The 518,548-nt window shown below is 38.3% G+C and overlaps 28 protein-coding genes across 53 annotated transcripts; 17 read left to right on the top strand and 11 right to left on the bottom strand.

Moving 5' to 3' along the window:
• The first annotated feature begins 3,724 nt into the window (after positions 1–3,724).
• tmc1 (transmembrane channel-like 1) lies at positions 3,725–12,895 on the top strand. The gene is given in 21 exon segments (XM_056746369.1): positions 3,725–3,761; positions 4,806–4,826; positions 4,989–5,384; positions 5,387–5,477; positions 5,638–5,829; positions 6,899–6,989; positions 7,075–7,156; positions 7,235–7,341; positions 7,497–7,595; positions 7,696–7,838; positions 8,303–8,447; positions 8,806–9,000; positions 9,183–9,362; positions 9,554–9,706; positions 9,856–9,984; positions 10,064–10,131; positions 10,231–10,470; positions 10,858–10,983; positions 11,065–11,143; positions 11,490–11,626; positions 11,867–12,895. Coding segments are annotated over 21 exon segments (2,844 nt in total). The 3' UTR covers positions 12,000–12,895.
• Positions 12,896–14,490: 1,595 nt separating this feature from the next.
• On the top strand, positions 14,491–24,593 carry tmc2b (transmembrane channel-like 2b). Its single transcript, XM_056746662.1, has 20 exons — positions 14,491–14,623; positions 15,251–15,292; positions 15,392–15,806; positions 16,134–16,280; positions 18,536–18,626; positions 18,726–18,807; positions 18,895–19,001; positions 19,510–19,608; positions 19,696–19,838; positions 19,934–20,081; positions 20,524–20,718; positions 20,858–21,037; positions 21,632–21,793; positions 21,880–22,008; positions 22,499–22,566; positions 22,687–22,926; positions 23,002–23,127; positions 23,275–23,353; positions 23,946–24,066; positions 24,355–24,593. Exons 1-20 carry the CDS (start codon positions 14,581–14,583, stop codon positions 24,591–24,593), a joined length of 2,856 nt encoding a protein of 951 aa, XP_056602640.1. The 5' UTR covers positions 14,491–14,580.
• A 1,958-nt stretch (positions 24,594–26,551) lies between these two features.
• On the top strand, positions 26,552–35,465 carry LOC130419217 (cytochrome P450 1A1). Of its 3 annotated transcripts, none has more exons than XM_056745770.1 (7): positions 26,552–26,580; positions 30,074–30,909; positions 31,788–31,905; positions 32,544–32,633; positions 34,002–34,125; positions 34,223–34,309; positions 34,459–35,465. In XM_056745770.1, exons 2-7 carry the CDS (start codon positions 30,082–30,084, stop codon positions 34,739–34,741), a joined length of 1,530 nt encoding a protein of 509 aa, XP_056601748.1. In that variant the 5' UTR covers positions 26,552–26,580; positions 30,074–30,081; the 3' UTR covers positions 34,742–35,465. The 3 variants fall into 3 exon arrangements, with proteins under 3 accessions (XP_056601748.1, XP_056601749.1, XP_056601747.1); XM_056745771.1 differs by lacking the exon at positions 26,552–26,580 and adding an exon at positions 29,238–29,677; XM_056745769.1 differs by lacking the exon at positions 26,552–26,580 and adding an exon at positions 29,239–29,713.
• Positions 35,466–35,619: 154 nt separating this feature from the next.
• LOC130419219 (uncharacterized) lies at positions 35,620–37,340 on the bottom strand. The gene is made up of 6 exons (XM_056745774.1): positions 37,010–37,340; positions 36,731–36,941; positions 36,451–36,611; positions 36,098–36,300; positions 35,917–35,995; positions 35,620–35,814 (listed from the first exon to the last, which is right to left on the bottom strand). The coding sequence occupies exons 1-6, from the start codon at positions 37,205–37,207 to the stop codon at positions 35,767–35,769; spliced, it is 900 nt and encodes a 299-aa protein (XP_056601752.1). The 5' UTR covers positions 37,208–37,340; the 3' UTR covers positions 35,620–35,766.
• Positions 37,332–41,877, bottom strand: LOC130419218 (blastoderm-specific protein 25D). Its single transcript, XM_056745772.1, has 12 exons — positions 41,847–41,877; positions 41,179–41,271; positions 40,967–41,089; positions 40,732–40,824; positions 40,531–40,591; positions 40,235–40,332; positions 39,771–39,947; positions 39,081–39,226; positions 38,605–38,702; positions 38,468–38,517; positions 38,294–38,383; positions 37,332–37,981 (listed from the first exon to the last, which is right to left on the bottom strand). The coding sequence occupies exons 2-12, from the start codon at positions 41,269–41,271 to the stop codon at positions 37,841–37,843; spliced, it is 1,170 nt and encodes a 389-aa protein (XP_056601750.1). The 5' UTR covers positions 41,847–41,877; the 3' UTR covers positions 37,332–37,840.
• Positions 41,878–45,906: 4,029 nt separating this feature from the next.
• Positions 45,907–49,100, top strand: anxa1a (annexin A1a). The gene is made up of 13 exons (XM_056745851.1): positions 45,907–46,020; positions 46,479–46,581; positions 46,842–46,926; positions 47,030–47,124; positions 47,205–47,318; positions 47,445–47,535; positions 47,628–47,707; positions 47,922–47,978; positions 48,074–48,167; positions 48,291–48,386; positions 48,558–48,616; positions 48,711–48,833; positions 48,920–49,100. The coding sequence occupies exons 2-13, from the start codon at positions 46,513–46,515 to the stop codon at positions 48,971–48,973; spliced, it is 1,017 nt and encodes a 338-aa protein (XP_056601829.1). The 5' UTR covers positions 45,907–46,020; positions 46,479–46,512; the 3' UTR covers positions 48,974–49,100.
• Positions 49,101–51,147: 2,047 nt separating this feature from the next.
• On the top strand, positions 51,148–67,310 carry mfsd3 (major facilitator superfamily domain containing 3). The gene is made up of 6 exons (XM_056746937.1): positions 51,148–51,250; positions 51,735–52,465; positions 56,776–56,923; positions 60,776–60,876; positions 62,001–62,110; positions 66,020–67,310. The coding sequence occupies exons 2-6, from the start codon at positions 51,775–51,777 to the stop codon at positions 66,221–66,223; spliced, it is 1,254 nt and encodes a 417-aa protein (XP_056602915.1). The 5' UTR covers positions 51,148–51,250; positions 51,735–51,774; the 3' UTR covers positions 66,224–67,310.
• A 55,453-nt stretch (positions 67,311–122,763) lies between these two features.
• Positions 122,764–145,705, top strand: rorb (RAR-related orphan receptor B). Its single transcript, XM_056747240.1, has 10 exons — positions 122,764–122,981; positions 137,815–137,900; positions 138,218–138,359; positions 138,988–139,407; positions 139,496–139,617; positions 140,649–140,781; positions 140,876–140,983; positions 141,915–142,025; positions 142,162–142,274; positions 142,392–145,705. The coding sequence occupies exons 1-10, from the start codon at positions 122,975–122,977 to the stop codon at positions 142,548–142,550; spliced, it is 1,401 nt and encodes a 466-aa protein (XP_056603218.1). The 5' UTR covers positions 122,764–122,974; the 3' UTR covers positions 142,551–145,705.
• Positions 145,706–146,913: 1,208 nt separating this feature from the next.
• trpm6 (transient receptor potential cation channel, subfamily M, member 6) lies at positions 146,914–165,255 on the bottom strand. The gene is made up of 40 exons (XM_056745446.1): positions 164,963–165,255; positions 164,460–164,528; positions 164,298–164,377; positions 164,155–164,193; positions 163,479–163,662; positions 163,106–163,319; positions 162,868–162,992; positions 162,500–162,671; positions 161,967–162,141; positions 161,674–161,788; positions 160,288–160,360; positions 159,571–159,671; positions 159,351–159,482; positions 159,211–159,264; positions 158,985–159,125; positions 158,752–158,853; positions 158,400–158,647; positions 157,663–157,891; positions 156,619–156,768; positions 156,428–156,529; positions 156,211–156,339; positions 154,652–154,900; positions 154,230–154,404; positions 153,589–153,703; positions 152,989–153,179; positions 152,751–152,883; positions 151,716–152,638; positions 151,564–151,634; positions 151,358–151,478; positions 150,477–150,520; positions 150,318–150,382; positions 150,206–150,228; positions 150,004–150,054; positions 149,852–149,917; positions 149,472–149,758; positions 149,268–149,350; positions 148,590–148,795; positions 148,451–148,502; positions 148,265–148,374; positions 146,914–147,612 (listed from the first exon to the last, which is right to left on the bottom strand). The coding sequence occupies exons 2-40, from the start codon at positions 164,460–164,462 to the stop codon at positions 147,545–147,547; spliced, it is 5,601 nt and encodes a 1,866-aa protein (XP_056601424.1). The 5' UTR covers positions 164,463–164,528; positions 164,963–165,255; the 3' UTR covers positions 146,914–147,544.
• Positions 165,256–166,537: 1,282 nt separating this feature from the next.
• On the bottom strand, positions 166,538–168,135 carry wu:fa19b12 (uncharacterized protein LOC560551 homolog). Of its 2 annotated transcripts, XM_056746598.1 has the most exons (3): positions 167,933–168,135; positions 167,676–167,839; positions 166,538–167,335 (listed from the first exon to the last, which is right to left on the bottom strand). In XM_056746598.1, the coding sequence occupies exons 1-3, from the start codon at positions 168,045–168,047 to the stop codon at positions 167,186–167,188; spliced, it is 429 nt and encodes a 142-aa protein (XP_056602576.1). In that variant the 5' UTR covers positions 168,048–168,135; the 3' UTR covers positions 166,538–167,185. The 2 variants fall into 2 exon arrangements, with proteins under 2 accessions (XP_056602576.1, XP_056602575.1); XM_056746597.1 differs by having other exon boundaries at positions 167,676–168,135.
• A 955-nt stretch (positions 168,136–169,090) lies between these two features.
• On the bottom strand, positions 169,091–172,564 carry carnmt1 (carnosine N-methyltransferase 1). Its single transcript, XM_056744874.1, has 8 exons — positions 172,412–172,564; positions 172,009–172,204; positions 171,658–171,836; positions 171,360–171,500; positions 170,315–170,493; positions 170,092–170,205; positions 169,892–169,995; positions 169,091–169,745 (listed from the first exon to the last, which is right to left on the bottom strand). Exons 1-8 carry the CDS (start codon positions 172,555–172,557, stop codon positions 169,557–169,559), a joined length of 1,248 nt encoding a protein of 415 aa, XP_056600852.1. The 5' UTR covers positions 172,558–172,564; the 3' UTR covers positions 169,091–169,556.
• A 4,570-nt stretch (positions 172,565–177,134) lies between these two features.
• On the bottom strand, positions 177,135–178,698 carry LOC130418785 (fucosyltransferase 7). The gene has a single exon (XM_056744875.1). It carries the CDS (start codon positions 178,650–178,652, stop codon positions 177,594–177,596), a length of 1,059 nt encoding a protein of 352 aa, XP_056600853.1. The 5' UTR covers positions 178,653–178,698; the 3' UTR covers positions 177,135–177,593.
• A 2,728-nt stretch (positions 178,699–181,426) lies between these two features.
• abca2 (ATP-binding cassette, sub-family A (ABC1), member 2) lies at positions 181,427–234,716 on the top strand. Of its 5 annotated transcripts, none has more exons than XM_056744936.1 (49): positions 181,427–181,864; positions 206,049–206,142; positions 209,880–209,991; positions 210,435–210,598; positions 211,827–211,948; positions 212,375–212,476; positions 213,932–214,108; positions 214,296–214,517; positions 214,742–215,094; positions 215,181–215,340; positions 216,605–216,733; positions 216,995–217,162; positions 217,257–217,353; positions 217,460–217,633; positions 218,651–218,753; positions 218,913–219,027; positions 219,126–219,316; positions 219,445–219,595; positions 219,905–220,109; positions 220,242–220,400; positions 220,922–221,102; positions 221,177–221,389; positions 221,468–221,664; positions 221,754–221,933; positions 222,911–223,086; positions 223,220–223,340; positions 224,847–225,128; positions 225,537–225,749; positions 226,075–226,177; positions 226,462–226,784; positions 227,100–227,313; positions 227,667–227,772; positions 227,865–227,976; positions 228,077–228,137; positions 228,233–228,407; positions 228,718–228,833; positions 229,029–229,176; positions 229,364–229,487; positions 229,566–229,698; positions 229,806–229,926; positions 229,999–230,177; positions 230,286–230,427; positions 230,701–230,835; positions 230,922–231,025; positions 231,111–231,203; positions 231,356–231,458; positions 231,828–231,965; positions 232,157–232,366; positions 232,663–234,716. In XM_056744936.1, exons 1-49 carry the CDS (start codon positions 181,799–181,801, stop codon positions 232,696–232,698), a joined length of 7,503 nt encoding a protein of 2,500 aa, XP_056600914.1. In that variant the 5' UTR covers positions 181,427–181,798; the 3' UTR covers positions 232,699–234,716. The 5 variants fall into 5 exon arrangements, with proteins under 5 accessions (XP_056600914.1, XP_056600913.1, XP_056600912.1 ...); XM_056744935.1 differs by having other exon boundaries at positions 226,459–226,784; XM_056744934.1 differs by having other exon boundaries at positions 226,075–226,192.
• A 34-nt stretch (positions 234,717–234,750) lies between these two features.
• On the bottom strand, positions 234,751–236,168 carry paxx (PAXX non-homologous end joining factor). Of its 2 annotated transcripts, XM_056744939.1 has the most exons (7): positions 235,951–236,168; positions 235,816–235,876; positions 235,686–235,735; positions 235,418–235,602; positions 235,298–235,345; positions 235,120–235,210; positions 234,751–235,031 (listed from the first exon to the last, which is right to left on the bottom strand). In XM_056744939.1, exons 1-7 carry the CDS (start codon positions 236,064–236,066, stop codon positions 234,989–234,991), a joined length of 594 nt encoding a protein of 197 aa, XP_056600917.1. In that variant the 5' UTR covers positions 236,067–236,168; the 3' UTR covers positions 234,751–234,988. The 2 variants fall into 2 exon arrangements, with proteins under 2 accessions (XP_056600917.1, XP_056600918.1); XM_056744940.1 differs by lacking the exon at positions 235,298–235,345.
• Positions 236,169–236,209: 41 nt separating this feature from the next.
• Positions 236,210–239,504, top strand: dph7 (diphthamide biosynthesis 7). Of its 2 annotated transcripts, none has more exons than XM_056745527.1 (9): positions 236,210–236,590; positions 236,674–236,807; positions 237,129–237,216; positions 237,324–237,418; positions 237,509–237,663; positions 237,808–237,880; positions 238,465–238,530; positions 238,613–238,785; positions 238,882–239,504. In XM_056745527.1, the coding sequence occupies exons 1-9, from the start codon at positions 236,450–236,452 to the stop codon at positions 239,301–239,303; spliced, it is 1,347 nt and encodes a 448-aa protein (XP_056601505.1). In that variant the 5' UTR covers positions 236,210–236,449; the 3' UTR covers positions 239,304–239,504. The 2 variants fall into 2 exon arrangements, with proteins under 2 accessions (XP_056601505.1, XP_056601504.1); XM_056745526.1 differs by having other exon boundaries at positions 237,506–237,663.
• Positions 239,505–239,810: 306 nt separating this feature from the next.
• Positions 239,811–240,167, bottom strand: mrpl41 (mitochondrial ribosomal protein L41). The gene has a single exon (XM_056747112.1). The coding sequence runs from the start codon at positions 240,165–240,167 to the stop codon at positions 239,811–239,813; it is 357 nt and encodes a 118-aa protein (XP_056603090.1).
• Positions 240,168–240,763: 596 nt separating this feature from the next.
• pnpla7b (patatin-like phospholipase domain containing 7b) lies at positions 240,764–255,623 on the top strand. Of its 2 annotated transcripts, XM_056745523.1 has the most exons (36): positions 240,773–240,906; positions 242,694–242,737; positions 243,033–243,104; positions 243,225–243,309; positions 243,448–243,530; positions 243,624–243,712; positions 243,796–243,936; positions 244,025–244,184; positions 244,292–244,372; positions 244,468–244,596; positions 245,442–245,522; positions 245,630–245,792; positions 245,975–246,052; positions 246,138–246,217; positions 246,329–246,484; positions 246,677–246,754; positions 246,841–247,046; positions 247,136–247,267; positions 247,398–247,521; positions 249,222–249,335; positions 249,586–249,661; positions 249,740–249,889; positions 249,976–250,039; positions 250,215–250,383; positions 250,510–250,692; positions 250,984–251,102; positions 252,527–252,683; positions 252,772–252,888; positions 253,025–253,094; positions 253,168–253,284; positions 253,404–253,552; positions 253,842–253,994; positions 254,064–254,180; positions 254,344–254,428; positions 254,522–254,652; positions 254,736–255,623. In XM_056745523.1, exons 2-36 carry the CDS (start codon positions 242,696–242,698, stop codon positions 254,802–254,804), a joined length of 4,020 nt encoding a protein of 1,339 aa, XP_056601501.1. In that variant the 5' UTR covers positions 240,773–240,906; positions 242,694–242,695; the 3' UTR covers positions 254,805–255,623. The 2 variants fall into 2 exon arrangements, with proteins under 2 accessions (XP_056601502.1, XP_056601501.1); XM_056745524.1 differs by lacking the exons at positions 254,064–254,180; positions 254,344–254,428; positions 254,522–254,652; positions 254,736–255,623 and having other exon boundaries at positions 240,764–240,906; positions 253,658–253,847.
• A 6,239-nt stretch (positions 255,624–261,862) lies between these two features.
• emid1 (EMI domain containing 1) lies at positions 261,863–324,290 on the top strand. Of its 4 annotated transcripts, none has more exons than XR_008906537.1 (16): positions 261,863–262,393; positions 270,253–270,366; positions 270,741–270,844; positions 301,127–301,216; positions 301,847–301,908; positions 302,043–302,169; positions 309,153–309,197; positions 309,297–309,395; positions 314,195–314,299; positions 316,255–316,344; positions 317,808–317,860; positions 317,937–317,999; positions 318,080–318,124; positions 318,238–318,282; positions 321,582–321,945; positions 322,846–322,901. XR_008906537.1 is itself a non-coding variant. In XM_056746641.1 (16 exons), the coding sequence occupies exons 1-16, from the start codon at positions 262,236–262,238 to the stop codon at positions 322,980–322,982; spliced, it is 1,428 nt and encodes a 475-aa protein (XP_056602619.1). In that variant the 5' UTR covers positions 261,863–262,235; the 3' UTR covers positions 322,983–324,290. The 4 variants fall into 4 exon arrangements, 3 of the variants coding, with proteins under 3 accessions (XP_056602619.1, XP_056602620.1, XP_056602617.1); XM_056746641.1 differs by having other exon boundaries at positions 321,855–321,945; positions 322,846–324,290; XM_056746642.1 differs by having other exon boundaries at positions 321,582–321,666; positions 322,846–324,290.
• Positions 324,291–325,535: 1,245 nt separating this feature from the next.
• rhbdd3 (rhomboid domain containing 3) lies at positions 325,536–327,448 on the bottom strand. Its single transcript, XM_056746334.1, has 5 exons — positions 327,012–327,448; positions 326,554–326,937; positions 326,345–326,474; positions 326,028–326,252; positions 325,536–325,986 (listed from the first exon to the last, which is right to left on the bottom strand). Exons 1-5 carry the CDS (start codon positions 327,172–327,174, stop codon positions 325,830–325,832), a joined length of 1,059 nt encoding a protein of 352 aa, XP_056602312.1. The 5' UTR covers positions 327,175–327,448; the 3' UTR covers positions 325,536–325,829.
• A 285-nt stretch (positions 327,449–327,733) lies between these two features.
• On the top strand, positions 327,734–335,710 carry ewsr1b (EWS RNA-binding protein 1b). 9 transcript variants are annotated; one of them, XM_056746817.1, is made up of 16 exons: positions 327,734–327,790; positions 328,554–328,590; positions 328,683–328,734; positions 328,895–329,060; positions 329,359–329,545; positions 331,378–331,625; positions 331,707–331,845; positions 333,300–333,337; positions 333,705–333,737; positions 333,853–333,959; positions 334,050–334,179; positions 334,360–334,473; positions 334,659–334,788; positions 334,871–334,968; positions 335,053–335,260; positions 335,395–335,710. In XM_056746817.1, exons 1-16 carry the CDS (start codon positions 327,775–327,777, stop codon positions 335,429–335,431), a joined length of 1,740 nt encoding a protein of 579 aa, XP_056602795.1. In that variant the 5' UTR covers positions 327,734–327,774; the 3' UTR covers positions 335,432–335,710. The 9 variants fall into 9 exon arrangements, with proteins under 9 accessions (XP_056602795.1, XP_056602796.1, XP_056602798.1 ...); XM_056746820.1 differs by having other exon boundaries at positions 327,735–327,790; positions 329,362–329,545; XM_056746825.1 differs by having other exon boundaries at positions 327,738–327,790; positions 328,913–329,060.
• A 1,745-nt stretch (positions 335,711–337,455) lies between these two features.
• On the top strand, positions 337,456–362,289 carry gas2l1 (growth arrest-specific 2 like 1). Its single transcript, XM_056746671.1, has 5 exons — positions 337,456–339,202; positions 352,171–352,278; positions 354,803–354,899; positions 355,475–355,778; positions 357,622–362,289. Exons 1-5 carry the CDS (start codon positions 338,519–338,521, stop codon positions 359,633–359,635), a joined length of 3,207 nt encoding a protein of 1,068 aa, XP_056602649.1. The 5' UTR covers positions 337,456–338,518; the 3' UTR covers positions 359,636–362,289.
• Positions 362,290–362,684: 395 nt separating this feature from the next.
• Positions 362,685–389,130, top strand: ap1b1 (adaptor related protein complex 1 subunit beta 1). 3 transcript variants are annotated; one of them, XM_056745731.1, is made up of 23 exons: positions 362,685–362,767; positions 364,459–364,519; positions 365,291–365,396; positions 365,583–365,718; positions 366,064–366,309; positions 366,953–367,143; positions 367,448–367,669; positions 368,062–368,182; positions 368,366–368,461; positions 368,700–368,815; positions 371,483–371,648; positions 372,071–372,169; positions 373,883–374,142; positions 374,223–374,421; positions 374,875–374,895; positions 377,561–377,590; positions 377,810–377,953; positions 378,274–378,419; positions 379,430–379,559; positions 381,884–381,968; positions 382,112–382,198; positions 383,247–383,401; positions 387,738–389,130. In XM_056745731.1, exons 2-23 carry the CDS (start codon positions 364,483–364,485, stop codon positions 387,810–387,812), a joined length of 2,868 nt encoding a protein of 955 aa, XP_056601709.1. In that variant the 5' UTR covers positions 362,685–362,767; positions 364,459–364,482; the 3' UTR covers positions 387,813–389,130. The 3 variants fall into 3 exon arrangements, with proteins under 3 accessions (XP_056601709.1, XP_056601708.1, XP_056601710.1); XM_056745730.1 differs by having other exon boundaries at positions 362,702–362,795; XM_056745732.1 differs by lacking the exon at positions 374,875–374,895 and having other exon boundaries at positions 362,702–362,795.
• Positions 389,131–390,401: 1,271 nt separating this feature from the next.
• rasl10a (RAS-like, family 10, member A) lies at positions 390,402–402,329 on the top strand. The gene is made up of 3 exons (XM_056746638.1): positions 390,402–391,229; positions 397,492–397,616; positions 399,373–402,329. Exons 1-3 carry the CDS (start codon positions 391,014–391,016, stop codon positions 399,641–399,643), a joined length of 612 nt encoding a protein of 203 aa, XP_056602616.1. The 5' UTR covers positions 390,402–391,013; the 3' UTR covers positions 399,644–402,329.
• A 2,624-nt stretch (positions 402,330–404,953) lies between these two features.
• osbp2b (oxysterol binding protein 2b) lies at positions 404,954–448,001 on the top strand. Its single transcript, XM_056746593.1, has 14 exons — positions 404,954–405,347; positions 413,997–414,205; positions 434,872–435,122; positions 441,640–441,838; positions 441,961–442,084; positions 443,206–443,272; positions 443,521–443,673; positions 443,923–444,168; positions 444,756–444,876; positions 445,061–445,164; positions 445,764–445,859; positions 446,159–446,343; positions 446,584–446,798; positions 446,969–448,001. Exons 1-14 carry the CDS (start codon positions 405,049–405,051, stop codon positions 447,109–447,111), a joined length of 2,412 nt encoding a protein of 803 aa, XP_056602571.1. The 5' UTR covers positions 404,954–405,048; the 3' UTR covers positions 447,112–448,001.
• Positions 448,002–449,575: 1,574 nt separating this feature from the next.
• atp6v0a2b (ATPase H+ transporting V0 subunit a2b) lies at positions 449,576–458,795 on the bottom strand. The gene is made up of 20 exons (XM_056746074.1): positions 458,134–458,795; positions 457,464–457,542; positions 456,757–456,854; positions 456,461–456,598; positions 455,676–455,773; positions 454,998–455,124; positions 454,825–454,907; positions 454,628–454,721; positions 454,146–454,358; positions 453,891–454,041; positions 453,635–453,774; positions 453,350–453,507; positions 452,945–453,035; positions 452,707–452,825; positions 452,413–452,623; positions 452,151–452,267; positions 451,949–452,068; positions 451,749–451,866; positions 451,411–451,582; positions 449,576–450,838 (listed from the first exon to the last, which is right to left on the bottom strand). The coding sequence occupies exons 1-20, from the start codon at positions 458,248–458,250 to the stop codon at positions 450,736–450,738; spliced, it is 2,547 nt and encodes an 848-aa protein (XP_056602052.1). The 5' UTR covers positions 458,251–458,795; the 3' UTR covers positions 449,576–450,735.
• Positions 458,796–459,031: 236 nt separating this feature from the next.
• trmt2a (tRNA methyltransferase 2 homolog A) lies at positions 459,032–464,357 on the top strand. Its single transcript, XM_056746155.1, has 12 exons — positions 459,032–459,115; positions 459,315–459,985; positions 460,287–460,395; positions 460,564–460,745; positions 462,329–462,443; positions 462,534–462,646; positions 462,752–462,863; positions 463,185–463,307; positions 463,423–463,498; positions 463,629–463,745; positions 463,833–463,929; positions 464,011–464,357. Exons 2-12 carry the CDS (start codon positions 459,321–459,323, stop codon positions 464,153–464,155), a joined length of 1,854 nt encoding a protein of 617 aa, XP_056602133.1. The 5' UTR covers positions 459,032–459,115; positions 459,315–459,320; the 3' UTR covers positions 464,156–464,357.
• A 1,390-nt stretch (positions 464,358–465,747) lies between these two features.
• Positions 465,748–471,894, bottom strand: dgcr8 (DGCR8 microprocessor complex subunit). Its single transcript, XM_056746154.1, has 14 exons — positions 471,775–471,894; positions 470,254–471,271; positions 469,813–469,975; positions 469,545–469,687; positions 469,122–469,428; positions 468,838–469,035; positions 468,654–468,755; positions 468,219–468,317; positions 467,755–467,834; positions 467,524–467,624; positions 467,303–467,409; positions 467,046–467,173; positions 466,830–466,943; positions 465,748–466,251 (listed from the first exon to the last, which is right to left on the bottom strand). The coding sequence occupies exons 2-14, from the start codon at positions 470,944–470,946 to the stop codon at positions 466,168–466,170; spliced, it is 2,319 nt and encodes a 772-aa protein (XP_056602132.1). The 5' UTR covers positions 470,947–471,271; positions 471,775–471,894; the 3' UTR covers positions 465,748–466,167.
• A 328-nt stretch (positions 471,895–472,222) lies between these two features.
• Positions 472,223–478,362, top strand: tia1l (cytotoxic granule-associated RNA binding protein 1, like). Of its 3 annotated transcripts, XM_056746537.1 has the most exons (11): positions 472,223–472,428; positions 473,122–473,218; positions 473,309–473,407; positions 475,388–475,442; positions 475,598–475,685; positions 475,768–475,843; positions 475,946–476,054; positions 476,224–476,319; positions 476,400–476,484; positions 476,568–476,703; positions 476,799–478,362. In XM_056746537.1, the coding sequence occupies exons 1-11, from the start codon at positions 472,388–472,390 to the stop codon at positions 476,949–476,951; spliced, it is 1,035 nt and encodes a 344-aa protein (XP_056602515.1). In that variant the 5' UTR covers positions 472,223–472,387; the 3' UTR covers positions 476,952–478,362. The 3 variants fall into 3 exon arrangements, with proteins under 3 accessions (XP_056602515.1, XP_056602514.1, XP_056602513.1); XM_056746536.1 differs by having other exon boundaries at positions 473,122–473,407; positions 476,802–478,362; XM_056746535.1 differs by having other exon boundaries at positions 473,122–473,407.
• The last annotated feature ends 40,186 nt before the right edge of the window (positions 478,363–518,548 follow it).

The following is a 518,548-nucleotide window of genomic DNA, read 5'->3' as shown; positions in this document are numbered from 1 at the left end:
CAGAAAAATGCTTGACTGTAAACTGCTGCTAATTATTCTTTTGTCTGTATTACGCCTATTGTTTGATGTCTCTCACATAGATATGCTGCTCTTATATGCATTCTATTGTAGTATTAAAAAGACCTGAGAAAATCTTGTCTGTGTTGTTTTTACGTGCCAAGTATGTTTTAACCTGGACGTTCTCCAAATGTAATCCAACCACACTCTCGTTTAATTTCACTGTCTCCTCATCTGTTCTTTTCCATAAAACTTGTGAATAATTATTATATATTTTGGCAAATATACATATAAAAAACAATCTTAAAAAAACTGCTGAAAATAAGCTCAATATTAGTGCTTCGTATTTAAATTATATGAATTAAAACTATGCACAATGTAAAACACGTACAATTCAAGAACAAAGCAAGATCAATGTTAATGTTACATTAGCTTTACAATAATTAACAACATGTTAAATTGTACATGAAAGTCGGCTGAGACTGTTTTATGGGCTGTGCCTGGTATTCTGTCCTGTGGGCTCATGGGATATAAAGTAGCTCAAGTATCCGTCACTGGGTGCTTCAGAATCTAGGCGTAACCAGTAAGCCATCTGGGTATTTCTCGCCTACTCTTTTATGAATACTGAACATTTGGACATATCACTCTGTTTAAGTACAGTTTTCTCCTACTACATAGTAGGTAAACAAGCGTATTCGGACACAACATTAGTACACGCACGTCCAAATCTCGCGAGAAATAATCCACCATCAGGATATTTCTCACCTACTGTTTTGTGACTAATACTGACATACTATTCGTTCGCCTACTGCTTTCACACTTACATTTAAGCATTTGGCAGACACTTTTATCCGAAGCGACTTACATTTTACATAGGTATTTGCAATCCCCTGGGATTGAACACTCAACCTTGTGTTGTTAACGCAATGCTCTTACCATTGAGCTACAGGAAAGCTATTTTTTCCCTACTTTATAGTAAGGAATTATGTAATTCGGATTCAGCCATTACAACTACAACTAAATTTCTTTATTTATTCTATGTTTGGCTAACATGTGTTTTTCTTTAGTTTTGCTTTTTTGGGTGCAGCTTCTTTGATACAATACAAATAAAGTGCTATAAAAATAAATCTGACTTGACATGACTATATAATTAGATATTACATATAATTTTGTAGTAAAAAGTAGTGTTGCACATTTTATTGGAACTTCAGAGTTAAGTATTTTGTAAAAACAGATTTTTATCACATAGGCTAATTCAAAACACTACATTAATTAAACGTTACATGTTTGCACTTGCTAAGTGTGTCCCAATGGGTTAGAAATACTACATGCTCGCTTGAGATCTTCACGCCATTAGAACACTTGGGCCAAAAACGTCATAAAGTAATGAAAGTAGTGGGGGTATTTGGATGCAGCCGATGTCCAGCTTTGATTCACTTCTATGGTAACACTATTGTGCGTCTGCCCAATCGAGTTTAATACTATACAAGTGACTATCGATATGCATATTAGTTTTTCTATATATAAAAAATGTTTTTATAAATAAAAAATATATCTCACACATATCATTTTTTTATAAAATATTTTTATAGGTATTAAAAAATAAAATAACAAAACTATTAACCTTTCCGCTCTGAAAAGGGTAGTGTAGCCTATCCCTCGTTCAGTGCCTTTCTCCAAACCATTACAAGTTGTAATTTGTTGTCTTTTGATGTTAAGAGCAATTTTCAATATTCCATTCCATTCCATTTTCTACCGCTTATCCGAACTACCTCGGGTCACGGGGAATTTTCAATATAGACTTTATTATAAAATTATAACTGCCGTTAATCGTTTCGGCCGGAAGTAGACGCACTTTCGCTCATGTGTGGAACAAATCGTGTTTCCGGGACGGATCGGGTAGCGACAGCGACAAGCAACCTTTGAATCGGGACAGACTTCTGTCGCGCTGCTGTGACGCAATCGGTCTTAAAATGCAGTCTTCAAAGAACGCAGCCCCCCCAAGTGTTTCTTTATGTTAAGTTTCTGTTGAAACATTGTTTTGTTATAACAAAATGTTCAATAAAGCATTTATAATATATATATATATATATATATATATATAAAGAACGCAACCCCCGAATTGGGACACAGTTTATGTCTATGGTAACAAAGGGTAACGTGGATATGATGGCAGGCGACGGCACAGCCTCCCTGCCACTGTTTAGAATGGCGATTTTCTAACGATTACCAAGTAATTGTAAACATTTTAGGTATTGTAAGTACTCAGCTGAACAAAATATATTACACTGGCCTAGTGGTTTTGGATATTTTACAAAATGGTTACAAACTGTACCTTTAAGTCAGAAATGTGTTTATTATACACATTATTCCCCCAAAAGTTGGCAGGTTATTCATATATTGTTTTTAGTATATTAGCAAACTAACATATTACTATGTGCGATAACCAATTTTAAATTATAACGCCAAGAGTGGAGAAGTCTGAAAACATTTATTTGTTCTTGGAGAGGACAGTTGTGGTCCATTTTAATAGAACAGCTTCAAAACTTGTAATTTAGTGACATCAGGTGGTCAAGTTGTGCAATGCAAATCATTTATGCATAAAATATAATCCATCCATCCATTTTCTACCGCTTATCCGAACAACCTCGGGTCACGGGGAGCCTGCGCCTATCTCAGGAGTCATCGGGCATCAAGGCAGGATACACCCTGGATGGAGTGCCAACCCATCGCAGGGCACACACACTCACTCATTCACTCACACACTCACACCCTACGGACAATTTTTCCAGAGATGCCAATCAACCTACCATGCATATCTTTGGACCAGGGGAGGAAACCAGAGTACCCGGAGGAAACCCCCGAGGCACGGGGAGAACATGCAAACTCCACACACACAAGTCGGAAGCGGGAATCGAACCCCCAACCCTGGAGGTGTGAGGCGAACGTGCTAACCACTAAGCCACCGTGCCCCCCGCATAAAATATAATGATTCTTTTAATTTTCTTTAGTGACTTAAAGCCTTAACAAGTAGGTTAATCCCCTCCTAACAATAAATAATAAAAAAATAATAATAAAATTATATAGATTCGTGTTATCAACCCTTTGGTGAGAAGGACCACTTTGCACCTCTTTGTTAGATTGTTTCACATTCATTGGACCCAGTGAAAAGGGAGCCCAAGCAAAAACAAATAAATAAAAATTTCCCAGGTATTGTGAGTTTTCACTAAACCCTGCTTAAAAGGCATTTTACTATGTGAATGTAATTCCTGTAACATATTTGTGCTGTTTAATGATGAGTGTGCCATGATCTGGATTGACATTTGCACAGAAAGTGAAAGTGCAGCACTTATTAAACCTGGTTACCATGCGGAACTAATTATACATTCTCTCTCTTTCTACAGTCAGTCATTGGACCATTATTCTTCTATTTAGGCTTGGTGCTGCGTGAACCCACTTCTTTTTAATATAAAAAGAGTAATAACTCCAATGAATAATTAAAAGGGGTGAAATTGAGAGGCTCTAGAGTTTCGGTGAGTTATTGTTCCTGGACAAGGTCGCTGAATGGTAGTAAAGAGTGAACTCTTCATGCACAGTAGTCATCGCCCGCTCTGTTCAGCCAGGGCATGGATCGCATCATTAGCACACACACACACACACATGCATGCATGCATGGACACATGCAAAGTCACACACATGTCCAGAGCGAAGAGCACCCTGGAGGAAGATGCCACGGCAGAAACTTTTCACCTCTGAAAGTGATGGTAAATATGATTCCTGCCTTATTTGTGTGCCATTAACTTTTGCTATCCAAGTTTACTTTGATCTGCTTATCATGCCTTCTTCGTCATGTCGAATGCAATCGACAACCAACTTCTCATCATTTAATATTGCAAGGAATTTTAATTATTATTGGTAATTCTATTTAATATTGTTAAAAGTTGTAATGTAACACAATATGTGTGCAACGTATCGTGTATGGCTAAATTGTTTTTAAGGAAATTGCATTTAACTAGCTTTTCAGCCAGGCTATAGATATGAGATGACAAGTGGGCAAAGTGATTTTCCAGGTGGGCGAGGTGGGGGGGGGGTTAACTATATATTTAGATATATATATAAGCTTAGACCAGAGGTCGGGAATCTTTTTTAACCAAAGAGCCATTTTAGTTTTTGTTAATTCATTTTTGCAAAACAACCATTGCAAAATTCCTATTTTATATATGAAGAGTTTTTAAAATCTTTCAAAAAAATCATGTTTTTTATTGTGAATTCCAATTAATATCAATAAAACTGCAGTTTGTTGTTTTGAATTAAGCCATAATAACTAGAAAAATACAGCTAACCAACAATAACAATGAAACATGATAACATATTAAAAACATGATAACATAATAAAAACATGATTTTTGAAAAAATATTTAAAACAGAGTCAACTCATTATTGAACCAAACTCTTCATATATATATATATATATACATACCAAGGTGTTTATAGGCAGAAATCATGAACTTTGAGTGTGTGAGTGCACTGTTGAACATTGCCTTCATTCTTTTGCCCTTTGACCCTCACGGGAGGACAGTTTGAACTGACACCAATGACAAAAAGCACCATTGTGTCTATTGTACAACACAACTAAGCATGTAATGACCCGGTCAACAGTTACCGGTCTGGTTACACTGTGGTCACAAACAATACATCAGACGCTTAACAGCTGCTGGTAACCCTTCAAGCCTGATCATTCTGACAATATCTTCTTGACTTATGTATCATTTCTTTAACTTTTGCTTTTCTTTCATGTGGCCTTGCAGTTAGCATTGAGGTGGATGAAGGTAAGAAGGTTTTCTGTCTGTCTGTCTATCTGTCCATGGGATTGCAGCACTATTAATATTGTTTCCTTTTGGATGATAAATTGCTTGCGATGTTCTTCATTTGTAAGCGGCCATACATGAAATGTTTGTAAATATAAACATGGTTTATGGTTTATATAACAGGTAATGACAATGAATTCAACCTGTACTATGTGGGAGTGGAGGATCATTCTGAGGGAGAGAAGGAGCAGCAGGTGAAGCAGGAGGGCAAAAGAAGGAGAGAGAGAAACGGTAAGATCAGCAGAAGAACAGCTTCAGAGAAGAGATCAGCAGTGACGAAAAACTCGGAGAAAAGAGAGAAGAAACATGATAAACACCAAAAAGCTGCAAGAGAGAGGAAGGGGAGTGAGACGCATGAAAAAGGGCGTAAAAGAAACAATGCTGATGAAGAGGTGGTTGAGGAAGAATGTAGCAAAGAGAAGAAGAATGTAAAAAATGAAAGAACCAAGACATCAAAGCTGAAGGACGAAAAGCAACAAGGTGGGAAGAAAAACAAAAAGAAGAGCGTTAAAAGCGAGGAGTGGACAGAAATCATGGAAAAACGAAAACTAGAGATTGTAATGATGTGCCTACAAAAGAAAAAACTAAAAACAGAAAGAAGCCTGAGACTATGTAAGTTACTGTTGTCATGTTAACAAACCAAAACCTCACATACAACCTGTAGAAACAGTTCTGCCAAAATGCTGAAAAAACGGTGGTTTTCTTTGATTTAAACCTGGAAAAAAGTAAATAATTTACTCCTCCTGTACATACATTCATGTTTCCAATATAGCTCAGAGTCTGAGTCCAAATCTGATTCAGAATCTGACTCAGAGTTAAGGGATGACAAAGCAGTAGGAGTTTTGAGTTCTCTGACTCCAGAGGAGCTGGAAAAGTTGAAAGAAGCTATGGAGGAAAAGAAAAAGCTAATGGCCACCCTAAGAGGAAAGCCCTGGCCCATGAAGAAAAAGTTAGCCATTCTCAGGTACTTTATACTGGTGCTGTTTTTACACATGTTGGTGTTGGGGATTGCCCCACTAAATGCCAGTTTTGGGTGTTATTGACCACCACAGAACTCCAGTCAGAGTAGAGTCATCAGAAGTTTCTTTGCATTTAATTTGCAGTATACGACCACATACACTTGTGTGCATTTGTTCAGTCAGAAAATATAAAGAAAATGAAACAGAGCTCCGGAGTATTCAGTCAGCAGGTCTTAAAGCAGGTGTCGTGTAATAACAGACCTGCTCTTATTTTATAGCAGGCGATTGTAATTAATCTCCATAAAATGGAAGGAAGGAGTCGGGAACCGGAAAACATTTACAAACATTTAATAAAGTAATAAAGCCGGCGGCCCCTCACGGACGACCGCCGGCGAACAAAACAAATATAAATACAAACACAAACACAAACACAAACACAAGTTCGGGCCGGTCCTCTCTCCTCGTCGGTCAGGTCGCTCGTTCCTTTTATATGCTCCCTATCTCCTACGTGATTCGAGCCCGGTGTGCGCACAGCTGGCGCTAATTCACAATTACTCACCGGACTCGAACCACAGTCTCGCCCCGCCTACTCTACTACAGTGATCAACAATACGATAAGCAACAAATTGAACTAACATCATGACCTAGGAAGTTCGTCAGTACAATAGACTTGAGAATAGATTTATACATTAACCTGCAGACATTATGAGTAAAAAGCCTTGATAACAGATTAACATGGCTAAAAAGGATCACGTAAACCACAACGAAACACTCACTCTTATATAACCTGTAACACTATCAGAATGCTTTTGTAGTTGTCATCAACCTATACGCATTATTCAAACCTACATCATCACAAACTTTATATTGCATGATATGCTGCTGCGAGCGATTAACAAGCGGATCCTCTGCTCACGTAACAGGAAATATGACTTTATGCAAAATGCACACATTCACTAAAGCACTGTCCTCAACAACACTGAATAGCATTTTACCATAGTCACCCAATAAACATAAACAATTCACAACATTTGGTGTGTTCTTATTATGCCAATAAGTTCTGCTTGGTTTCAGGGAGTCTCAAGAATTTTTGGAGAAATATGAAGGTGCTCTGGGGAAAGGCAAAGGCAGAAAGCTCTATGCCTACAAGGTCCTAATGATGAAGGTGAGGAGTCGAGTGTGATTATTATTATTAAACTGACAAAGCTGAATGTCTCCTGCACCTTAAGCTTTTTTGCTCCAAATTTCAGAAATGGATGAAGTTTCAGCGTGACTTTGAAAACTTCAAGACGGCCTGTATCCCGTGGGAGATGAAGATTAAAGAAATAGAAAGTGTGACTTCAATTGAACGTTTTTTTTTCACTTAAATCAAGATTTTAAAGTTTAAACACCTTAAATATCTCTCTACAGGCCATTTTGGCTCATCAGTTGCTTCTTACTTCATATTTCTGAGGTGGATGTATGGCATCAACATGATTTTATTTGGCCTGACGTTTGGGCTGGTGATGGTACCAGAGGTGAGAAATATGTTGGGTCCCGCAAATGTTAAAATAATGTATAGTAAGTTTAGTTACATAATATACCTGTATATCTGCAGTTTTTGATGAATGCCAAACTATGCTTTGACTATGACAAAAAATGAAACAGATATTTAATCTTTTTCTCCTTCAAGGCTCTAATGGGGAAACCATATGGCACTTTACCCAGGAAAACAGTACCCAGAGAGGAAGAGGCCAGTGCTATGAATTTTGCAGTGTTATGGGACTTTGGAGTAAATATTTGATATACTTTATAATGATCACAAAATACAGTACCTCATTGGTCTTCCACCATAGGTTATTAAGTAAAGGAGTATATTTCTTTCTTTTTAGGGCTATGCTAAGTATTCTGTCCTCTTCTATGGTTACTACAACAACCAGCAGGCCATTGGCTGGCTCAAATTCCGCATGCCCCTCTCATACTTCCTGGTTGGGGTGGGCACAGTAGCATACAGCTATATGGTGGTGATCAGGACGTAAGTGATAGCATCATTTTGTCTTGTGACATGCTTTGCTTTTTAAGTCTTCTTAAAGTCCATGTGATAAACATTTGTGTTGATTGGTGATATGGACAGTATTTAAGTGTTTTTATTTGTATGTGTTTTTACATTTTTAAGGATCTGTAGGGTTTTTATTTTGGAAAAGACTATGTAAGTCTGCTACGTGAAACATATATCATACTTTTTACTGCACTACATTTCATAAATACATTTTAAAATAGAAATTTTAATAATGATACTCAAGTACTAGATTTTTTAAAGTTGATTTTGTTAACAGGTGAAAAAAAGTATAATATATTCTTCATAATGTTGTGAAGTATAAATGTTACAGTACAGAGTACAAAAGAGTGAAAAGACTGAAGTACTGTCCAGCTCTGGTTGACCACTTACAAGTGTATAGACAACGCACCAATGATCATTTTCTCACTTGTATCCAACAGCATGGCACGCAATGCCAACGAAGCGGGTGGCGGAGATGACACCAGCTTTAATTTTAGCTGGAAGGCATTTACTAGTTGGGACTACCTCATTGGAAACCCTGAGACAGCAGACAACAAGTTTGCTTCCATCACCACTATCTTTAAGGTGTGTTTTCCTCACGAGGACACCAGACCTATTCTGTGGGAAATTCTTTAAAAATATAAATCCTTTAATGTATTTCCATTGATCTTTAGGGGCGGTTTCCTGCAAAGTGAAAGTTCACCCAAAAATGAAAATTCTGTCATTGTTTATTCACCCTCTTGTCATTTCAAACCTGTATGACTTTCTTTCTACCGAAGAACACAAAAAAAGATATAATATATATATATATATATATATATATATATATATTGCTACATATGCTTAAATATCAAGGAAAGCAATCAAAATACAATGTAAAAATGTATATGTCCCCTTTAACCAAGCCTCTCTCAGCTCTATAATAAATTCATCACTTTAACAGGAGGCTATTGTGGAGGACCAAGAGAGCAGAAAAGACGACAACATCCACCTGACAAGATTCCTTAGAGTGCTGGCCAACTTCCTGGTGCTCTGCTGTCTGGCAGGGAGTGGCTACTTGATCTACTTTGTGGTGCGCAGGTCACAGAAGTTTGCTCTGGAGGGACTGGAGAAATATGGATGGTGGGAGAGGAATGAGGTTAGATTCACGCAACAGATTAAGTGATTAAATATAAAATGTAAATCTTGCTCTTTTCTGAAACCTCACAACATTTTAAAAATTTTGTATAGCCTCTTGTTTTATTCTGCTTTAAAAATATATGACTATTTTTACTTGAAATAATAAAATACTCTTATGTGTATTTGTGTGTATATCCTCAGGTGAACATGGTCATGTCTCTCTTGGGAATGTTTTGTCCAATGTTATTCGACGTGATCAGCACTTTAGAGAACTATCATCCACGTATTGCTCTTCAATGGCAGCTTGGGCGCATCTTCGCCCTCTTTTTGGGGAACCTTTACACATTCATCATTGCTCTCATGGATGCAATTCAACTTAAGGTATTAACTTGAGACTAGAACTATCAAAATCCATTAATGGGTCTTTCTGAGGCACTTACATTTAGTACAATCTCCATCATTCTTACCAAAATCTTCCCTTGGGCCGCAGAATCTGTGGCAAATGAATCAGGTTCTCCTCAAGGTCATTAATCCTTTTAGTTCTAACCTTCCTTTTTCGATATCATTTGAAGAGGGTAGAGGAGGACATTATAAAGACGAATATGACAATCTGGCAGGCTAACCTGTACAACGGGACTGTGCCAGACAACTCGACTGCCCCTCCAATCACAGTGCACCCTGCCGATGTTCCTAGAGGACCTTGCTGGGAGACAATGGTGGGACAGGTACTGGTGGAGTTATTTCAGTTCAGTTTCATTTTTTGAAGAAATCGACCAGCAATGTGTGCACAAAATAAAAGTAAAGAAGAATATGAAAGTGTGAAATTATATTGCATTTAAATTAAATAAAGGCTTGAGCTTCTCTCTGTCTACAGGAGTTTGTTCGTCTCATTATTTCTGATACAATGACAACTTACATCACTTTGCTTATTGGAGATTTTTTCCGTGCTGTTCTGGTCCGTTTCCTGAACAACTGCTGGTGTTGGGATCTGGAGTATGGCTTTGTGAGTATTCACTATGCTTACAGAAGCAACCTGTTTGAATCCTTTCTCACTTCTAACTGAGATGTGCTTTCTTCAATAGCCATCCTATTCAGAGTTTGATGTCAGTGGAAATGTTTTGGGGCTGATCTTCAATCAGGGGATGATCTGGTAAAAAGTTTTCTAAATTATAACCGGCCTCTCTATCATTTTAAATAAAGTAAAATATTAATATCAACAAGTGCGTTTGTGTGTGTGTGTGTGTGTCAGGATGGGGGCATTTTATGCTCCATGTCTTCCAGCATTAAATCTATTCCGGCTTCATGTGTCCATGTACCTGCAGTGCTGGGCGGTGATGTGCTGTAATGTGCCACAGGAGCGGGTCTTTAAAGCTTCAGGGTCCAATAACTTTTACATGGCCATGCTGTTGGTCATCCTCTTCCTTTCTACCCTGCCCGCTATATACACCATTGTCTCCATTCCGCCATCATTTGACTGCGGACCCTTCAGGTTCTGAGAGCTGTTTGAATTAGGAAGAATAGTAACTCAATAAATAACTTTATTTGTTAAGAATTTAGTATTTAAAAAAATGTAAATAATTTTGAAAGGCCTTTTTTGACACATAAAAACTCATAGTGTAAAAAGATATTTATGATTTATTTTATAAAACACGTTAATGCCCGTTCTTACCACTAGAGCTCAGCAGAGTAAAGAGTAAAATGCTATTTACTTTGAAATCAAACTTTATTTGAATTTGCATGAGCACAAAAATGGAACAAGCTAGTATAAGTATGGATTAAACATCGATTAAAGCATATAATAAAATAATGTAGAGCGAACAGGGAATTTACATATGTAGTTTAAACGTGTAAGTGTTTACTTGTCCTCTTTCTGTAGTGGGAAAAGCCGAATGTTTGATGTGATTCAAGAAACTCTAGAGACAGACTTCCCAGCTTGGTTCGGGAAGGTTTTCAGTTATGCTTCAAACCCTGGACTGGTTTTGCCTTTCCTTTTGCTGTTGGTGTAAGTGTTTATGTTTGGGCTCTATTTCTGTACTAAAATTATAATGAATGAATATAATGGTATATTTCTCTATCATTTTAGTCTCGCATTATATTATCTGCAGTCGACCTCTAAAACATACAAACGGGTAAACATGGAGCTGAAAAAGAAGCTTCAAGTAGTAAGTATAGCAATGCAGATTGTATATAATCTTATAAATGTATCAATATCTAACAAGGCTATGGGCTTGATGCCATAACCACAAACGGTCCACTAGGTGGTAGCACAATCATTGCTCTAGGACTAAAATATAAAAAGTCATCAATGTTATTAAATGTTTGAAATGAAATTATTTTTGTTTATACATTTATGCTTTCAAAACTACTTACATTTTATCAGTAGGCCTATACCGGCATTTCCTGAAATTCAAGCCCATCCCCTTGGTGTTGCTACCGTAGCTCTGCCAATTGAGGTATGCTGGTTTGTTTCTAGTCATGTTTCCAAGTGACTGACTTTTGTTTTTACAGCAAAATGAGGAAAACAAGAAGAAGAACAAACTTGCAGCCATAAAGGCTGCCAGTGAACTGGAGCAGGCGACAAATGCAGTAGGAAAACACAGCAATACTGACTCTGATTTGGGTGAGAGCAAAGAGAACACCTGACTGCTTAAATAACTTTACACAACAGTTCCTTGAAACAAATGAAAGAAAATTGTCCACTAATATTTCAAAATTAATGTTTTTTGGACAGCAAATGCTCTCTGTGTCAAATTATGAGGCAACCATTGAAATGTCTCCTCTTTCTTAGGAATGAATGAAGAAGACAATAGCTTAAACGAAACGCAGCAGCACAGACGGAAAGGGCAGAATAGTCGCTCTGTTCACCCATCACAGGGTCATCACAGTAAGGACCCCCATCCCATGTCTTCCACCCACACAACTACCAGGCCCCATGCATCACAGAGTCGAGCTGTTCATGGACATCTCCCAGGGAACCCACAGCAGCCACAGAGAAACACTCACTCCAAGAGGAGATAAACTGTCTCGTGCAAAATACAATACTAAATACTTTAATCATTGTAAAATATTGACCATTCTGGTAAACCAAGGAATTCTTCTTGGATTATTCACAACACATGCGGGTTAACAGAAAAGCTGGTCTTTTCAACAGGGTAAAGGACTACAGCAGTTAATGTAAAGATAAGAACCTCCTGCTCCTTTGCTCTGTTTAATACATACATCACACTAATTTTGCACTTAAATGGCCTTCTTTATTTCTTGTTGATGTGAAGATGATACTGTTTAAAACCAGGCACTGCCCGGGCTGTCATTGTCATGCATGTATTGAGGTTCTGTGACTATGTATCTATAGACTGATAAAAAACTCTTATCTCCGTAAAAAGAGAAATGACTTGATACAGGCTGACTATGGCCAAATTATGAGTTTAACATTTTGATACATTAAATGTGTTATTTCTATAGACAGCACTAGAAATATTTTGGATTGTTGATATGCCAATTACAAATCGTAGTAAGTGAAGGTTTTTATGTCAGCATTTGTTTTGAGTTACCCTCTCACAGTCTTTCCCATGCAGCTCTCCTTCACCCTCTTTACATCTCACCTGGCATAAGAAAACCATCCACCATCAGCCTCCTTGGAAGATCATGAGATTCAATCCAGAGGGCTGCCAGACATCGCGGGCAGGACGCCGAGTTTACCTTAGAGAAGAGAGAGAGGAGAGACGGTCATCAGGACATTTCTTGCATGGATTTTAAATAGCCTAGTTCGTTTAAAAAAAGAAATTTCATTTTGCACGAGCGCTAAATACAGTAGGCCTATATATAGCTTTATAAACCAACGGGTTGCGTTTATCCATATTTTGCTTATAGTTTGAGTGAAATTCATTGTATTTAATGTAGCCTATATAATTTTTTTCCTCTGTGACATTTTGTCCACATTGAAGTGTATTCATTTGGCAAAACTGTTTTTACATTAAAAGAACAATGTTGTATATTGACCATTCGATAAAAAACAACTGTTCATTTTTTTATGGAGACATTTAAATGTGAGTTCTTCAGTGTGAGATCTGGAAACGTATTTTAAATTTAACGGGATCTGTCGGGTCGAACATCACTCTAAGCAGATAGCGGGTGAACACGAGTGAATTTTCAGCCGGAGGGTGCGGATTCTGCGTAATTAAATTTAGCGGGAGCGCGACGAAAAAAACAGTCCGCGCAGACCTCTTATTCAATCATCAATTGATTGACAGCTTGGCCGAGTCCACCATGCCTCTCCGTTTCATTGTTTCCCCCATTCTCAATCCATGCCGCTTTATCTTGATCGGTTTGTCAGGTGACCCACAACATTTCCATGCACTGTACTGTATTATCAAATCTGCTGTCACCTCTAAGGGTGTCTAGTGTCCCGATCACAGATTATTTTCCAGTAGACGCAGATTTGGCAGAAACGATGTATCTGGCACGCTTGTGCTTCTCTATGGCCTAACACAGTTCTGTTTGGGGTTATCCTGTGTACCATTTGTTTAAGGGCATCTGTGTCAGGACTTCTACAGGATTATAAAAGGATTCTAGAGGGTTTATAAAAACATCTCCATAAATTAGATCAGAGGTTTTGCAGTTATACAGCCTTATGATGTCCACATAACAGTTACGCAAAATCTTGACGATTATTTATTAGAGAACTGGCTTGTTTCATTAACATTGCAGATGGCCATCCATAATTCACCAGCAATCTTCATTAAATATTAATAGGAGTCATTTGAGATTTTTTTTATTTGTTTGTTTGGAGACAATTACAGCTAATGATCTTTTTAATTTGCTTACCGAAGGAAGGAAGGCCTACAGGTTTACTTTAAACATCAACATAATGATAGCATTGACTTTAGTATTTAACCTAACTGTATAAATTAACTTGCATTTTAAGAGTTAAACAAAATGTTGAAGGGGCTTTCACAACATCTTTACCTGCTACCACAGAGAGATGTGTTTTTTATAAAGTGGACATCTGATCTGTATGAATGTAATTATAGTAGTAGACCTCTTGTAGATAATTAACTTGAAGCAATTAATGGCTTTCGGATGCTGTGTCTCAACATGCAGGGTTAGTTTCCTGGGACGTGCTCTAACTTTCTGTCAACATTATACTGTACCTTATCATTTACAAACAGGAGGCGGCATGTTCATTAGCCTAATAGATTTTTGTCAAAGAAAGAAATTTCTATTTTCTAATTTTACTAACATAGTTTTACAATTTTGCAATTAACATGTAGAGCTTTAATCCTGTGTGTAATGCTATCAAGGAAGATGAAAAGTTTTGTATGAGCATGCATTAACTATAAAAAATATAGAAAAATACATCATAAGCATCTTGGTTGTTGCCTTACTATTTTAATCTTTCCACTATTTAGTGCAGCTTTGTTTCCTGGTCTGGCAAGATGGCTTGAGATCTTGACTACTGTTCAATGTGACAAAGGAGACATTTGATGCCTTTTAGGAGTGGAGCACCTGTTCACAGTGACCTATCTGACTGTCAGGTGTGTCATCTGCTGTAGATGCCTCAGAAGTTGAGTAGAATAACAGGACAACACAAACCAACACAATGCCACGCAAAAGAAATGATATTGTGATAACCATGGATGATGGTAAGTAGATCTGAATTTGACAATCTTTGTGATGCATCTTGATTCAGTTTCTTGTCATGATTGTTTAGTAGATCAGTGAACTGTTTGGTCATTGTATCCATCAGGCTTCATTTGAAGAAAAAAAATTGATCCTGTATGTGAAAACCCAGCTCAAACCCATTTTTTATATTTACTGTTTTGTACATAAAATAAGGGTACGTAATGTAAAGAGCATCATTTTTTGTTTTATGTTATATATATAGATATTTTTATATTTAAATGACTAAGGCCAGGTCAAAGATTGAAATCATGGTGAAATTAATGGTTAAAATCAAACTTTGGTGCTTATTATCTCATAATTAGTATTTGAGACTTTAGCCTGGTTTTCACATACCGGGCTACATTTGTCTACGATTTGGCTACATCATTAGAATTAATGTATTGTAATGATTTTAATTCTGTTGATAATGTGTTATCTGACTGTTTTTGCAGTGAATGCTGAATCATTCTTTGATTAATGGCCGTTTGATGCCAATGTATTTTATTACATATTTTAAGCAAGTTTGTAAAATATATATCATATGTACCATAAAATACTAAAAAAAGATGTATAGAGTTACTGGCTTAATGTATGTGTGTGTCTTATAGTTGGGATGGATTTTGATGGCGAGTATGACAGCGGAAGTGACGGTAAGTCTTTGAAAAGAATGTTCAAATATGAGTTGATTTGTTTCTATAAAGAAGATTTGCTTTAAAATATACTGTAATGTAAATTTTCCATCTTTCTAGTGGATACAAAGAGAAGAGCTAGAGGCAGAAATAAACCAAAGCCTGCAGCACGGGGAAAGAAAGCCAAGCCGGTGGACAGCGTGGAAGAGAGCGAAGAAGAAGAGGAAGCCCCACGGAAGAGGAAAAGCAGAAAGAAGAAGCAAGACAGTGAAGAAGAGAGTGAAGAAGAGCAGAAGGGAAGAAGAAAGAGAGGACCGGCTGCGAGGAAGAAAGCTGCCAAGAACGATGACTCTGAGGAAGAGAGCGAGGAGGAAAAAGGAAACAGAAGAAAAGGAGGGAGAAAAGGAATGAGGAAGAAGGAAAAAGAGGAAGAGAATAGCAAGGAAAAGAAGGGAAATGGCAAAGCAGTGGGCAAAGGAGGGAAAGATAAACACGACGAGAAGGACAAGAAAAAAATCAAAGGCAAATTTAGCAGGTGCAGTAGCTCATTTATTCCCTCTCCTCTTAAAGCATCAAGTAATATATCTATTTGTAATAAATATAAAATGTATTCACCATGTATTTGATTAATTCTCAACTTCATAGCCATGGGTTGCTTCAGTGACCAGTCAAAACATTTTATTTATCTGTTTATTTTGGCTTTGCCTTCCAACTGTTCATCTGGAAGTGCTTTTCACCGTCATCCTGCACACTCCAATTCACTTTATGCATCAAAACGTCAATGTCCTTGTGGAATAGTCTGTTAAACTGGACTTTATGGACTGATCACTCTAGGCTCTCTGATGGCTTTGTTCTTCACCAGTTCGTCCTCGGCCAGCGGTTCAGAAGACGAGTCCCTGTCTGAAGGAGAGATGGCACAGCTGAAAGAGGAGGTGGAGGAGAAGAAAAAGGTGATAGCAACTCTTCGAAACAAACCCTGGCGCATGAAGAGAAGACTCAAGTGCCTGAAGTAAAATGGATTTCCCACCCCTTGCTATTGGCTGTTGTGTTGGTAACCATTACCTCAATTGAAGTTCATGTTTTCAGCATGAGTTTCTTGTTAACTTACTTAATTAAAACCTATTAGTTGCTGTGCTGCTTGTATCTTAAATCTTTTTATTTCTTATTGCACTTTAAGCTGAGTTTTAAAGGTGCTCTGTATTATTAACTCTGTATTGCTGCTTAAAGGGATTGTTCACCCAATTGTCATCATTTATTCACCCTATTGCCATTTCAAACCTTAATGACTATATGTGGAAGAAAGTTGGTAACCGAACAGTGCTGGCACCCATTCAGTTCTATAGTAGGGACACAAAACCAAGGAAAGTGAATGGGTGCCGTCACTGTTCGGTTAACAGCATTCTTCAAAATATTTTCAGTGTTCTGCGGAAGAAAGTTTATAAAGGTTTGAAATGACAAGAGGGTGAGTAAATGATGACAATATTTTCGTTTTTTGGTGAACAATCACTTTTATGTGGGTGTTTGTAAGAAAATATTTATTTTTGAAGGAAGCATTTGTTTGTTTGCCAGCTAAGGGTCGCTGCTTAAAGGGATTATTTACCCCAAACTAAAATCCTGCCATCATTTACTCACTAATATAATTTAAAACCTGTATATGCTTTGTTCAGTGGAGCACAAAAGAAGATATTTTGAGAAATGTCTCAGTGGTTTTGTGTCCATACAATGGAAGTGAATGGGTACTAATGTTGTTTGGCTACCAACATTCTTCAAAATATTTTATTTTGTGTTCTGCCAAAGAAAGCCTTGCAGATGTCTTTTATAAAATTACTTTTATAACAAAAGTGTATTTTTTTAAATGGTATACAAATAACAGTACAATTAAGCTTTAAGGAATCACCATCATCTAAAAGCCACTAAATTGTATGTTGAGATAAAGCACTTGACGTTGAGTCTATGCCAATGCATTCATTACCTGCTGGCCCCCACCTGAACCTTTACCTCAGATCGCCCGGTGGAATTCACCAGTGTGGGTGACAATTAAGAGTTTGGACATGTGCCCTTAAAGGTTAGTAGAAACAAACACGCTGCCCAGGAAAGCAACAGTAGCCTGGGCACTGAGATTTGAAGGGAATTAAACTGTGCCCCAGACAAAGAGGGCTCTCACTTGGCAGAGCTTATAGGGAAGTGTTACCTGCATCACCTCTGGCAGAAGATGCTTATTTTTTTCATGAGCTTTACCTAGTTTGATGCATTCTGATGTTTCTGTTTGTGGGTGGTCTTGGCATGCATGTTAGATTAAAGTTGTATTTGAAGGTCACGTATAAGTATCATGGTCACATGGTCTACTTAAAGAGTGCATAGCTATGAAAACAATCTAAAGACATGAAGTGCAATGCTTAAAGGGACAGTTTACCCAAAAAACCTGTAGGCCTTTATGACTCTTCTGTGGAATACCAAAGAAGAAATGTCTCACTGGTTTAGTGTTCATAAGATGGAAATGAATAGACCCAATGTTGTTTGGTTGCCAACATTCGTCAAAACAAAGTCATACAGGTTAAGAATGACATGAGAGTGAGTAAATGATGAAAAATAAGAAATAATATGGATGCTCTAGTGAATGAACACACACTTGTTGTTGGTCAAAAAATTCAGTTTTATCAAGACCTTAAGCATTTTTTTTCACAAATGAAGTAGATCTGTATGACTGTAATAGCAAATGATGCAGAATCAGAATTTCTTAACTTGATATTGACTTTGATTTGATCAAATTGCAAAATACTTTTACTTTTTTTATGCCTAGTACTTGGATTATGATACCATTCTACTACTCCTTTTACAACATAGCGAAATGTGCATGTTTGTTTTCTAATACAGTAGGTCTCACATTTACTCAGTAGGAAATGAATTCATACATCTTGTGGCTTTCACATTCATTATGCATTGTTGAATTAATTAATTGCCTTAAGTTTCAGGTTGCAGTGTGTGAAGGTTGTAAGTGAAAGAGGATATTTTCCCTGGTGTCGTGTCAGAATATTATTGCACAATACTGAGCGGTCATCCTGCTTATTGTGGTTAATGCACAGAGCCGTCAAATAGCACAAAGTATGTGTACAGCCATTGACATCTGACACGGAAACTGAATGCTTATTCATTTGTTTGGAAACTGTGTCGCACACGTGGAAATGTAGAGCCACTCTGAATTACTCTTTTTTAATTAAAGTTTTACGTATGTTTAAACTGACCTCTGTTTGTGTTATCCTTTAGAGAAGCCCAAGGGTTTGTGGAAAAATTCGAAGGAGCCTTAGGTAAAGGAAAAGGAAGGAGACTCTATGCATTTAAAGTCATGATGACCAAGGTACAGCTACCCATGTTTCAAGTGAAGTTAAACCTTTTGACGATTTATAAATTTTGGCCTGTATTTTAACTTTATCTGGGTTTATTTCATGTTTCTCAGAAATTAATCAAGTTTAACAGAGACTTTGACAACTTTAAGACAGCCTGCATTCCTTGGGAAAGTCGCATTAAAGAAGTGGAAAGTATGTTCATCACTACCTAAATGATCTGTTTATTTATTTATTTCAATTCCAATTCTGCAGTCCTCTAATCGATTTCCTTTTTTATAGGTCACTTTGGGTCATCTGTTGCCTCCTATTTTATTTTCCTTCGGTGGATGTATGGACTTAATCTTATTCTCTTTGGCTTCGTGTTTGGGCTTGTTGTTATTCCAGAGGTGAGATGTCATGCGAATGACTTTTATGTTTATAAACTATAAAACCATAAATTCACCCAAAACAACAAAAACAACATTTTGTCATTATTTACTCACCCTTGTGTCAACCCTCTTTTGCTCTTTTGTTGTTTTGTTTTTTATAATAATGGTGATTATTTTCTGAAGCTTCAAAAAGTTAAAACTTGCATCACTCATTATCGCATATTTTCCATTTGTCCTAAAGGCAAATTGGTTTAATGTAGAAAAATAAACAAAAGTTTGTTAATCAAGGGTTTGAACAACATGAGTCAAGGGAAAATTATGACAACAGTTTTTGGTGAACTATCCCTTTAATCTGTGGTATGTGTAGTTTCATTGGGTGAGGGTAAACCAAAATGTAAAACATTTACATTTATGCAATTGACACTTCTATTCAAAGTTATTCATTCATGTTTTACATTTATTTATCACTAGTTGTTCTATAAATATTGAACCTATGATTTCTGATCTGTATTTTCTCTCTCTGGAGGTTCTGATGGGCATGCCGTATGGCTCACTTCCCAGAAAAACAGTCCCCAGAGAGGAACAGGCCACTGCCATGGACTTCTCTGTCCTATTTGAGTTTGCAGTAAGGACTTTTATATCTTTTGGTTTAAAATATTATGATTAGTAAATTAATTTATTCATATTTATTGCACTTTTAACATTTTTACAGGGTTATTGCAAGTACTCCATCATGTTTTATGGTTACTACAATCATCAACGAACCATTGGATTGCTACAGTTCCGGTTACCCTTGTCATATCTTTTGGTTGGCGTGGGGATTTTCGGCTACAGTCTGATGGTGGTTATTAGAACGTGAGTCTACGAAAGTTGTTTGTTCTTGGACATTCACAATGTAGTGATAATATACTGTTGGTTGTTGGTGTGGATTTCTTTTCTTCATCATTAAGAATGGCAAGAAATGCAAATGAAGGAGGAGATGGAGCAGAAGAAGGTACTTTTACCTTTTCCTGGAAGCTTTTTACCAGCTGGGATTACCTGATAGGAAACCCAGAGACTGCCGACAACAAGTTTGCCTCCACCACCACAAGCTTCAAGGTTAGTAATTGTGCATTTTTACCAGTGGTTCTCAAACTGGGGACCGCAAGAGATGGATCTAGGGGGGCAACGGGTTTTTTGGCATTTTATCAAATATAGAAATGTATCAGATACTTCATGCAATCAAAATCAGACCACAAAATAAGACCACCAACCAAAATAATTGATGTTCCAGCATTCTTTTACCGAATATGTTTTTGGTTCAATTAAAATTCTGAGATTAAGATTAAGTCTTTATTTGGGGGACCGCAAAGCGATACACCCAAGGGGGCCTTACAACGAAACAGTTTGAGACCCACTGTTCTATTCAACCCAACTGATCAAATTAAAAGACTTGATCAAGATGATTCATTATGGCTATATACACATTTCTAGTGATTTATAAGGTCTGAAAGTTAAGAATGCTCTCTAGACTAGGGATGTTGTTGTTTTATTCCTTTAGGAATCTATAGTGGATGAGCAGGAAAACCTAAAAGATGAGAACATTCACCTCCGCAGGTTTCTACGTGTTCTAGCCAACGTTCTCATACTGTGTTGCTTGGGTGGGAGTGGCTATCTGATCTACACTGTGGTCAAAAGATCTCAAGAGTTTGCTAAAAAGGACAGGAATGAATTGACATGGCTTCAAAAAAATGAGGTACCCATTTTTATTGATTTAAATATGATTTTATCTTTAATGGCATGCCCAGAATTTTAAGTGAATTTCATTTTAAAATTTGATCAAGATGGTTAAAATGGTAATTTCGTCAACTGAACTTATTTTCTCACTCGGTCAGGTGGAAATTGTGATGTCACTGTTGGGCTTGGTGTGTCCACCGTTGTTTGAGGTTATAGCGGAGCTCGAAGACTATCACCCTCGAATCGCGCTCAAGTGGCAGTTAGGCAGAATCTTTGCCCTCTTTCTGGGCAACCTCTATACTTTCCTGTTCGCCCTGTTTGATGAGGTCAATGCCAAGGTATGACTGAACCACAGACCCAAAAAATAAATGCTTTACATAAATTTTACCCTCAGTTCCTATAGAGTACTGCCGATACAGTAAGACGTATTTTTGAATACAAACCCCAGAAGGACTTTCAGTTCCATTGCTCGAAAATCTGTGGGTTTTTTAATGGGTTTTTGGTAAAATGCCTGAAATTAGATCTGTGGTTAACGTGTCAAGATGCTTAAAGAGACTATATCCTTTGGCAGGAACGTTAGATGTCATCACACTTACAAATCTCACAAATAATGCAACATGGGCACAGATCTCAAAAAATGTGGATGGGGATGCATTCACAGAGTAATTACTAAGAACACACCTGTTTATGGCCTCACGTTGGCTTTGTACTTCTGCTGATTGAATTCCGGCTTCAAAAATGATATATGTTGCTAATTTGCAAAGATTATCTTGATAGACAACAACATCATAAACATGTGTTTTGATTTAAATACTTTGTTCATGCCCACAAGGAAATAATACTGTCACTTTATTGATGAGCCCTAACAGTAGCTACTAAACACATACTTTGTAAAAATTCTTAAATGCATTTTGTTACTGTTATTGTTCCAGCTTGAAAAGGAAAAAGAAATAAAAAATGAAACCATCTGGGCTCTTAAAGAATATTATGCCAACTACACCTTGCAGTACAATGTTACAGAAAATATTCCTCCTCCAAACATATCACCTGCTGATGTCATAAGAGGACCCTGCTGGGAGACCGAAGTGGGCATTGTAAGCACGCTCATCATTTCAATCACAATCAAAACAGTGTTCATTTTTTGTTTGTTTGTTTATTAATTCCAATGTTTATTTCATAGGAGTTTGTGAAGCTTACCGTATCAGACATTCAGGTGACGTACCTCACCATTCTGATAGGGGACTTTTTACGTGCCGTGATTGTGCGATTCCTCAACTATTGCTGGTGCTGGGACCTGGAAGCTGGCTTTGTGAGTTATTGTTACAACCTGCTGGTTCTTTTGTTACTTACATTAGAGAACTTCCTAATCTAGCCCGTAACACAGCAGGACCTAGGCTGGTCACAAAACATTTTGGTTTACCAATGCTAGAACTGCTAGAACAGAGTAGATAGTATAGGGGCCTATAATATGGCTTCTGCGCGAAGTTTTCTGTGCTAAGAAATGTATGTGCTCTATACTGCTGTGCCCTGTCGCCCTCATTTTCCTGTCACCTGATATAGGTAACATACTACTCACTCATCCGAGGTCAACCGAACACCGTGAGACGTGGCAGGACAGGTGATAGGACTGCTTTAGAACCACAGTCACAGATAGACACACAACACTATACAGGGCACTTAATTACAGAGAGCGAGAGACTGTGAGAAGTATCTCTTTACTGTGACATATCTTACTGTTGTGTCAAGTGCAAATAGATATTCATCCATATATGCATGTGTGTGTGTTTGTGTTTCGGCAGCCGTCTTACGGGGAATTCGACATCAGTGGTAATGTACTCGGGCTCATTTTCAACCAGGGAATGATTTGGTAAGAACATCACTTCAGTTAGAAGAACATCTTGGTTATCAGTTAACCAGCTGGTTATTTTAAATATATTTTGGTTTATTTCAGTACAGTTCCTCTCGCAAAGTAATATGTGTGTTTCAGGATGGGAGCGTTTTACGCCCCTGGGCTGGTGGGCATCAATGTATTGCGTTTGCTGAGCTCCATGTACTACCAGTGCTGGGCAGTGATGGCATGTAATGTTCCCCATGAAAGGGTGTTCAAAGCCTCGCGATCAAATAACTTCTACATGGGGCTTCTTCTCCTCGTCCTTTTTCTCAGTCTCATGCCTGTGGTTTACTCCATTATGACTCTGCCTCCGTCCTTTGACTGTGGACCATTTAGGTAACATTGAAACATGCACAATGTACATATGGGATGAACTGCAAAGTATTAAGTAGTTCCTGTGTTTCATCACAGTGGTAAGAATATGATGTACGAAGTCATTATGGAGACTATAGAGAAGGACTTGCCCTCGTTTATGGCAGACATCTTCGGCTATGCGTCCAATCCAGGCCTCATCATACCTGCTGTCTTGCTTATGGTGTAAGTAGCTTAATGAACCTGAATGTTTTCTAATGTATAAATCTTTGTGTCGTGTTACATTAAAGGGATCATCTCATCATGATCGTCTTTGAAATTCTTTTATGAATATTTGATTCTTTTGCAAAATAATCAGTTTACTTCTGACAGGTTGGCTATTTATTACCTGAACGCGGTGTCCAAAGCATATCAGAATGCAAACATGGACTTAAAGCGGAAAATGCAAATGGTTTGTATACCTTCTTTGTAGGTCATTTTGAAGATTTAATTCGATTACAATTTCGATTAGTTATCAATATTTAGAATATTTAAAAATGCTAGATTTGCAGACACAGAATTCATATTTAAATATAAATTCTGGTTAATAAAACCCTCCAATGTAGCCATTTTACTAAAATACACATGAGGTGGAAAGTACTTGGAAAAAATACTTCACTACATTACAGTACATCATATTTTACTCCATTATTTCATAAACATCACAAACGAGGGTGGTGAGGACACGGACAGAGGACCCAAGTGCAGCCAGGGACGTAAGGGTTTAAACAAGACTTTAATAAACTATAAATTCAAAACAAACACCCATCCGCATTTAAAATTTACCTTGACCTCTTGCCATAATCCTCTCGCTTTAAGAAAAGCAAAAATGGCTAAATCTTCAGGACGAGCACCAAATACAGATAATATGCACATCCTCTGAGCGTGCACATTAGTTTAGTTAAGAATTCATTTGATTTCTTTTACCCATCTCTAATACTCTGTTAACCATGATAAAGTGTTTTGAAATCAACAGCATTCTATTTTCCTGATTTATCATTTAGCAAAGAGATGAGGAGAAGAACAAGAGGAACAACAAGGACAGCACAAACCAGGTGATGAAAGACCTGGAGGATCTTATGCCTAACAAGTCTCTCATTCCCCCTCCACCTGCTGAGGAGACTGGTCAGTGATCTATGGCATTTCCAGTTTTCGTGTTACTTAAGTATGATTGATGTAACAGCTTCCCCTACTGGTGATTTTACCATATTAACTAGTGGTAGGCTATTTTGCAAAGGGCCCCTACAAGTTCTTGTGGCCCATAACTGATCTTCAAACTTTGTGTGGAACTTACATTTACATTTATACAATAAGCAGACACTTGTATCCTAATTTACTTATAAGAGATCATATAATGAACTATTTCATATTTATAAAGACATTTATAATTCTATGTCACCATTTGTATTGCAGAAAAATCTGTTGATCCCCCCACCAAGTCACCAAAAGTGACAGGCAAACCAGGTACTGCGGCCAGTGGGAAAGGTGTCCATGTTCAGAAGGAAGTTTCTTTGGCTGCAGCAAATCCGCGGGCACCTGTGACTCGGCCGCCTGGTCCCAGGGCCCCTGGACCTCTTCCAGGTAATGTTCATGGACCCGCACCGGGACAGGGAGTGGGAAGAGGGAGAGGTGGGCCACCACCACGAAGATAGTGCTTGTAGAAATTATATGGACACGTAATAAATGTATCATATTCATCCTTCATGACGTCATCATTCATTTTGTAGTGATAAATTAAGCACACATTTTTTTGTATCGGTTCTTTATATGGAAGCATATTGGTAGCAAATTTCAATTTGAAATTCAATATGAAAAATGATTTTGCAGTATGTAAAATGACAATACATGTATGTATTTATTTAAATATACATTTAAAACAACAAATGGGCTAAATTAGGTGCAAAATGAAAATAATATAATTTAAATAGGTACCATAGGAAACCAAATCCATGCTAAGAGGCTTTAACTGTAAATATTTTGTGTAAATGTATTTTTGTGGTCTGTAATCAAATGTTAATGGATGTACATATTTTTGGTGCTTAGTCCTTTAATAGCCTACACTCACTTTTTATTCTATCAAACTGTTTCTCACTTTCGGAATATTAAGAGTGAGTGAGTGATGTGATTTGAGGCCAAGTATGGTGTTCCATACTCAGAATTTGTGCTCTGCATTGAAACCATCCAAGAACACACACATAGCAGAGATCAACCATTGCTGCAGCGCAGTCATTCTCTCTCCCCACCTACAATCCCTGCAGCTGGTACTGAGGATCGAACCGGCAACTGCCCCCATGTCTTATGAATGATATACAAAAAAATAAAATAAGTCAACAAAATAAACAGTTTTAAGAGTTTGTATTTTATATTTTTTTTTTCCTTAAGATATGTTTAAAAATAGAAGTCTCTCTCTCACACATATTGTTATTCTGTCTGCTTTGCCAATGTAAACTAATTTTATTAATTTAACTGTTTTTAATTATATTTTTTCTTATTTTCTTATTCATCATTAGCCTTTCTTATAGTTTTCGAATTCTTTGCCTAAATGTAGTTTTGATATTGTCATATCTTTGTAATGATAAAATAAGCACATGTTTTTTATATGGAAGCATATTGGTAGCAAATTTCAAAATCTAAATTTTTTTTGCAGTATGTAAAATGACAATACATTTATGTATTTAAATATACATTTAAAACAACGTGCAATATTGGGTGCAAAATGAAAATTCAATAATACAATTTAAATTGGTAAGTTCCTATCAATTCGATATGTAATTTAAATAGATATTTTAACGCTGTTTAAGTAGCAATATTAAAATGAAAATGCATTCCCCATTCGCCTAGAGGCGCGGTCCTCTATAAAAACGCTGCCACTACCATTCCCGTACCTCCTCCCTTTCCTCACCAATCTCTTGGCCTGCTTTCTGCCACTAGGGTGGCGGGGAGGTCTGGGCCGGCTTGTTGGCGGTGTGGGGACCCGGAGGTTATGGAGATCGGTACAATCATCCAGATCCCCGACACCTCACAAGCTGCTCTTGATCAGGCTGGCCTTCCAAATACCTGTGAGTAATAAGGGGGGTACAAATCAGGCTTTTGTGGATTCAGAATGTAACCGATCCTCCATTCATCAAAGCCTGATTCAATGCATGGCATTGAATACAGGCCGCAAGGTTAATGTACGGTGTGTACACGGGGATGTGGTGAACTACCCCTAAGTGTCACTAGCGATATACTTCCGGGGTCAAAAATATATCGTAGAGGTGGCCGTTTAACACGCACTTCCGAAATCCGTCATCACGTTTTATTGGGGCAATTATGTGCGGATGTCTCTCTCATGGGCGTAAATCCCGGGGGGTACGGAGGGGACATGTCCCCCTCTATCCGAGGGTTGTCCCCCCCTCGATCAATTAGACTCGTATTCTCTATTCTCGTAATTATATATTTTGTTTACCTAAACTAATTGTGTAATTAGAATAAATTACAAACACAAACAATGCGTTTAAAAACTATTGAGTTCCCCCTCCCCTGCCTCTCACAGTGGTTTGGTCCACTGCCTGCTCTCCCCGTTGATCTCACCTGCGCTTTGCGCAACACATTCCAGTCAGGTGTGCGCTTCAGTTCATCAGTGGTTGTTCAACTCCAGTAAGAAGACTATTTTATTCACTTTAAATGAAGTGATTCTCTTTAATATAGTTGATGCTGATTCATTAATAAATTAGTTGTCTCAAAAAAATGCTGATTACGGATGTATTTTTCCATGAATCTGCTATTATGTTAGAGATTAAAACGTTACTTAGCTAGTAAACGTTAGCTAGTTAACGTTAGCTTGTTACATAGGACGTCACACACTGCAACTTAAGCCTGGCTCAGACTATAGGATTCTCGGCCAGATTTTACCCCGATTTCCCCTCCCGAGAATCTTTGAAAAAATCGGGCCTAGAAACTCGATCGGGCCCGAGAATCGGCCCAGATTATCACGTAATGTGAGGCGTTCACAGATCTAATCTTAGAACTCCCGATCTGCTCCGAGAGAAATCTTAGCCGCCCCGATAATATCAAACATGTTTGATATTTAGGATTTTAAATCGGGCTGATGACGCTGGTATTTTCGCTACAGTCAATGAGAGACACATCGACAAGTGACGGAGGAAAAGCTTCTGCAAGGGTAAGCTGTACAGCGGAGATGGAGGATCGTCTTTATAATGTATCCTCAAAAATATACCACAACCGCACAGATAAGAAGAAGAGCTGGGGAGAAGTCACGTCGGTTTTAAATGTACCGCGTAAATTAACTGCTAACGTGCAGCTTGTAGTTTCGGTCAACAGATTGTTATTTATCTATATGCGCACATGTAACATGCGTTTATGTGTTTGTTTTTATCTTATAAACACATTGGCGTTCATCTTAGTCCGGCAGCGACAATTGTTTTCTTCCGTTATTTATTAACATTAAACTTAAGCGGCTCGCCTAAAGCACAGTCATAACTTCAGCCCTAGCAAAAAAGCATTATAGCATCACCTGCTTAAAATACGTCTCAGCGGCTTTGGACTGACAGACAGAATCATTCAGAGCGCGACAAAGACACAGAATTCCAGGATTGAATGTTACACAACTTGCTACAGTTTTGCTACAGTAACGTATTACAAGTTAAACGGGTACAGTTACACTCAATACCTGTTGCATAGCCGCTGCATTTCCTTCATCTATCGTGGAAATACACTTTTTTCATAATAGGACAAATATATCACGTGAAATTAACGACGATGTCGCTTTGTTTACTTTTGTTTCCCGGTGAGATGACGTAAGAGAGGTCCATTGGTTTGATAATCTTAATATTATCCTGTATTTTGGTGTCTTAAAAATGTCTTTTGATGTGCAATTATGAAATAAAAAAATCTAATCAATTCATTTTTATTTTTGCACTTGCTACATTTGGTCTTATTTATAAACACAACTTTACCCCCAACGTTTTCTTCTCTGGACATTTCACATTCATAAATGCAAGTTTACAAAGGGAAAACCTATTTTTGTAGTGCTTGAAAAAGAGATTCAAATGTAGATGTAATGCCAGGTTTAAGATTTTACATAAGAGAATCTGATAAGATTCTCCTTATGTGTGAGCTGCAACCAGATTTAAAATCTGTCAGGATTTTAAAACTCCTGTAGTCTGAGCCAGGCTTTACACGCCGAAGCCGTTTCTCATGCATTGTTTGATTTTTGGAGACCTGGCATGATGTGAACATTAACGGCCACAATTAGCCACCGATCCTGCCATTCAGGTCCCGTGTCACACAGCCGCGAACAAACCGGTTACAATTCTGTGACGTTGGCACTTTATCTAACGTCCACAAAAGTTGCACAGCTTTCATTCAGTTGGAGAAGGTCGTTTTCTCAGCATCTGTTTATGCAGTATGTGTGCGGAGGAATAACTAAACATTCAGTGTACTAAAACTCGGGCGATTCATCAACGAGTACAACACAGAATTTAAGCTTCTGTCACGGTTACTGACTGTTTGTTTTGGTACACTAACATTAACAAAGTCTGTTGGCGGAGGCAGTGTACTACAGGGGGAAATAACAACCACTCATTAATGTCGATGTACGGTGACTTTGTCAGACAATGTTGCAGTATAAAACAAGATAACATTTTATACGTGTTTAAAAAGTGACTCATTGTCAACATGTAGTATCATGGGTAGTGTGTTTTCATATTTGTTTTCTATCTTCACAACAGAGACAAAAAATATATAAATGGAAAAAAGCTTTATTGTTCACTTGTATTACAGTATGTGACAGTTCAGTTATAATATGACTACAAGTCTTCATGATAAGCCTATGAACCTAATGCATATTGTCGCTTTGTGTCGTAGTTAGTACAATTTTGACTGTATTATTTGTGTCCCTTCAAAAATTGCTCTTGGGAAATTTTACATGTATTGTCCGGTACAGTTTGTCCCCCCCTACTGTTAAATGAGATTTACGCCCATGCATATATTTATAGTGAAAACGAAATGCAGGTGTTAATATCATATTATGTGAAGGATCGTGAGATGTACAAATTGAATTTTAACTATTTAGAAATAACTGATATTTAATGAACAGCTGATAAGTGTCACAGTCAAAAGAGAATTACAAATATCATTTAAAGGGTGGAACAAATGTCCGTAAAATAACACTTACAACTGCATTAGCGTTTTAGTTAAAAACTTCAAAATGATTAGCTTTCCTTGTTGTCATAATAGAATAACAACATGTCATACTGTCAAAGGCATTTCTACAGTTTAAGTACAACTATGATTTAGTATATGTAAGTTGAATTAAAACATGCAGGAAAAGAGTGAAATACTCATAAAACATAATTAAATCTTCTTCTAGGTTTTAAGGGCTGTATTGATCACAAATTCAAAAGTTTGAAACCTTTGCATTACACAAATTATCGCGATCTTCTTCCTGTCCAAAAAAAGGAAGTATGTGTTAACGCTGATTGGTCAACTCAGCAGTCAAGAAAAAGCACCTATGACCAAGGAGAAATATTTCGGCACGCCCCCTTCCTTTCGGGACGCCTATTTCTCCGACCTGCAGAGACCCCTACTAGGACTACGCAACTGATTACAAGTAGATCTGACCGCTACTACAACCCTCTCGCGCTTAGCGCATCTAGTCAGCCTGTAGCTTCTGCATTCAGAAGATTACACACGAACACCCAATTATCGCAGCGACTTGGACTTGCCTAAAGTTGTAAGTTTTTGATAACAAACACGTATAGTCACAAAGGTATGTACATGGTTTTATTTTTCTCTGCATGTTTACCTTTTCATTTTCGGATCTACCTTTGACCTTTTTCGCAATTCGGTTTCTATGTGTATATATCTTTTTTTTTTAAATCGCTTTAAAGCCGTACTGCGCCTGTCTGTCAAGCATAATCCCTCGATTTTCGCTGAGAGTAAATATTCGTCTGCTAAAATGCAATGTGTGGGCTGTGCACGAACTGACATTAACGCTAGAACTGCAGAGCAGCCTAAACAATTACAAAACGATGTTGACATGTTTCACAATAAGTTTCCTAAAATGTAATGCTTTTAAACGCTATTTTAATATCTAAATATAACTCATCGAGCTTCATATATTTTGCAGCACGTGTCATGTTTCTTGAGGAGATCTTCTGTTGGTCTACTTCTGGAGTGACTGTGCTCCTATGTGTCTTCTCTCTGCTCCTTCTGGCTCTCCGTGGTCAGCGAAGAACACGTGGCACCTTGCCTCCAGGTCCCAGACCCTGGCCGCTAGTTGGCAACCTCCTCCAGATGGGGGAACAGGTCCATTTGTCCCTAACTAACCTGAGGGTTCAGTATGGCGATGTGTTCCAGGTGAAGATGGGTTCTCTTGTGGTGGTGGTTTTGAGCGGCTATTCCACGGTCAAAGAGGCTTTGGTGCGACAAGGAGAGGCATTTGCTGGACGTCCTGATTTTTTCTCCTTCTCGGCGATCGCTAATGGCGAAAGCATGACATTTAGTGAGAAGTATGGTGAAACTTGGGTGCTTCACAAAAAGATTTGCAGAAATGCTTTGAAGACCTTCTCGCAAGCTGAAGCCCGAGACTCGAGTGCCTCTTGTCTCTTAGAGGAACGTATCTGTGCAGAGGCCTTGGAGATGGTGGAGGCTCTTAAGGAACAAGGTAATGAGGCTGGAGATGAGGGGATCGATCCCTCAATAGTGCTAGTGACCTCGGTTGCAAATGTGGTTTGCGCTCTGTGTTTTGGGAAGCGATACAACTATAACGATACGGAGTTCCTCACCATTGTCAACATTAATACGGAAGTTCTACGCCTCTTCGCTGGGGGGAATCTGGCGGACTTATTTCCCATCTTTCGTTACCTGCCCAGTCCCTCTTTGAGAAAGATGTTTCAGTTCACAAGCAGGATGAATGCATTTATGGAACGCAACATCAAGGAACATCTCAATACCTTTGATAGGGTAAACCAATATCTGCAATAACCTAATATGCCATTGTGTTAGAGGGAGAGACAAACTTATCTTGGATGTAGATGAAATTGAAACCAAATATTGTTCGCGTCAGGATGCTCCGATGTTTCTCTTCTCATTAGTTCTGATCATTAGACAAAGAAAGGAAAGTTTAAGATCTGTGACGAACTGGTTGCGGCTCCAGTGACTTTCTCAGCATCTGTTTGCACTTTATCTGAAGAACTGAAGGGTATTATTTAAAGTCAGTAATGTCTTGCGTGTTGAATCCTTTACAAATTTAAATAACTATGGAAACACATACAGGGTTCCTAGAAAAACTTTGATTAAAATTTTAAATATAACATTTTCTTAGTTAGATTTATTTACATTTTTAAGTTAATGCATATTATCATTTAATAACTTATAGTCGACGCTTCTGCTATTTTTGCACACATTGGTAGCTATATAGAATAATTTTAAAGAGAAAACCGTAAACGTGAGCACTGTGTGAAACTTAAATTCTTTCTTCAGACCGCCGGCACACTTAGCATTTTGTTTATACTCACTGAAATGTTCGCAAGCACAGCTGAATTCTGTATAAACAGTTCCGCAGACGGCACACATGCTTACGTCGCAAGAGCAATATGAATATAGATGTGATATAAGAGTGAGTATAGGGTTTCAATAGGTATCGATCTTAAAAATAAAGGTGGTTAAAAGGTTCCACAAAAAAAAAATTGGTTCCTCAAAGAACCATTTAGTCAAAGGTTCTTTAAAGAACCATCTCTTTCATCAGTTTAACTTTGTGCATGGCATCGAATAATCTTTTTTGAAGAGTAGCATGCTTTTTACACTGTCAATGTGATTGTATTGACATGTAATTTGTGCAGAACTGTATCCGGGACATCACAGATGCTTTAATTGCAATGTGTGAAGACCGAGAGGAGGACGAAGCTACACTCAGCAATTCACAGATCGTGCGCAGTGTCATCGACATCTTTGGAGCCGGTAAGAAACCACAAATCAAAAGAGTGAAAAAGAGAGTATAAACAACATTGCGTAAACAGTACAGTGAGTGCTCTGGATGTAGAACAGATACATTTTCGTTTGTCTAGAAGCATAATCATTAATTTCATTAATTGCAGTTTGCCAGACATAAAAAAATCCCTTCCAGGGCTGCAGTTTTCCTCCATGGGATGTTGTTACACTAATAGTTTTGCTTGTAAAAGACACGCATTTACATCCAAAACCAGATGTTTTTCCTGGTTCTGTGCTTTTGTCACAAGGGAAAGGCTGCAGACTGATCTACCAGAATTTGAGTTCTAAGTATTTGCCTTAGATGTATGTTTTTCATTTGTGCTTGGCTCACGCTAGTCATTCCTGTTTCTGGCTCTTGGTAGTTCTGGTTCATTAAAGAGTGTTTAACAGACCCCCTGTGAGAAACCCAAACTAATCATTCTCTTAAGCTTATCAATACAGTACTGTTTATTTAGCTGAATTGGTTGCCCACTTGCTCATTTACCAGCTGGACATACACATTCTGTTATAAATAAAGCTGGGCGATCATTTATAAAAGTTATGCTCTGTCATTTTCTGAATAAGAGTATGAAGATTGTGATCATAACTGTTGTCTATTTTCCTCATAGGTTTTGACACTATCATCACAGGTTTACAGTGGAGCATTTTATATCTGATCAAGTTTCCAGACATTCAAGCTAAAATCTTCCAAGAGATAGGTAAAGATTCAAGATTTAGACCATTAAACATATTCTGTTTCTTCCAAACAAAACATCATCTACGCATATCATTTTCTTCAGCTATGCCACTGCATTCTCGAAATTGGAAATCCATAAGCTGTGGTTTGTGGTTGGTTATGAGAGACACAGACAGGAAACCAAAAACAATATAAAAATCAGATCCATGATTTGGAAAGTCGTGCTTATGAGATGTGCAAGAGTTATTAAGGCTTATGGCCATACAACTTTCTCCTTATGTAGCCTCACTTTATTCTGTACGCTAAAGAATTTGCCACAAACAGGAACTTTTTTTTGTTTAAATGAAATATTATCTATTCAGAAGTAACTGCAATGTGTGCAAATGATTATAATCGTGATTTTGATCAGCACAGACATCTGAAAGTATTTCATGAACTGACAAACAGCTGCTTGGTATTTGCATTTATGTTTTGTATCATTTTGTATTCTGTTAGATAACCTATGCAGTAGGCAACTAAAACTGATACGTAGTATAATTTTTTGCAATGCAAAGTATATGTGGGTGTTTGTGTCTGTGGGTGTCATGAAAGACAAAAAAAAACCCACGAGGAGGCAAAATAACAAGACATTGACAGTAAAGGCAAGGAACACCACACTGACTAGACTAACCAAAAATAATCACTTGACAAAACACTGACTAGGATATCTCGACTTGACAGGTATTTAAATAGCAGGACTGGAAACAAACCAATGACGTATAGTCATGGTCCAGGAAAAATTGACAAACTAACCAGTCGAGACGGCAAACACCACGGATAAATACGGGAACTAACAAAGAATATAACAATGGGCAGGTGTGGGTAATGAGACACAGATGGGAAGCTAAACGAGGAAACAAGGGGGCGGTGACAAAGACGAGACCAGAGATAGGCATGACTGGTCAAAACAAACAATGTCATGTCTCTCTTTACACTACACACGTGGGTCTGTCATAATCCTACCACTAGACTACAAAAACATGAGCAAAGGAGGCAGTATCATGACAGGTGGATGGTAACTTACAAGATGTGCCCATTTCAGCACAGTGAGCTCATCTTTGGTGGGTCATAAGTGGGCTTATTCCCTCGAGCACAGATCACACTAATTTGGCGACACCAAACCTTCTCTGGAATTGATCTAGAAACAACTGATGTCTCTAATGCCAGAAATCCTCGAAAGTTAAAAGCTGTAGTGCCTTTTTTTCTTATAGGATTTGTTCTTAATTTTCTGTTTTTCAAGTAGTTTAGGAGTAGCTCAAACATTTTGTACAGACAGAACAGATTAGTCTCTCACTTAAGGATATAATCCATCTTCTTTATGGTTATTTATTATTCTTGCATGTGTTTTCAGATAACCAGGTTGGGACGAACAGGCTTCCACAGTTTAATGATAAACCAAACATGCCATACACTGAGGCTTTCATGTATGAGGTGTTTCGTCATTCATCTTACATGCCTTTCACTATACCACACTGGTAAGCCTGTTTTTCTAAGTTCTTTCAGTCTATAATATCCACATTAATATACATAATACCCATTATTAGTTTGTTCCCTCTGTGTTACCATGTGTAGCACAACTGAAAACATTACATTTCATGGATACTTCATCCCCAAAGACACATGTGTGTTCATCAACCAATATCAAGTCAATCATGACATGTAAGTTTTTTTAAGATTACTCCCAAGAATCTTTATCATTTCCTCCAATGCTCTTTTTATTATATAGCAATGTTTGCATATATATTGTAGTAAAAACATGAATACATTGTTTGTTGGTGTCATTTACTGAATGCTGTGTTTATCAAAAGGGAGATGTGGGGTGATCCAGAGTCCTTCCACCCTGAACGCTTCCTCTCCCAGTCTGGTAATTTAAATAAAACACTCACAGAGAAAGTAATGATATTCGGTATGGGAATACGACGCTGCCTCGGTGACAATTTTGCCCGTCTGGAGATTTTTGTGTTCTTAACCACTCTGCTCCAACGTCTTAATATAGAGAACGTTCCCGGGCAGGAGCTTGACCTGAGCTCCACATTTGCCCTCAGCATGAAACCCAAACACTTCCGTATAAAAATCACACCTCGTAACTAAATATATACGATATCAGTGTTCTGTTTCTCTGTTATTTGTTATTATACAGACATCAAATGGACAGAATCATGTTTGAAATGTAAGCCCTGGATAAGCATTAGCTATTAGCTTCCAAAATATTTGCTGTTGCGCATATTTTTCATGTCTACGCAATATTTGTGCCAATGCATAAGGGTCATGAAAGCATTTTGGCTTCGGTCTGTAGCTCAAACACGGACTGGAAAGGCACAAGGTGAATTTTATAGCCTTTTTTAAAAAGCTAAAATGCCTCCTAAAACAAAAATGATGTTTTAATTTTTTTGTGTGTATAAAAATTAGATGAACGATGTGTATAAAAATTATGTTTAATATGTTGTTTTATAAGCCAAAAATGTAATGAATGGTATTGATGACTTTGCATTAATTAACAACGCATTTTACATCTTACAGAATGTATAGATCTTGATGATAATATAGGTTTTAAATCTTTTAAGAATCGTTTTAAATCTTTTTAAATCGTTTTTTTGTCAAATCTACAGTTTAACTAAGCTTATAATTCTTCATTATTATATAATGTTATGGAATGAAGAACATTTAAAGATTTACTGCATAATTCAGTTTACTGGTTCAAATGTTACAGATTGCAAAACTCCTGTCTTTACAGTTGTTGTGTGTTTCATTTTTAATCCAGTAATGTTTTGAACGAATAATAAAAAAGTGATATTTGCCTAGAATAACAATTCAATCTGAATCCGCAGAGCTTTTGAATACAAACTAATCTTCACATAAACTGAACAAACATTATATAAACAACAGACAAATTACACACAAAAAGGCCATTACTGAGATTGGAATGCATGAAAATTCAAAAGATGAATGTAATTCTGTTTTTACAGTACATACACGTACTCTAGCTTCAACTCGAGTTAAAAATTTTGAGTTCAAGGCTTAGGGTTCAGTTTCAGGTTCATAAGTTTTAAAAAGAAAACAGGCTTTTATTGAAAACAAAGCTATATTATCCAGGATTATACAGTATGTCATGAAGCTTATGCGTCTTCTTCAACAGGCTGGCCTGACTTCAGTTTTAAAATCACCTTAAAAATAAAAAATAAAGTAGAAATGAGAGAATTAAATTTTGATGCCATCATTCGTGGATAAAATAAGTCTTGTGAAAAAAAACTATTAACGATACATACCTCTTTCAGCTGGGCGATCTCTTTGTTGTCTATGTTCCTCTGAGCACTGTTGGTAATGGCTTTTACTCGAGTTGCATAGCTGCATTGAGATATTAACATCACATTGTAGGAAACACAACTTCATTTCAAAAACATTTGAAAAGTGTTACGTCACTCTCCCAGTAAGATATTTGTATCTCACATGAGTGAGGTAAGAGTCTCGTCTAGGTCGCTGTCAGAGGGGGAGATGTTGAGGAACATGAGGGTCTTGGCATTGCCTCCCAGTGAGTCTTGCATGAGTTGGGTCAGCTTATTGTTACGGTATGGAACATGAGGCTGCTCCATTGATAAAGCTGAAATTACATCTCCAAGAGCACTCAGAGATTTGTTAATAGAGTTTGCTTCCTGGGAGAAACAAACAGTACACAAAACAGTACAGTAAAATGAAAGACATAACTTTTAAAATGACGTACATTGAGTAAAAGTTCACATTTTAAGGCATCACCTGAATCTGTGAACAAAATACATTTGCTAGCTTTTTGTTAGACATAAAACCTTGAGCTGGTCGTCTTTGGCTCCTGTTTTTGCTGCTCGTTCACTTCCTGCCAGGTCCACAAGACTGAGTTTCCCATAGCTCACGCTCCCATTGGTTAGACTGCAGCTCTCGATCATGACGCCAATGATCAGGTGAGAACGAGAACTTTCAACATTCATCTCTGAATCAATAAATAAAGAAAACCCGAGTTTGTGCCAAAACAGTTGCTATGTCAAGTCTTCATGTTCTGACCAGTTATTAATATTTAATGCAATGAATCCATTTTTATGAAATGCATACTGGTGGCTGCGATGTGACGGTTTGCGCATCCCTGCTCGAATAATACAAAGAGTTCGCTGGCACTGGTCGCCTCCTTTGTCTCTGCTCCCTGGGCATACATAAGACCTTTTCGGTCCCTCTTTATTTCGATCCGCTTGCTGAACGCTTCAGATGGGCTTACAAACAGATCTTGTAGACGGTCATTGTACAGCTCTAACATGTAGGCTGAAACCTGAGGATAGACAGCAGAGGAGAGTGTATATCAGCTCAGCCTATGTAACCTAAACTATCCAAGTGTACCTTAAAATCAAATTTAGACTCATTCTCCTGGATGATCTCAAAGATCTTGGTGAAGGTTCTGGGAATGATGCCTGGGTTTCTCTGATCTCTGTCTCCAACCATCGTGAAGGTTTTTCCTGATCCTGTATGGCCGTATGCAAAGATGCATACATTGAAGCCATCAATCGCACACTGGATTAGCCTAGGAGAAGTTCGCATTTTATCAGCAAAATGGATAAAAATGTACTGTATGAACAGTAATAGTATAGCACACTTACCCACTGGACTCCAGAAAGACCTCCTCTTGTGTACACTCTGAGTTAAAGATCTTGTCAAACTGAAACTCACGAGGTCCCCGAGGCGTCTCCAGGATCACAGAATAGTCATCAAGACAAGTCACTATGGTGTGACCTCTTCGCGCTTGGTCTGTGCGTGTCAGGGGCCTTATTCGACAAAACACCCTGATCTTACCTTTAAAAGACCGAACATAAAGTCAAAGTCAGTCGTTATAGGAGTCAAAAATTATACCTTCTGTATCTGCACAGGTTTTAATAAAAGGTTGTGCTAAGCACCTTGATTCTTTATTAACATGTGCAGAGTTTATCTACATACGGTTTGTGTTAATATTACTCAATAATTCAAAGACATTCAAAATCTTTACACAAGAACACAAAATGCCCTTAGTTTTTGATATTCATCTATTACTGTTGGATTTGAATACAGGAGAAGAATGTCTGGGAAACCAGTCAAGAGTCTTTGAAACACAGTATCTGGCCCAAAGACTTGTAAATAGCCAAAAAAGGAGTTTCTGGGCATGTCGTGACTGGGAACAGTTTCTATATAAACAAATTTCTATGTTTGCACTGAAGATATATGTGGGGAATGTTTTATGCCTTTCATGTCCTCCACCATGTTGTAATACTTCTTTCTCATGGTCCTTTCAGCTGTGTAGTTCTCAACAATCTTCTTGTTTTCCTCTTTGATCTGCTTTAACTAAAAACAAAGAAGAACGCATTCTGAGTAGATGTAATCTTTGACAATCCCTGTTGCAATTTAGAGGTGTAATGTTGGGTGTTTAATATGATTCACAGTTCTAAAGTAAAATATCTTTAGACATTTCCATCAAACTTGACAAATGTGCTAAAAACCACTGCATATTGTTTTCATATAATATTACCTTTAATCATTTTTTTCTTATGTCACTAGCAATTGTTTTTTCCACAAAATGTATTAACTTATGCTTAGACAACAAATGGAGAAAGTGATTTTGCAAGTGTTAAGTGAGTTGTGTTTGACTATGGTCACCTCAGCCTGCAATAAGAGCAGCTGCTGGCCCACACCCTTCTCAATATCACAGTTTAACCGTCCATTCTTGCAGAAATTTTCCTCAAACTTCTAAAAAAAGGTGACAAAGCGTAAATTTGTAGTGAGACTGAGTGCAGATTGAAAGTAGTATGTCTTTCTGCATTTGCGACATACCCTGACTCTTTCATCCAGCTCTACTTTCCACGCCTCATTCATGTCAGACTCTATAAATGTGTCAGAATAAACGTATTGCTCATTATATTGTACATCTATAATAGGACATTTACTTTTTTACATAATTTTGAATTTACCAATGACAGTCCCAGCTTTGATGCACTCCAGAGCCACTTGTATGACCTCATGGTGCTTTAAACTGGTCTGTGATCCATCATCCACCTGGGGCTCCACCCTGAGTTCGTAACATTTTTACTTAAAACTCTGTCATCATTTACCCACCCACGTTTCATTTAAAACTTTGAACTTTGACAGTTTGACTTTCATTCTTCTGCAGAACACAAAACAAGATATTTTAAAGAATGTTGGTAAGCAAAATGCAGCATTACCCATTCACTTCTATTGCATGGACACAAAACCAATGGAAACGAATGGGTACCGCCGTTGTTTGGTTATCAACATCAAAATATTTTATTTAAATAATGTAAATAGAGTAAATAAGGATAGAACTTTCATTTCTGAAAGTTCTAAAATAACTATTATTTCTAATGTGCATCGTCCAGTAAGCAAATACGCATGTTTAAAGTTATATCCGGACTCTTTAAAAACCTACTCCTGTTCCTCATGACTCTTCTGGTTGGATTCTTCTATGGCTTTTTGTTGGCTTTCTTTAATCTCTACCAGGGTTTTTTGGTTGTCTTCTGACATCCGGTCAAACTGCTGTTTAGCCTCTGTCAGCTCAGTATAAACACGATGAGCCTGAAATACAAAGAACAACTATAACAACTGTAAAGTTGAATGACTCAGTGTGCATAGTATAAAAAGAACATGGAACAGTGATTAATTTATCCTGTTTAATTTATCCTTAATCCTTGTAAATACAAAGATTTGAGGGGTGGCCAAGAACTGTTTGATTACAATCATTTTCCACATTTACGCAGTTGGCAGATGCTTTTATCAAAGCGTCTGACATTGCATTATACTATACATTTTGTTTCTTATTATTTGTAAACCCTTGGATCGAAACCATGACCTTGCCATTGTTAGCGCAATGCTCTAACCATTGAGCTATAGGAAATATCTTTCTCTCTGTTCATCAGAACAAATACATTTTTTCTAGATTCAGAACTTGAATTTATATTTTTGGGTGAACTGTTCCTTTAAGGTATATGCTGAATCTAAAAATGCATAATCATAAGCAAAGTGATAGTATTCTGTATTTAAATGGTCCTAAAATCATAATGTGGAGGAAGAAAAAAACACTTGTGATAGTATTTTTTGAATGTTCTGTATTCAAGAGCACCTGTTTAATAACAGCACTCAGGAGGTGAGCATATGCTGACTGTTCAACAGAATCTGTTACATCCTCTTTTCCTTCCAGAAGCATTGAGATCTCCCTTTCTCTCTTCAGCAGGTCACCCTTCAGAACCTCCAGACGGGCCTGTGCTCCCTCTAGTGGTTCATTTGAGTTTCTGCAGTCCTGATATTTAATGGGTGTACAGCACTTTGGTCAAACTCTCAAATACAATTATAATATATAAATAAATATATAACTTAAAATTAAATTATTCTTCCTGTTAAAGTTCCCTTACAGAAGATCAAAAAATATACAGTAAGAAAATTAATGACAGAAGATCGGTAAAAATTATATTAGACCTAGCCTACTTTTAATAATAAACATCAATTCTGAGTTTTATCCCTTCTTACAAAGACTGAAAAGATTTGAAAACAGCCGTGAAGTAGTATGTAATAATCAATATGTTCTACCTTTTCTTCACTTTCTGGTTCTTTCTTCTCCTGAGAGGATTCCAGCATCTCCTGGACTTTCCCCATCTCTACCCTGGCCAACTGCAGCTCCTGAAGTGCTGTCACAGAGATTCTACATCTTTAAAAATGACTTCTTCAGTTCTTTACTACATTACTACTTATTTTGTGGAGAGTACAGTAGCATTCCATATGCATCTCTGCATTAAAAGCACAAAGCACAATGCATTAAAAGCACAATGTATTTGTAAACCAATTTAATCTATATACGTATTGCATAACCTAAATACATATCTTACTTGAAGCCTGATGGTTATGAAGGAGATCCAATCTGGAGGAAAACAATTCCATCATCTTGTTCTGCAAATGTTTTTATTGTTCCCTTTAGTTCGATATCTCTCACACAGTGTGATATATAACTATAAACAATTACTAGGAAATGACTACTTTGATTACCAGACTCTTAAAAAAAACAGTAAAGTGCTACAATTATGTCACACCTTCTCTCCATCCCATGCTGCTAAATCTTCTCTGTTCCTCTGGTGAAGCACTTTGTGTTGCTCCTGAAGGCCATTATTTAGACTCTCCAGAGTCTGATCAGACCAAGAGAGCATATGACATAGTTACTAAAACTTGCATAATAGAGTAAAATATTAAACATTACATAATGTGTGAATCTTGATATGGGATTAAAGGAAGAAGTAGAACAAATTTGATGATTCTTTTGTGACTCACCCTAACCTTCTCTTCCCAGAATGCATTTCTTCTGCCCACCTTTTCCTGATAAACATCCAGGATTCTCTTCAGGGTGTTAAACTTATTTTGGTAATATATCCTTATTTTAATCTTTGTTTGTTCCTGCACAAACATGCACGTGTATATATAAATATATGAAAGCATCCGAGTGCGCCACATTCTTTGTTTTTTAAATCTCTCCTCTTTGTCACCTGATTTTCTCGTGAGGCCATGAGAATGTTCTTCTCCAGTTCCTTGATCATCTCTTCATGCCTGGTCTTCATTGCCATCATATCATCTGTCATCTGTTGATATGATGACAAAATATAAACCACAATACATAGTGTCAGGGAAAATGGAAACATCTATTTGGCCTGAGATTATTTATTGATTACACTTATGGGTTTTACACATGACAGGTAATAGATCTGTAATCAAGCAAAATGGGTGTGTAATAGAACCTGTTGAGATTTGTCCTTATGACATCATAAGAAAATAAGGATGTTCTGAGTTGATAGGTGGCTGTAACAGACAACTCTTTAGAAATGTTAAATCATGAATGGGCTTTTCTCCAAGACTAACTTCTAACACATGACATCAGATGAATGTTCTTTCCTCACCCCATTTCCCAAGGGCAATAGAGGGCGTGACAGACACATGACTAATGCAGGAAGTGCAACTCTGCTTCAAACAAAAAAAGCTTTGTCTAGGATGCATGTCTATGGATGGACCATGATAAACAACAATGTTTATCAAAATATAACAAATATTGTATGGTTCAGTTTCTTTGGTCTGGTACCATAACTATTCTGTATTACCAAAGCAGTTCACACTTTACCACACATACAAAATAGTCCTGTATGGAGTAATATCAACATACTTGGTTTATGCAAAGCTTTGCAGAGTCGTATGGAATAAACATCTTGACATCCATTGCAGGCTGATCTTCACGATGTCTCATTCCTGCACTCATAGGAGACACATTGAATGCTAATAATACAACTGTAATGAACATTTTTAATTTTTTGCAAATTTGAAAAAGCCTACCTTTGAAAGTAGAATTTGGATTATGATGTCGGTCTGTGCCAATCCAGCGCTTAAATGGGTTCCATTTAATTTTAACTTTCCTTAGCCAGGAGACCTCACGTTTAGCTGGACCTTAAAATATTAACATGCAGTTGCTGTGACACTTCTTTCAGCAGGCTATTTGGCCAATAACTTTTTTACATTAATACAAAGCATGGATTAATGAACATTCCTAGATGAGGAAAGTAATATATGGCTTGTATTAAATGATGTATCAGTTGATGTATTAAAAACTATTGGGTACTCTACATTTTATGTAACTTGTGTCTATGGTTTATAGCTAGACTTTACTTGTACAGTAATCCACGCATGCCACAACTGTTCAACAGAGATTCAGTTATCCAGCCCTTTCATAAAAATATATTAAATTCCAGTAAGGTTTATTATCTATAATTGAGAATAATTAAAATTGTTGCCATGCTGCAACCTGTCTTGAAGAACAAAATTGACCAATTTAACTAAACAGTTTATGTAACCAGCACAGGTCATCATAAATAATGTACAGTTCTTTCAATTTTTTATTTGTTGGGTGTTTGAGTTCTTTATGTTACAGGTTATTTCTTAAGAAGCTCACTTTTAGAGTCTTTTGTTTGTGAGAGCTTGGGGAAGGTTTGAAACAATAAAACTGCAAAATAAAAGACTGCAATATAAAACTGAAATAAAAACATAACTCATTCTTTATTATGTATTCCTTTATTTAATTCCATTAACATATTGTATTTAATTAAGAATGAAAGTGGACAAAACATTACACTGAAAAAAACATTTTACATTATATTAAACCATTTCTACTGTACACAATCAAAATATATTATGTATGTTTATACCTTTTGTTTATTTCTAAAAGCAGAGACTATTTTGTTTATTTTTATTTTAGTTATTGTTTCGATCTCTTCCTGTACCACTTTCAGAAGTAGGAAAAACATCATGTTGCAACATTTGTTCCAGACTTTCTTTCTTAAGAGAAAGGAAAAAACATCTATGTAAAGAAAGATAAGACATTTGTTGTATTAAAAGTTGCAGGTGCAGCATGGAACAAGTTAGTTAGATAGTGTTAAGATTTGGAAGTTAAGATTGAGATTACTTAAATTTTGCATAATGTCATGAAAGGTGACTCACCTCTATTTTTATCCTGATCTAAGAGTGTGTTGTGCATGTTACATGGTCTATACCGCTGAACCTCTTCTTTCAGGTCTGGCACACTGCCTGGCAGCTCTTCTGATACTGACAAAATGGGATGAGAAATTACCACCCGGGAAGTGCCTACTGCATCATCCTGAGATGTGAGATCACATGTCTCCCAGGCACCTAGAGATAACCAAAGAAAACTGTGTTTTAGCCTGTTCTCATAGAGTTAGGTGTCTTTTAACATTTAAAAAATTAAACATGCTGGTTAGGTTCAAAAAGACAGTTCTCCAACAAAACACATACAGGAATGACAGACTGTATTTGTTAAAAAAACGCATTGAAAGGCAAAGCCCTTTATTACCCAGTGTAATGTGATGTTAACTTTGCATGTTATGACACAATGTCAGTTATGACTAAAGCTATGTTTCAAGAGATGAGAAGTACAGGCTTGTGTTTGTGTGATATTTACGTACGTTGTCTTGCTGCTGGGGCAACAGTATGGTTACGTAACTTCCTGCCCATGAAGTTCAAAGACATGGACACATTTTCTGCTTCAGAATTGGCATACATGTTGGCCAAAGTGAGTGTATCTCTGTTTGACCATGGGAAAAAAACGAAATGCACAATATACACTGTATGTTACACTCTGAGGTGATAGTAGCAGAATCTACTCATATCCATGCAAACTGAACATTGCAGTTCAAAAGAACCTTTGCAACATCCTACACAGATGTCTATAAACAATTAAGAGCATCACTTGCGTTAAAATACAATATGAACAAAATATTTCTCAAATTATTGTTTAGAATAAAACTGCAATAAAATGATAATCTCTCAAGTTTATTTCAATGTAAACAGACTATGATGCCAATATACCATTGAAAACAAGATGTTAGAGCGAAATACCAACACTCAACTTTATTCAGCAGTTTTGCTTTAGGAGACGCATTATATTTAAGAAAATTATGATCTGTAAATTAGAGGAATTACCTTAATTCCAAGATAATAGTAGACCGCAGGGTGCTCCAAGAATATCTGCCTGAAAAACGTAGAAGAGAAAAGGTAAAACTGGAAAGATGCTTGTATATGTGAGGAACGAAACTCTCAACACTTGTTAAATATTAACCTTTGTGGGTGAGGTTTCAGTGGGGATTAGTTTGCCCGATTGGCCAACAAAGGCTGCAGACTCTCATCAGGTTTCCAATGTGTGGGATTTGAGATTGTAACTAGATCCACATTGGTCTTTCTATTCTAGGGCAATGCTAATGGAAAGCTGTTGTGTTGTGCATCTGAGAGGTTTCTCAATTAGCATCTTCCTTTAATAAAGGATTTTATAATTTCATGAGTTGTGAACCATGACATGCTCGTAAATCATGTGTTCTTCAAGACTTTCTTAATGGCCTATGTTCTTATACACATAATACTGAGCCAGGCCCAAACCTAAGTGAAGGCACCTTCACAAGCTCTATAAGAAACATGGAATTGTGATGTGGAATTGTTTCATGTCCATCTAATCTTATAATAAAAAAGTAATACACTGTAAATGTGGGTTGATGTCTTTTGAAGAGGCCACATGCTGCATACTCTGGAACATAATTTGATAAAATAGGTTGGTGTAAAGGTGCGGAATTGTGATTGACAGGAGCAGAGGGAAAAGCTCCTTCAACATTTTCTTTTATAATCAACAAAATCGTGTTTACATATTTTGTGTGTGTTTTAATTTATGGTAGGTTTGTTGTAGTTGATGCTGTGGGGGAAGGTTGTGGTTGATAGCGCCGGTGTCCAACACCGGCTCGACTTGTTACAATAACCAGTGTGACGGCGCCGACAGATTTCAAGCAAAACGCATGTTAGACAAAAAGGAAATGGTAAGAACACTACACATTGTATAGGTGTCAGTGTGAAAAGTGACACTTTACTTTACATGTAATGGTTCAACTATAAAACATAGTCAAAAGGGTGTGAATGACAGACACAAAGACCTGTTTACCCAGTGTTTGGTGGGTCAATCATAAACGTGTGCTGACATGTCTATAACAAAACAGCAAGAAACCGTGTATGGACAGTTTTTTGTATGAAGAATAAGTATTTATATCAGTTGTTTTTCAGCTCTGGCCCGGGAGATCCATTTTCCTCCCGAGTTTAGCCCCAACTCTGATAAAACACATGAAGAGGCTGATCAGTGACTTAATGCTGGGCTGCGCAGGTTGTTTGGCATATCGCATTAAAGTACCGCGAGATCAATTAAAATGCGCACGCAGCAATATGCACTTGAATGCTGTCGCGGTACTTAAATGTCATAAGCGGGTAAATTTGCGCAGCGCAGCATTAAGTCGAGCGCATCTTTTCCTAAAGAAGCTAATTAACATGTTCCGGTGTTTTATATCAGAGTTGGGGCTAAACTCAGCAAGAATGGATCTCGCGAGCCAGAGTTGAGAACCATTGATTTATATGGTCTGTGCCATCGATTGAAACGAGTGGTTGGTTTTACAGAGTAATGCGGGAGAACCAGATCGTGCTTTTTGTCTTTATATTTGTTCTCCAATGGCCTTTCTCACCCGCGAAATGTATCCGTTTGTAGCCTAATGTATCCGTCATTCTGTTGAGTGGTTTAAATATAAAACGTTGCGCAACGCAATGTTGGCAAATACTACATCAAATAATTTAACCGTACACATGCATTCATCCATGCTTAACCACTCTAAAGGGAAGCAGGAAAACGCTTGTCAAGTCGACACCCTGTTGCAGCGCAACAGTTAAAGTGATGTTGCTAGGTGTGGTTCGGTGCGTATAAATACAGCTGAAGCTTCCCTTTTACTCGCTTGCTGACTTCGCTCTTGGTAAGTACTAACTGAGATCCCTTAACTTTTTCTTTAACATGTTACACGTTTGCATTTTATATGACCAGTGCTGTAATCTTGTAAAATGTTGCATAGTTTGACGCTGATCAAATGTTTGCCAAGTTATGTAATTCTGTTTTGGAAGCTTTGGAAACTTTTCACAACTAACAATTCACACAAATAACTCCGTCAAGCACCACATTTCCACTTTCTGGAATTGAAAGCTGTCATCTTCAGTTTTTTATTGTGTAACTTCTTTCTTCTCAAATTCTAAAATAACAAAGTTTATAATATTATCTTATATTGGTGAATAATGTGTACTTCGTTTAAAACCGATTGTTAGAAACCTAATAAGCTATATGCAGATGATGGTTGCTTATACGTGTGAATGCAGTGATCTAGTTTAGTGTGTTTTGTATTCTGTATGTTAATGTTTTTCTATATGTTCCACCATGTAGTTAGAGTCTTCCACGTTCAGTTCCAGGTGCCAAAATGTCTTTCATCCATGCCTTCCTTGAGCAGCTTGCCTATGAGGGCATGCAGGATTCGCAGGATGTCACAGTAAGTTTGCTTCATTTTGGTTTTCCTTTTTTTCTGGAAAATGTGAACAGCACCACACTGAGTCAGAGATAGGAATGTTCCACTCCCCATTCTAGCCACATTCAGCCCGTTAAAGTGAACGCATTTCAATGTTTCCTTCTTAAAATTGTCTTCAAAATGTCACTGAATAAAATTTGAATCTTATTTCTGCTCCAAATTAGTCTTCAATTATATATTTTTATTATTGGAATAAATTTAATCAATATCTTTCTTGCCGCTAGGAAGGACAGGGGACAGTGAAGCCCTATCCTCAGTTTAATGCATCTGCAGATGCAGCTGTTTTGGACAAAGCTATCAAGGCAAAAGGTTAGGAGTATTAATGTAAAAAAGTGTGTACGATCTATACATCCCAGTATTTGCGTCGCTTTAATCTCTGTTGTCTGCAATTTACATTATTCTGTTATCTCAGGTGTGGATGAGGCCACAATCATTGACACTCTTGTCCGCCGGAGCAATGCCCAACGCCAGCAAATAAAGGCTGCCTATCAGCAAGCCTTTGGCAAGGTTGGTGTCACACGCATTCATTGGACCACAAATTAAATTGATGCTAAAGCGATTCTTACCGATTTGTTCCCTTTGTGTAGCCTCTGGACGTGGCTTTGAAAGCTGCTCTTAAAGCTGAGCTGGAAGAAGTGGTTTTGGCTCTGTTGATGCCTCCAGCGCAATATGATGCTTTTCTGCTGAAAAACGCCATGAAGGTAACATTCTCAAATTTGACAGACTAATTTCCTATGAAGTTGGATATTTTAAGACAGATAGACATTGTATGCAGTATCCCAAAGGATTGTTATAAATGTTAGTAAAATAGCTTTTTCTCTCTGCAGGGTTTAGGCACGGATGAAGAAACACTTGTTGAGATTTTGGCTTCCAGGACCAACAAAGAGATCAGAAATCTTAAAGAGGCTTACAAACATGGTAAATTAAAATTCTAATATCAATGATTTAGAAATGCTTTGGTTGTCTGACCTGCAAGTTCTGTATAATTAATATTTGTTTTACATTTGTAGACTACAAAAAAGATCTAGAGGCAGACATCAAGTCTGAGACTAGTGGAGACTTCAAGAACGCTCTTCTCTCTCTATGCAAGGTTGTAGGATTCACCCTTGCATATTATAATGTCGTTTTTTGTCTTCTAGTAGTACCGCATGCTTTAGATGTCTCCCTTATCAGACTCCTCTGATTCTATTCAGAGTTCCTGAAATGCATGTGGGTGTGTCAGATTATTGGAACAGATACAGAGGGGAGAAATGCTGCTCTACTGCATCCTCAAGCATTAGTAAAGTGTTGACTTTTTGTCACAGGCTACCAAAAGTGAAGACCATGTTGTGCAAGAGGACCTGGCTGACAAAGATGCCAGGGTACGTTTGTGTGTGTGTTGTCTAGTAAATGTGTGTGGTAACTCTATAGTTTGTCATGTATAAGCATGTCGCTTGACCCCTCATTCTTTCTGTAGGCCATATATGAGGCAGGAGAAAAAAGAAAAGGCACAGACTGCTCTGTGTTCATCGACATCCTTACTACAAGGAGTGGTCCTCACCTGAGGAAAAGTATGTTAATCTTCCATTGTATGTCTCCCTTTTATAGAGCAGCTAGTGCAAAATATTGTTTCAAGAATCTGCAGTTCTCAGCAGAGTGTATCTGACAGTAGCCTACATATGATTTTTGTTTAGTGTTCAGTCTGTACTCCAAGTACAGTAAGGTGGACCTTGCAAAGGCCATTGATCTGGAGATGAAGGGTGACATTGAAAATTGCTTGATTGCTGTCGGTAAGGCACATTTTAAAACCTTACAGTACAATATACACTCCAATTTCTGTGAAGTTCAAAGTATGGCAAGGATTGCTTAAAGATCAAGTATATCATGCGTTCAATTTCCAATTAATATGTGCATATGTTTATATTCTAGAAGATAACACTGGTTTATTTTTTCTTTGACAGTAAAATGTGCAGGATGCAAACCTGCATTCTTTGCTGACAAACTAAATCTAGCAATGAAGGCAAGTATAACAAATTTTTTCATTTTGTTTAATTTGTAACAATTGTTTACCAATGAAACTGACTGTAGCAAGAATCGTGACTTTCTTTTCACAGGGTTCCGGTTACAAGGGTAAGTTCTTGACCAGAATACTGGTCAGCCGCTCTGAGATTGACCTGGCCAAAATCAAGCAAGAGTATCAGAAGAAGTTTGGCAAGTCCCTCTACCAAGACATCCTGGTAAATAAATCTTAGCAATTTATTAATGAGACATTTATATTTTTAGATAAAGCCTATTTAGTAAATCGTGTTTCATTTGTTTTCAGGATGACACAAAAGGAGACTATGAGAAAATCCTGCTGGGCTTGTGTGGCAATTAATTTGCGCCAATAACCAATGAATGCAGATGATGATTGTTCATCAGTATAAAAATTATATATGCCATATAAACATATGTTTACATTTTTTGATAAATAAATAAAATTGTTCTATGTTTATGTTCTAAAATGTGATATTGTCAATCATTATTTTATGATTTATCTGTAAACCTAGTTGTAAAGTGATGTTTGTGTGTGGGTTTTTTGTTATTCGTTGACACACCTGTCATTTAATTATATTCATTCAGTGTAATACATTGTGTTGCAAAAATAACACTTTCCAAACCAGTTTCTGGAACACTCCTCCCATTGTTTGCTCAAAGTAAATCCCTGTTTAAACTGCTAATTCCCACCCCAAAGTCCCACCATTTATTGTCACACGCAACTATGCCAACAAAAAAAAACCTTTTAAAGGTTTTGAACTGTTAATCTTCAAAACATTTTGAATGTAAATATCTTTATTGGTAAATACATATAGTGTAGGCACCACATTAAACTGTGAAAATAATTGAGCACAAAGATGTACACTTTGCGGTAAGCTGTGATGTTAGATAATGCCCGGCTTACAATATTTGGTTCCCAGTACGTTCCCCGAACGATAGTTTTTTTTGTTCCTAGAACGCTCCCCTAACGTTATTTTTTGGGTCACATAACGTTATTTTTGAAGTTTCGTTTTTGGCCTCGGGGAATGTTTTCTTTACGTTAATAGAACGGAAGTTTCGGGTTCCCGTAACGTTTGTGAACCAAAAACTAAAGTTAGGGCAAAGTTACCATAACATTATAGAAACCATGAAACTAACTTTTATTTCCGTAAAGATAACAAACCTTAAAATAAAACAACGTTCTGGGAACCAGAAACTAACGTTAGGGGAACGTTTCCGGAACGTTTGCCTAAAATATTTTGCTTGGGTCCGTTTGGCCTCACTACAAGTCAGAAATGGATAACGTTACATCCATGCTGTGTTTTAATGCACTTTTATACTTGTGCTGTGGTGATGTGACAATAAAATTTTATGGAGGATGAAATCAATGCATTAGATTAGATTATTCTTTTAGCCTAATAATTAGCTTTTTCATTACTGAAGTGGCCTCATTTTCGACAGCACAGTAACGTTACATCATTTCTAATAAAACCACACTGTGTGTAGGCCTACCTCAACATCAGACATTTTAGATATTGAAATGAAATAACCAATGACTTCAATACAATATTTAAAGCAGGTTTTTATTGACCAAAGAATACAAATTATCTTCAGGCTATTAATATTCTTGTCTCAAAGCAGAAGTGTAGCTCGGCTCCGTCTTTAGATAACTGAGCCCTGAGTTTCAGTTCATGGTCTGTTGATTTGGATGTGTCAAATCAATCGACAATCACGCAAATATAAGTTTACTCTCAAATCTGTACGTTTTTAAATAAAAACATTTAAATAAATAAACCGCTTAACTAATGTGTTAGTGGGTCAGGTAAAACGAAATGATCGGTACTTTTTTTTTTGATGGGAGTGCGCGGCAGAGCGGAGAATGACGTGCTCGAGCGCACACACAAACAGTAACAGACAACCACACTAAATAAATACACATGGATATATGTGATTGTATTTTCATTAAGCTTAACTAGTTTATTATCTGCAGCCATTAAAGGTCACATTTATTCATTTCATTTGGTCAGTATAACATGTGATAATGTGATCTTATAATTTCTGTATTGCACATGTCACTGATTTTTACCATTAAACAATTACCAAAAAAAAGAATCATCAGGGAAGGTTATTTTCTGGTTATTTAAAAACGAAACAGCCTGGAACGTTCTGGAAACGTAATTTTCTGGTTGCAAAAAAATTAACCTGAAAAGAACGTTCTTAGAACCAAAAACTAACGTTGAGGCAACATTCAACGTTGAGGCAACATTCTGTGTTTGCTGGGATCAACCTTAACGTTACTCGTAATTGTGATTTCGTTTTAAATGGTTGTCAACTGGTACTTACAGAAAATTAAGATATAATATCGTAAATAAATATTTTGCGTAGGGATAAATATTACGTTTGCGACTAAAAACAGGGCCATGGTGTCGCATTACTAGATCGAGAAACAGCACAATGCGTTGGTCTGTCCTTACGTGCAGTACCGCTTTTGTCGTGGGTGGCGCTGTTGAACTCTCATACTCGTTCTGCTGATTGGCTGTCTGTGCGTGCCCACGTCACCAGCTCCCGCGGAAGTGCTGAAGATTGGAAATAGAGGTTATGCAGCATCGAGCACAGCGGGTGAAGGAGACATTTATCTGTAAATACATTCACGTTTATGTAATACTAAAATAAATTGTGTTATGTGTCCGATTCTGTGGATGTTATTTCAGTGGTTTTAACGTTAATTTATAAACGAAAGTCTCCTTCAAATAAAGCGTATGGTTCTTTGACGGAGCGCCTTAACGATATTATAAACAAAGATTACGTTACCTTTCCCATTTTTGCGAATTGTATTTAGCAAAATGCGTGGTTTATAAAAGATACCTAACGACTCTGTAAACTTTCACAGAGTTCAATACAACTATTCTAGACAGTGATGTCCACATTATAAATGAATGTATGAATACATCACATATGCAGTGAATGAATTGTATCTTCATAACTATTGAATATGGTTTTCTGGTGAGATCACGATGATTTACTTTTTATATGAAAATGTTATTCCTTTAAAGTGAATCAATCCGATATGCTGCTGATCCAGCAGGTCCTGGTCAAACACCCTTCTTGTGTTCCTTCCACAGTACAGCCATGAGCTGAGGCTCTCCTAACCTATCTGTCCCAATGATGAACGACAAGCTGGTGTTCCTGGGTCTCCTGTACTTCATCCAGGGTATCCCATATGGCCTGCAGTCGTCCCTGCTCCCAGTGTACCTGCGAGGTGCCGGCCACTCCCTCACTCGCATCAGCCTTACCAAAATCCTCTACTTCCCCTGGGTGCTCAAGGTCCTTTGGGCTCCTCTGGTGGACCGTACAGGCACCAAGCGCTGCTGGTTGGTGGGCACAGTATCTGGCTTGGCCCTTACCTGTTTGGTCAGTGCCACCCTTGCACCTGATGTTCAGTACATGGGTGTAGCAGGCTCCCTGCTCGCTATGAATTTGCTGGCTTCGGTTCAGGACATTGCAGCCGATGGAGCGGCTGTGCGGCTGCTGAAGGGGCAGGGAGAGGTGGGCCTCGGGAACACGGTTCAGGTAGTGGGATATAAAGCTGGATCTGTGTTTGCTGGAGGAGGGCTTCTGGCTGTGATTGATGTTGCAGGATGGGGCTGGATGTTTACTCTGCTGGCCTGTCTGTATGGTGGTATTGCTCTGTTCGTGTGGGGTGCCCCGGTGTTGGATGGAGAGTCGGCACGGGGGCAAGCAGAAGGACGGAGAGGGTCAAGGGATGCGATGCAGCCCTGGAAGGTTTGGAGGAAACTTCTGTCTGTGCCAGGAACATCATGGACAGCATTCTACGTCCTTACTTACAAGCTAGGTAAATTGTAATTCAGCATCAACCCCAATGACAATTTTATTTGGAGATGCTTTCTATCATATTTACTTACTTGATGCTTTTATATAAATAAAGAGAATAAAGACGTTTTGTAGTTAAATTCATATACATAATAGTCCCATCCTAAACCCAAAGCATTGGTTTGACCACAGTCTGAAATGTCATATACTTGAAGACATAGAACTGTATGTGTTGAAAGCAGCATAATGGCTACACTCTTCAAAAGAAGTCAACCTGCATATTACAATGTCACTTTATAAGTATCAGTAAGGAAAATATAAAAACATGACACACACTTCATTTCTGTTTTTAACATGTATGACAGAGTGTTGGTTTACCACAAGATGGCAGCCTTGCTCCTTTTTTATGTTAACTCTTCAACGTCTGTGAAACACCAGGAACCGGAGACTATTGGGTCAAACAGTTCAGAAAATCTTAAATTCAGATGTCGATCTTAAACCTTTTGTCCACTTCTTAATCACAAACTCTCGTGTCATAATCAGAATCCCGAATTTAGACATAAATGCACAGCTAATGAGTCACTTTCAATGGACTGAATTTGGTGTTTGGTACCAGAAGGGGATTACGGTAGGATTAGAGCCTCTTTGTGTCCGTGGTGTTTTCAATTGAAAACTGAAATGAGAAATATGTTTTTTTATGTGGCTTACTTGTGTGTAACATTCTGTGAAATACTTTTTTATCAGATATCTGGTCTTTTTTTTGCTTTGTCTGGATGTTTGTCTGGCAAAGAGAGAGAGAGATGATAGAGAGAGGTGGCACCTTAATCGGATGAGCTCCAGCAGACTAAAGCAGACAGAACTAGGGGGAGCTCCTCCTTAATCTCTGGTCTCCCTGATCATCATTATAAACCCTATTAAACAGCACTTCAGACGACACAAACCTTTTTACTAATGCATTAACAGAATTCATCTTAAGGTATGTCCCTGAAAGATCAACAAGACAATAAATATTATTTTTAAACTATTAACATACTCCAGATTAAGGATGGAACATTAACATCTACTGAGAGGCTGAGAAGTACCAAAGTCCACATATTTTAACTTAATTGTTTTAGGTTTTTGAACCTTTGTAACTTTGAAAAATGTTGATATTGGATTGTAGATTAATGTTAAGTGTCTTAGTTAAAGAACAAAACAAATCAGACACTATGTCTGTCCATACTTGTATCCATCCAGTACTTCTGTTGTAACACGTGTGTTGTATACAGCTTCTCTCATCTCAAGCGTTCATAAAGAGTAAAGGAGGGGGTCACAGAATAAAGTCCATCTCAGCGTGGAGGATGATGGGGGGGTGAAGGGGGCTGGGATGTGGCCAGACGTGGAGCTTCCCTGGGAAGAGTCCAGGTGGAGGCGGGAGGGAGTGTGAGGGCTTAAAACTAGATTCATTTGGAGAAGATAAACAATTTTGCTCTGTCTGTCTCTGTCTATCTCTCTTGCTATATATACCTAACAAACACAAGTTTCTATAGCCTGACTGTACCCTCTCTTCATTCTGCACAGAAGGGATCAGGGAAAGGAGGGGCTTATGGGGCGACTCAGGGGTGACGCGAGCAGGAGGCAAATATTTTCCAGAGGGAACGCGGAGGACTGCAGGGGGGATGAATTAATGATCACCCACCACATGGTCAACTATAAGAGAAAGTGACTGAGAGAGACAGACAGTGTGTTGCATTGGGCAGGGGCATCGATATGATGAGAGACCGCAAGACTAGAAAGTGGTGGAGAAAAATTCTAGAATGAATGAATGAAGATCAGTAAATGTATGTGATGACTTCTTGCTGACCTAAATATTTCCCTCATTGTTTGGACCATTGTGTGACTCGGGTGTGAACGCTGAGAAAGTTCTTAATTTAAGACATGTTAGCTTACGTCACACACTTTGAATAGGATGCTGCACTGTTCTCTCCATTTATTCTCTCACGTTCACATAACTTACGGTGCCAGTGATAGTTCGGGATGCTTTTGTTTTGTCCAAACAATTATGTCATTGTGTCCCACAACATAAAGAGAATAAACTAGACGTATTTTGACCTCACAGGTCCTTAGAGACCTGGTTTGTTGTTGGTTGAGGAGTCTCTACAATGGAGATATGTGACCGGCTCAAGTACATGCAGATGCAGATACACACGGCACAGTGACCTACAAGACCTGGGAGGGGCAGAGGTTCCTTATAGTTGCTTGTAGCTACAGGCAGAGGAGGATCAGCCTGTTCCCATGCTAAAGACTCTGGGGAGTTCGGAGATGTATCATAGCGCTGGTTTTAGTCAGCACCTCATACTTTCACACACTTTAGTGATTCTTTAGTTTTGTCAGTGTTTGTGCATGGGCTTGTTCATTGGGTCATCTTAAAGGTTTAAAACATGTTACCTTTAAGCCAATTAAAGGGACAGTTCACCCAAAAATGAAAATTCTGTCTTCATTAACTCACCCTCGAGTTGTTCAAAATCTGTATTCAATTTATTTGATAAACACAGAAAGATATTTGGAAGAGTGCTCATAACCAAACAGTTCTTGGCCACCATTGACTACTACCATTATAATCTTTTGCCAAGAACTGTTTGGTTACAAGAATTCTTAAAAAATTCTGGTAGTGCCCCAGTGCCCCAGAAATGTTTACTTTCCTATATTCTTTAAAATATCTTCTTCTGTGTCCAAAAGAACACAAAAATGTTCCTAGGGTAGTCAATGGCGGGCAGGAACTAGTACCACAATTATAGAGCGTTTTCTTTACCTTTTTGCTGGAGTACCCTTTCATTTCATTCAACATCTGTTATTTTTATCTTATCTCACTCTGTTCCCCATTATCTGTCGTTTCAAACAGAGGAGAACTGATAGAGCATCTCATCTCTCTCGCTCTTTCACACCCCGGTCTCCCCGTCTCCTCCCCATGCTGTTGCCTCCTGCTTTTCTCCACTTTGTGTTGTTGTGGATGTCTAATGAAATCCCATGTGAAATGGACAATTGTTGCTCTGAGATTATTTATAGACAAAATAAGCAGCCTTGTTGTTTGTTTTCAGTCCCTGCATAAAAAATAATTAGTTTGAAACAGCATAGGAGAAAAAAATTGAGGCATAATGGTGGAGTGCATGTCCAGATTGCTTATGTGGGATGATCTAAAGCATCAGAGTACTTGAGTAATCATTTATCTTTGGTCTTCTGTATATATTTACCTATATTGCTTAATGTGGTAATGAAGAGCCGTAGAAGGTTCTGTATGTGGTATCTGTTAGATTATATAATTAGTCTTGCATAGGCATATTTTTAATAGCAATAGGTCCACATTGATACTTTTTGTGGCTAACCCATTCACTTCTATAGTATGGACACGAAACATATTCAAGTGCCAGTCCAAAGTCAATTCAGGTACCGCCGTTGTTCGGTTACCAACATTCTTCAAAATATCTTCTTCTGTGTTCTGCTAAATTATTTTTATATTTTTGAGTGAAATATCCCTTTAATTGAGTCTTGATATATCACTCCAGAAATTATTGGACATGGGAAGCATATCTGCTTTATGAGACGAAAAGGCAGATCTGCTGAATGGTTAAAACAAAAAGTTCCATTATTCGATGTTTCCACCACATTACAGACTTTACAAAAGCCCTTACAAATTTTGCTCTACTGTCAGACTCGGTGTCCCACAAAAAGAGCGACGTCAAAGCGTTCACGTGGCGCTGTAAGCGACCGTAGCAGAACTCTGGCAGAAACGTCAGATTTTTGATTTGATTTTCTGTTTTTGTTTCTCACCGGTTTCATCTCGGGGACCCCGGAAGCCCAGGATCTGTTTGACGGCGGTCTCAGAGCTGTCAGTCAGCCTCGAACTGAAGGCAGACTCCATAAATAATGACAATAGCGTTAAATAATACACTGCGGCGCGTTACCGGGGCCTCTGAGAGCCTGCTATCGCGCAGCAACGCAGGACTCTGCAATGTCGGTGTAACAGCAATGTTTTCTCTGTCAGCTTTTGTCATATTCGTCTGAATTTAAGTGACAAACTCTGAAAAATGACTGCGAGGCAATCGTTTGAGGAGTAAAAACATTGCGGTATGTGCTCAGGTTATCACTTTTTCGTTCTCGGAGAACAAGTTGTATGTTTTTTTACTTTGATCCGTGGATTGTGTCATGAGTTTAACTCCAAACACCAATTTCTAAAAAGGGTCTGATGCAATATATTATGATCCTTTATTTTGAATAGTCTCTTATTGGTTTCTGAAAGATCCTTTATATTCGTTGATCTGTTTGTGAGCTCATGTCATTTTGTTTCCTGTACAGGTGAACAGGGTGCGATAACCATGTTCCCACTTTTCCTGCTGGACCACCACATGACAGCCAGAGAGCTGGGGGTGTGGAACGGGGTGGTTGCCATGGCATTCTCCATCTGTGGCTCCTCAATTGGGGGCTTTTTACTCTCCCAATACAGGTACGATGTGTATGTGTGTGTTTGTATTGTGTGATAAAGCAATGGTGAAATCAACTGTAACATCCTTTTCATCCATACAATGCTTTGCCACAATGTTGCAGAAATGGAAGACTTCGTTCTTTGAATGTTTTTTTACACTTTTCTCAAAGCCTCTTCGGCCCCCTCTTCCTTTATCAGCTGGTCTCATCCACCATCTCTCTGTGAAAGAAACACAGCGACGGCACCTTCTCAGTGTTTTCTCACTATATCTCTTCACCCATCTCAACCCCAGGCGTGAGAAAAGGAGACATAGAGTGTGTGTTAGAGAGAGATAGAAAAGGAAATGTGTTAATATAGACATGCACACACAAACACACACATTCTATACAGTATATATGTACTTTGCGCCATACTGACACGTTGCCTTGATATGTGACCAGTTTACATGAGTGTCATATATAATACTATAGGATTTGTTTGTCTAAACTGTTTAAAGAGAAGTCAGACAGTGGCATGTCTCCATTGTACACATCGGCACACATTACAGTACATATAGCTTATCATAGTGGAAACAACATGCATTTCAGTTTTATACACCACTGGATTGCGTAACATGAGCATCTACACTTGATAAGAGCTATTAAGGCATTGGAGTGTGCTTGAGTTAAAATGATGTAATGTTGGTCTAATAATAACCTGAGAGTAAGGTAATTGTTCACTTCCTTTAGAGCTGTGGACGATTCCCCAGCCATCTTATATTAGTCTTGGCCGATAATGTGGAAACACATGTTCTGCTTAATTTGTAGAGCATTGTGTTAGAAGTGCAAAGGTTGTGGGTTTGTTTTTCGGAGAATACACATAGGCTAGCGATAAGATATTTGTACTGTAAATACTTTACATTTACATTACATTTACATTTAGGCATTTGGCAGACGCTTTTATCCAAAGCGACTTACAGTGCACTTATTACAGGGACAATCCCCCTGGAGCAACGTGGAGTAAAGTGTCTTGCTCAAGGACACACTGGTGGTGGCTGCTGGGATCGAACCAGCAACCTTTGGATAAAACAACTTTGGATAAAAGCGTCTACCAAATGCATAACATAGGTTCAGAGCGATCCATGCTGTACGTTATTTGATTCCCTTTACAAAACGATTAGTTCCAGTCCTTGATTCTGATTGGTCAAGCTGTGTGTTGTGTATCACTGTGATATTGTTTTCAGTAATATTCTGTTATGTGCTTTTGTCATTTTATTCTGAATTTGTTTAATTTTTATGTTGCTTTTTAAGATTAATTTGTTTTAGTTTTGATTTATTTTCTATTAATAATTTTAGTGCCTCAATTCAAACGTGTTCAACGGCTCTAGGGCGAGTGTTTAGGCAACCTGTTTGAAAACATTAATAGACTCTAACAATCACTCCCGCGTTTTGTCTCAGCCAGCTCAGTTACATCTGGCGCACATAGCATCCGTAGCGAACAACAAGGGGGGTCACTCAGTCACTTCAAGATGCATCTAGGATTACGATCAGCGATGTGAGTCAACACTACATCGACAACCAAAAAGGGGAAAGCTTTCAAGCCATACATTTCAAGCTACATCCACAAATAGAAAAAAGGAAGTACACTTTTGTACTTGCTCTAGCTTGATAACAGCTAGGGCTGAAACGATTAGTTTCGACAAATATTCTTGTTGTCGAGTAGTCGTTTGATTACGTGACTTAATTGAAGGGCCAGCAATATCACAATTTGATTTTTTAATATTTTCTTCTGTTACTTGCTCTTTTTCATTAACTCTTTCACCACCATTGACAAGATATCTCATCATAAAAAAAACGGTTCCCCGCCAAGGCATAGTTATTACGGCAATCAGTGTTTATACTGTTCTACAGCAGGTGGGGCTGTTACACACCTTTGGGGAAAAAGTACAGAATCCCAGAACATATATTTCTTATCGGTTTTAATGATTTTTCTGAGTGTAATCTGGGCGGAATCTTTGACAAAAAAAGTTAATTATCTCAGCTGTTTAATCAAAGTGATACATTTTTGAAGAAACCTACCCACATCTAAGGGGTGATAAAAAAAGAACAAATGAAGATAGAAGAATACGGTTTCCTTTGTTTACAAGCAGAGACTCTGTTCTTTCATTGGACATATTGTTTGTCCATATATTCTTTACAGAAAATGTACTGTGAGAGATTAAGATTTGGTAAAATGTTAAAAAACGCTGGCGTAGGCTGGCAACATTTTTTTTAGAAAGGCTGGCGAGAGAGAGTTAATCTGAACTGTTGTCAAAGAAATGCTGCTTAATGCTTCTGTCAAGAGATTTGTTTACATTTAAAAAAATGTTTGGTCTGTAATGTACCTGATTTATTTATTTATTTGTATTTAAAAGTTTGTAGAGAGTATTTGTGTGATTCGAGTTGGACAGAATCAGCAAACTTAAAGAGAGTAACCAGTTGGTTCAAGTTCATTAATACAAATTTCAAAGGCTTTAGTGATTTTATTTATTATGTAAATTATGTATAACTCAATGTTTTAACTAGTTGCAAAAGCTGAATAATCATTAAAAAAGTACCAATTAGTCATTGAAATAATAGACGATTAGTCGATTAATCGGTCCAATAATCGTTAGATTAATCAACTATCAAAATAATCGTTTGTTGCAGGCCTAATCACAGCACTCGGCAATGCTCAGCCATAGTGCTGTCACTTCGCTGAAATTTGATAAATTACTTCATTGTTATGAGAGTGGAAGTGGCTTAGCTGGCTGAGATTTTAGGCAAAATTTGACATCATCCTGCGTGTTTATAATCTATTGCCTTGGCAAATTTGTTTGATGCCCCTGCAGCACATGAATGACATGTTTTACCTTTAAAAGTGCAAAATTAAAATATTTGCTTTCTCTTAATTCCTTCTCTTTTCTCTCTCTTTCTCTCTCAATGCTAAATGCAGTTGTTCGTGAATGGGGAGGAATGTAAAGTTTTACACTCGCAGGGGGCTCGTTCATTCGACACAGTCGTGCATTCAGGTCTTGCTTCCCACAGATTGGGTTTCTGCCGTTGTCTGTTCAGGGCCACTAAAAGCTAATTTGGACACTTATCCCGGCCCCATCTGAAACGCTCGAGTGACCAAAAACTGACCCCCATACAGTGATCGCCATCAGCAATCTGAGAGTACGAATCTTATCGGACCTAACTGCTCGTGTTATACGCCTGTTTCAGACTTGCTTTCCATTTCTCGCACCCTTCTCTCTCTCTGCGTCTGCCCTGCAGTTCTCTCTCTTTCTCTCCTCTCATCAGAGTGAAATATGAAAGAGCGTTATTGAGTGGATGTAGGGAGGGTGTTTGCATGAGAATAATGGGAGATTGGCTTTCTGTCTGACCGGCTGCTGTTGACTGGGTTCGTGTAGATCTACAGTAAAAGACTGGTTTGAAATGACAGCCGATTCCTCGCTCTTCTCTCAATGTCCAGCTGACCTTTACTCACAACTCCATCTCTCTTTCTCTGTTGGGGGCCTCCGAGTCTGTTCACATGGAAAGGACATACTCGATGGGGCTTTATAGGAATGTTTCAGTTTCTGATGGAGCTTGGAGAAAACAATGTGTTTGTGTATTAGGTGCGTGATGGTCACTAATGAGGTTAATCTGCCCATGCCTGTGGATCTTGTTGCGTTATTGATTATGTAGTGAAGAAAGTTCACTGGGGGATTCTGAACTGCTAATAGCGAATCAATGAAGTGTGTAAGCAATCACACTGCATGTGTTTAAACATGTGCATAGAGTGTTTTTCTCTAAAAAATTGTTTAAATAATGGAAGTTTCTGATTATGAATGATGTCGATTGGATCTGAGCCTTATCTCTTTTCTTTTCACAGTATTGGACTGCTTATGAGACGTGTGTTTATGATGCGGACGTTCAGCATGGTCTTCCAGAGCTCATTGCTAGTAGTGCTGGAACCTTCACCTCTTATGAAAGGTGAGACACACACATGTCTGTCTCAGAGACTTAATGTACTGTTTTTTACAATAATATACACAAATAGTTTGTATCCTGATACAGGGTTTAATTTAAAGGCGAAGTGAATTTAATGGTACAGAGAGAGCTATTGTATTATATCTATACAATAGCTATATACAATATCCTGATCTATACAATAGACAATTTTGATATCCAAGAGTCCTATACAGCTGGTGCGATAGCCTTTTGTCACAGTGCCATCACTTGTATTTAGCACAATTCAAGCGAAATGTTATGCTTGAGCTGTATAGAGGAAATCATACAGATGTTATGTCAAACACGATGTGTGGCAGTTCGACTTGCTTAAGTGGATTTGCGTTTCTGTTTCAGACTGTGGAAGTCAACGCTATTTTACCTCAAGTATTCTCACGGCTCACTTTAATAAGTGAATGAATCCATTTCAACCCTCTCTCTCAGTTACTCACGCTGTCTCTTTTCCTCACAGGTGCTTTGGATGTTTATTTAATGAAAATGATAAAGGAAAAGGGAGAAGCTCTCGCGTTTTAGCTGTTTTACCCTGTATTTTCTGCCACTGTATTTATTCCTCCTCGTGATGTCGCGGCTTTTTAGTGGAGATGTTTTTGTCAGCGAGCTTCTGTTTGACAACTCCCTCATCTCTCTTATACTCTCTCTCTTTCTGACGCCCTCCCATATGAAACAGAACAAAGCTACTTTACACGCCCCCCTCCAAAAAGAAAAGAATGATAAAGTTCTGCAGAAAATATTTTTCAATATTGTATGAGACCGGATGCCTCAGAAGAGCTGATTTTCCTTCCTGTGGTTTCTGGATAATAAATGGAGAAGTCTTGTTAGGCAGAACTAAACACTTCCAGTGAATAATTCAGATGGAGCTGAATGTGAAAACGAAAAAATTTGTTGGTCAGGTTCGGGTAAAAATTGATTTTGAGATTCATGACATGTAGTGTATGCACTGGACATTACACAAGTAATTCAGTAATCAATCAAAACCCCCCAAATAACTTTTTTTAAGTGTCAATTGAAGGGAAATAGATTAAAGGTTTTAAAGATGGTGAGAAGAATGTCAGTCTGTCTCTCTCTCTCTCTCTCTCTCTCTCTCACAGGTATGGCTGTGCTGAGTCTGGGTTTGCAGCATTTCATAGCCGGTCTCATCACGACTCTCACCTTCACCTTGATGATGAACTGCACCCAGAGAGCCGATGAGAGCATACAGGTATCACACTCCACCCCCCCTTCAACTGACCACACCCCTCGCCCTTCCTTACAGGCTAAAGCAAGCTGCGAACAACACTGCACACGTTCACCCGAGGTCAGTCGTTTGACAAATCTGTTTTCGCATTTGTTCATAAGCCGAGCTCAGAAGAAACAAAACACGCATCTTTTAGTTTTTGATATTTGTTGACAGGTAGAAATCCACAACAGGCTGTAAGCCTGAGAGTTTATCTGTCTGCCGCGTGCACGGGGATATCACAGCAGTCAAAAGCTCATTCATCTGTCAGTCACCAGCTCCAGTAAGAGAGCCGTGCAGATATCACACTCTCTTTAGCGCCACACGTCAACCGATTTCAAACATGTCGCATCAATCACCTACAAAGCGCACGCGTTACGAAGAGTGCTCAAATTCCTGCTAATAGAACAGTAGATTTGACATCTGATTCTTTTATTTATTTATCAAGGTGGTTCCCTCACATGTTATCCGCATGAGCACCACGGCTCCATGTGTCAATTTCAAAACTGGTTTGTTTTGTTTGTAGCTTTACGGGAGCTCAGCCACCTTTCAGATCATGAGATGATGTTGTCCCGAGGAGTCCTGGACAATAATTTCTACTGCGTTTCAGCTATTATTCTTATTGTTTGTGTGTATAACGAACGAACGAAAGAAAGAAAGAAAGAAAGAAAGAGAGACCCTTTAAAAATAGACTGTTGGTTCTGTGTTGTCGCAATGAAAAATTCCATTATGTGGAGAAAGACAAGTTAAAGTCATGTCATTTTATTTCAAGCAATTTGCTCTGTGGTGACCTCTGCTTTAGTTTAACATGAGGTTAAGTGCCAAGGTTTAACCTGAGGTTAAGTCAAACCAGCAATTTTCCGTTTTGAAGGTTAGGTTAGGTTTGAGGTTTTTTTTTTCAAGAATTCTTCAGGCTGTAGGCAACATGGTGCACTGTAATGTACCAATAGACAGTAGCACACATGTATTACATTTTAGATATCATTGAGATGAGTTGTGCTTAAGACATGAAATTATAGAATATCACAATGTAGAATATTGTTAAAAATTAAGATTATTGTGCCAAAGAAAGCACCAACACTCATGAGCCGGGGCGGTTCTAGGGTGACTGGAGATCCAGAGCTTAGCCTCTATAGATATCCATAAATGTGTCAGAATACACATTTCTCATCTAAAAACGAGAGCCTGTCGATTTTTCAAAGCTCTTGGGAGCTTGTGCGGTTGTGGCATCTTCCGTTTCTAAGCAACCATGAGTTGTGCACATTACGAAGGTTCTGGCAAAAAAAAATTCAGCACTGACGCACTAGAAACGAAGAGCATGCCGCACCACATGCGCACCACAACAATGTTGCTCTCTTTTTTATGAGCCATTAACAAATAATTAAAATAGTCGTCGGTTTAATTAAGCTTAGAAATTGTAACAGATTTGGCATGCTGTCCGGAGTAGAAGGCTCTGGGGTCGGTTTCCTTCCCCAGACCCAGAGTGTTCACCCCTTTGTCCTGGACGAGGGCTCTAGTCTCGTTGTTTGCCCTAGCCTGGAGCCCCCCCCGTAATGAATTTTATCTTTGTTTTAGATGTAATGCAATGTGTACAAGATTCAAGGTTAAAAAACGGTGTTACCACATACCGTGCATGTTTGTATCTCCACTTTGCTCTGCCTCCCTGTGAAAAGCGAGGTGTGCTATGATTGGCCAGTTAACCAGTGCGTAGTGATTGGTTGAATACTGCATTGTGTTACTGAAATATAACACCCCTTACCATATTTGCAACATCAGGTTCCAAAGCAATTGAACTGACAGGTACACCCACCTTATTTGCATATACATTTGGGCGGTCTCAATCAAATCATACCACCAATTGACGTAGATTTGTGGGGGTGTGGTTACATGAGGCGTTTCAGGCAGGTCTGGGTGAGCATTCGCTTTTAGATAGAATGCATCTTTTTTCCGATACTTTAATTTTTGTAATTTTACGTGTCTAATACATGCATGGGCAAACATCATTTGAGCGCTTGCGGCGCATCTACATTAAAGTAACAAACTCTTGGATCTAAAAGAGGCAAAATGTAAACATTCCCAAGTTATTCATACAGGTTCTTTGTAATAAAAATATTCAGGGCTTTAGTGAAAACCTTTGGGATTTCAGCCCCTTAAGCCCACCCCTAGCGCCACCGCCCCTGCTCCTGAGTACTACAAAACGTAACATGTCATTATGGCTCTTAAAGAATAATTTCACCCAAAAATTAAAATTCTGTCTTCATTTACTCACCCTCAAGTTGTTCCAAATCTGTATAAATGTATTTGTTCTGATGAACACAGAGAAACACATTTGAAAGAATGCTTGTAACCAGACAGTTATTGCCCACCATTGACTACCATAGTAGAAAAAATTGCTTCATTAAATTCTTTGTTCTGTTGAACACAAAAGAAGATATTTTGAAGAATAAAAGAAAGCAAACCGTTTTAGGGCACTTATTACTTCCGACTAGTTTTTCCTACTATGGTAGTCAATGGTGGTCAAGAACTGTTCTTCTAAATATCTTTCTCTGTGTTAATCAGGACAAAGAAATGTATGCAGATTTGGAAGAATTTGAGGGCGAGTAAAAGAATAGAGAAATTGTATTCATGCGTGAACTTTCCCTTGAAGGGAAAAAGGGGTGTTGAGTTGTTTATTTATTAAATTATTGTCAGTACTGGTATGTTGTGACACAAGGTTTGCAGAAAGAAAACAGGGACGAAGTGGACACTAGGTCTTTATTCCTTTTACTGCCTTTTTGCACTAAACATTTTTGAATGTTCTATCCAAATTATACTTCATTTATTAAGGACAAAATAAATATCGAGATGCTGTGTATATTGATAATCGTGAAAAAATATATTGAGATATACATTTTTAAGCGTATCCATTAGCCCTAGTAGCACAATGTGGCCATCAAACAATCTGTCCACTTTACAAGAATCTCTCCCGACTGTATCTCTCTAATCCTCTGTTGCCTAATTTCTTTTCGTCATTCATTTCTTTTCTCTGTATGTTTATACTGTATATGTGTCTCTGAGATGATAATGAATAGTTCTCACTGTACATCACTCCCCTCCCAGGTTCTCCTGTTTCGTCCCTTCATTCATCTTTGACATGCCTGTATTGTCCTGTTTAAATGGCCCTGCGCTGCATGCATGTGATCTCCTCTCCCAGCTATTTGTCACTCTATCAACTCAATACGTGCTGAATTAATGGCACTTACCAAACTCATTAAACAATAAGAAAAGCGCTGGTATGTTTTCCCTCGGTCTCCAAGCAATTAAACCCCCCCTTCACGTTCAGAGGAAAATAATCAAGAGGACGATTGTAAACTGTAGGTTAATTTGAAATGTTCTTATGACATACATACGTTAGCGGGACCGGCTTGTGTGTGTGTTTGTGTGTGTTTGTTTTAAGGTGGTATTGGATGACCGAAAACCGATACTGTGAATGTTTTTGAAAAGGCCCTGGAGAGAGAAACAGAACACCTTAAACAAGTTTGTAGGAATAAAGGTACCTCACTTAAGTTTAGTGGCGGGGCCATGTGAAGGAATGAGCTTGGCTTTGCTTTCCCAGCCCATACAGTATGCTGGGTTTCAGGAGAATGAAAATTGAGGCACTTGTTTGGGAGGATTCAGAAGGTTCCATCTGTTTTGATGTGAAAATAAAAATGAGAATCAAGACGTTGTCCTCAAGAAAAGGTGCTTTTAGGCGCTTTCCCTAGTCCTGTCTCTCATCAATATTTTTCTCTTACTGTCCCATCATGAGTCCAGTGCAAAATGTTTCTGGCACTGTCAGCAGTGCATCACAGTGATAATGTTAGATAGTAATGCTCTTTTTCTGTCTTTTTCTGTCTTGACCTCTTCTACCTTCAGGCCACCCACTACAGTTTTCTGGCCACTCTTGAGGTCCTGGGGAAGCTGAGTTTTAGCGCCCTGGCTGGGGGCATGGTGGACACTGTGGGATACCCCATAGCCTTCATCCTCTTCCTCTTTCTCACATCCAGCAGTGCTCTACACGTGTGGAAAGCCACAGAGACCGGCATCCTAAAGGAACAGGCCAAAGGGCAGCCTCAGTGACCAGTATTAGCCAATCAGATGGCACCAGTGTGTGAGCGTGTGAAGAGGTTTAATTGTGTGCAGAGTGTAAGACTGGTAACAAAAAACCAGTGATGCAAACATTTTGGGTTTATTTAAGACATAACCAGCATTAACACTGACAAGAACCACACGGAGCACTTTCAACAAAAGCCAGAAGCTCACATTAGAACAATGCAATTTTTTTACATCTGCAATGAATAAGCATGAAAGGTGTAGTCACGGCTCTGAATGGCAAAACTTTGAGGTGTAGAAATGTTGTTAACTGTGCCTGAAGATTAAATGGAGACCAAGTGGAAAAATACCATAAGTCAGATTCACCTCTAATGGATAATGTTGAAATGTATAAATCCATTACTTTTGCTTCAAAAGTTAAACGCGCACTAGTCATTTACACATTCCATCATAAACACTGTTTATTGAACTTAAAAATTAAACAAAAAGCACATATTATTTTCTCCTTTTGTGGTCCGACCGACCTAATATGAATGTCCGTTATTTACCTTTACACTTTATTTAAATTAATCAAAATAAAATGGGACAGCTGTGAGTATTAAAATGTTAATATAGCTTAGTGAGTGTTTTTATGTATTCTAATTGCAATACTTGTATTAAAGAGGCCATATCATAATAATGCGTTTTTTCCTGATCTTTTTCAATAGCAAAATGTGACTTATAAAATCTTCTCTTTTGGATTTTCTGCAAATTTGTTTGGAAGAACAAAATAGATCCCTATTATTATTTATTATGAATTCTTTTTATATACACATGCATGAATTGCCATAAAAAGCAAATCTTTTCTAACGCAAAAAGCTGGAACTCATGGCAAAACTCTGTGGTATGACCTCTTCAATGTTTGGAAAATACTGTATGTTGATTCATTCATTGAAATGTTATTTTTTACTGTATGATGTATTTCAGTTTTCTGCATTCACTATGCAATGACACAAACAAATAATTCAGTTATTACATATAGCTTTGCTTCTCATCGGACCTATGTTGGAGGTTCTCAAAGTGAAAGTTAAAGACAATAATAATAATGTACAGAATAAATGTAATAATGAATTGACATATGAACTTTTTATCTGGAGAGGTGGTAAAGGATTGTGGGTAATTGTGTCTCTACTGTACCTTTTTTTGTTTCTAAACCTCTTTTTTGTTTATTTTGTACAGCTTATGAGTTTTAATTGCCTTATTTTTAATAACGTGGAGCCAAAAATGAGATGTTCTTCTGATATGTGAGGTTTACAAAAGCTGATGTACATAAGAATACTTGAACCTACATTGTACTATAATTTATTCATGTAATCTTACCATATACCATACAAGAAGAAATAAACCGAAGAAAATCACTTAAACTAAAATTCTTAAAGGTAAGATTAGGTTACAAAGGTTTCCTAAATTGAGCTCCCAGTAGCCTATACTGTATATAATATCATTCCAGGTTGGAGTTTAGACTCTTATTTACAGAAATGTATACAGACTGTCAAAACTGAATAATACAACTATTCAAAGTTTTTATTATTATTATTATTATCATTATTAAAATCACAGGGTCTTACCTGACCTGATTAGCTCTAAAATAAAAAGTTATTACTAAAACCCTCAGTGTATCTGTGCTTTCATAAGATTATCGAATAAAAATCCCTTTGTCCATGTTTTACAGAGGTCCTGGGTAATGGTGTACAACCTAGTTTTCAGAAATAACAGCATCATAGCATCACATACATTTGTGCTTAATTTCCTATTCAAAAATCTAAACAACAACATTCATACAACTCTGAAGTGTTTCACCAGATAGAGCCTGGAGATCTTTCCCTGTAAGATGATGTAACAGTGGTCAAGCCATATCTCCAGCCTTTACCATGACCACATATGTAGTGCACCTCACCATGACAGAGATATGATTACTTGCGGCCTGTTCGAGGGATTAGGACTCCTTTTGTGAAGTGTGAATAGTACTCTACTTCACCCTTTCATAGTGCTATTATTTCCTTGGTGGTTTGGCCAGAAATAAAAAGCTCATTGAACTTCTCTTTGTGTGCACTGTAATGTTGAAAAGCCAGAATTCTGACTGCTTAAATTTGGCAACTGATTTTGTCAGAGTAATAGGCTGATGTGCCACAACGGTCTCTGCGCTGCAGTGGAAAATGTGTTCGCCAAAAATGAAAAATCTGTTTGCATTTGACTGTCACTGTTTGTTTTGTTCAAAGCTTTGGAAAATCGTGAAGAATGTTAATGCTTATTCTTTTTTGGCAGAAGTAAATGGCGCCTGTCAGTTACAAAATTCTGGCCAACATCTCATTTTTCAGGTTTTTAGAAAAAAAGAACGGCCTTTACTGTAGGTGTGTAGCAACATGAGGGTGAGTCATAATGACAGAATTTAAGTTTCTGGATTATTTTTACCTTTTGCACTTATAGTGATTTGCACCTGAAGTTATTGAGGAAGTTGAAGTCGAGTGATACAATTTGATAGTTCTCCCAGAAATTAAAATGATGTCATTATTTACTCACCCTCTTGACAAACCTGTATGACTTTCCTTCTTCTGCAGAACCCAACAAAATATTTTGAAGGATGATGGTAACCAAACAGTAGCGCTACCCATCGGCTTGCATTGGTTTTTGTGTCCATATGTAATACATAGCAGCGTTGTTCGGTTATTACCATCCTTCAAAATATCTTCTTTTGTGGTATGCAGAAGAAAGTCAAATACAAATTTGAAATGACATGATGGTGAAGAAATGATAACAATATTTTAAATTTGTGTTGAACTGTCCGTTTAATGTGAATAAGTAGCAAAACTTCAGCAAAATGTGATCCACAAGAAAACAGCGAGTGCCTGTTCATGGCATTATTGTCAGAATTTTGGTGTCTAAAACTAAAAGACACGAGATTTTCTCAGTGTTGATTAAATTTTTCTAAACAGGTGTGAGTCCAATGCTGCAGGAGAGCATCTATTGAACCCTCCTTAAATGGGCATTTAACCTCCAGTTAGCTCTGAGCAAAGTCATCCCCTACCTGACCACCAGCTAGCTGGGAAAAGCTTCAGTAAATTGACTTGTCTTACCTAATCGCCACAAACAATAGGCATGACATGAAGCGGACCTCAAGTAGTTTCTTACGCTTTTCCCAGGCATTGAGTTTCCATTTTCTGGGAGCAGAAAGAGGCATTAGAGCCTCGGGTCTTTGGGAAATAAGCCGAAAAGAGAAGAAAGGACACAGTGTAGAGTGTGAAGTAAAGGGACAGTTTGTCTTGTGGTGTCGATTGGAGACAGACCCCCGACAGGGTTCGAGAAATTGGGAGGAGTTGTCCAGCTGAGTGAGGCCGTCCGGAGACTGCAGTCACCAAGGCTCTTCTGGTGTTTTCTCCTTCTGCCTGCCTTTGCATGTTTCACTCGGTTACTTTCCCTGCCGACCACGCACAAGATTTGTAACCTACAGCTTGGCTGTTCCAAACTCGAAATGTCTTGTGACTTAAGAAATCTTGTCAGTAGTAGAATAATTCCTCATGGTTTTAACATATCTGCTAATACGGTTTTGTATCATTGAGGTTTTGTATTAATAGTCAAACCTGTATGGGAATAAGGTAGCTGAAATAAAATTCTGCCAGGATACCTTTAACAAACTGAAATGACCTCCATATGTGCACACTACAACAATCTAACAAACAATCATGATGTCACTAGTGGACCAATCCTTTGCCCGACGTTGACCAACCCTTCTGATCCAATGATGTGGTTTAAAGATGCATTAAAAAACACCCAACAAACTTCCTCATCAAGTGTGAGATAAAGTTTCCTTTGTGAGACAAGAAGAGATATTGAAACATGTTTAATATCGGCTAACAAAAGTGTTTTGTGGAGCCCCGAAGGGAAGAGGTGTTGGCTTTTTTCAGCGCAGCTTTTGTGGGCAGGCCGGCAGAATGCGCTGGTGGCTCTTTGTCTGGTAGGGAAACTTTAGCCGGGAGGTGCTGGCTGAGCGCGGAGCGGGGGCATCGGATAACCGCGCATTTCCTCTTCTGCTATTTGCAGGCCTTTTGTTTGTTTGCCGAATGCGAAATATATACATGTCTCCAGATCAGATCTGCTTTCCACACGCTGGCCTGCTCTTTGTTTTTCTTATTGTTTCGTTTTTATTCATTATTCTGCTGCTCTCCTCCTCTTTCTCGTTTGCCTGAGCAACTTCTTATCGTGTTGTCAAAAGTTTGAGCATCTCTCATGAACTGACAAAATTATTATTTTTTTAAAGCTGTTTAATTGACATAATGTAATCTTTTATTTATGATCTACAACTTTTTTATTTGTGGGACAGCCATTTTTTTCCTTTAAAAAAAGGTATTTTTGTTTGTGCTGAAAGGAGGCCTAAGTTGACATGGAGGTCGTTATCCTTGCTCTTTAATGCAAAACGTGATAACAGAACAGTAATAAATTTAAGATCAGCTGATTTTTTCTGAATATTCTTCTGACTCATTCTGCTAATTTACATATGCTTTGTCACATGTTTGTTATATAGATGCTGGCTGACAATTAGAATGGGGTTGTTAACAACCTATGTTGTGTACACTACCTATGTAGCACACTAACACTTAAAAGTTTAGGATTACTTCATGATCATGATTTAGGATTCATGATCTTACATGACATACGTTCAAATTTTACAATTAATTTTGTAGAAAAATTATATTTGTGCAAACATTGTAATTTATTAATTAATTTCAATACAAAGTTTTTTTTATGAAGGTTTTATTTGCTAAAATTGTTTAAAATAAATATTAATAATGAAAAAGCCCTGAATAGATGAGAACTTCCTCAATAGAAAAGTATCCCAGGGTGATAAAATGTAATTTTTACAAATTCTACGCAAATGATGGCTACTGTGTTTTGAAATTCCCTTAGTCACATTTAGGTTATTCATTACAATCACAATTTTTTTGTGGAAAATATAAGCAGGCCTAAACTTTATGAACTACAGTCTATATTTATAGTGCACTTAGTAAATTAATTCTGTATTCTAAAGCTGTTCCATCGGCCAATTTCAAAAGAAACGATCAGTGACTTTTAAAAAACTGGTTTTGTCCACCTATCGTAATGATTGTGCTTTCTCAAATAGATGTTTTCTTCAAATGGCGTGTCATCTTTCCAGTATTTCAAATTGTATTCAATTACTATTTCATTATTATCATTCATTATTTTCTTAGTAAAGGGAGAGAATGAGTTCTTCCATTAACCATGTGCCCATACAATAATCATATTTTGCCTTTTTTTTAGCAACCTGCCCTTAATCTTAAAAAATATTGAACAACTGTAGTTTATGTGTAAAATAAAGTCACACTGCAAGTTACTGTTAATACCAATAAGTAAGACTCACTGAATATTTATGTATAATGCTTGAAGTACAGTACACGTTAATGTCAATGATGAATATTGCGGTAACAAGCTTTACTGACATCAAATCCCTGAGTGACAAAAGTGATGGAGGTGATCATGTAGACAAGGAATGGTGGCTGATTTTTATTTGTTCATCACACCCGTGCTGGTAATGTGTAGGGAAGCAGGTCTGATCTGATGTGTATGATAATGGGAATGTGTCTGCGTCTACATGAGCGTGATGGGTTGGGTTGTGACAAGCTGCCAGCTCATATGGCGTTGAGGCAGAGTCATCATGGCCTCCGCTCTGGATTTACTCCAGTGCTCTTCCACTCACCTCGTTGGGGCCATTACGACAGTGGCAGCAGAAGCCCGCAGACCCCTCTCTCTCATCCCCATGTCACCCCTCCATCCTCGTTCCCCCTCACTGCTTCCACTATTCGTACCCCCCACCTCCTCTGCTGAGTCCTGTCCCTAAATCACAGCATTTCTCATTCGCCCCTGCCTCCTGGTGACATCACTGCACATTTTTTGCTCAGGCTGTGGATGCTTGGACGTTCATCGGACCACGGCTTGTAACCACGACAGCGTGATTCAAAATACTTTTTCTGTTCGCTTCGCCGGGTTTGTCATTGTGGGGAGGGCGGCTCGGCAAACGGTGGGCTGTTGTGCTTTTCAATGGCGCGATCATTAAATGTGACTGCTGCAAACTAGATGTGACATGTCACAGAAAATTACATAGGTTTAAATATGTTTTCTTATGTGTAATGTTACCACCAGTATCTGGTCATATAATATTGACTGATACATTTTTATTTTATAAAAAAACAGTTGAATATGTATGTATAATACATATAGCAAAATTTAATTGGACATTTTCAATTTATATCTATATCTAACATTTTTTTTTACTGTTAATATGGACTTTATGTCAGTTACAGGTTTCTTCTCAATAACACCTGTAGCAAAACTTTGGGATTACCTTCTTTACTATACGGCCCAATACATTTCTCTGTGAATGACTTGAGTTTTATTTCCTTTATTATATATAATATATTTAAAATTATGTATATATAAATGTATATATTAAAATGATTTATATATATATATATATATATATATAAAGCACTGGAGATATGTATACACCTTATTGTTTGTGGAAGATAGGTGTGGAAGACAGTGCTTGACTTTCTAAAGTGATGACCCAGAGGACATTGCTGTAAATGTGTAGCTAGCAAAGCATCCTGGGAAATAATTGGATACTGATCCACGGACGTGTTAGACTGATGAGATGGCGGAATTGTGAGTTGTGTCTCTGTGATTATGGGATGGCCTTGCCAAAGTCACTGGTTTTATTTCATTGGCATAATTCCTGCCAAAGTCAAAAAGGAGAAGATAAATCAAAACAATGCTTCGTGTCTTATGGTGTATTTGTTTATCCTGCGGTGCTGGGGTTTATGAATTAATTTTTTGGGTACTTTAATTTGGAGGTCAAGAATGACGTTTGTCAATGACTGTGCTTTTAAACAATCTGCTCCTCACATTGTTTAATATCTTTCTTTTTTCTTAAAGACTTCCTGTTAATTGCAGTTTTGCAAAGTTGAGTTTAAATGCATCACATGTAAATTAATACTTTGTCATTATTTCTTTTATGTTGTTCCAAACTCGTAAGAATTTGTTTCTTGGACTAGAGGAAAAGATGTTTTTTTGTTGATGTTTTTTTCTGTACAATGAAACCGAAGGGAGACGGAGGCTAACAGTCCTAAACATTTTTGGAATGACCATAGTGTGAATAAAGTATGATGAACTGACAAACTTATAAAAGTTAACATCATGGTTGCCAAGTCCATGGTTTTCCTGTGGAATTGGACTTCTTTCAGTTGCTGTGGATTTTTTTGTTCAGCAGCTTAAAGGTAGAAGGATTTTGTTCATAACAAAATGTGTTTTTGATGCCACTGTGCCGTTTTAAAAAAAGGGTTGTTAATGCTTTACAGTGCCCCTAAATAAGTATATATAATACTGTATTTATAAAATATGAAAAAATATTTATCAGATATTTGGTAACACTTTACCATAAGGTGCTATTGGTTAAAAATAAGTTTATGCATTAGTTAACATAAACAAACAATGAGCAATACTTCTACAGCATTTATTACTATTAATTCATGTCAATTTCAGAATTTACTAATACATTATTAAAATCAAACGCTGTCACTGTTAACATTAGTTAATGTACTATGAAATAACATTAACCAGGATTAATAAATGCTCAAAAACTAAATAGTTAATTGTAAGTTAATGTTTGCTAATTCATTTACTAATGTTAACTAATTGCACCTTATTGTAAAGTGTTACCGATATTTTGAGTTTTGGTATTTGGGCTGGGGTCATGTGCTAGATTTGTTACCAGTTTTAGTGCGCCATTGGGCTGGTTTTGCTATGCAGATCTGGCAACCCTGTTTTTGGTCCAATCTCAAAACTAAACTATGGAGTAACAGCCGCGCAGTGTGAGCTACAGTTAGACAGCAAGAACACTGATAATTATTCACTCTGACTTCAAATGCATGGAGCGGATGTCTGCACAACTTGAGAGGATCCGAGAACATCTCTATCTATCTTATAGGTTTTTAAATTCCAGCTTATCCACATAGTTGTATGAGTTTGCTATCACAGTGCTAATTTAAGCAAAAAGGCAAAATGAGACCGTTATGTTGAGTGTAAAAAAAGCTGAGAGGCTGCTGATACACTATTGACTGTGGTACTTAAACAAACTGATTTGGACAGTAGCACTCCTCAATGATGGGAAGGAGAATTAATTGGGCTAATCAGAGACCTGCTTGTAAAGTGAGGGTGTCCTCCTGCTTTTACTGCCAGTGAATAGCTTGCCACAACCGTAAACGTAAATCATTTATCTGCTTCATTGAACCCAAGAGAAAAGGCTTTGACATTCAAACATTAGTTTTTGGTCATCTGCGTGATCTTGTCATCGAGGATGAGACAGTTGATGACATTCAACAATGAAAAACAAAGTTTATATCATTTGGTCTTGAAGCAGTGTGATGAGATTTTTATTGAAAAACCTGAGGTATTAAAGATTTTGTTTGATTGAGTTCTTGCTTGAAACTCAACTGGCATCTTTTCATCCATTTAATCAAATTTCATAAGAGATTCAAGAATATTCAGATACATTTGGCTTTCACAGTGTATGCCAAATTCTTGTACAAAAATAAAAGAACGTTATCAAACTGCTTTTGATTACACTGACTCTGTATTGTGAGAGTATCATGCGGATGTTCTTATTGTTCAATAAGAGTAGTTTTCTGGTAATTGGAGAGAAAGTGCATCTATCTCTGTGTCTTTGTCCTTGCTTTACCTCCTTCCCCTCTGTTACCCCCTGACCCCCCTCCAGCTTCTGCCCACCCTCATTAGGACCCTAATTGGTCTGTATTTTTTGAAAGTGTTGTGTTTTACTACACTAACTGTAGCGTGGACTGTTGGCTGAAGTGTTGCCAAGTAAACAAAATGTGTGTGGTAATGCTTGGACCGTTCACTTTTAATGTTGAGATTCATTCGTGCATTAAAACAAACTAATACTAAGCTTTGAAATAACTAAAATATTGAAAGTTGCAGGATTTCACTGTCTTGTGTTACTCACAATGCAGTGGACTAAAAAAAGTTGGTTGGAATTGCTTAATTTAATCATGTGCATTGGTTCCATGTGAAAGTTATGTTAAACAACTTACTTCAATCTGGTGGATACATGATTAAATTGAGTAATTCCAACACCCTTCTTTTTTTCAGTGTGGTTGTTAAAGTTTATTATAATCAAATGCACGATTGTGAATGCGATTTTTTTTCACAATGTGAGTGGTGAGGCCCCGCCTCCTTCCTTATATCATTAGACAACTTGTTGACTCCTGATCAATATAGCAGTGAATGTCAAGATCTCGATGCTCTTACAAGGTAACTATTTAGAATTGTGTGCTTGCATCAGAAAGCTAAATCGCTTTTTGTCACTCTAAAAAAAATGTATTCAGTTTAATCGTAAATGTGCTCGCAGTCCCAACAACCATTTCCCTCTCACTTCTTCTCCTTGAACTGTGCAGGTGCAAAAGTTGGGCTTGTTCTTGATATTTTCAGCGAAGACAGATGATATAATTTTTATAATTCCCATGTGTGTTAATTTCCCCAAGACAAAAGAGAGTTTCATGTTTTTACACCGTAGTTGGAGATGGTACCCCTGCTCGTACTGGGTCAATACATTGTTTATGTAAAACAAAAGGATAAACGTGATGTAATGTCTAGACAAGATGCAAATGAACATTTATAACCCTTTGTTTTAATGCGTGCAACCAAACCGCATATGAGCAAATATGATGTAGCGCTTTACAGTATGTTATTGTAAATGTCAAATCCATTAAAAAGCCATTTGGTTTGATCTTAAAAACATGTTAAATCCATCAGCCCAACATAAACAGTATGCTTTTAATTAACTTGTATTTTATTTCAATTAGTCACTTTGACAAATCAAATACTGGAGGAAGACGCAACTGCATCGTTTTTTCCTTATTGTTCAGTCTCGCTTATTTAACAAGCTTTCTATCAATCTCAGGTTTCACAATATTTTATACTCTACAATGATCCACAACCCATTAGAGCCCCTCTCTATCATCTGCCTCTGTGTTGTGTGTTTCAAACTCTTTTTATACTCATTGATAGAGCTTTTCATACAGACTTGGTACATTTTATTTGCTGTAACTCATGACAAACAACTCTGAGCCTGTACACAGCTCATATCTGAAATGATCTCAAACCCAACCGGAGCTCTCCTTAACTATACTGTGACTATATTTTAGCATCTTCAACCAGCCACCCTTTGCCTAGAGGTGTGCATGCCAACTAGGGTGATGAGTGTATGAGAGATAAGACTGGCAGGCCTTTTATAATGAAACATCTTTGCTCATTTCTGCTTATTGAACGCTTAAGGGTATCATCGTCTGGACCAACAATTACTTTATGCAGTTATTAAATGGCCGTTCTTAAAGATATATCCGATTAAAGCTTTGTTGGTGCACCATTTCCATCACACCCAACTTGAGGTTCTTTTTCTCTGGCCAGTTGTTTCAAAAGTACAGCTTGTTTGCATGTGAAAGTTCATGGTTAAGCACGCAACTGTTTAGTGCATCTTTATGCTTTGTGTTTATATTGTCGGATTATCGATCTATTCATAGAGCGACTGACCCCCTCTTGTCGTGTGATAGTGAAGACAGACAGATGGCTGTCATCGTGTGAGAGCCGTTTTGCACATTCTCATAACGCCGGGAAAAAAACATACCAAACATATGCGCTGGCCAGCAGGACTCAGTCACTGTAAGTAATGTTCATGCATCTGAACCCCCAGCACACGCGTACACGTGTGTCAATACAAACTCATCATAAACATGCTCAGCTTATTACTGAAACTCTTGGAATCAGAGGATGTGTTTTGATGATGTCATGATGTGGAGTTTGATTCTGATTTTAAATCCTTATATATCTCAAACATTGTAGCACTGTATGGTCCAGTGTATGCCATTTACCGACATATAGTGTTGAGGTTGCAAATTGCAACCAACAGCTTACACATCTCCCCCCTCCCTTTCGAAGCACTGCGATGGCTGACACAGTACTAAGATGTCGTCATGTTTTCACTTCTTTGTCGAAGGAAGTAAAGTATTTGTGAAACATGTTCTGTGGAGCAGTTTGTCCGTTTAGGGCTACTGTAGAAACAAGATGGTGAATTCCATGCAAGGGGTCCTGTGGTGTGTAGATAGAAATAGCTCATTCTAAGGTCATAAAATCATAATGCTGAATCATGCAAGGTCTTTATACACCTGGAGACATAGTTATGTATATTATATCACATGTCAGTCAATATGATCCTCCAAAATTAGACACGGCACGTTTTCTAGTGATGAAAGCTTCTGGCACATTTGCATTCATTCATTCTTCACACTGCAACGCTGAAACTGATTTTCTCCTGCAGAACCTTCAGCTATTGTTCTCGCCGGTATTAAAGTTTCCTACATAAGATATTTATGAAGCCTATAGCGCATGAGTTAAATGCTCACCTAGGATCTCCTCACTTGTAAATGAAGAAGCAGGTTGTATGTCAACATCTGATCTCTTTTATAGCTTAGCCACTGAAAGCATGTGGACCTCAGTTGGGTTCAACAATTCCATTCTTGCAATCCTCAAATAGGAATATTTGCAGTAATCAAAGAATGTCTGTATTTGTGGTTCAATAAAAGATTGTTGTTGCTGTCGCAAGGTACTGTTTGCTGTTTTGAGGAGTCGGTCACACTTTAGAATAGGGACCAGTTCTCACTATTAACTAACTTTTAACTTTGACTTTTGCCTCAATAAGCTCCTAATTACTGCTTATAAGGTAGTTTTCAGTTGTAGGTATTGGGTAGGATTAAGCGATCTAGAATAAGGTAATGCAGAAAAAAGGCATTAATATGTGCTTTACACATACTAATATACAACCAATATGCATTTGAATAAGCAAGTAGTTAATAATGAATGTGTATACCTTAATATGAAGTGTAACCTTAAAATAATATAACTAAAACTTTCTCTTTTTTTTAAAGATAAATGTTTTGTGGCATTTTGACTTATAGTGATAGTTCACCGAAAAATGAAAGTTATGTTTAATCACCCTCATGTCATTCAAAACTTTTATGACTCTCTTTTTTAGAACAGAAAGGAAGATACTTTGAATAATGTTGATATTCAAACAGTGGCTGCACCCATTCACTTCTATTGTATGGACAAAAAACCAATGCAAGTCAACACCACTCAAAACTGAAGAGATCAATTTTGGCTCTATGTCTGATACTTACCCATCACAAATTGTTATTCATAGGGAAAGAATTAAACAGGTTAAAACATACAAGAACTTAGTGGTAATGATTTATTATCAACTAAACCGGAAAGATCATATTGAGACTTTCTGCAACAGAACAAGGCAAATAATCTACAGATTCTCTTGCTATTCTTTAGATCTGTGATTATGAGCATGTTGCAATACTGTATTCTACATGGTAAAAAAGTTTATCTGTGAGTTTTTCAAAAATTGTTAGTCAGCCCTTAAAAAATTATATGATTCAGCTTATCATAACAACTTGCCAAACTAGTAAACAATATAGTTTCTAACTCTAATCATGTCCTATATAGGGCATTTGAATTATTACCATCAAATAAGAGATACAGTCCCCAGTTTTAATAGACTGAGGCTTAAACACTCATTTGTACACCAAGCAATATAAGAGTTAAACAAGATATCTACAGTAAGTAAAAAATCGAGGGTTTAGGATGGAACTGTAATAGAAATATGCGACTATGTGTAGGTGCTGGTACATGGTGTAATTGTTTGTTAATGTCCTGTCAAGATTGCTATGTGTATTGTATATTGTTTCTGTAAATGTCAACTTTTGTGCAAATAAGGTCTATCATGCAAAGCTAATTTCAGACTTGTCTGACAATAAAGTATAATATCAAATCATCATCATATCATCAAGTGAATGGGGCCAAAATTCTTAAAAATATATATTTTTGGTGTTTTGCGGAAGAATGAAAGTCATACTGGTTTGAAATGAGAAGAGGGTGAGTACATGATGACAGATTCTTTATTTTAGGGTGAACACAATCTATAAAGTCTTGTTTGCTTGCCTAGATATTTTCTTAAGGATGAAACTACTTTGATATGCTAAGAGCTCCATATGAGCTGGATCATAGAAAACAATAGATCACAACCCAGTCTCCTGAAACCATAACAATATAATATATAACAAAGTCAAAGTTTTCTGGACAGGCACGGATTATGACTTCAAAGGGCCCCCCTTCCAGATTTTTTTTGTTTTTTTTAGTTCTTTCCCTTAGCTGCATATTCACAGTTATAGAAAGTGAAAGTTAAGATGATAATGAATATTAAAACCGTACTCGTTCTGCATCGAACGAATTGCACAACGCTAAAAACTATCTGTACTGGGTTTATTTAAGTCTATTAACTACACAAAATCAACAATGGACCAAATTAAGGCGTATGAAACACACGTCTATAATAAACACTCAAATATACATTTAATGCATCATATAAATAAAAAATGATTTCTTACCATAAAATGCCAATGTGACACATGTTTGTAAACATCAAATCATCAAGCAAAAGATTTAGAAAATGCAATTTAAACGTAATAAGTAATTTAATTAATAAATTTAATTTAATAAGTTAAAGAGAACATTAAATCATATTTTGCCAAGATTTGTTGATCATTAATATTTTATAGGGTATCCACAGAGTCCTTGTATAGACCATGGGACCCATATATTAAACATAAACATTTGTTTTCATTGTTGTTGGGTTTTCTGTATGAAACTGGATTGTGCAACCTTGAAGCCCAGGGCCCCATCGGGCTTTTGGTAGTCAAGGGCCCCTGGGCACTAGCCCCATTGGCCCGGTCAGTAATCCATCCCTGATTCTGGAAAGTGAAAGCATGGCTATGTATCGACACTGTACAAGCAATCATTTCCTTTACAAACTTTATCGCCCCACCTTCTCTCCTCCCAGAAACCATTCGACTATAGGAATACACATGTTTGAAAAAGATTGCATGTTCATTGGGGTGTGGATGTTGCTGCTGCCATAGGCCTCTCTCTCTCTCTCTCTCTCTGTGTGTTGAGTGCCTAACTGTAGCTGACAGGCAGCAGCTCATTAGAGAAGTCGCTCATTTTGTTTCTCCGTCCGCCCGCTCCCTGGGACTCTAGTTAGAGGCTGGGGGCAGGGGGACCTGGACCGGCTGGCCCAAACAAAGCTACTGTTTGTCAGTGACATGGACAGCCTTACAGCCGCAGCTCTTGATTTGGTCGGGGAAAGGGGGGGAGTGGTGTGTGCTGTTGTGTACTACCCTGCACAAAGATATAATTAACGAAATGGGCAAATGGTACGAGAAATTGGCTCTTGACGGGGTTACTATAGAAACGATAGTTTTGTGTTTGTCCGTGTGCATGAGATGTTAGAAATGGGTGATTGCGTATGTTTTTATTTTTGTATTTACAAATAGAGAAAACGCTAGACTGTTCATGGACAGCTGAAGAAAACAACAAGAAAATAGATGAAAACAGAAAAAGTGAACTACATTTTTTGTTGTTGTCGTTTTGATTTGTCCTACTCGGAAAGAATTGGGCTCAAAAGTTTTTTGTTGCCATAGTTCAATAGTTCAATCTCTCTGGGAATTCACAATAACATAATGTATAGAGTAATATGCGAATTTGTCCTATGTTGTGACGCAAAAAAAATGAAAAAACTAAGATAAATCTCTCTTATGCTATTTGATAAATATAAACATTAATAATAAAAACAATGTAATATTAACAGTTTGTTTTTAAAATGTTGCTGTCACACTATAGGATACATGTACGATTTATTTCTTTATCTTATATTTTAAATATACGTTTTTTACACTGTACATTTAATATACTTTTCTCCTTGGTTCACCTTGGTGATTTCTCGTCATCTACTGCCCCTCTTTTTTGTGGCGTTCCCCAAGGGTCAATATTGGGCCCTATGCTGTTTTCGTTGTATATGCTGCCCTTGGGGTATATTTTTAGAAAGTTTCCTTCCATTGTTATGCGGATGATGTTCAAATTTTTTTGCCTGACAAAACTAAGTTTTGACTAACTTTTCAGTCATTATTCAATTGCCTGAGAAATAAAAAATATGGCTGGATCAGAACTTTTTGTGTCTTTATGAAAAGAAGACTGAGATTGTTGTGTTTGGTCGTCCTGGGGACTTGAGTGCTTGTGTAGATGCACTGGGTGATTTGGGCTTGAACGCTCGTCCTTTTACCAAGAATCTCGGTGTGATTTTTGAAAGTGCTCTTAAGTTTGAAAAACAAATTAGCTCTGTTGTAAAAGCCAGTTTCTTTCAATTGAGACTCTTGGCTAAAGTCAAACCTTACCTTCCGCGTAAGGAGTTTGAATGTGTAATTCATTCTTTTATTACATCAAGGCTAGACTACTGTAACTCTTCATATGTTGGTGTGGACCAGTCATCTCTTCAACGTTTACAGTTAGTCCAAAATGCGGCAGCTCGACTTTTGACTGGGACAAAAAAGTATGAGCACATTACCCCAGTATTAGCTTCACTACATTGGCTTCCTGTTCATTTCAGGATTGATTTTAAGATTTTATAATTTGTTTTTAAAATCTTAAATGGGCAAGCGCCTGTCTATTTATCTGAGCTTTTGAATGTACACGTACCTGTAAGAGCACTTAGGTCATGTTATCAGATGCTTCTTGGTGTTCCAGGAACTAGGTTATGAAATAAAGGTGACCATGCTTTTCAGTAGTGGCACCAAACTTGTGGAATAGTAAGAACTGCTCAGACTGTTGGAATTTTTAAGGCATTTTTTAAGACACACCACATTGTGATGTTATTATTTGTATTAGTACATGTGTATATATGTGTACATATATATGTATGTATATATATATATGTATATATATATATGTATGTGTGTGTATGTATATACATGTGTATGCATGTGTATATATGTGTATGTGTGTATGTATGTATATATATATATATATATATATATATATATATATATGTGTATGTTTTTATGTTATTATTATTACTATTACTCATTGTAATCATGTTACTTGTGTATGTTTGCCTTTGGACATTGTGAAGCACTTTGGTCAGCCATGGTTGTTCTTAGGATAAATCACTTTGTTGAACTTGAAATAAAAAGTTGCTTTCAATAAAACTTTCTGCTATTAGCTTAAATGTTAAATTGTAAAGGAAATATTACACACTGCTGGATTAAGATAGTAAGATATATAGATCTTTGTTTAATAATGAATGCACTTGCTTTTTATTATTTTTGCACAATATGTTATTATTTACATTTTGCATTTATGCGTTTCTTTGTTTTAAGGCTACAATTCCAAAGTTGATTTGTCTTTTGATTGCAAGGCTTAAATCATTTTGATGTATTGCAGTTTTGTTTCTTCACAGATGAACTTGAAGCTTTTTTCAGTACAGTCATAATTGTATAAAGCTTCTGTTGTAATTCAGCTATTCTGTAAGAGGTTTTACACAACACAACACAACCCTTATTCTCTGGCGACTTACTGTAAGTTAATTTTTTATAGCAAAATTGCAGGTTACTAGTAGTTGGTTACATAATTTTGTACACCCTGCACAAAAGCACATTATTAACAGAACAACGGGAAGCTAATAACAATAGATACACGAAAACCATCTGTATCATGAAGCTCAAGAGAAGAGGTATTTTTATAACAGTATATGCATGCACAGTTAATACAAATGCTAATGTCTTGCAAATATTACATGCACATGCATTAAAACGGATTTCTCTCTCTCGTTCACACAAACACAGTTCTTTACTTCCTGAAATGCTTAATATTTGAGGCTGAGAGCTCTTTGCTCCGTTCTCAGTGTTTCTGAGAGGCTCTCTGCCCTGCGATTAACAATGATTATAGCCTCTTCACTTGTTATTGCTAGCACACTGAAGCTTTTAATTTGTAGTTTAATTACTTTTAATTACATAACACTGGGCTCACAGTACACGTAAAACAGTAAGAAAACCACAACATAATACGTTTTTTTTGTACTTTTTTATATGCATCTCGTCTTTGCACGATGAAAGAATCAGATCATTTTCACTCATATGGAGGAGTTGCATTTGTGTGACGGCCGTTGACGTGCATTAATGGGTTTTAGAGGACATCAAAGAGATGTAAAGCAGGCCTTTAATTAACTACTCTATGAGCTAACCAAGCCAATGCAAAAATGGGGATAGTTTTACAATACCTGAAAAGAACTGCAATATTAGATCCGTTGCTTTGCACTATCTCGGTTATAGCAGAGAAAGTCTCATTTTGTGGTCTGTTGGTGAGAAAGATAATCGATAGGCAATCAATTAGTGGTGATGAGAGATGGACAGATGTCAAGGACAAACCCTGAGAGCCAATCGATTAATGAGGGAATGTTTCAGCCGGCTTGCAGGGAGTGTGTTTGTCATTGTTGATTTGTTGCATAAGGACGGCATAACTCTTTATGTTAACCGGTATGTGTGTTACTGGAAATGTACACACTCCTTCTCTACTCTTCAGTTAAATTGTTATTTCATTTAGGGAAAAGTTGATTTAGATTTCTTAAATGTCTTGGAATGCCTTTTTGATTCAATGACAGCATTCAGTTTGCATAGACTCCACAAGTTTGTGCAAAACCAGAAGATCTGTTATTGCAGCAAAATTTGAGAATACTCCAATACAAAATAAATATTTGCAAGAAATAAATAATATTTGTGCTATTTTGTTACTGTTAAATTTACTAAAATCCTAAGGATTTTACATTCTAAAAATGTAATTATTTTATTCTATTTCGATAGGAAATTTTTAAAACTGTGTCTGTTCTACTTTTCTCATTTTGTCAAATGATTGTCAATGACTCATTCACATTGAAAGGAACAAACTGATGGACCTGGAAAGGTGTTGTGTTTATAGTGTTTAAATCAAGTTGTTGTAAACTTGTGTCATTTGGCATGATAGTTTTGTCATGCCTCTATGTTTGTGTGACAGATACTCTCCCTTTACTGCTTCTCTCTCTCTCTCGCTCTCTCTCTCTCCCCATGAGCCAAAACAACAGGCTCCAGACAGCTTGAGCCTCTCCTTATCAGCTGAAAAAGTGCCCCATTTTCACAGCTTTGAATCTGACATTTTTGGCACATTAAGTATTGGACATTAATAAATTAAATATAATGAAGTGACATGAAAGCAGAACAAGTCAGATGGTACAATGCAAAAAAGTAGAAAGGAAGATTGAAAAAAACTTTCTCTAGCTGCAATTAGCTAATACTTTTTAAAAGTCATCTGAGAGTATTTTTTATGTTCATTTATTCAGACATACAGTGAATAATTAAACAGGCAGAGATGTAATGAGGAAATGCAAGTGAAGTTTGTGCCAGTAAATTCCTGTTTGTGGACATAAACTGAGAATCATTTTGAATTCATTTTATTTGTCGTTTATATTAATTGGTCACCCAGTGGGTATTTTGTAGCATTGAAATAATCATAGACATAGTCTGCTTTTTATTCATACTTGCTTCGGTTTTCAATAGACACATAAAATCCATTCATATTCAGAAATAGTGCAACCAGATTTTAGTTACGATCTGTGCTAAAGGGAAGTGCTTTAATCTTCTTTTGATCAAAGCATCTTGTTTCTTAATTTGACTTGATTTCTATTTTTTATTATCATAACTTCGTTTATTCTTAATTTTATTAACCAACATTGTGCATTATTATTCTATTTCAATAAAATACAAACTCTCTAATGTTAAATAATCCATCCTTCCAAACATAAATAGTTAATGGAGCTTTACATAAGCCCCTAGAATTTGCAGTGCATATGGAGTGTATGCGTGTGTTTTTGAGCTCTGAGGGCGTAAATTTAGGAAGAAGTGGGTCTGAGCCTTTGGGCCTTGGATTAAGAGGAGTGGAAGGATGGTGGATGGATGGATGGATGGATGGGTAGAAGGATCCAGAGCCAGGACTGTCTGCAGGGGGAGAATGACTGGACCAGTGGCCCTCCTCTGGGCACAGGGATGAGCGAAGAGTGGGACAGTAATGCGCCGATGAAAGGAAACGGCAGGATCTGTGGAGGAAGTGAAGGGGCGGGGAGATCAGGGCAACACTCGGAGCAAGGGAACGCTACAGAATCAACTTCAAAAAAACAACAAGAAAAAACAAATAAACAAAGACAAAAAGATGCAGTGAAAGAAGAAACGCAAACTCCAAGGTCTTTTTGCTAATTACCAGCACTTGCATTTATTAATAAGGTCTAATGAGCACTTTCTCAATAGTTTGTTTTCCCCTAATATGAATATTTCCTTTTCATTAACATGCTACATGTGCAAGGAATCTTTCCAATGATCACAGCCTCTTCCTTCCCCCATTCAAAATTGTGTGTGTTTATGTAAGTATTAAGTGCCGGACAACAATGTTTGTGTGCTTTTCTCTCTGTGTGTAGTTGTATTTGTAGTTATGTGCTATTCCTGTAAGTAGTCTTTACAATTCTCATAATATCATCTTATTGACAGACTGCAGGGGTTGGTCTGTGTGTGTGTGTGTGTGGGTGGGGGGGTCAACTCAATTGCCAAGTTCAGGCAGATGGTTTGCCTTTAAACTGCCTGATTGGAAGCATGTAGCCATCATTAAAGGTACTAATTTCAAAAAGAGCCCATATTGTACACATGCTTAATTAATCAGCCCCTGGCTTACACACTAAATAACTGCTGCTGGTTCTTCACTAAACATACAAGTATACATTGTCACAAACATATTCACCCATCATAGTTTTTCATATTCACCCATGAATAGGTTGTGGATATGTGTTTCAGTTTGGACAATGCTGTCTTTAACCGTCTGGTTCTGTTTCTGCCATTACTGAAAGCAGTTTGTGTTTATTTGCAGGCTTATTTGAGCCACATTATGATGAAAGTTAGGAACAGTATGTTTGTTGAGAAGACCAGATGGAGAAAGTAATTGAAACCATGTAAAAGAAAAATCACAGTTGAGACCTCTTTTATATTTCACTTATTTCCCCTTGACATACATGATATTAAATAAAGAGCAAATATAAATGTTTGCTTAAATCTCCTGCTTCTTAAATATTTCTTCTGAGAAAAGGCCCATAAATCTCCAATCTGATCTTCAAGGAACTATTTTACAAGGTGGCTGAAGAGTACAAAAAAGCATACGATCATTAGAAAAAGCTATACTGAAGCCCCAACCCTAAACCTGACGTCACTGGCATGAAAGCAAATCATACTAATACACATAAACTTAAATTATACGATCTAAACAATGTCATAATATGAGCTCATATTTACTAAGTCTGCGATCCAAAATAAATATTATTTTATGAACACACACATTTATTATCAAATTCACCCAAATTTTTCTCTTGGTTGAGTCCAATGTTTGCGATTTGTGTGTATGTGTGTTTCAATTGTGGACAGCATGGATTTTATAGTAGTAGTTCAAACTGAAAATTCTCTCATCTTTTACTCACCCTCTTGTCATTTCAAACGTTTAAGACTTTCTTTCTTCCGCAGAACACAAAAGAAGATATTTTGAATAATGTTGTTAACAGCCCCCCATTCACTTGCATTGGTTTTGTGTCTATACCATAGAAGTGAATGGGGGCCAGTGCTGTTCTATACCAAATTTTTTCTAAATGTCTTCTTTTGTGTTCAAATTTCATTTGTACACTAAACCACCTAAGAAACAAATAATTAAATACATAAAATGAATTTGTTCTCCAGTGATGTTTCTAATGTACGATTCCTTCCCAGAACAGAAAACTTTTAATGCTGTAAAAGTCAATGCAGAACGCTTTAATTTAGTTTATTTTGACAGTAAAAATGGGTAGGAGTGTGTCCATATGTAGCTATGGTATGATCTTGTTTTGATATTACAGGGAAAGTAAGATACTGTAAATAATCTTTATGCATGAACCGGCTGGTGTGACAAGTAATTAAATCCAGTCTGACGGGAGGGTGGGAGATTGGTTAATCTGGTCTGTAGGCCGCTTGTAATTAGTGATGAGTTGATTGGTAATCTGCGCTGAGTTAAGATGCCGTCTCTAATCTGGTTTGTCGAGTGTGTCTGTATACCAGTTTAATTGGCGGAATATTAATCTTAATATTCTTGCTTGTGTTTTCTCTGTTGTTGGTAAGAGATTGAATGATCGTTGAATGATTTGGGTGTAGTGATGGGCAGGTCAGTGTGTCTTTTAAACAGCCGGAAGGTGTCACCTGGTGTATGGGTTGCAAGTGCCCTTATGGTTGACTCCAAATCAAATTTTTCTCAATGAGAGGATTGTAAAATCAAAAAATCAACTTTAAGGGCTGACCTCGGACCTCTTTATTTGCCCCCTAGTGCTGTAACTACACCATCTGGACCCAAGGGGCTCTTTTCCTTTTCATAGCTATTTAAATATGTTGTGATGGGATGACGTGCTTCACACTGTTTTCAAATTTGTGTTTACCGGTGCCCATTTTAAGGAGCTCTTAAAGAGACAGTTCACCGCAAAAAAATGGTCTTTATTGATTAACACTTATGTCATTCAGAACCCGTGTGGAACAGAAGAGAAATGTGTTTATGTTTTGAGAAATGTGTTTGTGTTCATACAATGGAGGTCAGTGGAGGCCAAAATAATATTCTTGTAAACATCTTCTTTTGTGTACTGAAGAAGAAAGAAAGCAGTATAGGTTTGAAATGACATTATGAGTAAATAATGAATTCATTTTCATTTTGGGGTGAACTATCCCTTTAAGAGGATGAAAAAAGGCTTTGTGTGCCAGCCAAGCAATTGTGATTAAGATATTTGATTACTCCTGGTAATCTACTGGTAATCTAATGTAGACCTCATAATAACCAAAGAGAAAAGATATGCAGAGGTTTGTATATTTGGAATAGTCTGATGTGGCAAATGTTACACAGTTAATGAAAATCAAAACAAATGACCGTAGAAGAAACAATAGGGAGTGAGATTACAAAAGTAATCTGAGGAGCATTCTAAGGAGCTCATAGGGTATTAGACCTGTCATTCATCTAAGCTTTCTTTCTTACCTCCACTATGTCATCTATTTTTCATGACGCTCTTCCTCCTCTATGGCATATCTGTGTTTAAGGCTGGAAATCCATCCACGAATCTAAACCAACATTCACAGCCAGCTCAATAGCATTTTACAGTATTTACAGTTGATGTGCTGGAAGTGTTATCTTGGATACGCCCATGTTGGTTGGCTCACCAGAACACACACACACATGTTACTGGGTTGCATTGGTGAAACAATGATCCCACAGATCAAGGGTGGGTCCCCTCTCACCCTGGGACAGTACAGAGCAGTAATATATTGTAGAAGAATAATGAGGTAACATATATACTCTTCGTCCTGTCACTTTAACCTAATTACTGCTCAATACACAGAGAGCCTTTCGTGTAACATTGCCCAGCAAATCTGATATCGGTGTTCACCTCTCAGCTTTATTACTCTGCTACTATACATGTTACACGGATCTCACAAACATTTCTCGGTTTTCTCATGCAAAAGGGTTGTGTGGCTTTAACTGGTGTGTCTGAGTTTGGGGTGTACTGTAATGTTGAACTGTCCGCTGTTCAGGAATGTTAACTCTGAGGCTTCATTTTGAGAGCCTGAGGGCTGCATTTATATAATATCATGCTGTAATTACTCCTGTCACACTGAATAAATCCTGATAAGAGACTCTTTAATGCTAGATGCTTTAATGCTTAGGAGACAGTGGTTATTTGAAAATTATTATGGAGGCTGAGTAGGTATAATAAAAGAAGTGTTGTATCATGCTATGTCATGCATTCTGACTTCTTTACACTGTTAAACATGCTGGCTTCTCATGCTTAACATGGTCAACTTGAGTTGGACGTATGACGTAGTATTTCTGTACTTGCAACACTCTCCCAGCACTCCATCTTTTTTCAGAAAGTTTTTTATAATTCTGGATCCATGTGTCGTCACAGGGATCCTATTCATTTTATTGGCCATTCTCCTGAAGAAAGAGCCTGCCCACGACCCAACCAACGAGCGAGACCCGATTACTGCAGCTCGTTACTTTTGCGATAGTGAAGTTTAGGTGTGTCTGTTTGTTCACGGCATTTCATTGATGGATGTTATATAAACGGTGGAATGCTGGATTTGGAGATCGTTTGAAACTGAAATATGGCGCGGTCCCAGTGCTAAAAGATGACGTGAACTGAACGCAGTAAGTCAAACCAAGTCATACGTCTGTGTTTTGTTGGCAGTCGGCGTGTACATGCATAATGTACAAAACACGAAGGGATTAATGTGATGATGTGTTGCTTGCTCATGCTGTAGTTCCATCCCACTCTCCCCACTAGTCTCACCTCTAGCAGCTCGTGTTATTCCGGAAAATAACCGTACAGCTGTTTCTCTCTTTTATAAACTTGATGAAACTAAATACTCTTAGAATATATGATATATGCAATACTACTGTATAGGCACTCAAGATTTATATGAGATTGGCAGAAATTGCCTGTGATGCGCAATCTTTAATTAATGTGCAAGAAATAAAGCTAACATCTTTAAAATAAAAAAATATTTTATGTATAATCCTAAACATTTATATCTGCACTTTTCATTTAAAAAAAATCATTATTATAGAAGTATGTTTAAAAACAATTACAAGATGAATTTATTTTAAATTGAAAAAGGTTAAAATTTACAGAATAAACCCACATAAGACATATGCAGTATAAAGCTGTTTTATTTACACGAAGCTGGCCGCCTGACATGTTCAAATCACATGACCACATAAACACCAGCACATGTCACATCTCTCTCCTCTATTCTTTTTTCCACCTTCTCTGACCTTTGATCCATCACCTTTATGTTCATCTGACAGTATCCACATCTGAAAGGCTATTAGAGAAATTCAAATAAGAAATTAATTGAACCGTAATGGTGAAAATGAAAACTTCTTGAGGGCTTAATGTGGCTCTGTGTGTCCTTTTCTGCACATAAATGTTAGTGCTCCTGGTCTGAGAAATGCAGAAATGCTAAATATGCCCCCAGTGAATAGAACGTGCTGGCATTTGGGGTTTTCACACTGTATGTACTCACCACAGAGGTTAAAAATGCACTACTGCTTCATATTCTAATAAGACACAGACAAAAGCAAGGGTTTGCTTCTTATTAGACTTAAAATCTAAAATTTCAGCCATGTAAGGGAATCAGAAATACTGCATTGCAATGATGATAACTACTGTTCAAGCAGAAAACCCAAACATGCCAAGCTAGATCTGATCCCTGAGCAAAATCTGGTAAAGTTTTATAGGAGCAATTCAAAAGAGTAAACAAAATATTTTTTTAATTCTGTATTCTAGAGAAAGATACATTACTAAAAAGTAAATCTTTAATTCCTGGATGATGGGGAAATGCGTTCCATAATTAATTAAGTAAAATTATTAACATACTATAAAAGCAAATTAGAGTAGTTCACATTTTAAGAATCTATTTTCATGTTAACAATAAAGGGTAACCTTTTGCACATTTTGAAGAAAAAGCAATCATAAGACATTATGCAAAGTTCCAAAGAAACGAAGAGTTCCAAAATGAGAGAAATAATTTGAGGAAAAAGGTTGAACGAACATTTAGATAAATATCGTAGTGGAATGAGCCATCACACAATATAAAAACTTTACTCAAAAACTTAAATATATTCTAAAATATAGACAAAATGTTTTTAATACAGAGACTTGTTTACTTTAAACACTATACCTTGGATAAAGTATTAAAAACAAAACTGCTGTTTCTGTTCATTCTCAGCCAACCAGCTTTCTTGTCCAGATGAGGGAAAAATAATCTCTTCAATCAGTGTCCTTGTCAACCTCTCTACAGATATCATTACTCATAGATTGTTTAACAACCTGACTCTTTTTTAATTTGTAGGACAAAAACAGCAGACATGAATGAGACACTTGACAATCATTAGATATTGCTTTGCCGAACAAATGCTAGATATTAAAAATGAGAGAGATGTCTGAGAGAGTCTTGGAGCAGTTATTTGATGATATAATAACACAAATGGTATGCGTGTATGTTTATCTTGTCTACAGTTGTGTTTGTGCTCATATCAATTTTTATGAGGAACAGTTTTATATTATATTTCCAGTTGCAAAGTTCAAATCAGCCAATGTTTTGATTTGTTAAATATGAATCCACCATAATCAGTCATAAATCTTATATACACACCATCTTTTCATGATCAATTCCTGAACTAGATGACGTTGTTAAATAATAAATAGTATATTCTAAAGTGGCTTAGGAGGAAATTACTTTCAGTTTCAGTGTGTTACTTCTGGCGTACTGATTGATTTTTTTCAAGTAGATGATAGTTATAATGGCCATTTAAACAAAAACATTACTGATGAAAATGATGAAACGTAGTTGAACATGAGGGGTATGCAGTTGGGGTTGGATGTTGAGTGAGCTCAAATAATAGGGCTTTGGGGGGGCATTGTACCAGACAAAAAAGATTGGGGTACACTGCATTAGATAGCATCCTTATCAATCACAAATAATGATGGTAAAACCCGACAAATAACATTGCAATACAAGGCCAAACTAACAAACAAACAAGCAAACGTATTTTTCGAAAAAGTATTTTCTGGTGTATGTGCCAAAAAGATTGCATCTGTAAACTCAGTTATGATACAGTTTGTCACACTCACATGCACATTATTATATTAAAAATAGGCATTCATATACACTGCCGCTTATGAAAACATGCTGGCCCCCCAGGGCAAAACATCTCCACAGAAGATACGAACAGAAAGAAGTGTGGAAACCTTTCAAGTTCAACAGAGTGAGCGTTATGTGAAAGAATGTCTAGACGCTCAGGAGTGCAATGCGTTTCTCATTTCCACAACCCATCAGTAAAACCCTGTTCTGCCTCTTTCAGTTCGGTCCTTTCAATGCAGGACTTCTGCATTATCTGTCTGTCATATAAAGCCTGCAGGCATGTTCTGCCCACACTGGGTGGGGGTGGGCAGGACCAGGCAGAGACGTATCTCTACCCTGTGGCTTACGGATTGAGACTAATTCAGCACCAAATCAGCAGGCACTTAAACCTCAGTGCTGTGTCTACTAAACGCATTGTGCAGGCTTGTCACGGCTAATCTATCGTAAAAGACTCTTTCCTCCGCATAACAATTATATTTTGAAGATATTTTGAGAAATATTGGTCTTTTGTGTCCATGAAATGGAAGACAATGGGGACCAATGTTGTTTTGTTTCCAAAATTCTTCAAAATATCTTCTTTTGTGCTCTGCAGAAGAAAGTCACACAGGTTTAAAATGACATGAACGTGATTAAATGATGAAAGAATACTCATTTTTAGGGTATTCTGTATCTTTAAGTAGTCATTCCAAACCAGCACTGCAGTGTTTCAAACCTGTTTTAGAAACCAGTTTTATGCAACTTTTTGTACTCTCACAGCCTCATCATTTAACTCCATTCCATTCCATTCCATTTTCTACCGCTTATCCGAACTACCTCGGGTCACGGGGAGCCTGTGCCTATCTCAGGAGTCATCGGGCATCAAGGCAGGATACACCCTGGATGGAGTGCAAACCCATCGCAGGGCAATCATTTAACTCATGATTATTATTTAAAATGACCATTTTTACATTAATTTTCATGAAAATTAAAAATAGTACTTTATGGAAAAACAGACTCACACATTAGATAAAGTAAGATAAAGATAAGATAAAATTTTAAACATTTAGTTTGATAATTAATGTGATGAAAATAACAAAGTGTATAGTATTGTAGAGAAGTACAAGTGAGATGCAGAAATCCACCTTCGTAGATTTGAATATGCATGCAGATTTATTCCACTCCAAGTGTCATCCACAGAAATTATTTAGTCACTTGAAAAGTAATTGTGTTAACCACCATTATTTCCAGAAAATTCCAGAAAGTGAAAATTCTAACAACATTTACCTGTATGACTTCCTTTCTTCTGCATAATACAAAGGAAGATATGTACATTTAAAGAATGTTGGTAACCAAACAATGGCGGAACCCATTGGCTTGCATTGGTTTTGTGTCCAAATAGAATAGTAGTGAATTAGTAGTGACTACATTTTTCAAAATATCTTCTTTTTCAAATATTTATTTTATGTTTATCATATCTGTTTCAACAAAGAAAGATTAAAAAATGTAATTATTCCAAGTATCCCCTGAGCCCTGCTTGGGAACCACTGGTTTAAGATTTAAGTTAATATTGCCATTCATACACATTTGAAGATAAACACAGAAACATTAAATCAATCTGAACAAAACGAGGCACCCTGTGAGATCATCTCCTCCCATAGTCTGTGGCTGCACTGCGGTCTATCAGCACACTGTGCGACTGCCCGGCGTGATGGACCGCTAAATATTGCGCGCTGCAGATCTATAAGGTGGAGCCCCTTCCGAGCGGTGAGTCCTTGGCGCAGCAGGAGAGTAAGTTCCCACTCTTATGATTGGAGACATCCATTATTGATGATGTCCTGATGAGATTAATCAAGCTGGAGAGTCTTTTTTCCCTCTTTTCTGTTTTTTTTTTAAACCAGAATCATGTTGAAACCAATAACGCCGTCATGACATCCTAATCGCTGTATGCAATGAATATTTATATGAAATGGAAAATGATGCCTTCCATATTCATGACCTTTCTGTTTTTGTTTTGTGCTTTCATCTATCAGGGTTTTTATTTGATTTATTTATATTATTATTGAAAGTGTATGCTTCTAAAGCGTATTCGAGTGCTGCATATGGATGTGTTTTAATGTGTAACTCTTTCCTTCTTGAATAAATCCGTGCGTTACTGATAGTCGGATTATACCGTATCGGAGTTCTTTGCTTGCTCTGATATGATGAATCTTTCTGTTTTGACACAGAAACAATAACACACTCATAAATATTATCTTGACAAAATAATTTCTCATAACTTTACAAGCTACCCAAGCATAAGAATCTTCTTTCATGTTAGAAAAAGACAAAAATATAAAGACACATTCATACACACTGAAGCTCACTTTAGATAGTTTTGATCAAGGCTGGGAATTTTTTTAAAGGAAGTCTACTTTTGTAAGGAACTTAACCACTGCAGAAGCACTTAATGCTTGTGTGAATTATTGATTTAAAGTGAGTTTTCTCATGCCACTCCATCCAGCTTTCTCACCCATTAAAACTCTTTTCTGAATTCCTTATCAGTTCATTCACAACCTCACAGATAGAATCTTAACACTTGCAGTGTGACAAAATATATTCTTCAGGATACAATGAATGTTGCCTGATGTCTGTAAGTGTCTTAAACCTGTTGATAGCACCTGACAGAAATCATTTAAAGAGATGTACTGGGATATCACACTCGCCTTGACAAAAACAGAATTCACCCACACTTTTCCAGCCAATGAGAAACTTTGAGGCGGTATTTTATCTGTTTCAGCCAATGTCATGATTTAAGGGTTGAGCTATTTGTCAAAATAATGGAAGATTGTTCTGTGCAAAGTCTCAGGAGATTTACAATACACGACAAGAGCACTTTTGGGAAATTAAGCAGTTTCGACTTTTATTTTGTTATTTTGTAAAAGAAAATGTAATAAGAAAAAGTAACTTCCTAAATTGAGCATTTTTTTATAGAAAAGAATGTGTATAATCAAAAACATTTTGCTGTTAATTTTGTGTCTATATTTACATTACATGGCAATGATTGTAAAACAGATTTATGGACAAGATTAACATGACACAAAGAATGTGATGCACTGCATGTTTTCTTATATAGTCCTATTGTTCTCATTAAATATACAGCCTTGAGGAACTAAAGAGACATTTAGTGGCATGATGACCAGGGAAAGGTTTCAGCTACCCTGTGGTGTCTCTTTAAGCACATATTTAAATGCAGAAATGCAGATGAGATATTAGAGCACAAAACAAATATGTTTCATACTTGGTGCTCAGGTCCATGTCTGGAGGATGAGTCAGTCTCTTTATTTTTTTTACTTCACAGCTATACATCATTAATAATAAGATTGGGCCCTCATAAGCCCAGCAGAATAATGTTTTTTTTGGCCGAACATTCTTCTCCTAAAAGACCTTGGTTTACTGAAAAATCTGTCACCATTAACTCACTCTGCATGTTCTTTCACATGAAGTAAATAAATGATACAGGATTTTTTTATTATATATGTGCTTTTGTGTGTTATATGTTGTGTGTTTGATGAACGTGAGCTGGGCTGTTGTCAATAAAAGCCTTTTCAGCTCCTCTTGGGGAACAGGAAACATAAAAGCTCTGATGCTAGACCCCTCTGCCTCAACAATTTGTTCGGCACGTGTATGTTTGTCTGGGTACGGAAGGTGAATGGATCCCCTACAGCAGTTTGTAATAACCAGCGTGTTCTAGGTAGGGGGCAGAGAGAGGGGAGGGAAATGGATTAGATGAGAACCATTGCAGGACATGATGACCATGGTGTGTAGAAGATCTGCCTTCTGGCTCTCTCTCTCTCTTTCTCTCTCTCTCATGCATTTGTCCATGGCACTGGACGTGATACAGCGCATCCTCTTGTTCAGCTGACAAGCAGCTCTGTCAATAAGGATACATCAGTGGTTCCAGCCCACAGAAGATCCAACCATTACCAAGCACTCCCCCCTCCAAACACACACTTACTCCCTCACTCTATACACTGCCAGAGGCTTCCATTAGTCCCACCACCTGCTGTGCCATGCACCCCCCCCCACACACACACATAGTCATTGCTTTTATTTTCCAAGTCTCTAAATCTATATAAATCTACATCAAACCTATTCTATTTCTCTTTAGTTTGTTTTTTCTAAGGTATTTGAAATATATCACCTATCTGAGCAATCGTGGTCATCTACAAGGTGCCCATGCTTTGGTTCCTGGAATGGGTGGAAAGATCCCATGGCTAAATCCATCACCCCTCCTTTTCTCTGGGACTCACCGAGCGAAGAGAAGTACGATGCGGTGCAATTATTTTAATTGGTTGTGACTTATTCATTTACATGACAACTGCATCGACATCCTGGGAAACAGCGGTCTGCTTCTACAGCAGAGGAGACCCCTTGGTCAGCGTGGGACACTGGGCTTGGGGGGTCTGGAGGTCCTGAGAGGGGGTTTAGGGGGTTATATCGCGGCTGCTTGCACAAAATCCCACAGAACAATGTTGTCTGCTATCAGGTCCGGACCTTTTTTATTCAAACTCAAGCCCACCTAACTTTGTCTGGCTTTGCTCATTTATCTCCTATTGTCCTCTGTTGGAAGTCAACGCACCCCAAGCTTTCTTATATAGTGAAATTGCTCATTAGTGACAATTTTGTGTGATTTTAAGCAAAAGCTGACTACTCAACTGAATCATTATAATGATGATTAGTTTGGCTAGGTGGTGTTTTCTGTATATGTTAGTATTTTCCTTCGGATAGTTGATGTTCCTTTACCCCCCATCCTCCCAAAGTTCACGTGTCAGATTGAATCACATTTGCATGTTAAATTTCTGAGTTAAAGCTCCCAGCATTTATTTAAAAGGCCACAGAAGTGTTTAGAATATTCAGCAATATTTGTTTAAAAGCAATTTACATGTATGATCTCCCTTTTTTCAAAAGATTTACGTACTTAAACAACAGACATAGACAGGTTTATGGTTGTATTGCTAATTTGAGATGGAAGATAATATATCCACTAGCCTGCATGTCATGTGGAATATATTAAATTAATACAATAAGAAATTCCAGCCTCCATAGTAGTTTTTTGGGCATGTGCCTTTAAAGGGATAGTTCAGCACAAAATGAAATTTCGTTCATATTTTCCCTGCGTTCATGTCATTTCAAACCTATTTGACTTTCATTCTCCTGCAGAACACAAAAGAGGATATTTTGAAGAACGTTGGCAACCAAACCACAGAGACATTTCTCAAAATATCTTCTTTGGTGTTGTTTTTATCTTTGGGTGAACTATCTCCTTAAGAAAGAAATGCATACGTTACTACCTAACTCACATGACAATTCACTTTTTACAGTAAACTTTGTTAATATTTACACATTTTTGAATAGAAACGAAACTTATGGAAAGAATTTGAAAGTGTTGAATTGATGCATTACATTAAAATGCTAGCAAACACTGCAATGGGAGTCATGTTATGAAGAATAGATGAAACTGCCTGTAACTATCCTCAGTCTAGGTGCAAGTTTGGATTAACTCAAATGAAAGGAAATCAATTCAGTTTGGGGACTCCCAGTGGTGTCGGCTGACTCTGGCTCATACGTACGCCACCATCAAAACACGCTGGCAGTAAAAAGATGCGTCTTCGCATAGACGCCACAAAGCAGCTTTTGTGCTGCATGTGAGGGAATCTTTTAAAACAGGCACTTTATAAACGGAATAGCAAGTGTTACAGAACTTCTCTAGTTTACATTTTCAGCTGACAATGAGAACAGAAAAGCACAATGCAAGTGATAGCACCGAACAAAAGAGTCGTTTTCTCTTGCGCAGACGCCGGCGCTGCCAAATTTATGCTCAAAAACAAGAGCCAGATGAAATTCAAGGCTAGTGTTTGGGTTTGATTTGGTCCAGCATGAAGTTCAGCTGGTCTGTTCTCACGCCCTGCCGGGTGTGTCTTGCGGCTGGGGGTGTGGCTGTCCGACACCTAACACAGCTCTGAACTCTGTGTTACCTGTCCCACAGAGCAGAACCACTTTCACACAGGAGAGAAGAGAGATAATGTGGAGGAATTTTGGGTCATTGCTGGATTTTAGCTCATTATTCTTATCCAAAAACTCTATTACACCTGACAGTGTAACTTTCTGCAAATATCTAGGCTGTCACCGTGACAGATAAAAATGATGAACTGGAGATTCACGGCCTTCTGCAGTACAGTACAATTTATTCTTTGACAGACTGTGTGTGCATTTACATTTAGATATTAAGCAGATACATTTTTTTTAAAGCAACCTTCAAAAATAAGAATTCACCAAAGCGATTTATTACACAGAAGAAAAACATGAGAATTGCAAAGAAAGTGTTAGTAAAGTTTTAACAAGTGTTTAAGACATATAAGCTGGATCAGGGAGAAAGAAGGAGAACCATTATTTATAACCTTTCCTATTTTAACCTGTTTTTATTCTTTGACATTCTTTTATGTTTATTGATTGAACATGGAAATCTAGTATTTTGTGTATGTAGTATGGAGTATTTTTACTGTACTTCTCATTTAGTATAATACTTTTCACAAAAACAACTTGTGAGGACTCAGAAGTAAAAAAAAAAAGTTGTGACCCTTTTATATCTCAATAATTTTTTAGACATCACTGAGATTAAATGGAGAGAAGTCTAAAGCATTTGCTTAAATTTCCTCCATCTCGGGTGTTTCTACTGAAAAAAAACAGGCCGAAATCTGACAAATCTCCAATCCGGTCTCCATTCAAGTTTCAGAAGACATTTACAATTTTAGCTTGGATTTGCCAAGTTTGCAATCAGAAGTCATTCTTATTAAAGATTTCAACAATTTTCATCAAATACAGATTATTTTACCTATACACTCTGCATTCATTTTCATGTCCATACTTTTAATGTACAGTATAACGTTCATAAGTCAGGATCACTTGACTGAAATGTACTGTATTCTGTGATCTTAAAAATCATTTGATCTAAAAGCAATTTTAATAATAATTGTATTAAGTTTTTGAAATGGATGCTAATTCTTTACTAGGCTACTTAGAAGACACTTAAACATAACAGATATTTGATTTATTTTAGTTTGCTTTATTTGCAACCTAATTCTTATCATCACATTATTGTTTACAGTAGAAAAAAATACTAATAAGGAATTAATTAGTTATCCCAAAGTTTTGAACTTAGAGTTTGTTTCTGTTTTTCTTTTTTCAAATAAATTTTAGTGAGCATTTTTGAGACTAAGTTGCTACCTTAATGAAACTCTCCTGGGCTATGAAAAGCAACCTTTCTTTTCCTCTTGGTACATTTGAAGTGATCCTCACTATGTGACACATCAGCCAAATAATGTTTTGCATCAAATCTAATGTCATCAGGTTATGGTTAGTGTGTAGTAGCCTACATATAGTCTCAATATGAAAATACACCTCTGAAGGTCTATGTGTGTGTTGGTAGGGAGAGTTTGATCACATTTATTACCTTGTTGGTTTATTTTATTGTCCAAAAGTGGAACTTTTCAGCGTTTCTCTCCGTTTTCTTTTTCTGTCATTAAACATGCCTGTATTTTATTAGCTCAGTTCCACGCAAGGTCATTAATTGCAGCTGGGACCTGGGGTAGCCCAGCTCCACTAAGAGGTGAAAGCAAGAGAGAGAGAGAGAGAGAGAGGGGAGGGGGAAGGATTGTTAACGTGTTACGGCACAGGCGTCTTCTGAGATTGCCTGCTTGATTGCTTCATAAGGACCCTGTGGCACACAGCAATTAGGAGCCACAGACCAGAGAAGCACTCTGATGATTTGACTGAGACTCTCCCAATATCAGACCAGCGGATCGGCACACTCTGCCTTTCCCTCGCGGAGCGAGTCGCAGGGACAGGGAGAGAAGGGAGTTTCAGGAGAGGTTAATGACATCCAGAGCAGGGAACATGTGCAGTGGGTAATTGGTAAATGGTGGTATAATGAAAAAATTATAAACGTTGTAATGACTGTGCTCTTGTGAAAAGAGAAGTGTGTGTTTACACTGGAGAGGGGGGGGAAATGGAGAGATAGAGAGAGAAAAGAGCTGGAGGAATGGATGAAATGAAGGGTGGGTGCAAACAAAGCAGTGACTTTGGTGAGTTTGAATCATTGGAGTTTTAGAGAAAGGCCCCTGGCTGCGAGAAAGCTCAGAGGAGCCATTACACGCTCAATTATATGAAGACGTATAGCTACAAATAGTTTCATCCTCAGTGTGCGTTTATGAGTGTGTGTAAAGCATAGGTTGTAGCTACAGTACCTTTGAGATACATATTTTGAAAGTTGTCCTTACAAATATAGTGAAACACGTTGAAAAATTTACTTTAGGTGGTACTCAGTAAAGCAGGTTCATAAATCAGCCAAATCATACTCCGCTTTGAATCTGTTTGTGTGTAACTGTGCGTTCACACCGCCAGCGACTCTGTCTAGGTATCGCTAGTCTCTTGCTATGAGGTTGTTAGAAGGCGTTCCTAGCTTTGGTTGCGTTATTTAAATTTATAAACAAACTATGCAGTAACTGACGAGACAGTTGATGTGAGCTCCATTGCTTTACTCCTGTTGTTGCTCCCGAAAGTCGCCCATCATTTGCAAAAAAGTTGAGCAAATGAAATTTTAAAATAAATATTAGGATTATATTGTTGATGTTAATATTATGAAACTATATACAATCTTTATTATAAATCTATCATCTAATGAAAGTCTTCCTTAACATTACCACAAGAAGCTTAATATAAGGCAATATTACAATAATATGCTTTGAGTGTTCATGACTTACTGGGAGCGTGTTTCAATAACAATCTTCCAATTTGTGAGGTTATACTAAAAATATATATATATATTTGCATTAGTACATAAACGCTCTTGGTTGACTAGGCCTGTATAACATTTTTTTTGTCTGAATCTTCTATTATTTATATTGTTTATACGTTCTGTTTTGTTTTGTTTTAGAATCTTTATAGCACTTTGGAACATAGCAAACACATACACAAAATCACTTCAAATATAAACAAAAGGAATCATGAAGACATTTTTGATTATCCAATAATCACCGATGCATGGATGGAGAAATAGAAAAGATTTGTCTTAACTTTTCAGGTGTGCTTAGCGCTTCTTCTGGTCATAAAATTTCGGCAAAATGATTCATATTTAAGATTACAGTGACAATACAGATTTGACTTCTTATCCAATTTTTTTTTAAAGCATGCCTATAGAGTCTTTTTATTGATTATAATCAACATTGTAAAACATATATTAGAATGATATTGTAACACCTTCAGGCAGAAAGACGATGCCACACACAGAGTAAACTGAACTAGTGATTTAATTAAGGTGAACAGGAGAATAAACGACCCAAAGACCAGCCAGGAGGAGGTCCCAGGGTAGAGTCGAGGGAATGAGAAGTCATTGTGGAGAGCTAACAGACAACACCCACGGGACATGCGATGGAGACGGCGAGGGAGGAGTCCAGGCTTGAGCCCGGCCGACTCCAAGGTCCGAAGGGCCGTGGCGAAGCCGATGGCTCAAGGCGAAAGAGCCAGGGCGACTGAGGATGTGACGTGAAGCCGAAGGGAATTGGATTTATTAGACAATGTAGTTAAATACACTCATTTGTCAAGGTTAAACACAAAAAGTTTAAATACAACTTATTTCCATTGTGGTCCTTGAATTTCCATTGTGGTCCTTGACAGACTAGGTTGCCGGCTTACGGTTTCTCCAACTGTGCCAGGACCAGGCACACTGTCATTGGGATGATTACCTAGTTATGGGGTAGTCTTGAGGTAATGTTCCTCTTGTAGCACGGCTGGATTTTATTGGTTCCCCATAGTGTCGTGCTGTCCAGTATGAGTGAAGCATCGATAGAGAAGGTATTCAGATACGGGAACGAGTATGTGTCCCTTGCCGTGCTCACAAGCTGCATGGTCGTCTACCTGTGAATTTCTACCTGACATTTATTCTCCTGTGAACCTCCGTTAAATCATCAATTCAGTTTACTCCATGTGTGCCATCTTCCTTCTGTCTGAAGGTGTTACAAAAGACCTTACCGCCAATTATTATATCCACTCCATCGCCAGACCTCTTTACCCCTCTATAGCCCTTCACAGACCCCCTTTCGGATCTGGACTATGACATCTCCTCTACAGATACCCAGCTGCTGCAGCTCTGTCAGGACGGCATGTCTCTGTAGAGGTATGCAGAGGATTTCTTTGAGGAGTACAAACTGGTGACTTGGAGTGTAAATGAAATTAACCATTTATTTATTGTCTCTACCTGTGCTGTAAACGCGGTAGAGAGTACCTTCCGTACGTAGACATGTATTGGTTTAAGGACCACCCTAGACAGCCAGGGCTCATCAAGAGCGCCTGTAAATCGCACATGCGTTTTACTGATGCTAGCACTAGCAGAAGAGCATTTTTTAGTGTCAGGAAACGAAGGTCCACAGACCGCAGAGGCTCAATGGGAGAACTCTTCATATGGAAGTGGGAAGATCCCATACAGGGATAGTAGAGGGGCGAGGAGACCCTGGACCCCTTTAAGAAACAAACTACAAGTTTGTTTTTTCCCATCGTTTTGCCTGCTATGGGGCGTGGGAAGCCGAAATGGCTGCCACATAGACCTTGAGCATGGAAGGGGAACAACCCTTTTCCATCAGCTCGTGCAGGAAGGACAGTATCAATGATACGTTGCAAGATTCCGGGTCTGTGCCATGGGCTGCACACCAGGCGTCTCATGGACAGCGCTCTAGACTGAGATAGAGTATTCATGACAATTTCTGGGAGGACCGTAGGCTCCCATTGAGAGGGCAGAGCCCACAGCTCGGGTTGGGGTTGCCAGATCGTGTTGCCTGCCTGAGAGAGGAGGTCTCGTCTCAGGGGAATAGGCCATGGGGCTGCCACGAGCAGCCGAGACAGGTCCACGATCCAAGGCTGGTTCGTCCAGATTGGGGCTATGAACAGTACTTTGTGCGCCTGATCTGGGATCCTCCTCATAGGTTGTTATATGAGAGGGATCGGGGGGAAAGCATAGAGGAGCCGATTGGGCCAAGTGTTGGCCAAGGCCTCCCTGTTCTTCGAAAGTAGGGTTGCCAATGAGAGTTGTTTTCTTAGGCAAAGAGGTCGACATCTCCTGTCCCGAAGATCTCCCAGATGTTCTGAACCGTAAGAGGGTGGAGGGTTCATTTGTCTGAATAGACATGGCTCTGAAATAACATATCTGCTTCCCAGTTCAGTTTGCCCGGCATATGTGTTGCCCTCAGTATGCGCCGATTGAGCTGGGCCCATTCCAAGAGGCGAAGTGCCAGGGAGAAAGGCACCTCGTCGAAATCCCTGGTGATTTATGTAAGACACCACTGTCATACTGTCCGAACGGACCAAGACGTGGCCTCTCCGTAGAACCGGCAGGAAGTTGTGAAGGGCCAGCCGTCCTGCCCCCAACCTGTGTTGGAGGCATTTATCATGACAACCATCCGTCTGCATGTGGTGCCCAGGGGCACCCCTGCTCTAGCCAGAGTGGATTCCTACAAGGAGTTAGGGCGGCGAGGCAGACTCCATCCACCTCGGTTGCGTAAAACTGAAGTGCCCACATGCAAAGGATGCCTAACAGCAGTACTGGAGATGCGGTCGCAAGTCTCTGAATGGCCAGTGTGCGTTCTGTTGCCAGCCTGGCTGTCACTCGAGTAGAGTCGAAGACCGCTGCCAGGAACAAAATTCTTTGACCTGCGAGCAAACTGGAGTGTATAGCCTCTTTCGACAAGCTGAAAAAGGGGGCGTGCTATGACCTGGTAATTTCATTGTGAACTTCTGGAAAGAATGGTGAAGTCCGCTGACGAGGGGCTTGACGGCGGCCCGGCAGGAACCACTCATCCAGGCGGCTGTGACCGGGTTTTTTCATAGAAGACCACTCCACGCCCAGCTCCTCCACAGCCTTGGTGAGTACCCGAAAGGGCATGGCGTCTACACCTGGCTTGGCTTCATTGTGCTCTGTAGACAGCCGACTGGCGGGGTCAAATGATGACCCCAACAGCTCCAACATGTCTGAAGCTGCTAACAAAATGCTGTCATTTTCCCGGAAATCAATTTCGCCAAACGAGACCATATCTCTGCCGGTGGCCAAGGGTCGCTGGTCAGGCTGGGAGAAGCGAACCGCCGTTTCATCTCGCCGTGGAGAAGGCGAGGCAAACAGAGACAGCTTGAGCACGCTCTTATCCGAGCGTTTAGATCTTCTACACCGCTGCTTTTTTCTCACAACCTGTTGCAAGGAAGAAAGCAGAGGGCACGAGGAGCGGATTCGCTCTCAGAAAAGTAAGCAATCCGCGAGCACAGAGAGGAGAGACTCAAGCTCTTTCAATGAGAGCATTCCGTCTCTTTGAGTGCGTCTTTGAGACGCATTTGCCGTGGCTATCAGAAGCGTGCAGGAACCCCAGCACGAATGACAGGTACAGTGCGGCATTTGAAACAATAATGCAGGAAATTTGCTCAAGAACATTTGTTCTTCTAGAGTTGCCGGATGGCGGCAGAGAAAAGACCCGCGCTGCTGATTAGCGATGGCGCTGAGCAGGAGGTCGAATCTGCTGCATATGCTTTTCGACGGCAAAGCAGTCATACTTGAGTAGCGAAGGTAGAGCCGTCGCTGAAGGAGAAGAGATCTCAGGACACTGCGGCAATGTGTCTGCTTATGTAGCCATAAGCCCCGTCCCCATTGGCTGGCTCCATCACCATAAGTCCGTGCAGTTCCCTTTCTGTCGGTCTCTCAACGTTGTGTTGAGACGACATATAGGGTTCGCCTTTGAGAACCAATCAACTCTGACTACTATAGAAAAGGCCAATGAAATTTGGCGAATGAAATTTGCATGCCGGTCTCCGCCCCTGGATGTCCGGTATAAAATGAAGACACAACCCTCCAGTCCGCGCACTGCGCCTCCACCTGGACTGCACGCAGAGCTCAGAAGCTCTGACCAGCTCCTTGTCTGTGTTGGAGGACAGCAGAAGGGGAAGGCTGTCTCCAAGCAGAGGCTGGCACACTGGGTCGTGGATGCCGTTACGACGGCATACCGATCTCAGAATCTCCCATGCCCATTGGCAGTGAGGGCTTACTACACACGGGGTATAGCCACCTCCTGGGCACTGGCCAGAAGCGCCTCTCTAGCAGACATCTGTAGAGCTGCGCGTTGGGCTACGCCCAAACACCTTCGCAAGGGTTAACAACCTTTGCGTAAACCCGGTGTCAGCCCACGTCCTGCGTGGCGACATGTAGGACTGGCATCCGGGGGGCGTATGCCTGCGAAAGCACCTTCCCACCCTCCAGTAGGTTGGGTCAGTATGCTATCTACCTCTCTTCTTACCCAAACATATGGCTAAGAACAGGTATCTCACCAACCTTCCTTCTTACCCAAACACTGGTTAAGAAAAGGCATACCATCCATCACTAAGCAAGCACCCCCTGGGGGTTGGGCTGGGCAGAGCAGGATACCATATGAACTATCACAGATAGCTCTAATCGGACCTAGTGCTACCGGACGTCTGAAACACCCCCTCCGTGGGCTGTTCTTTCTGATGTATCCTCATGAGAATGGTTTCCACTCCTGGTAACCCATGAGCTTCCCCAGGTGAACCTCCACCTCGCTGTAAACAACTCAGTCCGCACGTTCCATGCGTTCTCCTCCAAGGACGAGACCATACCTATATCCACCATATTCCTCCCCACGGGTAGGAGGTGGCCTCTGCAGCGCATCCCTAATTAAGGAAGTTGCGCTTACCCGATGTAAACCCGAGCCGGATGGCCTCTCACCAGTAGAGAGCTAAGGCCTCCGTCCGTGAAAGGTTACCGGTCAGGGCTGTACCCATCTTTCTCCAAGAAAGCACTGGAACCCCCGACCACCACACTGGAAGGTTACAGTTTCGCGAAAGCTTCAAGCTGAAACGCCCAGGCCTGTTACCTTCTCTTCGCTAGAGATTGTGACACGATACAGCGTTGTGGCGTTTTCCATAGGTATCCCCATCTGTCATTCTCGACACAACGTCAAGAGACCGACAGAAAGGGAACGTCTTGGTTATGTATGTAACCTCAGTTCCCTGATGGAGGGAACGAGACGTTGTGTCCCTTATGCCACAAACACGAATCGTATTCTGCTGCAGTCGTGAGAGGCTCTCAGGCTGCACGCCCGCTTCCTTTTATACCGGACATCCATGGGGGGGAGACCGGCATGCAAATTTCATTCACCAAATTTCATTGGCCTTTTCTATAGTAGTCATAGTTGATTGGTTCTCAAGGGTAAACCCCATCTGTCGTTCTCGACACAACGTCTCGTTCCCTCCATCAGGGAACTGAGGTTACAGATGTAACCAAGACGTTTCACTGCGTTATTGGAAAAAAGCTTCAGTCATCTTAGAATTAGGAGTTTTCCCCATAGCGTCCTGCTACGCAGTACAAGTGAAGTATTAATGGGGAACACCCACAGGTGAGTATACATGGGGAGCGTAGTCGGTGAAATTAAAGGTCCGTTAAAAGGGAGCAGTTGAAACTGGGCAAAAGCGCTGATGCCGGGGGGGAGGTGGTTTGTCTGGCTAACAGACCATAGAGAATGTTAGGATGTTAGAGGATGTATTGCTGCTTTCCTTCTGAAACCTGATTTCTTTTGCCAAATATCATTATTATTTGTCAGAATTTATGTTTGTCACAGAGTTTTGCAAATGTCTAACCAATAAAGGGTATCCAAAAGATCTTGCCAACATCGCCAACACAAATTTGAATCATTTAAGAAGTACATTGTTTTTTCAGTTTCATGAAAAAAGGCTTCAAAAGGACAGTGACGATATCAAAACAATCCGACAAGTCAAGAGATTGCACCATGAAATGTAACTCTCATAATTCTACACTCTAGTTGGTTACTTTTTTAATGTTTGATCAAGTGTATTTGTGTGTTACAATCCAGTTGGTCATTTCCAGTTAGTAACTGCGTTTCCATGGGCGTTCCGTTATCAGCGCCGCAGGGTCTCTTTCCACACCCCTCCACCCGCCCTCACAAATACGAAACCACATAGTGGCACACATAATTGACAGCGTGTTTAACTGCAGCTGATGAATGCCCTTGATTTCCCGTGTGTCCGAGACACAGCAGGAAGTCAAGGTTGCGTGATGTTGACTCGAATGTGACCACCATACATTACAGACAGCAGCACAACCTCAAAATGAATAGACCACTGTCATAATTTACCATCATAGATGTTTTACTTTTACTTGAATGAGATATCGCCTTTCAAAAGGAAATTGGTTGTAGTGATTCTGTTAGCTTTATCAAAACCTTGCCCGATTTTTCCCTTTGCCACATTTTACTTTCTCACTGCAATCTGTAAGACATTAAGGGTTCTTTTTTGTGAGCTCCTTTGATACAACGCGTATTGTGAAAAGTGCCATACAAATAAAAATAACTAACTTGACAATTCAATGTTAGATACTTGAGTATGCATTATTGTCTTGTATTGCATTTCTTATTTGGTTGTTTATACTAATACGTACATCTCCAAAGTGATGGATTACATTTGATCTCAGTCTTGGTTTTCTTATCACAAAATACCATCATTTCCAGATTGCTGTTTGGAAATCTAATAAACTGATGTTTTCTTCGTCTACTGATCATGTTTATATACCCATTCGGTTTCAGTAATGTCAACGCTGAGCTAAAATTACGTATAAACAGTTTACAATAATAATATCTCGAGCTCTGAAGGTTTCTGTACATAAAACATTCTCTGACAAAAAGAATCTTATATCAAATGGAAAAAAACTCTCTAGGAAACTTAGTAAAGTTAACTATTTTCATTTGAATAATGCTCAATCCAAACTTTGTTTTTATTTCTTTATTTATTTCCACCTTTTTTGTCCCCAGACACACAAAGTTTCACGTGAAGTAAAGCGAGCGCAGCTCCCGTGGCTTGGGTGGCAGAATAATTTTCTTTTTAAAGTATTCTTTATTCATGTGTTATTTGTTTATGTGGATAAATTATTAAAAATTTGCTGGGTTTTGCAAAGGTTCTAGTTTGCAGTTAATGATTCTCCTCCATTCTCTCCCGATGGGTATAGTTCGTAATTTTCTTGAATATAAAAGCTGCATTATTCATGTGTATCGGCAGACCACATCTATTAATTATGTCTTTCTTTTTAGGTGCTTACATTTGTACAATGTTATTGTTTTCCCTTTTTTAAGAGAGGCCAGAGATCTTTATCTGAATTAACACCATGGCCCTGCAGTAAGGTTAAATATCACTTTCAAAGTTCCCATAGTTCATAGAGACATTTTCTTAAAGAAGGAAAAAGGAAATAAGAAACTAGTGAAAAGAATAGAAAGAAGGAGAGAATGAGAAGTTTGTTGAAAAACACAGATGTAAATGCCCCTCTTTAGTAATTTATAGATTTGGGAGTTAAACTCTACAGAGCCATAAACTATTGATGTGTCTAATCTTTCAGATTCTGCCAACATAATAATTATTATCTGGATGACAGTGAGAGGCAGACACACACCCTCTTATCATCCCCCACCCCAAAAAAACAGACACTCTTCCACCAATGCTGTTAAACACATATTTTCTGAACTATAAACAACCTGCAGCAGACACTACACAATACATATTTCCAGAAGAACAATAAACAAACAAACGCAAACCTGCAGTAGCAATGGCCTGTGAGATTAACCATTTGCAGTGTTTTGTTTTGGATTAATTGGATAAGTAATGTTTGAGTTTATATTGAAATCTTCAATAATATTGATTTATAAGTCTAGGCAAATCTGACCTCAGTTGCGGCTCTGTTGTGGAGATAAATATGAGAAATATCCATTTTATCTCATTTTTGGCTAACAACACACATTTTCAACTTCTCTGTACAGTCAGAAGCTGTCACTGGAGCGTCATCCTTAAAAAAAAAGTATAGCATACTGTATTATTACCTCAAAAGTACATATTGGCACTAAATTGGATACATATCTGTTCCTAAATGGTACATATAAGGATCTTTTCAGGTACCAGTGACAGCTTTTGCACTTTTTTCTGAAAGATATGAGTGAGGTACTCCTAGATTTTAACATTTGCAAGTCTTTTAAACAGAATATGTATCATGACTATGCACAGAAAACGAAATCTATAAAAAAAAATCTTAATATAAGGAACAATAAATAAAAAAAAAAAAAAAAAAAAAGTTTCATGCTCCTCAGATTTTTCTCCTGAAATCTAAGGAATCGCTCATGAAACTTCAGAGAAGATCTCCATAATCTCTCCACCTTCTAATGTCTGAAGATAGTAAAGTTTGCCATCAAATTTTCAAAAAATGATTAATTAAATATATATTTATATAAATATATGCCTTTTAGTATAAATATCTTTTTTATGTTTTTAAGACTTTTTAATGACAATCAAAGACATACCGTAGCTATATAAAAAAGTAGGAAATAAAATAACTGAAAATGAAGCTACAGTATGAAAGCAAATTTTGGAAAAAAAAATTCTCTGTAAAACATATTTTTTTATAAGGATTACCTTTAATAAAAAAGAAATAGTTGCACATTTATATTTACTCACCATATACTGTATATTCTCCTGATTGATCTTAAAAGACTTAAAAGACGTAGGCCTATGTGATGTCCGTAATTAACTGTAATGTCAAAGAATTGACTTTCATCATTTGTTAGGCCATCTATAATAATGTGAGCCTTTAATAATAGACAGTAGTTTACATTTATAGCTGGAAGGACCCCTGTGGTTTCTGCAAGGAGCGTGGCAGTCAGCTAAACAAATGAAATGCCTGGTTTCAAACTGATCTTTAACATATGACATCAGTCATTAATTATTGACCAACTCAGCTACATGTATATGCCCTCTTGTTTATCTCCAATTTAAAAAATACTGAGCTGAAAGAATGAGTCCTGTGTCAAGGGACCCTCAGATTAGACTGCATGAATTGTTTTTAATATTGTGTTTATATGGACTGTAGGTCAGTTTATGTTATAGGCAATGTTATTTATACAATCATAAACAATACATTAATATCACTTTAATATCTCTACCGTATATTGACTAATACTTTATGATTTACTAAATTAATTAAATACAACCTCACATACGGATACAAACAGACATCTGACTCATCCAACAAAGACGTACAGTACTGTACATTTAAATGAGCATAGAGCATAGAGAACTGACTGAATTGGTGTTGTTTTGGGGCTTGTTCGTGTTTTTGCTGTGGGCTTCTCTGGCATGTTCGGTCATGTTCATCATACAGGGAAGCTGAAGGTCAAACATGATTCTGACACAGTGTGATCCGGATGGAGCCTAAGTCACACAAAAACTTTGAAATCACAGCACATCCTTCTCTGAATTGAAGTGTTTTTTCACTTGGCTTTGGTCTGAAGGTTTGTGTGTTCATCTCTTGTTTTTTATAAACCTAATTGATAAACCGATCACTATTTCAATACCAATATTTATGATAATATTTGTTTTATTTCATATTTAAATGAAGAAATTGATTTGTATTATTAGCCTGAAGACCATTTCTTTGTCCATTAATCTGCACATGAGCAGATATGCACGGATATTGTATAGATTCGCTTAATAGGACTAGTTGTTATAATCCCACTATTTCAGCACAGTTGGACATTTCCCACGCCATATGCAGAGGGAAGCAGTCAAGAATATGAATAGAGGAAAGGATGTCTGAGGTGTCACTGGTTCGTAAGGTAGCCATCCTCTCTGTTTGATCATAAATGATTATCGAAAACATAGCATTCCATACTTGTATATTATTTGTATTAATTTAAATTAAAACTACTCAGTCATAGAATCTTTGCGAAGGTCTACCGGAGGCTACGTTATTAACAAATAACTTATAAGTAATTAATAATATTATGTAATTGTTGTAAATAAAAAAAGCCATATTAATTTGTATTTAGATGTTGTCTATATTAAATATAATCATACATTTTACTTTCAGAATGTACAAAAATGTATTTATTTAATCTGAACATGAGCACAGCTCATGCACAGCTGAACAAATCAGCACAGCTGGTTTAGATTAAATTTAATAGTAAAATAAAATAAGTTTTACCTGTGCCCCTTAACCCCAAGTTTCATTGCGCCTTAAATATGTGTGAGTCCATCTTTGTGTCCCTCAAAGTAATTGAACATATTTCAAATTAAGACATAAACAATTCAACTTAAGCATCATGACAACAGTTATTATTACACTATTAGTTTTATAGCTGTTGAATTTTCAATGGTTTATCAGAGCAATATGAAACCCCCTGCTTCCCTCTCTTTCCCCGGTCTTTCTTTTGCTGTTTTTCATCTCTTTGAAACATAATGGAAACTCTTTTCTACACAGTGATTATATGATTTGCTTTTCTAAGGCCTGCGTGTTATTGTCTATTAATGGACAGACAAATTATATAAATGCATCTCAGAAATAATGGTGCACAATGGTTGATGCGTGTAATAGCTGTCAGTGTGGCAGCTCAGCGCCTCGTTGTGAGGGAGTTATAATGTTCCCCAGCTTGAACAACACTGGCCAACTACCTCTGAACCCGTATTCATCCACTGATAAAGATGGGAGAACAGAAATGTTCAGGAAGGGGATAAGTGTTACGCTTTTACACATCTACATGCGTAGGGTCTCAGCCCTTTGTTTTATCAATACTTTATTCATCTTTTGTTTGCAAAATGCCAGTTGAAATATGCATGATCTACCTGAGATTTTCAAGTTTAATTGCGGACGGATGGGGGTCTTCATAAAGAAGCATTCTTTGTGCAGAACTTTTGTATGCAAGTGATGATGGACTGAATGAAATCAGGAAAACCTTTCAGTGAAGGACCTGGTATTGGGTTTGAACATTTGGAGTATCATTTTAAAAATATCAGTCTGGTCAGTCGGTGGGTTGATAACTGGTTTTGTAAAACTTCAGTTTTAATGCTTACGCCTCCTCTCAGCATTAGAATTTTACAACACAGCGTCATTTTTGCTCTACGTTTTTCATGCATGACCAAGCATGGCCACAGTAAAGAAGAGTGGATGCTCGTAGCTCATTGTAATCTATAATTAAACATGGCGCTAACAGCAAACCTACACACAGATCCGCTAACGGTTTGCTACTCCGGCAACTGCACTACTGAAGGAGATGCATGATGGGACCTGACAGCACCGCCCGGGGTTCCCTTGAGAAGGTGGAGCCTAACAAGGTGGCAGCAGGGAGGGGCAGGACATTTCAGATGAGCAGCCAGATTTCCTGTTAAAAACGTGACTATGTAAGGAATATTTTATTTGATCGCAGACAGCGGCTGAATTCGAAATCACATCTGCGCATACGGATTGAAACAATCAGCGTGAATTTTGCACGGCATTGCAGAAAATTCATGCGAAAGTGTGTTTTGCATGAAATTGCACGGATGTGTGAACTCAGGTGTAAAATAAATATTCAATGTTATACACATACAGGCATAGAGAACATTATAGGGTATGAAATATTCTCTCAGAGTGCAGTCCACGTGTGTTAATGTGCTTTGACAGGTCTTGGAGTTTTTTTTTCCCTTCAGCTGTTCCTCTCCCACATTTGCATTTGAGTCATGGTTTCAGCACTGTGCCAAGCATATATTCAGATACTGCTTTAGGAGCTTGGGCATCACTGTGTTACGCATGAAATAAAAGAGAAGAAATATATGGCATACACACACAAACACATTAACCACACACTCTCATGCTCATACAGCGCATCTGCATGAAACATGCACTGACACACACATATGTACGCATGCGCACACACACAGCAGGGTTATCTTAGATAAGCAATTATAGAAGACAACAGAAAAATGAACACTGGTAACATATACAGACTATGAATTCCTATACAGAGCGGTAAATAAATTACGCAGAATGTAACATTTAAAGTGATATCAATTCTAAAGCTGATGTCAGCCCCAGTCTGGCAAACAGTGCAAAACAGTGGCGAGGAACGCAAAACTCCAGTGGAGAAGAAATCGAAGCAAAGGTTCAAACTTCAAGATCAACTAGAGCTGCAGTTTTAGATTAACACTACACGGTTGTCGTGGTCAACGAATACACAATTACATTATTATCACGGTTTGTTTTTGTCTGTTATTTGGTGAATTAATCACACTCAAAATACAAGTGTTTGTTGCCATTGTGACTCTTTGTTGAATTGTTACAGTATTACGAAGTCTGTAAAAAAAAAAAATTATTATCACGTTTTAAGTATCATGATATTGGCAATAACGGTATATTGTAAAACCCCAGAATCATCTGATCTCATATTTGTCAGTCTGTCTCTCTCTCTCTCTCTCTCTCTCTGAATTTTAATTCAAGTGTGCTTTATTGACATGACATAGTGTTCAAGATAAGATCACCCTTATCTTCACTCGCTAATGCAGACGTATGTACCTGCTAGATCCCTGCATGTTGTGTTAGCTTGGATCTGCATCTTTTCTGAAAGGTGATCATTTTAGTTTTACTGAGGTTAACTGTCAGTGCTCAGGTGTGACAGTATTGTTCTAACAGGTCCAGGTTTTTATGTGAGTGGGAGACAACCGATCCAGATCATCTGTGAGTCCTGTAGAACGGGAGCTTCAGATCGCTCTAAAATGGTTTCCAGTTCATTGATGTAAATATTAAAAAATCTTGGGCTTAAACCACAATCCTGTCTCACTCCATGCTCCGGGGAAGATATGTAGTACGGTTTGTGCTGATTTTTATGCCGCAATTACTTTAGGTTTTACAACCTATGCCGCTATCAATAAGTTTGTAAAATAGGCCTTGGTGCCAAATTGAGTCAAAAGCTTTTAAAGTCTATAAAGCATTACCTTTAGTTTGGTTAAGATGTTTTTCAATTAGAGTATGTTGCGTGTAGATATGGTTAGTTGTGCGGTAGTTTGGTAAAAATCATTTGTGATGAAGTCTAAGAGTCCAGCGTTTATTAAACTACAGAATAGCTTTCCCAGGTTTTACTCACACAAATGCCTCTATAGTTGTTAGGGTCAAATTTATCTCTGTTTTTAAAGATTGGTGTTATCAAGCCTTGATTCCAGATGTCAGGGAAGTGACCTACACTCATAATCACGATAAATAGTTTTAAAATGCCCAGTTGGATCATTAAATATCCCATCAGGTCCAGATTATTTTTTTGCTTTAAGGTTTTTAATTTAGTCTTTTTCTCTTACTCTTAAGTCTAATGGGTTGTAATAATCTTTGATTGCTAATTCTAGTTTTTCTAATTGTTTGATTTTGCTCACGGATTTTGTCTGTCTGTATGTTATTAAACAATTTTTGGGGGAAAATTACTTCTCCATATTTCTCCGTTTTGAATTGCTGATTCTTTATGATCAGTTTTTTTCAGATTGTACCAATTATTCCCAAACTGATTTGTATTCGCTGACTACTCGATTATTTTAATTTTTTTGTTGTTGTTTGAATAGGGCTTTTTTGGTTATGAGTGAATGTTTGTATTTGTTATACAGTTATGAAGTTGGATCTCTGCATTATTTGGATCTCTATGTTTCTGGTTTGACAATGTTCTCAGTTTTTTGGTATCCTGGGTATCCTGCCTTGATGCCCGATGACTCCTGAGATAGGCGCAGGCTCCCCGTGACCCGAGGTAGTTCGGATAAGCGGTAGAAAATGGAATGGAATGGAATATATGTATATATTTTACGCCAATATTGACACCTTCTTTAGTGTGAGCATAGGTGTTATTTAGAAAGTTATCTTGCAGCTTTTCTATTTTTTGACTGTTAAATGCTTTCTGATTCAACCCATCTGCATGGTTTTCTGATATTGTTGGGCTTACTGGGCTCTGTGTTAATGCTATTTTCTGTCTTTTTGAGTTGTGGAGTAATTTGACTGTGGTCAGATAGAGGTGTTAGTTCTCTCTCTCTCTCTTTCTCTCTGTATTAAACAGCATCATTAAATCTAGGAAATTAATTTCATCATAATTACATTTTCATATGTTATATGTAAAGCTTTGAGTGTGGCTGAAGCATATTAAACCTCTTCCTTCCTGAGCTATACTACTGTAAGAGGGTGAAAGGTCATTTAGGGTTTTTCCATTAGTGAGAAAAACATAGCCAGATAGGCATGAATTAAATATTGTAAAGTATGCCAGACTACAGCTTTCACTATCACAACCCAGAGAGACCAATGGTAGTTGTAACAGCTAAAAATATTAACACTTTTGAATATTGTCAACATGAATACAAAACAGACTTACAATCATTTCACAAGGATTTAATGAAAAATATTTTATATAAAGCATTCATTTCTGCTACATTTCTGTTTCATCTGGAATGATGGGTATGAATGTAATGTGTGCAGTACAGTGTGATGGGGACACACATTCATCTGTGTCTCACCTGGGGCTTCAGAGGACACATGCATCAGGAGGGTATGAGTGCATGTTCAGTGTGTTACAGTACCCGCCAGCAAATCTACTGTATTGAGCACATAAGAATCCAAAGCAAATTTCAATATCGCTTTTCTATACCCTAAAATCATAAACACCCCAAAATGCCCTCTATGAATTTCAATCATGTCAATTTCATCATATGATATTTTTAAAGTGTGTTGCAGACAATAAACACAGTGCTGGTTATGTTTGAAACTCATCAATGCTCTTTGCGTGCGTACAAGTGTGTTTGAAAGCGTGCGTGTGTGTGAGCCATGTTAGCGCCACAGTTTGGACTGTGCTGGTCAATGTGCACGATTCTGTGACTTCATGCCCTGAAGACTGAGTCTAGACACAAGCCAGCCAAGCTGCCCTGATGACCTACATCCTATTACAACCATCATTCCATTCACACACGCAGACAGAAAGAGAGAGAGCGAGGGAGGAGACGGGGAAATGTGAGAGTGAGGAAAGTGAGATGGGGAGGAAGAGAAATGTAGAGAGAAGAAAATACACAAAGATCTTAAAAATATCTTAAAAATATTAAAATTACAATTAACGGAAGCAACCCAAACACCCGGCTAACTCTTTATAGCAGGAAAATAACATGCTCTTCAGTTTTTACCCATTAACGTAAAGAGCACTTCTGTCATGTTTTTCAGAGAAGGATAAAAGAGCCAAATAGATTTGTCTTCTCTGCATTCTCTTTCTCGAGGTATTGAATGAGTCAGTTGGACTGTGTTAATGTGTATTTGTCTGTGTGTAAAAGGGGTCTTTTTCAGACACACATACACACACACCCCCTCACGCATACACACAAATACGAAAGCACACAATATCAGTAAATGGCTAAAGCATGAGATGTACCAAAAAATAAATGCATTCTCACTTGAAAAATTATTTTGTATGAGTTTGCAAATTTGTTTTCAGTTATCATGCCATTTGTCACGTTTGCAATATCAAAAATGTCAAATCTGCTGCTAATATTCCTGCAATCGGCTGTGGGTAATAAATGGCTGCATGTAAAGTTTGTTTCAATAAGAAAGCTGAGTAATGTTCTTTGTCCTTTTATTATTTCTCCGTCGCCCCCACCACCACAGACACAGTTGTTTGAGTTGCAACTACTTAATCCTCAAGATTAATGATTGTAGCTCAGCTGAGACAAAGATAAAATGATCTGCCTGGCAGTCAAAGGTGACAGCATGACAGAAAGAGGGAACAATCACACAAAGACATCAATACCAGAAATAATACAAAACATACAGTTCCCAAGTGATACCGTTGAGTTATTGAGGAAGAGATGCACTTGTTCTATGAAACAAAAACTTATTTAAGCAACTTGTAATGAACACACAGACTCCGAAATGTATTTGGATCCTCTAGTCACTTTTAAAGATGCACGGTATGAATGTCATGGTATAAGGTGCCATTTTATTATAAGATATTACATGTAGATTGAATACAAACATGTTATATAACAGTGATAAAAATGGCAAGTAGTATTTTACAAGGAAATGAACTAAATAAATTAAAAGTAAACTTGATACTGAAAGGATTAAAAACATATGTAGACATGGCAAGGTCTGAAAAAGGGGCTGTCTTTACAACCTTTCAATTTTTTCTATTTTGCGTTTATTCAATGACATTCATGTCAACTGTGGTTTAAGGGTTCAAAATTGTATCTATTTATCAGTTACATATTAGAAAAACCCAGTGACAAACTGGGTTTAATAATGATTTATGTAAAAAAATCAAGAACTATGGAGACATGAGGTTTCAAAAGGACAGCAGCAATATCTAATATCTATAACCAATAGAAAACATAAATATTTACAAGTTTGTTGTGTGTTAACATTTTACGTGTCATCTAATTATGCATAATGAATCAAAATCACCAACAGATTATAATAATGATCATACGCTACACTGCAGCCGTCAAACTTCAAATACAGTATATATACATAATCTTAGATGTGTGTGGTAAGAATATGCCTGTTGTGAGATGTCGGTACAGTCGAGTGTCCTCTAATCCCTCTCCTAGACTCAGGATTAAGCCGACCGGCCCCGAGAGCGAGGGAGGAGAAAAAACAGAAGGTCTCATCACCCCCACCATCATTGTCATTATTACAAACACGCACCAGTCCCAACCCCCCAACCCCAAACTCCCCAGCATACACTTCCACCAAACAGTTCTCATGGACAGATTAAAGTGCTTATGTTTTGATGCGCTGAGTGTCGTGCAGACAATAAGCGGATATAGCCATAGCCCAGTCTCTGGTGGGCACCATGTGCCGTCTACCCCCTTACTGTATTTTCTGATGGGCTTCAGAGATGATACCAATGATCAGGGGGCAAATGTCAAGAGTTCTGCACCTATGGTTTACATGAGATGTCACTTTCGTTTGATCAGTTGTGATGATCGGTGTGATATATAAATACTCTTCTACTTTTCTACCAAAGTTGCATTACCAACACAGTCACCGTTTCTTATAGTATTTATGTTAGATGACAAATAAAGACATTATCAGCATCATCCTAGAACTCACAGCCCCTCCCGTTTCTCTCGAGAAGCCTCATAATCCCTCAACGGTCCAAGCTGTCAGCTGCACTCTTAGGTTTGCCACAATAAATGTCTCTGTCGGTGTGTTTATGAGTCTGGCAACCCCCCCTTCACTTCCCACCCTCCCGTCTCTACAAGCATCACAACACTACTGTAATTTCTCCCCAACACTGGCAACAAGTTCCCCTTTGTTTTCCGTTTGGCTCGCGAGACAGGCCTTTTTATGCTCTCACAGCCGAACAATAGAGAAGCTATGCAACCTCTTCTTTGTGTCTATCCTTGCTCTTGTATTGTACTTCTACTTTATTTGTCTGCATAAACTAACTCATCAATTCATTAACTTAATCTGTTTTTCATGAGGGAGACAAGAAAAGAGCGACGAAAACCATAATGCCGTCGCATTTTGTTTAAAATCACGCCAAAAGATGTGGATTGGTCACCAGCCAAAGCAAAAAGCAATGTTTTAAGTTTAACGGTGACAATCTGTGGAAAGGCGAACACATGTTTGAGGAGAGATAAATGACTGACATCAAAGTGAAGAACGGGATGTACAAAAAGACTTTGAAACGGTGCAAGTCAGAGAGAAGAAAGAAACTCACTCCAGACTGGCAGTCGGCGTGTGTGCGTGCGCGCTCTTTCGTGTGTTAGTGTATATTGCACCAGTGGCTCTCGTAAGTATCGAGTGAATAATTCAGCTACCGCAGGCGTGTGTTCCATTACCTCAACCTCTTCGACTGTAGTCTTCAGCCCCTGAGGTGACTACAACGCAGCCATTAGGAACATCTCATCAAAAACTTCCTCCATCCTTTGGGGGGTGTAAAGAGGTGAAGGTCTCCCCCATTAGATCCGTCCCTTTTAGGTTCATAAATTGCAAAGGCCAATCTGGGATAATGGTTCCTAAAAAATGATTGATCTAATCAAATATGTAGGTGTGAATTATTAACTGTGAGTTATGTTCAGGGATGAATAAGGAATGTTAAGTTAATGGTGTGTATCTGTGGTAGACTAAGTTCTAAGAAGGTTTGATTTGTTTGAACTTGTACTTATGTAGGGCACAGAGGTCATGCCGTGACACAGAATTTGGTTACTTCGGATGGCTCTATCTAGAGTATGAGGATCTGAATTGGAATACACAGCTACCTGACTTGATTTTGTATGTTGGCTTTTTTGTTTTATAACTTGGGAGGGTAGATTTTAAGGTGCTGTGTGTAATTTTTGGAGGATCTAGTGACAGAAATGCTATCTTATACGAACATGCATAATTCGGCTGTATTTTTTTTGGTTTTTTTAGTTTCTACAATAGCCCTAGTGTAGAATTGGACAAACTGCTCTTAAATAAATCATTTAAACATAAAATAAGTATTTTTTTGAACTTCAGATATTTTTAAAAACAAAAAAATTTTATAATAAAATTGTCATAAATTTACGTGTTTGGGTTCGGGACACCCATCTCCCAATCGAAAGTACCCAATGAATGATAATTTTATATATTAAGCTTACTGATATAAAAAATGTTATTGTCGGTTTCAATAGATGATAGAAGGATCTTAGTAAACAACTTAGTAAATACTTGAATGCTTTCTAAGTGTGTTTTATTGATGACCCAATGTGTGTTATCTCCTTCAGCAAAGAAGTTAAAATGTGACGACATCTTAGTCCTGCATTAGCCACCGTAGTGCTTTGAAAGGGAGGGTGGAATGAGCTGTTGGTTGCATTTCGAAAACCTCACTAGATGCCACTAAATTTCATACACTGGACCTTCATTGAAGGAAATAAAATATGCTATGGCTTGTTGCTGATCATTCTAAAGCTGAGATAATGTTTAGGATAATGGCAAGCTGTAGTGAATATATATTTTATTAAACACAGTTATTCTGTACTCTATACACTATATGCTAGTCTACACTAACTTTCTGGATATCCCACATCAACACGTATTAAGCTTTGAAAACTAAATCATGAGGAAAATTATTTACAGAGTTTGCCTTGGGGCGTGTGAGGATATTTTAATGTGTCATACAAAAAAGTCTACACGTTCCATGTAACATTTGATTTAATATCTTAATAGCTTTGTTATAAAGAGTGAAAAATAAAAAAAGCCTGGATTAGGAAAGAATCCAATTAAAATGAACTGATTGGCAGACTTCGGTACTGTGTTGATGGGAAGGCAATTCAATTTTTGGTCTTATTAAGAGCTTTGATGAGAAATCTACTTATTACTTGCTGATACAGATGAGATGAGCTCTAACTTTATTAGTTTTGCTATAAAATTTGATAAAACTAGGTCCCTTTGGCTTTATTTATGCAGCCGAAATTATTCTTTATAGTATAGCTGATCATTTATGAGTATGCGAAACTCATATTTTAAATAACATAATTGTATTAAAATATATACACACTTTTAAATAGAGAGCTGTCAATGTATGTAATGTCATGATTTACTCTATGTTCCATTCAGGAGGAAATTGCAGAATTCAGTGCAAAACAATAAAGAAAGATACAAAAAATGTATTTAATTTGTTGTGGTGCTTGTGTGCATGTATATGTGTGTGTGTAAGAGTAAGAGAGTGTGCAGGTATGTGTCTGTGTGCATAGAGAAGTTTAGTGATCTTTTCCACTGCCATTTTTCAAGGTGACACGGCTCGGCTCCTTTAGGGCTTTCTTTCCAATTCTTTTTGGGATTGAAATTATGATGAAGTAATTTTTTCCCAGAAAATTGCCTCTGTCACTTGTGGTATCTTTCTGTAAATTTCTCAAGTGTATTTTCCCCACTGTCTCTTTCTTTCTCTCTCTGAAAACCAATGTCATTCTCTCTCTCTCTCTCTCTCTCTCTCTCTCAACTCATTAAAACAGCAAGGATTTGCCTGAGATTCAGCATGTTGACATTTGACATGTAGATTTGCGAGTGGAGACAATTATCTGGTGAACTCTGATCCACATACCTAAATAACAGATTGAACAGTGATAGAAAAAGATTGACATACTCGACATAGATACACTCAAAAATGCTTCCCGATCTTTAGGTCTGGGATCTTAAATCACTTTATCATAAAATATTCTCTTTTTCACAAACACCTGCTTGTTTCCAGAGTACAATATAAATGCATATGTCATTTAAGAGTTAAGAGGAATCCCTTTGAGAAACAGTGCCCTAATTTTTTTTTTCAATGGAAACTTATCCAATTATATTTAAGTTAACTTCATGATAGTCGATTCAAGGACAAAAGGAGTTGCACAGATATACTTTAACCTTAAAACAGGAGATATAAATCACTTCTAATGATTCTGTCTGTGTAGACCCCTCCGTTTTAAACCCAAAAATGACTAATGGTGAGGTGGACCGGCCAACAAATCATTATTGAGGAGAACTGTGCACTTATGAGAAATAACATCACAATTTGACATTCTGGAGCAATTCTGTTTGACAGCAATTTATTACAAAAACAGATACATTTAACAGAATTAAAATGACAACATAGATAGAAGAGAACAGAATGAGTGGATGCTCACTGCATGTTATTCTCATTATAGTTTTTCTGTAACCTAAGGTACAGTGGCAAGTATGTATTCAAAGTTTTCAGTCACCAGAATTCATATATGGATAGTTAATTTATACTAGTTTCTCAAAATGACATGTATTTCTATTTTCTATATCTACATATTTTTAAAGATTTCTTATATTATCTTTGCTGAATTTCATGTTTCATGCACTATGACCCATCCATTCCACTTCACAGGTTACATGTATTTCTATTTTCAAAATTCAGCCCTTTCCTGAATAGCTGCAAAAAAGCTTTTTGTTCAGCAACCGTGCTGTCACTGCTGGACAATACCTTACAATCTCAAATGGAGCGGCCTGCTTTATTGTCATGCTCACTTCTTGTCATTACATCACAATTATGAGTTGGCCCATACAGAGGAAATAGAAAATAAAACAGGGAAAAAATAAGAAAAATGTAGGTCAGTGGTGATGTGCTCTGGGCAGTTAGTCTTTGCCTTGCCGGGATGGGTCTATAGCACAGTCTCCACCTCCCCCCTATACACACACACATACACATGCAGGCAGTGGGCAGTTTCATATGCTATGCTATTTGCTGTTAACATTGATGTAGTGGATGAGCCCTAATGAATTTTTTAATTACAAATGATTATCCTTAAAAATGAAATGATTGTAGAGATTTGATGTCATATGTTTTTTATTTATGTGTTTTTGCACCTTAAAGAACTTGAAAACATGCAATTGTTGTTTTGTTTTCTTTATATGATGACATTTCATGCACATCTATCAAATATCTGACAAATACATATTTATTGTGGACTGTAATGCAAATTTATGCTAAATTTCTATTTTAAAGTTCTCTAAAATAATCCACAGATTATTTCCTTCTATGTGTATAAATATGTACATCCACACTACACAATCTCTTTTAAGGAAAATAAACAGGACTACTATCACTTAATAATACTAATAATAACCGTAATGAAGAAAGTGTTGAAAATGCAAAAAATAACGCAAAAAACAACTGCGTGCAAAGGCGTTTTTGGTTTTGTAGAGACAGTCTATACGCGCGATGTGTGTGCACCGTAAACAGTCCCGCGTGTCGTCCGGATACACAAAACTGTAAAGTGTCGGACTATCAGCTTTAAACCATTTAAAGACTGAAGACGCTAGAAAGTAGGCGGAGCAAAAAGTGTCAGTCCAATCCGGGCTTCCGCGCGCCTCCCCTTCGCTCTCCTCCGCGCTCTCGGAGGCAGTGAAAACCTCCGCTGGGTATATGCGATCGCAGATGTCATGTAAAACGCGCATGCTTGCCTGAAGAGTCGGACCACCGCGCAGCTCCTGCTCCACCGCCTCACGCGCGCCTCTGGAATGGTTTTGCACAGCAGTCTCGCATTTTGACGTTGACAAGACGAAACTTCACGAAGGATCTTGTTTTTTTACTCTGGTTTATGTTTGTTTCTTCATGACTGACGCGTTCGGGAGCAAGACGCCACCACTATGCGAGGTAGGAACGCAACCGTCTCTGACAGCTCGGTTGAGTAATAATAGACTGCGGTCTTATTCTCATTTCAGTTTCCTGTCCGCAGAGTTTATTCCGTTCTTGTCGCTCCATAAATTCATTCTGTTCTTTGTTAATGGAGCTTTTAAAGATACACGTGAAGTCTAGACATGTGTCAAACTGAAGAAACGTATACACATTGACAAGCTGACATTAAATTTGGGTATAATATATGGACACGTTCGGGTCCATATACGAGTTTTAGTTCTAAAGAGAGCTATGCAACACATTAATCCCAATCCCGTGTTTATGAAGTTCACGCGCCTTTTACAGCCAGCTGTTTAATTAAGAGAACGAGACAACAACTCCGCTCCAACTTTCCTAAATGATGTTGTTCCTAAAGAGTTTTCTTTATGTGCTTCCAAATACTTTACGTTGCCGATCTGAAGGTGTGTTTCTTTAATGAAATATTTATATGGATGTGAGATAAATTAGCCTCTTACAGTAGCAGTCCAAAGTCTCTCTGGATTCATGCGCAGAAAAAGTTAACACATTGGGAAAAGCGTTGCATCCAAATTACATGTGTTGTTCTGGGAAGTGAAGTGAGTAATATTTTAAGACAGACTTCCACGGTGTGTGTAAACGCATGAGTTTGTGTCATGCGTTCTACTGACCCATTTCCGTCAGTTAGGCGCCGCTGCGCGCTGAAAGCGTCGAAGTGCAGCACCGGTGTCCGCGCGACCCGTGTTGGGAGTGTATACACGCCTGGAGCAGTGCGCGCGCTTTCCCTATTCCACGCGCTGTACGCTTATTACAGTTGCCTTCATCGTCGCGACCATATAAGAGCGTGAAAAAGTATCTGAAAACTTAATGGAGATTTTGGTTAGTTTGAGTTTAAAGAGAAGTGCAAAAAACACAGCCCAGTGCAAAATAGAAAAAAGTATACATAGCAATATTAGTTTCTTCAAATTTCAGTTCATGGTGGCATCTTTGTCATGTTTTTATAAAATAGCAGGCATATAGAACTGTTTTCAAAAAAGTTTTGTTCACAGGTTTAAAGGGTTAATAAAAATAATTAATATTATTTTATATAAGCTGTAATGTGTATCATTGCCAGAACTGTACATCATTACATCTAAAAGATAACATTGGAAAAACAGAAAAGCTGTTAAACCCTATTTAAAATATATTGCATAACGCTTGTTGTACTGGTTTTTCCGTTAGGTTATTTATTAGTTTTTCATGCAGTAAAATATTTTAACAAATGCAGCCTATAAATAAATGGGCCATACATTTCGACATGTTAATCATTGACGGGAGTTCTGCGTAAGGTTGTCCCTCTTTTACTCTGCCCGGACAAACGTTTGAATGCGCTCTTAAGTGTCCGAAAAGTGCGCTCGCCCTGAGAAACGCTAAAAACTCCATCTCTGTGACACAACATATCCTCGGCCCCAGAGCATCTCTCTGTTTCTCTCTTTCCATGCCCCAAAGGACCGTGTCAGAAAGAATTACATCAGAAGAGGCCCCTTTCTGAACCCGGTTCCATTGGCCGACTGCGGTGCTCCTGTTTTCCGCTACATTGTCAATTAATTGTATAGAAATGAAATAAAATGAAAAGATTTACACATTTTTAACACAAAACATAGTATTATATTTGTGAATTTCATGTAAGTTGTCGCCTCTTTGGCAAAAATGCGTAAATTTGGCAAAAATGCGTAACAGATTTTTTAGGGTCAGTAATAATTTCCATTATTTTTGTAGTGTGTTTAATGTATCACAACGCTTTCATTTGTTCTTTCTCTACGCTACATTTTGTGTAGCGTAAAAGACAAAAAACGTTGAAATGAAATAAACCTTTCATTGACTATATAGCCTATTAATTCAACATTCTAGTTAATATGGGTTTTAATTTACCATTTAGCCTACACAATATTGCATGTTTGTTTAGGATTTAGTTATTAGCCTCTTCCTTCAAGCAGATGCAAGTCTATTCATCAAATTATTATTGAAATTTCGTTATTTTATGCTTGTGGCTTTATTTTAAACTTCATCATTTATTTTTTTAAATAAGAAAAATGCAATTCTGGAATGCTTTAAAATACTTTCTGAAAGCATCCATTTGATTTATATCACTAATACAGTAAAGTTTGTTTGCTGTGTAAAGATGTTTATCATTTACAGAGATGTTTTCAATTGGTCAACAAATCTTTGCTGTTCAGACACAGACATGCAATGTTTTTCAATACATATCTCAAGGGTTATGGTTCCCATTGTAGTAACTCTAGTTCTTTTATCTGTTCCAAACCATGTCTTCTCTATTTCATTGTGTAGTGCTGCTTCAGGGCTGGGTTAGTTTTCCCACAACTCTGTCACACGCAGATCACATTCAAACTGATCACATCCAAACCCCCTCCCATTTTTTATTTGTTTGCTTTTTAAAGGACAGCAAGGAAACATGTCTGCTACGTTAACTCCATATCAGCCTGTTATTTCTGTGAATATTCCTCAGCTGTTTTGCCATGTTGTTTTGCCCAGGCTCGTTTCGGTACGTGCTGCGCAAAACTCAAAGCCACAGACACAAAAAGAGACAAAGTTACGCATGAACTCCCAATGCCAATAGCTTTTAGCATCACATTGGCTTCCAGAGGGAGAGGCCCTCTCTCCATCGACCTGCTTGACGTTGCGTGGCTAGGCTTGCTGAAGAGTTGGATCAATATGCATGGCCCGCTTGACCATGAGCAGGAACCACACAGCAAATCTTTTGTCCCATGTATGGTTTTAATATTATATATTATTGTTACTGGGTTATTAACATAACAATGAACGATACTTGTACAGCATTTGTTAACGTGAGTTCAAGTTTATTTCAGCATTACCCAAAACATTTTTAAAATCAGATGTTGTAGCTGTTAACATACAGTTAATGCGGCATGAACTAACATGGAAAATTGTATTGACATTAACGTAACAAGACTTAAATCATGCTGAAAAACTACTTTGCTTATTGTTAGCTCGTGTTAGTTTATGCAATTACTTATGTTAACAAATACAACCATATGAAGTGTAACATTTGTTTAACTACCACTGTTCACAGGACCACGTTAAAGGACAGATTACAAACTGCTCCAAATCTTTAGCAGTAGGCCAACAATGACTATCAATGACCATTCTGCTGTTTTATGTGCTGTGTTCTATATAAAATATCACCTTATAATGCAAAAACAATAAAAACTTCATATAAGTTGAAAGAAAACACAAATGTAATGTAAAAGTCTACCTGGAGATATTCCAGTGTAATAAATGGCTAAAGCTATTGCTGACTGTTTTATTTCATTCTTCATAATGTTCAGCACTCAGATCGTTGTGGTTTCCATTGACACAGACAGGACAATATATCGGACTGCAAAACCGCTAGACAGTGTTTCTACATTTAGGTTAATGTTTACTGTAATTTGTCCACATTGTGGTGAGTGCTGTGAAGTTCTGTGTGGTCATAGTGTTTCACTTTGAAGTCTGAAGATTAGTTCGGTACTAATATCATATGATCAATTGTTTATTGTACCTGTTAGTTTCTTCACTGTTCTGCTGAGTAATAGCTTGTACTCACGTAACCTGAGAAAGATTACGCAAAGAAACCCATAGATGTAATCCCCTAAAGTCAGAACGAAACAGAATTGCGCAGCCGGCACAAACCTAATCCATTCGGTATGCTACATTCTTTAGTCCCTTCATTTTACAGATTTTAAATAAATTCATTCAGAATGCAACTGGCATTTTACGTAGGTATTGAAAGGAACGGTTAACATTTTTATTCTATGCGACTGCATGCGTTTCCTTCACTGAAGTGTCGTCTTATCCCCTTAAGTGTTTTTGTGAAGCATTGTAGGGTTGACTGAAAACATGCAGACTTGTGTGTGTGGCATCTGTTTATTGAGACCTTGTTTAAGATGCTTCCTTGTTGATGAGAGAACATCTCTGAGAGATGAAACTATAAGGCAATCTTTTTGCGTCGTGTCCTCCCCGCGGTATTGGGTAGCGGCATTTCTGCATGTTTTCTTTGCTTGTCGGTTTATGAGTTCTCTTTGACGGTCTAGCCTTCACTTGGAGTTCATTCATTCAGCAAAGTGTGCTGTGGATAGTGACACCTGGGGCTTATGAAATGCTGCAGGAGGGGTCTGAGAGGCTCTGCGCATCATCTTTGGAGAATATTTTAGATGTATCCATTCATCAGACACTTGTATTCAAAGTGACATTGCACTCAGGTTACACATTTTATCGGTATGTGTTTTTCCTGGCAGTAGAACCATAGGTTGTGGCATTCATTTCTAGGGGTCACTACTGTAGATAGACATTACATTTTGAATGCAGTATACATGTGCTACCTAAACATTCTTTTGCTGGCTTGGTCCCATAGTCTTTTCAGCATGATACAGTGTGTCCAGAAATATATTGTTTCTGTTAAAAGGCTTACTGTTCCACCTCAGACACCGAGTAGAAATGAGACAGAGAGAAACTTGGGTTTTTACCATAGAGGCAGAATTAAGACACGTTGTTATGAAACACAGAAATGGGATCTAAAGGGAAGCTCTCTCTCCTCCTTAATTGTGTTATATGAGTTTGTGTGCTCAATCAGTTTCCTCTAAATTTACTTTTAGGGAAAATTGCAAAAAATTTAAGTGTCGGTTAAAGATACATTCCATCTAAAGGCGAAAGCTCACCCAGACCTGACTTAAACGCATTTTTCTAAAAATGTGTATAACAGGAGAGTTGTTTGTGAGCCTTTAAAAAGAGCGCTTTTAAAGAGATTTAGATGAAGAACAGAAGTTAAGACAGATAAGGATATTGAGATGGAGTGAACAAGAGAGATAGAAAGATGAGTGAGACCGAGAGACTGAGCTCTCAGGTGAAGAGAGGCCTTAGTTTGTCTTTGTGATCAATTTGCTTCTTTCAGAGAGGCGCTCCTGGGGCCACTTTGGGGAAGGACCTCGTTACATGGAATTAAATTGTGCCCTAAGGCGCGCTATTACCATCCTGTCCTGAGAGGAAAGCTGTAAAGAGGCACACAGAGCACACACGCACACACATCTACATACCAATATTTAGAGAACAGAGGCATTTTGATGGAAATCAGGGCTGGTTTGCCATTTAGCTGCCGACAGAACTAATTCCGTGACAGCTGTGATGTGAAAACATCTCATGTCCCAATACTGTAAATTTACATTTATGCATTTGGCAGACGCTTTTATCCAAAGCGACTTACATTGCATTAACCTATACATGTATACATAGGTATGTGCAATCCCCTGGAGTCGAACCCACAACCCCTGGTTGTTAAACGCAATGTTCTTACCACTGAGCTACAGGATAACTGTATGTGTGTAGTATGTAAATGATATGCAATAATCAGTATCATAGTAAACTGATGTCAGTTGTTGAAATCACCCAAGAATGGTGTTTACTGAATATTTTTATATTTTATTAAAATATGACTATATCTGTAGAATAAGTTTGAGCTTTATTGAATCCCGGTGCAGTCAAAAGTCCAATTATATAAAAATGTGCAGTTTATTAAATTCTCCATTAAAGAATAGTCTTCAAACTTTATCCTTCAAATCCCTTTCTATTGCTTTGTTCTTCAGAATTTGTTTAATATTTGTTAACTTTTCTCTTGTTTAATGAATTGTGTTTCATAAACTGGTCATAAATTGTTTTATACATTTTTGAATGAAGCTGCAAAGCTTATATAATCAGAAAAATGTTCAACAGCTTTTATTGTAGATCTGTAGTTTTCTGTACAAACCGTAAATTGACTTTTTAAAACTAAAGTATTCACATATTCAAACGATGAAAGAAGTTTAGCTACTGCCTTCCATCTTTAGTGTTTCTTTTTTATTTCTTTAACCATTTTCTAATCCGCTCAATTTATACTTCTTAATTTTTTAAATGCATAAAGTTGGTCTATTCCTTGTCCATTTTTACAATTTTTGTTAAAAGTAACATCACTTAAATGTAGTTTACAAATATTATGGGGTCAATAGCAATTTACATACATGTTTACATATAAAACTTTTACTGTACATCCTTTGACCAATCATGTAGGATTATGTAATTCTGAAGGGAGAAGACTGAGAGAGGATACTGTCCAAACACACACATATGACACAACTATGCTACCCTTAGGCTGAGTGACTTACTAACCCATTTTAACAGTTTACACAACACACATGCAGAAGCCCATTGGGCCACAGTGACAGACTTGTGCTGTGCATGTCATTTACATTTACATTTAGGCATTTGGCAGACACTTTTATCCAAAGTGACTTAAATTGCTTTGTCCTATAAATTTACATAGGTATTTGCAATGCCCTGAATCGAACCCACAACCTAACGCAATGCCAATGCTCTTACCACTGAGCTACAGGAAAGTATGTGCTAACTCTCTCCCCTAAAAACAACTTAAAACTGCTTATAACAAAACATCAGTCTCTATCTGTATAAGAAACATGGTGTTTTACATTTTGTTGCTAATGACTTGTTAGTTAAACACTTGTCCACATACACATTGTGTCTTAAAGGAAAGTTCAAAGGTTAATGAGGTCAATGAGGTTGGGTTGGTTGAGAGCAGGCAGGTCGTGAAGGTCAGACGGATGGAGGGAGGGAGGATATCTTAAAAAGGCTGCGAGTTCTTTTGTCTTCTGTAGAGGATAGTCAGGTCACGCTTTTGTCCGGATGCTTCTGAAACATATTAGGCTTTTTGAGCGATGAATCCAACAATTAGGGGTTTGGCCATGACAACTTCCTTTCCTTTATTTATGATGCTTTTTTTCAGTCTGACATCACAAAGGGATGAGAAGAGAGGATGTATAGAATTGTATAGAAACGTATTTTGTATTCTTGCCTTTGCTTAGCATCTTGAAGATGTTGCCGGTTCTCCTGGATTCTTTTGTCTTTCCTTGTGTATTTCATCATTGACTCTGTGATGATGATGAGATCGGATGCAGCCCAAACCATCGCAAGATGTATTGTTCATTAGGAATCTCACTTCACTGTAAAAAAAAATCCTATAGCAGCTGGGGCTCCAGAAATATACTGTACAAAAAATGTGGACATTATACGTAATGTAAAATTACTAAAAAAGGAAAAATTCTGTATTATTACATTTCTACAGTGTTGATTTTCAAGGCTAATAGCAAATAATGCCATTCATATAAAATATATAAACACCTGCATTAAATAGTTGCTGAGTCAAATGTATTTTTATGCTATCTCTTAATACATTTTGTTAATAAAAAAATATGCTCTCATGACACTATTAAACAAACACACAGTTCTTGTAGGTTTATTTTCAGATATATGTTGTGCTGTGTTCTTATGATGTTGAATACATGCCAACGTGTCCCCTTCTGTAGCCTCAGCGAGGCAGCCAATCACATCTGAGATCAAAGATGCCTGAGTCTGGCACAGCTGATGAAAGGCCAATGGGGAAATGCCTGCAGCCTCATCAACAAATGCACACACTGCACTAAAGACATAACTCCAGCAACACTATGCCCTCTGACATAAAAGTGCTCAATACACAAACACACACACACACACACACACACACACACACGGTCGGGCAATATGGTTTAGGAATGTGAGCACCTTCTGACTCTCTCTCTCTACAATCTTAATCTCGCTCTCTTGTTCACACACATGTGCAGATGCACAGATAGACAATGCAGAGGGGGAGGGGTGTCATTATTACCCAGAATGCAACAGTATGGAAACTTATTTAACAGAAATGAAGATGCATACATAAAAAGGCTACCGCCATTCCTTTAAAACAATTAAAAGATAGATGTAGAGAGGTTCAATAGAAGGAAGGAAGAAGACGGGAACCGGCAAACATTTAAACATTTAATCCAACATAATCAAAAGTAAAAAGACAGCCAGTCGACCCTCACAGTCGACGGCCGGCGAATACAACACAAATACAAACATAAACATGTTCGGGCCCTGTCCTCTCTCCTCAACGGTCCGGTCGCTCGTTCTCTTATATGCTCCCGATCTCCTACGTGATTGGAGACCGGTGCGCGCACAGCTGGCACTCATTAACAATTACTCACAGGTCTCGAACCACGGTCTCGCCCCGCCTACTCCACTACAATAGAATAGGAATAAGATCAGAATAATTGGAGTTTTCACACAGCCCCTAAAAAAGCCTTTGTACAAGAAGGTAGTGCAGGTGCGCTTACCAGTATGATCTAAAATGCATTTAAAAATGTTCATCCATTAAACCATTAACAGCTACCCCTCAGCCACGGGTTTAAATACGAGCCAATGTGCTAAATAGACAACAGACATACAGCGTGATTTGCTGTGCAAGAATACATCAAGGGCAGTTGCATTGACATTAATAAAACAGTTTTAGATCACAAAGTTAACATTTACCCATGATATTTAATTTTTGTCTTATTAAAATGACTTTACAGACATATAATTCCAAGTTTATGTTGACTTTTTTTATTTATCAGTGAGCCAAACAAGGACTGCAGGTGTTTCGTTAATAGACTATAATTTGGATTCAAAAACGCTTTGAGAGTAAATCTCTTAAAAGTGGTGCCCTTAAAAACGTTGTGATGTTTAAATAAAGATATTGCGGGTGGCCATATACATATATCTTTAAGACTAAGAGGCATAAAAAAGTGGAATATGTCTTGCATTCCCATACGGAGTTGTCCCAATTATCTTTTTTAGTAATCCTCAGCGGGATGGTTGTGAGAATCAGGATGATAATGTTGCTGACAGTGAAGGCTGTGTAGCTAATCGCCCAAGGTCTTTATCACAGAGCCCTTCCCTGAAGGAAATGATGTAAAACATAGATGAACGCCACATGCTGTCACAGGCTGCCCCTCTTGATTCAAGCAACTTCCACCCCTAGGCACCTGTCAATCTGGACAATGTGCCACCTAGTGGTGGTGGGCTGCCATTACTACTAGCCCCTCAACTCTTTAAACACACAGTAAATGTATATTTGTATGCAATGGACAGATGTTGGCACAAACAATACACTGCCCATACTGGTGCCATTTTGATTATGCATCATCGAATGTTTGTTTCTACTAAAGAGACGTTGACTGTTGACATGCTCAAAAGTGTGCATGCTCAAGATAATCTTCCACCTACACAATGTATTAGCATCACTGTTTAGCATATCCCAACAAGGAATATCATTGGGCCAGCTGCCAGATGACAAAACAACATCTTATCGTATGCATACAGGCGAGATTTACAGCAAAGGCTTTAAATAGCCGTCTGCGGGCTAAAATAAAAGACAGTGACGTTATCAGTTCAGTCACCTGAAGTTATGCCGCAAACTAGGTTCCAGGGTGTCATTATCATTTTATGAAATGAATACACATAAAAATAGCCACGGTAAAATGACATATCTATGTAATTCATACGTAACTTTATTCGTAATATAATGTCCTAAAAGGCGACATGTGAAATATAAAGTATCATTTTATAGATATGTTCATAGATCACTATATACTGTATCAGGTTTCTGTATGTTACACTGCATTGTACATTTTCAAGAAACTGTACACAGCTGGCAGGTACTGTAGCAAAAGTGACAATAATTATCATTTAAATTATGAATTACCAAATGATTGCATCACGAGCAATGTTGATAAACATCTGTCTCCAAGACAACCGATATGACAGCTTTTACAGACAGCCAATATTTATCAGTGTTATCCGTGGCGTTCGGGCGTGCATGTGTGTGATAATAAATGAAGTTGCAGGGGTGCTCATATCTACTTTAATGAAGCTAATTAAAGAACTATTTAGAGAGAGTGGGAACTTCTCCTGGGACAGAAATGAGCTTCATATCATTAGGAATCAATTACACCATCCACGTGCCTCTCGCGTGTGTCTGCCTTGTTCACTTTACTCGCAAATTAATCTCTCAAACTCCCGCCACAGGTATCAACGCTGTTTATGTGGAACCTGAAACAGTGTCTCCCTGTGATTCGAGTTTGCTAAATGTCTTGTGTGGTATCCGCAGTCTCCATCTTCGGCTAAGCCTGGAGGGCTGAGCCTGAGCTCCTCTTAACTGTGGAATCGCCAGCGTTGCACTCCCTATCTTACGTAACCCCCCGAGAGGCCTAAACCTTATGAGCAACGGCAGTCCGAATAACCACATGCTTGCTTTTTTCAAATAACAGTTTCATTTATTAGTATTGACTAATTCCGACTCCTTGGTTTTATATTGATGTGTTTTGATAGTTGGACGCTTCATGCCATAAAACATGAATCTGTAATGGTTTTATCAACACGATTTTAGCCGTTTTAATTCCCCAACTAACAACCCTCCAGGTTTTCCGTTTGCATATTTTGAGGTTTTTAATCCTTTAAAAAAAGCTTAAATAAGTATATGTGAAACAATGAAAAATGCACAGTGTGGTTGTATTGGTAGGACTGGCGATGACATCACATCCTGTTGTAATGTCATGGTGGTGTGGATGATCGCTCTGACAGGCAGACTATACAGCCCTCCTACCCACAAACCTAGGGAGGCTGTGGTCGTCCTGGCAACAGTGACATTGACACGGACGTCTCCTTATTACTTATGACAGGTCTACACACACAGGCCCTGTGGCCATTCTAACACACAAACAGACACTTCCAATATATTTATTCAGACCAAAAACTCCCACCCACAAAACCACACATATTTCTTAACTTTCACTTATAATTTCTTCAATTATATTATTTTAGATAATCCAAACGTTTACACTGTGTTGTACATTACAGCATAAATACAGATAAACACATACACATTATAGCAATACATAAACACACAGCATGGCATATGGCCTGGCAATCCTAATATCCCGCTTTTCATAGGGTTATAAATAGCTGGATGCCTGTTGTGTACAGTTCAAGATGAAAGCAGTATTTTATAACACTTTTTGTGTATCTGAGAGTGTCCACGACAGGTTTAGGCCTCTATTTGACCCAGTTTGGTTTTGGCACTAGTCAAAGTGGGTCATGAGAGGAACCAGTCCAGTGTTCTGAGACAGTGGCCAATAACTCAGAACTCACTCAGTCCCTGACGCTTGTTATGAAGCAGCCATGACTTTTCTGCTGAAACATAATCCTCTATTATTTGACCTTAAAAGCAAGGACAGCGTGTGCTAGTTTTTCTTTTTGAAAAACGATTTTTATGTATTTTAGTTTATGTGCACCCCAAGGGCCTCATTTATAAAACGCTGCGTAGAAACCGTCCTACATTTGTTTTTACGATCAAAATCTCACAAACGTACGCACTAAAAAACACGAAAGATCTTGTTTCAGATCTTTGCCTTGTACATTTTTTTTAATTAAAAGAGCACCTGTCAAGATCTAATTCCTTTATTCCTTTAATGGCCCTTATTTCGCTGTTTTCCTTCTGAAACCTTCGCATCTCCATATTTTTATTATTTTATTTTTAGTCATAAATCTTTTTAATGGGTTTTGCTAATTTATTATCAATAAAAGGTATTGAAAAGTGCTTGCCAACTTTGACAACACATATTTCATTATTAAAAAGTTTTAACATTAAAAGAAAGAGAATTTGGACACAAGATTTTGGAAGGACAATGACAATTTCTAAAAACACGCAGCACTCAGACAAGCAAAAGTGCGTACGTCTCCTCAGACCCTGATGTGATGTGCAAAGCATTGTGGATAAGAGGCGAGTTGTTTAAAGAAAACATATATTATTGTGGTTTCTGTGATCTCACTTGTTTATTACCTCAGGAGATGTGTAACATTAACCTTGCCCAAAGAAACTTGATAAAATTGTCTTTGCAATGAGACATATCTATATTTACTCTATATTTATGCTTCCGTTTTCATAGAGAGTTCAGGGACGGGCAGTTGACAGAAGGTGACATTGCCATGGGAACAACCTTGCATGTGGCGCCTATAGCTGAGGGTCGTTGGGGGCGCACCCCCACCCCCCCACCCCCATAACCGCCAAACTCACAGACACTGTGGCTTCGGTCTATCGTGTGCTAAACAGAGACAGGAAGACGTATAGCTAGACCAGCCACAGCTTAACTGTGCAATACCTTGTAAACGTATATGCATGTGTGCATGTCTCTGTGTTAATCCAATTATGCTGTCCAGAATGTGTGTGTTTTTATACTAACTTTAACTATACAGGCCTGAAATCAGTTCAATAGATGGATTGCAGTCGGCACCAAGTGGTCCAGTAGGCTATGTGCCGACATATTGTGCAGTAGCACTTTCAGCGACCCAAGTTCAAATCCCGGCTCGTGGTCCTTTCCCCGGCAACCGATTCCCTCTCTCTCATCCCATAATTTCTTGCCTCACTCTCCACTGTCCTATCCATACCAAATTGCAAAAAAAAAACACATATGTCCAGAATACAACATACAAGCTCTCCCTATATTGTATACAGTGTAGTTATCCTCTCTGAGTTTACGTTGTCTCAGTCAGATTAGCAGCGCGCACACACACACGTGTATGTATTCAATCATAGATGCACTCACACTTACAAACCTCTGAGCTTCACACGGCGTTCTTGAGTCAGGTGTGTGTGCTTTTGTCTAAAAATGAAGACGGATGTTGTAGGTAAGAAACTATTTCATTTACATTTATTTGACTTTTATCCAAAGCAACTTACAAATGGGAGAGCATTGACATTTTGTTTGTCAGCCAACAAAATGTGCAGTTTACCGAGCTATGTTTACATGAAGGAAAAGAGTTGAAGTTGAAGCTGATTTGTGCTTTTAGTTTGCTTTGCAAACGATTACATTTGTAATTTTTGTGGAAGACACTATTAGCCATCTCCCTCATCTGTAATGTAGATGATAGTAACTTGAAGGACCAGTTCCCCCAAAAATTAAAATTCTCTCATGAATTACTCCTCCTCCAATTGCTCTAAATCAATATAACTTTCTTTGTTCTGATGAACACAAAGAAAGATCTTTAGAAGAATGTTTGTAACAGACATTTCTGAGGCTACATTGACATTCATAGAAAATTAAATTAAATTGTATTTAGCTCACTTTCTGTTTGTTGTAAACGAGGAAGAAATGTTTTGTCAGAAAACCTCATAATTGTGTTGATTTAATATGACTAAACCAACATTGTAAAAGTTTGCTGTAGTTTTGCAGTAACTTACTGTAGATTTGATAACTATATTATATTTTCCTATTAGTACAGTTTTTTATTCTGACTTAAACTTTACTTTTATTAAAATGAAAACACTTTGACTTTTGAGATTCAAAATGAGCAAGAAGAGACTGGTCTCTTTACTGGCATTAGCACAGCAACACTGCAAACAAATTACATTCTTCCTAAGCATTCTTGTTTATTTTTTTTAGTAAAAAATGTTAAAAAGATACATTTACATAACAAGAAAAGTGACCTAAGATCTTTAGTCTTTATTTTAAATATAAAAACTAGATAAGTTAATGTTTAAAACAAAATAGTTACTTATCAGTACAGTAAGTTACTGGCCAAACTGCTGCAAAACGTAGGCTAGTTTAGTTTACACCAACAAAATGAATGTTAAATGCTAGTTCAGGTAAAATGTGATATGTAATGTTACCTTTGTTTACAGTGTCATATAGAAATAAATGAAATTGGGTATAACTATAGGAATCTAAGCTTGCATGGCTGCGTTTGTTTGTAGTATTGTTTTGAGATTGTTGATGGATCATCTCTGTCACTGTATCGTAATTGAGTCTGAATCTGCGAAAGCTCTGTATATGTTTCATTAGTTAACATTATTCATAATTTCTTGTCCCTTTTGTCCAAACCCTTAAATGTAGCATTTGTTATTTTTCTTAATGTGATATAGACCAAATCGAATTTGCGTTTGAGTGAGGAAAGATTAATAGAGAATTGCTGTATCAGATAAGCCCAGTGAGAGCAGGGGAACAAGCATGTGGAGAAATAATTTAGGATTAGATTGGGTGGCTAATCTCTTTATTGTAAGTGTGCAGTCTCAGCAGGGAGACGGGTTTCTCTGCTATATCTAGACCTCTCTCTATCTTTCTCTCTATCTCTCCCAGAGGTTTTGTCTGTTTGTTCTCGTTTTACATTTCCTAGTTTCACATGCTAGAGGTGAAAAGGTTGTAGGGTTATGGCCATGTGTTTGTAGTAAGTCGCTTTGTAGCTTCAGTTTGTAGCTTTTCCTACATTGGTCTTACAGCAAATGTGCAAGGTTGTTTTCAACCAAGAAAACACTTGACTAATTGAAGCAAACATTACGTTTAAAGAGGCTAATGCAAAAATGCATTTTCATGCTTTTTGTGAGAACTTTTAGGAAAAAGCTTAAAGTGATATTCACCCAAAAATGAAAATCCTGCCATCATTTACTCACCCTCAGATTGTTCCAAACCTGTATAAACTTCTTTGTTTTGCTGAACACGGAGGAACTACTTTGGAAGAATGTCAGATCTCATTCCCCATTGACTACCATATACGGGAAATAAATACTATGGGAGTCAATGGGAGGTGACATTTGACAATCTTTTGGAACAATCTAAGGGTGAGTAAATGATGACAGAATTTACTTTTTGGGGGAAGTATCCCTTTAACCTTCAGATACAGTACATTGACTCTCAGCAAGTGTCATCTTCCAAAAACCACAAATTGCAAGAAAAACTGTCTCTCGACACAAATTATAAAGGAACATCCTGGTCCAACGTGAATGCAACATCTTCCTTAGAGTTGAGGTGGTCATCGTCATCCAAGGGAAACTCTGCTGTGCTTCTTCAAAGCAAACAATGGCGAAAGGTTGTGTAATGTTTTCACCTCTGTTCACTCTTTTCAGCTCAAATTGAAGTTATACCATGCAAAATCTGCGGGGACAAGTCATCTGGCATCCACTATGGAGTCATCACATGTGAAGGTTGTAAGGTTAGTGGCTTGTCTTTTCTATTGCAAACATCAATGGCTTTAACAAAATCATCCAAGTCCCTTTTTTAGTTTTTGGATTAATTGCTTGGTCCACCGTTTTAATTAAACCAAAAACATATATAATCATACAGTGCTATTCATTGCTTTGATCTTTTGGTCTTATTTCTCTGAAGTTTGATTGCACAAAATGTATCATACATTTCTATATTTCATAAAATGCCACACAACTGTGGCCCCCTTCAGATCCACCTTGAGGCCCCAAGTTTGGAATTATACTTAATAAGATGCATATTTCATTGTTGTTGTGTCCATTGTAGGGTTTCTTCAGGCGGAGTCAACAGAACAACGCCTCATACTCTTGTCCCCGTCAGCGCAACTGTTTGATTGACAGAACGAACCGCAACCGCTGCCAGCATTGTCGGCTACAAAAGTGCCTGGCTCTGGGCATGTCCCGGGATGGTGAGCATTATCAAATTGTTTTATAGAAAAAAATGGCATTTTTTGTTTCAAAACCATGTCTCTAGCATTTTACCTCCAAAGGAAAATGTTAAGGCATGATTACATGTATACTTCATGGAGAATGCAATCCCAAAATACTTTTCGTTTCAAAAAATAAGTTAATTTAAGTGTCCTAATATTGAAAAAAGAAAGTATACATTCATTCTTCTGTTTACATACTTAACAAAAATATTTTTTTGTGCTTCTTAGAGGTACACTAGTTGTGTATTCAACGTTTACTGTTACACTTAAAGTATACTAAGAAGTTCACTTTTATAAACTAAAAAGTGGGCCAGTTTGGTCCCAAGTAGTATTGAAATAATACACTTACAAGTATACTAGTACTAGATATCAAAGATAATTGATTTAATCAATGTTGAACATAACCAATTTAAAAGTGATTCAATGTTTAAAAAACTATACTGTCAGTCTCCTTTTCATATACTTCACAGAAATCCATTTTATCTGCTTCTTAGAGCCAACCTAACATTGATTCAAATATCTGGCATAAATTATAAAAAAATCATCACCCATCTTTAAAACGACTCCTAATCTCCCAGTTCATTTTTATTTGTTCTCCCTTCGCCAGCTGTTAAATTCGGCCGCATGTCGAAGAAGCAAAGGGACTCTTTGTACGCAGAGGTGCAGAAACACCAGCAGCGGATGCTGGAACAGCGGCAGCAGCAGACAGGCGAGGCGGAGGCCCTCGCCCGCGTTTACTCCACCAGCCTCACCAACGGCCTCAGCACCCTGAACCATGAGATAGGAGGCACGTATGCCAACGGTCACATCATAGACATGCCCAAGGGACAGCCGAACGTCGTCGCCGGAGGCTTCTACAGCATGGACTCCACCCAGCCCAGCCCCGATCAGTCTGGACTGGATATGACAGGAATGAAGCAGATCAAGCAGGAACCCATATACGATTTAACCCCTGTTCCCAACCTCTTCACTTACGGCTCCTATCAGGACAGCCAGCTGGCACCTGGAGTGTCCATGGGGGAGTTAGGTGTGGCTAATGGTGAATTTCATATTAGTTTTACTGTGTTTCAAATGAACATACTGCTGACAACATCCTCTGTTTTTCTCTTAACCAGACCGAATCGCGCAGAACATCATAAAGTCCCACCTGGAGACGTGTCAGTACACAGCAGATGAGCTTCAGCAGCTAACCTGGCAGACGCACTCCTACGAAGAGGTCAAGATGTACCAAAGCAAGGTGTGAGGTCACTTCCTCAATCAGCCGAGCACTCTCACTTCTCCTAGTTCACAGCCGTACATTCATTTAAATGCTTTTGCACCTGGTGGCGGCACTCATCCCTTGTGAAATTCTCTCATGTTTAGTTAGATTGCACCCTCATAGTTCATTAGAGTATCACAGTCAGCAGAAGCCGATACTATCCGACCTCTGCAGCCATACAGAGAGAAAGAAGAGAGGGAGCTAACAGATCTAGCTAACGAACACTCGGAGCACAATAGTGGAGGGCACCAGACGTACTACAAGCCCTCTTCATTTCTCTGTGTCAAATGGATTATGGGTAATTACAGAGAAGCCCTTTGAAATGGTGCCTATGAATATTCTTTATGCAGGGAAAGAATTGCAGAGCTCACAAAAGCAATTTGCTGATATCACAATTTCAATATTCTTTGCGCTCTGTTGGAACATGTCGTAAATGAAAAACTACAAATTATTTTTTGTTGCAATTTTTCATGATGAGTTGGGAAAAAAGTAACCATTACTTTTTAAAACTAAATTAAAACTGGAATTGCTGTGCTCTGCGCTGCTAGTTATAGCTCAATGCTGTATAAAGGATAGTGTAGAGGAGTCTGTTTGTTTGAAGAAAATGTACATATAAAACATACTGTATTTGCAAAGAGGCACACAGCATAATAAAAAAAAGATGCATCACAATGGCATTCAAGCACTATCCCAAACAAGCTTTGTTGCATAACCAAATTCAACTTTGCTGCAAACATTAAAGTGATAGTTCACCCCAAAAATGTCATTGACATTTCCTATATGGATCACAAGATATTTTGAGAAATGTGCCCATACAATGGAAGTCAATAGGGCCCAATGTTGTTTGGTTACCAAAGTCATACAGGTTTGGAATGACATGAGGGTGAATAAATTATGAAAGAATTATAATTTTGGGATGAACTATCACTTTAATATAGAAACAGAAAGTTTTGCAGGAAGAAAGCAGTCAAGATGTCAAGCTTACCCATGAGGGTGTGTGTGTGTTTCAGACACGGGACGTTTTGTGGCAGCAGTGCGCTATACAGATAACTCATTCCATTCAGTATGTGGTAGAGTTTGCCAAGCGCATCACTGGCTTCATGGAACTGTGTCAGAATGACCAGATATTACTGCTGAAATCAGGTGAGGAGCAGCTGCTAAAACATCACAATATTTATTAATTGAATTAATTTAACAAATGTAAATTTAAAAAAATGTTTGTATTGCTCTTTTCCAGGTTGTTTGGAAGTTGTGCTGGTCAGAATGTGTCGGGCATTTAACCCTCTCAACAACACCGTTCTGTTTGAGGGGAAATATGGAGGCATGCAGATATTTAAAGCTCTAGGTACAACATTGATATCTACTTTTTCTGCTCTTTATAATGTACATAAGGAAAACTAAATTACTAAAGGTCCAGTTCACCCAAAATAAAAATTTTGTCATTATTTACCCACCCTTAAATTGTTCCAAATCTGTAGACATAGCTTTGTTATGATGAACACAGAGAAAGATATTTGGAAGAATGCTTGTAACCAAACAGTTCTTGGCCACCATTGACTACCATAGTAGAAACATTTGCAAATTTCCTACATTCTTCAAAATATCTTCTTTTGTGTTTAACAGAACAAATACATTTATAAAGCAGTTTTTCCTACTGTGATAGTCAATTGTGACCCAGAAATGTTTGGTTGCAAGCATTCTTCCAAATAAATGCATTTATACAGATTTTGAAAAACTTGAGGGTGAGTAAATGAAGTCAGAATTTTCTTTTTTGGGTGAACTGTTCCTATAATGCTTTGCGGTAACATCATCAAGGTCGTGGGTTCGATCCCTGGGGGTTTGCGCTGCAAAGCCTTTATTAGGGCAATCGTGGCCTAATGGTTAGAGAGTCGGACTTGTGACCGGAAGGTTGGCGGTTTGATCCTCACGATTGAGGTGCCCTTGAGCAAGGCTTAACCCTTAACCCTACTTGCTCCCCGGGCGCTGCAGTGATAGCTGCCCACTGCTCCGGGTGTACGTGTGTTCACCACTTGCTGTGCGTGTGTTCACTACTCATTGGATGGGTTAAAAGCAGAGGTCACATTTCGGGTATGGGTCACCATACCTGACAAATAGGTCACTTCACTCACTCACTTCACTACACTTACTTAGAAACAAATGTTAATTATAATACAAAGTAAGTCGCTTTGGATAACAGGGTCTGCCAAATTCAAAAATGTTAAATTCAAACTGCTGATAATACTGTATAATACATTTAACGTGTGTGTCACCTGCAGGCTGTGATGATCTGGTCAGTGCAGTTTTCGACTTTGCCAAGAGTCTGTGTGTACTGCAGTTAACCGAAGAGGAGATCGCTCTGTTTTCTGCTGCAGTGCTCATATCTACAGGTCAGTCCCCAATGCAAATCTGAAACCTCAGTACTAGCATCTTACTGTAGCATCTCAAAAAATATTTTTTGAGTAACAACATGTTACAGTATTTCCACAAAACACACACTGATTTAATTTACTCTTGTGTTTGTAGACCGGCCGTGGTTAATGGAGCCGAGGAAAGTGCAGAAGCTACAAGAGAAAATCTACTTTGCCCTGCAGCACATCATGCAAAAGAACCATCTGGACGAGGACGCGCTGGCCAAGGTAGGTCATTTCAAGTGATCCAAAGACATACACCTCAACTGAAATAGAAAGATACAGGTAGAATAGCATTTTTAGTCACATGACCCTTATTCCACTGTTCCTCCGTCACTCTTGTAGCTGATTGGTCGAATCCCCACGCTGTCTGCACTGTGCACTCTCCACACCGAGGAGCTACAGGCTTTTCAGCAGCTCCACCCAGAGACGGTTAACATGCTCTTCCCACCGCTTTATAAAGAGCTCTTCAACCCTGATGCCGGAAGCGTCATGCCCAAATGACCGCGCACATTCACACCTACAACAATGGATGGAAAAGCAACAGGTCTTTCCATCAGCAAGCGATGGGCCGAGGATGAACACTTGTCAGCAGTACCCACCATATTTTGCAGCTACAAAAAACTTTCGGAATGTCCTGCACTTCAAAAAATTCCACTCAATTTCACCGGTACAGTCATAAGAATGTATATATGCGCCAGCGACAAAAGGCGCCTTCAAGTTTGACCAGAAATGTACAGACTTTAGGACAATTTAAGATGTCTTTGATTTGGGTAAGTTTATTTGTTTGTTTGACCCATATTTTTGTTTTTATAAAATATTGAAATTTGGGCTGGGGATGCATTCTAAAATGATCAAGTAGTCTTTTCTTTAGTATAAAGCGGTATTCCAGTATTAAATCTCATTCTGTTAATATTTTAGACATTATTTAAAAACAACAGCGGCCCGTCTATGCGGCCAGTACCTTGTCAATGTAATTTTTCGTATTTGTTTTGTAGTTTTACCTGTACAGAATATTCAAGAAACTTGTATAAGGTTAACAGGGGACTAACTTTGTTTGGCCACGTTTAAAAGCCTTGTCTGGGCTATGTAGATATGTATAAAAAGCACACACTAATTTTACACTTTTAAAGTGGGTAAAATTGATAATGGATAGTTTTCCATACGTAACTATAGAGATATATATTTTACGAAAAATGAATGGCTCTTGTCAGTCATTGCTGCAATAACACTTTCTGCATAAACTGCTAAAAAACAATCCAGTCATTCGTGATTTACGGGAAGCCCTCACAACTGCTTCTAATCTGTAATCCTTTTTACCCTAAATGCCTCAAAATATGTTCTTACTGCCACACTGCCAAAACCAACACATTAGTGTAGTTAAGCTTTAGTAGCTCTTATTCTGGGAAAGCATATGTAGCTAAACAATCAGATCTCTTTTCTGTTGCCTTCATAGTAGAATCTGTTACTCAAGCAATAATATCTAAACCATCATCAAATGCCCAGATCAGGTACAGTAGGTTTAAAATGTAACAACACTTAAAAATACTTGTTATTTGTATATTTGTCCATTTATTTAGATATTTTATCTTGTTCCAATTTGCAATTGTGACGCAATCTATAAAAAACAGGCTTAAGTCTAGTCTAAAGGAGACGTTATGTGATAATCAAAGATAATTGAAAGAAGTTTGATTTCAAGCATTCATTTCATTATAATTTTAATCCTTGACATGGTTTTATTCAGTTAATATTAAAGATATTAAGATTATACTTTCACAGAATGTTCTTCACATTATGTAGGACAAGTTTATGTAGAAAACAGTAAAGCACTAAAAAGCTGCCTGTTCACAGGCAGGGATACAATTGAGGTTGCCTCGAGATATTTTAAAGAAATCGTTCTTCTATCATAATCTCTTTTAAAATTAAGCATTCCCAATATAGCAGTTATTTGATATATACCAATGCTAGTCAACAGCAAACATACAGGGTTACTAGTGAAACTTTGAAAATAATTTAGGAGTTCCCAGCTTTGGGACAGGATCCTAATGCGATTCTTGAAGTTCTTCAAGAACCAAATAATGTATCCTACTGAAACTAACAGCTAAACTAAGTTTTGTCTTATAACTTAGTTGGTCAAAAATTAATTGAGCAAATCAAATAAATCATTAAGGACGCATTGACAAGCATTCTTAAAGGGACAGTTCACCTAAAAATAAAAATTCTGTCATCATTTACTCAACCGCTTGTCATTTCAAACCCCTGAGGTTTTTTCTCTTGCAGAACACAAAAGAAAATATTTTGAAGAATGTTGGTCATCAATAAAATGACCATTCACCTGCATTGGTTTTGTGTCCATACAATAGAAATAAATAGGTACCGCTGTTTTTTCGATGACCAACTATCTTTTGAAAGGAAAGTCATACAGGTTTGACATGATAATAGGGCGAATAAATGATGACAGAATATTCATTTTTGAGTGAACTATCCCTTTAAATAGACACAGCAAAGCGTTTTGACATCATCTATAATATAGTTTCACTGACAATCATCTTTGTGTCATTATTTAAATGATCAGTACTCACATTTCAGACTTTTATACCTGTAATGACAAGAGTGTGTGTTGTTCTGTCAGAAAAAGTTTAAGACACTTCACAACATTCTCTGAAAACCTGAGCTGCTTGGTTCTGAAGTACCATCTCATCCCACCAGATGGCGATTACGAGAGTGCTTTCCCCTTGACCTGAACTAACTGGATCTAAAGCCATATGTCAGTTTCATATGAAGGAATGAGAAAATTCGGATTTACAGATCAGTGAACTTTAACCTTGACGCATTTATATTGTGAGATGCACTTGAAAGCACTTAATTTTGATGGTATAATAACATGAAGGACACAACATGCACACATTTAGTCAGTTGAAGAAATTGTTAAACGTTCTCTCATTAACCAAACACTCAGCCCAACGTTAGTGAATCAATTCCTTGATTTTACAATTTCCTGTTCAAGACAATCAATTCTGGGTGCAACTTTTCAAGCATCCGTCTCAGGGACTTCTCTTATAATATTTTCAATAGAGAGTACTATTTTAAGAATATGGACCTTTTTAAGGAAAACATACAATCACAGCGGTTTCCTCAAACTCGAAACCCACCCAGACAAGGCTTTGCTATGTGTATGTGTGTAAAAAGCGTGTACCTACTGTATCGACGAGAGATCAAACAGGCTGAAGTCACCTGCTTTCTCTCTTTTTGTAAATATGGACGTGCAGAGAAGCACCCGCGGTGATGTCTGTGCTCCAAATGAGAAGCATTGTAATTATTAAGCATCTTCTGAAATGAAATGGATTTTATGTAAGTTAGATTATTTATACAGAGCGTTAATAAGCTGCTCTATTTCTATTTCTATGCTCATTACAGAAAAACGGATGAAGTCGGAAATCGCGTTTTAAACGTACGATGAAGGCATTTTTTTGTACTAGACTGTGAATCGAGGGCGAACTGAATTTGTATATGTGAGGTGGAGAACACTGTTAGGTACTGTAGCAATAATGAAGCATTTACTACAGTCGTGTTTGCATTCTAAGATTTTTATTTTATTATAATTATATTATTATTACTCTGTTGTTGTTCAGCTATCTTTGCATGCTGGTTCATAATAATGAAACCTTTGGGCTTTTGTGTTTTCTTATATGTTGAGGGAGGGGGGTATCGGGCAATGGGGGGGGGGTGGATTGAATGTTACCTGGTAGTTGTTCAGTGTTGAATCTGAATAACACACCCTGTTCATTCTGTTAACACACACAGACACACACACGCACACACACACACACACACAACGTCTTATTTTGTAGGAATAAAAATGACACGCTTTAGTTTGCTATCATAATCTTACTATGTGTTCTGCTAATCTAAACGCCTCTTAAAGCCCAAAATATATGAGCATGCACTTGCCCTACACCTGACATGAAGGAACAAATAACACACATGTGTGTGTGTTTGTGTGTGTCTATGAGGAACACTCTTGTGTAACCACATACAACTACTGAAGCTTCTCCGACACTACTGAAGCACACATCATTTCGTTTTTATTTCTAAATCTGAATGTGTCTGCCTCCCGGATAAACAAACAGCACAAACAGCACACAAACAGCACACAAACAAAGGTAGCATCTGTTACCAAAACTCTTATGACTGTACTCGGTGTACAGGATCTGTGTATGTACTAAATATGTATAAGAGATGTTTTTGTTTTCAAGTGCCATAGCTAGTGTGAAGTAAAGCTGAATGGCATACGGGGTAGATGCTTTACTGTATAAGCCGTTTACTTGAGAAGCAATCATAAAAGTGGAAATTAGATGCAAGTGTGAATATTCAGACAACCAATTGTTTGTTGATGGAGATAGGGCTCTGATTGACAAAACTTGAGCACATGTCCACAATGTAAAGCACATGTAGCATGGGGGGGGTGGGGGTTAATTTGCCAAGAGTGTGTGTGTGTGTGATGTATTGCAAAACAGTATATAAATGAAGAGTGAATAGCACTTCGTATGATAAACTGATTATGTGTGGTTGCGTGAACAGGGGTTCGAGTTTGAAGTGTAGCATTGTGGGATGGACATGTACAAGTACTGATTTATCAGGACCTTAAGGAATCTCCTTCATGTTGTACATATTAAGCAAAGGACTTAAGTGATTTTTGTTAAATTCTATATTTTATGGCTTTTGTAGACATTTCTTTGTGGGATAAAAAAAATAAAGAAAATTTATGGATGCAATCTCGTGTTGAACAAAACTTGTCCGTTATTCTCTTTGAACACAGACAAAATGCACATTGGATATACAATATCACAGATATTATCTCAAAATGTGAAATAATAAATGAAGTTATTTATTTATAAATATACATACTTTATATGTTATAAACAAAAAATAACACAATTAAATGAAATTCCCTTTTTGGTGCACATTCACCTGTTATTAATCAGTGTGATCAAGGTACTTTAATTACAAAGAAAGCATCTGATAAGAACATTAATACAAATGTCATGTTTTGTCCCCTTAAAAAGAGAGATAGTTCCCCCAAAAATGAAACTTTTGTCATCATTTCCTCGCCCTCTTTTTATTTCTAACCTGCTTGACTTTCTTTAATATGCATAACGCAAAAGAAAATATTGTTGGTAACTGAACAATAGCGCTACCCATTTAATTGTAATATATCGACACAAAACCAATGCAAGTCAATGGTTACCGCCGTTGTTCGGTTACCAAGATATATTCTTTTGTGTTCTGCATAAGAAAGAAAGTCATACAAGTTTAAAATGACAAAAGTGTGAGAAAATGATTAAAAACAAAATTGGGGGGTGAACTATCCCTTTAAGCAGCTCTTTTCTCTACACATGCAGTCTCAGAGAACAGTTTTCAAGAGAATCTGTAGACGGTTTTCCACAGTCTTTGCATACCCTCTATGGATATGTCTAAGTCTCCATCCAGGTCAAAGGTTAAACTGTTCTGCTCGTGTCATCAAAGGCAGGAAGTGACTTCCCCTCGCTGCCGCTCCTCCTCAAATCTGAAGAGGCAAACACAACATACACACAATAGTATATTCATAATTCACTACCAAGAGATGCTTTTCTTAAGATCCGAAATGAAACGTGTGGATTCGGCATTAATAATTTGTTTTGATTTGATGTGCTTCTTGGATAGGACGCAAGATGAGAAAAACAAAGCACCTTTGAAATATCAAACAAATGTGGCGGAGTGCTTTTAGCTTGTTTATTTTTCATCCCTCTACTTCTGAAGGCGAGCCTGCCTCTTGATACAAACAACAGGCATCTCATATGTCTTCCATGAGACGGTAATTAATATCTAATCAAAGTCAACACTCTCCGACGCACAAAGAACTATTAAATATGTAATCAAAGAAAACATCTCACATGCCGCAAAGGAAGCCACGCCCCTCTTCTGCGTGCCTTTGCTGTCATGGAAATGCAATAATTTCAGTCTCATTAGATTTTTTTTCCAAGACCTTCAGGCTTAATTAGACTGCTTTTCCTGTTCACTTCAAAGTTTACTTGCTCGTATATAAATATCAAGTTGAAAACATGGAGGTATGCCATGCACACGGACTGAAGAAGTGCCAGTGCAATAAGAATGAAGCATACTGAAAGTGTCGTTCCACGAGACCCTCTGACATGAGGTTGGCATGAGGGTTAGCTCACCTGAGAGACCCAGCTTCTTACAGCAGGAGTTGCAGGTGTGTTTGACAACAAAGCTCTGAATTGCATCATCACCCAGATTTGCAGGTCCAAACGCCATATCACCAGACAAGCTACAACAGAAACAAAAGCGTTTCAAGAACATTTCACAACTATCCTTACACATTCAAAAAAAGTCCACATGAATACCTTTTATCATTAACTCTGATCAATGAGGGATCCGTGAGGTCTTCTCCCACACCTGCAGATGAAAGTTAAATCAGCTCATTTTCCTTTATAATACAATCATTAAATAATCATACAGCTGTTTGAGAAAGCATGTTTCTACCTTGAAGATCCAACACTAACAGTTCTTTATTGGTGTAATCGTACGTCCAGTGAGAGAAAGCTAGCATGGTCTCCTCCAGACTAGATGAAGGAGAGATCTCCTCCCCAGTGTTGTTGTTGCATTTCCTAAAATGACCACTCATGTTCTTCTCAATAGTCAACCACTGGCCATCCGAGCGCCAATACAGCAGGGAGACATCCAGAAACCTGCAAGCATGCACATGCTTAGAAATACAAGCTTCACTCTTAAAATAACATCTTATTGCATTCAAGGTCCAATGTATGAATGTAGCAGGATCTAGCAGTTTGCGAATTGCAACCACAGCTTACTCCACCCCTCCCTTTCAAAGCAATACGGTGGCTGAAACAGGATTTATAAGTCGTCAAGTTATTGCTCCTTTGCCGAAGGAGATATTGTATTTATGAAACGCGCTCTGTAGAGCAGTTTGTCCATTTAGGGCTACTGTAGAAATAACATGGCGAATTCCGTTTAAGAGGACCCCTGATGTATGTAGATAGAAGTAGCTCATTCTAACGTTATAAAAACATAACGCTTCATTATGTAAGGTTTTTATACACCTCTGAAGACACCGTATTAAATCAAATTTCTGTCAATAGATACTACAAAAAATGACCCACTGGACCTTTAATACAGATTGGGTTGATTCACTGCGCTGACCTTGGACTGTGTGGCACAGAGCTGGGTTTCATTTGGTTAAATCTCTGCATGAGTTTCTGCGCTGCTCTTTGTTGTTGGATCTCCTACAAGTTTAGAAGGAATTAACAGAGAAAAGAGGAGAAGACAATATATTACATTTACATGTAAAAGTGCATCTGTTTACTATACAGTAAATGTAAACATGATCAAAATTACAAGATGTACCCTTAGACAGAGATGCAGCGAGGTACTGTTTGGAAATGCTTTCTGCCAGATGCGGACCACCTCTGGCCTAAAGGCCTTCACCACATACACCGAGCCCAGTTTCAACACATTGCCCTCAGCCCAGGTACACACCACCTTGGTGGCCCTGCATAGACCTCCAACCAGAACCTCCTGATGAGCTAATGGTTGCAGGACAGCCGTACGGCCGTGCTGAAGCCAGGTGGAGACGGAGTGCGATGAACCTGCGTCTGTCTCCTCCAGCGTATAAATGCAGACCTCATCACCACCTGAACATACAGCATCAAGATGCGATGACGAAAACAACTACATGTAAGTCTGTCTGTGATTGGTTTAATAACAGTCATGGTTTGAGAGTTTACCTAGTAAAGACACAGGGGTGAATGGTATGGAGTGAGCCAGTCTCATTAAGTTGTTCCTTTCCATTGCTGGGGAACCGCAAACAGAATCAACAAATGAAACCAAACAAAAATCACTACAAAAAAAAAAGGACTGGACAAAAAAGAAAACTTACCGGAGTAGTGTTGGCCTAAATCTTCAGTCAACTTGAATGTAGAGCTCCTAACTAAGAGACATGTGGAAGAACAATTATTAAAACAATCAATCGTTTTACAAGCTAAACACTTAGCTCTGTTAACCATAAATATTTCACCAAACTGAAAATATTCAATTTAATGATAACACAATTCAAAAGAAATTGTATGCAAGTCATTTACCTTCTGGTGCTACGCTGCTCATCCTATGTTGGGTAGAAAAGTGGGGTGTAAGGACTGCAAATGTAGTCAAAATCTTTTCTTCTGATCAATAAAACTGTCAAATTTAACTTACGAGGGTCTTTGACTGATGGATTTGGCCCAGCTGCTGAGCAGCGGCTTCCCGGGGTTCTTAGTGTTCTAAAAGAGATTGTGACATTCAGCCAATCATCTCTCTGACAGAATAGGAAGTAATAGGAAGGAAACACCTTTATGATGCTACAGTTGAACTTACCAGCCATGATGGGGCCAGTTTTGTGAAATCCACTTGGTCGACATCTACAAAAACAATGAAGGCTCGGTGGGTGGCATTATTTGTTTTCAATAATTAATTTATAATTTAGCAAATTCTAATAAGATTGTTCCATAATTGTTTTTTTTAAATATTAATTCATAGTATAGTGTAGTATATTATATTATATATGACCTTGGATCTCAAAAATCTTAAATAGCACGGGAACATTTTTTGTACAAAATTACATTGTATGGGTCAAAATTATCGATATGAAGTAAAGGTCATGTTCCATGAAGATATTTTGTAAATGTCCTACCTTAAATATATAAAACTTTATTTATGTGAGTGGATGGCCTGCCACAGTGCCGCTGATTAACAACTTCAAAGACAGTTTTTTGCACTCTCAGAGTTTTAAACAGTTTTATCTCAGCCAGATATTGTCCTATTATAACAACTCATACATCCATAGAAATGTATTTTATTCCGCTTTCAGATTATATAAAAATCTCAATTTCGAAAAATTGACCCATAAAACTGGTTTTGTTGTTCAGGGTCACATATAGATTTGGAGAGTTTATTTGCAAAAACAAATAACTCTTGAGAAAAATTTGTATTATTTGTTATTATTACTTAATTAAAATAACCCTACTGAAGTTTGATTGATATTAATTGGAGTGCACAATAAAAAAACATTGTTTTTATGTTATCTGTTTTTGCAAATGAACTCTTCACGTATTTTATATATATATATATATACACAGATTATATAGTGTGTTATAATTTTGTTTTTATAATTGATATTTTAAAAATATATTTTTGTTTAATTGTATTAAGAAAACAACATCTTTTTATAAATGTAATACGGGTGAAATATTACATACTCAGCTGGGTGAGACTAACAGAGGTTCTGAATCTATGGTCAAACAGGCCCTTCACTTTCCTCTTCTTTCGTCTTCGTGGGACAAACTCGTGAATGGAGCCCCGCGATTCATCCAGTTTCACCTACGAAGAGATCATTATAAGTCCATAATCTTTTTCTACCAAAAAAGATGAATTAAGGTGAAACAGAAACAGCAGCCTTGCTTACATCCTCAGAAGTTCCTGTTCTGCTCCTGATGGACCTTTTTCCAAATGACCTCCTGAAGATCTTGGATATTCCTTCAACCCCAAACACACATTGATCACCAAACAGAAATGTCATTAATGTGTTAGTTAATTCACGACATGCTTCAACATTACCTCTCTGGTGGTGAGGTGTAAGTATCTGCTCTGGTGTTTCTGTGTCAGGCATGGCCAAAGCCTCCACGCTGGCGGAGAGCGAGCGACTCTGCTCTAGATCAAAGTCCCATTTAATACCTAAACGTCCTGGAGCTTGTCTCAGCCATCCACCATCAGTCCTATAAAAAGCAGGGTTTCTGATGCCCACTGATTGTTCTCCATTATTTTGGGGGTCCGGGAGCAGGAACGAAAGGCTGGAGGCTCTGGATATTGTGTGCATGTCATCCTCGTAATCATCCTCCTCCATGGACTCCTCATGACTGGGTGGAAGTTCATGGATGAGGATGTCTCTCATCAAAGGCATGGTTGGGGAACTGGCACGTGATGGTTCCCCAGATCCATACACGCCTTTGTCCCTCCACCCAGCACATAGGGGAGGTAGAGAATCATGTGTGAGGCGACAGTCCGTCAATGCACCTTCTCTTGAATCACTTCGTTGAAAAGGCCACCTAAAACCGCCTTCGTCCTCTGGATTTGCCGGCCTGTCCTTACTTCGGACCTCAAAGTGGCCAACACCGCACACTTGTGGCAACTCGATAGAAGAACGCTGCCAGCCGGGCCCCAGGCATCGGAGCAGGGAAGGGGGAGTGCTTCTGTAATGTTTTGGAGACGCGAGGGCTTGGCTAGGCGCAAGGCTTCCGCCGATCCGGAGGCAGCAGCTATGGGACACTTTCTCGTCCCAGCAAGTCAGCGGCTGGCTTTGACCCAAACGGGCCACCTCTTGTTGCTGATTGTCTGAGGCGGAGAGGAGGTTAAGAGTGTCCAAGGCTAGGGCGGACAAATCCTGTAATTGCCCCAAGTGATTGTCTAAAGTGCGCAGGTTGTCCTGGATAACACAAACCTTCTCAGTAACCTCAACCAGTATTCCCGCCATCTCTTCAGCCCTGAGAACAATATGACACAAACAAAAGCTAACTTCATTTATACTTTAGCCTGCCTGAAAATTGACTGATGACTGAAATGATGTCCTTTCCTTCCCTGGGAGATTTCACTCACTTGTCAGCCGCCGAGCGAATCTTGTTAATTTCGCTGCTATGTTGATTCTCTACTTTGTCTCTAAAATAGGCAGCGACGCACTTCTCCTCAAACTCATGGAGTTTCTTCAGATCATCAGGGGCCAAGAGTAATTCTGTAAACACAAGCAACACCTCGGAAGTAACATTCTGTATGAATTAAGACGTAACCAAAATGTCCCACCGATACAGAATGTGTGCATGCAGGAATACACACTCACTGAGACCAGATCTCTTCTGTTTGGATGCCCTGCTGCGCTTCTGCCACACTGAGCTGAGACACAGGGTCACGTGATTAAGCGAGAGGAGAGGGGGAGGCAGCCACGGCTTATCCTGATAGGTCATGATGTAACGATAGCGGTTGTATTTCCACAGATTACAAGATATGGCGCTCATGTCGAAGTAAACATTGCTGTGAAGTGAATGAGATAAAGTAGGTTAAACCATCACAAAACAATTCAACAGAACATTAGCATTAACTTGAAAGAAATTAATATTATATTAAATAATAGAGAATGACGTTTGTGTTAAAGGGATAGTTAAGCCTAAAAAATTCTTAATTCAAAAACCTGTATGACTTTCTTTCTTCTGCAGAACACAAAAGAAGATATTTTTATGGTCAATATTAACCAAACAACATCTGTCCCCATTGACTTTCCATCATATGGACACAAAACCACTGAGATGTTTCTCAAAATATACTTTATGGAACTAAGTCATACATGTTTTGAATGATATGAGGGTACACGATGACAGAATTTGTATGAAGGGTGAAATATCCCTTTAAGTCTTGTTATTAGGGATGAGGGTGAAATGCACACTTGAAGAAGGCAATGAGCACGTTGACCATGATGATGTACTGAACGAAAAGGTACACAGCTTGCAGGAAGGGGGTCAGGAAAGCTCCAGGGACACAGGTTTCGGGTTTAGCACAGGCTGCCAAAGACACAAGACATGACATACTCTAAATGTAGTATAACTTTTAAAGACTAAGGCTATGTTCACACTTATTGTCTTTATCGAAACTGCAAGCATCTGTTTTAGATTATAATCTCATCGAGTAAACCGTATTTTGAAGCTCAATTGTCTTTTCAAGTTGAAAATAGTTCTACTTTTCTGAAAAAATGGCCTACGCAGCTGACCAATGACAAGCTAGTAGTGAGACCTGTCGTTGCCATAAAAACAAGAACGACAACAAAAACGGAGATAGACTTATCATACTAGTTTTGAAGAACAAGGAGTTGTTTGAGAGCCAACTTCCTCTTTCTTGACATTTCTACAACACTACATGTTGTATGCTACGGTTGCAGCTGTTGTTACAGCAACAAAAGATGACCACTGCGGCTATTTGTAACAGAAACGTTTTCTTGTAAAAAAAAACGCCAAGTGTGAGCACGCCCTTAGAAATCAAATTAAAACAAGTTTGACTTTTGTTTAATCATATGTGCATGATCTTACTCACCATCAATCTCTCCGGCATACACTTCCCCAAATATCATCCAGTAGGGCTGGAAGACCACATCTCTGAGGAGAGTCCAAGATGGATCCTCATTGGGTGACAGTATTGACTTCCTGGATGTGCCAAAACTGACCAGCACTATTGCCATTATGACCACAATGTAGAACATGTTGCTCATCTTTAAGAAAAAGACACATGCACTTATAATGTTAGTAAAAGTAAAGTAAAATTAATAATCATATAGTTTCTGAGCGTTGAGTTCTGAATGTTACAGTATGTTTTCATTGTATCTTTAAATTTAAAATACATTAAATATTTGCATTTTATTACGAAGACATACAGAACAAAATCTAAAAGACTATTTGATTAAATAAAATCTGTATTAAAGCTGTAATTATTTACGCATTTATATTTCTATTACATACCATTTTTGTAATCATGGTCAGATAGGGTCCTGCATGCTGATTGACAGCAAACACGTCCAGAAGCCTGACAGACCAAAAGATAAAATCCAGCGAGTAGACAATATGACTGGCTAAGCGTGTGTCATCGCGCCACCGGAGAGAGACTCCAACAAGAAACAGGAGGATTCCCATAAAGTCATTGATGTTCCAGTATTCGCTGAACCAAACCTTTAGTTTCTTACTGAACTTCCTGGGTTCCAATACCCACACCTAAAAAAACACATTAAACAAATATAAAGTATATTAGTTCATTTTGTTAAAAAACACTAAAGAAACTACATTTCAAAAAAGAAAAAAGGTCAAAAAAGATGCTCTGTATTTTTGTCAGACCTCAAATGCTGCAAAGAAAACCAATTCAACTGTAATATTTTTTATTTTTTAACAACCTCAATTTTAATCACTGTTTTCATGCGCCTTTTCATGCTTTCAGTCTTTCACATTGCTGTTGGATAACTTTATGTCACTCTTGATGTTTGATTTAGTTGAAACTCAACAGACACTGGACTGGAATGGCCAGAAAACATCTACAGTCGTGGCCATAAGTATTGGCAGTGACATATATACAGAGTTTTGCAAAGATTCTGCTTAAGCTATTGTGGTGTTCGTTCACATTGTTTAAAGATTTTTATGCAGAGTGATCCGATGCATTTTAAATAATTACAACAAGAAAAAAGTAACTGCCGAGATGTCGATCACATATAGAGAACGTGTGGTCAATCCTCAAAAAGTGAGTGGACAAGCTGAAGCCCAAAAATTGTGATCATCTCAGCAATAATAAGGCAAGAAAGGTTCGCCATCAGTCAGGATTTGGTCCAGAAACTAATATCCAGCATGCCAGAGAGAATTACAGAGGTTATGAAAAACAAGGCCCAACACTGTAAATATTGACTCCTTTCATTTATTATGTGTTTGCCAATAAACTTAAGATATGCTAACTTAAGATTTCCAGTATACCATAGAAACATATGGAAAATTAGTCTACAAATACAGAAGCAGCAAACTTGGCAAAACACCAAAATCTATGGCACTTCCAATACTTCTGGCCACGACTGTATAAATGCTGATTAATTGAAAATTTGGAATGGTCCCTTAATTTCTTCAGCGACTATATATACTGAACATGTTAAAATTGTATTTTAATGTATTCAGGTGTTTTTCAGTGCATTAGTAAATGCATCAAACATCACATTGCACATGTTGGTAACTGCAGTACTCTGTTAATAATTCCCATCCTTTCACCCCTGCAGAGTTCACAGAGGTTAAAATTATGGGATATTGAGATGGTGAAATTCTCCAGGCAAACTTGAGAAAACCATAATCAGAGAGATAGCTCCTCGCTAGAGACCTTTGAATCCAGCCCAATAAAGATAAGACTTTTCAACTACACATTATTTTGTAATTCCCCTGAACAGCTGCAGGCGAACACATGAGACGCTGCTGAGGATGTCTCATTCCTTTATCTTCTAAATGTCATTCTTCAAGAGTCTCCTGGAAAGGACTATGATATTGAGAGCACTCACCTCTCGAGCTTTCTCTGCCGCCGTGCTCAGTACATACATTATGACCAAACATTCCTGGACATTGGGCTTATCCTCCATCCTCACCAGGACGGTGTAAGAGAACAGCATGAGGAACCCCAGGAACGCCATCTGTTCGTTTAAATCAGAAATCAGCAATTTAATGATGGTCAGATAGAAAAGTCAAAAAAGGATTTATAAAACTAAGAGAGAAACGTACTGTGTGAAACCAAAATTTGACTACAGGAGCGGTGTAGAAGTCATAAACTTTCCTGGTCCAGGGAAGAAGACAGTTGGTTCCTTTCTCCTCGTCACCCTGGTTCTAAAGATGTCAAAATGAAGAGAGTAAGAAAGACTGTGGATCCTGTTTTTTAGTGTACAGTATGTGTGCATACATAGTATATATCTTACTATATTTGGTGTCCCTTCCTGTTCTGACGCTCCTGGGCTCCCTGTTTCCCACCCAAACTGCAAGGCAGTTTGAGGAACGTGGGACATCTCTGCCTGACTCTTAAACTCTAGTAGCTGAATGGACACAGGCATCAGGATACTGGCAATGATCTGATGAAAAAGGATGTGGTTTTGAACAACAGGCTTTTGAAAGTGCAGATCTAGGTCAAAGTGAGAAAGAGCTCAAGTTATTCCAAACCTGTAAACATATCGTTGTTCTGTTGTACACAAAAGAAGATAATTTGAAGAACGTGGGAGGCATCCTTAAAGCGGCCGTACAACGGTGTTTCATGCATTCTGACCTCTTTAGAATGTCAAACATTTCTGTGCTCAAAACACACCCCCAGCGATCGTACAGCTTTCAGAAAGTTTTTTTCGAACATAAACTGTTTCGTAACTATTTTTCCTAGTCCCTTACTGGACAATTCTTCCGAAAAAGCGCGCGGATTTTTCTACTATGGCAGTCAACAGAGAATATGAAGCTGACGTCAAGCCGTATGTTGTATGTTGCAGTGGCGCCACCATCTTGGGAGGCTCATACTCCTCTGCTATTATTGTTTTGATGTGTACTGTTACTTGTTTTGTTTGATATATGGAGAAATCGAAAGGAAATGAACTAGGGGATTTTCTTGAACGACTTTGCTTAATGCTATCGCGTTTTTAACACTGCAAGACCGACCTACCATAGTTATATTTGTCGCATCATTCAAAACGGCGTGACATAGCTTCACATTCTCTATAGTGTCCCAGTACCATTTGGTTACAAATGTTCATCCAAATATCTTTCTTTGTGTTAAGCAGAACAACAAAACAGGTTTAAAACACCTTAAGGGTAAGTAAATTATAACAGATCTTACATTTTTGGGTGAACTATCCCTTCAAGCTATTTCTGAACAGCAAATTTACTATTACCGTCCAGAACAATAGGTTAGTCTGTGTTAAAGTAAAACTTTCAAACAGTATTCCTTGTACATCGTCACCACATAGCATCTCAATAGAACAAACCTTAAACCAGGAGTTTTTCCTCATGTTGAGCCGGCCCATCCACAGATCTGTAAGGAGCATCTGAGTGCACTTGTGAGCCACGAAGGGTCGGAGTCGGGAGGAGACAGCCATCTGCAAACAGGTGAAGTTACTCCAGTCCTTCATCTCCCACGTCAGCAGCTTCATCGCAGTGCGTTCGTTTTCTCTGAAGGCTTTGTCCAGAAGATCCACAGCCAACTGACCAAACTCTCTAAAGGAATAAGCCAAAATCACATTATCGTTGTTAATTTTTGACACGAAACACCAAATCTTTAATTTGTAACATTTTGGCGTTATACTTTTACTATCTAAAGTAAATTTGTTCTCCCAACGATAAAATGTAAAAACTGTGATGCTTTTAATTTTTTGTCAGCAAAAAGATTTGCTCAACCATTAGTGTAAGATGGGGCGGAACTTTCATTTGTCTGACCAATGGCAGATGAGAAACTATTCCCAAAACCTGTCTGAAAACCATCACTATTTGTATAAATTACTAGAGTGATGTTGAGCAGAAACTCCTTTAAACTCAATTTATAGGGCCAGTGTATTGAATTGCAACCAAAGGCTCAATCCACCCCACCCTTCTGAAGCATTACAGGGGGCTGACACAGGTCTATGATGTCCTCACATTTTCGCTTCTTTGCCGAAGGAAACTTCAGCACATACACAGTGTTCACACTGAAGTGTCTGAAATAAGCATTAAAAAAAGTGAAACTAACAGCGAGTTCTTCTTCAGCTGGTCAACCGTGCTGTCATCCATATTGCTCTCCTTAGCTTGTGCTGCCATGGCCCGGTAGAGCTTGCAGGCCACCACGGCCCTGGCCATAGCCTGCTCTCCATGCTGCCATAGGAACAGCGCCATCTCCTGCCGATGCTTGAGCACTGCCCACACAAAGAGGTCATTAAACGTGCATACAAACTCGGAGCTCGGGGCTGACTTCAGGTCCTGAGGAACTACCGGACCCTCCTGCAAAGACACAGTTCTGGTTGTTTTTAATAAATGGAATGGTTGGGAATGTCAAAATAAGCATGTGACACATTATGGTGTCTGAAAACAGAAAGTTCAAGGACCTGTCTGCAAGGCTGAGCAGTTCTGTAGAAATGGGAGTGAGGTTGGGGGGTCTCCGCAGTTGCGGAGGCTTTCTTGCCTTTGCTGAAGGGGCTGAAACCCTCCTGGTTCAGACAAAAATAGATAATTCAGACACTATATATTATTACAATACTGGGTCATCAAGTGCAGTGCATTTCCATACTATATACACTGTGTGTACACGACGCATCTGATCTGTAGAAGGAAGACATACCTTTGCTGGGGTGTAAAGGCGACTGTACATTGTTCTGAAGCTCTTTCGTGTATACGTGCTTCGATAAGCTCCACCGATTAGGTATTCAATCACCATCCCAATGTCAATCAAAGAGATCTTATAAACACCGGGCAATCGAGTCTGCAAAAAAACATGCATGTTTAGAGAAACACACACAGAATATACAAGTAGGACATTTATCGATCTACTGTAGCAATGTAAAAACCTGTCTGGCATCTTCAATGAGATGTCGTAGAAAATGATCTGTGCCACCTTTCTGCTAAAAAATATAAAATAATCACATAAGCCTCCTTGCTCGCTTGTACTGGATATAAAAGCTTTAAGAAAGTGTTGTTCTGTCATTACTACGTAGAGTTGCTCAAGGCGAGAGATGGTTAAGAAGCGGCTCATCGTCATGCCGTTCTCGATCAGAAGCTTTGCGAAACTGACACGGTCCATCACAAGAGCATCCAACATGGTCTGCTCAAGGGATCCTACCTGTAACATCCAGCGAACCTCTTCAATACATTACAAGTTCCAGTCCAGGCTGAATAATCATGATATAAATCTAAACGGGTCTATGTACCTGCCATTGTTGCCCATACACAAGGATGTAATCCCTTGCGATATCAGCTCTGTTCCAGGCCAATGAGATACTCAACTGGTCATCAGGAGAGGCTCTGGTACCTGTATGTAGATGTAGCACAATTTACAATGTAAAGTTCCAGAACCAGACCCATTTATAAGAATATAGTTCAGATAGAAAGATAGTTCACCCAAAAATGAAAATTCTGTCATCATTTCCTCACCCTCGTGCAATTTCATACGTGTATAAATTATTTTGTACTGATGAACATAGAGAAAGGTATTTGGAAGTAATGTTAGCAATTTTCAGTTCTGGGACATCATTGAATACAAAAGTAGGAAACATTTAGTGGTAGTCATAGGTCCCCAGAACCAGTTGCTTTCCTAAATACTTTAAAATATCACTTTTTTTGTTCCAACTGAATTTTTTACTACTTTGGGAGTGGACGACGGCCCAGAACTGAAAATTGCTAACATTCTTCCCAAATCTTTCTTCGTGTTCAACAGAACAAAGAAATTGATACAGGTTTGAACTAACTTGAGGGTGAGTAAATGATGCCAGAATTTTTATATTTGGGTGAATTTTGAAGATTTCAATACGCACTCGAATTTCTCACCATTTATTTTACTTTTGATTGAATTTTACACATATATTTCTATTTAAGCAACTTTAGGAGAAACATCTTGGGTGGAAAATAAACAAATTCAACTTTCACACCTCTCAGTGATGTCGTGAGAATAGCAACATCTGGCTCCTGAAGATCCTCTGATTCGGAGTCATAAACTGTGATCTAAAATGTAAAAAGACATAAGTTTAAGAACTTCCTCAACATGTCCCAAAAAAGTATTTTTTAACTGAATACAAAAAACAACTGCAACTTATAAGGATGGCCAACATTGAAACAGATTCATAAATTAGTGCTGTTACTATTGTGTCATGTTCAATACCGCCAGAAGTTATTTATTAGGTTTGGTATTACCGTTAAACCACCAGTATCCTATGCCAACATCTAAACGCATGTAACTCTATAAGACAACCAGAGGAGATGTTTCTACTCTTAACATGCCTTTGGCATTTCAATTTCACATGAGTGATTCATAGCCAATCAAAGAATCTGTCTGCCTGGGGAGCTAATTAATCCCTTCTATTCGATTAATATGGAAATACGTTTCATGCGCCATCATTCCAATTATACTGTTCTCTCTCAATTTAGAAGCTTGGAAATGTGGGAAGGGTGTGGTAAACTACAACATTCTGTTTGAAGGAGGCTTAACATCAGAGCTTTCGGCATAATGACGGAGACGATACACAGCAGGCATCTTATCACACAAAACAACCACTGTTTACCGCCAAGTAGGAGGAAAGAGGAAGACACAGAAGAAGAGGAAACGGCAAGAGAGAGAGACAGGAAGAGAGAAAGAATTTACAGATCCCAAAGGGATTTACATATGTCGGGCCTAGAGTTTAAAGGACTTTTACTGTTGTGTAAAGAGTTCATGGCTCAAATTTCCCTAAAATTAAAACAAATTTGGTCCAAATGACCTTTGTGATGTATTCCAAGCAAGTTAATAGCTACAAAATAGATTTTCACACAGGAGTACTATAAAGGAACAGTATTTAGTGACTACATGTGATATCAACAAGTCATGTGACACATGAGAAGCAATAAGATGTGACGTTTTTGACATGTTTCTTTCATGTTTTGTTTTTTTCAGTGTCACTAAATAAGATCAAAATATAAATTTTCACACACACTTTTTGTTTTTCTTCAGGCTTTTGTGATGGTTAAATGTCTTTTTTGGAGCTTAAACAAGTTTGGAGCTATACGGTGAAGAATATTTTTATAAAAAATTATTTGTGTTTGACTGAAGGATTTCAGGGATGCCATGAGAGTGAGTAAAATATGAGAACTGAATGTAATTTCCTGAATTGAAGATTAAAATCTTCAAATATACTTCCTCACTGATCGGTATCTCATTGGAACAGTTAAAAACAAAGCAGGAAACCGGTGAAGTAACCTCCAAAATATCTACTTTCAACACTGAACTCAACTACTTTCAACAGCTGGTTCAGTGGTTCTAGTAATTCAGGTTTTTCACTCACAGCCTCTCTGTGTTCCATACATTCCATAAGTGTGTTGAGAATTTCAACCGCCTCTGGTCTATCCACACTAAATACCTCCTGAATCCTCAGTACAAAATCTTCTGAATCCAGATTTCTATGGGCAACAGAGAAATAACACATAATACACAAAAACCTAGATGCCATTGATTACACAAGAAGTCATAAAACACCCGAAACAGGAAGTGCAGACTATACCACTGCACATCATTGCATACATAATCTATCTAATGAAAACTTGTACTTACAGTTTTGCTATATTCAGTAAAACACACCTGTCAAGAGCGGTCTCTTTGTGTATTAAAGCCAGCAGATCTGCTGCTTTGCCTGTTCCCTCAAACACCAGCACAGGTACCGGGGAACTTCTGCGCACATACTCCAGGACGACAGAGAGGACGGCAGGACCCCCCTCGACTACAACACACACCAAAGGCACATGCTGATGCAATCCTAAAAAGAACACACACAAACAGATTCAAACACAATACAGGCAATAAATTCCTCAAATGGTTCCAAACCTGTATAAATGTCTTTGTTCTGCTGAACACAAAAGATATTTCGGAAAACATTGATAAGAAAACAACATTGGCCCCCATTGACTTCCATGTTATGGACACAAAACCATTGAGACATTTCTCAAAATATCGTCTTTTGAGTTATACAAAAGAAAGAGACATACACAGGTTTTGAATGTCATGAGGGTGAATAAATGATCATTTTTTTATTTTTGAGTGAAAATCCCTAAAAACATCCTCTTCCTTTAAACTTACAGTTTACACAAGCTGACCCAAAACACAGAGACACTTACTTGGGTGGATCTTCTGAAAATGAATGTACCTCTCCAGTCTCTTCCTCAGGTCTACCTGACATCCAGATTTACCCATAGTCCCATCATCAACTAACAGGAAGTGGGAATGCGTGCCATTCAGACTGGCCCGTTTACTCAGGGGACTACCCAAAGGTTGGTAGTGTCTCACCATCTGACAAAACGACAATGCATCCCAAAATCTAGCTAATCTATGCGTACAGTCAATAAACATTACAGCTGATCAATAATAGATGCAAACTTACCACACAAACTCTTTTTTTATTTTAATGCACAAAATTATTTATAATTTTTCAGCAAAAGTTTTCTACATTACAATAAAGTTTGTTAATAAAGTTTTACAAACTCACATCTCTGCCAATAAGGTCACTGCTATTCTCAATGATACCCCAGGGCGTGATTCCCACAACATTCCTCTTCCTGTGGTCATGTGATCCATACTCTTTTACAGCATCCCCCACATACCTAGACACACCTAGAGAGAATGGCAAAAAAGGCTCAGCAAACTGCATAACAACTATCATTTGAGGCATATGCTCTACTTTCTACAAAAATATTAAGAAAACAAGTAAAGTTGACATCACAAACCAATATTAATCCCATCCGTGAGGATCCATGCTCCAGTGCTCTCTGCAGCTCTGATGAGTCCTGAACTGAAGGCCTGGCACACTCGTGGTGACAGGGAGAAGTTATCTGTTCCCCCATGCACTGAAATGACCAGCTTGGGCATCTCCAGGTGCCATTCTCTCAGCATCAGCTGGAACAGGTGATCTGATGGAGTGTCACTGGAAAGACGCACATACTGCAGATAAAAAATATATAAAGTTTACAAGCCCTCTCAGATTTCCAAGCTGGGGTCAAGTTTGGCTGGTAATTTGCATGGATTTATTGATCATATTGATATTCTGTGAGACTGTAATTCTATATTATATAAACAGACATTGCCTTTGTGTTCACCAACCTTAGCACGACATGTGCGTTTCGTGCTGCCCTGGAAGTCTAGTGATCCAAAAGCATCGGTAGGGCTGACGCTGGTGTGTCGCTCCACTGACCACTCATCCTCCCCGTCAGGAGAGCCAGCCCTGGGTCCAAGGAGACCAGAATAAGGACCCACGTGCTCCAGGATAAGCCTCCCACAACAACATCTGAAGAAGGAGGTGAGAATAAAGTCTAGATAAAGGAGACCACTGCAGTTTTTATTCAAAAGTCAAAGCCTTTCTGGGAGTACAAGAGAGAAAGAAATTCTAATCAGTTTGTAAAGCACTTTTCACAGTTTCCATTGTTGCTTGAAAGAATACATGTTGGAAAGAAACTGTTGAGATTTAAGAAATAAAACAGCAGAGAAATGAGGAAAAAACTGAGAAATGTATTCTATGTAGTTCATAATTCCCTGTTTTCACTTTTCTTTCCACTGCACTGTAAAAACAACTATAGAATTTACTTATTTTTTTGTCTAAACTTGCACACAGATTTTTTTAAGGAAATTGTACATTTTTTACACAAAATAAATCTTATTAGTTGTTTTTAACAGTGTCTATAGTAATACAATATGTATGCTGCTTTGCAACAATGCAAAACTTTGAAAAAAGAAAGAAAGAAAGAAAGAAAGAAAGAAGTTGTGATGATCAACATGATACCTCACTAAGCTTTGGCACACTTGACAGACTGGATCACATCTGAAAACAGTAAATTCTGCTGTCATATCATATCATGTCCATCTTTATATTCAAAATCATTGCTAAAAGATAACATGCAGGTCACAGATATGATCAGAACATACCTGTGATGGTCACGTGAGAATGGCAGAAATTTGACACATTCTCTCTTGTTAAAAGTGGCCTGTATCCAAGTCCGTCTTGACTGGAGAGAAATAGTTGTATAATGTTTATTTCACCACACAACTGGATTACTACGAGATTAAGTTATAGGTAGTTTAACATACCATTTTCCCAGGTCTCTAGCTGTCACATTAGTTCTTAAGTGAGTCACCGCTGAAGATTTTCAGTCATTCCTACGCCAAATAGAAAACAATGCATGCGCGTGAGGTGGAAAACTACGTGCATACATCCTTTTCCAGGAATTATGAAGACTAAAATACTAACCAGGACTGACGCCATCTAGCCGAAGACAAGAAAAACACAACAAAGGGTGGAGGGTGTCCTTGCGAAAACAATTACGCAAAGTACTGTATAGTTTCACTTAATACAGCCGAAGCACATCAGACGAACACATGCATAAGAACATTCATCCATACATTTGTGCGTTTAGCGAACAGGTCGCACACGGCCACCCAAAGCAGCAGTCCTGCTGTGGAATGAGGATGAAATAACTCGCACGTTTTAACATGCCTACAGAAACACCCCCGACGATACAATTTTTCGGGCTATACACGTTACATAAGTCAAAATTTAAACGGTTCATTGCTCTGGCATAGACTTTATTTACCTGTGTGCGGATAACAGACTCTTTTCCCGGTCATGCTTTCGATAATGTCAGCGTATAATATCCCTGTGTAAAGTTGTGATCCAAACCCCTGGGAAGTGGGTGGTCTTAGATTGTAAAGTGTCAAGTGTGGACACGCAGCTGGAACTTTTAACTCCGATGATTTGTTTTGCCAGCGCGTCGATAGAAGTTACATTAGAAGTCGCTGCCGACTTTCTTTCCGTCTTGCTTTCTGTATATTTCTGGGATTCCACGTGATCGATATGCTGGTTTTGTACAGTACTGTGTTGACGTTTTCTCGAGTTTTATGACTGTTCTCTGTGCATTTGTTTCAGGGGCCGCTGAGCGAAAATCTAAGCAGACGTGAATGACTAACTAATGCTTGCAGGCTGTTCAGTTAGTCCAAATAATGGAAAGATTGCTCCGAACAGATAAACAACAGACCATAAATGTTCAGTAAATCCAAATAATGGAAAGATTGCAACGAACAGATAAACAACAGACCATAAATATCCTGTATCTGTAACCTCTAGAATGTCAAACGTCTATAGCCTTGAATCATTTAATATTACTTTTTTGTTTCCACTGATTCTTTATGTATATACGTGTATCTTTCTGCGCACACACACACACATCTAATTTTTACTGTTAAAAGTTAAAAAAAAAATCTAAATCTTAAATTTGAAAAACTCATTGTTATTCCTTTATTGTTATCCCATGGCTATATAATTGTATTTTATACTGTGAACTGTTGTGCCAAGCATTTCAATACGTAGTTTTCCAGACAGGGTTTAAGCCTAGTTATGGACTAACTTAAATGTCAGAGGTGGCTTGATCGAAAACAACTTGCTGTGACATATGTTAAAATACATCAGTGTGATTGTTTTGTGTCAAGATGCACACCAGTAATGTTTTTTTGTAAAGTATATTTTTAAATACAATTTAAATATCCTGATTTATCTAAGGCCTAGTCGTGGTTTAAGCCAATCCCTGAATGGGAAACCGCCCCTATACGGTAGTTTACATGACAAATTCTAAGCATTTCCTATATTTTCAAAAGCAAACATCCAAGATATTTGCAACTTTATCAGCTTCAATAATTACCAGCCATGCCGAATCTATGCTTGGTCCAACATTTCCAATTCAGGTCATTTACAGATAATTCCGTTTCCATATTGCTCCCTTCTGCATCCAAATAAAATGTTTTGGAAGAATAGAAAATGTCTTACCCTTGAAGCACTTAACATGCTTGCTTTCATTTATCAGATGAACTTATTGGTCTATAAAAGTTTATCAGTGGCAGTGTAATCCCCTGATAAAGACGGCTTGCTCTCAGCTTTCATCCAGTACCCTCCTAGATCAAAGGTCAACAACACAACAGCATGGAAACAGGTATATTTCACTTCCTTTTGATGGAGAGGGAACAGCCATTACAGACTACTCAAAGGACAGATTCTCAGCTATAACTCATGTAATCAACCCAACTTTAGAAAAGAATTAAAGAAACATTGAAAAAGACATGTGTAGGTTGGCAAACTAATGCTTGTTTCTATGTCAAGGATGAACAAGAAAAAAAAATCGTATAAAAAACATTTTATTGCTGTTGAGCAACTTCAAAAAAACATCAGAGTGCAATTACAATGACGGCTGCTGGAACATACAAAGCATTTATAAACCCGACAAGCATTCTGAAGCTCTCCGAGCTGTTCACTGTTAAGAAGTGTCAATCTTACAAAAAGTGGCTCAGAGAAAAGAAACAAGAAAAAAAAATAGAAAGTATTTTAACGGTGAAGAAATAAGACTGGTTTAGTCCTACCGAACACTATGAATCGGACAATTCTATACTTTGAACACTCCTGAGTGCTTACAAAAAATTTTTTTGAGATGCTGCACAGAACAATTTCACAGATACTGCTTTTACAGCTACTGACAGAAATTAAACAAATCCATGATGAATCTAATGCAAACATTTACTAGTACATACTTGCACACTTCTGAACACTAAGGTCATGTGTCCAACATTTGTTCCCCTGTTATCAAATGACTCTTTTTGCTGCAGGCCTCCTAACAACAAAAGGCTTCATTAATAGACAAATATCTAGGGGAAAGTAACACAGAATCACCTCATCAGTGGCCAATGTCTGTGCACATGTCAAGTCGGGTCACGACACCTAACATCTCAACATGAATGAGCCTCTCCATTGCCATGTTCTTCTGTGATACTCCTCAGGTTTCCATCGCTTCTAAATCTTTTGTGGAAATTGCAGTACTGGACCTATCCGTGGGCTCCAGAAGAGAGAAATCCAACTCTGGTAGTGGAACCCGCCAGAACTGGAAGGAGTTAAAAGCAGAGAGCCCATCATCTGTGTGCATCACCTAGGGAGACATAAGAATTGTAAAATGTTTGAAATGACATGAGGGTGAGTAAATATAACTTTATGTAATAGAGATGTTGTGTAAGGTTGGCAAACTAATTCGTGTTTCTAGGTCAAGGTTTTAAGTTAAAGGGAGTAACTTTTTGGGGGGGTACATTTTTGCATCATGTCAAAACACTGCGAATCCCTAGTACTAAGCAATGTGTAATTATAATCCTGTAGCGCCACCATGTGTTTATCTACAACCCCTGCATGTACAACACCTTCCAGCAACTTCTAAGATTGAAGTATTATTTGCAACCGTCGTTTGCACACATCTCTGATTTTAGTAAAAACTACACCTTGTCTCCTGCGGGCACAGCATTCTGTCCATTTGGCTTTTTATTTGGCTCATCCTCCGGCGCGACAGGTTTGCCAGCATCCTCGACTTTTCTAGACTTCCACGTGTTCTTCTCTCCCAACGCTGAATTGACTCTGTTTGCAGGTGCCTTTCTCGGCAAGTCACCTGTAATGTGTGAGTCTTCATTATAGTTAGGCCTTTTTCTGCACCGTTGTCCAACACATGATAAAAGTGGTAACAGATCAACGCTAACGTTACCGTTTTGCACCATAGTCACTCCTCCGGGTTTGTCGTCGATGTTGAAAAGAGAACGTAGACACCTTTTTGTGGCGATTTCTGGAGGCAAAGCGTTTTCTGCCCTCCGTTTGGTCATGTGTGCGACCAGTCGTTTGAAATTGTTTAGCGTAGCCTCTTATTTAAACCGCGCACGTTCAGTGTGCTGTTCACGACAGTTGTGACGTCGCTGAAGTTGAAACACTGCTGTTGGACTATAGCGCCCTCTGTGGCCAGAGTGGTAAAAAAATGGTCTCTTATTTGAAAATTAAAGGATAAGTTAATTTTCAAAATAAGTGTTTATGATAATTTACTCACCCCCATGTCATCCAAGATGTTAATGTATTTATTTCTTTACTCGAAAAGTAATTAAGGTTTTTGATGAAAACTTTCCAGGATTTTTCTCCATATAGTGGACTTCATTGGACTGAAGGCGGTTGAAGGTCAAAATTACAGTTTCAGTGCAGCTTCAAAGGGCTTTACATGATACCAGACGATGAATAGGGGTATTTTCTAAAAAAAAATAAAAATGTATATGCTTTATAAAGTCCTTTGGAGTCCACTATATCGAGAAAAACCCTGGAATGTTTTTATCAAAATCCTTGATTTATTTTCGACTAAAGAGACAAATACATAAACATCTTGGATTACATGAGGGTGAGACATTTTTATTATTCAATTTTTTTTGAAAATGAACTATTCCTTTAATTTTATGGGTAATTCTAGTAAGTGTTACTAGAAACCCACTTTCATATAAGCAACACTAAAGAAAAGTAAAACACAAGGAGAGGCTTGGTTGCATATAAATGTTTTGTCAACGTTTTGTTACACTGTTGTTTAATTACTCCGCTATAAACAAAAGCGTTGTTTACTTTGCCTTTCAACCGAAGAAATCATGGCAAAGTCATATTGCTGCAAGCAATCAGTCAGTGAAAGTATAGTCTTAAAACATTAACATATGTACAGTGTTTGATGGCATGGAGAGATTTAAAAAGCATCCGAAAATCTATCGTATAGTGATGTCCTGTTACCTAGAAATTGAGAAAATGTTAACATGTATAAGGAGCCGTTTTATGGTTAAATGTTCTTCACAATTTCAAGTATTGAAATCTGATAATTTTTTAAAACATGATTTGTTTTTTATTGTAAAACAGTTTTATTGCATCATATCATACAGGCACCATACTCACAATCAGTCAAGTTTAAAACAACTTATTTCATTGCTGCCAACTGTTACAAATTAAATTCCCAACAAAGTCATCTTCGTCCTTCAAATAGACTGGAGTTATTGTGTGAGAGGAGAAATTGTCAAGAAAATAGGCCAAGGAAATCTGTGATAATGTAAACAAGCATGAGAAAACACTGACGTGTAAAGTATCATTTGTATGATGTGAAGCAGCACACAGAACCTGAGGAATATGTGTGAAGTGAGGCACTACAACATGACAAATATTTTGATAAATATGTGAAATACTTCAGCACACAATAATATTCCAATCTTGTTCTGTTATCAGGAATTCGCTGTAACACTGGCATTGATGGTTAAAAACATCAGTTTATTATTGGAACATTTATCAGTCATTAATCCAGAGCTTTAGTCTTCTTACTGTCATGTTTTTTTTCCCTCTGTGTTTCCCGTGTAAAAAGAATCCTCAATCTGGCTATCTTTCGGTGTCTGGTCTCCATTGATCAACTGATCCACAGGTTTCCGTACAATAAAAAAGACACTATCATAAAGGTACTTGAGCATGGAGCGATCATTTTCTGTGTATGTGCTGGAAACAGAATCTCTCTCCATCTGTGGAAATAAAAATTGAATAAGAAATATGATACATTTTCCAACAAAATATTTTTCTCTCTTATGAAAAACTGCTTGGAGACAAACTGGTGCATGTATAGATGCATGTATAATAGGACAATATGATATTGTTGTGAAAATCTTACCTCCAGTTCAAATCCATATTTTAAAATGGCAGCCTTTATGTCCTCATAGCTTAGCTCAATGGATAATTCATTGGCCATATTTTCATAGTGGTAAAGAAGCGGACCTTTGAGATCGAAACAAACCAAAGCCACTGTTTTCAGTCTCTCATACACTATATAACCTTTAAGTTCAGAATAGAACATCTGAATGCATCACATACCTAAATTCATCCAGACACCACCGGGTTTCAGAATATTCCAGATGGTTTCAATGTAGTCAAGAACATTGTGGGCTGTGTCGATGAAGAAACATGTAGCAACACAATCCCAAATATCTGTAAAAGAGTCCAAGACAAAAACGCATTTTTTCATTTCCTCGAACAGTGAGAACACTGTTTATTGGTGCATTAAATAATGACATGTTTGTAATTATAAAAGAATAACCTGGATCAGTGTATACTTCTTGGAAGTCTCCAGCGACCATAGAGAAGTCAGAGTCTTCCGGGAGACTCTGTGGGTTGATATCTGGAAAGGACACAGGTCTTGTCTGATCTGACGACATTTTGTTATTACTGAACTGGTGAATCCAGGGATACAAAGTCAAAGTATTCTCCTCATCACACCTGAAAACCACAAATTATGTTAGCTCATAACTTACTAGAAGGGCAATTCCGCGAAAATGAAGTTTAAAAGCGGTTTTTACTTTGGTAACAGCACAGATTTTAACATTTGGTGGTTCAAATACCCATGTGAGACCCCTCTACAAATTTGTAAAGCTTTTTTTTTTCTATTTTTAGTCCAAATTTTTTCATAGTCCGGTGCCATTTTCAGGATTGTCACATCCATAACGCTACATAGTCCTCATAAATGGACACATGAAAATGAATATAAAGTAACTATTTTATGTTCTATAAAGAGGCATCCCTTCTTTATTCATTGAGTATTATTTCTTCAGGATTGTGCATTTTATTTTACACAATAAGTTTATCGCCTCCCAAAAAACACGTCCTTTTTATGTTACATTTTGTTGCATGTTTATTTCCCTTTTTTTTTTAAATATATATTTTTTTCATAGACTGACATTTCTTCATGTTTAGACTCTATCAACAAGGGTTCAGTAAAATATAAACAGATGGTTCAATATAACCGTAACAAATTTATTCTCTGAGCATTTTTATGTCACGTCCATAACGCTGGAATGGCCCGGAAGTCATGACGTCATGAAGTTATTTCTCATTCTCAAAAGGTTTATTCAACACAATGTATATGTGTACAACACGTGTCCTGTCCTCAAGGTGAGGTACAACAGTTTAAATATACTTTACATTTCTTTATGTCACCAAAAGTAATAGGGTTGTTTCCTTGAAACAGGAATGTTTAAATTATTATGTTATTAGGATCCAGAGGGAAACAGAAAAAACTAATATAGATACATTAAAAAATACACTTTAGGCCTGTTCTCTTGCTCTGAAGATAAAAATGTTTATACCTATTCAGAACAAAATTAGAGGAGAAGAGCATGAAGAAGCTCCACTCGTTTCCTTGGCACGAATAGCCCCGATGAGCAATCTCCCATGCCAGCCGACCTAGACCTGCTCCTGGCACCAACACTCTTATTTGAGACACATCACTGCAGAGAGACGTTAATTTCAGGTCCTTAAACATTAAAGAACATTTTTTTGCTTATAATTTTGTTAACAATATCTGACTTAAGTGTTTCTGCATTAAGACACATTTCTTGTCTATCTCACATTCCAGCTAAAAGTCCACCGAATGGCCATATTTACCACTGGTCAGGAGGAAACAGTCTCTGGATTTCGTCTATAAGTGGTTTATAGCAGGTGTCCCTTTCAGCCTTCCCTGCTTCACTCCAGTCACGAACAAACTGCTTAATAGTGGACTTGAGCTTGTCCATGTCAAAAGTCGAGGCAGGCCGTATTTTTCTTGGGTCTTCCTTTAAAAAGCTCTAAAGACAAAAGTTGAATGCACTCATGACACTTTATAATTCAAGTGCTCAATTTGCAGTCCTATTGTACATTAAAGCCACAATTATAAAGTAACAACAAAAGAAAAAGCAGCAGTTACAGCAATACAATAATTATCAAATGTAAGACCTACTGCCAGGGCATGCCACCTACATCCTCTCCATATTCCATGTTCTCAAACATATGGATGCAGTTGTGCACTACGGCCTGCAGCACCTCCTGGTTTCGGTCAATACAGTAGCGGATTTTAGACAGGTTGGGAAGGAAGTTTGGCAAAAGTTTCTGGTGGTGATCTGGAAGGCATCGGAAATGCCTCTCGGCTCGATTTACCCGTTCGTGAACGTGAGTTCTGAAACAGCGAGAGGTAAACATATATAAAATGAATGAATATAGATTCAGTTTCGGAATATATACAAATATCAAATAAATGTTAAATAAATATCGTAACTCTTAAAATATCGGGGTATCAGAAAAACGGATCTATTTAGATTTTCATAATTCTACAACAGTAAACCATTTCACGTCGTACTTTTGATGCTTAAGTAATCGTTGTTACCTATAATATTTGAACGCATTGATGACATTCCAAAAATGCTGTTTCTCTGATCTCGCCTCCTCCTCAGGAGAGCATTTAATCCTTTCCCGATAGTTGTAAAATTCCTCTTGTTTGGAAGATGCTGTTCGGTCCGTGCTGTCAGCCATTGCTGTACACCGCAGGCGTAAGTAATCGACAATCGACCAAATATCCAGATACAGAAAAGATAATGGAGCGTGCACACTCGATTCGTGGATCAAATGTGGGGACATCACACACTGAAATTGAACAGGCGTCATTTGGAGCCAAATTGATCTAAACAATAATAATTATACCAAATTAGAGAACATTGTTTGTGCATGTCGTGCTCAAATATATTTCTGAACATCATCTGTTGAGTCTTGCTGTTCATGAGAATGCTGGAGCCTGTCTCAAGTCTGGAATGAGTAAAACCACATTATAGTGGTATAACTTGGAAAAATGTCACGTTGGGGCTAATTTAGGTCCATGATACTGAAACACTTCATTTAGGTTATTGATCCTCCAAAATATCCCAGGAAGTTAGGCTGACCGACAAACTGGTTGTTGTTCCTGCAGCATTGGTTGTTGTAACTAAGCATTGTGGAAGCAGTGCCAACATCAGAAGTTTGATTCCCACAAAATAACATGCAGCATATTTTCTGTGTGGCCAAGACAATGACAAAATGAAGGAGGATTAAAAAGTGTTAAACAAATGAGCAACAGTTCTACCAATGATTTTTTTTCTGTCAAAGCTTTTTATATTCAATATGTCACACTATTGTATCATTGCTGTAACCTAATGAAACTTAAATGTTTGTGTTTTTCCAAAGAATAAGAAATTTGCCCTTCACACATTTTAGGTGTGAAATCCAACCTGTCAAAAAGCATCACACATAGTTCTTTTGAATAGTATCCTTCCTACAGTAAACGTTTCTGGAAGGTTCACTATAGGAAACCACAAACAGCCTGCTCAAGATGCTTTATTGTTAAAGAGGATGTGAGACCCGTCCTCTTTTTCTGATGTCAAGACATCCGTTATCAGTTTCATAAGAATTTAAGCAACAACACACAATGTTGGAGCTGAAAAAACACTTATTTTAAATACCTTGTTATTATGTACCATAAAGGTTATTTTAAACAATATGTATTCACCCAAATGTAAGAAAGATTCTGACAATTCTGCGGAATCAGTGACTACCATATAAGAAAAAATAAATGTTTGTCAAATGTGCCTCAGAACCATTTACTTAAAATATCTTCTTTTGTGTTCAACAGAACAAAAAAGGTAGAATATTTTTTCAACCATGGTATCGATGATGCCCCAGAATTGTCAATTGCTTACATTTTTCCAAATATCTTTCTTTGTGGTCAACCGAACAAAGAAATTTAAACAGATTTGGAAAAACTAGAGAGTGAGTAATTCATAATATTTTTTTTTTTTTGGTGGAGTATCCCTTTAAGCCAAACATTGGCTTGCTGTTTTCTCTCCGGGCAAGTGAACTGCAGCCTTACAGTGTTACTGCTAAAAACTTAAAAGTTTCTCTTCACTTATGGTGTGGTTAATACATGATGCTTTAAATGGACATTCTGGTAAATGACGCCAAAACAATGCTGTTTTTAACAGTTATGTATTTTAATACCAACCAAAACCCTGGCATATAAACTGCGGAGGACCAGGAGAGTCTTGTGTAAAGTAATAAAGCATTTAATTGTTTGATAACTAATTCTACAATAAAAATAGGCATTAATCCATTTGTTTTTATCTTCATTTTTTAATTCGAATATAAATAGGCGAAATGATAAAATCATTTATTATATAGTGTTTTAATGGGCAATAAAAAGCGTGATTGTAAAAATAATTAATAAATGAAATATTAATCCATCAATAAATACTTCAAATTAAAAAGGGACTTTTAAAACTCAACATAAAACACAAAATAAATAAATAATTTTAAAGTGCATTAATGAATTCCTTTATAAATAGTGGAATTTCAAAATCTATTTGAAAATGCGATTAAAAATGAGGAATAACTCATTGGATTTACAAATTAAACTAGGAATACAATTTTTATTCCGTCATTTAATAGACTATTTCTTTTACCATTTGCATTTCCATTTCCCCGCTGCCTTTCCTTTTCCGATTTGCCATTCGATTAGCTTAGTCATTTAGCTTTTCCATTTAGCATCTCTATTTACCATTTCCATGACACTCTGGGGCCTTGCATGGCTAAAACGAGGTTAAACAATGCAAATTAGCTATGGAGAGAGACATGTTACAAGCTCTCTGATTGGCTAGCTCCTTGTATGTCATGTTAGATGAGCAATGGAGAAGAGAGGATAGTCTGTTGTTCACCTACTACACGTGTAACCAGCGCGTTATCAGCACCAGCTTATTCTCTAACAGAAATTATAGAAAATTAAATTTATTATTAGAACATGTTAGAACGTTCATACTGCACGTGGAAGCAGTAGTGCTGCGGTCATTTTGGGGCCGAGTCTATTTATGATGCGATGCTTACGCGCAGTTAACGTGACATAAGTTACGGTGCTTATGGCCAAAATGCTTTTGGATTCACGCGAAATTTAAGTTTTACCATTAAAGCATGTAACTGATGTCTGTTGTGTTTTAATCCGCCGATATTATCCTCTTCATGAAACCGCAAACACACACCATGGTGTGTACTATGCATACATTAGATGCTACTGTGCACTGTCTATGAGGGACATTTTTTCCAAGAGTAGCGATCCTTTTTAGACCGAAATGCTTGGGTTTTTAAGGCCCATTAACGTCTAAAACTCGTGGGAAATGCAGGAGGCGCCGCTTTCTCTACTTGCCGAAGTGCTCACCATCGGTTGCTCGCACTCGCTTCAGGCGTGTCTATATACTTATCCATTTTAAAATGCGTTGGCCGCGTAACTGGAATTTGACTACGAAATGATGCGAGTAGAAGTAGACGTGTTTGTTATTTACTGCCTGTACCACTAGAACAGTGTGCTCGGATCTTGTTTAAAACACGCGAATTAAAGATTTTCCGGATTATATAGATAATACAACTGATTTTGATACATTGTTAAAAGGATTTGCTTGGTTTTGATTGACAGCATGATGCAGTTGCTTCCCTCAGTACCGGTGGGCCACTGCTCACGAGCAGACCGTAGGAAACGTAACGCGAGAAAATGTCCCTCATAGACAGTACACAGTAGCATCTAATGTATGCATTTAAAGTACACACCATGGTGTGTGTTTGCGGTTTCATGACAATATAGGCGGATTAAAACACAACAGACATCATTTACATGCTTTAATGGTAAAACTCAAATCTCGCGTGAATCCAAAAGCATTTTGGCATTAAGCACCGTAACTTATGTCACGTTAACTGCGCGTAAGCATCGCATCATAAATAGACTCGGCCCAAAATGACCGCAGCACTGCTGATTCCACGTGCAGTATGAACGTTCTAACTTGTTCTAATAATAAATTTAATTTTCTATAATTTCTGTTAAAGAATAAACTGGTGCTGATAACGCGCTGGTTACACGTGACTCGGGAAGAACGAGTCGTCTTGGGAAGTGATTCGTTCAGTCGCGCATGCGCATTGCGCACCTCGCTCCGGACGTTTAACAAATGCAATCAGAGCCGGAAAGAGAATTGATTAGTTCACCACTCGAGTCTTCGGGTTCGAGTCGTTCGTTCATCACGTGACATCCCTGCACTCTAAACAATTGCAGGCAGAGCCGGAAAGAGAATTGATTAGTTCACCTCGAGTCTTCGGGTTCGAGTCGTTCGGTTTTTTGTAATGTGATGTGACAGCTATGGACAGGGAAATTAGCTAATTTACAACCTTCCTAACAAACGGGTGAATAGTCAGCCCTAGTGTTTGTTTGTTGATAGACAAAATGGTTTAATTTGCATAAGTAGTAGATTTGTTAGGCATGTAACATTTTAATTATACTTTGCTAAAATGAACGAAAGGAACGATATGACTTGAAAAAAGATTCGTTAATTTTGCTGAACGAGACTCAATGGTCCGAGTCAATAAAATGATCCGAACTTCCCATCACCACAACAGACTATCCTCTCTTCTCCATTGCTCATCTAACATGACGTACAAGGAGCTAGCCAATCAGAGAGCTTGTAACATGTCTCTCTCCGTAGCTAATTTGAATTGTTTAACCTCATTTTAGCCATGCAAGGCCCCAGAGTGTCATGGAAATGGTAAATAGAGATGCTAAATGGAAAAGCTAAATGACTAAGCTAATCGAATGGCAAATCGGAAAAGGAAAGGCAGCGGGGAATTGGAAATGCAAATGATTAAAGAAATAGTCTATTAAATGACGGAATAAAATTTGTATTCCTAGTTTAATTTGTAAATCCAATGATTTATTCATTTTGTTAAATCGCATTTTCAAATAGATTTTGAAATTCCACTATTTATAAAGGAATTCATTAATGCGCTTTAAAATGATGTATTTATTTTGTGTTTTATGTTGAGTCTTAAAAGTCCCTTTTTAATTTGAAGTATTTATTGATGGATTAATATTTCATTTATTAATTATTTTTAAAATCACGCTTTTTATTGCCCATTAAAACAGTATATAATAAATGATTTTATCATTTCGCCTAATTATATTTGAATTAAAAAATGAAGTTAAAAACAAATGGATGAATGCCTATTTTTATTGTAGAATTAGTTATTAAACAATGAAATGCTTTAATACTTTACACAAGACTCTCCTGGTCCTCCATAATAACCAGCACCTCACATCTACAAAAGTGAGGTGTGACTCATTTTGGTTTTCTGTTGACAGTTATTTTCAATCTGAGAGTACCCCACCCTTGCATCATGGGGGCAGGTTTAGTGTGCGGTATTGCTCAGTCTTAACAAATGGTTGAGAAACTAAGCATGCCTTTAAAAAACTAACAAAAAAAGAAGACATTGATAGTTTTGTATAAGAGAAACAATAGGAGAACTGAAGAGAATTAAGACCATTCTGAAGGAAGCGAATATGCATATCATAAAGGTGTTTTCTGACACATTATCGTATTGCCAAAATAGGCCCACAAATATCCTGATTGATGCTTAAATTTTGTCTTGAGGTTGCAAATAAGAAGCTTTTTTTGAGATAACTAGACACATTTAATAAAATAAGTAATAGCCTAAACTATTTGCCATAAGTAGTGTTACCTGTTGACCCAGCTATACAGATCATTGTACACTTTCTTGTGCTTAGATAACTGATGATAACGCTTGCAAATATTACACAGTCTCTCTCTCCAATCTATGTAGGTTTTAACATTATAGTGACGGTGCCATCTAAAATAAGATTCATAACGCTCTCTATTCATGGAAACTTGACTTATATAGGTAGCCAGTGCCTTAGTGCTGTTGAAGTCATTTACATGAATGAACGACTCCCTAGGAATTGAAAGCTCATAAACGTTCCTGGGTGGGCCGAGCACCACCGGCACAATTCCCGCTTGAAAGGAGTTTCTCCACAACTTCTCAGTGATGTAGTCTGTTGATATAGAGTTTTCAAAAGCAAGGTAGAAGTAGCATCGAGATATAGTGGACAGCAGGTTGTTGTTGGACAGTGGTCGCTTAGGCCAGTTACCATATACTTCTATTAGTTTAGATGGAACGTGTTTCGAAAGATTCTGGAAAACTAGAGAGCGATTCTGACTGGCCTTGTATCTGCTAACCACCCAGGCAATCAGGCAGTTTCCCTTTTTAGGAATGATGTATGTGTCATTGGTGTTTTTCGAAACAAGCTCTCCATATGGCACGAATATGTCCGCGTCACGTCGATAACTCATGGTCCAGTTGAATAAGCCATTGTAGTTGCTGAGGTTGTGGTTGTTCACAGGAGGTTCCAATGACAACCAAACCCACTTCTGCAAAGGCCGACGGGAGAGGTGGAGAGGAAGTTTGGAGCGTCCAGTCCAGAGTTCATGGTGGTGGAACACCACAACATCTGCTTGAGTGACAAGGGATCGGTTATCCTCCAGAAAGCATCTTGGAATTCCATATTTATCCAAACACACATCTCTATCAAGTCTGTAGGGGATTCCAAATGGCCAGTTCCACAGGAGGATGGTGATGTTCTGTTGGACAATTTTGGTAGGGCTGCTGCTGAATTGAATTAAGAATAGCAGTGCTTTTCTTTGGGATAAGAAATTATAAAGAAGTAAAAAGGCAAACACACAGTATAGAGGACGACCAAGTTGTTTAATAAATCCCATGGTACAAATGCTGTAAAGACAAAGTAGAATTGGTCAAACATTTTAGACAGCAAAGTAATTGTTTCTTATTCTGTTAAGAACAGTGACTACAATTGAAAGCTGTATGTTTTCAATGAGGCCCTTTACGAGGCATTAAATTGTTAGGTTGGCTAAAGTTGTTGAGGTCTATAAAAAAATTCAAATGCGTATGAAATAAAGTTCAAAGTAATGGTGTAAACTTGCCAACATTTAATCAAAACTTTGGTTTGTTCTCCAAATACAAGAAAAAAATAAGAAAATAGCACAAATACTTCATAAAAGAATTTATTTAAAAAAAGTTATTTTAATAGCCTAATCGTAGTTTTAACTTCACTATAAGCAAATAATTCACATTGAAAGTAAGCATATAAATAAGCATAGTCAAGAGATATACTTGCTTAGGGTCGAGAGAGAGAGAGTACGCAAATGTCTCAAGAACAAGGAAGTCAAAGATGTGCATGTGTGAATGCAGAGTGCCACCGCTCAGTGCGTGAACAATATAAATCAAGAGAATGTATCTAGTCTTGCTCCACCTTCATGTCCCTCACTTATTGTCCTTTTACGAATCACACATTTTTTACAAGGTTTCCAAAAATTTACATCACTGAAGTAAAATGTGACAAATGGAGAGTTAAGATTCAATCTACACAAACCTCTTTGGCACAGAACAAGCAAGATTGCCACAGAGATATTAACCAACCACATGCTGACAATCAGTGTTTGGTAGATTTGTGATGAAACACAGATGAACACTTACTCAACATTTTTATGCTTTTCCCTCAAGTGAGTTAATTTTTATTTTATTGTAATGGTACTTTCCTAAATGTAAACACTATAAATTCAATGTGGTTATTATGGTTGAACTTTTTTTAATAAAGTGGGACAGGTTTTCAGCGAAAGAAAGTTAAGGCTAAAAGCCATAATGTAAATAGAATATGATTGTAACAATAAGATAACGATGCCACAACTAAACTAGAATGTCAATGGTGATGATATAATGAATCCAGGCAAACAAGGGAAACATTCAAAGGGAATTGAATAAATCCAAAATAATAATCCACAGGTTTAAACGGGTAAAACAGAATCCATCTACTGTCCAATAACATCCACTGAGAAGATTAAAGTCTACGTTTACGTTTACGTTTACGTTTACGTTTACGTTTACGTTTACGTTTACGTTTACGTTTACAAAGACAGTCCAAGATAATGTATATGCTGAGCAAAATACATTAAGACTGGACGAGTAACAAAAAAAAAAGGGTGAGTATAAATAGACTGTGTGGGATGAGGTTCAGGTATAGTGAAATGAAATGAAAGTCAGGTGTGGGGTAATCAAATGATGGCAGAGCTGTGCAGTGCATGATGGGAAATGTAGTCCATGAGTTGAAAGTTTAGTGTGTAGGAGCGGGTGAAGCGTGTAGATGATGCGGGGGCTGTGCTTGAGGAAAAGGAGCTGATGTTTAAATGACATGATTCAATTATCATTACAAATATGTAGATTAAATTTAATGGGAATCATTCTAAAATGTAAATTTAAGGAAGTGGATTTAGCTTTTGGAAGAAGTATTTTAATGTGCACAGGGTACAGCTTGTTTTTCCTCCTAATATTAATGTAATGTTTGTAATTTATGAAACAGATAGCCAAAATCTATATATATAGTTTGGGAGTTTAGAATTTATATGTGTTTTTATTAAAATGATCTGTCCCATAGTTGCCATATAGTGAAAGACATTGGTGGGTTGTTGACAGGATATCGAAATGGCAACATCTTTCCTTCTTACCGTTGTTGGCTGGTGTTTCAGAGATCACATCAACAGTCAACACTGACACATAAATACATATTCCCCATTTGTAAAAATATAGTCTTTCTATGTACAGACGAAGAAATACAGCACCAGGTTAAGAAACGAGTCACCAACAACTCATTAGTTATTGTGTTTATACTTTGGCAGTGTTGAAACCACAACCTGCTCTGTAGCCCACACCGGATATATACAGTGCTGTGTACAGATTCTTACAGCTGTAGTTTGTCAAATAATCTTCATCCTCACCGTTTTAATGATCAACACAAATGCTAATAAATGTCGATCATCTACGTAATGTGAGTCTACATAATCTACGTAATGTGAGATGAAAGCTGTGATCTCTTATTGAAAGAATCAAATTTGAAAAGCCATGTAATATCCTACTTGGAGCCACTAGGTCGAGCTAAATGTATAAGCATTGAAAAACGAGATTGACAAATCTGCGTATAGATTATAAACATAAAAACTGGGAAAAAGACCATCTGTTAGGAAGAAAAATAAGCACTTGACATTTTGTGTGAAATAGCTTTTAAACCTTTACATTGAGATGAGTCATCCAACATTACTATTGCAGGTAATACTCGCAGTGGGACTGACCTTAAAACTGGTTTAATTATGTGTTACAGATATTTTGTTTTACAAATTGTTGCTTGTAGGAGTTGCGTTATCCTACTGAATAAAACACCACTGATCGAGTGTTGATCTGCAGAGGGTGCTGTTCGCTTTTATCACCATCAACTCTTTTCGGCTGTTATAAATAACATATTGTACTGCGATCGAACACCACAACCTTCAACGCAATCCGCGGCAGCCGCAGATGTGCGCCTGCCTGAGTCTGTCCATTCATGACATCTGCCAGTGAGGATTTTCTCAATCCCACAAATAAAGGTCCTGGCGAGATTAAAACATGTTTCCACATCGATGGAGTTACTATAAATAACTAGCCGTCGCAGAATGATGAGGATTTGCAGCCAGCGCATCAGGAATACAGCTGAGGCGGCCACTATATTACCATAAAATCACATTTGATCGACTTGACACGGCTCGTTTTTAAGTTTCCGTAAAAAAGGTTTATATACCCTGGACTACATTCGGCTGAAGCTGACAGGAGTATCTCCCCGCCCACTGCTCATGAGATGCGAGTAGATCTGCTGCTACCAAAAGAGCATTTTGTCCTAACAAACCCAGCCCTTTTATGACAGGATGTTTGGCTTTGTCACACACCGAGCAGGACAAAGTGCAGACAATCTCAAATCAGCAACACTGTGATGAATAGATCATAATTGTCACTTCACCGGGCGCGATTCTCCAACTCATCCAAAATGGGATTTCTTCACCAGCTACACCTTCTCCTGTGGAAGAACGTGACTTTAAAGCGAAGAGGACCGGTAAGTGTGTCTTCGTTCACTCTGATCGCGAATTTTAAATGTCGTGTTTTTAAAAGTAGGCCTTGATGGCTTTTTGTTTTGGTAAACGTCGTTCGTTCGGCGAGATGCTCGAGCGCGGACGGGCGTCAGTCATGGATTGAGCGTTTTCAAAAAAATGCAATCTACATACAAGCTTAGTCAGGTGCACCAAATTCATAACTGTCTTGTGTTGTCTGTGTTTTTTATTTATTTGCACATGTGTTGATGCAATTTGGGTTGAATTACGTAGAGTTGTCGCGACAGTCGATTACCCATTAACAGGTCGTCTAGGAACTAACGTTACAGGTTGTTTGTTGGTATGAGGTGGGGCTTTTCTCAGGAGGTTGTGGTGCCCACGAATGACATGTTTTTAGGTTGTCACCACAACTTGAATGTGATGTTGAGAGAACCACCATTTTATCCCCTGTAAGATTCACCTCAGTTCCGGATTTGAATAAACACATGCATGCAAAAGCTTATGACAAGCCACTGATGTAAAACTATCAGGAAACATTATCCATGTTGTGCTCCACTGGCTGGGCTGCTCACCGTTTGGCATGTGAATGAGAATGGAAAGCAGATGAACTATAAACTGTTGAATTGCCTTATGATAGTGTGAAACTAATTCAACAGTTCTCACGTAAAGAAGATGTTGTGGTAGAGACTTTGTAACTATAGCTGTCGTTTAAAGCAGATGTCACTTGTTTCTGAAATAAATGATGCAATGATGTCAAGTGCTTGAATAACAGTGTTATGTTAGTGTTACATTTGTTTATAAAGAGGAATAAAGACAATGACAAAATTGCAAGCTTTATTAAAAGACTATCCGTAGGAATACGGATAGAGGTATAATTCACAGAAGCTCTTTATTCATGCACATTGTATATTGTGCATTGTTTATATAGTAGATTGTTTATTGTGCCAGTTGCAAAAAACCCTTGAGCCAAGAAAATGTATAGGAAGGTTGGAAGAATGATTAAAAGGATACTCCTGAAAATTCTGTCATGAATTATTTCAATTAGTTCCAAACCGTTATACATTTCTTTGTTCTGATGAAAACAAAAGAAAGATATTTAGAAGAATGTTAGCACCTGACATGTCTGGGTTGTCAATGCTAGTCAAAGGTGCCCAGGCCAGAACGTTTTGTTTTCCTAAATTCTTTCAAATTTCATAGGGATGAGTAATTCATGACAGAATTTTCATTTTTGGGTAATCTGTCCCTTTGCAACTCGCTTCTGAACTATACGAAAAGCACAACATACATAGTATTTACAGTGTTCTTACAATAATATACAATGCTCTTCAATGTACAAAGCTGTAAAAGCTTAAAGAAGAGATACATACTAATGTAATCAGGGATACATTTGACTATAGAAATGACACCGTGTCTATCTAGGAACAGCTGAGAGTTATTTGCATAGTAAATAATGTTTGTGTTAGGTGCATAACTTGTTTTTATAAATTAGGAAATGTAGAAAGCATTTTAGAAATTATTGCATTTTTGTGTTTGTTATGTTAACTTTATTTACCAAATTTGATATTAAAGAGAAGTGGGATCTCAAGAGGCCCTCACGAACACTCGGTTGCGAAAAATCCTGCATTGCTTTGAACATTTTCTGACCTCAATTGCTACAGCATTGTTCCTCTTTCTTTACCTGGAACCCCTGTGCTCCCTTATGTTGTATTTTTAGAAACTGTAACATTTTGCATCAGCTCACGTGCACAGCAGACATCAGGCTCCCCAGAGGTTAGGATCACCCCGGTAAGAATAGTAACAGTTACGTCAATGGGCTGGTTTGATCACATACAGGTCCACTTTAGGGGGGTTGTTTGACAGCTTTTCAGATTGATGGACCCTGAGAAGTGGCTAGTCAGCAATGGGGCGCTTCAGTGTTTTCTGTCCTGTGGTGGGAGCTAAATGAATGAGCTCGAGTATTTTCGTCTAGATTTATAGTTGTGGTGATGTTTTATATTATCTGAGAGTGAGGTAAGGATTTACAGTGCTGTTGTGATTTCATCCTGTAGATGAGGACGCAATTGGTGGATAACAGCTTTATGTTGAGCAATTACCTTAATGTTTGCTTTACTACTACGGTGAAAGACTAAAATTGTTTATTTGAAAAGGATTCAGAGTTATAATTATGAGCATGAATAATTCAAGAGTAAATATGAAGTATTGTGTTTCACAAATGACTATTCTGTAAGAAAAAAAAGCACTTCAGTCTTTATTATTGGATGTGTTAAGGTGTACGTTTCAAGGTTAGATGACCATTTACCCAAAATGGCTGATTTCATGAATCCTCTGTTTTAACTTTATGCCAAATACAACACAAGCTGACCTCCTTTCTGTGAACTTCAATACCTGAACAATCGGCTGAGGCAGGGATGGGGATAGCTGCCCATGCGTATCTATGGAGACAGAGATAGAAAGAGGGAGAAAGATAGATTGAAAAATTAAGAAAGCAAAAATGCAGACAGCAGTCTGTGGAGCACCACAAAAAATCCAGCTGTTTGGATTATGCATGCAGACCATACAATGAAGAAATTATAGTACGTGCCCTGCGAGCTGGCCGTGTGCAGTGATCTCATCTAATAGAAATGCAGATTATAATATTAATAATTTAGCAGATGTATGAGTAAAGATTGTGTTGTTGCATTATTCTTTTATTAAAATAATGCTTTATGCTGAATACGTGGAACGAGGTTTTTTGCTGACATTATGTGCTTACATAACGCAACCAGTTAGCCTATATATGCCAACAATATTAACATCAGCATTTTTTAACAAGACAGTGAGATTATTCTCTCTACAGAATGGCATTACTGTAGATCCTGTTGCTCTTTTCCTGTCAGTGTTATGAGAAATAAGTACGTCAGTACTTCGATTCGGGTTTGGCACAAGCATTATGTGAGTTTAGCAAACTCCTGGGCTCCTTTTTGAAATGAAAATTAAATTGGAAGGTCCATGAGAAATATTAAATGTTCAAAGAGTGTTGAATCAGCAAGTAATAAAGAAAGTTATGCTGCACTACGGAGCTCTTTTTGAGCAGCTGCCTGCAACCGTGTTGAGTTCATTCCTTTATGCATGGCATGCACAAAATGATTTAATTATTTAGAGAGGTTTGTGGCAGAAGCAGGATGAAATTGAGATTTCTTTCAATTGTGATTGAAAATGGCCCCTTGAAATGCATTGTAGTTTGATTTTGCAACAGAAATTGATATAATTAGAATGTTTACCATTAAAGTTTACCCCCCCCCAAAAACGGTCATCATGACATGTACTCACGCTCTTGTCGTTTCAAACCCGTGTGACTTTCTTTCTTCCACAGAACACAAAACAAGATATTCTGAAGAATGTTGTTAACTGGCCCATATTCACTTGCATTGATTTGACCATACATTAAAAGTGAATGAGGGCCAGTGCTGTTCGGTTACCAACCTTCTTCAAAATATCTTCTTTTGTGTTCTGCGGAAGAAAGAAAGTCATACAGGTTTAAAATGACAAGAGGTGGAGTGACAGTATTATTATTTTTGGGTGAACCATCACTTTAATAATTTAACCATAACCAACATTAAGATAGTCTCCTTCTTCATTTGGTTAGCTGATTTTGGGGTGATATATGTATACATCGCTGACAGAAAATCTCATGCAGCAACACATTTACACAGAAATAAAAGCAAAGCTTAATTTAAACTAACATGATTCTTTTCCTGCCTTGTTAGCACTTGAATGTCTGGGAAATCTGGTGTTTATTATAAGAACTGTGTATGTAAATGTGTTGTTGACAAATTAAAAGCACATGTGTTCTATAGTGTGACGGCAAATTTGAGGAAAAAATAACTAACAACTAAGATGAATCTTCTTTAACGCTATTTTATATTACAAATATAAAGAATGTAAAGTATTATATTATTAACAACTTCTTTTCAAATTGTTTACACCATAGGACATGGTTTATCTGTCAGCTACCCAAATACATGCAGTTTAAGACAGTGTGAATAGATGTTGAATAGTGTGTTCTTTGTACGTTGATGTGAAAAGCTGCATTTACTACAGTGGGATGATTGTGTTACATGAATATTACATGGTGGCAGAGCTTTGTGCTCACCCACCGGTTGCATAAAGAACTTTCTGCAAAGCAGTGCTTTGGAGTGATCAGCTCACTCTGGTGCTTGTTTTTGGTGTGGATCACATGTCTGTTTTAGAGTCATAGACAACAGGAAATGATTTTTACCTGTAAAAAGTGGACGTTTTGAAAGGACATATAAGAACGCATTGGGATATTTTGAAATCTGTCATAGTCATGAAACATGGTTTTACACTTGCTGATTGAAGGGATATTTTATCCAAATATGAAAATTCTGTCATGATCACTCACCCTCAGGTTCTTTCAAACCTGTATAAATGTTTTTGTTCTGCTGAACACAACGAAAGATATTTTGAAGAATGTCAGTAATAAAACAGATCTCATCCCAGGGAAAATAAATACTATGTGTAGTGGAGTAGGCGGGGCGAGACCGTGGTTCGAGACCGGTGAGTAATTGTTAATGAGCGCCAGCTGTGCGCGCACCGGTCTCCAATCATGTAGGAGATCGGGAGCGTATAAGAGAACGAGTGACCGGACTGTCAAAGAGAGAGGACCGGGCCCGAACATGTTTTACATTTGTATTTGTGTTGTATTCGCCGGCCATCGAACGTGAGGGGCGGTCGGCTGTTTTTTTAATTTTTGTATTTGATTAAATGTTTATTTAAATGTCTGCCGGTTCCCGTCTCCTTCCTTCCCTACTTTGAATCATATTACACTATGGTAGTCAATTGGGGATGAGTTTTGATGGTTACTGTCTAACATACAAGTCAGACGTCACATACAAACTCTACACATCTCTCTTGTTTCATCTATTGGTGCACATGACACTTTCAGTTGACTTGTTGTAAATGTCAGGGAAGTTTGGTCTGTACACACGCTTCAGATCTGAAGTAACGTTAGGCTGCAGCTCTTTTACAGCATAGCCTGCTATCACCGACCTCGCGCTTTAAAATAGTTTTATTTTAATTTAGTTGTTGTTGCTTTTGTGCAATGGAAGAACAACAGTTTATTATGTATTTGGATAATATACTGTACAGAGGCTATTTTCTGGGAGTTCTGCCTTTCTCCTGCAGCCTGTACGCATACACAGTTGTTTTTGCCCACACCCATCAAATCCCGTTGCAAAAAACTCCCTCGATATTTATTTATTTATTTATTAATTAATGACTTCATCGACTAGTCGACATCGACGGGACTTTTATCACATAATAGTTGACTTCAAAAAATGTGAGGTTGTTCAAGAGATGACGGATAGCACTGTCAATGTGGATATTTATCTTAAACAAATGCACCAATTTGCTTCAGAAGACTTTTGTTACGACCACAGAGATGTGGCGAGCAGTTCTTTGATCGATGGATGCACTTTTTGGAGCTTCAAAAAGTCAACACCCATTGTCTCCCATTCTACTGCTCGGAAGTAAATAATACGTGGTATTATAACTCCGACTATATTATTCTTTAAGAAGAAAAACATATTCAGTTACGTTCCTTAGAGGGTAAGCAAAACATGGGGAAATTTTGACAATTTAAAATGTTGTCTTTGCTTATTGGGTACAAAAAAAGTTGAAAATTAAAATGAAGGTTGAACAACCTTTATCATAAACAAATCTTGTTCTATGTTTGGTCACCACTTGACACAAAAAACATCTGAAAACCACAGATATTGATGATTGTCTGTTTGCTTACGAAATAAGTGGAACATTGAAAGTTTCTTTTTGCCCAGCGATGGGTGCCTTGCTAGCCTAGCATAACTCAGACAGCTGCTAAATTATTGAGATCTCTCTGTACTCCTGGGAGAAAAGCAGCGCTGAAGGAAGATTGGATTATATAAACATGAGATGGAGAGCAGGAATAAGGCACAGAGCGACAGGAGGAAAGCGCTGTTGTGATCAACCATTCAGGAGTAACAGGAAAAAGTTGATATAAGCAAAATATAGAATGTGGTTGATGTGAATGAAAAAAAAAAATGAGACCGGGGAGAAGGATTGTGGGGGACAGGACTCAGGAGACAATGAGTTATCCTTTATTCGGTCACAAGATCAGCTATAAAACCATGACCCCTTAAGCCGCTTGATGTGTGTCTGCTTTAATTGAATAGAAATATGTGTCCGGAGTCAGAGATGGGCCTTCGTAAATGATAATTATTGCAGAAACGCTCACCTTGTAAAACCAAGCTCAGCAGGGAGCCATAAATTGGGGCAGAGAGAGAGAGAGAGAGAGATCAAGAGAACCTCTTCATTCTGGAACATGGAGATGCTGTAGCGTCTCCGATATTACATAAGTTCATTTCATCAGAAAGCTCTTAAAATGAAGTGCATGCTTATATTCAAGTATGAACGGAAGCATGTTGATTCTTGGGTAGAAATACAGAAGACTGGTTTGTTTTGATTAAGATACTGTATGTAAACATGGTTTGATGACTAGATTTGATGAACTAGAATTTTGATGTTTTGAAGAGCATATGATAAGTGCTTGTTTGTGCAAAACACGCTGTTATGATCTTACGGTGTTGTGAAAAGTTGACAGGATGTTGCACTGTGGTTGCATGGACGTTCTGATTGGCTTTTACTTGCCCACATGAAAATAACTTTATGTGAGGTTGGTATCTAGAATTTATTGCATTCATTTTATTATGTCTCAATGAGGGGCAACAAACTTTAATTATTTCGAGGTTTATTGTTCGGGTAGTTTAAGCAATAGTCAAAGTCATGCTTACCTTGGAAAGCAACTACTAAAAAGTTATAATCTCATCCTGTATGAATATAATGATGATCATTTTGAGACACTTCCTCATTCTTGTCGAAAGGTTACGCAATGAGGAAGTATACGGTGTTGAAATTAATCTTGCAGACTTTTGTAACTGAAATAGAAGTTTTTCTGAACTTGCATGCAAAGATGTATTGGTTGCCATTGTTGTGTTAATCATAAAAATCAATGACCAGTACAAAAACCCAGAATCCCAACCCTTTATTTTATTGGCACATTAATCTTGAAGATACTGCACCTCTACTCCCTCACTTCCCACCCTAGAAAATTTATAAGAAGTAATCACAACCATCCAACAAAGAGTGTCACATCCTATTGATCTGTTTTTGTGTTTGTGAGATTTTCATGATGGATATCAGAGGCGTGGGGCAGTGTTTGTGTGTGTGGGGGGGTTTCCTGCCATAGATGGCTCCTCTCCTGGACCTGCTGTGTGAGTCACCTGTTATCTGTGACAAATAATACATGCTTCCTGGTTACACCTTTGTTTATTTTATGTGTAGACTTTAGGGATTCAAGGATTGTTATCCACATTTTCGTGAATATTTTTTTTTTCCAAATGTATTTTGGGGAAAAATATAAATCACCCCAAAAAAATTCAAGTCCAGATATTTATTTTTTTGTTGTTTTATTTTATAGCAAAAGAACTTAAATTACATTTTCCGTTTACGAACTGTCATTTATTTCTGTTAGTCTTCGTTTATCTGCAGTGGTGAGTGTGATCTAGGGGTGACCCCAAATTGTCGAAGATTAGATGCTTCGATAGGAAGAGCCTGAATCGACTACCAATCTCACAGTCGAATCTTTGCAGAGGGGTTATGCAATGGCCATCATGCCATTTTGGTTATATGGGCGGTGGCGTAGCAGATGCCCGGCGCATATGAGCGTGAGGTCTGGGTATGACCCAGCGCAGGATCGCGTCTCTCCGCGTCTTCTTGCTGTAAGACCGGTAAAAAGAAGCAGCACAGTACATTTGTCACTTACTGAATGTTAGGGCATATGAATTAAATCTTTTGTCTGTAATGCACGTAGTTCTGAACTTTGCACTGCATGATGCAAAAAATTAAATAAAGTAAGAAAACCAAAATCATAGCATATAGCAAGCACAGTGTCATTCTCTGCACTTTAAAGCAAGCGTGCGTGTCAGGAGGACGGAGGAAGAGTGCGCAGGAAAAAAGGTGAAGGGGACTTTTTGACTGTTGAAATGGTAAGATGCTTTATTGCATTCCTCCTTTACATGCCGTAAATGAAGTAACTTTTTTGGTAGTTCATTCCAGTTTGTAAAAAAGAATTCATTATTATCAACTTTTACAACAGTTTTGAGGCGAGATCTGGTCTAGTATTGTATCGTACAGCATTGTTACGTGATGTTTAAGGAAAATGTCCTTTAATTTTACTATTTGTGGCTTGTTTTTCGAATATGTGTTCCACTGCATTTCAGACATTTTACCTAAACACATTTATTTTGCACATTGCGACTTGAATCTGCCTCATTTCGTGTTTTAATTTGTATTTATTATCAAGGTATATTTTGTTCTAAAATTCTTTTAATTAATGTTTGATTGTTTTTTGGTGCTCTGTACCCTTGTTAGCCACCTATGGTCGTCCCCACGTCCCCACAACCAAACATTCTCTCTCTCTCTCTTAGTCCTTATCCGTCTCTTCCTCTTTAGGAGAAATAACAGGCCTGTTCTCTTATTGAAATGAGATGGAATTTGCTCTCAGCCTAAGCTAATTTTGCCTTCATGTATAAATAATTTCATGAAATATTTACCATTTTGATAAACATGAAATATTCATTTATCATAAATGTTCCTTTTCACCTTAATTTTCTAGTTATTTATGCAAAAAGCTTGGAGACAAAGGCAATAATTGTTATATGAAAAGCCATTGGCATACTCAGAATTGTACATGAACAGCAAATTTTTTAGTTGTTGGTCAGAAACATGGTCAGAAACAATGCTCAGGTAGGCCGTGGCATTTAAACGATGCCCAATTAGCACTAAGGGGCCTAAAGTGTGCCAAGAAAACACCCCCCACACCATTACACCACCACCATAATTGTATTAATGAGAAATTGAACAGGTGTTCCTAATAATCCTTTAGGTGAGTGTATATATTTCTATAATTTATGTTTTAATAGAAATGTATATCTGTGTTTGCCTGCCACTAATCTCAAAATAACAACTAGTAAGAGTACTCTTTATGTTTGTTTGTAAGTCTGTTGTATGTGAGAGAGTGTTTTTGTGTTTATATAGATGTCTATTTCAGCAGAAGCAACATAAAAAAATGTTATGTTTCCCAAACTTAACTTCCGGTATAGACCTCTGCAAAGAATGAATATTTGTTGAGAAGTTTTAATTAAATTTAATACCATTAAAATACAATCATATATTAATATTCATATTAATTAATATTAATATAAATGAAATATAAGATGAACAGGGCTGTCAAACGATCCAGAGTAAAGTTTGTGTTTACATAATATATGTCTGTGTACAGTGCATATTATTTTTTATTTATAAAAACATACACAAACATGCATAAGAAAAATATTTAATATTAATAAACATTAAGATACAAATTAAATTATTGGTAAGTATGTACAAAATAAATGCAAAGAACACAGACATATATTTTGTTAACACCAAATTTTATTCTGGATATGATTAATCGTGTCACAGCCCTAAAAATTAAAAGTTATATAATAACCAAACACCAGCATGTGGGTCTGATGAAACCATCTATTATGTAAATTATCTGAGTATTGTCTTTTCACAAACCTCCCAGATCCCATCTAAATGTTTTGCTAAAGGTGCCCCGTCATTGACTGGTTTTCCTATCCTTCATGGACACCATACACCATAAACCATTTTTTGGCACTGGTCAAAAAATGAGCTAATGACTCATGATAGTCCTGGATCACTCTCTCTCTCTCTACTGGCACCTTAAGAATTTTTTTTTTTTATGCATTTCTCTGCAGAGGGTATTTATGTACCAAGATGTTCCCCTGTCACAGCTATGCACTTAGAGAGAAGAGAGAAAATAAGACCGCAGTTTTCCCTTTAATCAAGCCATACACAAAGTGAAAAGATGGATGGAGAAAGAGATTGAGGATGTATCAGGGAGATTAAGGAAGATGTCCAAGGTAAAGGGAGAGAGAGAGAGGGAGAGAGAGAGAGAGAGAGAGAGAGAGAGAGGAATGTTATATACTGTAGATGGACAGTCTTCTTTCAGCTGTTTGTAACTGATCCTGCCATCTTCGATTCAGACTCAACATCCTGGTTGTGAGATGATAGATTTTCTCAGGAGCTTCCTGTTTGTTGAGTTGTAATTTTGCTATGACCAATTCAGTTGTCAGGCTCAAACCACCACTCGAATGAATGATTTAGCTTGAAGTGAGAAAGTCTTCAGATTAGGCTCATCTTTCAATGGCAAGGCGTTAGAGGACAGTGAAAACAGCACCTCTGTCTTCACACACATACAGAGAGTGTAAAACAGCTTTGAGGGAGTGTCTAATGTATCAAAAGCAGAGGTTACAGCCTTAAACTGGCATCATTGTGGCTGAGTTCCCATGTGTAAAGAATGATAGCATGGCTCAACATTAAGGGTGTATACATTTCTTTATGATGTCAAACACAAATGAAGATATATTGAATATAGATGTAAGGAAGAATGTTGGAAACTGGAGCACTATTGACAACCATATCATATATGTTCAACAAAACGAAATGAATATAGGTTAGACAAATTTAATGAAAGGATCATTAAATGATGACAGAATTTTCATTTTTGTTTGAACTATCCCTCTTGTTATATTAAACCTGCATGACTTTCTTTCTTCTGCAAAACACCCAAAAATATATTTTGAAGAATTTGGTAACCGAACAACAGTTTTACACATTGAGTTCCATTGGTTTTGTGTCATACAATAGAAGTTAATGGGCACCATCGTGTTTAACAAAGAAATTCATACGGATTTGGAACAACTTGAGGGTGAGTAAATAATTTAGAATTTTGGGTGAACTTTGACTTTACAACAGTGTCCTCAAAACACAGGGATGGTTTAGTGTGTTTGAACATGAGAGATTGTTCAATTATAGATTTATTCACAAACATAATGTTCTGCTCTTTAGGTTGAAAATAATTTAGCGAGGGCTTTCAAAGAAAGGGCCGTTAACAATCTGTCTTCACATTTTTTATGACCTTTTTTCGGACATTATATCGTTGTGAACTGCTGTCATGCTCAAATCATTTTGTCATTGTGAATGAATTCTGGTAGGAGAGAGTTTCCTTTCATCAAACTGCCTGTTTAGTATTACAGCAACGCTGATGCTATACAGAGCAAATAGTTGAACTGCTCCATTGATTAGAAAGAAGAGACATTACAGAATGGAGAAAAGGAGAAACTGAGATACAGTCCAGACCAAAATTAAAAATGCAACACTTTTGTTTTTGCCCCCATTATTCATGAGCTGAACTGGTGAATTTTTCTACGTACACAAAAGGCCTATTTCTCTCAAATTTTGATGACAAATCTGTCTAAATCAATGTTAGTGAGCACTTCTCCTTTGCCAAGATAATCCACCTCACAGGTGTGGCATATCAAGATGCTGATTATTACACAGGTGTGCCTTAGGCTGGCCATAATAAAAGGCCGCTCTAACATGTGCAGTTTTACTGTATTGGGGGTCCGAAAACCAGTCAGTATCTGGTGCGACCACCATTTGCCTCACGCAGTGCAACACATCGCCTTCACATAGAGTTGATCAGGTTGTTAATTGTGGCCTGTGGAATGTTGGTCCACTCCTCTTCAACGTGCTGTGCGCAGTTGCTGGATATTGGCAGGAACTGGAACACGCTGTTGTATACGCCGATCCACAGCATCCCAAACATGCTCAATGGGTGACATGTCCGGTGAGTATGCTGGCCATGGAAGAACTGGGATTTTTTCAGCTTCCAGGAATTGTGTACAGGTCCTTGCATCTTGGGGCTGTGGATTATCATGCTGCGAAATGGTCGTGGATGAATGGCACAACAATGGGCCTCAGGATCTTGTCACAGTATCTCTGTGCATTTAAAATGTCATCAATAAAATGCACCCGTGTTTGTTGTCCATAACATACGCCTGGCCATACCATAACCCCACTGCCACCATGGTTCACCAACATTCCACAGGCCACAATTAACAACCTGATCAACTCTATTCGAAGGAGATGTGTTGCACTGCGTGAGGCAAATTGTGGTCACACCAGATACTGACTGGTTTTCGGACCCCCCAATACAGTAAAACTGCACATGTTAGAGTGGCCTTTTATTGTGGCCAGCCTAAGGCACACCTGTGCAATAACTACGCTGTCTATTCAGCATCTTGATATGCCACACCTGAGGCGGATAGATTATCTCAGCAAAGGAGAAGTGCTCACGAACACAGATTAAGACAGATTTGTCAACAACATTTGAGAGAAATAGGTCTTCTGTTTACATAGAAAAATTCTTAGATCTTTGAGTCCAGCTCATGAAAAATGGGGGCGAAAACAAAAGTGTTGCGTTTATAATTTTGGTCAGTCTAGTTTTACTAAAAATTGTATAAATTATATTAAAGCTGTTTATGTGATGCACTGTATAACATACTGGGATTGTCCAAATTGTCCAAAATATTGGTGAATCATTGAAATTACTAGTAGATAAAGTGACTGCAATGATACAGAATTTTTCAGATTTTCTACATTAGAAATCTAGAGAAGACCCACTAGGATTGCTCTAGTATTTGAAAAAATGTGTGTTATAAAAAAGACTATTCATTTTCTCACTTGAATCCAATACAATGTGATGTAGTAAACAGCCGCATTAAAAATAGCTTATTACTGGAAACATTTCAAAACGGCTATTAGCACATAAATAGCTAGTATAAATAGCTACTTTAAACACAAGCATAGACTCACACAAATTATGCTTAGCGGTTTGTGCGTCCAACATGATTATATTATCATGTAGCTCAGATAAGATTTCCTTCTTTGGCCTGTCTTTCCTACCGGTCTCCTCAATCATTCAGCAGGCCTCCATTTTATGATTCCTCGTTTTAGCCAGATTCGAAGTCAGCGTCACATATATCCTTCACAGACAAGCCAAATCCATAATACATCTAGCTGAGCAGACAAGGTGAGAGAATGTCATATTGTATTGAAAGTATTGAAAAAGCAAAGTTCAAAGTAGTTCAGTGTAAGTGAAAATGGATTGTTTTACCCCATTTTTGGATGGGCTGTGCATTTTTAGGCATCTTTAGTTTGTTTATACTTGCACTTGGCACTGTCTGTTGATGGGCTTTATTGTTGTGTTGCTCTATGAAATAACAGGCTGCAATGTGGAGAACAAATATCAGCTGAACCAGCAGTTTGCCAAACTTTATATTTATCTGTCCAGGTCTATTAATAGTTAATGTTCTGTTCACTGGTCTCATGCAAGAAGTGAATAAACAACGAAATGCTTAACCGATATCTACACTGACTGCGTCTGGTTCTAAACTGGGCAATATATTGTAATATATATTTTTTGTAGTGTATATGTTAAATTCGGTCTGAATTTTGGCTGCATATAGAATTCATTATTATATATTTTTTACATTTTGCTTTATTAACAACAGTTTTAATGCACAATTTCTTCACAATTGCATATCATAAAAAGTGTATTTAAACATACATTTTGAAATTTCATTGTTTTGTCTATGTGCAGAACATTTTTTTTGTAGTCACTTATAAGACTTATATAGAATACAAAACTATTTTATATTATATGAAGAGCCATCCCTTCTTTATTTGTTGGGTATTATTGCTTCTGGCTCGTGCATTTTTATTCACAGAAATCCTAAAATGTATGTCGCCTCTCGAAAAACGGTCACATCCAAATGTCAGATTTGCAAAGTTGCGAAGCAAAAATCATCTTCAAAAAAGTAGTCCTCTAACAAAAAAGTAGTTCTCTAACAGAAAACTCTTTTCCTAAACAGCATTAAACGCCTCATTTTTAGTCTTGAGGTTTAATCCGGTATGTCAATTTCACAATATTCCTTATTTATATAAGTGCTGTCCTGATGAAGTCATCCCTGCAAAGGTGGGGTTATGGTTGATCTGTTTGTTCTTTTCGTTGTTTGAATGGGACTCTATTTGATAAGGCAAAATTGATGACATTGTAAGTGTTTTCCCCTGATAAACTGAAGCTCATGGTTATGGTAAGAGGTGTGCCATTAAAAGGTCCAGTGTATGAAATTTAGCTGCATCAAGCGGTTAGCTTGAAAATTGCAACCCACAGCTGACTCCACTCCTCTCCTTTTCGAATCACTACAGTGGCTGACACAGGACTAAGATGTCTTTAAGTTTTCACTTCTTTGCCGAAGGAGATAACATATTTACGAAAAGCGCTCTGGAGTGTGCATTTAGGGCTACTGTAGAAACAACATGGCGGATTCCATGAAAGGGGACCCACAGTGTATGTAGATAGAAATAGCTCATTCTTAGGTAATTAAACTTAACACTTCATTATGTAGTCTTTATACACCTCTGAAGACATAGTTATGTATATTATATTGCATTTTTGTCAATAGATACTTTCTGTCAATAGAGAAAAAACTACACCATTAACCTTCTTGGTTAAACCCCCTCAGCAAGGAAATGGTGACTTCTTCATGTAAAAGACTATTACATATTTGATTATCAGTCAGGTTGTTAAGATCTTCCATGAAGATGCATCAGAGCTTACCACGCACAAGCTTCATGCCAAGGGCTCAGGTCAACATTGCAGTCTGTGTTTCTGGGCCGTGCATAATTTATAATGGGACTGACATACCGTCATTCAACCCGTATCTCACTCTCTCTTAAAACAAGTTTGCAGTCGAGTTCTGTTTCCCCCTTTTCTAAAAAACATGCCCTTTGTCAAACCCACACCTGTCCCAGTACAAAGGGCTTAAGTGTATAATGCTTTTTCATAAATATTTAGTTCTTAAGATTTTTTAAGTTGATGAAAAGTCATACATTTTACAGTAGAATTACATTAGTGCAGAAACAACACATTTCAGCCTTAAGTGAATCTTTTATTGTATTGTAAATGAACCCAAAAAGTAAAGGCTGTAAACACAAAGAAATTATATAACGAATCCCACGTCTTTTAGCCTCTAGCATACATGCTGTGTTGTCAGGGTTTGCCCTTTGCCTTCAGTCTTGTTTTATGGTCATGTTGAGAGACAGCAAACATAAAAGATACATCCCACAACTGACCTGTATTTAACCTTCCCTCTCTCCATCTCCCTCTTTCTGTTTTATCATATCCAACTCCGTTCAATCCACATGCAAAACGATTCCACAAATTCATTCATATCCAGTGGAATTTCAAACTCATGTGAGGTCTGGTCTCATCTCAGCTCTTTTTTTGACTCCTGTTTTCAGATTCTTTTTATAGTTAATGGGTTCATCTGTAATGACTCTCTCTTCAGTCATTACACAGAGATGAATGAGCCACTGAAAGAACACATAGGTTAATTAACCTTTAAATTAGATGAGCCGGTTCCTGTAATACTGGCATCAGTATAACTGAGCTCCACACAGAGCCCCTGACAGTGTCAGCGCATTTTCAACATATATGGCTTACACAGTATGTTTTTCTTTCTTATCTTATTTAAAGGTCCTGTGGGTAGTTTTTTGGAGGATCTATATACAGAAAGGCAATATTATATTTATAGCCACGTCTTAAGAGTTGCATATAGACCTTACATAATGAAGCATAATGTTTTTATTACCTTAGAATAAGCAATTTTATCTACAGACTCCTCGGGTCCCCTATCATGAAATTCGACATGTTGTTTCCACAGTTGCCTTAAACGTCTAAACTGTTCTACAGAGCGCATTTCTTAAATTTGTAATCTCCTTCAGCAAAGAAGCAAAAATCTGATGACATCTTATTTCTGTGCACCCACAGCAGTGCTTCGAAAGGGATGAGTGGAGTAAAAATTTGGTTGCAGTTCTCAACATCGCTCTTTAAACATGTATTTCATTGTGTATATTCAACCCAGTATCACGTTTGAAAATTGGTATCACTTGAAAATGTCCGCCGGAACATCAGCTTGGATTGTGAAATGGCATAAGCTCTCGTGTGTCTTGTGACTGGTACGCAACAACATGAAACACGTGTTGGCATTATGTTTGCCACGTTATTAAACGGCATTGACAGTCCTGCTCGATTGTGTCACATGCTAAACTTGAGTGTTTACGCCACTGCATGCTCTCCTGGTGCACAAGCTATCGTATGGCTATAAAAGAAACGCAACCTGTTCTTAATGTTTATATACTGTGGTTGGTGTGTGTTTTAGTAAAGGCCCTTGGCTGACTTTATTTGATTGTTGTGTGTTTTTTAATCGTCGGTAGGTGGGTAGCTTTTGGGTAGGAGTGGGTTGAGTGCTCTTAAATATCTAGTATTTGATATACAAGTACAAATAGTACGTACTTATAAAATCGTTTGTTTTACAAGTGCAAAGAACTGACCGTGTCATGTTCACGCCTAGAGGCGGCAAAACCTTTGGCGTGATACAGGGTTAGTACATTTACTGTCATCTGTATCTTTTCATTAAAAAGCGCTCTGAAATACTTCATTCTGATTAAGAATCGCAACCTTCCAAGGTATGGTACTCCCAGATAACAACTTCTCAAAACTAATAACACATGGTAACCTGGTTGCAGCAAATCATTTTGATTGGCACAGTTTAACATTATACAAAATTAAATATAAATATGTCCTTTAATAACATATATGACATTATATTTACAAATGATTCGACCGGTTTTCCTGTTCCTGGCATTTGAACGTTTTGAAAGTAAACGAGTTGTCCTCGCGGAGAGTCTGCATTAGTTAAAAATGATTTCAAATCAACATTTGATATTCAATAACTTATGAGGTATGTAGCCGTGTAATAAGCAAGATAAAGGGTCGTTCAGACGGAACAGATTTTTAATGTTAAATCCCACCTCTTGTGAATTGTTTTCAGTTGGTAGGGAGCGTTTCGCGCACTGCTTATGCGCCACTTGCGTTTTTCCCGCCAGCTGCACCTCGCCTCTTTTGAAGTGCTCTGAGCGCCTGAAGTTAAAGAAAACTCAACTCTGAGCAGGAAATTGCTTGATGTCATGCGCCTTTTCTCCCATGGTTCAATCGAATGAATGGAGAGGCGGGCCTTCCGATGTGGTGACGGAACTTTACAGTTGCTTGAAACATCCGGAGACTGCAATGATGAAAAACCTGTGTTGGCTGACCCAGGTTAACCGGAGCAAGGTCAGAGCAACTTGCTTGTAGCTTTTTAAAGTTTATGATAATATGACAGTAAACAACAACTTGAATGCTCACGCTATCATCCTTGACTGACAGCACAGCTGTTTCGGTGGTTACCTAGCAACATAAAAACCGCTGCACGCTTCTCTTTTCAAAGAGTCAACCAAAAGAACAGCGCGGCTCGCCTCGAGTTTTCGAACATGAAAATATTCTATGTGATAAAACAGACTGCCTGTAAATTATCCCTTACTTATGCTGAATTTCTCTTATATAGCATATTTCTATATATTTATTTATAAGTTTGATTTATTTATCAGGTGTTACTTCAAAACTACAAAAAAAGTCTTGTTACAGTATGATTTTTTTATATTGGTAGTATTTGGTTACTTTTAAATACAGAGATTTGAGCCCCTAAGATCAGACTCCTGTCATGATTCCGCTATCATGTCATGTTTATTCTTGTTCTTGGAGCGGAGTCATGGCATAGCCTTAGGGTTTTGTGTGAGAAAGACATGGCTTTGTTTATATTTTGGCTTGGCATGCTCTTTCTCGTGTCTCGTCAGTGTTTCCCGCCATCTCGTTTCCTTGTTACCTTCCCATTAGTGTTTAATCCCCAGCCCCTGTTCCTGGTTAATTATCCTTTGTTTGTCTCCCCTTTAACACCCTCGTGTTCATTGTCCTGTGCTCGTCTATTGTGCTTTTATGCCGTACATTGTCCTCGTATGCTGTATGTATTTCGTACCAGAGAACTGTCCTTGCCTGTGATCTTGATTTTTGTCAAGTGTTGTTTTCTTAGTCTAGTTAGTCCGTGTTCTTGTTTTTGTTCATAGTTTATCCCAGTCTTGTTTTCCCCATCGTGGGTTTTGTTTTGTCTTTTAGTAGTGTCTTTTTGTATAATAAATATCTGTTTAAACCATCGTCTCGCCTTGTCTGGCTGCAATTGGGTTCTCCTGCCATATCTTCCCAGACAATCCATGACAACTCCCATCAAATAGGGTCTTCATTACCCATGCCTTGTTGTGAAGGTCAATTTTACCTTTTTTCATTTCTTTTTCTTATTAATATCTTTTTTATTGCTTGTGAACAAGACTTTTGTGCATTTCGTTAGAATCCGTTTTTAATTTTCCTCTAAAATGGCTGAGCAGGCACTTACCAGCTCAGTAAGGACATAAGGACAGTCCTGCCTTTGTGAGTCCATGTAACAGAAACAAGATCCCTGAATGGAGTCTAATGCTATAGTCTTTTGATAGGAATACCTCAAGCACTGCTTAGTAGAGCGCAGGAGTATCTGGTCGGGGACATTGACCTTGTAAGAGAGATACAGAGAATTTTCAACAACACATCACTCCCCTTTCCTGTATATATTTTTTCTGGTTATGCTTTTTCTTAAACATTTTTTCAGTAAGCTCTTGCTCTTTGTGAGTGCTGGTGTACAGTAATAAATTGATCACTGGGCAATGTTTTAAGATCAGTCTTGTCTGTTGAGGATGCCTTCAAATTTATCGGCTAACATTTTTACACGGAGCGTAATCGTTAAAATCAAATAATTCCAACGAGTTGTAGCTGACATGCAGATGTAAATTCACCCCAGCAATCTCCATAAAATGATTTTTAAAATCATTGTCCACTAATCCAAGTTAGTGAAAAGTCATTCATAGGTCGATGTCAGCAACTCATTTGCATTATATTTACATTTATGCATTTTGAAGACACTTTTATACATAGTGACTTACAGTGTATTCAGGTTATTCAACTCATGGCTCTGTGTGTGCTTTGGGAATAAAACCCCTGACATTGAGGTCGATTATAATGTAGTTTCCCAGCAATAGTTGAACTCTTGTCTGTGTGCGTTGTTTTAATGTAGGTCTGAGGTTGGCTGTAGAATCAGATTTTTCAACTAAAACTGCGACCAGGCGCAGCTGCGTTCATCTTAGACGATGCAGGTCCCTGGGGCCACATTCTACCGCATTGAGAGTGACATTCTTACTGCCTCCAATGATTAAACATCTTAAAGAGGAACAATAAGTAGAAGATAAAAGAAAGTAGATTACAGTAAGAACAAGACAAAATACTTAAGAAACTAGAAAAAAACGTTTAAGTACGTGCAAATGCAATAACGGAAGAAGGAAAAAAGAAGAGGTCTGTCTAAAGATATTCAGTCAATGAGGCAGTTCCCCATTCCTGTCTGTTCATGTATAACTGTATTGATAATTCAATATTAATTCTAAAAATTCACAACTCCAAAAACTAAACCTTCCTGTAAGTTATCGGTAGGATGGAATGGTTTAAAATGTGTTTAATAGTACCGAGAGTAGGACATGGAAATTGAAACCATCACAAATAAATTCTAAAGATAACTTCCAAACCTTTCTTTAGTGTACAGTATGAAATGAGATATGAGATGAGATAGTTTCTGTTAAGAGAAATTTTTGTACATTTCTTTTATTTAGAGTTTAGAGTTTTGACTTGTTAAATAGAAGAAAACGATTATTTCAACCAATTCTATTATATTGTAAATAACTGCCCTTAAAATGACATCTATGTCTGTGAAATGCAGATAAAATGACAGCAGCTTCTGTTCATGTAATGTAACGTAAATATTAATTAAAACTTAACAAGAGCATTCGTTCTTGTGAATTAATTTGAAATAATCCAGCGCAGTCTCAGGTAATCGAGGGATGAATTAAGTTTCCTGCTCCTCCAATTCTGTAGACATCTCAAATATCTGATAGTTTTTTCTTTCTTCCTTTTTTTTGCGCAGCAGCAAACAGCGTACTATATTAATGTTACTGTTTACAAATCTCGCTCATGCTGTGTATGTTCTCTTGTCTTGTCAATGAAGGGCGCTAGAATACACTTTAAAAGAAAAAATAAAATCTGTGGGCAACGCAGGCGCAGATTCTGGCCTCTGATAGAAACGACATTCTCACAGTTGTATTATTTTTTTATCCACGGAAAAATGTCAAGAATTTTCAACTTAATTTTCCACTTCTAAACATGTTAAACATGTTTTAAGAAGAAAAAAATGATAGTATAGATGACATCACTTTCAGGCCTCCTCATAGATAACAAGGTTGTAGTTGTAGTCTAGGTCCAGAAAAGTACTTAAGACATTGTTAAATTGGTCCATCCCCTCTTAGTGGCTGAACTGATTTTTTTTGATGCGACGAGAATACTTTGCAGGAAAAACAAACAAAAATAAGGACTCTAATAGATATATTATCCTGTGTCGTGTCATTCTATGGTGCGCGTTCAGGAGAGCACTTCGAATCAGCATTCTGTCATCATTTACTCCCACTGTTGTCATTTCAAACCTTTGGGACTTTCTTACGCAGAACACAAAACATATTTTTTTAAGAATGCTGATGACCGAAGCCAAAGTATTGGCATATTTTTTTATAAATATCTTTGTTTGTGTTCAGCTAAAAAAAGAGATAAATGTGGGATACCATGTGGGTGAGGATAAATTATACGAGATGCTTCATGTTGTTTTGATAATTGTTTTGCAAACTGCTGAAGTAAATATGTCACCAAGGTTTCGGGCCAGATACCAAGCTCATGAACTCGTACTCGTAAAGATACACAGATACCAAAGCCCGATACCTCACGTGACATACCTGACAGAAATTTGTGCTTTAAAAGTTTGTGACAAGAACATCAAATTATGTCTTTTTTCATAATGTGTTTGAGACGGAGCTGTTCGCAATAAAGAAGCTATTCTATTTTTAGTAGTTTCAGCGTGTTGTAAAACAAGAAAAATCTTCACACAAAAATCTGGGTTATTTTGAACCCAGCGTTGGGTCAAAAAAGGGACAGATCCAACCCGTTGAACTTATGCCGGGTTGTTTCTTTAAAATTCGGCTGAAAACAAACCTCTTATTTTAAAACCTGACTGATTAGTACTAACTTCTAATTCTTTTCTACTCTTTCTATCCTTAAAAAATCTTTTTAAAACATATTATAATAAACTGTGGTGGTGGGCTATATGAGACAAGTTTTTATTGCACTTATGCTGTTGCCTTTATGTTGTTCCAATTGCTTCTATTGGTAACTTCATTTGTAAGTCTCTTTGGATAAAAGTGTCTGCTAAATGACTGAATGTAAATGTTGTTCCAACCCAAAATGTTGTGTCAAATATAAAAAACTTCAGGGTTAATTTATCCTTAAGGTTGGGATCGTCCCTTATTCACCCAACACTGGGTTAAAAAAAGACGGCATTTTTTTTAAACAGTGGAACTACTTTTAAAAAGTACTGTTTTTCCATCTCCTAAAAAACAATGAATTTGGACATCTTAGGTTTCGGATGCACTGCCACGATATGAAAAGTTTGGCAAGGTGAGTAGTACTGACTTCATTGTTGAGGCCTTATCCACGGTTTGTCCACATTCAGCTAGGTTAGTGCTGACAGGCACAATTACTTCATAAAAAAAAAAAACCACCCACCAACATACAAATTAGTCACTAAGAGCAAAGCAAACTGTTTAATATTCAAATCGAGTGGTTCTCTTTGCCTCCTCTGACGCTGGAAATCAATAAGCCACAGGACTTTATAAAGAGACACAGGCTCTCTTTGGCTGGTGTGCGCAGCTCTCCGGGTCTCGTAACCAAAGCTTTGTGTTGCGTGTCAGCTGCGCCTTTGTGCATTGTAAGAGATGCATGTAAAAGGAGCTTCTTGTTTGTCGTGACCTTCAGAGGCAGAGATTGGTAGAATGTATAGCAGAGAGAGAAAAACCTCTTCAAGTCTGATGTCACTTGTAGACACATTCGAGAGATAAACAGAGGCAGGGTGTGTAGTGTTTGGGGTGAATCTGTGCTTTTGTGAAAGACACATTGTGGTCAGAGAGACAAGTTTTCGTAGGATGCTGATATGACTTAAGAATTTTGGCCTGCTCAGACTAAAGGGCTGATCTCAGTTCAGCTATAAATAGGATTGTCTGAGTTTCTAATCAGTCTACACCTCAACCATCAGCTTATTTTTTTTGTAGACAGATCAGATCCATCCAAAAAACAGGCCCCCTGCTGAGAGAGAGAGAGAGAGAGGGAGAGAGAGAGAGGGGGATGAGAAACAATGCAGGATGGGTTGTCAAGTGATGCTGCTTTACTGCTGTACTTTGCATACTTTAAACAAGGTGCCAGAAAGCATTTGACATCTCTCCCCAACCACCTGCTGTGGAGCTCTGAGTGTGTGTATATATATGCATGCATGCACACGCTCGTGTCTACGAGTGTCTCAAAGATTTATCCCCTCACAGGTGTAGCTAAAAATGTACACAAAGTCCTCAGAAATATAGTCAAAATACGTTTGAAGTGATCCTCACCATCTGGAGGGCCACATCAGGTTTGCTTCAAATCCAAAAATGTGGTTGGGGTTTATGTGAGGTTAAGGGAGAAGTAAAGATCCTTATTTAAAACGTTATGCATATTAAATGTCCTGACTTCTAAAATCTTTGTCTGTAAGTCCCATTAATGTAATTTAATCAACTCAATGGCCATCAACACACTAGGCAGCTATTTTTTTTAAGGAGTTAAACCATACATGTCATGTATACAGAGATGTCACATCATGTGCTATCAGACACTTTGACACATCTCCCATATTGGAACAGTTACCATTCCATGTTCGTTGTTGTCACTTAAATAACTGAGTAAAAACAGCTTATTGAAGGAATGTGATCCCTGCTGGAAAAATGTAGCATTTTCGATTTCGATTCGTTTTTGTAATGATGGTATTCCAGATAGGATTTAAGGGTGTTCTATTGGTTACCATCACATACCAGTAGACACCATTATTATAGATTCTGTTAGATCCAAAACGATTCCCATTACATCCATTAAATCCTTTATATTGGACACGGTTCTGTTGGTTCATAGTGATATTGTAATGGCAACCATTAGAACTTCTGTGATGTTTTTTTTTTTAGCAGGCATTTTTACAAGTTAATTAGATTAGATTAGATTCAACTTTATTGTCATTACACATATACAAGTACAGTGTAACGAAATGTAGTTTAGGTCTAACCAGAAGTGCAATTAGCAAGTGCAGGATATACAGTGTTGAAAAATACAGAATACAATATTAAGAAATACTATACAGTGGGCCTGTACTATGAAAAAAAAAACTTTACAGAAGGAATGTTCTATGAAAATATGACCGTTGGTATGTACTATGAACAATATATACAGAAGGCTATATAATGCGATCATTAATGTACAGGTGGTTATGAATAGATAACAATTAGACTATACAATAGTGCAAGTGACTTAAGTCTTGGAGTTATAGTGCAGTAGATGAGTAGATGCAGTTAATAGAGTTGTTAGTTAGTTAGTTAGTTAGTTTAGCAATCATATGTCTAGACAACAGCACTTACATTTGATATTCGTAGCTGTGTTTAACTACCATTGCAGATGCACAGTCAAATTATTCTCTAGTGTTCACGGATCAACTTGTTCACGGACCAATATAGTGGACATGTACATAGTGGCCCATACCTGCATGCTAGGGGTTAAAGGCACAGCTGTTATTTCAGCTGTTATTCATCATAATTACAATAATGTTAAACAGACATTAAGAGGTCTCAATAATAAACACAATTCATTGTTTTAACTTTGTACATGATAATGATATACATGGACTTGTTCAGCTATTAATAATTCAACTGTCATATTGAGCATCCCAATATCTTCCATTCATTTATCTGCTATGGTATGTCCTTCATGTCTTCTCCACCTTTTAATAATTGTTGGAAGGGACTGGCAGGTGTGTTGGACGGCCCAATATCAAATATTGCAGGATAAGCAAACAGGGGAGCGATTAAGTGGTTAGTCCATTATTTACCGAGTCGATCCATGACACTCAACTCAATAAATTGGACTGTGTGATACTTTAAAGAGATTCACACTAGCTATAGTGAATGATCATATGCTATAAATATAACCACCAGCCAATGAGGTTTTCTCAAGCTCTCTGTAGTTCGTAAGGGTTTATAACAGTTTTGTGTTTGTGTCTGCAGTGGGTGCTCGCATTCGAGATCTTCATCCCCCTGGTCCTCTTCTTCATTCTTCTGGGCTTGCGGCAGAAGAAGCCGGCCATACCTGTGAAAGAAGGTAAGGTTCAGGATAGACGTTTGCGGAGGGGATGATAAATGAAAGAAATTTGGTTCTTACCACATCCCAGCTCATTACCATCCCCTAGTGGTCAGAAGACATTGCATCCTCTCCTGGGGTTGTTTTGAAGTTCACAGTATTGTAATAGTTTTTTTACGGCATGAATGTACCTGTGAGTGTTTTTCATAATATATGATAATTGTTTTCTTTTTCACATTTTAATGCATCACCATACAACTTTGCTAATCTGACACTGATTGCAAAGGTTGGCTGTAAGAGCTTTAGCCTTGTATTTTGTTTTCTTTCACAGAGCACCATCATTTGTATGTCATCATGATGTTTCTGTTATTTCTATTGTTGAAATCACACCATATTTCTTTTATTTTTGCTTCTTCCTGTCACCTGTCCTTTTTGCTCTCTTCTTTTGTATCCCTCTCTCTTTCTCTCTCTATCTTTTATTCTCACTTTCTCATGGTGCATGTTCACTGCATGATGGACCAGTGTGTAAGTCAAAACATTGGTTGTTTTTTTGGGTTCATGGGATTGTTACACTTTGTCCTTTAACTGTGTGTATGTGTGTTTTGCCGTGGACTTTTGTGTTGTGTATTCGTCATTATGTCGACTGTTTCATGTGTCAGTCTAACGGTAAAGAGAAATGGATGTAAATAACTATTGTAATATGTGTGCATACTAGAGCTGGACATATACAAACACACATACAGAACATGTTTTACTTTATTTGTCAGGACATTGCCATGAACTGTACTCATGTTAGGGCTGTCACAATATCAGATTTTACACGGTTATTATAACTAAAAGAATAAAAGTGAACTACTATTGCGCCGTTCATTGAAAAAATAAATGATGTTATGAGCCAAATTATTTTTTATTTATTTTGTTTTCTCTTTTTCTGTTCAATTTGGTCACACTCAAAATACGACTGTAAGTGGGTTTGTAACCATTCTGGCTTATAAGGCAAAGCCTTAAATATCGTGTATAAGATTGTACTTTTTAATATCAAGTTATTATCTGTACTGGTACAGTATATTGTGATACCCCTAACTCGCATACATTTTTTTGGCTGTCTAAATTGGGACATATCATGGGCTTTCATTGTTTTTAAAGGAGTAGATCACACAAATGAAAAATATGTCATCATTTACTCACCCTCTTGTCACTTCAAACCCATAAGTCTTTCTTCTGCAGAACGATGAGGAGGTATTTTGAAGAATGTTGATAACAGAAAACTGTTGGTCCCCATTGACTTGCATTGGTTTTGTCTAAGTGTAATAGAAAATAATGGGGACCAAAGATTTTTGGTGACCAACATTCTTCAAAATATCTTTGTATTTGTTTAGCAAAGAAAGTCATACAGTTTGAAAATGTCACGAAGGTGAGTAAACGATGACAGAATTTTTCTTTTGGGGTGAACTACTCCTTTAATATACTGTAACTCTACTTGTTAACTATAATTAGTATTTTATCAATGGATCTCTATAGATGTCCCAAAAGATGAGATTTGGATTCGACATATTAACGGTTTATTTGTCAACATGTGTCTTTACTCAAAGTAAATTAGAAAAAGGGGTTTAGTTGTCAGGTGCCACATTTTTCTGTAAACCTAACCCACAATCAATCATTTAAGCACCTTCTGATAGTAACACAAATATCTCACTCACATACACACACCACAACTCACTAAATTCATGTACTTACTGAGCCATAATGTTATTTCTTCTGACTGACTTGTGATCTTTTAATCCTCAGCCGTGTTTTTGCAAAGAGGGGACATATGTCAGATATAAGAGTTAGTACCCAAGGCTAAAAACAACCAGACAAGCTGTCACTGGAACATTAGATATGACACACCTAAGTGTTAACATCAATCGATGGGGATTGGTCAGGCTGATATTGAGAGGTGTTTAGCTAACGCTGCTACTTCTGAGAGAAAGTACCACGGCATGGATGCGACAGGCTCTTTTTTTTGTAGCGTGGACGGTGCTGGGAGAGGTTGCCAGCTCCACAAGCCACAAGCTGCAGTGACAAAACACTTAGGGGTGGAAATGGAGTCAGCACTTACCATTAAGTAACCTTCTAAATCCCTCTGTAAGTGCCAGCTGCCTCGTGTTTGCATTTCAGGCAGGGGTGGCAAAATACGCGAGGCAAAGCCCAATCTTACTGAGAGGCAGAGACTGGGTGAACGCATTTCTCAAAACCATTCATTCATTACGGCTTTGTTAAATCATCTTAGCAGCAATTATAGGCCTAATTTATCCATTACCGGTTCAATGTAGGCCAGAGTCGTAGAAAGGGAACGTTTTATCAGAGGAACACGGTCTGCGTGGGAGCTAATTGAATTTGAGAAGCATCTGTTGTGCTCTTGTTAACCTGTTCCTGGCCTTTAGATCACAAGGCAAAAGAGATTACGCTGATTCAAAGCATGATAAATAAGTTATTTGAAGTCATATTTACTGTGAAAACAATGCTGAACTGGTCAGTGAAAACACAGCACACATCATTACATCTGACATAAATTATACACCAAATGTGCATTCTTTGCTCTTATCTTGTTGCTCTTATATTTTCTGTGGAAAATTAAGTTTACTTAAAGGGATAGTTCACCCCAAAATCTGTCATCATAAACTCCCCCTCTTGTCATTTTAAACCTGTATGATTTTCTTTATTCTTCATAATATCCTCTGTTATGTTAAGCAGAAGAAAGAAAGTCATGCAAGTTTGAAATTAAGAAGGTGAGTAAATGATGAAAGAATTTAAGTGTCAGTAGAAAATTTCAGTTTAATGTACATTTCCAAACCTTCATTTTGCCATTATTTGTAATAATTCAGTGAGATTTTTATATGCATAAGGAATGTGACAACAGCCGGTATTCTTCATGTAGAGATCTGCTCTCACAACCATTGAGTCCATTTATTGTTGCACAAAAAAACTGAGACAGGCTAAATGCAGAAGAACTGTGGTTATTATCTATAAAGATATATAGATAAATATAGCACATTAAGATAAATGCCTTATATATTATTCTCTTAATTAAGGAATTTATCTTAATGTACCTTTTTTATTTAAAAAAAAACAGAATTTAAATGGTTTAATATAAATTAATATATAATGAATATAAACTATTAGAAAAAATGAAAGTCTAGGAAAGTCACTTTGTCTTACTCACTTTAGCTTCTCAACAAAATGTATCCTCACTTTTATTTGCACTCTGAACCTATTTCTGGAAGTGAATCTGAAAAAAGTTGCATGCGGGTTTATAATAGTTATGCAACACGGTGGTGCTCATTTCTCTGTTTCTGTGACAGCTTGTCCAGTTAATCTTTTTGTGTCTTCAAGTGCCCTTAAGAATTACTGCATCCCTAATACTGGGTTATCGAACCAATCTGACATCTGAAACCTCTCTGACTCTTTGTTTGCTCTGATATGTGACGGCAGCCTCTTTTCTCTTTCCCTGTGTTCTAATCTCTCATCAAATCATCTTCTATGACCCATGGACTCCGGAAATGTCACCGTCATTATTTACTCTGTTATCCCTTAATTCACACGCACTCAATCACATCCCTGCTCATAAATATTCCTCCTCATCATCTACACCTCACACCTACATCTCAACATCGGATGTCAAAACCTCATTACAATACTGGATGTCACCTTTCTATCACCTCCATCCTTCTCTCTATCCCTCCATCCTGGTGGTCTGTTTTCCTGGCTTTATCCAGCCTTCTACAGCGCGGCCCCTCTCACCTCGGCGGGCATCATTCCCATCATGCAGTCGCTGTGTCCGGATGGTCAGAGGGATGAGTTTGGCTTCCTGCAATATAAAAACTCCACGTGAGTCAGAAATTTGTCCACCTACACGCTGTTTTGAGATTTGTATCTCTGTATGACTAAGAGGGCTATAATGGATTCTGGTTTCACCCAGCCTGCTTGCTTTTACGGTGTGAACGGCAGTCATCATTACCACCTGTAATATCGATCATATGAGCCAGTATATTGTGTTATACATCTTGGTTCTGATAGTGAATCTCATCCATCTTATGTCTCTCTAATATTTTGAACCTATTTATTCTAAAAGCGTGTACTGAAAGTAACCCAGTGTCTGTCAGGAAATCTCAAAAGTGGCATATTGTGAGTTATACTGTAGAGTAAACATTGACCCCTTGGGCTATAAGTATTTTTTTGGATGACTAATGGACCATAAAAAAGTCCTCTTCTTCATATTTCCTAACGTGTTCTAACAGTCATAAAATATCTTTGATTTCTCTTTTTCTCAGTGTGACTCAGTTGTTGGAGAGGATTAGTGAGGTTGTTGAGCAGAATCACTTGTTTACGTCAGACGGGCCGAGTCTGGGGGAGGAGCTGGAGTCACTGCAGCAGCACCTGGAGAGTCTCAGCTCGGCACACGGCCCTTTTGACAGTCACTACAACAGCAGCCATGGTCAGAAAACAAAGAATACACACCAAACATAACTATAAGAAAATCACACAGAGAAGTTGAATATAATACTATAATACACGCAAGTATGTGAAGGCCAATACTGTCCAAGTTTATATAAAGTATACATCGTATACTGAAATGCAGTTCTTTCGAAGATGAAACTAGAAACTGTCCTGTCCTCTTTAGGTCATTTACTTGCATGATGAAGCAATGATTGAAGGAAAGTCTTCCTAAGAAGCCTGTTAAACTGTTGACTTGAACTGTTGCTTATAACTAGCCGGGGGTATACAAAGTAGAAAGGAATTATACATGTACTTCAGTAGAAGTGTTGAATTTTATGCAAAAATTAAATACTGGAATATCCACATTCACTTGTACTGAAGTATCAACAAGTTAAAGTAAACTTTATAACACTTTAAACTTTAATTTCACTGATGAGCTCAATAGATCTCTGGTTTTTAAGGGTTTTGTTCACTCAAAACTGAAAACGATCCCTTTTACAGTAAGTCACTTTGATGTACAAACTTTGAAAAGGAAATTGTTTCATCACAAATTTGTCAATATCCTGATTATGGGAACCCTTTTAAAAACCGTTTGTCCAAACAATCCTGTTAATGTTGTACAGCATCAGATTTTAGAGTTTTCAACATGTTCTGTTGATGTTTTTGTTCATAAGCATTGTTCATAAATATTTCTTAAAGTTTAACCCAAGCATTGATGTCCCTGTATTTTCTTGGTTGTACAGTATATGTAGGTACTTGTTTCTTAACTTGTCACATACTCCCTTATTAATAATTTTTCCCATATCTTAGAATCAAAACGTGTTATATTTTATCATCTTCAATGATGTCACCGTTTTTCACCAAATTTCCAGTTTTCTTGGCATTTTATTAGCCAATTTCTAGGGGTCTCACCCTGGTATTCTGTTTAAAGAGTATTGATTCTGGGCTCTTTTGGCTGCAGTGTCTTCATTGTTTCAAAAGCATGATATATTTTAATAATGTTTTTATTTAATAAAATGTTAGTTTTGACGAATCATTTTTTTTCACTACAAAACAAATTTCAGCCTGTACAAGCATACACCTTCTGATAAAAAAGCGAGGTCAAGTGAAACATTTCAAGTACCCCTAAACTTTTGAACACTACTGTACATCAAAAATTACACTACTTAGACATCACCTGCACCAGTTGCAAACTCCTAAACTGTTCGCATGTGTATCTGCTACAGGTTTCACTGTAGGAAGCATCCTCAGGAATCAGTCGGCGTTCCAGCAGTTTCTGACCAGAAACCTTTCCCTGCCGAACGACACCGCCAGCCTGCTGATCTCCTCCCCCATCAATCTGAAAGAGGTCTGTCTTCCACGCTCATCTCAAACTTCCTATTCTCCAACCCCGGTCAGACCGCAGCGCTTCTGAAGAGTCGTGACTTATCTGCTAGCTCCCTCTGAGCCTCCCGTCTCGCTTTCATCCTCCTCAGAGGCTCAGCTTGAGTTTGCAGCCTTCGCCATTAGCAATTCTACTCAGTGACGGCAAAAAGAGTGTGTGTGATAGAATCTAATGCTTAAGGGCAGAGGAGCTCCTGCGTAGTCCGTTTTAAGTGTCGGGTTAATGCGCTGTAGTCGGTTTAAATGGCTGCTGAGAGATGCTTTTGTAAGTGTCCGAATGAAATGTGTATTTTCTTTTGGAGTTTTATTTCAGCTCTTCTCAAGCTATTTAAAGTGTGTGAGTGGGATGAGTGTTTCTAAATCCGTGCTCGTGTGTGTGTGTTCTACTCAGGTGTACAATCTCATTTTTGGAACTTATCCTAAAGTTGGAACAAGGAGAGAAAGAAGAGATGAAGGACAGCAAGGTCCAGGAGAAAAGCTTGTACAGCTGGAGGTACAGCATGTGGGACGCACACACATTTCTTTCTATTACATGCTTAATTAACATCACAAGAGTTTGGAATATGAGCACTGTTGTTATTCGACTGCAAGCTATCACGGTTTTGATGATACACCGGACCATGTCATGATTAAAGGAAAGATTCTGTCATCATCTACCCACCCTCAAGTTCTTTCAAATCTCAATGGATTTCTTTGTGCTGATGAACATAGAGAAAGAGATTTTGAAGAAGGCTTGTAACCAAACAATTATTGGTCATCATTGACTTCCATAGTAGGAAAAATTGCTTTGTACATTTCTTAGTTCTGTTGAACACAAAAGAAGATATTTTGAAGAATGCCGGTAAGCGAACAGTTCTGAGGCACTATATTTACACACAACCCTGTTATTTAAACACAGAATGAGTTGAAGACCTGCCCACATCTGAACAGAAAAATAAATAAAAAAAAAAAACCTACCCTGATAGTCAGTGGTGGCCCAGAATTGTGTGGCTACGAGCATTCTTCCAAATATCTTTCTCTGTGTTCGTCATAACAAATAATTTTTTACAGATTTGGAGAAACTCGATGGTGAGTGAAGTTTTTTTTGGGGGTAAACTGTCCTTTTAACAGTGTAATCTTGCATTTATAAAATAAGCAAGGTTATTTTAAGCATCGTATATCTTAGAGAGCATATGGTAAGTTTTCTTCCCCACTTTTGAAAATCGTTTGAATGTAGCAGACTCATGAAATGTGCAGGCAAAGTCCGTTTGGGTATTAAGTTTTAGATGTTTTTTTAGGTTGAGACTTCACTCAGAAACCGACTGAAAGTGGCGATGTCCAACTGAGCTGTGTACTCTGTCACTGATTTTCCCCAGTTTGACCGATTCTTGCCTTTTTGTGAACTGGTTAATCAAATTCGTCAATATTTTGGACTTTTAAGCACTTAGCAAACATTTACATTTGTTAACTGCATCATTGATTTAAGGGACAGTTCACACAAAAAAGAGAAGGATGTTTGGAAGAACTCACAGTTCTAGGATACCATTGACTACCATATTAAAAAAGCAGTCAACGGTGCCCCAGAACTGTTTACTTTGCAAAAGACTTCCAAATATCTTCTTTGGTGTTCAACAGAACAAAAAGAAGTATACAACTATTTATCCTACTATTGTAGTCAATGGTACCCCTAGAACTGTCAGTTGCTCACGTACTTCCAAATATCTTTCTTTGTGTTCATCAGGTTTGTGGCTGAGTAATTCATGACATAATTTTTATTGTCCCTATAAATGGGTATTTCATCAAAACATATAAATGATTTAATCATTTTCTCACCCTCATGTCATTCCAAACCTATATGACTTTCTTGGCTCTGTAGAACACAAAGTGCTTTCCGATTTCCTTCCAAGTAGGACAGGAAATATCTTACATTCTTGTAATACAAAACAAACACTTTATCTTTCACATTTAGAAGCAGTTACTTGGTGGCTTGCGGAGTCTGGAGGGGGGTCTTATTCAGAAGGCGTTGAGAGACCCCACTAACGCAGCTCACCGCCAGGCTCTACTCAAAGTTATGTCTCAGGCATTGGGAATCACAGGGGGTGAAATAGGTCAAAAATTTGATCCTCAAGCCCTGCATGAGATGGAGGTGGGTTTACCATTTGACTTAAGAGCTAAGTATGCAATACATTGGCACAGAATCGTTTGCAAAAACAACTGCAACGTATTCTGACCAGGAATACAGACCCATAGCATCCAAATATTGGTCAGCTTTAATAAGCACCTGTTGATGGCTGTCAAAACTGCTTCTTGGTTTTGTGTGTCATTGTTTTTAGGGAATTCTGTTAACTGGTGCAGTACTAGAAACGCTCACTTGTGGAGAGGGAGGAAACAGCGAGTTGAGCAAAATCCTGTTGGTTCCTGAAAAACAACAGGCAGCTTTGCAGGCATACCGAATGACCGTCTGTGGTGGCGAGGCGGGGCAGAGGGCGAAGATTTTTGGGGAGATGAGCGAAGAGCTGAGAGAGCAGATTGATACACAGAGGGTGTTTGAAAAGGTACATGGAAGACCAACACATATTTTTTAACAGACATAAACAGTCCCCATCGGCAAGCTCTGGACGTATAATTACTCAATATCAATTGTCAAGCTGCCCTTAAAAAAAAACACAACAGTAGATACTTGGGAGTACAGTGTTTTCATAAAAATATCTAATTTAATCTTACACTAAAAATGCTTTTTTACTTGTTATTCTTTTCTATTCTTCCCTTTCATCCTCAGTTACGTCTTGAGCAGTCTAACGCATCTGGTCTGTTGGATCAGTCTCATCTTGCGGCTCTGCTGAAGAATCTGGCTGATGTGGAAAGGCTACTGAGGGATGTGGATCTGTTGTCAGGCCTGGCCAGACTGCTCCCTAAAGGGGCTTGTGCAGGTCACCAGCCCCCTCCCGCAGCCAACACCACCTCCTGGAGCTCCAACACAACAACATGGGGTCCCAACACAACAGATAGCCCGGGGGAAGAAGGAGAGGGATCTGCAGGAAATGAAGCGGAAGCTGAAAATCCCAAATCGCAGTTTTCTGCTTTTGTTCAGCTGTGGGCAGGTCTTCAACCCATTCTGTGTGGAAATAACAGGTTTGAGTCTGAATATAGAAGCTTATGAGTTTAAATGTTGTCATTGTTTTGCCCTTGCTTTCTGATAAACTTTGTTGTTTCGTTAGGATTATTGAGCCAGAAGCTCTGAAACAGGGAAATATGAGTTCCCTGGGCTTTACCAGCAAAGAACAACGAAACCTGGGTTTACTGGTTCATCTCATGACTACGAATCCCAAAATCCTCTACTCTCCCATTGGTTCAGAGGTGGATAAGGTCATACAAAAGGCAAGTCATAATGTTGCGGGGGTGTCTTGAAGAATTCTAAATGACTAAAGTCTCTCCATCAGATTTTGGTACATATACTGTAGAAATGCACATTAAAGGTGGAGTAAGCTAATTCTGAGAAGCACAGAAGAAAATAGTATCGACAACTAACCAAACAATTTTGTCTTTCTGTGTATGTGTTGGAAAAAAGATTGTGATGGCACATACTCCTGGTTGTGTATATGAGGGAAATCTATTTACTATTCCACACAATACCATAATTCCGCTGTCAGACTAGACTTTCAGCATGCAAAATTTGTTCGGATGGTGCTGTGAAAATGGGCGGGATCGATTCCTCCATCTTTCACATTCTTGCACCGAAAAGTCACGTTGTGATGTTTTTACTATTGGTCTCACTCACGTGATGCGAATTCACAGGTCAGAGTTCACCAAACTTGAACTTTGCTACTAAACGAAATATCTTCGGACGGGCTTGCGTTTCTCGTCTGACGCATTCACATGCGTATGAATGGAAGTTAATGGAAGTTAATGACCGCTGCTTAACACTCACAGCCAGTCAGCGTATACGTTCAATATAGGGAGTAGAGGGCGTGAGCAAGTGTTCACTATTTTGAGGGCGGAGGTGTATTTGTTTGTGTATCGATTTCAAATATCAACAGTGTTTCTCAGAAATCACTTGCTGCCCCTTTAATCTAGGTTAAGAGATTGCACAGTATTTTATTATACATTAAAATATCACCGTCGAGTCCAGCTGCTTGTAATTTTAGCAAATAATTGCGTGTTTTAGTCCCCATTTCTTTGTTTTTCCTATTCTCCTCAGCCCTGCATGTTTTTTACGGCTCTCCTGTTTTGCCAAGTTGTTGATGTCCTCAGGACAACATTTTTATAAATAAAACCTAAACCTAAACCTACACCAAACCCCAACCAAAACCATAACTTACCCCTAAAATCAGAGGGAAATGATAAGTGAAAAACAATGGTTTAGAAGCACCTAATCCTGGTTGGAAGATTACATATATAATACACTGTAAACTTATATCTGAAATCTGATTGGTTGATTTAAATCTTGTCCCAGGGTCAACATGATGTTGTCCTAGGGACATCAACCACTTGGCAAAAACAGTAGAGCCGTGTTTTACCACTCAGGGGAACGGGTCCCGGCGTGTTCACATGAGAAAGTGATGTCAATGCTTACCCTCTAATGGAACAGTCATTTGGATACCTGGAATGATTTTGATTAAATTTCTTGATTTTCTCTCTCTAGGCCAATGAAACGTTTGCGTTTGTGGGGAACGTGACTCACTATGCCCGTGTGTGGCTCAACATCTCGGCTGAACTGAGAACTTTTTTAGAGGAGGGTAAACTGCACAATCACCTGGTGTGGCTCCAACAGGTGACATTCGGTCTTATCTGTAACTTTTTAATCTTAAAACTGTGATCAAGACTCACTTTGATGCTTTGGGAACTATATATTTTTTGTAATTCTTCAATGTTTCAGATGGTATGCCAATGCTACAGTGTTTTATGACTTTGCAGACTTCTCATATGTTGATTTATGATGAGAGCATCAACACACAGTAGTGAAAAGGTGAAGGTTTTGTGCAGTATTTTCCTATTGTGCATGTGATTGATGTCTCGTTGTCTTGTGTCGTAGTTCATCGCTGACCTTAAGAAGCATCATGAAATGTTAAACGGCTCAGACAGTGAGCTGTTGAACACTCTGATGGAGGAGAACTTCACGCTGCCTAACACAACCACCCTCCTGGAGCAGCTCCACACCATTGATAATGCTGCCTGCGGATGGACACACTTCATGTCAAAGGTCTGATGAACTTGTGAAGCAGCCTAGTGTTTGACAGCATAGTGTAGCTGTTTGTTCAAAACGTATCTTTTAAAAACTGAAAATTATTTTGTAGGTCAGTGTGGATATTTTCAGAGGCTTCCCTGATGAAGAAAGCATTGTCAACTATACACTCAGCCAGGCCTATCAGGACAACGTCTCTGTCTTTGCAAGTCAGTGAATGTTGAATCTCACGAAAGAAATACACATTTTCATAATTCAAACAGCCCTTGGGTACAGCTTGTTAAATGTAGTTAGTCAGTATGGTTCTGTCTGCAGGTGTTATTTTCCAGACTAATAAAGACGGCAGTCTGCCCCCCCACGTTATGTATAAGATCCGACAGAACTCCAGTTTTACAGAGAAAACCAATGAAATCCGTCGAGCTTATTGGCGCCCTGGGCCGAACACGGGTGGAAAATTTTACTTCCTGTATGGCTTTGTGTGGATTCAAGGTAAGACCAGATTACTGACCAGTAACCTTTCCAAAATGTCCAAGGGTGTTGTATTCCAAAATAAACTACTTTAACTGTGAGTGTTTTTAAATGTAGATTTTATTGGGATTGAAAGGACTGCTTATTTACTTTGCCAGTTATGCAAAATTCAGTACAAAACTGCTTACAAAGCAATAAATCATCCATTGAAATCTCCATTGTTCTTAGTTGGCATGGGTAATGAATTTGATGTTTTATTTCAAGTGAAAGTTATGCTGGTAAATTGTATGCGGTTATGTAAAGTTTGGTGCATCGGTCAGGTGTCCAGTGCTGACTTTGCTCTTCTAAAAGCTCAAAACAGCCAAGATTAACCTGAGAGCAATAATTTTTCAAAAGTAAACATGGATTCGGGTTTAAACAGGTTTTCCAAACATTCCCATTCTCTAACAGAATCAGTGTTTGCACCTTTTAACCTTTATATGACTCTTTCTTTCATGGAACACAAAGAAGATATTTTGAGAAATGTCTCAGTGGTTTTGTGTTCATACAATGGATATCCATGGGAGCTCTTCAAAATATCTTTTTTTGTGTTCTGCATTAGAAAGTAAGTTTTAAAAAGCTTTGAAATAGCATGAGGATCAGTAAATGATAAAATAAGTTTAAATTTTTGGTGAACTATCCCTTTATATCGAGATAAATGGAGTTGAGAAGCAATACCGCAAAAGATACCTATTTTCAGTTCATGTATCTTGAAAGCATACTTCTACATTTTTTTGCTTGTTTATACCATATAAAAAAATCTTACAGTTTAGTAAAACAGAAAGCATTCATATTCAAGATGCATAATCTGAAAACAAGTCTGAATATCTAGCGCAGAGATGCTTGTCAAGTAAGCTTTGTTAAGGTATTTTCAAGTTTCTTTAAAAAAATGTTATTTATGGCTCATTTTAAAAAAAGACTGTTGTGATTCTCTTTTACATGTGTGTACTCCTGATGTTACATTGATTAAACAGAAATATCAACATTTTCCTCATTTAGATATGATTGAACGGGCAATCATCAACACGTTTGTGGGTCATGATGTGGTGGATCCTGGAAACTACGTGCAGATGTTTCCCTATCCATGTTACACCAGAGACGAGTGAGCTTTCTGATCTATACCGCTTCACCTATTATATATTCTGCCTTCTTTAGGCAACATTACATATCTTTAGCACTGCTTTAGTCATTAATATTTTAGCTGTCAATACCAGCATTCTTGATATAAGATAGCCGTATTAAACGACATGTCCATGTGCAGTTTCCTGTTTGTGATTGAGCACATGATGCCTCTGTGTATGGTCATATCGTGGGTGTACTCTGTGGCCATGATGATCCAGCACATCGTAGCAGAGAAGGAGCAAAGGTTAAAAGAGGTGAGAGCAGTTTCCTCCTCGGACACATTAAAGATGTATTAGTTATAAATGAGAAACAGATGGTGGTGCTGTGGTTGATCCCGAGCGGTTTCACGCAGGTGATGAAGATGATGGGCTTGAATAACGCAGTGCACTGGGTGGCCTGGTTTATCACCGGCTTCGTGCAGCTTTCGATCTCGGTGACCGCTCTCACTGCCATACTGAAATACGGCAAAGTCCTCCTTCACAGCGATCCTTTTATCATCTGGCTCTTTCTTACAATCTACGCCATCGCCACCATCATGTTCTGGTAATGGACCAAACTGTACTCTTTGATAGCTTACTTGATGATAATTGGATTGCAGTTTTATACCATTTATCTTTTGCCAGTAGTGTAAAGTTAATTATTTAACGTAATTGTTTTCTTATCTCTGGAAGCTTCCTGGTGTCAGTGTTGTACTCTAAAGCAAAACTGGCTTCAGCATGTGGAGGAATCATCTACTTTCTGAGTTACGTGCCGTACATGTATGTGGCCATCAGAGAAGAGGTGGCTCACGACAAGATTACTGCCTTTGAGAAGTGCATTGCGGTATGTGGTTTTCCTCAACACGGTTTCCAATAATTGTCTTTTAGTGCAGTTTTCAGCCTTGTTTCTCCTTTTAAAATCAAAATTCTGTGTAGTGCAGAATGAGTCATCAATACTTTTGATCCATTTATCTGGCTGAGAAAAGAGTGTAACCGTAAAATCTGTAATTCTGCTGAAAGTACTTTAGGAAGTACAATAGCTTGCAGATGACTTTTTAGTTTGTTGTTGTGGCTTTTCAGTACAATTCCATCATAAAATGTATTTTTCCATTTTCTATTCTCATACACGGTATATCTCTCTCTGTGTCTTCAGTCTTTAATGTCTACAACAGCGTTTGGTCTGGGCTCTAAATACTTTGCCCTGTATGAAGTGGCTGGGGTGGGGATCCAGTGGCGCACTATCAACCAGTCACCTGTAGAGGGCGATGATTTTAACCTCCTCCTGTCTGTGGTCATGCTTATCATTGATGCCATTGTGTACGGTGTGCTCACCTGGTACATTGAGGCTGTGCATCCAGGTAAGCTTTTGCACTATCACTATCTTGTATGGGATGTTAATATCAGCTCTGTTAAAGTCATTTTTACTAGGGACACACAATATTGGATTATATACCAATATAGGCCTTTCTTTCCGTTTGTTTTTCTTCCAGGGATGTATGGGCTGCCCCGCCCATGGTACTTTCCTTTGCAGAAATCCTATTGGTTGGGTAGTGGACGTATCGAGACATGGGAGTTGCCGTGGAGCAGCAGCACAAGGCTGAGTGTGATGGAAGAGGACCAGGCTTGTGCTATGGAACACAGACGCTCAGGTTCTTTCATCATTTTCTAATTTTAAGTGTGTAATTTTTTGGAGGATCTATTGATAGAAATGCAATATAATATACATTACCATGTCTTCAGAGGTGTATAAAGACCTTACAAAATGAAAGATTATGTTTTTATTACTTTAGAATGAGCTATTTCTATGTAAATACACTGCAGGTCCGCTTACGTGGAATTTGCCATGTTTTTTCTACAGTAGCCCTAAACGGACAAACTGCTTGACAGAGCGCGTTTCGTAAATACCTTATCTCGTTCGGCAAAGAAGTAAAAAAGTGACGACATCTTAGTTCTGTGTCAGCCACAGAAGTGCTTCGAAATGGAGGGTGGAGTTATCCTTTGGTCGCAACCTCACCACTAGATGCCGCTAAATGTCATACACTGCAACTTTAAAATCAGTTATGACATAGTTAATAATGGTTTGGTTCTATCAGCTTTGGCTTCTGTTTCCTGTAGAAATGAGATTATTTTTAATACAAATGTAACTTAATGTGTGCATTTTGTTGCTTAGAGGAAACTCGTGGAATTGAAGAAGAGCCCAGTCACTTACCGCTTGTGGTGTGCATAGACAAACTGACCAAAGTCTACAAGACTGGGAGCAAACTGGCCCTAAACAAGTTAAGCTTAAACCTGCATGAGAACCAGGTCGTTTCCTTCCTGGGACACAATGGGGCTGGCAAGACCACCACTATGTGAGTGAGGAATGATTTTGGTTGTGTTTTGAAAACCTGCAGAGCATTTGTTAACATGTTCACATCTCTCATAGGTCCATTCTCACTGGACTGTTTCCGCCCACCTCTGGCTCCGCTACCATATACGGCCATGACATTCGCACAGAGATGGAGCGCATCCGACAAAATTTAGGCATGTGTCCTCAGCACAACGTTCTGTTTGACAAGCTGAGCGTGGAGGAACATTTGTGGTTCTACTCGCGTCTTAAGGGCATGGCTGAAGAGGACATCCGCAAGGAGATGGACAAGTGGGTTAACGTGCATGTTTCGCCAAAGTTCATTTGTTCCTAAAAACAAAGTTGCTGAAGGTGTGTTTGAATACACAGGATGATAGAAGATCTAGAGCTGTCCAACAAGCGTCACAGCCTGGTACAGACTCTGTCTGGGGGGATGAAGAGGAAGCTGTCGGTGGCGATCGCGTTTGTGGGTGGGTCACGGGCTGTGATTTTGGATGAACCCACAGCAGGGGTCGACCCCTATGCACGTCGGGCAATCTGGGATCTCATTCTAAAATATAAACAAGGTGACCTTTTATTACATCTCTCTGCTGACAATATATCTGAATACATGAATATTTAACTGTAGCATTTAAAACCATGTGTGTATGGTCAGGCCGTACCATTCTGCTCTCGACTCACCATATGGATGAGGCTGATCTGTTGGGAGACCGTATCGCCATCATCTCTCACGGCAAGCTGAAGTGCTGCGGTTCACCGCTGTTTCTCAAGAGCACATATGGAGATGGCTACAAGCTCACTCTTGTCAAGTCGCAGAGTGACTCACACGCTGCAGGTATATGTGTCTCCTCGTTTTAGTTTTTGTTAAAGGGACAGTTCACCCCTCAAACATTGTCATCATTTACTCACCCTAGAGTTGTTCCAAATCTGTATACATTTCTTTGTTCTGATGAACACAGAGAAAGATATTTGGAGGAATGCTTGTAACCAAACAGTTCTATGCCACCATTGACTATCATAGTTGGAAAAATGATAATGGTTGTCAAAAGTGCCCTTGAACTGTTTGCTTTCCTACATTCTTCAAAATATCTTCTTTTGTGTACAACATAGCAAAGAAATGTATAAAGCATGGTAGTCAATGGTGGCCACGAACTGTTGGTTACAAGCATTCCTCCAAATATCTTTCTCTGTGTTCATCAGAACAAAGACATTTATACAGATTTGAATGACTTGAGGGTTAATGAAGACGGCATTTTCATTTTTTGTTGAACTATCCTTTTAAGGGGGTTTTGTTGGGCTGTGAGTTTGGAGAAAAAAATTCTCTTTTCCAATTGTCCCTTTTTCCCCATCTCTGCAAACCTTTTTTCTTGTCTTTTAGTAATAATATCCTTTAAACAAGATAAATTTGCTTAAATGCATATTTAGGCGGAGAGAATATATCTTGAATTATAGTTGTTTTTCTTACCCCACAGGCAAATTGATTTGCTTTAAGAATAAATCTAACAGAAGCGTAACACTTTAGTCGGGTTTACGCTTAGAGCAAGACATAAAGGAAACAAGAAAAACTTAATTCAAGAGATATTACCAACCAGTCTTATTATTTTATACAGTAGTTTTGTCTCTCGAGTGAATTGAGCCTTTTTCTGTGACCTTCTATTTGTTTTGTACTTCTCTTTTCTCTTTTTTTTTTTTACTGTGTGCTGCTCTTCATTTTTATCTTGAGATTTTGAATCAAATCAAATTCCATTCTGCACCATCACTGCTCATCTTTCCTCTTTCGTGACCCAATATCATGTGTCTGTCTGTTCTCAGATCAGTCAAGCCAGTCTCCGTCCGCTTTGATATCTCCGTGTTCAGAGAGCAGAGTTACACACTTCATCCGTCAGTACGTGGCCTCCTGCCTGCTGGTGTCCGACTCCAACACTGAGCTCTCTTATGTCCTGCCGTCAGAGGCGGTGAAGAAAGGCTGTTTCGAGAGGCTCTTTCAGGTACACATTTTGAAAGGGCACGGGTTATAACTTATAATCGCTTGGTGGTGAAGAAAGAGGATTCTGTATGACAGGCGTTTAAGAAAGAATGGTTTATATAGATGGTCGCTGAATGTTGGATGTGTTTTCTCAGGCTCTGGAGCAGAGTTTGGACCGCCTGGCTTTGACCAGCTTCGGTGTGATGGACACTACACTGGAGGAGGTCTTTCTGAAGGTTTCAGAGGAGGATCTGTCTCTGGAGAACAGCGATGCAGGTTAGTGGAGCTTAGAAAGAATGCTCATCTATCTACAGTTACATTTATACAGTTTACATTTAAATCTCTTTTATTGTGATAAAACTAGTGGTGGGCCGTTAACGGCGTTAACGCCGTTAACGCAGTGAGACTCTTATCGCGCGTTAAAAAAAATGTCGCCGTTAATCTATTCTCAAAGTTGGGTTGGCAGCTGGGTCTATACTACGCAAGCTATGATGACTTTCACCTTGATATTTTAGCGCGGATGTATACCATCTTAACTGCACTGTACGGGGCGAGAACGAGATTTTTCAACTCGCGTGATTCGCGTCATTCGCGGAAGCAGAAGCCGACTCATCATCTCATAACCAGGGCTTCATTCGCGCGATTCGCGCAGCAAGTAGGTCTATTGGCTCTTTGCATTAACATATAAATCACTCACGCTTGACACGCCATTCGCGTTTGGTCTGAACACAACATAACGTTACTGTGAAATTACCGCATCAAACGTGACGTGCTAACATGGATGCAGCTATGAAGCCGCCGGGTTTGCTTCAGGGAATATTAATTTTTAAGAAGCTTCCCAATAGAAACATCGACAAGACTAAGGTTGTTTGCACCTTATGCAATGCGGAATTGGTTTAAAAAAAAAAAAACTCTCAACAGGTAGTGGTCTAGGTTTAGTTGAAACCAGTAACTTTGTATTGAGATCTAATGTATTATGGCTCCTGTATGACATATCGCTTGTTGCTCCCTCACTCTTTGTAAGTCGCTTTGTATAAAAGCGTCTGCTACATGACTAAATGTAAATGGACTGTAGGAGCTCTTCCAGTCTCAAGTACCACCTAAACGGAAATCATCCCTTAGCTAATGCGGAAGTAAACACAAGTTCATCTTATTGAACATAATTTAATTTTCATCACCAATTATCATAGTAGAACAGCTTTCTCAAGCGGTTTGTGGTGCATTTTGGAAACAGGAGATGAGCCCCTGGTCTAATGCGCCACCTGGCTTGAGAAACCCGTTCTCAAAGACTTACTTTTAGTCATTATTTGGGTAGCACACATATTCTGAATGCCTTCGGCAGAATTCAAATGAGCCATTTTAATCTAGATTAATCTAGATTTATTTTGGAATTAATCTAGATTAATCTAGATTAAAAAAATTAATCTATGCCCACCACTAGATAAAACATTAAAAAACTAAACATTGCAAAACCCTTATTATGATATAAGATCCCACACACCATCCACCTCTACATTGAGGAATCACTGTACAAAATTTACTTTTAACCTTTTTCTTTTTTTCTCATTTTGGTGCCCAGAATGCTTTTCATGAGGTCCTAATTGTATAGTTTTCTTCTGTAAAGATAAAGACATGTTTAATGTTCATTTATCTTTGAACAAACTGTTGCCAGTAAATTTAAAAAATGTAAATCTATAGTAAGTTACTGGCAACTAGATGCATAACCACAGCAACATTTTTTAAGGATGATAAGCTATTTCAATTTGTCTTATTTTTTGTCAGATATGAAAAGCTCTCCTGGTGGAGCATCAGCAGGAAAACCCACCATTCCGCTTGGAGGGCCACATTCTGAGGGAGCCCCATCCGGGGCCGTGATCCGGCCGGAGGTGGAGCTCAGTAACCTCATGATGTGTTCCAGACTGAGCCCAAGCCAGGCGTCACTGCAGTCGGGCTCATCTCTGGGCTCAGTGAGAGGGGATGAAGGGGGTCTCTATGCAGACTTCTATGGAGACTACTGTCCTCTGTTTGATAATAGCCAGGATCCTGACTCGGCCAGTATTAGAGGTAATGAAATGAGGATACTTTTGTAGTTTGTAGAGTTGTTAGTTTATTAAAGTTCACCCTAAAATAAAAATCATGTCATTATGTACTCATCTACTAATGTCATTCAAACCTGTAATGAGAGATATTTTGAAAGATGATATTTTGACAGTATCTCAGTGGTTTTGTTACCATACAATCCCAATAGAAGGGGAATGTTATTTGGTTACCAACCTTTTTTGAAATATCTTTTGTGTTCTGCAGAAGAAAGAAAGTCTTATAGGTTTGGAGTAACATAAGGGTGTTCCTTTGTTCAGGCTTTTAGAAAGGATGTTTTGACTGGTACTGTTTACCTCTTCTGGTCACTTAAAGCCAAAGCAGTGCTCACCTACCGCTAGAGTAATATAGACCTGACCTTCCATGTCTCTATAGATGAAGAGCGCTCTGCTGAGCGGGCCTTACAGGAGGGTCAGGGTAGCTTCAAGCTCGAGGGCTGGTGGCTCAAACTTCGTCAGTTTCATGGGCTGATAGTGAAAAGGTTTCACTGCGCCAAGAGGAACACCAAGGGCATTTTCTCTCAGATCCTGTTGCCCGCTTTCTTCGTCTGTGTGGCCATGACCGTAGCCCTGTCTGTGCCAGAGATTGGTAAGGAGAACAAAACCCCTGGAGTCTATACTGTTTGTGTGCTGTTCTTTTAAGGCTTAAAATCACGTCATGTATAAATAGATTTTTTTTTGAGTGACTGTTAGTATGATGATGCTTTTGGGTTTAAATGCAATATTTTCAGCAAAATTAATCAATAAATATATAGCCAATATACAGCTGCATACATTACAAAGTATATCTGCAGTATAAACAGTACAGAACAGATCGTCATCTAGTTGGCACACATCTACTATCGCTTAATATATACTGTCATACCGTCCAGTACTAAGTGCAAGCTGTTCTGATGTTTTCTTGGATTCTGCAGGTGATCTCCCCCCCCTCATTCTGTCTCCATCTCAATATCACAACTACACACAACCTCGTGGAAACTTCATCCCGTATGCCAATGAAGACAGGCTTCAATACAGGTCCGACAAAACAATGTAAAGAAATGCTTTATTAGTTTATTTCATAAAAATATGTTCCACAGGCATATCAGAGGTGTACTAAAGCCTGTAAACAATCTTTTACACTTTCCTGTAATGTACTTTAGGTTGCTTGTTGTATAATGTACTATGTCGGGGTTTCATTTCTAATTTGTATGTTATCAGTTTTTCACTACACGATTATTTTGGCCCAAAATATCACATTAGCTCTGTGCATATAATGAAGGCGCTCATTCTCTCTTAACGTTATTCTGTTCCTCCAGTAGTAAAATGTCTCCAGACGCCACCCCGCAGTGGATAGTAAACACCCTTCGCCTGCCCTCCGGAGTGGGTGCGACTTGTGTGCTAAAAACTCCCTTTAACAGCACTCTGGACCAGCTGGCACAAACGCTGAACCCGTACGCCAACAACTCCAAAACTCTGGCAGCCCGCTACTTTGACTCCATGTGCCTAGATTCCTTCACTCAGGGTGTGCCTTTATCCAATTTCGTGCCCCCGCCTCCCTCACCTGCCCCCTCAGATGACCCAGAGGTACATTTTGAAGACAGCGTTTGGAACTATACCGATGCTCCGCCCACTACCGTCAGAGGTGAGAGTTTATTTGTGATTGCCTCCGTTTCATCGAAGCTCATCACGCTGTATATTTCAAGTTAAGGAAGTCGAAATGAAAAAAGTGTGAGAAAGAAATATGAAACGTAATGCAAACTGAGGATTCAGGTTTTCCAGAAAATGTCCCTTGGAGATGATGTCACTGTAACTAATTCTTTGAAAGAAACTTCGGCAAGCGCACTTGCTGACTTTTACCTAAAGCCAATCTGTGCATTTTTGCTGCATAATTTAAATTATTCTGTCTTTTTTCCGTGAAGCTGCCCGAGGTACATTTCACCCTGTTGTGTTCCTACAGAGATGGCAACCCCACCCCCAACACTGCCACTGACCATCCGGGAGCCCGTCCGCTGCATCTGCTCCATGCAGGGCACAGGCTTTTCCTGTCCCAGTGGAGTTGGGGGCCGTCCACCTCTTATGAAGGTAGTAACTGGAGACATCCTTGTGGACATCACTGGTCGCAATGTATCCGAATATCTCCTTTACACCTCTGATCGACTCCGATTACACAGGTAGTGTTCTGAAAGGGGTCCTTTTTGCTCATATGCCCCACCAAAATCTCTGAATCCCTTGTTTTTTATTTTATTTAGTTCAGTTCAAACTGGCATAGTGTTATTGTATTATACATTATATAGTATTACTCTATATAGTGGTGTTAAAAATTATTGAAAAAATTATATTCATCCAATGATTGAATATTCATGTTAACGCGTTTGTAATACATCAAACTGTTTTATTTTTTCAAATATATAACTTTTTCCAAGTGTTATTCATTTTTACAATATTTTTTATACTTTATTAAAATTTACCTTTATGCTTTGAAGTCAACTTAAAGTCAACTATATGATTCATGCTCAAACTTCAGATATGGAGGCTTCACAGTTGGAAACATCCAGAAATCTGTTCCTGCATCCTTTGGCAGAAAAACTCCACCTATGGTGCGCAAAATAGCAGTGAGGCGATCCTCACAGGTAAACCTAACCATCCTTACCCTTTAAGAGCTGATTTACATTTAAAGCTATTATATGCTGTTATACGGTTAATGTTTTCTCTTTCTCTGCAGGTGCTGTACAATAACAAAGGATATCACAGCATGCCCACTTACCTGAATGTCCTCAACAATGCCATTCTCAGAGCCAATCTGCCCAAAAGTAAAGGAAACCCCGCTGCATACGGTGAGACACTGACTTCACTGACTGAATAAGCTGCAAAAAACGGAAAATGTTGGATTGCTTTGTATGCACATGTATTTTACATTGTATTGTGCGTTTACAGGCATCACGGTGACCAATCATCCGATGAACAGGACCAGTGCCAGTCTTTCTTTGGACTATTTGTAAGTTAAACTCTAGTTTGTACTTCCTGTTCCATCCCTCAGGGCTCATTTCTTGTTTCTGATTTCTCATTCTCTCTCTCTTTATTCTCTTCTAGGCTCCAGGGCACTGATGTGGTTATTGCCATCTTTATCATCGTAGCCATGTCCTTTGTGCCAGCCAGCTTCGTGGTCTTTCTTGTAGCAGAAAAATCCACCAAGGCTAAGCACCTGCAGTTTGTCAGCGGTTGTGACCCTGTCATCTACTGGCTGGCAAACTACATATGGGACATGGTAAGGTCTAACAAGTTACCCTGTTTATAACTAGCCAAAAGGGCGAATAAAAGTGTGCCATCTTCTTGCCTTCCACTTCTGTGATTACCTTATCTTAATATGTATACAATGCTGCCTTTTGCGGAAACAAGGTATCTTAGAGGCAATGTAATTTAGGTACTTACATTTTGGTACAATTTTAATCCGGGCCTTGCCTTATAGTGAAAAAACTATTAAGGGAGCTCATAAGATTTTGAAACCGACAAAATGTTTGCCTTGATGTCTAACACATCGAGGGCTAAATTGGTTTCCTCTGCCCTTTCTTTGCCAGCTTAACTACCTGGTTCCAGCCACATGCTGTGTCCTAATTCTGTTTGTGTTCGACCTTCCTGCATACACATCACCTACAAATTTCCCAGCAGTGATCTCTCTGTTCCTCCTTTATGGGTAAGCTCTGCAATCTCACCAATCTCTGTCAGATGGAGTGAGGTGTGAGAATCAATACACGGCTGTATCGGTCAATTCTATTTTATTTCATGGAAATACCACATGAAATGTGATGGAACTGCTAAAAAGGAGAAGAAAGACCACAGTTTTTAATGCCGATAGCTACAGGTAATCTATCTCTCTCTCTCTGTGTAGCTGGTCTATAACCCCCATCATGTATCCAGCTTCTTTCTGGTTTGAGGTGCCCAGCACAGCCTATGTGTTTCTCATAGTCATCAATCTCTTCATTGGCATTACAGCCACAGTGGCCACTTTCCTGCTGCAGCTCTTTGAGCGAGACAAGGTACATCGAAGAGAAAATCATTTAAATTTTTTTCATTAACCTTTTCATCACGAGGGACATGATTATGAGTAGCATGCAAATTGGTGCCCTGGTACTTCATTTTTTAGGAAAAACATATATAATAGTTTGATTATTTCAGTATCATTAAATTACTACAGATTTCTTGTTTTTTTGTGCTACTTGACAGGATCTGAAGTTGGTTAACAGTTACCTGAAGTCCTGCTTTCTCATCTTCCCCAACTATAACCTGGGTCATGGTTTGATGGAGATGGCGTACAATGAGTACATCAACGAATATTACGCCAAAATAGGTGCGTTCTTTGTCTCAGAGCTGTCATGTGTACTGCCCTCTGCTGTTCTGGAATCTTAAAGTCGTGTTTTCCCTGCAGGCCAGTTTGATAAAGTGAAGTCGCCATTTGAATGGGACATTGTGACACGGGGATTGGTTGCGATGACCATTGAGGGATTTGTTGGCTTTCTTATCACAATTCTGTGCCAGTACAACTTCCTCAGGAAAGCTCAGTGAGTGTGCGCGAGTAAACGTGTGCGCGAGTAATGACAGAATTTCGTTGTTGGGCGTACTGTCCCTTTAAATAATTCACAAGGTCACTGATTTCTTCTCATTGAAGGAGAGTGCCTGTCAACAGCCAGCCGGTCGAGGACGATGATGTGGACGTGGCCTGTGAGAGCCGCAGAGTGCTGAGAGGAGATGCTGACAACGACATGCTGAAGATTGAAAACCTCACCAAGGTCTGTCTTATTTTTAAACATTAGTGTATATCCCCAGAAGACCTTGTGTCCTCAGTGTCTGCGTCCTTACAGGTCTACAAGTCTCGCAAGATGGGCCGGATCCAGGCGGTGGACCGTCTGTGTCTGGGGGTCCGTCCTGGGGAATGCTTTGGGCTGCTGGGGGTGAACGGGGCAGGAAAGACCACCACCTTCAAAATGCTGACAGGAGATGAGAGCACGACGGGTGGAGAGGCCTTTATTCAAGGAAACAGGTGCCACGTTCAGACCACCTTTTGTCTGATTATTGAATTCATAAATATGTTATATATCTACTGCATGTCACATGCTAATGTAATATGCGAGCTTCCTGTCTCCTGCAGCATCCTGCGGGAGCTCTTGCGAGTCCAGCAGAGCATCGGTTACTGCCCTCAGTTCGACGCCCTGTTTGATGATCTGACAGCTCGAGAACATCTGGAGCTGTACACTCGCCTCCGCGGAATCCCCTGGAAGGATGAGGAACGGGTGAGCGCGCTAATGCACACACACTCGGGGTAGTCAAATGACACACGGTAATGGTCGTCAAGAGACAGTCGAGTGTGCGGCTGTGGGTAAGAGCTCCTAAAAGCTCTCTTGAGATCAGCGCAGGAGCACTTAGCAATCAATTATCCTTAATCACAGTTTGAAGTTCATTGTTAAAGGGTTCTTGCTGTCCGCAATGATAAAGGGTGTTTTTACAATATGGTGTTAAGATCTTTGATTTGTATGTCTCACTCTCTCTCTCTTTTTCTCCTGAAGGTGGTTCAGTGGGCTCTGGAGAAATTGGAGCTGTCCAAGTATGCCGACAAACCTGCTGGCACATATAGTGGAGGAAACAAACGCAAACTCTCCACAGCAATCGCTCTGATTGGATACCCCTTGCTTATCTTTCTGGTCAGATCTGTCTCTCAAATCTTGCTGTTGTTTATTTTTGTGAACGGATGACATCAGCTTTAATGTGCTCTTGTTGGTTTTAACAGGACGAGCCCACCACAGGAATGGACCCAAAGGCTCGCCGTTTCTTATGGAACCTAATTCTTGACATCATCAAGACAGGACGTTCGGTGGTTTTGACGTCACACAGGTTTGAAAATACATGTTTTAATTTTCCAGACCTTTCGGTCGGTGCCTCACAGGGATGTCTAACTGCTGATGTGTTTGTTTTCCAGTATGGAGGAGTGTGAAGCTCTGTGCACTAGACTGGGCATCATGGTCAACGGCAGGTTCAAGTGTATGGGGAGCATCCAGCATCTCAAAAACAGGTTTTGAAATTGACTGTTTATGCACGTTTATGCATTTGGCACGCAAAGCGGTAGACAATGCGATTTAACATTTTATGAGCATGTCAATTATCTGGGGACTCAAACCTATGACCTACTAGTTGAGCTACAGTGAATTCCTATTTCTCTGACAGGTTTGGGGATGGATACATGATCACGGTTCGCACCAAGACCACTGCTAGCGTCAAAGAAGTGATCCGTTTTTTCAACAGAAATTTTCCAGAGGCTATATTAAAGGTATGTGTTAGTTTAGTTTGTTTATATATACTTGTTTACTTTAGTCTTATTTTCAAGGATATGAAAAGGGAACATAAATTAGAAAGGAGAGGAGTGAAATTAACCCTGCATGAGCACATATTGATATTTCCTTTTTCCGTGTCAACTATAGTGTCTACAAAACTCAAGGAGCCTATCTATTTTAATGATGTTGGTTTGTTTTTTAATATGTGGCACTCGAGTTTTCATAGTTGCATAGAAGTTGCAAAATAGTATGAATCGCTTATTTAATTTTTTTTTTTTGAAACGCTGTGCAAACTAGAAACGTATGCATATATTTTGAGCTTTGCTTGCAGTAAAAACTGTGAAGTTCTGCTTATTTCACCCAAGGAGCGGCACCACACAAAGATTCAGTACCAGCTGAAGTCCGAGAATATCTCTCTGGCTCAGGTCTTCAGCAAGATGGAGCAGGTGGTGGAGGTGCTGAGCATCGAGGATTATTCGGTCAGCCAGACAACCTTGGACAATGTGTGTATTGCTCTTTCAGTTCGTAAATTACTGTGAAATAATGAAAGACTATTGTAAGTAACTATCTTGAGTATCTAGACCGAATAATTTAAGTGTTGAAAGAGGTTAGTTTAGTCTGTTATGCCTAATTAAAAATGCTAAACAATAAATAAAAACAGCATATTAATTAAACATTTTTGTTTTCTGCTTAGGTTTTTGTCAACTTTGCAAAAAAGCAAAGTGACAACTTAGAACCGCAAGAAAGTTCTCCCTCTAGTGGTGGTCAGTCTCCACTGCAGCGACTGCTCAACATCCTCAGGCCTCGTCCGGCTAACACAGAACTCAGTGCACTGGTCAGCGAAGAGCCGGAGGAACTGGAGAGTGATGATGATGAAGGACTGATCAGCTTTGAGGAGGAGAGGGTAAAGCACATATATTGAAAATAAATGTTATTGGAATGTAAAATAAAATCTTTGTGTACATCTACAGTATAAAACTGTGATGGTTAATCAAGAGATGTACCATTTAGAACGATAAGAACAAATAAATTGATGTTCTGTTGAGAATATTTATTAAACTTTTAAATTATTCTTACTATTATCATTTGAAATATTGAAGTATTTGCAAAAGTGAGATATTTTTGTTTCAATTTTTATAGACGAAAGGAAATAACAACAGAATATATTGTAATACGCATTGTTTTATTGTCTTTTTACAGGTGCAGTTATCCTTTAATACAGACACTTTATGCTAAACTGTTAATCTCACAGATAGAGATGTAAAAATCAAAACAAGCCTCAAGTTCAGACATGTGTCTGTCTGATCAAAGACATTTGTGCGCTTTTTCTCTTTGGAGAGGATCCGTCTCTCTGGCTCTGCGAGTGGGTTGTACTTGTTTCCATTTGCACATCAACAGCAGAGCAAGAGAACAGCTCCTCTGGGAACTCTAAACAGAGAAACAGTCAGTGCCTGAACAGGACAGGCCAGCGAGAGCGGGACTCCGGGGTACTAAATGTGTTAGACAGCTTTGTCCACAAGCTGCATTTTGGAGATGATGGTTTATGGAATCGTGTCCTTTATATTCAAGCCTGCTGGATGGGAATGAAAGAGAATGTATTTGTTGCGTGTTTATTTTGGTATCGCTTTAAATTTGGTAAATTGTTGTACGATCTTTTAACCGACCCATCACATTTTTATCCGTAGTGTTCAAGCCTACATAACCATCCCTCATGGAATATGACCGCTATGGGTTCAACCTTTGCAGTTTGTTGCTTATCCTAACCTTGAGTTGAAACCATGGAAACTACTGTAAGCATATATTTTTCTTGGACCTAACTTGTTTATTTGTACTTGCATTGAGAGCATGCATTAAAGACAAGGCTGTCGTATTGTGGGTTGAAGAAATTTTACTATGCTTAAATGTCTCGAAAAGATCTCTTGTTCTTTTGAATTGTTGAAGAATGCAAATGTATCCGTGCACCTTCGTGGAAGTTCTTACACTGGACATTCTTAGCGAATGACTTGTAACTAACATCTTAAGTGGACCGAACCAGCCCTAAAATAGAGAAGCTGGATGTGTATGACCTGTTGTTGAATAAACGCGGCATAAATGTGTTTTGTGCTGACATGTGTATCCTGAACCAGGGGTTTCTCACTTGTTTTAATGGCTTCATTTTGTTTAAACACTGTATTTAATGCCAGTGTCTGTCTTGGTAAAAGTTATGTGTTTTATCGCTAATGCTTAAAAACGGAACATCACCAGATGTCAGCCGAAACGCTCCGCATATACTGTACCAGATGTCAGTAGAAATGTCCATTATACTTGTCACGCTATCACTGTGAAGCCAAAGGTGAACTTTGAGTCACTGTTATTACAGATAAACAGAAATCAGGTCATTGCTCTTTATTATTATATTTAGCCCAATATGTTCAATGAATATTGAACGGCAGATGGTTTACGTTTAAGTCGTCATTCAGTTTTGCACTGTAATGTAATTTCTTTTGCCCTAAAACCAGTGGATTGTATCGCTACATTTGAAGGATTCTTCTGCTGAATCTAGGATTATGATAATTTATGTCATTGATGTATAGAAATGTTAAGTCCCTTTGCTTGGTGACAGTCTAACTGTGTTTAGTCTCTTGCACAGTGGTCAGCACATAGTACTTAAATGGTGTCTTATTTTTCTGACATTGCGGCATATGCTTACTATTTTTAACTCCTCAAAGAGGATTGACATAAAAATGCCCTTGGTGCGGTTTTGACATATGATGACCAAAGGGAAACATTTGAACATGTTACGTTATGACTGGCTATGCGGAAACTGACCTAACAAACAATTTACTTAATGATCAAAAGTCTTTGATTATTGAACGGAAAACCTCAACAGCCTAACTAAAGATGAGAACAAGCTGCTTAACTAGAAATTGACATGTGCAGTGATTTAAGACACCAGCAATCGTGTGATTCTGTATCATTAAAAATAGCATTGACTTGATCTTGTTTGGAGAACGGAGTGGGGTATTTTGTTTTATCTTTACAGTGCTTTGGAATGTAAATTCAGTCCATGTGAATTTGATTCTATATTTATGAACGTTTTTCATTCAGTAATACCTTTGTTTTGATGGACTTCCTTGTAACAAGATTGACTGGACCTTTAAAGCTTGTTTAAAATTACTTTTATTGTCTCCGTTCTCTTGTGCTAACTGGGGTAAAATTATGTTTTTAATATTACCAGAGAGAAAAGAGAATAATTCAATAAATGGTTCAATTGATTTGGTGACTTCTTTTTTCCACACGTTTGACACAGCTTTTTTATTTTTTTATTTATTAAAAGTATCACATGGTAACACAAAATTATACATGTATGATTAAAAAATATATGTCTTCCATTAAAACCTTAAATAGATGCTTGATGACGGAGTTCATGGTGTGATTTGCTATCTATATTAAAAAAACTATGCCATTAGGAGTTAAAAGTGTTAGTTAAAAAGAGACTTCATGATTCCTGATTGATTTCTAAAATCCTAAATGGAGTTCAAGATTATTAATCGTCTTCATCAAAGGCTACGCCGGTCGCAGTTTTCTTCCTATGAAATAAACAGAATGGCAGTGAGCAGACGCATCTTCTTATGTAGGAAATGAATTGACAATAGAACAGTCAATTCAAATATTTACCTCCTCGTTCCTGGGTTGATAAGAGAATCCCCAGGAAGACGTTTTCTGACTGCTATACTTGGACCCTTAAGCTGATTTCTAACTTCAAATTCTAAAACCAAAATTTGTGATTAATTCCAAATACAAGTACAAATAGGATTCCCTTTGACAACAAAGCAGTTCGACATACAGTACATACCAGTGCCTCTTTTCTGAAGGCTCTTGATTGGACTAAATGAAGAAATGCCTAAATATTTTGAAACAACATAAATGTAATGAGTAAGGGCTTTTTTAATAAGAGGTCAATTGCTTTGTTTACCTCTGTTGTCTTGCTGTGTCAGGCTATCGGCCATTATAAACAGCAGGTCTTTGACTTCTGTCCTTCCTTCTGAGTCAGTGAGTTTTGACAGAGTCAGACTCGAGTCTGTGGGCTCCAATCCTAAATGCAGCACTGCACTGTCCTCCTGCACTTCCACGAATGCTTTGCCAGTCTTACATGCACATCTGCTCACACACACAAGGGACTGATATCAGAGAGGACACGGAAGAGTTATTTATTCATCAGCCTACCTTTTATAGACCCTTACTTGAGTTTAAGAGTATAATCCTCTGTGGACTTTAGTGAAAATGTCTTCATCTGTAAAGAAATGCAGCGTCAGTATTGTTGTGAGACAGGGATGCCTTATCATTTTAAAGCACAAAAGAACAAACTCCTACAAGCGGAGACAGGTTCTCTTCTGAAAGGTGTGTTTTCCACACACCTTCGCCATTGGTAAATCTGTAGGAAATGGGACATCGCAAAATAAATAAATCAAAAGTACTACCTTTATGACACTTATTCTGTCAACTCACCCTATGTTTATGCCCCCTTCTGGTTTCTTTTGCGTAAAAAACACATACTTAGACTGGTCGTTTTTATCCAGCAATGTGCAAAGGACAGATTTCGATTCAGAAGTGATATTTTCCATAGTAATTCACCAATGCATTACATTAAAGTAGACGACAAAGAAGTTCTCCCCATGAATCAGAAACGACACCAAAACACAAGTGCGTGATTTAAACGCGCAGCCAATCGCTCTTCAACAACCCGGAAGTTGTTTTGTCATTCGCTTCCTGTTTACCTCGCAAAAAAGAGAAGCGACACGAAAATGTCTTTGAATCACATTTGATTTTATTAACGTTTTCTTAAGTTGTAAATTATCGACTTCATGTTGTATTTGAAATATATCAATGGGGGATTCAAATGTGCCGCACGAAAGTGTCACAAACTGAGTACACGTGCACAGTATAAGAACACTCATGGGTAGTTAGTCCGGTTATCCCGTCTGTATGAGCTTCTGAACCGTGTAATATGGGGTGGCACTCTCGAACCCGAACCCTTCAAGTGTTTGATACGGAGTTGAGCGCTGATACCGTGGAGTGGTGTCCCATACCGGAATGGTCTCATGTTTTGGCGTGTGGGACCTACCAACTTCAAAAAAGCGATGAGAAGGTATTACAAAGGTGGTGTTTTCCTTTATTAGGTGGTGTTAAGCATTATTATGAATGAGTTTAATAGAGTTTTTTTGTTCATAGACTGCAGAAGGGTCTACTGCACAAAGCAGAATAGGTCGACTTTTTCTGTTCCATTATAACAAACAACGATCATTCAGCCCTCCACTCACAGAGACTCAACGAATAGACACTCCTGCTATACTGGATCTGAAGTGGTAAGCGAATCATCATATAACTGTTTTTTTATTATGCAAATTCTACTCATTTAAGTTTGTGTCACACCTCCTTAGATACAAGTATGAACACTAGTTTAACTACAACAATCTGTGATGTTTGTAATAAAGACACAGTGACCATAAATGTATCATTGCCTTACTGCATCAACCATTCTCTATGATATTTGTAGTAAAACTATGGTTATACGACTGGTAATCATGCAAAACAGATTACTACACAAATACTATACTGTTTTTATTTTTGTATGAGATTCGTTTTAATTGTTGTTATGTTATGTGTAATGTTTTTTTTTTCTTTAGGTGTCATGTACCTATATCAGAAAGACCGCTCTTGGGTATGGCCACTGCTGGAGGAGAAGTCCAGCTGTACAAACTCACAGAGCCTCAGGTGATTCATTGAATTCCAGTGTAACACAGTATTTGAATTTTTCGTTGCTGTGTTTGTGGTATATTAAGTATTTTCTGCTTTGTCTGTCTGGACTGTGCCTCCAGTAGCAGGTCACTTGTGATCTGGAATGTGAATCGATCACAGTGTTGGGTCCTGACAGGCTGGCTTTATCATTAGACTGGTCTACAGGGAGAAGCGACAGGTGATGAGTTGTCATAACTGATATGTTTTGCTATTGCTCTGTATAAAATGTTTAATTTCTTATAGTGCTACTGTTCTATATTTGTAGCAGTGATGTACGCGTCGTATCCAGTGACTCCACTGGGTCTCTAACAGTGCTGTCTCTGGGGGAAGCAAGTTTAACTGCTGTGTGTCAGTGGAAAGCTCATGACTATGAGGCTTGGATCTCAGCATTTAGTTACTGGGATACTCAGGTTGTTTATTCAGGTGAGAGAAATAAGACAGTTTTATACATATGTTAAAGCTGCACATATAATATTATGTGTTAAAGCAGCATACAGTTTTTTATTAACATTAGATATTTTATTTCTAACATTCGACAATATTATTGCTGTTTGCCTTCTTTTTAAGGTGGTGATGACTGCAAACTAAAGGGCTGGGATCTGAGAATGGGTTCCTCTTCCCCTACCTTTACCAGCAAAAGGTGACATTTGCTTATCTCCCCTTACCTTAAAGGAACAGTTCACCCAAAAATTACTTTTTCGTTTACTCACCCTTAAGTTTTTCCAAGTCTATATATATTTATCAGATTCTTCCTACTATGGTAGTCAGTGGTTGCCAAGAACTGTTAGGTTACAAGCATTTTTCCAAATATCTTTCTCTGTGTTCATCAGAACAATGAAACATATACAGAATTGGAACAAACAACTTAAGGGTGAGCTTTCCTTTAGCTCAGTGGTAAGAAAATTGTGTTAACAACGCAAGGTCGTGGGTTCGATCCCAGGGAAACAGAAATGTATAGGATAATGCAATGTAAGTCGCTTTGGATAAAAGCATCTGCCAAATGCATAAATTGCATAAAAAATGTAAATGATGATAGAATTTTCCCTTTTAGGGGAACTGTCTCTTTAACTACTATTATTTCTCCCTTTATTCTGTCACCATTTGACCAGGGGCCTCATGTACAACTTTTCATAGATTTGTGCATGCATAGTTAAATTTTTAAACCCCAAATATGTTGTTTTAGGGTTCTTGTAAATAAATACTGCTCTCCTCCTTGTCACACAGACACACTATGGGAGTGTGCAGTATACATAGTAACCCCCATCGAGAGCACATAGTAGCCACTGGAAGGTAAGTGGCTTCTGCACAAGTGGTCAGAAACACAATATCCTGCAAGCATTTACGTACAAATGCATGTTTTTATCACTCTCAGTTATGATGAGAACGTGTTGCTCTGGGATGGGAGGAATATGAAACAGCCCTTGAGTGAGACTGCTGTTGGTGGGGGCGTTTGGAGACTCAAGTGGCACCCCAGTCAAGAGCACCTGTTGCTAGCTGCATGTATGCATAATGATTTTCATATTCTCCACTGCCAGCAGGCTATGGGTGAGAAATCTTTCTACTTAACCTCTTCCTGTCAGTACACAAATTTATCGACCCTTTAAAAATGGTATTTTTGCATTATTCCTTATGTTTTTTCAGATGGACAAGATGCACCATGTCCTGTCCTGGCTTCCTATATTCTACATAACTCTTTAGCATATGGAGCAGACTGGTCTCAAGTCCCCCTAAGCAACTCTGCTCCCTCTTCTCCTCAGGAGCCACCCCAAACCAGCGCTGGGCTCTCAGAGTCTCTAGGTCACCTCAGGATCCACTATGAGTCTCCCACTGCCAGCTTTGACACGTCCCTGGAGGATGACTCGGGACAGTACATCCCAGAACACTTCTCTTTAGCAGAGAAAAGTTCAGCTCCAGATAGCCTCCCTTTCTCCACTAAAGACTCTCAGTCTCTGTCCTGTGTGCTGGCTACCTGCTCCTTCTATGATCACATGCTGCATGTTTGGAGATGGGACTTGAGCCCAGAGGAACGACAGGGAGAGTCTGATCCTGCCCCCTCTTCCTGAAACCCTCACTGCTTCTGTTATGAGTGACATGCTGCTCTGTTAAAACCTATTTTAAACTACATATTCATAATGCAACCTTTAGTAGTGTCCTGCTATTTACAGTATTACTTTAAATATATGCAGTTTTGAGATATCTTTATTTCAAACAAAGTGGGATTATGTGATTATATATTTTAGCAATAAAACATCTTTCAGTATTTAGTTTTGCATCGAGGAATGACCATTTATAACAAAATGCAATTTGTATAAATCAATTATAACCCATCCTTAAATCAAAGAGTACTGTATAAACGTATTTCCTTCGTCAAAGCAGTATAAATTCAGTTTTGCATAGAAGTCAGTTTTATTACCACAATACAGACTTGAATAAATAACTTTTCTTAAGTAAGGGCTGAGTATAAGTGAGTTTAATCTTTGATGACATCAGTTTGTGGTAAGAGTTAATAACACATCCCAATTGCGAACAGGAAACAAATGAAGTCCATTGCATATTTCTGAAAAACAGACCTAGCAAGCAAAGTTCTTGGGGTACAATTTTAACACCTTTCCCTCCTGTGTTTTCTCCAATCCATATTTCTCAAGATTGTCCTCACTGAAAACCCCCTCCTCAATGTCTCTTTCGATCTGTGGTGCCACCACCTGATTGAAGAGTGTCTCTGGAGTAATGGGCTGCTCTGTCCCTTGTGGGGTCTTGTATGATACATAGGGTTTCAGGTTAAAGCCCTCCAAGTTGGGCACCACGAACTCGGGTATCATGGCCCGAATGGGTATGAATTTTCTGCTGGAGGTCAGGACTCCAGTCGGTCTGGCGCCTCGGCTTTTGTAGAAAGTTCTGGGCCCTCGCTTGCTCGTGAACTCCGCCATTCTGTCAGCTCCTCTCACGAGCCCGCGCGTCAGTGCTGACAAGACCCCCATCTATGACAATTATTATAAATATCTCCATTATAAATATGTGTATATTTATAGATAATGAATGAACGTAAATTTATTAGTTTATTCTGACAGAAATATGGGATGCTATGGTGAGGATCTTACTACAGGTGAACCAAAGCTTCACGTGAAGTAACGTAACGTAAGTACTTAGCTGGCTAGGTGGTTAGCATGAACACTTGCGATATTAAATCATAAAAACCACAAGAAATAATCATGCATGTTTGTAAACACATGAAACGAATTGCAATACGTAACGTTACGTTCCTTTATAATTGTTACGTGACAGTCATTTGGATGTCGTCTCACTTTACTCCAAAAGATTCTTGCTTCAGCATTTATGCAACCAAACCAGTTTACGTCATTTTCCCGAAGTCGTATTAAATAATAGAAACAGAGCACAAAAGAGATATAAATGAATAAAATGCCATGTAGAAATCACAAAAAACCACTCACCTTGAACAGTACGCTCAAAGAGACCCTGCTCTGATCCCACGTTCCACGTGTGAAAGAAGTCCACAGTGATTCGTCAGATCAACTCAGAGGCAGCCAATAGGAGCTGTGAATACTGAATAGAGGATTTGGGGGCACTGACATTTTGAATGGAATCCCTGGGAGACTGTGATTGAAGTGCGTTGGGAGTGAGAAAAACAGAGTTGGGAAACGCCGTTCAGTAGGTGTTTTTCTATTTTCCTTTTATTTATTTACATTACTTGCTTGTGGAATGTCAGCATTATAAGGTCATATAATGTTTTAACAATCTTGTTATTTACTGTGATAAACAACTGTGCGTGTCTGATTGCAAGAGCGTGTTCCAGCCTGGGCTTATGTGTAAACAACAGTACCGTGTTTACCTCTCTAACACAGAGCCACTTTAACTCATGCAGTCCACTCTAACGTAAACAAATAAAAAAAACGTGTATTGCTATAACGTTAGTTCTACTTTGCGCGACACTCTTTTAAAACGTATTTTTTTAGAGTTTAACTTCAGCTTTAACCTGCGTGAAGTGTTTAACTTTTCCAATGGGAGACTGGACTCGTAAATAACATGACATGGTGTCAGTTTGCAGTTTGGAGAGTCTGGTTATATCAGATGGATTTCCTCATTCAGGGTGTGCAGGAATCCACCAGACCGCTGCTTCTTTTGTAGTTTGTAAGATATTATCATGCTTCACTGTTAAAATATGTTTAAGACAAATATCCTATCTTAAAGTGACTTGCATCCAAAAAGATAAAAGGTCATTATTTATTCACTCTTATGTCATCCAAAACCCGTGTATGACTCTTTGTTCTGTGGAACACATACGAATATATTTTCTGAAAGTACTCAGTGGTTTATTCATCCAATGGTGTTTGGTAAGGCGATCAACATTAACACAATATCTCTAGTTCTGGAGAAAGTCATAAAGATTTGCAATGACACAAGGTTGAATGAATGGGGAGAGAATATTCTAAACTATCCTTTTAAGATGTCATCTACATGAACAGGACTTAGAATAGAATCAGATCACACAGTGACTTGACAGTTACATTGTGTATTATGATTTTTACTGTATGTGTGTTTTTGATTTGTGCACAAACAATCAACATAGTTAATGCATTATTAGCTAACATGAACCAATACATATTACAATACAAAACTTATTACATTGAACAAAACTCCTTATATATATTCTTCAGCATTAATACATCTATAAATAGTTAACATTAGTTAATGCACAGTGAACTAATATTAACAATGATATTTGTATTAACTAACATTACCAAAAACAGATGCTGAAAAACATTTTTGCTAGTTCATATTAGCTAATCTATTTGGGACAAAGACTTTAACATGTCAGCATCAAAATAAATTTACAAAAGAGATTTTATGTCCATATATAGAAAGCATGTTAAATGTAATTAAAAGTTCTACTTTATGGTTTCAACAAAGTTTTTTTTTTTGGAGAATAAAATGTTAAAATGTGGTTGAAATAATGTTACATTGTCATTCAGTGTAACACAATATTAATGTACAAATTTGAACAACATGCTTATTCTGACGTGTACATATTAAAACTAATTAGCATTTGTGGTGAAAGTAATTAGTCTTTTAATGTGTCACAAATTGATTTTTGTTGTAAATATGCCCGACAAAATTTTTACACTGAATGACATTTTAGCGGACGTCTTTTGTAAATCAGGGAAAAATTTATGATAGTTATTTTTTAATACTATTTTAATTAAATTAACCAACAACAATTTAAAACAGTATAACACTTATTGTTTTTATGCTTAAATAATTTTTCGTCTTTGACTCCTTTACTCATGTTAACAAATACAACCTTACTGTGAAGTGTTACTAAATTTGCTTTTTATGGGTCTTTATTAAGCAGCTATTTCACACAAACTGTGAATTCAAGTAATTATGAAATACAAAGTGTGTGTGAAGTGAAATTTCTATTTCTTACAATCTGTTAGATATGGAAGACAAGGAACATGAGGATACATGCAGTATATACCCGGTAAGACATTTTTTTTTGTTGTAAATTCTTCATCAGCCTGGACTGGAAAATAATGATAAAGCAGGTCTTGTTTGTTGGGCATTCTCACTACTTATATATTACTAGTATTTGTTATATAATGCTATATAACTAATACTTTTTACCCTGCTGAATAGACCAGTATGCTGTATTTTGGAAGTTGGTCCCCACCATGAAATGATTTGTGTCCTGTTTTGCCTTGGGTTAAAGTTGGCTAGGCTTTTCTCAGTCCTATGTTATAGTTAATAATCATTTTGATGTTCTTTGTGTGTTCTAGTCGGTACCATCTGGTAGTGAGATCAAGGCCCGTGTGCAGCACTTTTTAGAAGATCAGTTACAGAGCACCATGGTATATGACATTTCTGTCTATATTTCCTTTTCACAAATGTTAACTGAATTCATAGTATATGTCAATATTGCTCATCTATAGAAAAATATTAACTAATTTGTTTTCTTGTTACATATGCAGTGGACTGGTGTTCTGATTGGAGCTGGAGTTGCGTTTTCACTTATCAGTATTGTTGTCTTTTTTATGTACAGAAGATACAGGGCAGGTGAGCATACCGGCCTTCACCACAACACCATGAAGATTGTTTTATGTGTGAAAAGATAATATATGGTGTGTGTGAAAGTGAAATAGAGAGTTCACACAACCGTTTGAATTGTATACATTGAATCTTTCGATTATCAAGGAGAAGAACAAGACGAGGGTCCTACATATCGATTCAGGAAAAGGGACAAAGTCCTGTTTTATGGAAGGAAGATTATGAGGAAGGTATGTGATCTCTATTATGCGTCTTACCATCTTTCTATTTTATTTAATACAAGTGATGATAGGATATTTAAGTGATTATCTGTTCTTATTCAGGTGCAGACATTATCCTCACCAGTGGTCTCAGGTTCTTTATCTCAAAAGCGAACCAGAAAAAGAACAAAAGTCCTGTCAATAGCTCGCAAGTACGTAAAAAGTCACAGATGTTGAAAGCGAATCGCAGTCTTGCAAAAACTCCATCTTAACACCCCGTCTGTGTCTTAATCAGAATCCTGCGTATTCGGAGGGAACCTCCAACTCTGCAGCCAAAAGAGCCTCCTCCATCACTCCTGGAAGCCGATCTAACTGAATTTGACATGCAGAACTCTCACCTGCCATCTGAGGTCCTGTACATGCTGAAAAACGTGAGGTTGGTACTTTTGACTCTCTTCTATGATGAACTATTATTATTATGGAAAATTCCAGGTTTGATGTTGTTTGACATTTTGCTTCGTCAGAGTTCTGGGTCACTTTGAAAAGCCACTGTTCCTGGAGCTGTGTCGACATATGGTGTTTGTGCAGCTGCAGCAGGGGGAGCGATTATTCCGCCCAGGAGATCTCGATGACAGCATCTTTGTGGTGCAGGATGGCCATCTTGAACTGTGTATCCAAGAGAATGTAAGTGCCAGACAGTGGATCACTATTCTATTATATATATCATTCTATTGTAATGTGTCCTGCTGTGTTTTCAAATATGTGATTGAGTGCATTTTTCTTTGGTTCAGGATGGGACAGAGGTGGTGGTAAAGCACGTTTTGCCTGGAGACAGTGTTCACAGTCTGCTCAGCATCCTTGATGTTATCACTGTAATGTCCATCTGGCCTAATTCTTTTTCTTCTGATAACTCTGAACTGTGCTTACAGTCTTAAATGATTTCACATTCAAACCCCTTACACTGCAGGGTTATCCAGCCCCATATAAAACAGTTTCGGCCAGGGCAGCTGCCCCCACCACTGTTCTCCGGCTTTCAGCAACAACTTTTCAGTCTGTCTTTGAGAAGTACCCTGAGACTTTAGTCCGGGTTGTCCAGGTATAAAGCTTTTTTTATAAAACATTTTTTTTCACATTTTTTATGTGAAAGGGTATCAAATAAAGCACTTTTCACAATACACATCATCTTAAAACAGCAGTTTATTGAAACTTTCTTAATGCATTAACTTTCTTAAAGGGATGGTTCATCCGAAAATGTTACACGGCACCAGTTTCTTCCAAACCTGTATTAATATCTTTGTTCTGCTGAACACAAAGGAAAATATATGGAAGAATGTCAGTAACCAAACAGATCTCATCCCCATTGACTCCCATTATATTGTCCCTAATATGGCAGTAAATGGGGGATGAGATCTGTTTGGTTACTGACATTCTTCCAAATATCTTCCTTTATGTTCAGGAGAACAAAGAAATGTATACAGGTTTGGAACAACATGAGGAGGGGTAAATGAGGACAGAATTTTCATTTTCTTGGCGAATTATCCCTTTAATGCCTTAACTTTAAATAGTTCACCCAAAAATGAAAATTCTGTCATCATTACTCGAGTTGTTTCAAATCTGTATTAATGTCTTTGTTCAATAAAATATTTTAAAGAATGTGATAAACCAAACAGTTCTGGGACCCGATTGACTACCATAGTTGTTTCGTTACTTACTATACTGTAGTAGTCAATGGTGTCCCAGAACTAAACATTCTTCCAAATATGTTCTTTTGTGTTTAGTGGAACAATAAAATGTATACAACTTGAGGCTGAGTAAATGAGAACAGAATTTTGATTTGAACTATCCAAGGCCCCAAGTAAACAAACCTTGTGTCAAACATTGCTAGCAATTCACCCTACAGTACATTACAAGAACATCTTGTCTCATTCGATTTATTTCCAGATCATCATGATGCGTCTTCAGAGAGTGACCTTTCTAGCCTTACACAACTACCTGGGCTTGACCACTGAACTTTTCAACCCGGTTGGTTTATATCAGGCTGTACTCTTTTACAAATTCGGTGTACAGTTGTGACTGTTTCAGGATTTTCGTTAAATAGTGTTAATAACCAAGCACATTGCATTACCTAGGAAAGTCAAGCGGTTCCTCTGGTGTCAGTTGCTGGTGTTTTAGGAGAAGCTAGTCCTGGGAAAGGACTGCGCAGACATTCCCAGACTAATGAAGAATTGGGTGACAAAGCCCCTCAGAGGTCCTCAGACCATCATAGTGACATTTACAGAGTCACAGAAGAGGGTGAGGTTGTCTAATGAGTTAAAACACAGATATTTGTTTTGAGATATAAATCATTTTTATGACATTGCTTACAAATATTATGTGTGTCAATATGAATTAATTTTATTATTATTATTTGAAACAAATGACAAGATTTTCACACAGCATTACAAAAGTGTCTCCTGGCTCTCTTTTGTTTTCAGAAGATGCAAAACACAATCCAACAGAGAGTCCTTCTACTTTATTCAGGAAGTCTCGCTCTCTGTCAAGCCCATCAGATGGTGTGCATGATACTGTATCTTGAACTTACCTTATGTTTAATAAATTTTAAATGTATTTATTATTAACATGTGTTTATCTTGACAGCCGTGGCTCCTGGTCACAATATAGCCCTTGATAAAGCAAATATCAAAGAAGATGTTCCTACAAGTCCAGCTATTCATAAGGTGCCTCTGCCTCATCCTGTATCATTTAAGAGACATGTATCATTTAACTCACCTGTGACCTCACATTTGTTTAGATACACATCATATATATGCCTTTTTTCTTTTCTCAAGTCTATACGGAAGAAGTCGGTGACATTGCAGCATGTTCCTTCAGCAGTGTATCACTACTCAGACAGCGGAGGGCACTCCAGCCACATCCAGCACTGTAAAGTTAATGCCATATTTCAAGCTGCCAAAAAAGACCTTCTGAAGATTTTTCAGCTTCAGGTCAGACCGCATTTTATTCACATTGAACATTGAAGTTTTTAATTTTTTGGGAAAAAAGTCACATACTTTCAAAGAATAAAATTCGAGACTGAGACTTTAATCACTTCTGTTGTGTTTGGAGGTGACCAACAATGACATCATTTTAAAATGTATCCAGCAGATTATTAGATATTGTCTTTATTTGTTCTGCAGGACCCCAGTCTTCTAGAAGACAGAGTGACTCTGAGGCAAGTTAAGGCGGGATCTGTAGTAGCAAGTGAAGGAGACCAGGTAGAAAGATCACTTCGACCTCCTCTTCCATTCCTCGGCGACCAAATACCTTTCAACTGTACATTGCAACTCCTCGTCTTTAACAGGACGCCAGTGTGCTTTTTGTGATTTCCGGAACTCTGCACGTGTATCAGAGGTTGATTGACAGAAAGGAAGAAACATGTCTGTTTGTGTCACACCCTGGAGAGATGGTGGGTCACCTGGCCGTTCTCACAGGAGAGCCTCTCATCTTCTCTGTGCGCGCACATCGCGACTGCTGCTTCCTGTCTATCTCTAAAGCCCACTTTTATGAGTATGTTCTGTACAGCACACTTTAAAGCATGCTGAAGATCATGCATGAATATGATATCATAATCTCTGTGTGTCTGTAACTATAACCAGGATTATGCGTGTCGAACCTCGGATGGTGTTGCATGTAGCTCACACGGTGGTACGGAGAGTCTCCTCATTTGTCCGGCAGATCGACTTTGCACTGGACTGGATGGCAGTGGAGGCCGGGCGTGCTGTCTACAGGTGAGCACCCTCTTTGTCTATTTTATTCCAGTTTGATGTTATGGTATAATATTTCTCAGGTCTGTTTGATGTGATAAAACACATCTTGTATTACATGTAATACTTCAGTTGTTTCCTTCTGAATGTTCAGACAAGATGATAAGCCAGACAGTACTTTCATTGTTCTGAGTGGCCGCTTGCGTTCAGTCATTAAGAAGGATGATGGGAAAAAAGAGCTGGCCGGAGAGTACGGCCGGGGAGACCTTATTGGTGTGGTGAGTGGTGATGAGAGTTTCTGTAAATTTATGTATGTGATATATGCCTTAAAAATGTACAGTGTTTTTGTCAGGGATGTGAAATTTCACCTAAGAAAATGTTCACTAGAATGAGAGAACAGCAGGTCCCAAATTACAGGAAATGCATCAACACAGGGAAAAAGATTTACTGTTTGTTTTTGCATATTTGTCTTGCTTAAATGATTCAGATCATCAAACAAATGTTTATAATACTCATGGTAAAACCAGAGTAAATACAAAATGCAGTTTTTAAATGATGGTTTTATTTATTACGGGAAATACAATCCAAACATTTCTGACCCCATGTGAAAAAGTCATGAATTAACTGATTTATTGAATAACGGAGTTCAATTTCACTAGCCACACTAAATCCTTATAACTGCAAGACCTGTTGAATCACAGAATCACTTAATTAGAGCCTGTCTGACAAGCTGAAGTAGTCTAAAAGATTTCAAATAGCAAAAGATCATGCCGCGATCTAGAGAAATTCAAGAACAGATGATAAACAAAGTAATTGAAATGTATCAGTCTAGAAAGGGTTACAAAGCCATCACTCCAGCGAACCATAGTGAGAGCTATTATCCACAAATGGAGAAAGCATGGAACAAAATTACTGCAAGAGCACAACGACGACTCGTCTAGGAGGTCATAAAAGATCCCAGAACAATATCTAAAGAACCGCAGGCCTCTCTTGCTTCAGTTAAGGTCAGTGTTCATGATTCTACAATAAGAAAGAGACTGTGAAAAAATGGCATCCATGGGTGAGTTCCAAGGCGAAAACCACTGCTGAAGAACACAAAGGCGTCTCGCATTTTCTCAAAAACATCTTGATGATCCCCAAAACTTTTGGGCAAATGTTCTATGGACTGATGAGACAAATGTTGAGTTTTTTGGAAGCTATGCGTCCCGTTACATGTGGTGTAAAACTAACACAACATTTCATAAAAAGAACATGATACGAAGAGTCAAACATGGTGGATGTAATGTGATGGTCTGGGGCTGCTTTGCAGCTTCAGGACCTGGATGACTGGCCATAATTGATAGAACCATGAATTCTTCGCTCTACCAGAAAATCCTAAAAGAGAATGTCCAGCCATTGGTTTGTGACCTCAAGCTTAAACACACTTGGGTTATGCAGCAGGACAATGATCCAAAATACACCAGCAATTCTACCTCTGAATGGCTAAAAAATCGAAATAAAGGTTTTGGAGTGGCCTGGTCAAAGTCCGGACTTAAATCCAATTGAAATGCTGTGGCATGACCTTAGAAAGGCTATTCGTGCTGGAAGACCCTCCAATGTGGCTGAATTAACACAATTCTGCAAAGAAGAGTGAGCCAAAATTCCTTCACAGCGATGTGAAGACTCATTGTGAGCTTTTGCACACGTTTGATTGCAATTGTTGCCGCCAAGGGTGGCACAACTAGTTATAAGGTTTAGGGGGCAATTACTTTTTCACATTGGGTCAGAAATATTTGGATTGTTATTTCCCTTAACAAAAAAAAACATCATTTAAAAACATCATTTTGTATTTACTCTGGTTCTCTTTGTGTAATATAACATTTTGTTTGATGACCTGGAACATTTAAGCATGACAAATATGCAAAAAAACACTAAATACTTACAAAAAAAAGTAGATTTACTTTTTTATACTATATATACTCAAAATATTTTTTTTTAGGTGGAAGCTTTGACTCATATGAACAGGGCTACTACAGTCCACGCAGTCCGAGACTCTGAACTGGCCAAACTGCCGGAGGGAGCTCTCAAGGCCATTAAGAGGAAGTATCCGCAGGTGAGTTTACATCAACATACACCCATTCCATACACACATGCAAACATATTCGGCCAAGCAGTCTAATTTACGTCATTTGAAAAGTGCACTATAAAATTTTAACTGCAGATTATGAAGGTATATGAATTTAAAAGTAAAATGACCCACATTGATAAGCTATTAACTATAAACGCTGCAATATTTCATAAACAAATAAGAATTGGCATTCTAATAACACTGGGACTTTAAAAACCGTCCTACACTTTTATAGGTTGTAACTCGCCTCATCCATCTTCTCGGACAGAAAATCTTGGGAAGCATGCAACAAGGCAACGGTCCACTCTCAGGTATGTATGAAACGTTTATGTCCTTGGGTTCTTTTTAATACCCAAACACAATGATAATTCCTTCTACAATCTCCTCAGTTCACGGTCTGGGTTTTCAAACCCCAACCAGCAAGTGGGATGCGGGTAATCCGGTAGCCAACCTGTCTACTGTTGCCATTCTGCCTGTGTCTGAAGAGGTGCCTTTGATGGCCTTCACTTTGGAGCTGCAGCATGCTCTTATTGCCATTGGTCAGCATATTTCTGTTGTCCTTGTCTCCATCCAACTGAAGTAAAAAAAAATTTACAATCATTTCTAATTGGACAATTTTTTTTAGGCCCCACTTTGCTTCTCACCAATGACATCATCAGACAGCGTCTAGGTGCTGCAGCCTTCGACAGGTGATAGTAAAAGAACATTCATATTTCGCTGGTTCACATCTAACGTGTTCGACATCATAGAAGTGCTTGATCACCAAAACAGATTAAGTCATTGCCTATAGTTTCAATTGTACAAGAAGTGAGATGTAATGTAGTTTTTTTGTCAAACATCTTTATTTGGATATCGTTTTTCTAGTGTTCACGAGTATCGTCTGTCCAGTTGGCTGGGTCATCAAGAGGACATCCACAGGATTGTCCTGTATCAGTCAGATGCCTCTCTGACACCTTGGACTCAACGCTGCATCAGACAGGCGGATTGCATCATCATTGTGGGTCTGGGAGAACAGGAGCCCACAGTGGGAGAGGTAACTTTAGTTAAACTCATTCTGAAATCTATTTTATGCAGTTGGTCTGGACTGCTGAGGAGTCTTTGCTGCTTACTGTAGTTGTTTCAAGGTCAGCTTGTGAGGTTTTTCTGTTTGTGCTGGCAGTTAGAGCGTATGTTGGAGACCAGCGCAGTAAGAGCTCAGAAGCAGCTGGTCCTGCTGCACCGTGAGGATGGACCTCCACCCAGAGGAACGGCCGAATGGCTTAACATGCGCAGCTGGATCTCCAAACATCTGCATCTGTTGTGCCCCCACAGAGTTTTCTCTAAAAAGAATCTACCCAAGCTGGTATAAATGCTAACATACTATTGCTTCTATTACAAAGGTCAATGCGAACATCAAGACTGAGACTGAAACTTATAACTTTTGGAGTGTTTTGAAACTGACGTTTAACTTAAATTTGTGCGATACAAGTTGTCAATTAGCAGACTTTTTTACAAAGCTACTTGCAGTAGAAAGAAAAAGAGGCCTCCTGGGCCAACTTAAGGTCTTCCTAGGAGTATCACCATATCACTATAAAGTGTCAGTAGATCTAATAATGTCTTCTCATTCGTTCTCATCCCTGCTCTGCTCTTGTAGAGAGAGATGTATCAGCGGGTCTTTGAAAAGCCTCCCGACCGGCATTCCGACTTCTCACGTCTGGCTCGGATCCTGACAGGCAACGCGATCGCTCTGGTACTGGGAGGAGGAGGGGCCAGGTATAGCTTTCCTCCCGTTCATGTTCAATTATTCACATGACCTGCTGCCAACCACATCTAATTTATACCCCACATAAATAAAACTAGTTTATGCATGATGATGGTAGTGAAATGTTAACTGATTTCCTTCATAATTCTTTCATTCGTTTCTCCTGTCGTTGTAGTTTTTCTCCTATTATATCCATCAGAAGTATGCATCCATGTGCAATTCCAGTCAAATGTTTGGATACTCGGAATTGATCTCTCTCAAAATCTAAAATTTTCTAGACTTCTAATAAAGCCAATTTTATTTTTTAATATACAAGTTGGACCATATGATATGGGACAATGATGAAACATGATGGAAAACTTTTGTTTTAAAGCTAAAATTATTGATAATTGTGTGGTCACTGTATAATTCTCATTCTTCCATTTGTGCTATTTTAGATCTGATGACTATTTTTCTAAACAAAAAAAAAAAAGTAAAAATAAGAAAATCTTCCTAAACATTTAACTGGTTGCACAGGTCTAATAACTGTATGTCCATATACTAACCATAATATAACATTTCTAAATCAATAGTGGTGTTTTGGGGTTTTCATCTTCAGCGTGTCTGGTAATAGAGACTCTTTATGTGCTCTCTGTCCCTGCCTGCTGTCAATCATAATCAGGAACCCAGTAAAGGTGGGTCACATATAAAACACTACTGGGACATAAAGTTTATTCTATAACAATCTACATTCGCATAACATTACCATAATTTTAAATATGTGTTATGTTTATGTTCTATATAATGACGTCTCTGTAATCTGAATGCAAAGACTTACACATACATTATATACATAACGTCAACATCAGAGGCCAATCTCATATTAATCTTGAGTACCTATACAGTACTATTGCAAACGTCGTACTTTCGAAGAGTATTTAGTTTGATCAAATTTATAAAAGAGAGATACAGGTGTACAATTATGTCTGTAAAACACGCGCTGCTGGAGGCAGGAGGTGGGACGGAACTACATCACGAGCACACAATTATGCATGTACTTGGCGATCGCCAACAAAGAACAAACATATGACTTAGTTTGACTTACCGCGTGCAATTAATGCATATTAATTTTTTTTTAGCACCAGGACCGTGCCATCTATCAGTTTTAACCGATCTCCAAATCCATTGTTATATCCACAGTTTATATAACACCCATCACTAAAATGCAGTGAACAAACAGACACACCTAAACTTCACTATTGCAATACTACGTCATATATGTCCAACTCGTTTTTTAACGAGTCAAGCATGAGAAGACGTTCTCCGTGGAAGGTAGTCAGAATGCATGACATAGCAAGTTTCCTCCACTTAAAAAAAATTCAAAGTAACCATGTTAACTTAAATAGCGCACATTTTAATTTCTTCATTCAGTCTATGTATCTGTTTCATCTTGCAGAGGCTGTTCTCAGGTTGGCATCATTCGGGCTCTGAGTGAAGCGGGCATCCCTGTGGATCTTATTGGTGGCACATCCATCGGTTCACTCATGGGGGCGCTGTATGCTGAAGAGCGAAGCGTCAGCCGTATGATAGTCAGGGCACGCCAGTGGGCCATGGTGAGACTGGAAAATAAACATTCATGCAGTAGCACTACCATCATCTGTATTGATTCCAGATTGACATGTCGTTTTGTGTGCCCAAAAGGATTTCGGGTCTATTTTCAAGAAGATCACTGACTTGACCTACCCAGTGACATCCATGTTTACCGGAGCATCTTTTAACTCCAGCATCAGTGGCGTCTTCAAAGATAAACAGATTGAGGTTTGATGGCTTGGCACTTCTTAAAGGGACAGTTCAAGAGCTTCAGTCCCCATTTACTTCCATTGTATGGAAAAAATAAGTCATAAAGGTTGTTTGCTCTAAACCTCATGCATGTCTCCCTGTATTTTTACGGTAGGACCTTTGGATCCCATACTTCAACATAACTACAGACATCACTGCGTCCTCCATGAGGGTTCATACTGATGGTTAGCTCTTTAATTAAGTTACGTCTTCTCAATGTCTCCTGTGATGGATATTAACATGTCCACTTTCTGTCAGGCTCTCTGTGGCGTTATGTGCGTGCCAGCATGTCACTTTCTGGGTACCTGCCCCCTCTGTGTGACCCTAAAGATGGACACTTACTCATGGATGGAGGCTACATTAATAACCTACCTGGTTAAGTGTATACAGCAGTTATACTCATTGACCAATTTTCGTTTTTTTAAAGGTTGCAACAATATGTAAATGTTTTTTGTTATACTTGTGATATTAATAATTCACTTTTGTGTGTAAAGCTGACACAGCGCGCTCAATGGGTGCCAAGTTGGTGATTGCCGTTGATGTCGGCACTCAAGATGAGACCGATCTGACCAACTATGGAGACTCTTTGTCTGGATGGTGGCTGCTGTGGAAACGCCTGAACCCACTAGCAGAAAAAGTGAAGGTTAGTGGTAGTCACTGGAATTATAATAACCACGGGTTAACCATATGCATTTAGTCATTTGCCAGACGCTTTTATCCAAAGTGTCTTACCGTGCACTTATTACAGGGACAATCCCCCTGGAGCAACAGGGAGTAAAGTGTCTTGCTCAAGGACACACTGGTGGTGGCTGCTGGGATCGAACCAACAACCTTTTTTTTGATTTATCAGTTCAGTGGTTAAACCCACTAGACCACCATCTCCATATATGTGTGCAATGATATAAATATGTTTGTGACTTCATATCCTGTAGGTACTGAACATGGCGGAAATTCAGACCCGGCTGGCTTACGTGTGCTCTGTGCGTCAGATGGATGTAGTGAAAGAATGTGACTACTGCGAGTACCTGCGGCCGCCCATCGATCGCTACGGCACGCTAGACTTCGGCAAATTCGATGAGATTGCTGTGAGTAGCCCATCGAGCTTTAATTCAAGCATCTTATCTTTTGGCTGTAGTGATGGGTATTTTGTGTAGGAGGTCGGATACCTGCACGGAAAGACCGTGTTTGACGTGTGGTGCCGGAGCGGAGTGAGGGAGAAGATACTGAAAGACCAACATCAAGAGGAGTTTCACAAAACCAAAAACACTAATGTAAGAGGTGCAGCATGACACCACTTCTCTTAACACAATACATTTAAGGTGTTCACCTGGGTTCTCTGTTATTCAAACCCATGACCTTGGTGTTGCTAGTTGATGTACAGAAATGATTTCAACAACATGTTCAGACCTCATTTTCTCATTATGTGACTCACAGGTGATGACCTGTCCCAACGCGTCCTTCACTGATCTGGCTGAAATAGTGTCAAGAATAGAGCCAGTGAAGCAGGCTGTCGTGGATGGTAAGAGTGGTTGTATTTACCTCACAGATTATTTGTCTGTCTTGCAATCTTCCTCATGGCCATTGTTGTATCTTTGTGTTGTTACCGACACAGAGGATTCTGAGTACCAGACGGACTATGATGAAGATGCAGTGCAGTCAGACTTTGACCAGTCCTACCCAAATAGTGAAAACAGTGAACACACTGAAGATGAGGAGGAGGAGACAGCAGATACGCTTGACACAGTGAGACAACTAGAAAGATGATTTTTGATGTATTACAATGGTTACAATCATGTGAATATGTATGATTCTCCTCATCAAAACAGGAGGATGAAATGGAGATCATTCAGAGGAGACATCGAGCACCCAACCTCACCAGCCACCTTGGAACCTGACCTCAAATATCTTCATATGAATCAGTTTTTAATTTCAAGTTTAACTTTAGCTGTCTATTTTTTATTTTCTGCCTCTGAGGCCACTAATAATTTATTTAACTACAACAAAATACTATCGGAGTCAATAAAGTATTTTACATTTTATTTCTCATGCAAGTTGTCAATGCAATCACAACAGTCTGACTGTGTGAAAAGCTGTTTTAAGCTTAAATTAATAATCACTGTATAAAAAGGTTGTTTTTTAGATGTTTTAATATTTAAAAAAAATAGTTTACAATCTGAGAACAAAAGAAAAAGCTTTGAAAATAAGCCTTGAATGATATTTTGATTCCAGTATTCATAGCAAATTTATATGTAGTTATAGCCCATGTGCAGATGCAATGTGTGGTGGTATTGCTCCTGCGTGAGGATGATGAGCTAATCGTGGATTGACTGAAGCTGTTCTAGTCTCTCTCTAGTTCTTATTTGGTCCATTAAAAATGAATTGTTGTATGAATCCTTCCGTCTTTGTTAAATACCAGGTACATGCAGTTATTTGTTTCATTTACTAAACTGTTGGCAGCATTTTTAATGTTGCAGACTAAACTGCAGAGCTATTACTTTATATTTGGGACAGTCTATATTTGCATTTCAAGGATTCAAAAGAAATCTATAGAGGTAGCTTTATTTTTCTATTGTTATAAGTCCTCTCTGTACTCATTTATTTTATGTGCTATTCAGGTCTATTCGAGGCATATGAATCCAACAAAAAAATGCAACAAGGCAGATATAACCCCCCAGGGTCAAATTTGGACGTAACATAAAATTAAAGGAATGGTTTACCTTAAAAATTAAAATGTTGTCATTATTTACATCCTCTTGTCATTTCAAACTTGTATGACATTTTTTCATCTGGCGAACACAAAAGACATTTTGTAAAATGTTCTGAACCAAAAAGAATGTTGCCTCCAAAGTTACACAGGTTTTAAACGACAACAATGTGAGTAAATGCAAATGATTATAGAATTTTTATTTTGAAGTGGAACTATTCCTTAAAAAAAGAACTATCCCATACTATCAATAATTAAAGAGTATGTAGCATATGGTTTTTAAGGTCCTGCTTTGGTTTATGGAGTGTCCGACAACAAGTTTATGTAAATACAATGTGTAAAAACACTCTAATCTCGCAATAATAGGCAGTTATTCGTACTTTACTTCTTGTCTGACTCTCAAATGATTCGTTCCGCGATTAATCCGTCTTGGCCCCGCTAACATTGTGTCATTTGATTGGTCAGATGGTGTAGTTCTTGTGTGATTTGTCAAACGCGTCCATCATTTGTCGCAAATAGAACGCCTACCATCACTACAGTATTACGGTTTACATGTGGTTGGATGCCATTTATATTATATGTGTAGCTACAGATAATGGCGATTTTACCGTTCCAATTTGAGCCAGAGTCTGACGAAAGCATCAGAAGACGATAATCCACAAAAAAATTCATTCACCACGACTGGAGGTTTCTTGTCATAAAAACCCCCAGTGTGACAACATGCATGTTGTGCTTTTGCTCATCAATGAAATACAATATATTTTTTTCTTAAAATACTGTTAATACGTTAGTAGTACTATTATTTCGTCTTAACTGTGCGTTGTCATGGTACAGAGCATTTCAGAAAGTCGACGTCATGAAAAATGATTGTAGTTTCACCCAAATATATCTATATAGGTGCACGTGCGGCAAATGTGTCAAAATGCAAAGTTAATAGCAAGATAAACAAACTATAACACCCCAGAAATAACGGTACATGCTAATGTTAGTGTTATATGAATTTGCTAAACACAGATGTTAGGTACGAAAATATTTCTTGAAGTTAAGACAAAAATGAATAGTCACACGTACAGGTTGTGATTCGGTGGAGTTAACAGGTCCAAATAGAGCTGGTATTTCCCCCTCTTTCAAGGATTGTCGTTTCACATACCCTGCAGTGAACGCGCCAAGATTATTAAACCAATCTTCTGTGAAATGAGCGCGCACAGTTAAACCCTGGGCTTATACTCCTTTGGTAACGTTTGAAAAATGAATTGTTACCATTTTTCCCTCAGACGTTCTTCCTTTGGTCGTTGAAATAAGATGGACTTAGTTTCACACCGTAGAACACAGACTATAGACATGATACACAGGCATCATGAACGAGCGACAGTGTTTGGGGGAAGAGAGATACATTTTCGCGTCAGTCTCAGCAAAACGTAGGCGGGGACTATGTCTAGTGACGTAGATATGCGGGTGAACTATTCCACGTCTCGTTTGTGTGATTCAGAATCGACTCCCATTTTTACATGCAAATAACTTTGTTATTTATACACCATCGGACTTACAACCTGGCAGACAGCTTACTTTCAAACACGGCAACATAACAGACTGCATGAAATGTCATTTTCATGATCTCATGCTACCTACTCTTTAAGTTACATTTGTTCTGAGAATCTGTAAACTGATGTCATTATTTTTGGATGGAGTCATATATGGTCTGAGGAGAAATATTATATTAGCCACAGAACATCCTTCCATACAAATCTGAAAAAATCGTGGGATGGATACAAATAAAGGAAGTGTTCTCCTGTGCTGTAGATGGCGCTCTCTTCTGTGCTAATGAAAACAAACACGGTCTAATTATATTTGATAAGAAATAGTTATTTATTCTTCTAACAAACTAAACGTATGGCATTTCGAGACTTAAAATACAGTGATTAAGTCGTGTTTGGACTACTTTATATAACTTTTTCTTTCCATTTGGTGCAGTGTTCAAATATAATAATAAAATACAGATTTGGAGTGACACGAGGATGAGTAGATATTTTATCGACGTGTTTGTACTTTTTATTTGTCAGTAATGTTCGATTGAGTGTATAGACTTAAAGCTTCATGCTGTGCACTAATAACAACAGCTTAATGAGATGTATCAGTTAGTTGGAGACATATTGTAGCATTTACGGGTAACGTTACATCTAAAAAAAACTAGAATATCATGAAAAAGGTCCATATTTTTGTCACTCATTTCCGAAAGTGAAACCCATATATTATATAGACTCATTACACATAGAGCGAAATTTTTCAAGCATTTATTTCTTGAAATTTTGATGATTATTGTGGCTTACAGATAAAGAAAACCCAAAATTCAGAAAATTTGAATATTCCATTTATTTTAGATGTACCTGTACGTGGTGATTTTTATAAACCAGTGTAGTGGATCATCTGTCCATGTGTGGATGCAGATGTAACGTTATAGCATTCTACGTCTTCGCATTATGGCCCAAATGCATTGCATGTGTTAAGATGCACATATATCCGAGTATGATAGGATGCTATGTGGGGGAATATTGGCATATGTTTTTCATGTTTAGCATTAAGTGATATTTGTTTGAAGTATGACGCCACTATTTAACCATAGATAGAAGCTTGTCGATTCTAGTGCCTTAAATAAAATGTAAAAAAACATTTATTTAACTTGTGTCTGATGCTAGAGAAATGGCACTTGTTGGTGAAAATAGATGAAGGTTTTGAATTAACACTGGAAGTAATTAAACCCCACACAAACTTCCTTCTGTGGCTCACCACACACCTCCACTCTCATTTGGAGCCTTTTAGCAGTCAGGCACACTTTGCTGCTGATAGACCTGCATGTAATTTACTATAATGTGCTGGTCAGACCTCCCCTTTTTGATTTGGTTGCTTTAGGTTGTAAGTTTCCAAAGGGGTTCAAGCTAAACATGCGGAAACACATTTAAAGATCTGTAATGATAAACTGAGATGCATTACTTACACAGCCTTCCGGCCTCTAGTTTATATGCTGTTGTAAAATTCAGTTCTGAGAGAAGAAATGCCAGTCTAGACGCAAAGTGGGAAGACCGAAGTGTTCATTGACTGCAGGCATAAAACTTATATCAGGCTCTGTTTATTTAAAAAAGCAATGATACGTTTTCAGCGGCATCTAGGGTTGAGGTTGCAAATTGCAACCAACTACTTCCTCCCCCTCACCCCTCCCTTTCGAAGCAATAAGGTGGTTGACACAGAACAGATGTGGTCTCGTTGCATTTTCTCTTCTTTGCTGAAGGAGATACTCTATTACACTTCTGTACCAGTTTCAAGTATTCCAATTTCCAACAATTATTATTATTAAACAAAAAGCCATACAACTTAACATCATATTTTTTCGTGCATAAAGTAGCATTTTTCTTTTGAGTATATGTTGCAGGGCAGTGGCACTCTTCTTTATCACGTACAATAGTCACCGTACTGCTGCACCTGTTCCTCACATTTGGCTTCACAAGTATTTAGTTTTATACCGCCAGGTGGCAGCACACTCCAGATGAATGTTTTGGGGTAAGCTCTCCTCTGTGTCTTGACATCTGGACGCCCGCCAGCACAGCTCATGCACCCTGTCTCACCTCTATCCCTCTCCCACCCCAGATCTATTCAATCTCAGAGGATATTAGGTCTTTATGATTCCTTGTGACATTTCTAACACCGGTCAGAAGCATGGGGGGGTGGCACCAGTAAGGGAAAGAGAGTCTGCTTTGTGTTCACTTAATTACAGCGCCAACATTTCTGTCTCTATATTAGGTTTGTTTCACCATCCATACCATCTCCCGTCAGAACCTTCAACCCAACAGCCCCCCCCCCCCACACACATAGTTCACTCATAGTCCTGTTATACAAAACATTCTCCTACAGGAAAAACTGAACATCAGCCAGGTTTAGGGTGGACAGACTTTGACTTATGTTCCATACATACGTACAGGATATAGGTATGGGAGCATAGATTCAAGAGGTTCATGTTTTCATGTCTGATCTGCATATGTTCATGCTTTGCTTTGGCATGTGTCACATTTTTCATATGTAACCTTTGGGTCACCAAAGGAAATCAGCCCATTCTTATAGACCTGGATATATATTTCCTGCTTCTGCGGGCTCAAAGTTTGCCCAAGGAAAAGTGGAAAATTTTAATCTGTGTCAAATAATGGCCAGATAGAGCTGAACTTTTCCACCTGGGATATCTCTACCCAACCTCTTTTTTTATTCTTTTGTGTAATATCCAGGGTTTGGCAGGTTTGTGTTCTTCATGTTATGATGAGATGTATAATGGCCAAGTGAGCTGATTTTGCTCTATAATTAAGTGGGATAAAATCTTTACAAACATTAACAAACATTGCATAGGATAAAGAACAGCCAGGTATCTCCGCCAACCTTCCACACATGCGCACACACAAAAGTCTCATTTTCTCTGCAAATCCTTGTTTTGAGGAGTGTTCAATGTTTGCACCAGGAGCTCCATTACAATGGAAGTGACTGCCAAGATTTTTCATTGGGGGTACTTTTAGAAGCAATAAAAAGTGTGTTTAACCACTCAAGATGAAAAGAAGTCAATAGATGTCCCAGGAGAAATTTTGTGAACTTCGCTGCAATAGTAAATTAAACATGGGGAAAATTTAAAAAGTCGCTCAGTTGTGAAAGAAGCAGAGATACAGACTTTAAAGAGAATCAAGTAGCAAGACAAACGGAAAAAAGAGCTTAATAAAAAGACCCTTGGTGCTGTTTCCCCCTCTTGATTTCTTTTCAAGCCAAGATTATTTTCAGCTCTCACACAGCAGGGATTTATATTAACCCAGAAACGCTCCGGTGTCTGGTTGGCACGGCTTTGCACCTGCTGCTTTTAAAAATGCCATGGGTGGATTGAACAGAAAGTGTTGACATGTCACATGTGTCGCTTAACATAACTTTTTTTTCTAGACTCTAGAGTCTCTGAGTGTTTGCTTACACTGTTCACCAGCGTGTGCCGTGTTGTGTTTCGAATGTGTGTGTGTCCACCTGGTGTTTCGTGCTCTTTGGCCAATCACCTTCCTTAGCTTCTGTGCCTGGACCATTTCATATCTGAAACATCATTTTTCCCATTACGATTGGTCATTCTTTGGGACAGATCACTCAAACTGTGACACCACCTGCAGATGTTGGCCGTCCGTGAGATTGATGCCTACTGTCCGTGCTTTGCTTATTTCTTTGGCTGTAGGGGGATCCATAAAGCAAAGTCACTCATCCTTAGATATAAATGAGTGGGGCTGGAGAACGTCCTGCCTGCTGAGCCAGGTGTTTAGCTTGGACATGGAGCGCAGCTTTGTGGTTTTGAAAAATCTCTTGGTTCTTCGTTTTTACAGGGCTAGAAGAGTGGTTAGAGTAAACTGTGTTCCCATCTTTCTCGTTCTGCACTGCTCTCTATCTTTGCCCTGCTCTGGATCCTATCCAGACCATACATGTGCTTTGTCTTTTGGCGGGGGGTTTTGTCAGGTGACTTTTTAAGCCGTTTGAAGTATAAACATGTGGCGAGGTGAGACCGAGTTAGAGTCTGTAAGCACTTTTGGTTATAATTTAATAAAAAGTCACCGAACATAAAGCTTGGTCACAAGTTTTAAATGGCTTTAAATGCTACTTTTCTTCTCTTAAGGACCAAAATCGTTCTGTATTTTGCAGACATGCACACTTGCTTTTGTCTGTATTCTTGGCTCAGTTTCAATTTATTATAGTGCTTAAGGTTTAGGGTTAAGGCCTAAAAAAGTCTTATTTATAGAGTAAATGATTGAACATTGCTTTTAACAGAAGTTTCTAGTTACATAAATTTGAAGTATAAACTGTGCCTCAAATTCTGTATATGTATTCTGTATGTATTGTGCATATTGTATATTTTGACAGCCAGCCCAGATTATTTTCATTTAAACTGTAATAAAGGTTTGACTTGTTTTGACCACAGTTTGGTTTAAATTAAAAGCACAATTGTTAAGATGTCTTATGATGAATTTCCATTCACTGTAATCCCTTTGCCTATAGGAGAAAAGATTGTGACATGAGATATATTCGTATTTAATATTCTTTAATAAATACTAGTATCGTTTCTATTAAATGCAATCAGTATTATGTTTCTAAAATAATTTGTACCGTCTATCTGTTCCGTGTTTCAAACTTTACTAAGTTTTCACTGGAAGAGCAGAGAGGGGGAGTGAGGGGACAAGCTGGGCTGGGTGAAAAAAAACCTAGACGGACTACGAGACTCAAGGCGACTATAAAACGGCTTTCTTGCCCATTGTGTTGATGCAGACAAGAAATATACCGTCACGTACAATAAGAGACGGAGATGGAGGAGTGAGGCGGGACCGGTTCGCGTGGCTCTTAAGAAACGTTTGTCTTGCAAGGAAACTTTGTGGAAAGAGCGCAGAGAGATTTATTTGTGCCGGTGACATCCCTCTAAAACTAACTCTTGTGTTTGAGACGCGGCACATCTATTATTTTAATGCTCAGGAAACTGCAATTGACAAATTAGTCTAGTAAGTCGTACATCCCTCCTAAAGACGTAGAATTTTTAAATAAGCGGGACAGTATTTCGCTGACTGTATTCACGGCTGAAATGGGAGCGTGTGACGGGCGCGCCGTGTCCTCGGTGTACCGGAGATCTTTCCTCTCGTGGACGCCGCTGGTGCTGGTCCTGTGGCTGACGTGCGTTCAGGGGACGTGGGGACCCGGAGCTTTCAAGTACCAGATACTACACAAAGACACGTCGAAAAGGTAAGCTGTATTAAATGATGACAGAAGTTCCCCGATGGGCAGCCTGCAGTGTAGTTTCATCACTTCATTACCTCACTACTTTTCTATTGTTGGCTGATATTTAAACTTTCTATCGGCGGAAAATTATTTCAGCAGTAGGCCAAGCGAGTTACTTTTATCTTGTTTAGTTACAATAACATTTTGAGGTAAAAAAAGCGCATTTAAATTATAACTTCGGTCTAAAATGTAACTATTTTAATTAGCTTGACTTTAGGTTTGAATGTAGGTGAATGCTAAACAGTTAACTGCTATAAGCTGTTTTACGCATATTTGTATTCAATTATATCCGCTAATTTATGTTTTTACCCTCTGTGACGATTTCCCATTTCAACACCTAACGATCGTTACGAGTCTGACAGTCTGTTTCCTATTTCCTGTGTGGAGGAAGCGCAGTTCTCCTGTACTTACCTTGTCCTTCCTTTTAAACATGCGTAAAATGTGCAGTCAGGATTCGTTCAAACTTCAGTTCATCCATTCATTACCACACGACTTCTGGACAGTGAATGTGAGAAACTGAGACTTATTCTTCGACAATATCCCACTATCTTCATTTAAATATTTACTTTGTGCAAGTGGTTAGTTGTTGGCTAGATGTGCATACGGTTTCTCTCAAGTATGTGTGCAGGTGTGGAGGAGGTCTTTGCTCTTCATGCTGATGGTTTAATCTTTCGTCCCCCTCTTCTTGTCAGTCAAACCAATGAAGCAGACAGTGTTTACTAAACACGTGCAGCTGCATGGTCTACATGCTGAGAGAGAGAGGTTTAGTTCACTGTGGTCTTATGATGCAGAGAAGAGGGATCTCTTTGAAAAGCTTTTGATGAGAATTGTCTCAGAGCTTTACATATACATTTACACATTTGGCAGACAATTGTATCTAAAGTGCAGTAGTACATTGCATTCAAGATTGACATTTGATCAGTATGTGTGTTGTGTTCACTGCCCTGCTAAAGTGAAGCTCGATCAGCAATTACTCATTATTCATTACTCGATTGATTACTTATTTAGAGCAAGTAAATCATGTACAGCAGCTCTTTGTAAACAGTGGAAATATGCAGTTCATACTCTAAACAACAATATTTCTATCTGATCCGATTTTTTAATTTGTTGGTATACCCTAATCCCCCGAAAACCCAAACTCATTGCCATCACAATGGATACAGCATCTACTTTTGACAACCAGAACCAACTTTCCCACATCAGAGGACACAGAAGCCATTCATTCTATATCATAAAGCATCAGTGTGAGGAGCTGTAAACTCATGAGCTCCAGCCATAAATCATAATTAACCCTGTCCAACATCTTGACCTTCCCACAACCAAACCCATTTTTACATGCTTCCAAGACAATACCCAGGACATAATTGTCCTGAGAAAAGCCCCTTATGAATATCAGTCTAATTAAAGGTGCTGGTGAAGTCCTGTACAGTTGGGGGTTAAGTGAGTAACTACTTCCTGTTCAGCTCGGCTTCAGTGCCCCGAAGAGCAGCACTCTGGGTGGGAGTGTAAGACTCGGCCCCATAGGGACCTTTAGCTGCTGACCCATCAACACATACCTCCACCCTCATTCTGCCTCCTCCAGAAGAAAAGGGGGTGTCTCTTTGATCCTTAAGTGTTGTTCAGTGGGAATTTTGTCTATGGTTGTGTATGATCTCATTCACTTTTATTTGTTTTGCTCTTCATTGTTAACCCAGTGAAAATGGGAAAACGGTAAATTATAGATTTATTAGATCTGAAATACCTTTGCTTTCATTTGCATTGGTGATTCAAGCTGCATCTCCGTCTTGTTTCCATGTGACAGTTTTATATGTTTATATATTTAAGTGAAAGGAAATGCGTATAAAGCAATTGGCGGCCCCCTAACTGACAGTCCGATATATATCAAGTCTGTCAAACCGAATGAAACTCAAATCAGTAATCTCACAAGTTTCATTGTGAGGATGAAGTTACTTTCGGAAAGGATACACCGAGCACCTTGATGATGTACGAGGGCTTGTTTGTGTGCAATCACTTATCCACATCATCCCCTTCAGCAGTGTTTATCCCATGGGGCTGGTTCTTAAGTTCGACTTTGGAGATCGACTCTCTCCCTCTGGCCTTTGACCTGTCCTTTGAACATCTCAGGGACTGAAGAAGGTTCCGGTGTATTTCTTCCATTCCTCGTTTTTCTTTCTTTTTTGTCCTTTTTAGTACTTCTTGATGCTTTCTTTCAGCACGTCATTAATCTTCTTCAGGCCTTTCTGTTTTGCCCACTGTTGGAGGCCGTGAACACGGTCTTAATTGGGTTATCTTACCCCCAGCGTCTCCCAGGAGGGCTTCATTACTGACGCAATGATGAAATGCTCTCGTTCCAAAACCTCCCGTCCAGCTGCCACATCTTTCTATTGTCTTCTGTTTCAAACTTGATTTATTTTCCTCCAGAGTCTGTAATCTTTAGAAATCTCTTGTTTTGTGTGAGCTGACAACTTCAATATCATGCTTTAAAAGTGATCCTATATGTAAAAACCCAGCCTAAGATAGTTTTTTGTGATTTACTAAAAATCATCATACATAGTCTAAAATAAACATTTTGTGAAAATATAACCTTGATATCTTTAATATTGACTGAATAATTCTGCAGACTTTTCGTTCCACTGACTTCCATTTATACGCACACGTGTGCGCCAAACCTGAAACGCGAGCCCGTCGGAAGATATTTCACATTTCGCTGCATGGCATAATTCAAGTTTGGTGAACTCTGAACTGTGAATTTGCATCACATGAATGTATGAGACCAATAGAAGATTGAGATCATTTTTGCAGAACCTTCCGAATAAATTTTGCATGTTCAAAGTCGACTGCGGTCTAGTGCGAATGAGGCCACGTCAAGATTGAAATCATCGTAGATATAAAAGTTTAAAATCAAAGTTTCTAGTGTCATAATTAAACAAAGTCGGAATTTAACAGACATGGTCACAAATGTGTCACATTAGCAACCCCAACTTTTCGTTTGCTTACAACAAGACAGTCCCATGATCTTTCCTCCAGTTTTCATATATACTTTGGTTTTACTTCTTTTGTTTTATTGGCCTTGCTTGCTGTTCGCAAAGTTGTGCATGGTCCAACCCTGTGCGATTCCTGCCATCCTTTTCTGATTTTATTTGTCCTCCCCCCCACGTTCTCTACTGTGATCCATGGACATGGCGGAGTTATTTATGAGGTTTCTGGGCCCTTGTGTGTATTTGAAGAAAAGAGCTGGTCCTTCTAAGTGTTGGCCAAGTGCATGCTGATGCCAGTGAAATGTAGCATTGCTGGGCTGTTGAAAGCCTTCACACCTTTTAGCTTGATTTACATTACCTACCACATTGTGTCTGAGACACAATGAAACTAAAAGCAGTACTGCAGATTCAATGAGGCTTTGAGTGTAATGTACTTGAACTGGTCGGAGAGTCTTCTGACATGTTTTACTATATACAGTATGTTATACTGTACAAGCAGCATAATTATGAACAGTAATATTATCGTGATGAGATGTGTGAAGGAGAGGTCACAGATTAAAGGGATAATTGTCTGTAAGTAGCGCTCCTCTTCTTCTAACCCACGGCCTCTCCCTGCCCTTGAGGCTTCAATCTGGATCAAAGCTGCATTTTGCTTCTCTGTGTTCAGAAAGCAGGCGAGGGGTCAGTTCCCACTCAAAGGCTTTTGTGCTGTGTGTTCTCTATAAATCCTCTCATTAGTTCATATAGCGCTGGACCCTTTCCCGACTCGTCCCATTTTTCAGATGATCTGGAGAATGACGTGCACTGTGCGCTCTTTGAAAACTAAGAGATATTTTCGTGCTGGGATACTAGACCTGATGCGGTTTTCTTTTTTCTGAACAGTTGGTTTAATTACTGCACTGCGAGAGCACTTCTGGGAAAAGTAACAGATCAGCTTTGATACCATGTCTGGATCAGATGAGAGGAGGAGGAAACGAGCGGATCAACAAATCTCTCGGTTCATCATGCTACTGTTGTGATGTTGTGATACTGTTGAGGCACTGTGGGAACCGTGATCCACTCTGGATCTTTATCTTCTTATTGCTTAGATGACACCTCCTACTAACTGTTCATGTGACTGCTGGGCACAGTGACTGATTTAAGAGGTCAAGTTTTGTCTGGACAGCATAGCCCAGTTCGTTCTTCTTGTTAGATGCCGTAACTTCAACATCTGATTTCAAAAAGCATCTTTTGCTATAGACAGCAAATTAAAAGTAGTTGTAATCTGACCGAATAGCATATTTTGCCAGCAAAACATATTAGTACGGTAATTAAAGCCGTGGGAAAAAAAATAGTTTTTTTAGCTCAATTTTTATTTAATCAACATTTCTAGATTTATTGTCGCCATTCCAATCCAGTGTCTGTTGAATTTCAACAAAATCAAACCTCAGGAGTGACAAAGTCATCCAACAGCAATGTAAAAGGCATGACAAGACACATGAAAACTGATAAAAGCAATATCGACTGAATACATATACAAATGTTATTGTTGTATTGCTTGAAAGTGAATATGAAATTGTTTTCTTTGCAGTATTTGAGGTCTAAAAAAAAATCCACAGCATCTTTTCTGTTATTTTGACCTGTTTCCAGTTTTCATTTCCTGCAAATCAATGCAAATAAGAGCAATATTTGTATTCGAAAATATTGTTAGTAGTGCACAGAATGAAACAAAAATTATAATTTTACCTAAACACATACGTTAATTATTTCTGCATCTTTATATTGTGTGTAGGCTAAATATTGGGCATATGCTGTACTAAAATTTTAGTTTGACATTGTAAGTTGGTTACACTTTACAATAAGGTTGTATTTGTTAACATGAGTGAATTATTAATAAGTTAACCGAACAATAAGCAATATAGTTGTATTATAAATAGTTGTTAATAATACGTAGTTTATTCAATTTTGATTAAAATAAAATAACAAAACAATCTAAATAAAAAAAACATGCTAGTAAATTCTGAAGTTAACATTTAAACTATAAGGCCATTTCTCAATTCCATAAAACGGACTTGTGTTCTTTCAAAGACCGGTCTTGCAAGGCAGCCTCGGAAGAACGAACTTGGATGAATGCATCACAGTGACTTCTGGGACTTCAGGCGGGTTCCGTATGTGCGCAAGGCCGCATTTGATGCATCCTTGATATAAAGAACTAATTTCGGTACTTTTATGCATTCTCTGTTCTTGTGTACGTAGAGCGACAACACTAGGACACGAGGTTACTGGTAAGTTTTATACATGTGCAAAAAATTATTTTGGACCATTCAGACCATTTTTCCAAGGAAAAACAGGGCCTGTGCATAAATATAAAACACAATTTTCACATTGCAGTGTAGACAGGGAAAACTGAGATATTGGAAAACAATGACGTGTTTGTTTAGTCATGTGATCCCTTTCCCAAAGAAATAATTGGTTTTAGGGATATGTTTAAGTTTTGGGATAAGAATAAGGTTTGGGCTTGAATTGGTTTATTGGAGTCTTTGCAAACAAACCACGTTGCTTCAGTAACATTTCCTACTTAGTTAAATTATGTTTAGTGTATTCAAACATGGCAGCTGGACACTTTCTTGCATGTATGGCCCGAGCGACAGTTTGCCAAATGGCAAATCATTGATTTTAAATGTTATCCTTTTTATACACTTGTTTATGAATTGTGGATGCTTGTTCATGTATTTCTGTATTTCTTGAAAGCATATGATTATGGCTTTAGATTCCATAACTAGCGGTTTACAAAAATAACCCTGGTCTGTGGCCAGACTGACTTCTGTCTTTGTGTATGCAATAAGTGTGTGTGTTGGCTAGGTTTGGACAGCTGGACAAGTAGTGATCGGATAAGTCTGTGGTTACCCCAATACTGCTTCTCGTCTCAGTAGGGCATGGAATCCACCTAAATTCATAGGCTTTAGAAACGTCTGGCAATACTTGAAGCTGGTTTTCACAGTTTAAGCCAGTTCTGGGAATAGACTGAAACATGTATATAATGAGCTGATAATGTGTGAGCGTGGAGATTATTCATGTGAAACCTGATGTTGACTTCCTATGATGAAACAATTACACACATCTGTTATGTATGCACTTTCGCGTGTAACCATTTATTGTTTGTGCCTGCTTAAAAATAGTCACAAAACTGTCAATTCCTGAAATGCCCAAAGTATTTCATTTACAAGTAGAGTGTACAGTTTGGCAACACGCACACAACGGCATATATAGACGTTCACTAATACAGGCAGATTGATGCTAATCATTTAGCATGTACTGTTTTCCTGGTGTGTGATCGTAGCCGCGTGCACATCGAGCGGTTTATAATAACCACCGAAGTATTAGATATAATGACCTCCATATGTTACACATGCAGTTACTCGCTTTGAATTCTGCTCCACATCTCCTTGACTTATGTTTGTTCAACTTGAGGCATAATGGTTCATACAAAGGTCTGTTTGAGGTGAATTTATCAATGGCTCTTTGTTTCAAGCCCTTCTGTGTGAAAATCATGAGGGAACTCAGGGGGAAAGAGATCTGATTGGTGTTTCTCCTCAAACCCACGTTCATTCCTTTCTTTTGTGACTTCTGCCATATGCGGCGTAAGCCTGGGCTCGGGCCATGCAGCTTTGTTTTGGTTCTCTCCGTTACTTTCCCAACCGTCGTCTGCTCTTAATCAGCCTGGATTTGCCACTGGCCTCCCAATTAGAAAGTTCCACGTTATGTAGGGCACGTTTAATGATAACCGTGGCAAACTTTCCAGATGACTTTTATCTCTCAGGTCTGCTTCTCTTGCCTGCATTTTCCACTTAACAATAAGAGCGTGACTGAAACCATACCTGGAGCCCATTTCTGTGTCAGGTCTGAGAAGCTGTCCTGCATGGATTCATGTTTTGGGGCAGTCGGGCTTTTATATATAAAATGAAAACAGAAGCGTATTACTCAGAATAAGCTTTTCAAAACAGAGGGAAATTTTTCGGAGAGGCTAAACTCTTTCCTAAGCAATTTTGAAAGATTACTGGGGTTTATTTTTTTTTAAAAACAGCGGATGAAAGTAAATGTCTGCTTGAATGAATTGAGCATACAGACAGCGCTGTTTATTTGCTACTCTACATAGAAATAAAGGCAAAGACTGAATATAAACACAACCCAGCTCTATTTCAATACATTTTGTGCTTAGTTAAACCAGATTGGTGTTTTAAGTGAATAAGACGCAGGTTTTTGTGCTGAATTAAAACGCTTTTGACATTTTCGACCACCAGTGACTCATTTTAAGCTCTTTTTTTATGCAACTCAAAATGTTTTGCAGCTTTTTCGAATGATAGAAAGCAGCACAAAAGAGCCAGTCTTCTCCCGGGGACTAAAGCATTTTGGCTCGAGTTTTCAAAAGCTGCCTTAAATCTAGCCCGAGGAACCTACAGTCACTCGCCCATCCCCTCCGTCCCCCTCCGTGACTTGACCCGCTTGTAGTCCTGCGGAAAGAATAAAAAATGGGCGGATGTGTATTGATAGTGGAAGAGCGCAAAATAAACATCGCTGACAATACTCTCCTGCCGGGCTCACGGGCCATTTAACCTCCGTAAACACCATAAAGTGCTTTGAAAAAGCACGCGGAGACCGTAGAAGGACTGAAACACGCAGGGTTTCTTCTGACGTCCTGCAGAGAACACTAAACACCGATCACTTTTAAGTGTGTGGGTCTTCTTTCAATATTTGTTGGAATAGATTTTATGTCCAGCTGTGGTGTGTTTGGACTTGCTTTGTTATTCTTATGTCATTAGAAGCATCCAATGTCTGATGGAGCTCTGTGGCTCATATTTCTCTTAGGAACTGGTGTCCGCAAACGGTCTCAAAGACAGTGACGTGTCAGGTGCAGAATGGAACCACTCTTCAGAGAGTCTACCAGACCTGCAGGTGGCCTCAGGGATGCAACGGGGGAAGGTGAGTTTACTATTCACACACACTTATAGATTTGGTTTTGGGGATCTCTCGTTATGAGCTTTCATTCATGGAGACCTCACAGTGGATGTGAAAGTTTTCGTTGTTCTTCTCAGAAAAACAGCTTCAGCACATTGTACTGAAATTATAATGTGTGATGTTTTTCTACAAACATGTATCTTTCGATTTTAACCATGTCACCCCAATACATTTCTGATATCTAACGTATGTTGACAGATTGAGCAAACAACACTATTTATGTTACTTACCCAAACTTTTATGTAAAATCAGTGTGGGAGGTCCATACAAATGTATCTTTTTGTAGCTTTGCCGTCTTTGTTAAGACATTTATTAACAGTTGCACGTGTTTGTTGTAGCTACCGCACTGTGGTTCGTCCATCCTATAAAGTTGTTTACCGCACCGTCACCTCTCTGGAGTGGAAATGTTGTCCTGGATACAGCGGATCTCAGTGTGAGGAAGGTAAGGGCTAAAAACCTTTGTTAAAAAGGAATCTTTAGGTTATCTTTTTGTCTCTCAGTCAGTATTGTGGAAGATGTTACTTTAAGGGGTGATATTTTTGTTAATTTGACAAAACCTGTAAAAACCCAGCTCAAGTTTTTTTTTTTATTTACTGTTTTCTACATTAAACCATCCTACATTACATAAAGAACATTCTGTGAAAATATAACTTTGACAAGGTTTGAAATCAATATTGAAAAAAAAACAATGTCTAGTATTTTTGTGTGTGCGAAATAATGAAACATACAGTAGTGTTAATAAAATCATTAATTTCAGTATTTATCATATTTTATTACACAGCTCGTTAGAAAGCTTGATTCTGATTGGCCAGTCGTGACGTTTGCAGGTTTATTATTCCCATATAACAACCTTTCAAAACTAATAAAACCCGGATGCAGCAAATCATTTTGACAGGTTTTTTATTAATTTAATATAAATATGTATTTTATTAACATATATGACATCAAATTGACAAATGATTAAACCAAATTGCCTGTTTGTGACATTTGAACGTCATTTCTGACCTTAAAACCGAAAGTAAACAGCTTTTCCGCACAAACTTTTTTCTCCTTTGGCAAGTAGCCCTGCAGGATAATGTACAAGCAGCTAAGTGTTATCGCGAAATAAGACCCTTCAGTGTGATACAAGACACTCCGCTTTGCAACATAACTATGTCTTCAGAGGTGTACTTTATGAAGACATTATAAAATGAAGCGTTATGTTTTATAATCTTAGAATGAGCTATTTCAATCTACTTTCCATTGGTCCACTATAGTTATCAAGTATTTTAGCTATCATAGCAGCGTGTTTCTGACACAAAATAAATCAGTGATGGTGACATGTTGTTAAGTTAGTGTTGTTACTCACCGAAAAACTAAAGCGTGTGGGAGATGATGCACAAGTGTTTGAGGTCTGCAAAAGTGTTACTTAATGTACATGAACAGACCACCACACAACTGATGTGTTGCCCTGAAGCTCACATCTCACTTTGACATTGACTTCTACACGTTTGCTCTTCTGTCTGTTTGTAAATCATGCGGCACTGTCAGGACAGCAAATAGTGGAGAAGACAAACGACGAGACATTGGGAGCTATGGCTATTTTGAGACAGTGAAAAAGTGTGTGTGAGCGAATGAGTGTGGGATTGATGTTAGTGTGTGTCTGCGTGCTGTTTCTGGCTGCTTTACTGTGTGACTGAAAGTGTGTAGATGTGTGTGTGTTTGGCACCGTTCACTGACAGTAAGCCAGAGCTTAATGTGAGTCGTGCTGGGAGTAACTGTGAGGACCAGACAGCAGCCATGAGATTCTCCTCTGGTCTCCTTTTATCTCCTCTTCTTTTGGAAAATCCACCTTTAGCTGCTAGTTTGGAACATTGTAACAAACTGGTCCCAGATCTTGGTCAAGTCCGTTTTGGTTGACCAGGTTACATCCAGTCTGGACCAGTTGTCAAACTAAACTTTTTTAGGAACATGAACACAGAGAAAGATATTTGGAAGAATGCTTGTAACCAAAGGTTCTTAGCCACCATTGACTTCCATAGTAAGAAATAAAACAATTATTTATAGATTTATTTGAAGAATGTAGGAAAGCAAACAGTTCTGGAGCACTTTTGACTTTTCATTGACAGTCATTGATGGCCAAGAACTAGTTGGTTACAAGCATTCTTTCAAATATCTTTCTCTGTGTTCACCAGAACAAATACATTTCTACAGATTTGGAACAACTTGAGGATGAGTAAATGATGACAGATTTTTTTTGGGGGGGGGGTGAATTGTCGCTTTTAACTGAATTTCCTTCTATCTTCATCATTTGTTCTTCATGAAAAAAGTTTTGGTCTTGTCTGACTTGGTCAAAGGTAATCTCTTTTCACTGTTGTTGATGCAGCTGTACCGACAGAACTCTTCATGTGTATGAAAGAAAAAAAGTTGAGTTGAGTGAAGTTTCATTTGGACTTTTTTAAAGGAGTCATATGACACGGCTAAAACGAATATTATCGTTTGATTTAAATGTAATGCAATGTGTTTACACGATTTAAGGTTAAAAAACGCTGTATTTTCCACATACCTTGCATGTTTGTATCTTCTTTTTGCCCCACCTCACTGAAACGTCTGGATTTTTTTAAGCTCATCACTCTGAAAAGCTAGGTGTGCTATGATTGGCCAGTTAACCAGAGTGTACTGATTGGTTGAATACTGCAAGCGTGTGACGGAAATGTAACGCCTTTTACCATATTTGGCACATCAGGTTCCAAAGCAATTGTACTGATAGGTACGCCTACCTTACTAGCGTTTACATTTGGGCGGTCTTTGTCAAATCATTTCAGGAACTGACGTGATTTGTGGGGGTGTGGTTACACGAGGCGTTTCAGGTAGGTCTGGGTGAGCATTCGCTTTTAGATAGAAGGCATCTTTTGTTTCAACTCTTTAATTTTTGCAACTTTTCATGTCTAATACATGCATGGGCAACTTATAATGCACAAAAGACACAGAAAAACAACTAAATGATTCAATTTGGAAATCAGGGTTGCAAATCTTTGAGTGAACATTAATTCACATTTCTAGGCAGTTTATGCTTTAATGTGCCTTGTAAGTTCTTGTGAGAGTTTGTTCATCTTTTATGTCTGTTATGAGGTCTATTTTGTGTTTGTTTGTGTATTCGTTGCTTCCTGTCTGTAAACCAGGGTGTAGTTTCTTTATTCCACTGCCAACGGCTTTGTCCATCTGGAGCCCTTTATCTTCTCCGGGTAACAACAGAAGCAATTACCCAAATCATCTTCATTATGTTATGTTTGATTTATTGTAAAGTGGTCCCTTATGATGGACATTTTACATTACATTACATTTTAGGCATTTAGTAGATGCTTTCATCCAATAGAGAGGAAAACGAGGAAGCTATTCATCATACTGTGGAAAGCAATGATACGATAACACATACCGTCCTATGAACGACGAGAAAGTGAACAAAGTAGAAGAGAGGATTTTTTAAATGAAGTGTAGAATGCACATTCAGCATGTTCCAGTCAAGTGTTCAGAGTAAATTTAAAGAAAAATTGCAGCCCAAAATTGAAATTGAACATGAATAATTGTCTTTTTCTGTGAGACATTGAGGTATAAATCTTCTAAAGAATGTCAAGTGATCAAATGAATGACAACTTGTGCTGTCATACTATAACATGGCACTATATTCAAAGTCTTATGAATCAGACAATAGATTTGTGTGTGAAACAATCCAAAGGTTAAATGATAATTCACTGAAAATGTCCTCATAGCTCTCAAAGGGACTGTTTTTAAATGTTAAATGTTTTTATGCATTTATTATGTCCAAACTATTCCCTTACGTGCTTTTAGATCACATAAAAAACCCACACTGTGCAGTTAATGAAGGATTGTTTCATACTCATCTCACAGACTGTAGATTTTAACCCTTTGACTAGTAGCTGACATGAATATGTAGTTTAGAGAGCTTGACTGAGCCAAGAATGCAAATCAGAATTTGGGGATTAAAAAGGATCTAATAATCGCTTCATTTGGGGAATTAGTTCACTTTCTATCCAAAAAGGAAACTACATCGACAAACTGGCCCACTGCCAACCAAAAGGCAATTCACGCAACATATTCACAGTAAAATACCCCAAAGGCGGTTGATATCCATGAAATGAGATAAAGTGAGTGAATTAAGTGCTATCTGTTCCTCATAAGAGAGGGATGATGAAATGGATATTGGATACTGACTGTGAACACTAGCGTCTTATCAGGACCATGTGAGACAGACTGTGATCACAGACACCCTCGAGTGGAACAGACAGCTGTATTCTGTCTTTCTCCTTCTCTGTCACGTACAACCCCAGTAGTTTCTTAAAGGGATACCCCAGGGTAGTTCATTCATGAAGTTTCATTTTATCTATTACCCTTTAGTAAGATATAGGTACACGTAAGATAAAAGATAGTTTTGATGAAGACCTGGAGCCCCATAGACGACAATGCAACCATCATTTAAAGCACAGATAGTCAGTTACATTGCTGTCTATGGGCATTAAAGTCTTAAAGCACAATGGTAGTTTAATAGTTATGGAAGAGCATTAAAAAGAAAGCTTCCTTCTCTGTAAAGCATGAGTTACAGTATCGGGTTTATATTTAATGGGCTGGCTTTAAGCTGCTTTAAAGTGAAGAGATTCATGTGTATTGTTGTGGATTGAGGAATGTTTTTTTTCCCCTTCTTGTTCTTTTTCATTTTTTGTCTGACTGGCGTCGTCTGAAGTAGTGTAAACATTATATGACTTCTCACTGATAAGGCACAAAAACATATTTGAAGGAAATGTCAAGCATTTTATCTAAAGTAATTTTATTAAGATCAGAATCCCACCCTCTCTCTCTCTCTCTCTCTCTCTCAAACACACACACAGACTTTAACTTGACTATCTAAAATGGGACATTCTATTGAATTTAGTTTTATTCATTATTTAATCATAAATTATATGTATTTAATTTATGGTGTTCTTACAAGTGAGTACATCTCAAATGTTCCTACTGGACAAATTTGTCAGATTTAGCTTATTTCTGGAGACAAAATATGATCGAGTATGTACAGCAATCAGGATTTGCCTAATTTATACCTTTCTTACTATTGAGGACTACCTACGATGTAATTTTTGACACATTTTGGTGTATTGTGTAGTTATTACTGTGTTCTGAGTTCAACTGTGTTCTGTGAGTAGTTATGATATTGTCTTACTGTCATTTCTTAAATACACTGGTATGTGTACGTATTTCAGATGAGCCGTTACTCTTAAGTGCTCACAGATGGAAGTGCTCACAAGTGTCTTTCACAGACCTCCAGCCCGCAGAGTTTCCTATTAACTGCTTTCTGCCCTTTCTTTAACTTTGTTCTATTCTTCTTTACTGTAATATACATCACTTTTGATAAGTGTTTGGTAAAAAACTCAAATTTGGGTTAAGTGTCTTGCAGTTGGACGAATTAATTATTTTAGGAGCTAATGTTCTCACACTCTTCTTGAGCAACTGTTTAGCTTATTTTTTCGTCTTGTGTAAGTCACTTAAAAGTGTCAGTTATATGAAAAAGTAAACCTTAATCATAGAAAACCCTTGATGGAGATCTCCTTTCACACTGAACAAAAATAATCCCCCACCCATGTAAAATACAAAATATTATTTAAAAGGCCAAAGATGAAGCATGATTACATCATGTATTATCTTGGAAAATGAAATGCTGTAAAGGCTTTATTTGAAAATATTGTTCAATCATATCTCCTCTTGCCTGAGTTTATTATTTCAGATCATGTTGTTGACCTAACATGTCATTATTTCCCCCTTTGTATCTTTGAATGTTTTTGAAGGGAGAGTTCTCCACAGACGTTAAGTGTTCCTTTTAAATAAATTATTGAGGAATCATTTTGAAATGTTTATTCATTCACATTTTACTCTTTTCATTTTAATGTGTGTGTGTGAGAGAGGGACTGACAGCCACCGAGTAGTCGAGGGGAAATGAGCAGCTTGTGTGTTTGTCGTGTGGGAGGACGTGTTGAATTAACACGCCTGTCACAGAAGTGTGAAGGGCCCTATATCAAACCCCGCCCCTCAGGCCAAAGCGATGCAGTGCGCTTTTGATGCGCTAATTAGACGCACGACTCACAGGCATTCAACGCTCGCTCTAAAGCCACAGAAATGTAATCTGTGTTTTCACAGATCAACTCGGCTTATCAGGGGTTCCGCGCTAAGCTCTTGCGCATCTAACATTGGTTAGTTATGCACCCTCGCAGAGGAGGCTGTCAGTTGTGAGAGGGTGTGAGCTGATTTATTTTTTAAGACCCCTTTTTGGTATGACTTAAGATTTGCTTAATGAATTGGGAAGGGGCCAAAGCCTGAGGTCTTTGTGTTAGTGAAGCACTGTTGTGTGGCTGCTGTGTGTCTATGTTCCTCAAGCAAGGCATTGCTTATGTGTCAGTGTGTGTGGGATATGGGAGTGTCAAGGAGTGCGTTGTGCACATGTTGTGTGTTTGTCGTTTGTGAAAGTGATCAGTGGGTTATTAGAGAACATCCTTTACACTGTACAGAATGCATGGCAGCAAATAAGTAATACATAGATTTGAGCGCACACTGTGAGCACATTTCTGACACAAATTCTGAGCACACACTATGAATTGTCCATCAGCAGCTTGTGAAATCTCACTCACAACTCTTTTACACAATTTTCCCATGTGATTCTAAGTTATGTAGGTTTCAACGTGTAAGCAGTTTATTATTCCAAAATCTTTATGCCTGTTCTGTATATTGTTTATTATTAATATAATTATTCCCTTCCTTTCCGTTCTGTGCTCTGCTGCTTCTATGAGCTGACGTTCCTTTCCGTAGTTCCAGTCAATGTGCAGGGCAACATAACCCACCTGCTGAAATGTGTGTCTGTGCTTGTTCAACGTCTCGTTTAGAACTGAGAATTTCAAGTTTAACAGGCCCAGTAATGTACATCCCACCACATAATGTCAAACAGGAAGTGCTGTATGGCACAGGGCCCCACCAGAGGAAGTGCAGCACGGGAGATGGAAAGAAACAAATTAACTGAGAAGTAGGAAGGAAATTATATATTTGTAGAAGAGACGTTTTATTTGTCTTTACCCTGACTGCTTGTGTTTGCTGTTTCAATTGCTTTTCGTTGTGTAACTTTTGCGGTTAAAGTTTTATTATTATAAACGTCAATTCAGTATGGTTTTATTAATATAGCATTTTTCACATTTTGTTGCAAATGAGCTTTATGCAATTTTTAACATTGTACCTGGAAAATATTTTTCCATTTTAAGGTCCAGTTTGTAATTTTCGGAGGATCTATTGACAGAAATGCAAGATAATGTACATAACTATGTCTTAAGAGGTTTCTAAAGACCGTACATAATGAAGCGTTATGTTTTTATTACCTTAGAATGAGCTACTTCTATCTACATACATTGCGGGTCCCCTTTCATGAGATTGGACATGTTGTTTTTAAGGTAGCCCTGAACACACAACCTGCTCTGAAGAGCAGTTTGATCTCTTTCAACAAAGAAGCGAACAGGTGACGACGTCTTATGATGTGTTCACACCAAACCCGAATTAAATGCAAAGACGCGAATAGACGCAAAGTTGTGCAGGGCGACGTGAATGGCGTAAATTGGGCGGTGAAATTGCCGGAGAATGTCAGTCAATCGCGTCTTCCACTCAAGTTAAAAATTTTAACTTGAGCGTGAAATTGTGTTATATTTGTTTGGTTTTATTGTTGTATTTTTAAACGAGCCAGTAAAATTTTACCATGCGTCTGCCACATGAAACAGCAGTCCTGTGTGTTATATTAATGACTATAAAGTCTCTTTTTCTTCATGTTTCCACACCTCCTCTTCTCTCCAGCTCACTTCTGTGGTTGTCTGAGATAGACAGACAGACGACCGCAAACGTCTTCAAATGCTCCGTGTGGTTATGATGTCACTCTGATATTCTACTTGTGGTTTCCTCGAGCTTACTTAATGCTGAGCCTCTGATTAAGCAGAACAGCAAACCAACACAAACCTGTGTTGCACTGATTTAATTTGCAAACATTTGTACTGTAAGCGCGTGTTTGTGTGTATATGTCTGGATCTGTGTGCGCTGACGTGGTGGATGAGACAGGAAGAGGAATAGAAATGGTTGTGATTAGAGAGAGGATTTGGATGAGCTCTACATGCGCGCACACACAGACATGCTTATTAGAGTCATGCTCTGCAGCACTGCTGTTGAAACTTATAGGATAAAAGGATTAGTAAGAACCCAGTTGACCGCAGGGAGGTTGTGTTACAATAGAATTGTAGCGATTCCCAGTTGTGCATTGAGGACTGTCGGATTGAATTTATAGTTCGAAAATAAAGGTGAAAGGTATTATTTCTGTTCCCATGAAGATAATTTAAGATTTCTAGAGAAAAATTGAGGTGCTTTCTTGTTCAAAAGTCCTAGGGGGTTAAGGGTGGTTGCCAAGATATTGCTATTTAGTTGCAGATGTGTTCTGAGCTGTTTTTAGGTCAATTCTGAGGAATTTTGTACATTCAAATTAAAGGAATAGTTTGCCCAAAAATTTAAATTCTGTCATAATTTACTCAACATAATGTCATTCAACTTTCTTTTTGCAGAAGACAAAAGAAGATGTAGCCAACTTTTAAGTAAATTAAACTTTAATATTATATCGAAAAGGCACATATCTTAAAAGCCTACTCGAGTTTACTCATAATTATACATACACAACATTCAATTCTTAAAAATATATGTGTGCAACAATTGATATTAAGTTGGTTCCTTAGAATATGAAAGTAAAATGCCAAACATAGATTTAATTGTTGACCATGTTGCGATCTTCGTGCTACACATATGTATGTGATGCTGACTTCATTCTAACAGACCGAATCAATGTTGGAAAGAGATCCATCATGAGCGGCAGGAAATTTAAAACCAATACATTTCATGTGTGTCCCTGTTGCACTCAGACACTGAGTAAGTGTTGTACCTTTATGTATAATATGCAAAGGTTTTGTGTGTCTAGGTAATGTTCATTCAAACATTACAAATGTTTCTTCATTTACTCAGCTGCATTCCAAACCATCCCACAGGTCTCAGTCTTGCGTTCCAAAAAGGATTTAGGCTCCAAGAAAAAGGAAAACCACATAGCGGTTTTCATTTTTTGGTGAACTGTCCCTTTAAAAAGTGTGTCTGTGTATTATTGCCTGATGACTGACAGCATGAGTAAGTTCCTTTAGCTCTTCTGGGGCTTAAGCTTCAGACCAAGGTGACGGTCTCACAATCATCTGAATGTCATGAACAAGGACTTTTTTTGAGTTACTGATGGAGATTGTAAAATTGGAGCTGTCACCTATCAGCCACAATAACAACAATACACTTTCTAGAATGTCAGTGGTATTCTAAATCTGTACAGAGCCGGAACTACAAATGATCAGCTTAAAGCTAAAAAACTTCACTGCTCACACATACTCACACTTGTCCGTATGTGTTGCTGCCAATTTTTTTCTGCAGACAGACAGGTAGTAAATCACTCTAATAGACTGCATGCTGTGACATAATGCATGATAAAAAAAGGCCGAAGATGCCTTCATTTTAAAAAGACTAGAGGGTGTATGTATTGGTTCTTTTGTTTTTACTGTATGTGTTCCACGTCATCTGTCATAAAGAGCTGCCCTCACTAAAATAAACCTGAAACAGACCGTTCCCTTTTTCGACCCTTTATCAGTTATGTGGAAGTCAATGACATGCTTGTCGTATTTATAACACTGCTGTTGGGGCTTTGAATGACTCAGCTTCTCTCACAGCAGATAAACTGTCTGAAATATCTAGGTAGCTGGACAATCGGTTTCCTTTTTTGGCATCGGTCTATTTCTCTTATACCTCTTGTGACCCTGGACCACAAAACCAGTCCATTGATGCATGGTTTGTTAGGATAGGAAAATATTTGGGAGATGCAATCGAAGGGTGCAAGAAAATTAGCTCTAAAATTGTCCATCAGAGGCTCATAGTTGGCCGTTGCTAAGAAGAAACTGATTCTTATTATCAGTTTATTATCAGTTATCTTTTTTCTATATTCTATATAGGCTTACTGCTTGAATGACGTTAAGGAGAATAGATGAACCCGAAAGCTGAAAATTTAAGCGATACCAAACTTGAACGGGTAATTCCCAAAGAGCGGGCAGCAGCAAGCGAAGTTTGTAGGTGTGTTTATGGCCATTTTTGTTTGCGATTTTGCTGCATAAAATCACAAAAATTAAGTTTTGATATATTTATGGAAAGGATTTATCTTCATGGAACATGATCTTTACTTAATATCCTAATGATTTTTGTCATAAAAGACACATGTACAATGTATTGTTGGCTATTGACACAAATATACCCGTGCTACTTATTACTGGTTTTGTGGTCCAGGGTCACATTTACTCAAGGCCATGTTGTTTCTTCTAGACACCTCAAAATAAGATCTTTTCAAATCATTAAAAGATGACTTTGTGACATGCCGCAAGTTAATAATCGTGAATTTGGTTTTAGTTCCTTGTGGAAATACAGTAAGAATAGGGTTCTCCGTCTCTTTTTCTTTATCACGATATGGTTTCCCTCTCTGTCATCGCCGCGAAACAGCGTGGTGAAGGATACACTTAAGAAGAGGGAAAATGCACACGTTTCCTTTGGCTGCTGCCAGGTATCAAGGCAGAAATAAGTTAATCTCTCTTTCTGTCTCTCTCTGTGGTGTGCTAGTTCTGGCAGAGGAAACGATGTGTTTAGATTGCAGTTTTTTCTCATTCTCTTTTGAATTTTTAAAAAAATAAACTGCATTTGTTTATTTATTTTTTAGATATTGTTTATTAGAATGATCTTGCTTGGTATATAAACCCCATGCACTGTGCTGTGTTTTACCTTTCTGTGTTTTTCTGTTTTATTATTTGCTCATGTAAAGCTGCTTTGGAACAATGCACATTGTGAAAAGTGTTATATAAATAAATCGAATGACTTTAAAAATAGACGTTTTGATAAAGAAATTGCTATATTGACCTTTTGGGAATAAGAGATAGGTGTACTGCAAGCTTAAATATGAGCTGCAAATTCTGAATCTTGAGTCTGTTCAGCATTTAGGGATAAATGCAGTGAAGTCATTAGGATGTTTTTTTTCTAAACATGAGCAGAAGTTGGCGTGTAACTAGTACAAAGTGTATGATGTGGACAAGTTCATCAAACATGCTGTTCCTGGCATGAGTCCCAATGTTAGAAATGAGTGGCTGAGGTTTGTTTTTTCCCAAGGTCCTTGATCACGTCATTCCAACACGTAAATGTTTGTGTGACACATTTGAGCATATTTTTGGTAAACCTGTCAAAATGTAATTCAGGCTTTGTAAAGAAACCGATATTGAAAGATAACAGCACCAACTATATTGGATCTGATAGCAGTCGGCAGCAAAGAGGGTATTTACTGTAGGCCTACGTTTAGTCTTAGTTTCAGCCAAAAAACAGCCTGTTTAATTTTAAGTGTCAGAATGAAAATCAAATGATCACGTAAAACTAATTCTCATTTTTGTTCCAGAAATGATCAACATTACTTGTGGACCTAAGAAGAAATATAGGAACATTTCCAATAGATTTCTATAGTTTCAGTTCTATGTTAACAAACTTGAATGTTTTTGGGCAAAACAAAGAGGCCTGTCAGACTGCGACAAGCTGCTATTCCTAACTAGGACATTGTGTATTCAGTTTAAACAAGCCCATATTTAACTTAACAACTGTCATGATAGCTAGTTGCTCTTCTGGGCTACACAAACAAGTTTTTAGGTTTTCTTTTATGGAAGCCGCCCAAAAACAGTGATCAATTTGTATCTCATGTACAATCTGTGGTCTGAGAGTGGTACATATTTCTGGAAAAGGTTTGAGTCTTAAGGAGAGGTTGTGTCTGTTTCAGGACTTGTTTCTCATTGCCCTGCACCAGACCAAAATGTGAATAAGATCTCAGCGGTGAACCTCTAAGTGTCTGAGTGATACGGTCCAGCCCAGTTGGCTTTTACACTATCATTAGGGCTTTGTGGATTAGGTTGGTTTGCTAAACCTATAAATCGCCATATTCTTGGAATTCTTAGTACAAAGATAGCAAAGTGCCAGATTCCGGGCATTGCTTGTTGTGCCTTCATATGTCTATTTGACCCAATGGACATTTGTTTTTTCATTCGTTGAAAGGATTGAATGGTTGTTTATCAGTTTTTCATAGAATTATGATAAATCTCATCTAGTGTTTGTTTGCCTTTTGTTGACCTGCGTTCCTTCACCATAAACAAACTCTGTCCCAGTTTCCCTTCTCATGACATCTGGACATCCGTTTATTGCTTTCTCTCTCTTACTCCCTCTTTAATTTAATTTCATCATTAGTTCTTTATGTTAATTCATCCTTGGTTTATTTTCTCTGTCAATAGAAGTAGCACTTTTATCTATTAGAGGAATAGGATGTTAAATGAGTTTGAATAGGATGGGACAAACGCTAGGTGCGACGGTTTATTTGTGTACACTTTATTAATCCGTGTTACAAAGAAATACGGCAAAATATCTGTGTATGGATTTTGCTGCTTTCTGCACAGTATCATTTATATTTTTCATAGAAGCATCAGCAATGCTTTCTCATTTATTCATTAATTTTCTTGTTTATATTTTATAACTCCAGACCCTCTTTTTCTGTTCCTTTCTCTTTTTTTAATGCTCTTCTATGTTCTCAAAGAACCAGTGCCAAACCAGAGGCCCAGCTCCCACAAATGGGCACCACACCCGACTCTTCTTTTACACATGCTTGCTTGTGAACCCAGTGGTGCCACATACAGTATATTGTAAATGTTTATACCTCATGCAGCCTTTTTGATTTCTTCAGTTCAGAACAACTGTTTTTGCATTACCTCATATTACATTACAGCAGAAGGTTGCGCAAAGCAGTGTTTATATTATTTGGTACAAATTCAATACATGCATTTCTGCAGAATACTAGCTTGGCCCTGCATTTACGGTTAGTGGTAATTTAGCTAAATCAGGAATCATGGATTTTTGTAGTTAATAAGTAACCAAAAGTAACATTTCATGAGACATTTGTCAATTATTTTACATAGTATGTAACTGCATTTTCATATACCTGTATATTGCATATATCGTTTTTGTGGAGTTACGTAAAAATGGCTTCACTAGAAAAGGCACCGACCTTACATATCGGTTCCTCTCCCGGAGGTCGCACGGTTTCTGGAGATTTCATAGCATTCAATCAGGCCACGACCACAAGTCAGACACTTTCAGCCAGTCGCATCAGATTTAAAGATAAAAAAGTTCTTCGCCCACAGTGTTCAGATGTCTAGTAGCTTTGGCGCTGCATACATCATGTCTTGTTTAATTATGATAACCCCGCAACCCCATCAACAATATGTGGAAAAGACATTTTCCTGCTGAGGCAGCATGATTTCATTTTCCATACTATCTCATAATCTGCCCACTGGGTGAAGTCATTTGTATTCATAAAGCTTTATAGGTTAGCTCAACCGCCCTGTTTTCTTTAAAGGGTTTATGAGTTAAATGAGCCGACTGGGGGGTAGCTGATAAAATGAAAATTGCTGAGTAGGAAAGAGATATTTTGTCTTGTTCAATTATTTAGTAATATAGCTGCTGCTTAAATCAAATTGCAGCTGGATTAATATGGCAGACATGCAAAGACTATAAATGATTTATTGTTATACAGTCAAAAAAGGTTGGTTACTTCGTTGAAATGATGACGGGAAAACATTTTCATTACATAAATACAAATAGCCACAACTAGTGAATTTCCCATTCATTTATAGTCTGGTATCCATTTAAAACCCTCCATAGCACTATTCCTCAGCGACCTGACCTCCAGTGACCCTCTGGTTTGACTCACACATGTATTTTGACTAACCATCCAGGAAGAATCTGGGTGTGTTGTCCTACAAGTCTCGCACGGCTGTTTGATGTTCCTCTTGCATTTGAATATCCCCTCATTGGCCTGCTCTTCCATCCCAGCACAGCTCTTTATCCTTCTATCTTTCATCCACCCCTATATTAACACAAACACAGTGCTGTGTGGATGTTCTGCTGAAGTGGCTTCTTAAGATATAAGCTCAGATCTGTGAAGAGAGAGAGACTGATGGGAATGGGCTGTGGAATTGTGTGGGAATTCTAAGTCTCTCTATCTATCTCACCTAACACTCACTGGCCTGGTCTGCTTTATGTCAGTTAAAAAGAGTGTTTGGAGAGTGTTTGTATGCGTCTGTGCCGTAGCATTCTCCGGAGAGTCAAGCGGAAGCCAGAATAGGGAGAAGTGGGAGACTGTTGTGCTATAAAATAATATTGGGTCTTATTATTTTGAGTATTATTAAGGAATAGTTCACTTGGAAATAAAAAATCTCAACATTAATTCACCCTTAAGTCATTTAAACCTGTATATCACCCTTTCTTCTGTGGAACACAAAAGAAGATATTTTGAAAAATGTGTCAGTGGTTATTTGTCCATACAATGGAAGTCAATGAGGGCCAATGTTGTTTGGTTACCAACATTCTTCAAAATGTGTTCTGCTGAAGAAAGTAATACAGGTTTGGAATGACAGAAACGCCAGTAAAGAGGACACACAGCATAGGCAAGGTGATGTAGCCGTGTGAAAAGTTGCTGTGTCAGGGTTGAATGGATGTTGCCTCTTTTAACAGGAAAATTAAAGGTCAGCAGGCCAGAAAGATTTAGTAGTTTTGGCTGAAAGTGAACTCCCACTGTAGGCGCTCCATCACACGCTCCATAAACGGCTTCTGCTGGTGACTCTTGAACTTGAGAGAGAAAGAGAGAGAGAGAGAGAGAGAGAAACCTTACTGGACTTAAAGGGAAAGTTCACTAAAAATGATAATTCTGTCATCATTTACTGAGTTGTCTTGTCATTGTAAACCTGTATGACTTTTTTTCTCTAAGCACAAAAGAAGGTATTTTAAAGAATGTTGGTTACCGAACAACGCTGCCACCCATTCACTGCTATTGTATGGACACAAAACCAATAAAAGTCAATGAGTATACTCTTAAAATCAAAGGTGCTTAAAAGGTTCTTTTGTATCCTCAAAGAACCATTCAGTCAACGGTCCTTAAAGAACCATCTCTTTCTTACTTTTATAATCTGAAACACCCTTTTTTCGCCACAAAGAACCTTTTGTGAAACAGAAAGGTTCTTCAAATTTTAAAGGTTCTTTTTAGAACCAAAAGGTACTTCTATGGTTCGGTTACCAACATTCTTTCAAATATCTTCCTTGGAATTTTGTGAAAGAAAGAAAGTAAGTCAAACTGGTTTGAAATGACAAGAGGGTGGCTAAACGATGACAGAATTTTCATTTTTAGGTGAACCATCACTTCAAACTAAAAGTGTGTTTGAAGGTTTGGCTATTCGCGTGAAAGCCAAATGTCCCTACAAATAAAATGAAACTTGTCCAACACTAGTGAGATCATTTTAGGTGGTCCTCATTAGAAAAACAAGCTCACGGATGTGCCAAATAATGCTGTACTTTAATACTGGCTAATCTAATAACATCTAATAATGTCAACAGATTTGTACGGCGGTTAGCCTTAGGGGCAGTGTAACAGTTGGGGATTGGAAATATCATTAGCCTGGTATGAAAACAATAGAAGTCTTTGATATGTCCACACTAATAAAGTGAAAGAAACCTGTGTTAGAAGAGGGAATGATGTAAGACCGGCTCACTGTGTCATATTAGGCCACTCTTGCAGTGTAGAAAGCCTGGATGTTTAATTTAAGAAGGATTTCTGCTGAGGACCAACATTCTGGAAAGGGGATTTTAATACCAGGTGAAGAAAAGTCATAGCAAACAGCTTAAGTGTTGTCAGATTAGCCAAGAAAGAAGACGCTTCACTGTCCATTGTTCTTCAAGAACCAACACTGGGAATCCTTCCACCTGTGATACAGACCAGATGCAGTAAAACAAGGAAAGAGAAACAAAGAGGAAGAGTTGGAGGTCAGATGTGATCAGATAAGATGCAATTACACCTGTCTAGATAACACACAGAACAAGAGCGAAGATGAGAGGTTGTGTGTGTGTCCTGATAACAGAAACTGAGAAAACAGATAAGAAACCTGTCACGGTGATAACAAGAGCCCTTCTCTCTTTCTCTCTCACACACACACAGTTGTTGGCAAATAGCAATACAGCCCGCTTCCAGCGCTTACAACTTCACTATTGTCTTGTTTCTACTCATCTGTGTGGGTGCCTGGACTCAAGCACACGTAAACACGCACATCATTTAGCCAGTAGCCTGGAGAGCTATGAGGAGACTGACCTCAGCACTCAGTGTAAATGATCATCTCAATGTTTAGATTCATGTTAAACTAACATGATGTCCAGAGCTCCATGCAGACGGCTTCATTAAAAGAAACAGCTGGGTCGGCTGGACCTCATTGCTCTCGTATAATGAGTCTTAGGCCGAGTAGAGATGAGCTGTGTCTTATTTTAAATCTTCCCTATGTGAATCAGGATATCTTTATATGAGCAAAACAGATACTATACACAAGCCTATAATGGCATTTAGACGTTAACAATACTAGTTTAATAAATCAACGCATAAAGCAACACGACATTCCTAAAAATGAGATGCAGGGATACATTTGTGCTTTAAAATAGTAAGTGGATTTGTACACGTGGGGCATACATACTTAGTATTTCTTGTTTCAGTATAAGCAGTACACTTTATGTGTATGAATTATGTAAATGTTCTGTACATATGGAACATAGAGATGACTTGCTGCTATATTTGGCAAATTGTGTAATAAAGAAAACAGACTGCATGGAATTCTATGTCCCTCTTAACCTCCCATGTCCAGCGTGACAAATTTACTTTTAATGTGTTTTGCAGATGTGTTTATGTCAAGCAATTCGCAGTGCACAGAATGAAAATTCTTTCATCATTTACTCACTCATGTCATTCCGAACCCCCATGACTTACTTTCCTCTACAGAATGCACAAGAATATATTTTGAAGAAAGTTGGTAACCAAACAACACTGGCCCCTTCCATTTTATGGACACAAAGACATTTCTCAAAAATATCTTCTTTTTGAATCATATTCAAGTTTGAACATGTGGGGGTAAATAAAAAACTCTTTAAGGTTTACATTTTACCAACATTTTTCCTGGGAATGAAGTCCAGTATTAGCCTCAGTATTGCTAACACTAGTTGAGCTGTTTTTATAGTTTTTAGAAAAGAAAATACGATTTTTGCTTTAAAGTGGATGTCTAGTAGTATATGTTGTATAGTAATAGTATAGTATATGATGCACTAGTGTCCCCTGTAGTCTTAGATGTGCAACTATGGCATCAAAACCCATGTAAAAATGCAACTTTTGTTTTCAGATTTATTTGACTCTGGTAACTATAGCTCACTCAATGATTTAAGTGTAGTACTGAGTATATTATTTCACATTTAATTGTAATTTCAATTTATTTTTTATTACAATTAGTACATTAAAATTTAGTCATTCGACAGACGCTTCTTTCCAAAGTGACTTACAAGTAGGAGAGCATATAAACATTTTGTAGGCAATGAGAAGTGTAAAACTAGTGTTCAATGACTGTTTAGTCCTTTCTCACATTGTTATATAGTGGAAAATCTTAAAGGGATAGTTCACCCAAAAATGAAATTTCTGTCATCATTTACTCACCCTCTCGTCATTTCAAACCTGTATGATTTTCTCCCTTCTGCAGAATACAAAAGAAGATCGTTTAAAGATTGTTGGCGAGAATTTATTGACTTGCTGTTTTTGTGTCCGTACAATAGAGGTGAATGGATACCGGCATTATTTGGTTACCAATATTCCTCAAAATATCTTATTTTGTGTTCTGCTGAAGAAAAAAGTCTAACAGGTTCAACATGAGGTTAAATAAATGATGACAGAATTATCATATGGGGTCAACTATCACTTTAAGATTGAAAGGATTGATTTCATGAATAATTCAGAACAAACTTATTCTGAAGTATTTTGTGTTCTCAAACACTTTCTCTGTATACAGGTGTCTTTGTTCTGTTGTACTGCTGTCCTATTTTAGTGTGATGCTAGAAGCTCTGAAAGTGTAGCACACAGTTCACATGAGTTGACAGAATTCTTTCACGCAAGGATTGGGTTTCTCTGTATGCAAGTGCGTGTTTGCTCTGCATGCAAGGATGTGTTCATATCTATTTCTTGTATGTGTGCCATCTCATGGCAGGTGTCTGTAAAAAGGAGAGATACAAAACAGATCTTATTTAAAACTCAAGAAAAAAACTGAACGCTGTAACGCACAGTGATCCATTTAGAGCAAAGCTCCGCTTCAATCCCTGTAATGTTGTAGCTTTGTATGTTTTCATTGGGCTTTAAATGAGCTAAACACATGGAAACATTGATGTATTATTGCTCATGCAACATTGTCACTTAGGCCAGCCATCACCACAAAAGACACAGCGACTGTTCTGAAGACAGCAATATATTTAATGAAGTCTATGGCCACCCTGAAGTACAGCCACCACTTAAACTCTCTTTAACTCTTACTTTAAAACTAATTATACACACACTGGCACGCACACATGCACAGACACACAAAATGCTCTTGGTTCAATGGGTGTGTGCGGAATTCAGAACTGTTTATGATCTGTGTTGTATCATCCTATAGCATATTGCATTTCTCATTATTTGGCAAGTTATCGCATGTTGCAGCTTTCTTCAATACTGTGCAGCTCTATAACATAGTGACATAATAGTTGTAACATAATTGTTTCCATATGCTCACATCTGCTGTTGTTCATATATACAGGTAGATACCAAACTTACCCCATTGGTTTCATCGTTGGACGTGTTACTGTTCAAACAAAAGCAAAGTTTTGAAAGCAGAGTTGATAAACTCTTGAGGGAAATTATGAATCGAGTTAGGAATGACCTGAATTATGAGGATGAAATTTGAATGGCAGTCGCCTTGCCTTTTAGCAGATAAGAATTTAGATTAGATAAGTCTTTGCACATATTACACATATTTTTTAGTGGATATGGTGTAACTGTTTTATATTTGACAGCATTTATTCTTATTTGAGTGCGTGTTTTTGTATGTTTGGTTGTTTTTTTAAACAACAGTTTTTATGTCGAAACCCATAAGCACGGCTGCTGAGAATGTGTGTGTGTGTGTTTGTTTTTGAGATAGAAGGGGAGGAGGCAAGGTGAGAATGATTTGTTGATTTCTGTTACTCCTTTTCACGATAGCGATCGGATCCTTTTTCCAAAAGAAGCAAACATTTACGACTCCTGAGGATCTGAATCCTATTTAGACAATCATATTGAAGTACATCCTAAAGTCTCAGGGTGAAATTCTGAGCTGACATGTGCAGGCTATTATTTTTCTTTGGAATAGCTGACAACAGGTGTTCTGAAGCAATTAGAACAGTTTATCTCATTTAATAACATGAGCCCTATTTATCACAACTCTTGAAAGGCATCATTCATCTCACCCTTCAAATGCATTCTCCATTTACAGTTCTCCGTTTGATGTGTTGTCTGTCAAATGTCAGTTTTGTGGCAGTGTTCTGCTCATAGTCTGTTCTGTTTCAAGGTCGTCTTGTCGTATTTATATTATTGTTTACTTTTTTCCGTAAAGGAGACTGTAGTGTAAACCATGATAGGGACCAATAACTAAAGGCTGCAAACTAAAATCAAAGGTACCTCAATTTGAAACGGTTGTGGAATTCTCATTTCTACAGGGATTGTGATGTGAGAGTGCGCTCAGAACCTGTCGAGGTCAGCCATGAGATCTTTTGTTACGAATTCCGTTTAATCTTAGGGAGACGAATCCAAACCTCTCATCAACCTTTCACATTAGACTTTTAAACACAACCCTCCTGACTAAAAGTCAGCTTTTCCGAACACTTCAAATGAAGATTGTCAAAATTCCATTCGTGCACGTCCAACGTTTTGGAAAGAAAGCGGCCTGAAACTGTGAGGTGGGAGGTTTCTGTAGCGCTAGACGCCAAAACATTGGATCATACTATCACACACAGTTCAGTGAGAAATCAACTCCATGGCTTAAAGCGTAGATATTCTCGAAGAGTGAAATGGGGCAGAGTAAATCAGACTCTTTCCTCGCAGTTTGATGAGTTGAAGAGTGAATTCTTAACCGCAAAGATTAATGGAGTTTTCTGATCTGTGGGACTAGGAGATTTGCGGAGGGGGAAGCTGGAATGGTGCTTCCTGTGCGTTCAGTTCCTGGCCAAGAGAACCGTGCTGTCATAATGATATAGTTTCTGGATTTGACGCCATATTTATGATGTTTCTGTGGTAACGGAGGGGTTGTAGAGGACCTCCAAATGTTTTTGTTATTTTTGGAGAGGTTAAAGGTGGGATGCGATCTGGCCATCTGTGCTGTGCTCATACGGCCTGAAGGTCTTGTTAAAAATCATTCTGTACTTACAATGCAGCTGGTGGCCAAAAATACTTGAGTTTGCTTTGTACACAGTGTGAGCGAACTCAATAAAATCTCTCTAGGATATTACAACAGAGGCACTAGAGATGAAAGGGAGAGTTCAACCCAAAATGAAAATTCTGACATGAATCACTTACCCTTGTCCCAAACCGGGGAATACATTTATTTTATTTGGTTGAACACAAAGAAAGATATTTAGAAGAATGGGCAAGTTCATCCTAAAATCAGATTTGTGTGATATTTTTCTCACCCACATGACGTTCAACATGTTTTGAGACCTCCCGGCGTCTTCTGATCACAAATAAAGATATTTAAGGGACATCCGAGAGATTTTTCAGTCCTCCTCAGAGACATCATGGTTATAGTTCCTATAGTTCCATCCGCTCTAGTGCATCAGTTGTATTTTTTTGAGAATTTTATAATTTTTTTCGAGAATGCTATATGTGCAAAAAACAAACCAAGACAACGTCTCTAATTGTTATAATCTCCTCTGTCTTGTCAGTCTATGGTGCACGTTCACGAGAGCACTTCTTTGCATGCTCATTCGGTTGGGGCAGACGCCGGCATTCTAACTGACAACCCGGAAGTGCAATTCTTTGTTTAAAAGCAGACGCAGTATGTAAGCTGATCTTCGCAAAATGTCTGATGATTTTAATATTGAAGATTTTTTTGCCCAACTGAATGCGCATGTGTCCAAGTGCTCTCGTGAACCCGCACCATAGACTGACAAGACAGAGAAAATAGATTGAATAAAGACGTTATTTTGGTTTGCTTTTTGCACATTAAGTATTCTCTTTGCTTCAAAATTATTAAATTGAGCCACTATGAGCAGATAGACCAATTTAACAATGTATTAAGTACTTTTCTGGACCTTGACAACAACTATAACCATTATATCTTTATCCTGTTAACTGTCCGAGCCCTTTTTGAGCCTACACATGAAAACGCATGTTGGAACTAAAATGGCGGTAACTCATGAATTCTTTGAAATACAGACTTACGGTTGGTCTCGTTTGAAAAATGAAAAGTAGCTGATTATTGCTATAAAAAAATCCACACACAAAAAAATTAAAGATATGTTTTTAGGTTTATTGTATAAAATATATTAAAAAAAAATGTTTTTTTCTTTGATTAAAAAATACATGAAAAAAATATGTGTCGCAAAAGCATAACAATAAATCTAAGGACACTCTTTATAAAAAAAAATCAATTACTCTCCCTACATAATTATACATTATCGACTTTTTCCAAAATAAGTTCCACAATGTATCCAAGGCAAAAAATTATGTTACGTTATGTAAATAAATTCTCACAGAATAAAAAAAATGAATCAATTTTGACAAAAAAAATGTCAGAACCTTATAATTTCCAAGGCGTCATAGTATTGCACGACTATTGATTTGTTCATAAGCCTACGGTTTTTATGGTTCCCAAAATGACAATTAAAACGTGACGTCATAAATATTCTTTAAGTTAGTATTTTACAATAACTTTTAAGCACAAAAGTTAGAATCTGAAATATTTAAAATGAGCATTTCACTACGTTCACTTTCTGAGAGACTGAGTTCACAGGCACTCATCTGGAAATTTCCGGACAGAAAATAAAAGACAATTTTGGACACGTTACAACAGCTCCCTTTCTTTGTTTTCATTTAAAGGCTGTTTTTATGGTATATTCTCCTTTTAGTTCTCTTTTAGCTTTTAAAGGCCATTCTCTTTGATGGCTATGTTAATTAGCCCTACTTGTGCGTTAATGAGCTGATTTTGTGAGTTCCTAAATGAAACAGGCGTTGTTTTCCTGAGCTTGTTTTGTGAATGTCTTGTGGTGGCGCGTCCGCTGAGCTGAGAGGTTTTTTAATGACTGCACAGTCTTTGGAGTGGCTGGTGCGGCTAGCTTAGATGATCCACTCCCTGCCTGACTCTCTCACAAACAACATTTTGTGGTTCAGACAAGCTTTATTTGGTAGCGTCCAGCGATGATAGGAAGGATAGAGAGGGTCAGCTACTGAACTGCCAAAGCAAGTTCATATAACTTGTGCGAGCAGGGCAGAAGTGATGTGACACGGGTATTGGCAAAGGTCAGTCAAGGTCACCAGACAAAGACATGAAAGTGGATCGAGTTTTACGAATGGAGGAGGATCCCGGTCAGTATGCTTTGTGTTTCAGCCTAATAAAAAAGGACAAGTGGGCCGGCCCTCTTTCTGTTCAACATCTGTTTTCTTAGTGTGGGAGGAAGCGGTTCTGCGGTGTGAAACGTCTCATCTGAGGAGGTACTGCTGCTGGTCTACATGGTTACACATGCTCCCGGGGCTTATTTTAGATCTTCCACAGACACCACATGGCTGTTTGTCTCTTGTAGGAAAGTGTTCCATCCTGTACACTTTCCAATTTGTTTCCACACACAGTGCAGTGGATATCTACACTGAAACAGGAGCGGTCAATCTCTTTCACAGACATTTAGAGAAACATCACCGCTTGCAGAACGTTCTTTTACGCTTAAACCTGAAACTGTTATTTAGTTTACCACTTTTTAGGATTTTTAAGTTAACCACTTTGCAGGATTCTTTTTAGATTCAGGAGGTATTGGTTTCTATTAATATCATATCAAACCCTAAAAATGCAGAAAGCATAAAAAGCATCATGATATTATGTGGATTCAAGAGGATTTTTCTCTGGTGGACAATAAACCAAATGGAAAAATCTTTTTGATGCTGATGATATTAAGACCAATGATGCAGAAAATGAATTTCTCATTGGTTTAAAAAAAAATATGTCAATGGGTTGGAATAATACATTTAATTCAGTATATTCATGTATTTAATAAACTAAAAGTTCAAGATTTTCTCTTACTCCATTGCCAATTATTCTTTCCGCATTTTGAACAATAAATTGACTCAATTTTCAAAGTAATTTGCTTCACAAGTAACTTTATCTGTATTTGAGATTGAGAATGTCCAGGTATTTGTTATGAAAACAAGACAAAAACGGAAAATAAGTTATTTTTTGCAGTGTAAAATTGGCAGTAGTGACTACCTGGAAACACCATAGCAACAACACTGCAACCACTCAAAATACCCTAGCAACTGCATAGCAACACCATAGCATGCGACGACATCAATTAGGTTTTATTCTGAAATATCTAGTTTACGTTGTAATTCCATCTAATGGTTGTCAGAAATAAGAGAGCAAACATATTGAAAACGATGCCAAACACTATGAGAAAATGAAATGCATCAGCATCAAATCAAGAGATGAGGGCCATGCAATCCTCCTTTCTCCGGAGAAAAACAAAGCCTTTTGTTTTCTGTGTTTACATCTGTCATTACATGATGTCAGAGAATCACAACTGTTAGTTAATTTCAAATAAAGGCCACTTTGTTATAACAGCGTGCCGGACAGATTTACTGTTGCTTCAGGGGTAGAGTAAGACAGTTTTAGGGAAGAAGTTGTTAATTTTATTCCCCAGGGTGTTACTGTGGCGTAAACCCCGAAGAGAGACTCCTTCTCTGAATTGTTTTCAGGCCTTGTTTCATCCCTTGAAAGCTTCACATGCAGCTTGGCACAGGCTTAATGACAGGCGATGGTGCCAGCGTTGCTTCGGCCTATTGATGGACTTCTCATAACTGCTGTGTTCAGATGCACCAAAACACTTCAAATCTATCATCATTTACTCACTCTCACGTTGCTCTGTACCCGTATGATATGTGTGGCGCTTGATTTAGTGCCACATTTTACCCCATTAGCAACGGTTCTGGTCTATAGGAATGTGTTCTTGGGATTTTAAATCTCATTTGCTGCAAAAACTGGCTCCTGTCGCAAATGGGCTTAACCTCGGGGGTAGCTGCCATGGTCTAAATGGGATAGAATGACGTAAAATGTACAAAAAATACCAGACGTCTGTATGCTTTCCCTGTACAAGATTATAGGCTGTATATATACGTGCACATCTGGATCGGTTGACAGGTGCACATTTAGAGGAGGGGCGATTGTCTGATGCGTGAATGCTAATGGTTGTCACACCGACTGAGAAACACTCATGTTTTAGTGACTGTCTGTGAGGAATGGGCTCTGGTTGCATTATGGGGGATTTCTGCAGCCAGACTTCCATGAACTTTAATGATACTTATATAAATAAGAACAACGTTACTGCCTACTGTCTCCGGCAGCCAATCCTGTTTTTCTTAAAGTTTTGCAGGTCAGCAACACCATCAGGGTGTAGTAAGACGGAGGGCTTGAGTGTGGTTGTGCGTGAAGTGTGTGGGCGTGTGTGAAGTCAGACTGAAGTGTGTGTGTATGTGATCATGCAGGAATGTTGACTGATGAGGTGAGATGTATGTATGTAGGAGGTGAGTTCTCCCCGCATCATTCTCTTTGCGTCACTCCTTCAGTCCATCTGTTCTGGGTTGGCATTGGCCTGTTCCAAGACCTACACAACTGCACTAAGTAGGGCTTATTTTATTTTTGGCAGGTCATGTGCGAGAGTGTGTGCAATTTTGCTTATACATCTTTATTTTGGATAATGTATAATCTGTTCAAAGCTTTCTTAAAAAATCTCTTGGTTAAGACCTCTAATGAGGGAGCAAGTTTACACATCGAGTATCTGCTGAATTGACACAGGTCAGAGGTTAAGGGTGAACTGAATGAATGAATGAATGAATTACCAATAAAACATTATTAAAAACAGATAAAAAAAGTGTTTAGTCATGTAACAAAATTATTGAATATGTAATTGGTTTATTGATTTTATACATTTCATCTAATGTATTTTGATGTCAGATTATTGATATTGATAGTTATGACATCTTGTAAATAAGCTCTAGTTTACAATTTATTCTGCTTCTGGATTGTTTATTAAGTTATATGTATATATTTGTTTAATATATTTGTGTTATATACATCTGGGATGGTGGACAGAGTGAAAGTAAATTATGACAGAATTTCCATTATGTGAACTGTTCCCTTAAGTATCTAACATATCTTACAGATCAGTGACACCAAAAGCTATTGAAATATTAATGAGCACAATCTTCTTCATTTGATGATCACAACCGGTTTATCTTCACAGCCCACTGGTTTAACATTAGCGGTCACTTTCCTCCTGGAGCAATTTGGACCTTACTCAGAAACAATGGAGTCTGTGTTTGAGAGAGAGAGAGAGACAGAGAGAGGCACTCACACACACAAGGTCCTTACCCTATCTTAAAATACGAAGACTGCTTTCTCAGCAAAAGTGCCTGCTCACTGTTGACATTCTATATGGCGGTTTCCTTATGAAAGAGAGCAAGCCTGACTTTACCTTCTGCATTACACACACACACACCCTTAATGTACCTCACCTGCTTTCATCACTGCCACCTGGTCTCTAATGAGTCTGTGGGGCTGATGTCAGCACTATACGCTGACAGAGATGGATGGAGACGTCTTATTTTTCCTTTTTTTAGTTTTCTCTACAGCTGCATGCTTGGCCAGCCTCATTCTAGTACATTTGTTCAGGTTAAATAAGCCAACGTGTGGAGACAGTTGGACTTTAAACCCATAATAGCGATGATGGTCTGTCCATTATACTTTGTGTTATCACTACTGAGACTGGACCACTACTAGACATGTTATCTATGTTAAGCTCATCAGGATGTAAGGTTTGCATGATTTTCATGTGGTTAGTCTCATTTTGATGATCTGAGGTCGGTCATGCCACGTCTCTTCAAATGGATGTTGACCCTGAAAGCCAGTTCAGCATTGTTTAGAATTTTTAACCAAGCTGACATAGCAACAAAAATGAGATTCCAAGAAGCTTCAGGGAACAAATAACACAGACAACACTCTTTGTTATGGACGAAACTGACTTGCAATGGACTCAAACATAAGTTTGCAACCACAGAGAGAGAGAGAGAGAGAGAGAGACTGAGATTTCTTTATGTATTGATAAAACATAACCATGTATGAGCTGTCCAATTGCAAGAAAGAGCCTGAGACTGTGTAAGTGACGATTGTGGTTTTGAAACATATGAATTCTTGGAACACTAACTATTGCTGACTGAATGTAGTGATATTCATTAATTGTTGGGAGTAAAGATAGGACAGTATGTTGGTTCAGTAAACGTTTCTCTCCTGGCAAAATGACAGAGACTGTGTGTGAAGGATGAACTTTGTGCTATGTCCTGTGAACAAGTTTATTTTTATCCAGAAAGGAATATTAAGGGCTGACCTTGGGCCATTAATAACTTCAAGGCTGAGTTAGGAACAAAAGACCTATGAGTTATAGTGACCCTCTACATACCCATAATTCACACACACCCACACACACACAAACACAAACACACACAATCTACGTCTGGGGTGCATGCCAAACATTTTGTTGAGGGTGTCACAGAAGCCATTTCCAAGATTTTTTCACATACATATATTCCATGTTTTATGGGGACAGTTTATTCACACAAAAAATGTTTTACTGTATAAATTGCATATTGTATCCCCTACACCAAACCCTCACACAAACCTTTTCACATAAACAACATTTTGTTTCATTTATAAGATGTTTTGTCATGTCCCCACAAGGTGAAAATGACTGGTATTATCTTTATTATCTAGTACTATCTTTCAGGGGACATTTGTGACCACACATACAATCACACAAAAAATGCTACGTAAATAAACACTACTGTTCAAACACACAAAAGTAACTATATGAACGATGTTGTCTTCCAAAGAAACTCATCCAAAAGAAATCAAAACAGTTATTTTAGCATCTTCAAAGCAGCAAACTTTTGCCTGAAATTTGTAAAGATGTACTCTTGGCATTTTATCTTGTTAGTTCAAGATAAGTGCAACTTTAACACCCATTAACAGTCATTTTGTCACTCAACAGACAGTTTATCAAAACAAGTGCACCCACACTCATTGGAACGCATTTTTTAACCCTACATACTGCACTATAACTCAGGTACAATACAAACAATGAGCGCTTCCTTCCACAAACATATTTATATAAGATGACAAACAGGAAATATCTTAGTCACACAGACACGAATACATCACACACTACAGTACTTCCACGTCATGGTTTCACCTCGTTTATTTAAAGGGATAGTTCACCAAAAATACTCATCCTCTTGTCATTTCAAACCTGTATGACTTTCTTTCTTCTGCAGAACACGAAAGAAGATATTTTGAAGAATGTTGGTAACCAAACAACGTTGGTACATATTCGCTTCTATTTTATGGACACAAAACAAGAGTCGATGGGTACCTCTGTTGTTTGGTTACCAACATTCTTCAAAATATCTTCTGAAGAAGAAATTCATACGGGTTCGAAATGACAAGATGGTAAGCAAATGATGACAGAATTTTCAATTTTGGGTGAACTATCACGTTAAGTGTGAAGAGATTTATTGTGCTGGTGATATTTCTCCCTTCAGCTTTGTGATATTTGAATCATAGGAACTTTGATAACCCCATCACGGCAGAGACAAGAGACCGATTTTCGATTATCTTAACAGGAAGTGGCCTCATAATTTTGTTCAGGGCTCTTAACCCTTAAACTATCCACCATTCAGGCATGCACGCATTCGCACACCTTTTATGACCTCACAGAGCGGAGAGTGTTACATGAGAGACAGTTTTATCACATGATCTGATCTCACTATCCCCTCCACTTCTCAACTCGAGAGTACTTTGTTATTAAAAACCTTATGATAATGTCAACCTTCCCCCCAGAGTATATGCTCACACCCAGGAGTTGAGAGGTCAATCTCATACACATTTGCAGGTTGACGTGACTCTTGGCACTGGTAAAATGAAGTTTATTAATAGTCCAGAAGACGCATGACAAATCTGGGGTGGTTAGCAGGACAGATGGGATATTTTGACAGAATCTTATTAAGTATCACACGTGTAGGAACATTGAGTCATATACTATGATTAACAAAAGATTGATAGACCTTTATAAAAAGATCTATGCAAACATTAAAACACTTTTTGTTTTAAAGAGGTAGTTTACCCATTTATCGTTCACTTTCTTTTGTTAAACAGAAAAAAAGATATTTAGAAAGATGTCTCAGTGGTTTTGTGTCTTTACAATGGATTGGCCAATGCTGTTTGGTTACCAACATTCTTCAAAATATCGTCTTTTGTGTTCTGCAGAAGAAAGGAAGTCATACAGGTTTGAAATGACAAGAGGATGAGTAAATTATGGAAGAATATTCATTTTTGGGGAACTGTCCCTTTAAGGGAGATGTCTGTAAGCATTTGCATGTGTTTAGCAAAACATTTTTTTGTAGAGTTACACTTGGAAAAAAGCTTTAACTAGACCTGGGTCGAACAAGGTCTATCTTTTGGAATCTCAGCACCAATTCAGACTTAACACAACCATCATTGAAGGCAAAGCATTATAGGAAATTTCTCATCCACAAACACACCCATTCAAAGCGAATCCAAAGACTCCAAAAGGAAACACTTATCCCAGTGTTTCATGGTTTAACTGCAAACCATTACCATCCCTTTTTCCTGATCATGTTTACCTAACAAGAAACGTTTTGTCTATCTTGAATTCTGTTTCTATTGTCCACCAACACTGGCAGCCTATGTATTATAAAAAAATAAAAGTGTGTTATTAAACCTTTTTCAATGCAGCATCTTTGTTTTTCATTTTCTTCTCTGACCACATCAGTCACATTCACATTGAACCAACTTTCTTACCAGTTTTCCTACACCAGAGAGACCGAAACACGTACCACTTTGTTGGTTATGATTCTGCTTCTTCAGTGGTTTAAGTCACGTCAGAGTGGCTGAAGAGATTTTCTGTCCATAGCCAGTAATGAAGCATTGAAGCATCAGTTGTTTATGTCTGCAGCACCTGATCTTGCCACAGACTGCCTAATATAAGAGACTGGTTTGCTGAAGTAATCTGAAACAGGTCAGTCCAGGGAGTATTTCTCACTACCTTGAAAAGAACGAGTGAGAGAGGAAAATGAACCGAAGCCTATTTGAACAGCACAAGGAAACCATTGTTTTTGCATTTGAGCTGTCTTCTCCTTTCAGCCAAATGTAACCTCTTCCTTCTCCTCAAGATCCAAAGAAAGATAGAGAAAAACTGTCATAGAATCAAAAGCAGAACGATTTTACAGAAACCAAATTAAAACATATAATACCCAAAGATGAGTTTCTGTTACCATAATACCATAAAAGGATTTTCCCCATTGATGTAGCCCACTCCTGTGCCGGGGTTCTGGGTGGGCTTACCTGTCACAACGGCACCTTAATGTCGTATCTATCTCTGCAGATATGAAGAAGCATTATTAGTGCTTTTTTCAGAGCGTAACTATCCCTATACAGAGTATCAAAAGTCAGGAGTTCAATACAAATCTGTTGTTTGGGTTCCAAACTGAAGAAATTGTGAGTTGTTTTTTCCATGTGGTTTCTAACAATGTGCTCATAGTGTGTTGGTAGTCATTTTTATCAACTGCATACACAGTGTTTTCAATAGAACAATAGAATGCATTAGAAACCATTATCATAAATTTTGTCCATACCTGATGCGGTGGCGTCCGGTGTAGACACAGTGTTACTTTTTATTTGTGTGTCTGATGTACACATTACAAGCTGGAGACAAAACTAACCAAATGATAGTTAAATTAGTTACTGCCATTATTCTCAGAATAAAGATTGACATTATTCCGTCCACTTCTGCTTGCAGAGCCCAGTCACATCGGTTTGGGCTGTAATGCTCTTGGGATGATATATCACAATATAAAAATCATGCATTACATAATATGTATTGTATGATGTGGTGTTGAATTTTTCCAACACGACTTTGTTTAATCCTGATGGAACATTCTCTCTTTAGTATCTTTATTTATTTTCTTATTTTCATTCTATGTTAAAATTAGTTTAATTTAGTTTTTATTAATTAACAGGTTTTAATAAACCTTAAGGGGCGGTTTCCCGGACAGGGCTAAAGCCTTGTCCTGGTTTAAGATAATCCCTGTTCTGGGAACGGCCCCTAAATGTTGTAAATTCTATGACAATTTTGCATCGAAAATGTTTAGTTTAAAAAAAATCTGTTATTTCAACTTTTTTCAATATATTAGGCCTACATATTGTGAACACATTGTGAACCCAATATGGTGTATAGTATTGAATAATAGGATGAGTGTATCGTTGCACCTCTTTATGAATGGAATCAAAAATATCTGCTTTTCTTATCATAACCTTAAAACGTTTTTGTCCAGGGTCTTCAAGTAACCTGGTTGCTCAGGAAGCGGTACGGAAACATGCCTTAGTTCTGAAACCTGTTGGGAGAACATCAGAGCACCTCTCTAGTAAGAACAAAACTCCATCCTCAACTCAAAACATGCTTTACTTCACCCCAATTTCTATACAATAAATATGCAAATGCCCCTTTCTAGAGAAAAGGGGTTTAGAAAACACCTTATAAACAACCTAAATTGTACCCAAAGTCCTCTGTTGCCAGACACAATGAGCCGAAATAGTAAATAGTCATCCTGCATTGGCAATTTTGAGTTCGCACAAGCCCTTTCTGGTTCTTTCACCGACTCATAACGGTCTAATTTTCCAGTATCCAGCTTTTATTATTGCCTGATCAGAAATGATGACAGGAGCTTAAAGTGATCATACTGCAGAACTTTTAAAGATCTCACCTTGGCAAGGGTAGTGTGAACGCTGTTATTGATCACATTGATTATCATTTTCTTGTCTGTCTCCACATTTCATCTACATTTACATTTACATTTAGGCATTTGGCAGACGCTTTTATCCAAAGCGACTTACATTGCTTTATCCTATACATTTACCATATGTATTTGCAATCCCCTGGGATCGAACCCACAACCTTGCGTTGTTAACGCAATGCTCTTACCAATGAGCTACAGGAAAGCTCAGTGGCTCAAAGTGAGCTCAAAACTCATCTCTCTCTGTGTCTTCTCTTTCAGACTGTCTGAACTGCAGTCGTATCACCGCCCTTACAGATCGTGTCAGCTCTCTGGAGGCAAAGGTAAAGTCACATCCTTCTCCTTGAGCTTCTTTCAGGGCCAAATAATGCATTGCTTTAGCATTAGTGATCATGTATGGTACAATTCGGCGTAATGCATCTGAAAATAAATGACACTTCCTCTTGTGCTCTTCCAGGTTCAGGTTCTTACTGCCCCTGCCTCAACCTCTGATAAAAACACACAGATCAAAAATGAAGCGGATTCCTTGTCCCTTATGGGAGCAGTACCTGCCAAAGGCGCACCTGGGGCTCAAGGTCCCGCAGGTATATTTGTCTATATTTTGTACATACATTTGTATTTATATATTTAGAATTACTTTTTGACACTGAATCCACTTTCACAGAAGCCAAATTACACAGAAAACTTTATTAGCCAATAAGCACTTCACTAATATTGATAATCCCCAAATTCCACCCACTGCTTCATTTATCTTCTCATACAGTTTCTGAGGAGCGATTAAAGTAGACTTAAGTTGGGTGTGTTTCGGATAGTGGGAATGGTGATGGTAGTGGGTGTTTTTTGGGCGAATGCCATCATGCTTGTGGCTTGTATCCCACCAATTCATTGCTGTCTTGGAGATTTAGTACTGAAGCAATAATAGGATTGTGAAGACTTGAAGAGATGAATTGTTTAGTAAATCGGTCAGTGTCACTGTGTCACAGGTCTCATTGTAGAGATCCTGCAGCCAAACTTTTGTAAATGCCAACCCTTTTATTAAGTTTCTGAATGACATCAAACACAAAAAATCCAGTAGAAAACAGAAATGATTATGGAAAAAAAATGACTATTTATAATCTTTATGACTATTTAAAAAATTTGGATAAAAATCTGGATAAAAATGGTAAAATAAAGTTTTTTTCATTCGTAAAAAGGCAGTACTGAGTTTTTGTACAGTTCATTGAGACATTGATCAATTGACCATTTGCAAAGCCCCCCCCCTTCTGGTTTGTGCGACATTCGTCAAAACGCTCACAATGCAGTTTTGGCTCCAAAATGAGATAACTCCATTTTAAAGGAAGCATCAATTAAAATCAGTTTTAACTCAAGCTTTTGTTATATAAGAGGGAATCGTATTCACGCGAACATCATGTAAGTGTCATGACTGAAAACGCCCTTGTTACTGAGATTACATCTGTTACGAACGAATAATGGAGGCTGTTTTGAAGGGTTTTGGTATTATTTCGGGTGCTGGGTGAATATGTGACCGGTAGTCTCCTGTTTGTTTATTTATCATGGAAACTCTAGTAACATATCAGACCCACGATCACGGTGATCTTTTCGTTCGGTTCGGGATCGTTGGTCTCAAATGCTGACAGGTACGGTCATATATCATTAAACGGAATACAAGTATAGGCTATACAAGAAATGAAATAAATTTATAAATCACAGAAGGTCTCCAGATAATACTAATGCCCTGCGAAAACTGGGAATGGTGCTAATGTGTAACCTTACGTTACGTCTCTAACCAAATTCACAGAAGGCTCCAACTACGCAAACTGCTCTTCAATAAAAGCAGTGGGCGTTTACTTACAAGTGTCTTCACTGCGGCACGCCCATTAAAACCGAGCGTTTGCAGAGCTGGCCTCAAAACCTGGGTAAAAAATAGCCTATTACTTATTGATTTTGATGATTTTGGATGTAAAAACCACGCGAACGTCACAAGTAGACCTCATTTAACAGTATTAAACAATAAACAAGCTCAGATCATCAAACCTTTAAATAAAAGGTTGGTTTGTTTTTTATCTCATTTTGGAAGCAAACTCTTCATTTATCTTGAAATAATCATTTCTGGGGAAACATTATGTGTACTTTAGGCCAACAGCTGTCTATCTGCAATAGGTATTTAAAGTGTAAATTCAAGATGTATAAAGAATAACAAAGTAAAGATCAAAGCTATAGCCTACATATATTAAAACTGAAAGACCTGCATCACCTAGCTATGTCAGTGTTTCCCCTAACATTACCTTAGGGGGGCGCTCCGCCCCTCCAACGGCACCACCCGCCCCCCTTGAAGGTCAAGTTAATCTTATTTTATTTAAATAGCGCCAGATCACAGGAGTAGAGAAGAGCTTTTAAGGTTACATTTAATACAGAACATGTCTATATGTTTTTATTTTACTAAACATACTGACACGTGCGCTCCGCTCACGCACAGGTAAGCACACTCCGACCAGTGGACAGAGAGCGCGTGTCCGACAATATTTCGTGTCAAACACCGGAAAAGCAAGCAGATACAAATATTTGCGTTTTAAAACGCTCCCAGGGTGGTGAAAAGAAGTAAAGAAAGGATGCACGCCCTGCCCCTGACAAGCAGCAACAGTCCAGTCACCATCGGATGACAGGTTTTCGCACCGCTAGACAGAATGAACCATTCACATCATCAGACTATTTCTTTAGTTTAAATTGAGCCGCGCATCTACATAACTGAGCTGTACACATCACACATCAGGGAAATTTATGTTGACTATATTTGGCCGATATCTTTAATATCTTCATATAGCGCCAAACACATTTCAGTTTAACACTTTCTGCTCCGTAAATGCTGCTTCTCCCGCCAGAGACGCATCGCATATAGAGACCTGCAGACACCAAGATCAGGTAAATTAATGGACACTTTTACTTTAACGTTTAAGTAAACGAAATGCAGCAGTAATGAAGTATTTTAAGCCATCAGTCAGTTTACTGTTTGCTATATAGGTTTGTTGCATTGTAAACCATAACGTCTTGTATCTACATTAAGCATTAATGATATTAATGATATTAATAATATCAATAGCATTAATAATCAGCATGTTAAGAGCATTTTATAATGAATCATGTTTTAATCTGGGATTATTTAGAATCAGTTCTAGTATGATGAGCATGAAAATGCTACTTGTAAGCGTAACTTTGTAAGTACTTCTGCTCATGATAAATTATTTTCAGTTGTGACTTTTAGTTGTCAGTAGTTTTATTAAAATAGGCCACTAGGACTTCGCCAGTGCCTACAAATTGTGGGTATCTGAATATAAAATAAATGGCCTGATAAAACGTTAGATGTTCACTTTTTATATACATATTTGACTGGGCTCAATTGATTAAATATGATTTATTTGAAAAAGCATTGTCCGGACCTCCGCCACAAAGGCAATTAAATATAGAAAATATAGAGACTGCACATAGCTCCCCAAACCCCCCCCAAAGCCGTAAACATAGGGGAAACGCTGTATGTATTTATAATGTCACATTCACTAAGTAAACCTAGCTAGCGTTTGTTAACTACTGTAACAGTAGCCTATAGTGTGCTAATTTGAAGGCGGAATAGATGATTTGGTAAAATGCTGAGCCTTTAGCCTGCTAGCACTGAAATCATGATTCCACCCTCCATGCGAATCACCATCCAAAGCCACCCCTCCTCCAAAACACATAAATGTGCACAAACTATAAGCCCTTGGATCAATTAAATCATGTCTCTACATCTACGGCAATAGCGAAAACTTTGAACGTAAACAATAGCTTTAAAACGGGATTTGATGCAGCATAGTTCCCTGTAGACGCTGGGAAACAATGTAGTACATAAAGATCCACAAACTACATAAGCAACATAATCAAAACCCATTAACCGGAATGCATTTGCGAATGGAAATCTGCTTTCACCTCTTTGCTGATTCGAAGTTTTTAAGATGGTATTTATTTTTGTTCATCCTCTGCAAGTGCCACTTGCAAACTTGCACACATTAAATAAGGGGGAAGGTTAGGTTCCAGCTGTTTACCTGACATTCTCCCGCTGTGTTTGCAAGGCATATGTGACAGCGCTGATGACGTAGGGTGGATGCGTGAACAGGGTGCTTAGTGGGATGCAAAATATGTTGACTGAAAATGTACTCGCACCGAGGGCAATGATTGGGCAAACGTTTTTTGGTCCTATGCCTGTCACAGACGATATATAATTATAAAAATGCCAATGTATCACTTATAGATTGCTATCAGGATGTAAAGAGACTTCCAACCAGCATGACAAAAAACTTTCTGGACTGGATTGCCTACTCAGCCTTTAAGTTAGCTGTAACAACATAATGCCATTGGTTTCTGACACTTTAGGCAATGGGTGAAACTGATTATGACCATAAAGATCTAATTTTACCTCCAATAAAATTCTGGCGGTGTTCATGAAATGCAGTCCCAGAGGTAAAACTCCAGTCAAGTCTTCTTGTATGAGTCTGTTTTAAGAAGTCTTTATTCTTGAACATTATGACGACTAAGATTCCACAGCGATATGACTTTTAACTGGGATCATGTGCGTACAGTGTGACGGCTAGCAACAATCGCAAAGGACTTTTTAAAACCGCATAGTATGCATCCGGAAAAAACCTACGGTTCGATTTTCGGACAAAGTGCCAAATAGGAACAGGGGGCGCATAATATCGGCGTTATGATTGGTCCGGTCGCCTGTCAATCAAAGGGTCAATTATTAAATAAATAGAAAAAAAATGTTTGCATCTAAGTTGTGTGAGAGTGTAAGGAGTCTAAAGCCCTATTCGTACGGTAATTGTTTCTCATGATGACGCAAGATATTTTCTCCATTTAAATGGTAATTTTATTGCCGTCCAATTCCAGAATGTCTGTGTTTTTCTCCCGACACCCACAGAAAAATCCCAGGCTGAATTACCTACAAACACCAAGGTCGTGCGGTAATGTAAGTGCCGTCCTTATTCACATCTCTGAGTTTATAACAGGTGTTATATCCAATATCTGTTTTAAGTCCGTTTTGACCAGTTAAAAGCACCGCAGAATGTTGCTCTTTAGGAGTTTCAGGGAGTCTGATGCATTGAAAAAAACGTAAATGGAAGCATAAAAAGCACAACATGAGTCACACCTGAAGCGCTTCTGTGAACAGAGAAAAACAGTTCCCAGACAGCAGAGAGTACATCCATTTGGCTTTCTTTATTTTGCAAATCACAATGTTTTTTGGTTATCGATTTAAATATAAACCTTTTGCAGATTTGAATGATATCTTACGTTACTGAATGTTTAAGGGATTACAAACTCACACCTACACCGTGAATTTATGTTTGGCCGAATGCACAAGATTTCACAGCAAGGAGCCATGCAGGTTTATTTTTACAGACGTGCTTATGAGAAACACTTACCATCCGAATAGGGCTTAATTTGGTGTCTTTTTGGCAATGCATTATGGGAGTGGTTGTCATCTTTTCGATGTTAAAGATTTGTTGTAAACGCTTGTTCCTTGAATTCAGTTTGTGCTTAGAATACTTGCTAAAACTTTAAGGAGGAACATTCAGGTTCTGTTTTTGTTCTTGTGTTATACGTACGGCTATGCTAGAACTGTCAGGTTATGTAAAGATCAGATTCCTCCATCATTTTCCTCTAATCCACCCATCAATGGGAATCCTCCCATTTCTCCCATTTGAGGGCTCCCATTTCTCCCTCTGAAGACATCAAACCATATTTTATGAGACTTATGAATCATCAATGTCCTCTAAATTTTGAAACTGTTCATAAAACCGAAAGCCCTCATCGTAGCTCTGAAAGATCTCAACACACTTCTCCAGTCTCCCTCCTCCCTTTGCTGACTTGGCAGAACTATTCAGTAAATCAAGGGCAATTCAATAACTTTCACAGAATACATTGGGATAGATCTGCTGTCCAGAAGTACTACACCTCTTTCTTCTATCCAGTCTATACCCAAGAACCATGAAGGCTTGTGGTGCACACACAGAAACTTCCCAACAGGGGATTATAGTGATGTACTTGATAAGCAGATGGGAAAAATGATGCTTCCAAATGGAAGTGCTTCCATGGCAGGAACGAGAATGTTTGTGGAGCTTTTAAAATGCTCGTGGAGGTTTCTCCACCCCCCAAAACTTCAAAAAAGTTTTAAAACATCTGGACGCCTCACTTGTGTTTATACTAGAAGTAGTTAGAAGTCATAGCTGCATTTACATGATACATCTGCATCCGGATTTCCACCATTAATTATGTTGTGAATCAGGTCAAGTGTTGCAGATGTGTTTGCAAACACACCAGACTTGGTGGTCGAGATGCAGATGCGCTCCGGCATCCAGTAAGAGCAATGGCGGAGGTGTGTGCATTTGTTTATGTTGCGTGGTGTTCAGAATATGTTGGGCTTGTTTACGTACGCTGATTATCTGATGTTAAATAACGTCAAGCTATTTTCCTGTTGATTGAATTGAATAGTGTTTGTTTAGTCTCTGCAGTAGTAGCAAGTCTGCAGATGGACAACTATGTCTCAGTTATGTGTTCCTGGATTGTCCGGGTTGTTTTTTTAAGACCGGACAGTAGCATGTAATGTAGAGAGATGATCACAAGGTATCAGTTTGATCAAGGCTCTGAGTAAGGCTAGGTCTTTACTGAGGCCAGTGTATTTACAATTGTTTGCTATGAGGCTTTGAGGGGTTGTTCTGGTGGCAGAGAGTTGAAAAATATTAAACTTTGGGAAAAAACTGCGGTCACTTTTTTCTTTTTACAAGCTGACATCACAGTGGTAATACCACACCAACCAACCGTCACCTCCTACTTGTACAAAAAAAAATGCAAAAGTTTATATTTGTGTCTCCAAGTATGCATTTCTGTACCAGATGTCCCTGGACCACAATATTCAACATTAATATTTGTTGATTATACAAAGGACCTGCAAAATCAGATATTAGTACCACATTTCTTATGCAGATATTCAGTATCGTAGCAACCAAAGTGCATCACTTGAAAAAAACATTCATTTATTTCATTTTTATGATACAATAGGTTTATTAAGCTCTTTGGTTTTGTATGTCCTATGAGTCTTACGAGCTTTCTGCAAATGTAATTGTTGTACAAAAAAAGTTGAGGGGATTGTAACAGTTGCAATTGTAAAAGTGTAGAGGTGACCATGACCAGCATTGAGGTTTTTTTTTACTCTTTGGGTCTTTCATAAGGAGAATAAAAGTGTTGACATAAGTATATCAACGTATCAGGTCATAAATAATTCCCATAGGGAATCTCGTCTCTGCAGTGATGTCACAGGTGATGATCTCATATGATGAGCTCAGTGTTTTTTAAACTGCGTCTGCCAGCAGACACTTCGCTGATTCACTGATTCTATCAGGCTGTCTGTTGTGGGATAGGACTGGAATACACTTTAGTCCAGCAGGCTGACTTTCTTTACAAACTAGACGAGTGAACTTTTCCACACCTGTAGAATCTGTTTCGAATTTGGCTGTAAATATTTTGTGGGTTTTTGTGCCAGGTCCTCAGGGTGAGAAAGGCAAGGATGGGATAACTGGGAAAGATGGTGAGTTGTGTCATCGAGTACATACATCACATATTTTAAATGCAGGTGATTTATAACATTAGTTACCTGTCAAAATAATAAAAGGATCTGTGTCTGTAGGTAAACAAGGATCTCGAGGTCTACCAGGGCCAAAAGGTGAAGCGGGTTCCAGAGGTCCATCTGGGGCTCCAGGGGGTAAAGGAACAACAGGTCCTTCAGGTATCAATCTCTTCTTAAAGAGTCCTTCTCGTGGTTCAGCTGATTGGTTGAAAATCTGAAAGCAATGACAAATGGGTTGATATTTTTTTATGAAACATCTTGTTATTGTTTTGGTCTAATTTACAGATCACCCATAGAAACACCCAAAGAACACATATGTGCAGAGTAGACTGTCTGTGTTCCAGTATAAAGTATTTCAGAAATGGTCTTTGTACATTGATTTATTGAACTGTGTCCTGTTATAACAGCCTCGTTCTCTTATGGAGTGCTGACCTGCGATGGCAGTGTGGTTTCTCCTCACGTTGACTTTTGTACCATAAGAGACACTATATCGAGAAACTGCATCGTCAGCGTTGAGCCCCATGTCCACTGCCAAAATATTTGTGCTTAGACCGCACGGTAAAAAATCCTTTTTAGTTCACAGCATGAAGTGCTATGCTGGGTTTTCCTAAAAACACACACACAGGCTAGCATATCGCTTACCCCCAAACTTGAAGATAATATAGTATTTAGTATTGTTATAATTGTTGTAACGCAACCACAGTTATGAGGGATTTTCGACCCTAAATGGGCCTAGCTGAAGGGCTCCGCAGACATCTGAATACAATCTTAGGTTAATTTCTTCCATATGCTTGTCATTGTTTTGTTGAATTTGTCATTTTTCTTTATGGCTTTATATAGATTTCTTCAAAACTACATTGTAGGTTACACAGAAAATATTGTCTTTGGGAAGGTATGGTAACAAATTACCATGGTACTTTAATATGTACCATATTACAGAATGGTCACCATTATTAAATGCTGTAAGGTATAAAATTTGTGTTTGTCCCTGACTGAGCAGAATATCGGTCCATTTACTTCCTGTGAAAGGGAAACAGGATGTCCTCTTTACATTATGCTCTTATGTTCACACAATGGACCGTTATGCACCTAAGTAGCATCTCATAAAGAAACACAGCAGACTACATTTGACCTGCACTGTGACTTTCAGAAAGTGAAAATGTTTAAGTAGATTAATGTAATTCATCCTGTCCATTCTCTTCGAATGATAAGTAAACATTTTTTGCATTGCAATACATCACATTTTAGGCTGATGAGATAGGGATGGATGACAGGAAAAATAAAACTTTTTGCTACATAAAAAATAAAGGAGAGGAAATAAGTCTTTCCCTTTTGCAATTTCATTTTAAAATATTTGATTTTATAGATGGCTGCAGCGGCAGCAACATAAACATCTCCGCAAAGATTCTAGAACTGTGAGTAGTTTTAATTTCATTTAATACAATTAATATGCAATAAAATATAAGTATAGAGTAATATATATGTGAATTAAATATAAAATAAATTGTTATATCACTAGCCAGACCCGATAACCCAACACAGACCGGAAGATAACTGTAGGCCAGGCAGGTGTGTTCGATGAAACCTTCTATAACAAATATTTAAGTTAAATGTGAACTTCAGGAGACATAAATATTAATCGTACACACATGCCTGGTCCAAAGTTAACTTCCTGTGTTTGGTTATAAATGAAGAGTTTGTTTCCCAAAACAAGTTTTTCAATTATTAATTGTGTTTTGTGTCAGTTAGCTGTATGTTTTTAGTTATTATGGGCTTAAATAAAAATAAACCAACTGCAGTTTGATTGATATTAATTGGAATACACAAAAAAACATGATTTTTTAAATAAACTCTTCAAATATAACAATTTATTTTATATTTATTTTATCATGTTATTAATTTATATTAATATTTTGTTTATATTAATTTATTAAATTAAATTAAAACTACTTTACTTATCAGTTATTTAAATTAAATCTTTGCAGAGGTCTACTGGAGGTTATTTTCGGTCCACATAATGTTGCTGCTGAAACCGTTTATATGAGTTTGTTATTTTAGTTTAATAAATTTAAAATTAGTTTATTATTTTATTTTATATATATATATAATATAGATTCATATAATATTATTATTATTATATTATATTTATTATTATTATTATTTTCAATTTGATTTTTAAATCACTTTTGAAAAGCTGATTCCAAAGTTTGTGACAAATAAAAAAGCTGACTTTTTAAAAATAAACGGTAAATAGACAAAAGAAAATATTGTTTCCTTCTGCTAAATCAGTAGGTTTGAACTTACAGTTGTGTTCAAAATTATTCAACCCCCAATGCTGTAAATGGTTTTAGGGAATTTAGTGTACATTTGTAATTGTATTCAGAATGAAATCCTACAAGGACTTCTTAAAGAACCATATGCAACTAAAATGACATCAATTAGTTTTGTAATACAGTAGTAAATGTTTCTTTTGTGAATTCTTCATTGACATAATTATTCAACCCCTTAAAGACTACCACTCTGAAGAACAGAGGTTCAATGAAGTGTTTTCAATCAGGTATTGAAAACACCTGTGGATATCAGGGAGCAGCAATAAAGCCTAATAAGCACCAATTAGGCAGCTTTAAAATGACTGTGATACTCAGCTCCTTCTAGACATTTACTGGTGTGGTTACAAACATGGTGAGGTCAAGAGAATGGTCCAGGAAGACAAGAGAACAGGTGATTACTCTTCACAGGAAGGGCAATGGCTATAAGAAGATTGCAAAGATGTTAAACATACCAAGAGACACCATAGGAAGCATCATTCGCAAATTCAAGGCAAAGGGCACTGTTGAAACGCTACCTGGTCGTGGCAGAAAGAAGATGCTCACTTTGACTGCTGTGCGCTACCTGAAGCGTAGAGTGGAGAAAAGTCCCCGTGTGACTGCTGAGGAACTGAGAAAAGATTTGTCAGATGTGGGTACTGAAGTTTCTGCTCAGACAATACGGCGCACCCTGCGTAATGAAGGCCTCCATGCCAGAACTCCCAGGCGCACCCCCTTGCTGTCCCCAAAGAATAAGAAGAGTCGACTGCAGTATGCCAAAAGTCATGTGGACAAACCACAGAAGTTTTGGGATAGTGTTCTGTGGACTGATGAAACAAAATTAGAACTGTTTGGGCCCATGGATCAACGCTATGTTTGGAGGAGGAAGAACAAGGCCTATGAAGAAAAGAACACCTTGCCTACTGTGAAGCATGGCGGGGGGTCAATCATGCTTTGGGGCTGTTTTGCTTTTGCAGGTACTGGGAAGCTTCAGCATGTGCAAGGTACCATGAATTCTCTTCAGTACCAGGAGATATTGGATGACAATGTGATGCAGTCCGTCACAAACCTAAGGCTTGGAAGACGTTGGACCTTTCAACAGGACAATGATCCCAAGCATACCTCCAAATCCACTAGAGCATGGTTGCAGATTAAAGGCTGGAACATTTTGAAGTGGCCATCGCAGTCACCAGACTTAAATCCGATTGAGAACCTCTGGTGGGACTTAAAGAAAGCAGTTGCAGTGCGCAAGCCTAAGAATGTGACTGAACTGGAGGCTTTTGCCCATGATGAATGGGCGAAGATACCCGTAGATCGCTGCAAGACACTTGTGTCAAGCTATGCTTCACGTTTAAAAGCTGTTATAACTGTAAAAGGATGTTGTACTAAGTACTAAGATTGAATGTCACTTGGGGGTTGAATAAAACTGATAATGATGTGAGCTCAGAAAAGACATTTGTGGTTATTTCATTATAAATGTTATGTTATATTTGTCTGACCTACACGTGCCTCTTTGATTTAATTGTAAGCAGGATGACTGAATGATCATAATCAATGTCAAACCGACCAAAACAATCAATTTCAGTGGGGGTTGAATAATTTTGTACACAACTGCATATTTGTCACATACACACACCCATGAAGTGAAATGCTTTGTACAACACTCTTCCCCCACTATGCAATAAAATTATATTTTAGGGATAACAATAAAACTAAAAACGGAAAATAGGAGATTAGAACATAGAAAATGAGGAGAATTGTATAATCTGAAGAATTTACAACAATAAAGCATATAGCAGATGTTCTTCGGTATAATCATGCGTTTCCACTCCAGCTGATCTCGTGCACCAGCTGTTACATGTAAGTGAGGTTTCCACTTAATCAAAACTAACAGCCAATGAGAAACCAGCTGGAGGAACCTTCTGTAGATGCACACGTTCACACACACATCCAAACAGAGAGCCGTATGACTCAGCGAGGTCACTCGCCAGCTTTTAATTTACTACACACCAGAGACGCTAATATGCTCCGGCATTTTACAGTGTTTATTTGACTTTTCCCAGCTTCCCCTGTTAGAGCCCAGTGCATGGATATTATAATACCCCTCTTGTTAATTACAGCCCACACACAAAGGGTTTGTTCCAATAGTCCCACTATGCACAGCAAGTCACATAATGGTATTCAGGGACATAAGTGATATTCCTAATGGTAGAGAGTGTATATTTAATCCGAAAGGCGTTGCAGACAGAAATAAGTCACTTATGTCATAATACGTAAAACTCTTAATCGGCCTGACCTAAGTGTTGTTTGATGTATTACGATAGAGCAAATTTAAGAATACTTTTGCAGATTTTTCCTGCTTACTGTGTAGGGAACAGTAATAACTGCATGGGGACACTGTGAATCTTAAAGCCATTTCTGAGATGGAGAAAGACACATTCAACTGTTCCTGGACAGCCAAATACTGAAACTCAATACCCATTTTACCTCAGTCTGTGCTTTCTATTTCTCTTTATGACTTTGAATATCTTGAATGTCTTTTTTACATCTATTTCCTGTTGTGTTGAACTGGATAACCGTGAGTTGAATCTGACTACTCACAGGTTTTGAAAGCTCTTCTTGCGTTAAGTCTCTTGTTTTCTTTTTCCTCAGGTCCGCAGGGACCACAGGGCCTCCCAGGAGAGAGAGGCCTTCCTGGGCCACCCGGCCCTCCCGGACCCCCCGGACCAACAGCCTCTGTACCAGAACAAGATTCTGGTATGAGTACAAATAATTTAATTCATAATATGCTTAAAAAAGATCACAGAGTGAGACTTATGTTAAGGATATTGTGCAGCAAAGCAGGTTGCATCTTATAACACGTCTAATGACGACATGAGTAAATTCTTGGACACAAAATATTGAATTGAAATATTTTGAGTATTTGTGTTTATTTACGAATTAAAATTTCTGTGAGGAACAATATTTCATAGCGAATTAAAACCAAGACACAAAGTTCTCAAGACAAATTTGCAATTTGGTTCAATTAGGCATATTTCTATTTCATTTATTTGTAAGCAAATTATTTTTAGGGTCAAGATGACTTATATAAGTTAGAGATAATGTACAGTCAGCTGAGCATTACAAATTCAAACTTTCAGATGGATTGCGCTAACACATGAGAAAATGCAGAAAAGAGAATAAAACATGGATGAATATGGAGATAAATGGAACCAGTATTATAGTATATTAGAGTGCATATGTCTATTTCCTCCCTCCTTCTGCATTTTTCCTTCCCAGCAACTGATTAAAATGGCAGGTTTCAGGAGGTAACACAGGCTAGACTCAATAGTCACATGCTGGGAAAAAGACCTGTCTGTCTGATGCTGATGTCATTCAATCACTTCCAGATGTACGTGGCCAAAACTGCAGGGCAGAGCAGGAGGAAAAGAGTGTGTGTGTGTGTGTGTGTGTGTGTGTGTATGTGCGCAGTCAAGGCTGTCTTGAGACTTAAACTCAGTTAAGCTTCAAGCATGAGGGAGTGTTTTAGAATAAAAGCAATAATATTTTAGTATGTGTTTCGTCACTCTTGAAGAAGACTGGCCCATGTCGCAGGCTGACACTTCACCTCAACTCTGCTCTGGCTTACAAGGGACAGCAGTCGGCCCAGACCTCATAAAGTTTAAGAATTTGCAATTGAGGCCTTATAACTTAATTAAGACTTTAATTCCCATGATTCTGCCTTCAAAGAGTAATTAAAGGTGCTGTGAGGGAGTGCCATAGGAAAACAGTCTTATTGGAGTTTCCTGTCTGAGTCTGATCTCTGGGAAACCCTTCAGCTACAGACCGCACGGCCGCAATCTCACCTGATGGAGAGAGTAATTTCATAGGATAATCATTGATAAGAACATTGCCAGCAGTTACAAAAAAAATCATCCATCAAGTGAACTTGGTATCTAAAACCTGAGGATTCAAAATGCTAGGAAAGCATATTCGGCCCAGGATTTTTCAGCCCACATAGGCCCTCTGCCAATTTTGTCGATGGGGGTTGGGCTTGTGGGGTGTGTTTGATGGCATCAGTCCTCCATCATAACTGTCGTGGGGGGGGATTGTTGTATTTAACGTGTGCATTGGACTTTGACAGAATGTCCTACTGGTCAGTCCACCACTGGTTGAAGATGCTACTGACAGAAACTTTTAATTTAAGTAGACTAGAGAGATTATTTTTTGCAGTTATGAGGGCTGAAGTTATTGCATGTTTTATTAATGTATGAAATTGAAAGGATTGGAGGCAAATAGGTTAATGAGGGAAAAACTGGCAGTCCACACATGAAAATGAGACAAATAAAACCACTAGGTTCTATAAAAATGAAATCTGACCGTCATTCTTTTAATTTATTTTCAGAACATTGAAAAGTCAGCACATAAAAATGCCACAACCAATATCTTGATGTGTGACAATTTATACTGCACCAATATTTTACATCCTGCTTTATATGTAGTGATTACCTCACTGTGCATTCTTATCTAAACATCGCCATCTACAGCCAAGTAGATCTAATGACTCTTGACTGCCTTTGTCACTTTGACCTTTACCACACAATTTTCTGCCTAAAATATGAAATTACAAAAGTGAAGATTGCAGATCAGCATAATATTTACTAAGAGTGTGAATCCTAATGAATACAGTATATGTTTATTATGTACAGTAATATACAATATGTGTATAACAGGCCTGAAAAAGGAAAGTCTTCTTCATAACAACTTCCCTGACCTCCGAGTCACCCCACCACACGGCCCACCAGGTCCACCTGGACCAACAGGTCAGTGAAACATACTTTTGTAACAAATAGATTCTGATTGGTTTGAAGGTGTGCATTAAAACCGTTTAATCCCCAGGTATTTCCAGTCAGTTTGATCAACACTCTAAATGAATGCATTGCCTATAATGTAATTATATCACACAGACACACAGTGCCAGTGGTCACTGAAACAGCACCGCTTCGCGTCGAGTGGTTCTTCACCTCCAACCCATGCATTAATATCCTTTACTGCACTGCTAGACATGGGTTAACCCTTACTTGAGTAGCCTTAGCTTCATTGTACAAGCTTTTGTATCTACTTTATTTGTGCCCTAGTTAACTGTCTAAAAGAAAATACAGAGAACATATTCTGGGAAAAGTCAGTTAGCACATGTTTGTGAACTCAGTCTGACCTCACTTTTAATAAAATTGCAGTCATTAATACTTGTCGTAATAATGTAATAATGTCGTAATGTGTGCTCATATTGGCATGTAATCCTCCACACATTTCAAACTGCGTATTGAAAACATCACACAACAAATAATTGTTTCCAGACTCATTTGGGCTAATTAAATTGGCCTGTCCTCATTTGTTCATTGCTTAACCATAATTAAACGAATGGATTGCACTATTGACAAAATGTGTCAAGTATAACATAAAATATGACTCTCTTGGATGTAAAAAACATGTCTGATGGGAATTCTGTTTTGTGAGACATCCACGTCCCCATCAATTTTTTTCTTTTACCCCAGATTAACCCAAGAGGGTTTACCACAAGTAACCATCTGATACATGAGAATATTTACAATCTTTTCAATGTACATTATTATTTCTTTGGGGTCAGCAATGTTTTGGCAGTCATACATTCTGCAGTAAACCAGGCTACAGTTATGAGGTCACTGATTTTACACCCAGCTTTTAAGAATGCTAAAGTAATTTGAGTTTTATATGACTGGCTTATTTATCTCATTAAATTAAATTGTCACAGAGTTATAGAGGAGGGTCGTTTTGAATGCTGGTGATAAATTTTGGCATGTCAGCATCCTTTCAAAATTTCATTTACATTTATGCATTTGGCAGACCCTTCAGAACGAGTGTATTTAGGGTATACATTTTATGTTTCCTGGGAAACAAACCCATGACCTTTTTGTTTCTAATGCAAGACTCTACCAACTGAGCCACAAGATCTTAAAGAACACATTTATATTAACTATGAATATAAAACAATTTCATTAATTTCATTTATTTATGTTTTTACTCCATTTTTACTATCAGAATAGTCATCGGAGGTTTGAGTGGGTTAAATAAAGTGTTTTAAAACCTATTGCGATTATTGTGTTAATGAGAACTTATATGTATATTATACATATTTACAATATGGTTCCAAAGCAATTTAGTCAGGAAACATAACCTTCTGTGATATGAACATAAAACATATATCCTTATAGACACTAGTTTTCTCAAATATGTCTCTCCCATGCAGGACCTCCAGGACCAATGGGACCCACTGGACCATCAGGAACTGTCGGACAGACTGTAAGCTAGAGCACTTGCGTGAGTGTGTCAGTGTGTATGTGTGTACAAACCATGTCATTTTTCCTTGCATGTTAAGGGAAAGCCCGGAGCTTCTGGCTTGCAAGGCCCAGTGGGTCCAAAGGGAGAACGGGGAGAGAGAGTGAGTACAAAAGCTAAAATATACCCATAATGCAACACGCTCTGCGTATATCGCCCCTCACTCCTAATTTGACCCCGTAGGGACCTCTTGGATATCCAGGAGAGAGAGGGTTTAAAGGGGAGCCGGTAAGATGCCCACTTATCTCTGGAACACAACAGTGCACATTTTTACAATGAAAGGGACTCGAAGACACAATAAGAAACTTGGCTAATTCTTGACTAATGGTTATTCCTCATAGGGAGGACCAGGACCTAAAGGAGAGCCAGGGGAGAAAGGTCTTCCGGTAAGACACGCCCATCAGGTGCATGAGGCATACATTTCAGACGATGATCTGTCCCTGCGCTCATTTTCCGTTCTTGGAAAATATCAGTTGTTCACTTAGAAAGTGTTTTAAATGCATTGATTATTTCGATAAGTCAAAAAGGAATTGATTGATTTGACAACAATGCAGCAATAATCTCTTTCTGTAATTACCCTTCTCCTTATGCCTGCTTATCTTTTCTAGAGTGATTTAAACGTAAGAGATTTTGACAATTGACGTGGTGTTTTTGTTGTTCCCGGTTTACAGATTTTCATTGCTCATCCTGTCGTCCATCTGTGTTTTAACATCAGCGATCATGTTAAATCCTTCAGTGGAATGTTTGTCATGTGCAAATGAGGCCAAATTGTAATCCGTCATTATTTATCTATGAAACAGAATCAGAGATATCACCAAAATGAAAGAACATGACTGCAAATGTCTCGATGACAACTCCACTGTAATGATTTGCACCACAATCACTGTTCATTGCTTACTTACAGTACTCACTGTTAGCACTTAGTATGTCTTGGTTTCAATTTCAAATGCGCACCGATAATATTATTTCCATGTGTCTTGAAGTGATGGAGGCCTGATCTGGGACTAGTTGTTGATCTCCCATATACACTACACTGTCCAAAGGGAGTTTCTGAACTAGTCTCAGGTTAGCCTTAAAGGAATAGTTCCTCCAAAAATGAAAATTTAATTCATCATTTACTTACCCTCATGTCATTCCAGACCTGAACGAATGACTTTGTTCTGCAGAACATAGAAGAAATCCTCAATAATGTTTTTTTTCCTCAAAATATGCTCTTTTGTGTTCTACATAAGAAAAAGTCATATCCAGGTTTAGAACGACATGAGGGTGAATAAATAATGACAGAATTTTTATTTTTAGGTGAACTGTCCATTTAAGGGCGTGTTGTTGTTGTATTTGATATTGTTCTTGATGTTTATTTTGATTGGTTGGTGGTTGGGCCTGTCTCTGAGTGTTTCCCCTGTCCTCTAAAGCTGTCCGATTCCTGCTCATCACTGTCTCCATGGCTGCGTTTCACAGCCAACAGTCTCTTAGCTACCATATACCCAACACACAGAGAGCTATAAATACCTACCATGAGGAAACACTATATTATTATTAGACACCTTATTGTGTAACATTGTGAATAACGAAATGCAAATCACAAAATACAATTGGCTAGACAGTGAATTTGTGTAACTTGTGAAAAGTAGCCAACAAAATAGCTGTGGGTTGGCCTTGGGAAAGAAAAAACAGCCTGCGTGGTTTTAAAGTGTATGTTTATGTGTGTTGTTTATATGCTTCATTATATCATCTTCAGGGATAGTGATCGATAGTGATTGGTTTGTGTTTGGGTGTGTGGGTGGATACAGCTATCCTTCAGTGTCCCACAATGCATTGCTGCATGTTTCCATCTCATCATACGCCTTGCATTCTTCTCTTTTGCCTCCTCAACTCACATATAACCAACATATGAGTTTAGTACCGCTGGGTGATAACAAGTATAAATCAGTTAAGATTGTGTCATAATTCATTGTTGATCACAAACTCGCATGTTGCTGAACATCATGACTTATGGTTTTCCACTTGGCCGGCCAACCCCTGGAACATGTGGGTTATTTAAGTGTTATAAATCATAACAGAAATATATTTTTAATACATTTAACTTATCTGCTGTATAGACTCCTTATATATATATATATATATATTCATGACACATAGACCATTCCCCTACTCAAAGATTAATCTTTTCACATTTTTCACTGTGAGGCCAAGCACTCCGTTGAGAAGGATTTTGGATCACAGTCATACTTGTATCTCTTAATGAATATGGTGTTTTATTCAGAAACTTAGATGATATATTGTTTACAGTTTTATTTGGCAAGATAAACTACTTTCGTTCTCACAGGCACTAACTTTAACATTAACCTTACATCTTACTTTTTCCGAGTGCATATCTGTTCATCAATAACACTGGTTTTCTAACATGTGCTTGAGCTCGGTACTATTGTGTAGAATGTATTTGACAAATGTCTTTACACTGTTTGAGAAATGCCTACCAAAGCCACATAACTCCCAACATTTGAATTTGTTTCATCAATTTTCTAGCGAAATTTCATGAAAATGTATTCATTCGTTTTTAAAAAATCTTTTAATGTTGACACTATACACCATGTAAAAATAAAGGTTCTGTAAGGGGTTCATAATCTTTGCAGCAATGCAGTAGGAGAGCCGTTTTTTGATTCCCCAAATACATTGTTCCAACTTATTTTATATTTTAATTTCAATAATTTGTCACATTGGAATTCTAAGCTTCTATCTGCATTCTGCAGAGTTTTGAGATATTAAGCTTCAAAGTTTTTAAATTCCCAAAATGTACACAATATAAAGAAACGTCACATAATGTAGATAAGTTGTCACAGAATAAGAGTATGTGTTTTACTCTATTTTTCTCTTTTATATTCTCTATTATAATTTCAAGGTGACAAATTGTTTTTACATAATTAAACCTTACAAATAAGTTCAAAATTCAACTTATTTTTATGCAACACAAATTAACGTTAAATGTTCTTTTCAGATCCATACAGTTTGAGAAAGAGGTTTCAGGAAACCACAAGGCTATCGGCTCCTACAGCAATCTTTATTTTTAAGAGTGTACTCCGAGTTAATTTGTAGTATATTTGTATTATAAAGTTTTTGTATTTTTTATTCTCTTTAATTGTATGCCGGTAAATTCATAAACATCAAGATCTTCAATATGAGCTAATGATGGTGGCTTTGGTATAAGGGCTTTCTTAACCTTGAGATGAGTAGACTAAAGTGTTTGTGCGTAGTCAACCGAGTACAATAGTACAGATGATTTGCACATCTCTTTAGATTAAACAAAGCTGCTCACCTCCCGGTCTTGGAATAACATAGTTTGAGTCTACTGGGAATGTTAAATGCATGTTTAAATCTAAAATGATTGAACATTTGGTCTTGATTTGCTCTTAAGAGCCTCTGGCCTGGCCTGAATCAAATGCATGCTGTTTTGTCAAGACTTACAGCATGGCCTGATAAAACGAATGAAAACAAAGGCTGACGAAAGATCTTAATCTGTTGGTGTAGTTAACTGTAGTTTCGAAGCGGTTGGAGCTGAGAATTTAACACTCTAACTGTGGTAATGGTTTGGGATTAATGTAATAGATTAACAGAATGACTTTGCATCTTGGCGATGGCTTTGTTTGGCTTGTGCTCAATACCATGACGGCTGTATCTATCTCCACAGGGGGATGGGATACACCAAATCCGTGAGGCCCTGAAGATTTTAGCCGAGAGGGTTTTAATCCTCGAGACTATGATCGGTATCCATGGTGAGTAGAGGCCAGACGTAGGGTCAGGTTTGAAGGACATAGGGTCAGGGATTTCAATACCCAACAACGACATTTTTGGAAAGTGAGGAGCAAAGTGTGGTGGAGGACAGGGGCCAAGTACTCGGGAAACGGCACATTGCCATCCGTAAGCCCCCGCCATGCTTGTCAAAACTCTTCATCTTTAATAGGACTTAAATTTGAAGAAGTTCCAAGACTTGCAGGCTGACTTAGAGCTGCTGGCTCGCAGGGTGCAGCTGCTGGAGGCGATCATCTGGCCAGGTAATGCCCTCCTTCCCTTGCCTAGCGAGTCAGTGTCCTGCCATCTACTGGCCAACTCTAAAAACAAATTTACAAAGACTCCAAACCCCATTCAGGGCCAGACATCAGCAGTATTTCCAAATGCTCTTATTAGTTGTTGTTCTTTGTTAGGATAAACAACTAAGTATTTATATCATATAACTTCAAATGACTGAGGATCCTGTGAAGGGCCAGTTTACCCAAAAATACAAATTCTGTCTTCATTTACTCAATCTCGAGTCGTTCCAAATCTGTATAAATTTCGTTTTTCTGATAAACACAGAGAAAGATATTTGGAAGAATGCTTGGAACCACACAGTTGACTACCAAAGTAGGAAAATTTACAGTGGTTATCAAAATAATTTTTTCAAAATGTCTAATTTTGTGTTCAACAAAACAATTACATTTAATAAAATAAAATTATCATACTATGGTAGTCAATGAGCCAAGAGCTGTTTGGTTACAAGCCTTCTTCCAAATATCTTTTTCTGTGCTCTATGTGAAATTTACGGATTTGCAGCAATTTGAGGTTGAATAAATGAAGAAATCTTTATTTAATTTCATACCTGTATGACATTCTTCTGCAGAACACAAAATATTTTTTTTGGAGAACATTGGTAACCAAACAACACTGGCCCCCATTGACCTCCATTATATGGAACCACTGAGACATTTCTCAGAATATCTTCTTTCATGTTCCACAAAAGAAAGTCATATAAAGGTTTTGAACTATTGAGTGAGAATAACTGACGACGAAATTAAGATTTTTGGTTGAACTATCCCTTTAAAAATGCACAGAGTTAATGGACTGTCATTTTTCTGTTGCCTGTGACTATACGAAAGCATAACAAAGTAGCCTCAACTCTCTTTTTTCTCCAACAGAACCAGATCTAGGGTCAGGAGATGGTCTATTTGGCACACCGTCTCCGGACATCTATCGGATTAAAAGGGCCAGGATGTCATCCTTCCGGGTCAACTCGCCCTTAATCACTGCTGAGGCCAAGATTCGAGGGAAGTAGTCTTCATATTTCAAAGAGTGAAGCCATTGTTTCCATCTTGATTCCATCCATCCGCCCATCAGCTGAACCGGCAACATCTACACACGTCCCCTCAGACACACGTTGTACAGATCCAATAACCATCTGTGATAACTGCTTTGGAATATTCCAGTTCATCAGGAAGGGGAGACACCTCAGGGAAGACCAAATGGTGCTGTATAAATAAACCACATCGAATGGGAATCCATAGATTCCTAGCACCTCTCCTCTGGCAGATTATGCGCACAATGATTTGCCTTTGTTACGTGACAACCAAACGAACAGAACCAGTCTCAGAAGAAATTCTTCAAACTTACATGAAATGAAAACACGTTTTGAAATATACTATTTATATAGAAACAGTATTGGTGCTTGTACAATTGTTTTCAAAACTGCATAGCAAGAAGGGTAGAAAACCTGATGGAATTTGTGATGAAGATGATGGTCTTAGGGAGAGCATCAAACCGTATTATTATCTTTCTAGCTGCTGTTAAGAGCTCATCAATATTAACTTTGGCAAATGTACTGTATTAGGAAAATGCACATATTCACGACACAAAAAGATTCCACTACTCAGCCAAACACTTTCCCTAGTGATGATAAAAACATAGGATATTCTCTTCTGGACATTAAATGCACTATGTAGATAAAAAACACAAAGGGGAAGGACAATTTGAAGATCATAAAGGTCCAAATTCAACATTTGTCATCTTAAGGTATACAAATTATAATGGAATGGATATGAGTTTTCTTCCCCACTCCCTATATACATTTTAGATAGATTTGAGTATAAACACCATCTTGTGTGTCAAGGCTTACTTTTGAATCATGGATTTAAATGTTTTAATTGTCATAGTGTAATTTCTAATTCAGGGAAAATATTAAGATTATAATACATGAGTATGCAATTATCCCTCTCCAAAACAAATGTGCACTTCTGGGAGTTTTCTCAAAACCAGACAGAATCCAACTGGAGCAGTAGGAAAGCTAAACATATAACTTGAATTCTGTTTTTGTGTTTCATGCATGTCTTTCCATCAGTCACATGCATAGGACTGGTTTCCTTCCTGAAGAATTTCCCTGACTGTCTTTGTATTCCTATATAAATGTTGTATTAATTATTTATAGATGATTTTTAGCAGTTGATGTTTTCCTATACTGATTCATGTAACGTCACTTGTATTTTTTCATTTCTAGCCTCTTTCCAAACTCTGATTTTGTCTTGCAAGTGTGCAGTCTTACCGGTTGGTGTTAAAACAAAATAAACTTTGTTGAGTGTTTCTTTTTTAATACGATCCATATTTTCATCCATACACTGTACATGTATTACTTTTTAAACATTTCTAATACAGCCCATGTACTGTTCTAATGAAGCCTATTCTGTTTCCACTTAACTTTCACTTAAGCAGGGCTCACATACTGACATATCCACATGCTTTGCATAGCCTGGCAATGTGCAAATGTGAATAAAATGATACAGTATCCTAAAAGAAGTTAGTTGGATCATAAAGAACATTTATGTTTCCTCCATTGAGACAAATTAATTTCTGCTTGGAGTATACTGTTTAGTATTCAACTTTAAATTCTTAAAGCTGCCAACACCTTTACATAAATATATTAACAAATAAATCTTCCACATACATCATTCACTCAAACGCCATACAGCTAATCTGATCTCAATATCATGCATTGAACACCTGAACAAGTTAATGAGATAATGAAGTGATGATTGATCAATAATGATGAACAGGTGATGTTAACAAACACAATCACTAGAATAAAAACCATAATAGTGTTGAGCTTTCATTAAGTGTTGCTCTTACACTTGATTTATTATGTTGCATTTTTTGCTAGCTGAAATAGTTTGTTTCTGAAGCATATTTATAAGAGCCTGACAAAAGACAAAATTATTTCGGCCTGATGTTGGTAATAGCTGTGCAAATGTTGGTTGATTTTTAGTGTGTCACGATATTTGTCAGACTTAAATCCCCCTTATTTGTATCTGTCTTATAACAATTTAAGAAGGTTTCATTCCAACAATTTTGTCTTTTGTATGGCTGTTCAGAAACACACTATAACAGCTGATATAAAAAATAAATCAATGGTAAGAGCCCCACTAAAGGAAATATTATTATGGTTTTTGAACTTACTAATGATGTTTTCTTCAGCGATTAACATCACCTGTTCATTTAGAATATTTCACCCAAAAACGCAAATTCTGTCATCCTTTATACCCACTTATGTATTTTGTATACAGTAGGACATCCTTTAGGTTAGTGGAACACAATTTTACTCTTCGAAAAGCTGCCAACACCTTTACATAAATATATTAACAAACAAATCTTCCACACACATCATTCACTCATACGTCATACAGATCAACTGATCTCAATTTATGCTTTTAGAATATTTCACCCAAAAACTAAAATACTGTCATCATGTATACCCTCTTATGTATTTCGTATCCAGTAGGACATCCTTTAATGGAACACAATGTTACTCTTCCATGCACTGAAACTGAATATTAAGCATAGCTATCAATCAAGAGTTTTAATGACCGCTTAAATTTCAAAGCTATAAGGACACCTGGGAAAAAGTAGTCACATTAATGTTTTATCTTATTTTCATAACTTGCCAGACCCGGGTCACACCCCATTGTATGGAAGAGAGAGAGCAGTGTAAATATTCTTTTAAACTTCTACTTATATCCTTTAGTGCTTCACATCCAAAAGAAAGTTATATTGTTTTGGAAGAACATGACAATGACAGAATTTTCATTTTCAATATAAAGCTGTTTTTAAATGGTCTGGATATCCACACAAGCTATTATTATGACGAGGACTTTTTCCCTTTAGAGATGACCACAGTCTCCGCCCCGATCTGATCATCAATGAGCAGGGAAATCGCTCCATCCAGCTGCCCTGTAGCAGCAAGAGCCACAACAGCTTTCTCTGTGGGGAATCCCATTTTCTCCAGCTGTTGCAGTCTGAAAAAACAGCAGTTTAATTCAAGATCGTTATAAACAACCTAAAACATGCATGCAATCTGCCTGCACCCTCAGGTGCATCCTGTAATGATGCCAAAATCCCTGCTCTTAGCATCTGCTCCTCTAACATCTGTGCATCTGTTGGCAAAGACTCCTGATGCCACTCAGGAACAGAATGTTGCCATACGTGCGAATGATCTTCCAACTGGGCTCTGCTGGATGATGGCATGTGTCCCAACTGAGGTGGCTCATCACATTGCTCTGGTCTGTTACAGAATAACAATAATGCGAATTAAAAAAACTTGAAAAATGGCTCTTTTATGAAAATACTTAAAATATTACAAAAGATAACAATGACCTTCTTGAGGCCCTGATGTAAGTTGGCAAATGTGGATGAGAGGTAAAAGGAATGTATGCCCATTTTGGCAAACAGGAACATATGCCCAGTCTCTCTATGTTCTTCAATATTTCAATAAACTCATTATTGTCTGTATAACACGTTAAGGGTAAAACATCACATGTCACAGAACTTTACTGTAAAATGCTACAGATGAGTGTAAAGGATACAGTTGAGACCCAGGCAAATGGCATAAAAATGCAGCAGACCCGGAGCACTGGGAAGCAAGAAGAGGTCAAGTAATAAAAAGAACCAAGGCAAGAACCAGACAGGAACACAGCGTAGAACTCTCCTCTGCTTCACCTGCCGACACTGAGCTGTGAACAGAGCTAGATGAGTGGCAGAGTATCCGCTGACCCTGCTGGCTTCATCCCCGGTGACAAAGAGAAACAGGGCATAAATGGGAGGAAGGAGCACGGTGGAGATGAAGGACAGGGTGAGGAAGACTAAAGTTCCCCATCTTCCTTCTTGACATGGTCCGAGCCACAGCAGCAGAGTGATGTTGTAGAGAAAAGAGGTTAACTCCTCATGGCTGAAGGCATAGAATACGAAATCTGTAAATGCACAAAAAAATTGTGATCTGGGATTAAATCCTATATAACAGTTTTGCACATTGTCTATTGCTTACCATAAAATCCAGGAAATTCACCGCCTGGTCCTAAACTAAGACTTGCGTGAATACCAGACAGCCAAGTCGACAAAATTAAAACGAATATTAAAACTGTCCCACTACAAATTCCTGGCCGATTTGATCCAAACCACATCCATGCCGAAAAAATATGATCAAGCATTGTAAACAGACCAAACGCATCGCTTGGTGGTTTGCTATTTTAAAAACCATTTATGTGCCTTTGTATGCCTGTGGATCTGAATTTTCATACTTCAGGTAACTTCATGTTAACTCATTAAGCATTTTATTGTTTACTATACTCTCTTATACTATTTACTACTACGCTAGCCAAATCAGTTAACTTATGACGACTCAAATGTGCACAAACGGCCGTTTTCATTTAATATCCTTCAATCCGAAATAAAGCCAAGCTACATAAGTAACCCATTTTGTCATTCCGGCACCCTTTTATTTTGACAGTGAACAACTTCCTGTTTTAGACGCGCGCATGGATGTTAGGGATTACGTTTTTTTAACGGTTATTAATTTGAATTTATTTTTTAAAAATAAATTATTTGTAATTATATAGTTTATCATTAATCGTATCAATGATTTATGTCATTAATCATATTAGGTGTAAACATTTAAAAAAAGCCGTTTGACTGGCCGTTAATTTGTTCCACCCCTCTGCCATCGGTAGATTGGTACGTTCTTCGCAGCTTTCACTCTTGCGTCCACCGCGCATGCTCACCTCACACCGTCTACTGGTCCCCAACGGAAAATGGCGTCAGTCTCTAGTAAGTAAATTCTGTTTTCTTGTTTTATTTTTCAATTTTACTCTTTTAAGTCATTTTCAACTATGAGAACTTGGGAGAATCTTAAATGAATGCTAAATATGGAAAATTTCTCCAGGGACCTTTTGAAATCGCAAATGTTGCTTAACCACGCGGCCTTAAGTTCTTTTTAGGTCGTTTGGATCCTCGACTGCAACGGGTTTAAATAAACTTGGTTCGCATTTTAACAGCTTTAACCAAAACACACTGAACACAACATTTAAGAAACCTTTCATTATATTCTGTGAATTCGTAAAAGTACAGCTTGTGGTTTCGATTGTTTTTGTAAAAGTTTAAATGGTAGGCAGCAGGCTTGGTTAAAAAAAGCGGGACAGAGCGCAACCAGCCCGCAGCAAACAACATTGTTACATTGTGTATGTTTCGTTTGGCGTTACTTTGTAACGTTAGTTAATATACATTTATATCAAATCCGTTTTTTGAACGTCTAATTTCTTTAATCCTTATTATTTTATCTCCGTTAAATTAATAAAAAAATTAACTTGCGTGTTCGTGATATTTTTATTAACCCCACGTGTGCTAATTGCTAAACCTAACCGTGTGTTTGTTTCTGTAGATGGTTTAAGGCCACCATTTATATAGATTATAAGCCTTGTTCAAGGGATATGTATGGCTTTCAGAAACTGAGAATTTTTCTCAGTCTTATTTGTTTAAAATGTCTGTTAGAGTGTTAGTGTTTTCTGTAATTTGTGTTTCATTTCCCCTCTAGATTATAGCAGCTACAACCAGGCTGGTGCACAGCAGTCGTAAGTTCTTTCATTCGTTATTTACCGTCGTATAAAGAACTCCCATTACTTATACTTTGCACATTAACGACATGTGTTTTTTGTTTTTAAAGGTATGGATCGTATACTGCCCCTCCATCTCAGGGCTATGGGCAGACTGCCCAGGTAAGCTTTAATGTCCAAGTGGTTCCTTAGTTTAACTTGAATTAAGCATTCTTGATATTATTAAGCCTTATGATGGTAACACCATAACGGAATGTTTTTATGCTTTTAAAGAATAAACTCCAGCATAGATTTCAATTTCAATCAGAGGTTTTGTTTACAGCAGGGATATGCTCAACAGGATTACAGCTACGCTCAACCCGCTGCAGCACCTGAGTCCACGTACAGTCAAGCAGCGCCCTCTGCTGCCGGATATGCGCAACAGCAGTATGGATCCTCATATGGGCAGGCGGCAGCTGCTGCAGCAGCGACAACAACTGCTGCACCAGGTCTGATATACTTTTAGAAATTTCTACAAGTACGTTTCTGCCCCTAACTGTAGTATGGGTACATTCAGCACAATTTCCACACTCGGTTGGGTTCGTTTTAGTTCTAGGAGAACTATTTCAGGTCATAGTTCTGTGTATCATCATAAAAAACTTAAATCAATGTTTTTTTTTGTACATTGCGTTTAGTTGAACCATTTTTATGGGTATAAACATTTACAAAGAAATACTCCTTCATTCTATGATTTGTCAAGTGCACATATAAAATAAATCTGATCACTAAAGTCATTATTATTTCCAGCAGCTGCATATGGAACACCACAGTCAGGAGCATATAATCAGCCTGCACAGACTTATGCGGCCAGCAGCTACACCAACTCCACCGCAGCCCCTGCTGCCCAGGCCTCCTATGGCTCCCAGCCCGGATACTCTGCCCAACCAGCCTATTCTGGCTATAATCAGCAGGCTGCTGCCTCTACTCCTCAGAGGTAACTGGACAGTGTCCTAAATCAGCATATCAACAGGATGCTATTGTAGAGCCTCCTGCAGTATCTCCATATGCTGTTCTTTTCTCATGCTTTCTAAATGTCAGTGCTGTCTTAAACAGCCTGTAATGAGTCACTGGCTAACAGTGTTGGGAGTAATGCGTTACAAATGGTACATGTTCTGTAACACTTGCGTTACAACAAACTTTTCTGGCCGCGAGACATTAACAAGTCAAAAATCCAGCAAGTTCTAGTTCCTGTTCGTGAATAGACGCGTGTTGTGTCATTCATCTCCCTCAGGCTGACATGATTTCAGTCTCTGAGCTAAAAGTCAGAGGCTATTTCCCCCGCCCGGTGAGTGTATGCCCTAGCACTAGTGTTGCCAGGGTCGCGGTTTTCCTGTACGATTGAGCTGTTTTAAAAATGCAGTTGCAGGAAAAATTATGGAGTTGCTGGTTTTTGGGCTACTTTCATAATGTACTGCAGCCGCCAAAATGTTTATTTATATTTTATAAGTATAAATGTTAACTGATGAGATTCTTAATGTGTATTCACACTCTGCTGAATACCTGGCAACTCCAGGAGCGGTCCGTTCTCAAGTGTGGGTAACGAGTTTGAAAGGCAGGCTACAGTACAGCAAGGGACGCAGGAGCTTAGCTCAACCAAAGAGAAAAATATAACTGTGGTATTAGACAATGCATCCTAATGATGTTTTTACAAATGTTTCGTAAGGTGCATGTCACGTTTCCGTGCGTGGCCTCGAGCACACAGGGGATCTTTTTTTAAAGGGACACCCAACCCAAAAATGAAAATTCTGTTATGCATTACTCACCCTCTAGTTGTTCCAAACCTGTTTAAATGTCTTTGTTCGGTTGAACACGCATATGTTTGGTTGAATGTTAGGAACTGAAAATTCTTTGGCGTCATTGACTACCATAGCAGAAAAGATCATAATGGTAGACAAAGGTGACCCAGTAGTTTTTGCTTTGCAAATTCCCCTAAAACATTTCAGTTCAACAGAACAAAAAATATATACAATACCTAGGAAACCATTCAGATAAGCAAATACAGCAATAGAAACGTCTTTTGGCAGTTCTTAACTGTGATTTGATACCAGAAAATGATTGGGCTAGTTTTCATTCCCTTTGGGCGGGTTTTGAGGGATCATTGGGCTGCTTTCAGGAAGCTTGTTAGCAAGATCCCTGTGACCAGCAGCAATGACAAGGTAATCAAACATTTATATGATGACTAGCTAGAATTCTATGTAATCTAGTTCAGTGATGGGATGGGACTATTTTGTATTTAAATACCCTTTAAAAAAGAAATTTGTTTAAATGTGTTGAATCTTAGTATTTTTGTATTTTCAAAATAAAATGTTTTGCCAATCAACCTCCTTATAAGATTGCAGTGTTTCAAATACATCCATTTGAAAAACAAAATGCTATTCATTTATAACAGTATTTTGTTTAATCTTAGCATTTTTTTGTACAGCCTAGTCAAAGATTGATTGGCAAAATGTATTTTATATTTAAAATAAAAAATTGTTTTTGAAGAATGTTTAGTTCTACTTCTGTAGTTATTTTGGTGAAAGTTACTCAAAAGTAATACATGTGTCATGTATCGTATTACAATTCTGACACAGTAATATTGTAAGGTAATAGATGACTTTTAAATAACAGTAACACGTAATCTGTAATGTATTACGGTTTGGAAGTAACTTGCACAACACTGCTGGCTAATGTGCAAAGTAATGCACCATGAGATTGATCTATCAAAGTGTTTATCACATGCAAACTCTGCCCCTAAGGTGCCTCTGTTTTTCTTTGTCTTTGCAGTTATAGTGCAAGCAGCCAGCCTTCCTATAACCAGGGTTCATACTCTCAGCCTGGAGGTTACTCTCAGTCTCAGAGTGGGTACCAGGCTCAGCAGCCTGGTTATGGACAGCAGCAGAGCACCTATGGGCAGCCACCTCAGCAAGGCCCACCTGCTGCCTACCCTCCCCAAGGAAACGGCTCATACGGGCAGCCTCAGTACGGCCAGCAGGGTGCACCACAGAGTGATTACAACCAGTCAAGTCACTACAGTAAGGGTGCATCCTACCTATTTCTGCTTTGATTGATTTTTACAATTTTATTTGCAAGTTTGTTTGTGTTCTTTTCTTTAGGCAGCTACAGTCAGGGTGGTGGAGGATACCCAGGGTCACAGTCTCGAGGTGGATACTCTGGATCATCAGACAGAGGCCGAGGTGGTTATGATCGCGGAGGCCCTCGAGGCCGTGGTGGGATGGGCCGCGGCGGAATGGGGTAAGCTCATGCCTTCATGATTTCATTAATGATCTCTTATTTTCCACAGTATGGAAACACTCACCAGTCACAGATGATTTTGTATGTGCAGTAGTTTGAAGAGAAGTGAAGTGTCTTGTGTAGTTTTCTCTAATGTTGATGAGATGCAACCTGGGTTTTACTTCGGTCCCCTGATTGGTTCATTTTAAAATAGTGTTACACTCATGTTGAGGGACATGATTATTCTAAAACGGCGGTCTGTTTTTTCCATGAAACTCATTTTACTTTTGGGCTTTTTTTATGTCAAATTTGCTTGTATAATACAAGCACTTTGGTTTTTGAACGCTTTGTTTTATAAGAAAAAGAAAATCACACAATTGTGGCACTTTTTTTGATGGATGTTTTATAAGTCATGGGTGGTTAAATGTCGCATTTTTAAGAGCAGGTGGTGGCACAGCTGAGTTTTACAAGTTGACCCTATAAGTGATCTTTAAATTATGAGTGGATCCATTGTGTATTAAAATGTTTCAAAATGAGTAAAGAGTGACTTGGTTTGAGCAAAATATCATACCACACAAAATAGTTTTGAGCATTAAAGTTGTTTGAGGTATGGTAAATAATTGTTCATTATTAAAGAAGCATGAACTTTAAATATAAAGAACATTTTTAAACAGCTAAGGCTAGTAAGGAATCTCTCAACCTGAAGGAAAGCATTTGCTAATTTTTTGTCCAAACAGGTACCGATGGACAGTAAGCATGTTAATGCATTTTTACATTTCTACATTTTCATGTACTGAAATATTTTTGCATTATGAACTGTTTTGTTTTCTCATTTCTGAGGTCTTGTTTTAACATTCTTTGTCACGTTTATACGCTACAGGTGTCAGAGATCCATATAAGAACAGCAGTACTTATTCTTGAAGTACTTTTTTCCATTTCAAAGGAGAAAATGAACCAAAGTGAACTTGCTGGGTTTAGATGTTATTTATTTAGCTAAAGTTTGAATCATTTTGTCAGTGGGACTGTTAAAGGATTTTGGTTTAATTCCCTTTGTAGACACTTCCCTTTTCTTTCATGTTAAATGTACTGTACAGTGCTTTTATTTAATTAATTAATTTGGGTTGAAACTTAAGAAATGGTTTTGTGAATTGGCTAAAGGGATTTTAAGAACTAACCGTTTCGTTGGGTTTAAAGATTTCCAACATTCTTTTGTGTTTATAAATGTATATAAAAAAACATGAATTCTTACAAGTTACATACGGGTTCTCTGGTCTTTTTGGGGTATTTGTTACCATTAAATACTATTTCAAATGTCAGAAGTTAAGAAGCTCCCCCCTTTGTTACTAAAGACTTCACCTATCGTACAATATCACATAAGGCATTTCAAAGAGAGAGAGGGAGGTTATGTTCATTTGCTACTCAAGTGCTTTGGTTGAAGACTAAAAGGAATTTCGCCTTCATATCTTCATGTTTAGCATCGCTGGAGACAGAGGGGGCTTCAATAAGCCTGGTGGTAAGTTCTTAAGAGTATTCCATTGGTTAGTCCACTCCTGAGTTAATGTAGAGGGCATTCACGCCTATAAATCTTTAAGAGTTTCCATTGATGTGCCACTTGAGTTTACTGATGGTTGTGTGTCTGTATTTCTATATTTGAATTGAATCAAATTTGGATCATTTGATCATTTTTCAGCATCAATTTCAGAGTCATTCTCAATTTATCTTTGTTGAGTGCAGTCTTGAAAATGCTTGATTTCTCAGGGAATGTATTTACCAATACTGCTGGCAAAATTTGTTTGTCTTTGCAGGCTTGTAGGTTTTATGTCTTGATGCATTAATGTTTTTTGTTTTTGTCTTTTCCTCTGCGATGCATGGATACCTAGGAGGCATGAGGGGTGGAATGCATCGTGACATGGGTATGTTTTGTGAATCTTTGTAATGAATTCTCAATCTCTTACCCAAATGCAGTTTATTATTGGTCAGGATGGTTTTTAATGTTATTTAATCAGATTCTCAACTATAAACCCACAGGAGGACAGGATGATTCTGAGAACAGCACCATTTACATCACAGGCCTCACTGAAAATGCCACTCTACCAGAGATGGCTGACTTTTTCAAGCACTGTGGAACCATAAGGGTGAGGGACTGAGATGAATTTATATGCTGTTGAAGTGTCTTAGATGTTGCAGTGCTTCAAAAACAACGCTTCTCTGTTTTTCTTTGGTAGATAAACCGGCGTTTAAACCAACCGGCCATAAACATCTACACAGATAAAGACTCTGGCAAGCCAAAGGGAGATAGCACGTTGTCCTATGAGGAGCCTTCATGCGCCAAAGCTGCTGTTGAGCACTTTGATGGTTTGTTGTTAACATTACTCATTTGTCATGTAAACTTGTACAGGGCATGCTTTTAAGCTGTAGAGCTTCTTGATTCAACAGAAAATGCTGTTTATTTTGAAGTCATCAGTCTTTAATTTTATCAAGGACTCTGTTTATTTTTCCTTCTCTAAAACCATTTTTTTGCTGTCTTATTCTCAGGTAAAGAGTTCCAGGGCCAGAAGATAAAGGTGTCTATGGCTCGCCGAAAGCCTGGGATGGCAGGTATGAGAGGAGGAATGCCAATGAGAGGTGGCCCTGGGATGGACCGTGGAGGTATGTTTCTTGAGATTTCAAAAAATATTTTGTTACTGTAATCCAACCTTTTACTATACTGTGCATAAGATGACACAGAGCCGTAATGGAATACAAAGTCTCCATTAAAAAATTCCAAGTCAAAGTTTATCAAGTTCCATGCTTGCATGATACTGGTGGTTGATCTTTTTTTTGTTATTTTTCAGGAATGATGGGGAGAGGTGGAGATCGTGGTGGTTTCCCCCCTCGTGGTGGCCCTCGTGGTGGAATGGGCTGGGGTGGTCCTCAACCAGGCAATGTGCAAAAGAGAGCCGGAGACTGGGATTGTCCCAACCCGTTAGTGACAGTTTACATTTACTATTTGTTCGGATGTTCGTTGTCTTTTCTTTTGATGGTTTTAACTACTGTCTCACTGCAGTGGATGTGGAAACCAGAACTTCTCCTGGAGGATGGAGTGTAACCAGTGTAAAGCTCCAAAACCTGAAGGGCTTGAGTCTCCACCATTTCCTCATGGAGGTACAGAGAGAAATAAGCCTCAATTTGTTGGCTGTTGTGATCTATTCGTATTTAGTTTGAACTTTCTGTTGTTTCTTATTGAAGGTGAGCGTGGCAGGGGCGGTATGAGAGGTGGTAGAGGAATGGATCGTGGTGGTCCTGGTGGCATGCGTGGAGGCTGGGGAGGAGATCGCGGAGGCTTCCGAGGGGGCCGAGGTGGAATGGATAGAGGTGGTTTCAGAGGCAGCAGGGGTGGTCCTATGGATAGAGGGGGTAGGAGGGGCATGGGACCCCCAGGCAAGATGGATATGAGGTGAGCCTCACTTACTGTGAGTATAACAGTCTGAGCAGGTTGAATGTTAGCCTCTGTGAAAGCACCTGTGGGGATGAGCTTAATGTGCATCCAAGTCATTTTATTAATATGTGCCATTTTCTGCTTTTTTATAGGGATCATCGTCAGGAGCGTAGAGACAGACCCTACTGAGTTACTGCATCAAGCACAGATTTGCATAAAATAGAGGAATTTTAAAATCCTTTTATTTATGATTCCATATTTATGAATGGTCTCGTTTCTTTGCTTGCTTTTGTGGTTTTAAGTTTACTAGCACATTTCGATTTTAGTTAATCTTTTGGTTAATTTTGTATGCTTTTTTCATTATAGTACCCCAGCTCACCATTTTTGGGAGTCTGTCTTATCTGTCTCTTTATAATGTAACCTTATATTTGAACAATTTTTATTAAAAAGAAAATAAGAAAATATAAACTCTTCTGCCTCCAGTTGTTTACTCCAGAATTATCTTTTTATTCAAGATTTTACGCATATGCAATCACTAATAATTTCTCCATTTAATTTGGAGGGATTAGTTGCCTCATTTGGACATCTGAGTTACCCATAGAGATGTTTTACAATTACATTAAATGTGTAAAATCTGCCAATCTAATTAACATGATGGTGCATTTCAAACAATGGCCGATAGGTGTCGCGTTTTTGTTTAACACGAGATGTTTGTGCCATGTGCATGAAAGAACAGTTGATGTGTCTGTTGGCTTTTGTTGCCAGCTGTGATCTCAGCATGATAAAGCCTTCGAACTCTCTTTATGAGTGTGATGTGGGTTTACCAGAATTCATATTTTAATCACTATTGAATGGCCTTGAGTGAATTGACAAACTAGTTGTACAACAAAATCCCCTGCATGGATTTATGATGTCCTTTTGTGTGTATGAGGGGCTTTGAATAAGCTTGCTTTTATTCAAAGAAGTCTTGTTCAAAGTGTGGTTCTGTTTTCTAAATTTGATTGCATCTGTTTTATGTTCAGAAAGATCATTGCTGTTCTTGGTTAAAGTGTTTGCAAGAGCTGACAGGATGACACTTGTTCCTGCTTTGGAGATTTTCTACAAAACCCAACTGAAGTTCTATCAAAATCGAATTGAACATAATGCAAAGTTGAGGTTTTTGGTGTTGTGAAATTACATCACGCAAAGGTTGGAGCCTGGTGATTCAATGTCATAAAACCTTTCATCGTACAGAACGGTAAAATGATGACTAACGCTTCTAACTTTTTAATGGACAGTTTAGTGCCAAACCCTCACTTGCTGTGGAACTGTAAAACGAACCGTGTGTGTGTTCTCAAGAGCTGATTCATTCAGCCCTTAAAGAGTGATCTCATTCCTTCACTTGCTGTGTGTCCTCCCCTCTGTCTAGCTCTCTTTTCAAATGAAAACAAGGGCCTCCCTTTGGCTGCTCAGCTGCTGTCGAAATAATGGCACGCTGCAGTGGTCTGGGTTTAGCTATTGACTGAGCATGCTGCCCAACATTAAACAACACGAGCAGGAAGTAAAGAGAGGGAGGGAAAGATTCCATTCCCATTTATGTTCTTAGAAGCTAATGTTAGACACACACACAAGGACATGGGTCCTTGTAATGAAAACTTCACAATCCAGGAAAGACATCTGTGTCTTACTGTTGGCCTGCTGTGGAAAGTGGGAGTAATTTAAAACTGCAGTAAGCTTGACAGGAGTATTGCAAAAATAATACAGCACCAAGAAAGGGAACCAAGCTGGACACTTTAATCTTCCACAATAGTGCCATTTATGATGCATTTACATCAAGATATATACATTCAGAAAATGTACATAAATTAATGATTTGACTCATCTCAGATATGAATCTGCGCACATTGTTGTGTCTTCTCTTTCACAGCATTGCAAAGGGTGCCTTTGACCTAAGATTTTGAAGAGTTGAGTATCTGAAGACAGACTTTCCTTTGATCTACAGCTATTGAACTAATTGTTAAGAGGACACGAACGAAGGCTGATTAACATCACGATGATGTCTTCGTCTCGGTCTTTTGTCCGCCTATTCAGAATGTCTCCTTTCATTTGCTGATGACCAACAGTCCAACACCATTGGCAGAGTCATGTGATGGTTCCTTCCTAAACGTGTCTGAAACCAAACAAAAACAAAGCGCATATTCACGTGATTCGAAATGTTGGTTTAATGTTCCTTCAGTGTTTTCAACATTGAGACACGACTCTGTTTGTGTGAGGAATGAGGAAAGTTGTACTTTAAGCTCTAGATACCGTCAAGTAAATGCCATCAAACCTATTGAATAACGCGTTTAAACTGACCCAATACACGTCCGCGCCAAAGGTTTCTTGTAGACATTACGTCACAGTTAATGTATTTTCTTTGCTTATCTCGCGTCGCTCATAAAAGTCTCTTGACACTGCGCTTGCAAACAAATACCACGTGATCACATTTTACATGATTAACCCCGATTGATTTACAAGCATGAAGCGATCAGAACACTATCATTGTTTATGGTCCCATCAATGCATTTAAATTGAAGATCATTGATAAGCATGAAGCAACGCTCGTTTGTATTTCGCTCATCTGACGGTTGCTGTATTTGGATATGTGATGCAAATATAAACGTTTGCTCGTTGGTACACAATGCTCAAAGTGCAACTCAAATGGATGCGTGGGGATAAAGTTCCCGCTGAGCCTCTAATGGGATGAATAACTGCATGTATACGTTAAGCCACTGCAGCTCGACGCGTTGAGCAGGAGGCGGCGCAGAGGACGGATCATGTCCAAATGACGAACGTTATTTTTAAGCAGAATTCCCGACTGTCTGCCGAAGAGATTCGGCCATGCGTCCGCTTTCGGCTCGTTATTGGTGTGAACGAATGCATAAACGAGGCGTTGCGGGCATTTGTTAGCCAATACGGACCCGACATACGCTTCGATTAGGATAATGTCTCGTCGCGTTGTCATGTATTCATGATTTTCATAGCTCTGATTCTTTCTGCTCTTCCACGGGGAATGAGTAACCCCTATGCGCTCATTGAAGGAGGCGGGTATCTGACAGACATCCGGAATCCATCGCGGAATCCCACAGCTGCATCATCGCGAATGAGAGCCTGCGCAGCGCGCTGTTGGATTTTACAACGCACGTCGTGATGTGATGGCCGCGCAGCTATTTTGCCATCCTCGGCGCTGTTTATGGGGAATTCTGTGTGAGACGATCTGATATTTCGTGCCTTTACTGATACACGTTTTTTGGTAATATGGCCGATCAGAGCAACATCCAGTCAGCCGCTTCCAAAAGCATCAGGCCGTTCAAATCGAGCGAGGAATACCTGTATGCTATGAAGGAGGATTTGGCCGAATGGCTGAACGCGCTGTACGATCTGGACATCACGGCGGACACTTTTATGGAGGGTCTCGAGACCGGTTGCGCGCTCTGCCGGCACGCCAACAACGTGAACCGGCGCGCCCAGGAATTCAAGGAGAACTATCCGGACGCGGCGCGGTCGTTGCGGATTCCCAGCAAGGATGTGGTGTTCCAGTCCAGGAACGTCATACCCGGGTCATTTTTGGCCAGGGACAACGTGTCGAACTTCATCGCCTGGTGCAGACTGGAGCTTTGGATCAAAGATGTGCTCATGTTCGAGACCAACGACTTGGTGGAGAGGTGCAACGAGAAGAACTTCGTGCTCTGTCTGCTGGAAGTGGCGCGTCGAGGGGCCAAATTCGGCATGCTGGCACCCATGTTGATTCAACTTGAGGAGGAGATCGAGGAGGAGATACGGGACCAGGAGAACCTGACGGAGTCGCTGGGGGAGTCGAGCCCGCCGAACAGGACGTTTAGTCGGAAGAAGAGCATTGGCGAGCCCGATCCAGAGCTGGTGGCCCGCTGGCAACAGCAGCAAAAGAGGGTTCTGCTGGATATGCGCAACTTGGACGAGCTGGTGAGTTAACAGTTGACATCTGTCAACATGCTTATAGGTTTATAATAACAGCTTCGTTACAAGCCATCTTGTCATCTTCAATCTCAGAAGCCAGGCCTGGTTTAATAGCTGATTCAGAACTTGTTGCATTTTAATACCCAATGCATATTAGAACAGTTTATGTTTTAACAAGTGAAAAATAAAGGTTTCCTCTCAAATAGTTTTTATTTTTGTTGTCATCTCACAATTTGAAGGTTGTAGGTTATGTTATTTTGCTGTTTTTTCACAGTCAGTGGAGAATAATAACTTGCTGAGATATCTCTCTAATCAAATTTGTTGATATCAAAATGCTTTGGGAAACAACAGGGGAAAGTTCTCAACATCCAAATCACTGGTGCACCGGGACATCATTTGACTGATAATTTGACTGTGTCCCAGTTACTGCATGCCCTGTTGTAGGAAATGTCCAACCAGAATTTCCCTCTGAAAGTCCCTCTCTTCACACCATTACGTGACCCCTTATCAGCAACAGTTGATCATTTCATCACTTCAAGCCGTCAACAGATATAGCTTGCCAAAGATCAAAGTGCTTGCATATTAAATTGAGGTGTTTTTGATCTAATTTGCTCCATCACAGAATGAGCACTCATCCACGATACGTGTGTAAGCCCCTTTTTTCCTGAGGATGAACTGCTGGCATGAGCATAGGTTCAGGCAGGGTGAAGAAAACAGCGCACGTCAGGTGCTGTTACATCACAATTTCATGCCCTGTATTAATACAAGTTGTTAGTGTATTGTACTGTAAGTGATACTAAATTGTACAGTCAGTGATTTATCGGATGTCGGGCACATCGGAGAGTTTGGATTTGTCCTTTTTACGGATGACCTTGTGTCTTACACAGCTGCTAGTCATCGTATCTTACCAGCCATGTGGCCATGCAGAGCAACTGGTTTTGTACTTTTTAGTCTGGGTGGATTCAATAACAGACATCCGGTCATAGTTCAGCACTCAGCGAAATTGATTTATCCAGCTGTCTTCTTTTATATAGTGAGATTACATGCCCAGTTTAATTATTAGCTTCCTCAAAGCCTTTGGTCTCAGACAAGTTGATACGAAACATTGCTTTGACTCATTTTCACCTGACTTTGATGCCATAGTTCAGAAATCTGTGGTGCAACACCTGCATGACAAATATATACTCCTAACATGTGCGTTCAGACGTCCCCTACTGTATAATATAATAAAGCATTTTAGAATGTGACAATTCAGTACTAGACAAAATATGAATGAATGAAATAGTTGTAAACATTGTGCTTGTTATTGATGTCACAATGGTGAAAAAACGTTTCTTTATTTAATTTAGCATAATTCTGTCACTTACTTGACTTTTCACTGTTACGCAATGAAAGTTGTCGTCTCTGATGCTCTTACATTTACATTACATTTATTCGCAAAAATTTTGTACTGATTTTTTATGATGCCAGTTGCTTATTTGGCTTTTTAATAGTCACGATATCAACCATGTGAACGCACAGTGTAATCCAGGCAGCTGGACCGATCTCACTGATTTAGCTTGTTGATTTTTATCTTGGTCATGATGAACATCAAATTCTATGTCGAGTCCCACTCCCTACTGATTTGAGGATACATGCCTGTTAAGTAAAATGATGACCATGAGGATTATTTCCTTTGGATCTCATATTTTCAAGAGATTTCCATTGAAACGGGATGAAGGACTTTGTAGATGTGGCTGGATTTAGTGCTGGTAATCCCGTTCATCTCTGGGGAATATGAGAGGTAGTTTTGCCTGTCCTCACCTTTGATTAACGTCTCTCTCTCACATGTAGCCACAGACACACCCACAAACAAAGGCATCGGTTTCTAAAAATCCAACTACATCCCCAGCTGGTTTATAAATCTAGTGAAAACTCATATACACGCTGTATGAGGAAAAGCAGAAGTGTCTGGAAAATGAGTGTATCTGAATTACAGAAACAGTTCCTCTCTTTTTTTTCTTAGTAACAGAACTATACCTCTCCCTGTAATGCTTTACTAATCTCAGATGGCTTGACTGGGGTTTTCCACTGTTAGACAGTGTGGGGGGGAGACAGATGCGCTGCTTCCCTCTGTGTTAAAGTTACTTAGTATAGCCTGTTCTTGCTCTTAATAAAAATGTCTTGTCACAAAAATTTAAGAGCAGCTCTAGCTGATTTTTCCATGTAGTCACTCAAACACTCTGTAACCCAACATAACGTTTTGTGAAAAAGTTGTTTTTGTAGCTTCAGTTGATGATACATGTCTTGTTTTGTTGCAGTCATAAATTGCATTGCACACACTTAGAAAGAAGACTACACAGGAAACTTTAAATATAAATGCTTTATTTAGTGTATTACATCTGTTCACTACAAAAAGTAACACATCTGATGTGTTACATGATCTCTATTTATGTCTGTAGTGCAGGCGGTGCAGTTTCAAGTTTATATTATTATTAGCCATTTGCTTTAAACCCAGAAAACAAAAAGTTTTAAAGATGCTTGAGGAGTACCACTAACTATAGTGCCAATAAGGTTTTCTGTGAAGATATTTACTCATTTGTCATCCTTTATTCAGCCTCCTTTAGTTTAAAACCTCTATGACCTTCTTTTTCTGTGGAACACAAAGGAGGATACTTTGAGATATGTCTCAGAAGTCGTTTTGTGTCCATTTAATGGCAGACAATGGGGGCCAATGTTGTTTGGTTACCAATGTTCTTCTAAATATCTTCTAATGTTTTCTGCAAAACAAAGAAAGTCATACAGGTTTGGAATGGCATGAGGGTGAGTAAATTAGTTTCGTTTTTTTGGTGAGCTATCCCTTTGAGATCAATGATAGGACTGTTGGATGGTTTCACATGCTTGTATAAACAAACACACTGTCTTGTCAGAAAGTACCAAAAGAAATGACTTTAAAGCAGATGACCAGAAAGATGCTTTATCATCTATCATCTGTATAATTCCATCCAATATCCAATTCCATCTCTCTCTCTCGCTCTCTCTCTGTCTCTCTCTCTCTCGCTCTCTCTCTCTCTCTCTCTCGCTCTCTCTTCACCCTGAGGCCTTGACATTCTGCTCCATGGCTTTGTCAATAATGTACAACCTCAATATTCTCCTTTTGACACACACACACATCGCTATGCATTTACACACACATACACACGTTTAGTTTTCATTTAACTTTATCGGAAAATCAATGCATTTAAATTGGCAAAGCATTTGCATCAAAGGCTGTGTCCAGTGATGTGATCATTGTAAAGAACAATATCACCAGTTCAAATAATAAACAAATACACTGTCTTGTTAGAAAGTACCTTAAGAGATGACTTTAAAGCAGATGACCAGAAAGAAGCTTTATCATCTATCATCTGTATAATTCCATCCAATATCCAATTCCATCTCTCTCTCTCTCTCCCTCTCTCTCTCTCTCTCTCTCTCTCTCTCTCTCTCTCTCTCTCTCTCTCTCTCTCTCTCTCTCTCTCTCTCTCTCTCCCTCCCCTAACCCTGAGGCCTTGACATTCTGCTCCATGGCTTTGTCAATAATGTACAACCTCAATATTCTCCTTTTGACACACACACACATCGCTATGAATTTACACACATACACACGTTTAGTTTTCATTTAACTTTATCGGAAAATCAATGCATTCAATGCAATTGGCAAAGCATTTGCATCAAAGGCTGTGTCCAGTGATGTGATCATTGTAAAGAACAATATCACCAGTTCAAATACTACATATTTACAAAGTGAGAAAATCTCAGTAGTAGAAAAATTACATTGAAAGCAAGATAACATTTAAAACTGCACTGCATAAAGAGATTTACTCATTTGAATTAAGCTAAATATGAGGGAGACATCCAGGCTGGTCAGATAATTCAAAGCTAGAGTCTGAGCTCAAGGGTGGTGAGAACATCCTTTGTTAGATGTCACAGGGGATACTCAGACGGATGGTGCAGTGCAACGAGGGTTCTCTTTGCTTTGTGCTCTGGGCAAATCATGTTTCTTGTCGAGAGGTGTAATCTTCAAGACCTTTGACTCGGAAAACTTTAGCAACCACTTAGCAACATCCTGTTAACTACCTAAAACATCCAGCATTTAACTACAAACTCCAAATCGCTAAAAGAATCATGTAGATGACTGTGAGGTACTAGAGGTGAAGTGAAGGACAACAGTGAAGGACAACAGCGGGAGTGAGATATCAGATAGAGGGGTGGAGCCCAAGAAAACAGAAAGCTTTGCAGGAGGAGATAAGAGAATAGAGGAAAATCTGAAACACCAGAGATGTGTGGGTGAGAGGTAAAATATAAAACAATTAGAACAGATTGAACATAGGGGTGAAAAGAGGACAGAATAACACAGAGGGGATGGACCGAGAATAAAGGGCAGCCGGGGTGATGTGATGCTCAGTGAACATCATGCTTCAGTACATGTAAAAGAGAAAAAAGAGCAGGAGACGACTGACAGAGGTGCATGTACTGTACGGCCCGATAGACCCGCCTCTAATGGATTTGACACAAAAGTGAGACAGGAAAAGTAGGCCATGGCAGTTTGTGCTCAGTCAGCCTCACACAAGCTAAGGCTGCTGCCGGCGAATGTCTCGCTGTCTCTTGCTTTCTGTATGAGCTCAGCTTTTCTAATTTATTTCTCTGTGTATGGTCATGCTGGTTTATGCTTTTAATAGCTGCCATAGGACACATGTGGTTCTCTGGAGTGCTTCAGTATGTCGCTGTGAACTAGTGGAGCGGATCATAGAAACACTTGTTTGTGCTCAGCTTTTGTTTGCCTGCTTGCGCGTGTGTTAAATTAATGCGTGCATGCATGTTGTGATTCATGAGCAGTAGAGCAGAAGAGTTGTCAAACGATTAATCGCAATTAATCGCATCCAGAATAGAAGTTTGTGTTGAAGTCTTTGTACTGTGCATATTAATTTTGTATTTATAAGCAAATATATAGACATGCATATACTTAAGAAATACATTAAATTGATAAACATTTATATACATAATTATTGGTAAATGTAAATAAATACATGTATACATATTTAGGAAATATTTACATGTGTGTGTGTGTGTGTGTTAATAAATACAAAATTGACGTATGCACAGTACCCAGATATATATTATGTAAACACAAACTTTATTATGTATGCGATTAATCGCAATTAATCGTATGACAGCTCTACTGCTCTGGAATCACAACATGCGCAATGTGTCTGACTGACCCAAAAGCATGATGTTTTATATTACTGCAAAAAAACACATTTACCATAATAATACCACGTAGCTCTTTGTGTACCACGGTAAGCTTTAGTATCACTGATGCGATCTCTCAATGCACTGCAGAGCTTTTCATCAGGATTGTAATTAAACATTTTCTGTGTATTAATATTCTTAATATAGTTTTTCTGGCCGCCTAATAGAGGTCAAGGCTTTAACCGCTTCTAGTTTATACATAGTCAACTGCATCCACCCACCTTCCTCCCCTGGGCATTTGAAATGGAAAGAAAAACGTATGATAAAAGTCATTGATGATGCTTTTAGCTGTTCAGTCAAAGCAAAAAGCTTCATTGTAGTGCACATTAACTGAAAGCCAGTGAAGCCGAATCGAAATCTGGGGCAGGATATATTCAATTGAATATGATAGTCATGTAGGCCTATATATGTTGTGAAATATGTATGTTGTGGGGTGAACAATAGAAAAAAAAAGAAAATACTTAATTGAAGTTAGTAAATGTTACGGATTTACTTTATTATTTATTCTGTAATAAGAGATGAATTTTAATGTGTTTAAAGTGTTTAATGATGCATGATACTTTTACCGTTGCTTAAAATATTTATGTGAATCGTGACGTTAGACTTTAGAAGTGATTTATTGCAGTGCAGTTCGTTTTCATCAATGTTGCAGAGAAAAATTACATGGCTCAAAAGTTCCATCATGCTCAGCAGACCCAGTGGAGTTTTGTTTCATTTAAATCTCAACTTCGTCCCAATTTTTAGGTTCTTACAGCTGGAGTGATAATATACTTGGAGCAAATAAAGTCATGTGAATTTTACAGTACTGTATATTTCTAGCAGAGGATCACCTGATGGTATTAACAAAAGTTTATAACATCTCCCTTTGGCTTGTTCATCAAGGCCACAAACAAAAGGGCTCTGTGATAGCCTTGTGGTTTAATGAGAAATCCTGAGAGATTTCTTTCTTTGCTCTTTGACAGAACACATATTTTGCTCTGCCCTTGAGCACAAGCCACAACAAGCCTTTCTTGTCTCCTCACTGGAGTTTAACCTTTCAAACTTCAACAATCAAAGTTTACAGAGGAAATGATCCCGATATGTTGGCTAAGTTGTCATTGACCTGTCATTGAAGGTTTGAAAGAGACCCTTTATCTCAGGTTTATCTCGCAACATACTGCATTCCCTGATCAGTCTGAACAGCTGGTTTGTCTGGTTATTTCTCTGTGTTTATGGGCAATGGAAATTTCTGTGGTGATCTATTATTTTAAGTTCTTAATTTGGGAATGTCAGTCATAAGTGTCCTTGAGACTGTTTTGTCTTAAAGTGTGCATCCAGTCAGTGAATGTGTGTCCTACATGTTTTTATCTCCATCTAAATAAATATGTTGGCAAAGCATACCACCCGCCTCTCAGTGACATAATCACCAGGTCACAGCTTGCTGAAGCTGTAAATGTTATGAATGTCCATGTGTTAAAATGTTAATTCTTCTCTTGTTATATGGCTGAGAAAATATGTGTATTTTACGTTTTTGTGTGTGTGATGTTGATATTGGGTTGGTGTCAGCTGGTAACTAACTCTACCCTCCTGTGGCGGTGCAAAAATGTTTTGGTTCTGCCAGACACCCCCTGAAGCTTAGAGAGCTCATGATAGTGCTTGGATTGGAATTCGCCCAGTCATCTTGTAAAATCTCCTGGTGAAATCAGATACAAACTTCTCAGCAAATAGATTTTTGATTCATGCACTGTGAGGTGGATTTTATAGGCTTCAAACAGTATCCTGACGTGTAAAATATATTTTATTTCGGCACACTTATCCATCTTGATGAAAACACAGAGAAGTGTGTTTTTAAAAGCATTTGAAAGTTTCCTTGGTTACCAAAGTTTCTGCCAAACAAAAGCATGTTGCTGCAATTATTGTAGCGCTGTCATAAAGCAATATAAAAAATGACGGAACATTTTTGCAAGCTTAAAGGTATATTTCACACAAAATTACAATTCTTTCATTATTAATTCACCCTCATGTCACTCAAAACCTGTTGATGAGTCTTCTGTGGAACAGAAAAGAAGATATTTTGAGAAATCTCTCTGTGGTTTTGTGTCCATATAATGGAAGGCAGAGGGGTCAAATGTTGTTTGGTTACCAAACTATCACTTGTGTTCTGCAGAGAAAGTCTGCACAACGGTTTAGAATGGCATGAGGGTGTATAAATGATGAAAGAATAAAAAAAAATGTCTTTAAGGGTATCAAAAAGATATTAAGAGAACACCACCATTTTAAGATTAAAATGGTAATATTTTGTGACTATAAAATGTTTGTCTGCTTTTGTACATCTATATACAAGTCTAGTACTTTATTGCACTCCCGTTTCATTTCAGGGCGTCTATTTACACACAACTCTCCTGAGATGCCCATCACGTGATTACTGAGAAACAATTTAGCAACTCCAAAACAATCCACCCTCACGGCATTATATCTAAGCCAGAAGGGTCATTCTCTCCCTTTCCCTCAGTTGGTAGGTCAGCACAAAGCCAGACATGTATGTATGTGTAACAGGTCCCCTTACAGTTATCAGAGACCCAGATACAGCTCACTATCTCTCAGATGCTCCATTTCCTTGTCCGGGTCTCCAGGCTAACCGCACCCTTACTGTATCTTTGATGCTGTCGCTCACGGCCCCACAGTGCCGCTGTTGTTAACTTTAAAGGAAGCAGCGTGATAATCGGAGAGTTCCCTGCAGACAAACTCCCAGGCAAAGCTGGACAGATAACAGCACTCTGGATGGTCTGATGGTAGACTTAGCCATGTAGTATACCAAAACATACTTTGATTTAATATACTATTGATTATTTAGAAGCATTGGGCTGCCAGTGTCAAGTAACATCAATTTCAATGTATTGATATAAACTTTTTATTTTAGTTTTTTGATACATTTATTTCATATTTTGGTATTATTATTTTTGTTCATTCCTAAAGTCAGTGCAGAGTAGAGCCCACATTTTCTCATTTTTCTGCACTCACTCTGGCACAGGCAGAATTCATTGTTTCTTCTCTGTTTGCATACATCACATGTGAAGGGATAGTGATTGTGTGGCATACATTTAAATAACGGCTTTAGAGCATTTGGACAGGGAGGTGCCTCATCTAATATCAACAAAGAAACGCAGTGAGAATGTTACGGAGAGAGACGGTCTGTTTTCTTTCTGCTACAGTGCATTACGAAGCTTGGACTCGATTCACCTTATAATGGAACTAAAGCTCAATGTTCCTTACCTTTGTGACAGCAATTTTGCTCCCTGAAGTCCATTTATCCTGTTACTAGAATATTCAACCCTTACAAAACAAAATTATATGTGATTTTACAGGAAAATATAATGCAGTAAATAAAAGTGATCAAACAAAAGTGGTACCTTACTTTTAAGGTATCAATACAAAACCAGTGCAAGTGAATGGGTTTTTCCGTTACCAACATTTTTCAGAATATTTTCTGTTCTGCAGAAGAAAGTCATACAGGTTTGATATGGGAAGTAAATAATGACAGAATTTTCATTTTCGGGTGAACTATGCCTTTATATTCAATTGTAATATAACTCCATAAAAGGGAAGGAAGGAGTCGGGAACCGGAAGACATTTTAAACATTTAATAACAGAAATAATAAAAGCCGGCTGCCCCTCACGGCCGACCGCCGGCGAACAAAACATAAATACAAAACACAAGAACATAAATATAAACTTAACATAAGTTCGGGCCCGGTCCTCTTTCTTAGACGGTCCGGTCGCTCGTTCCTTTTATATGCTCCCTATCTCCTACGTAATTCGAGCCCGATGTGCGCACAGCTGGCGCTCATTCACAATTACTCACCGGACTCGAACCACAGTCTCGCCCCGCCTACTCTACTACATCAATATTTTGCAATATTGTATTATATTAACAATGCATTATTCTACATTTTCTCAATAACTTACAATTATCTTAGTTGCAAATTAATCATTGCCTAATGAGAATGTAAAGTACACAGTATGTCATCTCCCACAATATTAAGAACAGTGGTTGATCAATATTTGTACTTAATGAAATTTACATTTGGTTCTTGCATCATCCCCACAGAAAACTTTTTAAGGTGATGACTGGGTTTCAAGTCGTCCACACACACACAGACACACACACACACACACACACACACACACACAGACGGTTTACTTTAAAGTGACAAAGCAACAGAAAGTATGAGAAGAGAGAGATTAGGGGACATACTCTTTCTTGTTTTGTGGTAACTGTCAGACACATGCTGCCTAAATAGACATAGTATGTCAAATGACAGAATATTCCTTCTTTAGCCATTCAATATTCTAAACAGGCTAATAACATGAAACAATTGAACTTATTCATGGATATTCAAAGAGCATTAAACTACAGTTTCAACAGTAAATCAGATGGTCTCCATTGTGCCAACCGCAGTCTGCCGTCTCTCCCAGCTTTGGAAATTCAGCTCAGTTTCCCATATGTTTACATAAAGCAGTGGCCAGACAGTGTGAGAACAAAAAAAACGTACAGGCAGAATGTTCCACAATCAGGAATTTAATTCTAGTTTAACTAGTATTGTATTGGTCCGTTTTATTTATGCAAAATATATTTTCTTGAGTTAATGTGAAATGTGAGACGGATTTGTTATGTGAGATTCAGTCAATGATGTTCATTGGTGAGTAATTCTTGCACATTTTGCTGACTTAGTGTCTGTGTCATATTAATCCTCTTTTCAGTCTCCGTTGAAAGGGTGGAGATGTGTGTTAAGTACAAAATGTGTGTCAGAGATGATACATTTTGAATAGAGAGAGTTTTGTCTTAACATTGCTGTTCTTTTCCTGTGATTTTGATTCTGGAGTTCTTCCTTTCCTAGTGGTTGTCATGTGGCCTCACTCATTTAAGAGTCTTTTTAAGGAAAGCAACAACATCAGAGAGAATTTCAGAGAGCCTGGGCAAGTTCATGTTCACCACACCCAGCCTGACCGCTCAGCTTCTGTAGGTCGGCCACATGCACCCCACTGTACTGCTACGTTATACATGAGTCAATGTTTGGATAAGTTCCAAACTTCGTGAAGTTATGACGCAACATAGGGAATGGCTCTTTGTTTCTGTATGTGAGCTTTAAAGAGAGACAATTTGTTTTCCCTGAGGTGTGATTCAATTAAGGTGTGATAGGAATTGGAGTGAGTCACCTCAGGACCTCAAGAGTCAATAACATACAGTCTATACCATCCCATAAAAGTTTGTTTAGTCAGCTCATACGCACATACACGCTCTCTGCTTCCTTCGCTGCCTCATGCTTTTAACTATAAGGAAGGTGAGGGATATGACTCACTGTTTCTTGCAGGAAACTGCTTCTGTTCAGGTGCTGCTGAGCACTCAGTGGAACATGCTGAGTGTGACTAAATGTCATTTGTAGTCTGCAAAGAGCTGATAAACAACTAGGTGCTAGACAATGGTACGTTATGTCTTCAGCATCCGTATCATAAATGAGTATACCGTGGCTCATTTCCCATATGGAAAAATATAAATGTTTTCTGTTTGTGAATCTAAACCTACTTAGTCTATACAGAGGTTTGCAAACTGGGGTGGGACCTACTGGTGGGATCCGGAAAGTCATTTGGTTGTAGCGGTGAATGATAGACAAAACTTTTTTTTGTCTAATAGATGACTAGAAGTGACACGATATCTTAAAGGTCCAGTCAGTAATATCTAGCTGCAAGGTTGCGAATTGCAACCAACCGGTCACTCCACCCATCCCACTCCCTTTTGAAACACTACGACGGCTGACAGAACATGCCGAATTACATGCAAGGGGACCCGCGGTGTATGTAGATATAAATAGCTTATTCTAAGGTAATAAAAACATATGGCTTTATTGTGTAAGCTCTTTATACACCTCAGAAATACAATAGAATATACATAGCTGTGTCTTCAATCAATAGATCATCCAAAAAATTACACACTGGACCTTTAAGTGTGGTATTGCCTGTTGTACTTGAGTCATATTGAGAAAAGAGCAATAATGCCATGTTTTCTATTTTTGTGTGTTCTCTATATTTGTATATATCTCTTCTGTTACCACTCTGTATGTATTAGGGCTGCAACTAACGATTATTTTAATAATCGATTAATCTATAAATGATTTGTTCGATTAATCGATGAATCGGATAAAAACCAAAAAAACAAGAAAAGCATTAATATCCAACCTTTTATACAAAAACAGAACTGCACAAGTGTGAAGAAGTGCACAAACATTTGCTCCTTGAACCTCCCTGAGCTGTTATAATAATAATAAAATAAAAATATAAAAAATAAAGAACAATTCAAATCAGAAAATTTAACAGGATTTCTCACAAACTCTCACACTGACACACACACACTCACACACACACACACACACACTTTCTCTCTCTCTCAAATTGACTTGAAGCTTATTCATTAAATTATAATTATCAATAATAACCTATATGGGACATAGCACAGAATACACACTGCAAAAATTGCTTTTCTAACTTAGTAGTTTTGTCCTGTTGTCAGTCCAAATATCAAAAAAATCTTAAATCAAGAAACATTTACTAGACACATGAAATAGCATAAGAAAGTATGTCTTGCTTTCTGAAAAAACACCTCAAAATTAAGTAATTGTTTGCTTAAAACAAGCAAAATGATCTGCCAATGGGGTAAGAAAAATAATCTTAATGAGATATAATCTTAAACAGAAGTTTTAAGCATCACTTAATTTTCTCATGCCATTTTTCTTTTCTAGTAATCTTGATTTAATAATTTTTTGATATTTGGACTGGAAACGAGACAAAATTACTTGGTAAGAAAAGGTTTTTTTGCAGTGTAGCTATACATGACAACAGATTGAAAAATGAATGGTCCAAAAAAGGATGTTGCCACCCCTGCATTACTATTGTTAATAGCGAGTTAACGCTAACTTGTCAAGCTGGATAACGAGTAAACACCAGCACCAGCGACATTACGTTCTTCACTTCAAAACGGAACAAAAGTGGGATTCTGTAGTGACTTAACCTGCTGTTGAACTCCCTTCCTCCTCATCAAAGAACCCAACATGTTTCCGTTTCAGGTGCTGGATCATTACTGTGGTGCTCCCGTGTCGTGTCATGCCATGTCGTATTTGCATATATTGCAATTAACACACTTTTTCATTTTATTAAGTGTGAAATGCTCCCGCATCTTTGATGACTTGGTTCGCGTTGATTTCTCTGCCTCCGCCATGTATCTTTTCTCTAACTCCGCTGGTTTATTTTATTTTTGCTCCGCCCTGTTTATGACGCGCCGAACTCTGCTAGCATCAGTGCGCGAGAGAGACCGAGTGTGTTCACTCCGCTCCGCGCTTAAATAAAGTTATTTATTTTTTTAATAATCAAACGTCTCCGCGTCGCGCGACACAACGAATCGATAATGAAATTCGTTGCCAACTCTTTTAGTAATCGATTTTTATCTATTCTATCGATTCGTTGTTGCAGCCCTAGTATGTATGTAAAATATAAAAAGATTATAAAAAGGTTTGGAAATCCTTGGTGTATGCTGAGATATGAGATATAGTCAAAGAACAGGCAGAGATATATTTTTAGATATCATTTTTATTATTTTATTTCTTTTTTTTATATCAGTTGTACCAATGTTCGAATGATTTGTGTTTAATATACATCCACATTGTGTGTTATAGGTGCGGGAGATTCTGGGCCAGTGCTCCTGTCCATCACAATTCCCCATGACCAAAGTCTCTGAAGGGAAGTACAAAGTGGGCGACTCCAGTGCACTCATCTTCATCAGGGTACATCTTCAGTTTCAATCTTAATCTCTCTCGCTCAGCTATTCACTTTCATGTCCGATCTGCCCAAAAATGAAAATATAACTTTTTTGCTTAACTCTAACGTACATGATATTTTTTATGTTAAAGTACCATCTGCTATGCCAGCTTCTTTCTTGCTTCTCTATGTATTTTACTGCAAAGGGAGCACAAACACACATCACATATAGAGAATGCTGCTGTTTACCGTTGATTTTGTGCTGCTGTATTATAGTGCACCCAGAATAGAGGCCAGACTATAATAATTATAGCTTCATAATAAGTCATCTTGAGGTCTGAATGGTGTTTACACAGTTTCCAGGCTGACCTATTCAAGACTCAGTCTGTTATCCAACTACATCTTAAAGCACCCACACCCACCCATACTGAAGACAGGAATAGAAAATGATGTCATTTCCTGTCCTCTACCTTGCTCCCTAAATTCACGTGTGTGTTTGCATGATTGCATGTTTACGTGCACTTTATGCATGCGTCTATACTTGGTTTGATATGTTTTTGGGCCTTCAGGAGTCATTTTTCAAAGGAATTTTATCATCCACCAGTGCAGCAGGGCTAAATCAATTAACTCCATTCAGTCTATTTCTCCACATGGATAATATAACTGCAACCCTATATCCTTCTCTTTCTCCCTGTCTCCATCTGTCTTGATTAGCTCTCAGTTTTTCCTGTGCCTAATGGTTTCTTCCCTGTGGTGTGTGTGTGTGCTTTTGTGGTTTTGTGTGTACAACTTAGTCGGTGCTGAACAATTGAGCCCTTTTATTTAGTATGTTTAAGATTATATATAGAACCATCATCCCATCATTCTTCACCAGCACAATAATCCCTTGATGTACCGTTTTGGGTGAAGCAGAGGCCCTTTACATGGCAACCTTAAAAGAGACAAAAAGTGGCATATTATGGGTGGTCGACGTCTCATTCCAAGGCTCTTGTGCCATCATTTTAACGTTTGCAAACTACAACAAACACTAAATCCCCCAGTGATAGAGCTGTTGGCTAGGGTGAGATTAACATTGTTTATTGTAATTACAGTTTCATTATATTTCTGCCTGTTGCCGTGGCAACTTCACATCTGACTCCCATGTGCTTTTGAAAGCTAAAGTGTGTAGTTTGATCCTGGTTTAATATACGGAGAGCACTGTATAATGAATTCTAGTATAGTGTAAACACCGCAGCTCTGTGGCGCTATCAAAACATTGTTCTGTTTGCTCTGTCAACCTTTTGAGCTAATAGCTACTTAGCTTATCTTTCTCCACTTACATTTAGATGTTTACATTATCCTCACAGCCCAACAAATATATACAGTGAAGTATAAGGTGTGTTCTGTTTATGTTTCGGCCTTTGTTTAAACGCGACCTTGTGTAAATTTGCGGAGATGGGCATTTTGCCGACTCACAGATGTGCTCTTTTCATGGCAAAGGCACACAGACACTCATCACATGGTTATTTCTTAGCATGTGCTCAGCAGATGGAGCTTAGCGATCCTAAAGAGCTTCCCTGCTTCAAGTTGAAAATACACCGTTGACTAGAGAAATCATTTTACTAACTCAAGGTTTGATAAAGGAATGAAAGCGAGCCTTCTTTCTCCTTTTCTTTCTGTTCACTATAAAGAACGAAGAAACAAGGCTGAGAGCAAAGGAAGGAGTGTTATTATGCTAATTCTCATACATTCACCTCTCTTTGGATACCAGCTTAGAAGGCCTTAAGGGGGAGTGTGTGTGTCGTGCCTGATGTCATTTTGTTTTCACTGCAACTCTTAAGTGTGTTGTTATGCTAATGAAGAAGGAAGTGAGGTGGATAGAGGAAGTGTTGGTGGGCAGCTCTGTTACGTAACATTAAAGGACACAGGGTCATGCTGTCCCACCTGTATTATTATTATTGTTGTTTGCTAAGGCAAGCATCACTATTATTGTTGCTTATATAAGCAGCCATTTGAACAACGTTAATAATTGTCAATATTGATTGACAAATGCTACATACTGTTACACACAGCTACAAATTGTATACTGTGAAACTTGATCGACTCTTAAAAGAAGCATTTTGGAAAAGCTTCTCCCAGCAACTGCTAAACAATAACACAAACCTGAAATTAGATCCTCTTTGCACTTTGATAAACATAAACAACGTTGATTCAATGCTAGTCCAGAAAAACAAACACAAGCAACACAACATCCATAATCAAATCAAAATGTTAAACAATTATTTTTAAGATTTAATTATATATGTTAGATTTAAAAAATAAATTCAAAATGAAACCGGAAGTACTTCTAGACCAGTGTTTACATCTTGAGAAGAAGTCTATAATACTTATTTCAGTATATTTTCCATGTAAAGCTGCATGTTTTTCTAGACATTAAAAATCAGTCACCTTAGTGGGGAATATTTTGTGAAAAACAAGCCTTTTTGGACAGAATGCACATTGTGAAAAGCTGTGAATAAAATGGAATTTATTCTATGTACATAACAAAATCATTCCTCTGTCTCTTTGTAGGTGTTACGGACTCATGTGATGGTACGTGTGGGTGGAGGTTGGGACACCCTTGAGCATTACCTCGACAAACATGATCCTTGCCGCTGTGCTGCCTTCTGTGAGTTTGCACTTTGTGCATCATTTCATGTCTTTGAGTTTAAGATTATTTGGAATCTTGACATAGTTTCTCACTTTTCCTTGTTTGCATTTTAACAGTGCCATTCATTCAAGTTATACGGGTTTCTAGTGTTTATCGGTTACTAAGGATTAGTTCCTTACTTCCTTAATTACAGCACTCCACACAACTTGTGTAATTCAATGTCTGTTTGTGGCCTTGACAAAAATGATGATAAAGAATGAGTTGTAAAAGTTACAATATACACATGACACAAATAGAAGTATCCTCGTGGGTGTTTAAGTGCGAAACCACAGTGGGAAATTACATTATACTGCAATAGTATCAAAATGACCTCGTCTATGTTTTGAATGTTAAAGGGATAGTTCTCCCAAAAATGAAAATTCTGTCATCATCACCATCTTGTCATTTCAAACCTGTACCAAAATTTTTCTAAATATCTTCGTTTGTGTTCTGCGGAAGAAAGTCAAACAGGTTTGAAATGACAAGAGGGTAAGTACATTATACCGAACGCTATCCCTTTAAAAGAGCCTTCTAATGCGTTTCTTTGTCCTCAGCCCACAGGTATCAGCAGGCAAAAGCGTGCGGCCAGGGTCATCACAGCAAGAGCTCCAGCGCTCACTCGTCACGCTCCACAAGCCCAGGACCTCACTGGCGCAATGAGGGGATAGCACCCTACAAAACCACTGACAGACGCTCCTTGGATCCTGCCTTGGGCTCTACGGCACACTCCTCGCCATCACGGCCTGGCAGGTCGCATCATGCAGTCGTACCTGTGGAGGTGGACACAGGGCGACCCACAGCGCTCCTGCCTCGGCCACCGCGAGACAGATCAGAACCACGTCACTTTAATCCTCTCAGGTCAGTGTAGGTGTGTTTGGTTGTGTGCCATGGTAGTGTGTTTTCTGTGCATGTAGACTTTTTATTGATCATACTTTGAAAAATAACTAGAACTAGTTCCCCAAAAACAGTCAGAAAAAACGGTGCCTTACTAAATTATAACACAAACAAAAATGTCAATTTAAGTTATTTAGTAAGCAGTTAAAAGGGCATTAAAAGATGTATTATCATGACATTATAAAAATAGATTTCACATATTATTCGATTAAAGATAGCAAAAATGGGAAGTTGTGCTAACATTATATTTAATATACATACTGTGATCATATAGTATTTTATGAAATGATATTCGGTTGAGTTTAATAATAATTCATATTAATAATAATAATAATTAATTGAAAAATTTAAATTCAGACACAAAAATGGTAATAAAGTCGTTTTACTTTATCCTGCCATATGTACAGATATGTCTATTTATGGGATGAACTGAAGCATGTAGTGTTATGACTCTGACATGTTTATGTCATGTGAATATGTTTACACAGTTGGTTCTCTCTATGAATCCCTCAGGGTGTCTGACATTTGTCCATACTGACCTAGTTAACTCAATACAAATTATAGCACTGCGAGCGGCATTTTAAGGCAACTGTTTACATGCTCACAAACAAACACGCACACAGGGAAGACACAGATTACCGCAAGCAGATTTAAACTAATCCCAGGTGACATTGACCTGACGTCTATCTTCAGTTTATAACTCCACCTCGAGTTAGAAAAATATTTTTTTTTTACAAAAAAAGCACTGTGTATGCTTGTAATGATAGGATGCTCAGAAATTTCCTGTCATTTTTTTATTTCTAGAGCGAATGTAGAAATAGACAATTTGTAAATTTTGAATATAAAATACTGGCATGACTGTAAAACTTTTGAATGCAGGATTATTAAAGCACAATTTACTCCAGAACAAACAAGAAAATGTTTAAAACTTTAAAATAGGTTTCACGATTCCAATCTGATAATGGGGCATGGTCACAATGTGATGTGGGTACGCCATTGTATAATTGCACCACGAACAGCCTGCTGGTTTATCTTGGCAGTGTGCCTCAGTTTCCTCAGGCAGACCAAAGATGCAGGCCAAGCGTCAAAGCAAAACACTTTAACACTTGCACTCCTGGATTCACAGGTGAGACAGGCTGGATTAGTGAAGATTAGAATAATCTCACCTCTCAGGTCTGTCACTGAGGAAACGGGTCAGCAGAAAGTTTATTCAGGTTACATTACAGGGCCAGACTGTGGAGATGGAATATGGTCAAGAAAGTTAAATGTCTTCTTACACCTGTGGGAAGTATTAAAAAATGTACACTGTTTAAACATCTATTTTGGGATCTTGAATTATTTCCAATGATATTTAGTTGTGAATATTTGTAATGTATTTTGCCTTAGTTTATTTAAACTAACTTTAGGATTAGGAATGCGGTATTTTGAAGATTTATGTAAAGGATGTTTAGGTCTGTGTATGTGTATGAAAATGCCTGAGAATGGTAATCCTGCTGTCTCTTCCTTTTTGAAGGTTGTGAAATCCCATGGATTTAGTGTTGCATATGCTTCACTGCATGCTTTACACAGATTCTCTGTGCAAACAGTTCAGTGGCTGCAAATATGAAATAGAATCATGGAGATTACAGAAATTATGTTGAATATAGTAAATTTTATTTATTATTATTAATGTAAGCATTTTGCATATATTTACATGCAATGTACATTTTTTGTCGACTTCAGATGTATCTATACAAAAAATTAAGAATAAGTCAATACCATGACTTTGTTTTACCCAAGATTCATCTTCATTTCTTTTTTCTCATAGGAACAAGGACTCCCTTCTTCAGATTACCCGCAGGCTTTCTGGAGATAGCGACTCCTCTACAGCCTCCTCCAAAGGTGGAGGAGGTAGCACAGGAGGAGGTCGCTTTTCTATGGGCACACGGCAGGCTCACGGAGAGGAGGTGGTGCTGCTGGTGAACCGCAAGGAAGGGAAGCATCTTATTGAGCGTCCTGCACCAGGGACGCAGATTGCAGCTGTGAGAATGGCTCAGACCCGCGCCCGCAGCACTTCCAGAGAGCGTACTGCGCCTCAGTCAGGCTCCTTACTGAAACCTAGTCCACCGAAGGCCTCAGCCGAGGTACACCGTACACCCCGCACGCCCGAGAGAGGCAGATCCTTGGGACCCGAAGGTCCAAGGAGGCTCCAGGCTCCACGCTCCCTCAGCCAGGGCAAGACACCTAGAAACCGTCTGGGTGAGTCAAGTCCTGGATCATCTCCTCGTCACAGAGACCCTCAGCCTCTCTCCATGGATCGGAGAGAGGAACTGAGGCCCAAGCACTTGCCCCAAACATCTTCAAGAATGAATGGAAGCTTGCCCAGAAGACAGACATCTGCCTCCGCATCTAACTCACCTGTGAAAGGAAGTGCAAGCGGTAGTCCTGGAAAGAAGGTGATGGTAATGCCAAAACCCCCGGCTCCTCGCTCACCTTCCTCCGGAAGTCGCAAACTGCTTCCCTCTGTCTCACAGGCAGGGCGGCACTCTCCACATTCTTCCCCACGATCAAATCTTCACCATACACCACGTTCCCCTCGAAACATGCACAATTCGCGATCCACAGGAAGAGAACAAAAAGCATGGGTAAGTCCCCACCACCAACAGCAGGAGAGCCAGGGTGATGGAGGCATTTTGAGTTTGCACCTTCTGCCAAGTCTGGACCCTCAACGGGAGCAAGACCTGTATCGCAGTTTTGAGGCTGAGTTTCTGGCCAATACGCAGCAATCCAGGGCGGGGCAGAGCAAATTATCCAGTAATGGAAGGGAAATCGGGTCCGTTCCGAATCCTGTTGCCCAGCAGGGTGTAGGGTTGCTTCCGATATCCACAGGTGACGCTAATGTTACAGACTCAGCCTATTCTTCATCGAACTCTTCAACATCTTCTCTCAACATTGGAGGCAAGGTAGGAATGCTTCCTGATTTACGAGAGTCTAAACGGACTAACCCACGTGCCTGTGCACTTGAGGATCCTCCTACCCTCCTCCACAATCAGATTCGGGGGGGCTTGCCCAATGGTGGGCTCCTGGAGGGAGAGAGATGGGCCGGACGAGGCGGAGCTCTTCGCAAGCTTCCCGCCATCTCCAGCTCCGTAGAGGAAGGAGATCTCCCGCTGTCTATGTGCAACCCCATAAATCTCACTGGGAGTTTACCGGTACCAATGGACAGCCAGCAGGACCTGGTGGACTGGGCTGGTGTGGAGGGAGATGTCCCACAAACCAAACATCAACCTGATTTACAATATGACCAAAGCGCACTCCCAAATGGTGACATACCAGAGTCATTTCCCTCCCCTCCACCACCTCTGGATGACTGTTCCTACCAAGATTCCTCTAGTGAGAGCTCTTCAATGTGTTTCAGCCTGAGTGAACCTCCATCTGAGGGATCTTGCACACCTCCTTTACCCTTGCCTAATGGAGATACCGATGGTGCGGTGGTTCTTCGAGCAAAACGGAGTCAAAAGAAGGCAGAGAGGGTGCCTTCCATCTACAAGCTCAAGCTACGTCCACGGATAAGACCTCGAACTGACAACAGACCAGAGAACAGCCCGTCGCGCATTCCTACACCTGTGCAATACAGAAATCATTATCAGTCTCCTTCCAATTCTTCTCCCCTCCAGACTCCACCACAGTCCCCACGTTCAAACAGTCACCAACCTTCACACAAAGCGCTGCACCAGGCTTTTGCAGACCTTATTCAACCCCAGCAGCGATCTCCAGCTATGGGCTCTAGAGAGTGTGCTTACTCTTCAGAGACCAGCCTTGACCAGGAGGCCTGGATGTGAAGTGTGGTGATGTGAATAATGATGAACACAGGCAACTGACTACAGCTTGGAGTTGGATTGAAGAGGAGTGTTTGAAACACAAAGCACATTTATAATGACTAGAAAACAATGCACATCTGATTGTGGTTAACATGTAGCAGGATGCTGGAATCATAACCGTCGATTCACTGGAGACATAAGTTTGTCCACAAAGTGGAACATTACAAACATAATTTTTGACCATTTTGTCTCCTCTCTATTACCAACACCACATGCACTATGTGTAATTTCATTTATCGAATCATCATTTTTGCATCTTTACTTTTCTATTTTGAAAAGTAAATTGCTGCATTTCCTATCAAAGGAAGATTTGTTGTTTGAGTGAATAGGTTTTATTCAAAGCAGCGCTGTTGGTTCTGGGCTGTTATGTTCTCATTTCTAAATTGGTTCCACAACAACACATTGTAACTGTTATTGTTTAGTTTTCTTAAGAAGGTGATAAAGTGTTAAACGTTTATTCAGGGAACCGTAATTTACAGATTATTCTTTAATCTGGTCAAAATAATAGCAAGCGCTAGAGCAAACTAGAAAAACATCAAATACAATTTTATGTACATCTGCTAGCAACATGGAGTGTCTATCTGAATTTTTCAGCTCTATGTGGGATCCAAAATGGCAAGACAGTTAAATAAGATTTTTTTATTTAGCCCATGCTAAATAGGACATATCAACACCCCCTCTTCTGTTGTTTCTATTCATCCTAATTGGATGACAGGGCATAATTCATAATATTATATAGACTTGCTTAGTTTGCAAAAAAATATGGCACCCGTGTTAATATTTGTGTAATATGTACAAACTGAAATGGTTAATGTATAGGTTCATATGTAATATATGTTAATTTGTTTGTTTAATGTACATATAATAATTGAATTTAAGGCAGGTGGATTAAATGTATGCTGTTTATTTGAGTGTGATAATTCTGCCTTAGCTATGCAATGTTGCTATTGAATGCCTTGACAAATCTTCTTGCCTTAAAGTAAGGATGAGAAGTTGTGTTGGAGGGGTCCTGTATGTGTGTTTATCTGGGTGGGCAAGTCTGTGAGTGTTTAAGATGTTGATGGACCCTCTGTTAACTGTGAGACAGCCAATCATAGATAGATAAGGTAACAGATTTATGCTTTATCAGCATTTCTTTGTAAGTCTCTTGATTGAATCAGAAAGATCTCTTGATTTATGTGGAGGTGAGAAATGAAGGATTCTTCGTTTTATGATTGCTCATATCAGTAGGGTGTTTTAAGTGGAAATCACTACAGACTGTGTATAGAAATGGAAATCATTCTAAATAAGCCTGAGTCACTTTTATTGTAAATTTCACCTTGAGTCCAAAACTGTACAATGACTGTTATTCCTGCCACTGTCAGTTTCTATTAAAGCTCTGTGGCGCTACCAAGTGGCCGAACGAATTCCACACATAACACAGCCATAGCTGTGGATGTGCTGAAAACGTCATTTCCTTTGAGTGAACTCTGTTACTTGACTGCTAATTTATATATTGATGAGGATGCTAAGGATGACAGTATAAATCATTTTATAAGTTACTTAAATCCTGTTTAACTACACTACATCATACTGTTATAGAGTGGATTGTTAAATCTTTGGGCTTTGGTAAATGATTCTGAAGTGTTTTATAAAGGGAATATGTTTTATGCTTTTGAATAAATGGATAATTTGTTAATGTTTGGTAAGTTCTCTTTTGAAGGCTGTACACAGCTGTGTAGTCATGAGTGTAAGTGTTTTATTGAAAGATGATCTGATGTTTGCTCTCTCACTTTTTTGCCCTATCGAAAGAGGGTTTTTTTGGGTTTGGATTTCAGTGTTCTGTTCTGCCTAAAGGACTGCAACTAAAATTATAACAATATGTATGACCATGCATACTCCACCTACTGTATAAAACCTGCATTACAGTGCATATAGCTTCTGCTGTGGCACTTTAGGACAATGTCAAATTTCACACCTTGGAACAAGGATTGTGGAGCTTTCTGCAGTCTTTCAGATAATATTAATGGTTGCTGTGCCTATATTACACTGTAGTCAAGCAAACACATATACACACTACATAGCCATTAAGTTCATCTTTCCGGTATAATCATTCGCCTGTACAGTTGACTCCTTTTGATCGTCATTTGTGTTTTCTCTTGTTTTTCAACGAAAACAGGTTCTTCTCTGCGATGATATTTATTGTGGGTTTGGAAATCACATTTACAAAGTTTGAAATAATTTATCGCATGGATGGGTTTTGTTGATCTGTATTCATTCTTGACAAGAAACGACAAGCGTGTAGATCCACATGATTATTTACCTGAGCAAAACCTGAAATCTGACTTTCACTGTACAGATGTGATCGACAAAAATGCATCTTGAATCGCTGTCATGGCTGGTTGATGAAAAGAATGTGGATTGATCTAAATGTTTATGGAATCACTTTAATTTCTACAATTCACTTATTTTATTGATTATTTCTATTTGTTCAATGTTGACAATGAAATGTAAGGTCTTGACATTGTGGAATTTGTCTGTGTTGATTAGCAATATTGCAAGACCAACATTCCACTGTTCCCTGACAACCAATTGCTGTTTATTTAATTCTTGTAATAAATTTTTTTGGGATGAAATGTTTTGCATTGTGTATGTTTTTCTGGGTGGAATAGAGAACACAATGTGTTGACTAATAACCACAAAGACATTTAGAGGTATTTTACTCTATAGCCAACAAAGATTGTTTGAACAAATAAAACGACAGATCTGACCTGACAAAAAATACAAACGGTGAATAAGCTTGAAAATGGTCGGAATTGACATATTGACATAAAAAATGACATATCCACAAAATCATTCAAATACACAACTTTCTTGAGGGTTTTCTATATTATTATCATTTTCAGTCATACCTGTCGTCCTTTTGCATCACGTATTTTGATGATAACGAAAAGTATAGAGATTTAAAAAAATAAATCAAGTGTATTTGCCTGAGTGTAAAAAAACTATTCTCAAGGCGGAAGGCGGAAGTGTGAATCATATGATGACAAAACATGTAAGGTAGGAGGGAAGGAAGGAAGAAGGCCGACTTGTACACATTCACACTTCACTTCGGTAAGCACCAGGACTTGATTTAACTGAGGTACAGTGCCTGTTTTCTACTTATCTGTGGCTTTCTGTTCTGTGTGATTGGACGGTAATACAGTCCGCTAGATTAAAGGCTTAACAGTGCGCTCACATAAACCCTGATTAAGAAGGTCGTGAAGCTTTAGCTCGCGAGCCGTTAGCACTCAGCTAGCATCTCCGCAAACAGCTTCATTCATCCGCCAAAATGGAGTGGGCAAGTCAGTTGTGTGTGAGTTAAGATCTATATCGCATTGAGCATTGGCGTAAAGGCACTTAGATACTTTTGGGGTTTGAAATTGATATCAAAACGACGGATGTTGGGCGAAATAAATGGGTTTGCTAGTTAGCTGTGTCCGCGGATGTCAGTCACCTGCTGCGGTTACCTCACCGCCACGTACATATAACGAGCTGACATATCTTATATTTTGTCGTTTGACATATAGTGTGCAGCCTTAGAAAGGTTGATATTTTAACTTTAATTCAATGTCTTGTCCGTTGACTGTTGCTTTTATTATCTGTGCTGTGTCGTGCTGATAACACGTAATCTAAACGTGAACCTGCAGTGATGGTAGTTGTTTTTTGTCATGATATGAGAGATACTGTGCCATGTACATGGTTTGGAAGAAGTGTCCCGTTTGTTAATGTCAGTGTCTTGTCTCTGCCGCACGTAAACTGTGTTTTTGGCTTAGTTTGGTTGGTCTTGCAAAATATTTGGTCCTGATCATATACACAAATGTGCCATCAAAATCAAAATACAGCGGTGACGTCTGTTGTTATTGTTATTTTTATTGAACTGTAATGAGTGACAATTAATATGCATATCTTTTAAACAATGCTTTTTAAGAAACGGTCTATTTCTTTGTATCCTATTGTCGATTTTATTTTGATGACGTTTGTGTTTAACACCCACATATTTGGAAATGCACAATTTTATTCTAGCAGAATGTACTGTACTGTTATAGGAATGGTGTCATAGAAATGCACAAAGGAATTTTTTGGTATGCCTGTGGTAATAAAATACATCAGCCGCTTCTCATCAATTATTAATTCATGTCAAGAGTGAGTGGTCTTGCATTTTTTGTTTACTAAGTCTGTAAGCAGTGGCAGATCAGCATTTCAGTCTGATATATAATTCATAGATTGCAATTTGCATGGACAAAAGGTAATAAAACAACATCATTCAGACATTCACATTTGTAGTTGATTTTGTTTTGTAGACTCTGGTTCAAATGCAAAACACGTTACGCTTTAGCTGGACCATAGGCTCTCTTTGGGTAGGTTATCAGGCCCGCTAAACCTTAAGATAATGCTGTTGGAATCTAATGGTTCATTTCCTCTCAAAAGACCTTTCAGGTTAAAGTGAGAGTCTAATGTTCAATAACAGGAAATGGGAAAATGCTTCACAGCAGGTTTAGAGTCAGAGGGAGGACGATTGCTTCCAGTAGAATATATAAATTGCTGACTAATAAAGAAGGTTTAACAATGTGTTTTGCACAACTCTTTTTTTTTTTGCCCTTCCACAATCTCTGAGAAACATCAGTAAATATATTGGCAGGACATGGACTGGACTTCCCCTTTTTCCCCTGCACTTGCACTTTTTCATTTCCTACGTCTGGATACCGTATCTTCTCATCCTCTTGTTTTCCTATGGAGTGTGAATCTTTTTGTCTCTTCTGCAGGAGAACAGAGGCTTGGGATCCAAAATGACAGACTCCAAGTATTTCACCACTACCAAGAAAGGTTTGTTGTTCAACGTTTTTTTTTTTTCTTTAAAGATATTTGTGTTTTATGGGAGATCCATCGATATTATCTGGCAATAAAGTGTATCCGTCGATAAAAGCTAATTTTCACGCTATTGGCGTATATACGCTATCCGTATACTGAAAATGAACCTGAAACTGGTGATGTTTCTTTTCAATTTTAATAGTCATTGTATGTCTGAATAACATTCAGAAAGTAAAGAAATTAAACATTTTAATCGGTATCGGCAGATTTCACTCTAACTAATAGGCTATCAGTATCATTTGTGACACTTTTTATGGCAGTTAAACGTGATCACACCTTAGATTGTTCACACTTTTAACACTATTAAATAGATGGAACATAATTTCTGGTGGTTGTAACATACTAAATGTAGCGCTTCATTTCTATTTCATTTCGAATCCAGAATTCTTATTGTGTCTAATATTGTGTAAAGCAAGTGGATAGAAATAGCAGACTGAGCTCCAGTCTGAAAGAGATTTTGAAGTCTTTGGTTTCAGTTATTCCTTTAGTTGGAATATGTGACCCTGACTCACAATTGTACCTGAAGAGTATTTTTAACTGCAAACAAGTACGCTCACATTTTTTACTCTGTAAAAGCCAAGAAAGACATGGGCAGAGAATTTCTAATGGAATTCAGTGTTCTTTTGTAAATAAGGTAGACTGCTACTTCTTTATTTCTCTTCACGTCCGTGATCTAAACAAAGTCCTAATAACTGGTGACCGTTATTTGCTGTATGTGACCTTCAGGGGAGATCTTTGAGCTGAAGGCAGAGCTGAACAGTGATAAGAAGGAGAAGAAAAAAGAGGCTGTGAAGAAAGTCATTGCTTCTATGACAGTGGGAAAAGATGTCAGGTGAGCCATGACACTTGTGCCACCTTTAGTGCAGTTTGACGAAGACTTTTTGCATATTTATATACAAGTGTTTTTTTAAACACAATTTCACAATATGTTGTATATCACTGTTGTATATCTGATATCATGATGTTCTTATAATACGAAGTGGAATTTATGCAGTTGATCTGAATATTTCTTCCACAGCGCTTTGTTTCCTGATGTTGTGAACTGCATGCAGACGGATAATTTGGAGCTGAAGAAACTGGTCTATCTGTACTTAATGAATTATGCCAAGAGCCAGCCAGACATGGCTATAATGGCAGTTAATACCTTTGTAAAGGTAACATGATTGTTTTATTTTTTATGTACAAGCTTTATTCTGTCAGAACATATTTTAATGCGGTTTGCACAGGCAAATAGTATTCTTAAAAATCCATTTGCCTTCCGATGCAAAAAAAATTAAACAAATGTTGTTTTACCCTTTATACTGCAATGTTGAGTTGTTAAACCTGGAAAAGGCAAAAGGTCAATGAAGGAGATATTGTTAATCATACTTTAAAAATATGAATTTACTAGCATAAATCACATACATTTTATAACACTTATATTTTATTCCTATATACAATATGTGTTCCAGTATATTTTATGCTTGATAAACGGGTTCCTCTCTGTTCCTCTCCTGCAGGACTGCGAGGACCCAAACCCTCTGATCCGTGCGCTGGCTGTGCGCACCATGGGCTGCATCCGAGTGGACAAGATCACAGAGTACCTGTGTGAACCCCTGAGGAAGTGTCTGAAGGATGAAGACCCCTATGTCAGGAAGACCGCTGCTGTTTGTGTGGCCAAGCTTCATGATATCAACGCCCAGCTGGTAGAAGACCAAGGCTTCCTTGACACCCTGAAGGACCTGATCTCTGATTCCAATCCAATGGTGAGGCTTTAGCTTTCCTGTAGCTCAGTGGTAAGAGCATTGCGTTAACAACACAAGGTTGTGGGTTCGATCAGAGGGGATTGTATATACCTATGTAAAATGCATAGGATAAAGCAATGTAAGTCGGGTGTTCATTTCATCATAGCTTTTCTTGCTGAACAGCTAAATTCCAACCCTTTATGTATTTTGAGTCTAGGCTAACATCAGCTCTTTGTTATTTTGCATTCTATGCTTAATATAAGTGAGGTGTTGCTAATCATAGGTCTGTATAAGTAAAGCAAAATATTACTTAGCATTAGCGCGCTTATGTTTGTATTGTGATGACATCCATGGGATGCCAGCACTATTTAGTTCTCACTATTTAGTCTAGTGTAAAATTACATGCTGATGTAATGTGAAACCCTAAACCTCACACACACACACGCAGACACGCACACATGCTCTGACAGAATTGAGTTTAAGCTTTCCTGTGACTCAGTGGTAAGAGCATGGCGTTGGCAATCATAATGGTCATCGGTTCGATCCCAGGGTTTGCACATTATTAAAAAAAAAAAAGTATGATATAATTCAATGTTAGTCGCTTTGGGTAAAAACATCTGCCAAATTCGTAAATGTAATGTCTTTGATATGTTCTCTGCATTAGGTTGTAGCAAACGCAGTTGCTGCTCTGTCTGAGATCGCAGAGTCTCATCCTAACAGCAACCTTCTGGACCTGAATCCTCAGACCATTAACAAGCTTCTGACAGCTCTTAATGAATGCACAGAGTGGGGTCAGATCTTCATCCTCGACTGCCTGGCCAACTACACACCCCGTGATGACAGAGAGTCACAGAGGTCAGAAAGCAATGTTATGTCATCACTCCCATGTACCTTTAAATGGGTTTCTCTAATGAAGGCTAATACATATAGCGGCACTTCCACACCTTTACAGAGAAAAGAAAGAAAGAGATAAACAGAACAATCTTGGGATTACCAGAAATCAATATTGCATAATTACAAATGAAAATATAATTTAGAAATAAATGTTTTATCATGCTCCAATTTAGGGCACAGAAGCTTCACAACATGACTTTGTTCTCCAGGGATTGTTAGAATGCAGTGGTGAGTCTGACTGTTTTTAATGTTTTGTGTCCCACAGTATCTGCGAGCGTGTAACGCCAAGACTGTCCCACGCTAACTCTGCCGTAGTGCTGTCCGCCGTGAAGGTTCTGATGAAGTTTATGGAGATGCTTCCTAAGGATCTAGACTATTACGGCACACTCTTGAAGAAACTTGCTCCTCCTTTAGTCACACTGCTCTCAGCTGAGCCTGAACTGCAGTATGTTGCCCTCAGGAACATTAACCTTATCGTACAGAAACGGTAGGTGTCAAAGTGGGGAAAATTATTTTAAAAACTGCTGATGGTTTGTATTCTGGAAAATCCCAATTTAAAGGGATAGTTCGACCAAAAATGTAAATTCTGTCATCATTTACTCATCCACTCTCTTATGGAGAACAGAACATTAGTTATTTGAAATAATGTTGGTAACTGAACAACGGCGGTACGCAATGACTTCCAGTGTATGGACACAAAAGCGATTCAAGTCATTGGGTACCGCCGATGTTTTGGTTTAAAACATTCTTAAACACTACCTTTAAGAAACGTATACAAAAACATTGAGTAATGATAAGGATCTTCCACAATGACACATTTTTGTCTTTTTTATAATAAGCTTTCTTTTTTTTAAACCTCTCGCTTTTTTTATTTTTCAGGCCTGAAATCCTGAAGCATGAGATGAAGGTTTTCTTTGTGAAATACAATGACCCGATCTATGTCAAACTGGAGAAGCTGGACATCATGATCCGTCTGGCGTCTCAGGCCAACATCGCTCAGGTAAACAAAATGCTACCCACACTCCTAGATCTCCTTCCTCTCTTATGTGGAACATGATCTCTACTTAATCATTCATGTTTGTATATCCTCTATTACACTGCCCACTCCTGCAGATATATTCCATCAACATTTGACATTTGTGTTTATGAGAATCTGCGCTAAATATGTGTGTGGGTTGTTTAGGTGCTGGCTGAGCTGAAGGAATACGCCACAGAGGTGGATGTAGACTTTGTGCGTAAGGCTGTTCGAGCCATCGGCCGTTGCGCTATTAAAGTCGAGGTGAGCTGGCCTGACTCGGATTAAGATAACATAATTCATCTAATTACATTCATCAAACTGCCATTGTTAATTTTAATTAAACATGAAACTTCAACCCTCTTAATGAGAGCATTTAACCTGATGTCCTGATGTGAAACTGAAACCATCCAATTCTTTTTACAGCTTTCTGAATGGTGTTATTTATGCTCAGTAGTTGAGCTCTGGTTAATCTATTTCTTCTGTTATATCTCTGTCACAGCAATCAGCAGAGCGTTGTGTCAGCACTCTGCTTGACCTCATTCAGACCAAGGTTAATTATGTGGTGCAGGAAGCTATTGTGGTCATCAAGGACATCTTCCGCAAGTACCCCAACAAGTAAGACTCTGTTATATAATTTCTCATGTCCCTGACCCTTTGTCAACAAACATTTATTTGCATGATGTCTCTCTCTCTCTGCTAGATACATTCTTCAGTTAAGGCGAATTTCACGCTCTAGGGCAGTGATTCTTGTGATCTGCCACCGTCGGTAGTGCGCTTCACTGTGACAAATTGTGAATTAAAATTACTGTTTTGATAAGGATTGATTTTTGTTGCCTTTCAGTTGTGGATGGTTTTATTTAAAAGATTTTATATTAAGACATAAATTATTGGCATATGTTTTCGTTGGTGCAATCGACTGCGGCCCTGCACAGCAAAACCCAGGTTCTGCAATGAATCTTGTTGTGAAATGAACAGATACATAAAATCCAAACTGGCTATGACCCTCTTGCTTAATGACGTGCAGGTTTTGCCGGGGTTGCGGAGAGACGGCTATTAATTTGCGCTCCTTTGCACATTTTGAATGCGCATTTAGTGCAGCTGTACTCATTTTAATCTGGACAACGTCAACATGCAAAATTTTCCATCAACGAGTAGGAAAAAGTAATGTTTTCATGGTAATCTGAATAGGAAAGCCAAGGTAGGTTTAAACAGTGTGTTTCAAATGGAATTGTTAAGGACTGTAAGGATTAATACACGACTGAGTGAGGTTGTCACTGCAACCTGAGCTTTTTTTATTTAACTTTCTTACTCTTATATCCTTATTCATTATTTACTGGTGTTTATTTGAATGTTTTATATGCTGTAGTGTGCCGTTTCACTGATAGATTTGTGGATTAAACATGGACAATGTTTCGTCCTCATTTCAGATATCATATTTCTAGTATTTAACTATTTAACAATTTATTAAAGTAACAATTTAATAAAGGTCTATATTTATCTTCCACTCATCATGCGGTTGCTACTCGCAAATATAATAATATAAGTATTATATATATAAATAATATATATTTCCCAACCACCGCACCACCCCGGTTGATTTGTCCATTACCACTGCGTTGGTAAAAAAACATCACAGCCCTATTGGATCTCAACCTTTTTTGAGTACTGAACCACATAATATCTCAAACCATGCTCATGTACCCCCAACCCCTGCGCTCACACCCCATTCCATTTTGCTTTCCCCAGCACAACAACATATTTCCACTAAATTAGGAAAATAAAAAGATTAGTATAGTCAAAAATATATATATTTGTCAAGTCAATAAATGTAAGCCTAATTTAAAATTACACATGACCATTTAATGGTTTTCAGTTGCATTACAATGACGAAATAATCAGAATTACGTCGCCCCAAAACATTCTATTTCACTATCTCCAATAGTATAAACACACTTTACTGCAGTTTATTCTTTTGAGATTAATTTGTCAACAAGGACTTAATCCAACCACTGATCAGTTACCGTTACAAGTAACCATTATATAATGCATATACAGAATATTATATGGACTTTGAAATCTGGTGTGCCATACCTGTGAGTTTCCCAACTTGCCCTGACGTGCACTTGACCTGACGCATTCCTTGCAACTGATCTGTCAGTTAATAAAAGAGGCCAATCGGTCCAGTGTTGGAAACAGACAAGTGATGGAACAAAGATTTCTGTTTGCACATGCACATTTTCACACACTAGAAGGCCTACGTTACACTTCTAAGTTCTGATTGATCCAAGTGTTGAACTGTATAGGTGAAACTGATGCCATTACTGTTTATTGCTAAGAGCTTAAGCTCATGAATATGGTAATGCGTGGTGCTTCAATGAAAATAGGCTTTTGGCTTTTTGACTTTATGCGGCGGTGCGCAGAACCACCTGGCATATGACATCAAAGTACTGCAAGAGCAATTCAAAAGCAAACAGAGCAGTCGACTCTCTCTCATAGAGCTGCCGACCGCTCTAAATGACCCCATATGAAGAGAATGTTTCAGTCAGAAATCTGCAGAAACTGCACAATAGGCTATATTAAATATGATTCTGCAATAGCAGACTCGGCTGATTTTTATCTGGGTCTGGTCAGGGTGTTAATTTCGAACCCTGAATGCAAGATCATAACTCCCACTGTAATTATGCCACGGACCACTAGGGATCTGCGTACCCCTGGTTTAGAAACACTGCTCTAGGGCATGACAACGAATCTGACATGCAATGAAGTTTCAATGAGCCTCGTCATGCATTTTTACTCCTCATGCAGTAGGAATGTTGTGGTTTTCCGACCGGTTAATTGTTATGTAAAAATTGTACTGCTGTATCTGCAGATGAGGCCCTGCTCATGATGCAATTTACTTTGTTTTAAAATAGCGGCAATTCGGGAACATCAATTGCTTGAGTTAATGGTGGGTTCAATATCTTTCTTAATAAAAACACACAAAACTATAAAAAAAGTACAATGACATTTGCTTATATTAAAGGAGTCATATGACACGGCTAAAACGAATATTATCCTTTGTTTTAGAATGCAATGTGTACACACGATTTAAGGTTAAAAAACACTGTATTTTCCACATACCGTGCACGTTTGTATCTCATCTTTGCCCCACCTCTCTGAAACGCTTGGATTTTTAACAAAGCTGATCAGTAGGCGAATGGACATTGTGTATCACCGGTGATACCGACTATCGCAACAAGCCTATCATGCAGATTCATTTTTGAATATTGAATGTGTTTCTAGGTATGAAAGTGTGATTGCCACCCTGTGTGAGAACCTGGACTCTTTGGATGAGCCTGAGGCACGGGCGGCCATGATCTGGATTGTGGGAGAGTACGCAGAGAGGATTGACAATGCTGATGAATTGCTGGAAAGCTTCCTGGAAGGTTTTCATGATGAGAGCACACAGGTGAATTACATTAAACCAATAAAACAAAAGCACTCCCAAATTTGACTAAGAAACTTGAATAATATTTCTGATCACTTTTCTTATTATTTGCTTTTAATTTATTATGAGCCTCGTTGATGGACTTTTAAGGGGTCCCATCACATTTTAAGGGTTTCTGTATAGGTTTCTTAAGGTTTCTACATGAACATCCTTTTTGCATTGGGTTGGCAAATGAATAGCCAAACAACACATGCAGCCTATTCTATTAAAGCACAACTCTCTTTTTGTTGTGAAGATGCTCTTCCTGTAATCTGTCTCAACATTTAATTTCTTTTAATGTAGATGTACCCTGATGTTTTAACACTGCATACCAGCGATTACGGTACTAAACTTGTGTGACCTTTTATCTGTGAGTTCATGTTTTTCTCATGGTTGTCTCTCAGGTGCAGCTGCAGTTGCTGACAGCCATTGTAAAGCTGTTCCTGAAGAAGCCCACTGAGACCCAGGAGCTGGTGCAACAAGTGTTGAGTCTTGCCACGCAGGTGAGATATACACACTCGCACAGATTGATATCAAAACACAAACATAAGTGAGAAAATGACACTACATCTATACTTGCTCACACCTTTCGGGGATGCTCTCTGGAGGTGTTTCTCTCTTCTGAAATGAGAGAGACTGGCACTTTCCTGAGAAGAGTTTGTTTTATCAGCAAACAAGATATTCAGAGGTTGGTTTTTGTAACTACAGGCAGAGACTATTATTAAAATAATTATAAGACATCAAGACTTGTGCCCTATTCTAGTATTAGATTCAATTGACCAGTATGGTCTGAAAACAGTCAGACTATCCACAAGCTAATAACAGGGTGTTGATATTCTTTCAAAGCCTTTGTTTATTGATTATAACTCTTTTAAGCCTTGTTCTCATCCTCCGTGCCAACTACAGATTGGATTCACTCTTAGCTGTTCATCGCTGAATGTGTCATTTGAAGTTGGCCAGCTCATTAGAACAACTTTTTCCTGTTAATTAAAGCATTATGGGTAAAATGTTTGTGTGTGGTGTCCTGATGCCTTTTTTAACTTCAAGTGGGGTTCTTAACAACAAAAGACACTTTAACGTTTTGTTTGTCCCTGCGGTACGATGTCCTGATCTGTCCTTCTACCCAAAATAGAACTGGAATTTATTATCCTGGCAACACCTTCCACCGAGGTGTAGAATGCACACTACTGTTTGAGTTTGTCGGGTCACTTGAAGGAAATATTTTTCTTGATCTGAAGGCTTATGTCAGGTTTTAGAAATTAGATAGAAAAGTAGCATCTCAGAAGTATCCCTTTTGATTTATTTTAGATTTTTTCTACAGCATAAATAAAATCTTAGTTTTGATGTGTTTAATATGTGGAAAAACTAAGTGACAATAATCTTGCAAATGTATGATGCAGTGAGACTTTTTATCTTGCTATCTTATACATTTACCACTGTAAGTTGACTATGCTAGTCGATCAGTCAACAAATAGATTTTATTGTGTACATTTAAAAAGTATACACGATGCTGCTTGGTAGATTATTGTTTGAGTGTGTAAGAGCAAAAGAGCGTTTGTGTGTGATGTTGTTAATATTCAGAGAAGCCTTGGGCCTGAGCTGTCAGACTGGGATCTGAGATTGGATCTTGTCATTATTAACTTTGAGATTCAGTGCCACAGGCGGTAGTCGCCGCCGGGGTTCTGTCAGAATACAAAATGTCCTCCTACATCCCAGGTGGTGTTTTATGACTTTTAAATCTAATTCTCGCACCGCTGTTTTGCTCTGGGTGTTGCTGGTGCATCACTTGATCTTATCACATGGATGAATTAGTGCCCAGGAGAAGTTGTGCATTATTTACACAACTCCAAATGTTCTCTCCACAAAACCTCCTCTGAAGGGCAAAACAGTGTCACCTGCACTCCCTCATTTTCTCATCCAAATTGTCAAATAGGAATCGCATAACTATGCTACTATGCTACTGAAGCAACTTAATCCTACCGTTTAATTCAAACGGGCAGGCCAAAAAAGTCAAAATGTCAGTACTTTGCATTTATATTTTCTACCTCTTTTCACTTGATTTAAGGAGCTTGTCTCCACTACATTATTCTTACAATGTATAAATAAGCATTCACTATTATTAGTTTATGGTGTGTTTTTTACTTTAGTATCAAAAACAGCTCACTCTCCACTGTTCTTTATTGTTTTATCTTTCATTTTTTCCTCTAACGTTTCAGGATTCTGATAACCCTGACCTGCGTGATCGCGGCTACATCTACTGGCGTCTGCTCTCCACAGATCCCGTGGCGGCTAAGGAGGTGGTATTGGCCGAGAAGCCTCTGATCTCGGAGGAGACTGACCTGATTGAGCCCACCCTCCTAGAGGAGCTCATCTGCCATATCGGTACACTGGCTTCTGTCTACCACAAACCCCCCAGCGCCTTTGTGGAGGGCAGCCGCGGCGTTCAGCACAAGAGACTTCATGCTCGTGCTGGCTCGTGAGTCTTATGGGAAATCATTTGAACTTAGTTAACTTTTGGAAGTTTTAAACATTATTAAGAAATCTTTTGTCATTCAGTGGTGAGAGTGCTGAGAACTCTGATGTTGGCCAGACCGGACCTTCTGAAGCACCACCCGCTGTCATTCCATCACAAGGTGATCTCCTAGGCGACCTGCTGAACCTGGATCTGGCCCCGCCCACTACCACTATCCCGTCTGTTCAGCCCTCTATGCAGATGGGAGCCATGGACCTCCTGGGAGGCGGTCTGGATAGTCTGGTATGTTCCTTATTTGATGTGATGAAAAAAACTTACAGTAGAATATAGAAGTAAAACAGTACTTCAGTGAATACCCATCTGTTCTTCTAACAGTTTGTAATTGTGTTCAAAAGCTTATTTGGGTAAAGTGTTTTTTTTTATTAACCACATACGTTCAGCTCACACTCATGTTAGGACTTTATTTCAACTTTGTGTTGAGTGTGGTCAGATCCAGACCTGTTTTGCCAAATACAAGATCTTCGAAAGGAGAAGCTGATCCCAGATCAGCTCTCAGCTTTAAAGCACACTGTCAAAATCCCTTTAACCAGTGTAATCGGGTCTGTTGAGAAATCACAGATGGTCTTGCATAAGTAGAGCACTTTCCTTGCCTGAATTTCTTTTCCCGTCCTCTCATTCTTTTGTTTACTCTTTGTGTTCTTTCCTCTCTCTTTTGTCCTTACGCTACACTTGCAGATGGGCGATGAATCGGATACGGTAATTAAACTAAGTGAAAGAAAAACAAACAAATCATATCATTTAATTACTTTGAATTGGGATCTGTATTATTGTGTGTAAGTGGCTTACTCATCACACCAGCAGGGGGCTGCTACACGTAATGCATTGTTTCTGTTTCATTTGAAGAATATCTACATTGGTATAACAGGTAACATTGAGATCTTGAAGTGAAAGATCACCCAAAAATATTTTATATTTCGTCAATCATCATTTGCTCACCTGTCATTTCAAACCTATATGACTTTCTTTCTTCAGCAGAACACAAAAGAAGATATTTTGAAGAAAGTTGGTTACCGAACAGCACTGGCCCCCATTCACTTCTATTGTATGGACACAAAACAAATTCAAGTGAATTGGCGGCAGTTACCAACATTCTTTTTGTGATCTGCAGAAGAAAGTCATATAGTTTTGACATGACAAGAGGGTGAGAAAATGATGACAGATTTTTTTGGGTGGGTGGGGAGGATAATAACTTTTTCTCAGACTTGATTCAATCTTATTTACATTAAGTCATTAAGCAGACTCAATCTTTTCTTTTCTAAAGTTACACTTACAGACTTCATACAAGTTTGAGTTTGTGGCAGTTTTAAGAAAAAATGTTTGTCAGCCCTAGAGGTGGCAGTTAAAAAAGAACGTTTATTATTCCCAACATAATTTCCATCCTTGTTCATCACATTTTAAACATTTTTGATTTCTGTGTCAGCTGAGTGCCTCCTACAGGACAGATGCACAATCTCCCCAGCCTGCTTCTGATTATAGTGACAGAGAGGTCTGTGTGGGTGTTTCTTACTTTTGGTTCATCCTTAGAAGTTATTTTTCTGTACTAATCTTAGATCTGACCCTGTATCCCAAAGCCATTGTTAGAAACTGGTCTCCTATAAAGATGGCGCTAAGAGCACCTTCCCTCTGTGTTTTGCTAGTAGTTGTAGTCTTGCAGTTGTTGATTTGTCTCAGTAAATGTTTGATACGTTTTATTTAATGTTTTTTAATGTAGAAAAAGTAAAGCAAGTTCGTAAGTCATGTTTTGTGGTTAATGCAGAATTTCCATCCCGGCTGTTGAAGAGAAAAACAGTCACTTCCTGGGAAACAGGAATTTAAGATTTGCTAGGGTTCAGTGGGGGGTGTCTTATGTCTGAGAGTTTCTTTTGAGATGCTGTGTGATGATATTGTTGCATCTCATGACTTTTTTTCCTTCATTTTTGGCAATTTGTGCACATGCATTGCTACTGTCTGAAAAGTGTATTCAACCTCACAGGAGCATGATTTTGTAAATAGGAGGTTGACAAACAAATCGTTCATGTGTCCTAGGTTGTGACATAGCAATATATAGAAAACAAACTGTCAATATAATATTGTTTTATATTATTAATAAGGTAACACTTATAAGACCATATTAATGCATTATTCTGCTTGAAGATATTCTACATCTCCTAATCCTGCTCCTTACCTAAACTTTACAACAACTACCCTTCAAAGTATTAGTTAGCATTAAATTAGGAGTTTATTAAGGGAATATAGTGTAGTTAATACTAATAGTGAATATGTGTTCTCCGTGCTAAAGTGTTACCTTTAATATTTGAAAAGTTATGAGATGACTCTTATTATACTCCTAGATAACTTTATTGTGTTTGTTAGCCGGATTTTTTGTTTTGTTATTATGGCATACTGCAGTTTGATTGATATTAATTGGAATGCACAATAAAAAAAAACATAATTTTTGAAAAAATTAATGTTGGAACCAAACTCTTCATATATATCTTTCTATATTTATAGAGATTTATCTTTATTGTTAGTTTTTTTCCACAAATTTTTGCCCCTCTCATCGTAGGACAAATTTGCGTATTAGTCTCTCAGCTACCCAAATGCAGTGACTTAAAAACCACATTATAAATATACGGATGGAAAGTAACTCAATTCACTGTTACCCGTCATCCACTTTCTTCTGCGCTTTCTTCCTCCCCATCACCCTCTTAAAGGAAAAGTTCACTTTAAAATATTTTTTTGTGACAATTCCCTCACCCACATGTCATACAAGCCGACCGTGTGTTTATTCCTTCTGTCAAAAACAAATGTAGGCGTATGAGAAAAGCTTTTCAGGATTCTTATCCATATAATGCTGTTTTTATTTTTTTTATTTTTACGGTGTATTTAGTTTTAAAACATAAATACATGGCTTGTACAGCCTCCGCGATGCATGTCCACGACTTACGTATTACGCAATAAGGTTGGAATGGTTAAGCGTGACGTTGATTTCAAAAGATTTAAACATCCCTTATATGCACGTGAACTGTGCAAGATTATGGTTTAAAATGGTCAAACACATTTTTTGGGGGGAAAATGACTAATTTCGTTCGCTATACAACACCCTTATTCATTGGCTGGTGTCGTTAAGAGTGTTTTTAAGCTGCAATAAAACTGAAATTTGGATCTTAACCAATAGTCCCACGTTGGTCTCCATTATATGGATAAGAACCCTGCAAAGCTTTCCTCAAATGTCTCAATTTGTTTACCACAGAAGAAGTAAACACACGGACGGAGTGAATTATCATGAAATTATATTTTTAAAGTGAACTACTCCTTTAATAATACATGCAAAACATTCCTGACTGCTGTGCCTGACTTCTTGTGTGCTTTCTATTCACAGCTTGGAGGAGATTTTGGCGGAAGTCCTTCGGTAAGACTGATTTTTTTTTTGTACAGTTCACCCAGACTTTGATAAATGTGCTTCATTCAGTTACTAGAGTGAATTAGGATCAACGCCGGGGCTTTGCTTCATTAATCACAGAAGTTCTTGAAGGATTGTTAAATTGAACCTTAAATGCTCTGCATGCCTCTTCCCTTGAGGTCTCCTCACATTTTATGTGGCATGGATGTAATACTCCTTTCTTCTCAGATGGGGGCAGGTCTGGGAGTTGCCCCAGCAGCCATGCCTGCCACTCTGGGTGGTGCTCCTGCTGTCGGAGGTGGATTAGGAGACATCTTTGACCTCGGAGGAGGTGTCGGCATGCCAAGTGGATCCTACGTCTCTCCTAAAACTGTAAGTCTGGAATTAATCGAGGTTCACAATCAATAACTCTGCTTATGACCTTAGCGGTTTTATTTACTTTTTCCCTTGTCTTTTAAATCAATATACAATGCAGTGTACATGTCTTGACTGTAAATCTGAAAGTTTTCCTGTAGCTCAGTGGTTTGAGCATGGCTATAGCAACGCCAAGGTCATGGCTTTGATCCTAGGGATAGCACATATTCAGATACAAATGTATAGTATAATGCAATATAAGTCTCTTTGGATAAAAGTATCTGCCAAATGCATAAATATAAATCTTGTCAGCATTAGGATGTGGGCATCTATTTCAGGTGTGGTTACCGGCAATGAAGGCTAAAGGGCTGGAGATTTCTGGGACGTTTGCCCGGCGCAGCGGGGTCATCCAGATGGATTTGTCTCTTACCAACAAAGCCATGAGCGTTATGGTTGACTTTGCTATACAGTTCAACAAGAACAGGTGAGTGAAGGGGCAGGATGGAAATCTGGGGGTTGAAAACTGTTTTGGACGTCTGTTCAAGGTTTTGTTCTTCACTCTGTGGCGCATTCCCTGATTTTTAATCAGTTTGGAGGCCTGCCCGAAAAATATGTTTTACACTGGCAGTCGGATCGTTCAAGGGCACACAGATATTCTAAAGACATTTTAATGGGATTTTATGTTGATTAAGCACCTAGTCTGTCTTGTAAAGTAAATTCAGTAAAACCTAAAAGTGTCATACCGATATTTGTACCCTTTTGTGTGTATAGATTTTTTATTTAGCCATCATCCATGCATATAAAACGGTTGGTTGGTTATTGGTGGTTTCCTCTAAGGGTTGAGAAGATATTCTGGGTGGTTGCTTAGTGGCTCAGTCCAAAAGACCTTACCCACCCACTCAACTCTGTATGACATTGAACTGTCTAAAAGCTTTGGATCCCTCTTCCATATGAATTTATAGAAATTATACAGCCACTGAACAAAATATTAAGAGACCAAATTTATTTTCAGTTTGTGATTAAGTCAAATTAATAGTCACGTTGGTTTCATTCTCTGAACATTTCTCCCAAATTGCAAATCAATAATAGTTTTATGTGTATTTATTTGTAGAAAATTGCATCATTGTGTTTTGTTATTTTGACCATCTTGAATACTGCAAAGAAAATGTTTGTGTAAACAACATATTACTAATGCTGTAATTTAGGATTTGTTAAAAAATGACATTGATTGAAAAAAGGCCTATTTTTAATCGCAGCCATCATGCGTATTGGCATTCTCACAGTCTTTTTGGGGGCTTTATGTATTGTTTAACCTGTTTAATTGTCACAAGCTTTGAAAATACAAACATGCCCCTGCCCTTCAAGCTGCATTATTTGAGCTGTCAGTCCATAGCAGCCATAACGGCTATGACGGAGTAATACCTCCGTTTCGGAGATGAGTAATACTTGCTGTAGATAAAATTAAAGCTTGACTGTGTATTTGTCTCCCTGTAGTTTTGGTCTAGCACCTGCTGGTCCTCTGCAGATTCTCACTCCTCTGAGCCCTAATCAGACTATTGATGTCAGCCTGCCTCTCAGTACAGTCGGCCCCATCATGAAAATGGAACCTCTTAACAACCTACAGGTAACATTTCCATAGTATTAATACAGCATAACGCTTGATACACAGTATGAGATGCTGAGTAAGTGTAAATAGAGGCTGCAGTTGAAAAAAAGCTTTTCTTAAGATAGCGGGTATCTCTCTCTTTCTCTCTGCTTCTCACTTTGCCCTTGTCCACTTATGTACTCTATCAATCAAGGTTAGAGGCTGCCGTCAGAATTAACTTCGTCTGATAAGCTCTCAGTGGAGTCAGTCAAAATTCTTTCTTTCTTTCTAGTTTTCTCCCTTCTCCTCTCTGAGGTCTTTTAAAAGAGATTAGAAGAAGATTTTCTCATCTTTAGCCCTAGAGTCCATTTTCACACCATTACCAGATTTAATGTGTACATAGTGAATGTCATGTTCAGATCTCAGAAGTAATACTAATGTTAAATGGTTTATCGTGAATGCACATCTTTCACTTACGGTTCTTTCTACAGATGTCTAATGCACATTTTAAAGGATATTTCACCCAATACGAAAATTCTGTCATGAATTTCTGATCCTCAAGTTGTTCTGAACCTGTGTACATTTCTTTGTTTGGTTGAACACAAAGAAAGATATTTGCAGAATGTTTGCAAATGAGTTAGCATTGACTACCAGAGTAGAAAGAATTCATGTTTTTTTTTTATTATGTTCAACACGAAAGAAACTATTTAGAAGAAAAATACAGCTTGACAACCATATTAATTGTAGTCAGTGGTGCCCCAGATGTGTAAGTTGCTTCCAAATATCTTTGTGTTTAGCAGGATAAAGAAATGTATATAGGTTTGCAACAACTTGAGGTTGAGTAATTTATGACATAATTTTAATTTTTGGGTAAACCATTTCTTTAATCTGGAGGTGGTTTAGTTGACCAAGAGCCTTTATAAAGTCTGTGAGTTCGGAATAGAACGGCTGGTATTTTCGGAATGGAAATATTCATTTCACACAAAGCTGCCTATAATAGATCAGTTTCTCTCTGCAAATACATCACGGGAAGTAATTGTGATTAATTAGTCATTTAATTGGTCTAATCTGCCTTGTATTTAATATGTATTGACTGCAGTTATGAGTACATGGAAAAAAATAGAGGTGGAATGAGGGTGGTGTGCAGAGCTCACAGAATGCATTGGCTGGATGAATTATTCAGAGATGAAGTCTCAAAGGCCTGAAGTCTGTGTGGGGCTGCTGGTCCCTCTGTGGGGTTGTGTAGTCTGTATTCTGATGGATGCTGTGCACCTGCTGTCAGCTTTCACAAAGCTCTTCTGGGTGCATCTCAATCCATCATGCTCTCAAAAATCGTACGAAAATGAGGAAGTGTTTTATTACAGCTTCAGACTGCTAATACATTCACAAGGTGTTGGTTTCAGAAAGGTGGAAATTCATTCTTTGACTTGATTTCATCAGATATTTTGTTACACTGCGCTCTGTCTAGTATAAAACTGGATTTTCTTTTGTGTGCACTTTTGCAACTTAAGTTAAGGGAATGCAGACATATATAGTCCAATTGTTCGCTCTTATATAGTACTGCGTCTGCCTTGTAGTGTAAAACTGGACTGCAGACATATAGAGTCTTAACTGTTCATGTACATCTTGGTTTTGAGATCTCAGCCACTTTACAAAACATCTTAGCAACATTCAACATCACAGCTCGGCCTATGAACAGTATTGAGTGTAATGGTACACAGAGGGTAACATATCCTTTTCGTTTTCATATGGAAGTCGGGGGAAAAATATCCTGTTTAATTCAAAAGCTCAGAGAAAATGTGAACAAGGCTCTGAAATAACTAAATAACTGGTTTTGGGATGAAAATTTATTAGAAGAGATTTTAGAGTTGGGTTGTTTCCATAACAGCGTGTTCGAATGCTTGATTCTAATTACTCAAGACAGACAAACTCGGGTTTGTTTTTTTTGTAATCTGTCTCTGGGCATCTTGCATCCTTTTGTTGAGCGCTGCCTCAAAGGCATTTGTGCATGTTTGAAGTTCACACACAGGCAGATTCATGTACACGCTACACAGGAGCTGAACGCAACCTTTGAAAACACGCAGAGGGACAGAGGAAAGTGAGAGAGATAAGCAAAATGTCAAAAAAGACATGATCAAAGGAGCTGCATTTTCTAATATTCTGAACTGCATATGTGCCTCCTTTAAAAGCACTGGATAAAGAGAGTTTTGTTTATTTCAGAAACTGTGATCCTACTGCTCTTAATGCAGTTTGAGTGCATTTTCACATCCCTAGTGTGTCTGTAATTGTAACGGTATTAACGTGCCTCTCTCTCTCTCTCTGTCTCTGTCTCTCTCTGTCTCTCTCTGTCTGTCTGCTTGCAGGTAGCTGTGAAGAATAACATAGACGTATTCTACTTCAGTTGCCAGTATCCCCTCAGCCTGCTTTTCGTAGAGGATGGAAAGATGGGTGAGTGTCTCTGTGTGTGTGATGCACCCTGTGTCTGCAGGCGTGCTTCAGATGATTGCAATGTCAATTTATTTTTTTGACGTTGTTTGATGTGGGTGGTCTAGCCCTCACAATGTAAATCCCTTTTTCAATCCCTCTCTCAGACCGTCAGGTGTTCCTGGCCACCTGGAAAGACATTCCAAGTGAAAACGAGTCACAGTTCCAAATTAAAGACATCCACATCAACTCAGGTAAGAGGAATGCAGGTCACACATGTGTGAATTGGGAGTCAGCTAGGGGGAGAGAGCGAGAAGGAGAGATATGTAAATGAAAACAAATTAGCATATATAAAGTGGAGGAAGGAGTTCTAGAGTTATCTGCACTGTGCACTCTCTTTTTTGTAAAACTCTCGATCACGCTTAAGCACACTCTCCTGTCAGGACTGTCTCAGAGGAGCAGTGTTGATCTGTTGACATGTCTGGGTGTAATTAACTCTGGACAGGTTTTTAATGAATGATTCTGTTCTGCGTAATTGTTTGCATTAAGTAATTGTGAATTGCACAGCCGGGAACACACACTCAAAGCAATATTATTGATGATTTTTTTTGCCCTTGTGAGTTAGTTGTGAATTCACAAATTCAAACTCAAAGGTTATTGTTTAACCATTTTGATTTACTTGAGAATCTGATTTACGGGATAGTCAACCTAAAAATGAAATGTCTGCATCATTTACCCAGCCTTTTGTCATTTTTAAACTATACAAGTCTTTCTTCTGTGAAACAAAAAAGGATGTATTTTGAGAAAGTGGTTTTGTGTCCATACAATGGCAGTCAATGGGGTCCAATGTTGTTTGATAACCAGCGTTCCTCAAAATTGATAGTTTCAAATTTTTACTTTTTGTAAAAAGTCTTTTATACCATGACAGTGTTTATGATTTAGATGACCAGCCTCCAAAAGGGACATAAAAGCAACCTAAAATGTTGTTTACAACACTTAATGGCATGTGTTGTTACTTTAATAAATCATACTGTACCCTGTATGATTAAGAAACCGAATTTTGTGACCTTGTTTTATGTTCTTGAAAAAGAAAAAGAATACTGTTAGGAACGACCTGAGGGTTGAGCAAATAACAAAAGTTTCGTATTGAGTTGAACAATGCCTGACAGGTTGTTCATAGTGCATCACAAAGTGAAGACAAGCCTTTGCAACCTAATTGCCATAGAGACTTCAGAGATTTAATATATCTGAAAGCTCCTGACGTTTGTGTTTTTTTAACAAATAATTTCTCTCACCTCACAGACGCAGCCACCAACAAGCTGCAGGGCATTAATATCTTCACCATAGCCAAGAGAACCGTAGAGGGACAGGACATGCTGTACCAGTCTGTCAAACTCACCAACGGCATCTGGGTGCTGGCTGAACTGCGGATGCAAACCGTCAACCCCAACTACACGGTACGTGGAATTAAACAGAGAGGGGGACATGAAGAGACGAGAGCAAAGTAATGCTCCAGCATGCGCATGTACGAACAGATCGATAAAGACAAGGGGATGTACAGGAGGAGATGGTGGTGGCCACCTGTGAGAGAGTGTGTTTTACAAAAGAACTCTCCTATTAGTTCCTTCTGAGTCATGGTGAAGAAACATGCCAGACAATGATCTGTGTGTGCGCGTATGAATGAGGGGAAAGAAGAGGGTCAGAGGGGAAAGCGCTGCTGGGAGATCAAAGACTGTAGATCAATTCCAAAACATGCTGAGGATGAGCTGCCTACCGCCTCACAGAGAGAACACAAATAACGCTGTGTGGCACACAAATAGAGCTTCTCACAAGAGAACAGATTTAGAATGTACTTTCATTGGAGTTTGTATCAATTATAGATGGATATTAACTTGCCTGTCGTGTCCTAAATAGTCACTTTTGCACACAGAATAATATAAAAAAGTTATAATCAGGTTCTTCGAAGCAATACCTTCTTGAATCTCTTTCTTTATAAACAATACACGTGGTCTTTTGGTTAAAATTTAGTAAACTCAAGGTATCCTAACGTGATTTACTGGGACAGTTTTCATGTTGAGGACATGCCAATAATTTTAGGCCATCAACGGTGTTCAAGTGGGCAGGTCATAAGTTTGGTGACGCAGCTAAGGATTGTGGTCTGGCAGAATTTGAGGGCTCCTGGGTGGATGGTGATAAGAGGGTTTTGAGGAACAAATGACAATCCTCTCATTCTTTTCTCTCCTCGCTCATTCTCACATCCTTTTGATTTGAGCGATTGGCTGTCGCAATTGTAGGATATTCCTCTCTGGAAAGCAACCAGAATTGGGGACCAGTTTTTTTATTCCCAGTGGCACAATTTGTATCCAGCTAGGAGCTTGGAGATCGAGATTAATATGTTTACTTGTTTTCTTTGAGTCAATCGGTATATTCAGCTGCTTTGATCATAACAGGACTTCGCACCTAGCATATTTATTGGGTTATTTCAACATTATACCGCCTTTGTCTCATCTGTTTTGCTTACATGTAAAAATGTCTTTTCATTTGTGATTAGGTTGTTTGATTTTGTATATTTATTTCTTTTTTGTGTGTTTGCTTATGTCTGCACTTGATGATGTCATCACAATGCAGGATATGGAGGTTAGATTCCTTTAATATTTACCTAAAGACCTAAACTTCTCACGTCTTATAAATTGCTTCCTTTAAACAATCACATTTTCTTTGATTACTTTTTAATAACGTCTATCATAAAAAACAAGCTCCACATGTATCAAATATGCTGATGGGAATTACAATATAATGGTGGCTGTGATTGTTTGAAAGAGGAACTGTTTTGGATGACAAAGCAAATCAGGAGACTTTTTTAGAAGCTGAACCAGTGGCCGTCCTGGTTTACTTGGTGAGATAAAGTGCATCCAGAAAGTATTCACATTGCTCCGCTTTTTCCACATTTTGTACAATTTATTAAAAATAAAAAAACTGTGCAAAAAGCACATGTACATAAGTATTCACAGCCTTTGCCATGACACTCAAAATTGAGCTCAGGTGCATCCTGTTTGATTTTGGTAAATTCAGCTGATTGGACATGATTTGGAAAGTCACACACCTGTCTATATAAGGTCCCACAGTTAACAGTGTATGTCGGAGCACAAACCAAGCCAGGCAGTCCAAGGAATTGTCTCTAGATAAATGCTGCAATGTACAGAGACATCCTCGATGAAAACCTGCTCCACAACGCTCTGGACCTCAGACTGGCGCGAAGGATCATCTTCCAACAGGACAATGACCCTAAGCACACAGCCAAGATAACAAAGGAGTGGCTTCAGGACAACTCTGTGAATGTCCTCGAGTGGCCCAGCCAGAGGCCAGACTTGAACCAGATTGAACATCTCTGGAGAGATCTTAAAATGGCTTTGCACCGACACTCCCCATCCAACCTGATTGAGCTTGAGAGGTCCTGGAGAATTGGAGAAACTGCCGAAAAATAGGTGTGACAACCTTATAGCGTCATACTCAGGCTTGAGGCCGTAATTGGTGCCAAAGGTGCTTCAACAAAGTATTGAGCAAAGGCTTTGAATACTTATGTACATGTGCTTTTTTTTCGTTTTTTATATTTTATAAATTTGCAAAGATTTCAAACAAACTTCTTTCACGTTGTCATTATGAGGTATTGTTTGTAGAATTTTGAGGAAAATAATGAATTGAATATATTTTGGAATAAGGCTGTAACATTACAAAATGTGGAAAAAGTGAAGCGCTTTGAATACTTTCCGAATGCACTGAAAGACCCGTGAGACCAGCAGTTCATATATTGTATGCCCTAACAGTTTAACATGGAAAGTTCACCCAAAAATGAAAATTCTGTTATCATTTACTCACCCTCAGGTTGTTACAAACCTGTATACATTTCTTTGTTCTGCTGGGCAAAAACGAAGATATTTGGAAGAATGTCAGGAACCAAACCGATCTCACCCCCCATTTACTGCCATAGTAGGGGAAATCAATGCTATGGGAGTCAATGAGGCATGAGATCTGTTTGGTTACTGACATTCTCCCAAAAATATTTTCTCTGTGTTTAGCAGAAAAAAGAAATGTATACAAATCTGGAATAATCTGAGGAAATCATCACAGAATTTTCATGTTTCGGTGAACCATCCCTTTAAATACGACCAAGCAAAAACACGACGGTCGGTGATAAATATTTTTGGAGTTTATTGGAGAATTTTGCTACACAAGACAAGACAAATTATTGGTGCATTTTTATTTAATTATTAAATCATTTTTTTCCTTGTAAAATCCAATTGGCACAAAAGTCTGTAGTTGCAATGAATGGGAATCCAACACAGAGTTAAACATGTTCTGAAACAAACCACAAAATGTTTCTTCCTTTTGTCCTTTCGTACATTTTTATTTCAAGTGCTTTCTTCAAAGGAGTTGCTCTTTACAGAAAATTGGCATCTCGCAGCACATGCTTTTAATGCGAACAGACTGACATCCCCCCGCCCCCCACACACACACACTAACGTGTGCTCACACAAACATCTGCTTGAGTCTGATAATCCTCCGTCTCCTTATCCTCACACTAACAGCCACTTCATAAATCCGTTTTTTTTGCATAGCTCAAACAAATGCCCTGAATAGACATGATAATATGGGAGGGCTGCAATTCTGTTATAGGTTGTGTTTTCTAGGTAACTAGAAATGTTCACAAAGGTCCAGAGTTATCCCTATGGCAACCAGGCGTCTAATGGCACGGACCGGTTCCGCTCACGTCTGAAGGCGTTCCTCACAGCCCTCTGCGCAGCCCCCTGCTACTTCCACTCTTCCCTTCATCCCACCATCTCTTCTTGTTTCCTTTCCCCTTTTGATTACATGCTTCTCCAACATCGCAACCCGCTGCTACATCTCTCCGAGTCTTAGTGCCATCCGCTCTCGCTTCTTTCACTGGTTCCTGCCCACCGCCCACCTGTGCTGCATCTCTCTTCTCTTTAATCTCGATTTATCTCATGAGGCAAATTTTAGAACAATGCAACTTTTAATCAAGACGCCTCCTCATGCAGCAAGCTGATGCTACAAAGCGAGACAGCGACGGTGTCATGACTGTGTTTGCAAATCCACTACATTCTGAATATAGTCGAGACAAAATCATTTCCATCAAAAAAAGAAAGCAGAGGGTACTGAGTTTAGGAAAGAAAAATTGTGCTTTTGACAAATAACCCCTCCCTCTCCAGAAGGTAGAGTGTGTACATACCGGCTCTTTGTGATTGGTCTGTTAGAAACCCAAAGAGGGAAGCAGGTGTTACAGTTGCTCCTCTCATGCCGACCTCTTTAAAAACTTCATTCACTCCTCTGACTTCAGTCTGAATGTGTTTGTTACTCTTAGCTCTCCGTCGGATCTTTTGGGAGGAGTGGATGTTCAAGTTGGAACTCTAAAATAAACGAAGCATGCTTATGGAGTTTTATTTGTGTTTAGTTTCAGATATTTAGTTTATAAATCTGAGTAAGACAAAGGTTATTCAAGTTTATGTCTCTTACATAGCAGTGCGTTTGTAATTTCTGTGGAGTGGCTGAAGGTGTATTGGCTCAGTTAGATTTATCATAGTTTGCTGGAAGGGATTCAGTATTACTCATATTTTCTGTCTTTTTCCACCTCCTTTTGTCTTACTTTGAAAAGAACTTTCAAGCATGCACTCAACTCTTCTAACAATTTCACAAATGCAGGCGACAAGGGTGCACCTGTCAGTGTTAAATCTATTGTTAATGCATCTCCCGCTAACTTTTTCTCTCTCTCCTCAGCTGTCTGTAAAGTGCAGAGCGCCCGAGGTCTCTCAGTTTGTCTACCAGTGCTATGAGTTGGTGCTGAGGAACTAAGATGGACGGCACGCCGAGGAGGATGCCAGCTGGTGGGCATTGTTGGGTGACGGGATGAATGGCATCCTTACTGAACCAGTCAGAGAAACCGGTGGTCTTTGACCGAATCCCATAGATTCTTTCTTCGTCCATTCCCTTCGCCCCTCTTTCCTTCCCATTTCCTTCCTCCAGTTATGAAAATTAAGAAAAGAAATCTGTCTCCTTAAATATAAGATTATCCAAATTATAAGAATACCATCTTTATTCCAAGTGTGTACAGGTGTGTTTCTCAGCCAATTCCATTCGCCTGTAGTACTTTATTCTTTCCGTATGTATTTTTATAAAAAAAATCAAGGAGGGCAAACATCTTGTGCAGAAGATCAAGCAGTGTACAGACAGTAGATTTTATTTTACCATTCATCCCATGGCAGAAAGCTGCTCAACTGAACTGTTTTTAATTTGATCTTTATTATCATAGCATGGGTTTGTAGGTTTATCGTGAATATGTGTAGTCACACTTTGGATGGTCATTTATTTATTTTCTTTTTTTGTGAAAACCTTATCCCCTTGTCTTGGGAATGTCTGTTTAGGGAATGCTGTGTGTTTCTACAGAAGCACTACATTTAAAATATCTCCGTAATTGGTTTGTCATTTTTTGCTGGGTTTATATAATTTACTACTGTCATTGTGTCTGCTGTGTATTTGTGTGGAATGTAACATTTCTGCATGTTCTGTTTCCATTTCCGTCCTCCCTCGTTCCCTGTTTGAGAGCCAGTGTCCTAGCAGTGTGTGTCTGATGTTTCCGGTAAACAGCTCGGAACGAGACGCATAATCCTCAATCACTGCAATAAATTGTTGATATCTTAATGTTTTGAGAATTGCACATGTCGTGCTGACAAGATGCATCAGAAGTCCCTTGCATTCCCATTCTTCACATGCAGAGGTGTGATTGAAACCTGAATATGTCCATGTTATAATAGATTTTCTTTTAATCCGTGTTTTGCAGGTTAAATTTAAACTGAATTTAAAATGAGCAGTTTTGGTTCTGAATGAAATCTCAACCTTTATATTAAATGTAGATCACAAACACTGCTGACCTGACACGTTACATTGTATGTGCGTGTGTACATTTAGAGGTTTCAAAATTGAATTGCTTGTTTTTATTTTTAATCACATTAGTTCTTTCATTGATTCTGTATGAATGTGTTTATGTGTACTTTGTGGATGTAGACATATAGGGATGATTATAAGGAAATGTCCAGCAATGAAGAAAAATACTTTACTTTCTGTTGTTTTCTGTCTTGATTACATCATCTGATATTAAAATGAGATCAGTCTACTATTGTTTTTAAGTTTGATTATTGCAGCATGGTCTTGGTTAGAATGACAGAAGAATTAAGTAATTAGTCAGCTGTATAGTTCCAAATGGGATGGTCCTCTTAACGGTTGGTTTTAATTTGAAATTATGTAAACTGGGTTCTGGAAATACTCTGTTGTATTATACCCCCTTCCGGGTGGTGTCTTTACACATGAATGTCTTGGTTTAGAGAATATTACATTTAGATTAAATGCCTGGTTAAATACAAAGAATGTTTGTGAATCGATTTGAACTTTGGTTGAAGACCTGGGATCTTATGTATACCCGACCATAATTCACTTTAAGTGCACTTATGCCAGTCTCAAAGTCTCATTTAAGATAATGGTAAGCAATCTTACCTGGAGGACAGGAGATTGGTCTTATCTATACCCCGTACATAATTAAGTTGGCCTGCCTAATATCATTCAGATGTTATTGCGTGTACGTCTCGATTGATGTTATGGCGCGCTCCTCTCCATTGATGTTAAATGGGTTTTAGGGTTATGTTATATAAGCAATTTCCAATGAATCCTCCATTATGTGTCATGGATCGCTTTAAACCGTGGCATGCAGAAAAGAAATATTCACCGATTAAAGCTCCGAGGATGCCAGACACCCAGTTGCACAAATTGAATTTTCTTATGCGCATCAGATTACACAGAGGGATGTCTTTAAGTGAATCCCCAAAATATTATCCCTAGGCTAATGCAATACTTCGCACGTCTGATGACCAATTAGCCTGAGGAATTCAGAGATCTTTGTCAGAATGAAGAGACGGGTGGAGTGTTTTACAGCTCGTGTCTATAAAAGCGGAACGCACTTCTGTAAGAATGGATGGTCATAAGGTAATTGCATTGGTTTTGATGAAAACCATGGTATCTATGTTCTATTGGTGGTGTTATCTTGCAGATTGGAAGTTAAATCTTACTAGAATAAGGGGGAAGAACTTTAAATAAAGGATTTTTTCATGTTAATGTTATTTCTAATGGAAACTAATTGGATTTGAATTTTTTTCGGCAATGCGTATAAAGTCAAACAACCACCAATATATTGCTGGAGGATTTCCAACATTTCGAGGCACCCTGTACTATTTGCACCTTGAAAAGTGCAAGGAAATTAAGAATGTGATATAGCAGTTGAGTCGGTAAACAGCAGCGCGAACCAAATGAAAGAGTCTGCGCGCACGCGTCAAAAGGCGCATGAGTGCGCGCCGAGGAACAGCTAGCGCTCATTATTGCACTTGATCTTTTCTCCAAGCTTATTGCTTTACGTCTCGCTCCAACGAAAGGTCTGTACGGCGACTGCCCACCTGCAATCTCACTTAACGACGCTTATTTGAACAGACTGCATTTGGCTTGCGATGAGTCGCACGTCAGGCAAGCACCCATGCGTCCTTGCAGCATACACAGCTGAGGATGTTTTGGAACGCTCTGATGGGTTACAGGGATAAAGGGTCAATTGGACAGATCGAAGAGCACACCGGGATCATCCACTTGGACACTGTTGGAAATTGACTGGTTATGAGCACCACAGCTGTACTGTGTTTATACTCCGGGACATTATTGTTACCCAATGGAATGCAGAAAAGACAGCGGAACTGCCGCATTGAATGGAGTTGGCTTGTTTATTCTCTCATTAACGGATCGTACTAGCCGTGCATTTCGCCACAACAGATAACACAATGCATTTGAAGACAGCAGATCTGTGACTGAAGTCTTATTTATCTGAACGCCGCAAAGTGCGTTCTCGTCAACGGAGGTAATGTAATCACAACCGCTCATACACATGTACAATGTTTGGGTTTCTTGAACAGTTTTCCGGCGTTTTGATCGGTGGTCGCTGTCCGTGGTCCTGATCCACGCGGGATGGTGGAGACGCTGAGCATCGCGGTCATCGGAGCGCCTGGAGTCGGGAAAACTTCTATCATCCGTCAGTTTATTTACAATGACTTCTCTGAAGCTTACACACCCACCCAAACGCGCTACGTGTACAGACCTTCTGTTATTCTCAATGGTGTCATGTACGACCTTAAGATTTTGGACGTCCCGCCAATTTCCTCCTTTCCTTCAAGCCCGAGTCAGGTATAGTAACTATACAAAGCCTATAGTAATAATGCCCAAATCATGTCTACCATAACTTTACCCCATGTTTGTAGTGAAAATTTATGTAACTGGTGTCACATGTGTGGGAAGCGCGAGCGCTTTATTATTATTATGAGGCGCTTTTGTTTCTTTGACACAAAACGCGTATAATGTGTACAATTTTAAGTTTTATGGCACATTGAAAATAGACATTTCATAATTCTGTCAAAAATTGTAGCTCTTTTTAAGTCTGCTGGTATCGCTTACAGATTCAACTTTGTCACTGTGCAGAATGCAAGTAAAACAATGTAAGTATATTACACTATAGGCGATACTACTACGAATGTTCTGTATTATAAAGGTCAGAAAGCTGTTGTGACCTTCTGCTTTGACCTTGCACCACCAAACTGGCTCTGTTATGACATTTTTTCATTTCAACTTTCTCTGTCGTATAGATCGTCGTTTTGTTGGAAAGCTAATCTTCAATTTTTAATCTAACTTAATGGTTAGTAAAAGACACTTAAAAAGTTATTTCTTGAGGAATTTCATGTATTATTTTAAGAGTGAGGGGATTTCCTTTAGAAAAAAACCTCTCGAAGTAGTTGCTATGGATACATGGCTTGAACTGAGCATCTGTAAGCTTATTTTCTCCAGCCTCCCTCTGGCAAATATTTCTCTCTCTCTCCCCCTCTGTCCTCCACCACCTCCCCCCATATCGCCCTCATCTCTCTCTCACACACGCACCATTAACTCTTCTGTCTTGACGTTGAAAATCTTCAGATGATTTTTGGGGGGAAGATGTTTGAAAGGTTATTGTAAAAATTTGCCAGAAAGCGAGGTGTTCTTGCATCACACATTCTCCGTCATGATATGTTTTACTAGATGAGTGATACAATATTCTGCTCTTTGAGACACAGTTCTCTGAAGAAATTACACTATGCTTGAAAACATTAAAAATCACAAATGCTTATAATAAGAGCTTGTTTGGTGTGACTCGGTCTTCAGAAACATTGATAATATTAGAAGACAAAAATCTGCTAAAACCTCTGCTTAAAATTCTCTGCAATTCCTGTCATCCTGACCACACAGCGTAAAGCCCAGAGCACTGCAGATGAAACAATAACATTTCATTCTGCTTTGACCTTTTCAGTTATAGCAGACTAAAGGAAAATCAACAAAATTCCCTCTACTGCAAAAAATACCTGTTGGTTTGACCATATTTTATAAATTCATAACAACTTGGTACTTGAAAAATTAAAAGTTTAGGATAGGTTTATTTTGTTGATGGTATTCTAAGCCATATTCTTGCCTTATTTACCCCAGCAATAGCAAATTCCCTACATTGTAAGCACTTCACACAGACTGAAGACCCACTTCAGATAGAAACCACCAAGGTCGCCCGGGCAACAAGTGATTCGATTCATTGCAGCCAGCATTTTTATTACCGGTTAAGAAGTAAAAAAGTCTTGAAAACGGTAAAACACAATGAGAAAAATTCAGTCCGATGCAGCGGACAGCATTGAGCTTCCTCCAAATCATAGCAGACAGGAGCACATCAAGATAAAGGTGTGTGGATATCATTTTATTAAAAATGCTGCTGGCAGTTAGAGATTATTATGTAAAACGTCAATGAGATTCTGGTGTTAGATTATTGTGCTTTCACAGCAGCGTAATGCAATTTATAAAATTGAAGTAAAAAAATACAGTGTTAAAAAAAGGCAAGAAATAAAACAACATTTACGCGTTTGGCAGAAGCTTTTATTCAAAGCGACTAACATTGTATTATACATTTGTATAATAAACATTTTCTGAGGATGCATTGTAACTTTCACAAATGAATGTCGCAGTTTGCTCACATGATGCCATGACAGATGGAGCCGATCAAAAGCCAGCATGATTCAGGATTTCCTGTTTTTGCCAGCCTCTCTCTTCCTCTCTCTCACTATTGTTCTCTCTGTTATATTAACAAGGATCTCAATGAGACATTCCCAGTGTTGGTCATGTAAGGTTTCTGTGAATGGGACACAATTCAATTCAGCCAGAGCCATGCACTTCCTTTTGGTTTAATGTTATAGGGCCCAAAATACTAGCTGGGGTGAATGTAATTGCTGCCCCCTGGAGATTTTTTTATATCTTTTGGCGGACAAGAGGAAAATGATTAACTTTGCTTCGTTGTTTTCTTGCTCATGCTCCTCATGTCAGCAGGTGTTTTTCATTTCAGCTTTGTGTTGAACCTCTGAAGCTGTGCTGTCACACTGTCTGTTCACATTGTGAATGTTGAAGATATTAACTTTTCAGATTCGTTTCCTCTTATTCTTTACCTCTTGCTCATTTCTTAAACGCCCCCTCCTCGTTCAGTCTCAAGAATGTTTGTTCTCCAGCTCTGATCCATGTATTTTAAGTTAAGTCTAATTTTTTTAGTTTTAGTGGTGACTTCCTGTGCCTTTTTGTGTTATACTCAGTTTATGATATATTTATCCTCCAACCTTTAGAGTAATCAATATTTAAAAAAAAACATTACCACATATTTAACCAATTTCCCTAACTTATAGATCCCCCTGATGTAGCTGTTTTCAGGTTTTATTCTTATTAGGACAAATTTGGTCCCTACAGCTAGCCAGACAAACACATTTAACACCTTTTTTAAAACTGTTTTGGAAAACGGTAAACATGATGTAGAAAGCCTGAATATAGAGTCCATATCATGGTAAATATATATAGTATAGAGGTTTACCAAGTATAATTACCCCCCCCCCCCCAAAGTTGTTCTAAACCTGTAGAATTACTTTCCAAAGAAAGATATTTGGAAGAATGTCAGCAACTGACATTCATGGGACATCATTAACTACCAGAGAAGGATAAATAAAAACTGTAGTCCTGGTGGCCAAGACTTGGTTGCTTTTAACTGAGCAAAAAAAACTATTCAATGATTTTTCCTACTATGGTAGTCAATGTCCATTGCCAACATTTTGCCAAATATCTTTACCTTCTGTTCATGAGAACAAATAAATGTATTCAGATTTTGAAAAAATGTGAGTAAATGAGGAAAGAATTTTCCTTTTTGGGTGGAGTATCCCTTTAAAACTAAACGTTTTTGACCAGGCTTGTTCAAGGACAGATGTTTTCATCTTCTTTGTGTTTAATAAGATGTATTTCTAATTTGATGTATAATCATAAATCATGCAGCCAATGTGTAAAGTCTAAAAGCAACAGATGAAATAAATCGAACTGCAATCCTCAGCATACAATTAAGAGATATAATTCACTAATTATAAGATCAGTCGCCAGAGACTGTGCCTGAAATAAAGACAATGCCAAATGAAAAAACTGTGAAGTTCCCTATAGCACCAAATGATTTAGAAGATGAGGACTTGGCTTGTTGTTGTCAAGTGTGTTGCCATATCCACATCTGGCACATTTTCAACCAACCAGTGATTAGAATAACAGGATTGCTTTAGATGCATGTTAGTATAATTCCTTTCTGCCGCCAGTCATGAATAAACAGGTGAGATTCAGATAGGGGGTCATTTCTAAATCACACAATGTCCCAAAATAATACTAATCCTATGCGAATAGGGTTTTGAGGGTTTCAAGAGCAGGTGAGAAAATAGAAATCAATCTTTAATAAAAAATCATCTTTGCACAGTGCTGCTACTTGTTAAATAGACATCCCTTCTTGCTCATGTTTAAGTCTGACAAAATTTTAACAATGTTTTGCTTTCCAAGCTGTTCATCCAGAACAACACACGCACAGTAGAAAACCCCATTTATTTAAGAATTCCCTTGGCCGCCTTTAGCAAGCTTCACACTTTCCAGATCAACGATTTCTGGTGGACGACATCCATAGACATGGATAAGTTCCTTGCCCAGATCAAAGCTGAATTACCATGAATGTGGATTTGAATGAGTTTTCGCTCCACTCACGGGGAAGAATAGCACTTTGGATTGAGAGAGAGAGAAAGACGTGGTTCTATTTATAGCTTTCAGGGAGATGGCACTGCATCTAAAACATCTAACAGGCACACTGAGGGAACATTCATGTTCTCTGCAGAGGAGAGAACGAAAAACTCAAAGAGAACGAAAGCTTTGAGTCTCATCTTTAATTTATATGAATTTGTCTTGCACCCTTGCTTCAGGGTGAATGCTCAAAACCGTAGTCGACAATAGCTTTAATCTACCCAGTGATCACTGGACTAGAACTCTATCAAATCCCATAGACCATTGAGCTTGTGTTTAACAAGACTTGGGAACTATCATAGTTCCCGGTGGAAGTACTGTATGCTGTAGAACTGATCAAAATCGAAAACTGTCACCCTTATTCATGAGCTAAATAGGGTTTTATTTGCATGCCTAACCATTTTATTACTCCAGGGTTTGAGTCCACATGTGACGTGTGTGTGCATACGCGCCATTCAGCCTGGCACATCCCAGCGCTCTTCCCTAACCGTAAGAGATCAAATATTATCACTGTGCTCTTTTTCCAGCACCGCCAGAGGATGATGGTAATTTTTCTCCTGTCAGGACGAACGTGCAACCACCGTCTTTTGCAGTTGACATTGATTTTCTTTACAAGCAGGATCAGTTTGTGACGAATGGCTTCAATTTGCATTCCCGCTACCCCACCCCCAAACAAGCAGGCACACACACACGCATGCATGCACACCAATCAATATGACAATTAAACAGGATCTGATGGAATCTCAAGGGAACAAAAAACACCACATGGAAACCAAGTGCTTTTTCAAAAAGGTTCAGAATGACTCAGCTCTGCCAGGATTTTATTACATTTCTGCAGAAATTCTATTGTATTGCACGATACCAGTTGGATGTGTTCCTTGACCGCCTGTCCTATCGCTCTTGGAACAATATTGCAATCACCAAATCAGATTTTATGGTTAGGTTTTAAGGACTAGCATTTGTCATTTCTATTTGTTTCAGGTTATTGTCATTTTAATGGTCTTTATGGACTGGACGAAGTTTTTAGAACTATGAGCATAGTACAGTATGGTTTTACATTATGTTACAAGTCCAGGCCTATAGAACAAACTCAAAATTTTAAGAGATATGTCTCATTTTCATTATTTTCTTGTAATTTCAAGGTACTTTTGGTTTTTCTTGGGGTGAGAATTACGTTTGTTTCATAAGAATGTTGTTTCAGGACAAGCATGTTGATTCATTGTCGCCCAGAAGGAAAGCATGTACGGTAAATGATGTAAATGGATATTGCAATTGATATTCCGTTCATAACATAAAAGCTCTGTTGAGAGCAGAAGAGGGGAGAGGGAGAAGAGAAGATGAGGTCAGCGTGTCATGGCTGGAGCAATTTGCTCCCTGCCTCTTTCAGCTGCTCCCCATTCAGCAATGTGGTGTAATTACTGTAGGCAAATCATTACTATTCGTTGTCCGTCATCTTATATTCTCTCCCTCTCTATTGAGCTAGTAAGAGAGGCTACTATAATGTACCAGAATACAAATGACAGTGGACACACACAGACACTCGTGCTAAATACATATATATGAATATAAATGTATGTTTGTATATATGTACAGCCTATACATACATGTACACACACACACACACACACCCACACACACATATATATATATACACCCATCCTGTGCTAGTTGGGCTTTCATTGCCTTGATTTTAAATAGAGTCTTGGCGTAAAAAAAACAATGAGGGTGTGATTTGACATTTATAAGCATTTTTGTGTTGTCTGATATGTCGGGTTATTTAATTTTTATGTCTTCTTGCAAATCAAAGTCACATTCAACTATCTGGATTAGTGAGCTTAAATTTATTTATTCTTATTTTATTTGATCAGGTTGTATTTTCATTATAAAAATTCAGTTATTATATTGTGATGTTTTTTTTTAAACCTAATTCTAATGAAAACCGTCCATGTACAGGTATATTTGAACATTTCCTTTTTCTTTTATTTATTTCATATTCATAATCATATTAATTTTAGTTAAAGTGTCATTTTTGTTTAATCTATATGCTGTGTTCAAACTGCATATCGTGCTAATGTTGCTTTTTGTCGTTATTGTAAAAAAATAGTACTGTGATGAATTCAAACTAAAAACCAAAATGCAATGTTGTAAGAATGTTTTGCTCTGAGTGTATTTGCATATTTTCAACATACAAAAGTAATAAAATTGACTTATTTTGAATGAACTTTAAGTAATTATCTGCTTTGGAATTTAAGGGTTAGTCACATTATGTTCAAATGTGTTTTAATTGTTCGTTTGTTTGCTACAGGAGTGGTTGGATTTACGGTGTAGAGGAGTCCGCAGTGCAAACGCCTATGTTCTGGTCTATGACATCTGCTGTGTAGAGAGCTTTGAGTACGTCAAGATGATCCGACAGCAAATCATGGATAGCAGGTATGGTAGAGCTCATTTGAATCTTTAAATACCCCACCTCAAATAAAAGGTTTTCCTGTTCTGACATATTTCTAGTATTGTTCAGCCTGGCACCATAGTGACCACTTGTTGGTGAGCCACATCACTGATAAATGTGATTTTCAAAGCAGTGGCGACAGACTAATAATGAGTTTGATATTTTTTAATAACAATCGCCCCTCATTTCACTCGGTGATGCTGTGATAATGAGCTGACATTTGAGAATATGGATGAGTGACAGCCACAGAGCAGAGACACGGTTACAATTCGCTTTAGCTGATAAGAAATAACAGATGCCAGTGGGGAAGCTTTTCATATTTGCATGTCTTGTGATCTGAGACATAGTGAGGTTTTATGTATTTACATAAAGGTCTTATGTTCACTGAATGAGTGACAGGAAAGGTCTGCAGTTTCCACCTTTGACCCTTACCCTATATTATTTATATTCCCAGCTCATCTGCTTTGAAAACTCCACAGCTTTATATTTCAATTTTATTGGGGCGCTTTTCCCTTTATTTCAGAGGAGTGTGTTTAAAAAATCTCTGGCTGTCAATTATTTATTTAATCGTTCTCAATTCTTATGTAAACAGTGGATAGAGGTGAATGTACTGTGACAGAGAATACAAATGTAGTCTCCAGTGCATTTTGCATGCATAGGGTGCATTCAGATAAACTTTAAAACTGTGGTTTAGAGAGGATTTCACAAAAAGTGTTCGGACTAAACAGAGATTTGAAATGTTTGAGAGATAGTGAGGGGGGAAAGGAGGTGCCTTACTGGGAAAGGATTCTGTAGATAAACTGAATGAAATAGGCATAAATCAGTGTAAAATGTAACTGACACAAATAGACATGAGCTATCAAAATGCAATGCTGTGGATCTGTTTAACAGATTATTCATCTCTGTGGGATTTGCTTTATATGCCCATATCACACAGACTCACATGTACACAATGCAGTAAAATTTTAGGAATCACAAGAAGAATTTGTACATCTGTAGCGACAAATAGAACAGTGTGAGTTAAGGTAAAGTGGGGCACATTTATTGAGGCAAGCGGCATATATTGTCCAACTTTACCATAATTTACATATTCAATTTACATCACCCAACGACAATTATGTTTGATAATCAAATTGGACCCTTGGTGTATCGAACCAAGTTCCATATAGTATATACACAATTTATAACCGACCAGTCATTGAATTTATATATTCAAATAAGATTATAATTCTTTGGATTTTTTTATTTTGTAATACCTGTCTTTTCTAAAATACAAGTAAAAATGAATAATTTAATTTAAGCACCTTGTGCGCTGGAATACTAACTGAATTTTCATTTTTTATGTAAAGGCTTCACACATTTAGCATAAAACGCCCTAGGTTCCTTATAACGTGTGTGTGACCTTCAAGCACCATCGAGCTCTGAGAAAGGACAGTCATCATGCATTTTCCAGCACGCACACACATTATGAGCTCACTCCCTTTGTTGAGCCGGTCAAGGAGTGCTTGTGCATGTATGTTTGATAAAGATATTAGTTTATACATAAAGACAAAATCAGCCTGCAAGTATCCGAGTGCAAAAATGAGCAAGCGCAATTTGTGCCACTTAAATGCCACATAGATTGATTCCCTTGTGGTTTGTAATACTTGCTGATTCGTTTTTGCTTATTGCTCTTTTCTCTTCCCACTTCCCACTTCACCTCTCTCTCTCTCTCTCTCTCTCTGTCTGTCTCTCTGTAAGAGTGTCCAGCAATAGTGAAGTACCCATCCTGGTTGTGGGCAGTAAGAGGGACCTGCAGCGTCACAGGTTTACCCAGCGCAGGGCCGTGTCTGTCCTGGTGAAGAAGACCTGGAAGTGCGGTTATGTCGAGTGTTCCGCCAAGTATAACTGGCACGTGCTTCTGCTCTTCAAAGAGCTTCTGGGAATCGCCGTGGCACGGGGACTGCGTCCAAACCACACCTCTATCCGCCTGCAGGGGGCTTTGCAGAGGAACCGCTGTAATGTCATGTGACAGATATGTAGCCTTTTTGAAGCACCTCATGGCAGAAGTCGATTGCGCTAGTTTATGCTTATTTAGGACTTTCTGATCTTATTTATGATTTCAAATGTCCAAGGTGGTCTTAAATGAGCATTTAAAAGTCAACTTTGCCGTAGTGCTGAACTTATCACCAGGAAGAATATGGACAAACTGTCAATCAAAACGGCTGGAATATTAACACCTTGGGGCCTGTAGGTTACTGATGTGTAAATGTGATGGATTACTTTATCTACCACTGGTTTCACTTTTTCCGTTCTACTTCAACAAACAGGAAACAGAAATCTCTGAAAAGGAACCAGATGGAATATGGAGATATGGAATTCTTCATTTTACCAAAGTTTGTCAAGTCAAAAGTAAGATTTTACTGGATCATCTGTTTAGATTATAAATCATTTTTCCTCCTCTCTTTCTCTACATTCAGACATTCTATGTGTGAAGATGTATCACAGTATGACAAATTTAAACTGTTGCTTGGATAGTTAGTAAAGTGGGCTACTAAGGGGCGCACTTAGGGTTTAAGATATATTAAGTATATTGTTGAGTGCAAGTTTGTAAACCCGTTAGAAATCTATTGTCCTCTTCAGATTGGATTTTAAAATACACATTATGACATCATAGTATTTAAAAATAAATAGTCTCAAATCGTTATAATCATTTTATTTATTTATTGATCATTTTGGCACATTTGGCAGACGGTTCCTATTAAAACATTAATATTCTAAGAGCTCATTGCCACAAAATCTGCAAGTATAATACTGGATTACTTTTTAAAAAGGTTCTGTGAAATTCCCCAAAATGTACACTGTTAAGGCCATTGCACATTGAGTTCCGAAACCTCATGTTTTGTCAATCATAACACACTGCCTCCGTTATTTTTGTACGCTATAAACAAATTCAGACTGGGTTCGATTTTCTGCATTTTTCGCATCAGTAGCAAGCATTTTTCGAGGCGTTTTGTCATTTCAGAGACACCGTACAAACCAGCACGAAATACAAAAAAAAGGCATAGGAACATTTCCGACTGTTTGTGCAAAGACCTTTAGAATAACAATTTTGAAAAACAAACAAAACTTTCACATTTCCCTTGGTCCACAATATATTCACCCAGTAGCTATCCAAAATGAGTAGCAAATTCTTTGTAATGAGCCCTTCTCAATGTTTCACCTGCTGTAAATGACCTTCCATGCACATCAGTATTAGGTCTCAAAGTATTTATGAACTTTAAAGATTCTCTAAGACAACCACATAACGACCACCAGATGCCCTGCTAAATCAAGTTACCATGGCAAACCTCCTACCTCCTAAATGTACATAGAAGCAACAAGGCACAAAATAAAGTCTTCCTCTGGCAAGCTAGTGAGGTGTTATGTACATATTTCAGCAAGCGTGTACTGTACAATCACTAGCTGCTGGAAGCTGCGAGAAGTGATGATAGAGCTAGCAGACCTTTTTGGGTTTCCCGCAGATTTTTGCTGAAGCAAGAACACGTACACGCAGATGCAGAGGAGGTTATCTCCTTTACCGCAGTGGACTGCAGTCTGTAAGACAGTGGGCGACAGAGACATCCGCTTCTTCCCCTCTTAGAGCATATCTGAATGCTGAATACATTAAAGCAGAAGTGCTTCAGCATCTGCAGCGATTTAGGTTGATGTGCTATCTTGTGCTCATCTGGGACTAGTTTTTAATGCTGCACTCTACTAATGCAGAAAATAGACTTTTACAAATAATAATAAGCTTGAAATGAAATAAAATAATATCCGTGGAGAAGTGCTGGTGTCTAATTGGCTGGACATGTGATGTGTGTGATAGCGCACAGCTAGAGCTGTCATACGTTTTAGATAGTTGGGTTTTGGCACAGGTTCATTTGACCGAGAAAACTGATGGTTGCAGACTGTGATTACTGAGACATGTCATCACAAAATCTTCTCTCTGCATACTTCCATAAACCACATCCACCTAGACAGATTTTCCATGTCATTAAATGTTCAAATATTCTCACGGACAAAGTGTGGACAGGAATACATAAAGACATTCAACTTTTTACACACAAAGCATCTCTGACAGTTATCTATGCACTAGCCTGTTATTGCTCAAAAGAGCTGCCAACAAAGAGATCCTTATTGAAATTAGTATCTTATGTCATCTTTTAGATTTCCCTATTTTTATTGTTAAAATATTAAATAGAATTGAATCGTGTCTTCTGTTTAATGGAGCTGCATGCTTTAATTGGCAAAATAATTCAGGGGTAAATTGCACTGATGTTCCTGCTGTATGTACAAGAACATCCTTGAATGAGTACAAGCAGATCTTTGTAATAGCATTTTGTTTATCATTCATATTATTTGTTTGTTATTATTTGTTTGTTAGTGTTAGATAAGCATAGAATTTAGTCTATGTGTACATGCTGGAGAAATGTTCAGGCTGGTATAAAACTGCAGAGAAGGAATTATTTGCATGCCAAACTGTGTTACTATGGTTGTGGATTGAGGATTAGACAACATGTAGCAATGTCATGTTCTTGTAACTTTTGGATTGTGTTCTGTGGTGGTCATGTTAAAGGTTTTTACCTGTAACATTTCAGACATGAATATGTTTTTCTTTAGCAGGATTTTGTGTTTCAGTTTGTTATAGATGTTAAAGGGCTACTTGCTTTTTCTAAAGTTGAAACAAAAGATAGTCGTAATGTTTCATCAATGAAAAATTCATAAACTCTTTTAAACAATGTCTGAGTTCATTTTTCTCTTCTTGTGTTAAATGTTTCATAATCAAGTGCCGATTGATGCCACAATTGCTGCTCTGTGGCGCCATCAGTTGGAGAGAGATCATAAAACATTACATGAATATTCGATAAAATAATGTTTTTCTAACATTGAGATTTTACAATACTGAACTATACACTTGGTTTACACAAACCAAATGAATACACGGTAGTCTATAAAAACGAGGTGATGACCCTGCTATAAAGGTCCATTAAAATAGAATTAAATGCATGTTTATGTCAGGGAAAATAAACATGTAATGGAGATACACTCTTAAAAAAATGGTGCTATAGCACTTAAAGTGTTTCATAGCTCGTAATTTTAGGGGTAGCACATAATGTATATATAGAACCTTATCTTGGTTCTTCAGTGGTTCTTAAAAGGTTCTTCAGCGGTTCTTTGGGATGACTGCTATAACAGCTGAATAACCATACAGGGACTTAACAGGTATTTTATATGAAAGCGGTAATAGCACCTCAGTCATGATTGCACGCTATACTGAAGAACCACTGAAGCACCAAGATGTTGTTCTATATTTTACTTTAAATTATTCCCCTAGGATTACAAGCCAACAACTTTTAGTGCTATTGATTTTAGGACTAATATTGGATCTCTCACACTAGAATACACACAGAGAAACATAGACTGAGCAAATTAATTTAAGCACATTTTTAGACTTTGTAAGCAGTATTTACACTTTTTTATTAAATGTTCGTTTAAGCTGAAATCAGCCAACATTATTTTAAATATCCTTCTTTGTGTTAAACACATCAAAGAAATGTATACAGGTTGAACAACTTGAGGATGAGTAAATGATGCAGAATTTTCTTTTGGGGGGGTGGAGTATCCCTTTAAAGGAGTAGTTCACTTTCAAAATAAATGTTCATGATAATTTACTCACCCTTATGTCATCCAAGATGTTTCTGTATTTGTATCATTAGCCGAAAATAAATTAAGGTTTTTAATGAAAACATTCCAGGATATTTCTCCGTATAGTGGACTTCAATGGACTCCAAATGGTTAAAGGTCAAAATTACTATTTCATTCAGGCCCGGTTCGGTTCCTGCCAGGTGCAAAAGGGTGGGCAGATATCCTGGGTGGGCATTTACCACACAGAGAACTATGTCGCCTGAAAAAAAACAAAAAACCATTATTAAACGTTTTTTTCAAATAATAATGTATTTTGGTTAAATTATCATTTTTTGTTTCTGTGAACTTCTGACCACATTTCTCCCAAATTTCATATAAAAATGTTGTCTTTTTTTGCAGAAAATGAACTGGAGAACAAAACGGGTCAAAACAGAAAATACGATCTGCGTTTTTAAAAGAGAAACATCGCAAAAAATTACTAAAAAAGTTAATATTTAGTTTTAAAAAAACACAAAACTGATGTTTGTAAATGTTAGAAAAGGTATAATACTGTTAAAAATAAAATACTGTTTTATGAAATAACCATGAATTTTTTAAGTTTTATTGCTGACTGTCTGGAATTCAACAAACACTGCAATAAATGATTTATGATGTTGTGAATATAAAAAGCATGCATTCAATGCAGAAGATGAGAGATGAGAAGAAAAGTAATTGTAGTTGCTTATTGGCTTTTATATAGTAATTGAGTCCGTTTGATTTTACTGATTATGCATTAATAAAGCGGTTATGTAAACTGGACATGAATAGAAACCTATAAAGTGGGCTGAGAACAATCCCCATCACTGAACGATCACTGACTTTCGTTTTAATTTCGCACATTCCTTTGCACAATATTTTTCTTTCCACCATAGCACCATCTGTTACAACTAAAGTCGCTATGTGAGTTAAGAGTGGCGCTGCTTCCAGCCAATAGAAAAATACTTTAATTTAATTTTATTTATTTTTTCACATGGGCATGATAGACCTTTAGGTGGGCTCATCCCACCCCTGCCCATGCCTGGGACCAGCCCTGGTTTCAGTGCAGCTTCAAAGGGCTTTAAACGATACCAGACGATGAATAAGGGTGTATAATTACGTATTATGTGAAGTCATGAACACGCATCGCAGAACAGAGCAAGGCGAGCATTTGTGTTTATAAAGCATATACATTCATATATTTTTTTAGAAAATGAGCAACCATTTCGCTATTGGATAAGACCTTTATTTATATGCACCTTTATTTAACAAACATTTAAGTCAAACATTTATGGTCTGGTACCGTTTAAAGCCCTTTGAAGCTGCACTTGACACAGTAATTTTGACCTTCAACCGTTTGGAGTCCATTGAAGTCCACTATATGGACAAAAATCCTGGAATGTTTCCATCAAAAACCCTAATTTCCTTTCGGCTAAAGATAAAAAAACATAAACATCTTGGATGACATGGTGGTGAGTAAATGATCATGACATGTTTATTTGAAAGTGATCTACTCCTTTAAGCACGTGCGGTACTTGGTTTATTCATTATAGTGCAAAATGTGTCTGATGAGGCAACTCTGTAGTAACAGTAGTCGCGTGGCGCACTCATCTCACGCCAGTGGTCGTCGCTCGCTACTCTCCGTCTCTCCGTTATCCGGGAGCGAAGGGGGGAGTGCGTTGTTTCTATCTCCCTTCCCCAGCCCGTTCATCTCAGCGCTTCGGTGGTGAGTTTATGGGGAGAGTGGCCGCTCCCTGCAGCGGCCCCGGCAGGATCGTGTCCTTTCTCACCGCGGTTCCGTGCTTATCCTGCAAACAACAGCGGCGGCGACGGCATCAGTCTGCGGCAGCGGAACGAGGCACCAGGAGGAGGATGAGCGAGCAGGGAAAGAGTGCCGCGTCCACGCCTTCAAGCGGCACACCAGTCCCGGGCTCAGACACGTACAAAGGCTGGCTCTTTAAATGGACTAACTATATCAAAGGTTACCAGCGCAGATGGTTCGTGCTCAGCAATGGACTGCTGTCCTATTACAGGTATCACGCTTCGTCCCATAAACATGTCATGCAAATATTTTAATATAATTATCATTTCTAAATTGTCATTTATTCATTGCGAGAACGCATTTTCGCTGAACTGTATTTGGTTTATATTTATGTGTGGTCGGTGAGGCATTTTGGGATCTCAAAGGCGGTTCATGTAAACTGTCAAACACACATGCGAGAACTCATCGCACTTTATGAGCGCTTCTCTAGTGTTGACACATCCTACTCCACCTCTCAATATCCATCCTTATTTTACTTCATACATTTCATTATTTCTTTTTAACCGGTTCCCCACATGTCAGTATGAACATATAAACGCCTGTCTCAGCCTGACATGAAAGCAATGTGCTGTGTTGGGATTAGCGCTTCAGCTAGCGTGTTTGCTAACATCAACTGACGTTCGCACACAGAGATGCTGAATGTGACGCGGATGAGAGTGACTGCATTTCTATGTATCTGACAACCTACTTTTGCTTATTTATGTGGGCGTGTCTTTTCAATTGCGGCCTAATAAAAACATTTACGGCTAATATGTTATTATGGAAAGATAGGTGATGATTATTTTGTCTTGGGGGTAATAAGCCTCTGGCTACAGATGTGTTAGCTAGTGTTAGCTAAGCCAGTGTACACCGAACAATCCGGAAAACCCCATATAAACATTTACCATGGAAACCGTTGCTACAGACGGCTAATGGAATAGACTGCATGTATAATTTGCAACTGTCATTACGTTTAAAGTGTGAAAGCACATTAAATGGGATTTCATACACATTTATAATACTTTTAACAAGGAACATTGTGTTTAACTTGTGTTTGAAGTGACAATACATAAAATTGAAAAAAATCTAATTCACAATCTTTTTTAACAGATAAACAACACTCAGTCAATTGTGTCCAATGACAGGGACCAAGATATCTGATGATGTGTAGCCGCCTATGTTTGCAGTGATACAGTATCACTTTAAAATTTAAACGCCCTTGACATGTGTCACCTGTGTGCTCGCCCACTAACACCTGTTGTTCAAGAGGTCCTCAGGCCAGCATAGTGATCATGTTTCATCTTTCATCAGGAAGGCAGGTGGATACCATGATGTCTGTCATTATACCTTATTTCTATATTACTATTTTAGTTGGTTCATTACAACATCTCAGTCTTGTCTCTCAGATGCCTTAAATTATTTAGTCGATTTCGACTGTTGAAATATTGCACATTGGAATCTGTAATTCCTGAAAAACTAAATATATATCGCTTAATATTTCTCTTCATATATTTGTTAATTAATCCACAATGATAATATAATTTTGTATGTCGTACAATGTCCCATTGGCGGTGATTCTGCAATCTCTTAAATATTGCTGAACAGCTGCCTTGAAATAGTACGATTCGTCTAAAATACTTTCTTGTCCCCTATGAAGAAAGCTGAGAATATTGCACATGTGTTGTTTCCAACGAGGTTATAGTGGACATTTAAGAGCCTAATATTAATACTCTGTGTCTTCTCGTCTAGGGCTGAAACAAGGCCTGAAATAATATGGTTTTGGCTTTTGAACACTTTTATCCAAAGTAACTAACATTTAGTGTGTTCCCTGGGAATCTCTGGAAGACTATACATGCACTCAAAATATGCATACAGTTGTTTACAATAACTCAATATTTCTAATACATAAAAAAATGTAAAATCTAAGATTATTATTATTTAGCAAGTTATGACATTTTGCATTTTGCTTTGATATTATGTAGCACTAATTCAGTCTTTAAAATGACTCCCGAAGCATGAATGCTGCAAAGTATGCAAAAGATTAAAAGCGTTGCAGTTGCTAACCAAGCTTGCTAGTGTATTTGAGGGCCAATGTGCAACCAACAATGATCTAAAATGAGTTGTTATCAGATGTTCTTGAGGGTCATTGCGATAACATTACAGAGAAGATCAGATGACATGCGGCTAACGAAATAAGGCCAAAGGATCTTGTTAGAGCATTAAGGCAATGCACGTTGCTCAGTATCTCTACGGGATTCCTCACACAGTAGGCCACAGGGTTTCCACCCAGCCTGGAGAGTCAGAGGGAAAAGTGACACTCTGCTCTTCTCTATTAATAGTCTATTATGGTGAAATGTGATTGCAGTAGTGTAAGGCTAGATCGGCTGTCATCTGAGAGCTCGGGCTATGGTGTGCACGTAGCCAACACTAAAGGAGCGACTGGATAATGTGTTGCACTAATGTTTGCAAAATACATTGTGCAAGGGTGGCAGAGAAAGTGACAATTTGATTGATTACTGTATGTTTCAAAGTCTGTGCATGACAGAAGTCTTCAGATTATATATATTTTTTAATTACTGGGAGTGGCTTTGGGAAAGACAAACGTAATTGATTTTCATGACTGTAAAAAACGGTAATTTTACTGAATTTTCATTTTTTTTAAATGAGGTAAAATATGTCAGAATGTAACAAGTTAACTGTAAAATAAAATCAAAATGCTATTTAAATGTCGCTTTTCAATTTACAATTCTCACACTCCAGCTACCGGAATATTACCATTAGTATTTTTTTAAGTGAAAAATGATGGATTTATGGGCTGTTTTTCCTTTATTTACAGGACAGTTAGGTAAGAAAAATCAGAAACTGGTATTGACGATACGAGAACCTAAACCTGCATTCCCAGAAATTGACATGCTGGTGTGTTTGGTAAATGTTTGGAGCTAAACTCTGCAGCACAATGGCCCTCTAGAACCGGAGTTGACCACTTCTGATTTACACTGTATTTTATGTCTTTATTTGTATTTATCCATTAGTGGTCGATATATAGCAAGTCAAGTGAGTGGAAGCACTTGTGCATCACTTTCAGCCAAATGTGCTTTGTGCTGCTACACATGCACAATTACAACATCCTACAGCACTTACTGTAAATGCAGAGAGCAGCAGATTTTGCATCTCTGTGTAGCCCCTGTATCAGCAGGTTATCCTGACATCTGCTGATATCAGTCCAAACATTCCCCAATTGGTCATTTTATGAGAAATCCGCATATTTGTCTTATAGCAGGTTTAGTTGTGCTCAGGGCCGGCACCAGGACGGTCTTCTTGGGGGTGCTAAGGGGGGCTTAACAGTTTAGAGGGTGGGCTAATAAAATTATTAAATAAATAAACACCATAGCTAGACAACATGCAATTTTGCCGTTTAAATACAGAACAACTTCATAAAGATTATGTTGTAGTGCATTAGCCACACTTCTCCCATCGGTGCACTTAGATATAGTTATTGTTAGTTAATTAAGATTTTGTGACCATTTTAGAACAAGCTTACATAATATGCTGTGCTTTTTGGTTGAAAACATTATGCAATATTGTACCTTACAGAAAAAAACGATTTATGTTAAAAAACAGAAAAAGAATATGAAGCAGAATACAGCAATGAACATACAGAACGCACTGGAGCCTACAGTCAGCTTTTGGTTTTGTTATTGCATTATAAGAAAAAATAGCCCACGAGCATAAGGTTCGAGTCCTTTAACTAAGGGTCCTTTGCTAGCCTAATTATTCCTTCTATAACCAAAAGCAAACAAATCAATGCTATACTCTTCTGTTCTTTGTATTGAAATGGAATTTGCAGTAAAACGCGCTTATTTCACCAAAGACTACGACATGTTCCCGTAAAGTGCTGATTAATCAAAAAGTTGGCCAGAAAGTTTTACAATTCTGTAACTATAACGTTAACTTAGATAGCACCAACTTTTTGAAAGTTTCAGATTGAAACACACTAACTGATCAAATCTGCAGACTGGCAGAAACTTTCTGCAACAAGTCCAGACTGAAAATCTGGACAAAATCGGATCTAAAGTCTTGTAGTGTTTTTTAGCCTTAAAGTACTACAAAAGTTTGACTGGGCAACCAGCCACAAACTCACAGGTTGAGTCTTGAAAACAGATGGCAATCAAACATTATATATATTTTTTCTGGATATTATCAGTTTGTTTGTAATTATATTAATAATATTTAAATAATAATATTTTAAGAAATAAAATATTTATATAAAATATCAGTGGGACTATTTATCATTGGGGGGAGGGACAATATGCCCGTCAGGTCTATTTAGTAACGTTGCCAGTCGTTCACCCCAACCTTACCCTAAAACTTCATTATTAAACACTTGTTAGCCACTTTTCAATCTTTATTCATATTTTTAAAAAAATGGCTTTATGATCAAAGAAAAGTCGAACAAAGATTCGAACATTCAATGACATGAACAGACAATATAAGGTTTACTCCCGAGTCCCTACGCCACTGGAGACGGTAGTTAGACAGCGTCATTTTTACATAATTTCTATTCCAATCAGAAACTGGTGGACAGAGTTGGCGTTTATAGCCTCTGCTTACAAGACGGGCTATTTGCAATCAGTGTAAATATAGATTTGTAAAAGATATTAGGAAATCCTTGGGGGTGCCGTGCCAGGGCTGGGCAGGTTTTTTGACAGGGCTACAGCCCCAGCAAGCCCCCCCCCAGCGCCACCACTGGTTGTTCTGATATATGCGATTTAAGATTTAGTTTAGTATTTGGCATCCCCCTATTGCTTTATTGCTCAGCATGCACTAAACATATTCTGGTAATGACTGCAAAATATGATTATTCGTTTTATTCCGAGCATAATCTGAGAATGTTCCAGTGAGTTAATGTGGTCCATAAAGTTAAATATTGACACGCAATAGAGATTATGTTTCTTGTTTTACCTAATAATTTTATTCATAATTAAACTCAATTCAATGTGTATGACTTTGGACCCGCTGTATGTATTGTGTTGCATCATTGCTGTTACGATTCAAGGATATCTATTTAGTTCATACTCCTTCCCCACCTCATTCTAGCATCTCTGTTGGAGAGGATCTTTGAGTGTGTGAGCTGACATGTGTGTGAGTCATACTAAAGTCCACCGGGCCTGTTTCTGATACACCGAGTGAATTGCTCTTGGGTCGAGATAGTGGAATCAACCACTGCTTCTGATCTCTTTTTACTCGCATTTCTTTTTCTCACTCCAATCCTTTCTCTAATCTTCGTACATCTAAAGCTGTCTGGAATGATGCTTTAATATATAGAATATTACAGCGAGAAAAATTCAATTCAAAACTCATCTTCACACAAGCTTGTGGTCACACTGACTTTCCCCTGAGAGATAGAAAGTGCCTTTCTACAGGATGCGTTTTGCTGATACGTCAGATTTACAGAGAGGAAAAAACACAGTTCCTACCCCAACCACCCCCCTACACAGTTCTTCCATCATAACCCGTTAAAGTGTAATGGCCTGAGTAAATGCAGCATTTGCGCACGGCCACACAGCTCTCCCCCCACACATACTCCTCTTCCTTGCCATGCGTCACACTGCATCTTTCCCAACAGAATCTACTTTAGTTGACTAATGAAGATTGTATTTGTTAACCTTTCTAAATGAATTAGCCCATGGCAACCTTCCTTTATTTTTATCTTTTGTCTTTCAATCATACTTAGTCTCTTACCTCAGTCTACTTTTCTTTTCGGATAAAATCTCTCATGTGCTTTCCGTTTTTGTCTATTCCTCATTTTTTCCCTATACCCATCTCAAGTCTCTCTCTCTCTCTTTGTCTTTCTGCATAATGACATATCTTTCTTTTTTTACCCTTCATGGTAGTTCTTGGCTTCAGGTTCTCAGTTCTGACCCACTTAAAGCCGTTTGCGTCCAGTGTGTCCCCTCTAGGGTGGATGTGGTCTAATTTAAGATCTCTGCTTTTGCCCCTCCGTACCTCCCTTTCCATGTTTCTCATGCCGCTTTTAGATTTTAAGCAAAAAAAATTATCAGTAGGGAGCTTGTTTTTTTAATCATGTAGTGGACATTCATTGATGTGACGGATTAAAGATATTTTCATCTAAACAGAAATTAAACAAGAACCAAGGGTAGATAATGAACACTTGAATAACACTTCCCACGAGGGGTCAAAACAAGAACTAAACCGAAAATAAATACAACTCACTTCTTTGGGACCAAGGCAGGAATAAGGCGGACTAGAATAGGGAGAAAGAGTCAAAACAGACCATCACTGGACTGAGAACAAGAAGGCCTTAAATGGGGAAAACTAACAAGGGATAGTTACACTGGGCAGGTGAGAGGAATGAAACACTGATGGGAAGATGACGGGGGCGGGGCCAAAAGAAACCGAGAAGAACCGTTACTTGGCTAAACAGCACTCTCCAATATTTTGAATTTAGACTCCGACACCAAGCTCAACTGCTAGATGTCAATGTACCTTACGGATTGTTTAAATGGGACCAAACTGCAGCACCTATTCAACAAATTGTTTATTTAATAAAATGAACATACAACAAAATTCAACAAATCGTTTATGCAAAGGGATACTTCACCCAAAAATGAAAACTCTTTCATCGTTTACTCACCTTCGAGTTGTTCCAAATGTGTAAACATTTCTTTGTACTGATGAACTCAAAGAAAGATATTTTGAATAATGCTTTTAACCAAACAGATCTCAACACCCATTGACTACCAAAGTAGGAAGAAAACAATGGTAGAACTGTTTGGTGTCCTACATTTTTCAAAATGTTGTCCTTTGCCTCCAACAGAACCAAAAATGTTTCCTACTATTGGAGTCAATGGGTGTTGAGATCTGTTTGGTTTCAAGCATTATTCCAAATATCTTTGTATCACTTTAATTTAACTATTATACAATAAAAAATATATATAAATGTACATAAACATATATTAAATAAAATATAAAAAGTTAGATTATTAGACAATAGCCAAACACAAACCAGAAGTTAACTGGGGGTTTGGGGTGCGTGTGTCCAATTAAACGGTCTATAGAAAGTGTATCACTTACTGCGCCCCACCCCAGTGACAGTCACTGAGTAAAGATTCATCCAATCACATGGTTTACCTGACCGTCAGACCATTAGCCCCTAAAGGGATGATAATGTAGCCAGCAGATGTTGGACGGTGTGTAAAAACTAAATGTGCATTCCATGGGAATCGACCCTGTGACCTTCCAGCCTCTTCCAGTTGTGCTGCAGTTTGTTGGAATTAATGAACGTTTAAACACTGTCTGTATCTGTGTATGAGATCTTTGTCAAAGCTTCTCTGTGAGGTCAGAACTTGACATTCTGTTAGAGATACTGGAACTGATACTGGGTAACCAGATCAGCAACACACATACATACACACCAAACACACACACTTTCCCACTTCTAGATTCTCCATCTCTTTTCCCCTTCATGCGTTTTGCTGTCCCATTCCATCTCTATTGTACTCTTTCTCAAAGTCAGCAGAACTTGCTTCACATGACAGAGTCTGTTGTGTTTTTGTATCAGTGTTTCATTACCAGCTGACTGAAGAATTCTCCCTTTCTCTCTAGCCTACTTTTCTTTTATTAGAGCCCTTCTTAAGGTTAAATTAAAGGTCTTCAGACTCTGTCATGACAGACTCCCAGCAGGAACTGAGATCCTTTCAGGCCTGAGATGTTTCACACTTTAAGGACCAGTCTCTCTAAAAAATACCTGTTATAACCAGCTGTTTTACACAATAGATAGATACTATATTTATCAGTCTGTGATGATATTGTCAGTACCGTATAATATATTTTTTATTTTAAATTGCTAAGATTACCACTACAAACATTACTTGAACAACCAAAAAAGACAGAAAATGTTTTATTATCCAATGACAAATCTCTCTCTCTAATGTCTTTGCTCCTTTATTAGAGGAACTTTTCTTCTTGATCTCTCTCTCTCTCTCTCTCTCTGTCAGGGTTTACAAAACTCTCTGTTCTGTCTCTTGCCTGTGACACTGGTTGGTTTTGTTTGAGTGCTGTTGTTTGGTGTTGTTTTCCATGGACACCAGCTGGCACAAAGGCTGTGTTATCCTCTATTTTTCATTCACTTAGTATACAGTTGTTGTGTGTTATCAAGAAAATCTCAGGTGCCCAAGTTTGTACGTCCCCCCACTCTCAATATTTGTGTTGATTTTGATAACTATCTATCCATCCCTAATGTTTGCATGCCCATCTTTTCGTCTATTTGCTTTTAAAGGGACAGCTCACCCAAAACTAAGAATTCTGTCATCATTTACTCACACTCGAGTTGTTCCAAATCCGTATATGAATTTCTTTGTTCCTATGAACACAGAGATAGATATTTGGAAGAATACTTGTAAGAAAACAGTTCTTGGCCGCCATTGACTAGTAGGAAAAAGTACAGTGGTTTTGCTTTCCTACATTCTTCAAAATATCTTCTTTTTTCTTTTATAATTAAAAAATATCTTGTTTTCAACAGAACAAAGAAATGTCTACAGATTTGGAACAACTTGAGGGAGAGTAAATGATGACAGACTTTTCATTTTTGAGTGAACTGTTCCTTTAAAGCCTATCAAAATCTCGAAACAGAAACTTTTTGTTATGCCATCACAAACATTTTTTGGGCTTCAGTTCTTTGCTAATAGACTGTTAAAAAGCCGTAAAAATACTTATGAGCTTCACAGACATATTTAACAGCATTGTTCAACATCCTTTTCTCTCCTTTACGCTTGTGATTTTCTAGCGTGACTATTTATCACGTGCTGACACCTCCTCTCATTTCCTGTTTGTCCTTCATGTCTTGGTGTGCTCCCGGCAGGACGCAGGCAGAAATGGCCCACACGTGTCGCGGCACCATCAACCTCGCCACGGCGCACATCGACACGGAAGATGCCTGCAATATTGTTCTGAGCAGCGGGGGGCGCACTTACCACCTAAAAGCCAGCACAGAGGTGGAGAGGCAGAGATGGGTCACGGCACTGGAGCTTGCCAAAGCTAAAGCCATTCGAATGATGAACGATCAGTCTGGTAAGACCAGGAAAAAATTCTGGTTCTAGTCTTTGTTGGGCATTTACCTGAATGTTCCTAGCGTCAGTGCAGCCGGTCATATCAAAGTCTCTTTTAAGCAAGTCCACTCAGCAAACATCTTGGCAGTGTCCCCGGCCAGCTATTTCCTTAGTCAGGGAAGATAGCATATTTCATCTAACTTGTCTGAATACAAATACTCCCCCTCATGTAATTTCAAGTTTTTATGAATTTCTTAATACTGCAGGACACAAAAGAAGCTACTTTGAAGAATGTTGGTAACCAAACAACATTGGATCCCATTGACTTCCATTGTTTAGACACAAAACCATGAAGTCATTTCTCAAAATATCTTCTATTGTGTGTCACAGAAGAGTCGAATGCAGGTTTTGAGACATCGAATTGAATACACGATGACATCATTTTTATTTTTCTGAACTTTAAACCATGTGTGTTTGTTGTGGGCAATAAACATAGCTTGTCTGCATATAACTGACCATTTCTACCTGTTTATTATGTAAATGAAGTTATTCAGATGCATAAATGTTTTGAATGGACCTGTGCCTTTAGACAATGACCACCATGCCGCCCCACCTGCACACTGTTATCAATCTGGTAAGGTAATTGCATTTCTTTCAGCGGCTTTGCATTGAGGGTTTTGTGCAGAATACATATTTTTTGCAGGGGTATAATTGCATTTGCAATGGAATGTGACAGAGATGTGGTTTGTTGGCTGTTTAGTTTCATTTTGCAGTATCTGATGTGGGTCATTGCTTTGCTCCAAATTGGTTAAACCTTTGCTTTTTTCTAAGGATGTCTGGGACATTGATCTGTTGAAGTGGGATCATTGTTCTTTTCTTTGAATCAAAGCACATACCTGTTTATGCTTCTCGTTAAATAAATGCTGGATGGGCAAAATGTGATGGTAGCTTTGGGCTTTGGGCATGCATGGAGTCTGATTTTATTGCCTTTTTGTATGCTGTTGGTTTTGGGAGCTCAGTAGTGTTATGTTGCATTATGTTTGATTTTCAAATTTGGGGATCCAGTGAAATGCTATGGCTGCCAAAGAGTGCGTTTACATAGACTGCAAAAGTAATGTTTTTCACAAAATCATCATTTAAATGGAAAAGCGCTATTCTCAGCTTTTTTTAAATTCCAGAGAGAACTCATGATGAATTAGCCTGCCTGGTTGGTCTTCGTATCCACATCATGACTGAACAGCCGTTTGATATTCATTCGTATAACTGCAGTCAATGTAAATGTTACCAGTGCAGGTGCGCTTGCCATGTTTGTAAAAGGCAAATTTACAGTCATGTTTTAAATCGGTAATGTTATTGAATGGTTTGATTTACAACAAAATTAGAACAAAAACTTTGAAGAAGTTTAAATTAGGTTTGGGATGGGCTTTAAATGTATAAGATCATTTAGGGCCTAGTTCTTCTCCAGTACTATGGGTGGTACGTGCACACACACACACACACACACACACACACGCACACACACACACACACACACACACACACATACACACACACAACTGTTAAAACAGATGGCTTCCACTTCCATAGTGAATTATGCATTCAGCATGGAAAATTAAAATCACAGTTTTACATAAAGTCATTTTATGAGAAAATCATTTTATGAGAAAAAATATTTGTTTTATTTATTAATTTATTAACTTGTTATAAAATTATGAGGCAAATGTATATTCATAAAAACGATAGCGGAATGAAGAGTCATTAGGTCTAGATTGTCTGTGTGGGGCTTTTAAAACTTCTCCTTATAAAACAAACAAAAAATATTTGCTTTCAAATTCCCCATATGAGTTTGTTTATTTTCTATGAATGTATAAAACAATGCAGTAAAAAGCCCCTGATTGTAAACAATTCACCACATGAGGGCGCAAGAGATCATTTTGGCACTGATTTGAGTTCTCATGAGAACCAAGCACACTCACATGACAACAGAGCTCTTTTTTATTACTCCCTCTAATCTCTCTTGTATTTTGGAATCTTGTCTGTATGAAATGTTGGCTGCGCTCCAGCCCCCTCTCTCCTCATTCCATTCCAGGCACGGCCCACTCTCTCCTCGCTCCACAAATAAACCACAACGTACTATTTCTGCAGACCTCTAGCTTTTCTGTGTAAGTGAGTGTTATTGTGAATGACAGTTTTAAGTCTCTGTGGAGTCGAATAACAGACGAAACACATTGATGTTGATGCTTTGTGTTGTTTGGAAAATCTTCCTGATCTCAAACAAGAATAATCCCTTCAGGTTCACTGTATTTCATTGGATATATACTATGGATCAGCTACAAAGTATGGACGATTATATATGTTTATAGTATGAATATATTCCGTTTTATGTCTGTTGTGTGATAATGCAAAAAAACAAACAACCGCAAATTATCATATTTTCAAGTATTGATTAATTGTGCCACAAGGAAAAGAATAGATGCAAATGAGACAATAATACTGATTTGATTCAATTCTCTCTGCTTGATACTCAGCCTCAGATGTTTTAAGAAGTACTATTTTGTTCAAGTTTGGTCTGGACAAGATTTGCTGTGCAAAAATTAGGTCTGATCCTCATTGTCAGTTTTGTTTCAGCTATGAGTTGGGAGAGAGTTCTTATGAGGAAATGAGAGACACAGAAGTGGGTCAGACTCTCATCATTGATCTCAAGCATTCAGTTCAGCACCCTGAGCTTTAAAAGCCTCCCTCATAACTGCACCTATTTTTATCTCCACCACCCACCTGTCTGTGAGTCTCATTCTTTCTCTCGCTCTTTCTTTTTCCTCTGTGTCCCACCTCGCTTTCATTGTTTTCACACGGTCTGAGTCATTCTGACAGCAGGTTGATCCCTGGGCTATTTTGGCTGCTTGTCTGGATTTTGTACTGAGCGACATCATACTGAGATCTTGTAAATACGACAAAACTAATGTGCTACCATAAGGGTCATGGGTATTTACTAACAAGTGGAATGATTGATAAACTGTATGTAATGCATTTGTCAAATGAGTAAATGTGCACAGAGAATATATCCTCTTTTTTTCTCATGTAAATGTCAGGATGTTTTAGTGCAATATGAGCAAAAACCAGCAGGTGGCAGGCCATTTTTAATTAGTATAGTGTCCACAATTCCAACAACAGTATATTTATCAGATATTAGATATAGTCAATAGTTCTCGGTAAGGCAAGCATGACTATTATTATTGCTCATACTAAGGGTTAATATGTAACAAAATTAGCTATAACTGATATTATCAAATTATTGGGCCTCTGTGCAGAAGTGTATTATGTTTCTAAGAATTCCCTTGTTTGTGTGACAGACGTTAAAGAGGCAAAAAATTCTAATTTAAGTGACATTTTAGCTCCCTGTATGGCAGTCTCAGATAGTGTAGCTTAATGATCACTTCTTGAGTGTGCACTCATTACCCAGCATTCCTTCAATCACAAGGCAAGAATAAACTTGAATTATGTTCCTGTCAACACTTTAGTTCCACTGCAGAACGCCTGACATGTTCACTTTAGCCTTTCATCTTACACCCGCTCTCCTTCTTAAAATATATTATAGCTTCTCTGTCCGTGGTGCTGAAACATGACCTTTGTAATATCATGAATTAAAGGTCCTATAAGCAGCTTTTCTATGGAATGCTTCCCTATTGCATGACAGGTATGACTAAAATATGTTAAATATCACGGTTCTGTGCAAAGAAAAATGTGTCGGATTCTTTAATGTTGTCAGTTGAGAACGTTGTTTGTTATGAAAGAATGTTGCTAGGTCAGTGTAATGCAGAGTTGTTCAGGTTATTTAACATGTTCCTTCATGTGACATTGAGGTGACGCACTGCTGCTCTCCTGCTCCCAGTCTCATTAAATCGGTTTTCAGACGTCCTTTGTGTATGTATGTTTTTGAAGTTTTAGAAGAAGGGGCGTGGCTATTTCAATGCCTGTGTCTGGCAGAAATTCTACAACAGCTATTATAACACAGCATCTTTATTGGTGATGGTTGTCTTTTGACTGGTTTCCCGGGTATTTCACACTGTACTCTCTCCTACACCTACCTTTCCTCCTCTCCTATCAGACACTCTTCCCCTCCCTTTGTTAATCTCTCTCTTAGTGTCTTTCTCTCCCTCTGTGTCTCCCAGTAAACTCATTCGTTATCTATGATTGTAAACCAGAACAGAGAACTGACAAAAGTGACCTCTTCTTTTATGAGCATGAATTCATAGGCGAGACTTCTCTCTCCCTCTCTCTCTCTCTCTCTCTCTCTCTCTCTCTCTCTCTCCCTCTCTCTCTCTCTCTCTCTCCCTCCCTCTCTTTCTCTTTTACTTTCTATCCATCTATCTTGCTCTATCTATCTCTCTCTCTCTTTCGGTTGCTCTGGCTGGATTCTTTACTGTTGAGTGAATCTCATCATAGTGGAGAGGAGGTAGAGAAGGAGGTGGCTCGGTTCTGTGTGTAAGTAATATCATTAGATGTCTGGGTTTAATGTTTAAATATGTATAGGATGTTTTATGTATAGATGTTTAAAGTGTTGTGATGATTATATTTTTGGTATTAATGTTGACTATAGTAGGATTTAAGTTCTATAAGTTTCTGCTGTGCGTTTTGCAACCTTGTGCATGCTTTTTGCAAACGGTGTGCGTATGTTATTTGTGGGGCGTATGTTAGATGTCTCACCGCCGTGCCATGTCACAGTGTATGTTTTATAATCTCACACATTCCATTCTGACCTGATTTAGTACACACTGACAGATGGTGAATATCTCTCTTTCTTATCCTCGTACCTCCATCCATCTCTTCTCTTCCCATCTAATGCTCTTTTCTTTTTCATCTCTGTTCATCCGGTATTACGGTGTGATTTGCATGTGGTATGTGTGTGTGAGAGCAAGGGTAAAACATGCATGGGGTCTTAATCAAAATTTTGTTTATGTACATGATTTCATCTGCAGTGTAGATGGTTTTGCCTGTACTGTGTTGACCAGCCGTGGTTCTTAGAGGTTTAGATTAAACAATCAAACAATAGAAGTGGAAAATACCCACTATGGCAGAAAAACAAATATGTTGTTGTATGTTTGTTTTAGCCCGTAGGGAGATTCACTGTGCAGCTGAGAGACTCTATATGCTTGGATACACACTGTGGTTTCTATAACAGTCGTAATTGATTATGAAACTAGCAAGAAAGGGGAAAAAAAGGATAGATGGAGGGTGGGAGAGAATCTCTATCCACAAGAGCATTCTGAATCCAGCTTTGGTGATGTTTACAGCGTGAGACATGAGTCTGCTGTTAATTATCTGCCCAGCTGCCCCATTATCACTCTCAGAATAAAGCCTCAGAATGGGATTAGCATAGCACGCTTGCTCATGCACATTTTTGCCTTTCGCTTGCCTCACTTTTTTTAAACTTTCCCTTACCTGTAATTGTCTCTTTTTACCCCCACCCATTTTTCATCCTCACAACATCTTTTTGTGTCATGTGATGTCCCTGGACGTTGCTGGAATCTGTCCCCTTTGCCTTTGTCAAGTCTGTGCGTGTCATTGATGTTCTAATCTCATGTCGTTTTTGTGCCGTTTAAGGCTTTATGTCAAGATTATTGCACGTTTTTTCATAAATTAATGTATCTGGTCTTAAATGCGTTAAACTCCCTGTTTTTAACCTAGTTTTAATAAAGCTAGGTTTAGATTACACAATATCACCACGATTTATGCACAAGGTAGTTCTGGCGATTTATAAATAACTAATGAATGAATTGTTTTTTCTTGTGTTGTGTGTCTTGGTGCAATTGCATCTGTGACAAAAAAGTGCTTAATTATTTCGGTGACGTTCACAAGTTAAAGCAAACATGCTCTTCCATACACTACCTTCGAACATGGCAAAACCAATCAGAATCAATGGGTCCTGCTAGGTGGAATTATGACAAGAAAGCCAGTACAAACATGCCGTTTTGGTATCCATTATTTGTTAACACTCTTGTTTTGGAAGTCAGTTGCTAGTTCTGCCTTCTCAATGACATCACGCATGTCGTTAAGGATTGAATGATTGGGAATTCGTAACTTTATTACAAGTAAGCTAATTTGTATGAACTCGCACAATCTTATTCATTCATATTAGTTTGATTTGCTACGTAGTTTGTACGTTTGGTTTAGGGGTGTGGTTAGGGGAGGGGCTTCAGTATTGTTTTTTTCTGATACTCGTACATTTTTGTCATCATACAAATTCATATAAACATGCAGATCTGTTTTAATAACACTTCTACAGTGTTTCCCTTGTTTATCTCCTATTTCTCCATCGCCGGTCTTCCTGGTGTATTCTCATTCCAGTACTCTTTCATTCTGCTTCACTCACCTGCTCCTCATTAATTGCTTGTATGGTTTAATTTGGCCTCTGCTCTCGCCACATGGTTGAGCAGTCGGCATAGCCGTCCTCTTGATCTCTGAACCTTCACATTTGAACCGTTTCAAGTGATATGCTAGAGCCCTCCCTCATCCAGAACTGTCTTTAAGCTTCACAGATGCATCTAGTAGTTCTCACTTTTTTCCCTACACACATAAACCAGGACGAACGATTTTGCTCCATGTATAGAAGCAACTTCTCTGTTCAACACTCCCTGGTGTGAAACATACAGAGAGAGAGAAAGTGCGAGACTGAGATAAGGGAGTGTCTGAATGTGTTTGTGTGAGTGTGTGAAACAGACAAGCAGGCAGATGGACTGATCTGTGGAATCTTTATCATCACAGCCCGCGGGAACGTATTCAGTTTCTCCCATCTCAGCAGAACGACACTCAATCATGGCCGCTGTCCTCACGTACACCAGGAAACGATCTGTTGTGCCCAATTAACAAGCGCAAACAGCAAAATCTCACTTTTTTGAGCCAATACAAACAGTGTGCTTGGATCGGGATGTGAATGGCATGAAAGGATCAATGAAATTTGTGGAAGAGAGAGATCATAAGGAGTTAAGAGCGAATGGCATATTAATCGTTTTAGAATGAAAGGGATATCATATGAAACCGTCACTTTGAGCAATATAGATCGCTGCATGTGTGCTTGGATATAGATTGCTAACAGACATAATAGCCATAAAACATCTCTGTTGATTTGATAGAGAGAAAACACTGCTAATGTGTGTGTGAGAGGGGCATTGGCATGTTGCTTTTTAGCTGAGACAGATATAAATAATCGGTTGTGTCTGATTGGGCTACAGTAAATAGATTGCTGCCTCATGGATGTCATTGATAAACCGTCATCTGCATTTGATTAACTGTCTCTGGACCCGCTTAACATGCACAAGCACATCACTGCATCATCTGCTTGTTTTAAACTCACTGTTTGCTTTAAATTGTATAACTTAGGGGTTTACAATATACTGGTATTGACAATAACTGTGGGATTTAAGACCATGATTATTGATATCATGTTAATTCTACAAATGAATTTTTTTAAGTTTTGCCTTAATAGCCACAATGGTTACAATCCCTATCTTTAATTCTCACACTTGAATTTGAAATGTGATGTGTTGGCCAAAAAATAAACAAAATTTGAGATTAATTTGACTCTTCAAAAAATAAATTTAACTAGATATCATGATAATATCATTACTGTAAATTCATTTGACCAGGATAACCATGAAGTGAAAAAAACTGATTTTGTGACATCATAATCTATCATGTTTTTCATATTCATCATATTTCAGCAGTTAAAAGATGCCGGGTGTTTTTTCTCCAGTAATGCATGTCTTTTTATTTTGTGCTGTATGTACCAGTCGGGTCAAAGGCGCTCTGTCTGTCACAGGATCAAAGAACAGCCAGCTGGATCACAGCCAGGGTCTTTAGGGCAAACGGAGAGTGAATGAGAGGAGAGAAGAATTACGCCAGTGTCATGAAACATTTGGTTCGTCTAGTCAAACCCAAAGTGATTTTATTTTTTGAAAGACCTTAGGATATCTAATCCTCATTTGAAAACCTCATTTTCATTCCTGTATGTTTAGTGTTGCAGACTGTATCGTTGTAAATCCCCAATGCCTTGTTTATCTCTCATACGGTCTCACTGATTAATGCTTGGTGAATTTCCTTTGAGAATATTGACTCAATAATTCTCAATTATTGAAGATATTTTTTTTTGTTAGTTTGTGTGTGTATGAGTCCATGTTTGTGTGTGTATTGGAACTATATTTATCATTAAAGGTAACATTTCAATCCATTCCCAGAGGAAAAAATCAAGCCCGGTCCTCATTTTATTTTTGCATTGCAGAATTCAGTAAAAAAAAATGTTTTATCACTAAAGATGAATTCTATTAAAGGGATACTCCACCCAAAAATGAAAATTCGGTCATCATTTACTCATTCTCAAGTTTCTTTGGTCTTGGAAAAATGTAAGCAAATGACATTTCTGGGACATCATTGACTAACATAGTAGGAAGAATGATTGTATCACATTTTTTTGTTTTGTTGAACACAAAATGAGATATGAAGAATTTTAAAAAGCAAACTGTTCTATGGCACCTTTGACTACCATTTAAATTTTTCCTATGATTGTTGTCAATGATGTCCCAGAAATGCCAGTTGCTAACATTTTTCCCAATATTCTTTTTGGGTGGAGTAGTACACTTTCAAAATGAATATTCTGTCATCATTTACGTCATTTCAAACCTGTATGATTTTCTTACTTCTGCAGAACACAAAAGAAGATATTTTGAAAAATGTTGTTAACAGAACAGCACAGCCACCATTCACTTCTATTATAACTAATACAATAGAATGGGGGGGGCTGTTAACAACATTCTTCAAAATATCTTTTTTTGTGTTCAGTTCTTGGCCTCTAGGTCACATCCACTCATCTTTTTTCTATTACCTGTTATCACTGAGATTCTAGTTGAGATGTTATTCTTCAGAACATGTGCTGTTCCCCATCCTTGTGCTGGGTTTTAAACAAAGACTCTCCTCTTTTAGCATGTTATATATCTCACTTTTCTTTCCCTCTGTCTATCTGTGTTTGACTACTGCAGTCAGACTGTTAGAGCTGTTATCCGTGGTTATGACGCACATGTTTAGCTCATTGATCAATCTGATATAGCTCACTGTAGTCATCCTGCAATTACATCTGTTCAGTGCTGCTGGCCCTTTGTCTGAACACTTTCACGCTTTCTTTCAGAATTTAGCAAATTCTTTTAGTTTGATAGAGCTATCTGAATGTAAGGAGTGCGAAACGATTGCTGTCAGATTATGAAATAATTGTGCCGGGCCTGTCGCTGGTGAGCCATCTGCCCTTTATTCTTTTCATCTGTTACACTCATTATTCCAATTACCTGGCTGAATCACAGCCGCTGTTTGTCCTCTATACAGAGGAACTCAGTGCTGGTAACTGCTGGTCTAAAACTCCAGCATTGGGGAATGGTGAAGAAGTATTTTTAGCATAAAACCATTGTTTGATTTAGGGCTGAAAAAGAGCAAGCAAAAACAATTGCACACATCATGGATACAACTTTCAATTAAAAAACAAATCCATCATACTTCACTGAATTGTGTTTGAAAGGTTGCCTGCATTTTGAAATCAAACGTTTGTGTTAGCATGTGTGTGGCTTGTGCTTTCACTGCTTTGGCATCCGTGTACCGGTCAGTTTTGATTAATAGAATTGAGTCTGATGGATGCGCACACAAACACACACCCACACACACACACATTATTCAAGGTGACCCTGTGGAGCAGCAGCTGTAATAGAGAAGACACAAGAAACACAATGCATGTGTGTATCTGACTTTGTTTTTGGGGTCTGCATACCAACTAAACAAGCTTGTTTGTACAGAACTACTTTTGAAAGTCTTAAAATGCAGAAGGGGGTGAATGAATCTCATTACGCCTATGAACTGTCCCCACAGAGACAATAAACCAGAGTGTGTGTGATTGTTACAACACATCATTGACCTTGTCCTGCTTTAAACGTTCAGTGCACTGCGACACAGAGCTCTGCTGGGGCTGAACGGTGCGAGGGTTTCACATCACATATTATTCAGACAGGAGTGTAGGCATGTGTGTGTGTGTTTTTTAAAGTGTATTGTTTAAAGTGTATTAGAGTTCTGAGTTAAGTAATGAACTCCGAAAACGGAGGCTGAACAGAAATCTGGTTGCTGTTTTAAGCTTGAATTTATTATTTCCATGTTGTGTTTCACAGAAAAATATTGAAGGATATGACTTGAATATATTTGTCAGGAAGTAAAGTGTATGAAATTTTGTGGCATCTAGTGGTGAGATTGCGAATTGCTACCAACGCCTCACTCACCTCTCCCCTCAGAAGCACTACGGTGGCTGACTAAGATGTCGTTTTATTTTCGCTTAATTTCCGATGGAGATAACATATTCACGAAATGTGCTCTATAGAGCAATTTGTCTGTTTAGGGCTACTGTAGAAACAGCATTGTGAATTTGTAGATAGAAATTACTAATTCTAAGGCAGTGTTTCTAAAACTTTTTCTGCCCCAATTTGAGGGTAGGGAAGGATTCGGAGCCCCACCTGTTCCCAATCGCCCCAACAAAATGGTTCAAACTTTAGGTCCACGTTCTGTCTTGGTTTTGTCTGCTGGTGCCGAAATTCCGTTTTTAATTTTCATTCCATGTCACAAACTTATCCATTGCTAACATTTATACCCACTACCGCCTCTCCACATTCAAGTTTTTGTTTCGCCTTGTTCTGTCTACAATGGTTCCACGTGACATTTTTCTTCGCAGTCTGAAGTTGTTCTAAGTAAGCCTTACATTTAAAAGTGTGGTTGTTGGTTATTTTGTGTGTAACGTCAATAAATAAAGGAATTCAGGGAGATGGGCACAGAATGACCAAATTTACTCCTGTTTGTCTCGCCCCACTTTTCATGTGTCTTACCCACCAGTGGGGCCCACCCTACACATTGGGAAATGGTGTTCTAAGGTAACAAAAACATAACGCTTCATTATGTAAAGTCTTCATATACCTCTGAAGACATAGTTATGTAAATTATTATTATTTTGTAATATTATTATTATTATTTCTGTCAATAGATCCTCTAAAAAAGGACACACTGGATCTTTAAACGGATCTTCCACAATTGTCTAGTATGTGTACTATTATAGACCAAAAAAAGTTGTTTCCATATTTTCCCCGTGACAATATGGCCCATATTTCAGAATGAATGGTTTGCAGTATGATCATGAACATGTGCTGTATTGAACCTCTGCTCTACAATCACTTACAGACACAGTTATGCAGATCTAACAAATTAACATTTTAAAGGAGTCATATGAAATGGCTAAAACAAATAATATCGTTTGTTTTAGATGTAATTCAATGTGTATCCACGATTTAAGGTTAAAAAACACTGTATTTTCCACATAACGTGTATGTTTGTATCTCATCTTTGCCCCGCCTCTCTGAAACGCGTAGATTTTAACAAAGCTCATCGCTCTGAAAAGTGAGGCGTGCTATGATTGTCCAGTTAACCAGCGTGTAGTGATTGGTTGAATACTGCAAGCGTGTGACGGAAATGTAACACCTTTTACCATATTTGGAACATCAGGTTCCAAAGCAATTGTACTGACAGGTACGCCATCTTACTTGCGTTTACATTTGTGCGGTCTTAGTCAACTCATACCACGAAATGACGTATATTTGTGGGGGTGTGGTCAGTGGCGGTTCTACATTGAATCACTCCCCGGGCGAGATCCGCTCTGGGTGCCCCCCCATCTACTCCCACCCATCCGAGAGAAAAAAAGCCATGTTTTACCATAACTATATAAGTGTAAGACGAACCTTATATTTCTCAATTGCACAAATCCTTCAACAGAACATTTTAAAAACACAATTCTGCACAAATCAGTATAAGTTATCAGAACTTAAATATACTCTATGTACATAAATGTTGCAACATATGTACATGATGTACATATGTATCATGATGTAACACGACCAGAGAACAACAACATTAAAATATTAAGAATAATATACAAATAAAATATAGAAAAAATATTCTAAATAGCACAAATCCTTCATCACACAAAAGCAAATCTAATTATTACACTATTGCACTAAGAACAGAAAACACAAACTAAAACCTGACCTTTCTGGCCTTCCTTAATGCAAAATCATCAATAATGTCATCATACGAAATCTGCCCCCTATTGAGTTATTGATACTGATGATAGGAAGGCCAGTGAGCTGTTCTTGAGACATGGTTGACCTCAGGTATGACTTGATCAACTTTTGAAAAGCTCCTCTCTGCTTGAGCCACAGTGACTGGCAGAGTAAGTGTAATCCTGAGAGCAGTCCAAAAGTTGGGGTAGATCTCTGATAGATCCTTATCATGCATAAAAGTGATAAAATTCAAGGAGGCAGGGTGGTTTTTGATGGCTGACCAGTGACAGAGGATTCTCCAAAATACTTTAGAAGTGCCCATGAATTTGCAATTGAAATTGACATCAAAAGACAGTAGGCTACAGTATAACTCTTATGAATTGCAAATTTAAATAAACATGCCCTTACATGCCAAATGTCTGTCATGACTCATTAGACGCTTTATTAATCTAAGGGAGGAACAATTAGCTCCTTGGTTACTGCCTCAAATTATATTCTTTGTCACGCATCAGAGTTATAGCAAATGTTTGCCTTTGAACACATCCAGACATATGTTAATTTCGTTGGCTAATTACAGGGCCCAACATTAACCCCAATGATGGAAATAAATAATAACTTTACTTGTAACAGTTTTGTTGCAAAGCACAATCTTATGGTGAAATTAGATCTCGTGTTTGTTGAGTTAAGACCGAATTATTGTTGTATAAGCATCATAGCAAGAAGGCTAACAAACGTAAGAGTTAACGTTACCACCCATTAACATTAGCCCTTCATTGATGATGGATAACGTCACCGTAATCATACAGAGAGAACGTAGTTACATACCTTTATCTTTTGCTCCTTTCTCCGCTTCTACTTTGATTTTTTCTTATATTGGGCACCTGACGGCTTAAACCTTTTTCTCTCCATCGCTTTCATGTTTATCTGGCACTCGACAATCAAGACTAAACCACTTCACCTCCACATAATCGTTTTGGATTAACTTTTTTTATTAGCCATTTCACACACAATGCAGAAAAAAAACGTGGAAAAATAGGCCTGTGCTTTAAAATTATGAATGAAATGTGCGTTATTTAGAAGAAAGTCAAGGTGTGACTGATTTTAGCCCACTAAATGGGCCCCCCTCCTTGTCCGCTCCATTTGGGAGAGGTGAACTGTCCATCAGGGGATCAGCCCCTCCCCTTTACAGTTTTCACACAGCTTCTGCGCTTCTCAGCAAGCAGGGGCGGCGATTTGCCAATTCCCCACACAGACAGTTATATTATACATAATAGAAACCTGCTTTGCGGCGCGGATTATTTTTCTTTTTCAAGTGCTTGTGCCGCCCCCCACGTGTCGTGAAAATTTGGCGCCCCGGGCGGCTGCCCGGTTCGCCCGTGCCTAAAACCGCCACTGGGTGTGGTTACACAAGGGGTTTCAGGCATGTCTGGGTGAGCATTTGCTTTTAGAAAGAAAGCATCTTTTGTTCCGGCACTTTCATTTTGGCAATTTTACGTGTCTAATACATGCCTGGGCAATTTATAACACACGAAAGACACAGAAAAACACAAATTCGCGCCATATGACCCCTTTTATGTGTTAGCAGTCTTACCCTGATTCATCTTTTCAAACTCCCAGCTTACAATAAATAAAGGTGGTGGGTGAATGTGTTCCTCTCAGTTTGTTCCAGTCAAGACAGCAGTGTACCGCAGACTACTGTATCCCCCACCCTCCGCTCCACCACCACACTGCATTAAGCTGTGCATGAGGAGAGGAATGCCAATATGCTGCTGTGCTGTCAGAGTGAGTGCGTGCGCTCTGAAGGTTAGGCAGGAGAGTGAGGATGTGAAATCAAGGCCGTTAAGGGCTATACTTACTCAGGAGTGAGGCGTTTGCTCCTCTGCAGCATGACGGTGAGGTCCGGCCGCTTCCCCCCGCACTCATCTGGCTGATGTAGCAGTCCGGCGTACTTCCTGCGCAGCGGTTGGTTGTGTGAGCGCGTGCGAGGAGCGGAGAGGAGGGAGAGAGGAGCGGTGGGCCCGTAGTGTAGTGGAATGAAGAGTGGAGCATGCTGGGGGCCGGGAACCGTTCGCTCCTTCTGCAGTGGCGGCTGCCTGAGCCGCTTCGGCCGCGGTCAGTGCCCTCATCCCGGAGGAAGAGATGACACTTCCTCATCTATATCACACACTCCGGCTCCTCTTGCTCTCGTACGGGCCCCGGCTCGCTCCTCTTCGTTCTGCCATCTCCTGAACCTCACCTGTCTCAGAGGTACTGTACACAAATGTCCGTCTGACTCTCACTGTGTGCTGCTTTTGCTTTATGATTTGTCTGCATGTCTCTTACTCCTGGACTGCTTGACAGGAAGTGTGGGTCAGCACTTCCTGTCTGCCACATTTCCATGTACAGAAGTTGATTGACGGGTCCAAGCATGCTGTAACTCTCATTATTTAATATATCTTGACTCTTTCTTACTCTTTCTTGCTCATTGCCTTTCTCACTTATTCAGTCTCTCTTTTGTTTTGGTGACAAAATCAGGAAGAGTTTTGTTTGGTGTTGAACTAGTGTTGTCAACTGGGTTCTTATTTATTTATTGTAATCAAAAAAAATCACATCCAATTGTAATATAATAATATTTGATAGGTACTTTTAATTCAGTTTAATCTATATGGTATTGAACAAAAGAGACTTGAACTAGAGTTATTTTGTTCAGTAATAGGATATACTGTATGTATGAGGTATATAGCTTTGGACAATTTACCTTATTAAACAAAGGTTGGTTAAACCACCTGTCACTCAAGTGGCCACGCCCTTAATTATGCAGACTTTTAAGTCTCTTTTAATATCATTTAAACGGATGAGTTCACCCTCCTCACAGTTGTCATGAAGGGCAAAATTAGCTATATGGACCTGTAAACATATTTTTTCTGCTGTAAAGTGGGCATTTTAACATTGGGCTCAATGAGATTCTGCTCTGTTTTGGAGCCAGTCTCTAGCAGCCAGTCAATGAATTGCAGTTTAAGTCACCTCTGAGTTGGTTTCACATTAGAGTGCAGAAATTTGCCACTCGGTTGTGAGACTAGTATGACAGAGTATTAACACTTATATAGCATGATGTTTCAGGACCATCAGTTTCAGCCATGTGGTCAATGAAGGTCAGCTGGTTTTCTAGAAGACACCCTGAGCTGTTAATACAGACTTTTTAAATGATATCTCTTTTATTATTTTTCCTTTTTCGATTGTATTCTATTGTTTGAGGAATGTATTTATTTTTTCAGATATGAACTTTAGACGTTGATGTTGTTTGTCACACCTTGTTTTGATCCTTTGAGTTTTGCTCTGAAAAAAGTGTATCACACACTGTAGGTAAAGTGAGAAAATAAAGAATAAAGGTCCAGCCTTTTTTAACCGGACACAGTTTTGGTAATTAGACAATTCAGAGGGTCAGTTTCTTGGGGAAGGTTGACATTTTAGTCTTTGGTAATGTAGAAGACATAAAAAGGATGCCTGCCCAATTATGATGTAGAAGTTGTTTTAAATAGGCTACTTTATTATTCTCTATTTGATACTTTACATCACATTATTAACGTTACTTTGCTCTGTTGTCTGCGTAGGAGAGAAAATAGGTTATTTAAATTAAAGTGAGTGTACTTGTGGGACAGTGTGACATTGAAATGCATCTACACACACACACACACACACACACACAAATGAGGCATAATTAGCATTTTGCAACACAAGCAACAATAAATGATTAAAATATGCACAGTTATTTAATTTATGATGTCTATAATTTTCTCAGGAATATAATCAGCACTATTCTGATTGACACAGAGTGAATAGTATTAAAGACAGAATAGGTGATCCTGTCCAGAATTTTTTAGGTCATGCTGGTTGGAAATCTCTTTACATCCTGATAGCAATCAAGAAGTTTAGTGGTCAAATAATATTTTTATATTTATAAATCATCTGTGAAAAGGCATAGGACCAAAAAACATTCGCCCAATCAAAACGTTCTGTCTGGACGCTGTGACTGGTCATGTGTACATGTTCATCCAACGTATTTTGCATACCACTGCGCACCCCTTTTACGCAGATATCGTACGTCATCAGCACGCTTACATCTGCTGTGTCAATGTAGGGAGAATGGCGGACAATCAGGAACAACAAAACTTTCCTGCTGAGCCGACAAAAAATTTATCTACAGAACCAAAGTCAGCTCTTGAAAAAGCAGAGACGAAAAGACATCTGGCATCTATGCAAATCGCATAGAGGGCGGGATTATAGTTTCAGTGTTAGCATGCTAAAGTAAGCACCTTTCCAAATCAACCACTCCACCTTTAAGAAGTAACAACCAGCCAGTAGACCTAATTTAAAAAAACATTTAGGGCTAGAATTTTTTTTAACAAAGAATGGCTTCAGTCACAACGAACATATGTCTGGATTGTAAGCCTTGTGGAAGAGGATTGAGATATTCCAGCGAAAAAGAGTTACAGGACTCAAGGCACGATAAAACAAAAGCATGTGTAGCTCTTTCAAGGTCTTGAAAAGATAAAAAACACTTCACAGCAGTTTAAGATGGAAAAAGCTTTTGGTAACCACTGGATTTATATGTTGATCGAACTAGAGGGAGGAGTGTGTTCTGATCAAACATACATTTAACATGTCTGCTGTTTTGCTAAATTTGATGTAATTTATTGTAAAATATTTCAACTTATTTGTTATTCTCATTGTTCAATAAGTAAATGGATTGGAAATTAGTTAAAATAATACTTTTGCTAATTTACAGACAGAAACAACCGCTTATTGAAGGTGAGCATTATACCTAAAGTGAAAATTAAAATAACACAGACAACACTGAAATAAAAGTGATAAATAGATATATTATACAAGAACAGTTTGTGTATAAGCAATACATGTGAACTTACAGGTGTTTTAGAAAAGGCATTTAGGTATGTGTCAAGGGATATGGCAGGGAGATCAGGTTGTCTAAGAATGTCAAGGCTCTTGATATCTATCCATTTAGATATTAAAGAATAAGTTAGATCTACGGTTGACACTTTAGTGACATTCGTTGTAATAAGGTTTGCCAATTGGTCAATCCTAATATTGAGAGACTATCCAGTGTCACTAACTCATTGACCATCATGGAGCTGGCAGATTTTGACTGATATTGAGGAGAAAGAAGAGCCCCACTGAAAATACCATCTCACACCAGCATGAGATTCTATGATGGCATAGACTGGCTATGATTGTTAGTGCTGGTTTGTGGCTAGTGTTTAAGTTATTTTGGAAGTAATTTACATTAACGAATTTGGCAGACGCTTTCTCCCAAAAAAGAAAAACAGTGCATTTAAGGTGCATTTTATCAGCATGTGTATTTCATAGGAGTCAAACCTGTGACCTTTGCTAAATGAATGCCCTACCAATTGAGTTACAACAAGCTGGTTTGTTCCATGGTCCCAGGAATGTCACAAGAAGATTTAAAGGTGCTCTCTGCTCATTGCAGTGCTACATAATATACAGTAGCCTATAGCTGCATCATCATGTTTCATCTGCAGCATGTTCACCTGATCTGCCAGTTCAGGTGTTGATGTTCTTCTCACTACTGAGCTGGCCGAGTGTTGTAAACACAGATAGATGACAGATGGTAGGCCCATAAATGCTATTTAAATCATTTTTAATGTGTGCATGTCCTGAAGCACTTGGCATGGCCTTAAGAGGCCTTTAGAGAATGCTCTGCATTCAACCCATCCAGGTGCACACACACAGCAGTGAGCAACACACACACCGTGAACACACAGACAGAGCAGTGATAAGGTTGATAAGTGATAAGGTTGGCTGTATATGTGTGCTCAGAGTTAAACCCCGAAAAGGGAAAGAAAGAGGCTTGGAATGGAATACTGATGTACTGTATACTGTGATATGAATACTGTCAAGTGCCAACTATATTTAAAAAATAGCATGTGAAGCAGTCTGCCGTATCCATTGCACTGCAAAATTTAAACAGTAGTATCACGCTATTCTATTCTATTCTATTCTATTCTGTAAAGGCTTTCTGTTCTATTCTCTGTTTTTGTCACATGACCTCATTTTGTTCCATGCTTAATCTAGCCAGTAGTGGGCATTTTTTCCATTATTTATTTCTATTTATATTCCACTATTATTGATTTATTAGTACATAGATAGGGTTATTTTTTACCTTTAATCTAATTCGGTCTAAAAATGCATTGAAAATCATGGCTCTGTCCCTAGGTTGACACTGCTTTTATAATACAGTGTATTTTTTACTTTTAAGTAGGCTAAATTTGAGTGTTTTTAATTTGGAAAATGTTCACTTAAATACCTTATATAGCATATATGCAGTATATATATATAAATTAATGTTGATTTTCTAAGTACATTTAAAATCTAGTTTTAATTTACTCAAGTATTTTTACGTTTCACTTGGGTAAAAGTACAACATTTTTTAAGTATGTAGATTTCCATGACAACACATTTGCAAACCTTGCAAATTTTTTAATACATACACTGCATTAGCATACCCACAAATTCCGATGTCAGCACTGTCACACGAGACATGCTGCAAAGATGCATGAGGGGCTGTGCGAGGTCAGCCAGTGTGCACGTTTGTGTGTACACATGTGTATCTGTGTGCTTGTGGCTGAGAACAGCTTATGGGAAGAGAGAAAAGAAGAAGCAAAAGGAATTGGATGATTTGATGAACACAGTGTTCAGGGCTTCTTAACCTTTCCAGTGTTTAGACCCCTGAGATTTATTCTATTGCTGTTTAAATGAACAGTCAATAACTGTTTCCAGACCAGAGGTTTATTTGCATCCACCAGCAATAAAGAATGCAAAGCTAGAAAAACAGAGGCAAAGATATACGTTTGAATAGGGTGAAGTTTAATTTAGTTAGTGTTTAATTAAACCTGCTCATTCATTCATTTGAAAAAAATTTATTTGACTGTTGTCACTCGCACCGGTTATCTGCAATAATGTCTCTCATATTAGTCTGCAGTGTCAGAATTCACATCCCCAAACAATATTTACTTTATCCACGTTATCAACTTCTGCATGTCTCCCTTCAATGAAGAGTGCCCTAAAGTGACCCCTCACATGGAGTGTGTTCTCTATCTGCGTGTGTTGTTGAGTCATGAGAAGGTTAATGTGTTCAGTCTCTGAACAGTTTGCTGACTGCGGCTCTTCTCTCTGCTGAGGAGGAACAAACACAGCCAGATCAATCTCACCCTTGCCCTGCTCGGCTGATGGGAAGGAGGTTGCCATATCCTCCTCTCTCACACGCACTGTTTCACGTCTTCTTAGTTGCCCTCCTGTTGAGCCACAATTCCTTTTATCATAGAAATGTGTCATTTTTTCAAATGTATTATCTGCTATTTGTTTCTGTTGAACCCTGTTGAATCATCAGAGCAATGAATACTGATACTTCGAGGTTACTTACGTGTGTGTGTAAAATTTCGTTTATGTCCACTTTTACAGCCATTTCCAGTTTCATTATTCCCTAAAATAAAGGTGTTTAAAAGGTTCTTCACAGTGATGCCATAGATGCCATTCTATGGATGTTAAATGTTCTTTATGTAACCGAACAGACAAAAACGTTTTTCAATGGCATCGTGAAGGACCTTTAATTTTAAGAGTGATCTTTTCGTCTTTGCATGCCATAAAATTACAAAAAGCTATTAATTTCTGTTGGTGTAAAACATTTTGTCAAGAAATAACTGACTGGCATTGTAACTGAGTTTGATGAGAAGAGTTTACCTTAGATGAGTTTGGTCAGACCAAAGCATTATTAGGAAATGCAGTTGTGTCTAAAACGTTTCTTCTTATGTAATGTTGTGTGTAGTTACCAACTCCCATAGCTATCCACACTAAGTTCTTGTGTGTGTTTTGCTGCTTTGTGTACATGATCAGTGTCTATAGCAATGTTCACTAGGCGATAGTCTTTGGAGCCACAGCCACTTGTAAAATGAGCATATATTAATGAGGGACCTTAGGTAGACCTTTGTTGTCAACATCATTAAAGTGGAAACACCTGGAAAACATATTGAGCTTTAGGGATTTCTTTAGCCTGTTTTTAAATAGCATTGAGAATAGTGTAGTTCAGGCAGGAAAAATGGACATTTATGCATTTGCCAGACGCTTTTATCCAAAGGGAAATACATTGCACTGTACTATACATTTGTTTCTGACTATGTGCAATCCCCTGGGATTGAACCCATCACCTTGGTGTTGCTAGTGCCATGCTCTAACCACTGAGCCACAGGAAAGCAAGGAGGAATTACTGTTACCATGGAATTGAGTAGACACGTTACCCTGAAGCATTGCGCATTAGTTTTTTTTACACTCAAAATTTTTTGGGGGATTTATCTGAATGCTTAGCATTTTTCCTCAAATATATATCTTCTACACATCATACTGGAAAACATGTTTCAACTCAAACAAGTTGCAAATCAAATCAAAGCAGCAGTACAATACCAAATATTGTCAATATTTATATGTTTGTAGTTAAAACCACGACAAAGATTAAATCCTCCACACCTTCAGATTTTCTCTCTCTTTTTGTGTCTAGATGACTCTGCAGACGAGGAGCCGACGTCTCAGTCGGACCACAGTGAGATTCAGGGCACTCTGAAGACTTTGGCCAGTAAGTTGGATGACCTCAGCACTTGTAATGACCTGATAGCCAAGCACGGAGCGGCTCTGCAGAGGTCCCTGAGCGAACTTGAGGCCTTACGCGTGCCTCTGGAAGGAGGAGAGAAGATCAAGGCTGTCAATGAGAGAGCCACCCTCTTCCGGATCACCTCCAATGCTATGATAAATGTAAGTGCAGACTCTCTCTTGCCACAAACACGGATGTGAAGTCACAATACGATACAGACTATTTGGTTTGCTTTTAATTCTTTGAGTCAGGTTGCCATTTTTTTTAAAAGCTGTAATTCAGGAATTTAAATCTGAATCCATTAAAGTCTCATGGTCACTGTGGATCTAAAGTTGAAAGTTGTTGCTTTGTAATCAATGAAGGTAGAAGAACTGTAACCTACTCTGCTTCGATCGATACAGGCCTATGTATAGCTCCTGGATTTGTGAGTGTCCTCTGTGTCTTATATTTGATTTCCTAAATCAAATTTTGGACAGGTATTACTATCCTCAGCAACGAAAATCAATACTGGAAGCGAGGTCGTCTTGTGTGTTCTCATTTTAACTTTGGTAGACATCACCAAGCTCATCGGTCTGTGTCAAGCTTGGGTGAACTCTGGCGATTTCATGCTATTTATTTTAATTTTCATGTGACTCGCTAAGAATTTCAACCATGTAAAAAATGTACGTGGCCTGCATCATCAATTTGCTAACTTTATCCTCAGTGTATTTTTGTGGCTATACCAAAATCACAGACACTGAATACTCTTACATGCAACATGATTTAAGAGTTCATTTTAAAGCCATGAACTCTGTGATCTGTCAAATCCTGCGTTCTTTTTTCTGCATTTCAGTCTTTCTTTACTGACTTAATCCATTTTAACTAGGGGCAAACTTTGTGAGATTAGCATAAACCATTAGCCCTGTGAACGACAGTAAGCGTTTGAGTGGTCTAACTCTCAGATTTGCATGCTATCTCTGTTTGGTCAGCTGTGTGGACTCTTCTTTTGTTCATTTCTAAAAATGATTTATAACCGGCTGAATAGAAATACACACACATAATGAAAAGTGCTGAAAAGCAGTATGTGGCCCAGCTCATTAAACCACTATTACACTGAGCCACAGCTCTAATGAGAGTAAAAATCTCTCTCGTAGTGGGTGGCGATGAGGATTATCCTGACACTATCAATGTTATACTGTATGTTTTATATTCGTCTATATGTGAAACAGAAGGAGAGAGGAGATGCAGATTTCTCTCGGTGACTTTCACACTGCACTTGTAAGGTCCTTCTTATTTTTAAGGGCTCGTACATTTGCTTTAAATGTAGTAGTAACAAATTTGTTTGGTAGTTCGGTTGAGGTATATTCAATTTTCTGCACAATTCATATTTAGATTTTGCAGCGCTTTTCAATATATTTCAGTTGCCAGGTAAATATTAAAAATAGAAAAGGACAGGAAAAGGAAATAGTATATAGAAATAAAGGGGAAAACATATAAAAATGATTAAATGCATTTTAAAAGACATGTTATTATTATAGGTATTCCATAACATTGGCGATACTATATGTATTAATAACTATCTTTAGGATTTTAGTCAGACTGTTATGTTCATACCACTATCAAAGCAGTGGTTCTCTCAAATTTTTTTTTTTTTTTTATTTACTCATCCTTATGTTGTTTCAAATATGTATGACTTTCTTCTGCAGAAAGAAGATATTTTGAAGAATGTTGGTATCCGTCCAACACAGGCCCCCATTATCTTCTTTTGTTTGGACACAAAAACCATTCTAGAAAATGTAGTTTGAATTCCAAAGAACAAAGAGTCATATACAGTACAAGTTTTGAACAAACCTTTGTTTGGTGCATGCTGGTAACATTCTAATTACTTTTCAGTTATTAATAAAGGAAGTAACATCATTTTTATGTCTGCGTGAACTATCCTTTTAACTATGTCGGTAAATGTTTATGTAAAAATAGTTGTATGTACAGTGCTCAGCGTAAATGAGTACACCCCCTATTTTAACATTTTAAACAATATCTCAATGAACACAAAAACATTTTCCAAAATGTTGACAAGACTAAGTTTTATATAACATCTGTTTAACTTATAACATGAAAGTAAGGTTATTAATATAACTTAGAGAACAAAATTTTCAGTTTTACTCAAATTAGGGTGATGCTAAAATGAGTACACCCCACTAAAAATCTCTGGAGCAAAGCTAAATTTTAGACTACAAAAGTCTAATTTAACAAGAATTCGAACACCTATTATAAATTATGAAGGGACAAGTTGAGAAGCACTCTCCATCCAGCATCCAATCTCTAAAAGAGGTCATTCTTGAAGATTGGAAAAAGATAGATATGGCAAAATGTCACCAACTTGTTCATTCCATGCCTAGAAGACTTGGTGCTGTCATTAAAAGTTATGGAGGCCAAACAAAGTACTAGATTTAGAAGTTTTTACTCATTTTTGCATCACCCTAATTTGAGTAAAACTGAAAAATGTGTAATCTAAGTTATATTATTAACCTTGCTTTCATGTTATTAATTAAACAGATGTTATATTAAACTTGAACTTGTCAACATTTTGGAAATGGTTTTTGTGTTCATTGAGATATTGTTTTAAATTTTACTTTTCAAAGGGGGTGTACTCATTTACGCTGAGCACTGTATGTGTGTTTAACTGAGGTGTTTTGTGACTGTATTCTGATCATTTCACAAACTGAGACCAGGCAACATTACATGTAGACCATTAGTCAGAATTAATTTTACCCCTAATAATAAATATGAGCATTTTCATTCCAACCATATTGAATGCAGTACCATCTGTTGTTGACACATGCTGTTGTCAGTTTTAATTGAATCACATGGCTCCTCTCCCCGCCATATATTTTCAACAGCATCTCCCAGATAAAAAAATAGTATACTGTGCATCCAGCTCTTTTTTTTTTAAGTTTCTTTAAGTCACGAGCAGTCTGGGACCTGGGGCCTCACTCAGCAAAAAAAGGTGGAAGTGTTGTCTATGTTAAAAGTAAAGAGCTATAGTTTCATGAACGTATGAGGAAGCCGCAGTCACATGCCGAGTGCATGACTGTGGATCTTCTCTCATAGCAGAGCTTCACACTGTCAGCGCTGTGAGGAGTCCAGGTGAGTGCTGGGGCGTTATTGACTGACTCGGGTTTGTTGCTTGCTTTATTTATGTACTTTAAAGGCACAAGGTCTGTCGTAACAGAATAGCAGGAGTGGAAAGACTTTTGGTATTCCCTAAACTGTCTTATGTTCTGTGAAGTATCAAAAATATACATTTGCCTAAGCAGCAAATGCTTGAAAAAAATACGCTTCATTAATTTTCATATTAAACCATGCTGTACATAATTAATAATTAAATTCTGGTTGAACAAATGACATTGTGACGCTTGCTGCCAAGTAATTCAATTATTTGTGTACTTTTAATACTGTAGTTCATTACTTATTTTAATAGTTCACCTCAAACAAACAGTCATCATTTATTCACCCTCATATCATTCAAAACCTGTATACTTTTTTTTTCTTAATGGTTTTGTGCCCATACAATAGAAGTCAATGAGGGCCAATGTTTTTTGGTTACCGACGTTCTTCAAAATAACTTATTTTGTGTACTTCTGAAGAAAGTCATGCATGTTTTGAATGACAGGAGGTTGAGTTAAAAAAATCATTTTTGTCTGAACTATCCCTTTAAGTTACTTATATACAGTACTTACTATAAGTATGCTTTTTTCTTTAAAACTCTTTTGTAGCAACCCAAGTGTGATAGTGCTTGCATTAAGCCCCCCAAACTAAAATATAGGACCAAGCTCACTATACAGTGGTTCTATAGGTTAACAGGTCAAAAGTGCACTTTTACTGATGGATGGATAAAAAATGATAGTGAGTATATTAATCTACCACTAGAAGTGACTTTTGAACTCTGTTTTTTTTTTTTTTGCTCATTTATCTTGATCTGTGCGAGTCGGTCTGACAGATATATCTAGCAGACAGTTGTCAGTGAGATTAATTTAGAACTTTAGAGCGATGGACAAAGAAACAATATGAGAGTTGTAGGGAGAGACAAAAGAAAGTACAGTGGAAAGATGTGACTGACACCCAGAGGCTTGTGGTGCTGTAAAAGACGAGATTGGTTTTTACTTACTGATTCTGTGGCTGTAGTTTTGTCTCATTCATTATGGTGATGGATGAGCTCTGAGGAGAGGGACGCTCTCATATACTGAATTACATTTCAATGCTAATTTTTAGAGAAAGCTGCAGTATGTTGTGCGGTAGATTATAGTGTGTATAATGTGCAAGAAACAAGTAATTTTCATATGTTGCTCTATATGTGGATTCTGGGAACACAAAATATATTCTGAAGAAGGTTGTTTTCTGGCCCCCATGGACATGCATTGGTTTTGTGTCCATACAATAGTAGGACATAGGTGTCGGCGGTCTTCAGTTACCAACTTTCTTCAAAATATCTTCTTTTGGGTTTTGCAAAAGAAAGAAAGTCATACGGGTTTGAAATGACATGAGGGTGAGTAAATGATGTCATCATTTCCACTTTAAATTAAACAAACAACATTCATTTTCAATCGTGTGATTATTTTGTGTGACCTATAGTAGCCTAACCCCCCTTATATATCTCTATTGCTCAATTCTACATAATCATAGACTCAAAAAAAAAAGACTCAGGCCGTAGACAGACTGCATTCTGATACATCTGCTGCTTGTCGTGCTGGCGTGTTTCTGAAGATGCAGTGGTCATCACATAATCTCAGTCACTTCTGCTTTCAGTTTAAATGAGCTGGCGCTACTACCGTTTAACGGTTTCATAAGACGTCAGTCTAATATTGTGTTGTTAGACAGTAAACAAAAGTCCTAAGAGAAAAGCAGAAATACTGGAACAGGAAGGAGTAAGGAGGCATGATTTATATGAGCTCAAGCAGTTGAATTTGTGCGTGGTGCCTGCGGCAGGAGGATAGATATGATCCCTGGAGAATCGGGAAGCAGGATCATTGTGATGGAAGATGTATGGAGGAGAAAGCCGTACGAGGAGGATGATGTTGAGACAGGATGTGCTTTACACATCTCGAATTGTCATAAATGTATGATGTTGGGTCCATGAGCCATATGTATCTTAGAGATGATTCAAAAGATACGTTTTTCAAATTTGCATGAATGGGGAGCAGTCAAGAATATGACTAGAGGAAAGGAGGTCTGAGGTTTCACTGGGTTCGTCGGGTAGGCATCCTTTATGTGTGGGGGATATATGATTATAGAAATACATGGCATATTTATACTTACCTTTCCATGCTATTATAAGAATGACATCTCATGAGTTGTGTGTCCGATCCCACTTTCATCACATGCATTATCCTGGGTGAAAGATGCCTTTTGGTGAGGTGCTGCTGATAATGACTTCATGGTTCCCATCAAAGCGACACATCGTCCGTTGTGCCCCTCAGCCTCATTGGGATGTTTCGGCCCCTTTATAAGAAGACACTCTGTTCGGTTTGTGTCACGGTTTTAGGGTCGCGGTTTTCGGTTCGGCATCACACCTCAACGCAACCATACGCGCCAACCGTTTGTCTAAGGCTGTTCTATCCCCACTAGCATCGTGCTCATAATCTTTAGTTAAAATCTGAAAATGCACTTCCTTCCTATAATTCCTATCCATTTTAGTTGACGTATGTTAGAGGGCTTGGGCGGAGCATCCGTTAACTCCTCCCCTTCAACTGTCAGTCTGCTGCACGTTCCATTTCAAAATGCAACGGCTGTTTTTATACATCCAATCAAATCGCAGAGAAAGACGAAAGTCAAGGCCAGTCAAAATACGGAAGTAAAATCGATCACAACTTCCGGTTCATTTCCAGTTCAATGCATTGATTTTGAAATGAAAGTATTTTTTGCTTTTGCACATTTAAAAATACATTCATACCATTTTAAATAAAAAGATAAAAAATCGAGGCTATCACATATATTTACATTTTCCTAAATACATGCTCTTACTCTCACTCTTACATAATACTGTCGTAATGCTTAAAAGTGAAAATGAACTTACTTTACAATATTTGAGGTCTGAAAAAATACAGAGCATCTTTTTTGTTATTTTGACCTATTTCGCTGGTTTTCATTTTATGCAAATGAAGGCAAATAGAAACCATATATTTTGTTTGAAATTTTTGAAACGTACACGAAGAGGAAACACTGAAAGAATTAAAACAATACTATTAGCTTTAGGGTTTGGGTTAGGGTAGAGGTAATAATATACATGCAGGCTAACACTAGGTTTAAGGTTTGGGTACAGGTTAATAGGACAAATTGCTGTTTAATATGCACGCACGCTAAAATTTGCGTATCAATTGCAAGAAAAAGTAGCCGTACTGTATGCACGCACAATTGAACTATGTATTATAATAATAATAATGCAACAGTGCGTGTTATTTATACGCAATTGATGAGAATGGGTTGGTGTAATTCCACAAATATCTCTATTAATCCAGAGAAATGAATCTGTAATTTTGGTGAATTGATTTTTTCCCTTACACTAAGCCACGCCCCCCCAGGCTACCTTGCTGACTGTGTCTTTAACCTCATTATGTCAGTTTCACAATTGCAAAATCCTAAATTCCACGTACATCTCTCTGTGTTACTGTTTACCTCACGCCTCATCTGTCTCATTCGTAGGCGTGCCGAGATTTTCTGGACCTGGCTGAGAGCCACAGCCGCAGATGGCAGCGTGTACTTCAACATGAGCGTGAGCAGCGTACCCACCTGGAGGAGACCATTGAGCAGCTAGCCAAGCAGCACAACAGCCTGGAACGAGCGTGGAGAGAGGCTCCCGCGCACGCTGTCAACACAACCGATAAACCCACCACCGACAAGGGTGAGATGCTGATGTCCTACGCAGACCTGTATGATATCATCATAATTGATGATTGCGCAGTAATGACATAACATGTGTGACTGGGGTTTTGACATTAAAGATGTGTTGTTATGTTCTAACAGGAGTGAGTGAAAGGCCGCGGAAAGAGGAGGCAAGTGATGAAGATGAGGATACAGAGTATTTTGATGCCATGGAGGAATCACCTGCCTTTATTACAGTGACTGCCACAGACCCCTCTCAACACAGGTCAGCTTGTATGGACTTAAAGGTCCAGTGAATGAAATTTAGTGGTGAGGTTGCGAATGGCGTACATGCACACGGGTCGATGACGTACTTCCACTAAAATCTCAGCCAGCCTGTTACATCCGGCGCCATAGGGAACAATGACATTTAGCTTCAGGATGCACATATGATTACGTTCAACAACGTGAGTCTAAATATTAAAACACTTTGCCATACGTCGACAACCAAAAAGGAGAAGCACTTCAGGGTTTACGTTTCAAGGTACATCAACAAATATAATAAAAAGCAAAGTGAACTTTTGCACTTACTAGAGATGATCACAGAGGCACTTAACAATGCTCACCTGTAGTGCTGTCGGTTCACCAAAATTTGAACGTTTTCTTATTAAACACATCGTTATCACTTGGTGAAAAATCCTCTTATTGCTTTGAGAGTGAAAGTGACCCATTGGCTGAGATTTTAGCGGTCGTATGTCATCGCCACGTGTGCATATACCCCCTTGCAACCAATGGCTCCCTTTCAAAGCTCTACGATGGCTGACACAGAACTAAAATGTTGTCACGTTTTCGCTTCTTTGCCGAAGGAGATAACGTATTTACAAAACGCGCTCTGTAAAGCAGTTTGTCCCTTAAGGGCTACTGTAGATTCAACATGCGAATTCCATGCAAGGGGACCCGCGGTTGAAATAGCTTATTCTAAAGTAACAAAAACATAACATTTCAATGTATACACCTCTGAAGACAAGTTATGTATGTTATATTGCATTTCTGTCAATAGATAAAAAAATTACACATTGCACCTTTAATATTTCGCAAGATTTTGACCGTAGCTGTATCCATTCTAGCCTTAAATCCTGAAACATCCTTATCTCATTGTAGGCCAGTATGCTGTTATCTAATCTACTAACTGGACGTTTATGATGATGTGTGGTTCAAAATAAACAAATAAGAGATATGTTGATATTCATGACTCAAAAAGCTCTGTCCTCTCATTTGAAATATTGTATGTTCACATATTTAAATATGGCCCTCATTGAATAGCGATATAGCATCTACAGATATCTCATGTTCACATGTAGCCTACATCAAGCTTCAAGGACCTCCTTGTGTTTCTTGCTGCTTTAGACGTTCTCAGAGTAATCTCAGCGGTGCTAGTGGAGGACATCCCAGCGAATGGAACCAGGACGACAATGTGAGTTCTTACACTTGAAACAAAAGCCCTACATTTGGGCCATATACAGAAGAGTTGCGTCCAAACTCCCTAAAAACTGAGTTGACAGATTGGGAATCTGAAAATAAACATAAAACATTGAAAGATTACAACTATTGTGTTCCTTTCAATTAACTGACTCTTATTTACTGTAACTGAATAACAACTCTCAACACAAACATGACTAAATTCAGATCAGTTCCTCTTTCTCTTTTTCTGTGTCCTCCCAGTGTTCTGTGAGCAGTAATGATTTTTCAGGGAAAGAGGTGCAGCCTCACAAGAAGAGGCGGAGCAACATCCCAGAGAAGCCCAACTATTCGCTCAATCTGTGGAGCATCATGAAGAATTGTATCGGCAAAGAGCTTTCTAAGATCCCAATGCCTGTGAGTCACACGCAGCTCTCTGAATTAAAATTACATTGTGCATCATCACATGAGCAGTAATGTATGACATCATCAGTGACATCACTACTATTTGTTTCTGGTTGTCATTCAACCTTTTTAATCTAGTTTTATGCCGAATCCTTTCATGCAAACGTATCTCAGTCACTTGGTTTAAAGTAAATATAGAGGTATATACTTCACCACTGGGCGCAGCCAAGGTCCATCCTCTCACTTTCTCTGTGTGTGCAGGTAAACTTTAATGAGCCACTGTCAATGCTACAGCGTTTGACCGAAGATCTGGAGTATCATGAGCTGCTGGATAAGGCAGCACGCTGTGAGAACTCACTGGAGCAGATGTGTCTTGTTGCGGCCTTCTCTGTGTCCTCCTACTCCACCACAGTGCACCGAACGGCCAAGCCCTTCAACCCTCTGCTGGGAGAGACCTACGAACTGGACCGCCGGGAGGAATTCGGCTACCATTCTCTCTGTGAACAGGTCTGAGTCAGAACCCGATAAGATAGTAGAAGAAAAAATATTATTTTAATAAATCCTGGGCTTAATAGAAATGGACAGGTTTTCCAATCACAAGTCCTGGCTTCCAATACATTCAATTCCTGAAGAAATTCCTTATTGCAGAAGCAGCTTTACTCCGATTTTCACTAGGATAACAATCAGTGATTTTTTTACAGTTTTTATTGTTTTACCTTTTTACAATACCGTTGCACTTTTTGCCCGTTTTCTGTAAAGCTGGTTGCAATAACACACACTTCAGAAATAAAATGGCTAGCAGTCATGGCATCACAAAAGATCAGAATTATGATACATTACATTTAATAATTTAACCAATACTTTTATCAAAAGCAACTTATAAATAAGGAATATCTAAAGAAATTTGTCAAAAAGTGTCCACTGTCCAGTGACATTAGCATTACATTGAATTTCAGTTATTTACGTTTATTCATTTAGAATTTTTGTTGAAGGTGACTTGAGAATTAAAGACCTTCAATTTATTTCTCATTTACAATGGAGCAACAGCACCCCCTGGTGTCTTATTATGTGTGACACGTGCCTGTGTTTCTCAGGTCAGTCATCATCCTCCAGCAGCCGCTCATCATGTGATGTCACAGCGAGGCTGGACCCTGTGGCAGGAAATCACCATCGCAAGCAAGTTCCGTGGCAAATACCTCTCCATTATGCCTCTGGGTGCGTGTCTTTAAATTCTTAGTAATATGGCATTTGTGAATTTACATTGCTAAAGTGATGCATGCGGATATGACAATTATGATTCTGTAATGGCAATCACATCTGTCAAGTCTATTCTAAAAGGATTAGACTTCTATTCAGAACGTCAGACACACATCAGGATTTTCTCTCTCTGTCCAATCAGGTGCAATCCACCTGGAGTTTCATGCCAGTGGAAACCACTACGTGTGGCGTAAAGTCACTTCCACCGTACACAACATCATTGTGGGCAAACTGTGGATTGATCAGGTAGGTTTCACAAAGCACGTTTAGTGTTTGTATGTTAAAGGAAAGATCACCCAAAAATAAAAATTCTGTCTTCATTTACTCACCCTCAAGTTGTACCAAATCTGTATGAATTTATTTGTGCTGTTGAACACATAAGAAGATATTTTGAAGAATGTATGAAAGCAAACCGCTATGGTGGCATAGAACTGTTTGGTTACAATCATTCTGCCAAATATCTTTCTCTGTGTTCATCAGAACAAAGAAATGTGAACAAATATGGAACAACTCAAGGGTGATTAAATAATGACAGAATTTTTATTTTTGGGTGAACTGTCCCTTTAAGAGCGAAATATGTTTCTTTTATAAAAGCCTAGTCAATAAAACTTTGCCTTTCTCCAATGATTTTTAAAAACGGTGACGTTGTTAAAAAGACCTTCCACATTGTTATACAAAAGCTACTGTATTTGCAAGGCTTTATACCCATTATAAAAAGTCTGGCTTGCAGAACTATGTATGATGACCAAAACATGACGAAATTAACACCTAATGTGACAGACAAGCTTTACTGAAAGCATTTGGGCATAACGTGCGCATGTTCTGACATACTGTCTGTCTTTCAGTCAGGAGATATTGATATAGTCAACCACAGGACCAAAGAGACCTGTCAGCTCAAGTTCTCTCCCTATAGCTACTTCTCAAGGGAAGTTCCACGAAAGGTTTGTTTTATAAATAATACTTATTCCCTTCTTCCTCTCATCTGTTTCTCACTTTCTTTCTAACTCAAGATTGAACTGTCATTTAGTAGCTAGGCAGTTTAGGTGCGTATAGTGCATTTAAACACTCCCCCTGTCTTTTCCGTTTGCCAAAGGTAGTCTCATATATTGTGTTCGTGACGATGACAGTTTGAGTATTTTTTATGGAAAAATCATCTTTCTGCCCTATTCTGTCCTCTCTTCATGCTTTTGTAGTCGAACCCCAGAGCTTGTTATCCTAATTGTCCTTGTCAACCTGTAAGGTCACAGGGGTGGTGATGGACAGCGATGGCCAGGGCCACTACATCCTGTCTGGCACGTGGGACGATAAGATGGAGAGTGCCAAGATAGTCCAGAGCAGCACAAGAAACAGCAGCTCTGAGGGAAAACAAAAGACAGTCTATCAAACGCTCCCACCCAAACTACTATGGAAGAAATACCCGCTACCGTAAGAGACGCCTTCAGAGGGAGCATTCAACACACGCTTAACAGTGCAAATATCGGCCAGCCCCATACAGTACATGAAACAACTGAACTATCTTATAAACTAAAGGGGTGTTACAATTTCGTAAAAAAATTGATCTTGTGCGAATTTGAAATTGGGTTAATTTGTATGCTTTTTTTGTCATGATTGAATAAAGTTTGTTATTAAAAATGTAAATCAAAAATCTTACTCTTGTGCTCTCAGAGAGAATGCTGAGAACATGTACTGTTTCTCTTCTCTGGCTTTGACGCTGAATGAGGAAGAGGAGGGTGTATGTGTGACGGACAGCAGGCTGAGGCCGGACCAGCGGCTGATGGAAGCTGGACGCTGGGACGAGGCCAACGCGGAGAAACAGAGACTAGAGGAGAAACAGAGAGCCACCAGGAGGAGGAGAGAGGCCTCAATGGCCATAGATGACGGTGAGCAGAGATGCAGACAGAAACCAATTTTACATTCAAGCTTCTTGCTAACCATCGCTAGGGTCTGATAAACGTTCCCAATAATGCGAAGCGATAACGAAAGTAGAAGTGAACGAAATTGTTCATAACAGTTCTCTTGTGTTGTAATTCACTGTTGTGGTGTATTCCAGGATTGGAGTTTGAGTGCTACAAGCCGATGTGGTTCCACCAAAGGATGGATGAAACGACAGGAGACTTGACCTTTGTTTATAAGGGGGGTTATTGGGAGGCGAAAGAAAGACAAAATTGGAATGAGTGTCCCAATATCTTTTGAAGACATGAAACATTTTACTGACAAAACAGGAAAATAATCCCTGTACACGGACTCAACAATGCGTTGCGATGGCCACTGAGTTTGTGAAAAACTGCAATGATGAAACTCTTAAAGCGAGCGTGTGTTTGTGTGCGAGCGTGTGTGACATATATCTTCAGCTGACTCTTAAACAGACTTGCACAGGAGAAGGGAAGAACAGGACTCGAGTTCTCTCTCAAGTTCACCTCAAAGATGAGTGAGTCAGAGAAACGTGTAGATCTTCTAGCCAAGTGCCGCCCACTTCATCTTCCAAAGCGAAATCAGGTTGTTTTTATTCTGTACAGCCCCTTCACAAATTGCACTTTCCCCCCTATTTCCAGCATTTCTGGAGGATAAACATGAGACTCAGTCATGTTTATAATTAGATCATATCAGAGACGCTCTTACTCCTTCCCTTCTGGCCTAGAAACTCACCGAAACACGAAGAAGAGGAAAGTCAGATGCTGCTGCAACATATGGATAACATTTATGTGAATTGTTCCACTTAGTGTACTTCCTTAAGGGAATTTTCATATCAACAATAATAGCATATTTGGGCAGACGAAGTTCTTGTTCACATATCCCAGAGAATTAAGGGAGAATGGTTGTTGGACTTGTTTATTAGAGATATTTTACCAGCCCCTTCCCACTTTGCATATGCTAAGGATCAACCGTTGAAAAAGCCATTGCAGGCACAGTTTGACACAAACCTTAAAAACTGCTTTAAATCCATGAAGGTGAATTTCAATTGACAATAGCTTCATCCTGCATTGCTCAGCGGAGCCTCTCAGTGGTCATTCTCCATGTTACTGTGACTGCCACAGTACAATGCATATCAATGCAATTAAAAATACCTTTTTGTACAATCAGGATACTGAATGAATGATTGACTGATTTAACAAATAGACATAGCAAGCGTCCAAATGTAATACAGAAATGAGTGAAGATGCTTTGTGTAAGTCATTTACTCATTGGTAATGCTTGTATTTATTAGCAGTAGAGATAGCGGATTAGAACATGATCACGTGTTCCCAGTGAAGGGGATTCGTATCTGTTATTTTACAATGTGGTGCTGCTATAGAAAAGCACATTGTATATTCTCATCTAATTGAACTGTTGAATTCAGTTCCCCATAAGAGAAAGTAAGATCAGACAAATGTTTTTTAGCAGTCATAAAACATCTGTTACACAAAATGAAATATTATAGTTTTATTACAGCTGTGCACTTTGGAATAATGTAGATGCAATACAAGCCTGTTTCTTAAAGGAATATTGCACCCCAAAATCATTTTTTTTTAAATATAATCGCCCTCAAGTTGTTCCAAACGTTTGAATGTTAGCAACTGACTTTTCTGGGACATCATTGACTACCATAGTAGAGAAAGTAAAAATGGTAGTCAAATGTGCCCCAGAACTGTTTGCTTTCCTACATTCTTAAAGATATCTCAACAGAACAAAAAAGATACAATAATACTTCCTACTGTGGTAGTCAATGATGTCCCAGCAATGTCAGTTTCTAACGTTCTTCCAAATATCTCTCTTTGTGTTCATCAGAAGAAAGAAATGTATACAGGTTTGGAGCAAATGATGACATAATTTTAACCTTTGGATGGAGTATCCCATTAAGTTAGATAAACTCTGAATCAAATCCTTGGCATTTCGTATGAACATGAAACGAAATCCCTCGGATCTTCAGCAGATGATTCACACTAGACCTTTGTGAAGTTGTCACTGATTGTTCTTTTTGCTTTTGAGAATGTAGAATTAGACTTTTATTTTGCTCTCTTACCACTAGATGTATTTTGTTATAACAAATGTGGTTATCATATTGTTATTATGGAAACAAAATAATGATGCCATCCTAATACATGCTGTGTTTTGGTCAAAATCTGGATTTTAACCAAAATGTTTATTGTAAATGCATCTTTTAATCAAAATATGTCAGTGGGTCAAAAGTTCTTTTTTGATGAGCTTCAAATGTTTGATTAAATGTTAATATTTTGTATTAAAACACAATGACTCGAACATTGGCAGCAACCTTTTGTCGTGTTTAAATTTAAGTATGGAGAATGGTACCAGTAAGGTCTTCGAAAATAAGTTTTAGACATAATTCCTTGTGTTCGTATCAAACAGATAAATCCTCAACACGTTTAGTCATATGTGATAGGAGAAAAAAAAATATATATAGATCAAGAGGTTCACAGAATACAAGTTCAGCCTTCCATGCTGGGTCACTAAAATACTACGGAGAAGATGAACCTGACTGCTGATGGATTGAGTTTGTTCAGTATATCATAAAATGTTAGTAGAAGAACTAAAGACTTTAATTTCCAGAAAACCTCTTAAGAAACAAAATAATTTGAATTGTGATAAAAAGCAGAATGGCTTGTATTCATTGACCTTTCATTGTAAAATGCCATTAATGTTCACATCTTACAGAAGACACTGAGATAAATCATTTTATTGAGTAACAAACAATCTGCTTTATTTCCTCCAGCTTCACAAATCTGATCTGATTAGTGAGATTCTATATCCAAAACATGGAATGTATGATTAATCAAACAATACCAACAAAGTACTGTTAATAAATAACAAAAGGAATGAATTCAGTGGCTCACAATCCACACAACACACTCTCACATTAAAGTCAAGGGTTAAATAAAAACTTGAAAAATATGAAAAAGTGTTATTAATCTTTGACAGTTTAAAATATCTAAAATAAAATAAGCCATTTTACCATTCCTAATTAATACTATAAGATTTCCCCTGAAAAGCAATATGTTCCAATTCGTCATTAAATTGCATCTAAATATCATTTGTTGACGCAAAATGAATACATTCAGCATGTTAGGCACTTAGTAATAGCTGAGCCACAGTTGGCTTATAAATGTTTTTGACATACAGAAAGCTTTCCTGTGAAGGTTCGTATATGTATAACAGAGAGGCAATTTAACCAGTCAGACGATCTGAAGTATTAGAATCTAAAACTGGATCACTTTCCTTCAATAACCCCAATGATATAAACAACCAGAAACATTTATACATGAGCGGATCTTGTGACATCTTGTCCACAATCACCAACCTATGATCACATTATATCATCCATAATCTCAATGGTAGCAACTTTTAATGTGGATGAACTCTGTAGGTCAGGATCATGGTCCGGAAACATTGTGAAAATGCTTGAATTTACTAGCTCTTCTCAGACGAGAAAATAAAAAAATTAATGTCTTGGGTTCAATGCATATTAAACTCATGGAATGTGCTCAGCAAACAGGCAACACGGTAAAAATATATAACCAACCAGCACTTTTGTGTAGAATTTACAGAATAGATTCGATAAAGCTAAAGCACTATTCAGTTACTCTAATTTCTATTTACAGTCTTTTTTGCTTAAAACTTAAGGCCTTTTGTTGAGCCTGTTGTCTCCAAATTGTTGTTCAAAATAAGTAAAAATGCGATAAGGCTCAATATGTAAATAAGTCACTGTCTTTTCCAGATGAATGTTCGGTTGTACCAATCCAGCATATAGTGCAACATCTCTGCATATAAACATGTTTAAAGAAGTGATATAGGTGCAGGATGAGTCTGCTATAGTGTCACAGTTCATAGGAGCCCATCGTTTTCAAAGGTGCTGTGCAGGAGAGAGAAGGCAAAGGGTGCAAACTTGACACCAGTGCCACTGTAAAACTTATTCTGAAACTCCACCCTAAAAACACAAAGTTTGGTATTTAATCATTTAATATGAGTACAGCAGGAAAAAACAGATATTTCTTTAGGTCACTCTGACCAGGGGCATAATTTATAAAATGTTGCGTAGAAACCGTCCTAAATTTGATTTTACGATCATTTCTCAAAGTGCGTAGGTGTGATTCATAGAAACAATGTGCGTACATCTCCCTGTCAGATGTGAAATTTATAAATCGCAAGTGATTTTGAAATTGCAGCTTAACAGTTTCAGATCGAAAGGCGAAAGCCTTTTAATGATGTCTTCTTAATGTCAATGATAAATAAAAGAGCATCTATCAACATCCAAATCCTATACCAGCGGTAAGAATGACTTATATTTTCAAAAACCTGCAGCATTCGGACAAGCAAAAGTGTGTTCATCTAAAGTGGCGCTAAGCACTTTTCCAATTTCCATAAATGAGGCCCCTGATCACTAAACATGGATCACAAATGATATTAATAAAATGATTAGGTTTGTCGAGCAACAGGGATCACAACAATATCAAAATGTTGTTTGACACTGTTGGTTTTTATGGGAGATAAAACACTGACCAGTGGAGTCTGAGAGCATGAAGGAAGGCAGAAAGTCCCTCCATCACCAGCAGGATGGACACGGTGAGGACAGCAAAGAGTCCAAAAACAGGCACCAGGAACACGATTCCCACAGTGGTGTCCACACGTAGACCGACCCGCATCACCATCGCCCACAACACTTCAGAAAGCTCTGCATCACAACACGTTTTCCATTTTATGGTAAATATATAAAAAATTCTCTTTAAGGCCTTAACTAGCTATGGTGTTGGTTTCAGAATTGACTGGCCGATACAAGTGTTTAATATTATTTTAGATTCATAAACTTCCTAATATCTTCAATTAGAGGTGTTACTCACGGGCATGTGCCAGGCTGAGAGCCCAGAGTCTCAGATAGGACGCAGTGTTAGAGATGCAGCCCAAGCAGTATTCTATAGTGTGAATAGACTGATGCAAGAGCACATCTGCAAAGTCAAACTGTGGAGTAGAGGAAACATTGTAAGACTCCAGTAATTCCTTTAAAGTCTGAATGTGACATCCAGTCAAATGCATTTCTAACCTCTTCTGATTGGCTGTCAGAGCTGGTGGAATGACTGTCCAGGCTGTTTCCCTCCTCCATGTCATGAGTATGCATGAGAGACAGTTCTTCTTCACTGTTCCTTCGTACTCGCTGATAACCCTGCATGGACAGAGACGGACAAATGTATGAATAATCTTCAGCAAAGGTAAACCTAGAACAGCGATAAAAACTAGGTCCTTACTCTGTAAAGTAGATGACCTCTGCCCTTGTGTAGCCAGTAGAGGTAGAGAGGTTTGCCCAGCAATAACACAGGCACAGAGAACAGAGCCACTATCAACAGAAACACCTGGAGGCCGGTCTGTGAAAGAAAAGAAGATGCTAAACGAGAAGTAAACAACGGGATCTTCTGGAAGTGACCACTTGCTAAGACCTGAAAAATGTTCTGACATTAGCAAATGTTTTCACCTCGTGGTTGGATAGTTTCAAGCTGAATGACGTCTCACCTGTCCTGGGTAAAGTGGCTGGCTGGAGTCGCCCTGCATAAGGAACATGTTGATGAATTGGATGAGGATGCTGGGAGCTGTCTGTGAGTCCCTTACTGTGAAAACCAGCCACTTGTATATGATCATAAAGACCAGATAACCGAACAGACACAGCAGGAAGAGCAACTCGGGCAAAAACATCAGATACAGATTAAAGCTCCGCTTGAAGTGCCTGAAAAAGATGAACACATCAAGCATTAGAAAAAGATTTTAACAACAGCATCACATATAAAGAGTCATTATAAAATATCTCACAGGTGATTGAAAACCCCAAGGACGACTCCAAAAGTCATGTGGATTATTCCTAAAATCACTGACATCTTCATCTTATAGGAGTTCAGGAAGTTGAGCCGGTTAGATGCCAGGTTCCAGATCTACAAAGAACACAAATCTCTACATCAATACATTGTGTTGGTGCCCATAGTCATGCATTTATGTTTTCAGTGATGTCATTAGACAGTGATCTGATGATAAAAGTCTATCAGAGACCTACCGGGTCAATTCCAAGAGGATAGGGCCCTGTAAACACTCCTGTGACATTGGGATCCAGTGCAAGAAAGCTATTTGAGCGAAGTGTATTCGAGCTAAAGATAAAGAGAATATAAAGAGCACATTATAGACACATATCTGACATGAGAAACTCCACATTTCATTCTCATGGACAGTGACAGCATTTACATTTACAGAATTGTATTTGATCAGTTGTCTGACCTCAAACTTACTTTCCTGTTCATTTAAATTAAACTGTAAAAGACTAGCACCATAAGTGACTAATAAAATAAATTATATTAATACATAATGCATTCAATTCAATTTCCCTACAAGTACGTATTTGTTTTTTTAACCATTGTTTTCAAGGTTAGTATGCAAGCAGTACTATCTGTGCTGTAACACTTACCTCCAGTGTCTATTGTCATACATGGCTTTGACGCTCCATCCTGAGCCGAACAGGTTGAGTGATTTGGAGAAGCAGTCGTTGTATATTAATCCGGTATAGACTGAAAACACGCCCATCATCAGGATGATGTAACGGCCCTCGAAAAACGTGTTCCAGATCTAAACGACAGAAATAACGCAATGTTAATCGTCAACTTTCAAACTAAATTTTCACAGATATTAACTCTCAGTTAACAGGCACATGGTCATCTGTTTCTCGGAAGGAACAGCCATGTGACAAATATACCTCATTTCTGGTTTTTCTCAGCCTGCGTTCATTCTCATAAAGAACCATCCACAGAGCAAACAGTGCCATGATGAGTCCGTGCCCAAGGTCTCCAAACATCACAGCAAACAGGAAGGGAAACGTGATGACTGTATACGGAGCTGAGAGAGATTACGAAACAGAAGGTTAATACATCAGGGTGTTAAAACTTATTTAATGCTCCCCAAATGTCATTTTTATTGCGGAAAGACCCAGAAATGGAATCGTGCTCTCTCACCTGGGTTGACCTCCCTGTAACTGCCCACCCCGTAGGCGTCCACTATATTCTGGAAGCCTGAGGTAAACTTGTTGGTCCGTATGAGGGTGGGTGGAGTGTCATTACATGGGATTCGATTGACAAAGGAGGGAACTGTGGCTCCACTTTTCCTCTAAAGCAGTAAAACAACAACCATTCCATGTTGTGACATAAACAAGTGAATTCTGACTGGTTACCAAATACTGGCTGTCCATTTCTAAAGGATGAGAATCTTACCGAGCCGTCCTCTAGCGCCCTCCGGATGGCTGGCAGATCATCTATAGGACACCACACCTCGGCTATGAGGCACTTGTTTGTAACATCGAAACTACAGAGATTGAGTATGTGATATATGGCCTTCATTTTCTTAACTTGAATGACCCACGTGTACACAGTCTCGGAGGCTTTGATCAACACCTGCCTCAGGTAATCCTCAGTCCGGTGAAGAACCTGTAAACGCAACCGAACACATTTCAAAGATTAAGTTAAAAAATGTACATACAAGAACATGTTTGAGAGTACATAGTTGTTCCTCTATTTATGTGTGTGTGTGTGTGTGTGTGGAGGGGTCGGTCCTCAGCTTTAGACTTTATGAAAGATTCTCTCTTAAAAAAAAACTCAAATGCAGTCATATTCGACACATGTAAAAGAAACTGGGTTTATATTATGACTGGACACATCTCCTTATGTGCATCATTTTGAACATGAAAAAAAATCACCGTGTGCAGATCCTGAATGCGTGTGCGCAGCCCCTCCACCACATCTGATCTCTCCTCATTACTGTTGGGGTACGGGTACAGGTGACAGTGGTAGCTACAGAGACAAAGTCCATCAGAAACTATGACATCTACTCAAAACAATAAACACAACATTGGATGTCTTGAGCAGAGGACATCAAATAAGAAACACAATTTACCAATCACATATCTTCTTAACCTTCTGTCCAATCTGTTCTCCCCAATAGGAGACGAGGAACACCACACATCTAGTCGGCTCACCCTGAAAAACCATAGAACAAGAAGACTTTACACATACATCTGAAATGTCTCTAACATTAGATAAGTTATACGAACAGCAAATGTCTAGTACCGATTCAGGGTCTTCCAGGACGTCATCTAATTCGGAGTAGCTGAGGATGGTGTAGCCCTTACACACTCTCCAGAGCATTCGCTCAAACGCCTCGATTTTCACTCTTTGGACGAGACCAGAAATGAACCTGAGCAGCAAAGAGCAGAGGAATATGAACTTTAATATTGTATCACATATTGTATGCATTTACGCATACAGTGAAATCCAAAGATCCAAGACCACTTGTGCTATTTCTTTATTAAATTTACACCATGTCAGCAACACTATCTTCAAGACGACTTTGGTGTTTCTCATTTACAAACTACAAACAACGTTACGAATTATATAATTGCATAACAAAATGATATGTACTTCACAAACTTATATTTCTGATTCATTTAAGTGCATGAAAGACACAGCTTAAGCGTTATTGCCGTTGTATTACTGTAATTGTTCATAGACATAAATTGAAAAATAAATATTTGTAGCTATTATCAAGAAGACTGCATATTCTAAACACTTCACTGAAACTTGAAAGAGGACATTAGATAAGGCAAAGCTCTTATGTGTCAAAGGCATTGTTGTCACTTTCTGATGCTGATCTGACATCAATGTACCTCTGGCTTACAGTAGTTATGAATGGAGTCTGGGTCTCAATGCAGTACTATAGTGTAGGTGTCATGTTTAAACACTGCTCACCCCAGCTTAGCTCCAAGCCTCTGCATGCTGGTGTAGTCTATCAAGGGTTCCCTCTGCAGGAAGGGGAACTCTTCATACTGGGCCTGCATTGGCTCCCTCTGTTTTTATACAAACAAACACACACACACACACACACACACAGCAAAAAATTAAACATACACCCTTCCTCGAGAATTAAGCACATTTGTAAAGACCTCAAATGTCTAGCGGTTTGTGATAATCAGGTGCCTCAAATTGACCTAAAGGATTCCGACAGTCTTGCCTTCAAGAGACATGAACCGCGATCAAGCGAAAGAGACTCAACTCTTTATCAGACAGTTAAGCCATTGACAGATATACAGTTGCTTGCTTGTCAATATTTTCTAATAGGTATGTATGTGTATATATATATTCAATTTTACTATCTATCAGGGATGCAAACGCACAAGATGTAAATATAGGTGAGACATTCAAAGCAAGGATTCTTGAGTTAAGTTTAAATTTAATTAAAGCTTTAGTTTTGGTTTAGATTTGTTTACACATTTCAAAGACCTAATGATGATTTTCTACATTAAAATTCTATTTTTCCAGTGATTTGAATTATTACAATGTTGAAAGTTATTCCTTGAAGTGTACTAAGGTCAAAGATTTGATTTCAGGGAAACACACAAGCTGGTACAATGGATACCTAGAGTGTAATGCAGGTCACTTCAGATAAAAGCTTCTGTCAAATGAATGAATGTAAATAGGGGTCGCAACTGAATGCCAGACATGGGACAGAGATTCAAGTGACCACGGACCCCCACCTCTGCACTGCGCTGCGCAAAGTTGCTTGTGATGCGCAGCATGTGTGTGTACTCTGTGAGCTCTAGAAGATTCTTCTGAAGTTTCTCCTTGTTCCTGGTGACCTCGCTCAGCTCCAGCTCCAGCCTCTGTAGTTGTTCCTAAATAAAGCACAGAAGCATCTGTCATAACTACATATAAACTGTCTGACCGATGTGAATGTAGATTGAGTGGCTAATTTAGTAAATTATTAGAAGCACGCTAGCACAAATGACTTTAAAGACTAAAACAAAAACGAACAGTGTTGAACTGAACTCACCATTATTGACATCACATGTTTTGGTAATGGAGCAGCTGGGTTCACCTCGCCTTCTGGTAGCGGAATGTCTTCTTTTTTAATCTCCCTCAAAAGATATCCTGGTAGGAAATAAGTCAATTTTACAAACACAAGTGACATTCGTTCCAATTACATTGATTTTTATCTGAGCATTTCACAGTTTCAAACTGTTTCTTTCTATTGATGAAGTCCCAGAACTGTGGAACAAACAAAATCGAATGGTATCGTTTCATCTTTCACACCTGAATGTACTTTTCATAGCTCTAAAAAGGAGTGGATATAATACCTTTAAGGTGATAGCCTAATTTCTCTTGCCATGCCTATCACATGTTCACAAATACATGGAGGTAAAAGATTAAAAAAAATGACACAACAAATTTTTGGGAAAATATTCAATGGACCTCCATGGGTTTCATATTAACCAGAATGTATTTTGTTGTGTGTTGCATCAAGTGGACAAAGATACTATTTCACTTCTATTTAAGTCGAATACGCTGACTATGGCACTGCCAGTACATTCACCATTCATACAAGTTAACAACCACAGCCTTATAAGGATAACAAATACATTTTAATCTCACAAAAGCCGTCTTGAAATGATGCCTTGTGTTTTGATCATAGGGTGTTTAAAATAGGATTCTTAAATTCTGCCCATGAACGGATAAATGAAAGCGGTGCAAAGCCTTTACCCAGAATTCTCTCCATCTCCTCACATCTCTTGATCTCACTGACAAACTTGCGCTGGAAAGAATTTACACTTGGATTGAGCTAGAAAAACACAAGAAAAACATATTTAACCCATATGTTTTAGTGGCGGATGTTCATCGTTTTAAACCACTGACACTAATAAATCAAGTTTCATTCAACCTTATCAGGCTTACAAATCACTAACATGCCACATTATTAACTGTGATGTTAATGTTAATAACAGATCAATACATACTACATACAACATTAAAACTTGATCCTTTATGAATCAATGATAATGTATCTGTCAATGATCTATTAATTCAACTTAAAACTCTGGAACAAAGTCAACAGTGAACTTGAGATGTATGAAACACTGTTATGCAACACAAACAAACGTAGAATCTTTCATAAATATAGCAAAATACCCAAGATACTCCACTTCCTGGTGCTTTATCATATATTACGTAACATAGTGTGCGTTTTAAAACCTAGTGAGCTGACTTACCTAAACAGCATTTTGGATATCATCGATATCCAAGTAGTGAGCTGAGTTAGTCACTAGGTTTTGAGACGTGTGTGAAACTGACAGCACAACTTTAACATGTTTATACAGTGTATTCACACGAATGCATTTCTCACACATTATTGCTAAATATAACAACGACTTACGTCTCTGAACTCTACCAGCCCAAGTTCACCCAGTTCACTGATGCAGTCGTAAGCAGAACCAGACTGCAGGAACAGCTGGGCAAGACACATCTCTTCACTCTGAAACAACGAACCCATCTCGACAAAAATACGTCTCTTTCACCCTAAAATTACTGGTTCTACAAGACAGTTAAGGGAAGCCAACAGGTCCGCGGTATGTGCTGTTTGGACGCTTTGAAACAGGTGAGGGCCGGACCGGACGGATGAATGGATGTATGGATCTCTCAAGCGCCAACAGCTTTATCGATGACACGTATTCCTCCCCTATATCCCCTCAACCACATAACAGAAAAACATGATCTGTACGAGTGATTATTCCAATCCGATCCAAATGTCCAGTGCTGTTCGATCATCCATCCTAGGTCAAACTTATCTTTAAATCCCACAGTAGACTTTTACGCTGTAATCTGCCCTGTCTTCGTTCACTTTAGCTCCGAGCTAGACAGCTACTGTCGAAGATGTTTAGCCTCTGAGACCCCATTAAATATTTACTTTCTGATGTGTTCACACAGGCATTCGTGTAATGTTTAACAGCAGCTGTTAGCCATTGTTGCTTCTTTTTGAGGTCTCTTCCGATGACGAACTCCGTCAGCAGCCAAAACTTCTGTATCGTCAGAGTAAAGACTCGCACTTTCAACAGTTGAGCGACTCTTCAAAATAAAAGTCACTAGAATAAAGTGCCGCAGTTTAATGAAAATTTAAATATACACTTAAAAGCGTGAATGTAAAGAGAATAGATTTCAATAAACACAAATAATTCATAAAGTGTGGATAAAAGATAATGTTTGATATTTTATTTGCTGGACATGTTGCCTTCCCATGATACGCTGCTTTCGACACGTGTTCCTGTTTTAAAGATGGCGGCTTGCATGTCTGTATAGGTGCAGTGATTCAGTGCTCATACGTTTCATTGTGATAGAGATTGAATAACTCAAAATAACAAGTAAGTGACTTAACAGCATGTTTGTTCAAAGACGGTTTAATCAAATACCACTAGTTCGGTCTCAATTTGCTTGCCACCTAACTTTAAGAAACTGTCATCGGAATTTCTAATTTAGCCCACATGACACATAAGTGTAACTATATATTCTTAAAAATATAATTCTAGTCAAATAATATGCTTTTATTGGTATGTCATTCAGAGCACCATGGCTGATTCTGCAGTAGACAATTCAGCAGCTGGTTCATTACCCAGAACAGAGAATGAACCTGTTGTGACAGATGACCTGGTGGAGGAGAAAAACCAAGAGGATAAACCAGCAGAAGGAGAAGGAGAGGGAGATGGAGATGGAGATGGAGATGGAGCTGCAGGTGGTGACTCCAACATGTATCGCTACATCAAAGGAGACCTATTCACATCTGAGATCTTTAAAGTTGAAATACAAAACTTGCCCAAGTACATTGGCTTCAATGACCTGAAGAAGTTCCTTAACAAACACGGAATCAATCCTCACAAAATCAAGTTGTTTAACAAACAGATGTTCGCCTTTGTCACTTTTAAGAACCTGGAGGAAAGAGACAAGGCCATGAAGGCAGTGCACGGCATGCAGTGGAAGAGTAAAGTGCTGAGCGTACGTTTGGCCAAGCCCAAAGCTGATCCCATCCTTAAGAAGAGAAAGCAAGATGAGGAAAGTGAAGACGGGCAGCCTGGCGCAAAACGTGCCACAGGTAGCCAGGATGCAAAGGAGGGCGAGGAAGAACCCCTCAATATTCAGATAGCCAATGCTGTAACACCCTTGTGGAATGTTCCTTATGAAGAACAGCTGAAGAGGAAAGATCGAGAAGTGGAGGGAATTCTGCAGAAACTGACCAGGTAACAAAAGCAGGATGGGAGAAGTAGGGTCACATGACCAGCCACCAATCATTGGCTAGTGCCAGCTCCTGAATTATGACAGATACCAATTTGGATAGATTTTTTTTACCTCACCATATTCAAATTTCTCCATTCCTACGTATTAATCATTTTTAGAGAAATACATTTTTCAATTAAACAATTATACAAAGCTTATTATATGCGTCATAACCTTGTCATCCATATAGATCATGCATGGCCGTTTCTATACTGATATTTTGATCACTTATTGTTTATTTTTCTAATCTTTCTTGCTGCTTAGAGAAATTGGGAACAATAACAAGGCCATGTTACCGTGGCTGTTTGTTCAAAAGGAGAAACACAACAAGTTGTGCTGCCCACTGGAGTCCATACGACCATCACCTGTGCAGGTAACACTACTGTGTGTTCACCTAAATCATTACACAGTAACCTAAAATATTCTAACCACAATCGCATACATATACACACTTATATCACTGACAAAAACAACTTAAAGGATTGTAATTACCATAGTAGTTTTTGTACCTTAGACATAAGTGTGTCCCTGTGACTTGCAGACAGAGTACAGAAATAAGTGTGAGTTTGTGATTGGAGTGGGAGCAGACGGAGAGGATAAGACCGTGGGATTTCGTTTGGGAAAGTATAAAGGAGGTTCCTGTGCAGTCGTAAGTCCATCTGAAACCAGCCACGTATCTTCGGAAGCCAAGAAGATTGTCCAAGCCTTCCAGCAGTTCATTAGGTGAAATTAATATAGTTTCTAGAATTAACAAAAGAACTGTTAAAGGGATAGTTCACCATGAAAATGAAAAAAAGTCAGAAAAGTCATTTATTAGCCTTCATGTTGTTCAAAACCTGTACATTCTGTGGAACACAGAAGAAGATATTTTGAGAAATGTGTCCAAACAATGGAAGTCAATGGGTGGCAGTTTTGCTTGGTTACTGATATTCTTCAAAATATCATCTTTTGTGTTCTTCTGAAGAAAAGTCATACCGGTTTGGAAAGACATGAAGGTGAGTAAATGCTGGTGTTCTTTTTGGAGTGAATTATCTCTGTTATGTTTTAATGTGCTGGGCCTCATTTATAACCATTGCGTACGCCACACATCACGCAAAAGATGCGATTAATAAAAGAAACTTGACTGAAAACTCTGACCCATGCGTACAGACATTTTGGAGACAGAGCAGTTTGGTGACACCGATGGTAAGTCAGTCATCTCAAGTTAGATTGTAGAAAGTAAGTGTGATAAAAACGATTATAATCACACACTTTTAATTTTAGCTAAAGATCCACATCACGAGTTATCGAGTTATTTGCGCTTGTATTGAGTGATAATTGTTTCATGCACCTTCTTGTAAAATCAAACTGAAATGTTAAAAAAATTCACGTTGCCTCATCATCACAGTATGAGCGCACGAGGAGGAGATGATCCAACGGCATGAATTACAGGAAATACCAAAACTGCAGAGCACAGTGTAAATAAATACTAAATATATTGTCCTTAAATACTGTGCATAATCATCAAATGTCAAAGTCTGGAAATACAGACATAAAGCTCTCGCACAATCGTAAATAAGTCCTCGTTATCATTCCTAACTATGTTCATAACCAAACCGGAATAGAGAAACATTCATCTTTTACAATAAGGCCTATGTCTTCAAATTTTATCTCCGGTAAAGGACATCGCTAATTAATGATGTGATTTTAATGAGGTGTTAATGATCATTCTAAATATTATAAACATATAAATGCTGCAGAGACCTTATTTGGCTTGAATATAAGTAAAAATAAAAAATATTAATAATTATAACAATTATTAATTTGGAAATATCAGTGAATCTAGTATGTGTGGCCATTAGTGATTTCATTACGGAGATAAAGGATCGGATCGGGGGGTGTCGGCAGTTTAATATCATTTTTGTTATTTTTCTATGGCCTCTGATAGCGGTTGGACCCGAAAACGTTATACGACCATTATGTTGCGTGACGTCAGGCTTCACATTGACTATTTATGGGTAAAAATGGGCGTCTACACGGCGTGATATGAGGCTGATTCACGTACGCACACTTGCAGGTGATCTATGATTTATAAAGCGAATTTTGCTTACAGGTGTGCGTACGCACGGTTTTATAAGTCTGAATATTGTTTTGGTGTACTCTGTTTTTGGCTTTCATGCGCACGTACACTTCTAGTAAGGATCCTACGCACAGTTTTATAAATGAGACCCTAGGTCCTTCAAGCTTACATGTCATAATCTAATTCCAAGAGCCTGCATTAGTATGTATTATTCATGTATTTACTATGGTGGTGGTGTTTTGAACAGGACAACTCCATATGCAGTATACAGTCCAGAGACTTATGAGGGCCACTGGAGACAGCTGACTGTACGGACCTGCAGGACAAAGCAAACCATGGCCATTGTTTTCTTCAATCCACAGGTAATAAGTTTTATCTAGTGGTTTTATTTGTCCACCTTAGATTATTGCTTTATTTTTTCTGAATAATACTATTCATTGTTCACAACCTAGAAACTCCAAGAGGAACTTGAGGAACTGAAAGGATACCTGCGTCGGTATTTCACGGAAGGAGAGGGAAAAGAAAGTGGCATCACTTCTTTGTATTTTGTGAGAATGGGACAAAGGTGAGCTAAGTGAAGCCAAGTTAGAATAAAAATCACTTTCTGAGGAATTTAGAAAACTGGAACAAAAGGTAAAAATGATGTATTCATTTATTTGTATCAACCCAGGACATCTGCAGGTACAGAGGACCTTCCGTGCGAGCACGTGGCCGGGACTGATTGGATTCACGAAGAGCTTCTTGGACTGAAGTTTCGCATATCTCCACACTCATTCTTTCAGGTGAGTCTCCAGATATGGCACTATGGCTGTAAACCGTTGATATCCAAGTGTCTACTTCAGTTATATTTACTTTTTATATATTTCCAGTTATATTTATAGCTAATCTGTAGATCAGTGGATAGAGCATGTCGCTAACAATGCCAAGGTCATGGGTTCGATCCAAGGGATTTTACATAGTTAGAAACAAATGCATAGTATAATGCAATGTAAGTCGCTTTGGATAAAAGCACCAGACAGAATTGAAAAACAATGATTGTTTCCAAACAAATTTCAATTTAAAAATATTGCATAAGTAGTATATAAAGATTTTGATCCTGGCAGACAAACACCCCTGCTGCTGAAGTTCTGTACTCTGCTGTGGGTGAATGGGCTCAACTCGATCAGGACAGTACTGTGCTGGATGTGTGCTGTGGAACAGGAACCATCGGGATCTCTCTGGCAAAGGTGTGGCCTTTAATAGTTTTAACTTGTTTATTTTAGAAGTAGAGTATTACTGGCAATACTGTGTTCTCATGTCTGATTATTCATCATTTGATGTCCTTTTTTTGTTTTTAAACAGAAAGTGAGGAAGGTGATTGGGATAGAGTTGTGTCCGGAGGCAGTGGAAGATGCTAAGGCTAACGCTGAAGTTAATGGTAGGACATTGACCTGAAAATGATCAGAAACATTGCGTCTGATAATGTCATTACGCTTTTCCAGCATTTATTTAAATCTAGTATGATCTTCTCAAATTAGTAGTTCTCAAACCTCAATGTTCGTTTACAGGCCTGACCAATGTGGAATTCCACTGTGGGAAAGCCGAAGATGTACTCCCCACTATTTTAAATGCAGTCGTATCTCCCAATGTCACTGCAATTGTTGACCCTCCAAGAGCAGGGCTTCGTAAGTACAATACTCATATTTTCTACAAAAAAAGTCACGTTTTTGCTTCTTTTTCATACCATGACCAACCCTAAATGCTTTTACCAGATTCCAAAGTTATTCTAGCAATCAGAAAAGCGGAGCATCTGAAGAGGCTAGTCTATGTCGCCTGCAATGCAAAAGCAGCTATGAACAATTTTATTGAGTAAGTTACTTATTTTCTGTTGAAAAAATAAAAGTTTTGCTTTAGCGCCTAAATTAATCTTAAAATGTTTATTGCTTTAAGTCTTTGCAGAGCTCCTTCGAACCGTGTGCGAGGAGCTGCCTTTCGTCCAATGAGAGCTATGGCCGTGGACCTCTTCCCTCAGACCATGCACTGCGAGACCATCCTGCTGTTTGAAAGAGTGGATTACAGAAAAGATGACATTTGACTGAGGATAAGAACACAAAGCTCTGTCGCCTCGAACTACATCTGCAAGACCTTTTCCAATACAGTATATCCAAAAGGATAATGTTCATTTAAAGTGTTTATTTGTTCAATGTATTGTTTTGCCTAATTTTAAGTCACCTGTTTGTTTTTATATAGGTTTCATTATTTTTCTCCCGTTTGAAGTAAAACATCACAAGACATCAGTTTCTGGTCATGAATTTATTTGCATTAACAAATCACTGTGCATCAGCGATCATGTAGTACAGCATCACTTGCAGCTAAATCATTCGGTCAACGATAATGACTAAAAGCACACAATTCTTCATAAAACGAATACACACTTGGCAAGACTGACAGGGCGAGTCACACTCCAAACATTAATGGGAAAAGCACGTTCTGTAAGCTTTGTCAGCAGGAGCCTTGTGCTCATGGAATACATATTCAGAAGCACAACAGCTATTATACAAATCGTCTGTCAAGAAAACCACTATGCCGATTGTTTTGGGCGATGGAGTAAAACATTGTTCAAAAACCTTGGTTTCATCTGAAGGCCAAACTACTTTAATCTACCTCTCCAAAAAGGAAATACATTGGTTTTCTTCAAGCAGGGACTAGTTCAATCCAGGAATTATTGCATATTTTTCCTTAAAATGTTGTCCCAGATGTAAGTTTATATATTTCATAAATATAAAAATGCATAAGACTGTTAAAGCTTTGGTTCACACTGTTCTTCAAGCTATTGAAAATGACGCAGTTGGTTTTTGTTCGAGGTATGAAGTTACCATAGTTGTTTTCATAGACTGCGTGTGAAATGATTGTGGCCAAAACATTTAACACACCAAAGGGATACGCTCTGAATAAAATGAGTAGATGGCAGATGTACACAAACAATACAGTGTCATCTAGCACAAGACACAAAAAGCCCATGCTTAAAAGGCAATTTCTCTAAAATATGTAAGAAAGCAAGCGTCACTCCACAGCAATCATGTAACGTACAGCATCACAAATGTAGACTCAAGTGAGATGTTTTCCCTTTCAAACACTACCATTAACAAAAGCAGAAAAACTAAGGCAACAAACACTATTCTGTCCCAACTAAAAAGTACCAGCCAGTCTCTAAAGCAAGGGTTAGGATAATATCAAAGCATGACAAATGTAAAACGCACTAAAATCCTCCCTGATGTCTTGTTCCTCAAACACTTGTGCTTCGTAAACAAGCAGAGCAACTAGTCAAATTGACCCTAGGTTTGAATCACTCCATTCAAATAATGTTGTACACTTCATACAAGCAAATAGTGCATAACTTAACAGCAGTTGAAGGAGACGTGTGCACACTAAATGCTTTAGAAAGAAATACTTGTATATTTCACATGTCAATAAAGATGACCCTGTCCACTGAACAAAATGCACTTTAAAGTATATAAACCCTAATTTTCCAGAAAGGATTGCATGCACTGTTAGTAAAAAAACAAGATTGACCATTTCTGCATGCCACTGAGGCAAACACACGTTCAGAAAGAAATCCTAAGAAGGAACCATTGATTGAAATGGACACATAGCTTCTATATTTCTGATATGTAGTAAATAGGAAAATAATTTATTTGCTCTTTATTTTAAAAAGGGAGTAACAATTTTGTTTTTATTGACAACATCTAAAAGCCACAAACTTAAAAGCAAGCATCTGTAACACTTATTCAACATACATATTTACGGTTTACTTCGATTCATAGAAACTTTTTTGTCATCCGCCAAATCAAGTGATTAAATTTGCACTTATCAGTGCAGAAGTGCATCTGGAGGTATTTTTGAATGCTTTTCGACTTTTCATAGTGTTTTTATGACTGTTAGTAAACCCATAAATTATAGACATATTTGTGAGGAGTTGCACTAATAATTCTGATAAAATGTAACTAGTATTGCCAAAAGTAATGAATAATTCAGTAATGGTGCATTACACATTTGTTAAAACTATTACCATTGGTCAGTGCTATCTGCTATCATGGCAAGGCCTTGTTAAACGTCGACGGTACACAGAGGTTCACTGCCGGGTTGAGCTGACTCCATTATAGTCATTTTGGGCTTCTTTCTTGCTTCCTCCTGAAATTAAAATAACAAAGGTAAAATGGGCCACAAACAGAAACTGTTATTCCCTATATAATAAAATAAACCACTTTAAGTACAAGTTTACCCATAAATGAAAATTCTGTCATTTACTCACCCTCGAATTGTTCCAAATCTGTACAAGTTTCAAGACATTCAAAGACATTTTTTTGGAAGAATGCTCGTTACCAAACAGTTCTTGGCCACCATTGACTACCATACTAAGAAAAACTACAATGGTAGTCAAAATTGCCCAAGAACTGTATGCTTTCATACATTCTTCAAATCTTGTGTTCAACAGAACAAAGAAATTAATAAAGCAAATGTTCCTACTACAGTAGTCAATGGTGACAAATAACCTTTTGGTTACAAAGCATTCTTCAAAATAGATTTTTTCTGTGTTCATCAGAACAAAGAAATGTAAACAGATTTGGAACAACTTGAGGGTGAGTAAATGAAGACAGAATTAACATTTTTGGGTGAACGGTTTCTTTTAAAAGTTTGCATATATGTATAGAACGCATAAAGTCTAGAGAGCTATTAAAATTATCTGCGTTTCATTTATGTATCCGTACCCTATCTCGAGCTAGTTTCATCATCTCCTCGCGTAGTTTGTTGAGGATGTGAAGGTTTGGCTTGTTCTTTTTGGCAAACTGCTGAAGCTCAATCACACTCTTATCAGAGTTTTCCTGAAAATAGTGCAAATTTCTCAATGACATGTCATAAATCAATTAACAAGCATACTGAGGTGTTTAATGAAAGATATGTAATAGATAAAAGAGAGCACTAACCTTTTTGACCATCTTATTGCTTTCTCTGCCATACATGCGCAACAGCGAGCCCCAGTTCTTCACATGAGGATGAAGCATTTGGAGAATCTTTTGTGATGCCAGCTGCTTCCCCACCCTCTTATTCTTACCTACAGAAGAAAATGTGGTTGTATCAATGTTTGGCTACGTTTCAACGGTTGGGACAGTCCTGCTGAAGCTTCAATTAGATTAAGACGGTAAAAACTTGTTTTCGATCCGTTTCAAGCATGCATACTCACACCAGCCACGAACAGTGTGTTTCCCACATGTCATGACGTATTCACTCTTCTGGTTCTTTCCTGGGATCACTTCAAACTTGATGCTGGTGTCACCCATTCCATGGTTTCTATGGATCAGACAGCGACAGCCTTCCATTCAGACACATTTGACAAACTCACAATCTGGTGTATTATATAACTGGTGTAGTCAATTACGGTCTACTCTCTACATCATCCCATACCTCTTAAGGCACTCATGGAGGATCTGATATGGTGAGAGTAAACCTGCTTTGTTGGTCAGCTCATACACCCTTGAATCTTCAATACTGATATGATTAAAATACTGTGGGACAAGAAATGAAAACATGACTTTGCTTCACCAATAAATGAACAATCAACAAACACGATTTCTGCATTAGAGATCTAATCTAATTTTTTCCAACTAAATCAGGGAGCATAAAAAAGAAAGGTACCTCAAGCTCATCTCCTACAGGTTTCTCCTCAGATGTTTGTTTCACGAAGTCAGGAATGAGGATCTCCAGTGTTGCTCGAGCTGCCAGGGAGAAGCATGACAATTTAAATGCTTACTTAAACCAGTATATGAAGATTTTAAGTAATCTGTTATATGGCAAATGTATTCTTCCTCATCTTAAAAGGATAGTTCACCTTTAGCACCAACAACATGAGCATTATGTGACCCAAACTTAACTTCCGGTAAACCTCTGGAGGTTAACTTCGGGGCAAGCGTGTGTCCGATAAACATCTATAGTTCAAATATAAAAACCTTGTCACAAAAGTCATGTGTCCTCGTCTCTTTATGTATAGAAACAGCTTAGACTACATGAAACAATTATTTGTAGGAGATTTGAACGAGACATGAGGCTTGTGAAGATGTGAACTATCCCTTTAAGGACAAGAATGAAGATGGAGGAGGTACCAGCTTTATTCTTGGCAAGTTTTTTACTGCTAGCTGTTCCTGTGCCGTATGTAACACCGTCTATAATGACTGATGCTCCGAAGGGTTCACTTGGGTTTTCTAGGAAAAGAAAGCAACATTTTAATTAACTATAGTGCTAAATATTAATTCCCTTCCTCATTAAATAATCCACATCATAATCCACAAAATGTATTTTCAAGACAGTGGACATGAAGTACAAAATCATGGATGTTTGCCTGATTTAAAAACACTACAGCATTTACCACCAGATGTTCTTAATCATGTTAAGCCTAAAACCAAAAATCCATTTAACCAAATCAGTAATTGAATATTATTTATATTAATAAAATCACAAACAACTCTTCTTGCCGAGCAAGGCTTGTCCTACCATAGATCCACAACAACCAGCCTTCATAAACATTATGCCACACTTACCACATTCAAAAAAGTTGTAAACTGGTCGCACTTTCAGCACTCTTTGCATATACTCGTGCAAAATGCAAACTTCAGATTTCCCATTGGGGTTGATGATGAACTCTGAAAGACAAACACAGTCCGTCCTGAGGAAACAAACATATTTTGCACTATTTAATTTATGAAGTAAATAATTCTCAGTTACCTTTCTTTGTGGGCGTATCCTGCACAGACAGTGTGATGAGCTTCTGATTGGCCGGTAGGATGGGCCTCTCAGATTCAGCTTGCTTTCTCTTCATGTCCCTGTTGAATTGCCTGCGCTCGGCCCACGTTCGAAACTTCTTCACAGTCACTTGCTCAAAATCAAAGCACTTCTCCAAGTAGCTTCTGAACTCCTCAATTTCTGGGTTAAAATAAAATAAACATGGATAGATTCACTATGCATTTGGGAAAAGTGTTTAAAAGTACAATATAGTCTCATCCTCTTACCAACAGACTCATCTTTGCAGACCTCCACCTTGGCTCGGACCTGGCCTAGAGCTCCCTGTGCAGCATCACTGCCATGACTGTCCTTCCTGACTGAAGACGCTGCTGGCTCTGGACCCTCTAATGTTGGCTCTTCTGTGGCAGTAGAGTCGGGCTCATCGGCTCTCTCAAGCGAAACAGTCTCTTCCCCTGGTTTCACCGGAGACACCTCTGCGTTTGGAGTCACCTCTCCGTTATGTTCCCTTTCCTCTTGATCCTTCATTTTTTTGTAGTGCAAGCAGGGAATGCTATTGGTTGGTGGGTCATGTTTCTAGTAGGGAGAAAGATGAGGTAATGTATTAAAAATAAATGAATGTAGCAAGTAGCAATTATGCGACAATAGAAATTCCATCATGAAACTCGCAGATGTTAGATCTAATGGTTTACCCTAATGCTTCCTGTTCCAAGGAAGTAAGGTCTAGACCAGGTCACAACTCTCGTTTCCCGGTGGAGGTAGACTGGAATGCCAGAGTTATGGAATGTCATGATCCATCCATCAGGTAATGGTTCAGTCGGTGGGCGTCCACGACCTGCGGAAAACAAGTCTCATCATCATGGGTGCCTACTTTGGCGTATAAGCCACTTTTGAACATATAACAGACTTTTCATTTCTGAATGCACTTTAGACTCTATCACAAGGGTTTCTGGGACTCACTCTTGAGAACGGTTTTAATTTTGGTCATCATGGGCTGAACTCCTGCCTCCCCATCTGAATTGTGATCACTGTCTCCAGTGTACCGGTCTTCAGCCAGACGTCTTTTTTTGGGCATGGGCATACCTTCCTCCAGCAGGGCATCTACATCATTGTCAAAGTCCTCCTGGAAGAGCAGCTGGTTTAGTAACTGGCACTTCAACTAAATGTACAAGGAGAAGCCAATTTGAATCAAGCCCACTTTGTAAGCTGTAATTCAAATGTTCTTCTTAATGGACCACCTCTTGACACTCCAGGATCCCTCTTAGTGACCAAAAGACATGTGCTTTAATTGTAGTCATGTTTTTGAATTATGAACATTTAGCTTTGAAAAGCTTGCAACATCAGCAGAAATACAACACGACCAAAACCTAAGGTCATAATAAAATGATGCGGTTCTCTTACCTCATATGAGTAACTCAGGTCCTCCTCGTGCACTTGCTCCTGTTGAACAATCATCTCAGACCTGAAACCGCTCGGGTCTCCATCTTCCGCTTCCAGAAAGTTCTCACTGAAATCTTCCAAGTCATCTAGCACAGCAAATTCGACCTTGTTCTCCTGCTCGGCCTCCATCTCGAAACGGTTTCTAGCTAAACTTAGAGCTTTGTAGCTCTGGCCTGAGCTGCTTGGCACACTTCCCTGCTCTAAACAATCATCCAGTTCACCATTCAGGCTCTCTAGGATCTGGTCATCGCTAACCTGCCCCAAACCAGTGTACAACACTTTTCTGTCCTTGCTTTTACTGGTGTCATTGAAACTTACACGGATCTTTACGTCTTTGAGAAGCTTGAGATCAGGTAGGAACTTGGAAAGCGGGGGAGCATGGCGAGCGGTTCTAGGGCACCTGCCCATGGGGTCAGGGTTATCTGATGGGCAGCTACTAAAAGTCAACGTACGCTTGTTGAGGAGGAGCTTTTCGTCCCCGTCCACTGCTGGGGCGTGTTGTTGTCCATCACCACCAGAGCTAACGTCCATTTCCTCTGCGTCACTGGACGTTTGCAGGGGAGGTGGTGGAGGCATGTTAAAGAAATCGTTTTCTGCCAATACCGATTCCGGGGGCTCCAAGGGGAGGGGTGGTAAAAAATCATTCACATCCATAATGAATTTCTAATAAAAGAAAACCCTATATCGAACACTATAAGAGAATGCAACTGGGAAGGGATCTGCCGGAGTATAACTTTTAAGCTAAAATAAATGGCACCCCTACCACATGCACAAGTTCATAACACCGCTCAACACATCAATTTAATAATATTCATGTACATTGTTGAATATGCTAAGCTGACTACATTGTTCTTTTCATTAATGTAGACAGCTTTTTAGAAGTCACTGTCTCAATTATTGGAAATCACAATGCATTCAGCTTAAACGTTGCCCACATCTAAGCACTGTCCATCCTGGCACGCCAAATCTTCTGCCGGACCTAAAAAAAGGAAAAAGAGTTACCAAAAATACCATAAGATACATGTTAATGCATTGACATTTTACGCATTTGCGCTAAGTGTCTGAATAAACTTCAAGTTTTATAAAAGTGGTCGTAATATACGAGATAAATAACGATACTGTGCCTAACTTAATTAACATTATGCTTTCCTAAAATAACAGTCAAACGCAACAATCATAAGCCCCGCAAGGCCCTTGCTAATTGGTGGCTAGCAAAACTTCGTTAAAATACGGTTACGTTTAATCTCATGCGTGTTAAAAAACAACAATATAGTGTTGCAGTGTTGGTTTATAAAGTGATACAATTTGAGGCTTGTTTATTCCACATACATCGATCAATCTATCCCTCGATTACTCAGTCGGTGATAGCCATCAGGAGCCGTATGGTAACTTAACCCACCGTTTTAACGTCCGATTGTTAATCGGCTAAACGTCGAGATGAGCAAACATCAGTAAATAGCTGCACACCCTATTTCTACTCACCAAACTACACAAATGCTTTTCAGTAGACCTCGTGAAATCATAGGACTGCTCTGTTCGTTTGATTCAGATGGCCGTCTCCTTTCTCCGCCATCTTCCCGGCACGAGCAGGCAGCATCTGTGTGGCTGTGAATGTGTAGTATGAACACGCCCCTCGCAGCTCTCACACATGTGATTGGACCAGAGCATTGTGCCTGATTCGTTTCAGATGTGCTACATTGCAGTTATGATTTTGTTTGTCGTTAATAAAATCTTATAGAATACCAAATAGTGCGGAAAATCCCTGCATTTTGTATAATGTACAGATATGAAAATGCTAAATCAATAATGCATGTTTTCCGAGTGTGCTGGTGTATAATGAGTTTTCAACACAAAACAAGTCGCGAGTACGTAATCTGATCCGACAGGGGGCAGTAGCTAGTCTTTTTTTAGGAGTATCAACAGCTAAAGAAGAACTCCCCCAACGTCGTGTGATGACGTTTCACGAATAACGTCAGAGGAAGTTATTCCAGTAAATTCGCGTTAACTAACACAAGTTCAAATCTAACAGACTTTATCCGTCCGAGCCATAGAAACAAATATATTTATATCGAAGCCTTGACATTTTCCCACCAGCATGATGATGATGATGATGGACGAGGACCAGCCCAAGACATTGTAAGTGCTGTGGTAGTTTAGTCGGCCGCTAAAGGAAACGAAACGAAACTCGTGTTTAAACACGTTTATCGGAGCGGCGCTATGATATAGTGCGCCACACTTAACACGATAAGATCGAGAATATGAGCTTATTTATCATTCTTAGTGTGATTTCACATTAAATGTAAAAATGGCGTCCACGCTTTCAAGTCACTATAGCCCAAGCCGGTTACACCAACACCAAACTGGGGCAGCGGAACCGACCCCATTAGGGATGGCTCCGCACAAGAGCGTGTTTTCCGAGCTAATGTGAAATTTTGACTTATTGAGTTAAACCCACAGGAATGGTCTGTTCGTATTAGTTGTAGCGTTTACTGCAGCGCCAATTGGCAAGCCATTTCCGTTTGTAGCTTTGGGTTGCTGTAGCCCGGTGAACTAATGTTTAAAAAGAGCATTTAAATGTTGCTATATGCTCCATGGGATCCCTATCCGTATTTCCCCTGTTGTAAGATGTTTATTCAGAAAGACGTTGAGTTCACAGTCAGTGGTTATGCTCGTAGATTAGCTTTAGGATCGCGTTAGCTGTTGGCTAACGTGCGCTGAAAACGTGGCAGAAATGAGTTCCGCGGAACCCGCTGCTGGCGTGAAAGATGGAGAAAAGCGCAACGCACTATGACTGGGTTTCAGCTTCCTGTTATTTTCTGTGATATTAAGGTATGTCGGGAACCTCTCCAGAGACGTTACGGAGGCCCTCATCCTGCAAGTGTTCTCCCAGATCGGTCCCTGCAAAAGCTGTAAAATGATCATTGATGTGAGTTTTAAAGCGCATGGATATTTAGCATTTTTTCGGCATACAGTTAAGGGGATCAGAGTTTATTCCACATTGTCTTGTGTTTTTCAGACGGCTGGAAACGACCCGTACTGCTTTGTGGAGTTTTATGAGAACAGACACGCTGCTGCTGCACTGGCTGCCATGAATGGCAGGAAGATCTTGGGAAAGGTAAGATGTGTACCCGCACATTGACGCACACCTACAAGAGTTGAATGGATATAGGATGAAATGAAGCTATAGGTCCTAAACATGCGTGTAGTAGTAGTAACTGTGTGTTTACAGGTAAGTTGTTCCACTACATTATGTTTAAACAGTTCTTATCAACCATTTGATACATGCAAATCTTTATTTATTCCAAAGATTTTTGCATCTACGAGTAGCCGTAAATCTTAACCCTGCTGCTGGAGGTCTACCTACCCTCCAGAGTTTAGTTTTAACCTTGGTCACACACCTGCCTAATGTAATCCTACACAGCTTGAATAGCTGGTTCGGGTGTGTTTGATGGGAGATCTAACTAATTATAGATGTTTTGTCCAAATTTGCCTTCAAGTGCATATCTTAAATCAGATTCGAGCTTGTACAGCACAGGGAAAATTACCCGGAAGTAGTGTGAAACAAAACGAGGGAAAACGTAACCTCCAGTTTTTCTGTGGGCTTCATTTTTAATTCAATACAACATTCATCTATACAACAAATTTGGCCTATAAAGAAATGTTATCATAAATTCCATAGTCTTTAAAATGATTGAAATGTAAAACTAAAATACCATTGCAAATTCAATCATTACCATTGCCAATAGATTTGCTTTCCACCATGTTGGTTAATCTATGCTTTGTATGACATTGCCACTTGTGTATCACAGTTTCCTACTTGTAAATACTCAAATTGGTCGTTCATGCCCTCTGAACTTACAATATTTCATACTCCAACTGTAAGTACTGTTTTTGTTCAAATGAAAGGATATATATTTAATTGTATGCCTTTTTCTTATGTTATGTTTACAACGTGGTCAAATTTAGTATTTTTGAGTTGTGTATCACCACTTTGATCTTAACCAGAAATAGTATACCAACCGGGTCCTTTAAGGATACTTATTTCTACATACTATGACATACAACTAATATAAATTCTGTTAAGGATGGGTGGTAAATTGGTATGCAGGGTGATCTTGCGTTTGAATTGGCACCCTGTATCTTAATATAGTGCACTATTGGAGGGGATGGTCATTTTTAGCACGATCCGAAACCACAGCTGGCATTATCGAGTGCACTCATTTAATCCCATGATGCACAATCGTTGATGTACAATCGATGTACACCCGACAGCTTGCAACTACATTCCTTCCATTACTCTGAATGGAAGTCCTCTGTCTTGCCCGCTGCGCACTTCCAGCATAAGGAAAAGTGAATGAGGGCATGGGGTGATTTCAAACACGGCCTGGACTGAGGAAGGTAGCCGTGCAGGAGCAGGATTGGCTACCCTGGATGTAACGGTCTCAAAGGTGTTTTTAAAGTTTTAGACTGTAGGACTAAGGAAAGCGTATTGAACTATAAATGTGAATATGTACTAGTATACAGATTATGGCCTATATTGTTTCTGTATCTCTTAAGGAAATCAAATCTAACTTTGAGCATGTCTGAAGCTTTTATATGTCCATTGGAGTGCCACATGATTCTACCATGTCACAAAAACGTACTCCGATCATCCATCGCTTGGGTTCAAGTTGAACATTCCTTTTTTCAGTCCCTCGTCACGTCCTCCACTTAACATCTAGCTTTGCTTTATCATCGTTTGCACCTATACCAGGCCTTCAGCTTTAGAAAAGCCTTGGAGAAAATATATTCAGTGCAAATATTTTATCCTCAACAGGTAATGAAGGACCATTTGAGGAGTAATACAAGTTGATAATGTCACTCTGTTGTAAGTCTCTTGCTATTTAGAATTTTTTTTACTATGTAGAAAATAATTTCAGAATCTGGTTTGTTTAAAGTCACCATTCTTTTTTGAATTAGAACATGACGGATCGCCATTTTGTCCGATTATTGTTTCTGTGTTTGGAGAGAAGTCATAAAATGCGGCTTACATGCAGGCGACTGTAGTTTTTGTTTTTTTCACTCTTCCATCTTTCTCCTCTGCTGTTCCTCACAGGATATGAAAGTTAACTGGGCCTCAACACCAAGCAGTCAGAAGAAAGACACAAGCAGTAAGTGTCCTGTTAAAAAGCATGTTAGTTTGACTGATGCATGGATTTTATTACTGAAAGGATGTACTTGCCTCTAAGTGTATAATGTGGATTATTTCTCTCATGCTGTGTGGTTTGAGATTCCCTTATGTTTTCCCTTCAAATTATTATCGTAGATCATTTCCATGTGTTTGTTGGTGACCTGAGTCCAGAAATCTCGACAGATGATGTCAGAGCAGCCTTTGCTCCATTTGGAAAGATATCGTAAGTGGCACAATTTGATAAAGCATTTCAAAATCTCTTAAAAAAAAAATCTGTATTTTAATGTAACATTTGGTACATTCAGTGATGCCCGTGTGGTGAAGGATCTGGCTACTGGAAAATCTAAAGGATACGGTTTTATCTCCTTCATTAATAAATGGGTGAGAGTTTGCATATGGCCATAGTGACAGTTATGCTTGTGACATTATTGAATGTGCTTCTATTTTCTTATTGTTCACTTTTTATGTTGTTGTCTCTCATAGGATGCAGAGAGTGCCATTCAGCAAATGAACGGCCAATGGCTGGGTGGAAGACAGATCAGAACAAACTGGGCCACAAGGAAGCCATCCGCTCCCAAACCAAATAATGAAAGTAAGTCGGTTTAACTGGAATTGATTAGTTTAGTGTCATAATCATGTTTCATTTAGTAGTTAGGAAATAGCAGAAATGATATAGTCACAAAATGTCTAGTGATCGGTTCTTTGGGGAACACATTGAGAATTTTTGATAAAATATAAATATTGTCTGTCCTCTCGTGCAGCTAGCAGCAAACACTTGTCCTATGAGGAGGTTCTGAACCAGTCAAGTCCAAGTAACTGCACTGTGTATTGTGGTGGAATTGCTACTGGCCTTTCAGGTTTGTATAAATTTCTTTTATCCAAAGACACCCCCATGCGATTTGAAAGATCTAAGTGTTTTTTTTCTCCTCTGCTGTAGATCAGCTGATGAGACAGACTTTCTCACCATTCGGGCAGATAATGGAGATCAGGGTCTTCCCAGAAAAAGGCTACTCATTTGTGAGGTATGAAATACTAGTTGTGTGACTCAAAGCTATTCTTGTGCCATTTATTGTGTGAAAAATGCATTTTGCTTCCTCTTTGCCAGGTTTGACTCTCACGAGGGTGCCGCCCATGCCATAGTGTCCGTAAATGGGACCTGCATTGAGGGCAACACGGTGAAATGCTACTGGGGCAAAGAAACCGCTGATATGAGATCAATGCAACAGATGCAGATGCCCCAGGTACCACTTTACCTTGATTGGCACCTTTCATGTGTTTACTATACCTTCTTGCATGTGACGGGAACCTCCTAACTGTCTTATTTTCCATGCCACAGCAGAATAAACCGACCTATGCGGCCCAGCCTTACGGACAATGGGGTCAGTCATACGGCAACGGTCAGCAGATGGGTCAGTACGTTCCCAACGGTTGGCAGGTGCCCACTTATGGCGTCTACGGCCAGGCCTGGAACCAGCAGGGATATAAATAAGTACAAACGTGGCTGTTATGTGCCCTCAGTCCAATCATTAAACCCCGCTTCAGTGTGGCATCTGCCCAATGGGACTCACCATTTCAGAGGTTGTTGAAAGGGCTGCATTCAGCCCACTGTACATTATACTCAGACCATTAATCTGAAAGGAATCCTGTCTTGTCTTTTTTTTGCCCCAGGACTATTTTTTTTAAAGTACCACATTTCGGGGGCTTTAATTGTCTAGTTTTGAATCGGATTAAATGTGTTTTGCAGGCTCAGTTTAGCTCACACTTTTAAGTGTTTAGGACGTATGAGGTCTAACATACTGCACTCTTTGTATGCTGTTTTCTTTAAGAACTTTTATTTTTGTTCTGTCATTATGGCTATGCTTTATTTTTACAAGAAAGGTTTCAAGAATTTAGACGTCTGATCATGTTAATTGAATATAGAAAGTATTTTATCTTGTAACACCTATTGATAAAAGGTATTCTGCATATAGAAAATATTCTCCTGTGGTCTTGAGCTACACCTGGGGTTTCAGGAACGTCTTTATTCTGAAGTTCTGGACACAATTACTAAAGCTTTTAGCAAATTCTATTGTGCAGGTTCAGGAGACCCATGTTTTTTTCCCCTTCAGCTAAATGTTATACTATTAGTTTTGTAACACGGAATACTTAATTGTTTAGCTCAATTTTTAAGACTTAATTTCCTGTTTTTACAAAATCATGTTTGCGTGGATCCTTTGAGGGTGTGACAGCACACTGGTTAATCGGAGGTCATGGGAGTGCTGTAGCATCTATGTAAAGATTTTTGTAATTCTGTGTAAAATGAGGTTGTGAATTATTTCTTGAAATCTTGTAAATTCAGGGTTTGTTGAACATCTGTAATGTTGCATGGACATTCTGAGCTCTGTTCTTTGAAACAATCTCTTGTAAACATAAACTAAGATTGTCATTAGTTACCGAGATGTTATTTCAATATCCCCATACTGTATTCTCTCAAGAATCAATGTTGATTTGACAAGCCAAAGACAACAACAAAAATGAACTGAGAACTTGCATGCTTCAACCTTTCTGTACTGAGATGGTGATTGTTAAATACGTGTATGCGTTGTTATTAGAGGTTATATGAAAAGGTGCAGTAATGTGAGATAATCCTGGATTTCAGCCACGTGCTCTCAATTTGCTTGCATACCCAAATTTTCTCTTTTTCTCTACTTTTACAAAAGTCGCAAGCATTGTTTTTCATGTCATGTAAAATTATCAAAATAATTATTTAATGTCACTGCTTATGTTCTTTAACGGAGTTTTTTTTTTAATTTGTAAAAAGTTGGAGAGGTATGTTATTTTGACACCCGATTATATGCTTCCAACTAATGTTGTTCCACTTACTCTATTCCATATGTAAAAACTTAACCTTTCAAAACTGATTTGTTGTATTGAGTGTTCAATTATTTTTCTTACTAATGTTTCTTTAAATGTCCATTTGAATCCAGATCTTTGTAGGATGAGACTTTTGTTGTTAATGTCATATGATGTTGCTTCAGATATTGGCTATCAAAAAGGAGAAGGAAGTTTGTTGTAATACATTTTTGATAAAGAGGCAACTGTTCACCCAATGATACATACTGCTGTGTCCATACAGCAGGAAAAGGGGTTTCTGGGTACACGTTTCTTTTCTCACATTGGTTTGTTAATGTTTGTAGCTATAGCTTGTGGCTATCGGGCAGCAAAAGGTCTCTATTATCCTTTTAAAGTAAAACTATTCATACTCATAAACGATGTCCTGCAGAATTTTCGGTAATGAGGTATTTAGTGAGAAGTTATGTTTAACACATTTATACAAGGCTTATCAAGACTGGAGCATTAATTTGATTATCAGTGCTTCGGATTAATACTAGACTGTACTAATTACAAATGAATAAATGACTGACTTCATAACTCGCTGATGAATTAAGATCTTAACTTTCAGATGACAGTCGGTGAGCTCCATAAGTGGTTAGAGGGTGGTCCTGCAAAGTCAAGGTCATGGGTTTGATCCCAACGACTGCACATGCTCAGAAACAAAAAAGAGAAATGAATAGTATAATGATATGTAAGTTGGTTTGGATAAAAGCATCTGCCAAATGCATAAATGTAAATGCTAATAACATGAAGACATTTCAACTTTTTTGTGGATTTCCTATTTTTTTAAACAAACAAATAACTTCCAAAATATAATTTAGGCAACAGGACTCGGATGGACCCTCTCCATTCATACCTTAAATATCATAAAACACACAAAAAAGATACTGAGAAAATTCACTTTTTTTATTCACATTGCCTTCAAAAGAACAAGATGATGAAACTTTCTGCTGAAAACATGTCTTGTGGAACATTTGAAGGTTTTCAGAGGTGAGGACGTGTTAGGGCAACAGGGCTGAGTAAAAACCTGGGGACACAACTACAAATGTAATAGGTATCTAAAATAGTATATTTTTATGCAAAAGCATAGATTGACTATGTAATTACACAAAAAATGCAAATACAAGTAAGATTTAACCTATTTCATGGTTAAGTATAAGAATAGATAGTGGGGACACATAAGAAACGTTATTTATGTTTAAAAAAATCATTTTAAATTTTAAGTTAGCTTAATGTCCTGGGCACTGGAAACGCTGCGGGCGCCATCTTCTGCCGAGACGCGGGAATTCATTCACCGCGAGCAAAACGATAGATGGGCGCAGAGTCCTGCATCCGGGCGGGGTGAACTGCTAATATAACGGGTAGAATAATTATCCACGTGTCATTTGCGGGACGGTAATTCACGTATCCAAGAAGACTTTTTCAACTCAGCTTAGAGAGCTGGTTTTACAAGGTCCTGTGCTTTGTGTTAATGCTGTCTGAATAGCTGGTTTCTAATTGCAGCGCGATTTGCAGTGTAGGCAATCGTGCTGCATGGACAGCGATCACTCGAGTCTTTTCTCTTATCACAATTTAAAGAAAAATTTAATCTCATCATGGTCCTACCGGTCTCTTTCCTGCATTACACTTCAGCTTTGATGGCATCTTAGCTTTAGCGTGTTGAAGAGTTTCGTGAGAGACAGCCAACAGTGATCCAATATTGTTATCTAGTAACCTATCCAGGTGCTTTTCTTTGGCAACTGAGTTGACCAATCAACTCAGTTATCAACTCAATACGACCAATCAACTCAATACGTCATTTCTTTTAAACAGGAAGTCGAAAGACGCTCGCGGTAAGGAGTTTTCTTTGGCATGAAATTTTACAAACAAAAGTGGCCTGGCACAAAAGTGCAAATGTCGAAATAGACATCACACAAGCACTACAAAACAAGATAAAACAAATACTTTTTTTACAAGGCCTTTTTTAAAAACTGCAATTATTCTTTGCGGTAAGAAGGTATATAATGCAAAGTTTGCAAACTTGTGAACAGAAGCCATAAAACCTAAAAAAATCGGATACGTCTGTGTTTTTGCCAGATTGCTTAAGAATAAATCACAGAAGGTTACTAAACAGTTCTTGCTCTTTTGGAAGCAGGGCATATTCCAGAAAGCTGGTTATATGACAAACCTTGGTAAATTTAAGGGTAGGTTAGCTGATAACCTCAACTTTTGGTTCCAAAAGCGGAGGTAACTTTCTGGGTATGCAAGTAACCATAGCAACTCACTCTCTGAAGATAACCTGCTCCTGAGCAGGTTGTGTTCCAGGGTTAATTCATTTCAAGGAAATGTTACTAAGTTTCGGGGGTTGTCTGTGCATGCGTGCGCTTTTGATGAGCGTCGAGTGGGCGTGGAAGCACAGATTACGTAGACTATAATATATTATAAATTTACATTATTACTATATTATCGTCACACCCATTGCGATTGAGCATTCACGGCGGATTTGATGCTAATTTTATGATTTGTGTCCTTTTCAAAATAAATAATCTTTAAATAAAATAATGTGAGCTGTTCTTAATCAATTTAAAGGTGCAGATTGTAAGAATTTTGCAGTAAAATATCCAAAAATCACCAGCTGAGTACTTCCAATCACTTGTAAATTATAGGAAAAACGCCAAACAGGTACACGGGGCTGTGCAGTCTCCTGTCAATGGTGTCATATCCGCGTTACCCTTTGTTACCGCCTTTCATGAAGTAGAAGTAGAGTCTAGCAAGCCACTACCTTCTTTACAGCTGCTGTGTTGTTAAACGTGACTTTTTGGTAACGCTTCATGCTGACTTGCCCAAACATACACTTAAATACATAGGCTATTTTACATACAAAACACGTTTAAATAGTGTGTATTTTCCATACATATGTTTGAATACAGCGCAACTGTAACTTAAACTTAATTTGATATTATAATAATTATTACAATCACTTGGATGTATGCTTCATGTGTTAATAGTGGTGTATGCAATAACAATAAAGTAAATAACGAAGTAAACAATATGTTGTGTGGTGTGCAGAATTCAGTAGTCAGAAGTAAGACCGAGCTGTCTTTAAATGTTATTTGCTTTACGCTCTTGTTGTGTCACGTGGTGACACTCTTTCGTCAGGTTTTCTGAGCTTTCTGTTGCCGTTGTTGCAGCCTTTTCCCACAAAAATAACCATAAACATAAATATTTTCTAACATAGTAACAAATACAAAATCGAAGTGCGAAGCATTAAACATGAAGTCACTCGCGGTAATGCCGCGCTTATGGAAGCCCGTTTCCGCCAGGGTTGGGAATTTTTTTAGAATTAGTAAGTCATAATAATGATTCAAAACCAATCCTGGCGGAAACGGGCTTCCATACGCCCTTCATGGAGACTTCAAGAAAAAAAGGTGAATATAAGCACATTCAGTTTGTTATTAACAAAATACTCCTAGAGTTACCGTTACAAAACCAACAGCAAATATGCACATTATGTGTGTAATAGAGAGTTAATCAGGGTATTTCATCATTCGCGTTTCCCAATAATGGGAAGTTGAGTTTGAGCAGTGTTTCTTGGCAAGGTTCTGTTTTTAATTGTCTACTTTGTACCCTTAAACAATTAAACTGAATAATTTGGCTTCCGGCACGATTCTTTAACGGACACACCCCCGGAAGTCGAGGGTTACCGAGTTACCTGAACACACATGATTTTATGAGTGGATTCTTCATCGTATGTAAGTGTAAATCATTTGATTGAAGCTGTTTTTTGGTTAAACGTAAACGATTTAGCCCCAATTTGTGTATGTTCCAACCCGTTTGCCTTTGTTATTTAATTTCCCTTCGGGAATACTGAGACTTCTTTGCGGCTTTTGAAAATTTGCAGACATCTGGGGCCCGTTTTAGAATGGAGGATTAGTGAAAACTCTTGAGTAAAAGCATATTAACCCTGAAATGAGGGAAATTCTGGGTTTTCCGTTTTAGAATGTAAGGTATGTCAAACCAAAGAGGGGTAACATACTCAGAGTCAGTAACCTTGGTAACTTACTCTGTGAACCTAACCTGGTCCGGAGCAGGTTTTCTTTGGTAAACCCAGAGTTTCTTTCCATCTCCTCCCCCTTTAAAAAGCGCAAGTGGTGTACCTCATGCATTCATTAATACTGTCATTCTTGGCACGCATTTTGATCACACAGAGACCATCTCAGTGACTAAAATGTCATATTTTATAGAGGATCCTGTTTGTGAAGAGGCTGCATTCATTCATATGGATGTTCTTTGATTTCAGGAGAGAAATTTATGTCCCGAGTGTAATTATGTCATTTCCCTGTGCATTTGTAGTAAAACTGTACCATTTTTCTTTGCAGTGAATAACATATGTGACCCTGGATCAAAAACCAGTCTTAAGTACCACGGGAACATTTTTAGTAAAAGACAAAATACAATGCCAGGGTTAAAATTATCGCTTTTTCTTTTAGGTCAAAAATCATTAGGATATAAAGTGAAGATCCTGTTCCATGAAGATATTTAGTAAATCTCCTACCTTAAATATATAAAAACTTTATTTTTGTAAGTGGATGGCCTGCTAAATTGCCCCAGATTTACAACTTCATGGCAATTTTCTCAATATTTAGATTTTTTTGCACCCTCAGGTTCCTGAGTTTTAAACGGTTGTATCTCAGTCAGATATTGTCCTTTTCTAACAAATCATATATCCATAGAAAGCGTTCAGATTATGTAAAATCTCAATTTCGAAAAATTGACCCATAAGGCTGGTTTCGTTGTCCTGGGTCACATATATCAAAATGTATCTCATCTATCCTGACATCAATAACATCAGCCGTCGTGGCCATGTAGTACATCATAGCAGATTCTTTCCCTTACATGTTCTCACAAATGGTAGTTTTCTATGGAGGATAGGAAATTATCTAATAAATTGTGTAAATAAAGTGCATGAATAAAGAAATTAATAAATACAGACAAATGTAGGAATGAAGTGATAAAAGTAATGAACATTTAATTTAGACATCCTACCCAAAACTGCTCCGAGCAGGGTTCGAACTGATGATCAGTCTGACTTTGACCAGAGAGTCTGAAACATTAACAAGTGTCCCATAGACAATCATGTCTCATACTCATCAGTAGAGCACTGAAGCAGAGTGAGAACATGATATTTTTTTTGTCTTTTTCTGTTGTTTCATTCATTTATTCCTTAAGTCATTTACACATTAAAGCACATAAGTAAATCCACTGTATGCAGATTGGAAAGTGTTCCTCGCTCTCAAGCGCTTTCTGCCGCCAAGTTGCTTTTTTTTGGTGCTGTTGCAATGGTGAATCGAAATATCGGAGCTCCATTAATCATGGATTGTTATAGTTGTGGTTCAAATGCTTAACTCAAGGTAAGCCTACCCAGAGTTAATAGAACTAACTCAGTTATGTTACTTGTATATTATGATGCGTTCTGGCTTCACAGAGGATCTGTTGGATTCAGCACTTTGTCTTGTCTGATATACAGCTTTTAACTTCTCATAAAATGCATTTGCTGTTGCTGGTTGTCTTGGAAGTTGCTTATATAAAATCTACCTCTTCAGATGTAGGCAATCTCTTTTGTTTGGGTATAATGTACCTTCAAAACACTGCTGTCTTTCTGTACAACCATGATTTGCCACTAGATGGAGAACTTGTCCGGTACATTAACAGGGTCTTAAAATATGAAGGCTTTCAAAATAAAAACACATGACAAAATGCATAACCACACTTCCTCAGTTATGTTGATACGTCCAAAATATGTTGTATAGCATTAAAATCTTCACTAATTGTCTCTAGGGAACTAATTCTGCTTTGCAAGGTAGTTAGAGAGAAGTTTGTAGTAAATGAGTGACTGACGTTTGTGCGTAGGTGAGAGAGAGCGAGCAAGGTGTCTTTGCTTTGAAACTTCATTTGTCAGTCTGTTAGTGTGATAGTGATGATAAAGTGTGTGCGTGTGTTGCTGAGAACAAGGTGTCTTTAGTGCAAGTTATCATTAGTCAGTGTGTCAGAGCAGTGGTGTGGAATAGAGGGCTGGATTGACAGGCTGATAAATGAGGGCAGCCTATCTCTCAACAGCACTGCTAAAAACAGAGAGAGAATAGATGTGAGAGAGAAATGTCAGCAGATGAGTTACTGAACAGATCAAAACTGACATAAATCAAATCTGTTCGTGACTTGCTCCATCTTCTCCCTCTCTCTCTCTCTCTCTCTCTCTCCGCATCTCTCTCACTCCCCAACAGCAGCTCTAATAACTCTCCTCAATACATCATATCAGACAAAATTTGTTGGATAGATCTTGCCTAATGTCTTGTACTATCCAGGTAAATAATCTGTTTGTGTATAGCACTTTGTGTACGTCTATGATTGCCTGATGCTCAGTGACATTATGTGTTATGTGTCTTCAGTGTTTGCTTGTATGTAGAGCTGTCACAGTTATTAAATAATCCTCTGATTGTTTTTTTACCTATTGCGCAACTTTAGAAGACATAAGGGGATCTGTACTACCTGCAGCACCCCTACATCCAACATCCATGCTCTGCACTAAGTAGTTGCTACATATGAACCTTGTGATGAGCTTTAGTTCGGGTACTTAGGACATTAACGCATAGTCGTAGTTTAATTTACAGAAATTTCGTTAAGATTTTTAATTGGTTAAATAAATTAATGTTTAAATTAAATTAACTAAATGTAAACACTGGTCCGTTTTGTTTTTTTATATCATCTTTAATTAAAGGTGCTGTATGTAATTTTTGGAGGATCTATTGTCAGAAATGCAATATAACAAAATCTTCAGAGGTGTATAAAGACCTTACACAATGAAGCGTTATGTTTTTATTACCTTAGAGTAAGCTACTTCTATCTACATACACCACGGGTCCCTTTGCTCGAATCACGTAGGAGATAGGGAGCATATAAAAGGAACGAGCGACCTGACCGTCGAAGAGAGAGGACCGGTCCCGAACTTGTGTTATGGTTGTATTTGTATTTGTGTTTGTGTTTGTGTTTGTGTTTATGTTTATGTTTTGTTCGCCGGCGGTCGTCCGCGAGGGGCCTTAAATCTTTGTTAAAATGTTTGCCGGTTCCCGCCACCTTCCTTCCATGTCTGAATCTTATTACAAATATGATGTGTTTTTAGTTTGAACTGTTTCTCTGTATGCTATGATGAGAAATAAGGGTCAGTAAGGAGGATTGACAGCGATCGATTTCCTATCACATATCTATTTTAAGCCTTTGTTTTATGATAATAAAATATGATTTCAGGTAATCATGAAGCAATTGTTACTATGTAAAACACAACAGTCATCACATGGATGTCTTAATGTTACAATATTTAAAAATCTCTTCTGATTTTGTTTTCAACTATTAATTTTTTGGTGGATGCTCCTAACTCTTGAAGTGGGGGGAGAAAGGTTAATTTTGAGCCCTGTTCTCTATTTATTTGCTTAAATATTATGTATGCAAGTTACCTTTGCATCCTATTCATTTGTTAAAGAAGTCTAAATTTTGCTTTTGCTTTCGACGATTATGTAATTGTTTCACCTGTAATAGGGTCTATGCCTGTGTGACTCCCGCTTTTCACGGTCAGAACCCTCGGCAGAACAGTCGGGTAGAAGTCACACATGCATTATAGCCCAAATCTCGATTCGATTTTCGATTAATTGTGCAGCCTTAAGCTTCGGCCTTCTGAAGCAGTCTATACTGCCATTTACAATTATAAAATGGTTAAATGAAAAATCACAATAATTTGGGCAATCATTCTGTTGTGTGATTTATTCCTAGATTAATAACCATAATCTGCAACAAAAAAATTCACGATTAATCGTCAACCAGATTGAGGCTGTCCTACTTGATTGTACACGATTTTACAACCCAGAATGAATATCAAAGCGAAATGCATACGCCTATAGATGTCGTGTGGTCCTTGAGCTGTTGTAATTTTATATTACACTTTTGTATTTTCTTGAGCGCTGCACATTCAGAACACTGCACTCCAAACATACATTATAAAAGAAGAACTAGAATGAGTAAGAAAATAGATTAAAGAAAAAGGAGATGAAGAGGCTGCTCTGTCCATGTCCATGTGGTTCCTCTCCATGTAGCGGTGAGTTTGAGGACTGTATCTGCACATGTGTGACAGCTCACAGCAGAGGCTGACACAAAATAAACACGTTACAGTAATTAACCTTGACAGGCTCAATGTGGCCGCCAGCAGCAACTTACTCCTAATGATACAATTAATTTATAATTAAGCCACACTGTCTAACCAGAAAGTGAGAGAGAGAGCACTCTTTTACTTGTGTATATAGCCTGATTATTCCATACTGCAACATTTACACAGTTTTTAAGATTGACTGCATTATTAACAGGTGTGACTCACATTGCTCTGTACAAAGAACAGCAGACAGAACAAATAATGTCTATATATGAGCATGTAACCAATTCTCTATTCTGTAATGTCTGTCAACCATGTGACGCATCATAGTCAATATCTTTGTTTATGGATTTAATTGTTAGTTAACAGTTTTATATAAGCTATCTTGTGCAGCTCATTCTATTTTTTTTCAGATATGCAAGCAAACACCCAGTTTATGTATTTTCTCATCTCCACAAATACCAAACAGTAGTTCAGTCTCATTTTTCGTTTACAGAATACCACCTTTTAACATAACAAAACGTAATGGCATGTTTTTAGTCGGTTCTCACAGCACAAGAATACAAATGGCTGACAACACATCGTGGCCTGCAGTTCCTGTCATAGAGCTGATATCAGTTTCAGAATCTGTGTCGAAATTTTAGCACTTGAGTTTCACATATAGTAACCAAACTGTTACAGTTGTAGTCAAAACGTTGACGTAAATATGATCTGCAACATTATTAAGATGTATGATTGATATGGCACCTGAATATGATATGATGACTATTTGTTACTTCAAAAGCTTCATCCATGGATTTGAACTATTATACTGAGTACAAATAGAGACAGTGCTTCTCTTTTTTAAATGTATATTATGTTTTTAATCTTTTCAATGGAAAAATAATAGTGCTTAACAGCTCAAACTTAACAGCCCTCTGCTGGTCAAATATAGCATTACAATGTCATGGAGAGGGTGTTTGTGGGATGTGGCGTGTTTTCTTCTCTGATCTTTTCCTTCGTACCACCAGTTTTCTAGCTATGATTCTCTACACAAAGACATGAACACAATTATTAATATTGTCACAGCAAAGCTCAGCAAATAATTATATTCCATTTCCATGTTAAGTCAGACTACATGGCTAAGTTTGTGAGTATGCGGAGGCTAAGCAATACTGATCATCATATTTATTGTGCAGCACAAAGATTCATTAGTAGTCTTTAGAGAAGACAGTTGTTTTATCAGACCATATGGCCCTGTCTGTCTGTATAATACACACATTCCATCTGTATCCTGTAAAGCGCACACACACAGATGCATTCTGTCTGACAGACACACGGTCAGCGTCAGGTTAACACAAGGCTTCATTATCAGAGCACACGTGTTGTCTTCATGTTAATGAATATGGAATATGTTACTTATTATGTGCTTGCTTTCAAATTAGAGTAGTAACATCTATAAAGACAAATACATAGTCTTCAATAACACAAAAGGGCCTATTAGCACCAAAAATGAACATTAAGGACAAATATCACAGAACATTAATTTGAATCATCATAATGCATTTGTATATGTAATTGCCAATGCCAAATGACAATTTTTTGTTCAGGTCTGTCAGTGAAGTGGCATTGTTCCAGGTTTACGCTGAATGCCCTTGAAGAGTATAGACTGATGTGTTATAGAAACTAGGAAAAATTCAAGGACGGCTAAAAAAAACTTCTCCGTTTCATTTACATTCGCATATTTTTCAACAAGACAGTCACGATAAGATGGCTAGAATTTCGTTTTAAGCACCACAGAGACCGATCTGGTCAACCTTCTGGTTTTCTTTACCCTTAAAAACATGGAAGTTCACTTAGTCCTAGTGCTCAAGAGCAGGAGACAACAGGGATCATGAAGGGAAGACAGCAGGAAAGCGAGGGAGAGAGATATGTCTGTATCTGTCAGCACGAGGGAAGCTAAGCTCCGACAGGTGTGTCAAGAAGTCAGTCACCTGTCATCACTACAGAGGAATGAAAGCGAGAAAGAGGACAGGGCCTGTCTGCCTTTGAGCCTGACCCATTTACCCCTCTCTCTTTCACACACACACCTGTCTGCATACACCACCAAAGACACGCACATTCAGTCAGAGTCCACCTATGTAGGTCAAGGGCTGCCCGGGGCTATCCCAAAATTCCCACAGTTGAGGATCCCATACTGAATAATGTGTCCTGCTAAATCTTTCTTCCCCCTGTTCTATCTCTTTTTCAACATACTGATCAAAACTTGTGTCCCGTCATCTTCACCTTGTCAGATAAAGCAAGATGAAATTAGAGGCTCTGGATGTCTTGTCAGACATGCGAACTCTGTGACGCATTTTCATGTACTTTCTTGCTGTGGAAAATGAGATGTGCAATTGAAGCTAAATAAAAGCATCTTCTTTGACATGCCTTTGTGGCTGAGCTCTCCCCTTCAACACCACAAGAGAGGGGTTGCTGACTGTATATAACTGTATATAATGAGAGAGAGAGAGAAAGAAAGAGAGGATGACAGAATGAGTAGAAATTGTTGCCAAAATTGATAGAGACAAACTGGAGAAAGCTTATTTTTGTGTTTAAAACCAAAGAAAGTAGCCTTGATGTCTCGCTGCCTTAAGAGTCAATGACTTAAAAGGTAGTGGTTTTGTATAAAGGTTAGAACTTCATACAAATTCATGGGGCAGTCGTGGCCTAATTGTAAATCATGATGTTGATCCAATGCTGGTCCTTCAGAACTTCATATTTCAGTTTTTAACACTACACAACAGTTTAAATAAAATATAACCAACAGAACTGAATCTAATTGTCAAACTTACATCTTTAAGATTTAATTACATAGACAGTTTCAGTGGCAACAGCATAAACAAATGTTATTTGGCCCAAAATTTACTTCCAGTAGACCTCCACAAAGAATCAATAACTGTTGAGTGGATTTAATTTAATATAACTAATATATATTAATAAAAAATAAATTGTCATATTATAACCAAACACAGACGTGAGGTTAACGTCGGTCATTTATATGTGATAATTGATAATAAAATAATAATTAAAAATTAAAGTGAAAGTGCATCTGGACCAGTGTTCACGTGTTGCAAAGCGGTTTATCCATACACAAAATGAAAAGTTACTTTATTGAAAAAAAGAGCAAAAATGATTGTGAACTCATCTTGCACTACCAATGTTTGTTCTTTGTTGTTTTTCATGACTCTAATGCTAATTTCTCCATATATATAAAATTATAATTGAAACGTTGCATTCACAACTACTGTTATGCAGCTATCAAAAGCCCTTTTCTCACTTCTCCATAGATTTTCATGGCACAATTGCACATGAACCAGTAAGGGGAAACTACACACTAGGTGCACCATCCTAAACCTGTCACCTCTTCAAATGCCAACTCGTGTAGAAAAATTAAAAAGTGGATAGCATTTCATGCCTTAAAGTGATAGTTCACCCAAAAATTTAAATTCTGTCATCATTTACTCACCCTCTTGTAATTTCAAACCTGTATGACTTTCTATCTACTGCAGAACACAAGATATTTTGAATAAAGTTGGTAACCAATCAGCGCCGGCACCCATTCACTTCTATTGTATGGACACAAAACCAATGCAAGTGAAGGGTTTGCCAGTTAACACCATTATTTCAAAGATCTTCTTTTGTGTTCTGTGGAAGAAAAAAATAATACGTAAATAATGACTAAATGCGAAATTTCATTTTTGGGTGAACTTATAAAGTGATATAAACACATAGGAAACTAATGCTTTGTCAGAAATCGCATACTGTGACAGTACATTCTGAATTTTAATAAGCACTGTACTTACGTTAAAAACGGTCATCCGCCTTAACGTTTTCCATTATATTTATTTAATTTACATTTGACCGTTGCTCAGCTCCCGTTACATCATGGTATAGAGAAGTATCCATCCGATCCACACTCACGAATCTCGGAGGAAGTTGTAGACCATCCGAGTATTTCTCGCCTACTGTTTTTTGCATACTGAGGTTTCGGACATACTATTCGTGACTCATACTCATTTTTGCCTACTGTATCAAAGTTCTTACTTATCAAAATGTATGTTTGAAATGCTTATAAAGAAACAACAGAAATATTTTTCTTTGTCCCGCTCTAACAGACAAGATTTCTATCTTTCTGTCAACAGCCGAACAGTACGTACTGTCCCGCACATAACTGTGGGATATCGTAGGCAGCAAAATATGCCGCTACTCTCCTTTCAAAAGCTGACCATCTTAGTAGACAGGGTGTTACACAAACATTGAATTCCTGCGAAGGAAGTCGTTTTCAACTTTCGGACACGAGTCCAAGTGTGCAGCTTAACACAGTGTACAGAGTTAACACAAGTTTGTAATCGTCTAATAACGTCTCGCGGTTTCCACATAAGTAAGCGATTGTGTGGGAGTGTTTCTTGTCGCGGTCGTGCGGCTGTCCCTGTTCCTCAGAGAGACTGCCACTCAGACTGATGTTCCTGGGTCTGACAGCACCCGCTTACACATGTCACTTGACATTACACACACACATGCAGACACTTACACACACTGACTGCCAGGAGGATTGGGAGGGGTGCCCACATCCTGCTGGGAGCCCACACATAGACACAGACACAGTGTCTCACACAGCTTGGGTTTTCATTAAAAATGTCTTTGAAGACCGTCGTGATCTGGTGAAAATCACATCCACTATTTTAGTCCACTGACCACTGAAATTAACTAGAGTTTAAGGGGAAAAGGTGTTGGCACCCGATGTAGATCACATGACCTGCTGGATGCCACAGCTCCCTGCAGTCAATCAAACTGGTATCAGTGCCATCAGTGTTGTTGTGTGCATGTGTGTTTGACAGAGGGAGGCTGTGTGTGTTGTTTAAATGTGCCAGCGGGTGGTAGGATGGCAGATGGAGATGATGGTGTGACTGTGAACGTGTGTTTGTGTAAGGTGAGGAAGGCTAGTATGTTAATTTGTGTATGAGAATAGATGTATGTGTGGGTGAGAAATGGATGACTGATATATACCCGTGGGAATCAAATCACCAGTGGGATTGTAATGTCTTGGTTGTTTCCGCTAGGCAGCAAAGAGATTAAATTTAGAAGAAGTTAAGTGGTTGCCTGTAGTTTTTTCCCCTTCTAATCTCACATGTCTCCTTTTGAGTTTAGAAGAAGTCTCAACAGACTATGCTCAGTTTGATTCAAAATACCAAAAAGTCAATCATTTTAAAATAAACTTGGATCATTTGCAAAGAAAGGGACGGCTCTATATTTGGATATTTTCAGTGTTCTTCCGAAACCTTGGATGTATAAATTAGCAGTTTTTACATTTTACATAGATTTTTAAAAACCGTGTTGTCAAAATTGACAAGCAGTTTTTAATACTTTTATTGGTTAAATATTTGCAAAACCCAGTGACAAACATAAAGGGTGACCAATAATAATGATTTATCGCAAAAAAAATCACAAAATATAGAGTTGCATGGTTTCAGAAAGACAGCAGTGCGATATACTCAAATTTCATAATATGTTATTTATTTCTATTTTTCTGAAGAAAAACAACAAGACACAGCAGATGCATCGAAAACATAAGTGAGATTTCTAACAAGAGCTTTGAATGAGCAACCTCTGAGCAATAACATAGTCTAACAAAGTCGCTAAAGGTCTTTCCACATACAGTCTGAAATTTCGTATGCATTTTTTCTTATTTGTTTCTTGTTTGAACGGTGTCTCTGAATTGTTAAAAATAGGCCTCTCAAAATGCTTGCTACGGATGTGAAAATTCGGGTCTGAATTTTTTTATGAAGGACGAAAATATCAGAGGCAGTGTGTAAATGTATGGAGCCCTTTTAGGGATATGGTGGTGGAAAAAAATGAGAGGGAAGTGAAAAATTACGCAAATATGTTTGTGAGAGAACGCAAAAGTTTTTGTGAGGGAATGCAAACATTTTGCGACTTAACGGAAAAGCTTTAAAAAATATTTTTCTCTACCCTCTCTTTTTCCACCACCATGTCCCTAAAAGGGCTCCGTATGATTGACACAACCTGAGGTCGTATTTACTTTAAACGTGCGGAAATTTCGGACGCAAATTTCGGACTCAATGGGCTATGGGCTTAAGTATAAGTGACATGGCTACACATGAGTTGTCAAAGTGTTTACTAAAGTGTGTATGGTTGGGTTAGGAAGGACAGGCTGGTCTGAGATCAGTTAAGAGATATTATTGTCAGAAAGTATGTGGAATGTGTGTTTATGTCTCATGAATGAGCGGGCATTGCAGAAGTTGGTCAATCGTCAGTTCTTTCTGCCACAGGCCAAGGCTCACACACACACCTGACTGATGTATTTAGGGAGAAACTGAACAAAACATTTCAAATATGCAGAGGGTGCAAAAGGTGTGAGCGGACAAGAAAAGGTGTGTGTGTTCATGGTCCAAAAAATCATACTTTTATGGTCAAATTTCTATGCCATTTATAAAATGGCTCCTTTTTCTACAATTTTCTTCTTCTAAAACATCTAGAAGATGGACCAGCCTCCGCCAGTTTTTTGGCCAAAGCAAAGAAAGAACTCCTATCGGTGTGTATATGTGTGTGTTTTATCCAAACACACATATTCCCAAATCTCTGCAACCACACCATGGACGAGATGTTATCAGAATAAAGAGATTTGCTGAAAGCCGAGACATCTGACTGCAGAGAGGGAGAGAGCAGTCAACACAGACATCACCCATCACAAACACTCCCTCACCCAACAGTAGCCTGACAGACACAAAGCGAGGGAGGCAAAGACGAGTGAAGTGATAGACAAAGAGAGAGAAAGAGAAATAGAGTGAAAGAGACATCACCAGGGATAACTCCGTTGCATACCGTGAAAAATGTGTCTCTTTTTGTAGGTGGAGTGCTAAGATTAGGCTGTAGCCCGTGGCCATAACAGAGCCGAGTGAGACACAGGGGTATTCTCTTTAACTAATGAAGAACCGTAGAGCGTGTGATTGTCTGTCTGACACTTTGAGATGAGTCTTCACTTGTTGGCATGGCTTTTAAACCACGTCTAAATGTCTTTGGAGAACACGTCAGTGTTTCAGCTATTAATGTCTCTGTAAAGCCTGTATGATTTCCTGCTTTGAACTTTTGAGTGGGGAAAGGGTGTTTTTTATTTTTCTGTGCTGAAGAGACTTTCCGATTGACAGTTTTGGTTTGAAGGCTTTGAAAAGGGGAGTGGAGCGGAGGAGACCATCTCTTACTGGCAGTGTATCAAATTTATCTTTACCTCTGACAGGCGGAGTCTGGTTAGGGATTATGTAGCGCACGATTTAGGATGAAAAGTGGGGTGATCAGATTGATTGACAGCTGTCTCAGAGGGAAGGCGGACTTAAACAGTAAAATCTGACAAATAGCCCCACTTGCAGTCTTGGCCACTTGAGATATACACACGACAGGAAATAAGACCTAGTGTTGCACATTTTATTTTTTAAAACTGCTTTTTATCACATTATGTGAAACTATACTACATACTCACTTGGGACCTTCAATACTTCACTACTACACAACTCACTAGAACACTTGGGCCAAAAACAGGAAATACGTCATGAAGTTAGTCGAGTGGTCAAGTGCAAAGACCGCAAGTGGTGGTATTGGGACACTTGTGATATCTACTACTTGGGACTAAACTGGCCCATATTTTTAGTTTATTAAAGTATACTAGTAGGTTTACTTTAAGTACAACAGACTTTGACTTCACAATAGTTAACAGTTATGTTTTTTTTTACTGCAACCATAAGTAAACTTATACTGATAGTATAATGTATACTGTATAGTATAGTGATAGATTACTAGTTCCGCACATTTAAATTGATGAAAGTACACTTCAAAGAAGACTCTCAGTAAACTACTAGTTTTGTAGTTTTTATAAAGCAAGTATACATCTAAGTGAATTTAACATCATACCCACAGATTACTATTGACATGTTATTTTTGCACTTTACGGCTGTCCTTCTATTCAGATATTAGATAACAGTATGTAAAACTATGTTAGAAGCAGGGATTAAATTGGGCTGGGGCTGTCTGGACCGGAGCCCCGGCATATTGATTTACAGTCTCGCTCTGCTCCCCGCATGTGTGTGGCTTTTCTGGTGGTATGTAGCAGCACTCCGTCGTGTTCCAGTATAAATCAGCTGTGCCCCATTATAAATCTTAAATTTAAAGATTGGGTAACACACTCAGTTTCTGCCAATCTCATAACTACAGCACGAGGACATAATACATCATCACATTAATCCCTTAGTGTATTTTTACATTATACACCTACACGCCAATTGCCAACAAAGAACAAACATGACTTAGTTTGACTTACCGGGTGCAGTTCATGTCCGGCATCTTTAAGCACCGGGACCATGCCATCTATCAGTTTCAAACGATCTTCAAATACACCGTTAATATAATGTCATTCACTGAAATGCTGTAAACAAACAACTGGCTGAAGGCCTACAGCGCAGCCAATCTTGACACAGCGCAGACAATATTCATGGTAAGCGGGTCTCGCTCGCCGAGTGCTGGGGGAGTGTATCAAGCACAGAAATACTACGTCATACGTCCAGCTCGTTTTTTCCGTTGACCATGTTAACAATGAGAAGCCAGCACGTTCAACAGTGTAAAGAAGTCATAATGCATGACATATCATGTCATCCCGCCTTAGAGAAACAATTTTTGTTTGTAACTTTTTTTGTCAGTGTATACACTTACATTGATAATCGGGGAAAAACTGATTTATATGCAACGTAACCCAGCTCGTAGCCGTCCATTAAAGGGGTGCTGCAATGATGTGTCATGCATTCTGACTTCTTTACAATGTTAAACGTGCTGTCTTCTCATGCTTAAGCGTAAGTTATAGTAGCGCGTAGGACCTACGCCGTAACCTGCGATAGAGTCATGTTAACTCAAATCCATTTCCCAAAGATTTATTTAAGTAAAATATTTGTGCTTCTGTATTAAACATCTCAAATCTGCAACAAAAGTGACATTTTTCTTGCACTATCACTGCTAATACTCGTCAAGCGAGCTGCTTCTTCTTCAGATCTTGTCTTGGTTACACAAGCAACACGCGCGTGGACACTGAGGCCTAGAGCTCATTGCCTGTTGACGCGGACAACTACGCAGAAGTGTAAATGAAAACTGACACGTAACCTATGGCATAGAGGCTACGGCATAGGTCCTATGCACGACTATAACTTACGCTTTAACATGGTCAGCTTGTCAAAAAACGAGTTGGGGGTATTACGTAGTATTTTTGTGCTCAATCCACTCCCCCAGCGAACCTACAGGTTTCTGAAAGTTTTTTTCGTTCATATAAAACTGTTTTGTAACAATTTTTCTTAGTCCCTTATTGGTCAATTCTCCCGGAAAAGCATGCCCACGCGGCAGCATGGAGAACAGGAGGAGGAGCATGCGCAGACGTCACTTCCACTTTTGTGCAGGAGAGAGAGCATATTTTTGTGATGTTCAGGTGTTTGTTTGTTCACTGCATTTGTGTTGAATGAATGTTATATAAACGGTGGATACACAGATTAGCTCTGAAGGGAAAAACGCAATTGTCCATTTTTAAACTTGACAGTGATGTTTTGTATGGTGTCCCCTTCTCGAAGGGCCCTTTGGATGGAGATATAGGGCATTTTCCAAATGGCATTTTTGCTGCGAGAAGGGCATGCCATTTGCAGGAGCGTTCCATACTAAAGAGTACACCCGAATACCTTCATGAAGGGCCCTTAAAGAAGTCCATTAACGAAGGGTACATGCCATGGTCACTTCAAGGAAGTGAGTTCAGTTTGTGATCACGTGATCTTGGATTACTTGTTCTCATGACGCATTTTAAAGCAAATATGGATCGGGATTTTGACGTTACCTACAAATGTAAGCACAATAATTTAGTTTGTATGTTTTACACTATTTTTGTCAGCGAGGAGATTTAAATAGGAAATCTTAAATGTGAGATGTGGAAACGTGATCTACATTTAGTGGGATATGTTTGGTAAGGATGAAAATCAGCCGGGAGTGGGCAGACAACATCTAGTGGTGAGGTTGTGACTTGGGAACAATGGCTCACTTCAAACCCCTCCCTTTTGAAGCACTATGGTAGCTGACACAGGGCTAAGATATCCTCATGTGTTTGCTTCTTTGCCGAAGCACAAAATGTATTTACGAAATGCGGTCTGTGGAGCAGTTTGTCATTAAGGGCTACTTTAGAAACAACATGGTGAATTCCATGCATGGGGAACTGCGGTGTATGTAGAAAGAAATAGCTCATTCTAAGGTAAAAAAAAATGCTTCATTATGTAAGATCTTTATACACCTCTGAACACATAGTTGTGTATGTTATATTGCATTTCTGTCAATAGATCCTCCAAAAAATTACTCACTGGTCCTTTAAATGCAACATACTAGAACTATTGAAAAAAACCTTTGAGTAATAACAACTATCCCCTGATATACAATACATCTCTTGTCAGTTTGGTCTTGGTCATTTGAAAATAAAAATTCCTTATGGTTAATGGTTATAAAACACAGCTGGAAAGCTGTAACGGCGAGCGTGCTAGCATGTACTGTCAGACATGTGGTATGTTGTGATGAGTGAATATGATCTAATGCGTGAGACACAATATCTCCTCTGTGTCTCGCTCTCAATGTGTGTGTGTGTTTGCAGTTTGTGTACATCTACTGTACCACCAGAAGAGATCAAACATACAGCTCAGCACCCCAGCAGCTGCCAGAGTCTGCCTTTTATCTCTTTCTCTGTCTCTCTCATATTCTCTTCCACACTTTCTGAATTAGCCGTCTCTGCTTCGCTTACAATGCGCCCATGTCTCAAGCTAAATCTGTCTTTCTCTTCTTTTTTTCCTTCGCCATCAATCTTTCTTTCCTTCCCAGCGCACTCTCTCATCTGTTTCTCTGCCTCCATCCCTCATAACCCCCCTTCATCCTACATCGCAATTTATCTCTCCCCTCTGTCTCTCCACTCACTCCCTCTCTTAATCTCTCTCCTTCTCTTCTCTCGCTCTTAATCTCTCTGCGTCCCATCCCTCTTCTCCCCCCCCTCTCTCTCTGGTGTTAATGTGGGGGTGATTGAGGAGTGCTGGATGTGTGCTGTGACAGGGCTCATCTCTTGCAGTGATGCATGGTCCGCCCGCTCCTCCCTGTAGCCCCATTACACCCTGATTAATCGCCCCTGTTTAACTCAATAATTCATCCCTTAAAAAACAAAACCTCCAGTGGGAGCAGGGAAGAGGGGGCTGAGCGGAAAACAGGGAAAAAAGCAGCCACGGAGCGAGAGATAGAAACGAGGGAGGATGAGGAATGTGTCCTTGTTCCTGTTTGTGATGAACTGGAATCAAATGATGGGCATTATGATGTCATAGAGGCATCATTCATTCGATAAATTGACAAAGCGAACCAGATGCGATTTGTCATGCTCAGGATTATAATCGAGTCGAGGAAATAATTACGCAATTCCGGGTGCAGCGGATCCTCTACTAGGTCCCATTGCGTTGATCCTTTTGTCTCGATTGCAACGTAGCTTGTCGTCCAGGCCCGTCGTGTTTATCTCTCCCAATTTTTTGCCAACATTCTTTCTCCCCACCTCTGCTCAGTGTGATAACCTTTTCCCAACAGCGCTCTAAGGTAAAACCTGAGTGATCAGATGAGGTCATGAGTTGAAGGCGTAAAGAAAAGGGGCCAGCCGCCAATCACGCAGTCCAGCCTAGGGAAGCTAAATACAGGCAGGTTAGACTTAAAGGACCCCATGGAGTTTTGTTTTGGCTCGGACGATTGATGTGTTTGACAGTTGCACTTGCTTGCAGCAACGTTATGACATGTCCAGCTCAGTCTGCGAAAGGGATTTGTTTTGCGAGGTGTTCAGAAATGTTAGTGTTGTTTCGCTTGAAGGAATGAAGTTCAAGAACGCTGGCTAATCACAGTCTTATAGCACCACCTGAACTGTATTTTTCAGTCTGATCCCACTGGAATTTTACCAGGTGGCTTATTAGTGTTAATCTGTACCATGTACATCAAGAATACAAGAAAAAACGTTATGCTGAAGCCTCAACCCTAACTCCAACCCAATGTAACATCACTGGTCATAAAGCAAATCGCACTGGAACGTACACATGACATCGTATAAATTCAGACGAATCTGCCACCTCAGAAAATAGCTTGAGAGATTGTGTTTTATTGTTCAGCTATACTCATCCGAGCTATTCATATCTATTTATAGGGGTTGGTGAGTGGGGAGGTGAATTGCCCCCCAAACATCTGACTAATCAACATTTAATTAACGTTAATCTTCATTGTATCACAGCACGTCGATAAACATCAATAACTGAACTTCATTAACGCTCATCTAGTAACGTATCCGCTAGCGCTGCTAGTTCATACAGCGACACATTTTGTGGCTCCCCGATTGCACCATTCTACACAAACTCAAAACAAGCAAATTTGTTTTTGATGTTTATACATGTTGCCCCAGGCATACCCAATTAATACCCGCAGCGTTCCCATGGAGTCACTGGCGCAGGTGTAATTTTCGAGGGAAACCTAAGCCAGTAAGTCTTCGTTTAAATGTGTATAAACTCAATGACAGTAAAATGACAGTAAACGTGTATTCTGTCTGTCTGAGAATCCAGTGATGGTATCAGTCACACTTGTGCTGTTCGTCAGCTGATAACACTCAGACTCTGGCTCCTTTCTCTCACAGATAAACACGACCCCCGTATCAAACCGTGAGTGCTTCTGAGTGACGGACAGTGCGTTTGTTCGCTGCGTAAATGTGAGGTGCATTACACAGATTATCTTGTTTTAGTTCATCTCACATACACTTAGATAAAAACAGCTGTATCTTTATTTAGTGAAACACCACCTATCGCTGCTGGAAACAGCAGATTAGCATTTGGTGCAAGAATTCTTTGGTTTTGTATGGTGGTAGTACTGATATCTAGGGGAATGTTTGAAAACACAAAGCATTGTATTTGCAACTGTGGCCTATCTGTGTTCATATGGGCAAAGTGGGTTTGAATAAAACCTGTGTCATGTTTTGATCTCATTGCTGCTCTTTTCTTCATGGAAAGTCTAAAATGGAAAGAGACCAACTTTTGGATATGTTCAAGATATGCTAAGTGAAAGAGTATAGAATAGGGCCAGTCGTGGCCTAATGGTTAGAAAGTCGGACTCGTGACCAGAAGGTTGCCGGTTCTCAGGACTGGCGGGTAACGATTGAGGTTCCCTTGAGCAAGGCACCTTACCACTACTTGCTCCCCGGGCGCTGCAGTGATAGCTGCCTAACACTCTGGGTGTACGTGTGTTCACGACTTGCTGTGCGTGTGTTGACTACTCTCTGGATGGGTTAATGCAGAGATCACATTTCGGTTATGGTCACCATATCTGACAAATAGGTTACTTTGAGGTATTTTGACATGTTTTAAACTGTAGTATGTTACATTGTTGACCCCACCTAATGGCTGTCACATGACCTCATGTGTTTTTCCATGAGAACTTTCCAGTTATTATCATGAAAATAAATATGTTATTTTGCATATTTAATCCAACTTTGAGTTTAAAACTTCTCAACATCTGGCTGTCTGATTGACTGAGTCAAGAAAGACAAAGAATCAAATCATGGCAGCTATAGTTTCCATTCATCCATCACATTTGAAATAAAGATCAAGCTAAGTGCACTGCATTGTCTGATACAATAATTCATAAATTAAAGTACATACTGTGCCACAGCATACAAAAAATGGTATAAAACAGATGGTAGTATTCTATTCTGAACATATTCACACAAGAGTTGAACCGCAAGAGTAAGTCAGGACGAGTGATATTGTTCAGGGGTGCAGATTTCTCTCTCACTTCTATTTTTTCTATCTGTGCTTGTCACACTGAGTGGAGCTGTCATGGCATATATCAGGACTGCTACATGGCCGGGGGAAACACAGGGCAATTATGCTAATAAATAATAATAGGATTGGCTACATGACATCATGAGTGATGGGGCCTCTCAGAACTCATTTACATGACTTTGTGCAGCAATCATCGGCCCCACTAATGTAACGCTAAGCAAATGAGCCCTTTCTGAATATTGTGCAATTTATGGCAAGTCGACTGGCACGGAGAGCGAGTCTATAAATCATGTTGAAACACATGCCCCCAATGACAGCTAAATCAACATAGAGTAATTGCTTTGAAATGTGCTGGAACAGTGCTGGCTGGACAGAAAGAGAGAGAGAGCGAGAGAAATAGAGGGAAGCAGGCTTTGAGTGAGTGTGTTGTGTTTCTGACCTCCCTGTGACACCTTAGATACACAATACCATTTTTTGAGGGGGGTTAAGGTTAGGAGGAATTAAATTTTTCGGGCTTTATTGATTGTATCGCTGTTATCCTTTTACAACCTTGTACCTTCATATTTCCAGATTTTTTTAGTTTTGTCATAAATCATTAATATCATTCAACCTTTATTTTTTTCACTGATGGTCAACAAAAAGTAATAAAATGTTCTTGTCATCTTTTAAAACACAGTATGTAATCATTTAAAAAGTACAGTAGAGTGTTCCATTTTCTGAAAAACAGCCAATTTGGACATCTAAGTTTCGGAAAAACAGTGAAGGTATGAATGTATGTGTGTATGTATGTGTACACTATGTGTATATAGAATAGGATCTTTTAACAAAAATGTTTCTTATGATCTTATAAATCTTTTAATCTAAAGGTTGTGTTTTAGGGTTGTCAAACGATTAATCACAATTAATTGCATCCTGAATAAAAGTTTGTGTTTACATAATATTAATTAATAACTATTTATATATATAATTTAAATGATTGGTAAATCTAAATACATACATCACAATATTTCCTAAAAATATTTACATGTGTGTGTACTTTGTTGTGTGTATAATTACAAATCGAATATGCACAGTAGACATATATTATGTAAAAACAAACTTCTGTATACGATTAATTGTTTGTGTTTCAATTTTTGAAATTTCTTTTTAGACAAAATATAATTAAATCAACATATTCATTTCTTTCATAACAATTTTTCTTTACAAAGAGGTTTTTTTTGATTACGTGGACCAAATAATGAATAAAAAGCAGCCAACATCAATAGAAATGGGTCAACCTTGATATATTTAAAATTGATTATTGAAATGCTCATTTGATCAAAAGAGAGATTAATGTGACTTCAGGCTGGATTTCACTTGCATGTCACATAATACATGCATGTACTTGTTTATAAAGTTATTGGCCGAAGTTCCCCACTCCAACACCAGAGGGGGTGGCTGATGCATGGGCATTACTGTTTGTCTATGTGCCACACTGAGCTTTCTGAGCTTCATACAATGACCATGCTGTATCACAGAATGAGCTTACAGCTAACACTTCACCTAAACACCACATTTCCACACACACACACAGAGGGCAGATTTAGCAGCAACCCACTGACTGATTGCTTTAGACACTGTCAACCACTGAATGACTGAGGGTGTGTGCGTGTGTGTGTAGCTGTCAGTGGGGCACCGAGAGTGTTTTTTAGAGTATGTGTGCAGTGATACGTAGCAAACACTGGCTTGTCCATCATCATCCATTACCCTGACAAGGAGAGAGATTAATGACCACGGGGTCAGCGAGGGGCGCCTACCCCCTCCCTCCCACACACACACTATCTTTGAGGCAAACTAGAGTGTCTGCATACACACACACATACACTAAACCAATAATATATACAGTACATAAAAGCGTTAAGAGTGTTAGTGTGAAAGACAGGAGAGAGAGGGAGAACGATTTGGATGAATTGACTTTTTACCTGGGAAGTATTGCGGTTACTTTCTTGCGTTTCTACGTCCTTTCCATTTACTCGTGGAAGCATATTGAGTTACGGAGCGCTGTCAGGTCTTTCAGCAGTGTTAAGTCGCTTTTGAGCTTGAGGGCAAGTTTTCCTTCCAGCTCTGGTCTTTCTCTGGCTTTCAGTTCGTTCTCTCTTGCTTTTTTCTCAACTCGACCAGTACTTTATAAATTCTTAACCACACGGAAATTACTTGGATTAGTGTACATTTATCGATTGGTGGTTTGGAGGTTAATGTTGGACATTTTTGATTTTGATACATTTTGGGCAAGCAATGTAATATTACAACTAAAAGTTGCTCCTGCTTTTTCGCATTGTTTTTGGGGTTCCTGTTGCTCCACTTGCAGAGCAATGCCAAGTTCATCTGTTCAAATCCCAGGGAAAATGCATGTTAATGAAAGTCAGTGCTGTTTTTTGATTTAATATTTTTTTCTTTAGGGCAGGAGGCTATGGAAAGAAAAAGGAATATTTGGCTAGATTTGCACCACAACTATCCACGTCTGACTTGCTGGGGTTGTCAACCTGTCAATCTTCCCTGCTGAAACAACAGCTGTTTGTATCTGGTCTGGTGCAACTGGTAGACCAGCAGAGCCACATTAGGCGGGTTAAAGGGACAGTCCCCCAAAATAAAAATTCTGTCATAATTTAGGCTATAGTCTCTTTCTTCTGTTAAACACAAAAGAAAATATTTTACGAAATGTCTTATTGGTTTTGTTACCATACAATAAAAGTCAATGGGGCCCAATATTGTTTGGTTACCAAAATTCTTCAAATTATCTTTTGTGTTTTGCAGAGGAAAGTTACGGAGCCCTTTTAGGGACATGATGGTGGAAAAAAAGGAGAGGGAAGAGAACAATATTTTTTTAATCTTTTGCGTTATTTCGCAAAATCTTTGCGTTCTCCCGAGAGACATTGCGTTATCGCTCAAAACTTTTGCGTTTTCTCGCAAACATATTTGCGTAATCTCGCAAAATGTTTGCGTTTTCTCGCAAACATATTTGCGTAATCCCGCAAAATTTTTGCGTACTCTTAACATATTTGCGTAATCTCGCAAAACTTTTGCGTTCTCTTAACATATTTGCATAATCTCGCAAAACTTTTGCTTTCTCTCGCAAACATATTTGCGTAATCTCGCAAAACTTTTGCGTTCTCTTAACATATTTGCGTAATCTCGCAAAATTTTTGCTTTCTCTCGCAAACATATTTGCGTAATCTCGCAAAACTTTTGCGTTCTCTTAACATATTTGCGTAATCTCGCAAAACTTTTGCTTTCTCTCGCAAACATATTTGCGTTATCTCGCAAAACATTCAAACGTTCTGTTATCCATACATTAACAATGGAGCGATTCATATTAGATTCCTGTCACCAATAACTTGTGAGATAAACGTTGTTATAACACAAACAACACATTATTCCTTAGACAAGGATCAACAACCTAGTCTTCTTCAAAACGAGAATATAAATGTATCTCTATATGATAAGGCAACATGGAGTAACCAAATGGACCATTTAGAAAGTGACTGTAAATCTGAATAGCGTTATTAAACAAATAGTCATTAATAATTTAAATGTTACGCACTGTAGTCTCACCAAATTCAGATTACACATTAATTTGCCTCCTGCTGAATCTGAACTGGAGTAGTTATACTAGATTATGTTGCACTAAAGTTAATTACTATTTTTAGTAGCCTAATGATCTTCGGGTTTTGCACTTTACAGAGGATCCCTTCGGTCTTGTCTCAACCGGCTCCCGCCTGGGGCTCAATTTGTGGAAATTAAGTTCAAGTTCATTGTTTACGTTATGTAGAATGAGGTGTCATTTGTGTTATAAGAACGTTTAGCTCACTAGTTATTAGTCCGGGAATCCGCGACTATAGATCAATGTTACGGAGCTAGTCTCAAACCCAGTCAGCAGGACATTAAAGATGAAGTGTTTGTCCGAATTCAAAATGGTTTGCGACATAACGCAAATATGTTTGCAAGAGAGCGCAAAAGTTTTGCGAGATAGCGCAATGTTTCTCGGGGAACGCAAAGATTTTTCGAGATGACGCAAAAGCTTTAAAAATTATTTTTCTCTTCCCTCTCAATTTTTTCCACCTCCATGTCCATAAAAGGGCCCTATAGAAAGTAAGTCATACAGGTTTGGATCAACATGATGGTGAGTAAATGATAAAATACTTTTAGCTGAACAATCCCTTTAATACACTTGTTTAGCTAGTTTTCTGAGCGTTAGTATATCTTTACCAAGTCACTTTGGATAAAGCGTTTGCTAAACATCATCCTTTAGCCAGAACACCTGACCTTAAAACCACCTTTAACATAAACCACTGCACTGTCACGAGCGTGGCATGGCAATACAAAAGCTCTCCTAGATCCATTAAGCAAAACTTGGCAACCACTTCTGTTATTAATTTCTATGCTGCTTGATGATCTTTATTATATTTGCATAATGACGGAGACTGCTGATAAGCAACATATCATGGCTAATGCAGTGGCCTTAATTAAAAACAGCTCGTTGAGACGAGTGTGTTCATTACAGAGACAGATGGCTTCTATTAGTTCTCTTGCCATCACTCATTCCCATGTAATCACACACAGTGGCCATTTTGAAATGTCCTCCTTAAAGCCTGAAGGTCTCATGAAGCTTGAACAAATGAGTGCTTTATGTGTAATGCTGTTTGTGTTAGTGTTAGCACTTGTACTCGCATTAACAACATTTTTGACGGTTGGTTGTAGTTTTCATTGCTATCAATGAGGAAAATTGACCACAGTAACTGTATTTGGGTAGTTGTTGAATATACTGTGGATGTGTCCTATGGTGTGACATAGCAAAAAATTTGAATACTAACAGTATATTATACTACAGATATTATACTATACAACAATTCTTCCTGGTTCTCAAATCTGATTGGCTGAGAGTGATGCAATATTCCACCACTATCTCCCCGGAACCGCTTCACCATTTGTATCATTCCACCAATAAAATAAATCGGATTTACGAATTTGAAAGTGAAACATTATACATTTGGCTATGTCTATGAGAGCAATTCAAAGTGCTCAGGAATGATTACAAAAAACTAAAGCAGGGGACGGGAGGGTCTCGAGAATCGCTGTGTTAACTATGTAGTGTAAACAATCGCATATTTACATTAAAAACTTTGGAAAGTCCTGCAGTACAATGGTGGGATTAATGCATACTTGATGAGCCTTTCAAAACCTTGTATCTCCATATTTTGTAATTTTCTTCGTTATAAATCTTTATTATTAGTCAACTTTGATTGTCATTTTGATTGGCAAAAGTCCAACCATTGCAAAGTATTAAAAATCGCTTTTCAACTTTGACAACAACAAATATAATTTTTATAATTATACTTATACTTATATATTAAAAAATATTAAATAATAAAAAAATACAGTTTTTGTACCATTTCCTGAAAAACAGAATATGGACATAAGAAGTTTTGAAAAGAAATCAACTAATTATTATCAATAACAATATTTATAATTATTGTTCCTACTGTAAAAGCATGAATTATTGATATGGGATCTCCTTTAAATAACTTTTAGAACATTTCTGCAATTTTGTTTTCATTTTTGATAACAGTGCTAAATTATATGAAGTAATCACAATTTTATTGAAGTGACACAGACACATAGCAAGTATGCTAATGTGCACTTTTAACTTACAAATATGCTTCACAATGACGGAATAATGTTTTTTTGGATCCCTAAAGAATCTTTAACATCTGTATAACTTTTTGTTGCAGTGGAAAAAGGTTCTTTAGATTCTAAGAAGAATTACAAATGTAGTTATTATAAGTACCCTTGAGTAAACAGAACGAGGAACCAAAAATGCTTTTTCTAGCATAACTGTGTGGAACTTTTTGTGACAATTTATTTTAATAGTGTGGCTGAAACTGTTTATCATTATATTTGTATTTGTAAAGCTATTACATGTTAGCAAGCATGCTTATATAGCATGTGAAGCTAGCAGCGGAGCCACAAGTAGAGGCTAATGGCAGCCCAGCGATGACATCATTTTAGGGCCTGCAGACCTGTACCAGAGCCACGAACAGCGGCTGTAGGACAAATCACATTTGGCTGCCCCGAGAGAAATATTACATCAGGTTAACTGGAAGGCGGAGTGCGTGTGCGCGCGAGGTACCGCTGAACATTATTATCCTCTGAGTGTTGCGTCGTAATTGTGCCTCGTGCTGTTCAATCGAACTGTCGCGTTAGCTTAGCCCTCTGCTCTCTGGCCTGACAGGTTCATACACACACACATTCGCTCAAGTTCCCAAAGGCTGAGCGGACTTGACACGGGAGTCCTTGGAGCTTGGCAGTCGCGACTAGCCAATGCTGACTACAAGCTCTAATTATCCACTCTTCGTCCTCATCTTCCTCGTCATCGTTAGTGCCTGCTCGCCCTGTCAGAAGTAATCGGGCAGCCGTCACCTCTCCCCGCTGCCCACAGGGTTGTCAAGGCGACCGCGGAAAGGTCAACGGCACGCAATTAAATCTCCCTGCGGTGGGCTGGAAAAATGGGGAAAAACGACACGGGGACTGTGACACAAGGCCCTAATGCCTCACACTGTAGCCCTACTTATGCTGCTCATCATAAGAACCTACACACACGCCAATCTGCAGGGGTATCTCTTCGCCAGTCTCTTCTTGCTTTTCTGCCCCTTCATTTATTTTCAGCCTTCCTCTCTGCAGTTGTTCTGTGTGCTCTCAGTTGTTTTTCTCTTTTGTTTTGAAATGCTAGTAAAAGGAATGGATGCATTCGTTCGGCTTTGTCCAAGTTTAAAATGGAATGTATTAGATTACTTCAAGATTACAGACTGGGTTCATTTGTTCAAACTGTTTGCTTTGCTCTGTTTTGTTTGGATCTGTTTCACCGAGAGTAGTTTTTTATCTTTGTTCTCTCTCTATTTCATTTTTCCTTCTATCTCTCGTTTGTCTTTGGTTTTGTTTAGTCATAGTTACCCTAAAAAAGAAAATGAGGTACTGTAGTTGTATACTCGCATGTGTCATGTTGTTCCAGTACTGTATTCAGTTGTTATACATACAGCAATAGTTCAAAGAAATCATGGCGGGATAAAAATAAACTTTTTATCCAAAAATGTATACACAACTTTTGTGCTATATTGCGACTCTTATGATCTGTATACATTTTTATGTCCCCTTATCCAACAGAATTCAACTCATTATCTGTCCGAGTACTTGAAATGGGTGCACTCCATAAATATTCTTGCTACTAATGCTTTTCCATGTGTGTGGCTTTATTCAGTGATTATTAAATAATCTGTAAATGCTAGTGAAGTAAACTTTGGTGCTCCCTGAGAGGACCAGTAAAAGCAAGAATCATCTTAATGTTTGCATTTATATAACTATGTATAATAAGATGACAGTAAATGCAAAGTTAATGGAAAACAAAGTAAATGGAAACAGGGAAAGTTTATGTATTACACAATCTTAAATTACAGTTTCTCACATAGCTAACTGTGATGTTGAAGGTTTAATAAATATTTACTTTTACATTGGATCTATGTGACTCAGTTGGGTGGATAAATGAAACGTAATTGAAATATATAGGCTTTAAAGGTCCAGTGTATGAAATTGAGTGGCATCTAGTGGTGAGGTTACGAATTGCAACCAATGGCTCACTCCACCTCTCCCTTTCGAAGCACTTCGGTGGCTGACGCGGAACTAAGATTTGGATGTTTTAGCTGAAGGAGATAACATGTTTACGAAACACTCTGTAGAGCAATTTGTCCATTTAGGGCTACTAGAAACAACATGCAAGGGGCCCGTGGTGTATGTAGATAGAAATAGCTCATTCAAAGGTAACAAAAACATAACGCTTCATTATGTAACGTCTTTATACACCTCTGGAGACGGAGTTATGTACATAATAATGCATTTCTGTCAATAGATCCTCCAAAAAAAAAAATTTTGAGGTGAAAAATAGACATCTGATGTGTACTGTTCCCAGAACAGGGTTGAGAAACACAAAAACTGACACATCATATTTGACTATGACAGATTTGCAAACCAATACAAAGATGAGCCATTTTTAAATCTGAATTCAATTATTAGTGCATGGGTACATAATTGCTATGAACTTTGGATAAGAGCTATGTTTTGTGTTAAAGTGGAAAAGATACAATTCATGAGGATTATCACACAATCATCATAACCCCAACAATTCCATTTCTTTTGTGTGTAACTGACCACTTGCACGCATACACACCTCAGTATATGGTCAAAATCTCCTCTTTGATCAAAATCTCCCCTCTGACCTTCTTCTTCACACACACAAACACGCACGTTCTTGTGACCTTGTTGGCTCTCTCGGTCTCCTCCACTTTCCCGTGTGTGTGTGTGCGCACCACGGACCAGCCTGACTAATGTGTGTGCAGGCCCCCACCCTCAGTGTGTGTATGTGTGTGTCAGTGGCCAGCCTGACTAATGTGTGTCCTGGCCCCCACCCTTCCCATCCATCAGGCCCTGCACATTGTTTTGACGTCTAGTTAATTCTCGCCTGATGATTTATCAAACTCTTATTACGGCCCGCTGAAAGCCTCATTTATTGTCTTGATGTATGGTAATGATAGGCCTACTGCAGCCCTCCTGAATCTTAACTAACTCCTCTACCTCTCTGCCCCTCTCTCTCTTTCTCTCTCTCCCTCTGCTTTTATCCTCCCTTCCTCTCGCTTGCTCTCGCCATCTCTGCTGTTCACATTAGGTCATTGCCAAGTGCTTTATCACCTTCTAACTCATTGTTTCTACAGTAATCTCTCTCTAGTTTTAATATCCTGCGCTCTCCCTTTCTCTCTCTGTTTTAGTCCAATGTCTCACCACAGGAAATTATGTGTGAGATTATTCGCTTCCACCTGTGACTGAACCAGCTCCTCCATCTTTAGCCCATTACACCCAGTAAATGCCATAGATTTTCTCGCAGTTTCGCCACATCGCATTAGCTTTATGTTTGTCTCTGAAGTCTTTAGTCTATTGGTTTTCGTTCTACCTGATCGACACTGACAGCGGATCAGAGAAGTGCCGGTGTGTGCGACTCCTCCGGTCGACTCGGCGAGAGCATCGGATATCAGCTACAATAAATCTGCAATGACTTTGTTACTGACACATAACAAAACACTCTGTTTAATAATTCACCATAGAGCAGGAACGGGGGCTATTAGCTATTTGCTGCAATGCAATAAAAGGCTTGTGAGAAATCAATACAGCCAGACTATTTCCTGCCCGGTCTCTCCACCACATTCCTAATGTATCTGATCATTATCGTTGGTCATGCATCATTTAAACGGGCCGCATCTAGAAGGTTTCAAGTTCAAGTCTAGGTTCAGATCTACGTAATGGTTGTCCCTTTTTGTCAATAACAGGAATTTGCCGCTAGGAGTTTTCATGGCCTCATGTATCCATCTAGCTAGAGATGTGTGTGTTTATGCACATGTGATGAGATGTTATGTGAGATGACTTCTTTACTCGAACACACACATTTTACATTAAAATTCCATAACTTTATCCTACAAGGGACTCAAAATGGTACTCCAAAAAAGCGCATGCATACATCATTAAAGTAATGCAAACCAATAAATTTGCCAGCGAAACAATTATTATTTTGAGGTTACTAGATAAGGATTTAACTTCAAAACTTGTTCTCGCATGTCTTGTTGTATGCACATTTCGTCTGGAGAATTATGAAAAATAACTTTCAATTTTCATATTTGGGTGACCTTATTCTTTAAATGTCACACAACATAATTCCTTGTTTTTCTTCTTTTTTTGTTTCTAAACAAACCAGCGCTAGAAAGACAGAAATGGATATATGCCATCCTTGAATTCTCGTTCACTCTTTCACCTCTTTTTCTATTCATTCTTCAGTCCCCAGAGAGAGAGAGAGAGAGAGAGAGAGAGAGAGAGAGAGAGAGAGAGAGAGGGCCCCTGGGGGTCTTTAAATACTTTATTGGCCTGTAACATTACCTTAATGTCTCTCAGCATTTCATCTGCTTGAAGACTAATGGGAAGTGATGGCAGCCATGTTCCTCTGCTACAATGACCCGAAGCACATGTATGTTAGTATTATTTATTGCAGGTGTCTATGTTGTCTTTAAAGGTAAAGGGAACACGATGATGTCACCTAGTACCTAAAAGAGATATTCCTTTAAATGCAGTATGCTTAAGTTTGTTATCCTGCTAAGTTTGTCCACATTTCTTGAATCTGGATTTACATCAGCTCTGAAAAAGGAAAGAAATGAACGCATCTTCTACTTTCCTCCTATTTTCTCTTCTCTTTTGCCGTGTCTCTTTGTCTCATCATATAAATGAACGATGAGAGGAGCAGTGAAAGAGGTCAGACATTAGCAGGGCTATCTAATGACTGTTGCAGCTCGGCATTAAGGGATAGGTGATCTGTCAGCGCCTGTCAGAGGCAGGCCTTCCATTAGAGGCGCACCTGAGTGATGGGACACACATACGCTCAAGTTTGGGCACACACACACCGTTTCAGACACCTCGCAACATAACGGTTCCCTCACTGCTATGCATCATGTGTCATTCTAGAGCCCTCTATTTAATGACCCTGTCCATCCACGCGCACACATCGCTCAATGTAAATTACACCTGACCCAAGGGGACAGGCAAGAGGAGAACAGGAGGACAAGAGAGAAAGAAAGGAGACGTCTTCATTAAACTGAACACAAGAGAAGGTTTATCACTTATCAGACATGCATGCATGAGAATGCAAGTAATAACGCATATGCATATCGATCTATCTACAAGATCGTCAACTTTCTTTCTAACAGGCCCCTTACACAAGAATGAATCTGTTCTTTCATTCCTTCTTTCTGTCCCTCTCTTTCCCCGTCACCCCATCAGTCATCTTGTCCCCGCTTATAATACAGCCCATATGAGTTGATTGGCCTGAGATGGTCTCCACACACTTTCATTTAGCCTCTCTCCCCCTCACACATATACTCTGTCTCTGTCGCTCTCCTCTATCCTTATTCCATCTCTCTCCATCTCTCCTTCCTCGCCTCAGCTCCTTATTGCTCTATCAATCTCTCCCAGCAGAAGATCAATACATGCTTGCTTGCTTTCCTGCGCTGTCTCTCTTTTCTCGCTCGCTCTTTGTCTATCTCTTCACCCTGCGGGAACTCTATTGGTTAAAAGAGAAAATATTGATCTTAGGGAGCCATTATCATTAAGAACAACAGTGTTTTGCACTACAAAAATCTCTTAATTAAATTGTAAATTGTGTATGATGTTTAATCAGGTTGAGCTGATTGAGATACGCAGACTGATCTCGTTTTGTCTTAAATCTATCACAGAATGCATTTTGTACTGAGATTGTGCTATACAAGGTGTCCGCTTGTATAAATGTCTTTTCAAAATATCAACCTTGTGGCATTTGTTTAAAAGAAAGATAGCGTCAGCACAGCTTTCAAGCACGACATTTTTGGATACTTGTCTACAGTTAATATGATGAATTACACTTTTTTTGTAGCATTAATTGTTTTTAATGCCTCTCGCTTTGGCATCGCAGTGTTGCTTGTTATATTCCTCATTTGAAAAACTCTGCAAAACTCAAAATGACTATCTATAATTTTTCAAACTAAGACATTTTTTAAAAAGATATGAGAACTTTAGCCAAGTGTGTATATCATTTAAGATTTGTATATCATAAAATAGCATTTTGTTGCTGTCCTTCCAAAACAGTGTGTCCAAACTCATTGATTTTCAGGAAAAGAGTAAATACTTTTTAAATTATTAAATACGGTGTTGTTCAAGTTGACTAGCACTTTTCACAACTTTTTATGGGTTTTATATTTCCAAAACCCAGTGGTATAAAATGGTTCATAATAATAATTTATGGCAAAAAAATTAAATCAAAAATTTGGAGAATCGAGGTTTCAGAAGGACATCATTGATTTGCAACCCATTTTACGCCCATAGTGTGATATTTCTTATGCATCAGGAATGAATTATTTTGTGGAAAAGAAAGAATGTTTAGAGACGGATTTGTATTCATGTTAAGGTGAATTTTGAACTGGTAAGCCATGATGCTTGCAACACCACAGTCACAGGTTTAATTCTTAAGTGTGTTCCTTGAAAGCATGTGATCGAATAGAAGCGTCTGCCAAATGCATAAATGCTAAAAACTATTTGGCTTTTTAAAATCTTGCCATTATGTCATAACCGACCACAAAACCAGAACCTCTTGTTAACATAAAGCATTGTGTTAAATGTGGCTTTTGTTGACATCCCTGTAAAGATAGGACACATATGACAGACAGGCCTGCCAGCTCTCCGATTACAATACGCCTGCACACACACACACACACACACCATAAGGTAACACACAGAGGCTAATTTGACAAGCTGAAATGATGCCCATTCATTTCCTTTTACACCAGCAGCCCAAGGTAAATATTTCCACTACCCAAGTATAAATAGCGCACCAATATTTGAACAGCTGAGAGGGAGACAGAGACACAGAGAGAGAGAGAGAGAGATCTTTATCCTTTATACATGTTTATACATATTCATAAACTGTCATTCTTAACACAACACCCAGGCTGGAATATTGACTCACTGCCCTCTTAGTATGTGTCTCTCCGGATTTGGCGGAGAATGAGATAATAAAAAAGTATCAGTAGATTCTGAGCCGCTTGTCTAGAGAGCTGAATGCTTGTATGACAGCTTTTGTTGTAAGGAGCAGAGGATCTGAAAGTAATTCATCAAACCTCGATCACTAATGAATGCACACTAATCCCTATAGTGGTGTTAGAAGGCCTGAGGGACAATGGGGATTCCTGTCCAGAAATGACAAAAGGCTGTCAATCAAACTCGCCCGTTAGGTGCCACTCGCTCTCCCTGCGTAAAACTTCGCGAAGGCAAAACGGTCCTGACATTTCGCCATGAGAGAGTGTGGGAAGGAATTTTAAGTGGGCGAGTTATTTCATTTGCCTTCCACGAGCTGACGTGGGACGGCTCTAATGGGGTTCCATCACAAGGAGGTATAAAATAGCAAGATCAAGAACAAAGCATCTCAATTCCACTCTCTTTCTGCCTCGTAGTCCACTTTTCTCTGAGCTATGCGTCCCACCGGGAGAAGAATTCCAGTCCTCCACTCAATGGCTTTCTGGCTGAAGTGGAATTTGGCGGTGCGGCTCAAGCTCATTGTTGTGGAGAGGCCGCGATTGATCCTGTCAGTCAGGTGACTGCCTTACTGGCTCACTGAACCACAAGACTATTGATCGAGAATGATGGATACGTGGATAAATGGCCAAACACTCGGAGGGAATGAGGTGGTTGTCAAACTGTTATCGATACGGCACGTGTTCATGCACAAACGCACAAATGCAAGTTATGAGTTTTTGCCATGGAAGGATCTATTTTACATAGTTTAGATAACACAGACAAATGAAAAGAAAGCAAGAACTGCACAAAATTATCTTGGAAAGCAAATTTTTATGCTTCTCGACAGTATGAAAGAGGAACAAATAAGAAAATGCCTTGAAGGACAAGGCAGATATTAACTGTCCTGAGATTATGGTTGGCTTTTGCTAGAGGAGAAATTGCCTAGAGAAACCTTTTATTGCTCAGAGTTTGCTCTCTCATAGCCCATTACACTTGATGGAGGTTTCAGTTACTGTATGTTTCGTTTCACTTAGTCTCAGATGTTTCTCTTAAAATAGAAACATTTTACAATTGTTGACATTTAAGTGTAATGCTTTGTATTTAGTGTAGCTCAGATCATTTGTTCCTAGAAGAATATGTTAAGAAATTCTTGAATTTTATTGTAAAATTTGGTATTTTTCGGATCTTGTCTTATACATATGAAATTATTGAGGTAAGTTTCTTAAAAGAAAGCAGGAGACCAAAATCTCTATTAGCCCTTAATTGAACCTCATTGCTGATATTAATTGTATTGGTCTACAGGTCATTATAATGTAAGAAAATCGTATTAAACCGCAGACACCATTTTTTTAAATGCTATTGCAAAACCAGATATGATCTAAAAGCCATTGTGCTAATCTATCATGGCTCTGTAACTTTAGCTTCTACATGAGCTTATAACAGATTGAGAAGAAAGAGACAAAAGAAATAAGAGAAGTGTGGAAGAATAGAGTGAAGGGGGATGAGAGGAGGGATAATAGAGACATAGCAGGCTGTCAGATGCTGTTAGACGGCCATGAGGATGGAAATGATGGATGATCTCCCCCTGGACCACCGACCTCCCACTCCACTTCTGATGGCTACAATATGTCAGCATTTGTCAGGTTATAGCGAAACGTGCACGAGCACATTAACACTCCTTTTCTAGCTCGGCTGGCAGTCTTAATGTAAAATGTTTTGTTTGTAAATAAGCTGATAAACACAAGTGGTCTGTATTTATATGGTGAATGATTTGTAATGAAATGATGCTTCCGTGTTTGTTTGCACACTCTGAAATCTGAAAAAAGTGTAGATGTCGAGACAACGATGTCAAAACAGAGCTGTTTACTCACGTGTGTTGCAATGTGGGTGGATGTTTACGCGAGACTTAGATGAGCGCCATGCTAACTGATGTTGATTGGCAGGTCACGCCCACCTGTAGCTCACCTGCTGCGACACATGCCTCAGCTGTCGTCCTTGTCTCACCTGTCTCATGTCACCTGTCATCTCTGTCTGTCTCTCTGCACACACGGTGATAATATGGCACTCACGTTTTTTACAGAGTGTGTTTTATGAAAATGGAGGAAGTCTGTTTTGTATCTTCGGACGAGTTGACAGCGAGGGCCTGGGATAAAATTAACGCATGTGAGAGTGGAAAAATCGGTTCCTGCTGTCAGGCGAATCTGTACGTCTGTGTAAACTTCTGAGAAATACACAGTCCCGGTGAAAAATACCATGCACCAGTTTCAGACGTACACACACTCTCAAACACATGCAGTCACTTATATGTCGGCAGCTTATATGTTACACAACTGGACTGAAAGCGTTAATACATGGCAGATAAGTGGCCACATGTGTTTTTTAAGATAATATTCCACATATATGTCCCAATTCGCATACCTCAGCCTTAAAAGTACTGTGCTGTTCATGGGAAAGTTCTGTTGCTTACATAATAATGTAATAAAGTCATTGCTCAGATGCACACTTCAATCTAGAGAATTTGTTTAGCAGATTTAGGATGCGTTCATTTTATTTATTTATTTCTCTTCTTCTACATTCTTTTACATCTCGTTTTGAAACATAATATTGCAGGTTGCTTTACATACTCATATTTATGTGTGTTGAAGTCAAATGAAATCAGATTGACATAACCCACTGAATCTGACCTGGCGGATCAAATTATGAATTATTATTCTATTATATATTGATATATTCTTATGTACTTTTATGTGTTTAATTGAGATAATTTAGCCATTTTCTTTTTACAGATTACAGGTTGAATTATAGACGGTATACAAATGTAGGCCTGTGCAGTATTTAACTGAAAGTGTGACAGTTTTACTTCTTAATCAAATTCACCAAATGAATTCCTTGTATGTGCAGACATACTTGGCAATAAAGCTCTTTCTGATTCTGATTCTGGCAATAAAGCTGTTTCTGATTAATTGTAAATTATCTTAAAAAATGATGATGTACTCATCCTCATTTTATTCCAAACCTGTATGACTTACTTTCTCCTGCTGAACACAAAAGAAGATATTCTGAAGAACAAAACAACATTGGGCACCATTGACACATCACCACGGAGGTCCTAAAATATCTTCTTTTGTGCTTCATAAAGAAAAACTGGTAACACTTTCAATAAGGTGCTATTTTACTTAATAATGAGTTAAAGCATTAGCTAACATGAACTAACAATGAGCAATACTTCTACAGCATTTATTAATATTAATAAATGTTGATTTCATCATTTACTGATACATTATTAAAATCAAACGTTGTCACTGTTAACTTTAGTAAATGCACCATGAACTAAAATGAATAACAGTATTGACATGAACTAACCATGTCAAGGATTAATAAATGCAGAAAATCTAAATTGTTCATGTTAGCTAATTTTCGCTATAATGTTTAATGATGTTAACTAACAGCACCTTATTGTAAAGAGTTACCGAAAAAATATATCATACAGGGTTTGGATTATCATCAGGGTAAGAAAACAACAAAATGATCCCTTAAATTTCATTCATTCAAGAGTAACTGATGAGAAAATGGAGAGGGGGCGAAGCAGTAAGGCAAAAAACGATAAACAACAGACAAGTATGCTTAAACCATCCGTGACAGTTTCGTTGTGTGGCCTAAAACATATCTTTATATTTTTAGATCTTTCCTTCTTCTCTCTCTCTCTGCTCACTCGCTGACCTCCTCACCTCCCCTGCATTAATCTGTTGTTGGTAATAAATCAAATCTGACAGAAAGGCTTGCGCCGCTGCGATTAAAATCGTTTGTTTAAATTCACAGACTTTTCACTCCTGCCATAATTCTGTGACAGCCCTGCGTAGAGCGCTGGGAGGAGCCTCATGGGTAATTACTCTGCAGTTTGGAGCTCTCTATCCCTCTTCTCCCCTTTTCATTTTTTGTCCACTGAGAATCGCTCTTTTGTATTCTACTTTGGAGGGCAGAGAGCTAAAGGAGTTTTTGTAAAGTTCTACCCCTCAAAGACAAACCAGCTTCTTTGATTTATTCAATGCACTTTTCCTCATATGACAAAGATTTGGCCGACTGCAGTGCTTAGTTATTTCCTTTAAAGAACGTTTGGTTCTTGGATAAGATTGGCAAGCCTCAGTGCCTCCTTCTGCTCTTTTTGTCAGCTTGGTTGGCTTGTTCTCAATGCAGTGACCATGATAGTCTTTGCCTGACAGATCTTTTGGTAGCAGTCTGTGTCAGGGTTTGGGAAAATTTCTGCTCTGGGATCTGCGGCGGAGATGCAAAGCAGATGCCCGATCGCTGAAGACCAGGAGAGGAAACTTTTCATTCGCCTCAATCCATCATCCAGGGAAAAAGAGCAAGAACGAGTAACGCCTGAACTCGTGTGCCTTGGTTTTCTCAAACTGACAGAGGAGACATATGCCACAAACACTCACACACACTGATGCATACGCGAAAATATTTGTTCTCTTTCCCCCTTATTAGTGGTTTTGTCCGTTTCAGTGCTCTCAAAGAGCTCCTGCACACTATCCAGACATAGTTGCTTCCATCACCCTCCACTTTGAATCTCTTTCGTTTCTTCAGCTACAGTCTCTGTTTGTATCCACTCAGCCCAACCCGCAGAGTTGTGGTGTCTCCGCTATAGAGCAAATGTGTGTCGGTGAAAGGAACAGGTCATGTGAGTAATGTACCTGACAGCTGAGAATCATTAATCACTGTCACACTTGAAAGAGAAGGAGGGGACGGCACACACACATACACAGACACAAGCCCCTTCAGATAGGGACGCCTTCCTGTTCTCCGAGTGGGCCTGCTTGCCCTTTTCACACTCATAATCCCTCTTATATGATGGCTGTGTGTTTTTGTAGGTGTGTGTGACACTAATGGCCTGCGCTAGCTGTTTGACTTCACACACACTGAGCCCTCACGCAGCAGGCACCGAATTCATGACATGTCAACATGCCTTCACGGAGAGAGGAAAGAGAACAGTAAAGGGGGGTAATGATACACCCACTTTCTCTACGTCCCACAGTCCCTCTCTCCCACTCGCTTTTACTCACAAATCCAGTTTCTGTTTTTCTGTTTTGATCTGAATTCTCTCCCTCTGTTATTATATCTGCCTACTCAGAGGACAGACAACCAGCTGCCTGTGTGTGTGTGTGTGTGTGGGAGAAGCTATTCAGTGTGTCATGACAGCCCTGGCAGGTCCCAGAGTAGTCGAACCGTCCCACCTCCACCCCCTGTCAGCTGATGAATATGTCACACTCCAGACTTCAGCACTGATCGCGGTTCGGAAGAGCAAGCGCCGCTGATGTTGGGGATCAGGATCCGGAGGGGAATGTTATGGTGCTCCGATGACACGCAGGGATGGAAATGAAGGTGACGGAAGGGCTTGAAGGTCAAAATTTGACAAAAGTTCTTTAATGGTTTATTTCTAAACCCAGAGACATTTTTCTATATATTGCACAGAAGGTGCTTGAATGAAAAGAC

The sequence above is a fragment of the Triplophysa dalaica genome, chromosome 4 (genome assembly GCF_015846415.1).
Source record: "Triplophysa dalaica isolate WHDGS20190420 chromosome 4, ASM1584641v1, whole genome shotgun sequence".
Lineage (NCBI taxonomy): Eukaryota > Metazoa > Chordata > Actinopteri > Cypriniformes > Nemacheilidae > Triplophysa > Triplophysa dalaica.
Note: the sequence above shows the minus strand (reverse complement) of the source record. Positions and strands in the feature narration are given on the sequence as shown.

Excerpts from the sequence above, each read along its gene's own strand:
- trmt2a (XM_056746155.1), top strand. The coding sequence starts at position 459,321 with ATGGCTGATTCTGCAGTAGACAATTCAGCAGCTGGTTCATTACCCAGA. Across the intron at positions 459,986-460,286 it reads ATTCTGCAGAAACTGACCAG|AGAAATTGGGAACAATAACA; the intron begins GTAACAAAAGCA and ends CTTGCTGCTTAG. Across the intron at positions 463,930-464,010 it reads GCTATGAACAATTTTATTGA|TCTTTGCAGAGCTCCTTCGA; the intron begins GTAAGTTACTTA and ends TATTGCTTTAAG.
- mfsd3 (XM_056746937.1), top strand. The coding sequence starts at position 51,775 with ATGATGAACGACAAGCTGGTGTTCCTGGGTCTCCTGTACTTCATCCAG. Across the intron at positions 56,924-60,775 it reads TTTTTACTCTCCCAATACAG|TATTGGACTGCTTATGAGAC; the intron begins GTACGATGTGTA and ends TTCTTTTCACAG. Across the intron at positions 60,877-62,000 it reads ACCTTCACCTCTTATGAAAG|GTATGGCTGTGCTGAGTCTG; the intron begins GTGAGACACACA and ends TCTCTCTCACAG.
- LOC130419219 (XM_056745774.1), bottom strand. The coding sequence starts at position 37,207 with ATGCGAACTTCTCCTAGGCTAATCCAGTGTGCGATTGATGGCTTCAAT. Across the intron at positions 36,612-36,730 it reads CCGTCACATCGCAGCCACCA|AGATGAATGTTGAAAGTTCT; the intron begins GTATGCATTTCA and ends TTATTGATTCAG. Across the intron at positions 35,996-36,097 it reads GAGACTCTTACCTCACTCAT|CTATGCAACTCGAGTAAAAG; the intron begins GTGAGATACAAA and ends ATCTCAATGCAG.
- LOC130419218 (XM_056745772.1), bottom strand. The coding sequence starts at position 41,271 with ATGACAGATGATATGATGGCAATGAAGACCAGGCATGAAGAGATGATC. Across the intron at positions 39,227-39,770 it reads TGAGTGCTGTTATTAAACAG|GCTCATCGTGTTTATACTGA; the intron begins GTGCTCTTGAAT and ends TTTGTATTTCAG. Across the intron at positions 37,982-38,293 it reads TGCTCTTATTGCAGGCTGAG|TTAAAGCAGATCAAAGAGGA; the intron begins GTGACCATAGTC and ends CTTTGTTTTTAG.
- ap1b1 (XM_056745731.1), top strand. The coding sequence starts at position 364,483 with ATGACAGACTCCAAGTATTTCACCACTACCAAGAAAG. Across the intron at positions 366,310-366,952 it reads TCTCTGATTCCAATCCAATG|GTTGTAGCAAACGCAGTTGC; the intron begins GTGAGGCTTTAG and ends TCTCTGCATTAG. Across the intron at positions 377,954-378,273 it reads CCTACGTCTCTCCTAAAACT|GTGTGGTTACCGGCAATGAA; the intron begins GTAAGTCTGGAA and ends CATCTATTTCAG.
- wu:fa19b12 (XM_056746597.1), bottom strand. The coding sequence starts at position 168,047 with ATGACCAAACGGAGGGCAGAAAACGCTTTGCCTCCAGAAATCGCCACA. Across the intron at positions 167,336-167,675 it reads CTGTGCCCGCAGGAGACAAG|GTGATGCACACAGATGATGG; the intron begins GTGTAGTTTTTA and ends ATGTCTCCCTAG.
- paxx (XM_056744939.1), bottom strand. The coding sequence starts at position 236,066 with ATGGAAAATATCACTTCTGAATCGAAATCTGTCCTTTGCACATTGCTG. Across the intron at positions 235,603-235,685 it reads GATTATACTCTTAAACTCAA|ATGTGCATGTAAGACTGGCA; the intron begins GTAAGGGTCTAT and ends GTGTGTGAGCAG. Across the intron at positions 235,032-235,119 it reads ATCAACCCAGGAACGAGGAG|GAAGAAAACTGCGACCGGCG; the intron begins GTAAATATTTGA and ends TTTATTTCATAG.
- LOC130418785 (XM_056744875.1), bottom strand. The coding sequence starts at position 178,652 with ATGGGATTTATTAAACAACTTGGTCGTCCTCTATACTGTGTGTTTGCC.
- tia1l (XM_056746535.1), top strand. The coding sequence starts at position 472,388 with ATGATGATGATGATGATGGACGAGGACCAGCCCAAGACATT. Across the intron at positions 472,429-473,121 it reads GAGGACCAGCCCAAGACATT|GTATGTCGGGAACCTCTCCA; the intron begins GTAAGTGCTGTG and ends TGTGATATTAAG. Across the intron at positions 475,686-475,767 it reads GCTCCATTTGGAAAGATATC|TGATGCCCGTGTGGTGAAGG; the intron begins GTAAGTGGCACA and ends TGGTACATTCAG.
- pnpla7b (XM_056745523.1), top strand. The coding sequence starts at position 242,696 with ATGGAAGACAAGGAACATGAGGATACATGCAGTATATACCCG. Across the intron at positions 244,597-245,441 it reads CTTTAGTCCGGGTTGTCCAG|ATCATCATGATGCGTCTTCA; the intron begins GTATAAAGCTTT and ends ATTTATTTCCAG. Across the intron at positions 249,336-249,585 it reads TTAAGAGGAAGTATCCGCAG|GTTGTAACTCGCCTCATCCA; the intron begins GTGAGTTTACAT and ends ACACTTTTATAG.
- dgcr8 (XM_056746154.1), bottom strand. The coding sequence starts at position 470,946 with ATGGATGTGAATGATTTTTTACCACCCCTCCCCTTGGAGCCCCCGGAA. Across the intron at positions 469,429-469,544 it reads TTGGAACAGGAAGCATTAGG|AAACATGACCCACCAACCAA; the intron begins GTAAACCATTAG and ends TCTCCCTACTAG. Across the intron at positions 467,174-467,302 it reads ACACACTGTTCGTGGCTGGT|GTAAGAATAAGAGGGTGGGG; the intron begins GTGAGTATGCAT and ends TTTCTTCTGTAG.
- ewsr1b (XM_056746818.1), top strand. The coding sequence starts at position 327,737 with ATGCTCACCTCACACCGTCTACTGGTCCCCAACGGAAAATGGCGTCAG. Across the intron at positions 328,735-328,894 it reads GCTATGGGCAGACTGCCCAG|CAGGGATATGCTCAACAGGA; the intron begins GTAAGCTTTAAT and ends TTTTGTTTACAG. Across the intron at positions 334,789-334,870 it reads GACTGGGATTGTCCCAACCC|TGGATGTGGAAACCAGAACT; the intron begins GTTAGTGACAGT and ends GTCTCACTGCAG.
- rorb (XM_056747240.1), top strand. Across the intron at positions 137,901-138,217 it reads TCACATGTGAAGGTTGTAAG|GGTTTCTTCAGGCGGAGTCA; the intron begins GTTAGTGGCTTG and ends TGTCCATTGTAG. Across the intron at positions 139,618-140,648 it reads TCAAGATGTACCAAAGCAAG|ACACGGGACGTTTTGTGGCA; the intron begins GTGTGAGGTCAC and ends TGTGTGTTTCAG.
- gas2l1 (XM_056746671.1), top strand. The coding sequence starts at position 338,519 with ATGGCCGATCAGAGCAACATCCAGTCAGCCGCTTCCAAAAGCATCAGG. Across the intron at positions 339,203-352,170 it reads TGCGCAACTTGGACGAGCTG|GTGCGGGAGATTCTGGGCCA; the intron begins GTGAGTTAACAG and ends TGTGTGTTATAG. Across the intron at positions 352,279-354,802 it reads GTGCACTCATCTTCATCAGG|GTGTTACGGACTCATGTGAT; the intron begins GTACATCTTCAG and ends GTCTCTTTGTAG.
- rasl10a (XM_056746638.1), top strand. The coding sequence starts at position 391,014 with ATGGTGGAGACGCTGAGCATCGCGGTCATCGGAGCGCCTGGAGTCGGG. Across the intron at positions 391,230-397,491 it reads TTCCTTCAAGCCCGAGTCAG|GAGTGGTTGGATTTACGGTG; the intron begins GTATAGTAACTA and ends TGTTTGCTACAG. Across the intron at positions 397,617-399,372 it reads CAGCAAATCATGGATAGCAG|AGTGTCCAGCAATAGTGAAG; the intron begins GTATGGTAGAGC and ends TCTCTCTGTAAG.
- emid1 (XM_056746639.1), top strand. The coding sequence starts at position 262,236 with ATGGGAGCGTGTGACGGGCGCGCCGTGTCCTCGGTGTACCGGAGATCT. Across the intron at positions 270,367-270,740 it reads CAGGGATGCAACGGGGGAAG|CTACCGCACTGTGGTTCGTC; the intron begins GTGAGTTTACTA and ends TGTTTGTTGTAG. Across the intron at positions 314,300-316,254 it reads TGTACCAGAACAAGATTCTG|GCCTGAAAAAGGAAAGTCTT; the intron begins GTATGAGTACAA and ends TGTGTATAACAG.
- abca2 (XM_056744933.1), top strand. The coding sequence starts at position 181,799 with ATGGGATTTCTTCACCAGCTACACCTTCTCCTGTGGAAGAACGTGACT. Across the intron at positions 216,734-216,994 it reads ACCTGGTGTGGCTCCAACAG|TTCATCGCTGACCTTAAGAA; the intron begins GTGACATTCGGT and ends CTTGTGTCGTAG. Across the intron at positions 219,596-219,904 it reads CCTTTGAGAAGTGCATTGCG|TCTTTAATGTCTACAACAGC; the intron begins GTATGTGGTTTT and ends CTGTGTCTTCAG.
- osbp2b (XM_056746593.1), top strand. The coding sequence starts at position 405,049 with ATGGGGAGAGTGGCCGCTCCCTGCAGCGGCCCCGGCAGGATCGTGTCC. Across the intron at positions 441,839-441,960 it reads TAAACCCACCACCGACAAGG|GAGTGAGTGAAAGGCCGCGG; the intron begins GTGAGATGCTGA and ends ATGTTCTAACAG. Across the intron at positions 445,860-446,158 it reads CAAGGGAAGTTCCACGAAAG|GTCACAGGGGTGGTGATGGA; the intron begins GTTTGTTTTATA and ends TCAACCTGTAAG.
- mrpl41 (XM_056747112.1), bottom strand. The coding sequence starts at position 240,167 with ATGGCGGAGTTCACGAGCAAGCGAGGGCCCAGAACTTTCTACAAAAGC.
- atp6v0a2b (XM_056746074.1), bottom strand. The coding sequence starts at position 458,250 with ATGGGTTCGTTGTTTCAGAGTGAAGAGATGTGTCTTGCCCAGCTGTTC. Across the intron at positions 452,268-452,412 it reads AGCCACTTTACCCAGGACAG|ACCGGCCTCCAGGTGTTTCT; the intron begins GTGAGACGTCAT and ends TTTCTTTCACAG. Across the intron at positions 451,583-451,748 it reads TCTCAGCCTGGCACATGCCC|AGCTTTCTGAAGTGTTGTGG; the intron begins GTGAGTAACACC and ends GTTGTGATGCAG.
- dph7 (XM_056745526.1), top strand. The coding sequence starts at position 236,450 with ATGGGGTGGCACTCTCGAACCCGAACCCTTCAAGTGTTTGATACGGAG. Across the intron at positions 236,591-236,673 it reads TTCAAAAAAGCGATGAGAAG|ACTGCAGAAGGGTCTACTGC; the intron begins GTATTACAAAGG and ends TTTTGTTCATAG. Across the intron at positions 237,881-238,464 it reads CCTACCTTTACCAGCAAAAG|ACACACTATGGGAGTGTGCA; the intron begins GTGACATTTGCT and ends CTTGTCACACAG.
- anxa1a (XM_056745851.1), top strand. The coding sequence starts at position 46,513 with ATGTCTTTCATCCATGCCTTCCTTGAGCAGCTTGCCTATGAGGGCATG. Across the intron at positions 46,582-46,841 it reads AGGATTCGCAGGATGTCACA|GAAGGACAGGGGACAGTGAA; the intron begins GTAAGTTTGCTT and ends TCTTGCCGCTAG. Across the intron at positions 47,979-48,073 it reads TGGCTGACAAAGATGCCAGG|GCCATATATGAGGCAGGAGA; the intron begins GTACGTTTGTGT and ends TTCTTTCTGTAG.
- carnmt1 (XM_056744874.1), bottom strand. The coding sequence starts at position 172,557 with ATGGCTGACAGCACGGACCGAACAGCATCTTCCAAACAAGAGGAATTT. Across the intron at positions 172,205-172,411 it reads AATGCGTTCAAATATTATAG|AACTCACGTTCACGAACGGG; the intron begins GTAACAACGATT and ends TCGCTGTTTCAG. Across the intron at positions 170,206-170,314 it reads AGAAGTATACACTGATCCAG|ATATTTGGGATTGTGTTGCT; the intron begins GTTATTCTTTTA and ends ACTCTTTTACAG.
- trpm6 (XM_056745446.1), bottom strand. Across the intron at positions 159,483-159,570 it reads TGTATGGGCAACAATGGCAG|GTAGGATCCCTTGAGCAGAC; the intron begins GTACATAGACCC and ends TGGATGTTACAG. Across the intron at positions 158,854-158,984 it reads GCCTTTACACCCCAGCAAAG|GAGGGTTTCAGCCCCTTCAG; the intron begins GTATGTCTTCCT and ends TGTCTGAACCAG.
- tmc2b (XM_056746662.1), top strand. The coding sequence starts at position 14,581 with ATGCCACGCAAAAGAAATGATATTGTGATAACCATGGATGATG. Across the intron at positions 19,609-19,695 it reads CTGTCCTATTTGAGTTTGCA|GGTTATTGCAAGTACTCCAT; the intron begins GTAAGGACTTTT and ends ACATTTTTACAG. Across the intron at positions 20,082-20,523 it reads CCACCACCACAAGCTTCAAG|GAATCTATAGTGGATGAGCA; the intron begins GTTAGTAATTGT and ends TTATTCCTTTAG.
- LOC130419217 (XM_056745770.1), top strand. The coding sequence starts at position 30,082 with ATGTTTCTTGAGGAGATCTTCTGTTGGTCTACTTCTGGAGTGACTGTG. Across the intron at positions 30,910-31,787 it reads ATCTCAATACCTTTGATAGG|AACTGTATCCGGGACATCAC; the intron begins GTAAACCAATAT and ends TAATTTGTGCAG. Across the intron at positions 31,906-32,543 it reads CATCGACATCTTTGGAGCCG|GTTTTGACACTATCATCACA; the intron begins GTAAGAAACCAC and ends TTTTCCTCATAG.
- rhbdd3 (XM_056746334.1), bottom strand. The coding sequence starts at position 327,174 with ATGCTTGATCATATTTTTTCGGCATGGATGTGGTTTGGATCAAATCGG. Across the intron at positions 326,938-327,011 it reads TGAATTTCCTGGATTTTATG|ATTTCGTATTCTATGCCTTC; the intron begins GTAAGCAATAGA and ends GTGCATTTACAG. Across the intron at positions 326,253-326,344 it reads TACATCAGGGCCTCAAGAAG|ACCAGAGCAATGTGATGAGC; the intron begins GTCATTGTTATC and ends ATTCTGTAACAG.